Here is a 576,716-nt window from a genome sequence, read left to right as displayed (position 1 = left end):
TTCTATGCAGCAATGGGGCCCTCAAGTAGCTGGGCACGGTCTGATCTTGTTCCTTTCACCCCCAGCAAGTGAAGAACTGCTTGGCAATCATCGAGACCAGTGGGGAGGGTCTCAGTGTGGAGCTCACCTGTGAACCCCAAAACCCTGCAGAGGTGAGAAAAACTCCTGGGGATCTTGAAGAAGGAGGGGAGGGGCAGAGGGGCAGAGGGTTCAGGAACCAGAACTTCAGGCTGGGAGGTTTCAGAAAAAGGGGTAAGGGCTGGAGGGCTGGACTGTCACTTGCTGAACAGGCCTCTTGGGTGGTTTTACACCCTTCCCAGCCCTGAGAAACTGACGAGAACCTGACAACAGTGACCCAGAAAAGATGACTCCTAGCTGTGCCACTGCTCTACTTAGTGACTGGAGCAAGCCACTTCACAGCCCTGAACCTTAGTCTCCACAGCGCAGGGGGTTCCCGTCCTTAGCTACACTTTGGAATCACCTGGGAAGAATTAGTAAACTATTGAGCCAGGGCCCGCACCCCACAGAGTCTGGTTTAATTGGTCTGGAGTAGGAACAGGATTGAGAACTCCGGGGCTGGAAGCTGCAGATGGCTTTCTATGAATTAAGTGCCCAGTGGATTGTACTCTCAGCAGGTAGAGCTGTGACTTGCAGAAGATGTTGAGAGAGAGCCAGAGCCAGGAGGCCTGGGAAGGTCTTATTAAAAAAAAAAAACAAAAACAGACCTTCTGTTGGCCCAGGAGAGGAGCCATGCCCGAAGCCAAGCCTTCAGACATGGATTGGGCTGGACAGTGGGTTAGAGAGGGATGCTGGTTTGGAGTAAGCTTCTTGGATGAGGTGGACACTTGAGACTATGTTGGCATCTCCTGCCTGGAGGGGAGATGAGAGAGTGGAGGGGGTTAGAAGCTGGCGAAATGGACATGAAAAGAGAGAGTGGAGGGAGAGAGCAGACTGCCTCATTAGGGGAGGAGTAATTGGGAGTGTGAAGCAAGGTGTATATGGGTTTTTGTGTGAGAGACTGACTTGATTTGTACACTTTCGCTTAAAGCACAATAAAAATTATTTAAAAAAAAAAAAGTTGCTATTGAGTTGAATTGACTCCTGGTGGCCCCAAGTGTGTCCGAGTAGGACTGGGCCCCATAGTTTTTCAATAGCTGGTTTTTTGGAAGTAGATCACCAGGATTTCTTTCGAAGCACCTCTGGGTGGACTGGAAGTTCTAAACTTTAGGTTAGCAGCTGAACCTGTTAACCGTTTATACCACCCAGGGACTCCAGCGAAGATTCGTAAGGAAGGTGAAACTTGAGCTGGATGTGAAGCACATATGGGTACAGAGTTGCAGCTTTGCCACTGAGGGTTCTTGAGGTAGAGGAAAGAATGTTGAGGGTAGGACAGGGGTCTTGTGGGAAGGGGGTGCTTGAGAATTCCCAAACCCTGACAGTCCCTACCTCAAACCCCAGGGAAAGAGAGAGACATTCCCATGGGCTTTCAAAGCTGGAAGTCACCTTACAGGTTCTCTACAAAACACAGCCTGGACACACACACACACATATGCATGTATGCATACATGCACACACTCTCACATGCAATCACACATGGGCACATTCACATGCACATGCATGCATGTGCACACATACCCCACTTTTACAGCGGAGGAGATGTGATCTGACAGTTACCCAGTGTCTCAGTTATCTAGTACTGCTATAACAGAAATACCATAGATGAATGGCTTTAACAAAGAGAAACTTATTTCCTCACAGTAGAATAGGCTAAAAGTCCAAATTTAGGGTGTCAGCTCCAGGGGAAGGCTTTCTCTGTTGGCTCTGGGGGACAATGGTCAATGTCATCAATCTTTCTCTGAACTAGGAGCTTCTCCATAGAAGAACCCTGAGTCCAAAGGACGCACTCTGCTCCCCGCGCTGCTTTCTTGGTGGTATGAGGTCCCCCCATCTCTCTGCTTGCTTCTGTCTTTTATATCCCAAAAGAAACCAACTCAAGACACAATCCAATCCCATAGATTGAGTCTTGCCTCATCAACACAACTGCCGCCCATCCCCCCTCATTAACATCATAGCCACAGGATTTACAACACAAAGGAAAATCACATCAGATGACAAAATGGTGGATAGATACACAGTACCGGGAATCACGGCCCAGCCAAATTGATACACACAATTCAATCCATGATACCCAGTAAACTATTGTTTTAGGACAGGGGTTCTCAAAGTGTGGACCCCATAGGCCAATAGCATCAGTACTTCCTGGGAACTTGTTAGAAATGGAAATTCTCAGGCCCCACCCAGACCTACTGAATCAGAAACTCTGGGGGTGGGGGGCCCAGGAATCTGTGTTTTAATGATCCCTGCAGGTGATTTTGATGCAACATGAAGTCTAACAATAGAATCATGGATTATTAGAGCTGGCAGAGAAACCAGCTTGGAGAAGAAACCAAAGCTCAGAGAGGTTGAGTGATATGAGCAGTGTCACACAGCAATACAAACACAGGGCTAGGACAATTGGGGACCTCTCCCCACTGCCAGTTCCCTCTCGCCCCTCCACACTTGTCCCTTCCAAGTATGGATACTTGAGGACCATCCTACCCTCCTAGCCTGCAGACCCTACCCTGGCTCATGCCAACCTTCTCTACTAATCTCTCCCCACTCTTGCCCAGCTGGTGAGAGCTCACAGAGGCCTAAGAAAATTCCTCCAGAAGATGAAGAAGATGATTGGACAGCTGGTTCCAAAGAGGGGACACTGAATGCAGTGGTCCACGAGATTCTGAGATGGCTGAGTGCCTGGTATCACCTCTACTGACCACCCTCTTGCTGTACCCCATCTTGGTTCCTTCCTGAGCCTCCACTGTCGACTGCTGTGGCTCAGCCCAATAAAATCTCAGCTCAGAACCTAGTCGATGTCCTCCTTGCCCTCACCCTTTCCTGTAGCAGAACCCACAGAGGAGTCCAGGACTGGGGTGGTACCTCTCCCTGCATTCAGCCTCCACCCCAGACCAGTCTTTCCAACCTCCCCCTAAGTCTCAGACCCCCACCCTTCATCCATCCTCCTTGTCACTGCCAGGATAGGACACTGAGGGCCAGTCCCTATCACACAGGTCATGGATGGACCTGGAACTAAAACTTCACACAGTTGGCTACACAGATATGGTGCAGGTGATGGGTCAGCTGTGGTGGTAATACCACTCTAGTTCAGGTGTGACCAGTGCTGCCTCTTGGCTCACTAGAAGTCGTAGGGAAGGGCAGCAGGAGCTACAGCATCAGGGGAGCAGTGTGGGAGAAGGACAGACCTGAGATGGTGGGAGCACCAGGGCCAAGAGACAGCCTGGGCAAAGGCGTGGTGGCCAGTAGGGGCTGTTGAGGAGACAGGAGGGCTGAGAGGAGGGGTGATGCTGAAAGCAGTGATAGAGGGGAGAGGACAACGGTCTCCAAGAGACTTGATGGAGACCCAGACCGGGAAACTGGGGGCTTGTTCTGAGCCTGTCAAGTGTGAGCAGAGCATGGGGAAGTATGTGGGTCAGGAGGTTGCAAAGGCTGTGGCTCCCAAATCTAGAAGGAACCTAGGACAGAACGAAGCCCAGCTCAGACAGTACCTAGCACAAGGGGCACCAAGGACACTCCAAGAAAAAAAAACTGGGCACAAAATTGCCCAGAGCCAATAACCAAATTTCTAAACGACCCATCCACACAATTGGCCAAGTTTCCTGGTTTGCCCAGACGTGTATCATGTAACTGTGTGGCTTGCCGGAAGGAGTGGAGTCTCAGCTCCTGAGAGTGTTGGAAGAACCAGGTTCCAGGGACCCCAAACTCCCCTCCCCCAGGTGTCTCGGTCTCCTCCTCTCTGTCCCCCTCAGTCTTCTTCTTTCAGATCCCCGTTTCAGGTTTGATCCAGGTGATGTCTCATGTCTGCTCAAATTGTTTATGTTGTTGTTCTTGTTGTTATTGTGTGCCATCAAGCGGATTTCAACTCATAGCAACCCTGGATGACAGAGGGGAACTGCCCAGTAGGGTTTCCTAGGCTGAAACCTTCACAGGAGCAGATCACCTGGTTGTTTCTACTGCAAAGCAGCTGGTGGGTTCAAACAGAGTGCTTAACTACTGTGCCACCAGGCCTCCTTCAAATTGCTTATAAAAACAATAAAAGCGGACCTGCTTAAACTGCCCCTTCAAAATGTTTAAACCATCCCATATCATGTGAATTGCTGTAAATTCTATAAAACGCTCTAAGGTAGTTTTTTGGTTAATTGGTATATTTGCTGGATTCTTTCAATTGGTTATTCTGAAAAATTGTGTAGCGTTCTTAAAATACTGAAATGGAGGCACAATAGATAATGACTCAACAATGTTTAAGAGAAATTAAATAAACTAAAATTTGTATTTACATAAAGAACGAAATTTTCTGTTGTACTGCTAAGAAGTTTATGTTCGTTCTTGACATTAAAAAGACAAATTTGTAAGAAGAATATATTCCCCAAACACAGCATTCAACCTCTTTAATATACCTAAGAAATGTCGCTAACAAAAATGTATGTATAAGAAGAATGTATTAGGAATAAATTACCATGAAATTTTGGTAATTTCAGTAAATTGAGATATGGCATCCTAAGCTAGCAGACTGCTCCTGCCAAGGAACAGGGTTCAGGCAGGTCACTGGGATCTCCCTGCTCCCGGGAATTTTTTCTGGTCCTTAGGATCTCACCTTTTTCTCTGGATGGCACCCTTCTCCCCAGGATCTCTCTCAGCAATCTGCAATCTTTCTCTGTGCTCCCTGAGACATCTCTTTGTTCCCCAGGCTCTCAGCTGTAACCTCAAATCCTCAAATGCAGGACTATGACCATGTCCCTGGACATGTCCCCAAGCTGTGCCCCAGGCATCGTTCAGCATGTAGCCCCATTTGCGGGTGTTGTTGTGTGCCGTCAAGTTGGGTTTCCTAGGCTATAATCTTTACAGAAGCAGATTGCCGAGTCTTTTCCCCCTAGGTGCTGGGTGGGTTAGCAGCTGAGCATTTAACCGTTGCCCTACCAGGACTCTCCCATTTGCAGCTACAACCAAACCCCTTGCCATTGACTCAATTCTGACTCATAGTGACCCTATATCGACCCTATAGGACAGAGTAGAACTGCCCTATAGACTTTCCAAAGAGCATCTGGTGGGTTGAAACCGCTGACCTTTTGGTTAGCAGATGTAGCTCTTAACCACTACACCACCAGGGTTTCCCATTTGCAGCTAGCTACTAGATAATCTGAATAGCAGGCCATGGAGACTCCCAGGCCACTCCTTGATCCTTGTATGGTTAATCTTCTGTGTCTTCTAGCTGTGGCAGCATATGTGGAAATGCAGGCTGTCACCAAGTTAAAAAGTCCAGGTTCTCAGCTGGCTCACCGGCAACTGGAGCAGAATTTGGGGAGAGGCTCTTGAGCATTCTGTGGTAGTCTCTTCTAATCATCTCACCAAAGTGTCTTGTGAAATGATCAAAGACAGCAAACAGAGGGGGAAGTTTTAAACAATAATCTGCAAGTCAAGACTGAGGGAGAAGTAGTTTTTATTATACACATATAATTTTATCTTTTTCCTAATATGAGCTGCTAACAGTAACATGTGACTAAATTTCCAACTGAAATTGACACCAGAAAGCCAATTAAGCAAACTTTTGAGGTGATGTTGAGAACCAATTAGATCATTAACGTTAAAACTGGCTCATGTCACTGATACATGTTGCTGTTAGGTGCCGCTGAGTTGATTCCAACTCATAGTGACCCCAGAGTAGAACTGCCCCATAGGGTTTCCTAGGCTGTAATCTCTACTTGAAGAACACGGCAGCAGAATTGGAGGAATACTCATTAACAACCTGTGATATGCAGATGACACAACCTTGCTTGCTGAAAGCTAAGAGGACTTGAAGCACTTACTGATGAAGATCAAAGACTACAGCCTTCAGTATGGATTACGCCTCTACATAAAGAAAACAAAAATCCTCGCAACTGGACCAATAAGCAATATCATGATAAATGGAGAAAAGATTGAAGTTGTCAAGGATTTCATTTTGCTTGGATCCGCAATCAACACCCATGGAAGCAGCAGCCAAGAAATAAATGACACATTGCACTGGGCAAATTAGCTGCAAAAGACCTCTTCAAAATGTTAAAAAATTAAGATGTCACTTCGAGGACTAAGGTGCGCCTGACCCAAGCCATGATATTTTCAATCGCCTTATATACATTCGAAAGTTGGACAACGAAAAGGAGGAATGAAGAAGAATTGATGCATTTGAATTGTGGTACTAGCGAAGAATATTGACTATACTATGGAATTCCAGAAGAACGAACAAATCTGTCTCAGAAGAAGTACAACCAGAATGCTCCTTAGAGATAAGGATAGCGAGACTATATCTCACATACTTCGGATATGTTATCAGGAGGGAACAGTCCCTGGAGAAGGACATCATGTTCAGTGAAGTAGGTCAGTGAAAAAGAGGAAGACCCTCAACAAGATGGATTGACACAGTGGTTGCAGCAATGGACTCAAATATAGCAATGATTGTGAGGATGGCGCACGACCAGGCAGTGCTTCTTTCTGTTATGCATAGGGTCACTATGAGTCAGAACTGACTCGACAGCACCTAACAACAACAACAACAATCCGTACTTGGGCAGATTGCCTGGTCTTTCTCCCGAGGATCCCCTAGATGGGTTTGAACCACCAACCTTTTCATTAGCAGCCGAGCACTTAAGCTTTGTGTCACCAGGGCTCCTTCAGAGATGCATAAAATTACCAAATTTGAAGACAGAGTGAGAGAAATTACTGCTGTTTTAGGGCCAGACAGTACTTAGGAAAAATATTTGATTTTCAAATGTGTTTTGCTAACCTCACTCCTGGTCACCAAGTCTGTGCCACGTGCTCCCTAATTTTCATGGATGATTTTGACTCAAGAGATTTTGGTCTCAGGTGGACCAACTCAGGGCAAACTCCTCAAAGAAGGTGAGTCCACTGGTCCCCTGAACACCACAACTGACTACGGCAGGGTCCTCAGTTTGTGCCCTGGACGTCATTTTGGGAAATCACAGGGGCCGGTGGCTTCTCTGGTGGCCAAACCTGAAGTCTGATGGAAGCATGTAGGTATGCTTTGAGCCCCAGGGCAGCATCTGATATATTACTACCCAGGTTTCCCACTCTGTCCCACTCCTGTGACAATTTACCAGAGAGATATAGACAAAATGAACCTCTAAAACAGTGCAAAGTATAATCAACTGTGAAGTTTTCTAAGTTTTATGTATACTTTTTCCTGATTGTAAAAGCAATGCATCCTTAGCATAGAAACTCTAGTTACCATGAGATATAATAACAACAAAAAAAAAAAGGAATGTTTTCTCCATAAGATCAGTGTTCCGAGGACTCACAAATTTGAGGATGTCTTCTTTCTCTGGGCAGGATGGAACTTGATCCTGGTGAAATTCCAGAACACTGAGGGACAACTGACCTGACCAGTGGTCTTACTAGTAACTTTAATTAGTTTCTCTAACTAGCTTATCTCTGACTAGCTGTTCTGAGGAGCTGTTCAGCTTCTGAGGGCCTGAGGTATCCCAGGCCCTGTCCTCACCCCTCCCACCACGCTCCACGCAGCTTGCCCTACTCCAAAGGGCAATCAGCTGTCCCTGTCGATGAAACGAGGAATGGGAAGGAAAGCCCAAGGCCATGCATTGGACCATGACAGCTCCTTATGCATATCTGGAGCTCCATTAAAGGCCCAGCTCTGGGCAGTCCTCAGGATGCAGGTCTAGAGATATGGCATCTGCTAGGGCTGCCTAGGATGCTAGGGCTTGGACGGGAAGCCTTGGAGCCTGTCCCCAGCCCAGGGATGAGCTACAACAAAACCCTTGTCCTCATCTTCATCGGCCTCAACGAGGGGTCCTCTAGGAAGAACTTCTTCCAGCTCCCCTCAGTGGAGTCTGGGGTAGAGGGGTGAGCTGAGCTGGACAGGGATGGAGGCTGGGTTGGAGGATGCCCAAGATTTCTAGGGGAGCAGAACTCAGGGCCAGCCTCTGATGTGGGGCAAACTGGTAGGCATGGATACCAGTTTCTGCGGTTAGGTCTTTGCTCTGAACATGGGCATAAAGAGGGCAACTGGAAATCAGAAGGCCAGGCCTGCCCCAGGGGAGCCAGAGAGGGTCCCACTGTCCTATCCCCAGAGGAGACTCTGAACTGACGCAGGAAGTGTCTCAATTAGTGCATTCTCACCCATTTCTCTGCCGTGACAAAGACTTGTGGCCCATTTCACCCACCCAAGACCTCAGGGTCAGCTTCCAAGAGACCATGTGCTCCAAGCAGGAGATAGGCGGAACACATCTGGAGTGCAGCTTCCAGGAAGATGGGTAAATTAAGGCACTCTGTATTAGGTACCACACTCCTATGCCTTTCCCAAGGGCTGTTGTAGGCCCTCCCTGTAGCCTGGCTTGTTCTTAGTGGAGGTCAACCCATCGGCTCATGATGCCCTTAGAAGGTGAAACCACCCCATCCAAAGACCCCACCCCAGGTTCCTGCTTTTGAAAAGAGAAGGGAGAAGGAACCAACTCCCTAGAGGGAGAGGAGACTGAAGATCAGAGTACAAGTTCCACTGACTCCATTCCACCCTCCCCACCCCTCCCATGGATCCCAGTTCAGGACTCAATAGAGCCACCAGTTAAGAACCACTGTGAACCTCTGATCTCCAGCAACAACTTCCCTCCCTAGGAGTCTCTTCCCTTTCTGAAATTCAATTCTTGATTAAACCAGCAGCACAAGGGAAAAGCTCTGAGGGGCTGAGATTGCAGATTAAAGGGGGATGGAGACCAGGAGGGCTGAGAGTTGTGGGGACTGTGTATAAGGTAGAGCTGGGGCTGGTAGGACCCATGCTGTGTCAGTGTGAGACCCCAGCTGTGAATAGGAGACAAGCTGGCCTCCCTGCTGTCCCTGCAGTTAGTGAAGGACTATTTGGCAATTCTCTCCATTGGACAGGGTCACCTGTGTGTCCAAGGGCAACCCTATTGAGGTGAATTTTCTTCCAAGGAACTTGTCCATTGCAACAGCACTGGGTGGGTCCTCTGGGGTCTCTGGGGCCCATCCTGTCACCAAGACAGCAACCCAAAACCAATCCTTGAGATTGCTATGGTAACGACACCATTAGGGGAACGTGGAGCTCCTTGTGTCCTGCATTCCCTCACAGCCTCACTAAGGCCATGTTGCCTATGGTCTGGCCACCTAAGTCCAACGACGTGACTTGTGTGTGTTGTCCTTTAAGGTACGAGGGTTCTTACGCCATCTGCCTCCTCTGAGCTCAGGGCACTCCTGTGAGGAGTGCAGGGCAGGGGTCATCACCAGTCCCATTTGGTGGGGAGGAAACAGGCCCAGGGCAGGATGGGGGGTTGCCTAGGGAAGGAGGTCTTGGCCGAGCCCCAGCTGGAGGCAGGACCCAGAGCTCTGGCTCCAGTTCAGGGTTTCCATTGATCCTATCTGAGGCCACCTATCTCCCTCCGATGAGCTCCTTTTCCCACTCTGCTCTGATCCCACCAAACACCACCCTGACCAGCCCTGCATCTCCCCTGCAGCCAATCAGGTCAAGAGCCACTGGGCATTGAAGGGTTGAACTGGGGCCCCCTTTTGCCCTGCACTTCCTCCCACTCCTTTTCTTCCCTTCCCAGACTCTCTCTCTACTCTTCTGGCTGCTCAGGGTGGGTAGCAAAGACTCCAACAACATTTTGGCAAGTCTGGAAGGAAATAAGTTGCCCTCTGAATGGCCTCGAGGGTCTCCTTCATGCATTGTTGGAAGTATGGAACCACCACTAGCCAAGACCAGTTATGTAATTGGTGGGGCCTGGTGAAAAATGAAAATGTGGGCCCCTTGTTCAAAAATCACTAAGAATTTTAAGACCTCAGCAACAGAGCATTGAACCCAGCACAGGGCCCTAAGCATGGGGGTCCTGTGTGACTGACTGCACAGATCACATGCCCATGAAGCTGGCCCTGCCACTGACCCTAGAAACACAATCATAGAATGAAGGGCTTCAAAGAGTTGCTTCAGGGACTCTTCAGATAGTGGAGATTGAAATTGCCTGGGGAATACAGCATGCACTCTGACTCTTGTTTATTAGTTCAGTAAAGTTTTGTTTAAGAAATAACGAGCTCTAAAAGGACACACGCACAAATACGTAACAATATTCGCTGTTACAACTCCTCACTGTTTAGAAGAGCTAACTGAGGCCCCCAGAGAGCAAGGGAGAAAGGGGGCTTAGCAAAGGCCCACGTGTGATGGTGGCAGTGCTGGGACAGACCCTGGGCTCGGACTCCCAGTTCAGTGCTCTTTTCATCACCCCACAACTACTTGCTGCAGAACTTTGAGCATCCCCACCAGTTATCTGACCCTAGCAGACAATTTTGGAATTTTGTGATCTAGTCTTTGTCCTCTTCACAGTCACAGACTCTTTCCTTCCTTGGTGCTCCACAGACAACGAGCTGCTTTCATTGGCTGGAACACTCTCTGTCATGGATTGAATTATGTCCCCCCAAAAATGTGTGTATCAACTTGGTTAGGCCATGATTCCAGTATTCTCTGGCTGTCCTCCATTTCGCGATTGTAGTTTTATGTTAAAAAGGATTAGGGTGGGATTGTAACACCACCCTTACCCAGGTCACATCCCTGATCCTGATGTAAAGGGAGTTTCCCTGGGGCGTGGCCTGTACCACCTTTTATCTCTCAAGAGTTAAAAAGGAAAGAGAAGCAAGCAGAGAGTTGGGGATCTCATACCACCAAGAAAACAGCACCGGGAGCAGAGCGTGTCCCTTGGACACGGGGTCCCTGCACCCGAGAAACTCCTCAACCAGGGGAAGACTGAGGACAAGGACCTTCCTCCAGAACTGACAGAGAGAGAAAGCCTTCCCCTGGAGCCGATGCCCTGAGTTTGGACTTGGAACCTACTAGGCTGTGAGAAAATAAATTTCTCTTTGTCAAAACCATCCACTTGTGGTATTTCTGTTATGGAAGCACTAGATAACTAAGACACCCTTCTCCTACTGTCTCCCCTTACCCTTCTTGACCTGCCAAAGTCCTCTCTGTCCTTCAGGACATGGCTCACCTCCTCAGGAAAGCCCACCATGGCTGTCTTAAAGCTTGGTTCCCCTCCCCCAAGTCCCTGGGGGCTCCCTGCACCTAGTTCTAGTCCTGTGGTTGGCACACAGGAGAATATCTGTGGAAGTCATGAGGGATGTGAAAATGTTGTGATCTCAACAGCAAGTCCAGAATTCCTCTTAGGGAATCCTTGAAAACACTTGGTAAGTTGACACTGAAGATGTTAGTAGGAGCAGAGGGAATGAGAGGAATTTTCGAAAAGACTGTTTTGTTCCTGAGAGGGGCAGCAGAGAAGATATGAGGGAAGATCAGTGGGAAGATTTGAAGTAGGCAAAGGGGGTTTGAGATTGGGGCTAGGAGACCCCAACTGACATGAAGGGCATGTCTATTTGCTTGTTTGTCTTCCCTCAGACTGTGGGCTCTCTGAGGGCTGAGGCTTGTTCATCTATGGCCCAGTAGGCCCTGGACCACAGGGGGAACCAGAGCAAGGAAGGACATGAGAATGACATGAGCATCCCAGGCTCCAAAAGTGCCCTTCTCAGCTTTCCCACGAGCAAGACCAGTACTAGGCAATGGCCCCTTGAGGAGAAACTAGGAAAACTCAAGGAGGTGGGTCTTTTGCTCCCCCATTTGGGAGCAGTGTCAGGAGACAGATGGGAAAGGCTCTGGGAAAGTTGTTTCCAATAAAGGCCAACCTACAAAGCAGTTAAGGGCATGGACATTGGAGCCAGGGTGCCCGACTGGGTTCTGGTCCCAACTCTTCTACTTAGTTGCTGTGTAAATTTGGGCAAATTACTCAGCCTCTCTGTGCCTTTGTTTCTATTTCCTCTTTTGGAAAATTGGCCTTCAAAAGGACGGACCTCAGATGGTCTGTGGTCAATGCAGTTAAGGCAATTCGGACATGCCTGGCCCAAAATGAAAGCTCCATAAACAGCAGCTGTTGTTATTACCCACAGAGTGGGAAGCTGCCCCCAGGGCTAATTAAGACCTTGACTCTGGAGTTAGGCAGACATTGATTTGAATCATTGGTTTGCTTCTCACTAGCTGTGACTTAAGGAGCCCTGGTGGCACAATGGTTAAGTGTTTGGCTGCTAACCCAAAGGTAGGCAGTTTTAATCCACCCAGTGGCTCCTCGGAAAAAAAGACCTGGTGATCTGCTCCCATAAACATTACAGCCTAGGAAACCCTATGGGGCAGTTCTACTCTGTCATATAGTGTTGCTATGAGTCGGAATCGACTCGACAACAACAGCCGTGACTTCCTTGTCTACCTTCTCCACGGATCTGAAAGATAAAGAGAAAAATTCTGCACTGGTGAGTGTAAATCCAACTCATATTGCCTCAAACGTAACTGAGAAGCCCAGTGGGAGAGCAGGTTGCAGAACTGCTTCCCTCAGGACTCTAGTTCCATTTTCCTGCAATTCCCTTGGCCGGATTCTCCTATAGCCATAACCCTGAGACATTCAAGCTAGACCCTAGGGACTGCTCCCACGCCTACCCTCAACCCAGCAAAGAGGACAGATCACCCCAAGAGAGGGGAGCAGGTAGTTCTGCTAAGGCTGAAGCAAGTCCCTGTGTTGTCACTACCCTGTCCCCAGTATTGGAACCCCACCTTTCCCAATCCCTCCCAGCCTGGTTGAGCCAGATGCGCTTCATCATGCTCTCCACTTAAAACCCCTACAGGCAAAGCACAGCCTTACCTGTGTTTAGACACCTCCATTCCAGCCCAAAGCCCTGAACCCTGCCGAGCAAAGCAAGGAGGGTAAGAGAAAGAACAAGGGTCAGAGCTGAACAGCTGGGTTCTGGTTCTGCCCCCACCCTAACCTGCTAACCACCTGTGTGAGCTCAGACAAGCCTTTCACACACTGTGCCTCCTTCTCCTTGTCTATAAAATGGAGGATATTTTTGCACCTACATGGAAGGCCCTTCTGTCCTCCCTGGGTGGGGGTTCTTCCCTTCTGAACTTCAAGGTGAGAGGCCAGAGTCCCAGCCTCCTGAGAGCCTTCTCTGACTCCTTGGGGTGGGAAAGGGGGACAGCAGCCATCTACCCCCCACCTAACTCCACGGTATGTTCACTCAGGGAGCCCCGGACACAGCACAGGTCACTTTCAGTGAGCCCCAGAAGTTGCTCTTGTCAAGGTCCTCCCTCAAGATTGCTCACACATGTACACAAGGAGGCATGAACTAGGATGCTCCTTGAGGCTTTGTTGGGCCTGGTAGGAAACTAGAAACCACCCAGATATTTGTCAGTGGAGAATGGCTAAATAAACCAAATGGTTAAATAAACCAAAAGGTGGGCAGTTTGAATCCACCAGGCGCTCCTTGGAAACCCTATGGGGCAGATCTACTCTGTCCTATAGGGTTGCCGTGAATCGGAATCAACTCGACAACGAGTTTGGTTTGGTTTGGTTTCTTGATGCCTGTTCTATGGTCTGCAGTACAGCCATTTAAAAAGAATGTGCTGCCCCCTGAAAATATTACCCGGAGGAATAGCATAGGATGGATAGATGGGCCCCTGGCCCTGTGAGCTCTCCCATTGGGCCGCTCAGTTATGCCTGAGGCCACTAATTCAAGTATCCGAATTCACCAATTCAGGGTCCGAACTCACCGCTGAGAATGCTCCGCCAACGCGGGATTTTTCTCTCTGTCTTTCAGATGGAGAAGGTCCCCTTTAGGTCTTGAACCAAAACTCTCCCCTGAAGTCGTCTTTGAACCAAATATGTAAGAGTTTAGCCTAATTGTAAAAGAACTTTTGCATTAAGCATTAGACTCTTTTAAAGAATTATCTATATGTTATCAAATCGACAACAACTCAAAAGATAGATGAGAAGCTTAAGGAGGCAGTGAGTTTGTGTTAATAACGGGGAAATTGTTTGGAAAAGATTGTCAAGAAAGGTGGCACAACTAAAAAAAATGTAACCAATGTCGCTAAATTGTACATGTAGAAATCGCTGAAGTGGTGCATGTTTATTGTATATATTTTCACAAAAATAAATAAATAAGTTTTACAAAAAAGAATAAATATAAATAATGTGCTGGGAACTACCCCAATACCCATCAATAGTAAAAATAATAATAATAATAATTAATTTTAAAAATATATATACATATATAGTGGTATATTCATATAATGGAATAAAAACCACTGCTGATGAGTTGATTCTGACTCATAGCGACCCTATAGGACAGAGTAGGGTTTCCAAGGAGCGCCTGGGGGATTCGAACTGCCAACCTTTTGGTTAGCAGCCATAGCTCTTAACCACTACGCCACCAGGGTTTCCATAATAGAATACGACTCATAAAACTACTCAATAAAATACTACTTGTTAAAAAAATGAAAAACTATAATTCTATACAACAACATTAATGATTCTCACAAACAGGTTGCACAAAAGAATTTGTACTATATGATTCCATTTTCTATAAATTTCAAAATCTGGCAACACTAATCTATGGTGTTCCAATTGAGGGGTAGTGACTAGAAGGGACCACAAGGCGGCTTCCTGGCACTGATGACACAAATGTGTCACTTTGCAAAAACTCATCAAGCTATTTATTTATAATGGGTGTATTTTTCACATATATTTGCATATATACTATACTTCAGTAAAAATCTTTTTAAAAGTAGGAAAAAGTTCTTTCCCTGGGTGTTTCTCTGGAAAGATGCCAAATACGTCATTAAGGGGAAAAGAAAAATTGCAGAATAATACGTACAGAATGATTCCATTTACGTAATGCATCAATCGCCTAAGGCAAGATGCCATATTTCTTTATGTTTGTAAATGTATATAAATGCCCAGAAAAAGATTGGGACAGACACTCACCCGGTTGGTGAATGGAGGTTATATCTAATGTGGAGATTAGGGTGAGGCAGAAGAGGATGCAGTTTGTCAAAACGACATTAGTTGTATCTGTATTGTTTGAATTTTTATTTATGAGAATCTCTTCTTTAACAATGCTTGTAATTTTAAAAAAACTCAAGTTCACAGTGAGGAAGGGCAGAAAGCGCCTGTGGGGAGAAGGCAGGACAGCTTAGAGAGACATGATAATTCCTAAAAGGGCCAGGTGCCCTGTGTATGGAAGAGCAACGGGGCAGACACAAGGGGAGGACCCAGTCAACACAGCTGCGGTCAGAATTTGAAACAAGGAAGTAGAATGTTGTGGTCCACAGACATCGGTGACAGTCCCATCCCACTTACTAGGAGGTTCTTTCTCCCTTTCTCATTAGGAATACTCAAGAATCGCAGTGAAAAATCCAAACAATAAGAAAGCGCATGCAAAGAAAAGAGAATCTAGGCTCAGACCCTCAGGCCTATTCCCCAGAGACAGCCATGATCAAATTTCCTGTGTGCTTCCAAAATGTCTCCATGCCTTTTGACACTAGGCGCTGTGCCGTGTGTACTGGGAGGGGCACAGAGGCCATTCTGAGATGGTTTCCACCCCAGGGAGCTCACTGTCCAGCAGGGGAGATGGACAAAGACACAAGGTCTGTATTAGTCAGGGAGGGCCGCCCACAAAGCTGTGGGAGATGAGAGAATGCAGCTGCCTGGGAATGGGGGAGGGAACATACGAGCTGCTTTGTTATTTTGTGGGTAAAAACGCAACAGGTGGGGGAACAGGGTGAGCCAGGGAGTGACCAGGAGGATGGTCACAGTTCCAAGAGAAGCAAATTAATTCAATGTAAGGAGTACAGCATTTGTGTAGGCCAGAAACAACCTTGCCAACTTGGGGGCCTTGAGGCCACATGAAGACCGTAGGGGTATCGGGCGCCCTTTAGGCCTGCCTCAGTGCACAATACTGGCAGAGACGCTGCAACTCTCTGCCTGCTTCTGTGGGCAGGGCTTCTACCCCCAAAAAGGCCCCACCTCTCAATACTGCACCCACTCTTCTAAGCACACCTGCTTCCCTCCTCCCACTTCAACTAGACAGAGGCCAACTCATTAGCTCTATCTCCTAATTTTATTTATTTTCTTTTAAGTCTCTTTTATCGATTCTGACTCATAGCCACTCTATAGCACAGAATAGAACTGCCCCATAGGATTTCCACACCTGTATTTTTTTTTTTTTTAATCTTTATGGAAACAGACTGCCACATCCTTTTCCTGTGTCTTTTATGTCATAAAATTGGGTATATATAACAAAAAGCTCCCTTCCCGGTCCCCCATCTCCTTGTCCCCCATACTAGAGGCCTCATGTTCCCTTCCAAAGATAGTTTATGCTTTCACAGACATGTACACATTTTTCTTTCTTTCTTTTTTTTTCATCCACAGAAATGATGAAATAACGCATATACACCGTACTGCACCTAACTTGGGTATGTATGTCCTTGATGTATATCCTCAAGATACGTAATCACATAATGACTTTAAAAGGTTCCTCATTCTCTTTTATGATTACTATGGTATGTACTATGCAGTATTCTATTGCATAGACATGACATATTTTATTAACTGTTGTTGGTGGTGGGTGCCGTCTTGTCGAACACCACCTGGTCCTGCACCATCCTCACAATAGCTGTTATGCTTGAGCCCATTGCTGCAGCCACTGTGTCACTCTGTCTCATTGAGGATCTTCCTCTTTTTCGCTCCTTTACCAAGCATGATGTCCTTCTCTAGGGACTGTTCCCTCCTTATAACATGTCCAAAGTATGTGAGACGAAATTTCACCATCCTTTTGTGTCTAAGGAGCATTCTGTTTGTACTTCTTCCAAGACAGGTTTGTTGGTTCTTTTGGCAGTTCGTGGTATATTCAATATCCTTCGCCATTAACTAAAACCAAACCCATTGACATCAAGCTGATTCCGATTCATAGCAACCCTATAGAACAAAGTAAAACTGCCCCATAGGGTTTCCAAGGAGCAGCTGGTGGATTCAAACTGTCATCCTTTTGTTTAGCAACTGAACACCTAACCACAGCGCCACCAGGGATCCCTCACCATTAACTAGAGCCCTGTATTTTTCTACCCTCATTGTAATTTTGTTTCAGGAGCCAATTTGCCTATCTCAACCACAGGGCCTTGGCTAGGACTGCCTTAGGCTGCTTGCTCTAACAGGTTTCCATAACTTTAAAAGTTGAAAAAAAGCAGTTGGTGTGTCCGTCACCTATTCCCCAGAAGGACCCTTATGCCATTTTGATCACATATCAGTAATTGGCAGGGAGAAGATGTAAACTTCCACCTCACCCCCCAGTTATGGGAAAGTACTTGGATTCTGCTCCATAGACAATGGGAAACGACCCAAAGTCACTTTAATAGGGCACCAATAATCAGTGATGTCGGAAGAACCTCATCCCTGTGTGTAGAGGATGGATCAGTGATGTCGGAAGAACCTCATCCCTGTGTGTAGAGGATGGATTAGAGAGGGATGTCAAGGTGGAAGCAGGTGGGGGGATGCTGGGAGGTTCCAGTGGAAACCTGGAGATTTGTGAGATTATGGTCCAGGGCACTGGCTACAGGGTGGGACAGAGGAAATGGAGGAAGACATCCGTGATGAATGCTTGGTACACTGAGTCTGTCTCCAAGAACGTAGATCCTTAAGGAAATAACAGAAAATAAAAGGAGATGGGGTGATTACTATTTCAACCCCATGGCAATATGTGAATGAGGCCTCTCTCATAGCATGGTCAGGACCTCGGGTCCTGCTGCCCAGCCCTCCAGAGCTCCCTCACTGGCAATCTTCCAAGCCTGGCCCTGTAACTTCCTTCCTGTCTGTTCTTGTAAGCACCCTAGAATCTCCCAATAAAGTGTCCTTTTGCTTAAGATAGCACATGGGTCAGTCCTTTGCAACCAACAACCTGACTGATACAGAATTTGAAACAAGGAAGTAGAATGTTGTGGTCCACAGACTTTCAAGAAAATGTGAAGAATGTTCTGCTGTGTATATTCTCAACAATAACAAAAAGAAAAGAATTTGGGACTAATCACAGCAGAAAGCAAATCCCTTTAGCTTTCTGGGATGGCTGTCTGGAAATCCTATTAGATTACCACGTGGGTCACCTGGAATAAGAGACTTCTCATGGGCAAGGCTTATGGGCTCCAGACTGTCCCAGGAGGGATCACTCCTGACACCACTAGACAAGAGTAAAGCAAGAGGGATCTTCTAGATTCCAGGCACAAAGTGAAACACAAGGAGAAGTCCTGGCTGTTCAGATACATGAGCTGATACACATCCTTTTTTAGTTCAAGCCAGTTTGCACTTAATTTCTATCACTGGTTTCCTGCAAGAACCTTGACTAAAGCAAGCACGCACAAATATTTTACTTCAAACCAGAGTCCCTGCCTTTAGGCTGGAATAGCCATCTTGCAGTAATTCATCAAAACGATGAACACACAGGGAAAAAAGAGAGGCATCTATTTCTCTAGGCCTTTTAGAAAACATGGAGTTGTTCCTTTGGCCACATACATGTGAGTCTACAAGAAAGGTGATATTGTAGACATCAAGGGAATGGGCACTGTTCAAAAAGGAATGTCCCACAAGTGTTACCATGGCAAAAATGGAAGCATCTACAGTGTTACCCAGCATGCTGTTGGCATTGTTGAGGACAGACAAGTTAATGGCAAGATTCCCCCAAGAGAATTAATGTGCACGTTGAGCATATTCAGCAGTCTAAGAGCCAAGATAGCTGCCTGAAACACGTGATCAGAAATAAAAAAGTAGGAAGCCAAAGAGAAAGGTAGCTGGCTGGGTTCAACTGAAGCGCCAGCCTGCTCCACCCAGAGCAGCACACTTTGTGGGAACCAATGGAAAGGAGCCTGAGCTGGAACCTACTCCCTGTGAATTCATGGCACGAAAGGTGTAAAATAAAGATGCCTGGAATGCGAAAATGTTAGGTCTTTGATTTTAATTGTGTGGAAGTATTGTGTCCTCTCCCCTAAAGATGGAGTAAGTAGGCCCCATCCCACTTATTATTTAAAGCAAACTGTTTCCTAACTCACTGGGTAAGAAGTGTCTTTACTATTAAAATTTAGTGCTTTTCTTGCTGGGAGGGAAAAAAAAAAAAACAGAGTCCCCAAAAGTAGGAAGAGAAAGGGACACAGAGAAGTCTTGGTCGCATCATCTAACGCCGGAGGTAAACCATCCTCGCCTTTGTGGCAACCAGGTTGGTGCGCTGTTCAGTTCTCCTGTCAGGAGGGAACCTCCAAGGAGGAGTGCAGTTAGCTGCAGCACCCTCAGAATCCCCTGCACCCTGAACACCGTTGTTCATTTCAGTAATATTCACAACAGCCAGAAGGTAGAAACAACCCAAGTGTCCATCAACAGACAAGTGGAGACACCAAATGTGGCCTATACGTAAGATGGAATGTTACTCAGCCATAAAAAGAAATGAAGTTGTGAGGCATTATGCTGAGTGAAATAAGTGAGACACAAAAGAACAAATATTGCATGATTCTACTTATATGAAATATCTGGAATAGGTAAATTCATAGAGACAAAAATAGGTTGAGGGGGAGGAAGGAATGGGAAGTTACTGTTTCATGGATACAGAGTTTCTGTCTGGGGTGATGAAAAAGTTTTGGAAGCAGCTAGTGGTGAGTAATATTGTGAATGTAATTAATGCCACTGAAGAGCACAATTAAAGATAGTTACAATGGCAAGTTTTATGTTCTATCTATTCTACCGCAATAAAATTAGAAAAGAAAGATCCACTGCAGCGTGTGAGCCAAAGCCATGCTCTCCCAGGGAGCTCCCAGCCAATGACTAAGCATGGTGGGGTACTAGGGCCCAATCCAAGTTCCTCTAACAGGCTCTCTCTGGGACATACCGTCACCACGTGAGTGAAGTTCACGGTCTGGGATGAACTCAGTTCCCTGCCATGGCAGAAGAGTCAGGAGAAAGGATATTGCTCAAAGTTTGCTCCTGGCCTCCCCACCAGCCTCTGAGAGCAGAAGCGTACCTATGGATCCATGTGCCAGCCTGGGTCTCCTGAGCAAGGCCACATCCACAACCCACAAGGGACTGGGCAGTGAGGGCCATCTCCAGGAAGCCCTTCAGCTTTCTCAGGACTCAGAGGTGCTGGGGCTTCCCTGGCATTTCAGCCAGACTCCTGCCTGGTGTCCCTCACACCCGCTCTCAGGACCTGGCAGGAGAGACACTCCAGCACACCCACCCCTCACAGCTGCCCCCTTACCAACCAGCTCTATTCTCTTGACCTTTCCCCTTCCCCTAATGTACATAACCTCTCTGGCTCTGTTTTACCACTACCCCCCAGCCCAGCCCAACTCATCCACCCAGCCGAAGACTCCACTGAGAGGAGCTCCACTGAGAAGCTTCTCAGAGGACCCTTCATTGAGGCTGGTGATGGCCAAGGCAAGGGCTTCGTCATAGCTCAGGCCTGAGGTGGCCACCATTTCTCTAGGCCTGCATCCTGAGGACGGCCCATGGCAGGACCTTTAACAGAACTCCCAACATGTATAAGTAACCACCGTGGTCCAATCCACAGGCCTGGGCCTCCGTTCCCTTTCCTCGTTTCATCAACAGGAACTGTTCATTGCCCTTCGGAGGTTGGCAAGCTATGTGGAGTGTGGTGGGAGGGGAGGGGGTAGGCCCCGGGGAGCCTCAGGCCCCCAAAAGCAGAGCAACTCTGCAGAATAGCTGGTCAGAGTAAAGGGGGTAAACCTTCTGTACAGCTGTCTACCCTCTGGGACAGTGCAGGTCAAGAAAGCACTTGCACCGTTCATGGCTCATAGTGTCCAGGTTAGGCCCAGTCACCATTATTTAGCCCCACACCCAGTAAGACCTGACAGAGCCTGGCCAAGGCTCCTCTGTGCTCAGAGCAACCACTCAGAGTCATAAATAAGAACTGTCCTTCTGACCCCAGCCCTGGTAACCTAGCCAGGAAGAGCTCTGGTATAATCAGAAGAGCTTATCAAAATTGTTCATCAGAATAACTACAAGGGCAACCAGTCAGATGAACTCACTGGAGCATAACAAAACTGACCCACACTGGGCCTCTGCCCAGACTGACCCCTTAGAGCATCTGCTGAGAACACCAGTGAGAGGGAAGTTGGGAGAACCGCCTTCCTGGAGCTTGCTGGGCATGGGGCTAGAGGTTAGCCTTGGTCAAGAAGGTGCTCTTACCAGCCCCAGCTCAGTTCTAGGCCCAATCCAGTTCTCCTCACATCTCTGACACTCCCCAGGCCCTCTTGGCCTCAACAGAAGGCCCACTTTCAAATAGAGCTCCCATATATTCCCAGTAGCAAACCTGCCACTTCTAACACCTGCACCACCCAGCCTCTATCTTTTCCACCTATAAAAATGGCAGCATGGCAGCCTCTGGTCTCCTCTAACTTCATGATGGGGAGAGAGAATCACCATCAACAGACCAAGGGAGATTCCTATTAGGTGGAGGTCAAACGTATCTCCACCCTTCAACCTTTTTCCCAATTCTGACACCAGCCATCCCTCCCACAGCACTCTCTACTTCTCTACTAGGTTCGATAATTCATTGCAATGGCCACACAGAACTCACAAACCATACTTACAGTTATGGGGTTCATTAGGAAAATAACAGATTACAACTCAGCATCAGGATCAGGAAGCATGTAGGCAAAGTCTCCCTTCTTGAGTGCAGGACAGCCCTCTCAGGAGCTCTCAACCGTGCAGGCCTCTTAACCCCCTAAGGACAGGCTCCTCTCAGCCCCCTCAGAACAGGCCTTCTCTCTCAGGCCTCGGCCCTTGTACCCACTCAGGTAAGTATTACAAAGCTCTTTTAGCTCTGCCAATAAGTGCCAGAGGCACCCCACTCTGCCAGGAAAACTTCTGCCCAAAGGCACTCAGCTCCCTTGCTCGTGGATTAGCACACCCACTGTAGCCTCCTTGCTCTGTGAGCTGGGAAGCCCACTATGCCGTCTCTTGACAGTCTCCTGGTTTTGCTGCCGTCACTTCTCTGCCACTGCTTCTTGCCCTTCTGCACCATCTCTGTGTTATAGCTGTCTCTCTCTCTCTGTCTTCCGGGTCTAGGAGGTTCTCAGTGCAGGGATCCCAGGTCCAAAGGATGCGCTCCACTCTCAACTCTTCTTTCTTGATGGTAGTGAGGTCTTCCCTCTGCTCTGGAATTGGCCTAGCAGGATGACAAAACTGACCAATCCCCTCATTAGAGTTCCATACACCTATTTGCACGGTCCCACCCCCACAGGGGTTCCATGCACCTTATTTGCATTCTTAGCAGGCTGTCCAATCCCCTTGGTGGGGCACAAATACCTTATTTGCATAGTCCCACCCAATTGTTTTGTGGGAGCCACAAGACCATGCATGCCTAGAAGGGCCATATTAAGTAATTCACTGCTCTGCACACCCTATTTCCATCCACAGCCCCCCTGAGAGCTAGGGTTGGACCCCACCATTCTACCTTTTCAGGGCCTTCACCACTTCCCATTGTCCATTTCAAGGGCCATCCCCCCAACCAATGACACAGTCCCTGTCCAGCTGTGTCTGTCACGATAAGCTCTGTCCACAGGAGCCACTGGGGTCCTTTCTGTAAGACAATTGACCTCTGTAGGGCTCGCCTCTGTCTACCAAAGGTATTCCAACAATACTGACACTTCCAAAGGAAGGATTTGGGGTCTAGGTCAGGCTGTCCACTAGAGCTTCCTGCAATGATGGAAATGTTTATATCTGTGTTGTCCAACAGGGTAGTCGTTAGCACACATGGCTAATGAGTGCTTAAAATGTGGCTAGTGTAACCAAGGAACTAATTTTTTTAATTTAATTTAAATTAATTAAAATAGCCACATGTGTATTGGACAGGGCTGGAGATATGGTCTTCCTTGCAATTTTTTTTCCTCCTTTGTATTCCAAGGTGTTTATGGAGAATGGGTGTCCTTTGACAATGAAAAACACTGACCCTTGCACCCTCGCTTAGAGCCAAAGGAACCATGATTGTTGTCATGTCCACAGCTCAACTTGAGAGGCACTAGAGCTTTCAAAGGGACACTTTTCCCTCAGGACCATGTTCTGTCTTACAAGTACAACGAGGCCTCCATTCCACCCCTCACGAGCACAGGACCCTCACAATTTCCAGAGATGGCTCTTTCCCATCTTGTTTCATTCATAGAACATAGTACTATAGTACTATTTCCGTTTCACAAGTGAGTAAACGGAGGCCAGCACTTTTATATGGCCTTTCTCACCATGGTCTTGTAGCTTCCACCCAAGTGATTGAGTGAGACCACGCAAGTGAGGTAATTGTGACCTGCCAGAGGACTGGTCAGCTTTGCCATTCTGCTAGGCTTAAAATGAGCCATCCAAAGGCAGAAAGAGAGGATCTCATCACCATCAAGGTAGAAGAGCCAGGAGTAGAGTGTGTCCTTTGAAGCCAGGATCCCTGCACTGAGAAGCTCCTGGAGCCAGGATATAGAGAGAGAGAGAGAGAGAGAAAGAAAGAGAGAGAGCTGTAACACTAAAGATAGCGAGAAGTGGTAGCAGAGAAACAGAGGCAGGAGAGACTGGCAGGAAACGGTGCAATGGGCTTCCTGGCCCATGGAGCAAGAAAGCTGAATGTCTTCAGGCAGCAGGCTTACTGGTAGAGTGGGGTGCCCCTGGGCACCTATCAGCAGAGCTAAAAGAGTTTTGTAACAGTTGCCAGGCAGGGCAGAGGCCGAGGGGCCAGAGAGAGGCCTGCCTGCGGGAACAGCCGAGAAGAGGCTGTCCTGATAGGCGAACTGTATCCTGAGTGTTCCTGAACCTGAATTTTAACCTGTTACTTCCCTAATAGACCCCATAATCGTGAATATTGTCTGTGAGTTCCGCGTGGCCATTACAATGAACTACTGAACTCAGCAGAAAAGTAGAGAGTGATTGGGAGGGACGGTGGGTATGAGAATTGGTACAAAGGTTGGAAGGTGGAGGCATGTCTAACCCACCCTCATAGAAATCAGTCTTGGGCTGTTCTTGATTCTCCTTCACCTTCATGGAGTTAAAGGAGATCAGATGCCTCCACCACAATTTTTACACCAGGCCAGAGCAAAGCAACTTGTCCAAGTCACCAAGCTACTTGAAAATAGAAGTAATTTGGGGCTCAGGTCACCTCTCATAGCCTCTCTCGGCCTCAGCTCACCCCGTCACCTGAACCCTACAGACTATGTGAGAAGGGCAGCCAGGAACCATTTTGTATGGATTACCATACAACCCAGAAATTCGATTCCTAGGTGTTAACCTCGAAGAGTGAAAAGCAAAATGTCCATCAACAGGTGCAAGGATAAACAAACTGTGGTACATCCATACTATGGAATGCTATCAACCAATAAAAAGGATGGATGAACCTCATAAACATTATGCTAACTGAAAGAAGCCAGATGCCAAATAGATCACATATGGTATGATTCTATGTGTATAAAACGTCCAGAAAAGGCAAAACCATAGTGATAGAAAGTAGATCAGTGGTTGCCAGGGGCCAGGGTTAGGGGGAGGATATTACTGCAAAGGAGCATGGGAGACTGCTTTGAGGTGGTGAAAATGTTCTATATCTTGATTGTTGTGGTGGTTATATGACTGTATACATTTGTCAAAACTCATAGAATTACACTTAAGATTGTAAATTTTATGGTAGGTAATTTAAACCTCAATTTTAAAAAATTTGGGAAGGGGGAGGTAAGCCCTGGCAATGTGTGGGAACATATTTCCAGGAAAAAGCTATGTTCGTTCTACCTGACTGTCCTGGGCAAGCAGAGCCCAAGCTGACGTGAGTTGGGCCTGAAGATGAAAGTTGTGAAGGTGAGGGAGAGGGCTGGCCCTGCAGTATCCCACCTTGTCCACTAGGAGGCTCTGAGTCTCCACAGGGAAGCAGGGCAGGCTTTGCTCAGGAGACTACCAACCCGATCTCGGGCTGGGTGCAAGACTCCTTCCCTCTCTGCCTGTTTCCTCATCTGTGAAATAAACGTTGGGGCTGCACTGGATGAAGTGGGTATGTCTCAGAATGCGTCCCATGGAGCAGTGGCCATGCAAGATTCTCTATCAAAACAGTTCTTCATTCAAGTAAGTATACAAACCCCCCCTTGCTGTTTTTTTGGAGACTCACAATACACATTAGCTTATTTTCCTGCAGAAAAGGAAACTATTTCTCAAATGTGTCCCTTTTCTCACAGAACACACACAAACTTCCCAGAGGCCTGGGGCATGCTTTGGAGTCTGGATCTCAAGTTCAGAGGATTGGAATTCCTCCAGCCAGCCTCATCTCTCCCTCGGGGTGCATGCTCAGGGCTGGAAGGGGGAAGGTCCTGAAAACCAAGGCTGCCTCCCTCTGCCTCCCCGCTCTGCACCTTGCCTAATGCAGGCCTTTGTCAACCAACTAGCAGCAGGATGGTGCAAGAGGCTCTAACTCAATCGGCACTGGCACCAGAGGGAGCCCTAGGAGCGATTTCATCTCACAGAGAGGCCCAGGAATTGAGAAAGGCTGGACAGAGCAAGGACACCAAAGGTTCAGCTTGCTGGTGTCCAGCCCCACTCAGCCCCCCAGCAGTGTTTCCTCCCCGCTGAGTACATTCGTGGGGCACAGTACCCAGGTCCAAGCTGTAGGTAGATGCTACCCATGACCTCTGGCTTCCAGAGGAAGGACCCCGGGGAAGAGGAGACTCAGCCCTTTGGAATGAAGTCCTCACCCTGCTCCAGAGCCCACCGTGGCTCCCTGTTGCCCCAGTGGCCTCCATTCTGTGCCCACCGCCTCTGGCCTAACTCAGGCCTCATCACCTCTACCTGCCAGGAAATTGCCCTCCAGAATGTCCAGTGCTGGGCACTCACTCACAGTGGTGTACGTGAGTGTAGTGTTGCACCCTCTGTAGTGTTCCATTAGCATGCGGACAGGGTAAGAGACAGGCAGGGTCAGCAATCCCTTATGTTTCTCCAGTCCACTTGATTTCAAACTTCTGAAAGGTGTTTACACGATTTACTTTGTTCACTCTTGCTAATGCCTCTGTGTGGTCCACTGGCCAGAGGCCACTGCTCCCATTTTCTAGAGGAATGAAACGGAGACCAAGAATGGCCAAGAGGCTGCCACATAAGAGAAAGGAGCAGCTGAGACTAGTAACACAGGCGTGGGGCTCCTGGCCCTGAGCACGTCCCTCCCTGCAAAAGGCTCTGGCAGTAGATCCCCACAGTTAGGGTGCGTTCAGTTTCTCACTTATGTGCACTGTTCCAGGCTAAAAAAACAAGGGCTTGCCTCTCCCATCCTTGGCAACTGATTCCAAGTCTTTTTCAAAAAAGATTCTTTTGGGAAAAGAGTGCCCTCTGGTGGCCGTCCGGTGCTACACCAAAAACTCAACAACCCACTGCCAATACCCTCCAAAAACGTGATCCTGTAGAACAGAGCAGAACTGCCCCAGAGGGTTTCCAAGGCTGTATGTAATCTTTACAGAAGCAGACTGCCACATCTTTCTTCCGCCGAGCGGCTGGTCGGTTTGAACCACCAACTTTTTGGTTAGCAGCCAAGCGCTTAATCACTGCGCCACCAGGGTTCTTTTTCAATGCCCTCCAGGGTAGAAAAAAACAAAAAACAAACCTGTTGCCGTTGATTCCGACTCCTAGTACCACATATGTCAATCTTCACAGAATGGCCCCAGTCTTTACAGAAGGGGATCGTTAGGTCTTTCTCCCGCAGCACCACTGGGTGGATTTGAACTGCCAATGTTTATTTTAACAGCCAAGCACATATCACTTGCACTACCCAGGGACCTAGCCAGGGGAAGAGTGGGAGAAAAAGTTCTCAAACTTCTCCAAAGAGAAAGGGGACTTTACAGACCAGCCTCATTGCCTCAAGCTTGAGTCCAGTCCATTTCCACTGGGGGGTGGGCAGGGTTGGATTCTCAGAGGCCCTTTCTAAATCTGCTGCCTTCAGGATAACATCCAAATTCCGTCCACAAACATTTGTTCTCATAGACTATGAACCAAGCTCTATGCTGATGCTAGAAACCAGATGCTGCAATGCCCAGGTAGAGTCCCCGGCTTATCCAGGAGGCCTGAGGCTATTCCCTCCCTTAATGCCTGATTTCCGCCCTCTAGGGGCTCCTCCATTTTGAGATAAGAAGAAAATCTGGAGAGTGTTGTCCTGAAAGCCAAGCATGCAAATACAGTTTTCAGCTGTATCCCCTGCTACTAATGGGCTGCTGCTGCCGGAGTAAGATGAGGACTGGGAGTTGGTCAGTGGGAGTTGATCACTGGATTCAGCAAAATGAAAGTCCCTGGAGAATTGAAGGAGCCCTGGTGGTGCAGTGGTTAAGAACTCGGCTGTTAGCCAAAGGTGAGCAGTTCAAACCCACCAGCCGCTCCTTGGAAACTATGGAACAGTTTTTCTCTGTCCTATAGGGTCACTAGGAGTCAGATTTGACTCAAAGGCCACGGGTTTAGTTTTTTTGGTTTTCAGCAAAATTTTGCTATTAATGATAATAATTTCAATAATTTCTGCGTTCTGTTGGATCACCTTTCTTTGGAATGCTCATAAATATGGATCTCTTCCAGTCAGTTGGCCAGGCAGCTGTCTTCCAAATTTCTTGACATAGAAGAGTGAGCACTCCCAGCGTTGTATCCATTTGTTGAAACATCTCATTTGGTATTCCATCAATTCTTGGAGCTTTATTTTTCACCAATGCCTTCAGCGCAGCTTGGATTTCTTCTTTTAGTACCATCAATTCTTAATCATATGTTACCTCCTGAAATGGTTGACCGTTGACCAATTTTTTTTTGGTACAGTGATTCTGTGTATTCCTTCCATCTTCTTTTGATGCTTCCTGCATTGTTCAATTTTTTTGCCCACAGAATCCTTCAATATTGCAACTTGAGGCTTGAGTTTTTTCTTCAATTCTTTCAGCTTGAGAAATGCCAAGAGCGTTCTTCCCTTTTGGTTTCCTAACGCCGTTCTTTGCACATTTCACTATAATACTTTGTCTCCTCAAGGCGCCCTTTGAAATCTTCTGCTCAGGTCATTTACTTCATCATTTCTTCATGCTAATGAATTCCAAATCTCTATCCCGAGTGCTAACCCCCCCCAAAAAAAATTTTTTTTGTGGGGGGGAGCCCACAAATACAAAACTAAGTTCATTAAACTCCTCTAAGAACTGTGCCGCCTGTTGAAATAACATCAGCATCCACCCAGGTGCTTGAGTCCTTACCTGGGAATCATTCTAGATTCCCCCCTGTCTTCCGCCCAACTCAACAACTAGTTTTCAAAATCCAGTAAGATCTACCTCCTTTATGGCTCCCAAGATCACCCTCTTCCTCTTGTCTCTGAGACCACCAGACTTGGGCTTGATCCAGGATCTCATCATTTCTCACCAGGACTGCTGAGACAGCCCCCTCCTTGTTCCTTAGGCCTCCTAACTCTCCCCCATGGATCCATCCTGCAGCAAATCTGATCTTCTGGTCCCACCCTCCACACCCTCCACTATCCACAGGTTGAGACCAAATTCTTCAGCAAACTTTAAAGCCTTCAACAATGGTCCCCTTCTTCCCACTTGGGTCCCTCATGTATGTCCTAGAACCTACCAGAGCAGCTCAGGAGTAGTTCCCAAAAAGTGCCACGTCTCTTCTCACCTCCCAGCTTCTGAAGGCTCTTTCCTCTCCTTAGAAAGCACCCCACCTCACCCCAAGTCCCCCTTTTCCAGGTACCCATAGCTTCAAGCTTCAGCAGTTTTAATTTCTTTTGGGAAGTCCCCCTCTCCCTCCCTCCAGCCTTCTCCATCTCCTTTCCTCCTCTAGGTCACCATTGGCGTCTACTATCACAGAGATAAGAGTCCTGAGTGGCACAAATGGTTAGCGCACTAGACTACTAGCTGAAAAGTTGGCGGTTGGAACCCACCCAAAGGGGCCTGGGAAGACAGGCCTGGTTTCTGAAAGGTCACAACCTTAAAAACCCTATAGAGCAGTTCTATTCTGCACACATGAGGTCGCCGTGAGTTGGAATCTACTCAAAGGCAGCTAACTACAATAACGACAATCGTGGTGATGTTTCCGTTATTACAAGAATCATTCTGCAAGATTGCATTTTACATGTAGCAGATGGGCACTCCTTGAAGCATTTTTATTTCTAGCACTGAATTAGTCCCAGTAAAAAATAGATAAACATTTATTGGATGAGTGAACGAATGCTCTTACAGGGATGTTGAATCAAATATTAAGCTACACAAAACAGGAAGGAGGGAAAGAAGCTTTCAGAGATATGACGGGGGAAATATTTGAAACAGTGGACTGGGGCTGGGGGATGGGGTCACATTTCAGACCCCAGGGATTGTGACAGAGGAGAGGTCTAAATAGCCTGAAGCTTCTGGAGGGAGCAGTGTGAGCACAGGAGAAAGGAGACAAAGCCAGAGAGGCGCATCTCTGCGAAGGATCTGGTGTTCTGGACCAAAGGGTTCAGGCTTCGGCCTGTCAGCAGCGCTGCTCAAACTAGAGGTGTGTCATGACTTTAATTTTAGTGGCTTATAACCAGCTTTTTTTTTTTTTTTTTTACGTGAACTAGCATAAAATAGAAAACAGTGTATTGCGTGTAGTGTGAGTAAATGATGCATTGAGAAACTTGGTGCATGTGTGTTCTAGGTTGCGGGTCCAAATGTGTGGAAGCGCCTTCTTTATGCAATGGAAGGTCCTTGAGAAACTTTAAGCAGAGGGAAGGGAGAGGAAATCAGGTATGCATTTACAAAGGTCACCTGGGTGTCAGTGCTAGTGGAAGGCTTGGTGGGGAGAGAGAGGGGGTCATATGGGGGTGCCATTTCCTATCAAGAGGACTAGGGAGGGTAACAGGTTTGTAAGAAGAAAAAGTGAAGTCGATTTGGGGCACGTAGAATTTGAGTTGCCAGTGGGCCTTTCTAGGTGGATTCAGATAAAGGGTTGAAGTTCCGGAAGGAGATTCCAGTGGGAGATAGGGACTTGGGAGTACTACGGGATAAGGCAGGAGGGTAGGGCAGGGCTGGGGGTGGGTGAGATGGCTCAGGAAGCACCTGTGAAGGAATGATGGGGGCTTCTGCTGGAAAAGTTCACATCTCGGAGCAAAACATTTAGCTATAGGCAGCAATTAGCCTGTGCTCAGAATGCAATTCTAAAAGCTCAGTACCCAGCACAACCCAGGATAAACACAAATTCTGTATTAGAGCTGTGTAATCTCTGGGTGTCAGGGAGTTCAGTGGTTTCCAAACCTGGCTATGTTTCAGAATGATCCAGAGAGCTTTCTGAATATACAGATTCCAGGAGCGCACACCAAGACTACGAAATCAAAATATCCAAGGGAGAGAGAGGCCAGGGGTTCAATATTTTCCAAAAAGCTCTCCCAAGTGGTAACCATAATAATAAAAAAAAAAAGTCTGCTGATACGGAACCATGTCCAAGATATTTGAAGTGGAAAACAAAGCAAGGTTCAGGACTGTGTTCATATGTTATTGCGTGTGTGAAAATTTTTTTAAAAGTGTGCTTGAGAGAATATGTATTGGTTTTGTTAGCATATAACACAAACTCTTCCAAGGAGACACAAAAAATTGGCCTCAGTGGTGACCTCTGAAGAGGAATACAGGGTAGCTTGGGACAAGTGTGGCAGAGAGAATTTTTTACCCTAGGCCTTTTTAGTATCATTTAAATTCCTACCAAATGAATGGATTACCTACTCATTAAATAGCTAAATGAAAGTTAAAGCTCCCCAGAGGATTCGGATGGAGACTCAGAACCTGGAAAGCCCCAGTTCCAGGTGCTCCTCCTTGTCTCTACAATATCAAGGACAATGGTTGTCAGCCTCCTGCACCGCTCATTCCATCTTAGAAAGCCTAGTTCTGACCTTCCTTCTCAGTGCTCAGCTGAAGCCCTGTAGCCTCCAGGGAGGCCCAGGCTGTCTCCACAGCAGACAGATTGAGAGAGACATACCATTTGCCCTTGAGTCAACTCCACCTCATGGCGATCCCATCTGTGTCAAGGTAGAACTGTACTCCGTAGGGTTTTCAATGGGTGATTTTTTTGGAAGTAGACTACCAGGCCTTTCTTCAGAGGCACCTCTGGGTGGAACTGAACCGCCAACTTTTCTGTTAGCAGCCAAGCAAGTTAACTGTTTGCACCACCCGGGGACTCTGAGAGGAGAATGGGCCTGTGTAAAACATTGTACTGGAAAGGAATGTTTCCATTTCTATAGAAAATAAATCTTATAGATTGATTGGGAAAAAAGTCTAAAAAATTTCCAAACCACACATGTAATGTTTTGGGGTGTTTCTTTTTTTTTTTTTTGGTTTTGTTTTTAGCAATAGAAACTCCTTCAAACAAAATATACAAGGTACAGCAATATATAATGTAGATTTAAAAGCCAAGCTACTGTGGTAGCAGCTTGGCAACAGGAGGAGCCTAGACCCCCAATGGGGCCCTTCACTGCCTGAAAGACACAATTGTGGGCCATCACCCTCACTGTCCACAGGGAGAATCTGAGGCCTACTTTCCCCTCCACATCATCCCTGTCCAGTTCAAGCCACGACCATCTCATACTAGGCCTGTTGTTATTCCCTCCAAACTGGCCTCCCCAGCTGTACCCTAGCCCCTCTCTAATCTATCCTCTACAATGTAGCCAGGGCTATCTTTTTAAAATGTATGTGTAAGCCCTTCAGTCACTTCCCCTTACTTTTGGGATGAAGTCCAAATTCCAGAATGTGGCTCACAAACCCTGGTAAAGCCTGGTCGCTGCCCACCTCCCCAATCTCCTCTCTCTTCTTGGATCCTTCCAGCCTTAGGGTCTTTGCACAGGACTTGTTCCTCTGATCAGAACACTCTTCCTCCACCAAATAAGGACTTATCCTTCTGGTCACTTCCTCAGGAATTCCTTGATCTACAAGGCCAGATTAGATTCCCTTAAATGCTCTCAGAGCACTCATACTTTTTCTTTGTAACATGTATTCATTAACTCAACGTGTTCTGGGAGGTTCTCTTTAACTTGAGTTTGTAGAAGCAAATGTAAACATATGATAAGTGCTCTTCAGGGGTGGATGATATCCAGGGTGGGTATCAGTCAGAGTCCAAGGCTAGAACTTCCCTGGCAAGGGAAAGAAGGGTGGGTGTTAGCTAGGTGAAGGGGGAATGGGGGTAGAGATGGCACTCCTGGCAACCTCCAAGGAAACAATGACTTGTCTATTCGGGCCTAGAAAGTTGGTAGGCCCTCAGTAGAAGTCAAATGAATAACAATTGACTTGCCCCAAAGCAGAATCAGTCCTCCAGATTGACAGTGCAGAGCTCTTTCCTTCTAACACCACCCTGCGGGACTTCAGAAAGCATGCCTAAATTAATGGGGCAAAGGGGCAGTTCAATTACGCTTTTCCTTTCATAAATGAAGATAGCCCCCAAACATCATACAAATCACACTCAACTTTAGTCAACCTTTAAAAAGGAAAAAGATGGTGGCTTTGTGACATTACTGAATCCAAGCTTTTATTCCAATACTTGGACTTTCTGGGATAAATCCTTTGGAATGTTATCCCACTTGTGCCAGTCCCATTCAGGAAATGTCTGCCCAGTCAAGAAGGACCTTTCATTCCTCGATTTGATCTTGAAAAAATAGTGAACACACACAAAAAAGTTCAAAGTGTTGACAGTTGTTCCTTTAAAAGTGGTAGGAATACGGGTTTTTTTTTTCTAATTTTGTAATTATGTTGCATTGTTTGCCTAATACAAACATTTGAAAGCAGTTTTTTAAAGAACCATTTTCATACAGTGGTAGGCCCTGAGCAGGGAAGTGGTCATAATGTCCACCACGCAGTTAAAGTTGCCTGAAACAAACATGCATTCTAATAAGTAGAGTATGTTTACTCTAAAAATGCTGTTGAAAGACAAGTCCTCTTAAAGCCTGGTGGTTGTATCTATGCCCGTCTTATGAAACCATTCTAGGAGCCACCAGTGGTTGCAAGGGTTTAAAAAGAAATACAGTCACCTATTCAATTAGGATAATAATTCCCATCTCATAGAGCTGTTGAAAGGATTAAATGGATGCAGGTAAAGCAAACGGAACAGTGGCTGGCACATAATAAGCACTGTTTACGTGTTAGCTATTATTATTTTTACTACCGTTGCTATCCAGCAGCTCCCAATGGAGTAAGAAAGGGTGAAAAGGAAATATTCTAAGACAGTATATATGAAAAAAAAAAAAAGATTCCTACTCATAATGATTCTATAGTACAGAACAGAACTGCACCATAGGGTTTCCAAGGCTGTAAATCTTTACAGAAGCAGACTGCCACATCTTTCCCCACGCAGAGCCCTGACCAACTGCACCACTAGTGTTCCTAGACAGTATATAAACCCATTGCCATCAAATGGATTCAGATTTACAGCAGAATATCCCGTAGTCCTTAAGTTGATTCTGACTCACAGAGACCCTGTAGGACAGAGTAGCAGAACTGCCCCATAGGGTTTCCAAGGAGCGCCTGGTGGATTTGAACTACCATCCTTTCTGGTTAGCAGCCATAGCACTTATCCACTATGCCACCAGGGTTCCCTTCAGTATATAAAATAGTAAGGTCTAAAATGGAAGTGGAACCCTGGTGGCACAGCGCTTAACCATTAAGGCTGCTAACCAAAAGGTCAGCAGTTTGAATCCACCAGCTGCTTCTCGGAAAGCCTATGGGGCAGTTTTACTCTGTCCTATAGAGTCGCTGTGAGCCGGAATCAACAGCAATGGGTTTGGGTTTTTAAAATGCAGTTGAGCACAAAACTCTGAGGCCACATCCTAGAGTGACTGGTAACCTTCCAGATGGAGTTAATGCCTGCACCATCTTGGCAGTAAAGAGAGTTCCTAGTACCGGAGAGAGAGAATGTGGCCTGCTCTGAAGTCCCTCTATTAACTATAGTTCAGGAAGATTAGAGTGTATGCATGGTACGGGAAAGATAAGGAGCAGCAGGAATGGCAGAGGGGAGCCCCCGAGAAGGACTGAGTGCTCAGAATAGGCTGAAGAGAATCCCAAGAAGATGTCCTGGGAGAGGGAAAGGATGAGATCGATGCAGTAGAAAACATGGCTTGGAAGAGGGAGCGACTCTGGCAGCTGAGAGACCAGCTAAAAGGCTGCTGCAGTCGTACAGTAGGAAGATGATGAGGCCTACACCCGGGCAAGGGCAGCAGGCACAGGGAGAGGTAGGGGCCAGAATCTACAGGAGCACTGTGTGTGTAATAGAAATATACCTGCGAACCGCATAGATTTTAAATGTTCAAATAGCCACAGTGAAGAGAGGTGGAAGTAATTGTAACGCTGTGCTTTTAGCCCAACAAAAATGTTATCATTTCTCCCTGTGATCAATATTTTAAATTTATTGAACTATTTTACATTTTATTTTTCGTACTACGCCTCGGAATCCGAGGTGGATTTTTACACCGAAGGTGCATCTCGATTCGCGCATGAGGCATTGAGGAACTCAAGCCCCCTTTGGCCAGCGGCTGGTGGGCAGGGCAGCCCGCGGTGTCCGTGACGGGCCGCTGGCCGGGCTGGTTAGAGCTCCCTTGGGGTCAGGAGCCGGGGAGGATGCGGGCGGGCCCGCAGGCTGGCTGGGCGTCCTTCAACTTCTGTAACTTCGTCTGGGGCCGAACAGAAGAGCAGCCCATAGTGCTGCACGGCTAGAGAAAAGGCTGGGCCCTGCTGACTCGGACGAGTCCTCTCATCTCCACATTCTCTCACGCTGTGGGGCGCGGGACACGCGGGCGTGGCTCAACGCGGGTAGGAGGTCCCCCGAAGTACACGCGGAGTGGGAACTACGCTTCCCAGCATACAACGGGTCAAGAGGGGTCCTTTGGTCTCTGCCGGGCCTCGCAGGGCCTGCTGGGAGTTTTCATTGACCTCTGAGTCCCTCTCGTTTCCACCCGCCCCCGTCACCTCTGGGCCCCGCCCCCTCAAGAGCTGGTGACCTCGCAGAGTCCCGCGAGCGGCTCCCTTCTTCTCCTCTCATTGGTCCAGCCTGGCTGCCATTCGGGGGCGGGGAGGTAGCTTACGGATTGGCGGATTCCATTTGGCGCCAACTAGGAAAAGGGGGCGGGGCACCGGCGGCCCTTTAGTGAGCCACGAAAGGCCATCTCAGCCCCAACAGCCCGGGAGGGAGGTGTGGGTTTGCTTAGTGTTCTGCGTCCCCGGATTGGGCAAGGGTGAGAGAAGAACGAAGAGTGTGTGAGCCCGGGCCGTTGCCTCGCGGCCCTCTCCCGCCCTCCTTTTCTGATCCTCAGTGTTTGGATTTAATCTTCAGGTTGCCGGCTCCCGCCCGCCCGCCGGCCTCGCGGGGGGCGGGTCGGGCCCCCGTGCGTGTGGCTGGCGCCTGCCCGGCCCAGACACCCGCCCGTCCGCGCCGCTTGCCCGCGGCGGCCGCGTCCCTAAACCGCGGGGTCGTGTTTGTGTTTGACCCGCTGACACCGGCAGCTGGGCGCGCGGCCGAGGCCGGTGTCGGCGCGGCGGGGCGCGGCGGGGCGCGGCGGGGCGGGGCGGGGCGGGCGCGGCGGAGGCGGAGAAAGAAGGAGCGGGAGCCCTGGGGAGGCCGGGTGCCGCCATGGAACTGGGCCCGGAGCCCCCGCACCGCCGGCGCCTGCTCTTCGCCTGCAGCCCCCCTCCCGCGCCACCGGCCGTCGTAAAGGCGCTGTTCGGCGCGCCAGCCGCCGGGGGGCTGTCGCCTGTCACCAACCTGACGGTCACCATGGACCAGCTGCAGGGACTGGGCAGGTGAGGAGGAGGTCAGCGGTGGGGCTCCAGGCTGTCGGTCCTGGCGGTCCCCGGGGAGACTGGGCCGGGAAACCGGCTCGGGGAGAGGCGGACCTGCCCGCCTGGGTCTGCCGCTCGGGGGCGGCAGCGCCGGCCCCAGGGCCCGCCATGTGCACCCTTTTCTCGTGAGGAATGTTGGGCGGGAGAGGCCATTCGGACCCTCCAGGGCCGGACCCGGTGTGGGGTGGGGATGGCCCCTGCTCCCCACCTTCACCACCCCTTTGGGGTTACCCTGTACCCTCCTTCTGCCTCTTCCCTATCCCAGGGAGCCCTCTGGAACCTGTCCCCACGGGGAGAAAGCAGGGCCTCCTTAGCCCTTAGCTGAACCTCACAGGATCTTAATTTCCTGTGAGCTTTGTTCCTACCCAACAAAGGGACGTGGCATTTTCTTTCCTGGTGTTTGTACAAAATTATCGCAATCTCTCCTGGCCTCGTGCGCATTCCTGTTGCCCACTCGGTTCCTTTCCCAAAGCCAGGCTTTTTTACCCAACTTTCCATACCGGAAAGCTCCGGGACTTTTTCTTAGAGTAAAAAATGCATCGTACAGTGTTTCTAATGAGGCAGCTTTTCTCCCAGCCTTGGGCATCCCTTTTTCTAACTAAGCAAATGTCTTCTTCCTTTCTAAACCTCTGAAAGGCAGAAACACTGCCCTGGTCATCTTTAATCGTCTCTTCTAGCCCAGTGCCTAGAACACATGTTCCCATTTCAGGAAATATTTCAATACTGGTCATAATCATACCCTACAATGTGGCCCAGGAGTGTGCCCACTTTCTCTTTTCTCCTCTGCTTTTATCCTCAAGTGCAAACTGGGTGTTCAGGGTGGGAAAGTGGAGCCTGGTGTGGCCTAGAAGTAATGATGGTTCATGGCAGCCCAGCCCGGCCACTTGTTAAGCTTGTGGCCTGTCTCCTGCATGTAACCTTTTAATTGAGTCCTGGAAATTTCTCTTGGTTGTAGTGAGTATGAGCAGGCACTGGAGGTGAAGAACAGCAGTCTGCAGAGGATGGGCTCCTCCGAGTCAACTGATTCAGGTATTTTCTGTCTTCAGTTACGCATTGTGTGTCTGCTGTGTAGGGGACAACACTGGGAATTTACTGAAATATTCCTCTTCACTTGGGGACTTATTGGTGAGTGGTTGAGACAGGATATGGAGAATGCAAGGCATCGGGTGACAAACACCCTTAGGAACAGCAGGAAGAAACCCCTTGTAGCAGTTTATGGAGAGACAAAACAAGTTCAAGTGTCTGCAAGGAAGTGGTGTGTGCTGGGCCTTGAAGGATGAGTAACCCACTGCCCACTGCCGTCAAGTCGATTCCGACTCATAGCGACCCTGCAGGACAGAGTAGAACTGCCCCATGGAGTTTCCAAGGAGCACCTGGTGGATTTGAACTGCCAACCTCTTGGTTAGCAGCTATAGCGCTTAACCACTACACCACCAGGGTTTCCGAAGGATGAGTAGTAAAGTAAAATTCACCATACCGTTATAAGTGTAATTCAGGACGTCATCGGTTAAAATTTGGGGTCAAGTTATTGGAAGTATAATGAAAGTATTTGAGTAAGCTTGTGGAGGAAAACCGCCACTGTATTATTCTAAATCATAAATTTATGTTACTACAGGGTTTATCTTTGCACAGATAAGAGCATTTGGGCACAGATACATTAGGTGAAAGAACTGCAAGAACAAAAGTCTTAAAATACAGGCAGCTTCTTGAGAGCTAGATATAGGATTTTTATTTGTGGCAGTGTGGGAGGCCTTTCATGAGATGGGTACCTTACTTTGGTGCCATTTTGTTGAAGGCAGCAAATATTGGCCTTACATGTCACACGACTAGTAATTGAATTTTCAAAATCCCAAATTTTCCCACGTGATTTGCCAAGATAAAATATTTGAAATTGAAACTATCCCAGAAAACCCTGATACCTGTTCTTTCTGTGGTTGGAACTGACAGTTGGAAAGTTACCTGAGTTACCTCTGAACAACCAGGCAATCATGCCGTGAATCAGTTTAACCTTTTCCTCAAAATCTGTTTCAACTGATGGTAATTGGGATTCCTAGGTAATGCAAACGGCTAATGCACTAACCGAGAGGTTGGAAGTTAGAGTCTAGTGAGAGGCACCTTGGAAGAAAGGCCTGGTGACCTACTTCCAAAAAATCAGCCATTGAAAACCCTATGGAGCATAGTTCTACTTTGACGTACATGGGATCTCCATAGTTTGGGTTTTTTTGTTTTGTTTTGTTTTGGTAGTATTTGCAAGTAGGAGAGGGAATTGATAGATTATACTACAAAAATATTCAGACTTGCGCAAATAAGATGTTTTTGACAATCAGCAAACCACAGAAATCAAGTAGAGGTTTGACTTCAGTTCTGGCAAAGGTCTAAGCTATGAGTCTTTATTGGCTGACTTATACGTAAAGTTCTAATTTTATTTATTTTTAATGACAAAATGTATTTTGTTTATGATTTTCTGAGAGATTTTTAGACACTTGCAAAGCACAAAGAACTGAAAATATTTTAAATGAAAATCGACAGGCAAATGGAAATTCTGGTTGAAGGAATGAAGGCTGCTTTATAGACCAGCTGAACTACAGTGATTAATGGCGGCTAGAAACACTTTTTTTTTTTTTTTTTTCAATTTCCCACAGGCTTCTGTCTGGATTCTCCTGGGCCCTTGGACAGTAAAGAAAAGTATGTATTCACTGCTTTTAAATGTTTGTGCTTAGAAAAAGGTTTTGTTAATTCTATAATGACATTTTTCACACTCTGGCCTAGACCCCTGGCTTTAGCTGTCCCTAGTCAACAACAATCAAACTCTGACACACATGGGGTCACCATAAGTCAGAATCAACTGGATGACTGATGGTAGTCAGACTCCTTAATCCTGCCAACATTCTTGCTATCTTTTGAGAATGAGTGGTTTACATCAGCAGTTTTCAGAACCTCTCCTCCTTTATTTTAGCTATAATTTTGATGTTCTATTCAGAGCACTCAAACCCCTACTCCACCCTATAACATCATGGCCTTAAGAAAACCTGTGCTTTCAGTCATTGTGAAGGTTCTCAGGGCAAAACAGTCACTCCCTTGAGGACTCTGAGCATTAGGTGGGACCGGTGGGGAGAGTGGGGCACAGGAGCAACTGAACTTAGTTCAGCTGTGCTTCTGTGGTGTGAGTAAGCAGTCCTTGCAAGAGGCCACTGTCACTGAAGATTAGGGATGAGGGAAAACAGACTACAGCAAAAAGCATTTCTGATCACCTCCAATGTATAATAATTCAGGGTTTTTGTTTTGTTTTGCTTCATGATTTTTGCAATTTTCTCGGGGAAGGGGGGAACCTGTGCGTTTTAAGGGAAGACCTTAGTTTGTTTTTTTCACCTAGAAACTCAATATTGGGTTTGCTTCTTTGGGAGGCTGGTCTGTGTAACTGTCCCCAGACTACAGGCTAGACACTGTTCGTCTGCTAATATGAATAAATCCTTGCTTTATTCTCATTATTTACCTTCTGGTCTAATTGCAGCCTTGAAAATCCCATGAGGAGAATAAATTCCCTACCTGTAAGTTAGTGTCCTTGTTTATTCTGAGCTAATACCTTTTCTCTGCCCCCTCCCCTCCCGCTTAGCTACCAATGTAACCTTGATATGAGATCTTAAAGGGTGAAGACTGCTTATCTATAAGCACAAGACTATGGAAAAGCACTCAAGACCCTCTACATATTCATCTCTACCAGACTTTTATCAAACCTGCCAGGGTTCTTTTTACACCAGTGATATTATTTTGGAGATGATTTGGCCTTTGCTGAGAGGAATGTAGACCTTGTCAGGTTAGGTGTAAAGCCATGTAATGAGGACCTCCAACCTGTGTTCTGGCAATATGGCGCCTTGGCCACACTTATTGGATACCTACTACTATAGTGTAAGAAGAGCTAGCCCTCCCCTCTTTTTTTTCTTTCCCTTTCTTTTGAGAACTGAATTCTCATTTATGTACCCTAATTTCCTCTTTTCATTTTGATAGCAGAAGCTCCTGGGGTGTAGCCCAGCTCTGAAGAGGAGCCATTCTGATTCTCTTGACCATGATGTCTTTCACATGATTGACCAGGATGAGAACAAGGAAAATGTGAGTATGGCATCGCTATACTAACGACTAACCCCGGGCAGAAGTAAAATCAATGACTGGCTGCTTTCTGGGAGCTGAAACCTTTGCCAAAATCAAGCATGGTCTTTGGGGTCAGAGAATCCGAGGTTTGAATCCTCCTTCTTACTCGTTGTGTGACCTTGAGCAAGTTACTTCTGTTTTTAGTTTTCACTTTCCTCATTTGTAAAATAGATGTGTTTTTTTATGACCATTGCTGGAAATAAGTGAGATAATGTATATAAAACACTTAAAATGGTACCTGCCATGTAGGAGTTACTCAGATGGCAGCTCTTAGGAATATTTATGTCCATAAATAGTCAGTCTGGGAGGGTCAGCCCAGGCTTTCCTTTTCTCTTTGCTCTAACCCTGAGAGCTCAGGAAAAGGCTTCTTGGCAGCATTTGGAAGAATTGGGTCAATAGGTTCCAGGGAATCTCAGGGTAATGGAAATGGTGGCTTAGAGGAGGAATTTCTATGATCGTCCATCTAAAAAAAAGTCTCAACACTGTGGCCTGGCCTTCTCTCTTGCATCTGGCAGGGTGCCTTGCATAGGGCAGGCATCCAAACTCACTGAATGAATTAGCCCAGGCCCTCTTTCTCACTATTTCTACATCTGTTTGTTTCCCCCCTTTTTCCATTCCCTGCTGAAATACCACAATTTATAATCCTTAAAATCTTCCACACTTACTGCAAAACCTGCTGCTTCCAAGAACTCTCCTGATGGTTCATTTGGCAACTTGAGAGATGTTTTGAGGGAGGATACAGAAATGAGTTTTTGTGGGAACACCCTGCTCTCCCTGTGTTGAGCACTTGGGCACTGCTCCAGCCTCTGTGTAGTGCTTTCTGCCACACAGGCCAAGCTGTACTGATGCCTGGCCCTACCCAGGGCTTGGCTTCTCCCAGGGTTGCCTGCCTGGACCCTTGTTCTAGAGGGGAAACTGGGTAGGTGATGGTAAAAGCGTGCCCTCTCTGGTGTCATACTTCCTAGCTTTGTGACCTTGGCCACATCATGTGGCCTATAAGGCCTAGTTTCCTCATCTGTAAAATGGGGGCATCCAGGTGGTATTTGAGGGTTAGATGAATTAATGCACAGAAAGTGCTTGGGTACTGTGGTGGCACATCAACATTATGTGATACTAGTTGTTATTGCACTGAGCCCTTAATGACAAGTTCTTAAGTGGGTATTTCAGGTAGGGCAGTGTGGTTTTTCAAATTTCTCTATAATTATACTTGTTTTCTAAACTTTGTATTGAAATCTAACATAAAATAAAATATACAGATCTCAAGTATACAGCCTGATAAATTTCTACAAGTGAGCATACCTATATAAGTACCACCCAGATCAAGATGACATGACCAAACCCCAGAGGCTCCCTTTTGCTGCCTCTCTGTCAGTAACCATCTCCCACAAAAGTAACCATTAGTCTCCGTTTTGTCACCCTACATTAGTTCTGCCTGTTTTTTAACTTTTTTTTTACACGGTATATATTCTGCCACATCTGGCTCCTTTAACTCAACATTGTATTTGTGAGACTTAGCCACAAACTGGCAAGCCAGTAGTTTTTGTTTTTGTTGCTTTTAGTATGTGATAGTTATTTGAAGCGGGAAAGGCATTTTCTTATGTGTATGAAGAGGTGAAAAATAGAAGGCCCTTAAGCATATAGTATTTATCCCAGTGTAGTGGTTTTTCTGAGATTTTTTGTTTTGTAGAGTTGGCAGATATTTGTATGTTAGGAAATAAAGTATTTGTGGTGGAGGGGGAATGCTGCTTTAGAAGTTGGTCATTGAACAGGTTACACATATCCAGTGTTAGAAGTTAGATCAGAAACAGCTCCACCCTTCATTCGGAGGCTGTTGTAAAGGTGGTGACTAGTGCCCACTCCTCTTGCCTGTCTCACCCAAGCTACAGCTGAGGCCCTAGAGCTGGTTTTCATGGACAGTAGAAGATGTCTCCGCTATACTGTCTTGCAGGAAGCCTTTGAGTTTAAGAAGCCAATCAGACCTGCATCTCGTGGCTGCCTGCACTCTCATGGACTTGAGGAGAGTAAAGATCTCTTCACGCAGAGGCAGAACTCTGCCCCAGCTCGGATGGTACGTGCCCTGACTTCCGCAGGGGAGCTGCTGAGGGGAAGCAAGAGTTAAAGCACCCTCTTTAACCTGGAACTGAAGACACTGCAGTAGTTCTTACTGTCTTTATCTTGACTTTGTCCTTTGAAACTAGGCTGTGAAACATTCTCGCTGTTTGAGACAGGCAGAAGCAGAGTGAGAGCTGTTGTGTTTGAAACATTGTACTTGAGTGGGGAAAATAATCTGCAGGCATCCTGGGTCATTCTAAGTGTGTGTATGATGGGGTTATATCTTTTACTTAAAACTTGCGCTTTTACTATGCATCCTGAGTGCTAGAGGCACTCCCCAGAGAGGGGTTTTATTTGGAGACAGCACTTGGCTTCTTCAAAGGTGGCTTATTAACAACAATGGTGAATTCCAGTGAACCACTGCCTACAGGCTGCTTGGCAGCATTTAGGGTCACTTGTCCCTGGGCTATTTATTTGTTAGTCAGAAACTGTCATTACTTCTAAAGTTTCCTACTGTTAGCCTGAACTGGATCAATAAACAGCCCTATAGACTAGAGAGAGCCAACTTGAGCTGATCATAGTTGGTTTCTGAGTTTTCCTGGGAATTTGGGTCTGAAAATACAGCTTTCCAATCTGGCATGTGGTTTGAGATTCAGGTTCGGCTGATATTACTGTTCTGTCTACCACTGCACAAACCACTTTGACAACATGTTCTTATATTGAGTCATCATGATTTTGTGAAGTAGCTGGAGTTACCCCATTTTACAGATAAGGAAAGTACAGTCACAGGAGTTGAGAGATTTGCCAAAGGTCGCAGATAATAGAACACCAGGATTTAACAGAATCTCCAGAAGCCTGAGTACACGGTAACCCTTTGGGAGTTGGGTATGAAGAACTAAATATCTTTAGCGTATGCTTGGAGAGCAGAGCACCAGGGTTTCCTGTGATCACTTGGCCATCCCTAATTGTAGGTGCTGGGCATGCAAACTGAAAGGTCAATGCCAATCCCACTGGTTTGGCTAGCAGACGTGTCAGAGGATATTTCTTTGGTATTGTTTTTAGTCTCTAAGCCACAATCTGTTTCCTCATAATAGCTTCTTGGTGTAGGAACCTGGGGAAAGAATTAGTCCTATCTAGAAACAGATCTAGACTTGTCTGGCGTTTTCTATACCACATTTGTACTTGGGGATCCCAGAACCTATCTCACAAAAACCAGTTTATAACCTGGAGTGCTATCCACAATAACGTTACTCCCTCTGGGCTCCAGTGGCACAGAAACTGCCAGTTTGTCCAGGATGTATTCAGGTGTACTTGTGGAGAGTCAAAGATGTCCGGAACTTGTTTCATATCAGGGAAGCATAGCTAGCATGAGAACCGGAGTAGGCCAGCTGCAAAGGGGATTCCTAGGTGAGCGATCCACTCACTGAGCCAGAGGGCCACTTGAGGACAATTGCCCAAAGGGATTTGGGTGTTCTTAAGGATTATTTATAGGTCTTATTTTAGAGCTGCCTTGTTACTGTTAAAAAGTGTATCTCTAAACTTTTTTCCTAGCTTTAAAAGCTCCTAAAAGAGACATAATTCAGTGTTAGCAGTGTTTATCCCTAGATATCGGATTTGTGAATGATTTTCTGAATTTTTTATATTAAATCAGTGTTAGTTATACAGTGGAGGTTCCTCCCCTAAAAAAACAACACAAGATTGCCTAATGAAATACTCCTATTTTTACTCCAGGAGTGGTTCCATCTCCTCGGGAGGTAGTGGAGTACGGAGAAAACCTCGGGCTTTGGAATCAGCCAGCCTAGTTTTGTGATCTTAGTAAACTCTCTTAAGCATAAGTGTCCCGATTTGTTAAAAAGAAAAGGATTAACTACCCCTTAGTGTGTGTTGTAGGAGCTCTGGTGGCACAATGGTTAAGAGATCAACCGCTAACCAAAAGGTCTGCAGCTGGAATTCACCAGCTGCTCCTTGTAAACTTGATGGGCAGTTCTACCCTGAACTATAGGGTTGCTATGAGTCTGAATAGACTCAACGGCAATGGGTTTGGTTTTGGTTTAGTGTGTTTTAGGCTAATATGGGATTGTACATATAAAGATTATATATCATAGTGCCTTGCACATAGTAATTGATTTAAAAATTGAGCGGCTATCATTTAAATCCCGAGTGTAAAGAACTAGGATATACTTTCTAGAACCAGGCCACCCTTTATTTCCCTCTGTCAGAACTTGTTACATAGATATTCTCTAGGCTGTTGTCTGGTCTCCATAGAGACTTGCATCTTTTCATCCTTCTTTATTTCAGCAGGTTATCATAGTATCACAACTCTCATGTTGATCACCATTCACCAGTTGTGACCTGATAAAACAAACCTTGTTCTTCACAAGAGCCCATCCCCAGATCCCTCATAAAGTGATTGCTTCTGGGAAGAGTCTTTTGTAAAGACTTCTTACTTCTTAACCTGACTCTGTGAGTGTCACATCATTTATAATCTCAGGGTACATTTTTCTTTGTTTACTAGCTGCTAAAATTTTACTTCTTATAACAAATACAGTATCTTTTCCTCATGAAAGCTCATGACCTAACCAAGGAAATAAAAACTGATCAGAGCTGTCATTTGTTAACAAGTAGTGAATTGTGTCTTCTAGCTTTCCTCGAATGAAAGAGAGAGCAGCGAGCCAGGGAATTTCCTTCCTCTTTTTCTGCCCCAGTCACCTGTGACAGTGACTCTGTCTGATGAGGATGATGGCTTCGTGGACATTCTCGATGGAGAGAGTCTTAAGGTACTGTGTGTGTGTGTGGCTGATACTTTTCTTCAGTTGGTGAGAATTTATTGAGACTCTGATTCTAACCTGAATCACTCCTATGGGAGGTTCAAAAGATGACATTAATATGGTCCTTCTTACCCTGAAGGAGCTGACAATCTATTTTGTGCAAGAGACGTGAAATAAAAACAGCGTAACGGTGTAGGACTAGCTGCCACATGGTGTAAAGTTGAATTGGCTGAGGATGCCTCCTCATGTACCTTCAAGGGAGAAGAAGCTTATAGCCATGTTCAGATATCAGAACTATTAAGTGTGATTCTCTTCTGACCTTAAGGGCTGGGGGAGTGGTGGTGAGGGAGGAGGGGACATTACATGCCTTCTATCCAAACTAATGTTAGTTTCTATTGGATGTTTTTAAACCAGTTTTCCTTTTTCTTTAGAATGATGAGGAGACCTCATCATGCATGGCAAGCCTCTGGACAGCTCCCCTTGTCATGAAAAGAACTACAAACCTTGTGAGTTATTCCCACGTGTCTGGAGGAAGCCTTGAGTAACTGGGCTCTGGGACAGTATGGACCCATATTATCCTCTAAACAGAAAGCTAGTCTTTCTGCTCACACCGCCATAGGAATCAGAACTTGTTCCATTTGAGATTCTTTGGATCCATGGGCCTTGCTATTTGACTGGTCTCTAGTGTTCTCTGATGTAACTTTTTTTTTCCCCCCTCATTGATGTGTGAGGGCACCTTGGTAATTTATATGCGTGCAGTTCTTGTTTTTATAATTTCATTTCAATCACGATTAGTCAGCTAATGTCCTTTCTGGATGACCTACAACTCTGGTCTCTCTGAACTTACTAGTGTAAGCACAGCTTTGGGTGACTTCACTTCCAGCTGGCAGCATCCTAAATGTTGTCTAAGTGACCATCAAAACTCTGCCTTGTACCTTCGCAAAGCAGATTCCCACCCTGGACCTCATGGCTTCCTCTTGCTCTGATTTTGAGAAGGGGCAGGCAGTTGCTGTGGCCACCAACATTTGCTTCAGCCAGGATTTGGTGGGGCCAGTGGGTGAACTCCTGTGCTTCCATGTTGAAACTTCCCTTTTAGTCAATGTCCTTAATTAGCCATTTTTGTACCTGTGTGTCTTCTTGCCCTAAATAGGGTTTGGTGATGCAGTGATTAAGAGATCAGCTGCTAATAAAAGATTGGCAGTTTGAATCCACCAGCCACTCCCTGGAAACCCTATAGGGCAGTTCTACTCTGTCCTATATGGCCACTGTGAGTTGGAATCAACTCAGTGGCAATGGGTTTGGGGTTTTTTTTGTTTTGTTTTGGTACCTGTGTGTCTTCGTGCCCTAAATAGGGTTTGTCTCTGCTGTCATCCTCTGTAGCACCTTGGTTTAACTCAGCCCCAATATTAAAACTTCACACTTCTGGAAGTAAGACAGTAGGAAGTGAGTTGTTTTTCCCTGTCGCAATCAGGCGATAGCAGTGGAGAGAGAGCACCTGATGGTAAAGTGGACAATAGCTTATTCTGGAATGTGGCCTAGTTAAACTCATGCATACATTCGTTACTCTGCCCCACAAACTTACACTCTTAACTCCATTTTAACAACCTTTATGGCCATGTTTTATTGTATAACCTAGCTGTCTTATACCTTTTCTGGATTTAGGTGGGGTATTTAAACCCAACAAACTGTCCAAGCAGGGTACAAGTAATAAAATGGATGGGATGAGGCAAGTCAAAAACGTGTTCCTGATTGGAAGGTCACAGTTACGTCTCTTCACTCTGTGTAGACAATAAGCTTTTTAAGAGCAAGGATTGTCTTACTCAAAATTGATTTGTCTTTTTTTTTCCTAAGGGCAATCGATGCAAGCTGTTTGACTCCTCTTCCATGTGTAGCTCTACCCGGTCAGTGTTGAAGAGACCAGAACGATCTCAAGAGGAATCTCTGTTTGGGAATACAAAGCGGAGGAAAAGCATGACTGGGGCCAGTGTGGAAGAGGCAGCCACTCCAGGGAAGCCCCAGGAGGTTAGTTTTGTGGGTTCCTTTTTGTCTGAAGGGAGTGATTTTTCACTGGTTTCAAAAGTGTCCATAATTGCCTATTAAAGCATTTTTATGATGGCTGCTTCAAAATCCTCGTCAGATAATCCCAATATCTGTGTCTTTTCAATGCTGGTGTCTGTTGTCTTCCTGTTCAAATTCCCATTCAAAATTCCTAGTCAGATTTTCCTGGTTATTGGTATGAATGAATGACTTTTCTATTGTTCCTGTATATTTTGAGACTCTGGATCTATGTAAATCTGTTTTACCAGGCCTTGTTTGATACTGTGGGGAGGGGTAGGGTGCCACTTCTTTACTGCCATGTGGAGATGGAAACCCAAGTTCTCCGACACAGGTTCCATGGACACCTGGAGTGGTGGGAAGCCTCACTGCTGAGTCAGTGACGGGGAGTTCAGGCTCCTCGAGTGGCCTCCGCTGACACCACAGGGCAGGGGATCCCCATTACCACTGGGCAGAAAGGAAAGTCTCAGTTCGTTACTCAGCCTTCTCTGACACCATCCCAGTGGAGCAGGGGTTAGGACACTTCATTACAGCTGAGCAAGACTGGAAGTCTCCTCACTCAGCCCTTGCTGACAGCGGTAGCAGCCATTTCCCCTGGTGTTTGGTTGGAGTAGGGCCATTATTGCCTAAAGGTTCTCTGTCTTCCTAGGCTGACCTTTTCCTAGTCTGTTAGAGAGAGCAGGCTTTTTTGTTGGAGCTTGTGTGTGTGTGTTGGAAATAACAAAACATGCCCTGAACAATTTCTGCTTGTACAATTCAGTAGCATTGACTACAGTCTTCAAGTTGTACAGCCATTCTCACTCTTCTTTTCCAAATTATCCCACCACCATTAACATAAACTCATTGGCCCCTAAGCAAAAACTTCCTCTTCCCTGTCCCTCCCACCCCTGGTAATCACTAGTAATTTTTGGTTTCTGTATAGTTGCTTATTTCATACAAGTGAGATCAAACAGTATTTGTCCTTTTGCAATTGACAGGTTTTGCTCAGTAAAATGTTTTCAAGGTTCATCCGTGTTATGGCATGTATCAGGATTTCATTTCTTTTTATAGCTGAGTAATGTTCCGTTGTATGAATCTACCACATTTTGTTTATCCATTCATCTGTTAATGAATATTTCAGCTGTTTGTACCTTTTGGCTGTTGTGAACATTCGTGTATGTGTGTGTCTGTTTTGGTTTCAGATCTCTTGGGTATACACCTAAGAGTAGAATAACTGGGTCACGTGGTAGTTCCATGTTCAACGTTTTGAGGAACCACCAAATTGTTTTCCCACGGTGACTACTATTTTACATTCCCATCAACGATAGATGAGAGTTTCTGTTTCTCCACAACCTCACCAACACTTACTGTTTTACACTTTTTTTTTTTTATTGTCATTCTCATGGGGGAGCAATGATTTTGATTTGCATCTCCCTAAGGAAACTCTGGTGGTGTAGTGGTTAAGTGCTACGGCTGCTAACCAAAAGGTCAGCAGTTTGAATCCACCAGGCGCTCCTTGGAAGTTCTGCTTGGGGGGCAGTTCTGCTCTGTCCCATAGGGTCACTGTGAGTCGGAATCCACTTGATGACAACAAGTTTGGTTTTGGAGTGACTAATGATGTTGAGCATCTTTTCATGTGCTTGCTGGCCATTTAAATATCCTCTTTGGTGAAAGGTCCCTTCAAGGCCTTTGCCCATTTTTTGATTGGATTGTTTGTCTTTTTGTTAAGTTGTAGAAGTATTGTATATATTTTGAATAGTAGAAACTTGTCACATATGGGCTTCCCCAAAATTTTCTCGCGATCTGTAGGTTGTCTTCACTTCTTTGGTAAAATCCTTTGATGAACAAAAGTATTTCATTTTTATAAGGTCTCATTTATCTATTTTGTCTTTTGCTTTTGTTGTCATATCTGATAGCCCATTGACAAAAGCTAGGTCCCACACCTTCCCCCTATATTTTCTTCTAAGAATTTTATGGTTTTAGCATTCACATAGGTACTTGGTCCATTTTGAATTGGCTTTTGTGTATGGTGTGAGAAATGGATCCTGATTAATTCTTCTGCATATGGAAATCCAGTTTTCCCAGCACCGCTTATTGAAGAGACTGTTCCTTCCCCATTGGATGGATTTAGTACTGTTCTTGAAAATCAGTTGATCATAGATGTATGGATTTGTATGTGGACTCTCAGTTCTGTTCCATTGGTCTATATGTTCCATATGTCTATATGTCTACCAAACCCAGAACCCAGTGCTGTCAATTCGTTTCCGACTCACAGTCCAGGCTGTTTTAATTACTGTGGCTTTATAGTATGTTTTAAAATCGGGAAGTGTGAGTCCTACTTTATTCTTCAATATCGCCTTAGCTATTTGGGATCCCCTGCCCTCCCATATAAATTTGGGGATTGTATTGAATTTATAGATTGCTTTGGGTAGTATTGACATCTTAACTAAATTAAGCCTTCCAATCCATGAAAAGTAATGTCCTTCCATTTATTTAGGTCTTCTTTAAATTCTTTTAGTAATGTTTTGTAATTTTCTATGTACAAGTCTTTTACCTTCCTGATTAAATTTATTCTTAGGTACTTTATTGTTTTAGATGCTATTGTAAATGGTAGTTTCTTTAATTTTCTTTTCTCCTTGCTCACTGCTTGTATTTAAAAACTTGACTCATTTTTGTATTGACCTTGTACCCTGCCACCATGCTAAACTTACTTACAGTATTTCTTCTAATAGCTTTCTTATAGATTCTTTGGGATTTTCACATATAGCATCATGTTTTCTACAAAAACTTCCTCCTTCCCAATTTGGATACCTTTTTTCTTTTGTAGCCTAATTGTTCTGGCTAGGACTTCCAGAACAATGTTGAATAGTAGTGGTGAGAGTGGGCATCCCTGTTTTATTCCTGATCTTACTGGGAAAGCTCTCGGTATTTCTCCGTCGAGTACGGTGTTAGCTGTAGGTTTTTCATAAATGCCTTTATAAAAAAAGGCATTTTGAAGAATTTCTCTCTATTCCTGCTGAGTGTTTTTATTGTGAAAGGGTGTTGGATTTTGTCAAATATCTTTTCTGCATCTATTGAGAATCATAGTTCTTTTCCTTTGTTCTGTTAATGTGGTGTATTACGTTGATGGATTTTCTAATGTTGAACCACCCTTATATTCCTGGGATAAATCCCACTTGGTCATGGTATATAAACCTTTTGATATATTTTTGTATTCAGTTTGCTGGTATTTTGTTGAGTTTTTTTTTTTTATTATTTTTTTTTATTGTGCTTTAAGTGAAAGTTTACCCAAAAAGCCAGTTGCTCATATAAAAATTTATATACACCTTGCTATATACTCCTAGTTGCTTTCCCCCTAATGAGACAGCACACTCCTCTCCACCCTGCATTTCCATGTCCATTCAGCCAACTTCTGTCCCCCTCCGCCTTCTCATCCAAACAGGATCTGCCCACATAGTCTCATGTGTCTACTTGATCCAAGAAGCTCACTCCTTACCAGTATTATTTTCTATCCCATAGTCCAGTCCAATCCCTGTCTGAAGAGTTGGCTTTGGGAATGGTTCCAGTCTTGGGCTAACAGAAGGTCTGGGGACCATGACCTCTGGGGTCTTTCTAGTCTCAGACCATTAAGTCTAGACTTTTTATGAGAATTTGAGGTCTGTATCCCACTGCTGTCCTGCACCTTCAGGGATTCTCTGTTGTGTTCCCTGTCAAGGCAGTCATTGGTTGTAGCTGGGCATCAACTAGTTCTTCTGGTTGCAGGCTGATGTAGCTTTGTTGAGTACTTTTGCATCTATATTCATTAGGAATATTGATCCATAGTTTTCTTCTTTTGTGGTGTCTTTGTCTGGCTTTGGTATCAGGGTAATGCTCACCTCATAGAATGAGCTAGGAAGTGTTTCCTCCTCTTCTATTTTTTGGAAAAGTTTAAGTAGGATTGGAGTCACTTTTTCTATAAATGTTTGGTAGAATTCTCAGTGAAACCATTTTCTGCAGGACTTTTCTTTGTGGGAGGCTTTTTTTTTAATTGTGCTTTAAGTGAAAGTTTACAAATCAAGTCAGTTTCTCATACAAAAAACTTACACCTTGCTATGTACTGTTAGGTACTCTCCCCCTAATAAGACAGCACACTCCTCCTCTCCACCCTGTATTCCCCATGTCCATTCAACTAGCTCCTATCTCCCTCTGCCTTTTGATTACTGATCCAGTCTCTTCACTTGTTATGGGTCTGATGATCGACTATTTCTTCTTGAATCAGTGTAGGAAGTTTATGTTTCAAGGAATTTTTCCATTTCCTCTAAGTTATATACTGAATTCTCTTGCTCAACTTTTTGTGTGTGTGTGTGAGAATCATCCAGATTGTTGCTTACATCCCTAGTTTTTTTGTGTGGTGTTTTTGTTTGTTTTGAAATGCTGTGTACTGTTCATTGTGTGATTATGCATTCTACTGTTAATTGACATTTGGGTAGCGGTTCACAAGTTGTGGCTTCTATGAATAAAGCTACTGTAAATATTCTTGTGCAATTCTTTTTTTCTAGACATACTTTTTATTTCTTGTAGATAAATACTTAGGAGTGGAATTACTGGGTCAGAGGCTAGGTATATATTTAGTCTTAGTAGATATTGCCAAATAGTTTTCCAAAGTATTTGTACTCCCTACAATGTATAAGAGTTCCATTTGTTCCACACTCTTACCCAGTATTTGATAATGTTCATTGCTTTAATTTTAACCATTCTGATGGGCGTGTGGTATGTATGGTTTTAATTTGTATTTCCCTAGTGGTCATTTTTGTTGGTCATAGATTATCCTCACTATTGCTCATTCAAGTCTTTTGCCCATTTTTCTGTTGGGTTGTCTCTTATTTATTTGTGGAAGTACTTTATATATTCAGCTATGACTCTTTCACTGGATGGATGTATATTTTTCCCCCACTCTGGCTTGCCTTTTGATATTGTTCTTTTGATAAATAGAAGTTCTTGATTTTTAAATGTATCTCAATTTGTCAATCTTTCTATTTATGTGTAGTGCTTTATGTGTCACATTTGAGAAATCCTTACCTCTCTGTGATCAGTCCTCTTGACATGACCTTATAAGTCTGATCACTTCCTTGCTTCTATGACAAGGCGTTCCAGGTTCATCTCGTACATTTCTTGTCCCACGCCTGAAGTCAATCACGTCTTCAAAAAGCCCTGGTTTCTTTTAGTGGAAAATAGTATTTAGAGACCACATTATGTCCTGTACACTAGGGGTGCTCATTCACCCCTAGAGCTTTGCAGTGGATAGAGCTGAGAAACGGTTGTTTTTTGTTTTGTTTTGTTTTGTTTTTTAACATAGCCGTAATGTTAACCCCCCTCTTTAAAAAAAAAGAAAGGAAAATTTAGTTTCAGAGCAATTCTGTTAGAGACTAAAATAATAGTGGACCTAGTCCATAGCCCATGTTCATTTATTTACTCCAGATTGAATCAAATAAGAAAAATGCCTTCTTTGCTAAATATAGAAGTTAACATTCCATTCTCTTCCATGTGATATGTTCCAGATGAATGTTTTTGAGAAACCTGTTCAGAACTCCACCTTTGATTTGTTGCAGATTCTACATCAGTCTTTATCCTTGGCATCTTCCCCAAAAGGGACCATTGAGAACATTTTGGACAGTGACCCAAGGGACCTTATAGGAGACTTCTCTAAGGTAATTGCAAACAGATGCAAGCAGAGCTGTTCTGACTGAGTGGTGCACGGAGTGGGGATACCTAGAACCCCACTCAGCCTTTCTCCCTCCCTGAGGTGGCCCCTGAGGTGCCTCCAGAGGGACGCAGTTTGGAAATTTTAAAGGTAGAGAAACTTGGTGGGTTCTCATAGTCATTTTTGTGTTGGACTTTGAGATTATAGACTTTGCTGACCCAGTTTTTTTCTGCTTTGAATTTCTTGTTGATACCATTGTTTTCATCAGTGAAAGCATGCTGAATCATTGAGTATGTCTGAATTTTTGGTAGTTAGTATGGATTTTTTTTTCTTGCCCCGCCCCGCCCCTGCAAGCCTATCCTGTGTCTATTGGTACATATGTGTAACAAATAAAAATTTTCAAAATGTCTATTTTTCCTACCAACAATTCAGACATCTCATACAATACTCTGTAAAAACAGTAATTTGCAGCACATGCCTGTTTCTTTAGTTTCAAACAGCCATTAAGACCCCTGCCTTGTGGCAGCATACTCTGTCAGTGGTACAGCAGCTTCCCAATAAACCCCAGGGGCTGAAAAAGTTCATGGTCACTGTATATACTACCCATTACAAAAGGGTTAAGGTAGGAAGCTGCTGAGCTTGGCTCCAATGCAAAGATCAGGTACTCTGAGAAGTATGTTTTTGATTATAAAAAACAGTATTGCATAAAAGTATAAGGAAGCAGAAATAAACTTCCAGTATCACTAAAGTCTATATGTCAAAAGATTATCGTAGAATGCCCAGGGTTGAAGCTGAATTTCTCCACTCTCCAGAGAAGTTCAGAGAAAGATCAGCTGATGGCCTGAAGTGCTGTGAGGAAGGTTGGCTGCATTTGAGCCATGGTGAAATACCAGGGTGGGACAGGGAATGTGTCGGCAGCAGCTTGTTTGCCACATTTGACTTGCTTAATCTTTTCTTTATTAATTTAGCTAACATTTATTGAAGCACTTATTATGTATTAGGCACTGTGGGGGATTCCCAAGTAAGACCCAATTCCTTTCCTTAAAGAACTTGGTGTAGTAGGAGAGGTGAGCCGTGTTATATACCACATGTAAACGAGCCACATTCACCACACGGCAAATTGAAATAAACGTCACTGAGATGTAAGCAACAGGCTAAGAGAAACAAGGGGAGGTTTGTCTTAGCTAGAGGATTGGGGAAGGTGTGGGCCTGGGCCATTGGTATTTCAGCTGGGTGGGATTTGAAGGAACAGGAAGAGTTAAGAGGTTGAAAATGGGAGATAGTTCCAGCCTGAAGGGATGAGTAACCAAAGACCTGGGTGTGCTTTGGAGGTGTTCCTGCTTGTGAAACCTTCAGCTTGAATTGAGGCTGTTGATTATGTTTGTCACAATGGCCACTGCATGGCCACAGGGGTGGGTGCACTCTTGATCAACCAGTTACCTTAATGAGTAATTGCTGATGTGCCTGTCTTCTGCCTAACTAAGCCTGGACCAGGTCTCATTTTTTCCAACCCCAGAGCCTAGCACCGTAGCAGCTGCTCAGTAGATGAGTGAAGTGCCTTCCCTTACTGTATTTTTAAGTGCCGTTTGTAGTCTGAGATGAGAAATCCTGACAAAAGCAAGTGAAAAAAGAAACTACCAGGATGTTTCTGAATTCAGGCTGGCTTCCTAGCCGGCTAACCTTGGATAAGGTGCTTAATTTGTCTGAGTTTTTCCATCTGAAAATGAGGATGATATTCCTTGTAGGTGTGTGTGAAAATTAAACGTCAGGGTGTTAATGAAGTGCCTACGAGAGTAATTAATTAGCACATACTATCTGATTAATGTTTGCTTTTTTAAAACTGCTTACCAGGCGACCAGTATAAGTGTTGCATTTATAGGCTTTCAGATTTGCTAAGTATCTTTTTTTTTCTCTATTTTATTTTAGGGATATCTCTTTCATACAGTTGCTGGGAAGCATCAGGATTTAAAATACATCTCTCCAGAAATTGTAAGTCACCTCTTTGGAACCCATAGGGTATTTGAATCTAGTGTTCCTAGACCCAGGGTTAATTCTCCTTGGCTTTCTCTCTGCAGATGGCATCTGTTTTGAATGGCAAGTTTGCCAACCTTATTAAAGAGTTTGTTATCATTGACTGCCGATACCCATATGAATATGAGGGAGGCCACATAAAGGTATGAATTCCTGAGGGTTACTGTCGAGCCCTACTGTCTTGTCTCGGGGAGGGACCCTTAGACGGGATCTATGATTTTAAAAAAGGAGGGACAGTGGCACCTGCCCAACTTAACCTCACATGTTATTTGTGAGAATAAAAAGAGACAGAGGATGTAAAGGCATTTGACTCTTGGTGCACCAATTGAATATTCCCTGGTCTACACTGCCCTCTACCACTTTGTACAGCAGATGCTCCCTGTTCTAGCCTTCTTGTCATCACCTTCATGGGCATCTCTAGGTCATACCTGCTGATTTCTAAGCCGAGGGAGGGCAGAAGGTCTCCACAGTATTTGTTGTTCAGGTACAAATATTTGAACACCCCAGGGTTCCTGCCTGAAGAAAGCCAGTCGCTGGCAGTGGTCTCTGGCACGTTTAGCGGTCCCTCTTAGTTTGTAGTTCAGTCAAGCTGCTTAAATTAATGGGGAAGAGGCATTATTAGGACACACTTTCCCAGGAAGAAAGGAACTGTTGGTGCTATTTTAACCTTTTACCAAATGAAGTAGTGTTGAAGAAGTGCTTTACATACAGTGTTTGCTTATGGCTTTTGAAAGTCCCCAAATTCACAGATACCACTCATAACATTACCATAGCTGTGTAATGGAATTTCAGTCCCATTTCCAGTCCCCGTGTGTGTTCCTGCATAGTTAGTGTATAGAGAGCTACGAAGCTCCGTTGAGATACAGGTGCCAGGTGGTCTACTGGGCTATTGAGCCTGGAGACCAGTTCCCGTGTGCCTGTAAAACTGGTCTCGTAGACTTAAAGGTTACTGTCGCGGAGTCAGTACTGCAGGTGTGGGACACACAGATACCAAGAGTCTCTGGTACCTTCAGGGTGCGGTGAACTTGCACATGGAAGAAGAGGTTGAAGACTTCCTACTCAAGAAGCCCATTGTACCTACTGATGGCAAGCGTGTCATCGTGGTCTTCCACTGTGAATTTTCTTCTGAGCGAGGCCCCCGCATGTGAGTGCTGCACAGAACTGGGCTCTGTGGGGCATGGGCACCACTGCTTTTACGGGATGTGGTTGTGCATGGCTCACACTTGGAGCATACGTTAGCATAGCAACCATCCTAATTCACATCCCTGATCATCTCCAGGCCCTGACTTTCACACATGACATATACATACATGGTTTGTAAAAGCATGGAACAGATGTTTTCCCACATTCTTGTCCATTTAGCAGTTACTTAGTTTCATGAGTGGCCCCTTTTCAGTGTGGTTTATAGGCTTGACCTAACAGTTTCAGGAGGAAGGATTTTCAGGTTCCTCCAGTCCAGCCCTGTCTAGGATGCTAGCGTTGACTGCAGCATCCCCTGTGGATCTCTGCTTTATCACCCCCATTCCTGCGTCAGTCCTCGCCATTGTTGGATGTGGCTCGCTGTTAGTCCTAAGTTCCTCCAGATGAAAATAAGGTGGAAGCTACCGGACAGAGTGGAGGAGCAGCAGGGAGGCTGGAGTGGAGTGAAAGGGAGAGCAGCCTGGGGTGAGAGAGTGATAAGAAGTCAGGTTTTGTGGGCCATGTTAAGACTTTGATTTTTACACCAGCATGTGAGGTGGGTTCAGCTGGAAAGATCTGAGTGAGGGAGACAGTAGTCAAAGAGGGAGGAGGCTGGGGAGTATGGCTGGGTTGGGAATTCAGGGAGAAGCCAATACCATATGTGAGGCACGGGGTGGTGACAGGACGATGGTCAGGGGTCAGGTGCTGAGACTGGTTAACTTGGAGGAAGTGAAGTTAGAGAAGAAGCCATCTACCTTTAAATACAAGGCCGTGGCACTGGCCATGACACTGGTCCTAAGGCTCTCCTGTGGTCAGGAACTGTTGGTGTCCAAGAATGAATGTTGAGTTGGGGAGATGTGTGTGAGGACTGCTTAAACCCACAACCACTGCTTTTACTGTATTCTTTCCTTTTTTCTGTATCAGAAGGGCTAACCTGCCTTTGGCCTTCGTTTCCCTTTACTAGGTGCCGGTACGTGAGAGAGAGGGATCGGTTAGGTAATGAGTACCCCAAACTCCACTACCCTGAGCTGTATGTCCTAAAAGGCGGATACAAGGAGTTCTTCCTGAAGTGCCAGGTGAGGCGGGTCTCTGGAGAGCATGCCCTACCCCTCACTCACGTTGGATAAGGGGCCCTTTTGTTGCCAGGAGCCTGGGGTGTCTGCCCTGCAGAGAGCAGGCCCCTATAGAACCTGCTGTCCAGGTCTGCATTGCTGCTCCCAGCTTTGCACCCCTGGGAGGGGAGGGAGAGAACCAGATTGTAACTGTGAGGCAGGTGTGCCCTAACTCACCTCTCTTGTCTCTCAGTCTCACTGTGAACCCCCCAGCTACCGGCCCATGCACCACGAGGACTTTAAAGAAGACCTGAAGAAGTTCCGCACCAAGAGCCGGACCTGGGCAGGGGAAAAGAGCAAAAGGGAGATGTACAGCCGTCTGAAGAAGCTCTGAGGGTGGCAGCGCTGGACTGCAGCAGCCTGAGCCTCCTTGCATCCCTCCCCTTTTCCCTTCCCCTCTTTGCTGCACAGAAACTTGAGGAAAGGGGCCAGCTGTGTGGCATATGAAGAGAAGGCCTGCGGCTTTCACGCCTTAAACCTACCTCCCAGAATCCCAGGGTTGGAGCCCAGAGTATCCTGTTGGCAACACCTCTTCTGTCCCTCATAAGATGGCTTCCTTCTACATCAGGACTATCTGCCAAGACTGTCAGATGCCACAGCACAGTTCCGAGCCACTGTGTCAAGACATCCGAACTCCTCATCCCGCACAGTTGGACCAACAACCTGGTGCCTTGCTGGGCGCTGGCTTTCTGGCATGAAGTACAGGGCTTTCAAGAGGAGGGAGAAGTGGAAGCAGAAGTAACACGAAGAGAAATGCTGCTGGCCAGATACCAAAGGCAGCCTGGGAAGGAAGGGTCTTTGTGGGATAACCCGTATCGTTAATTTATTCAACTTTATCAATCACTTTATTTTATTTTTAACTCCTGGAGACTTGTACTTAACTCCTTTGTTAGGTCAAAATACTGCCATTCTAGGTAGGGTTTTATTATCCCAGGGACTACCTCTGCTTTTAATTAGAAAAAAAAAGAGGGAAGAAAAGTCAAACCTGTTGTGAGTTGTGGGACAGAGAACTAGGAGCTCTGTCACCCCCAGGAGGCACTGCAGTACTGGGGCTGCTGCTATTTAAAGCCAAGAACTGAGATACTTTGGGAGTGGGCACTGGACTCGGGCTTGACTGCAGGACATAAGCTAAACCTCCCAGACCTACCTCAAAGGCTTTTGAGATCTATTTGTGGGGGGCAGGGGAGTTCCCTGTGATACTGGCTAAACTAGGAGCCACAATCAGGAAAGCACTTCAGCCAGCTTCCACCGGGCCACCCCCAGGTCAGTGTTGGAACGTGGTAGTATAGGTATCCCAGGATAGGGGTGGGAATGGGTGGGCTCCAGAGGATGAGGGTAGGAAGTATATACTGAGTGTCTTCCTTCTATTACTCTGACACTCTTTAATAGCTTTTACATTATTATTTTTTTTAATGGTCGTTTTATGAGTTGAGAAATACCAAGTCAGTGTCAAATGGGCCACCCAAGGGAAGGGAGGGGCTGGAAGCCCTGGGCATGCAGAGAAGCTAATGGGTGCTGACAGATGACTATAGAATATTTTTCTCAGGGGGAGTCTGGTGGATTTTGAAGGTAAAACTTTCTGGATTTATCATGTTTTAATTTGAGGAATGGGGAGTGATGGTTCATCATCAGTTGCCTACTCATCTAACCCCGTGGAACTGGGGTCTCAAAGGAACACCTCCCATCAATGGAGCTGGGGCTGACTTGATTCTAGGCAGGCCTACGTGGGGCCTGCTCATCTCTACCCTCAGGCCCAGCCACTCCACTATCTCTGCACCATTGGGGTGTAGCCAAGCTTTTCTTATACACAAGAGTCAATCTCACCTCTTGCCTCGGCATTCTGTTCTGGGGATGGGGAGGGAACCAGTGACACTGGAGATGACTGGTTACTGAGTTACGGGTTGAGTTGCATTTATCTATAAAACAATCTTGTTGAAAAAAAGAATGCGGGGAGTATGGGAGAGAAGAGCTAGAAGACATCTTCCCACACACAATTGAGATATCACAGTTTGGTCCCTGATCTTGGTTGTAGGGATTCTGTTGGTTGGATGCTTGAAGAGGGAGGTGGGATGACCTTCATATTGTACCAGCTCAGCCAGCATTGCTAACCACCTGTTGCAGGCTCTGAAAATAAAAACAATCTTGGACCCATGCTCTCTGCCTGATTCTTGATGAATTTAAAGGGAATTGCTTTTCTCTTTAGGATCTTGGGAACCCACCTGACTAAAACCAGTGTCTGGGACAGCCACATTTCCTCAAGAGGCCAAAGGGCTTTTGCATACCCTGGCTTCAGGGATTCCTGGAAGGAGCCCAAAGACTCAAATGTGTGGTTCAGATTGAGTCACAAGATGAAAAGCCACAGGTTGAAGGAGGGACCACAAGTTTCAACTGTTGTGAAGAAGCCAGAGAGGATACTACAGGATGAAATAGGACAAATGTGGGTAAATCATAGCCCCTCAGGCACAACGAGGGAGACTTGGAAGTGTGATGCTGGGGAGCTGCTGGCTAACTTGTCTAACAACTGGAGCACCTGCAAAATAGAGTGGGGCTTGGGATAGAAAACAACTGTTCCTTCCAATATATATAAATGTAAAAAAGATAGTCGTTCAAGCATATATACCACTATTTATAGATTATTTTTAAGTCTTCCATAATCACATAAATATTTCATCCATGATCCCACCTCAAGTCAAGCTTCATTTAATCGTGCTCTTACTGATGGCATTTATAGGAGGCATTATTTCAACATTTTTAAAAAACGTAAAACTGGAGAAGTTCATGGTAATACTAATCTCCGGTATCACATATAAACATCACTGTTTATATATTATGTAGACTTTTGGAAGCAATAATACAACCATCTGGTACAAAATGCCAAAGACTTTACATTGAACACTAGCTCTCTGTTATCTCCTAGCACCCCATTTCCAGATTTTTTTTTTTTTAACTCTTCCAAAGAGACACTGCAGGTACGAACATTGTCCACACTCTCCTCCCCACTGTGTTTTATCCCGCTGTGTAATTTCAGGAAAGTACACGAAAACATGGTATGTATATTGAGATTACTTTCAACTGCATTAATATCTGTACATATTTAAAAGTATATATAAAGTGTTAATTTAGAAATGAGGTCATGTTATTCAACCCTTCAGCATTTATACTTCTGAAACGTACTAGTTTCCTTGAGCCTAGCTTTATTTTAATCAAATTTTTTGAGGTGGCAGCACTATTTTAGTTCATGTGTGGAAAAACTATCCCAAACCCAAGTATCCATTCTTATAATTAGGATTTTGTTTTTCATTTGTCCAGTAAATGTATGCTTATGAATTCTGCAAGCTAATTACTTTGTCTTTTTTTGTCATGGAGAACATCAAACATATAAAAGTAGAAAAATGAGCTCCTTTTGTACCCATTACACAGCTTCAACAATTATCTGCTAATAGCCAATCTTGTTTCTCCTTCTCACCTCAACTCGACTTACTTTGCTTTTTAAATTTATTTTGAGCAGGTAATACTTCCCTGGGTTATTGCAAAAGGCAGCCGATCTCCTATCCGATTCATATTTGCCACAATCAACTTGCTACAGTGGCTAATTTGGTCAACCCATTCTTGAGAATTTAATGGTTCCTTGTTGCCTATAAAATGAAACCTGAACAATTTAGCCCATCTGCTAAGATGTAACCCCAGCCTTACCTATGTTCATTTTATGCTCCAGTAACAGGGCAGAATTCTCAGTCTCGAGAATATACCTTGCCTTCTCAACCTTGCTTGCCACAGCTGGAAGCCTGCTATGCAGAAAGTTTGCATTTACTATAGAAAAACTATTATGGAGGCCCACAAGGTAGAGGGCTGGTTAACTCTGGGAACCTTCGTTGTTGTTAGGTGCCAACTCATAATGATCCTATGTACAAAAGAATGAAACACTGCCTGGTCCTGTGCCATCCTCACAATCTGTTACGCTTGAGCCCACTGTTGCAGCCACTGCGTCAATCCATCTCTTTGAGGGTCCTCCTCTCTCTCCATGACCCTCTACCAAGCATGACATTCTTCTCCAGGGACTGATCGCTCCTGATAACGTGTCCAAAGTATGTGAGACGTAGTTTCACCATCCTTGCTTCTAAGAAATTTTTTCTCCGTTTATCATGCTGTTGCTTATTGGTCCAGTTGTGAGGATTTTTGTTTTATGTTGAGGTGTAGTCCATACTCAAGGCTGTATAGTCTTTGTTCTTTAGCATTAAGTGCTTCAAGTCCTCTTCTCTTTCAGCAAGCAAGGTTGTGTCATATGCATAATGCAGGTTGTTAATAAGTCTTCCTCCAGTCTTGATGCCGTGTTCTTCATATGGTCCAGCTTCTCGGATACAGATAGTATAAGGATGGTGAAAGTATACAACTCTGAATCATACCTTTCCTGACTTTAAACCACACAGTATCCCCTTATTCTGGCCAAACGACTGCCTCTTGATCTAGGTACAGGTCTACTCTCCTGGGAATGACAACTTGAAGAGGAATGACATTGCATTCATCATCAAGAGAACATTTCAGGATCTATTCTGAAGTACAATGCTGTCAGTGATAGGATGATATCCATACGCCTCCAAGGAGGACTGGTTAACACAATTATTATTATTCAAATTTGCACCCCATCCACTAAGGCTAAAGATGAAGAAACTGAAGATTTTTACCAATTTCTGCAGTCCAAAATTGATCAAACATGCAATCAGGATGCACTGATAATTACTGGTGGCTGGAATATGGAAGTTGGAAACAAAAAAGGATTGGTAGTTGGAAAATAATGGCCTTAGTAATAGAAACAATGCTGGACATTGGGTGATAGAATTTTGCAAGACTGGGAACCTTAGGCAGGACTTAACTCATTTAAAATTTTTCAGAGAACAATGTGCAAGGCACAATGCACTCGTTCAGAAGAAAATCTTTAAAGTATGCTAAGAAAGACATATAAAAAAGAATTCAGCATGCATTCCACACAGCAGCTTAAGAACAAACAGCATAACTGAACCCCTACTTGATCATAAACTCTCTAGCTGCCCCACTTCAAAGTAATCATCTTTCACTAGCATGTTTCCTAAGCAAAAAGATATAGAATTATTTTTCATGTTCTAAAATTTTACATAAGTATTTCCATTTTGGGTGCATTCATCTGCCACTCGCTTTGATTTTTACTTCTCACCGGCTCCAGGAATGGCAAAGCAGGAATCAGGCAAGGAGGCCTGTGGCTGGAGGCACCGGGGAGGGGGGACGAGGGGTGGAGATTACTCTGATGATCCTAAGACTTCCTTCATTCACGCCATTCTGACTTCTGAGTCATGACGCTCAGGAGTCGTGCAAAACCCAGTACAGAACCTCTGCTTGCCCAGTCACAGGACAGGAAGCTCACTCTTTCCAGGAGGCAGCCCCTTCCAGTGATGGACAGAGCTGAGCAGCAATTCAGCAAAGTGGAAACAGCCTGCCTGGCACCTCCAGCCGCAGGCCTCCTTTGCCTTCTCATTTCTCCCAGCTGTCATGGGAGTGTCACCGCTGGGCATGCTGCCATGGCCGCTGTGTTCCACCAGATGGCGATGGTGCCCCAACTTAGCCTTCCCTCGCACCTCTGGCTCCCTCGCTCCTCTTCCCCAGCCCCAGCAAGTGGGAGGAGCTGCGGGTTCGGCAGGAAGCCCTCGCCCCCTCCCCCTCCTGGGTTTCCAGCCCCACAATGCTTCTATTCAAAATCCGCCCAAGAATCCACATCAACCTATTCATTAGGATTATTACTGGGGTTATGTCCAGAGGGAGGAATGATTGGGTTAAGGAAAATGGCTCCGATGTCTTTCTTTTAAGACATTTTTAAGTAGTGTTATTATACTTGATTGTGATACAGGATTTTTCAAATACAAACAAAAAAATTGACTTTCTTTGGGAACCGCAGGCCAGTTCTATCAGGGAACGGCCAGAAATTCAGGCTGGATTCAGAAGAAAACGTGGAACCAGGGATATCATTGCTGGTGTCAGATGGATCCGGGCTGAAAGCAGAGAATACCAGAAAGATGTTGACCTGCATTTTATTGACTATGCAAAGATGTTCAACTGTGTGGATCATAAAAAATTATGGGTAACATTGCAAAGAATGGGAATTCCAGAACACTTAATTGTGCTCATAAGGAACCTGTACAGAGATCAAAAGGCAGTCGTTCAAACAGAACAAGGAGATACTGCGTGGTTTGAAGTCAGGAAAACCGTGCGTCAGGATTGTGTCCTTTCACCATACCTATTCAATCTGTATGCTGAGAAAATAATCCGAGAAACTGGACTATGTGAAGAAGAAAGGGCATCAGGATTGGAGGAAGACTCATTAACAACCTGCGTTATGCAGATGACACAACCTTGCTTGCTGAAGGTGAAAAGGACTCGAAGCACTTACTGATGAAGATCAAAGACCATAGCCTTCAGTATGGATTACAACTCAACATAAAAAGAACAAAAATCCTCACAACTGGACCAATAACTAAAAAATAAATAAATAAATAACCAACATCATGATAAATGAAGAAAAGATTGAAGTTGTTAAGGACTTCATTTTGCTTGAATCCACAATCAACACCCATGGAAGCTGCAGTCAAGAGATCAAAAGACACATTGCACTGGGCAAATCTGATGCAAAAGATCTCTTTAAAGTGTTAAAAAGCAAAGCTGTCACTTTAAGGATTAAGGTGCGCCTGACCCAAGCCATGGTGTTTTTTTAATTGCCTCCTATGCATGTGAAAACTGGGCAATGAATATGGAAGACCGAAGAAGAATTGATGCCTTTTAATTATGGTGTTGGCAAAGAATATTGAATATACCATGGACTGCCAGAAGAATGAACAAATCCATCTTGGAAGAAGTACAACCAGAATGCTCCTTAGAAGCAAGGACGGTGAGACTTTCTATCATATATTTTGGATACGTTATCAGGAGGGACCATTCTCTGGAGAAGGACATTATGCTTGGTAGAAGGTCAGAGAAAAGAAGACCCTCAAGGAGATGGATTGACACAGTGGCTGCAACAATGGGCTCAAGCATACAGACCGTGAGATGGTGCAGGATCAGTGTTTCATTCTGTTTTATGTAGGGTCGTTATGAGTCGGAACCAACCTGACTGCACCTAACAACAACATATCTATCTACTACCTAAATTTTTTTTTAAGACTCTTGCCATTTCATCCAGCAATTTCACTTCTAGGAATTTATCTTATATAAGTACTTGCACAGGATATATGTACAAGAATGTTCACTGTAGCATTGCTTGTAATTATTTTTACAGGACATACATGAACATGTATAGATAAAGAGACAGAAAAAAATTTTGTATAAATGGAACTTGCACTTTCACTTAAGCAAACATCTGGGAAGTCTTACCCTGTGCCGTTTCACAGTTTTACCTCATCCTTTGTAGTAGCACAGGCCATGGTATGTATGAACCATCATTAATGTTCCCTACAGATAGGCATTGTTTAAGGGAATTTTTTAAAAATCAAGGTACCTGATAAGGTCTGAAATGGCTGGCTTAAGGTTTGGGTACAATTCCTTGGTTGCTAGTTCTGTTTTCACCCTAACAACGGCCATCTTCCATTCTGTTTCTGAGAAAGGAATGTTCGGTAATGATGACAAAACTACCCTGTGATTCCCCCCTTTCACCCACCCTGCCCCCATCACATACCCTTTTAATTACCACAGTGTAACCAGTCTAAGAAAGGACTTACTCCTATAAATCAAGACTTTTTGGCTAAAGGCTTAATAATCCTTTGCACCAGTCCTTGCAACACTACAGTTTTCCCTGTTAAGAAACCCAATAATCAGGGCTGGAGATTTGTACAAGACTTATGTGCTATTAATCATATCAAAATTCCCTGTAGTTCTTAACCCTTACCTTCTCCTCTCTTATGTTCCCCTTGAAGTGACTCACATTACAGTAGTCAATCTTTGCAGTCTTTTTTTTTTTAGCATTCCAGTCCATGTGGACAGTCAATATTTGTTTGCCTTCACTTGGGGAGACCAACAATTTACCTGGATTGCCATGCCTCAAGTTTTCACTGAGTTCCCCAACTATTTTTCTCAAAATTTACATGATGATTTACAGAGTTTACCGTTCACTCAGGGGTCTACATTATTACAATATGTGGATGATTTACTGATCTGTTCTAACATTTAGGTGTGTCTTACTGATAGTATCCTGCTGTTATGACATTTAGCCAGAGGAGATCATAAAGCCTCTAGAGAAAAATTGCAGTTAGGCCAACCACTTATTAAATACTTGAGGCGTATTATTTCAGCAGAAGGGGTCACTATAAACCCCAAAAGAAAAGCCATTTTAGCTTATCCTGTCCCTACTACTAAGAAACAGTTGAAAGGATTTTTAGGACTTTGTAGCTATTGCAAAACTTGGGTACTATGTTAGTTATCTAGTGCTGCTATAACAAATGCCACAGTGGATGACTTTAACAAACAGATTTATTCTCTCACAGTCTAAGAGGCTAGAAGTTCAAATTCAGGATGCCAACTCCAGGGGAAGGCTTTCTCTCAGTCTGTTCTGGGGGAGGGTCCTTGTTGTTAATCTTCCTCTGGTCTTGGAGCTTCTCAGTGCAGGAACCCTGGGTCTAAAGGATACTTTCTGCTCCTGGCTCTTCCTTCTTGGTGGTATGAGGTCCCTCTCCTCGCTGCTCCATTCTCTCTTTTATATCTCAAAACAGATTGACTCATTGTACACCTTAATCCTGTAGATCGAGTCTTGCCTTATTATCATAACTGCCTGTAATCCTACCTCATTAACATCATAGAGGTTAGGGTATACAACACATAGGATAATCACATCACATCACAAAATGGTGGACAACTGCACAATACTGAGAATCATGGCCTAGCCAATTTGAGGGGTACAAAATTCAATCCATAACAGATACATAATTTTTCCTTGCTGGCTCAACTTCTTTACCATTATCTAAAGCGTTCAGAGCCTGACCCCTTCTAGCTCTCCAAAGATGCCCAAAAGGCCATCATTCAATTAAAAGTAGCATTAATTAAGACTTCTGCTCTGGGGTTTCCTAATTATAATTTAGACTTTTCTCTTGCTGTCCACAAGATTTCTGGGAATGCTGTAGGAGTCCTCACTCAAAAACACGGAGGACAACAGAGATCCATTGGTTATTATAGCATCCAGACAGACCCCATCACAGGGGGCTACCCCCTTGCCTTAGAGCAGTCACTGCAACTGCTAGACTAGTGGAGACCACAACAGATATCGTCTTAGGAAATTTTCTTAATATTTATGTCCCTCACGTGATGTGAGCCATTTTAAATTCAACATTTAATCAACACCTGTCAGCCAACAGGTTGACTTCGTATGAAGTTCTCCTTTTGGCCACTTCCAATATTCAGTTACATAATATAACCTGTCTGAATCCAGCTACATTTACCTAATAATGATGACCATCCGTCTCATGATTGCTTAAATCTTATCAAACAGCTTTTGTCTCCTAGACCAGATTTATAAGACACCCCATTATCGTATCCTGATTTAGTTCTGTTTGTTGATGGGTCACATTTAAAGCCTGGACCTACCAGCTCTCATTAGCAGGGAGGATATACCATGGCTACCTCAACCAAGGTCCTCAAAAGTGGCACGCTTCCTGAAGTTACTTCAGCTCAGTAAGCTGAAATAATTGTACTCATGAAGGCTTGCAAACTGGCTTCTAGACAGTCAGTAATTATTTTCACAGACTTCAGGTATACTTTTGGAGCATGTAATGGAAACAAAGGGGGTTCTTAACTTCTTCTGGAACCCAAACTCCTCTTAGAAGCCTTTTTGCTCCCCTCCGAGATTGCTGTAATTAAAATCCAAGCCCATCAACTCAAAGGGGTTCCATGAACAGAGGAAGTTAAAGGAAATGACTCAGCTGATAGAGCAGCTGAACAAGCCACTTCCTTCCCAATCACCTTTTTAAAGATGCTGCCTTTGGTCTGACCATGATGATTCCACTTGCGATCATGATGGAAAGGAGAGAATAGATAATAATAATAGAACAGTTAGGGTGCATGTAAATACGGCACCTGTAAAATGTTTCCCACAAAAATTTGACCCAAAAGAAATATCAGAATCACTTTTTAAACATCAGGCCAGCTGTCATCAGGATATCAACCACTGGATTGTGAATCAGGCCTAAATAAAAAACACATTTTGCCAGAATGTTTACATGTTCCTATAGTTCAAAATTACTAGTATGATAATATAGGAATAATGACAGATGAACTAATCAGGGCTTTAGAAGCCCGTTAGTGGGGAGATTTTTCTGTTGCTGTAGACCATGTTTTTTCTTATAGTTTTAAAGATCATAATCTTCCTTGTTTTAATCCTGTTAATGCTCCTAACAAGCTTTTAACAATTGTGTATGGTCTCTCACATTGGGGCACTGTTTTAGATGATGAACAGCCTTTTAACATGCTTATAGAGAGTTCCTCTAGGCCTAGAGGAATTGCCTTAAAGGATTTACTTGAACATCAAAAATCAACCCCACATGATGAGATCGAGAAATGGGAAAAACATGGTTGCTCCCAATGCCCCATCTCTGGGATATGGATGGGACCCAGTGGGAACTTTGTTCTCCCGAAATCCCTACAAGCCCCTGTACTGGAGACATTGCACATGAATACCCATTTGAGATGAGATAGTTTGATAGATATTTTAAAGAAATACTGGTGGGGATATTTTTATAAAGCTGCTGAGCAAATGGCTTCCCAATGTTCAATTTGCTGTCAATTTAATTCAGGTAAACCTTATAAAGCTCCACGTGGGAGATTTCCCCTGCCATCGGGACCAATGTTTGAATGGCAGATTGTTTTATCCAACTTCCCCCCTCGAGTGGTCACAAGTTTGTATTTGTAATGATTTGTAGATTTTCTCCCTGGGTAGAAGCTTTCCCCAGTCAGTTGAGCTACTCTAACATTTGTGCGCTAAGAAACTTCTTGAGAACATTATCTCCACTTGGAGAGCCCCAAGGGTCCTTTGTAGTGGCCAAGGCACTCCTTTTACTGGGCAAATAACTAAGGAAATATGTAAAATCTTCCCCGTTTTTCAAAGACTCCATTGTTCTTATCAACTTCAATCCTCTGGTCTAGCTGGAAGAACTAATGGTATGATAAAAGCTCAACTAGCCAAACTTTCCAAATCTAATTGCCTTAGACTAAGGAGCTGCTTCTAGTCCTTTTAAATTTAAAAACTACTCCATTTGGCCCTTACAAGTTGACTCCTCATGAAATTATCACCGTACAGCCAATGGCCTTCCCCTTTTGGGCAAAAACCCCTGATTGAAATCTAGTTCAATCTGATTTGTTTCGCTACTGTAAACCTTTGATCCAATATTCTAAAGAATACACAAATCAAAGAAGTTTTTGATAATCAGAAGCAAGAAATATCTAAATTACCTAATGTTCAACCTGGAGATTATGTTTACTGGAAAAAACATCAGTTAAAAGATTCTTTTGAACCTTGATAAAAAGGACTTTATTTGATCCTTCTCACTAATCTTTGTGCCATTAAATTACAGGGCATTAAGGCTTGGATTCATTTATCTCTTCTGAAGAAAGCCCTGACCCCCAAATGGACTGTTAAGCCTCAAGAAGAATTGAAATTAAAATTCAAACGTCACCAAGAAGAGAAACAGATGACAGCTGGGTAGACGGCTTTCCCGAGATCTCCAAACCTAGTCTGAAACTGCCTATGCAGCCTGCAGTAAAAGTTGGACTGTTTGCCTTTTTCTTTTTTGTATCTTAGTATTGTTAGGTGTTATGCATGATTGAGGAATTATATTCTGGTAATTTTAGTGATTATATAATGCCAATTGTTACCTTTGAAATAAGTTGTTTAAATGAGGGCTTTAACTCTTTTTTAGTTTTTCTTAGACACCAGGATCATAAATTTATTTGGGGGTATTTTGATGGTTTTAATGATCTAATTCATCTGTCATGCCACCTTCTGATCATTATGGTCATTTTCACTTAGTTTGAATTTAATTTATAACTTGGTACTACTTTTGAAATAACTTTTTGTTTTATAAACTCAAACTTTTAGGATTGAAAAAATTTAGCTGTAGAAGTACTAGGAGTTTTTTTTCCGGTTACCCTAATCCTTTTATTGTCATTGGAGTCCAACTAGGGGGTATTACTCCTTGTTTTAATATTTTGTCCTTCCTTGAAAACCCAGGCCTCTTTTTATAAACACCACTTTTACAGAATAGTTATTCTCATGACCTGTCTGGGATTGGAATGCTTATTAGCTCTTTTGTTTTAAATTCTAATTGCATTTTTATAATTGTTACCATCATTTATATTCTATTAGCCCCTTGCTATTAGTGCCAGTCACAGATTAATTTAGTGATATGTATGAATATGAAGTAACGCTGTATGTTTTTATCATTAGCATTCTAATTATATTTGTCCTTTATTTGTTAGTAGACTTTTTGTCCTCATTTATGCCTTTCATTGCTGAAATTTATTTTGCGTTAGTATTTGTATACTAGTAGCACTTGTTTATTTCTTTTGGGCTGTGTTTCTCCACTATGAAGCCCTTCTTAATCTTTCTACCCAACCTGCTGCTCATCACAGCTTCCATTAATTCTTGGTATGAGAATGCCTTTGTTAAGCTCATGCAGCCAGCTGCATGGTCCACAAATCTGTCTGAATGCTGGATCTGTCATCCTTTACCTAAAACTATACATGAGAACTCAGATTCATTAGCTATTCCAATACTGAATTATAGCTTTGTTCCCCCTGCTACCATCATTTTTAACATCACCTCTCAGCGAGCCATATGTGTGAGAATGTGGCGTCCACCTGAGATACCAACTCAACCTAAGGTCCTGTGTTTCAATCTGACTCAGATTAGATTTAAAGAGTGTTCCAAAAATACTCTGGACCTCCCCTTCAGATTATGAAAACAAGCCCTTAATTTCATATAATGCCCTTCCCAGATATTGGAATGTGGCTTTTTCAGGAAATTTAACAGCATGTCTACAAGAAAAAAAAAAAAAGTGTCCAAATTTGGAAGTGGCTATTTAAGGTTAAGACAACTGTCTATTTGCAACAGCAACTTGACAGAGAATTGGCTTGAACAGATGAATCAAACCACCCCTCTGCCAGGTAAAGATGCCAGGACTGGCATAATATGTGCCCTATATGGATATGTATTTTTATGTGGAGGATCAAGATACCCCACTTTTGCCAATTCAAATCCAAATAATGAGTCCTATACCTCGGCTTTATCTTGTTTGGATGGTTGGAATATGACAGACCAATGTATCTTAGGCCATATGGAGATCCCTTTAGACATACATTCTTACAATGGGAGTTTACGTTGGACTGACCACCCGAAACTCTTAAAAAGGGGGAGAACCAAATGGTCAAGAGATGAACAAAGGGTAGATGGAGGAAACCCCTTAAAGGAGTTCCCCGGTTTAGGTTGTAATTTTTTGAGGATATTCTTCCCTTGGTATGGAGTAGGAGATCTAGAACACACCATCCGTAACATCGCCAAAATCATGGAATAGCAGATGATGTTGCCAATGCTATGACTGCTCAAAAAAAGTGGTTTTAGATCATTGAATTGTCCTTGATTTTCTGATAGCTCAGCAAGGAGGGCTGTGCTATAGCTAACACCTCTTGGTGTCCCTGGATTAACACCACACGAGAGGTAGAACAAGTTATTAAACTAATTCACCAGAAGGCTTCTTGGCTCCATATACCTCTACCCTCAGGCTCCCCTTTTCTAGGTATTTTCAGCTGGTTACCCTCAGGCACTGGATCATGGATTAAGTCTATACAGTCAACCAGATCAATAATACTCGTTGCCATTGTAATAATTGTAGGGACTATTAAATGTTTTATGAAATTTTGACAAATGCTGTTACCCAAAAGACTCATTCAACGCCTATGAGAAGAATAACATACATTGACAGTACTGTTATTCAGAAGGACTCGAGCCCACTCCTTGAGTAAGCCATCAGCTATCAGGTTATTCCTCTAATGTGGCCTGCCCTGCTCTAATCCTCAAATAGTAAAACCACAGAAGCAAGAGGCTAAAGCTATAGCACAGTGAAGATGTCAAATAGTGCCCAGCTACCTTTTCACAATATTCCACTACTATTTATAGCTGCTAGTCATAGTTTGGAGCCCTGGTGGTGCAGTGGTTAAGAACTTGCCTGCTAACCAAAACACTGGCAGTTTGAATCCCCCAGCCGCTCCTTGGAAACACTATGGGGCAGTGTGTTATAGGGTCAATGAGTTGGAAATGACTCAACGGCAACAGGGTTTTTTGTTTTGGTTTATTCAGTTTGGTCTCCTTTTTCTTTTTATTGTGCTTTAAATGAAGGTTTACAGAGCAAATTAGTTTCTCGTTGAACAATTAATACACATATTGTTTTGTGACATTGGTTACCAACCCCATGGTGTATCAACACTCTCCCCTTTTTGACCTTGGGTTCCCCATTGCCAGCTTTCCTGTCCCCTCCTGCCTTCTAGCCCTTACCCCTGGGTTGGTGTGCCCATTTAGTCTCACTTTGTGTTATGGAACTGGCTAATCTTTGGCTGAAAGGCGAACCTCAGGACTGACTTCAGTACTGAGTTAAAAGGGTGTCTGGGGGCCACACTCTCGGGGTTTCTCCAGTCTCTGTCAGACCAGTAAGTCTAGTCTTTTTTTGTGAGTTAGAATTTGGCTCTACATTTTTCTCCAGCTCCATCCAGGACCCTCTATTGTGATCCCTATCAGAGCAGTCAGTGGTGGTAGCCAGGTGCCATCTAGTTGTGCTGCACTCAGTCTGGTGAAGGCTGTGGTAGTTGTGGCCCATTAGTCCTTTGGACTAATCTTTCCCTTGTGTCTTTGGTTTTCTTCATTCTCCCTTGCTTCAGATGGGGTGGGACCAGTGGAGTATCTTAGATGGCTGCTCAAAAGCTTTTAAGACCCCAGCCATACTCACCAAAGTAGAATGTAAAGCATTTTCTTTATAAACTATGTTATGCCAATTGAACTAGATGTCCCCTGAGACCATGGTCCCCAGCCCTCAGCCCAGTAATTTGTTCCCTCAGGGTGATCTCCTTTCTCTTGAATCCACAGTCAACACCCTTGAAACAGCAATCAAGAAATCAAACCACGTATTGCATTTGGACAAACCTGCTGCCAAAGACCTTTTAGAAATGTTAAAAAGTAAGGATGTCATTTGAGGACTAAGGTACACTTGACCTAGACCCTGATATTTTAAACTGCCTTATAGGCGTGTGACAGTTGGACAATGAAAAGGGAAGACCGAAGAATAATTGATGCCTTTGTGTTGGGGTATCGGCATAGAATATTGAATGTGTGGTGGACTGCCAAAAGAATGAACAAATGTGTCTTGAAAGAAATACAGTCAGAATGTTCCTTAGGAGAGAGTATAGCACAGCACCAGGCTGAAGTTTGTTCTGCTGTATGTGGAGTCACTAAGGTCAGAACCGACTTGATGGTACCTAACGATAATAACAACATTTTCACATGTGTAGCATCTGAGGCCTTAAAGACTTATTAAATAATCAGTCATCCAGAATAAACATATGCTCAAAGTCCATGCAGAAGAAAGCCTTCTTTCAGAATAGTAGTGAGCTGATCAAAGAATTTCTCTCTAAATTCTTGATCAAAAGGAGGAAATGTGTAAGGGAATTTTTAAAATTGAGGTGTGTAATAAGATCTGAAATGGCTGGTTTGAGGTTTGGGTGTAATTCCTTGGTTGCTAGTTCCATTTTCACCCTGACAACAGCCATCTTTTGTGCTGTTTCTAAAAGAGAAATGTTCAATACTGATGACAAAACTACCCTGCGACCCCATGCTGTCACATACCCTTGTAATTATTACACTGCAACCAATCTAAGAAAGACATGTATATCCTTTTAAGCGAATTGCCTTATGAGCTTCTATTATAGAAAGTCCTACTTTATGAGTTCCTGCACAGGAAGTTCTGCCTTATAAGTTCCCACCACAGTAGGTCCTGTCTTACAATGATCTACTACCAATCAAGAATGTCTTTTGATGATCCAAGTTTGTAAATACCAATCAAGCAATGATTTTCAAGTTCTTTGTCCCTCCTTGTATAAAACATCACTGCTGAGTCACTATATTGGATTACTGGGTTCCACCGCATGGAATTCAGTCTATTTCCAGCTCAAGCTGTCTCTTTATTAAAACAAATCTCTCAATTTTATTTTAATCAGAGTAGGGGTGATTACTCTTAGATCTAGATTGTTTCCTGGTTTTTATTTTTAGCATTTACAGACAACACTTCAGTGAACATTCTTGCACATATGTCCAAGTGATATCCTAAAAGTGAAACTGCCAGATCAAAAGGCCTTTAACAGTTTAATACCTGTAGTCAAACTCCCCTTCAGCAAGAAAGCGTCAATATATGCATCCACCCACAGTGCGTTAAAAAAAAAAAAAAAAATTAAAGGCCCACCTAATTTCCAAGCTGCTTTCATCCTTCTCCTTAGGTGGACTAATTTGCACAAAAATGGACTATTTGCCATTTTCCGAACACCACGACCATCTAGCATTTATACAAAGTGCCCCACAGAATGTTTCTTTTAAAAAAAGAATTCTTGGGTCAAATATGTTTGAGAAACCCAGAGTTAAACAATTTTCACTTGGTTTCTTTATTTGCAGGGCTTCTCAGAGCATCTGACCTGCCAGTGTGCATCATGAATTCCAGGAGAGGATACAGCATTTTTCAAACCTATTTGCCCACGGAGCTTCTTTTTCAGGGGCCATCTCATGGGACTTGGTTCCCAAGGACTGATTTTGGGGATGCTGGTTTCTTTCCTATGTGGGCATTCTCACTTGATTCTCACAGGATGGAATTTACCCCCATTTTATGTATGAGGCAGTCCCTGAGCCATGCAAACAGTTAATGTGCTCAGCTGCTAACTGAAAGGTTGGAGGTTGAAGTTTACCCAGAGGCTCCTTGGAAGAAAGGCCTGGTGATCTACTTCTGAAAAAAAATTGGCCACTGAAAACCCTATGGGCCACAATTCTACTCTGACATACATGGGTTGCCATGAGTCGAAATCTACTGCACGGCAACTGGCATAGTGGTGGTTAGGGATGACAGCATCCAAACTCATCGAGGCAGGTGAGCAGCTACCATTTTCTCAGCTAACAGCAGAGACGGAACGGATGTTCGAGCTTCAGATTCCAAATCCAAGACTCTTTCCTGACTTTCTCATCCCACTTTCATATCATCTTCATAACAAGCATACTGTTCAGCCTGCCTCATGTAGTGTAGGCTGACGGGTGGAAAGTTGGAAGGGTGTGTTTTAGGGAGCCGTGGGTGGCGAGTTTTGGAATTAGGGACTAGAATAAAGCTCTGTGTAGGACTTGCCAGGCTTCAGCCAGTAACTCCTGCTGCCACATAAAGAGGAAAATGAGGGACCGGCCTCCAAAGCCCTCTCACCTCTGCCCGTGGCCCACCCACCTCACTGTCAAGCCCAGTATCTGGCTATAGGAAGATGGATGGCACAGGGAGGCTGGATGGTAGGTGCAGTTTCAGGAACATCAGGGTTGAGAAAGCGCCCTGGGGTCTGAGTCCCTGACTGTGCAGGAGGCAGGGAGGGGAGAGATACACTCAATTGGGGCTGGAAGAGAGAAATCCCCTGGTGCCTGACCCACCATCTTCTTTCTGCAGGACCCCTAGCCCACCCATCCAAGGAGCACAGCGTCCCCTGAATGGGTAGGAGATTATTTCCAGGGTCCTTAATAGCATTCTTTACCTATTTTTTCTTCTTTTTCTATTAAAAAGCATTTTCACATAGGACATTCCCTTCCTCCAGCACAAAGCATCATAGGACTGTGGCAAGAGCAGAGGCCTGGCGTCACTGTGGACTCACCAAGGACTGGGAGAGGCCATCTCTCTCAGGCCTTCAGTTTCAGATCTTGGGCTTCAACTTCTAGGGCTCAGAGCTGTCTCTGAATGCATCCAACATTGCTGAATTCCTAGGAGACTTAATTCTATAATTTATGGCATGAAGCCCTGCTTTTCCTCTCTTGCCCTCCCCTTTCCTGGGCTTGCAATGGATCCTGAGGGGAGAGGTTGGGGCCACTTAACCTAAGTTTTGAAGAACGGGACAAATTGTCCTTGCACATGAGCAGAGGACACATCCGGGCTACTCATGTTTCCCGGACCCCCTGTCTCCCTGGATCCAGATGGACATGCACAGACATTTGCTCCCCTGAGCCCCAGTTCTAAATGAGTTAATGCCGTGATTCAGCTGCAGTCCAGCCTCAGCAATTCTGAGCTTGGGAGACACCCTGTCTGTCCTTCACCCTTGCCTCACACCTTTCCTACACCTTGAGGATGAGGGCAGGGAGGCTGGTAGAAGCCAGGGCTCCTCCTCTTCATGGCATGTGCTGGCACCTAAATAGCTGGGTGTGCAGATGGAAGAATGACGTGCCTTGGCAGCTGCCGAGCTACCTGGCTGGGGAATGTAACCAGGTGGGGCTGAAACAGGCTGCGGTGACAGTCTGGGAGCTATAAGGCCTGCCCAAGCATCCCGCTGGCTCAGGAGGGCCAGGTAGGCTGATAAGTGTGGGCTGACCCATCATGAACCGCTCAGGCCCAAAGTATACCTACTGAGCACCTTGTGGACACAGTATTTGGTGAATGATTGAGTGGATGAGGAAATGGATGGATGAGCCAAAGGAAACCCTCTGGAAACCTCAGATTTATTATCTGCAAAGTGCAGATAATAGCAGGGTAGTTTGAGAATAAAATGACTCGATACATATAAGGTACTTAGAACAGTTCCGGTAAATACTCAAAAACTCCAGGTATTATTTATTATTATGGGACCGGCACATGGGGTAGGGTAGGTTCAATGTCTGGTTCATTTCTTATCCTCCACATAACTATAAAAACAATAGAAAAAATCAAGATAGCAACAAAAGTCATCTCACACCATATCCTCACAAAATCCTGTGAAGTAAAAAGAAGTAGATAGCATTATTGAGCCCATTTGTAAGTGCATAAACAACTGTGGAGGGACTGTGACTCACAGACAACCACCTGAGGCTGAGACATAGAAAGGAGAGACATGGAGTGACTGCCCAGCAGAGGATCCAGCCCAGGCAAACCCGGTTCCTCCCTTGGGCTTTCCTCCCTCCACCCTCTTCTGCCGCCCCCACCTGATCAGAGAAGCCTGCTGAGGCAGGTGTGAGAATCCGCATTTCACAGATGAGAAAACAAGGGAACGAGAGGTTAGAGGCAGAGGCTGGAGCTGACGTTCTTTCCTCTGAGTGTCATCCCCAGGTGGCCCCACCAGACCCTGTCCTCACTCCTGAGTCCACCTCCCACTCCCCCCTCCACTTCTCCCACCCTCCCTAGTTCCAGTCGACTAGGCCTCTCTTCCTCCAGGAAGCCACCCGACTTGGCAGTGCTCTGAGGAGGACTCTTGCCCTGAGCATCACCATGGAAGTGGACAGAGCCCCTTCCTTTTCTGCATGCCCTTGGTGAGCCAGAGACAGACCAGGAGAAACTCTCTGGAGTTGTCGGCCAAAGCCAAGAAACAGCCGAAAGAACTAGTTACAGAAAACTCCATCCAACAGCTATTTACTGAGCATCTACCAGCATGAGGGCCCTACTTCTGAAGAGCCTCAGTCTAGGGGGACTCAGGCAGATTCCTTAACAGGAGGTTTTTATAAGATGTTGGTTTTTGTGACCTTCGTTGGTGCTGTGATGGCCCAGGGAGGGGACCCAGGTTTCAAATCTTAAGACGAGAAGAGAAAACTCTTTAATAAATCCCCACTTGATTCTTTCTGTGTAAGGGCATCCTTGCCCTCAAGGAGCTGGTTTTGCTGTGCCCAGGTCCCTTTCTTCCGACTCTCTGCTCACTTGGTGCTGTTGTTTTTGGGTGCTGGTCAGTAGATCCTGACTCACAGTAACCCAGTAGGACAGAGTAGAACTGCCCCATAGGGTTTCCTAGGCTGAAATCTTTATAGGAGCAGATCGCCAGGTCTTTTCTCCTGTGGAGCGGCTAGAGGGTTGTTCAACCACCAATCTTATGGTTATCAGCTGAGTGGTTAAGCATTGAGCCACCAGGGCTCCTTCACTTGGGGCTAGTCGTAAAGAAAGAACCCAGTTCTGCCTCCCCATCTGTAAAATACACACATTGTGTGATGCAGAGAAAATGTTTGTAAAGCCAGGGGCACAAAGTCACCACTCCATACACAGCTTTATTTCCCAGTGCAAATGCTAATTTCCCTTTCAAAGGCAGAACTTCTCAAACCCCCCAGCAGTTCATTTTCTTCCGAAGGTCACAGGTTCCTTTTCGCCCTGCTGACCTTTCCTGCCTCGCTTCCTGCCTGCAGCCTTTTTCATCCTCCAGGTCTGGCCAAGCATTTCATTTTTCTCAACAGTTTGTCTATACACAGCTCTGTGCCCCTGAACTGAGAAACGGCTTTCCCTCCTCTTCTTTGCATGGTCATCTCCTACCAAGGCTTTCACCGGTTCAGTCTTCCTCCTCCAAAGCTGTCTCAGACTCCCAGGAGCATTCATCACCCCCTTCCTCTGCTTGTCCTATGATTATCTTATGGTTTATATTACTGGTCATTTCTCTTACTTTTTTCGTGTACTTAGCTCTCTCTATTCTCAATAGCATTTGTCTTAGAGAAACTGAGATTGGCATAGGGGCGTGCACTTTCTAGGGTATCAGAGTGTAAGGAATGGGATTACCTCTCTGCCGGAACCCCAGCTTGGCTGGGCCCTGTCTGTTGGAATGCTCAACAGCTGGCTGCATGACTCCTCCCAAAGCTGGTACTCAGGCAGGAGCCACATCCTGCCCCTGATTATGCAGGCTCCCACCATGCCCGGGTATGGCCAGACCTCATTGTGTCCTGAAATTGCACCTGGGCAGGGCCAGGCCAGGAGGTTGTGTGTCTCCATGCCTGTGGAAGGCAAGGCTATCTGGTCAGGGTTAGCCAAAGACCTCCTTAACCAGGAAGCCATCTGGACACCTTTGCCCGTCAGAAGTCTTGGATCCTGGCTCTGAGCTCCTGCAAAGATGTTGAGCCTCCAACGGAAGGATTCCTTCCTCCTGCCCTCAGTTAGGGATAAATGTGTGTGAGTCTTCTCACCCACATTCAGACCAGTACACAGCTTTTCTGGCGTGCTCTTTGGCCTCACTATGCTGGGCACTCCCCGACTTAGAGTCCCACTTGCCCTAGGTAGAAACCAGACCTTCTATTTCCCAGTCTCTTTGCAGCTGGGGAACTGCTTGTGACTTGGGCCCTACTCCATCATTGGCATAGGAACCTAGCTGGATATAGGCACTGTCCACGTGCCGCATCTTGTTCTGGGTAGGCTCCCAGAATACAAAGATGAATCAGAACTGTCCCAGTCTCCAGGATCCCATGAGGCAAGGAGGCAGCCGTGAAGACATGTGACTCTCATACTGCACTGAGAAAAAGGCTACAGTGAGGGGAGGTGCCCAGTGTTCTGGGAGCATCAGTTGTGGTGACTGGCAGGGCAGAGCCCCGTCTTACTCATTTATTAATTATCCCACCCTTTTCTAGCAATGAAGTGTCCTATAAAGTGAACTGGATTTAATGTCAGAAGACCTGAGTTTGAATCCCGGTCTTTTTAATTGGCACCTTGAGTGAATTACTCATCACCTTGTGGTGCCTCTGTTTTCTTATCCCTGACTTGAAGGATGTGCAGAGGTAAAACAAGGCAATGCATATAAAAGAGCTTCGGAAATATAATAATCTTTTTTTCTGGTACATTTCATAGATTCTGGCATACAGTTGGAACTTGGAAAGTTTCTGTTGAATGAATGAATAAACGAATGAACAAACCAATGGATGAAAAAATGGATAGTAGGCACTCAGGAAACACTTTATTAAATATGAAACATGAACGAGAACACCATCACTTTCGGCATGCTTACCATTAGCTAATGAGCTAACAGCTTCACACACATTGTCTCATTTATGTTTCACAGTAACTTTATGAGATTAATGTTCCTGTTTTATAGATGAGGAAACCAAAGCCCAGAGATGTTAAATAATTTGCCCAAGGTCACACAGCTAGTAAGTGGCAGGGCTGGGATTCACAATCCAGGCCTTTGTTCTTGTCTGTTTGCTCTAATCTTTTCCATACTATATGCATAGGCTTTTCCCAACAACTTTGGCCTAAGTCAACGAACCTCTCATTACTACATGAAAAACACAACTTTAATCCATTGCTTTGATGAGCCTCTTTAACTCCGAGCATGGGACCGCTGTTTGACTTGGCAAATCTGGGGAGCAAGTCAGGAGTGGCTGTTCCTGAGAGGCTGTTTCCCTGAAAGGGTCCTTGTTGTCACCCTCACTTGTGCCAAGAGTGCGGTGTTTCCCATTCTCTGAATCCGTCTACTCTGAGCAGCCTATGCAGCACCAGGCCACCAAGTGCTTATACAGCAAGTATACACCAGCAATCTCTTCCCCTTAGCTCAGCTGACCAAGGAGGCAGGCAGGATGGAAAACATGACCCCCAGTCATAGATAAAGAGCCTGAGATCAATGCTGCTGCATGTCAGCACAGACACCCAAATGCACATCCGTGGACTGTCAGGCCAGAGCCTCCTCTGCTAAAGGAGTGGCTTAAGATTTGAGCCCAGAAGCTGCCTGGACATGGGAGAAGCTTTCTGGAGCTGAAGAAAGGAATTGGACTCTGGTTTGGTGCAAAAGGTCTTGGATAGCAAGCCTTTGCTTAATCGGATTTCTTTGGTGTCCTCACGGGAGACAGTGTTTGTATACAGGATGCTGCTTTGGTGGCCCTGTCCTGTGGCAGGTGGAAAGGCTCAGAAGTGGATCAGGAAAAATACTTTCCCGTATAACAGGAAGGAGCTACCTGAGATATTGGGACAGGTCTGGGTGTTTTAGACATCAAGTCTGCCAAATCAGGGGAGCTGAACAGCAGCAAAGAATCAGAGGACTTGGTGGCAGAAGGCCAGTGTTTGGGTCCTGAGCTTGCTTTTGACCAACTATGCACATACTTGCTTTGGATCAAACAGTGCCTCCTCCATGGGGACATCCCAGGCCTAGTGATGCTCAGGGATGAGAAGCCCCAGGATTTTCAAGAGATCTGGGTCAATCCTGTTTTCCTTCTCTTTCCTGCTGGCTGCTCTGAGAAGTTTAATTTAACTAAAAGACAAAATCCTTTAATCACCAGCTCTAAATCAAGGCATGAGAGTCGGGTGGTTGAGGTGGTGGGGGATGACAAGCGGATGAGGTGAGGCAGGGCCCCGGGGATGGACCTGGGTTTGATCTCAACTGGCTAGCTCCCCACCCTCCTGCTATTAAGCCCTTTGGAATTGATCTCTTATCTCATCTCTAACAGCATTGGCCACAGACGCCTGGGAGAGTGGAGAGGGTTCAAACTGCCAGCCCTTCGGTTAGCAGCTGCTCGAACACTTAACTGCTGCACCACCAGGCTTCCTTAATGGAATACTACTCGGCAGTAAAAAGGAATGAACAACCATACATGCTATGACATGGAGGAACTTCAAAACCATATACTGAGTGAAAAGAAGCCAGATACAAAATATCACATATTGTATAATTCCATGTATACGAAATTTATAGAAAAGGCAAAACTGTAGGGACAGAAAGTGCATCAGTGGTTGCTTGGAGCGCCGAGTAGGCACTGAGAATGACTGCAAACAGGCCCAAGGGAACTTTTTAGGGCGATGGAATATTCTAAAACTGGCTTGTGGTAATGGTTTCACAACTCTGTAAATGTAATAAAGCTCATCAAACTACAATTAAAATGGGTGAATTTGGTGAGAAAAATGTGAAGCAGGACCTCAAATTCCTAAAAAACAAAACAAAGCAAAAACCAGATCTGCTGAACTGGTTGAGATTGGAGGACTCCCAGAGGCTATTGCCCTGAGATACCCTTCAAACCTTGAACCCAAACTAACTGTTGAGGTTACCTTATGGCTGGATAACAGATTGGCTCACAAAATAATGAGTGTCACTCAGTATTGTGCTCCTTTAAAAAATCACCTGTGTGAGACCAAACTGTCAACAATTACTTTCAAACAAAGGTGAGAATGTAAGGGAGCAGGAAAACAAGATTAATGGAAACAGAACAATTGGAACGGAAATAATGAGAACGTTCACACATTGTGAAGAACGTTACCAATGTCACTGAACAATCTGTGTAGAAATTGTTGAATGGGAGCCCAAACAGCTATGTAAACCTTTATCAAAAACACAATATTATTTTTAAAAAAAAGTGTGAATTTTATGCTGTTAAAATACTTGAAGCCCTTCACATTTGACAAGTCTGCCCTGGAGCTCACTGTGTGCCAGGACTGGGAGAAGAGGGCACATGGGGCAACCCTTCCACCTCCTCCACACAAAGGCAGTGAGGGCTGTGCGTACTTAGTCTAGCATAGTGTTCTTGAGTGGTGCCCCCTGGGAGCTGGTTTGAAATGCCAATCTCAGGACCTCCCTCAGACCTGCTGAACTGGACACTCTGATGATGGGGCCCAGCAATCTGTGCTCTAACAACCATCTAGGGGATTCTGAGGTGTGCTCAAGCCTGAGAAACATGGTCTGATGGAAGGCTGAGGGGAGAGTGGGGAGATCATTTATGTTAAGCACCTGATGATCACTGAGACACACATATATATCATCCTTACAGAAATCCTGGGATATTGATATTATTGGCCCCATTTTATAGATGAGAAAACTAAGGTTCAGAGAGACTGAGAGACTTGCCAGTTAATCAGAGGAACATCTGGGATCAAGCCCCCAACTTTTTGACTCGAAGTACAATCTATCTACCACACCACAGGGCCTTGTGAATGTAAGCAACATCCACAGTGCCTGGAAGCCCAGGGAAGGGCCAGAAGGATTACATTAAATGTAGCCCTAAGGTTCTATCTTGGAACAAAATGTGGGCATAAAGAAATAAACAATAAGAACAGAGCTCAACTTGGTCCAGTATTTTCTTCAAGGCTGAGGCAGCAGCTCTTGTTTAAGGTTATATTGTTTACTCCCAAGGGATGAGGGGGTGGGGAAACTCAGAGCTAGCTGCTTGGACAGAAGCCCAGGAGGGCTCAGCTCACTTCCTTGAGAGCCTGGAATGCAAAGGGTTGGGGGGGGGGGCGGGCGCGGGCCAGAGAAGCAGAACCCAGGGAGCTTGAGGGCTGCTGGGGACCCAGGAGGGCAGGTCTGTGGTTTCTAGATACACAGATGATGTAATGTCTGCTTGGCCTGCAGACACCACTCCTGCTCAGAGCAGCCCTTCCAGGCAGTGTAGCCATAGGACCTGCCCTGGCTTTGGCCTGCTACTCAGGGACTAGGCTTAGTCCTGGAGCTGCTCAGGAAACTGAGGCCACCAGCTGGGGCCTCCCCACTAAAACTCAGGACTTCCAGGAGCTTGGCTAAATGTTGAGCCTGTGGCCAGCGCATGTGAGGTCACTTCCTTTGATCAGTCAACACTGGTTGCTGCTGTCCATTCACCTTGGCCTGCTTTCCTCCCACTATTAATGACTGTCAAACTTCTGATCAAACACAAAAGCCCTTCTAGCCCAGCTGTTCAAATGGAAAATCCAATGTAGAAAGGGATAAGGGCTTACCCTAGTTAAGGGCAGGGCTGTTACCAAAATCTGGAACTTCTGGCCATGGCGCCATTTAATAATAATAATCCCTATCATTCATGTAGAGTTACATCACTTACAAAGTGCTTCCATGTGTTATTTCTCGTGACCCCACAGTAACCCTGAGAATGAGAGTTTCTGACGGCTTTGTTTATAGATGAGCAACTTGGGTTTTACAGAGTTTAACTGACTTGTTCAAGATCACCCACTAGTAAGTGACAAAGCCAGAGCACATGCCCAGCTGGTCTGGTTCCAAATTCTTGCTCAGTGCTTCATCTCTGGTGGTATGAGCAGCATCCACGTGTTGGGTGCCCAGGGAGAGCCAGAGGACTCACATGAAGCACAGGCCCCTTAGGTCCAATCCTGCAAGAAAGTGTAAGTATTTCTCTTGCCCAGTGGTTGAACAGGGTCCTCCCAATGACTTTCCAGCCTAGCTTGCGCAGGTGAGTCCCCAGCTTGAACAAATGACCTGGGCAGGAGCTGCTTCTGATCGCTGAGGACAGGATTCTCTGTGACTTGCCACCCAGGTACTTAGGCAGCCCAGAAACAGCTTTCTGCCACCTTCCCATTGCATACTTTTCTAACATTCTTTCCTGGATTTTGCACATTGTGAAAAAAAAAAAAAGTTAAACAAGTTACCACTGAGTCAATTCTGACTCATGGAGACCCCATGTTTTTAGATAGAACTGTGCTCCATAGGGTTTTCATGGCTGTGATCTTCCGGAAGTTTTTTCTTCCAAGGTGCCTCTGGGTAGATTTAAGCCTCTAGCCGAGCACTTAACCATTTGTGCCAACCAGGGACTTTGCACATTGTAGATGACAAAAATCCACAATCTATGAAACATGGTCAAGGTTGTGCATAAAGCGTTAACATTTTTATAAAAAAACGTTGAGAGCTTAATGCTTGAATCCAGACTCTATCGTCCAGAAACTTCAGAAAGGTAAGTTTTTACTTAATCAGGTAAATTTGGCAAGTAAAATGATAATAATGCTGATACTTGATTCCACTTATCAAGAACATGCTGGGTCCTTGTTACCTTTCATACATTATCCAAGACCTCACAGCTCATAAGTGAAGAAGCCAGGACTGGAACCCAGGTACGAGGTGACTCTGGAACACATAACATCATGCTTCTCTCCCATGATTTTAAGGAAAGATGCTGAACACCCCAGTGGGTCTTGTGTCTGGGACAGGCAGGTACGCGGTCCAGTTGCTACATGGTGTCTTGTGGGATCTCAGCCAAGTTCTCTGGGGGCAGGGACTTCTACACATAAACCAGTTAAACATGCTTTTGGGCAGTGTTTTTCTCACCTGAGTACCACAGAAAGCCAAAGCCAGGCTGCCATGCCCCTTTCTGCAGAATGGGTCTTAGACATGAGTGCCAATTGCCTGAGATTCTCCACTGACATCAGTGCTGATCTCTGGCTGGGTTCTGGGGTGATGTGTGCTAGGAGAGTGCCTGCTGTTGGCTGTCACTCAGCTGGCTTGGGCAGGGAGGGGAGTGGCCCCCCTTGATGCAGGAGTCAAGTATATGCTCCTATCTATGGCCTTGGATTCCTCTCACCTCCGAGTTTATCTCATCTGACCCACCCATCCCTTGTAATGGGTTTCCCAGGCCAAGAAAGAGGTATTGACCAAAGGCTGTATCTCTTTTCTGTCTAGAGAACACACTGTCCACTCTGTCCTTCTACCCAAGGGAGAGATTGAGTCAAGGCCTCTTATGGATTGAATTGTATCCTCCAAAAAGATACATTAAAGTCCTAACCCTTATCCTTGTGAATATGACTCTGTTTGGAAACAGGAGTAGGATGGGTCCTAATTCTACATGACTACCCATAGTGTCCTTATAAGAGAGAAGAAGATACACAGAGACAGGGAGACAGAGGAAGAATGCCATGTGATGCTGCATCTGTAAGCCAAGAAATGCCTGGAGCTACCAGAAGTTAGGAGGGAGGCATGCAACAGTCTCTCTCTCAGAGCCCTCAGAAGGAATCAACACAGTGAATCTCCTAGCCTTCAGAACTATGAGATAATACATTTCTGTTCTTGAAAGCCACCCACTTTGTGGTACTTAGTTACAGCAGACAAAAGCCACAGTCAAAACTATACAGAAGATTCAAGTTGGATGGGCCCTTCTACTAGAGATAGGGGACTGGGGCACTGAGGTAAGAAAAGGGATTCAGAATGCCAATGTTGAAGCATCAAAAAATAGCTCAAGTTATGCTCAAGGATGGGCAGAAAACATTAACATTTTTATCAAAAAGTGTTGACTAATCTTTCTCCTATTTCTTTGGTTTTCTCCCTTGCTCCAGATGGGGTGGGACCAGTGGAGTATCTTAGATGGCCACTCAAAAGCTTTTAAGACCCCAGAAGCTACTCATCAAAGTAGGATGTAGAACATTTTCTTTATAAGGGATGTCATGCCAACTGAGCTGGATGTCCCCTGAGAGCATGGCCCTCAGCCCTCAGCCTCAGGGAGTTTGGATGGGTCTATGAAGCTCCCATGACCTTGCCTTGGTCAAATTAAATTGTGCTGACTTCCCCAGAATTGTGTACTGTCTTACGCTCCACCAAAGTTACCATTCGTCGATTGTCTAGTGTTTTTCCCTCCCCGCTCTGCCCCTCCCTAGTAACAATCAAAGATTGTTTCTTTCTGTGTGTAAACCTTTTCATGAGTTTTTATAATAGTGGTCTCATACAGTATTTGTCCTTTTGTGATTGACTTAATACACTCAGCATAATGCCCCCCAGTTGTCTTCCATGTTGTGAGATGTTTCACAGATTCATCATTGCTCTTTATTGTTGCATAGTATTTCGTTTATCCATTCATTTGTTGATGGGCAGTTAGATTGTTCCTATCTTTTTGCTACTGTGAATAATGGTGAAATGAACATGGGTGTGCATATGTCTATTTGTCTGATGGTTCTTACCCCAGCCTCCATCAGACTGAGTCCAGCACAACTGGAGAGCGCCTGGCTACCACCACTGACTGCTCTGACAAGGATCTCAAACAGGGTCCTGGACAGAGCTGGAGAAAAATGTAGAACAAAATTCCAACTCACAAAAAAAGCCAGGCTTACCGGTCTGACAGAGACTGGAGAAACCCCAAAAGTATGGCTCCTGGACCATTTTAACTCAGTATTGAAGTCACTCCTGAGGTTCGCCTTATATCCATAGAATAGACAGGCTCATAAAACAAAACGAGACTAAATGGGCACACCAGCTCAGGGGCATGGATGAGAAGGCAGGAGGGGACAGGAAAACTGGTAACAGGGAACCCAAGGTCAAAAGGGAGAGAGAGTTGACATGTCATGGGGTTGGCGACCAATATCACAAAACAATACGTGCATTAATTGTTTAATGAGAAAATAATTTGCTCTGAAAGCCATCTGAAGAACAACAAAAAAAGAAAACAAAGTGTTGAGAGAGTAATGCTTAAATTCAGACTCTATCACAGTGAAACCTCAGGAAGGTAAACTGTTACTTAATCAGGTGAGTTTGGCAACTAAAATGCTGCTCTTGTTTGAAATCCTAGCCATTATTGAAACTTAACACTAAAACAGAATGAAGTCTCTTGTTCATGTGCTTTGATGAACTAATTTAGAGTGTGTATTGTGAGTCTCTCCAGGTTACAAGTGATTTAATTGTTTTGTTTAAGGAAAAATACACACAATAAAATGCAATATGTATCCAGCTCAGTTAATTTTACCTACATATTATATACACATTTACCCACTACCCAGACCAAGAAATAGAACTTTTTCAGCACCCCAGAAAGATCCCTTATGCTCTTCCACCAAGTCAATACCCATTACCAGAGGTAATCACTCTAAGTATTACTGAAGGCACCTTGAGAGAAAAGCCTGCGATGTACTTCTAAAAATCAGCTCTCGGGAGCATAGTTCTACTCTGACACATGTGGGGTTGCCATGAGTTAGAGTCAGCTTAATGGCAATTTTTTTTTTTTAATCATCATAGATTAGTTCTGCCTGTCTTTTGTTTTTTTTAATTGTCCTTTAATAGTTTAGAAATCAAGTCAGTCTCTAATACAAAAACTTATACACACCTTGCTATGTACTCCTAGCTGCTCTCCCCCGATGAGACAGCACGTTCCTCTCCACCTTGTATTCCCCATGTCCGTTCATCCAGCTGCTGTCCCCCTCTGCCTTCTCATCTCGCCTCCAGACAGGAGTTGCCCACATAGTCTCATGTGTGTACTTGAGCCAAGAAGCTTACTCCTCACCAGCATCACTTTCTTTCTTATCATCCAGTCCAATCCCTGTCTGAAGAGTTGGCTTCGGGAATGGTTCCAGTCTTGGACTAACAGAAGGTCTGTGGAACATGACCTTCAGGGTTCCTCTAGTCTCAGTCAGACCATTAAGTCTGGACTTTTTATGAGAATTAGGTCTGCACCCCACTGTTCTCCTGCTCCATCAGGGATTCTCTGTTGTGTTCCCTGTTAGGGTAGTCATTGGTAGTAGCCAGGCACCATCCAGTTCTCTTGGACTCAAGCTGATGTAGTCACCGGCTTATGTGGCCCTTTCTGTCTCTTGGAGTCATCTTTACCTTATGTTTTTGGTGTTCTTCACTCTCCTTTTCTGCCGTTTTTGAATGCTTTATGAATGAAATCATTTATTACATTTATGAGCTCTTACATGTTCAGCTTCTTTCATTCAACATATTTTGAGATTTATTACATGTACCCATAATATGTTCTTTTTTATTGCTGTGTAGTGTTCTATTGTGTGGATAAACTACAGATTGTTTATCCATTCCTTTATTTGTGGATTTTTAGGCTGATTTTAGTTTTTGTCTGTTATGAATAAAGATGCTCTGAACACTCTTGTACGAGTCTTTTTGTGGACATATGCACCTATTTCTCTTGGGTATATACCCAGGAGAAGAAGTGTAGGGTCATAGAGATGTTGTGTTGTTAACAGTATTAGAATCTAAAGGAGTTTAGTTCATATATCTTGCCTGCTCTTTCTCCCACGGAAATGCACTCTCCTTCCTCCCTCCAGCCTCCTTAACATTAAATTTGTTTTTCTCTTTTGGTGTTTAGTTTCTCTCTGTTATGTTATGATCAAATCATCCATATGTTTGTGTGCTTAATTAGCACTTATTTATTTATTTCACTGCTCCTCAGATGCTTTATTGCTGGGACCAAATTGGGGTCATATTTGAGAGAAAGAATAGATCCTGGGCCTGAAGAGGGTAGCACTGAGGAAAATGGTCATTCTGGGAACTGTCCCAGGATCCAACTAGAGAAATAGGGTCAGTGTGTGGTCAGAGAAGGGGGCTTCTGACTCCAGGAAGGGAGGATTGGAGAGAGTAACATCCCCAAGAAGGAATGGGGGTCCGGAGGGAGTGTTGGGGTCCCTGGGGGAAAGGGGACTTGCAGTGGTGGAGACCAAACCAAAAAAAAACCCATTGCCGTTGACTCAATTCCTACTCCTAACGATCCTATAGGATAGAGTAGAACAGCTCCATAGGGTTTCTAAGGCTGTAAATCTTCACGGAAGCAGACTGTCACATCTTTCTCCAGCTGAGCAGCTGGTGGGTTTGAACTCCTGAACTTTCGGTTACCAGCCGAGCGCTTAACCACTGTCACCAGGGCTCCTTTGGTGGTGGGATGACTCATGAATTGAACTGGTGGTGTCGTGGATCACGTGGTGAACTGGTAGAGGTTGGTGTAGATGCTGGGTTTGTTGGGCTAGTCACAGAGGAATCTCTCCAGGATGCAAGGCCCTGTACAGAGCCACTGCAGACCACGGGACCCCAGGAGTTGCTCTGGCAGGAGCCTCGCTCCACCTTGTGTCTGGCACAGAACATGGTAAGATCTCCCTGGTCTGGGTAGGCCTTCCTGCACCTGTTGTCGCTTAGCATAGTGATGTTCAAGCACTGGAAGGCCTTGTGAAAGTTAACCTGGGGGCTGCTTGTAGTCCCCCAGCCAGATACCAAGCAGGTGGTCCCAGCAGATGGACAATGAGAGGAGATGTTGACGGGCTTGACATTCTGAGTCTCATGAGTTATTTTGTTCATCTTGATAAACATGAGGTTTTGGAGTGGCCAGGGTGGGAGAAGTCAGGTTGGAGAATGTATTTGACCCCTTGGAGCTTCTGCTGCCCAGATTCACAGGTGGGTGAAAGGAAATGGTAAAGCAGAAGGACACTGAAAACAGGCTTCCTGCAACGTGCAGCCATGAGCAGCCACTTCAGAGCCACCAGCACTACCCAGCGGTAGAGTTGGTTGAGTCTCATCTCATTTCTTAATTGCTGCTTCCATGGGCATTGATTGTGGATCCAAGTAAAATGTAATCCTTGACATCTTCAATATTTTCTCCATTTATCATGATGTTGCTTATTGGCCCAGTTGTGAGGATTTTTGTTTTGTTTTACAGAAGCTACTCAGTAAAAATGTGCTGCTTTCAACAGTGATTTTGTCACTTTGGCTGGAGTGTAGGGTGCTTGGAGACAGGCAGTTAATGTCTCAGTTACCTGTTGCTGCACAACAACTTACCTCAGAACTTAGTGGCTTAAAAACAACAATAAACATGTATTACCTCTTGTAGTTTCTGTGAATCAGGAATTCAGGAATGGCTTGGTTGGGTGGTTCTGGCTTGGAGTCTCAAGAATTGAGACTGACATGTTGGCTGGGGCTGCCGTCATCTGAAGGCTTGACTAAGGCTGGGGGATCCCCTTCTAAGGTGACTCACTCATACGGTTGGCAAGTTGGTTCTGACTTTGGCGGGAGACCGCACTTCCTTCCCATTGAGCTCCTCCACGGAGCTGGTTAAATGTGCTTATGACATGGTGATTTTCTCCTGTGTAGGCAACCTGAGAGAAAGAGAGTCAGGAGGAAGCTACAACCTTTTGATGGCCTACCCTCGGAAGTCATATAGTTTCACTTCTGTCACATTCAATGGACTAGAAACAAGTCACCAAATTGGGCCCACATAAGGAGAGTTAGGCTCCACCTTTGAAAGAGAGAAGTGTCAAAAAATTTGCAGACATATTTCAAATCACCACAGATAAAGAAGGTGGGAAGATTTGTGTGCTCAGAACTCAAGGACTCTCAGGGCTGAGTGGGACTCCGAGGGATGAAGCCTTCTGTGGAGACCCACTTGTCTGTCCTGGTGTTTTCTATCCAGGCAATCATGAACCCCAGGCAGTAGGTAAGGTAATAAATGAACAGCGGATCAAAGCTGTGAAGAAATCAGAAATGGCTCAGACTAGGACAAAAGTGCTAAACACCTGGCAAGCACATAAGCATGAGGCCATGAACCCCTTGCCCCCAGGAGAATCAGGGAGTGGCATCTGAGCTGTATTCTTGTGAAGTCTTTAGTAAGTCCCTGAGTGTGGCACTGGGTGTATATAGAGAAGGTTGAATGTGCACAGTCTGGCTTGCTCAGCCAGCACTGGGAGCCATTCATGGAAGCTGAGACCTGGAGGGAATCCCACCGCCATAGCAGCAGATACTACCCACCACACATCTGCAGAGATCTTTTGAAGCCACACAGTGTTTGCATACAGCTTTTCAAGGTGTGATTTTCCCACAAGAAGACTATGAATTCATCAGGGTGGATTTTAAGCGCCCTAGCAGTTGCGTCCTTAAACTTCTTTTGCCCACCTAACCCCTATCAAAGGCCCTTCACCATTGTTGGATCTTCTCTCCCTCTTTGCTCCTACTTCCCTGAATGTGCTTGCCCTGCTTGTGGCTCGCCATGTCTCAGCTTCTTGACTCTATGTCTTTGAGAGACCCTCCTCTGCCCACCGTCTTCAGGCCTCCTTCCCTGCTCAAAATCCCTCCACCCCTTGAAGTTTCAAGATTTTCCCAGTGAATGAATGAGTCTGAGGAGTCCTTTAGTTCCCTCGGGAAGCAGCTAATGCCACTTTTGAGCCCTTTCCTCCTGCTGTCCCAGGCTAATGAAGGTAAGGAAAAATACAAATTGAAAGTAAGAGAGGTTTTAAATCTCCCTGTTGAAAGTAAGGGAAGACATTTCCCTTCTCCCTCATTCTTTCAGAATTCACTTCAGGTAACTCGTAACAAAAATCTTTGTCTTTCTGAAAAGTTTGTAAGTCAAGGATGTTTCCTCAAAGACCTGGGACCCATCTCTTTTGGATTATAAATTATCAAGGAAGATCACATACCTATCTCCAGTTTCCTGGAAGGAGATTAGCATAACTTGAGGTATTCTGCCATAAAGATACTGGAAAATTAGCAATTTTATCTTAAAGATGAATGTAATATAATGAGTTGTATCCACCTTAGCTATGTAAAGGATAAAATTTCTTTCTGTCTTTGTAATCTCTCTAGCAGATTCCCTGTTGTGCGTCACATTCTGGTTTAACGCTTATTCAGTAATGTCTTAGGCTGGGTTCTTTAGAAGTGCAAAACTAGGGAAGCATACATAAATAATTATATAGAGAGATTTATCTCAAGGAAATGGCTCATGCAGTTGTGGAGTCTGGCAAGTCCCAAATCTGTGGGTCAGGCTTCAAGGTGGAGGCTTTTCCTTATTCACGCAGTTGCAGGGCTGATGAACCCAAAACTGGCAGGTCAGGGGAGAAGGCTGCTAGTTCATGGGGTCGCAGGAACTGGTGAACCCCAAGATCTGCAGGTCAAGTCACAGGCTGCTGGCTCACATCCCATGAACCAGAGGTCAGAGGCTGACAAGTCAGATACAGGATCCAGAGAGAGCTTTGCCAGAAAGTATGTATTGTATGCAGGCCACACCCCCAAGGAAACTTACTGGCTTTCAACTGATTGGCTGTTCACATCAGATCACAGCATGGAGGATGCTTACATAATATCTGCCAAGCCACTGAGAATCATGGTCTAGCTAAGTTGACACATAGCCTTAAGCATCACAGATAATAAGACTTTCCTTTCTCTAATTATTTTTAGAGAGGTTTTCTGGGTCGAGAGTAGATTTTGTTTTTAGTAACTTTTCCCCAGTATGAACAAGACCTTCTCCCCCCTCCCTCCACCCCGCTGTCATCTTCCTATGTGTATGCTAGGACCCCTGGACAGGCTGTCGCAGGGCAGGAGTGTGTTGTACTCAGTTCTATCAGCTCCTCAGGGCCTGCATGCAAGGTCTAACTGTTGTGATTACAGTTTGTGTTTTTAAAAGTCGATGCTGAGTGTATAGAACCCCAAATAAATGTTCCTTTTGATAGCTTGGTTCAGAATTTCTTGGATCTGGCTGTGTGACCTTGCACAAGATGTACAGTCTCTCAGAGTCTTCAATTCCATATCAGCAAATGGGGAACAAATACCAACCTCATTGTGAGAATTAAAGGACATAAAGTTTGCGAAACTTTGAGCTCTTCCTAGAAAGGTTTCAGAAAATGGGACCTTTGTGTCCTGTCCTCTTTGCAGGGCTACTGTGGGGATTGGAAAGGTGTTGTGGAGGCTGGACAAAAGGGGGCCGTGACTGTTCTGGAATCCTTTTCAGGTGATTACAGTCAACTCTGAACTTTGACTGTTGTTCTTGTAGGGTGCCATTTTTCCCCTTTCTCTCTTCCTCTGCCTTTAGAATCTTATCTTTCAGGACCAGTTCCTACATTCCACCTCTATGAGACTCACTTTGACCCCCTCCCACCTCTCATCCCCACAGAAATAATTACTTTCTCTTCTGTGCTCACATTGTAAGCTGATTGTTTCTTCACTATAACATTTCCTGAAGTCTGACTTGAACTACACAACATTTTGTATAAATATCTTTTCCCCTCAAGATTTTATTATGAGGCATTTCAAGACTACCGTGAAGTTGAATTTTAGTTAGCATTCTTATCTCCAGTACCTAGTTTCTCCCATTAACATTTTGTCATACTTGTTTTATCACATATCTATCCACTTTTCATGCCTCTATCCATCCATAAATCAGTCTAAGTTTTTATACATTTCTAAATAAATTATAGGCTCAGTGCACTTCTCCCAAAATACTTCTGGGTGTACAGGGTATCATTAATCGGAGCTCAATATTTGTTTAGCTTTTTTCTACTTAGATGTGAAATTTACATACAATGAAATAGACAGATCTTAAGTGCACGTTTGCTGAATTTTGACAAGAGTATACGCCAGTGTAATGCAACCCCTATGAACATAAAGAACAATATCATCACCCAGAAAGTTCCTTCCTGCCACTCCCCAGCCAAACTTCTCCCCTGTTCCCATCCCTAGCAGCCACTCTCTTGATTTTTCTTCCTCTTTTGCCTATTCTAGAACTTCTTATAAATGGTATCATACAGTATGTAGCCTTCTGTAAGAATTCTTTTACTCGGCATTTTTGTTGTTGCTGTTAATCAACCCACTATTTTTTTTAAATAATTTTTATTGTGCTTTAGGTGAAAGTTTACAATCAAGTTAGTCTCTCACACAAAAACCCATATACACCTTGCTACAAACTCCCAATTACTCTCCCCCTAATGAGACAGCCCGCTCTCTTCCTCCTCTCTTTCTTTTCATGTCCATTTCACCAGCGTCTAACCTCCTCCACCCTCTCATCCCCCCTCCACGCAGGAGATACCAACATAGTCTCAAGTGTCCACCTGACCCAAGAAGCTCACTCCTCACCAGCATCCCTTTCCAACCCATTGTCCAGTCCAATCCATGTCTGAAGAGTTGGCTTCATCAACCCACTATTTTTAATATCATAGAAACGGTTAACATTTTTTGGTCTTTCACATCTAAAAAAATGCACTTAATTTGTTAGAGCAGTTTGAAGTTTACAGAGAAATATCACAGAAAGTGCAGAGAGTTCCCAAATGCCACCTCTCCCCCTTGTAATAGCTTGCATTAGTATGGTGCATTTGCTACCATCAATGAACCAATACTGATACATTATTATTAACTAAAGCCCATAGTTTACATTAAGGTTCACTCTTTGTGTTATACTAAAACTGAAGTCTCTGCCAAGGATTCCCCCCACCCTAGCTTGCAGCCGGCCAAGCTGAAGTTTCTAACTGTGGTTTGGCCCTGACCATGCTTTGATCTTGGCGCATGCACAGGACCTGAAAAGCTGTGTCCTCAACCTGACCCTGGACCTGAGCATCCTGGGAAAGGAAGATATTTTCCAGCACACCATGGTCCCTGAGCCCATTTGCAAAGCAAAAGGTCCCTTCCTTTGCAGCATGACTCAGTACCCGGATCTCCTAATCGGGCTTGGGAGGGCTCAGAGGTTTGGATTTTGGTTGCCAATCCCTGCCCCCTGGAGACTTGAGGAGATAAAAGCTCCCAGCTCCCCTGGGGTGGGGAGCTCCTGGTCTTTTGGCCATGAGGCCCCACATTGCTCCTTGTTTAGGCAGATAATAAATCCCCACTTTCTGTTTCCCTTGGAACTGGTGGTGTGGCATCTGTCTTATTTTTACTGGCTGATAGGACAGGACAAGAACCCACACTCAGTTACAAATTCTGGTGAATCTGCCGGGACCCATGGACTCCAAAACCTGGGTGGTGAGTATCCAGACCCCCGCAATCCCTTAGGGTATGCCCCAACCCTGTTTGGTCAGTAAGGTGTTTCAAGGGGCCACCATGATCCCTGCCCCAGGACAAAGTCCAGTGGATCCCCACTGCAGCTCGGAAACAGAAACTGGATAGGGAATGGGTCTGAGCCCCTCCCCTAAATTAAGGTAAATTGGTTAGGCTTGTGGGACCAGGTTGTTCCTGATCTGTTTCCAGTTTAGGGCTGTTAAGAATGAAGTTGCTATGAACATTCTTGAACACATCTTCAGCATACCCCATGTGTGTCAGAGTAGAACTGTGCTCCACAGGGTTTTCAATGGCTGTTTTGGGAAGTAGATCACTAGGCCTTTCTTCTGAGGTGCATCTGAGTGGACTCAAACGTTCAACCTTTCAGTTATCACCTGGCTGCCTTAGCCGTTTGCAACACCCAGGGGCTCCAGGATGTTCTTCTATGCAGCTTCGCTTCTTTGAAGGTCTCAGCTTTTTTAGCTGGAACTCTTGGAGTTACTGTTTAGTTCACCCTTTGTCTGCTCTCGAAGACTATGGAAGACAGGTTATCTCCTTTTAGCCTTCCATTGTCATTAGATGGTGAATGGCTGTTTTCTAATGGACCCCAGATCTCACCTAACTTGATATAGGTCAAAGCTGTACCCCTTGAGAAGGAAGGGATAATGCTGAGTGTCAACAGGTAAATGGAGGGAGAGTTAGAATGGAAAATAAGCACCATGTAACCGTCATAGTAAAGATTGATTTAGACAAGAATCATCCACGAATGCTAAATCTAGGGAAGTATTTTGATGAGGAGCAGGACATAAGCACACCTTAAAGTGTCTCTCTACAGATTGCTTATCAGTTGCAATAGAAAAAATAGGAGCTATACAGAGGAGAAACCAGAAAACATCATGACGTGATGAGTATAACTAACAATAGCAATGAGGGGCAGATAGATACCATGTGCCTCCTGACATGTTGGAACACCATGACTTGTACAGTATTCTGGACTGGAATGCATAACCTGAATCTCACCATGAGAAAGCATTAGAAATCCCAAATTAGGACTATTCTAATGCAAGAAGGTGGGGGGGGGGGGGGGACTGTATGTTTCAAAAACATCAGTGTCTTAAAAGACCAAAAAAAAAAAAAAAAAAGCCATAAAAATGTTCCACATTAAAGGAAACTAAAGAGACATGACAACTGAATGCAATCTTTGATCCGAGACTGGATCCTGAATCTTGTTCTGAAGGGTCAAAAAAAAAAAAAAAAAAAAAGCTATATGGAACATTACTGGGTGAATTGACAAAACTGGAACAGAGTGAAAGATTAGCTAGAACCCTTGCATCGGTGTAAATTCCCTGAGGTTGGTATCTGTACTGTGATATAAAAAAAATTCTCATTATTAGAAATACACATTTAGTATTTAGGGGTATTTAGGGAGTATAAGGAGCCCTGGTGGCACAACAGTTAAGGCTTGGCTGCTAACCAAAAGGTTGGTTGTTCAAACGCCTGGCAATCTGCTTCTGTAAGGATTACAGCCAAGAAAACCTTATGGGCCTCGGGGGGCATCTAGGTCAAACAACATAACATTGTTCATAAACATAGACATTTTATATCCTAGTTTGGTGAGTAGCATCTGGAGTGCTAAAAGCTTGTGAGCAGCCATCTAAGATACAACTATTGGTCTCTTCCTATCTGGAGCAAAGCAGAGTGAAGGAAACCAAAGATTCAATGAAGCAAGCAGTCTGTAGGACTAACAGCTCACATGAACCACAGCCTCCTCTAGCTGGACACCAGAAGAAGTAGACGGTGCCCAGCTACCACTACTGATCACTAGGACCAGGGACACAGCAGGTTAGAATGGGAGAAAAATGTAGAACAAAACTCAAATTCATAAAAAAGACCAGGCTTACTGGACTGATAAGACACTGGAGGAACCCCTGAGATTATTGCCTTGAGACACCCTTTTTAACCTAGAACTGAAGCCACTCCTGGAGGTCACCTTTCAGCCAAAGAATAGATTAGCCTATACAATAAACAATAACACCTGTGAGGAATGTGCTCCTTAGAACAATCAACTGTATGAGACCAAACAGGCAACATTTGCCCAAAAGCAAAGATGAGAAGGCAAGGAGGGGCAGGGAAACTGAAGGAATGAAAACAGGGAGGCAGGGTAGAAATGGGGAGAGTGCTGACACATTGTAGTGATAGCAACCAATATCAAGGAACAATTTGTATATGAATTGTTGAATTGGAAACTAATTTGCTGGGTAAACTTTCACCTAAAACACAATAAGATGTTCAAGACAAAACCCTATGAGACAGTTCTGTCACGTAGGGTCACTATGAGTTGGAATCAACTTGACAGTACCTAACGACAACAAAGAGCTATATGTGCTCTACACTCAAATGGCTCCAAAAATATGTGTGGCGTGTGCATGCAAATATAACAAATCAAATGGAAAAAATGTTAAAAATAGGTGAATCTTGGTGTCTTAGTTATCTAGTACTGCTGTAACACAAATACCATAAATGGGTGGCTTTAACAAACTGAAATTTATTTTCTCACAGTTTAGGAGGCTAGAAGTTCGAATTCAGGGTACTGGCTCTAGGGGAAGCATTTTTCTCTCTGTTGGCTCTGGAGGAATGTCATTATCTCTTCTGGGAGATCTTCATGTGGCTTGACATCTCTCTACCCCCCATCTCTGCTCCTTTTACTTGCTTCTTTAATCTCTTTTATATCTCATAAGAGATTGATTTAAGAGATACCCCTACACTAATCCTATCCTATTAACACAACAAAGACAACTCATTTCCATATGGGATTATACCCACAAGTATGATGTTGTTGTTACCTGCCATCCCGTTGGTTCCAACTCACAGGGACCCTACGTACAACAGATTGAAACCCTGCTTGGACCTGTGCCATCCTTAAAATCGTTACTATGTTTGAGCCCATCTTTGCTTCTTGCAAGACAGGTTTGTTCATTCTTCCGTTCAGGTATAGAGGTTAGAATTTACAACACATATTTTTGGGGACACAGTTCAATCCATAACACTTGGTTAAGGGTATATGAGGGCTCTATGTGTTGCATTTTTACGAAAATAACACCAGCCTTCTATGTTTGTTTGCTAACTACTCCCTCTCCCCCCGAGGTATTTTTGTAAGTGCTACTATGCCAATTTTTTTTTTGCATATCCCTTTAATGTTGCTTTACATGTTGGAAAACAAATGTAGAAGGCATGTGTTATTTTCATAAAAATATGGCACTATTCTTATTCTTGCAACTTTTCAGTAAGTTTGAAATTCTTTATTACCTAGTGCTGCCATAATAGAAATACCACAAACAGGTGGCTTTAAAGAACAGAAATTTATTTTCTCACATTTATGGAGATGAAAACCCCAAATCAGGGTCTTGGCCCTGTCAATTCCTTCCCTGTCTATAGCCCTGGGGATTCCTTTTCTTGTAGATAATCCTCCCATGGCATCTGTCTTCCCTCTGTGTGTCTGTGTCAATTTTGCTTTCTTTATAACTCAGAAGTGATTAGGTCTAAGATCTACACTACTCTGGTATGACTTTATGAACATAACAAAATAAAACCCCTATTTCCAAACTGGGTCACATTTGCAGATATAGGGGCTAGGGTTTCAACACACGTTTTTGGGAGACAGACTTAAATCCATAACAATTTCTAAATAAAATGTTTTAAGATGCTCCTCTGTAAAGTCCCTGAATCCTAATTCAGCCAGGATGGACTGTGCCCACAGAACATCTATGAATACATGCAGCTTTTTCCTAAAAATAAGTTAATTTGTTCCAACTTGCCAAATGTTTGATTCCAAGCTAAGCAAAGAAGTGCCAAGGTACTAAGGCAGGCATCATTTTTTTTTTTTTAAATAATATTTTATGTGTTTTCAGTGAAGGTTTGTTTACACAGCGGTTTAGGCTTCCGCTCAACAATTTCTACACAAGTTGTTCAGTGACGTTGGTTATATTCTTCACAATGCATGGACAGGACATTCTCATTATTTTCGTTTTGGTTGTTAGGCAAGCATCTGTTGAAAGAATCCCTTCAAGTGGGGTGCAGAACTCAAATTCTAGTAAAAAGATCAGACTTAATGGTCTGGCTGAGACTTGAGGAGCCCCAGAAGACATGGCCTCTGGGTTCTCTGTTAACCCAGAACTAATACCATTCCCGAAACTAACACTTCAGACAAAGAATAGACTGGACTATAAGACATAAAATGATACTTGTGAAGGGTGTGCTTCTTAGTTCAAATAGATACATGAGCCTAAATGGGCGGCTCCTGTACGGAGGTGAGATGAGAAGGCAGAAAGGGATAGAAGCTGGCTGAATGGACATGGGAAATCCAGGGTGGAAAGGAGGAATGTGCAGTCACATTATAAGGATAGCAACTAGGGTCATATAACAATGTGTGGATAAATTTTTGTATGAGAAACTAACTTGAGCTATAAACTTTCACCTAAACACAATTCAAAAAAAAAAAAAGTCTCTTCATCTTCATCTCCTCTCAGAAAACCTTTCCTAGAACAGGCTCTGGAGTCCCTGGGTGGTGCAGATGGTTAAGCACAGGACTACTAAGCAAAAAACTGGTAGTTTAAACCCACCTAGAGGCATCTTGGAAATAAGGCCTGGTGATCTGCTTCTGAAATGTCATAGCCTTGAAAACCCTATGAAGTGCAGTTCTACTCTGCACACACATGGGGTCGCCAGGAGTCAGAATCGACTTGATGGCAGCTAACAGCAACAACACAGCAGGCTCTCACCAGAGGTTGAATTGGTCAGAGTTGGTTTTTGGCTTCTGAGTGACCTCTAAACAGAGGGTCTGAGGTTTGGGTCCTTGTTGATCTGCTGTGCAACTCTGGTCTCCTTATCTGTGGGATAAGGTTGCTGGACCAGAGCAAAGGTTGTAAATTGGCAACTCAAGGGTCTCTTATCCACTTTGGCCCACACAGCGTTCAAAAAAAAATGTTTAATTAGTTGCCAACAATCAACAATCAGGATATTTCACACAAAAATTTGGCTCAGTGTTCTCTGACCACATCAGGCCCACATTTCCAGCAACTGGCAGTAATTGGCTGGAGATGGGGCATGTGTCTTTCTGCTCTCTACAGTGCCCACCTTGCTCTTTTGATTATGCCTGATGAGCTATCTCATTTACAATTCCTGCTTGGCCTCTGGGTCTCAGACGCTGAATAAGAGGTTGGAGAGAGTACAGAGTGAGGTGAAGAAGCAATAACCAAACCCAAAAAACAAAACCCACTGCCATCGAGTCAATTCCGACTCATAGCAACCCTACAGGACAGAGTAGAACTGTCTGATAGAGTTTCCAAGGAGCACCTGGCAGATTCGAACTGTCAACCCTTGGGTTAGCAGCCGTAGCACTTAACCACTACACTACCAGGGTTTGCGAAGAAGCAATAGCAGAACCAAATTGAGAGCTGTCTCAAGCACTGTGGCCTAGGCAGGGCCAGTTCTGTTTCAAGGTGCTGATGTGCCTAGTGGAGATGAGCTATTGCCATTTGGATGGGGTGCGATGCTTAGAGTCAGAGTTGGGAATGGAGGTTCAAAACGGAAGAACTGGGGGAAAGCCAGGTGTCTGCTGGGCATGCCAACTGGAACTGAGGCCACGGTGAGCAGTCTTGGGGTCATGGCTGACAGCAGTTTTCACTTGTAGCCAGGAAGTGGATCCTAGAAAGAAAACGGAAAGAGGAAATAAATAAATAAAGCAAGCAAGGTGTGGTGGAATGAGTACTAGGCAAGGAATCCAAGAATATAGTCTCTAGTTCCAGATCTACCACTTCTAGTTGTGTGATTTGGGGCACATCATTCCACAGCCCTAAATCTATTTCCTCAACTTCAAAACAGGGACAATAACATCCACCCTACCTATCTCACAGTTATAGGAAGCATAACCCGTGATACCAGAGAGCAAATACTGATTAACTGGTGAAGCACTATGACAATGAGATGAAATTCAGAAGGTGTAATTTAGCCTTACAGATCCTTGAGTGGCACAAATGGCTAAGCGCTCAACTACTAGCTGAAAGGTTGGTGGTTCGAATCCACCCAGAGATGCCTTGAAAGACAGGCCCGGTGATCTGCTCCTGGAAGGTCACAGCCTGGACAACTCTATGGAGCACAGTTCTACTCTGACACACTGCGGTCGCCATGAGTTGAAATGAGCAACAAACAATAATAACAATTTAGTCTTAGAATGTCATGGGTGGAAGGGTCTTTTGAGTGTCTGCAATCCTCAAATGATGGATCTGAGGTCCCAAGAAGAGAGGAGAAATCATACAACAAGTTTAGGGGCAGAAGTGGATACAGTACTCTGTTACCTTGAACCCTCTCCTTGTGTTTCCTCAAATGACAGGTAAATAAAATTAACCAAAGGAAGAGGGAACAAAGACTCAGCTGGGTGGTGTTTCGGGAATGCCCCAAAGGTATGTGTTTAACCAATCCACTTAAAGGGGACAGGCCCTTGTAATTATTGAGGACACTGGAACAAGGGAATATTTAGAGAACCTCAAAAAAAGTAATTTTGTCTCAAGGGAAAGGAGTCTCGTATTACACATTACACAGCTTGAATAATAAGTGAGACCACAGAAAGCGAGAGTTGGAAGAAACCATCTTGTTCCACTTCTCCTGATAAAGAGGAGGAGCCTGAGTGTCAGAGAGGGGAAATGGCTTGCTCAAGGCTCACAATTGGTTCTTGGCAGAGCTGGAACTATAACGGAGTTTCTTGACTTGTAGTCCAGGGTTTTTACTTCATGTATCAATTGGGATTGCATTTAGCTGCAAATAACAGAGACTAACCAATGGTGGCTTATACCAATAGGGGTTATTGACTCATGATGGCTTTGAAGTATAGGGGTTTACTTTTCTCATTGCTATGTAATGAATTACTTAATATGGCCCTTCTACCCATGGTCTTTGTGACTCACACACAAAGATTGAGTGGAACTATTCACATAGTTATATGGAACCTGTGATAGTTGGGGTTATGTGTCAATTTGGCTAGGATGTGATTTCCAATATTGTATGGTTGTCCTCCATTTTATGTGTTGTGGAACCTGACATCTACATGCTGATGAGACAGAATTGGTGTAGGGTATGTCTTGGGGAGCAGCCTTACCTGGGGTGTGGCCTGCATCTAGGGTATGAGTGTAGATGACTTGGTGGGACTCTCTCTGCATCTGGATCCCACATCCCGTTAGTCATCAATTGACCTTGGGTTCTTGGTACTTGTGCCACAGGCTTGCTGTCTGACCTGCTGATTCTGGGATGCGGTGGGCCAGTGGCCCATCATCTGACCTGATTTGCCATCTCTTGCTGCCTTGTGAGCCAGCAGCCTGTGGTCTGAACTGCCAGTTTGGCTTATTCAGGCCCTGCAGCCACATGGGTCGGGGAGAAACTTACACCTGACCCACGGATTTGAGACTTGCTAGCCTCCACAACCATGTAAGCCATTTCCTTGATATAGTTCATGAGTTCTGTGAAACGTTGTGGCGAATTATGGAATCCAAAGACAGAAGGGGGAGTACTGAGGGGAGAGGGAGTAGTTGATGTTAGAGATGATGAAGTGGGACAGCAGTTTGGAGAAGTTGGACATTTGGGACATCTTTAACTTCTGCCTCATAGGAACCAGCTTTGTACTGATCCTTACAACAGAAATTATTTGTTTACTCACTTTATAGAAAATCCAGAGATGGGCAGGCAAAGATCAGTGTAGCTGCTGAAGAATGGTAGCGATGCAGCTTCTCCTGTTTTTCTGCTCCTCACTTTCGGCCCTACACTTTTGTCCTTATTATCTTAAGATGGCTGCCTCACCTCTAGACATTGTGTCCACATTCCAGTCAGGTAGAGGAAATGCCAGGTGGGTCTGTCTTTTTGTAAAAGGTTACCTGAAAGCTCCATTTGGGGAGGCATATGACCACACCAGCTGCAAAGGAGTCTGGGCAGGTGAGTGTTTTGGGTGTCCAGTTTCTACAGCAGAAGGCACCAAGGGGGCTTTTCAGCAGTAAGTTCATAATGTCTGCTGCAACACTATGCTACACCATTTTAAAGATGAACAAAGGGTGAGTGCAATGAGCACTTGCCTGAGTCAAAAGGTGGACTGCAGTCTGGACTCTACCACTTTCTGTGTGTCCTCAACATGCCTCAATTACCTCACCTATAAAATGAAAGGTTTGGACTAAATGATCTCAAAAGACCCTCTGGCTCTTAAATTCTATGACTATTCTATTCAAATTTCAATCCAGGTAATTATATCTCTCTCCCCACGGAATTCTAACATAAACGTTGTAATTTAAGACAAAAATTGTTGCGTAAAAGTTGTATACTTATCTGACAAGAGTTGGGACCAAGAAATTTCAGCCCGAGATTCCCACCTTAAAAGTATCCCCCTATATATTTTCTTTTAAAGTTGTAAAATTAATTTTTTCCATAGGAGTCTTACAGCCTTGTTGTTAGGTTTATCCTTAGGTTATTGTCACTGCGTGTCACGGAACTGATTCTGACTCATAGTGACCCTATATTACAGAGTAGAACTGCCCCATATGGTTTCCTAGGCCAGAATCTTCACTGGAGCAAGTCTTTTTTCCCACATAGAGGCTGGTGGATTTGAATGGTCAACCTTTCTGTTAGCAGTTGAGCACTTAACCATTGTGCCATTCCAAAGCAAATCAAAACCACAGCCGTCGAGTCAATCCTACCTCACAGAATTGACTCTGTATGATAAAGAAGTGTCCCAAAGGGCTTCCAAGGCTGTCAATCTTTATGGAAATAGATTGCCACATCTTTCTCCCATGGAGCAGCTGGTGGGTTTGAACCACCTACCTTTTGGTTAGCAGCCAAGTGCTTAACCACTGTGCCACCAGGGCTTTTATCCTTATGTACCATATTGATTTTGTTTCTTGTTTCACTGTGGTGAAAGAGATACATATTTTTTCCTATCACATTTTCTGATCCATGATTATTGGTACATAGGAATACCATTAATTTTGCATATTACCTTTGTATCCAGCAACGTTATTAGTTCTAATATTTTGTAGCTCTTCCCAACATTTCTAGGTAGAAAATCGTTGTTGTTACTTGTTAGGTGTTGTTGAGTTGGTTCCAACTCATAGCGACCCTATGGACAACAGAATGAAACACTATTCAGTCCTGTGCCATCCTCACAATTGTTGCCATGATAGAGCCCACTGTTGCAGCCACTGTGTCAATTCATCTCTTTGAGGGTCTTCCTCTTTTTCGCTGACCCTCTACTTTACCAAGTATGCTGTCCTTCTCCAGGGACTGATCCCTCCTGATAACATGCCCAAAGTATGTGAGATGCAGTCTCGCCATCCTTGCTTCTAAGGAGCATTCTGGTTGTACTACTTCCAAGACATATTTATTTGTTCATTTGGCAGTCCATGGTATATTCAACATTCTTCACCAACACCACAATTCAAAGGCATCAATTCTTCGTTTTTCCTTATTCATTGTCCAGTTTTCGCAAGCATATGAGGCAACAGAAAACACCACGGCTTGGGTCAGGCGCACCTTAGTTCTCAAGACGACATCTTTTCTTTTCAATACTTTAAATCATATTACCCACAAATTAAGATAGGTAAAGGAAACTGTATGAGGAGGGCCCTGAGGGGGTAAAGTTCAAGAAAAAAAAAAGGCAGGGCATGCTAGGCAGAGGGAAAAATAGAGGCAAGATGATAAGGCGAGAGTGTGGCAGCATCATTATGCAAGGGCTAAGAGGCCATGCTCAGGATTTTGGTGCAATGAGAAGCCACTGAAGAGGTTTAGGTTAAAATTGGAGGAAAGTCTTTATTGGTAAGTCACTGAACTCTGCTCATGTTTGTGGCCTGGCCAATATTTTGATCAAAATTTGGATGAATAAATATAAAGCATGCTTTTCATGGATAACAAATATATTGGGTAACCCTAAAATGTTTTATTGTGAACTTCTAGAGCCTCAAAAGTACATCTTTAGACATGGGACTGCATGATTGCTAAGATCCCTTCCAACTCAGAGATGCTGGGTTTCTACATTTTCCACCCCAGCCACCCTGGCACTGGAGGGAATGTTCTTCTCCACTGTACCTCAAGATACAGTCTATTAGGGGAGGTTCACATTTACACAAATAATTACCACATGCCTGGTGAGTGCTATAATGTTGTTCTGTTGCTAGGTGTCATCAAGTCGATTCTGATTCATAGTGACCCTATGTACAACAGAAGGAAACATTGCCTGGTCCTGTGCTGTCCTTACAATCTTTGCTATGTTTGAGCCTACTGTTGTATTGTAGCCACTGTGTCAATTCATCTCATTGAGGATCTTTCTCTCTTTCACTGACTCTACTTTATCAAACATGATATCCTTCTCCCGGGACTAGTCCCTCCTGATAATGTGTCCAAAGTATGCAGACAAAGCCTTACCATCCTTGCTTCTAAGGACCATTCTGGCTGTACTTCCTCCGAGATAAACTTGTTTGTTCTTCTGGCAGTCCACGGTATATTCAATATTCTTTGCTAACACCATAATTCAAAGGCATCAATTCTTCTTTGATCTTTCTTATTCATTGTCCAGCTTTTGCATGCATATGAGGCAACTGAAAATACCATGGTAATAGAATGCTGTAATAAAGAGACAAAAGAGGCACAGGAGGGTGTGCATAAATTGGGGGTGTGTGCAGGTTGTAAGGAGCCCTAGTGGTGCAGCGATTAAAGTACTCAGCTACTAACCAAAAGGTCGGTGGTTTGAACCTACCAGCCACTCTGCAGGAGAATGATTTGACAGTCTGCTTCCATAAAGATTACAGCCTTGGAAACCCTACAGGGACAGTTCTACTCTGTCCTTTAGGGTTCTATGAGTTGGAATCCACTTGACAGCAGTGGGTTTGGTTTTTGGTGGGTGCAGGCTGTAAAACTTGAACTGAAGTGGGGAGGCTTGGGAATAGCTTTGGCAGTATATGGGAAAGAGAAAAAGGTCTGAACCCAGACAACATTAGTGATAATGAAAACAATTCCGAGAAGATGCAGAAGGAGCCTCTGGTGGGCCTGAGAAAGAGGGAAGGAAGCAATTGATAATGACTCCTGGGTCTCTAGCTTGGGATATACATAACACAGTGAATCCAATAACTTAAAGAACGAGTGTAGGATTCCAGTGCTTTTGAGTTTTCCAAGCCATGTATGTCTTTTAAGGAGCCCTAAGCCAATTCCAGAAACGCTGGTGGTGTAGTGGTTAAGAGTTCGGCTGCTAACAGAAATGTTGGTAGTTTGAATCACCAGGTGCTCCTTGGAAACCCTGTGGGGCAGTTTTACTCTGTCCTACAGGGTCGCTATGAATTAGAATCAACTCAACAGCAACGGGTTTGGTTTTTGTTTTTGAAAACCAATTCTATCTATGAAGACTAGGACAGGTCTCAGGGTTGGCTACTCCAGGCAGCAGGAAGAAAGCTCAAGGTAACTTTTTTTTAGCTCCTGCCTCTGTGTTCTCCCACAACAGTAAATTCTTGCTTAGACAAAATCTATGGACTTTGGTGTGGAGTAATGATAATTTACCAGGACAGGAAACCATTCTGATTCATTTTTGTGCAAATGCCCCTCACTACCTGACCCTTTGCAGGTGCTCAATCAGTGTCTGTTGGATGAATGAATTCAGGCTTGCAATGGTAGTGCTCTTATTTTGGAGCTTGGGTAAATATGAGAGATGGAGAAAGCTCTGGGTTAGGATCCAAGACACCTGGCTCACTAAATGACAGTGCATGATCTAGAGCAGTCACTTAAGTTCTTTAGGATTGTTGTAAAATTCATGGCTCAATACCTTTTCCACTTATCCTTTTACCCATAATCTCTTCGTATTTGCAAAGGTTCTTAACACTTCTTTATAGTGGTTAATAGTAAGCTCTCTAAGCGCTTGTTAAGTGCTAGGTACTGGTCTAAATGCTTTATATATGTTAACACATTTGATCCACATAACAACCCTAGTGAGGCAGGTACCATTATTATCACCATTTTACAGTTGAGGAAACTGAGGTACAGAGAGATTAAATATCTTTCACAAGCTCACTTAATGTTTAAGTAGCAGAGCCCAGATTTGCACTCAGGGAGTCTAGACCCAAAGTTTAACTACCTGCTATATTACCATTGACATCGAGTCGATTCTGACTCATAGCGACCCTATAGGACAGAGTAGAACTGCCCCATAGAGTTTCCAAGGAGCGCCTGGTGGATCTGAACTGCCAACCTTTAGGGTAGCAGCTGTAGCACTTAACCACTACACCACCAGTGTTTCCATATATTACCTCTATGTCATCCTAACAGTGACTCCATGAGAGGTTGGTGACTGTATTCTTTCATTTTTATAACTAACGCAACTTAACTTCGCCAAGTTACACTGCTAGAAAGTAGCAGAGCTGGGGTTCAAACCCAGGGCTTTCATCAAATCCCAGTGTTCTTTCTGCTAACCAGCATACTATAGAGATTAAGTGTGTGGCCCCAACGCTTGGCTTGGGCACATGAGGTGAATTACTCAGGTTTTATTTCCTCATCTGTAAAAGGAATGAAGACATTAGTACCAATCTTAGAGGACTGATGTGATGATTAAATGTGCTGTCACATACTTAAAAGTGTATAAACAATAGGAGTTAACTGTTTCTGTTCGTTCTGGACCAGCGCTAACCAAGAAATTTAATATGAACCACATACATAATTTTAAGTTTTCTAGTAGCCACACTTCAAATATGCCCAACATACTATCATTTCAATATTTAATCAATATAAAAATTACGAATATTTTATATATACATATTTTCACTAAGTCTTGGAAATCCAGGGTGTATTCTACACCTAAAGCACGTCTCAACTTGCATCAGCCACAGGTGCCCCGTGGCTGTGCAGCCCTGGAGAAGCTCCCTCGTCGTGTCCTCTCGTCCCCCTGCCGAGTTCCTCCCGGCGACCAGCTGGCTCGCGCCCCCGGCCCCGCCCCGGTTACGTCACAGTCCGCAGGCCCCAGTCCGCCAAGGAGACCCGGCCTGGGCCGCACGGGCCCCGACCCTGCCCGCTCCAGACAGCCAAGTTCTAAAAGGAAGCGACAACCATCACATAATCGCGGATGAGGCAGGTCTGTCCGCTGCCTGCCTTCGCATTTGCTTGCCGGAGTCCGCAGCCCCCATGCGCACCTCACCCTCAACGGCCCGTCGCTCGCGCGGCTTCTATGGCGAGGTCGTGGCGGCGGGGCCGGCGCCCATTGGTCGGCCCGGTCTTCTGCCCGCCCCCTCGCTGCGCTTACTGGCCAGAGCGGCAGCGCCCTCTGGGTAGGCGGAGGCGGCGCCCCTCCCTCGCGCCGGCCCTCAAGAGGGCGACGAGGAAGCGGCCACCTCCCTGCGCCCCGCCCCTCGGGCTCGCTCGCTGGCTCCGGGCTCTTTCCGACTGCTCCTAGCTCTTCACCATTCCTCCCGGCCCATTCCCGGCTCCCTCCGGCTCCGGCTTGGCGGCGGCGGGTGAGTGCAGCCGCAGGCGGGGCCTTATGAGAGCGGCGACCTCCCCTCTGTCGGGGGGCTGCCCGAGCCTTGCCCCACTGCCGCCCGGGACCCCACAGGGCCCACCCGAGGCGGGGAAGGGCGGTGGCCGTCGGCCTGCAGGGTGCGGGGGCGGTCGGGTCGGGGGCCTGCGGACGTGACCTTTGGAGTCCTCAGGGCGCGAACTGGGGAGGCCACGGGGCAAGGCGTGTGGAGAGGTCGGGCTTCGCGGGCTTGGGGTGGGGGGGCTGAGCGGCGTGCCTTGAGCTCCGGATGGGGCTGAGCCGGGGTGGCGGGGCAGGAGTCGGGTGCGTCGGGGATTCTGAGGGCCTGGGTGGGGCTCAGTGATGTAGAGGAGCTCCGAAGACGTTTGTTAGGCTTTAGGTGGGCCAGTTCGGAAGGGGCTACGACAAGCCTTAGAGATTGTCCAGTCAGGGCTTATGGGTGGGGCCGAGGGGTGGTCTGGGAACCGACCGGAGCCTGGGCTCTCCTCGCGTGCTTCGTTGGGCCCTGGCGCTGTTCGGGGATTAAGTGTGTGTTTGGCTGCGGGGGTGAGATGGGTTCGCTTTGAGGGTGGGGCTGGGGCACAGGGACTAGGAGGGGCAGTTGGAAACGTTATCTAGAGCGGAGTTTGCTGCCCAGAACAGAGATTGCGGTTTAGCACATGGGGCAGGTTCTTCGCTGGTGTGTTGCCTGAGCTCCATCTTAGTGGAGGGAGGGAGTCACAGTTTTGTTCCTTGGAGGAGTGTTTTGGGGCTTTGCTTCTATCCAGAAACGTCAGTAAATGCATTTGCTGTTCTGGGGCGGAGGCAGTGATTACCCTCAGGTTTGGTTTTAGAACTCAAGACTGGGTGTGAGACGCGTGCTCCTCCGGAAGGTTAGTGTTACCCAGCTTTCTCCTGGAAACCCCCTTTTCTCCTTTGCTTCCCCTGGTTCGGTGGCCGTATTACTCCCCAGTGCGTCTCGATTCTCTCTGGCTGCGGGGCCTTCCCGTGCTTCTTGCTGTGTGTGTGCCTGTCTCCCGCCCATTTCCCTGCTGCTGTGCTTTTGGCAACTGCCTCTGCTCTTTCCCAGGGATGGTTGTGGCATTGCATCAGGGGATTTTTGTGCTTGTAATTTGCTCACTCAGCCCAGGAAGAGGGAGAATAATATGCTGCAGAGATGGGAGGGGGGTGCCGTCAGCTTGGCTGGGCAGACAGCAAAATGGGTGTGGTGAGGGAATACAGCTGCTCTAGGCCTATAGGGTAACACTGCCCAGTCATCAGCTCAAAGAGATTCAAAGAGCAGCAGCAGCAGCAGCTATTTTTATAAATGAGTCCTGAATCCAAGCTGAGCGCATGGATTTAGAGTGAACAGTTGTCATGCTCTAACTATTATAGGCTGGGTGTTTGGTAGACAACACTAGAGTTGCTAAGCAAGAGACTCTTCTGCACTGTGCAGAGAGTACCTTACTTCCAACTTTTTAACTTTGCTTTTCTCAACACTCAGGAGCCCTGGTTGTGTAGTGGTTAAGGACTCAGCTGCTAACCAGTAGGTCGGCAGTTTGAATCCATCAGCCGCTCCTTGGAAACCCTATGGGGCAGTTTTCTCTGTCCTGTACGGTCACTATGAGTCCAAATTGACTCAGTGGCAATGGGTTTGATTTTGTTCGGTTTCTCAGCTCTCTAGAATGGGACATCTCCCTTTGGGGATATCTTTTAAATTCATGTGGCTTGATGGTTCATACTACTTCTTTTCCCATCAAATGTTTTTACCTCAATTATAACTCTTTCGGATTTAGTTTAAAAATAATAAGGCTATCACTTTTTGAGCAGATGAGGAAACTGAGAGGAAGAAGAGGGCATACAGATAGTTAAATGGCAAGATTTACATTCAAAGGTCTCTCTAATCCCAATACAATAGTTCAAAAACTTGAAATTTTTAGTTCATAGAAGGATGATTCATGCTCTTGAGAATTTATTCATGCAAATTATATTCACCAAAGACTGATAAACCAGATACCAGTTTATTTACGTCGAAAGTATTAAGTGCCACGGACAGGATTGAGTTTAATTATCCACTGTCCAAGACACCCCCGTTGTTTCTGGACAGCCTGATCAGTAATAAGAAGGCAGTTGATCATAGAATTGAAGTTCTGGGTGTTCTTAAGGTATGTTTTCAACAAGTTAAGGGAGCCTGCTGAGTTGCCCTTCTTTCTTTGTAGGAATACACATACTAATGTTGGACAGTGTTGGGGAATGTTTTAATATATTTTTCCACTCTCACTTGGTTTTTAAAGTCATCTATTTTTTATTAATTTGTCATTTCAGCATATTTTGCCAGTTAGTATTCCCAAATTTATAAATAAGTTTACATTGCGTATTAAGAAGTCATTTTCCATTGCTTCCTGACAGTGAGGAAACCCACTGCCATCAAGCAGATTCCGACTCATAGCGACCCTATAGGACAGGGTAGAGCTGCCCCATAGAGTTTCCAAGGAGTGCGTGGTGGATTCAAACTGCCAACCTTCTGGTTAGCAGCCATCGCACTTAACCACTACGCAACCAGAGTTTCGACAGTGAGGAAGGCACCTGAATTTTCTTGTGTCTAAGCTGTGATTGATGACAACTAACAACAACAAAGGAGATTGAGTGGTGTGGTGGCTTAGCTCTGACCTGCTAACTGAAAGGCTGGCTGCTAACTGAATGGTTAGAGGTTCAAACTCATCAGCTGCTCTGCGGGGGAAGAGATGTGATAATCTACTCCTGGGAAGATTACAGCACTGGAAACCCTATGGGCAGTTCTGCTGTGTCCTCTGGGGTTGCTATGAGTAGGAATGGACCAGGTGGCAATTAGTTGGGTTAGCAACAATAAGGTGGCTTATCTTTAGTGAGAGAGTTGGTTCTTCCTGATCTCAGTGTCTCGTTCTTATTCCTGATCTTGTTTCTGAATTTGGTGATCCATCCTTTGGCTCTGTATTCTTTTGCTGTTGACACGTCAAATTTTTGTCATGGCTTCTTTTTCTTAAACATTAAGCAGGAGTAGTTGGTGTATAGGTTTTATTTTTCTTTGAAAAACAAGAAATTGTGAGAGAAACATTTTGAGCCAGTGGAAGCCATCTTGGTGGTTCATTTGATTTGGTCAATTTGAAAAGGAACCCAAGTAAATATTACTGATTCACTTTGTCCTTCTGTGATGGATTGAATTGTGTCTCCCAAAAATATGTTTTGGAAATCCTAACCCCTCTATCTGTGGATATAATCCAATTTGGAAATAGGGTTTTATTTGTTATGTTAATGAGACTTTATCAGTGCAGGGTATGTCTTAAATCAATCACTTTTTTTCTTTCTGTTGCAAATACACACAACAGAACATACACCCATTCAAGAATTTTTACAGTGATTGACATACTTCATATTCATGTCACCATTCTATCTCTGCCCATATTGTTTTACCACAGTTAACATAGACTTTTTGCCCCTTAAAGTTATCATCTGTGTTTTAGAGTTACTGTTGTCCATTTAATCTTGTAGATAATCCTTTAAAAAAGCACAGTGCTCAAGGCGAGCATTCTTTACTAAGTGAGCTAAATTGTTGTTTAGTTTAAAGATGACTTCATGGGATAGTTTTTGTTCAAAGCTTAAATGTTGCTTCCAGGCAGTAGATTAGGAGGTCCCTCCAGTTTCAATGTTTTCAGTAAATCTGGTTTCCAGTAAGAATTGAAGTTCTGTTCCAGATTTTTCCCTCATTTTGATCAAGGTCCAACTATTGGGTTCTTGATCAAAATGTTCAGTAAAGGTAGACGGTTACCATCCATTTCTTCTGGTCTGATTAAGCCTATCGCTTTTGAGAAAAAAAAAAAAAGAAAAACTTATTGCCCTCGAGTCGGTAGCGACCCTGTAGGACAGAGAATTGCCCCATAGTTTCCAAGGAGCACTGGTAGATTTGAACTGCTCACCTTTGAATTAGCAGCTGTAGCACTTAACCATTATGCCACCAGGGTTTCCAGCTTTTGGGATATAAAAGGAGCATATTAGGCACAGAAGCAAGGAAACAGTTGGGGAAAGATAGATGCCATGCCACATGAAGATCTCCAGGGAACTGAGGAATAGAAGGTGAAAAGAGACAAGGACCCTCCCCTAAAGCTGATGGAAAGGCTTCCCCTAGAGCTGGTGCCCTGAATTTGGACTTCTGACCTCCCAAACTGTGAGGAAGTAAGTTTTCGTTCCTTAAAGCCATCCACTTGTGGTATTTCTGTTATAGCCATACTAGATAATTGAGACACCTTCTAAATGGCACTTTAAAAACCGGGTTACTATGGACTTATTGCTGGGGGTTGAGAACAGGGTCAAGAACAGGGGATAAAGCAAACTCATAGATGTGAGGGGTCATACTTGTCTACCTTCTTAGCTCTCTAGGCTGATCTCTCAACACAGACATTATGGTGAACTGTTTTTGAACATCATTAAAATTTTTGAAGCTTGAAAGTCAGCCGAGTTTACTTTTGTGATTCTTTATAGTTAAATTAATCTGCTCACCATAAAAATCAATCTTATTTGTATGTATTTTGGTTTTTTAAAAAATTTATTACACTTCTTCACTCACTTGCTAATTTTTTTTTAAAGAAAAATGCAGTTGCAATAAAACCTTTAATTTTAAAATAATTTTAAATCTACATAAGGGTTATAAAGGTAGAGCAGAGTTTCTGTGGACCCTTCTTCCATCTTCCCTTAATGTTAACATTATATAACCATGATACAGTTATCAAAATTAAGACATCAACATTAGGACAGTGCTGTTAACTAAATTATAGACTTTCTCCTGATTTCCCCGGTTGTTCCACTGGTGTCCTTTTTTTCTATTCCAGGATCCAATCCAGGACACACCACATTGCATTTAGATGTCATGTCTCCTTAGTTTCCTTCAGTCTGTAACAGTTTCTCAGTTTCTCCTTGCCCTTCTCTCCTTAACATTTTTGAAGAGTAATGGACAGGTGTTTGTAGTAATGTCCCTCAATTTGGGTTTGTCAGACCTTTTCTCATGATTAGCCTGAGGTTATGGATTTTGGGGAAGAGTACCATAGAGATGGTATGCCCTTCTTTCTGGTCATGTATTAGAGTACCTGATAACAACATGACTCATTACCAATATTAACTTTGATTAATTTGATCAAGGTGGTGTCTGCCTGTTTTCTCCACTGTAAAGTGATTATTTTTCCTTTTCCTTACTATGTTAGCTGTTAGAAAACCAGTCAGCAAGACAAGCCTACACACAAGGGCAAGGGAATTAAGCTCTACCTACTGGAGGGAAGAGTATCAAAGAATTCGTGGACATTTTTTAAGACCACCACAGTAATTAATGAATATTTTGGGGGAGATACTTTGAGGCTGTGCAAATATCCAGTTTCTCCTTAAAGCTTCATCTAATTTTAGCATTTATCAACGCATTTTGCCCTCAGGACTTATTATTCCTTCTACTTTTATAATTTAGAATTCTTCCGTAAGGAAGATTTGTTACCCCGCCTTCCCATTTATTTTTTTAATAATTTATTTATATCACTACGGACTCAGATTTTTTTTTCCTTTGCATTACAGTCCAATGCTATATTTCTTAAATTGTTTCAGCTTTAGCCATTGGGCGTTCTTTTAGGTTGGCTCTTATATCCTTTTGACATGGCTCCCACCCCCCCACCCCTTTTTTTTGAGGCCTTTCTTACTCCAGGGCATTATAAGATGGTTCAGTCTCTGTCTTCCCTGTCCGAACCCTAGAAATAGCCATCTCTTCAAGGAGCACTGGTTCCTTTTATTGGAGAAAATAATTTAGTAACCAAGACTAGGTTTCTAAATGAGCTGGGACCGAAACCCGTTGCTGTCAATTCGACTCTAACTCATAGGACCCTATAGGACAGAGTAGAACTGCCCCACAGGGTTTCCAAGGAGCAGCTGGTAGATTCAAACTGCTGACCTTGTGGTTAGCAGCTTAGCTCTTAACCACTGCACCACCAGGGCTCCTCTCAGGGGACAGAGCTGGGAAACATATGTATGTATACTGACCCATGTATATGGACATACCTGTTTATTTCTGTATCTGTCTATAAATATAAATATGAGTTCATAGTGCTATTTCTGACTTTAATCCAGCACCAAAGGTTCCATTCTAGCATTCCCTTCCTTGATTATTTGTAATATCTTTCTGACAGTGACAGACTTGGCTCTTATTATAGATTTACTTATTTGTTCAACGCTAATATATGTATAAAGTAGGAAAAGGTAATTTTAATTGTTACATCGAGCAAACTTCCAAAGCATTTTGCAGTTGTTAATTAATTTAAATTGTACTCCTCTAAGATTGGCATTTTAAATGACTATTTTTCAGCCCAAGTGGAAAGGTGAAATCATTTGCTACTGGTCAAACAGGAAGTGAGTGACTGTAGCTGGAATTGATGACCTGTTCTTACTCTCAGTGCTGTGCTCCATCTCTAGGATAGTTCTCTTTTCATTATCAGGTATCTTGACCTACAAGTTAGCCTTCTTCCCTTCTTGGTGGGATTGCTTTTTTTTTTTTAAATTGAAATGTTCCCAGTTTTTAGCTGTTTTTTACCTTCAGCAGTATTGAGAACAAGAAAAATTCCTTTTCTGGTTTCTTCCTACTTGTAGAAGCATACAGTTGGAAGAGATGTTAAACGTAATCTAGTTGAGTTTTTCAAAGATAATCTAGTCCAGTTTTTCGCAGGATACAAGTGATTCCTCCAACCCTGCTCAAGTATTCCCCAAGATAGGGATTTCACAGCTGGGCAGCTACCCATTCCGGGTTTGCAAATTTGTCCCTTTAGAAACACTTCCTTGACAGTGATCTCAGAGCTGCCTTCCTGCAGCTTCTATTAGTTGTTCTAGTTTTGTTATCTGTGGTTATCCCCTGTAGCTCCAGTCTCCACTTTATAGCTGTTCAATGACAGTTATTATGTCCCATTTAAGTCTTTTCTTTCCTAGACTAAACAGTTTCTTTCTTTGCCACCCCCCCATGAAATATGCTTTCGAAACCTTTTCCTAGCTTGGACATCGTCCCGTGGATGTGATACAGTTGGTCAGTTGGGCATCTCAAATTGAATAAACATTTCAAGATACAGTCTGATCCAGAGCCTGTATTAAAAAAAACAAACCCATTGCCGTCGAGTCAATTCTGACTCATAGTGACCCTATAGAACAGAGTAGAGCTGCCCCATAGGGTTTCCAAGGAGCGCCTGCTGGATTTGAACCGCTGACCTTTTGGTTAGCAGCTATAGCTCTTAACCACTACACCACCAGGGTTCTCTACACTGTATTATGCTCTGGAAATGAAGTGATTAAGGAATTCAACATGATCCCTGCCCTTGGCAAGCTTACTGTTTAGTTTCTATTGGTGCTGCTTTAGAATAAGGTTGTGTTTTTTTTTTTCCCTTTTAATATCCACTTCTCAATGTTAGTTTATAGTTGTAGTGAAGTCATCTCGGTCTTTTTCTCCAAAATTGCTAGTAAACCAGGTCTTCATCCTCGGTTGATTAGTTTTCTGAACCTAGCCCCTATTTTCTTTGCTAATTTCTGTTCATTGTTCCAAAGTAGACATTTGAATCCTGATTCCATTACCCTATTGTGCCTTTGTTATCCTTCCTACTTCTGTAACTTTGATGCTTGTTATGAATCTAATTGTGTCCCCCCAAAGAATAATGCATTCTAAATCCTAATCACTATGCCTGTGGTTATAATCCCATTTGGGAATGGGTTGTCTCTGAGGCAGGATTAGTGTAGTGTAGGGTGTGCTTTGAGTCAATCTCTTACAAGATATAAAAAGAGCAGATTAGGACAAGCAAGCAGAGAGGGGAAGAGAGATGCCAAGTCACATGAAGATGCCCAGGAGCAGCAAAGCTCAAAGAGACAAGGACCTTCTTCCAGGGCCAACAGAGAGAGAAAGCCTTCCCCTAGACCGAGCACCCTGAATTGGGACCTCTAGCGTCCTAAACTGTGAGAAAATAAATTTTTGTTTGCTAAGCCACCCACTTGTGGTGTTTCTCCTATAGTAACACTAGATAACTAAGATATATTCTTTCTATATTTTTTACTTCAGTGGTTTAATACTCAGGTAGGGAGTTCCAAGATTAGATCCTAGTAATATATACTTAGAGACAAAACTCCATGCTTTGGGTTTTTTGTAAATATTTTCTCCTTACTTCTGAATTGTTGTTACTTTAGGAGGTATTTCCCAAAGAGATCTTGGTTCTGATTTTCTGCTATAGTTTGAGTACAAAATTGTGATGAAAATATTTTACATCTTAAAATACTGAAGCATGAGGCATAGTTAGATTTTTTTTTTTTAATGGTTGGTTAAAGTTAGATTATATAATTTTTTTTTTTAATGATAAAGTACAGGTAGTTTCTGACTTATGAGTGGTCATTATAGTGGCTACTTTATTTATTTATAAAATGAAATCCTTGACAACTTCAGTATTTTCTCTGTTTATTATGATGTTGCTTATTGGTCCAGTTGTGAGGATTTTTGTTTTCTTTATGTTGAGGTGTAGTCCACACTGAAGGGTGTAGCCTTTGATCTTCATCACTAAGTGCTTCAAGTCCGCTTAGCTTTTAGCAAGCAAGGTTGTGTCATCTGTATACTGCAGGTTAATGAATCTTCCTCCAATCCTAATGCCGTATTCTTCATATAGTCCAGTTTCTTGGTTTATTCGCTCAGCATACATATTGAATAAGTATGGTGAAAGGATAAAACCATTACGCACACCTTTCCTGATTTTAAACTACACAGTATCCCCTTGTTCTGTTCAAATGGCTGCCTTTGGGTCTATGTACAGGTTCTGCTGAGCACAATTAAGTGTTTTGGAATTCCAGTTCTCTGCAACATTATCCATAATTTATTGTGATCCACACAGTTAAATGTCTTTGCATAGTCGATAAAACACAGGTAAACATCTTTCTGGTATCCTCTGCTTTTAGCCAAGATCCCTCTGACATCAGCAGTGGTATCCCTCGTTCCACATCCTTTTCTGAATCCGGCTTGAATTTCTGGCAGTTCTCTGTTGATGTACTGCTGCAACTGTTTTGAATTATCTTCGGCACAGTTTTACTTGTGTGTGGTATTGATATTGTTCGATAATTTCCAGGGAAAAGAATGCAGTTGCTGGGTCATATGGTAACTCTGCGTTTAACTTTTTTGAGGAACTGCCATACGGTTTTTCAAAGTGGCTGCATCATTTTATGTTCCCTTGAAGCAGTATATACCTGTTGCTGTTGAGTCGATTCAGACTCATAGCGACCTTACAGGATGGAGTAGAACCGTCCCAGAGGGTTTCCAAGGAGCATCTGTTGGATTCAAACTGCCAGCCTTTTGGTTAGCATCTGAATGCTTAACCACTGTGCCACCAGGGCTCCATAGGCAGTATATGAGGGTTCCAATTTCAGTTCTAGTCAACACTTGCTATTATCTGTCTTTTTGATTAAAATCATCCTAGTGGGTATGATGGAGTCGTGGTTGCGCAGTGGTTAAGAGCTTGGCTGCTAACCAAAAGGTCAGCAGTTTGAATCCACCAGCCGCTCCTTGGAAACCCTCCTTATGGGGCCGTTGTACTCTGTCCTCTAGGGTTACCCTGAGTCAGAATCAACTTGGCGGCAACAGGTTTTTTTTTTTAAGTTGGTATGAAGTGGTATTTTATTGTGGTTTTGATTTGCATTTCCCTGATGACTAATGTGCTTCTTGGCCATTTGTATGTATCTTCTTTGGAGAAATACCTATTCAGATCCTTTGCCCATTTTAAAATTAGGTCGTTTGTCTTTTTATTATTGAGTTGTAAGAGTATTTTATATATTATAGATACAAGTTTCTTATCCTATATGTGACTTGCAGATATTTTCTCCCATCTGTAGCTTATCTTTTCACTTTCTTGATAGTGTCCTTTGAAACAAGTCTTTACTTTTGATGACGTCCAATTTATCTACTTTTTCCTTGGTTGCTTGTGCATTAGCTGTCATTTCTAAGAAGCCATTGTCTAATCCAGTATTACGAAGATTTATGCCCAAGTTTTTTCCTAAGAGTTTTATAGTTTTAGCTGTTACATTTAGGTCCTTGATCCTTTTTGAGTTAAGTTTTGTATATGGTGTGAAGTAGGAGTCCACATTAATTTTTTTTTGCATGTGGGTATCCAGTTGTCCCAGCACCATTTATCGAAGACACTATTTTTCTCTTGACTCGTCTTGGCACCCGTGTTGGAAATCCGTTGTCTTAATTAGCTAGTGCTGCTGTAAAACAAATACCACAAATGGGTGGCTTTAAAGAAGGTAAATTTATTTTTTCACAATTCTGGGGGCTAAAAGTCCAAATCAGAGTCTTGGCTGTGTTGATTCCTTCTTTGTTGGTAACCCTGGCATTCCCTGGTTCTTGGTGATCCTCACATGGCATCTGTGTTCCCATTGTGTACCTGCCTCTATGTCTAATCTGCCTGTTTTCTAATTCAGAAGTGATTAGGTTTAGGACACATTCTACTTGGTTATGGCCTCATCAACATAGCAAATAACCTGATTCCCAAACAGGATTACATCCACAGTAATAGGGGGTTAGGATTCCAATACATATTTTGGGGGGGACACAATTCAGTCTATAACATCAGTTGACCATAGATGTATGGGTTTGTTTCTGGGCTTTCTATTCCACTGATCTACATGTCTGTCCTCATGCCAGCACCACACTGTTTTGATTACTGTAGCTCTATAGTGAGTTTTGAAATGGGAAATTGTGAGTTCTTCAACTTCATTCTTTTTAATTGTTTTGACTATCTAGGTCCTATATGTCCATATGAATTTTTTGGATGAGATTGTCAATTTTTGCAGAAAAAGTAGTTGGAATTTTGGTAGGAATTGCATTGAATCTGTAGATCAATTTGAGGAATATTGGCATCTTAACAATACTGTCTCCCAATCCAAGCATTACAACGATTGTGAGGATGGCACAGGACTGGGTGGTGTTTCATTCTGTCGTACATAGGGTCACTATGAGTCGGAACTGACTTGATGGCACCTAACAACAACCACAAATCCGTGAAGATGGGATGTAGGTCTTTAATATTTTCCAACAGTGTTTTGTAGTTTTTAGTGTACAAGTCATACACTTCTTTGGTTAAATTTATTTCCAAGCATTTTATTCTTTCTGCTACTATTGTAGATGAAATTGTTTTCTTAATTTTCATGTTTTGATTGCTAGTGTATAGAAATACAACTGCTTTTTATATATTGATCTGGTACCCTACAACCTTTTAAACACTTGCTTATTAGCTGTAATAATTTTTTTGTGAATTTCATAGGATTTTCACTTTTTTTTTAATTACTGATTTATACATGTTTTTCCACTGTATTGAGGCCCTGTTGAAGTGAGGACTGAATTTTGTAGTTCGTTTTTCTTTCCTTACTGCCAAATAAACGTACGCTCAATTAATACTGGGTTAAAGGTGCCATTGTAGTGGAGTTTAGTGTAGCATAATGCCACTAATGTCTTGGAAAATGGCACAGAAGGGAAATGCAGAAGTATTTTAAGTATAAAATGTTTACTGGATCCAGGAAAGGCAATTATTCTCACTCCTGTCCCTGCCTCTCTGTATCCCTTACCCCTAATAATCCTATGTATCTGCAACTCAGAATACTAATCATAAAACGTCTGTGTGTTAGAACAGGAACCTTAAGCTGATTTTGTATTTTATTTTTCTAAGGAAATGTGTTCTGTTTATGTTCACAAAATAGTTCTTTCATGAACCTAGGAGTACTTGTGGTATTGTGATTGGCTAATTTTGTTAATTCTGTACTCAAATTTTTTCTTGGGTAGATTGCAAGCTGCGCTCATTTTCTTTTTCCTCTTAGCTACTAAATCATGGAGAGGTGAGAGTAACATTTGCTTTCGAAGGGCAGGATCTGACCTGTTCTTTTGTCATTTTCTGCCTGCCTGTAATTACCATATATGAAAAATACTTTTTGAAAGCATCCAGTTCTTTAAAGAGGAGAAGACGAGAGAAGTCACAGTTTCCTTTTAATCAGGGATTTGAAATGATTTCATAACATCCAGTTCTTTAAAGAGGAGAAGACTAGAGAATTCACAGTTTCCTTTTAATCAGGGATTTGAAATGATTTCATAAAGAATAGATTCTCTGTAATAGTTTGGCCATTCTAAAGGAGGTGGTGAATAATACAGGTAAAGTGTGAGAATCTCTGAAAAATGCTACGTATTTTTTTCCTACCTCCCCATGGTACTGTGTGTACATCTTGTTCATTCCAACTGCTGCGCAGTGTCCTGGGGGTGCCGCCACCCCATTTTACTTAGCTTCACACTGATAGTGGACACCTAGATGAGGCAACAATTTTGTAACTCTGTTAACTATTTTTTTCTGGCATTTAGTTCCATATTCCTAAACAATATGTTTATTCTGCTGCTGTTTCTTATTTTCTTCAATTGTAGATATTATCTGTTGGCTTCCAACAATGGAAGTAAGGATTTAGCTTTTTAAATTTTTTTATTGTGCTTCAAGCAAAAGTTTCCAGTTCAAGTTAGCTTCTCATACAAAAACTTACACACACATTATTATGTGACCCTAGTTGCTCTCCCTATAATGGGACAGCAAACTCCTCCTTTCTATCCTGTATTTCCCGTGTCCATTCAACCAGCTCCCGTCCCCTTGTGCCTTCTCATTTTACCTCTGGACAGGAGCTGCCCATGAAAAATACTACGTATTATAAAGAATTCAGTTCCATCAGCAGTCCAGGCAACTATGGTGGCTAGGTCAAAGTAGAAACTTCTGGAAGTAGCTACAGGCTGCATGGCTATGTGGTTGAGCAAATCAAAGATAATTGAGTCTTCTCTAATCCATTTCTCAGCACCAGTAGATAAATATAAGGTATGAGATAGACCTGTATTATTCAGTCTATCCTATTTAATTAAACCGAAAGATATAATCAGGTAGTTCCCATACCTAACTTTGCCTGCTCATAGGGAAACACCGCAGGTCATTATTTGAAGTCCAAATTTCTCAAACTTCTGTAGTTGCGTTGGCCTATCATTGTGAATTTGATTTCATAGTATTAATTCTTATGTCCCTTGTTCTTCTGTTTTAGAAAATTTGAAATGCATTACAGAAGTTGAGAGATTAATATTAAGCAGTGCCTTCCCAAGTTCCCAACACTTCTCTTCAATCATTATTAATCCATGGCCAATTTTCATTCATCTGTGTTTCTACCTACTTCCTTACCTACCTTTCTTGACTTTATTATTTTGAAACAAATCCAAGATACCAGTTCATTGGTTAATATTTCAGGATGTATCACTGAAAGATAGGATTTATCTTTTAAATATAATCACAGTACTAGTGAAGAACCTCAAAATTTGACAAATTCTCTGTTAATGTTCAAATTTTCCTCATCTCATAAACGTTTTTTACAACTGGTCCATAAAGGGGATCCTAACAAGGTCTTCATTTGGTTGATATGTTTCTTAAGTCTCTTTTAACAGAATCTCCTGCTCTCTTTTTTTCCTTGCAATTCACGTATTGAAAAAACTGGGTCATTTGTCCTGTAAAGCTTTTCATATGCTGGATTTTGCTGCTTGCCTCTCAGTGATGGTATGTAACATGTTTCTTGCTCCCCATATATTTTTTGTAAACCGGTAGAGCTAGAAATTTAATTTTTTTTTTTTTTTGCAGGATGTCTCCCTGGTGGCGCAGTGGTTAAGAGCTCAACTGCTAACCAAAAAGTTGGCAGTTCGAATCCACCAGCTGCTCCTTGGAAACCCCGTGGGGCAGTTCTGCTCTATCCTATAGGGCTGCTAGTTCCTTGGAAGCCCGATGGGGCAGTTTTCTTTACAGGGTCGCTATGAGTTGGAATTGACTCGACAGCAACGGGTTTAATGGCTAATGTGGAGCCCTGGTGGCACAGTGGTTCGGAGTTTGGTTGGCAACCAAAGGGTGACAGTTCGAATCCTTCAGCCGCTCCTTGGAAACTCTATGGGGCAGTTTTACTCTGTCCTGTAGAGTTGCTATGAGTTGGAATCGACTTGATGGCGTTGGCTTTGGTTTGGTTTTCTTCCTAATTATTACTTTCCATTCTTAGGAAATCATTAAATGTCCTGGAGTTCATAAGAGAATGTTCATTTAAGCATGTGAATAATGAGATAGGCAGCTCTTTTACAGTATTAATATCAATCTGTTACAGCATTTTGGGTCTGATGAAGACTGATTTCTACCAATTTCAGACTTTTTGGCAACGTAGACTTGAAGAACGTTGCTGTGCTCTCTTATGTTTCAGTTGTGATACCCAGACTGAGGGAAGAAAAAAACAAAACAGATGAAGCAGTCCAGCTTCATCTGGAATCCTTTCAGACAGAGGGTGCTGATCTGTACAGTAGCAATCTCCAGACGTACTAACAGGTTGGTGTTGAATCGATGCCGACTCATGGCAATCCCATGTGTGTTAGAGTACAACTGTGCTCCCTAAGATTTTCTTTCAGTGGCTGATTTTTTGGAAGTAGATCGCCAGGCCTTTCTTTTGAGCTGCCACTGGGTGGACTCAAACTGTCAACCTTTTTCTTAGAAGCCGAGTGCATTAACCATTTATACCCAGGGACTGTAAAAAGTGATAGCGAACGTGAGATTAGAAATGCTACATGTGTTTTCCTTAAAGATCACATGTGCGTCTTTTCTAAATTATCTTTTATTGTAAAAGAAATACTTGTCTATTGAAGAAAATGGAAAATGTAGGAAAGTATCAAGACAAAAATACTTGAGAACTTACATCCAAGAGATAACCATGTTCATAATTTGGCATTATTTCCTTTTAGTCTTTTTCGTCTGTTCTGTTTGTGTACATTTTTACTTAGATGTTCATGCTAATAATTTTCTGTATTGCTTTTTAAAAATTTAAGACAGCATAATTTCACATGTTGTTGAAAGCTATTTGTAAAGATAATCTTTAATGGCTCCATAACATTGCATTAAATAGGTTTTGATTTACTTAGTCTTTCCCTGTTTTATGAAAAAGGTTGTTTTTCATTTTTGGCTATTTATACGTTAGACTTTATATTTCAGATTTTCATTATGATAGATTCTTTTTTTGAATAATAGGTTTATTGAGATATAATTTACATACCATAAAATTCACTCCTTTTTAGCATTTTCACAAAATTGTGCAACCATCACCACTATCTAATTTTTGAACATTTTCATTACTCCAAAAGACACTCTGTATCCATTAATAGTCATTCCTGTCCCCCTGGACCCTGGCAACCGCTAAATCTCTTTCTCTATGAATTTGCCTATTCTGGACATTTTGTATAAATAGAATTATATAATATTTGGCTTTTTGTGTCTCATTTCTTTCACTTAGCATAATGTTTTCAAGGGTCGTCCATGTCGTACCATTTATCAATACTGCATTTGTTTTTATGGCTGAATATAATCTAGTATATGGATAGATCACATTGTGTTTGTATATTCATCAGTTGATGGGCATTTTGGTTGTTACTACTTTCTATTATGAATAATGCTGCTGTAAACATTCATGTACAAGTTTTTATGTGGTTATAAGTTGTCATTTCCCTTGGGTATATATACTTAGGAGTGGAATTATTGGGCCCTTGTGGTAACTCTCAAGTCCCTAGATGGCTTAAATGGTTTGCGTTTGACTGCTAACCTAAAGGTTGGCAGTTTGAACCCACCCAGTGGTACTGTGAAAGATAGTCTTGTTGATCTGCTTCCGTTAACACTGTAGCTAAGAAAACCCTACACAACAGTTCTGCTCTGTAACATATGAGCTCCCCACGAGATGGTATATACTTAACGGACACAACAGTAGCAACATGGTCGCTCTCCTTTTGAGGAAATGCCAGACTATTTTCCAAAGTGACTGCACCATGTGTGATGGTACCAGTTTCTCCACATTATGATGTTGCTGTTGTTAGTTGCAGTTGGGTTGGTTCTGACTTACTATGATAAAAGAAAAAGATTTAAAAAAATATAATTACTGGATGAGAAGATGTATAAATTTAAGGTTTTTGATACGTTTTTTTAAAAAAAAAGTTGCTTTCTGGAAGGTTGTATATTCCCACCAGAGCCCAGCTCAACACACCCTTGTTAGCAGTGAGAATTATTTAAAAAAAAAAAAAAATTGATAATTTAATAGGTGAAATTGGAATAATCTCACTGTTTTAATCACATTTGATTTTCTTAAATAGTGACTTCAGTATTGCATAGTCACATACCTAATAAAAAGTAGGACTGAATCAAGAATGAAGTTCTCTGATGATAGCCGGTTGCCTGGTACTGAGCCAGTATTCATTGTAGCGTGGTTCTCTTGGGGTGGGTATATGTTGAGAGTGAATGTCAACAGGCTACCCAGGCAGTTGTTCTTTAGCAAGCTGAAATGGGTTAACGTTAATAATAGGGGCAAAGAAATGTTTGAAGGATAGTCTGAACAACTTTATTTGCTCAGTGTAGCTGAGACTTGTTGAGACACCTTAGAGGCAAACCAGCTGGCTTAGCTCAGCAGTCAGGGGCAGGGATGCTTTTCAGCAATGAAGTTGGTCTGAGAGTCTGAGATAGATGTGCCCAAATTAACAGACTTTGCAATTAGCGGTGGTAGACAAGTACAGTATGGCAGTAATAGCACTAGACTGGTGTCAGAAGACCAGTGTACAGGTCCCAGTTCTACCACAAAATAGCTGTGAAATCTGAAGCAAATCTGAATCTGTTTCCTTATTTATAAAATGAGAGTGCTGGTAATGCCTACTTTACCGGGTTGTTGTGAAAGTTAAGAGATACGAAACTGGGATAAAAAAAACCGAAACCAAACCTGATGCTGTCAAGTCGACTCTGACTCATAGTGACCCTATAGGACAAAGTAGAACTGCCTCATAGAGTTTCCAAGGAGCACCTGGTGGATTCAAACTGCCGACCTTTTGGTTAGCAGCCGTAGCGCTTAGCCACTATACCACCAGGGTTTCCGAAATTGGGATAGGTACCCTTTAAAATGTAATAAGATATTGCCTATTGATCCAAATCGAAGAATAATTTTTGTGTATATGGAATTGGTGGTGTATTAGTGTTTTCAAAGGAAATTGCATTCCCTGTTTCATTAGAATACATACACACTTTCCCCTTTTTTTCCCCTAAATTTATTTTGCTATTCTTGAGAATATATACAGCGAAACATACACCAATTCAATATTTCCTACATGTGCACTGATTACATTCTTCAAGTTGTGCAACCATTCTCACCTTTTCTAAGTTTTTCCTCCTTTATTAATATAAATTCACTTCCCCCTAAGGTTCCTATCCTGTCTTTCAAGTTGCTGTTGTCAGTTTGACCCCATATAGATCTTAAAAGAGCATAATGCTCAGGGCAAACATTTTTTACTCGTTAAGCTCAACTGTTTGATTTTAAAATGACTTCATGGGATATTTTTGGTTTAAGGTTTAAAGATTATCTCAGGGCAATACTTTCAGGGGTTCATCTACCTTCCATGGCTCCAGAAAATCTGGAATCTATGAGAACTCGAAATTCTGTCCTGTGTATTCCATCTTTTGATCAGAATTCGTCTATGAAATCTTTGCTCAAAATGTTCAGTAGTGGTAGCCAGGCACATCCACTTCTTCTGGTCTCATGGCAAAGGAGGCAGTTGCTCATGGAGGCAATTAGCCACACATTCCGTATCCTTCTCGTATTCCTGACTCTTCTTTTTCCTCTGTTGCTCCAGATGAATAGAGACCAATTGTTGTTAGTTTGTTCTTGAAGATTAGATTTTTTAGAGGTCAGGTTTATTTTACTAACAGATGATTGAGTGAATCGGATCCTGGTACATTGGTTATGAAACAAATTCATGGACTCAGGGAACCATTTTGAGGGCTAGAATAATTCTGTCTTCTCTGAGATCACATCCCAAGTTTATACCTGAGTCAGGGTTTGAACTTTAATCTCTAGCATTCTTTTCTACTATGTTCAATTTAATACAGGTAGTGGCACAAGTGGTTAAGCGCTTGGCTACTAGCTGAAAGGTTGGCAGTTCGAACTCACCCAGAGGTACCTCCAGAGACAGGCCTGGCAGTCTGCTTCCTAAAGTTCCCAGCCTTGAAATCTCTATAGAGCAGTTTTACTCTGCATACCTGGGGTCAACATGAGTTAGAATCGACTCGATAGCAACTAACAACAACAGGTTTTATATCTTCAAGGTGCATTGTAGTGTATAAGTGCTGCAGGTGATTTTTCAGAAGTAAGTTGTAATACTGAAGAAATGACACAGATTCTTTTAATAAGTGTCATGATACAGACTATATAAATGCTATACAAATTGTGCAGAGATCTGAAGGACTCAGTGGGTTTAAATGAATGCCTTAAGAAGCTTAGGGTGCTTTGTTGAATTGACTCACAAGAACCAAGGATTCAGTTCTTTTTAATTGATTTTTAATTAGTATAAAACCAAACCAAACCCATTGCCGTCGAGTCAGTTCCAACTCATAGTAACCCTGTATATTTATCATTTAAATATTCTTTTTACATAATACTTCCAAATGCTTCTCTGTTAATCTTGAGACAGTAATGAGGAGATGGCATTTTTCAGACAGTCTGAAGCCTAAAAATTATAAATTCTTAGGATTAAAAATACAAGGGCCCTGAGACGGGAGCATAATACACCATACTTTGTTAAGTATTATGTTCATTTCTAGGAGCCACGTTTTTAGAGACATGGATAATCTAAAGCCTATCCAGAAGAAAACAGCCTGGCTGGTAATGGGAATGGAAATCAAATGATTTGAGGCGTGATTTAAAGAATTACAGATCTTTCGTATGGAGAAGAAATAGTGGAGGACAACCTTTTCAGATATATCAAAGTCTGGCAAGTGGAAGAGAAATTAGACAGTTTTTTGTTGGTTGGTAGAACAAGAACCATCAAGCAGAAGCTAAAGAAAAAATGGATGAAACCTCCTTATAAGATAGCGACTTTCTTGTGACTGCTCATGCTGAAGCAGAGCCTGCCTGGTGTTCTAGAGAAACTGAGGTTGGTAGAGTGAATGACTTTCAAGATCTTTGTAAATAAGTGGTTTCTGAACTTTATTTGGTTACAAATCTCTTTGAGAATCTAACCAACAGCAAAGACCTTGTCCCCAGCAAAAGCTTATATGTGAGCATATGTATATTTTGCTCTCATTCTTAAAAGAAATTTTTTTATGTAAAGAGCTTCATATCTGCTTTTATTTTCTTTCAGCATATTGAATTTATTGTTCCATTGTTTTCTGGCTCACATTGTTGCTATTGAGAAGTCAGCCTTGGTGTTTGTTTTTGCCAATTATTCTAGGGCACCTCAAACCAAGTTCACCACTTGGGGGTCCATGGCTGATTCAGGTTATGAGAACTTAGGGTGCCAGCCTACACACGGGTTATTCTGCGGCCGTAATTTCTCAGGAACTGTTTGTTCTTTTGGTTTGCTCTACACCAAGGCAGACTTCTTCATTAGTCCCCGGGGGTTGTGAGAAAGTTGGGGCATGGGTTACTGGTACACTTTGAGAGGTATGGTAGGGTGTCTCCTTACGAGACTTAACGTTGGGAGTGTGCTTGACCTTGATTTCTGTTGGGCTTTCCCTGTGTGACTCTTGACTCTCTTCCAGCTTTAGTGTTACATATAAAACATGAAATCTTTTTTCCCCCCAAAACATGGGCTATTGCTGTGATGCAGATTCTGATTCAGAAGATTTAGGGTGGGGCTCAAGATTTGCATTTCTGAGAAACTGCAACAGGATTCCAGTCTTGCTGGTCTATAGGCCATACTTTAAGTAGCAAGGAATTAGACTGCATTGTATGTTTGAGGTGTTAATGATATTAGTAGGAACCCTGGTGGCGCAGTGGTTAAGCGCTATGGCTGCTAACCAAAAGGTTGGCAGCTCAAATCCACCAGGCACTCCTTGGAAACTCTATGGGGCAGTTCTACTCTGTCCCATAGGGTCGCTATGAGTCGGAATCAACTCGATGGCAGAGGGTATGGTATAGTATGGTAGTGGTAGTAGTGAGATGATATGGTAGTGTATAAAGAATGAAGATTGTTCCAGTGTGTAGAGTTTCTTTTATTCTTCCATAATTTCGATGGGTTCTCTAGGACTTTATCCTGTAGCAGTTCTGTATCATTCACGGGCATAAATGATAAAACTTTTTAGTAGGCTAGAAAAGTTAACATAATGAGCTGCCTTGAGTTATATCATAGTCCAGAAGAAATTGATGAGTAACGACTGAGTGACTGAGTTTGTACTAGTTGAGATCTGAACCAGGTATTTTTTTGATAATTTCATTGTTTTGTTGCAGAGTTCTGCTGCAGATTGACAATTGCTGAACCTCATGTATATTAAAAGCCATATGATTGAGATTATAAAGGCCAGAAGTTTAAGGGGGAGATGTTAAAGAGTAGTTGCATTCTGAAATAAGACTTCATGTATCCAGATTAGACCATAAAGGATCAAAGTAAGCATGGCTTGTCATTTTTCTACTGTTGATATCCTGAGGTTGGTTTTATCATTGTCAACTTGGTTCGTGTAGTTTTGACTGTTAACTCAGTACTTTTAATTGCATTATTTAATCATGAAGGCTGTTTAAGGTAATACTGTACCTAGATTTTCAGATCAGGTATCCATGCAGGGAAACTTGAGTCAGAAGAGACAGTTAAGTTTTATTGGTTTTAAATAAAGTGACAACCGAAGTCCCTATATACAATTTTTTCTTTAATGAATCCCTTGGGTCTTTTTGGTAAATTGAGAGACTGCCTTGTTATTGAAGTAATGACACTTTTGTCAAATAAAAGGGACTGTGTTCCTAGATGGTAGATATGGTCACCGATTGTAGCAGTTAACCTTAAAGACATCCTGTTTAAGACTTAACACCATTCAGCCAGAATTAGTTAAAATCAGACATACTGATGAAATGAACCAGTAGAAAAAGATCGTTGATACAAAAAGAAGTGGAAGTGGATGGGTATACATAGTATTTGTGTGTGCTTCCTCGTTTCTAAAGAATCTCTGCTGTATGCTAATTTTCGAATTACATACACAGTGCTTTTAAGCCCTGCAGACTTTTATTCTTTCTCTTTTTTAACAAGCCAGCACTAAATCAGCTAAAGTGAACTTTGCAGTACATTATAGTCTAGCAGTGAGTTACTGTTCTCTTTGTGGAAAAAAAAAAAAAATCCAGGATACTTAATTTTCTTGAAGAGAACTTTTTTGCCGTTGAATTTTTGTGTTATTTTGTTTAAAGCCAATAAAACTAAACTGTTAGATTTGTAAGCATCTTACTTTTAAAGTACTGATTATATAATTTAATAAATATTGTCTAATATGTTCTAGGTTTTTACCTAGGTGCTAAGGATATGTAACTCATCGTACTGCCTTAATGGTGTTGTGATTAGAGAAGATGCTTTGTGTTATCTCAGTGTTTTGGATTTTGTTGAGGGTTGCTCTGTGGCCTAAGACGTGGTCTCTTCTGGAGAACATTCCATGTGTGTTGGAAAAGAATGTGTACTTTGCTGCTGTTCCTCCCATATACTTTAAATCATTTCTAGATTACTTATAATACCTACTATAATGTAAATACTGTATAAATAGTTGTTTCATCAAACTGAAGACTTGGTCTTCTCTGAGTTCTTTGAGTTCTTCTGGGAATGCTGATGCTGCTTTGGCTTCATGCAGTGCTGATGTGCCCGTGATCTTGAAGTTCCTGAGGCTGTAGCCCTTTACATAGCTAGCCAGCCGTCCCTTAATAGCCTTAGATTCTTTCCTCTCACTCTCCTCAACCCCCTCACACTTAGCCTTTGAGGGATTGCTTTGACCACTTCATGGCTTTTTAGGAGCCATTTTTCCCAGAAACAGGGCGCATTCAACACAAGTAGTGAAGGAACAAGTTGTGGGTTGAGCAATGCTCAAACAGCGAGTGCTGAGGAGAGACTGAGGATCTGTGAGATGGTGGGAGGCTACGGCAGGGTATGCCTATACACCGCGTCATTTGCATGGATTCAGCGTAGTGCCCAGTGTGCGGCAAGTTCAGGTTTTGCTTTTTGAAACTACCCCCCCCCAATATTTTCATACCACAGTTGGTTGAATTTGTGGATATGGAACCTGCAGATGTGGAGGGCCGACTGCTAAAACAAGAACTCTATATACTTTTCACTTAATATATTGTAAGCATTGTTCATTGTCAGTAAATACGTATGTATAACCCTATTTTTTTGTGGTGTCAATTAAATTATAATGTGAAAGTTCAGGAGGTCCATCAATATGTATTAAGTACCTGGAAGAGAGTTCATATACAGTATAAAAGAATGCTATTTCACATGAATTTCAGAGTTTAGACATTGCAGTTTTACTGAAGGGAGTTAAAATGAACCAGATTTAGCCACTAATTTCAGAAACACTGAGCTGGGTGTTTAGGTAGTGTCTTAGGCTGGGTTCTCTGGAGAAGCAAAACCAGTGAAGTGTGTGTGTATATATATGTATCAAGAGTGAGAGAAAGAAAGAGAGAGATTTATCTCAAGGAAATGGCTCATGTGGTTGTAGAGGCTGGCAAGTCCCAAGTCCATGGGTCAGGTGTAAGGCTGGAGGCTTCTCCTGACTATGTAGCTGCAGGGCTGACCCAGATCAGCAGATTGGATGGCAGAGTGCTGGCTCATGGGCTACAGAGGCTGATGAATCCAAGAATGGCAGGTAAGATGGCAGGCTGCTGGCTCCAAGGCAGTGGAGGCTGACGAATCCCAAGATTGGCAGGTAATATGGCAGGCTGCTGGCTCAAGTCCTGAAAACCAAAGATCAGATGATGACAAGCTAGATGCAGGATCCAGAGTAAGCAAGCAAGCTTTGCCAGAATGTGTGTGTGTATAATATATGATACAGGGCACTCCCCCAACCCCCCTTGAAAACTCCCTTTACAACTGATTGGCTGATCACATCAGATCACATCATGGAGGATGACTACATCATCATGTAACTGCCAAACTACATCATTTCGTAACTGGCAAACCTCTGAGAATCATGGCCCAGCCAGGTCGACACACAACCTTAACCATCACGGTTAGTTTTTTAGATTTTAAAGTTAAAAAGTAAGTGTCCATGTAGCTTTACAAAATGCTATTTTGATTAAAATTCTTGTTCATATTTTCCATAATATTGGAATAAAAAAATTGTAATAGGGGTTATTGTACTTCTCAGAAGAAAATTTCAGATAGTAATGGCTTTCTTATACGCTCTTTGAGGAAATAAGAGATGTGTGTAGTGTTTGTTTCAGTGAACCCTAGCATTAGTTTTCTGCTGCAATTTGTAAAACATAAGCCAGAATGACTTAAAATCTTTTCCATAGTACAATTTTTTCTACTTACTGTGCAGTGTATTTCCAGATATTCAAATTTAGAGGGAAATTGAGATGTCATAGCTTGGGATTTTTACTATTAGCTGTCCAGATTCATGTAGCCAACCTAATGAAAATTTTTACTCAATATCATTTTTTGCCACTTTGCATAATACATTTTTTTTTAAGTATAATGTGGATAGCTGCAGTATAACTCAAATAAAAGTCAGTTATAATAAAATCAGATTTTACAAATGAGTGTAGATGTGTTGTTGTCGTTGTTAGGTGCCATTGAGTTGGTTCCAACTCACAGTGACCCTGTATAATATCAAAGTTGTTTTAGGTTCTATTTCTTGAAAGATGAAGGTACATATGTCATAATTTGTTTAAGAAGCTATTCTTTCAGCTTAACATCAAGTCATTAATTAGACATGAAATTGAGATGTGTTACTGATCCTATTTTAAAAACTTAATTACACTTTTTTGCCTTTTCCTTTGTAAAAGTCTTAAGTAATAGTATAAAAAAATTTTTTTAATCCGGAACAAGGAAAAGGTTATTAATTTGTTAATTTTCATATTCTTTTACAAGAAGTTACCATTGAGAAATTCTTAGCAAGCTCTGTCTCCCCTTGATCAGTTTGTGCAGCATGTGGTGTGTATCTCATCTGGCAGTGAACCCTTAAATGTCCCAGATCAGCTTCATTGGAATTACCTAAAGGGTTGTTTAAAAATAGTTTTGACCTTCTGCCTTAGGTTTCGATTCATTAGATCTGGGGTAGGGGTCCAGAATCTGAATTTTTCTTTTAACTTTATTGAGATATAATTCACATACCATACAGTTCACCTAATTAATGCGTACAACTCAATGGGTTTTGGTATAGAGAATTGTGCATCCATCACCACACCAATTTTTACCAACCATCAGTTGCCCTCAAATCGATTCCGACTCATGGCGACCCCATGTGTGTTAGAGTAGAACTGATAGGGTTTTCAGTGGCAGATTTTTCAGAAGTATATTGCCAAGCCTTTCTTTTGAGGCACTCTAGGTGGAAGCCTCCAACCTTTTGGTTAATAGCTGAGCGCATTACTGTTTACACTGCCCAGTCAATTTTAGAACATTTCAGTTACCCCCAGAAGAAACCCTGCTCCCCTTAGCTGTAACCCCATAATCCCTTCGTGCCTTCCTAGTCCTAGACAGCCATTAATCTACTTTCTGTCTCTATGGATTTACCTGTTATGAACATTTCATATAAATGGAATCTTAAAATATGTGGTTTTTTGTTACTGGCTTCTTTGAGTCAGGATAATGTTTTCAGGGTTCATGCATGTTATAGTATGTATCAGTACTTCATTTCTTTTTATGATCACATACTGTTTTATTGTATGCATATACAATATTGTATGGATATACCAAATGCTGATGGACATTTGCATTGTTTCTACTTTTTGGCTATTACGAATAATGCTACCGTTAACACTTTTATGTGAAAGTATGTTTTCAGTTCTCTGAAATATGTACTCAGGAGGAGAATTGCTGGGTAATATGATGTGATTTTGATGTTCTCCAGTAGTGGTTTTCATTGGGGGTGAGAGTATAGTGTGATTTTGCCCCTCAAGGGACATTTGACAGTGTCTGGAGACATTTTTGGTTGTTAAAACTGGAACGGTATTGACATTGAGTGGGTGGAGGCCAAGAATGCTGCTGCCTTGCAATGCACTGGACAGCCCTGCAAAACAAAGAATTATCTGGTCTAAGATGTCGGTAGTATGGAGGTTGAGTAACCATGGTCTGGAGGAGAATTAGAATAAATAATTACAGGATCACATTTTTAGCTCTTAGGTTGGCAGATGGATATTACATTAACCTTACGTGCTAGATTTATAATTTATATCAAATCATTGACTATATTAGGGATGCAGAGATGAACAGAACAAGAAACCTTAGAGACCTAAAGGACTCCATCTAGTCCAGTGCAATATATGTAATATGATGTGCAGTCCCTGAGAGCAGTGAACCCCAGCCCAGAGCCTGATTTGGTACATTGTTTGTTGAATGGACAAGATATGTTGTGGTATATTGAACTAAAATGCTTCTTGGTGATTTCATAATTGATAATTATCTGACGTGGTAGACTCCATACAGCTGTATTGACTGTGTTCCCTCTCCTCATCCCTCTACCCTGCCCAAATCAAAGGTCACATCAAAGAACGTGCCTAGGAGTTTAATTTTATAGTTTATTTTAAAGTAAGTATTTTAATAGAAATTATTTTTAAAAGTCTCAGTAGCGCTGTAAAGAAATTGAAGTTTGGCTGGGAGTGTGTGTCTCACTTGCAGAGAATGTGTGTGTGGGTTTCAAAGTGGGGTGCTTTTCAGAGTTGAAAAATGAGGTTCCAAGATCTGTTTATCTTCTCCCTCTCATGCTTCCATTCTTCTGTCTGTCAGTTTTTATACTGTATTATGTTTGGAGATATATGAGGGATTAAAGAAAGATGAAAGTCTTTTAAATTTATAATATTATTGAGAAAATGAGACATGTCATACGTGGATACTGTAACAACTTTTTGCTTGTGGGAAAATATAGTGATTTATTGAAGTGAATTTTCCAGTTAAACCCACTTTTAAAAAACCTTCACCAATGTTGATAGGCAGTTTCTAAACACATGCTTTAGTGTTTTTTTTTTTTTTTTAAGTTTATGATAGCATAAGGCAACTTTAAGAAACATATAAGAGTATTAAATGAAAACTGAATCTTTTTACCTAAGTAAAAGCTAGTATTTCATTGTTTAATTTGTATTTCTTTTAAAACAAGAAATGCTAACTACCTTATATCTTTATTAGTTATTTGAATTTCTGTGAAGAGTTTGTGTCCTGGACTCATTTTTACTATTGACTTCGTTGATATTTTTCTTGTTTGTGAGAGCTCTGAGTATGTTAAAAATTAGCCCTTTGTGTATCATATGTAATGCAAATATTTTCCCCTAGCTTGTTTTGTGTTTTGGCTTATGATATTTTCTTTTGAATATGTAAGATTTTCATTTTTACACAGTCAAATTTATCTATCTTTTACTTTGACTTCTGGTCCTTTTAACTTTTGTGAAGTATTTCTACTAACACAAGGGTAATATGTTCCAGAGATCCTCTTTGATAGGAGAGTTTGCAATTGAGGAGCTTAGTAAGACTTTCATAATTATCCCCTTTTTACAGATGAGGACACTGAGGTACAGAGGGATCACCAAACAGTAAGTGGTAGGCAACCCATGCTTAACCACTGTATTGTAATGCTTCTCAGTGGAACCTAAATGTGAATTCTGAAAAAAGTGAATCCATAAAAGCCTTTAGTTTATTTTTTAACTATTTTGAAATAATTATGGACTCATTAGAAGTTGAAAATTGTATGTATAAAGAATCCTGTATACTCTTCACGCAGCTTACCCCTATGATGACATCTTACATAAACTGTAGTATAATATCAAATCCAGGAAATTGACATTGATATATTACTGTTAACTAGTAGTTAACTGTAGTCTTACAGACCTTATTCAGTTTTTACCATGTTTTTAATGTTGCATTCATATTGTGTGTATGTTGTTGTTGTGTGCCATCGAGTCCATTTTGACTCATAGTGACCCTGTAGGACAGGATAGAATTACCCAGGCAGAAATCTACGAGAACAGATTGCCAGGTCTTTTCCCCCATGGAGCTGCTGGTGGTGGGTTCAAACCACCGGCCTTTCTGTTAGTGCCACCAGAGCTGCTTAGTGTGTGTATAGTTCTGGGCAGTTTTATCCCAAGTATAGATTTCTGTAACCACCATCACCACAGCAAGATACAGAACTATTCTGTTACCTCTTTGTATTCACACCTTTCCTGCACCTAACTGTCCCTGTCCCCTGGCAGCCACTAATCTGTTCTCCATCTTTATAGTTCTGTCATTCTGAGAATGTCATATAAAGGGAACCATACAGTATGTGACCTATTTTTTTTTTTTTTGGGTGGTAAATACATATGCAACAAATTCTTCATGTGTAAAATTCACTGGCATTAGTTATGCTTATCGTGTTGTTCAACCATTACCATCCTCCATTTCCAAATTTTCCCATCGCCCTTAACAGAAACTCAGTGTCCCCTAAGCAGTGAGTACCCTTTTCTCCTCCCTCCTATCTGCCCTGATAACCACTAATAAACTTTGGAGTACAGGCAATCCCTGGGTTATGAACGTCCAACTTGATATACAACCTGTAGTTAACGAACCAACCACTGTACAGCCTATTATATTAAAAATGTGAGGTATATACAGTGGTTCATAACAACAGATGGACACTACTTTGTGACACCGAAACATTATTATTACTGTATTAAAAATGTTTTAGTGTATCTGGGAATATTTTTTTTAAATGATTTTTATGCACAGAAAGGTACAGTATATACAGTATACTAAGACAGACATTTGACTAACTGACGTTGGATATTAACCGGAGTTTTGTGCCACACTTTTGGCTGCTCTGAGGCAGTCTTGTACTGGGTTTTTATACATTGTTTCATTCAATGCGCATAATAATCTCTCTATGTAGGTATTTTCCTTATCTATAAAATTGGAGATGATGAGGCTCAGAGAAGATAAGGGCTCAAGGTTGCACAAAATCTAGATCTGTCTGACAGTAAAGTGTGTGTTTTTTTCATGGTGCCACGCAAACTTGCCTGGTAGTTCCTTTCCGGCTTTTACTAGGTTCTTAAATTCTAGATGTTGGCAATTATGTGATGTTACTTGAATTAGGTGTGGTTAGAAGGCAGAACATCAAAGCAAGTACAGGAGATTGTAATACAAGCAAGGTGATGGCTTGGTCCATTATCTCTGACTTTCTTGTGCTGGTGTGATGGGAGACTATCAGTGAGCATCATGATTGGATTACAGCTTCAAGAGCAGCTATACAACCTATCTTAGTTTCAGAGCTGATATTGTCTGCCTTTTCTTTGTCCTCTTTCCTTTTCTTTTTTCTTTTCTACTTTGCGTTCTCTCTCTTTTTGTTTATAAGAGCCAGAGAAACTGGGAATGCATTATTGAAGAACTGGTGTTTTTTCAAATACCTAAAATTTTTGTAGCTGATGATTAAGCTTCACCAAGAATTTCTTTTTTGTCAGCAAGTTCAAGAGAGACCACCATTACAATTTTTGAAAGTGAATGTGGTGAAAATCAGCACTAAGAAAGTAACAATATGAATAAATATCAAAACACTGACCTTTTTCTAAGGAATTAGGGTTACTCATCAAATAAAAATCTGTGTGTTGTATGCTATTGCATTTACTTACTTTAAGCTCAGTTCCTTTTTTAAAGTTAAGCCTGATTTTCCACTCTTAGACTATTATTTATATTTCCTCAGTTTGTCAAATTCATCAGATCTTTTAAATGATAGCTGCCCTTAGACTCCTTTATACTGGGTGAATGCCCTCCTCACCTTGCTCAGGCTCTAACACTTGCTCTCATTGCCCCCCCCCCAACTCTGTCTGGCCTTTGACACCGTACTCTGGGCCATCAGGACTCACTCCGTGCCCCAAAATGAGAACTCTGACTTTGCTCTGTCCCACCTAGTACTTCAGGCTGAATTGTTTTGGAGGGGAAAACAAAACAGAAAAACGAAACCATTGCTGTTGAATAGGTTCTGACTCATAACAACCCTATAGGACAGAGTAGAACTGCCCCATAGAGCTTCCAGGGAGCAGCTGGTGGGTTCGAACTGCTGACCTTTTGGTTAGGAGCTGAGCTCTTAACTGCTGGCCACCAGGGCTCCTTGGAAGGGAAAGGGATTTTTAGGGAGATAATTCTGGTAGATAGCTCATATGGAAAATCGAATAAAAGACTGTGTCAGAGAACTCAGTTCAGAGTCTGATAAGGGAGAAGGCTTGAACCAAAGCACATGGAGATAAAGAAGGCCAAGCACTGTACAGATGATGCTTAATTATTACAAGTTATTTACTGAACACCTGTTACGTGCTAGAAGGTATATTAAGTACTCTGCATGGGTTGTCTGATTTAACTCTCATAACTTCATGATTGTAGATCTTATTTTTATTTTACAGATGAGTAAACTGAATCATGGAGAGGTTACATAAATTGCCCAGCTTTACCCAGCTCTTCAGAGGAAGAGCCAGGATTGGAAGTCAGGAAATCTGATTGTAGAACTTACACTCTTGACCATTATGCCAGTTTGGGGGCTTATTTTTCTAACCATCAGGGCTATTGTGAATAATGAGCACTAGTTGAAGTAAGTCAGACAGGCAGTAGATTATCGCCAATTATCTATCTCAAGGATCCATAGAAAGGATTTTCCTACAATCTCTGGTTAGATTAGATGACCTTGAAGGACCCTTCTAAATGCCAAGATTCTGTGATTTGCTATACAGGGAGTCCTTGCTTTGTACAGTTGATTTGCATGAATTTCAGTTACCATGGTTTAGGTAAATAACACCAATCCTCCAGGCTCCCAGCAACAAATTTCACACAACATATTAACTATGAATAATTGCACAAAGTACAAACTTCACTGCTGGCACTTCAGTCTACAAACCACTATGTAAATAACAGATGTGAGTTGTGTTAAGTGACCAATCACGTCACTTCTTTCAAACTATGTCAGTTACTGATCATTGTTTATACACAGACAGCAAAACATGTAGTTGTGTTTCTTCCTTGCCTCCCAATAATAAACCCATCTGGCCTTTTTTTTTTTTTTTTTTACCAAAATGGATAATTGAGAGGAAATTGGCCAAAAAAGATAAAAGTGTAGCAAAGAACCAAAAATTAATAACACAGAAAGTGAGTTTCAAATTCAATGTAAAGGGAATTATAGAAGAAATAGCTGAGTGTTCAAGACTTCAGATACATAGCCAGAGGAACATGGTGAAAGTGAGCTTATTGATGTAGATGAGGAAAGTGGTTGTGGCAAAAAAGATGAAGATGTCCCAGTAGAAGTGAAGCCAGCAAGAAAGTACACATTAAAGGAACTCTCAGATATTTCATGATATTGAAAGTGCAAAGGATAAAATGTTGATCCTAACTTAGAAGTATGACAGCTTGCCAAGGCATAGAACAGATGCCCACTCCGTATTGTAAGTTATAAAATGAGAAGGCGGCAAGTTCCATTCAAACTACTCTTAAAAAGTTTTTTACAAAGGAATAATAGACACTATAATTCTCAGTGTTTCTGTTTTCAATAATAAACCCACTAAATAAATATAGTTTTACTCTTTTTCAAAATTTCTCTTTACATATGTAACTGACAGTAAGAGAGTTTTTAATGTTTTGATAAACATTTTTATAGGTCACAGAATAATCTTATTTTTCTCACTGATGGCTTTTGCCTGGTTTCAGCTTGCACCATCATTTTTATGGTCTCATACTATTCTGCAAAACAAGGACTGCCTGTACTTAACTGTTCACTTATTTTTTTCTCCTGAGTTGCTAGTTAAAAAACCAAAACCAAACCCGTTGCCAACAGTGTATGAGGTTTCCAGTTTCTCCACATTCTCACCAACACTTTATTAGATGACGTTTTTATTCTGGCCATCCTAATGAGTATGAAGTAGTATCTCTGTGATTTTGATTTGATTTGAATGATTGTCAGGCATCTTTTTATGTGTGTATTGGCCATTTGTACATCTTTATGTTCTTTTTTTATATAATTTTTATTGTGCTTTAAGTGAAAGTTTACAAATCAAGTCAGTCTCTCACACAAAAACCCACATACACTTTGCTACACACTCCCAATTATCTTCCCCCTAAAGAGACAGCCCGCTCTCTCCCTCCGCTCTCTCTTTTCGTGTCCATTTCGCCAGCTTGTAACTCCCTCCACCCTCTCACCTCCCCTCCAGGCAGGAGATGCCAACACAGTCTCAAGTGTCTACCTGATCCAAGAACCTCACTCCTCACCAGCATCCCTCTCCAACCCATTGCCCAGTCCAATCCATGTCTGAAGAGTTGTCTTCGGGAATGGTTCCTGTCCTGGGCTAACAGAAGGTCTGGGGTCCATGACCACCAGGGTCCTTCCAGTCTCAGACCATTAAGTCTGGTCTTATGAGAATTTGGGGTCTGCATCCCACCCACCACTGTCCTGCTCCCCCAGGGGCTCTCTGCCATGTTCCTCGTCAGGGCAGTCATCGGTTGTAGCTGGGCACCATCTAGTTCTTCTGGTCTCAGGATGATGTAGTCTCTGGTTCATGTGGCCCTTTCTGTCTCTTGGGCTTGTAATCGCCTTGTGTCCTTGGTGTTCTTCATTCTCCTTTGCTCCAGGTGGGTGGAGACCAATTGATGCATCTTAGATGGCTGCTTGCTAGCGTTTAAGACTCCAGACGCCACTCTTCAAAGTGGGTTGCAGAATGTTTTCTTAATAGATTTTATTATGCCAATTGACTTAGATGTCCCCTGAAACCATAGTCCCCAAACCCCTGCCCGTGCTACATTGGCCTTTGAAGCAGTTTATTCAGGAAACTTCTTTGCTTTTGGTTTAGTCCAATTGTGCTGACCTCCCCTGTATTGTGTGCTGTCTTTCCCTTCACCCAAAGTAGTTCTTATCTACTATCTAATTAGTGAATGCCCCTCTCCCACCCTCCCTCCCTGCCCCCTCTCGTAACCACAAAAGAATGTTTTCTTCTCGGTTTAAACTATTTCTCGAGTTCTTCTAGTAGTGGTCTTATACAGTATTTGTCCTTTTGCAACTGACTAATTTCACTCAGCATAATGCCTTCCAGGTTCCTCCATGTTATGAAATGTTTCACAGATTCCTCACTGTTCTTTATCGATGCGTAGTATTCCACTGTGTGAATATACCATAATTTATTTATCCATTCATCCATTGATGGGCACCTTGGTTGCTTCCATGTTTTTGCTATTGTAAACAGTGCTGGAGTAAACATGGGTGTGCATATGTTTGTTTGTGTAAAGGCTCTTATTTCCCTAGGATATATTCCAAGGAGTGGGATTGCTGGATCGTATGGTAGTTGTATTTCTATTTCTAGCTTTTTAAGGAAGCGCCAAATATTTGTCTATTTTTTAATTGGGTTGTTTGTCTCATTATTATTGAGCTGTAAGATTTTTCATATATTCTAGCTTCAAATCCCTTATCAGATATACGATTTACAAATACTTCCATCTGTGGGTTGTCTTTTCATTTTCTTCATGGTGTCCTTTGGAGCGCAAAAGTCTTTCCTTTTGAAGTCCAGTTTATTTTTTCTTTCCTTGCTTGTGCTTTTGGTGCCATATTTAAGAAACCATTGCCAAACATTACCTCTATGTTTTCTTCCAAGAGTTTTATATTTTTAGCTGTTACATTTATTTAATTTATTTTTGGGTCACAAATACCTTTTTTTTTTTATTATTGTACTTTAGATGGAGATTTACGGAACAACTATCTTCTCATTAAACAATTAGTACACATAGTTTTGTGACATTGGTCACCAACACCATGACTTGTCAACACTCTCTCTCCCCTTCTCAGTCTTGGGTTCTCTGTTACCAGCTTTCCTGTCCCCTCCTGCCTTCTTGTCCTTGCCTCTGGGCTGGTGTGCCCCTTTAGTCTCATTTTGTTTTATGGGCCTGTCTAATTTTTGGCTGAAGGGTGAACCTCAGGAGTGACTTCAGTACTGAGTTGAAAGGGTGTCTGGGGGCCATACTCTCGAGAGTTTCTCCAGTCTGGTAGGTCAGTAGATCTGGTCTTCTTCTGTGAGTTACAGTTTTGTTCTACGTTTTTCTCCGGCGTTGCCCAGGACCCTCTGTTGTGGTCCCTGTCAGAGCAGTCAGTGATGGTAGCTGGGCACCATCTAGTTGTGCTGGACTCAGTCTGGTGGAGGCTGTGGTAGTTTTAGTCCATTAGTCCTTTGGACTGATATTTCCCTTGTGTCTTTGATGTCTTTCATCCTCCCTTTCTCCAGGTGGGGTGAGACCAGTGGAGTATTAGATGCCACTCACAATTAGCTGTTGCATTTAGACCTTTGATCCCTTTTGAGTTAATTTTTGTATATGGTATGAGTAGAGTCCAACTTCATTCTTTTGGATATGGATATCAAATTATGCCAGCATCATTTGTTGAAAAGACTGTTCTTTCCCTGTTAATCATATTGGCTCCTTTATTGAAAATCAATTAGCTGTAAATGTGAAGAGTTTGGACTTAAGGTTCTCTTCCATTGATCTGTAGATGTCTTTCATTTTACCGGTACCACATTGTCTTGATTGCTGTAGCTTTGTGGTATGTTTTTTTTTATCTTCTTTTTTTAATAATTTTTATTGAGCTTTAAATGAACGTTTACAAATCAAGTCAGTCTGTCACATATAAGCTTATATACACCTTACTCATACTCCCACTTAATCTCCCCCTAATGAGTCAGCCCTTCCAGTCTCTCCTTTCGTGACAATTTTGCCAGTTTCTAACCCTCTCTACCCTCCTATCTCCCCTCCAGACAGGAGATGCCAACACAGTCTCAAGTGTCCACCTGATACAAGTAGGTCACTCTTCATCAGCATCTCTCTCCAACCCATTGTCCAGTCCCTTCCATGTCTGATGAGTTGTCTTCGGGAATGGTTCCTGTCCTGGGCCAACAGAAGGTTTGGGGACCTTGACTGCCAAGATTCCTCTAGTCTCAGTCAGATCATTAAGTCTGGTCTTTTTATGAGAATTTGGGGTCTGCATCCCACTGATCTCCTGCTCCCTCAGGGGTTCTCTGTTGTGCTCCCTGTCAGGGCAGTCATCGGTTATGTCCGGGCACCATCTAGTTCTTCTGGTCTCAGGATGATGTAAGTCTCTGGTTCATGTGGCCCTTTCTGTCTCTTGGGCTCATAGTTATCGTGTGACCTTGGTGTTCTTCATTCTCCTTTGATCCAGGTGGGTTGAGACCAATTGATGCATCTTAGATGGCCGTTTATTAGCATTTAAGACCCCAGATGCCTCATTTCAAAGTGGGATGCAGAATGTTTTCATAATAGAATTATTTTGCCAATTGGATTTGTGGTATGTTTTGAATTTGGGAAATGTGAGTCCTCCAACTTTTTTCTTCTTTTCAGGATTGTTTTGGCTATTTTGGGTTTCTTGAATTTCCATATTAATTTTAGAATTAGCTCGTCAATTTTTGCAGAGAAGCTAGCTGGGATTTTGATAGGGATTGCATTGAGTCTGTAGACCTATTTGGGAGAGGTTGCCATCTTAACAATATTAAGTCTTCTGATCCATGAACTTGTGAATCTTTCCATTTATCTAGGTCTTCTTTAATTTTGTTCAAAAATGTTTTATAGTTTCAGAGTATACATTTTGTGCTTCTGTTAAATTTATTCCTAAATATCTGTTAAATTTATTCCTAAATATTTTATTGGTTTGATGCTATTGCAAATGGAATTGTTTCCTTGATTTCATTTTTGAATTGTTCATTGTGTGTGTCTGGTGTTCTTTTAATAATGACTTTGAGTTTGAATCTTAAGGAAGCAAAAGTTTTATTACTGGTTCATAAGAAGAAATAGAGGCTTGTGTTGTTGGGTGCTCTTGTGAGAACTTTATTTCTGTGATGGCTTCTAAGGAATTTAAGGTCCGACTTTGAGCTGTTAGAAATAACTTTTGAGCTATTGTCCACTTGTTCTTAGGAGTTCCAAAATGATGATTACATATGCCAGTTGTATGGTCTTTGTGACTGGTTTCAAAAGCCCTTTCAGTTATGAAGAAAATGACATAGTGACAAAAATGGTTTTCTTTCATATCGTTCTCCTGCTGTGTTCGTGCTAAGGGCTGAAGTTAATAGGAACAGTTTAGATTGTACTAGTTTACCCAGTTGCATTAGAGGAAGCCTACAAAGGGATTGTTTAGCCATACAGCTTTCAGATTAAAAGCAAATTTATTAGGAAGGCTGAATACTTACAGATAATTATATTAGCCTTTAGCTTATTGTGGAAACCCTGGTGGCATAGTGGTTAAGAGCTACAGCTGCTAACCAAAAGGTTGGCAGTTTGAATCTATGAGGTGCTCCTTGGAAACGAATATGGGACAGTTCTACTCTGTCCTGTAGGGTTGCTATCACTTGGAACTGCTTGACAGCAGTGGGGGTTTTTCTGGTTAGCTTAGTGTGAGAAGAGTTAAAGCTATGATTTTTGAGATTAAATCTTAAATTATTTAGGCATGTTTCTGGTAAGTATAGTTCTGTCATGTACATCAGAACCATTTCATATACTTTGAAATGCAGGCTCCTGGGCTCCTACCCGTACAGACTAAATCAGACCTTGGACTCTGGAATCTATTTTAAACCACCTTCCCAAGTAATGTCTGCATTAAAGTTTGAAAACTACTTTTAATTATGTATTCCTTCTCTTAAGAGATTGTTTTTACCAGAACTGACATTTTCAAATAGTAGGCCATAGCCAGCTCTTAAAAAAGCAAACAAAACAAACAGAAGAGAATGGAACAGGAGATATCAGTGCATTTTGCATCGATTAGTATTGATTCACAAAATTTCCGTTTTACTTACGTGTGTGTATATAAGTGTGTATGTATGTGTCATGATGGTAAATGTATTTTTTTTGCTATGGGTTGTGATCAAAACAAAAAAAAGATTTCAGGATTAGAAAAATTTGCGACATATTTTTCTTTCCTTCATCTGTTCATAGATTTTGTCGCATCTGCCGTGCTCCTGGAAGTGGGGTGGGTACTGGTGAGCATCCAAAGATCACAATGAGCTCTTGAGCTCACAGTTTATAGAGAGGGTAACAGGCACATAAATAATAAAGTGTGGTCAGTGGTATACTAGAAGCACGTATCATACAGAGTGCTCTGGAAGTCGTTGTGGGAGCTTTCACAGAGGCACAGGCAGTTGAGGCAGACCTTGAAAATGTGGAGAAGAAAGAAGACTAGCATTTTAGATATTAAGTATGAGAGGATTATTTTAGAATTGAGGAGGGAGAATTGATATAAATTATTTCTGATTTAGTATGTTATTGTTGCTGTTCATTGCCACCATTCGGCTCCACTCATGGTAACCTTATGTGTAACAGAACAAACAACAATGTCCAGTCCTGCACCATCCTTACAGTCCTTTGTATATTTGAGCCCTTTGTTGTAGCCACCATGTCAACCCATTTCATGAAGGTTTTCCTTCATTTTCACCGACTCTCCACTTTTCCAAACGTGATGTCCTTTTTTAGCGATTGGTCTTTCCTGATGACGTGTCCAAAGTAAGCAAGACAGGTCTCGCCAACTTAGGTTCTAAGGAGCATTTTGGCTGTACTTCCTCCAGGACTGATTTGTTTGTTCTTCTGGCAGTCCACAGGGTATTCAGTATTCATCACCAACACCAGAATTCAAATTTGTTAATTCTCCTCCCGATCTTGCTTTTTTCATTGCCTAGCTTTCTCATAACATATGGGGCGATTGAAAACACCATGGCTTGGTTCAGGTGTACCTCAGTCATCAAAGTGACATCTTAGCTTTTTAGCACTTTAAAGAGGCCTTTTGCAGATTTTCCCAATACAGTATGGCATTTGATTTCTTGACTGCTGTTCCCGTGGGCAATGATTGTTGATCCAGGTAGAATGAAATCCTTGACAACTTCGGTTTCTTCACCATTTATCATGATGATGTTTATTGGTCCAGTTGTGAGGACTTTGGGTTTTTTTATGTTCAGGTATAATCCATATTGAAGTCTGTAGTCTTTGACCTTCATCAGTAAGTGCCTCAAATCATCTTCATTTTCGTCAAGCAGGGTTGTGTCATCTGCATATCACAGGTTGTTAATGAGTCTTCCTCCAATTCTGATGATTCATTGTTCTTCATATAGTCCAGCTTCTCACATTATTTGTTCAGCATACAGATTGAGTAAATAAAGTGAAAGGATACAGCCCTGTGGCATAACTTTTCTGATTTTCAACCCTGCAGTATCCTAGTGTTCTTGTCCATTGTCATTCATATGCTACCTGCACCTGATGGGTCACTTAGCTCCTGAGTGCCTATGGATCACTGTGGTGTGTGAGGAGGTAAAGGGAACTTCTGCAGCTCTTGTAACAGTTTTTTCTATTGTTCTGTGCCACCTTTCCTTTCCTCAGGATTTTGTTTATTAGAATTACTTGCCCCTCCCCTCCTCCCTCAGGTTTTATTTCTTGTTGGTACCAGTATTACTGTTCATATTGAATATGTTCGGACCCACTAAGAGCCCTAGACAGAGTAGGAGGTCTGGTTGAGTCTGAGGAAAGCCTTAGGCATTTCAGAGGGCAAACTTTATACCTGCTTCTGTCTTCAGAATACTTTCAGCCTCTAGGCCAGTAATCTGATTTTAGTCATTGTATCTCAGTAGACTTTATAAGCACCTTTTTATTTTATCTTACTGTAGGCTAACATTCGCCTTTAGAATGTCAGGCAGTTGGACTGTGCACCCAAAGAGATTATATTAGTTTTTGTTGCTTATTGCAGCCTGCTACAAATGGCTCCTTTCTTTACATTAGCCACCTTCAGTCATTCTCTTCTCACATGCATGCTGATACATACAAACTTAGGAATATGTGCTGTAAACAGTGCCCTCGATCTATTTTGTGTTGAGTGTTTTGGAGCAGAGACGGTACTGTGACTACACAGACAGAGGAAAAAAGCCTGGGCAAGGGTCTGGAGAGGCACACCCTATGTCACAGCATCTGGCCATAGCTCCATATGTGACAGTACCAAGGAGGTGCCCCATTGGAGCCAAGAAGAGAGAAGACATATCCGTAGGTACTCAGAAATAGGGTAAATGATGAATAATAACTTTTTTTTTTTTTTAAGAATTAAAAAAAAAGGAGGAATAAAATTCATAGGAGATGAACCTTAACGCACGACAGTCTCACTTTTCCACTAGATTTTGAGAGAGGTTAAATTTGAGGGTCAGGTCAGTGGTTGTGTTGGTGGGGGAAGCTAGTTGATTAGCAGCCTTTAGGATCTAGATTACAGCCCTTCACCCTAGATACTGAATGTTCACATGAGACTGATTTTCAGGTGATCAGAGTGCCACTTTTTCCACTCAGTTTCATAAACCACCTCCCCTCTTGGATTATTCTGAATAGGAAGGATACTGTGTGAGCATGGATTCAGAACAAGGGAATGTAGTTTGGGGCTCACTCCCCTGGCAGAGAACAGTTTTTGAATGACCAGATTGCTTATGCTCACCAGATGCTTGGAAAATAATGCAGCAATAGTAAGATTTTGCTTTTCCAAACATCCCCTACATCATTTTTGTTACCCATTCTCCATCTGGAACATCTAATGTCGTAGGGCAAGACAAGTCCTTATATTTGCTTTGTCTACCTAGCCTGCCCATTTCCCATTCACACCACCTCAACCCATAGATGATGGAGGCGTCTTTTTGTTCTTTACCTGCGGAGGGGGGAGGTGTTGTTTATATAGCCTCTGACCCTTCAGTATATTTAGTGATCTTTTAGCTCTGCTTAGAGCCTGCTGTAAAAATTACTGTGAGAGACAATATTTGGTAGTAATTAAGAGTCAGGGTCCACCACTTTACTAGCTAAATAACCTCAGGTAAGGTATTTAGCCTCTAAGTGCCTTGATGTCCTTATTTAAAATAGGCATAGTAGTATCTCCCAGAGTAGTTTAGTTTATTAAATGAATTAATACATGTAAAGTGATAAAAATGTCTGGAAGATAAACACTCAATAAATGTTGTTCTTATTTTCATATGGGCCTGAGTTTATTCATTGAGGTGATGCTGGAGAGGAATCCTTATTTTTTCATACTGTTTTAAAAAGAGCAAACCATTCTTAAGATAGGTTCAATATTTGAACTAGAACATAAAGTTTGCTTTTTATTTGTCGCAATAATGATTTTTTTCTAGCATTAGATAATTCTGAAAGTTTTTTGTTTGGTTCACCTGTAGCTAGATACCAAAGAAAGGGGAAAAACTGTAGAATAAGTGATTTTAAAAAATGGTCAGTGTGTGAGCTGTTTTTTCCGATGACTTTTTCTTTTCCCTGCCAGAATAGTAAAAATAGATCTGGTTTCCTGGGTTATCACGGCTTGTAACAAAAAGCTTTTTGATAAAGTTGGCTGTTGGATCAGTGGGATGAGATCATTCTTTTCTAAGCAGTGTGCAATGGCCAAAGCATTTGTTGAAACAAAAGCGTGCTGGATAGGCTAACCACACAATAAACCTGATTTTGTGATCATGTTCAGGGCAGGCGTATGGGTTTTCTGAGTGATAGAATGCTACTGATATGTAGAAGAAGGTAAAAGGTACTTGGCACAATACCTAGGCATTCTGGTTGGCCACGTGTAGAAAGAGATTGGAATGATAAAGGGGCTTAGGAGACTTTTTTTTTTTTTTTAATATTTTATTGTGTTTTAGATGAAAGTTTACATAGCAAATTAGGTTCCCATGTAACAATTTTTATACAGTGTGTTCTATCACATTGGTTACATTTTTTACAATGTAGCAACATTCTCATTATTTCCATGCTTTTTGTTCAGGATACAGTTGGAATTTGGGCTTAAGCCATACTTGAGATGTGATGAATTAATTGAAAATTGAGTAGCCCTTCTACATTTTGATAGTGCAGCTCAAATTAAAAATTATTAAGGACTTGTGGGAGGAAAACTAATGTACTCACTTTTCTTTTTGTACCAAATTAATTTGTATACTTAGGAGCTTTATCCCTAGGCTTCAACTTTCATATCATGTATATTGACTATAGCCATACAATGTGAGAGCTGATAGTAAAATAGGAGACAAAAATCTATATGAGGTGGGCATGCTAGCTGAAAAAGGGTAGCTGTTTGGTGCTGTGGAAACCCTGGTGGCGTAGTGGTTAAGTGCTACAGCTGCTAACCAAAGGGTTGGCAGTTTGAATCCTCCAGGCAGTCCTTGGACACTCTATGGGGCAGTTCTATTCTGTCCTATAGGGTTGCTATGAGTCGGAATCAACTTAACGGCACTGGGTTTTTTTCGGGTATTTGGTGCTATTGCCAATAGGTAGATATAGCTGGGCTTGTCTCGTTGACCCCTGAGAAAACCAAAGCATTATCAGTATAGGAGTTGATGGTAGAATTATAATACCTTCTTTTTTCCAACCTCCTGCTCTGAAATATAAGACAGGGAATTTTCTAGTACAGGCTCAAGTATGACCTTGAACAGGTATCTTTGTTAATCACTCTGGCCCTTTCCTCATTTACAGAATAAGGTTGGATTCAAATGTCCTTTCTAAAGTTTTGTGATCTGGTTGGAAATATTAGACACAAATTGCTAAATTGTTTTGTTTCTGTGAATGTGAATAAGCACCTAATAGAGTTTGGTCACTGTTGTCTGTCTGTGAATCAACAAAGTTAAGTTGGCTTCTGAGAGTGCCAGTGACGGAACTTCGGAGCTGAAGCTTCAAACAGAAAACCAGCGAGTTTGCAGTGATTAAGGGCCTGGAAGTTATTGGTAAACAGACTTTTCTCAGTACTTCTTAAGTCTCTCCAGAGGAATTGTAGCTAGTGTGAGAGTGTAGTTTTAGGTCATGGATGAGATTTAAGTTGGAAGCAAATACTGGTTGTTATTAGAATGTTAAAGGGAGATAACATAAACTCGAGATAACAAACTTTTCTCTAGACCTTTCTGAATATCTGTCCTGGGTGGTTTTGTTTTGTTTGTAGTAATTTCTAATTCTCTGACATTACAAGATACTCCAGACTCATCTTTGATATATCCTGCCCCAGTCCTAGAATCAGCCATTTTTCCAAGGAACCCTTGTTCTTTTTGTCAGAGAGCTGTTAGAACTCAAGATCTGGGTGCTAGGTATGCTCATTGCTTACTGGGATTTCCCCTAAAGACTTTAATTCAACTTTATGTTTGAAAGGAATGGCAATGCCTTGTTTAAGGGAAAAATGTTTAGACTTATTACTGATTTAACCTTCTCCCCTTTTTTTTTGCCCATCTCGTTTTTACTGTAGTTTTAATTTAGTGCTAGATCTTAAAATAGCTTGTAAAATCTTTGCCTATAAAAAAAAAATTTTTTTTTTTTTTTTTAATTACAGCAGTGGTCTGTGCTATGACATACAGGACTTCAGACCATTCAGAATACTACCTTAGGAAATGTGATTGTGCTTTCTTGTGTTTCCCTTAAAGCAGAGGTGTCAGGATAGAGCTTTTCATGTCATTGACTAAAACTCCAAAAGAGAAGTTAGTGGCTACCGTCTCCTAGGGAAGTAAGGCCTTTTGAGTGTGTGAATCGAATTCTGACTGTGCTCTAAAAGAATAACTTACTTGTTTTAGAATATACATTTTTTTTTCCTTTTCTCTCCCTCTCCCATCTTTTTTGACTAGTGAATTTGTGATTTAGCTAAACCAAGCCACAAAAACACAGCTAAGATTCTACTATTACTAGGAAACATTTAGAGTTCCTGATGATTTAAGTAGTCCTAGCGCAGGGGTCTTTTACTTAAACTCCTGCAGCATCCTGGCAGGTAAAGTGGGTAAGTGAAGCTGGCCAGGAACAAGAGAACGTGCTGCATACGTTGTGCGAGTGGGTATTTACAGGAGGTTGGCACTTTTCAGCTCCTGTACATTATCGCTGGGTAGTAATGTGTGCTTGTTGTTTGATCTTTTAGTTTTTTAAAACAAGCTGTAAATCTGTATTTCCATGCAAAAATCCCTGACTTTGGAAATGGTGGCACAATTTTTCAAAATACTCTGCAGGCCACTGCACCGAGAACCCTTTCTTGTAGATTCAGCGAGGACGCGCCCTGAGGAATGAACATTGGGCTAGGTGGGAGTTGGGAGACCTTGGTTCTGACTGTAGCTTTGCCGCTACTCAGCTGAATGCCTTTGGGCAAGGGGAAAACTTTCCTGAGTTTAAAATATGAGAGAAACTAGATAATTTGTTTCTCCTTACTCTTTTTTACGTAATATTTTATAGTGTTTTTGGTGAAAATTTATATAGCAGGTTAGATTTCCCCATTGTATTTTTTATACATGTGTTTCATTTGAGCTATGAAACAAAGACCGTTTATGACCCGAGGACATAAGGAAAGTATTGGTTCTCTTATGTCTAAGTGATTTAGCAACAGAGGAGACCGTTAAGTTTTCCCCAGATGTAGCTTCTAGGCTGTGGAAAATTCTCCCTTGCTTTCCTGAACTCTTGGGATACTTGCCGTCTCCAGTTGGTATGTGGTAAATGTGCAGATATTAATGGGTGATACCTTTTTATTTATTTTTACGTTTCTGTTTCTTCAAGTAAATGATGAATTGATTTTAACGTGATGAAAGCTGTGGTTGTATCGATAAGTGGCTTTTTCTTTCAGAGTAGTGGCGGTGATAGGGTAAACGGTAAACTTGACAGTGGACAGTTTTTCTTAGCTAGGAAGAACATGTTCTTTACAGTTTGATTGGTTTCATTGTTCTTAACTTGAGCTAATCAGTTGGTGGCAGTTTATGGGAGTAATGGTGCTTTGGTTTTTGTTGCTTAAAATGATTGTTGCCAACTGCATCAAATCACAGGGTGACTTATGCTAATTAACAATAAAACTGAAATTTGAAAAACTATGTTTTGGAATTCAGCCTACTTTTTATCAAGAAGGTGGTTTTACAGAAAGACTAAGATTCTTCTAAAAAAAAATCTCAAAGACAAGGGAGATATAATTTTCATATACATTAAGAATATAAGTTAGCGATTCATTTGACATACTCAGATCAGCTGTAGAACTTTTATAAAAATATATTCATTTGGTTCTTGACATTGTCTTTGGAATAAAATGTCTTGATTTAAGGTGATTTGGTAAGAAGCATATACGTATCCTTAGGGATAGGAATAAATTCCTGTTTTGTATAGATCGCCAAAGTTTTTAGAGAAACTATTATATTTGATTGGGTTTTTGAAAACTGTTGTATTTGATTAGGATGTAATATGAGCATTCACAATGTAACCTCTCATGAGAATGTCTATTTACAAGTAATTTAAGCCTCTCTGAGCTTGACAAGGCAAACGTAATCCTAAATCTTTAATTAAGTGGAAATCTAAACTTGATGGAATAACAGACAAGCAGGATTTATGTTTACATAGTGACTGCAGCAATTTTGGCTAAAATATTTGACCAAGTGGTCACTAGTTCTTACCCCAAATTTTCATTAACTGAAATTGTGTAGTTTGTTTGTATATAACATATAGCTGTAAATACTCGAGAGTATGTGAAAGGTTTCTCTCTTCAGATGTATAAACTTTGTGCTTCTTAGCTTTAATAAACAACAGCTCAGAAGCATACTGTTTTTTCTTCTAAGAAAGTGTGTGTGTGTGTAATCTGTTGCTGTGGAGTTGATTCCAATTCATAGTGACCCTATAGGACAGAGTAGAACTGCCCCATAGGATTTTCAAGGAGTGGCTGGTGGATTTGAATTGCTGACCTTTTGGTTAGCAGCCAGATGCTTAACCACTGCGCTACCATGGCTCTTGTGTGTGTGCGTGTGCGCATGTGCGCACACCTAAAAATGTTAGTAGTTTTTTGAGCTTAATGCTTGGCATGTGGTAGTAGGTAAACCATATGAAATTGTAGTTTTTGTGGGTCAAAAATGGTCAAATATCAACAATTTCATATGGTTTCAAAAAACCAAATCCACTGCTGTCAAGGCGATTCCGATTCATAATGACCCTATAGGACAGAGGAGTACTGCTCCATAGGGTTTCCAAGGATGTAATCTCTGCAGAAACAGACTGCTACGTCTTTGTTCTGCAGAGCAGCTGGTGGGCTCGAACCACTGACCTTTTGGTTAGCAGCCAAGCACTTAGCCATGGCACCACCAGGGCTCCTCATATGGTTATAAATACTCAATAAATTTTGTTAACTTAAATGGAGTTAAATCATAGAATGATAGACTGAAAAAGGACTTTGAAGATAATTCTTCTCTTTTTACAAACACTTGCCCAAGGTCTTATGGTAGAGCTAGAAAGAGAACCCAGATGATCTGCCAACAGTAGAGGATTTTAAATCTGACTGACTTCAGTTATTGTTAAAAACTTTTTTTTTTTCCTTCTCCTGTAGAAATAAAGGTATAATCAGAAACTATGTATTTGACCACAGGCCTAATGGCCATAGTGTTCTTTATAGAGATCATCACAAGCCCTGTCTTCATGTAATGCACTTGCATAGTATGCTTTTAAAATGCTCTGTAGAAAGGGAGGGTAATAGAGTAATGAATTACGTAAAGTCTGTAATTAGTCTGTCATAGTTTACGGAGTTTTTTTTTTTAAACGATTCCAGCTGTATTTTACTGATGGAGATCAGAATGTGAAAGCCAGTATCACGCTATTTGGGATAGATGCCTCAGAGATTTTCATAAGCATCTTTGGAGAAATTTAAGGTCCCTTGTGTTTATGTGAGAAACTGATCTAGCATCATCTATCCTGTTGTCTTTTTGTGGTCTTGTAACAAATGTCTGGATGGTAACTTTTACTTCTAAATATAGCATGGAAATCTTCTTTGTGTAAAAGTCCCTGAATAGTAAAGTGGGAGACCAGGTTCTCCCACCAACTAGTTGTATGAGTTTTGGAAAATCTGTTCATCAGCCTCTTTATTTGTAAAATAAGCATGTTAGATGATGATTGAGGAAATCGATTGGATGGCAGTGGTTGGTTTTGGTATATGGTATCTCAGTCTGGATCGTTTGTATTTCGTTGGTTGAGAGCAAAGAGTGTCAGCAAGGAGGATCGCATAAAATGTTTTGAGATGAAGCATATCACTGCAGCTCACTTTCCACTGACTAGAAGCCAGACACATGGTCTCAACATCTAACTGCAGGCAAGGCAGGAAATGTTGTCTTTCTGAGCGCTTCGGAAGAGGAAACAATATTGGTGAGCATCAAGCCTGTCTCAGCTATAGTCCTTTTTAGTTCATATATTCTTTGATTCTGTATTTACCAACAAAATCTTTCTCCTATTGAATGTTGCTTTTTGTATCCTTGATTACTTAGAATTTACGTCTTAGTTTCTTGGAAGAATTGTAGTTTGTAAATTATGGCAGTACTTTGGTGCTTGCTGTATATGTAGGAGTATCTCTCCCCTAGATGACTATCATGTTATTTTCATTTGTGGTTTAAACTTCTCTTTTATCTCATTTTGCCTTATTTATTTTTGAATGATTAAAAATGTATCTGTTGTAGAAATCTCCCAGTGGTTGTACAAGAAAAACAGTAGAATATTGAAAACACCCAACATCAGGGCCACAAAGTGATTATCCGCCCATGTTCAGCCTATCAGCCCACTAGCAGAAGGGAGAACAGACAAACCGTGTACTGTCCTTTAAAGGTCAGCACTTGTAGACTTTCAGACCAGTAGAGACGCACATTCCAGTGAGGAGGCAGTGTTCTTTTTGCTGCATACCCACTTAAGATTAAACTTGGAGAGTCAGCAAAAGCCTTTCATTTGATTTCAGCTGCTGTCTGAGAGCCATCTCTATCCTCCTTACTCTCTCCTCCTCCCCTCTTTTTTCTTTTCCTGTGATACATTTTGTAGACTCTTTTGAATGTAAGCAGAAGAACATCCTACTAATGTGGGTCCATCCAGTGTCAGGACATCTAATGCAAATGTTCTAAACGTCAGGAGTAAATGTATTCTTTTCTTAAAATGTGTAATTAGCTCAAAATGATGCCAAAGGTCATTTTGCGTATTACTAGGATCAAGACTTTCTTGTGTAATTCTCCCTCCGGTACCCACCCCTCCTCCATTTTTAATTGCCTTTTTGTTGTTGTTGGTAGGAAAAACATGCCAGCTTTTTAATTATACTATTTGTTGAAAGATTAGTTTTTTAAAATATAATTTTATTGTGCTTTGGGTGAAAGTTTACAGCAAGTTAGTTTCTCTTTCAAAAACTTATCCACTAATTGTTTTGTGTCATTGGTTGCAATCCCTGCAATTTGACAACACTCTCCCCCTTTCTACCCCAGTTTCCTGTGTCCAGTTGTCCAGTTGTCCTGTCCCTTCCTAACTTCTTGTCTTGCTTTTGAGCAGGTGTTGCCAATTTGGTCTTGTATATTTAATTGAACTAAGAAGCACATTCCTCATGTGTGTTATTGTTTTGTAAACCTGTCTAATCTTTGTCTGAAAATGGGCTTAGGGAGTGGCTTCAGTTTTGAGTTAGCAGGGTGTTGGTGGCCATAGTTTTGGGGGTTCCTCCAGTCTCTGTCAGGCCAGTAAGTTTGGTCTTTTTTTGTGAATTTGAATTTTTTTCTACATTTTTCTCGCGCTCTGTCCGAGACTGTTGTGATCCCTGTCAGAGTGGTGGCTGTTGTAGCCACACACCATCCAGTTCTACTAGGTTCAGACTGGTGGAGGCTGTGATTCATGTGGTCCTTTAGAGTAATACTTTCCTTATGTCTTTGATTTTCTTTATTCTCCTTTGCTTCAGATGGAATGGGACCAACAGGTGTATCTTAGATGGCTGCTTGCAAGCCTTTAAGACTCTGGATGCTACTCACCAAAATAGGATGTAGAACTTTATTTATGAACTTTGTTATGCCAGTGGACGTAGATGTCCCCTGAGACTATGGACAAGCCAGCTCTCGGCTCCAGGGACTCAGTCCCTCAGGGTGTTTGGATGTGTCTAGGAAGCTTCTTTGCCTTTGTCAAGTTGTGCGGACTTTCCCTATATTGTGTGTTGTCTTTCCCTTCACCAAAGTTGACACTTGTCTGTTATTGAGTTAGTGATTTTGCCTCCCTATCCCTCCCCTCTCTCATAATCATCAAAGATTGTTTTTTCTGTGTGTAAATCTTGAGTTTTTATAATAGCGGTCTCATACTATATTTGTCCTTTTGTGATTGACTTATTTCACTCAGCATAATGTCCTCCAGATTCATCCATGTTTCAGATGTTTTGCAGAGTCATCATTGTTCTTTATCTTTACATAGTATCCCATTGTGTGTATGTACCATAATTTATCCATTCATCTGTTGATGGGCACTTAGGTTGTTTCTGTCTTTTTGCAGTTGTGCATAGTGCTGCAGTGAATATGAGTGTGCATATATCTGTTCATGTGATGACTCTTATTTCTCTAGGATATATTCCTAGGAGTGGGATCGCTGGATCGTATGGTATTTCTAACTTCATAAGGAGGCATCATATTGTTTTCCATAGTGGTTGTACCATTTTACGTTCCCACCAGCAGTACATAAGAGTTCCAGTCTCCCTGCAACCTCTCAAACATTTGTTATTTTCTGTTTTTTTTTTTTTTTAAATATGTGCCAGTATTGTTGGAGTGCGATGGTATCTTTTTGTAGTTTTCATTTGCATTTCTCTATGCCTAATGGGGAAACCCTGGTGGCATAGTGCTTAAGTGCTATAGCTGCTAACCAAGAGGTCGGCAATTCAAATCCGCCAGGCACTCCTTGGAAACTCTACGGGGCAGTTCTACTCTGCCTTATAGGGTCGCTATGAGTCGGAATTGACTTGATGGCAGTGGGTTTGGTTTTTTGGATGCCTAATGGTTGTGGGCATTTCTTCATGTGTCTGCTAGCTGCCTGAATGTTTCCTTTGCTGAAGTGTCTGTTCATACCCTGTGCCTGTTGTTTAATTGAATTATTTGTCTTTTTGTTGTTGAGGTGTCTTAAGTATTTTGCACATTTAAGAGATAAGACCCTTGTCAGATATGTCCTAGTCAAAAATTTTTTCCCAGTCTGTAGGTTTTCTTTTTACTCTGTTGGTGAGGTCTTTTGATGCGCATAAGTGTTTAATTTTTAGAAGCTCCCAGTTACCAAATTTATTTTCTGGTTTTGTGTATCATTAGTTATGGTTTGTAGTATATTTATACCATATATTAGGGCCTGTAGCATTGTCCCTATTTTTTCATCCATGATCTTTATTGTTTTAGGTTTTATATTTAGGTCTTTGACCCATTTTGAGTTAGTTTTTGTGTATGGTGTGAGGTATAGAACCTGTTTCATGGACATCCAGTTATACCAGCGCCATTTGTTAAAGAGACTGTCTTTTCCCCAGTTAACGGATTTTGGCTCTTTGTCAAATGCCAGCTGCCCATAGATGGATGGATTTATGTCTGGGTTCTCAATTCTGTTCCATTAGTCTATATTTCTGTTGTTCTATCAGTACCAGGCTGTTTTGACTGCTGTGGTTGTGTAGTATGTTCTAAGATCATGTAATGTGAGACCTCTCTTTGTTCTTCAGTAATGCTTTACTTATCTGAGTCCTCTTCCCTTTTCCATATAAAGTTAGTGATTAGTTTCGCCATCTTATAAAGAATGCTGTTGGAATTTGGATTGAGATTCCATTGTTTCTGTAGTTTGCTTTGGGTAGTATTGACAGTTTCACAATGTTGAGTCTTCCTGTCCGTGAGCATGGTACGTTTTTCCTTTTATGTAAGTCTCTCTTAGTTTCTTGCATTAGTGTTTTGTAGTTTTCTTTGTACAGGTCTTTTACATCCCTTGTTAGATTTATTCCTACATATTTTGTCTTTTGGGGGACTATAGTAAATGGTATTGGTTTCCTGATTTCCTTTTTGAAGTTACCTCTGTTGTTGTAGAGGCATTCCACTGATTCTTGTATGTTAATCTTGTACCCTGATACTTTGCTGAAACCTTCTATTAGTTCCAGTATCTTTCTTGTGGATTCTTTGAGATTTTCTATGTATAGCATCATGTCATTGTGAATAGGGATAGTTTTACCTCTTCCTTACCAATTTGGATGCCCTTTATTTCTTTTTCTTGCCTTATTGTTCTTGCTAGGACTTCCAGCATGATGTTGAATAAGAGAGGTGATAATGGGCATCCTTGCCTTGTTCCCATTCTTAAGGGGAATGTTTTCAGCCTCTCTCCATTGAGAATGATGTTGGCTGTTGGTTTTGTATAAATGCCCTTTATTATGTCAAGGAATTTCCCTTCTATTCCTCTTTTGCTGAGAATTTTTATCAGGAATGGGTGTTGGACTTCTTCAGATGCCGTTTCTGTGTTGATCAAGTTGATCATGTGATTCTTTTGTTTTATTTACGTGGTGGGTTATGTTGATTCATTTTCTAGTGTTGAACCATCTTTGCATACCTGGTATGAATGCTGCTTGGTCATGGTGTAAAATTTTTTTGGTATGCTTTTGAATTCTGTTGGCTAGAATTTTGCTGAGAATTTTTGCATCTATATTCATGATGGATATTGGTCTGTAGTGTTCTTTTTTTTTTGTGGTGTCTTTGCCTGGCTTTGGTATCAGGGTTATGCTGACTTAATAGAAGGAAAACCGAAAAATCCAAACCCAGTGCCGTCGAGCTGATTCCGATTCATAGCGACCCTACAGGACAGAGTAGAACTGCCCCATAGAGTTTCCAAGGAGCACCTGGTGGATTCAAACTGCCCACCCTTTGGTTAGCAGCTATATCACTTAACCACTATGCCACCAGGATTTCTCAAACGTATTCCTTCCTTTTCTATGCTCTGAAATAATTTGAGTGAAAGGTTAATTTTGCACAGAGAAATTTCTAAATCTAAACCCAAAAAAACCAAACCCATTGCTGTCGAGTTGATTGTGACTCATAGTGGCCCTAAATCTAGTACACAGTTATCCTGGAATTTGTTTTCATTTCCCTTGTAGGTTAATTGCACTATTTCATGATAAAAAAAAAAAAAAAGATACTGTGGCTTTTATAGGATGTTGTTCATTTGTCATTTTCCTAGAGTCCATATTGAAATTCATTTTCAATAAGAGTGCCCAGAAAATAAACTTTTGGATTTATTTTTTGTTTGAATTCCTCACTTCAGTTCCTCACTTGGTAAATGGGTTGGGTATGAAAATCTAGGTTCAAAACATCTCTCGGTTTGAGAGGCATTGCTTCATTGTTTTCTAGCAGCCCAGTGTTGCTATTGAGAAGTCAGAAGCCAATCTTTTTCTCATAACTTGGTAGGTACTGCTTGGGGGAATTTTCTTTTTGTTTTTCTCTTCATTGCTTCTATTCCTGTCTTCCTCCTCTCCTACCCTCTCCCTCCATCCCTGTTTCCTCTCTCCCTATTTTTTTTCTCCCCTTTTGGGCTGTACTACATTATATATGCTCCTTTTTGTATGTAAAATATATGTGCAAAATTTAAAGAATAACAAGAAGTTAAATACAAGTCTACTACCCAGCTTATAAAGTTGGACCTTCCTAAGCCCCTTATTTGTCCCTTCTCCATTTCCTTTCTTCCCCCAGAGGTTATCACTGTCCTGAATTTCATGCCTTTCTTTGTGTTTATTTTAATAGTTTGGTAACCTTTAACACTATGGGTCTTTGTTTCTTAGTGCCACTGTAATAGAAATATCATAAGTGGATGGCTTCAAGAGCAAAAATTTATTTTCTCATAGTTTAGAATATTAGAAGTCTGAATGCAGGGTGCCAGCTCTTAGAGGAAGGCTCTCTGCCTGCTCTGGAGGAAAATTCTTGTCTCTTTCAACGTTTCTTCCTTAGTGATCTCCACATGGCATCAGTCATTCCTTATTTGTGCTTTCTTGTTTCTGTGCCTAATCTGCTCCTTTTATATCTCAAAAGTAATTGATTTAGGACACACCCTGCTTTGATGTGGCCTCATTAACCTAACGAAGAAATCCTATTTCCAAATGGGATTACATCTGTAGGTATATATAAAAACCCAAACCCATTGTTCTTGATGATTCCAGCTCATAGTGACCCTATAGGATAGAGTAGAACTGCCCTATAGGGTTTCCAAGGAGTGGCTGGTGGATTTGAACTGCTCATCTTTTGGTTGGCAGCCAAGCTCTTAGGCACTGCATCACCAGCGGTCTGTCTATCGGTATTGGGGTTAGGATTTACATCACATGTTTTGGGGGGGTCACAAGTTGGTCCTTAACCCTCTGTTACTGAAGTTAATCCTTTTTGGTGTGTATAAAATCCAAAACTAAACCCTTTGCTGTTGAGTTGATTCTGACTCAAGGTGGTGCCAGTATATTACAGAGTGGAACTTCAGTGGGTTTTCTTGGTGGTAATCTTTATGGAAGCAGATTGCCAGGCCTTCCTTCTGCAGTGCCACCGGGTGGGTTTGAATCACCAACCTTTTGGTTAGCAGTTGCGTGCAAACTATTTGTGCCACCGGGGATTTAACCTATTCCCTATTTATTTCTTTGTGTTTTATTTATGTTCACGATTTTACTTCTTTCCTTTGATTTTTCTTCTATTTTTTTCTCTTAAGATAGATGCCAGCACATTACTTTTCATTCTTTTCTAACATAAGCATTTAAGGCTGGAGACATTCCTCTGAGTTCCCTCTTTAGCTGTATCCCACAAGCTTTGGTATATAGTATTTTTGTTATTATTTAATTCTAAGTGTTTTTACATTTCCATTATGATTTTAACTCATGGGTTATTTGTAGTGTGTTTTTTAAATGTTCTTTCAGGTTTGTTTTTGTTGTGGAAATTTATTTGTTAATCATATGGAGCAATTGGCAGGTTGAGTCTGCTCTGGTTGGAGGCAAGTTGATAATTAATTGTACTGTACAAATACTTCACTGTAAAAAGTAGATGATGCCTTAGATAAAGACATTGACCTGGATACAGGACTAAATGTTTACACCTTTTCCTATTCTTTTAAAATTTATTTTACTTTTTGTTGTTGAGAATATATACAGCAGAACATACACTAATTCAGTGATTTCTACATGTACAGTTCAGTGACATTGATTACATTCTTTGAATTGTGCAACCATTCTCATTCTTTTCCGAATTCTTCCTCCCCCATTAACATAAACTCACTGTCCCCTAACCTTTCTATATAACCTTTTGAGTTACTTTTGTCAAATAGTTAGTTATTAAAAGAGCACAGTGCTCAAGGTGGACATTCCTTACTAGTTAAGCTGAATTATTGTCTGGTTTTAAGAAGATTTAAGGGAATTTTTTTGGGTTAAGGTTTTAGGTTTAAAGATTATCTCAGGGCAGTAGTTTCAGGGGTTCATCCAACCATCGTGGCTCCAGGAAGTCTGGTTTCCATGAAAATTTGAAATTTTGGTTTGTATTTCCCTCCTTTTGATCTGAATTCTTCTGTAGAATCTTTGATTAAAATGTTCAGTGATGGTAGGTAGCAGGTTCTTCTGGTCTCCTGGTAAAGGAGGCAGTTGTTCATGGAGGCAGTTAGCCACACATTCCATTTCCTCCTCCTATTCCTGACTCTCCTTCTTTCTCTGTTGCTCCAGGCAAATAGAGAACCAATTGTACTTTGGATGGCTGCTTGTAAGCTTTTAAGACCCCAGGTACTATGCTACAAACTGGGAGGAAGAAGAGAAGCCTAAATATGGTATTAGGTCAATTAACTGGGATGTCCCATGAAACCATGACCCTAAACCTCCAAACCAAGGAACCAAATCCCATGAGGTGTTTGGTTGTACATATGCAGCCCCAGCAGCTGCTCTTTTGTTGTTGTTGTAAATATATCTATCATGAAGAGAACAATTCCATTTACAATAGCATCTAAGAGAATAAAATATCTAGGAATAAATTTAAACAGTGATGTGAAGGGCTTCAGTACAATGGAAATAATAAAACCCTGCTGAAAGAGATTAAAGAAGACTTACATGGAAAAATGGTCTGTATTCATGAATTAGAAGACTAAATATTGTTTTAAGATGTCATTACTACCCAAAGTGATTTATTGATAAAATGCAGTCGCAGTCAGACTGCTAACAGCCTTCTTTATAGAAATGGAAAATCCTTTTAAACGTAATGGCAAGAGGACCTGAATAGCTAAAGCAATGTTGAAGGAGAAGAACAAAGTAGGAGGACTCACACTTCCTGACTTTAAAACATATTATAGCGCTGTGGTAATTAAAACAGCCTGATACTGGTATAATAGACACATAGACCAGTGGAATAGAATTGAGAGAGTCTAGGAATAAACCCACACATCTGTGGTCAGTTGATTTTTGACCAGGGTGCTAAGTCCATTTGATGGGGGAACTAAGAGTCTCTTCAATAAAAGGTGTTGGGAAAATTTGATTTTTACATGCAGAAAAATGTAACAGGATTCATGCCTCACATGATATACAAAAACAAATGCAAAATGGATTAAGGACATAAATATGAAAACTAAAACAACTGAAATTCTTTCAGGCTTTTATTTTTTACTTATGATGGCTCAAGAATGTGGATTGTATAATATTTTTTTTTGAAACTTGCTTTATAACCTAGTATAAATTCACTTTTAAAATAAACATTCTGTGTGTCTTCTCCAATATATTAGGTAGTCCATTAGCTGAAGCTTAATCCCCAGGTGGTACAACTGGTTAGTGAGCTTGGCTGCTAACTGAAAGGTTGGTGGTTCAAGTTCACCTAGAGATGCCTTGGAAGATAGACCTAACAGTTTACTTCCGAAAAATCAGCCATTGAAAACCCTGTGGAGCCATTGAAACCCCTGTACAGTTCTACTTTGACACATGTGGGTTCATCATGAGTCAGATTTGACTCGAAGGCAACTGGTTTAGCTGAAAATTGTATATTGAGTTGTTCAAACCTTGAATATTCTCACTGTTTTTTGCCTGCTTGATTTTTTTTTTCGATGTTTCAGTTATTGAGGTATATTATATCTCCCTATGGTGGTGGACTCACATATTTTTTTTTTTTTATGGTGGTGGACTCACATATTTCACTCAGTTTTATGTATTTTTAAATAGCTATGTTGTTAGGTATGTATACATTTGAATATTTAATATTGATAAATCTTGGCGAAATGAACTTACTTTATTTCTGTGAGTTTTGTGTGTGTGTGTCCTTGCTGGTACAAAGGGTTAACACACTTGGCTGCTAACCAAAAGGTTGGAGGTTCTTGTCTACCTAGAGTCACCTCGGTAGAAAGGCAAGACACTCTACTTCCAAAAAATCAGCTGTTGAAAACCCTGTGGAGCATAGTTCTACTCTGACACACCTGGGTCTCCATGAGTTGGAATTGACTTGACAACAGCTGGCTTTTGTTTAATGGTGTTTTGCATAGAGTCATTTTGTTTGATACTTATATACCTACACCAGTCTAATATGGCTATTACATAGTTTAACTTCCTGTAGTAGATGATGCTGGTGCCCTGTCTAGATCCCCTTTACCAGCCATTGCACCCACCCCCAACTGCTGTTCCAAGGTCTGCAGCATATAGGAACTGCTTACCCCAGAGAGGCCTAAGAGGTGATATCCCTCTGTCTCACATAGCCCTCAGCCAATGACTTCCTGATAAAAGTACAACACCTAATGCTCTCGATCATTAGCCATTAGAGAAATGCAAATTAAAACTACGATGAGATTCCATCTCACACCAGCAAGGCTGGCATTAATCCAAAAAACACAAAATAATAAATGTTGGAGAGGCTGCGGAGAGATTGGAACTCTCATACACTGCTGGTGGGAATGTAAAATGGTACAACCACTTTGGAAATCTATCTGGCGTTATCTTAAACAGTTAGAAATAGAACTACCATACAACCCAGAAATCCCACTCCTCGGAATACACCCTAGAGAAACAAGAGCCTTCACACAAACAGATATATGCACACCCATGTTTATTGCAGCTCTGTTTACAATAGCAAAAAGTTGGAAGCAACCAAGGTGTCCATCAACGGATGAATGGGTAAATAAATTGTGGTATATTCACACAATGGAATACTACGCATCGATAAAGAACAGTGACGAATCTCTGAAACATTTCATAACATGGAGGAACCTGGAAGGCATTATGCTGAGCGAAATGAGTCAGAGGCAAAAGGACAAATATTGTATAAGACCACTATTATAAGATCTTGAGAAATAGTAAACCTGAGAAGAACACATACTTTTGTGGTTACGAGGGGGGGAGGGAGGGAGGGTGGGAGAGGGTTTTTTTATTGATTAATCAGTAGATAAGAACTGCTTTAGGTGAAGGGAAAGACAACACCCAATACATGGAAGGTCAGCTCAATTGGACTGGACCAAAAGCAAAGAAGTTTCCGGGATAAAATGAATGCTTCAAAGCTCAGCGGAGCAAGCGCGGGGGTCTGGGGAACATGGTTTGCGGGGACTTCTAAGTCAATTGGCAAAATAATTCTATTATGAAATCATTCTGCATCCCACTTTGAAATGTGGCGTCTGGGGTCTTAAATGCTAACAAGCAGCCATCTAAGATGCAGCAATTGGTCTCAACCCACCTGGAGCAAAGGAAAATGAAGAACACCAAGCCCACATGACAACTAAGAGCCCAAGAGACAGAAAGGGCCACATGAACCAGAGACCTACATCATCCTGAGACCAGAAGAACTAGTTGGTGCCCGGCCACAATCGATGACTGCCCTGACAGGGAGCTCAGCAGAGGACCCCTGAGGGAGCAGGAGAGCAGTGGGATGCAGACCCCAAATTCTCATAAGAAGACCAAACTTAATGGTCTGACTGAGACTGGAGGAATCCCGGCGGTCATGCTCTCCAGACCTTCTGTTGACACAGGACAGGAACCATCCCTGAAGACAACTCATCAGACATGAAAGGGACTGGTCAGCGGGTGGGAGAGAGACGCTGATGAAGAGTGAGCTAATTATATCAGGTGTACACTTGAGATTGTGTTGGCAACTCTTGTCTGGAGGGGGGATGGGAGGATAGAGAGAGAGGGAAGCCGGCAAAATTGTCAAGAAAGGAGAGACTGAAAGGGCTGACTCAAGACGGGGAGAGTAAGTGGGAGTAGGGAGTGAGATGTATGTAAACTTATATGTGACAGACTGATTGGATTTGTAAATGTTCACTTGAAGCTTAATAAAAGTTATTATAAAAAAAAAAAAAAAAAAAAAGTACAACACCTGCCCCTATTACTTCATGGTGGGACTGACTTTGTGGTGCAGTGGTGCTTCAGAGTTTACCGTGGAATCTGATGAAGAGGTTTTACTTAAGTAAAATAGTTCTCAGAAGCTAAAAGCAAATCTATATCAGGTGAATATTCTTCCCTTCTTTGACCCACCACAGCACTAAGATATCTTCAGGTTACATAACCCCACTGCCGTCAAGTCGATTCCAACTCATAGCGACCCCATAGGACAGAGTAGAACTGCCCCATAGAGTTTCCAAGGAGCACCTGGCAGACTTGAACTGCTGACTGTTTGGTTAGCAGCCGTAGCACTTAACTACTACACTACCAGTGTTTCCCAGGTTACATAATACATTTGTTATTCCTTGTCAGTGTCAGTGACAAGTGAGCTCATACTATAAAGATTTAACACTTGTAATAATTTAAAAACTTTTAATATTTATATGAGGTGATTAACATGGTAATAGTAGGTGATCTCTTGAACTAATAATAATAACTATTTGTTTTCGTCATGTTACATCATGTTGATGTGCTTTTCTAAAAGCAGAGAGTTATTTTTATTGCCCTGACTAATAATGATAAAATGACCAGCATGGAGAACTGCTCTGTATAGTTACTCCCTGTTAGCTTTCTTTTCATAATAACAGGCAACAAGCTATATTTGGAAATTAGAAGAAATGAGGTGAATATTTTTAATTAGTGATGACCCTTCAACCTTGAATCTGTTTAATATCTAGATAGGTGTATAGATAGACAGACAGATAGACTGGCAAGTCCAAAATCCATAGGTCAGGAGACAGGCTGGAAATTCTGGCAGTCTTGTGTCCCAAAATTGCTAGGTCAGGCGGTGGCGGGGAGGAATTCTTGTAGGATGTCTTTTTATAGTTTTGAGGCAAAATTCCCTTAGGGAAACCTCAGTTTTTTTCTTTTAAGGCTTTTAGCCTTTTGGATGTGGCCCACCCACATAATGGAGAATAATCTGCTTTACCCAAGGTCAACTGATTTAAATGCAACCCCCCCCCAAAAAAAAAAAAAACAACAGTTGTCATTGAGTCTGACTCATGGTGACCCCATGTGTGTTAGAATAGAATTGTGCTCTACAGGGCTTTCTTTCTTTTCTTTTTTTTTTTTTAAACTATGGGGTTTTCAATGGCTGATTTTTCAGAAGTAGATTGCCAGGCCTTTCTTCCAAGGTGTCTCTGGGTGGAGTCATGTGCCATACCCCTTGCATCACCCAGGGATTCATGATTTAAATACTAATTACATGCAAATATCTTCATAACAACATCTAGACTGGTGTTTGACCAAATGGGCACCATAGCTTAGGCAAATAGACACATAAAATTAACCATCACAGGGTGTAAGCAAACTCTGAATATTTTCTTGTCCTAATTAGGGGGAGAAAGGATAAATAGGATGAATAGTAAGTTTAAAAAAAAATACTTTGTCTTCAAAATTTTTTAGGGTGGTCGGTATTGTTTAGAATCTTCTGTAGATTCACTTTTAAAAATGTATATTGAGATATAATTCAAGATTCACTCCTAAGAATGGTTATATCAGAAGTTTAAATGCTCTGTCATTGTCATCTCTTTTTTTTGGCCCACATAAGGAGTTCTGTTAGGACCAGACATCGTGCTGTCCGTATCACATGGCTAACAGTGGGAGGTTTCTAGTATAGTTTTTTCTTCCTGTAGAAATAGATTTAAATTCATCTGGGCAGGCAGGCAGGCAGGCAGGCAGGCAGGTGCCTGTCTACAGATCCAAGATGCATTCAGTCAGGACTGAACACAGGCTGCCTGGGTAGTTCCTGTAGGTAAGCTAGGCTTTCAGCCTTGTTTGGCAGGTTTTATGTATGTAAATATTAGTGTGCACATGTGTCTGCAGTGTTTTTGTGTTTGGAGCACAGTGCTCATTAAAATAGCAGTGGGAAAAGGAACCCATTGTTTTGGGGACTATTCAGAAGTAAAATGTAACTTTTAACTTTTATCAGTGTGCTCTTTCATGTAAGAATGTAGCTAGGTGACTATGTCAGCTAGTCTAGTAATCAAAGGCTCTCTCCTGTGCTAGTCCTGTGATGAACAGGAAGAATGGTGGTTATGAACAGAATCCTGCCAGCCCGGAAATTCCATCGGTTCGTAATAGTACAGCTGTTGTCCTTGAAGTCTGTAGGGAGGCACCTGGGGGTGGAACGTTAATACATTACAGAGGTACAGAGTTTATTGCTCAGGGTAGTCAAGATCTTGCTGAGTTGTTGTTGCCATTTGACAGTCTGGTTCTAGGGAGGATCAGAGAAAATTCAGATTTGCCTCTAGAATCATATGAGCCTGTGAACTGTATAAGATGTTAGCTGATTTCCCCAGAGGTCCTTAATAAAGATTTGGTTTTATTTTCAGATGAAATATCATTTTGATTGAAAGCATAAATCAAGGTTTCCTGGGTCACTATGAGTCAGAATCAACTCAAAGGCAACGGGTTCAGTTTTGGTTTTGGTTAAATAAATTAAAAAAAGAACACTGCCACCAGACAGATAAGGTTAACTTGACTCTACTAGGCCTCTGATTCATTAAAAACAAATCTGAAGAATTAAGTCACCACTTAGTAACCAAAAGCTTGCTAGGCAAACTCTAAAAATCTGACGTTGAATATGAAATCTTTGTGATGCAGGCTACACTTCCAACCATGTCAGATTATAAATGGCCTCTCAGACTGGCTAGGGCACTGGGTTTCTTCAAGCCTGAGGAATAAGCATTGCATTTTGGCCACAGCACTCTCACTAATATCCCAGGATTGCAGCTTAGTGTTGGCTTCAGAGTTCTGTGTAATTAAAATCAGCCATGCACAAAAAAATGAGCACAGAAGAAAATATCAGCCCAGATATCTTTACAGTTCTGTGTCTTGCCTTTAACTAACCCTCCCTCCCCCAAAAAAAAAAACACATACACACACACACACAAGGACAGAATACCAATCATAGAGAAAATTTAAATAAGCATTATAAGCAATGTCCTACCTTAAGAATTATTGTTAAAAGTTTATTTATTAAATATGTTGTTTGACGCTTCGAATGCATTTCCTTCAGAAAAACAAGGTTATAATTTATTTTGTTTCAAGACTAGTCCAGGCCACTGGGCAGGCAACTTTTTTTTTTTTTTTTTTTAATTGTGCTTTAGGTGAAATTTTACAGCTCAAGTTTCTCGTACAAAAATTTATACACGCATTGTTATGTGACCTTAGCTGCTATCCCTATAATGTGACAGCACACTCCGTCTTTCCACTTCAGATTTCCTGTTTCCATTCATCCAGCTCCTGTCCCTTTCTGCCTTCTCATCTCACCTCCTGACAGGAGTTACCCATTTATTCCTGTGTATCTACTTGAATTAAGAAGCACACACTTTAAAAAAAAAAAAAAAAAGAAGCACACTCTTCACAAGTATCATTTTGTGACTTATAGTCCAGTCCAATCTTTGTCTGAACAGTTGGCTTCAGGAATGGTTTTAGTTCTGGGTTAACAGAGTCCGGGAGCCATGTCGTCTAGGGTTCTGAGCAGGCAGCATTTTGAAAGGTGTCAAGTTTGTCTTTGCCTTGTATTACCTTCCTTTTCTCTATCTCCTGTCTACTTTGTTCTCTGAAATGTCGCATGTTGCAAAATTACTTTTCTCCCTTCTTATGCCAAAACCAAAAACTCAAACACTTTTAATGAAACCTATCTCTGGGATTAAGGGGAAAGCTGTTGATAAGAACTAAATTCACAGTAAGCATTCCCTGGGTGGTGCAGATGGTTACCACTTGGCTACTAGCTAAAAGGTTGGCGTTTCAAATCCATTCAGAGGTGTCTTGGAAACCTGGTGATCTACTTCCATAAAATCACAGCCGTTGAAAACCCTCTGGAGCTCACTTTACTCTGACACACATGAGGTTGCCATGAGTCAGAATCCTCTTGATGGCAACTAGTTTGGTTTTGGGTAAATTCACACTAAGATGTGAATGATGGTCCTTCCAGGAATTTATGCCCCCTTCCCCCCTTTTTGAACTGTAAGATAGAATTCTATACATTTTAAAAGAGAATGCTTATTACCACAAATGAATCTTGGTAGAAGTTTGGATAATGTGATGGAGTGAAATGAAAGTATTACAGCAGTTAGGAAAGGTGAATATGGTGATTAGAGTAAGGCTCTGTGCTTGCTTTTCATGAGTTTTCTTCTGCTACTTTAGCTCCAAAGCAGCGCCTTTCAGGTGGTAGATTGGGGAGGGCAGAGGTGGCAGCAGGCTGTTTGTGAACTAGATCTCCAGTTCCTTAGTGAGCACAGACCCCAGGTGAGTGGCTATTGATAAGACTGACCTAAAATTTCAGAGGGACTCCCTGCAGCTTAAAACATTGCCACAGACTTCTGTGTATTTAAATTAGATGTAAACACTATTTAATCTATAAATCCATTGCCATCATGTTGATTCTGACTCGTAGTGACCCTTTAGGACAGAGTAGTACTGCCCCATAGGGCTTCCAAGGACCGGCTCATGAATTTGAACTGGCTGATGAATTTGAACTGTCGACCTTTTGGTTAACAGCTGTTCTTAACTACTGTGTCACCAGGTTCCACTTAATCTGTATAGACCTGGAAAATATTTTTTAGTTCAGTAATTATTTCCAGAGTTTACAAATTATCTAAAGTAAACCACACAACACGAGGTGCTATGACCTCATCATGTATTTTTACTTACTATTTATGAACACAAAGCTATTAATACTAAGAGGGTAACCAGGAGACCAAGATTCTGTTCTGTATCATCATCATGTCATTTCCTCTTGCCTTAATTTACCTATTTTCAAAACCCTCTCACTGGATAGTTCCACTTTAGGCATGTGGTCAGAATGAGAGATCATGTGTCCAAAGTGCTGTACTTAAACTGTGTGTTCTCCTGGTGCCTGCTTAGATAATATGGGGCTTATTTTCTGGCCGAGTGGTGTCAAATCTCCTTTGATGTTAGCCACCGGAACAGGATGGAGTTTCTTACGCTCCAGTCAGATTTGCTCAAGCAGGGTAGTATGCACTGGTGAGTTTGTTTTCAGTCTCTCCCTTTGCCAAAAAGATTTGCCTTTTATTCAGCCTCAATCCAGTTATAATTGAGAGCTCTTGATATATAACAATCATACATATTCACATTGATTGCCTGTATAAAGTTTATTTGTTGATAACTGAAGTGATGAAACGGAATTATAAATAGCTTATAGGGTAATCAATCTGAGGAATCATTAAACATACACAACTCTTGTTTTATAGATTAGGAAACTCATCTATGGGAGGTGACTCACTCAAGGGCACAGTGACAATCAGATCAAACCAGTGCTTCAGTGACACATGGAAACTTATGTACCCAGCTGTTTTCTCTTGTCTCCAATACCTCCTAGGAAGGAATATACTTAAAGTTGATTTTCTTTATTGCCTGTATAGATAGAAGAGGAACAATGTAAGCAGTCAATGAGAGACAATTAAAAAAAAAAGTAGATAGTTCTCACTCACAAGGATACTTTTTCTGATCTTTCGGAATGTCCATTTTTGAGAATACCACTGTAATATATCCTTTTGTCTATAAAATACATAAACATTTTAAGGAATAGTTGAATGTTAAATGATCTTAAATGATTCTGTAAGCATGGGATGAAATTCACATGTGAATTTGTTAAAACCAATTCTGGAACACTTGCAGAACCAGTTTAACAAATTATTCTGAGGAACACTTAGGGAGTTTATTATACTTGTACGTGTTTTAGAATAGAATAACTGTAAAATTGGATAACCCTTATTTTATTGAAAATTGGGGCTTTCTGGCGTTCACTTCCAACACAATAGTAACATTTCCTTGATAGGGTGATTTTCCACAAGTGGAGTTTGTGAGAGAGAGAGAGACAGTGTGTGTGTGTGTGTTTTAATCATACTTCTGTTTATGTGTGGTAACAAATAAAGAATCGCCAAACTGTGTTGAGATGCAGATGCTGGGTGTTGGCTAGAGGTACCCGTAGCCAAGTGACTTCCCACTTTCCAGCATGGTAACGTTTGCAAACTATCTGTGCCTCTTCAAAATGTTCACAGTACATAATGTAATTTGTTCTTTGGAATCACTAGTTATGGTCAAAACTGTGAATTCTAAATCTGTGAGTAATGTTTTGGTTTACATCTTGTACAATTTTCTGTATGTTTTATCTCTTAGGTTGAAGTATACAGTCTATTCATGAACAGTAATACCATTCATATTCATGAACTACATGTAAGCCTAGGAAATGGTTTATGAGAGTGTGGGTGCAGGGGAAAGACTGTAATGGATAAAAAGCTATCCTTTGAGAATCTGCACTCAGATAAATGAGGCTTGAAATGTTTTGTTGGTTTTGTCTCCATTTTTCTTAAATTAGGAAGAAGTTTGAGTAGAATTGTATTAAATAAATGTCATAATAGCATATTTCTGGGAGAAAGTAAACCTACCCACCCACTGCCCTCAAGTCAATTCTGACTTGTAGCAACCCTATAGGACAGAGTAGAACTGCCCGATAGAGTTTCCAAGGAACGCCTGGCAGATTCGAACTGCCGACCTCTTGGTTAGCAGCTGTAGCACTTAACCACTATGCCACCAGGGTTTCTGAAGTAAACCTACTGAGGCCTTATTGTATGTTGTTAAGAAGAGCACAGATGTCCTTTCGATCATGAAACTGTTTAATTAGAGACATACTTTATTGTTATTGGAGCCCTGGTGGCGCACTGGTTAAGAGCTCGGCTGCTAACCAGCAGGTCAGCAGTTCGAATCCACGAGCCACTCCTTGGAAACCCTATGGGGCTGTTTTACATGTGAGTCAGAATCGACTGAGTGGCAATGGGTTTTGTTTTTTGTTCATAACTTCTCTCAAAGGCTATCTGGTAATAATAGTTATCACAGAGAAGGTGGGAAAAGGGCAAATGCTTTTCACGGTACCCTTGATATTAGAATTTGTCAGGCTTAAAAAAAAAGTTCTTTAATGAGTTGTGTTTTGAGAATTTTCCTTGGTGAGGTTTGTAGTGACAGTAATACTTTAAACGAAAAGGCAGAGCATAGAACAGGGCTTCCCATCCACATTCATGTATTGTGAATGGGTTACAGGTGTGTCGTTAAGTACTAATGGTTTATATAGGAATTGATTTAAAACCACTTTTTAAGAACTGTTTAAATATTTATAACAGTTGTAACCTAGCACTTGGATTTGTCTAACTTCAAGAGGAAGGATGAGAATCAAGATCAGCATAAAGCTGTCCAGTTTTTTCACCATTTCTGATACCAGCTGTCCTCCCTACAGCACTCTCTACTTCTCTGCTGGGTTCAATAATTTATTGCAGTGGCCACACAGGACTCATGGACCATCTTACGGTTATGGGGTTTATCAGGGAAGTAACAGGCTACAACTTCTGATCAGGATCAACTTGGAAGTAACAGGATACAGCTCAGGATACAGGATACAGTTTAGCAGGACATCAGCCAACCAAGACAGCTTTCAGCTTCTTCTAGGCTGTGCCTGCAGGCAGGCCTTTCTCTTGGCCATGCCAGCCGGACCCCTCTTGACTTCTGCCCTGTTCGGGCAAGCGTTACAGACCTTTAGCTCTGCCAGCAAGTGTGGAGGCACCTCGCTCTGCTGGCAAGCCTCCTGCCTGAAGGCGCTCAGTTCTCTTCTGCTCCATGGGCTAGCAAGTCCACCACAGCTGTCTGCCAGTCCCATAGTTCTTGCTACTTTTCTTTGCCGCTTTGCTGTGGTACCTACTGTTTCTTGCCATCTCATGCTCTCTCCAGTGTTAGGACTCACTCTCCTGTGTTCCCAGCACAGTGACCCTGGGCCCAAAGGACACACTCTACTTCAAGCTCTTCTTGATGGTAGTGATATCCTGTCAACCTCTGTGGGATTGGCCCTTAAATTCAATTTCAAGGCTTGGCCCTCCCAGCCAGACCATGAACTGACCGATCCCCTCAATAGACCACAGTCACTTAATTTGCATAGCAATCCCACCAATTCCCACAAGGTCACCTAATCCTATTGGATGGTTTTACATACCCTATTTGCATAGTAGACTAACCAATACCTTGCAAGATTGTGGTCCAGCCAATCAATTTTTGCAGAATTATAAACTCAAGGCCAGAAAGAGAAACCCATTGCACTGCACAGTTAAAATTACATTGGCAGTGATATTTAGCTCCTCTTTTTTTTTTACTCCTTTAGGAGTCAAATTTTATTAAAATTAGTAGTGCAGCATCTGTACTTGAAGCAAAAACTTCATTATATTTAAGTACCCACTATTAAAAAGTTTGATAGGATTTAGGAACCCATCAGCATCATCGCAGGAAATTTAAACTCATATTTGTTTTAAGAAAAGGAATGAGAGGAAGAGCTCTTTCTGCCACCCTTTTTTATTATGCACATGATTTCTTGTCAGTGGAGATCATCTAGAATTTGAAAAGATTAATATTAAAAAGTCTTGTTTAGGAATTATGGTAGCCATTTCAAATAGGAAAACTGATGTAAAAAAATGTTAGGCTCATGGAAGCAGGCTCAAGTTTATCATTAAAATTTTTTAAAAAAGATTTTATTTGGAAATCATAAAAATTCAGTACTTAATATCTTTCCAAATCTTGGTGTTTTATTTTTTTCCTGCAATAATATAGTATAAAGAATATGCAAACTTTTTCACCAAGCCTCATATAGATACTGAAAACCCCCTACAGTAGTCCATGTACCAGACAAATATTTTTTTCTTACTAGGCACTTGGAAGAAGTAGGACTTGCTCTTGAGCTTAGTTTTCCACTCTGGACTTTGTCTTATATAAACTGAGTTTACAGTCTATGCTAGCCTGGTTTATTATCTTAACTCTTATGCCCTGTACTACCATTCTCATATTTTTTTACAACACTGGAAAAACCTTTTAGGTGTTGTATTTGGAATTGGCGGTGGGATAATTTCTGATTTTTCAGTGTCACCTGTAGCTTTGCCTGTAATAGATGTATTTGTTAACTTCAGATTATGTTAAAAATTAAGAGCCTGGTGTTCTGTAAAGATGATGAAGCATGTGACCACAGAGAGAGACCATTTCCCTTAGCTGATTGGGGGAACATGTCTGTATTTTTTTTTCACGCCTGTAGGACTAGGTGTTGTTCGCAGGGCTATACAGAAGTGATTCATGAAGAAGCAGTGCTTACCCCAACAAGAAAAGGCCCATACTGACAGTCTTTGGTCAAAGAAAAGTGACATCATTTGCCTGATAGTAATGCAGCTTTGTTAATGGCAATATAATCTGATCTGACCTCTTTTTCTATATTCTGGGATATGATTTGGAAAGGAATATATGTGGAATAATTGAAAGAGTATAGGAATTGACATCAAAAGACCTAATTTGACCCTCACTGGCTGTAATCTTGGATAAGTGGATTATTTCTTTTTATACTTCATTTTTCTTATTAATGAAAAGTACAAAATGACACTCGCTCTGCCTGATTCCCAGAGATGTTGTGTCCTTTCTGGGCCTTAATTTTCTAATTTGTAAAAGAAGAGAACCTCTTCTAGGTTTAAAATTTTAGATTTCAATTCTTCTTTTGTTTAAAACAGCCAACGAGAGTTTCTAGGAATGTTTTTCTTTTTGCAGTGCTCATCATGAGATGTTTTTTCCTCTTTAAACAGGCAATTACAGCAGTGCAGAATGGCTGACCTCAGTCTTGCAGATGCATTAACTGAACCATCTCCAGAAATTGAGGAAGAGATAAAGCGAGACTTTATTGCCACGTTGGAGGCAGAGGCCTTTGAGGATGTTGTGGGAGAAACTGTTGGAAAAACAGATTATATTCCTCTCCTGGATGTTGATGAAAAAACTGGGAACTCAGAGTCAAAGAAGAAACCATGCTCAGATGCTAGCCAGGTTGAAGGTAAGTATTTTAAGCCACACTGCCAGCCCTCGGGTTACGAATGTCTGACTTACGTACAATGCATAGTTATGAACTAACCGCTGTAAAGCCTACTATATTAAAAATTCAAGGTACATGCAATAGTTCGTAATAACAAAAGGTGCTACTTCGTAACATGCATCAAAACATTATCATTACTGTATTATTATATTAAAGATGTTTCGGTGTATCTGGAAGTGTTTCTTTAATGTTTTTTATGCATAGAAAGATACACTATATGCTGTATATTAAGTCAGACATTTGACTAACTGACATTAGGTATGAACCGTACCTAATTGTTCAGGTTTACATACAAATTAGATTTAAAGATAGATTTCAGAACAGAACTCGATCGTAACCCAGGGACTGCCTGTATATGGTACTAGCCTTGCTCTGTTCAGAGAGTAGAATAGGGATTGTGCTTTGAGTTGTAGTCTTACAACCCTTGAGGAAACTGGGCTGAGTTTTTTAATATGTCAACATTCACTAAATTTCTTTGTTAGAGACCAAGTAGGCTCATCACCCTTTAGTTAAGTATGTGATTGTGAAGCTGTATAACCCTAAAGTTTTCTATCGCCCTAAAATTTCTCCTGTAATGTTTCAACTACACTGTAATCTGCTTCTTAACTCCTTAATTTAGCTGTCTGCTATGCCTCTTCTTTGAAAGTAACTTTGTAAAGTTAGACATATAAAAATCTGTGCTTACATCCGGACTTAGTTTAGACTGGAATCAGGTGCCACTTATTGTCCTTGGGGTAATCTCAGTCGTGATTAAAACATGGATTAACCCCTTTAAAAGAGGTTTGCTATTTTTACATATTGTGGGATCAGATTTACTAATATCTAGTTGAGAATTTTTGCATCTGTGTTCATAAGGGATATATATAGATTTTTTTTCCTTGTAATGTCTTTGGTTTTAGAATTGAGGTCATGTTGACCTCATAAAATGAGTTAGAAGGTGTTCCTTTTATTTTCTAGAACAATTTGCATAGAATTGATATTATTTCTTCCTTAAACGTTTGATAGAATTTGTCAGTGAAGCCATCTACCTAGTGCCTAGTGCCGTCGAGTCGATTCCGACTCATAGTGACTGTATAGGACAGAGTAGAACTGCCCCATACAGTTTCCGAGGAGCGCCTGGCGGATTCGAACTGCCGACCCTTTAGGCCTGGAATTTTTCTGTGATAGTAATTCAGTTTAACAGCTGATAGTACAATTCAGGTTATCTGTTTCTTCTCACGTGAGCTCTGGTAGTTTGGGTTTTTAGAGGAATTGGTCTGTGTTTCTAAATTGTTGAACTAATTGTGATAAGATTGTAATATTACTTTCTTATCTTTTTAACATATATAGGATCTGTAGTCATGTTTGTTCTTTCTCTCCTTGTTTTGGTAATTTATGTGCCCCCCCCATCAGTTTGAATAGAGATTTATCAGTTGTATTGATCTTTTTAAAGATCCAGCTTTTGGTTTCATTTTTTTTTCTGTTTCCGATTTTGTTTGTATTTTTATTATTTCCTTCTACTTATTTTGAGTTCGTTTGCTCTTCTTCTAGTTTCTTAAAGATGGCATTTTAGATCATTGATTTGAGACCTTTCTTATTTTCTAACATAAGCATTTAATGCTATTAAAAAAAAAAAAAAGCCCAAACCTGTTGCCATTGAGCAGATTCTGACTCATAGCGACCCAATAGGACAGAGTAGAACTGCCCCATAGAATTTCCAAGGCTATAATCTTATAGAAGGAAATTGCCATATCTCTCTTTGAAGGAGCCAGGTGATGGGTTCAAACCACTGATCTTTCAGTGAGCAGCTGAGTGCTAACCATGGTGCCACCAGAGTTCCTTGATGCTGTAAATTTCCCCCAATAATTGCTTCTTTAGCAGTATTCCATAAATTTTTTTTACTGTAATTTTTTACCTTTTTATTAGCAAAAATTCATAAACCCCACCCTCTTCCGCATCTCTGAATTATTTTGAAGTAAACCCAAGACATCATATTATTTCATCCATTCAATGCATATCTTTAAAAAAGACTTTTTCCTAAAAAACATAACACAGTACCATTATAATAATATATTTCAAGCAGAAATCCAACTTTTAAATTTAGACTGTGTATTTTAATTGCCAGGGCCTTCCTGGTGTAGGGTTAAGAGCATGGCTGCTAACCAAAAGTTTGGCAGTTCAAATCCAGCAGCTGCTCCTTGGAAACCCTATGGGACAGTTATACTCTGTCCTGTAGGGTCGCTATGAGTGGAAATAGACTTGATAGCAGCGGGTTTTGTTTTTTGGCATTTTAGTTGCCATCCAGTTTTTACTATAGACGAGGAGGTATATATACTCAAGTAGAATTCAGAATAGCCCAGCGCTTATGAACAAAGTAACTATACTTGCACCCTAAGCATTGCTGTTGTCAAAGAGGGCAGAACAATCGAAGTCTTATCTGCAGGGCTGACATTCTCAACATCATTCCCTTCAATACTCCAGCTGGTTCCAACTGGCCAACTCTGGATGTCAGTTACATCCTCAGCATTGCCCTCTGCATTCGGAGTCTTCCCTGCTTAATTATCTCTTGCTGATGGAAGGAGACTGATTTTAACTTTTGCCAGGAGCACGTCACCCCTGGCAAGCTGATCTGAGTTCTGAGCTCTCACAAAGAGTTTAGAGTTCTAAGATCTCATAAAACGTTAGAGCGGGAAGAAACTTCATAGTTCAGCCACCTAATACTAGATGTGACCACTTAGGGGCAGAGGCAGAAGTGTTAGGTGGTTGGTCCTTCCTCATGTTTACTTAAAAATCTCTCAAAATAAAGTCAAGCCATTACGTTCTATGGTGATAAAATTTCATCTCTTATTTTACAACATTTGTTCATTCTAACTTTTTTTTTTAATTGTGTTTTAGGTGAAAGTTTACAGAGCAAATTAGTTTCTCATTCAACAGATTATACACAGTGTTTCATGACATTGGCTGCAATCCCCACACAGTCCCTTTGCACCCTGGGTTCCCTGTTTCCTTTCGTCTGGTTTTCCTACCCCTTACTGCCTTCTCATCGTTATTTTTGGGCAAATGTTTTCCTTTTGGTTTTGTTTAATTGTTTGTTCTACAAAGCACATTCTTTTTGGGTGCTATTGTTTATTTTATAGGCCTGTCTGTTACTTGGCTAAGAGGTGGTTTCCGAGAATGGCTGCAGTTCCAAGTCAAAGGGGTGTCTTACGGACATAGTCTTTCGGGGTTCCTCTAGTCTGTATCAGACCAGTAAGTTTGGTCTTTTTTTATGAATTTGATTTTGCTACATTTTTCTACTGCTCAGTCCGGGACCCTCTATTGGGTAGTGGTAGCTGGGCACCATCTAGTTCTTCTGGTCTTGAGGTCATGTAGGCTGTGGTGCATGTGGTCCGTTAGTTGTTTGGACTATTGCTCCCTTGTGCCTGTTTTTTTCACTCTCCTTTACTCTGGCCAGAAAGAGACCACTAGCTGTATCTTAGACGGCCTCTCGCAAGCTTTTAAGATCTGAGATGCTACTCGCCAACCATAGATTTGTATATGTTATTTTTTTATATGCATTTAATTAAAATATTTTAAAATTCTGTGACTTTCTCTTTGACCAGATGGGTTGTTTAGAAGCATGTTATTTAATTTTCCAGCATTTGGAAATTTTCCCAATGTCTTTCTGCAGTTGATTTTTAGTTTTAATTCCATTGTGGTCAGAAGACACCCTTTGAAATTTCAGTTCATTTGAATTTGTTGAGGTTTGTTTTATGGACTGAAATATGGTTCTTCTTGGTGAATGTTCCGTGAACACTTGAAGTAATATGTATTACGCTGTTACGGGGTGAAGTGTTCTATAAATGTCAGTTAGGTGTGACTGGTTGTTAATGTTGTTCAGCTTTTCCGTATCCTTACTGATTTTTATATCTACTTGCTCTAATTTTTGAGAGAGGAGTGTTGGAATTTCCATGTGTATTTGTGAGTTTCCTTTTCTCTCTGTTTAGTTCTATCAGTTTTTGTTTCATGTGTTGTGAAGCTCTGTTGTTAGGTTCATATATATTTAGGAGTGTTATATCTTTTTAATCAATTGACCCTTTGATATTATGTAATATCCCTCTTTATCCTTAGTAATATTTCTTATCCTGAAGTCTAATTTGTATGATATAAATATATCCACCCCAGCTTCCTTTTGATTAGTGTTTGCATGGTGTGTATTTTTCCATTCTTTTACTTTTAACCTATTTCTTTCTATTTAAAGTGGGTTTCTTATAGCAAGCGTATAGATGGGTCTTGTTTTTTTTATCCAATCTGAAGATCTGTCTTTTAATTGGCATGTTTAGCCTATTTATATTTAATGCAATTATTGATATGGTTGGATTTAAATCTGTCATATCGCTAGCTGCTTTCTTGCTAGTTGCTGCATCTCTTTATTATGTTTTTCTTTTCCTGCTTATTTTTTATGATTCCATTTTATCTCCAATACTGTCTTACTATGTATATTCTTTCTTAAAGGTGTTTTATAGTTAACCTAGGGTTTACAGTGTACATCTTTAATTTTGCCTTCCAATAACATTGCACCACTTCATGTATAGTGTAAAATCGGTGCAAAATAGTAAACTTCCAATTCTTCTTTCATCTTTTGTGCTATAGTTGTTATACACTTAATTTTACATATATTATTAACTGACAATACATTATTAATGTTTTTGTTTTAGTCAATTATGTTTGTGATGAAAAATAAGAAAAAATTCTTTTATATTTACTCTAATTTTTACCGTTTCCAGTATTCTTCATTAGTTTGTGTAGATCCCTATTTCTGTCTAGTACCACTTTCCTTCTGCCTGAAGAACTTCCTTTAACATTTCTTATAGCACAGATCTGCTGGCAGTGCATTATCTCAGATTATGTTTGTTTGAAAAAATCTTTACTTTGCCTTCAGTTTTGAAAGATATTTTCTCTAGGTAAAGTATTCTGGGTTGACGCTTTTTTCTTTTGGTTCTTTAAAACTGTCACTCCATTTACGTCTTACTAGAATAGTTTCTGAAAAGAAGTCTGTTGTGATTTTTGTCTTTGTTCCTTATTTTTCCCTATGGTCTCCTTCAAGATTTTATCTTAAACTGAATTTTTTTTTTTTTTTTTTTTTTTTGTATTTATCTTGTTTGGAGTTCTTTGAGTTTCTTGATCTATGCTTTGATGTGATTAAGTTCGGAAAATTTTTGGCTGTTGTCTTTACAAATATTTCTTCTGCCCCATTCTTTCTGTCTTCTTCTGAGATTCCAGTTACATTTTTGTTAGATTGTTGGATATTGCCTCAGAACTCGTGGATACCCCTTGGTCCCCCCTCATCTTTTTTTCTTTGTTTCATTTTGGGTAGTTTTTATGGACTATGATTTTTTTTTATCTTCAAGTACCCTGATTCTTTTCTTGGGTGTGTTGAGTCTATTATGAGCCCTCAATGACGTTCTTTATTCTTTTTTTTTTAATATATAGCATTTTTATTTAACTTTTACAATTTCTGTTTTTCTGATGAGAGATGATACCACCTTTTCCACTATAGGATTTAAGATATTAATAATAGTTTGGGACATCTGGGTCATCTCTCAGTCTGATTACTTTGTCTCTTGACCTTTTTTTTCCCTTGATTTTTTTTTGTGTGTGTGTGTGTCTTAATTTTTTTATTGAAAGAGACTGAGGTAAAAAGTATTTATGCCTGGAAATGGACATATGTCTTTGGTTAGTCAGTTAGAATGGGGGTGGGGGTGAGTCAGCTTAGGAAGTGTTAATCTGGGTTTGAGTTTTGTTGTTACTGTGGTTATCTTGGAGTCCTGATGGCACAGTGGCTAAGAACTTGGCTGCTAATCAAAAGGTTAGCAGTTCAGATCCACCACCTGCTCCTTGGAAACCTTATGGGGCAGTTCTACTCTGTCCTATAGGGTTGCTATGAGCTGGAATCAATTCGATGGCAGTGGGTTTGGGTTTGGGATGGTTACCTTTAGTGCTTCAAACTTCTCAATCTTTTTTTTGTGTTTAGAGCAGTGACTGAACTGGTAGAATATTTTTCTCAATGTTCCACCCTCAGCTTTTTCCTTCCCTGTGCACCTGTACCTCAAAAGGGTCTTTTTACATGCTCTTGCCACCTTTCTCCCAAACCTTATCAGAGGACTGTTGTTGCTGGATACTTGGGGGACTTGCTAGCTTGGTGGTAGGCAGGGGATTATTTTTTTCTGGGATTAGGCTCAGCTTTGTGTGCTTGTGTCTCATGGTTAGGTCTTTTTTAGTGATCTTGTCACTTCCACAGTGTTAGGGGACTTCTAATGGTATTGGTGTAGGCTTTCTGGGTCTAGGAATTTTTTCTGTTTCTCTCCCAGGAGTAGAGGGTTTTTTCTCTGTTATTCTTTCCCCAGCTGCATTGGGTCTTCACCAGTGCCCTGGGACTGAGTTTGGTGCCCTTCCCTCAGTGGCTTAAGGCTTTTGTTTTTCCATGGTGTAGGGGTAGGGCTTTGTGCCTTTTCTAAGGTCCTTCTCCAGATCTGTATCATGAGGTCTGCACCATTGAGTGACACCCTCTTTGGTCTCCCTCCCACCCTCTAGCCTTTCTTATGAGCATCTGGTGGACATCCATGAGGACAAACCTACAACTGGGTGTGAACTCTCTTTGTATCTGTGGATTCCAAAGGTCCTATACTCTGGTTTATTGGTAAACCAGTTGCAGTCGAGTCAGTTTCAACTCATAGTGACCCCCATGTGTGTCACAGCAGAACTGTGCTCCATAGGGGCTTCAGTGGCTGACTTTTGAGAACTAGCTCTCTAGGCCTTTCTTTTGAGGCACTTCTGGGTAGATTTGAACTGCCATCCTTTTAGTTAGCAGCCAAGTGTGTTAACTGTTTGCATCACCCAGGGACTCGAGCCTTTAACAAATCATTAAAATCTCTAGTTGCATTCTTCTTACCTGCTTGTATAGTACCTAGCATCTCTTCTTCCCATATTCAGACAGAGCGAATGCTCACCTCTTGTATCTCCTTGAAGGGCTTGTCGTTCTTTGGATTTCGTACTACTTCATGGCCTTAATACCTCAGCTCTCTTTTGAGTTTAAGAACGGTTATGATTTTGTTGTTGATCTGGCCTTTTCTCGTTTTTAGGTTAGCTTCTGGCTTTTTGCAACTTAAGTGTGCCTTTTTTTTGGAGAGGGGTGTGCAAATTATCAGCAAAAGTACTACAAGTTAAAGTCAAATTATATCCATGTAAATATTTACTCCAAGAAAAAATTAGATTCCTTAATGGATAATGTCTATTTTTTTTTTTAACCCACAGTGATCAGTGGAGTTATTTGTCCTTTGATTAACCTAAAAATAAGGGAACTTAGTAGGAAGAAAGACAATAGTAAGGAGTAAATATTATTATACCTTTAGGCATGGCGAAGATCCTCTTCTTACCATCCCTCACCAGTTATAGGTGGAAGAAGCTTGCTTGTTTTCATTTTCTATTTTTCTTTAGCTGCGTATTGCTTCTACTACATGGGACCGAGCCTAGTTTGGTGAAGACAATCAGGTGGTAGCCATAGACCTCCTTGTGTGTCATCTCGGATGACTTGATCCATGTACCATTAACTTGTCCTGAGAGGAGAAATTTTTTAAAGAAATTATTTTCCTTATAAAAAGTTATTAAATCCCCCTGCTAATATTTTCAATGTGTAAGTAACCTATAGTTAAAAGTTCAATAACTCAGGAATGCTACTTCAGAAATTGGTAATAGGGTTACACTAGGAAGGGGAACTGGCCGACTGGGTATAAGGATTTGAGAGAGACTTATTTTTACTGTATATCTTTTTAAAGCAATTGAAATTTTGTATATTTGCACTTATTATCCTATTCCACATGAACAATATGAAGTTTATGATCACATTAAATCTAAATTGTGAGTTGCTAATTACTTTCCATATCAGCTTCCTAAAGGTTATTTTTAGAAGGCTTGGCTGAGGATAAAGGGAGAAGGAGAGCTGGCTGTTCAGAGACATGGAAGGTATACGGAAGGGAACGTCTCATTTGATCTTGTAGAAAACTGGTACAATAAAGTTGAGTTCTCTCTGAATGGGGATGTCTCTGCCATGGGTCTGATATAGATGATCAGACTGATGGTTTTTGGTAAAATGACGAGTTTCATATTTGTGTGATGGAAAGTCCTTAGACTCCATTCTTTTTATGTTTTATGATATATCCAGCTCTAAATTTAATTTTGTTCTCGCATGAGATTCAGTAAGCTATCGTTGGTGCTATTTATGTAATTTTATTACAAGTTCCCTTAGGCCCCCCAGTGGGTGTTTACCACTTTCCTGCATCTGTACATAAAAGCATGAGTGGATTGTACATAATAGAGCTATTTGGCCAGTGGGGTTTTTATTTCTTTTAATTCTTCTATGCGCAGCCTCATCGCCTTCAATTTAAAAATGAGGGGCAACATAGCAGGGCTGCCTTTATGGTACTTTCTACAAAGTAGAAAAGGGTGCTTTTTCCTCCAGATGAAGTAAGCCCCATGCCAGGGTCTACAGCTTGGCAAGTGGAGTGTGGACTGGATTTTAGATCCCACTTACTCCCTTGGTTGGGTGCTCTTGTGCAAGACACAGGTACATAGAAATATGCAGTGGCCCTGCAAAGAAAGAATTCCTATGAAGATGACCGTGCAGAAACTCATCAAATGAAAACAGAAGGGTATAAAATACCATTCTTTGTTCAAATCTAAGGCGGGTTGTAAGAGCTGAAAAATGTGCTGTGTAACAGTGGTTTGCACACTCTGTTTTACAGAGCCTTAGGGATCCATAGAGGTATATTGGGGTGATGAAAAGTAGTAGAAGGATTGGCAGGGTTGAGAGACCGTGCCTATGGCAGCTCTTAGCCTTTCTTATACTCCTTAATCTACAACCTGGAGTGTCTTTTATATATTCTTATTATTGGCTTCTGGGTAAGATGTCATTTGACGAAAAGATTCCATTCCTTTAAAAAAAAAAAAAAAAGAAAGGAAGGAGGGAGGGAAGTGGGGAAGTGAGTTTGAAAACATCTGCAGACCTATTCATGTTGCAGATGCCTTTCAGGATTAAGAAGGCCTGTACATGACAGCTTGTCACTGAGGTTGACTACCTGCTTACCAAATGTCTCTAGAGAAGCAAAACTAGTGAAGTGCATATATGTGTGCGTGCGTCTGTGTGTGTATAGATATATACATATATGTGTATATGTACACATATATACACACACAAACACTTATAAATTTATCTCAAGGAAATGGTTCACGCCGTTGTGGAGGTTGGCAAGTCCCAAAGTCCGTGGGTCAGGCGTCTATTGGAAGCTTCTCTTGACTCATGTGGTTGCAGGGGCTGATGAACCCCGAAACTGCAGGTCAGACGGTAGGCTGGTGGCTCACAGGGCTGCGGAAGCCAGCAAATCCCAAAGTCAGCAGATCAGATTACAGGCTGCTGGCTCAGAGTGCTGTGGAGCTAGCAAATCCCAAATTCTGTCATCAAAGCCTATTTGTTGTTGCAGATCTAGAGGGCTGCAAAGTTGAGCACCATGGCTAATCCTGCTTGGGCTCACAGCTGCCTGCTAGATTCTGGGAAAATGGCCTTGTAAAATAGAGTAGGAATGCTTTGTTCATTTCAGTTTTATTCTAAATCCTGAAAAGTTATTCTAATAAAGAGAATAAAATAATACAAAAATCACATAGGAATATGTCTCATTACGTATTGACTGTTCACAGGTTGATAAAGGTCTATTTATCTTTCTAGACCTTTTATTTACAACCATGTGCAAATTGCAACTTTCTTTAAATGATGCAATTCTGTACATATTGTGCCATTTATTCTTTTCAGTTAATAATGTGTCTCGGAGAGCTAAGTAAACACAGCAGCATCATTCTCCTGAACTGCTTTGTACTATTGCATAGTATGGATGCTGTAAAAAAAAAAAAAAAAAAAAAAAAAAAAAAAATTTTTTTTTCTTTTTTTATAACATGGTGGTTAAGAGTAACTTTACTTTCTTTTAAGTGACCAGTCTTTTAATTTGCATTTCTCTACTAAGGTTGAACTTCTTTTCATATTTTATTGGCCCATTGCTTTTCTTCTATGAATTGTTCCCTTTTGTTCTTTGTCCGTTTTTCTGTTGGCTTGTCTGTCCCTTCTTATTAATGTTTATTATAGATTTATGTTGTTTTTTTTTTTTTTGGTCTGTACTTTCTTATTAATGTTTATTATAGATTTATGTTGTTTTTGTTGGTAGGTGCCTTCAAGTCAGTTCAGACTTATAGAGACCCTATGTACAATGGAACAAAACACTGCCTGGTCTTGTACCGTCCTCATAATCCTTGCTATGCTTGAGCTCATCATTGCAGCCACTGTCAGTCCATCTTGTTGAAGATCTTCCTTTCTTTTGCTGACCCTCTGCTTTGTTGTTGTTGTTGTTAGGAGCTGTTGAGTCGATTCCAACACATAATGACCATGTGTACAACGGAATGAAATACTGCATGGTTCTGTGCCATCCCGTGCTAAGCATGATGTCCTTCGCCATGGACTGGTCTCTCCTAATAACATGTCCAAAGTACATGAGATGAAGTCTCGGATCCTCACTTCTAAGGAGCATTCTGGCTGTATTTCTTTCAAGACAGATTTGTTCATTCTTCTGCCAGTCCATGGTATATTCAATAGTCTTCACCATCATTATACTTCAAAGGCATTGATTCTTCTTCTGTCTTCCTTATTCATTGTCCAACTTTTGCATGCATATGAGGCGATTGAAAATACCATGGCTTGGGTCAGGCATACCTTGGTCCTCCAAAGTGATTGACATCTTTGCTTTTCTACAGTTTAAAGAGGTCTTTTACAGCAGTTGCCCAGTGCAGTATGTTGTTTGATTTCTTGACTGCTGCTTCCATGGGTGTTGATTGTAAATCCAAGTAAGACGAAATCCTTGACAACTTCAATCTTTTCTCCATTTATCATGATGTTGCTTATTAGTCCAGTTGTGAAGACTTGTTTTCCTTATGTTGAGATGTAATCTGTACTGAAGGCTATGGTCTTTGATCTTCATCAGTAAGCGCTTCGAGTCCTCTTCACTTGAAGCAAGCACGGTTGTATTATCTGCATAATGTAGGTTGTTAATGAGTCTTCCTCCAATCCTAATTCTTCTTCATATAGCCCAGCTTCTTGGATTATTTGCTCAGCACACAGATTAAGTATGGTGAAAGAATACAGTCTTGACACACGCCTTTCTTGACTTCAAACCATGCAGTATCCCCCTTATTCTCTTCAAACAACTGCCTCTTGGTCTGTGTGCAAGTTCCTCATGAGCACAATTGAGTGTGCATTTTTTGCAATGTTATCCATAAGTTGTTATGAACCACATAGTTGAATGCCTTTGCATAGTCAGTAAAACATCAGTAAACATACTTCTGGTATTCTTTGCTTTCAGCCAAGATGCTTCTGACATCAGCAATGATATCCCTGGTTCCACGTCCTCTTCTGAATCTGGCTTGAATTTCTGGCAGTTCCCTGTTGATGTACTGCTGCAACTGCTTTTGAATAATCCTCAGCAAAATTTTACTTGTGTGTGATATTAATTATATTGTTGGAAATTTTCCACAGTCTCTTGGATCACCTTTCTTTGGAATGGTCAGAAATATAAATCTCTTCCAGTCGGTTGACCAGGTAGCTATCTTCCATATTTCTTGGCATAGATGAGTGAGCACTTCCAGTGCTGCTTCCATTTGTTGAAATATCTCAGTTGGTGTTCTGTCAGTTCCTGGAGCCTTGTTTTCACCAATGCCTTCAGTACAGCTTGGACTTCTTCCTTAAGTACCATCAGCTCTTGATCATATGCTACCTCCTGTAATGGTTGAATGCTGACCAATTCCTTTCGGTACAGTGATTTAGTATATTCCTTCCATCTTCTTTTGATGCATCCAGCATTTTTCAATATTTTCCCCGTAGAATCCTTCAGTATTGCAACTCAAAGCTTGAATTTTTTTATTCAATTCTTTCAGCTTGAGAAATGCCAAGCGTGTTCTTCCATTTTGTTTTTCTAACTCCAGGTCTTTGCACATGTCATTTAATACTTTACTTTGTCTTTTTGAGCCGCCCTTTGAAATCTGTTCAGCTTTTACGTCATCATTTCTCCCGTTGGCTGTAGCATCTCTACGTTTAAAAGCAAATTTTAGAGTTTCTTTGGACATTCATTTTGGTCTTTTCTTTCTTTTTAATGACCTTTTGTGTGTGACATCCTTGATATCATCCCACAACTTGTCTGGTCTTGGGTCATTAATGTTGAATGTGTTTAATCCATTCTTGAGATGGTTTCTAAATTCAGGTGGGATATACTCAAGGTTGTATTTTGGATCTTGTGGACATGTTTTAATTTTCTTCAGCTTTAACTTGAACTTGTCCATGAGCAATTGACGATTTGTTCTGCAGTCAGCCCCTGATCTTGTTCTTAATGATGATATTGAGCTTCTCCATCGTCTCTCTACAGATGCAGTTGATTTGATTCCTATGTCTTCCATCTGTTGAGTCCACATGTATAGCCACTGTTTATGTTGTTGAAAAAAGATATTTGCAGTGAAGAGGTTGTTAGTCTTGCAAAATTCTATCATGTGGTCTCCGTCATTTCTGTCACCAGAGCCATGTTCTCCAACTTTAGATTCTTCTCTGTTTCCAACTTTTTCATTTCAATCACCAGTAATTATTAATGCATCTTGATTGGATGTTTGATCAGCTTCAGACTGCAAAAGCTGGTAAAAATCTTTAACTTCTTCATCTTTGGCATTAGTGGTTGGTGCATAAATTTGAATAATAGTTGTATTAACTGGTCTTCCTTGTTGGCTTATGGATATTATCCTATCACTGACAGTGTTGTACTTCGGGATAGATCTTGAAATGTTCTTTTTGACCATGAATGCAATGCCATTCCTCTTCAATTTTTCATTCCTGTTAGAGTAGATTATATGATTGTCCAATTGAAAATGAGCAATACCGGTCCATTTCAGCTCACTAATTCCTAGGATGCGGATCATTATGTGTTCTATTTCATATTTGATGACTTCTAATTTTCCTGAATTCATACTTTGTACATTCCATGTTCTGATTATTAATGGATGTTTGCAGCTGTTTCTTCTGATTTTAAGTCGTGTCACATCAGCAGAGGAAAGTCCCGAAAGATTTACTCCATCCACATCATGAAGGTTGACTACTTTGAGGAGGCAGCGCTTCCCCAGTTTTGTTTTGAGTGCCTTCCAACCTGAGAGGCATATCTTCTGGCACTATTAGACAGTGTTCTGCTGACACTCATAAGGTTTTCACTGGCTAATTCTTTTCAGAAGTAGACCTCCAGGTCCTTCTTCCTAGTCTGTCTTAGTCTGAAAGTTTTGCTGAAACCTGTCAACTGTGGGTGACCCTGCTGGTGGCATAGCTTTCGCCATCGTAGCAACAGTCAAGCCACCACAGTATAACATACTGAAAGACAAGTTGTGGATAGATTTATAGGAGTTATTATATTCTGAATATTAATTTTTGTTTTTTTTTTCAATACAGGGTGCAGATATTTTCTCCTAGTCTGTCACTTTCCTTTTTTATGATGTATTTTGTGATGTCTTTTGTTACACTGAAGCTTTTTACTCTTCTTTAGTTCTGGAGCATCTAAGTGATGTACCCAGATGCTCTAAGCCATTGTGGCAAACTCAGACAGGTACTGGGGAATATTTTACATTTTCTCTAGAAATACCGAACATCTGTAGGACACTGTGTGAACCGTTAGCTTTGTATTCACAGTTTTTAACATTAGATCATGCAGCATTCCTTTAGATGACTTCGTGTCTTTGGAAAGCTGAGTTTTGCACAGATGCTTTAATACAAAGCAAGTGCCACATGAAAGTCAAGATGGAGCAGGACCTCTAAACTGATTCCAAGGTTTGAGAGGTGCATTGCTCACCAGGTGCACAGAGCCTGTTAGTAAGCACTTGCAGTTATTTAAGAAAGAAATAAAAACATTTTTTTCAAACTAGTACAGAAAGGTTTTTACGTAAATACTTAATGGACTCAACTATTTAATAAATGGAGTTGTTTGATTTTTTTTTTTTTTTTGTTCTGGGGTTGCCATGTAAAATTCAGGGAGACACTAAAGGCATTATGAACTGAGAAAGTTTAGTCAAATCTGTTGATTTTATTCTTTATGGCTACTGAGTTTTAGTCTTGCTTAAGAAAGCCTTTTCTACCCTGAAGATGATCATTGTTGTTGTTGTTAGGTGCCGTCGAGTCAGTTCCGACTCATAGCAACCCTGTGCACAACAGAACGAAACACTGCCCAGTCCTGTGCCATCCTTACAGTCATTGTTACGCTTGAGCTCATTGTTGCAGCCACTGTGTCAACCCACCTTGTTGAGGGTCTTCCTCTTTTCCGCTGACCCAGTACTCTGCCAAACATGATGTCCTTCTCCAGGGACTGATCCCTCCTGACAGCATGTCCAAAGTATGAAAGACGCAGTTTCACCGTCCTTGCCTGTAAGGAGCATTCTGGCCACACTTCTTCCAAGACAGGTTTGTTCGTTCTTTTGGCAGTCCGTGGTATATTCAGTATTCTTTGCCAGCACCACAATTCAAAAGCGTCAACTCTTCTTTGGTCTTCCTTATTCATTGTCCAGCTTTCACATGCATATGATGTGATTGAAAATACCATGGCTTGGGTCAGGCGCACCTTAGTCTTCAGGGTGACATCTTTGCTCTTCAACACTTTGAGGAGGTCCTTTGCAGCAGATTTGCCCAATGCAATGCGTCTTTTGATTTCTTGACTGCTGCTTCCATGGCCGTTGATTGTGGATCCAAGTAAAATGAAATCCTTGACAACTTCAGTCTTTTCTCCGTTTATCATGATGTTGCTCATTGGTCCAGGTTCTTTATGTTGAGGTGTAATCCATACTGAAGGCTGTGGTCTTTGATCTTCATTAGTAAGTGCTTCAGGTCCTCTTCACTTTCAGCAAGCGAGGTTGTGTCATCTGCATAATGCAGGTTGTTAATGAGTCTTCCTCCAATCCTGATGCCCCATTCTTCTTCATATAGTCCAGCTTCTCGTATTATTTGTTCAGCATACAGATTAAATAGGCATGGTGAAAGAATACAACCCTGACCCACACCTTTCCTGACTTTAAACCAATCAGTATCCCCTTGTTCTGTCCACACAGCTGCCTCTTGATCTATGTAAAGGTTCCTCATGAGCACAATTAAGTGTTCTGGAATTCCCATTCTTCTCAGTGTTATCCATAGTTTGTTATGACCCACACAGTTGAATGCCTTTGATAGTCAATAAAACACAGGTAAACATCCTTCTGGCATTCTCTGCTTTCAGCCAGTATCCATCTGACATCAGCAATGATATCCCCGGTTCCACGTCCTTTTCTGAAACCAGCCTGAATTTCTGGCAGTTCCCTGTCGATATACTGCTGCAGCCGCTTTTGAATAATCTTCAGCAAAATTTTGCTTGCGTGTGATGTTAATGATACTGTTCTATAATTTCCACATTCGGTTGGATCACCTTTCTTGGGAATAGGCATAAATATGGATCTCTTCCAGTCAGTTGGCCAGGAAGCTGTCTTCCATATTTCTTGGCATAGGTGAGTGAGCACCTCAAGCGCTGCATCCATTTGTTGAAACATCTCAATTGATATTCCATCAATTCCTGGAGCCTTGTTTTTCGCCAATGCCTTCAGAGCAGCTTGGGCTTCTACCTTCAGTACCATCGGTTCCTGATCATATGCCACCTCTTGAAATGGTTGAACATCGACTAATTCTTTTTGGTATAATGACTCTGTGTATTCTTTCCATCTTCTTTAGATGCTTTTTGTGTCGTTTAATATTTTCCCCATGGAATCCTTCACTATTGCAACTCGAGGCTTGAATTTTTTCTTCAGTTCTTTCAGCTTGAGAAACGCTGAGCATGTTCTTCCCTTTTGGTTTTCTATCTCCAGCTCTTTGCACATGTCATTGTAATACTTTGTCTTCTTGAGAGGCCCTTTGAAATCGTCTGTTCAGTTCTTTTACTTCATCAATTCTTCCTTTTGCTTTAGCTGCTTGATGCTCAAGAGCAAGTTTCAGAGTCTCCTCTGACATCCATCTTGGTCTTTTCTTTCTTTCCTATCTTTTCAGTGACCTTTTGCTTTCTTCATGGATGATGTCCTTGATGTCATTCCACAGCTCGTCTGGTCTTTGGTCAGTAGCGTTCAATGCATCAAATCTGTTCTTCAGATGGTGTCTAAATTCAGGTGGGATATACTCAAGGTCATATTTTGGCTCTCGTGGACTTGCTCTGATTTTCTTCAGTTTCAGCTTGAACGTGCATATGAGCAATTGATGGTCGGTTCCACAGTCGGCCCCTGGCCTTGTTCTGACTGATGATATTGAGCTTTTCCATCACCTCTTTCCAGAGATGTAGTCAATTTGATTTCTGTGTGTTCCATCTGGCGAGGTCCATGTGTATAGTCGCCGTTTATGTTGGTGAAAGAAGGTATTTGCAATGAAGAAGTCGTTGGTCTTGCAGAATTCTATCATTCGATCTCTGGCATTATTTGTATCACCAAGGCCATATTTTCCAACTACTGATCCTTCTTTGTTTCCAACGTTCGCATTCCAATTGCCAGTAATTATCAATGCATCTTGATTGCATGTTCAATCAATTTCAGACTGTAGCAGCTGATAAAAATCTTCTATTTATCTTTGGCCCTAGTGGTTGATGTATAAATTTGAATAATAGTCATATTAACTGGTCTTCCTTGTAGGCGTATGGATATTATCCTGTCACTGACAGCGTTGTATTTCAGGATAGATCTTGAAACGTTCTTTTTGACGATGAATGCAACACCATTCCTCTTTGTGTTGTCATTCCCAGCATAGTATACTGTATGATTGTCCGATTCATAGTGGCCAATACCAGTCCATTTCAGCTCACTAATGCCTAGGATATCGAGGTTTATGTGTTCCATTTCATTTCTGACGATTTCCAATTTTCCTAGATTCATACCTCATACATCCAGGTTCCGATTATTAATGGATTTTTGCAGCTGTTTTTTCTGATTTTGAGTCGTGCCACATCAGCAAATGAAGGTTCTGAAAGTTTTACTACATCCATGTCATTAGCTCCACTTTGAGGGGGCAGCTCTTCCCCAGTCATCTTTTGAGTGCCTTCCAACCTGGGGGGCTCATCTTCCAGCACTATATCAGACAATGTTCCGCTGCTATTCATAAGGTTTTCACTGGCTAATGCTTTTCAGAAGTAGACTGCCGGATCCTTCTTCCTAGTCTGTCTTAGTCTGGAAGCTCAGCTGTAACCTGTCCTCCGTGGGTGACCCTGCTGGTATCTGAATACCGGTGGCATAGCTTACAGCTTCACAGCAACACACAAGCCCCCACAGTATGACAAACTGACATACTTGGGGGCTGAAGATGATAAATATCTCTAATTTTCTATTCGTTTTTCTTTTTTTAACTTACGGGGTTTATTGTTCCAGGAGGTATATAGGAAAGCTAACATTTTTTTCTCAAATGTATAGCAGATCACCCCACGTGACTTGTTGAGTGGCCTGTCCTTTTGCTACTGATGTGAAATACCACTTTTATTGTAAATTAACTTCTGGAGGTAGATTTTAAACACATGGTTGTTTCATGTTTTGCCTGTGCATATCTGATGCTGTCATTGAGTAGTTCCATAAAGCTTGTTTGAAATGCAGTTCTCAGGCCCACCGGAGACTTATAGAATCATTAACTCTGGGGGTGGAGCCCAGAAATCTGTGTTTTAACAAGCCCTCCCAGATGACTCAGATTTATGTCAAAGATTGAGTACCACTGACCCAGGACAAAGGGAGATTAGATACTGCAGATTTGGGCCCTTCTGTCGCAGAGCATCGCGACTAACCTAATTGGCCACCAGAGGGCGATGTTGGCACAGGTCTGACTTAGATGTGCCAAGGGCGCCCTTGCTGAGATGGTGCTGAATCCTCCTGGCTTTTCCCAAAGCAGGCTCACTATGGCTGTCTCTTCCCTCAGCACACATGCCCACTCAGCTTCTTGCCCCATCCCTTTTCTGCCAAGTTGATTTGCCAGCTGTGGGGCTGTACAGTGTTCTGAAGGGCTTGGAGAGGAAGAAGGGTGGCTTCTATTTTCTGAAATGTAGGTCTTCTGGGGAACTCAATCAGTGAGAGAAGGCAGTATAACAGCTTTTGAATTAGAGCTTATCCAGTAATAGCCAGCATTCCGATGATCAGGGTTCAACAAGTCTTATCGTATGCAAACTTTTTTTCTACTCTAATATGTAATTGTTTTTAAATTGTAATTTTTTATTCCTCTCTCCTGGGCTTCGATTTTTAGATTGATAGGTGTTATGTGCATGGTAGAATCTCAGCCTCTCTTTTATTCCCTTCTTTCTTTTCTTGCTTTTGTTTTATTCTGAAAAGTTGTTTACTTCTGTCTGAGCTCTCGCAGGTATGCCTGGAGTAACAGGTATGATAATATCATTAAGCATGTTTATAAAAGACAAAAGTAAACTAATTTCATTGTTCCCTTAAGGTTATTTTGCAGTTTGTTCTTTGTCAATCTACAGTCAATAACAATAAGAATAATAACGGTTGTTAGCATTTATTTTTCACTGCACAGTTGACAAAGTACTGCCACCTTTATTATTGCATTTAGTTCTCATGATAGCTCTGGGTGGTAGATGTTATCCCATCTTTCAGGTGAGGCTTAGAAAGCAGGAGGGATTTGTAGACGGGACCATACTTTGAATCTAGATCTTCTGACTGTAAACCCTGTGTTCTTTCTGTGAAACTGTACCATCTTTATGAACTCATACTTCCTGTTTGATTTAATATCCATAGATACTGTTTTTAATTAATTAAATTACTTATTTAATTAAAACGGCAGAATTATTAGACGTATTTGTTGTGTTCAGGAAATGTTAACGAGAATCTTCTTTCATTTGGGTAAGGAGTATGAACTTGAAAGACATTGCTACTAATTCATGTGAGTTTGTAAGCTTCATTTTCCTATACAAGTATTTCATACCTTTTTCTGTTTCTTCAAATCTCCAGCACTTGCTCTCTTGTTCATATTCTCAGCTGATAACCTTTACCAAAGAGAATTAATAGACTCAGGCAGAAGCTTCTGCGTAGTCCCACCACATGTCTGTTCCTAACCTACCTTCATCTGTGCCCTTATTCAAGGGCAGCTGTAGCAGCTGTCTCTTCTTTCTCCTGTATCATCAGTTCTTCTCTTTCTATTGCATCATTCTTCAGCATCATTTTTTCCATTATTAAAAAAAAAAAACCTGTCTCAATGCCACTTACATCTCATCTGCTTCTTACTCTGCTCTCCCTTTGAAATAGATGTGTGTAGTAGCTGTTTCCAATTCCTTTCCTCCTATTCTCTCTTGAACCCACCCCCATTAGACTTTAACCCATGTCATGCCACCAAAACTGCTGTTATCAAGGTATAAGACCTTTATATTGCTAAATGCAATTAGTGCTCAATTGTCATCTTACTCTGTTAGCAAAATTTAACATAGCTGATTAGTCCTCCTTGAAACACTCACTTCATTTGGTTTCCAATTCTGCTGGCTCTTACCTCTTTGGCTCCTTTTCAGTTTTCTGGAGGTCTGGAGTTCAATGCTTGGAGCTCTTCTGTATGGATACTCACTCCCTTGGGTTTTACATGCATTAGATAAGCCAAATCAGTGTTTGAAGAGATGAAACCAGCCCTTCCTGGCATTAAACTACTCATGGTAGTCTTCTCCTTGTTGTTCCTTCAGGTTTTCAGAAAGGCTGCATGTTTTCATTTGAACTGTCAGTAAACTCATAGGAATCATCTTCTGAATTTGGTCTTCTATCCAGATCATGAACATGTCCATCTCATGGTTTGGCCCTTGCCTCTTTGTTAAAATTGTCAGTTTTACGCCAGTCGATCCTTTAACTGCCTCCAAAATATTATTCTTATCCTTAATGATCATCGAAATGGTCAAATGAGAGTCCTTCCTCACGTGCTATTTTGTCAGCTTTCTTTCCAGTATCATAGGCCTTAATTATATCCATATCTAGAGGTTTCTTCACCTTCTTTTTTGGGTTAGAACTTTCAGTGGTATAATTTCTTTTGCTAGACGTATTGTCGGAGGTATATGGATTGCAGGAGTTACAGTTGGAGAAACTTAAACAACTCGCCTTCAAATTAATAGCTGATGCAGGCCTGGTCTGCAGTGAAACCAGTGTCAGTGTTGTAACAATCAAGGTGGAATCCGCGTGGCTGTCAGGCAAGTGTGTAATTTGGTTTTCATATGTCATTAGAGTTGAACATTGCCCAATTTTGTATCTCTTACTATGACTGACACTGACTTCATTGCATACTAGGCTATAGCCTGCAATCTACAGTGTTTTAAAGCAGTAAATCATAAAATTGAATATCTGTGAGTAAACATCTGAGAATGGTAACATCAGCAAACTATGTGTGCTGCAACATTGTATGTAGTACATATTACTAACAATGAGATGTAAAGAAAACAAAACAAAAAAAAACCAATCAGATCGTCTGAAGTATGGTTCATTGTAACTCTAATGTGTCATAATTTGGGGACTACCTGTGTGCGGGGCAAGAGCATTCTAGGCAGATGGAGCAGCCAGTGCAAAAAGGTCCAAGGGTGGGGAGGATGCCTGGGGTATTTGGGAAATAAAACTAGGTCAGTGAGGTTAGAGGGCTTAATCAAGGGGGGAAAATAGTAGGAAAGGAAGTTGGAGAGGTAATGGAGGCCAAGTCATTTTGGGCCTTAAAGGCCGTTGCAGTAATCCACATGAGACACCAGGGTGGTGGCAGTGGAAATGGGATGTGGTCAGATTCCGGACGTATTTTGAAAGTAGAGCCAGCAGGATTTGCTAATGATTGGATATAGAGTGAGAGGAATCTAGGGTAACTTGAAGGGTTTGGGCCTGATTTACAGAAAGGAAGGAATTGCTATCATCTGTTGGAGAAGGCTGTGTAGGAGGAGCAGGTTCCAGGGAGAAAGTAAGAATGTCAGCTTGGGATATGTTGAGTGTGAATCAACTATTAGTCATCTAAGTGGAGATGAGTCAGTAGCTAGATGAGTTCAGAGGAGAGTTCTGGGCTTCAGATACAAACTTAGAAGTCGATGGCATATAGCCTGTATAACCCATTGTTGTCGATTCTGACTCAATATCGACCCTATAGGACGGAGTCGAACTGCCTCATAGGGTTTCCAAGGAGTGTCTGATGGAGTCCAACTGCCAACCTTTTGGTTAGCAACCAAACTCTTAACCACTACGCCACTGGGATGTACAAGCTTTAGCTAAAGGTGGTGTTCTGTGCTGTCTTTTTCACAAATGATGTGTCCACATAAATAATGTAGCCACACATAAAGCACGGCATACCTGCCTACAAAAATAGTGAGGGGGCCTGCAGGTTCGGCAAAAACATGTAACATGCACGTTATTTCTATGACAATATGGTAATCCTTTAAGATTAGGTTTAGATGTAACCTTAGCAGAACATTTCCTGACTTCTGTCCTCCTTCTTTCCTGCACTGCCCCCTCCCCCTAGCCCTTATTTTTTCATCCTCCCCTTAGTAAGTTCCTTTTTTCCCTGAGTCCTCTGACTTCACAAGGGGGAAGGAGAACCAAGATCAGCAGCCCAAGGCTGATTCTTATGAGGTGGAGGTCAGACAGGCCTCCTCTCTCCACCATTTCTACTAATTCTGACACCAACTATCTCTCCTACAGCCCTCTCTACTGGGTTCAGGCTCAAGAACACTCAGGGTACAGTTCTTCCATCAGGATAGCCTCTTCCCAGCTGTGCTTGCAGGCACTCCTCTCCCTGGCCCTCAGTCTCTGCCCAAAGGCACTCAGCTTTTTCTCTCCGTGGGCCGGGAAGCCCACTGTGCAGCCTCCTGCTACCAGGTCTCTCCTTCCTTGGTGGTGGTGGTCTCCTCCTCTCTGCTCTGGAATTGGTTCTTTTAAGGCAAAACTGACCAAACCACTTGGTAGCCCACAGTTACCCTATCACACAGTCACCTTGGTGGGAGTTACAAGACCATGGCTAGAAAGACCACACACAAAAATAATTAATGGCACCGCATCCCTGAACCTTTCTTTCTCACGGCACTTGTAAGGTAAAGGTATTTGGTTGCCTCTCACACTTAAGCTGCTCTGTTGTAGGTATAATATTTTGTTTATTTTTATATCCCATGCAGAACAATACCTTTAGCAAAAATAGAGGGCCAAGGATAGCCTAAAGTGTACCAGCAACCTCAAGTTTCTCACTGTTAAGAAACCAAAGGTTAAAATGACAAGTGAGAGAAGTGATAGGAGAGAGCTATGGAGAAGCAGACAGAGTGAGCACGTGCATTCTCACAGTGTATGCGAAACTCTTTTAAGGAGGCCTGGAAACATGGTTACATCTGACTAATAGAGAGATCACTGCACTTGCCATGTTGTAGATGTGCAATCATTGCTTGTTAAGCTGAACCAAAATAATTTTGTGCAGGCTTGGGACGTGTTAATATGCAGACTAACAAGCAATTACTGTATTTTTACGCAAATAGTAAATAATGTGTACCTTCTGCAGTTGTTTGCCTGCCTGCCAAGCCCTCCCCCCCAGAGGCACCGTCACAGCCCCACCACGCCAATCCTCTTCCACTTGTTGCTGTAAAAAAAATTAGCATGCTTATGAAAATACCTCATGGGGGAGGATGTGGTGGGCAAACAATCGTAGGTGTGTGGTATTTGCATAAAAGTGCAGTATATATACAAACCAAAGTGGTAGGCGCATAAAAAAAAGGCATAAATATTTAATCCTAGATTTTCTTAATAATCTGATCATATTTGAGGAAGTTATCATGTGTGTGCATAAAAATTTGTGTGACATTGCAAAAATAGTTGTTTTCTTACTTTGATTTAAAAATACATCTTACCACTTTTGGGCCCTAGTGATACAGTGGTTAAGAGCTATGGCTGCTAACCAAAAGGTCGGCAGTTCAAATCCACCAGCCATTCCATGGAAACCCCACGGGGCAGTTCTACTCTGTCCCGTAGGGGAATACGCTGGATGGCAATGAGTTTAACGCTTTAATAGTTTCTTTTTGGGAAAGAAATAAAAAGTAGAGCTAATGATTGTAGTTCATAGTAATTGTTGTTGCATGTTGCTGTCCAGTCGGCCCGGAGCCGTGGTGGCCCCGTGCACAATGACAGGAAGCTCTGTCCTGCACCCCACCATGATTATTACAGACCAGACCATCGTGATCCACAGAGTTTTCATTGACTGACCTTTGGAAGTAGATCACCAGGCCTTTCTTCTTAGTCTGTCTCTGTCTTGAAAGCTCTGCTAAAACCTGTTCAGTATCATAGCAACACACAGTCTACCTCTCAAAAACTGGTGGTGGCCCAGAATGGAACTCAGGGCTCCTGCATGGAAGGCAAGAACTCTGCCATGGGACCACCACTGCCCGCATGTGCCAAGCTCGTTCTCCAGCAATCAGGCAGCTGCCCATTAAGCATTCTTACCTGACACTGGGTCCTGCTGTTGGTGATCTCTGCTCCCAGTAAGAGCCTGTATTAGTCTGTCTCTCCAGCGATTTGCTTTCTGATCTCAATTCTCTGAAGAATCTAAGAAGAGTGGTTGATTTTCAGGTTTTTTCATGGAGGACGAGAGGGATGACTTCTAAGCTCTTTAAGCATGCCAGACCAGAAACTGGAAGTTTTGGTGGTGGTAACTTGGATCATTAGGTTAGGTTAGTGTCTGCTAGGTTTGTTGGCTGTAAAATAACGGTTTTTCTCTTTAATGAATAAGTAAGTTTGGAGGAGATGCTTTGAGACTGTGAGTATATCCTGTCCTTAATCCAGCTTTCACCCACTAGTTTTAGCATCCAAGCAAATGACTTTTTAATAATCTTTTGGTTCCCTAGCCAGATGGACTGTATTCTCCTGCGTCTTAGGTAATTGAAAGTCACATTTTATGAACCCAAATAGGATCGTTCCATTGTATCACCTGAGACTAAATTCCCTTCTGAACAGTTTATATCACAAATGACAGGGAAAGAACAGGCAGGTATCTGCAGATTAGACTTAAAAATAAAACAAAAAGAACTTCAGCTGCACAAATTATTAATTAATAAATACTGCTAAAAAACAAACTTAAGCTCAGAAAAATCCAGACACAGAAGTCAACTGAACAAGCTCCCAGTGGCCGAAACTGGAACAATTAGAACAAGGTAAATGAGGTAGTATTGGACTATAAACCGAGGTACAAAATCAGTTACCCACTGCCATCAGGTTGATTCTGACTGAGTGACCCTACAGAACAGAGTAGAACTGCCCCATAGGATTTCCAAGGCTGAAAATCTTCACGCAAACAGACTGCTGCATCTTTCGCCTGCAAAACCGCCAACCTTTTTTTTTTTTTTGGTTAGCAGCTGAACGCTTTAACCACTGTGCCACAAGGGCTCCTGTAAAATGAATGGCCATACAGTTGTAAGTGACTAAATTAATAAATAAATGGGGTAAATAGACAAATCTCCCATGCAGAAAAGTCCAAATACTTTATGTAGTTACTTTGTCCTCTTCAACGAGATGGTATATAACTCTCAACTCCTTAAGTGTGGGCTGTGCATAGTCACTTCCAAAGAAATTATTATGAAAAGCATGAAAAAAGAATAACTTTTTACAGTGGAGAAAACTGCGTCAGCCAGGTGGTCAGGGTTAACATTGACAGTTGTAAGTCGTGTTAAGAGTATACACCCTTGATATAATGTGATGAGAATTGCATTTCCCCTCTAAAATCTTCCTCCCCAAAACCCATAATTCCAGGTCTAATCATGAGAAAGACGTGAGACCAGTCCTAGTTGAGAGGTATTCTATAAAATACCAAGTATTCATCAAAACGGTCAAGGCATAAAAAACAAAGGCTGAGAAACTATTACAGCCAGAAGAGCCTAAAAAGATATGACAGCTACCTGTATAGTATCCTTGATGAGGTTCTGGAACAGAAAAAGGGCATTAGGAAAAAGGAAAAAACTAAAGAAATCTTAGTGAAGCATGGATTTTGGTTAATAAAAATTTACCAATATTGATTCGTTAACTGTGACAAATATACTATATTAATGTAAGATGTTTAATGATCAAGGAACTGGGTGTGGGGTATATGGGAACTCTCTTAACTGTCTTCACAATTTTTCTATCCATCCAAAGTTGTTCCAAAGTAAAAATTTTCTTTAATAAAAAAAATTAAAATTCAAATAAGTGAAAATTTCCCTTGACTTCCACTTAATTTATTTCTCCAGAGGAGTAGATCCTTGAAGGCTATGTTCTATTTGCTTACAAACATATACAATCAGAAATTTAGTGCTTTGTGTGGTGGCTTTAGTTGTACATATATGGGATCAAACCATATGCACTGGTCTTTATAACTTCTTTTTGTTTTTACCTCTTGGAAACTTTTCTGTCGTTGCATATGAACCATTCCTTACAATTGCTGCACTGGTCTAAAGCAGCTATCTTGAACATTTTGCTCATATGCCCATATGAGAACTCTAAAATATTTTGTACTCTTCTCACATTTTTAAGTTGACATGTAGCAAAAGTTTTAAGTATTTGCAAAGCATGTAATTTTCAGAATATTTTACTTTTGATGCATAAAAATAAGTTCCATTACTCTTTTAAATGTATCTAAATGTTTCTAAATACGTAGCATTGATACTCATAATCATCTTCCTTAAAAATACATAAACAAGTTGTTCTTTGTCATTGGAAATTTTAAGTCCTTTTTGATTCCTTGTTCCGTGCAATTCCATGTCTCATGCTATACGACCAGACAGTGTTATCATTCTGTTATATGTAAGGTTGCCATGAGTCAGAGCCTACTTGATGGCAACTAAGAACAACAACAATAATATATTTTTATGCTTGAATTTTTTTTTCTTGATTAGGTTATCATGTTTCTACAACTGAAAATGTGCGTAAACTGAATTTTTATTTAAAAAGTTCCTGTGACAGTAAGGCTCTTGGTATTAACTTGGTCCAGAAGAAGTTTATCATCACAGTGACCAAATGATCATCACAATTCTGATTGATCAAGACACTGTAAATGCATTATAATTTTTGATAAGTAATTATAAACATAAAACTCGAATTTGATTGGAAATGTTTTTCTTAATGAGATGATGTGGTCTATTATTTTTTTTTTTAGATCATGAATATGAAGAAACATTATTTCTTGCTAGAATGAGACAGGATTTAGCGATTTTATTCCTATTGTCTTTGTAGACATGCAGCCAAGAAGACTTTTTTACGTAGCGCAGTATGTGTGAATGGGAGTTTATTATGGCAATGTCCAGTGTCCTCAGTTCTTTGAGTTGTATGCTAAGAATACTGTAATGCAATATTATCAGAAATTATTAATGACCTATCAGATAACAACTCCATTATGACCTCTTTCAATTTTGATAAAAGCAAAGCATTGGAAACCATCTAACAAAAGGATTTGTTACTCAGTCGTTAAGTAATTCACTTTGTTTAATGCTTGCTTTTGTTTCGTGGATTGATAATATTTTCTCCTATCCTTCTGAAGGGAACAATGTATTTAAAAAAAACCTTCAGTTTGCTCTATCAGCATTGTTTCCCTGGGTGATATTCTCTTTGAATGTGATAACCTTTCTTTTGTGGTAGCAGTTTTCTTCAAATATTTGTCAATACTGTCTATTTGAGATTCCCAGTGATGCATGACTTTTCTACTGCCTGCCAAGTAGTATATACCAGTAGCTAACCCTGTGCTTTTGAGGGTTCTCCACTCTTCCAGGTATCACCTGTCCCCTGGGGAGTTTGCTCCTCTTACGCCAAAGCATCCAGTCTCTCACTGTTCCCATTTAGGGGCTGGCACAAGGCTGAAGGTTGTGGGGGTGGGAGGAAGGAGGGAGGTAGGACCCACTTGGCAGCTTCTGGTAGAGTCCCGATCACCCCTGCTACCACAAAGACTGGAGCACCCTGGAGTTCTGCGTTCCCGTGCCAGCTTTGGCCTATGGTTTCTCCTTCAGTGTAATCTCATTTGCTGTCATTTTCCTGGTTATTTCTTGTAATTTCTGGTCCCCTGGAGGTTACCCTTCTTGATTTCTGGGGTTTGTGTGTGTGTATGTGTGTTTTAGGTGAAAGTTTACAGCACAAATTTAATTTCTCATTCAAAAATTTATGCACAACTTGTTTTGTGACATTGGCTGCAGTCCTTGCGATGTGTCAGCACTCTCCCCTTTCCCTTTCCACCCTGGATTCTCTGTGTCCACTTGTCCAGTTTCCCTGTCCTTTCCTGCCTTCTCATCTCTGCTTTTGGGTAAGTGTTGCTCATTTGGTCTCATATACTTGATTGAACTAAGAAGCACCTTCCTCACATGTGTTAGTGTTTGTTTTAAAGGCTTGCCTAATCTTTGGCTGAAAGATGGACTTTGGAAGTGGCTTCAGTTCTGAGTTAGCAGGGTGTCCAGGGACCATAGTCTAGGGGGTTCCTCCAGCCTCTGTCAGACCGGTAAGTCTGGTCCTTTTGTGTGTGTGTGAATTTAGTTCTACATTTTTCTCCCGCTCTGTCTGGGATCCTCTATTGTGATCTTCATCAGAGTGGTTGGTGTCTAGGTATGTTTTTACTCCATTCTTTTGGAGCAAAATCTTTTTTGCTGTTTTTAAGGACTTATATAGGATGTTGAGGCTGACAGGTGTGCCTCAGTTTGCTCTCTTTATCCATGCTTCCTTTATCTAATGTACACGGTTGAAACACAAATTTGTGTTTGTGTGGAAGTCTTCATTTTCATTGCCATCTCCAGCCCCCCAAATTCCATTCCTTAGCAGTTACCAGTGAAGTTTGGTGTATATTCTTTCATATTTTTTTCTGTATATTTATGTGTGTATTGCTTTTTCCATAAATGCTATTAGTGTACTGTGTTAGCTTTTATTTATCTTTTTCTTAGTATGTCCTGAGATCTTCTTGCATTTGTATATGAAGAGCTACTTTATTCTTTTTTGGCTGCATACTGTTTCACAGTATAGTGAATTTATTGGTAGATATTATTTTTAGACACTGCCATAATAAACATCTTGTTTACATTCAGTTTTTATACTTTTACATCTTTTTGTGAACTAAATACCTAAAAGTGCATTCCGTGGGATTTAAAAAATTGTCTTATTAAAAGGTTGCTCCAATTGAGAGTCCCTCTAAAAGCATATGAAATTACTTATTTTCTTTCACCCTTACCAACCCTGGCTCTGTTCAGATTTTAAGAAGATTTTATCAATCTCATGGCCAAAAAATGGTTTCGTTTTTATGATTTTCATTTTCATGTAATCTGTATTTTTACGTGAGGCAGATTTTCTTTAAAAATATGCATTCTTTCTTGAGCTAAGAGGAACAGATCTTAAATTTCATTGTGTGAGGGTGAAAGGGAATTTTTTAAATTTATGTGATGGAACATATTTGGCATCGGTGGATAAGTATAACATGGTATGTGAGACCTAGCGTGATGCCTTGTACGTAAACCAGAAAAACCCCACTGCCATCGAGTCTGTTCCGACTCAAGAGCACCCCTATAGGACAGAGTAGAACTGCCCCATAGAGTTTCCAAGGAGGGCCTGGCGGATTTGAACTGCTGACCTCTTGGTTAGCAGCTTTAGCACTTAACCGTAGTGGTTACACCACCAGGGTTTCAGTGCATAGTGTGTATTTAATAAAAGTCTTTTATCTTTCATTCCTTTATTTCTCTCTCCTTCTTCCAGTTAATTGGTTCTGTTTTTGAACGGCCTTGTTTCTTTTAGGTTGTTCCCTTAGGTTGTTCCTCTGAGATAACAGAATGAATGATCTATTTCAATGAGAAGCTTATGGGAAAGATTTCTTCCTTGAATTTGTGGGGACCAGAAAGTTGAACAGCATAGTTTGTTGTGATTCAAAGTAAAATGCTTAAAAAAAAAAGCCAACAAAGTAAAATCTTAAATTTTATATTTTAGTAACATGTTGTAGATTTTCACTTTTTGTCTTATGAAAAATGTCTCTGTGAGGTTCTTGAGAGCAATTCATAGAAAACTCTTGGGTTGGCAGGCTGACTGCAGTTGCTAAAATGTTGGATATATATAGTCAGAGACTTTCAGAAATGGTTGTACATTCTCAAATTGAGCTATGTATCCAATGCAGTCACAATTAAGCTTTCATCAGGATTTTTTGTATAATTCCACAACTGATGCTAAAATTTGTATGGAAATGTAAAGGTACTAGAATAGCCAAAACAGTTTTGAAAAAGACCCGAGTTAGAGAATTCACATTACCACCTGACTTCAAGACTTACTATACAAATGCAGTAAGCAAGACAGTGTAGTATTGGTGAAAGGGATAGACTTATAGATCAGTGGAACAGAATAAAGAGTCCAGAAATATATGGTCAATTGATTTTCGACAAAGGTGCGAAAACAATTTAATGGAATGTGAACAGTTTTTTCCACAAATGGTGCTGAAACAACTAGATGTTTCAGCAAAATATGAACCTAGACTCATACCGTATATAAGATTTAACTCCAAATGTGTCATAGACCTCAGTATGAAAACTATGAAACTAGTGGAAACATAGGAGAATATCCTGTGACTTCAGGTTAGGGAAAAATTTCTTAGCTACCGAACCAAAAGTGTAATCTGTGGTGGAAAAAGTAATAAATTAGACTTCATCAAAATTTAAAACTTCTGCTCTTGAAAGGGCTCAGTTAAGAAAATGAAAAGATAAGTAACAGCCTGGGAGAAAATATTTACAAAATTCATCGGATAAAGGGCTGGTATGCAAACTATGCAAAATATGTAAAGAGCTCTCAAAACTCAAGAAAACAAACAACCCAATTAAAAAACAGTAAAAAAAAATTTTTTTTTTTACCATTAAGTTCACCAGAGAAGATACAGGGATGGCAAAGAAGCACATGAAAAGATGCTCAACATCTTTAGTCGTTACGGAATGAGACATGACTGTACCCTGTTGGAATGGCTGAAATTAAACAGCCCCCCGAAAAAAACCCAAACCCATTGCCGTCGAGTCAATTCCAACTCATAGCGACCCTATAGGACAGAACAGAACTGCCCCATAAGGTTTCCAAGGAGTGCCTGGTGGATTTGAAATGCCAACCTTTTGGTTAGCAGTCGAACTCTTAACCACTGTGCCACCAGGTGTTCCTAAAATTAAAAAGAAGAAGAAAAAGAAGTAGCCCTCTGCTTCCAGAGGCGCTGCTGCTGACCCCTGTGTAATCAATCCTCTGTCCAGGAGCAGTGTTGGTGCCCTGGACTTCCTGTGTGAGAGTTGTTCTAAAAGGCCCTGTGTCTTTGGGTCATTTGATTTGAATCATAGATCCTAAACCTCAGGTGTTTCATGGTGGTTTTATTGAATTTAATGGTGATATTTAACAATGTACAGAACAGAAAAGACAGATTGGTTTATTAGGAAGGACTTTGCTTATAGGGGTAGTACTTGACAAAGCTTGGGCTCTGTGGGACTTACTGTCTCAGTTCTGTGCTTCCAGATTTTAAATTTTGGACAATTTTTTATCTGTTCTAAGTAAATGCTATGACGAGTGACAAAAATTCCACTAGTTAGATGGTAGTTGGATCTGTTTTTCATTTTTCTATCGGCCACAAATGGTAATTATTCTCCATGGTTGTTGCAGGGACTTCATCTTCTAAATCAGCAGTGCTAGCCAATGGCGATCATGAAGTAGAAGGGAATGACACTACAGGTAAGTCCAAGATTCACAAGTGTGTGGGTGAAACGGTCTCAGTAGGCTCCTTTGAAGATGATTCCTAGTGGAAGCATATGAATTATTTGAGGGTTTTGTTCTTTTTTTTCCTTGTTGGATGCGTTTAAACCAAGGGCTTTTTCCACATAAAATCTCTAACTAAAGAAGGAGAATAATGAGTTTTCTTTGGTATTGCTTGAATAATTTTTGCATTTATGCCATTCAACAGCTAGGGCAATTTTCAGTGCTCTTACAGATGCAGAATAATCATCACTGAGATACGTTATATTGGAGGCCTTTGCCCACTAGAACTTTTTAGACAGTCTTCCCTGAGTGAACACTGTCCTTAGTTTGCTTTATTGGGCTCAGGGGTAGGAAACCTGTGAGTTACAAATTATAAGTTCTTTCCTTTCTCTTTTGCCCAGTGTCAGATCTTCCTTTATCTTTCCCATATCTGTTGCTTTTGAAATTTGTCTCTAACTTTAATTCCTAGCTCATTACTTAAAAAAAGTTTGTTGCCATAGAGTCAACTCTGACTCATGGCCACCCCATGAAGTGTCAGAGGACAACTATGCTCCATAGGGTTTTCAGTGGCTGATTTTTCTAAAGTAGATCACCAGGCCTTTCTTCCAAGGCTCTTCTGGTTAGACTCGAACCTCCAGCCTTTCAGTGAACAGCTGAAGGTGCACCACCCAGGGTGCTGAGGTTCCTGTGTGTTCCTATCTCATAACAAACACCACCGCCTCGCCCCAGCATCCTTTTAGTAAGCACATGTCTTGAAGCAATAGCAAGAATCCTACTGCATGTACTGTGGAAATTTTTTCCTAGGTAGCTGATATGAGTCATTTGCTGTCAACATCAGTGTGATGTTATATTTTTATAAATAACTGCACTTAATTTGCAGTTGTGATCAGGCTGACACTGTTGACTCAAATGAGTTGTCTTCTAATGCTCAACCATATCGTTCTCTGCGGAGTGTGGTCTTAACTGGAATGTAACATTTGATTCACATTACAGCAGTGCAAGCATGAGACACGTCCTGTTTCTGTGGTTCTCTTCTTGTACACGTATCCTAGCCTTAAGCCACCACAGGATTTCTCAGTTTGTAAGGCTTCCACAAAGCTTTCTGTTAGCAGTAGCAGTTATTCCAGGATTTATTCTTTATTTTGTGACCTTAGGAAATGCTGTATCTCTTTATACCTCAGATTTATTGACCATGGGTCCTGTTTGTTGTGAATGTTAGTTTTACCCAGTGACATGAACATCCTGATTAGCAGCTCGTGAATTAAGAACTCTTTACTTTAAAAGCTAAAAGCTGCAAGATGTGTCACCTTCTCTTCCAATTTCGTGAACTGAAATTTTGGTATTTCTTTGATAATAGTATTCTTATGTAATATTCTCTGTTTCCGTGCCTGCTTTGAAAGTAATTGTCTATGTAGTTTTGTTTTAAGAAAACATTTTTACAAATATCCCCCTCATTAAAGGAAAAGAAACTTGAAAGTTAACTTTATTTTAATGAGTAGTTTAAGCTTTCTTTAACCAAGAGCCAGTGCCAGGAGAAGGAAAGGCTGGAGGGGATTGATTTGATTAAGCAGTTGTAAAAGTGGATGCCATTTTTATCCAGGAAGGAAAGAGCTATCAAAGCTAGAGTAGGTTTTCCTTCTCTAGCAGGGTATCAAGTCTGATCAGAAGAGTGATGAGACTCAAACTCTACGCAGCAGTTACTCCCCACTACCAAATCTTTATAGTGCAGGAAACAAACAAACAACACAACAACAACAAAACCAGGAAAAACATGCAGCCGGGCCCTTACTGTTTCAAAACTTTAGTTCCCTAGAGACTAGAAAGAACCCAGGTGTTTATGAACTGCCAAGTGACGTTTTGAGAGCAGGTCTTCCTGCTTGTGGACACCTCTCTACCCTTGGGTAGCATATGGCTTACACAACTGGGTGGTATTTGAGTTCTGAATTTGACCTCCTAACTATATTGCTTTACTGAAAATATGCATGTTTCTTTGCGGGGAGGAGGGAGCAGGGAGTGAAGGGTGCATGTTCTTGGAGCATATTGTGACCTTATTCTAATTTGGCCATTACTAACAAGCAACCAGCTCAATGCTGTTTTGGAAATTCGCTTTTCTGTTTCCTTCAGAACTTTATCTGTAGTCCTAAGAGCAGGCCAGTTCCACTGGTGGCATATAAAGGGTTTTTGAGCACCTTGCTATGTTGAACTTGCTGTTTACTAATGATCTGTGCTTTTCCGCCCTTTCCTTCCCCTCCCTACTTCTTCCTCCCTTTCTATTTTTCTCCTCCTAGAAGCCTAGCGTGTCTCTCAACACTGGGGCTGCTGCAACACCAGACCAGTGATCTTTCCTAAGCATCGTTATCCTTCTAAAACCTTCAGCATTTTGCAAAGCTTTGCTTTTCCTTCCTGGACACGATTTAGAAGAAGCTGAGGGTAGTTCTCCGGGGCCTATTTCTCCTGATGCCTGAGCAAACCACCTGCTTCCTTTTGTGCTGTGCAGGGCTTGTTGGAACCTCCTTTTCCCTTTGTGAGCACAAAGTGCAAGATGAATTCTTTTTAATTTTAGTATTTTTATATAAAATCATCTAATATCTGTTATTTCTTGTTCTTTTTTAAAAAACTCATTTTATGATTTAATTCAACCTTGCATTTTTGTTTCTTTAAACATTTTTAGTTGGCCTTTTTCTTTGGTTTTCACATCCTCGCTGTTCATCAGGATCCGTAACACCGATGCTTTCATAAAGGGGTTGAGCCCGCCAAAACTGCAGTGAATCTCCCTTTTCCTCTCCCTCCCCTTTCCTTCTGTGAGCTTGCTTTCAGGGGTGATTCATCTTTCAAGTTAAAGCATTCTGCTACTGACCAGAAAGGTTGGTGGTTTGAGTCCACCAGCCGCTCCATGGGAGAAAGATGCGGCAGTCTGCTTCCATAAAGATTTATAGCCTTGGAAACCGCATGGGACAGTTCTACTCTGTCCTGTGGGGTCAGTATGAGTCATAATTGACTCCACAGCAATGGGTTTGGTTTTTTTTTTTGAAATCTTCACTCTACCAAAATTTCTCCCCACCTTACTAAAATCTGAATAACAATAGCTATTTTAATTTAAAGCTTTCTAATTTAGGGTGGCTCTGATTAAACTTTAAAAAATATTTCCCCAAATTTTAAATCATCTCTTGTCATTTGCAGTTCAGCCAAAATTGTTTTTATTATGAAATTATCATCTATTTATCTAGGCTTATTTAACAGCCTTATTCTCGTGTATGAGATTTTATAACCAAAGTTACTTTTTAACATGATAATGGACTATCAAAATAAGAATTGAGAAGTTAAATAAAATGGAACTGAGTTATAATATGCTTGAATCCTGTATTAGAATTGTGAGATGTTGATACAGATAGAAAATAACTTTTTCTTAACAACACCAGAATGAAGCCAAGTTGTAACACATTTAAGAACCACAACCAATTTGTCAGGTTTCTAATGAAATGATTACGTGATTGGATACAAACTATGTGTAGGATTAGTATCTCTTTGAACTCTGGAGGTGTCTTTACACAGCATGCAGGTAGGATTCATGGATCACACATGAACATGTGTTTAAAATCCTTAACTGTGAACATTAGCATTTACATTCACACATTCTGATATTCCCCACGCTCTAAGTATTGTTGCAATGAGACTTTATTTTTGTTCCTCATTTTTCCAAGCCGATAGCTAAAAAATCTAGAACCATTTGGGTAAGTACTGTGGAACTTTTACAATAAAAAGCTTTGATCAGAGTTTTGGACATAGCATATGAAACATGAACCATGTTATGAAATCCTAGAAGAATTTTGGTTTAGGATCTGGAATGTGAAATACTCATTTTAATTTTCTGTCATCTTACTGATTATGCAGGTTTTTATAACCCCCAAGCTATAGATTATTTCAGATTAAAAGAAATACAGTGGCACCATCTTCTGAGGAAGATTTGTACGTTGTTTTAGACCCTTTGATGCAAAAGCACTTCTGGATAGTAGAATCAGAATACCATGAAAGTTTTAACTGAGTCTCTGAAGTGGCTTCTGGAATTTGGAAAGCAATTCCCTCTTATATAAGAATCTTAGGGGATGGTTTCTCTGCCAAGAATTCCTATTTTGATTTCTGGATGGGGGACACAGTTGATAAAACTATGAAAAGTCTTACAGTAGGAGAGCACACCTTAAAATAAAACACAACTCTTTCCCTTTGGTGTGCAGTTGTTTAACAAGTTGTTGTTGTTTTTTGTCCGGGGAACTTTACAAAACTAGTAGCGCTGGCTTCTTAAAATCATGTTTGAAACAATTCTCTCAATTCTGACCAGTCTCTGTAGCTGGTCTAAATGACAGGCGGGTGGAGGAACCCGAGTACAGCTCTCCTGATGCAGTGGTCAGAGGGACACAATCACACTTCATCACTGCCATTGATTTATTCCACTTTTATTACCTTTCCATTGTTTATTTTTGTTTGAAATTTGTTTTTTTTTCCAAATAAGTTTTCTGTTTGAATTTATGGAATTGTTCAAATTTGCTGCAGCCAACTGAAATTTGGTGTATTTTGTTAGCTCCATTTATTGTACTTGACTGTTTTATTTTGAAAGAAATGAATTCAATGTTTCACATACGGTTTCATATGAGGTTGCGAGTCCCGTAATGTAATGCAGTACTGCCATGATGGCCACACTGGAGTGGCCCAGTCTCTCACTGGTGAGGCAGCCAGACCGGTCAATGTTGCTCTGTTGAAATGTGATGTTTCTCACAGACACTCTCTTTTTTTTTCTTTTTTGGCCCAGTGTTGAAGATGTAGAACTTTGTTTTTCAGTAATGTTTTTATAGCTTTGTTCATATAGCTAAGTTTGTATTCTTTGTGACTTTAGATTCCAATGGTTTGTATATTGGGACATTTTAATGTGATCATTGTGCTAAATAAATTGCACTAATAAACATCTTACATTAACACCTCACAGACTGGATTTGGTTGGGGTCTTAATTATTGAAATATAATGTGACTATGACATGAGTTTGGTAAATAAAGACTCTTGAGGCATGAGTTCTCAGTCTAACAAAGCTTCTAATCCCATCCGTAATAATTCCATAAATGTCAGGACTTTTGACTTTTTCTAAGCACTTTCACTTATGTTATTGTTTTTGACTCTGAGAGTAAACTCTCTTTCATCTAGAATATAAGAGTCAAGAAACTCAAATGACTATTTGATATTTAATAGCGTCTGGTGAGAAAGACCGTTGGTAGAGTGGCAGTAAGAAGTTATCTCATAGCATGTCAATTACTGTTAGATCACTTCTCCTATTTCATGTATGTGTAGTGCAGTCCAGTTAAAATTCGTGTTCCTCGCCTTCCTAAAGTGCCTTCTGAATCATCAAATAAGACTTGTTATATCTAATAACATTTTAATTTTGTAATTTTATTATTCGATAATCCAGGGTACTGTATCTGGGAAGAATTTAACAGAATGCCTGATTCCCTAGCCATTCTGGGTGTTTCTTTACAGTAGATAGGTTTGCAAATAAGTTGTGTTGACTGAGTTAAGATTTTGAGATGATTCTATGCCTAAAGTAATTTACATGGCATAAAGAGCCTTTTCAGTTTGGTAGACATTTCTTTTTATGAAGAAAGCTCAATTTAATGTCCTTATGTTTCCTTTCATTAAGAGAGCTTAATAATTTATTCTTAGTTTGAAACACAGAATTTAAATACTACAAAGAATAATTCACAATCTTTACTACATTTCTAATACCTATTGCCATGGAGTCGATTCCAACTCATACTGACCCTATAGGACAGAGTAGAGCTGCCCGCATAGGGTTTCCAAGGTTGTAAATCTTTACGGAAGCGAACTGCCACATCTTTCTCCCGCAGAGCTGCAGGTGGGTTTGAACCGCTGACCTTTCTTTTAGCAACCGAGCGTTTAACCACTGCTGCACCAGGGCTTCTGCCTTTCTCATAGATGTTTAGAATTGAAGTTTTCGGTGATTGAGGCAATTCCGGGATTTTATTAGCATTTCATTCTTGATAAGAGACCTGAAACCTGACTGACGACATTTAGGTCCTTCCTCCTTGTTGACCTGAGAATATCGTGGGCCTGGGAGGCTAGATAGTGTTCTGGGCAAAGACATAGGACTGGTGGGGCAGGCACAGCGTATTGGTTTCATTCTTAAGTCAGACGTAAAACTGGATTATCCTCAATTTTTTTTATTTGTGCTGTTTCCATTAGAGTGAAGGCTTAACAAGACTTTACCACAAATTATTTGTGGAATAAACCTCTGTGGAGGTAAATTGCTGTTATTTACAGCCTCTGGGGCTAGATGCAACGTAGTATGTGCTCTACAAACGGCCCTGTTACTGGCTGTTTTCACTGTTATCGGAGTAGGTAGATGGTTTATTGGTAGATGTGATAACTGCTTTGAATGTGATAATATGATGTCAGTCCAATCCATCAGGTCATACCGGCACTGAAAGAGTACAACTACTTTGTTAGAAGGCCATGACACAGAAAGTATCCTAGCCTCACCATTGTCTCTTGTATCATCAGATAGGATGCGAAGGATTTAGCATTAGAAAAATTCTAGAACACCAAAAATGTGAAGTCTTAACAAAAAAATAAATCAGTTGTAGGTACGAGGTTCCGAACAGCTATTTCAGCCTGTCAATAAATGGGTATTATAAATGAAATCTGAACAAAGCTACACATTGTGTTCTTAGATTTAGACATGGTGAAATGTCCTTTATTTTTCCCCCTCCCCAAACAAACCCTGGAAACAAAGCTTTAGTTCTGTTCTTTCATTTTGCAGATAAAACTTGCATATTGGAGACCCATCAGTAAAATACCAACACCTAATGGTTCTTAAAGCTTTCTTGGTTCATGAATTTCTGATAAAAATATAGAACCTCTTCCCAGAAAAATCTATATATACCCATTAATACAATATATTACACTTTCTCTAGGCTGTATAGGACTCCCTTGAAACCAGCTCATGGACTGAGGTTAAGAACCCTTCATCTAAGTAAAGCCATTTGATTTCAATTTCTATTGTGATTTTGTACTGAGTAAATAGCTTCTTCCTGTGCTTTGAGTGAGTCCATAATTCTGATATATTTTTTAGCCATAACTTTGTTTGTATGATTTGCTTCTCATTGTGGAATGAGCCAAAAGTCATGTATAGATATAGAATTTTTTCTTTAATTTATTTGTAATTCTGTAAGTAATAAATCATACATTCTCCTTATGAAAAACTAAAGCATTCTAGATAGAACCACACTGTATCAGAGACCAGAAGATTTTTATTCACAGAACGGCTAAACATTTACAGATACTGTAAATTGATCTTGTGTTTTTAGTGATTCTAGACTTGAACTGATTTTTCTATCTGATATAGCTCATTAATGATAAGGATAACTGTAATTTATGTAACACATTAGAGTGTGTAAAGCTCTTTTGTATATATAACACTGTGTCCATTTTGCCTTTGAATAGGTCGAGGTCAGATTAATGATAGATCTGGAAATTGAACCTAGTCTGGGGAGAAGCCCCATGCTCTTTTTTGCCACAATACATCATATTGCAGTAGATCTTAAGTGATAACCAGACATCAGAAAGGCAGTTGGAAGAAATGGACCCTTAAAGGTCTGTTTTAAGGTCGGTTGTAGGCTCTACATTTTAGAGGAAAATCCAAGCTGAAGGCAAGAGCTTTGCATGTAGATGGTTTTTGAGAAGTGATCCCAGGGAATAGGAGACTGGGAAAAGTGAAACTGGAAAGAGAAAATGCTGATACAATGAAGTATTATTAACCTTGTTACTGCTGTGGGTAACAGGGGCTTAATCCTGTTGGGACCTTTTGAGGAACCGTGTCTCAGAATTACCCACCTGTGTTACAGAATTGTTTTTGTTAGTTCCCATCACATCGATTATGTTGGCCAATTGGGTAGCATGAATTCACCATTTGCCATCTCTCATTGGTTAACTCTTGTACTTCCTAGTTTGCATTGCAGTGCCAGGCTGCTGGCAGATATCTTACCTCTGACATCAGAGAAGATACGGGGCAGAAAACTCTGGTTTAGCAGACTTGTTGTTGTGTGCCATCAAGTTGATTCTGACTCATAGCTACCCTACAGGGCAAAGTAGAACTGCTCCATAGGGTTTCCTAGGCTATAATCGTTACAGGAGCAAATTGCCAGGTCTTTTCTCTCATGGAGCTGCTGGTGGGTTCAAACCACCAACCTTTCTGGTTAGCGGCTGAATGCTTTAGCCATTGTGCCACCAGGGCTCCTTTTAGCAAAATTTAAAAAATTAAAAAAAATTTTTTTTTTTTTTTTTTTTACTGTTAAATCACGCCTGCCTGCAGCTGGATACTGCAGTCATAAAAAAAAAAAAAAAAAATTTTTTTTTTTTTTTTTAAGTAAAAGATGAACTAAAGGGATGTGAGGTGGAGGCACAAGAGGTATCCAGTATGAAGTTAATTCAGACTGAGATCTGTTAACTTAGATTTATCTGCATTATGCCTTACCAGAGAGGATGAGATACATAGACTTTATAAAGGGAAATTTGAAGAAACTCCATCTATCATGGAACTAATTCCTAAGTCTAATTGCTAGAAACTGTAGAACTAGCCACAGGAATTTGTTTTGGAATTTCCTATCCTAATGTTTTCTTCTTGAGTCAGTTTTGTTTGTTTCTATCTTTCTAGGAACTTGTACATTTTATCTAGATGGTGTAATTTGTAGGCATACAATTGTTCATAGTATTCCCTTGTAGTCCTTTTTATTTTTGTAAGGTTGGTAGTAATGGTCACCTCTTTCACTCCTGATTTTATTAATTTGAGTCTTCTGTCCCTTTTTCTTGATCAGTCTAGCTAAAGATTTGCCTATTTTGTTGATCTTTTCAAAGAACTTTTTCTTTCATTGAGTTTTCTCTTCCCTGTTTTATTTATTTTCACTCTTAATCTTTATTATTTTTTTGTTCTGCTTGCTTTGGGTTGTGTTCATTTTTGTTTTTGTTTTTGTTCTTTTTCTAGTTTCTGCAGGCAGAAGGTTATATTATACCATTATAAATTTGCTTCTAAGCATTGCTTTAGCTTTATCACAGTTCTGGTATGTCGTATTTTCATTTACCTCAGAGTATTTTCTGATTTCCTTATGATTTCTGCTTCTACCCATTGGTTATTTAGGAATGAGTTTCCTGAATTTCCTTCTGTTATTGATTTCTAATTTCATTCCATTATGGTTGGAGAACATGGTTTGTACAATTTTAATCCTTTTAAATTTGCTGAGATTTGTTTTGTAGTGTAACATATGGTCTGTCCTGGAGAATGTTTCATGTGTACTTGAGAAAAATGTGTATTCTGTTGTTGGTTGGAATATTCTATTGACGTCTGTTAGGTCTCAATGGTGTTGTTCAGGTCTTCTGTTTCCTTATTGGTATTCTGTTCATTATTGAAAGTGGGGATATTGAAGTCTCTAACTGTTATTGTTGAATTGTCTATTTCTCCCTTTGTCTCTGTTAGTTTTTGCTTTGTGTATTTTGGGGCTTACATCTTGCTGCTTTAAAGGGGAATCTGAATAATGTAATTTTTACATGCCTTTTACATTGTTCAAGGATTACCATAATTCCGTGTGAAAACCTGGGGTGTGAATGAGAAGGATGCATACAAATGATTACTATAACTATGAACTTTCAGAAGCTTCTAAAACAGCAATGAAATGTTAGTCACTAACCATTGTGTACACTACATTGTGTACACTACAGACCTCTTCAGAATTAAAGTAATGCTTTATGTGTTAGCTGCCTTTTGGGTTTGTCATAGTTTGTCCAGATGCAGAGAAAAATGCACAGATACGTGAACACTGTAATATAAGGCTTGATTATTTAAATGCTAAGCAGTGTTACAAAGAACATTTTGTAAGAACAAATGTAATATTGGTTAAATTCCATGCGGAGGTGGGATGAGAACTAAGGAAATTTGAAATTGTAATAATTGAATGCCAAATGATGCCTTTTAAATAGTAAGAGAACGCTAAATTTCTAGATTGGAGAGATTCGTGTGGGTCTTACGGTTTTCAGTGTATTAAGTGAAGGGGAGTGGTGGACTAGATTAGTGTTTATTTGTTGAGAAATTTAGTGGTAAATTAAGAGCTACCTGGGCACCTTATTTAGAAATATATATTCTGGGACTTTACCTTAGTCCTACAGAAACAATTTCTGGGGCCCAGGAGTTTATATATTTTTTAAAGCTCCCCAAGTGATTTTGATCATGAGCCGGATTTGGGAACTTTTTGGACTAGGTGGTCAAGCTCTTTTCATGCATTCAAATGTTTACTGAGCCCCTGCCCCTTTTACAGGTGCTGGAGATACATCAGTGAACCAGATAGGCAGGAATAAATCAATAGGGTATCTTTATCTAACTCTGTTACCCAAGGTTATAACAAGTTAACTCTTATGGTCCTGAGCTACTTGATATCTTTGGGTTCACCTAAACTCAGATGGAGATTATCCACAAAGGTTAATGAATTTGGGGTGTACAGAAAAGAAGTGACCCTGGAAACTTGTACTACTGTACCTTCATTTGTTCAGGAAAGATTTATTGGACAACTGCCTTGTGCTGTGTGACCACACAGACAGACATATTATTATTCTAAAGGAGCTTTTCTCCTACCTTTTAGGCCTCTCCTGGTTTCTTTGGCTGCCTCCTTTTTCTTTTCTTGACCTCTACTCATTGGAGGCCCAAGGCAAAGCCTTGCCCTCCTTTTCTTATCTACATTCTCCCCCTTAGTGATCTCATCCAGCCTTATGGCTTTAGATATATTCATATTAATATGCTAATTGCCCAAACTGATATTTCTAGTTTAGACCTGCCTCCCAAACTCCATCTGACTACTGGAAATCCCCATTTGGATGTAGGGTTGACATCTCAAATTTGAGATGTCCTAAACAGAACTCCTAAGGGTCCCTGATGGTGCAGTGGTTAAGTACTTGGCTGCTAACTGAAAAGCTGGCGTTTTGAACCCACCCAGCGACTGGTCAGTAAAGATTACAGCCAAGAAAACCCTATGGGGCAATTCTACACTTGTCACAAGGGGTCAAAATTGACTTAATGGCTCCCGGCAACAAACCCAACTCTGATCGCTCCAGCTGCAAACATTCCAAACAAACAAACAGAAAGAAGAAAAGAACTCTTTGTTTCTCCATTTTATTAAATGGAAACTCTGTCCTAGTTGCTTAGGGTAAAATACTTGGCTTCCCCTTTATTCCTCTCTTTCTCTCAGACCTCACATCTAATTTTTCAGAAAAATAGATCTAGAACCCAATCACTTCTTATCACTTTCATTGTTCTCTCCCTTATTGGTGACCCTACTCCAAATTAGTCTGCCTGCGTCCACTTGTGTTGCTCTCTGTAGTGTATACGCAACAGCATCCAGAGAGATCTTGTACATAGATCATATTCTTTTGCTCAAAACCCTCCACTGGCTTTCCACGTCAAAATAAAAGCCAAAGTCCTTTGACCAAAGACCACAGGACCTTTGATACCCCTGTGGCCTCTCTGACCATATATCCTCCTAGTTCTCCCCTTTGCTTGCTTTGCTTCACTGGCCTCCTTGCTGCTATACCTCAGACAACCAGGTGGGCCCCTGCCTTGGGCTGTGAGCAGGAGCTGCTTTCTCTGCCTGGAATGCTCTTTCCTCAGGTATGCATGTGGTCTGCTCTCCACCTTCTCAGTGAGTCCTCTGACCATCTTACTAAAACTGTACCCCTTTGTTTTCGTATCCCACTTCTCTGCTTTAATTTCCTCCATGGCATTGTCACTTTCTAGTAATTTGTACAGTTTAATTATTTATCTTGTTTGTTGTTCGATTTTCCCCATTAGAAGATAAATATCATGAGAGACAGAGATTTTGTTTTAGTATCTGCTGTGGCCCAGCACCTGAAATAGTGCTGGGCATATTGTAGGTTCTCGGTAGCTATCTATTGAAATGAACAACTTTGTTAAATGTCTAATGAAAAACTGAGTTAAATGTTTTGAAGGAAGGAGATGTGGTTCTAAGAAAGGAGTCTGTCCTAGATTGGCAGTGATATTTCTGCTAAGATGGAAAGGGTGGAAGGAAGTATGTGAAGGGGGGCAGAGGAGGATGCACTCATTGAGGCACTGATAGAAGCAGAGAGAACAGCTCTGTTAGTGGAGGGGGATTTCTGCCATCACATATTGCCTGTTCCTTTCTAAAACGTATCAGGACTTTTGCCCATAGAACCCTTGCTATGTTTCTGTAGCATGTAAGAGACATGATAGGGAATCTTTTAATTTATCCATGGTACAGACATTCCTCTCCTCTCTTCCTTGGATAAGACAGAGGCAAAGCCTGAGTATGTGCCTTTTAGCTCGTTTGCACATAGCCCTGACAGTTCTCTTTACTTTTAAGTTTACGATGACTTTTTATTTCCTGCTTTACCTAACACGTTTTCATGGCTAAAGCATTACCACTGTGGTGTTTTGTTTTATTACTATTATTTTTTAATTTAAACCTTGTTCTATGATCTTTTTATGCTACTGAAAAAAACTATTAAACTTTCATTTAGACCAAATGACTGTTATATTTAGTGTTGAAAAGAGCAAGAGGACACCATGCTATTTTGCTTGCACACAGAAAGAAATTTTTATATATTAAGAGGTTGCATAAGCAGCTTGATTACGCTGCTTTCCTTTCTCCTCACCAGTATTTTTCTCTGAGTAGATGGGCCTTCTGGTTTGCTTCAGTCCTCATAGGGGAAAAGAAAGTTAAGAGCTAGACCAGCTGTATTTGCAGTAATTTTTGCCGGCTTATTGCTAGACATCTCTGGGAATAATTCCTTGAGTGATTTGTTTCAATTTGAGAAAGCTGAGGAAAGAACAGGCCTAGCTCTACAACCTGTTTATTAGCTTTGGTCTCTTAGGCAAGTTATTTGCCATTTTTGAGCCCGAGGTTCCTCTATAAAAGGAGAACTAGTAAGAAAATAATTGCTTAGATTGAGGGACCGAAGATATTTTCACTGCTCTGTGACCTAGTTGAAGGGTTTAACAAATGTAGGATGATATTAGGATGATGATTAATGTCCGCAAAGAAAGTCCTTACAGGTTCAGCTGAATATATGCGTCTGCCCATAAATCATCCACTGTTTGGCTGTCAGCTCCTTTTCCTACTTAAATGGTTGTATAACAGCATTTTAACTGGGTGTAACTTGAGCATGTCTTGTCCATTGTGTCTTTGGAGATGCTCTATTTCTAGAGAACGAAACTGAAGGTGAACTTCAAGGGTGAACTGCCAGGCCTACTGGAAGAAGAGCCTTTGTTTTGTTGTGTGAAAATTAACTTTGGGTTTTGTCACTGCTGGCAAGTCCGGTCCTTCAATGGATTTTCAGCAACTTAAAATGAGATGAGAAAACACAAAGCTGTGTAAATTGTCGATTTAACTATTGATGTTAGACTCTTCACAGGCCCTCTTCAAAGGCTTCTGCTTTCTGGTTAATGAAAGTTAATATTTCTGGTCTTCAGTATTTATGTGTAAAATAAAGATGTATCCTGCTGCTGCTACTGTTGTTATTGTTGCTGAGCAACAAAGATCCAGTATTTTCTCTCTTACATGTGGTAGCTTTTTGAATTAGAGATTAAAATGTGCCTTTTGATTTATTTTCTTTGGGCTAAACAGCTCTGGTTTCCCTATTTTTTTTCCTGCTGTGTGGCTTTAAGCTATCTCATTGTTTTGAATGTCCTCTCAGTTAGGTTTTTAATTTGTCTGTATCTATATTAGTCAGAGTCTAGTCAGGAGACAGAAATCACACAGTAATTTGAACAAAAAAAGCATGACATAAAGAGCTATTAACTTGTAAGAGGAAGCTAACTACTGAGGGGTAAATGGAAAATCTAGAGAATACAGGAATGACAGATATAGGGAGAAGTCACCACCCCTAGGGCTGAGGCAGGGTATACAAGCAAAGAACAAATTTGGGAGAGCACCCTCCTCCCCTAAAGCTGGTTTTATATTTTAAAGGAAGTCTTTACTAGATGGTGAAGAAGTTTGCTGAGGTCCTACAGGCCAAGGTTGGCAAATGGGAAACTGTCCATGAGAGTGCTGCTGAATCACTGGGAAGTCCGATTGGTTGGGGCACTTGTGGAACTTGCCTGGGAAGATGCCCACGGGAGTACTCACAAAACACATTGTGAGCACCATTGGGTATCCTGCACACCAGCAGAGTACCATAAGAATTGTTCTGTGCTGTCCAGTTGGTTCAGACTCATAGTGACCCTATAGGACAGAGTAGAAACTGCCCCATAGGGTTTCCCAGGAGGGGCTGGTAGATTTGGTTAGCTGGCTTAGCTCTTAACCACTTTGCCACCAGGGCTCCACCGTAAGAGTTAGAAGATAGAAAACCACATGAACCAGGAAGAGAAGCTCCTTCCTCCAGTGACTTCTACTAATCTTAACATTTTGCCAGCTGGCAAAGGAGAAATGTTTACAGGGTCCAGCTCCATTATCACCAGCAGGGCACCGAAGGGTAGATTTGGAGCTGAGAGGCAATACATTGATAACTGGCACAGTCTGTAGCTGCTTAACTTCCATATGGACTTTTCTACACACACTTGAACTCCTATATACTAACAAAACAACTTTTATGTTTTCATTTAACAAGCTACAGCTATCTTTCATATGAATGAGATTCTCACTCTTTCTCCAAAACGAGGAGACACTTAATCCCTATGGCCATTGTATCCGTCGCGAGCTACATTAATCACATCTCAAATCCAGTCCCACTGAAGATTCTGCTACCAAAAGGCTTAATTGTAAAGTTAACCTCCAACAACTTATAATAATGGGAAAAAGAAAAGAAAATAGTTAGCATATACAAATAACACACAAACCATTACAAAGAGAAAATATGCAAAGCTATCATAGTTCTCATTTCTGTAGTTGGTCACAAGGACATAGTTGGTATTTATAGCTTCTTTGTTCAACCGCCTATTCCATATTTCCCTTGCCTTCAGCCAGAATCTCAAGATGGTTGAGGCTCTTTACCTGGTGGAATGACCCAAATTTTCAAACGTTTATTTCTTCTGTAGTCTCGCCCTTTTTTTGGTCGCTGTAGTTTTCAGTTAACCTTTATTATTAGACATGGAAGTATTAACAGGTGTTTCAGCAAATCTCCTGGGTTCTAGTCATAATCCTCCCTGTTCTCATTGTGTAACAGCAACCTAATATCCCCTTTATAATCTGGCCCACTCATTCTAGCAAGTAGAGTAACCTCCTTTTCTGCTTGTTGGTTCAGTGGCATTAACCCCCCCCTCCAAATAAAAACCCAGTGCCGTCGAGCCGATTTCGGCTCATAGCGACCCTATGGGACAGAGTAGAACTATCAGTGGCATTTGGTGTCCCAAATGACCAGGTGGAAGCTTAATAAAGACGCGGAAGATCTAAATGCCACAGTCAACCGACTTGACCTCATAGACGTATACAGAACACTTCACCCAACAGCAGCCAAGTATACTTTCTTTTCTAGTGCACATGGAACATTCTCTAGAATAGACCACATATTTGGTCATAAAGCAAGCCTTACCAGAATCCAAAACATTGAAATATTACAAAGCATCTTCGCAGACCATAAGGCCATAAAAGTGGAAATCAATAACAGAAAAAGCAGGGAAAAGAAATCAAACACTTGGAAACTGAACAATACTCTGCCTAAAAGGGACTGGGTGGTGGGCGGAGCCACGATGGCGTAATAGACAAGACGCTTCCGAGCCCTCTTTACAACAAAGACCCGATAAAACAAGTGAAAGGAGTATATTTGTGACAAGCTGGGAGCCCTGAGCATCAAAGGCAAGCTTAGACAACGAACTGAGGGGCAGGGGAAGGAAGAGGCCGTTCAGAAGCGGAGAGGAGTTACCAGACCTGAATCGCGGGGAGCCCTCAGGCACCATTCCCAGAGTGCCTGCAGTGGCGGCGGGCTGGTCCTAGCGTTTGGCCACAGTTTCCTCAGGGAGAAGCAGTCAGCCACACAGCCCACTCACACCTCTGGAACCTGAGGAGAACGGCCCGCTCTCGGCAAAAGCTAAGTGCTTGCGTGTATTTTACCACGCGCCCCTGCCCCCAAGCCGGCTTCAGCGGCTGAATCCCTGGGCCTGAGATAGACCCTGGTGAGCGCCTAGAGCCATCCTCCTGTCCTTGGGGAAGGAAAAAATTTGCAACTGGGGGGAAAGATAATTTGCTAGCTCCATTAACTGGGGGCGCTCAGGACAGAAGCAGCTCCTGTCCAGGCAAAAACTGCCCATTGACCTTGAGCACCTTTCCCTTCTACATGGACCTGTGTGGGCCTATTTTGGGAGAATAGGCCCTTGTTGGCAAACTCCAGCCATTTCAGCGGTGTGGTGGAGAGGTGGGTGTTTGACGTTTGACATTGCTTTGCCTATTAAACAAGGTCCTCACCTACCCACAACAGGGACCTAAGGACTGGTGGCTCCATTTGGGTCACTCAGCCACCTGCGACAGGGGTCCAGGGATAACTGGTAACTCCCAGTCCTTACACCAAAAACTTTGGGTGCCCATGGTCCCTCTGCAGAGCCCACCCACCGGAATGCTGTAGGGAACAGAGATGCGTTTTCCTCAGAGACACTTGGGGGTTGGTTCTCAGCCCCCTGTCTTGTTCAGAGTGTGACCCCTTCTGCAATCAGATGCGGGTATATACACCAACCACCCCTGCCCCTCTAAGACTGTAGGACAGAGCCTGTACCACACACTTTATCAGCTACCTGGAAACCTGAGCTGAATTCATATGAGAAAACTGAATGGACTTCTAGACTGATATACCTGATAACAGCTCTAGCCAGCTGGGGACAGGACACCAGAGCTCCAAAGGTGAAAATAATCACGCTGGCTCATTCAAGCAACCCATAGGGGGGGTATACCAAAACAAAACAAAGCAAGCAGCTATGAGACGGTAAGCAAGCATAAACTAATACAATAACTTATAGATGACTCGGAGACAACAGTCCGTATCAAGTCACATAAAGAAACAGGCCATAATCACCTCAACAGGCTCTCAAAACAAAGAATCCAGGGACCTTTTAGATGAAAGTGCATTCCTGGAATTACCAGATGCAGAATACAAAAGTTTAATATGCAGAACCCTTCAAGACATCAGGAAGGAAATGAGGCAACATGCAGAACAAGCCAAGGAACACACAGATAAAGCAACTGAAGAAATCAGAAAGATTGTTCAGGAACATAATGAAAAGTTTAATAAGCTGGAAAAATCCATAGACAGACAGCAATCAGAAATTCGGAAGATTAACAATAAAATTACAGAATTAGATAACTCAATAGAAAGTCAGAGGAGCAGAATTGAGCGAGTAGAAGCTAGAATTTCTGAACTCGAAATCACTTGGCACTAATATATTTGAGGAAAAATCAGATAAAAGAATTAAAAAAAATGAAGAAACCTTAAGAATCATGTGGGACTGTAACAAGAGAAATATCCTACGAGTGATTGGTGTACCAGAACAGGGAGGGATAACAGAAAATACGGAGAAAGTTGTTCAGGATTTTTTGGCAGAAAACCCCTGATATTGGGAAAGATGAGAAGATGTCTATCCAAGATGCTCATCGAACAGCACATAAGGCAGATCTTAAAAGAAAGTTACCAAGACATATTATAATCAAGCTTGCCAAAACCAAAGATAAAGAGACAATTATAAGAGCAGCGAGGGATAAAAGAAAAGTCACCTACAAGGGAGAGCCAATAAGAAGAATAAGCTCGGACTACTCAGCAGAAACCATGCAGGCAAGAAAGCAATGGGATGACATATTTAAAAAATTGAAGGGAAAAAATTGCCTGCCAAGAATCATATATCCATCAAAACTGTCTTTTAAGTAAGTCTCTTAAATATGAAGTTGAAATTAAGACATTTCCAGATAAACACAAGTTGAGGGAATTCATAAAAACCAAACCAAAACTACAAGAAATACTAAAGGAAGTTCTTTGGTTAGAAAATCAATAATATCAGGTATTTACCCAAGACTAGAACACTGGGCAGGGCAAACAGAAGTGAACCCAGACAGGGAAATCAAAAAAAAAAAAAAAAAAAAAGCCCAACACAGGATAACAGCGATGTCATTATATAAAAGAAGACAACATTAAAATAATAAAGAGAGACTAAGAAATGTAATCAAACACCTTCCATATGGACAGGAAGATACAGCGATACAAAGAAATAAAAGTTAGTTATAAATTTAGAAAAATAGGGGTAAATAACAAGGTAAACACAAAGGAGACAAACTATCCTACTCATCAAAATAAAATACAAGGGAAAAATACAGACTCAGCAGAAACAAAATCAAAAACAAATATGAGGAAAGGACAATATATAAAGAAAATCTACTCAGCACATAAAATCAAGTGGGAAAAAGAAGTTGTCAACACACAAAAAAAGACATCCAAATGATAGCACTAAATTCATACCTATCCGTAATTACCCGGAATGTACATGGACTAAGTGCACCAATAAAGAGACAGAGAGTAGCGGAATGGGTTAAAAAACAAGATCCGTCTATATGCTGCCTACAAGAGACACACCTTAGACTTAGAGACACAAACAAACTAAAACTCAAAGGATGGAAAAAAATATATCAAGCAAACAATCAAAAAAGAGCAGGAGTGGCAATATGATTTTCTGACAAAACGGACTTTAAACTTAAATCCGTCAGAAAGGATAAGGAAGGACACTATATAATTAAAGGGACAGTACACCAAGAAGATATAACCATATGAAATATTTATGCACCCAGTGACAGGGCTACAAGATACATAAAACAAACTATCAGCATTGAAAAGTGAGATAGACAGCTTCACAATAATAGTAGGAGACTTCAGCACACCACTTTTGGTGAAGGACGGGACATCCAGAAAGAAACTCAATAAAGAAACAAGATCTAAATGCCACAATCAACCAACTTGACCTCGTAGACATATACAGAACACTTCACCCAACAGCAACCAACTATGCTTTCTTTTCTAGTGCACATGGAACATTCTCTAGAATAGACCACATATTAGGTCATAAAGCAAGCCTTAGCAGAATCCAAAACATTGAAATATTACAAAACATCTTCTCTGACCATAATGCCATAAAAGTGGAAATCAATAACGGGAAAAGAAATCAAACACTTGGAAACTGAACAATACCCTGCTCAAAAACACTGGGTTATAGAAGACATTAAGGATGGAATAAAGAAATTCATAGAATCCAAAGAGAATGAAAACACTTACTATCAGAGCCTTTGGGACAAAGCAAAAGCGGTGCTCAGAAGTCAGTTTATATCAATAAATGCACACATCCAAAAAAAAGAAAGGGCCCAAATCAAAGAACTATCCCTACAACTTGAACAAATAGAGAGCAACAAAAACCCACAGGCACCAGAAGAAAACAAATAATAAAAATTAGAGCTGAACTGAATGAAACAGAAAACAGAAAAACAATTGAAAGAATTAACAAGACCCAAAACCGGTTTTTTTGAAAAAACTCAACAAAATTGATAAACCATTGGCCAAACTGACAAAAGAAAAACAGGAGAGGAAGCAAATAACCCAAATAAGAAATGAGATGGGCGATATTACAACAGACCCAACTGAAGTTAAAAGAATCATATCAGATTACTATGAAAAACTGTACTGAAACAAATTTGCAAACCTAGAAGAAATGGATGAATTCCTAGAAACATACTACCTACCTAAACTAACACAAACAGAGGTAGAACAACTAAATAGACCCATAACAAAAGAAGAGATTGAGAAGATAATCAAAAAACTCCCAACAAAAAAAAGCCCTGGTCCAGACGGCTTCACTGCAGAGTTCTACCAAACTTTCAGAGAAGAGTTAACACCACTACTACTAAAGGTATTTCAGAGCATAGAAAAGGACGGAATACTACCAAACTCATTCTATGAAGCCATCATATCCCTGATACCAAAACCAGGTAAAGACACCGCAAGAAAAGAAAATTATAGACCTGTATCCCTCATGAATGTAGATGCAAAAATCCTCAACAAAATTCTAGCCAATAGAATTCAACAACATATCAAAAATATAATTCACCATGACCAAGTGGGATTCATACCAGATATGCAGGGATGGTTCACCATTAGAAAAACAAGGTAATACACCATATAAATAAAACAAAAGACAAGAATCACATGATTTTATCAATTGATGCCGAAAACGCATTTGACAAAGTTCGACACTCATTCATGATAAAAACTCTCAGCAAAATAGGAATAGAAGGAAAATTTCTCAACATAATAAAGGGCATTTATCAAAGCCAACAGCCAGAATCACCCTAAATGGACAGAGCCTGAAAACATTCCCACTGAGTTCGGGAACCAGGCAAGGATGCCCTTTATCACCACTCTTATTCAACATTGTGCTGGAAGTCCTAGCCAGAGCAATTAGGCTAGATAAAGAAATAAAGGGCATCCAGATTGGCAAGGAAGAAGTCAAAGTATCTCTATTTGCAGATGACATGATCTTATACACAGAAAACCCTAAGGAATCCTCCAGAAAACTACTGAAACAAATAGAAGAGTTCAGCAGAGTATCGGGATACAAAAATCAGTTGGATTCCTCTACACCAACAAAAAGAACATCGAAGAGGAAATCACCAAATCAATGCCATTTACAGTAGCCCCTAAGAAGATAAAATACTTAAGAATAAATCTTACCAGAGATGTGAAAGACTTATGCAAAGAAAACTACAGTACACTTCTGCAAGAAACCAAAAGAGACTTACATAAGTGAAAGAACATACCTTGCTCATGGATGAGAAAAATTAACATTATAAAAATGCCTATTCTACCAAAAGGGATCTATACATTTAAGGCAATTCCGATCCAAATCCCAACGACATTCTTTAATGAAATGGAGGAGCAAATCACCAATTTCATATGGGAGGGAAAGAGGCCACGGATAAATAAGGCATTACTAAAAAAGAACAAAGTGGGAGGCCTTAGTTTACCTGACTTTAGAACCTACCACAGTAGTCATAACAGCCTGGTACTGGTACAACAACAGAAACATGGACCAGTGGAACAGAATTGAGAATCCAGACATAAATCCATCCACATATGAGCAGTTGATATTTGCAAAGGCCTCAAAACAGTTAAATGGGGAAAAGACAGTCTTTTTAACAAATGGTGCTGGCATAACTGGATATCATTCTGCAAAAAAAGAAATGAAACAAGACCCATACCTCACTCCATGCACAAAAACTAACTCAAAATGGATCAAAGATCTAAATATAAAATCTAAAACAATAAAGATCATGGAAGAAAAAATAGGTACAATGTTAGGAGCCGTAATACATGGCATAAACAATATACAAAACAGTATAAAGAATGTAGAAGAAAAACTAGGTAACTGGGAGTTCCTAAAAATCAAACTCCTGTGCTCATCCAAAGACTTCACCAAAAGAGTACAAAGACTGCTTATAGACTGGGAAAAAGTTTTTAGCTATGAAATTTCACATCAGTGGCTGATCTCTAAAATCTACTTGATACTGCAAAAACTCAACTGCAAAAAGACAACCCAATTAAAAAATGGGCTAAGGATATGAATAGACACTTCACAAAAGACATTCAGGTAGCTAACAGATATGTGAGGAATGTTCATGAGCATTAGCCATTAGAGAAATGCCGATCAAAACTACAAAGAGATTTCATCTCACTCCAACAAGGCTGGCATTAATCCAAAAAACACAAAATAATAAATGTTGGAGAGGCTGTGGAGAGATTGGAACAGTTATACACTGCTGGCAGGAACGTCAAATGGTACAGTCACTTTGGAAATCGATTTGGCGCTTCCTTAAAAAGTTAGAAATAGAACTACCATATGATCCAGGAATCCTACTCCTTGGAATATATCCTAGAGAAATAAGAGCCTTTACATGAACAGATATGTGCACACCCATGTTTATTGCAGCCCTGTTAACAGTAGCAAAAACATGGAAGCAACCAAGGTGCCCATCAACAGATGAATGGATAAATAAATTCTGGTATATTCTCACAATGGAATAGTACGCATCGATAAAGAACAGCGGGGAACCTGTGAAACATTTCATAACATGGAGGAACCTGGAAGGCATTATGCTGAGTAAAATTAGTCAGTTGCAAAAGGACAAATATTGTATAAGACCACTACTATAAGAACTCGAGAAATAGTTTAAACTGAGAAGAAAACATTCTTTTGTGGTTACGAGAGGGGGGAGGGAAGAAGGGTGGGAGAGGGGTACTTACTAATTAGATCTCAGATAAGAACTACTTTGGGTGAAGGGAAGGACAGCACACAATACGGGGAGGACAGCACAATTGGACTAAACCAAAAGCAAAGAAGTTTCCTGAATAAACTGAATGCTCTGAAGGCCAGCGTAGCAGGGGCAGAGGTCTGGGGACCATGGTTTCAGGGGACATCTAAGTCAATTGTCATAATAAAATCTATTAAGAAAACATTCTGCATCCCACTTTGAAGAGTGGCGTCTGGGGTCTTAAACGCTAGCAAGCAGCTATCTAAGGTACATCAATTGGTCTCCACCCACCTGGATCAAAGGAGAATGAAGAACACCAAAGATACAAGGTGATTACGAGCCCAAGAGACAGAAAGGGCCACATGAACCAGCGACTACATCATCCTGAGACCAGAAGAACTAGATGGTGCCCAGCTACAACTGATGACTGCCCTGATGGAACACAACAGAGAACCCTTGAGGGAGCAGGAGAGCAGTGGGATGCAGACCCCAAATTCTCATAAAAAGACCAGACTTAATGGTCTGACTGAGACTGGAAGGACCCCAGTGGTCATGGCCCCCAGACCTTCTGTTGGCCCAGGATAGGAACCATTCCCGAAGCCAACTCTTCTGACATGGATTGGAGAGGGCTGCTGGTAAGGAGTGAGCTCCTTGGATCAGGTGGACACTTGAGACTATGTTGGCATCTCCTGCCTGGAGAGAAGGTGAGAGGGTGGAGGGGGTTAGAAGCTGGTGAAAAGGACATGAAAAGAGAGTGGAGGGAGAGAGCAGGCTGTCTCATCAGGGGGAGAGTAATTGGGAGTGTGTAGCAAGGTGTATATGGGTTTTTGTGTGAGAGACTGACTTGATTTGTAAACTTTCACTTAAAGCACAATAAAAATTACTTACAGAAAAAAGCAACTGGGTTATAGAAGACATTAAGGATGAAATGAAGAAATTCATTGAATCAAATGAGAATGAAAACACTTTCTATCAGAACCTTTGGGACACAGCTAAAGCAGTGCTCAGAAGTTAATTTATATCAATAAATGCACACATGCAAAAAGAAGAAAGGGCCAAAATCAAAGAATTACCCCATACGACTTGAACAAATAGAAAGAGAGCATCAAAAGAAATCCTCAGGCACCAGAAGAAAGCAAATAATAAAAATTAGAGCACATTTAAATGAGATAGAGAACAGAAAAACAATTGAAGAATTAACAAGACCACATGCTGGTTCTTTGAAAAAATTAAGTGCTAAATCATTGGCCAAACTGACGAAAAACAGGAGTGGAAGCAAATAACCCAAATAAGAAATGAGATGGGTGATATTACAACAGACCCAACTGAAGTTAAAAGAATCACATTACTACGAAAAATTGTACTATAACAAATATGAAAGCCTAGGAGAAATGGATGAATTTCTAGAAACATACTACTTACCTGAACTAACAGAAACAGAGGTAAACAAACAGAAGTAGAACAACTAAATAAAACCCATAACAAAAGAAGAGATTGAAAAGGTAATCAAAAAACTCCCAATAAAAAAATGCCCTTGTCCGGACGGCTTCACTGCAGAGTTCTTCCAAACTTTCAGAGAAGAGTTAACACCACTACTGCTAAAGGTTTTTCAGAGCATAGAAAAGGACAGCATACTCGTAGACTCATTCTGTGAAGTCACCATATCGCTGATACCAAAACCAGGTAAAGAAACCAGAAAAAAAGAAAATTACAAACCTATATCCCTCATGAACTTAGATGCAAAAATTCTCAGCATAATTCTAGCCAGTAGAATTCAACAACATATCAAAAAAAATAATTCACCATGGCAAAGTGGGATTCATGCCAGGTATGCAGGGATGGCTCAACATTAGAAAAACAATGTAATCCATCATATAAATAAAACAAAAGACAAGAACCACATGATCTTATCGATTTTTTCAGAAAAGGCATTTGACAGAGTTCCACACCCATTCATGATAAAAACTCTCAGCAAAATAGGAATGGAAGGAAAATTCCTCAGTATAACAGTAAGGGCCATTTATACAAAGCCAACAGCCAACATCATCCTAAATGGAGAGAGTCTGAAAGCATCCCCCTTGAGATCGGGAACCAGACAAGGATGCCCTTTATCACCACTCTTATTCAGCATTGTGCTGGAGGTCCTAGCCAGAGCAGTTAGGCTAGATAAAGAAATAAAGGGCAACCAGATTGGTAAGGAAGCAGTAAACGTACCTCTGTTTGCAGATGACATGATCTTATACACAGAAAAGTAATGGGAAAATATGGCCTTGGTGATAGAAATAATGCCTGAGATCAATTATAGAATTTTGCAAGACCAGTAACTTCTTCATTGCAAATACCTTCTTTCACCAACATAAACGGCAGCTATACACATGGACCTCTCCAGATGGTACACACAGAAATCAAATTGACTACGTCTGTGGAAAGAGACAATGGAAAAGCTGAATATCATCAAGGCCAGGGGCCGACTGTGGAACCGACCATCAATTGCTCATATGCACGTTCAAGCTGAAACTGAAGAAAATCAGAGCAAGTCCTCGAGAGCCAAAATATGACCTTAGTATATCCCACCTGAATTTAAAGACCATCTGAAGAACAGATTTGACACATTGAACACTAATGACCGAAGAGAAGAGTTGTAGAATGACATCAAGGACATCATCCATGAAGAAAGCAAGAGGTCATTTGAAAAGACAGGAAAGAAAGAAAAGACCAAGATGCATGTCAGAGGAGACTCTGAAAATTGCTTTCGAATGGCGAGCAGCTAAAGCAAAAGGAGGAATTGATGAAGTGAAAGAACTGAACAGAAGATTTCAAAGGGCGGCTTGAGAAGAGAAAGTAAAGCATTATAATTATATGTGTAAAGAGCTGGAGATGGAAAACCAAAAGGGAAGAACACGCTCGGCGTTTTTCAAGCTGAAAGAACGGAAGAAAAAATTCAAGCCTCGAGTTGCAATAGTGAAGGATTCTATGGGGGAAGATATTAAACGACACAGGAAGATTCGAAAGAAGATGGAAGGAATACACAGCCATTATATCAAAAAGAATTAGTAGATGTTCAACCATTTCAAGAGGTGGCATATGATCAGGAACCGATGGTACTGAAGGTAGAAGCCCAAGCTGCTCTGAAGGCATTGGCGAAAAACAAGGCTCCAGGAATTGATGGAATATCAATTGAGGTGTTTCAACAAATGGATGCAGCGCTGTAGGTGCTCACTCGTCTATGCCAAGAAATACGGAAGACAGCTTCCTGGCCAGCTGACTGTAAGAGATCCATATTTATGCCTATTCCCAAGAAAGGTCATGCAACCGGAAGTGGAAATTACAGAGCAATATCATTAACATCACACACAAGCAAAATTTTGCTGAGGATCATTGAAAAACGGCTGCAGCAGTACATCGACAGGGAACTGCCAGAAATTCAGGCCAGTTTCAGAAGAGGACGTGGAACCAGGGATATCATTCCTGATGTCAGATGGATCCTGGCTGAAAGCAGAGAATACCAGAAGGATGTTTACCTGTGTTTTATTGACTATGCAAAGGCACTGGACTATGTGGACCATAACAAATTATGGATAACATTGCTAAGAACGGGAATTCCAGAACACTTCATTGTGCTCATGAGGAACCTTTACATAGACCAAGAGGCAGTTGTTTGGACAGAACAAGGGGATACTGATTTGATTTAAATTCAGGAGAGGTGTGTGTCAGGGTTGTATTATTTTGCCATACCTGTTCAATCTCTATGCTGAGCAAATGATCCGAGAAGCTGGACTATATGAAGAAGAATGGGGCATCAGGATTTGGAGGAAGACCCATTAACAACCCGTGTTATGCAGAGGACACTACCTTGCTTGCTGAAAGTGGAGAGGACTTGAAGCACTTACTAATGAAGATCAAAGACCACAGCTTTCAGTATGGATTGGACCTCAACATAAAGAAAACAAAAATCCTCATTACTGGAGCAGTGAGTAACATCGTGATAAACGGACAAAAGATTGAAGTTGTCAAGGATTTCATTTTACTTGGATCCATAATCAACAGCCACAGAAGCATCAGTCAAGAAATCAAAAGATGCATTGCATTGGATAAATGTGCTGCAAAGAACCTCTTTAAAGTGTTGAAGAGCAAAGGTGTCACCTTGAAGACTAAGGTGAGCCTGACCCAAGCCATGGTATTTTCAATCGCATTATATGCACGTGAAAGCTGGACAATGAATAAGGAAGACCGGAGAAGAATTGACGCCTTTTAATTGTGGTATTGGCGAAGAATGTTGAATATACCATGGACTGCCAAAAGAACGAACAAATCTGTCTTAGAAGAAGTACAACTAAGATGCTTCTTAGAAGCAAGGATGAGGACACTGCATCTTACATAATTTGAACATGTTGTCAGGAGGAATCAGTTCCTGGAGAAGGACATCATGCTTGGCAAAGTACAGGGTCGGCAGAAAAGAGGAAGACCCTCAACGAGGTGAATTGACACAGTGGTGGCAACAGTAAGTTCAAGCATAACAATTATTGTAAGGATGACACAGGACCGGGCAATGTTTCGTTCTGTTGTGCATAGGGTCGCTATGGGTTGCAACCGACTCGACAGCACCCAGCAACAACAGTAGGTGAACCCATATAAATAAATTAGGTCCACATAAAGAAACAAAAAAACTAAACCCTTAGCTGTTCAGTCAATTCCAACTCATAGTGACCCTACAGGACAGGGTAGAACTGGCCCGTAGGGTTTCCAAGGCTGTGATCTTTACAGTTGCAGACTGCCACATCGTTCTCCTGTGGAGTGCTGGTGCATTTGAACCACCAACCTTTCAGTTAGCAGCTGAGTGCTTAACCATTGTGCCACCAGGACTCCTTAAATTAGGCCCAGTGTAGTAGTATTACAGTATTTTACCTCCTTGGTCTAACATCCTTAGAATCCACACCCACACAGGTTCCCTAGGTTTTTGCCAATGTGTTATTACCAGAGTTTTGCACTTTTTTTTTTTTTTTTTTTAACTGTGCAAGCTATTTCCTTCTGGGTCATAGTGTGTACCTGTCCCCCTAGACCTGGTTTGGCAGACTTTATCTGGAAAGGGCTAGCTAGTAATTATTTTTGGCCTGTAGAGCTTGTGGTCTGTTTTAGTTTCTTAGTGCTGCTGTAACAGAAATAGCACAAGTGGGTGGCCTTATAGAACTGAATGTTATTTTCTCACAGTTTAGAAAGCTAAAAGCTTGAATTCAGGACACTGGCTCTAGGGACACGCTCTATCAGCTTGGGGGACTGTCTTTGTCTCTTTTTACCTTTTGTTCCTCGGTTCCTTGGCAATCTTTATGTGGGGTGGCATCTGTATTCCCCCCCATCTGTGCTTTTACTTCTCTGTGCCTAATCTGCTCTTTTATATCACAAAAGTGATTGGTTTAAGACACACTCTGCACTGATATGGACTCATTAATTTAACAAGGAAAATGGAATTACATCCGCAAGTATGGTTTGGGGGACTCAATTCAATCCATAATAGCATCTGCCACAGGTGAGCTTCCCACAGGGTTTTTAGTCAGAGGAAACCTAGTAGCCTCAGGCACAAAGGGAAAACTTCTACTATTAAGGCTTGGTGCTTCAAGAATGTCGGCTTCATCTGGGTCTCACCAAATGTTCCCATTCCAAGTTTCATGAGCCCATTCTTTCCCGGTCAGTGTTCTAACTTCACCTTAGAAACTTGGCGAGACTGTGAGTTCAACAGATTCTGTAATGAAATTTTTTGTTTGATTTCTAGCAATATTGGCCCTGTGGCTATAGGAAATAAGAGACTTTTTTAGGGCTGTCATGTAAGCTTTCTGGTTCTCAGCTGTAGCTCTCAGAGTTTGAGAGTTATAGACCTCGGTTTGTCTTTTCTTTTTTTCTGTAAGCACTCCGGTACATTCAGTAGAATCTATTCACACTACAGTCCTTGTAGTCATCCTTTTGCCATAGTGTTCAAGCACAGCAGCTACTCGAACTTCTAAGGCACTTACTTTAGTCTGCACTTCAACACAGTGACGGATGACAGCCTGATTAATTGTGTTGTCTCCACATGCCGTTTCCCAGCGGCAAGTCTCCTAGCACTGTACTTAAATCCAATGGCATGACCAAACCCAAGGGCAGTCTCCAAATCTCAGGTTTGCAGGTCTGTCCTCTGGGATCACTCCACTTCTGGTAACAGTTCTGTATCAGTCAGGGTCCAGTCAGGAAACAGAAACAGAGAAATTTGAACAGGGAAATTAGTATAAAGAATTGTTAACTAGTAATACTAAGGGGTAAAGAGAACTCTAAAAGAATATAGGAATAGCAGATGTAGGGAGCAGCTACTATCTCTATGGTTGAGGCAGAGTATGCAAGGAAGGGACAAACTTGGAAGAGAGCCCACCCAAGGTTGAGATTTAGACCTTGAAGAAGGTAAAACTGTACCGGTAGTCCCTGGCTTATTTATGACCAGATTCTGCTCCGACAACTCCGTCGCCTGTCAGTTCTGACATAAGTCCAATACCTCATTATTAGTATTATTATTTAGTTTTCATTATTATTGCCTTTTATTATCAGTGTCTTTATAAATCATAACATTGAACATCTGTCAGTAAACATCTGAGAATGATAACAGCAAATTACCTGCTGCAACACTGTATGTAGTATATATTACCAACAACAAGATGTACACACAAAAAAAGAACAGATGGTCTTAAGTGTGGTTCATTGTAACTTGAATGTGTCATAAGTCAGAGACTACCTGTAGTCTACAGGAGTATGGAGAAGTTTGCTAAAATGCCACAGATGAGACTGGCAAGCAGGAGTACCACTTGCTGAGGTACCAATGAAACTCACCAGGAAGTCCTTCAGAGTCATGCTGAGAAAACTCACTGGGAAGCTGATGACAGCTGAACTCTCCTGAAGCCGCCTGTGGGAGTGCCACTAAAGCTTGTTGGGGACAAGCTCCACTGAGTGTCCTGCATAGCAGCAAAACGCTGCAGGATTGAGAAGAAAACACAGTGGAACTGGGAAGAAATTCTTTCCCTACTATAGTGTCCTTCCGTGGCTCTATGCTGACATTGCTTACTATTGTGCCAACTTGCAAAAGAAAAATACTTACAGGGTGCACTACAATTACCACAAACAGGGCAGTGAAGGGTAGATTTGGAACTGAAATTGGTAACTGATACAGTGTCCCTCTTAAATTGTCTAAAGTGGAAAACAACCTCCAGCTTGTAGTTTAACCCAAGTAAGTAGAGTGGGCTACCTTCTTTCTCATTCCTCATGCTCTGTTGTCAATGTTGCTTGCTTTTTTTCTTTTTTTAAATAACATTTTATTGTGTTTAACTTGAAAGTTTACACAGCAAATTAGGTTAGAGAGTAAACTCTTTGAGGGTGAGGATTTTTGTCCATTGTCTTCACTGCTTTAACCCTAGAGCACAATGGAATCTGTTACAAAGTATAGGTACTCAAATGGTTGTTGAGTGAATGAGTACAGCTCAAGGTAGCATTATGTTACTGGTAACTTTGTTATGTTTGATTAAAGAATCCTGCATTTTGAAGTGGTTAGCCAGCTGAAATGGATAAATGTAAAATTTTGAATGGCTGAGTTAAAACATCCCTTACTTCATTTAGTTTAAACCTGCTAGGGGCTTAAACTCATAGCAACCTATAGGTTCACTATGAGTCGGTATCGACTCAACGGCAATGGTTTGGTTTTGGTTTAGGGGCTTAAAAAGGGCACTGATTGACCCTTCTTCTGAAGACTTGGTGCTTACATGCACCATTAACACACCTCTCTAAAGATTGAGTCATGGTTATGACCATGGGGTGCAAATGATAAAATGATACAGTACATGTTTTTGTTTTTAAATAATATGATACTCTTTAGAGCAGTTTTGGGTTTAAAAAGAAAAATTTGTATATGAACTGCAGAGAGCTCCCATGTACTCTCTTTCCCCCTGCACATTTTCTTGTATCTTGCATTAAAACCAAAATCAAACCTATTGCTGTCGAGTTGATTCTAACTCATAGCGACCCTATAGGACAGAGTAGAACTGCCGCAAAGTGTTTCCAAGGAGCACCTGGTAGATTCGAACTGCTGACCTTTTTGGTTAGCAGCCATAGCACTTAACCACTAGGCCACCAGGGCTCTGTCTTGCATTAGTGTGGTGCCTTTGTTATAATTGATGAAGCAGTATTGATACACTGTTATTATTAGGGTTCACTCGTTACATTGTATAGCTCTGTGTCAAGTAGCCACCATTACAGTATCATGCAGAATAGTTTAACTGTCCTAAATATTTTGGGCTTGACCTATTTATTCCTCCACCTCCCCCTACAACCACTGTACTTACGGTTTTATTGCATTTTTTCCCCACAGAACAGAGTAAACTGCTACATCAATTGCTTCCAGTGATAACTTTATTAGGGGTTAGTAATGCAAAGTAGCAGAGGTTGTCAGATCTCAGGGGATTGTTGTAGATTGTTTGGTCTTGCCTCACTTGTTGGACAGTAGCAGGATGTGAGGCGTGAGGCACAGGGTAGGAAAGAAATGTGCCTCAGATTGTGCGTTGAGTGAGATTTAGATCAGGGATTGAAACCTAAACCCTCACCTGACTGCATGCCTGTCTGTGGTGAAGGGTCGCACATCGTGTCCGGCCGTATGCCAGGAGGAAGAAGGGGTACAAAAGGAGTGGAAAACCAAACCCCTCGCCCTGCTGACACATTTGTTATCCGAATGTGAAGAAATCTTTCCGAATCTGAAGGAGCCATAAACAGGAAGATAAACTGTTTGGATATTAATTTCCTTCTTGATTCTTACGTGTTTGTGTTCCAATAATAATCTATAATGAGAACATTAAATATCCGTGAATAATTTGCCCTGCTTGGGAAGAATGGTTTTTCTTCTTCAGTTTGAAATGTCCCATAGTTGTCTAGAATAAATTGACACAATGAATAGAAACCACTGAAATGTGGGCTGTGTACATGAAGCAGTTTAATGTGAACATGTGATTTCTACCATAGTTGAATTTCGACTAAGGCTACTTACAATATTTCTGCTTTAAATAAAAAATCTGTTAACTTAGGCCATAATTTAAACATTTCATATATACAACTTGTTTAACAGAAAGTGAAAATACAAATTGGGTTTATTATGAGCTATTGACATTTAAAAAATATTGTATTTAAGTGGAAGTGTACAGCCCAAAACAGGTTCCCATTCAACAATTTCTAAATATTTTGTTCAGAGACATTGGTTACATTCTTCACGTTGTATCAACATGCTCATTATTTCTGTTCTAGTTATTCCATACTCATTAACCTAGTCTCACTGGCCCCCAGCCTTCTCATCTATGCTTTAGAGTATTTGTTGACCAGTTGATCTCATGGTTTTTTAAAAGCGTGCAGTATTCAAGGGCGATAATCATTGCTTTATGGGCTAACCTGCTGTTTAGCTAAAAGGTGACTTGAGGGAATAGATTTCGGTTCAAGGTTTAAAGAACATCTCAGGACAATAGTCTCAGGGATTCCTCCTGTCTCAGTGGGTTCAGTAAGATACCATATTCTAGTCTGAGGGTAGAGGAGGCTGTGGTTGGCATAGACAGCTAGTCCTGTAGACTAGTTCCTTCTCTGAGTCTCAGGTTTCCTTCTTTTTCTTTTGCTCCGGATGAGTAGAGACCAATAGTTGTATCTTAGACATTATTCACCAGACTAGGATGTAGAACATAAACTTTATTAACTGTATTATGCCAGTTGACCACAGGACCATGACCTTAAGTCTTCAAACCAAAGAAAACTAATCCTGTGAGGTAATTGGTTATGTCTAAGAAGTATCATAAGGTATACCTGACCCAAGCCATGATATGCATGCGAAAGCTGGACAATGTATAAGAAAGACCGAAGAAGTATTGATGCCTTGAATTATGGTGTTAACGAAGAATATTGAATACACCATGGACTTCCAGAAGAATGAACAGATAGATCTGTCTTGGAAGAAGTGCAGCCAGAATGCTCCTTAGAAGGGAGGATGGCGAGACTTTGTCTTACCTACTTTGGACATGTTATTAGGAGGGACTAGTCTCTGGAAAAGGGCACCATGCCTGGTAAAGTACAGGGTCAGCGAAAAACAGGAAGATCATCAACAAGATGGATTGACACAGTGTTGCAACAGTGGGCTCCAACATAGCAGTGATTGTGAGTGTCTTAGTCATCTAGTGTTGCTTTAACAGAAATACCACAAGTGGATGGCTTTAACAAAGAGAGGTTTATTTTATCTTGGTCTAGTAGGTTACAAGTCCAAATTCAGGGTGCCGACTCCAGGGGATGGCTTTCTCTCTATGTTGGCTCTGGAGGAAGATTCCTTTTCATCAGTCTTCCCTTGTTCTGGGAGTGTCTCAGCACAGGAACCTCAGGTCCAAAGGACAGACCGACGGGCTTTGTCCCCAATGCTGCTTCCTTGGTGATATGAAGTTCCCTTCCCAACTCTCTGCTTGCTTCCCTTCCCTTCCCTTTTTATCTCTGGAGAGATAAAAGGTGGTGTAGGCCACACCCCAGGGAAACTGCCTTTACATTGGATCAGGGATATGACCTGGTAAGGGTGTTATATCCCACCCTAATCCTTTTTAACCATAGGCAGATACTATGATTTATAACCCATAGGGAAATCACAAAATGGAGGACAACCACACATGGCCTAACCAAGTTGACACATTTTTGGGGGACACAGATTATAGTGAGGATGGTACAGGACTGGGCACTGTTTCGTTCTCCTGCACGTAGGGTCACTATGAGTCAGAACTGACTTGATGGCACCTAAAAACAACAACAAGAAATACCAGTTTCTGTGAGCCTTATTTGTTATATATAGGTAGTCGCTGGGGTTATGAACGTCTAACTTATGTACAACTTACAGTTATGAACCAAGCCCCATAAAGCCTATTATATTAAAAATTTGAGGTACATACAGTGGTTTGTAATAACAAATGGGAGCTACTTTGCGATGCACATGAAGACATTACTGTTATTATGTTAAGATGTTTTAGTGTATCTGGAAGTGTTTCTTTAATGTTTTTTAATGCATAGAATGGGGCGCTATATGCTAAGACAAACATTTGACTAACTGACGTTAGATATGAACCATACCTAACTGTTCTGACGTATAGACTTAAAGACAGACTTAGGAACTGAACTTGTTTGTAATCCAGGGACTCCTGAATGTATGTATGTGTGAGTGTGTGTATATAATACACACATGCATAAGTACATACGTATTTTGGTTGTTGTAGTAAAATTATATATAACATAGTATTTATAGCTGTGTGTGTACAATCTAGGGACATCAGTTACCTTCGTTAAGGCTATGCACACCTCTCCCACATTCACTGCTACCTTTCCCATTACTATAAATAAATAGTGACTACTAAATGAATCCTCTTTTCCCCTCCTCCCCATCCCTGGTAACCACCAATGAACATTGGTCTCTGTATATATAGCTGTTCTTGTCATTTTATGAAAGTGAGATCATATAATATTTGTCCTTTTATGGTTGACGTATTTTGCTCAGCATAATGTCCTCTGGGTTCATCCATGTTCCAAGATGTTTCAGAAACTTTTCTTTCTTTATGAGTGCATAGTATTCCTTTGTATGTATATACCACATTTTGTTTATCCAGTCATCCGTTGATGGGCACTTAGGTTGTTTCCATCTTTTGGTTATTGTGAATAGTGCTGCAGTGAAAATAGGTGTGCATATGTCTATTCGTGTCACTTTTATTAGATGTCTAGGGTATATACCAAGGATCGGGATTGCTGAATCTCTAATTTTTGAGAAATCACCATACTGTTTTCCAGAGCAGTTGCATCATTTTACGTTTTGAGCTATTGACATTTTAAGGGGATATTTTAATTCTCATTTTGTCTGAAGAAAGAGCCTAGTTTATATATCACCACAATTAGGGTACCTATATATCATATCATAGGTATATGACAATCCTAATTTTTAATAGTCTCTCCTTTTACTCTTGGCATGCTGTGACCAAGACAAATTCAAATCTTTAAATGGGCTGATTTAGTTTAATGCAAGTGTATATTGTTTAAATTTAGAAAAAGTAAATGACACGCTGATTGAATTTTTAAAATACTCAGCAAAAAATATGTGGATAAAATTCAGTAGAACAAAGCTGTTATAAAAAGTAGAATCTTTTTTTATTCGCAGTAGAATTTCAACACTTCCATTTTTTTGTACTTTAGATGAAGGTTTGCAGAGCAAATTAGTTTCACATTAAACAATTAATAATGCACATATTGTTTTGTGAAATTGGTTGCCAACAAAAAGTAGACTCTGCATTCGTAGATTGTATCTTCAAGAAAAGCCCACCTGAGCACCACATACTCTAGGTGAATTTTTTTTCCCCTCCAAATTATCACCATTTGTTTATTCAACAACCATTTATTGGTTACCAGCTAGGTGTCAGACACTGTTTGCAGTGCTGGTAATACTGAACAGAAAGGCACAGTCCTTGTTCTCAAGTAGATGAGCCAAATCTTTTCCATGTTTATGTGTAGGCACAGGTTACCATGAGTACACTGAGGGAAGAGTTCCTGCATTTGAGAGGGGCGGTACATGCAAATATTTCCTAGAGGAGTTGACCTTGAAATTCAAACCTAGTCTTAAAGGATGAGTAAGCCTTAGGCAGACAAATAGTGTGGGAGGAGGTTCGTTATTTTAGGCAAAGAGAGCAGCCTATATAAAATAATAATACAGTGTAAGGAATGGTTTGGTTAGCTGAATAGTGGGGTAGAGATGGACTGCTGAACAATGATGTTGAAATATTATTTGAAACTAGTTTGCAAAGGACCTTGTGAGATTTAAATTTGCCCTGTGATCTATAGGTTATAAGGAAATGTTGAAGAGTTTTAAGTGGGAGAATAATATGAACATGTTTTATGTTTAGAGACAGAGACTCTAGTAGATTGCTTGACTACTGTCTGGATAATCTTACTTTACCCCACCTGGGTGTTTTTTTTGAAGCAAACTCCAGACATCATATTTTATCTTTATTTCAGTGTATATCTCTAAAAAATTATTTCTAAACACATAATTACAAAACTGTTATGCACACACAGAAAAAGCAATTCCTCAGTATCAAATATTCAGTAGTATTTAATTCTCAATATTTTCCCCAGTTAGCTCTTTAAAAAAAAAAAAAAAAACTGTCTAAATTTGAATTTAAGTTTTTTTTTTTTTTTAACCCATAGATTCTTCTATAGGGGATTTTTTTTTTCTTTAATATGATTTGGATTTTGTTTATGTTTTAAAGGCGCTAGAGATTTAATTGTGCTTTTAATTAGAGGGCGAGAAGTCAGGAGAGAAGGAATAAAAAGCAAGTCCAGAATGTGGGAGGACTGGGTGGCAAAGGAGGCAGTTGAGGGCGTAGTTGTGGAAGTGCTGTCCTTGGGAAGGAGAATAATGTGTATTTCACATATTATCTCTAATTTTCCCTAGTTTAGCAGTTTTTTCCCAAATTAAAAAATAATAAAGGGAGCAGATTATACCTCCCTCATAAATAGGAAGGAAAGAAGTAATGATGGGTTCAGATGTAGTTAAGTTTGGAGCAGAGACAAGGATAGCCAAAGGATATTTCTTCTGTAAAGTAAGAGATTATGCATTGAGATGAAGGGAGGACAGGAGGGGAGAGTGAGTATAGGTAATAGCTTGTGTGGAGAATGAAGAAGGAAGCTGTGTGGAGAGAGACGCGTGTTTTTATAGGAACCATGTACAGTCAGTATGATAATGAATCGAGTATGGCAGGAGGTAAAAGGGACTACTAAAAATCATGTAGTGTTTACTTCACAGCTAAACCACTGTCAGTTGAACCTGTATTATAGCTTCAAGGTCGTGTCCTTCACCTATTACCACTCTGGGAAGCATCCTGCAAAGTTTCTGGTTGGAGCAAAACAACCAGACTGTGGTCTTTTAGAACATTTCAGAGATGAACATGCTGGTTTGTTTTACTATGAACCAAAAAGAAACCGACATTAACCTAAAGTCATTATCTTTTTGTCTGCTGGAGACCTCCTTCAATGCTTTAGTTAATTTCAAGTCAGGAAAGTTTGGTGACTTTTTTGCCTGTTTAGTACTGTGAGAAGGACAACATAATGTTAGTTGGATCTGAACACTTTAATCTGTTTTATTATAAAATTAGAGTTGGCTGAAAATTTGAGAAAGTAGTTAGGTTTCTCCTGTCACTTTTTAACTTTTTATTTTGAAATAATTTCATCTTTAAAGAAAAGGTGCAAGAATAGAATCAAGAACTTCTATATATTCTTCCAGATTCACTAATGAATAACATTTTGTCATACTTATTTTGTCATTCTGTGCGTGTACAAATATACATGTTACTTCCCTCGTCACTTGTTTTATCTTTGTGATAATCTAAGACATTCTCACATGTATTATTTACAGTGCCAACAGTAATCGAAAATACCATGTTCAGATATTTTCACCTACTTTTTTCTTAATTGAAGAAGCCCCCTTCTTAACATTTTCTTATTTCCGTATCCTTTAAACATTTGTGTGATACAGTTTAGTCCTTAGTGAAATATAAAATATGTATTTCCTCATTTCTCATATGGCTGAATTTCTATCAAAAAACAAAACATAGTGAAGCTTGAACATTGTCTTGGACTTCTTGACTCTCTGTGGGAACCTAAAAGAGTGATAGTTACATGGTAAGTCTGTAGTATAGTACATAGGCATGTGTGTAAATTAATACATACCTTTGGAGCTAGATGAGAGTTTAGAGACCAGATACTAGTATAACCCTTTCATTGTACAGATGAAAATATTAAGGTCTAAAGAGATTAAATGAGTTAAACCAGGACTCTCCATAGATATTGGACTAGAACCTGAGTCTTCTGCCTCCATCTGTGTTTCTTTTTCATCTTTTTACTTGACTCTCCAGATAAATCACAGTACGCTCTAGAGAGAGGGAGCCCTGGTGCTGCAGTAGTTCAGAGCTCAGCTGCCAGTTAGAAGGTCAGCGGTTGGATCTGCCAGCTGCTCCTTGGCAACCCTGTGGGCAGCTCTGCTGTGTCCTGTAGGGTCGCTGTGAGTCAGAGTCAACTCAACAGCAGCTGATTTGGTTTTGGTTTTCTAGAGGGAGAAATGTTTCTAAATACTCTGAAGTCAGCAGTTCTCAGCTTTTTGGCGTTGGAATAACTTTGCATGCTTAAAAACTGGGAAACGTTTGAGGGTAATGAGTATGTTTACTGTCTTCTGGTGATGTTATACAAATGTCAAAATTTGTCAAATTGTACAGCTTTAAATCTGTGTAGTTTATTGTATGTCAATTGCACTTCAATAAAGCTGTTTAAAAAATTATCGAGGACCTCAGAGAACTTTTGTTTATATAGGTTATATCTATCAATATTATTAAATTAGAAATTAAAACTGAGAAACTTAAAATTATGTATTGTAAAAGTAATAATAATAAACCTGTTATACATTAACATAAATACCCTTTTTAATGAGAAATGTATTTTCAAAAACAGAATTTAGTAAGAAAGGTAGTATCATTTTATATTTTTGTAAATCTCTTTAATGTCTTGTTTAATAGAAGACGCTGAATTTTCATATCTGCCTCTGCATTCAATCTCTCACATGTTGTTTGGGTTGAAATATATAAAGAAAATTAGTTTTCAGATATAGATATGGTTTAAAAAGGAAAGAGGAGTAGAAAAGGAAAGCATTTTGATAGGTTTTTTTCCAGATAACTGGATATTCTTCTTTGATATGACATCAAAACTTGACAGGAGGTAGTTTCTTAAAGGTTTCTTTAATGTAGAAATCTAAAACCATATCAATAAGCTTTTTGTAGTGTGTTATAATAAAATCCATGAATCTTTCTTGAACTTGGGATGGATCTTATCAGATAGAATTAGCCTGGCTTTAATCTATAGATATACTACTTGATTAACTGGTACTTTTAATATTTAGCAGCTTCCCTTTTCTGTTAAATACCTTCAATGTCACAGGAGTAGAAACTGGCCTTTGTCTTTTCCCATCCACTGTTTTAGAAGAAACAACATACCTAGGAATGACTGATGGTAGGGTAAGGGTTGTTTCTATCTCATTATGTAAATTGCTTCTTGTTTTGAAGTATGTTTTTCATTGTTTTACTGAAATGGACTGTCTGAGTAGATTATAATTATGTAGAAAACATTTATTCTGAAGGCTCTTGTTCCTGCAAGGGAGTTTGCCCGCTTTTGCTGTGGAGTTTTAAGAGCTACGAAATCTAGGTCATTGAATGAATATGTGGGAGTGAGCATCTGTCAAGCAGGTTCATTAATAACACTGATGCCTGTTGCTGGCTGTGCTGAATGTTACTCTTGAGAGAAACTGCTGTAGGCTGGGCTGCAGAACCAGTATGCAAATAGATAACCACTACCTTCTGCACCCTAAAACTAGAGTTGCATGTTCCTTCTCCAACTGTGCCACTTCACTGATTAAATATTGTAGTGCTGAATAATAAGAAACAAACAATGCAATTAAAAAATGAGAAAGGGACTTGAATAGACATTTCTCCAAAGAAGATACACATAGCCAATAAACACATGAAAATGTGCTCAACATCAGTAGTCATTAGGGAAATGGGAATTAAAACCACCAGATACCACTTACCAACCACTAGGATGGCTATTGTCAGAAAAACAGAAACTAACAAGTGTTGGCAGAGATGTGGAAAAACTGAAACCCTGGTCCGTTGCTGGTGGGAATGTAAAATAGTTGTAGCCATTGTGAAAAACTGTTTGGCGATTCCTCAAAAATTTGAACATAGAATTACCTTGTGACCTAACAGTTCCACTTCTAGGTATAGACCCAAAAGAACTCAAAGCAGGGACTCAGACAAATATTTGTACACCAGTGTTCACAGCAGTATTATTCACTTATGAAAGGTAGAAACAACCCAAGTGTCCATCAATATATAAATGGATAAATATAATGGGATACATACATACAAAGGAATATTATTCAGCTATAAAGAGAAATGAAGTTCTAATAATGTTACAACGTAGATAAACCTTGAAAACATTATGCTACGTGAAATATTGCATGATCCCACTTACGTGAAATATCTAGGATAGGCAAATGCATAGAAACCAGGGTTTATTAGTGGTTACCAGGGGCTGGGGAGGGATAGGAATGAGGGAGTTAGTGTTTAATGGGTACTGAGTTTCTGTTTGGGGTGATGAAAAAGTTATGGAAAGATGAAAGGGCTGTCTCAAGTTTACACGGTTAGCCTGTGGCAGAGCAGGGTCAAAAACTCAAATATCTCTTCTGGTGCCCAGTCCCATGCCTTACTGGATCTATCTTTCCATCTTTCTGTCCCTTCTTTCTTCCCTCCTTCCCTCCCTTCTGCCTTCTTTCCTGTTGTTATTTAAACTTTATTATGATTATATTAGTTGTTTAATAATAATAGTAAAAGGGAAATAAAAGAAAAACTATTTCTGAAGGTAGCTGAAGTCCAAATTTTGGGACCGTTGCCTGCAGTACTGTTGTTCCATTTACAGATTGATTCCTACTTTCAACCTCAGAGCAGCAGGAAAATCTGTTTTCTTCTATCAGTTTTGATTAATTCCTCTTCAAGAATCCAGAATGGGAGTGGGTTATTATATTTGTGTTTTTATGATTCAAGTTCTGAGACAAATCAATTAATCCTATAAAAAATCTTACTGGATTTGTATTTTTATTTATTTAAAAAAGTGTTTATCCAAGTTTTTACTACCTTTTCTTCTCTCCTGTTCTACCTGCCACTTGTGAACCTTCCCAAGGACACGGTGGTTTGTTCTTTGATTAGTTGTTATTTTTATAGCTTAAGCCAGTGACCAAGTACTTCCATTTATCCATAACTCTTGAGTACCTATGTGTAAGTGTGACCCTAATACCTCGCAACATGTTTTCTCCTTTTTAAAATGAGTGATTGAGAGCTTGATATAACTAATGCCATAATGATGCTCTGAGTAACCTGTAAGTGTTTTTTTTATTGCACCAGCTGCACTGGTCTTTTTCCAAAAGGATGTGGGGCCTTCTTGACTCTTGCAGCCTTGGCCTCCTTCGTCTTCTTTGTTCTGTTGGGAGATGGCTTTCAGCCTGCAAAATGGCAGCTAGGAAGGCTGCTTCACACTTCAGGTCTGCAACTTTCTTTCTTGCTCCTTATCTCAGTCAGAGTGGACTTGGCAGGCTAGTTCCACTAACCAAGAGATTTTTATGCAAGTTTTTTTTTTTTTTTTTTTTTGCCTGTTACAAACATACAGAGTCCACATGTCCAGCATGCATGTCTTTAGTTTAATTGTTTCTTGTAGTTGTTTTGTGATGTATACAACCATCTGTGGGCTACATGCTTAAAAACATTAGGTAATCCTGGCTAAAATGATGTGTGAGCTCTGATGTAAAAATTGCTGTTCGGGACTCCATAAAGACAGCCTGCATTGCTGCCAGACCCCTCGTTGGTGTCACCTCCTAATAAACTTTCTCTTTCTGACTTGGAGTATGTTTCATTGGCTCAGCTGCTCCAGGGCATGGACCCTAAGCAGGTAAAACATAAGGTATATTTGACCAAGTTTTTGAGGGATATAAAGATGAATGGATAAACCAAAGCTCTCACTTAATTTTAGTAATAAAATGGATTTTAAAATTAAGTAACACAACCCTTCATTCTTTCCTGTGTGGCTCTAAAAGTCTCCAGGTCACACCCAAAATTAAGTGACAGGCCTGGGGTTAGAACCTAGATGTCTCGATTTGTAGCCCAGTTTTCTTTCTTTGACATGTTATTTCTTTCTGGTTTCAGACAGCTCTAGGCAAAATGTCTATTTCTTTGTGTTTAGAGACGTCCCCAATTTGCCAACCATTATAAAGATGAGGCACTGTACATTTATGTATTTTGTTGACTGTCTACAGCTAGATATCTTTCAACATGTAAAGCTTTTAGAATAATGCCTAGCACATAAGTCTCTCCTCTCTTGCCCTCTCTCCTCCCCCTTTTCTCTTCCTTCCTCTCTTCACTGTCTTTTCTCTTCCTTTTTCCTCTTTGCTTCTTTTTCTGTCAGCTTTTCTCCCTTTCTCCTACTCTTCCTTTTCTCTGTTTACACCCACCACCACTCTCCTCCCCTGGACATGGGCTTCATTCTCAAGCAGACTCTCTCAAGGTGGGAAAGGTAGCCACTGGCACCCTCAGTTTATATCCTTATGGTTCAAGATCCAAAACATCTATATATCAAATTTCTCCAAAGGGATTTTGGGCCTGCATGGGTCATAGTGTACTCCTTTGGTCAGGAAACCAAAATGCCATGATCAACAGGACCACTTGGAGGGGTATGGGGTAGCTCCCCTTTAGAAGAAATGCAGGCACACAGATCTTGGAGTCCACTCTATTTGGCCTTTGACCCTCTAGCTTCTCTGTAATTGCCATCTATGAAGAACTACTGTCCTCCATAAGTGTGTTCCAGCCAAGTTGCTGTGCTCCTTATTTTCCCATTCTTGCTATGGCCTTAATTCTTATTTTGCTTTGTTGAAAGCCCTCCCCACTTGTCTCTTAGTCTCCCAGCTCCTCTTAATTATGCCCTTCTATCTTTCAAGACCTAATTTAATTTTAATCTGCTACAAGAAGTATTCCTAGATCATCCCACATCTGTGTTATCTGACCTTTAACTCCTATAGCAGCACTTAGTACTTGTGTTGATGTAGACATTTATCCTACATAATCCATAGTAGTAGTTGTAGGATAAGCAGTAATTTGGTATGCTTCTCATAGTTTTCTAAACACTTTCACATATCCTCTATCAACCTTATGAAGTAGGTAAGGCAGTTATTAGATATGTAAAAATGAGGCTTTCAGAAATTTGCATCATTGGGCATGTCTTAAAAACCTTTAACTAAACTGACCCGTTGTTTTCTTAGTGCCCAAGCACAATGTAACGGTGATGTTGGTGATGATGTAAGTGCTTTGAGCCCAGGGCCTTTTACCATTTTATTTGCTGTTGTGTCACTGATTCCTGGGAGAGGGACGGGCTCATTAGTGGGGGCTTAAATATAAAAATGAATCATCTGGAATAATATGGTATGGTTTAAACTTTAGAAGTTTGAACTAACTTTCTAAGGTTTCCATAGGTGAGGTGGGGAAGAGGGGGAGAGCCAAGGGTATGAAGTAGAAGGGGTTGCTGGTTTTTTGTTTTTGGGTTTTTTTTTTTTTTTTTTTTTTAGTAATGTGCAAATTACAAACAGCACTAATATTGCTTATAAGAAAGCAGCCTGTCAATTAATAATTTATAATAATATAAAGTAACTCCTCTTGATGTTTTTCTATCCCTATTCTTGGACTCCCTGTGAATAACCCAAATCTTGTATACCAGCAGTATATAGCAGATACGAAAAACATTGAAAAGGTGGAGGTTTGGCTGGGCAAAACTGGAATGAAGAACCCCAACCCCATTTTTATTATTTTATAGTTCATGGCACTTAATTCAGAGCTGCCTAACCACCAGTGGGTTATTTCTTGCTATCTTTCTTGTCTCTCTCCTGAGAATCTACCCAGTACCTGTCTATGTTATTTCAGTTAGCCTTGAGATTTTTTTGTCCAGCACTGTGCCTACAAACAAGTATGCAACCCATATAAAATTAGCTCTGCATGTCTGCTGAAACACTGATAAATATATCTAAGGTTTTTACAGAAAATTAAACCCCCGAACCCAGTTCAGCCACAGTCAGCTCTGAGGAACTTTAGAGTAAGCCATTCAAAGTTGGTTGGCAGGGCCAAAAAGAGAGAGAGGAAAAAAAAAAAAAGGAGAGAAAAGAAAAGGAGCAGGGGATACTTTGAGGGGATGCAGGTGATGTGTTTAAACCTCTGGAGGTCCTTAGGTATCAGTTTACGTGAACAAATTGTAGGATGTTTAAGTCCCTTCTGCACCATCAGGTGATGAACTTCATATCTGAACTGTATTGCTTGTTTCTCTTCTCTGGCTCCAAGTTGTGCCATAACAGAAGGCTTCTTTGCTATTGTACTTTTGTCATGTATTGAGAGTTGACAGAGGTGCTAGCCATATGTAGAGCATCTCTATATCCATCGTTAGACTAGTGTTGATGAAAGACAATTACAGTGATCAGTTTCCATCATAGAAAAGACTCTTGTGACAAATACTGGAAAAAAATTTATCTCTTCTGAAGAGGAGAGATATGCTTCCTTTTTTAACAACTTAAAACAGAAGAAGCAAAAGAAAAAAAAAAACCCACACATACACACAACCAGAAGAAGCCTCTCAGTTATATAGTTGTATGCAAGACAGTGCCTATGACCCCAGGAGGAAACTCTTTTTGCTAAAGGCTCTGGTTGACAACAGGACTTGAGAGGCTTTGTTGGTTACAGTGTTAACTCTCCTTCAGCAAGTGGGTTTCTTAGAGAGCAGGTGTTTCACTTATGTAAGAGCAGTTTTGGTTATAAAACGATAATTCAAATGTCAAATACATTTCCCCCCTTCCATTCTTGCAGGCATGGACAGTAACTTTAAAATCCACAGATTTATTACGCTTAGGTAAAAACATTTCTAGAAAAAAAAAAAAAATCCTCAGACCTATTCTAAGATCATCTCAGTTGATTGTTCCAGAAGCAGCATTCCAGGGAATGCAAAATCTAGGATAAATTATTTTGTTTCACTCCTCTTCTTTCCTCTGTCCCTAAACTACTTCATGTAGGTGAAGTCAGATTTAAATGATTCTATGAAACATGAGCGTAGAAGGCAACCTTGAAGGGGAAAATTTGCACCTAGAGGCAGCCTGATGAGTTAGCTAGTAATAAGGAGGGACAGTCCTACAACTTACCTTTGCAATTTGCCTTGAGATTACTGGTAGTTGCATTAGCTGTGTATTTATTTATTTTAAATAAGTACCCAGCAACTGAACCTTCTTCCAGGCATGTCTTCTTACATCCTAGGCTGTTTCTCCAGCAGCAAGGCAAAAGGGAATTTCAGACTTCAGTACTGTGGCTATTCAGCCTTTCAAAACTTTTCTTTAGAACTTCTTTCCTACCTCACTTCTACATTCTTCTCATCCTCCCTTCTTGCCAAAAGTTCATAGTCCTAATAAGGAAGTATCTGAAAGCAGCTTTGGGGTCCTAGACATTTTTTTAAAACAACTTTATTTAAGTGTTATTTAGATACCATCAAATTCACCCATTCTAAGTATACAAGTCAATGATTTTTAGTAAATTTGTAGAGCTGTGCCAACCATCTCCATCATTCAGTTTTAGAACATTTTTATCACTCTGAAAGTTCCTTGTACATTTACAGCCAGTCCCCATTCCCACCCATAATCTTAGTCAACCACTGATCTGCTTCCTGCCCCTATTATACTTTTGTCTTTTCTAGAAATTTCATATAAACAGAATTATATACTATATAGTTTTTTTCTGTCTTCTTTCTTTCACTTAGCATAATGCTTTTGAGATTCATCCCGGTTGTAGCATGTGTCAGTAATTCATTCCCATTTACCACTGAATAATATTCCACTGTATGTATGTATATACCACATTTTGTCTATCTGTTCTCTGGTTGATATACATTGGGTTGTTTCCAGTTTTTAGCTATTATGAATAATGAATAATACATCCATGAACATTCATGTATTAAATCTTTGGACATGTGTTTTCATTTCTCTTGGGTAGATAGCCGATAGTGAAATTGTTGGGCCATATGGTAAATCAATGTTTAACACTCTAAAAAAAAAAAAAAAAAAGATTTTTTTTTTTTTAAACACTCTAAGAAACTGTCAAAATTCAGAAATAAATCTTTATATTATGGTGAACTGATTTTTGACAAGGATGCCAAGGCTATTCAATGGAAAGAGAATAGTCTTCTCAACAGTTGGTGCTGGGATGCCCGGGTATCTGTATGTAGAAGAATAACATTGGACCTCCACCTAACATCGTATAAAAAAAAATGGATCATACACCTATACATGAGAGCTAAAACTATAAAATTCTTTGAAGAAAACATAGACGTAAATCTTTGTGACCTTGGATTAGGGAATGATGGTTTCTTAGATATGATACCAAAAGTAGATAAATTGGATTTCATCAAGATTTAAAACTTTTATGCTCCAGAGGTATCATCAAGATTGTGAATCTTAAAATTCAACAGTAAAAAGACAAATGACTCAGTTAAAAACTGGGTGAAGAATTTGAATAGACATTTCTCCAAAGAAGACCTACAAATGACCAATAAGCACATGAAAAGATGCTCAACATCATAAACCGTTAAGGGAAATGCTAGTCAAAACCACCATGAGATACCACTTCATGCCCACATCTAGGATGGTTAAAATAAAGCAAGACAGTTATTAATAGGTGTTGGTGAAGATGTGGACAAATTGGAACCCTCATACATTACTGGTGGGAATATAAAAAGTGCAGCCACTTTCAGAAACAATTTGGCAGTTCCTCAAGATGTTAAACATAGTTACCATATGACCCAGCAGTTTCATTCCTATACATAATACCTGAGACAATGAAAACATACGACCACACTAAACCCTGTATAAGAATATTCATAGTAGCATTATTCATAATAGCCAAAAAGCGGGAACAACCCAAATGTCCATCAACTGTCCGTTGGTCTATATGTCTATCCTTATACTGGTACAACTCTGTTTGGAATACTGTACCTTTATAGTATGTTTTACAGTTGGGAAGTGTGAGTCCGCCTACTTTGTACTTTTTCAAGATTGTTTTGACTATTCAGAGTCCCTTGCAGTTCATATGAGTTTGAAGATTTAAATAGATGTTTTAAACCCTAATAACAACCTTATGCTTTGATATTTCCTTCTATCTTAAACAAAAAAAAGTTTGTTTCAAAGGCACTAGCTAGATATGATTATGTTATATTGTACTAGCTGTAATACTCTGTACAGACTCAACTGTAATGAGGAAAAAACAGTGAGTGGTACCTTGTAATTTTTGTTTCATATTTCCATTTTAAGGGTCCCCTACTGAATTCCTTGAAGAGAAAATGGCCTACCAGGACTATATGAACAGTCAAAACTGGCCAGAAGATGTAAACTTTTGCTACCAACCAGAACAAGTGGTAAATCCTATCCAGACTGGTAAGTGCAGTCGTGCCTGTGACTCCTGAATTTGAATATGACTTAAGCATGAAAAAGTCCCAACAGCAACTCAGATAAAACTTTTTAACCTAAATACAGCTCGTAAAGCACAACCAAGTATAATTATTTCTCCTGAACATTTAGATGACCCTTTCTTTTTTCCATTTATCCCTTCATCTCAGGTGATTAATGCCCTCTACTTCTTTCTCCTTCAAAAGTTGTTTTGAATAAATTATCTGAAATTCATATGCATTGAGGATTAAGTGATTAATAGTACCTTAGAATCTTAATTCTTCCAGAAGGAATAGTTATAGGAATAATAACACCATGGGCTGAGTGTCTGTTTTGTGCCAGGTACAGTGTTAGAGCCTTTATAGATATGTTATCTGTGTTTCTTTCCTATTTCTACCAAATATGTACTGTTACCCTCATTGGATGGAAAAGAAAACCAAGACTCATATCCAAGGCTATTTAGAGTTTATATATACCAGAACAAGAGTTTGGATTTAGGTATTATCATGGATTGAATTATGTCCCCCCCAAAATGTGTGTATCAATTTGGCTGGGCCATGATTCCTGTTATTCTGTGATTTTCCTGTAAGTTGTAAATCCTACCTCTATGCTGTTGATGAGGGAGGATGAGCAGCAGTTGTGTTAGTAAGACAGGACTCAATCTACAAGATTGGATTGTCTTGAGGCAATTTCTTGGTATAAAAGAAAGAAGCAAGCAGAGAGATAGGGGGACCTCATATCACCTAGAAAGCAGTCCCAGGAGTAGAGCATGTCCTTTGGACCAGGGTCCCTGCATGGAGAAGCTCCTAGGCAGGGGAAAGATTGGTGAGAAGGCCGATAGAGAAAGCCTTCCTCTGGAGCTGACACCCTGAATTTGGACTTCTAGCTTACTTTACTGTGAAGAAATAAATTTCTCTTTGTTAAAGCCATCCACTTGTGTTATTTCTGTTATAGCAGCACTAGATAGCTAAGACAAGTATTTTTTAATTCCAAATCCTGTTTTTTTTCCTGCTACCTATCAAGGAATGAAATATACTGGAATTTTCAGCAATTGATAACCAAGTAGAGATCCTGGTAGGCATATAAGGAGCAGGAAGACTCAAGTACATCGTCATAAGAAAGAGGCAAAGTTCCTTATGAAACATAACCCTACCATATGACCCAGCTATTCCACTCCTAGGTATTTCCTAAGAGAAATATAAACATATATCTACACAAAGATTTGTTCTTGAGTGGAATAACAAAAAACTGGAACAAAACAAATGTTCATCAACTGGTGACTGGATAAGGGAAGAGTGGTATAACCCTACAGTGGAATACTATTAAGTAAAAAACAGGAGTGAACTACTGATAAATGCAACGATATGGATAAATCTCAAAATCATGTTGAGTGAAAGCAGCCAGACACAAAAAAGTACATACTCTTAGGTTTCCATTACTATAAAATCCAAACTATGCAATATGTAGAGACAAAAAGAATATACTTGTAGTTGCCTGGGGCTGGAGGCAGTAGGAGGAATGAATTGAATGAGTGACTTGTTAGAGATGATGGAAATTTTCTGTATTCTTGCTTGTGGTTTCATGTATGTATGCAACTGTCAGAATTCATCAAATGGTACGCTTAAAATAGATGCAGTTTATTGCATGTTAATTAATGCTACTGTAAGTTGATAAGGGGGAAAAAGAGCCAAGGTGCGCTTCACTTGTAGCCAGCTCTTTGTAGGGTGTAGTTTTTTGTGGAAGGGGTCTGAGAAATGCCTCAAAGCAGTAGCATCACTACGTCCATGTCAGAGTTAGCCAGGTTGAGAGCAGAAGTTGTTTCCACTTACACAGTCACATGTTGCTCAACATTTACTATATGCTCTTTAAAACAGGACGTTATGTGATTTGGATGTTGCTCGAATTCCATATTGTATACAGTCCCTGGATTGCATACTTCTGACTAAAGTATAACCCATAGTTACCAACCAACCCCCATAAAGCTTTTTATATTAAAACCTTATGGGATGCTGCTTGTGGTTGACTTCATCGCCACTGGGCGTCCTTGGTTTAATTGATTTACACCTGATCACTCCAGGAAGGATTTAAGAGGGAGTGGGGCTCTAGCATCTTCCACCTCCCGGATGCCAAGAGCTCTGGAGCGTACATGTTAAGGCACAGCCCGTTGTCTCCTGGGGAGGGATTTGGCAGGTGTGGACTATAGGATATGACCTCCAAGGCCTGGTTTGGGGCTGGTTGGAGGCTATGGAGCAACAGCTGCCTTCCCAAGCCAGGTGAGGCAACTGTGTCCGCACAGACTGAGCTGGGGCTCAGGGATTTGCCTCTCATAGACAGAGGTTAGGGGCTGTGCCATTAGTGTGCTCCCCCAGGAGGTCACGAACCCCTGCCAGTGTCCTGGTGGGCCTAGAAGGGATTGACCAGAGCTAATCATGCAGTGACTGGGACTGGAGCAGCAGCCGTCCTCCACTTGCACTGTCTGCTTGCTCAGCTTGGGGGTTGGGCCAGAGCAGAGCCCCTCTGGGAATTGGGGCCCAAGGGGGTAAGTCCAGACAGGTAGGGAGGGTGGCCAGGCTGAGGAGAGAAGCTGGGGGTGTAATGTCATTCAAGACTGCTAAGCCCAGAGTCCTGGCCCGGAGATTCTAAGGCTCAGTTGAGCCACCCGCTTGGCCCCTCTGGGCCCCATCCTGGTGCAGAGGGGTGTGGGCCATCAGAAAACACCTGCTTATGTCCCTGCTGTTCCAGCCTCTGCCCTGCCCTATTCTACCCTCCCTGTCTGAATGTCAGTGGGCTCCACTTCCAAAGAGTGGTGGCCAGAGCCAGGCCTCTGTGAGTCGCCACTGGGGGGAGTGAGCGGCCAGCTTACTTCCCCTGGGAGGCAGAATCTTCTTTGCCTTTAGGGATGAACTTCAGCCAGCTGCTAAATATTCAGAAGTGGGATTGCCCTGGCTTGAGGAAGCAGAGCTAGAGGAAGCAAGAAGGAGGGAGCAGAGCTGCCCAGCCCTGCCCAGTCTGCAGCCCCCTGCTGCCCACCTGCCTGTATCCCACCCATAGTCCAGTGCTGCAGTAGTCTGGGTTTGGAGTCTTTAAAACCATTAGGGGGAAATAATAAACAAAAGGAGAGCTGCTTTTCCTTTAAAAAAAAAAAAACCTTATGGGACCAGGGAAGTATACCTGGTCCCACATTGCCCCAGTGGGAGTTATGCAGCACATGACTATATATGACTTTTTTTTTTATTGCTGTCTGAATTTATGAAATGCTTATATAGTTGGTTCTGCATGACCTAGCATATGATGCTATATACCATTTTCCAGTTATTGCCTTTTCTAGATATATTGGAAACCCTGGTGGTTTAGTGGTTAGGAGCTACGGCCGCTAACCAAAAAGGTCAGCAGTTTGAATCCACCAGGCACTCCTTGGAAATTCTCTGGGGCAGTTCTACTCTGTCCTGTAGGGGCGCTGTGAGTCAGAATCAACTCAACGGCAACAGGTTTTTTGATTAGATATATGGTAATTGATTAAAAAACAGCTTTATCGACATAGAACTCACATATCCATTACCAAACCAAATGTGAGATTGAGTCGATTCCAACTCAAAGCAATGCTATGGGACAGAGTAGAACTGTCCCATAGGGTTTCCAGGGAGCAGCTGGTGGATTCAGACTGCTGACCTTTTGGTCAGAAGCCATAGCTCTTAACCACGGAGCCACCTGGGCTCCATAATTCACATACCATACATAATTCATCTATTTTAACTGTAGAATTCAGTGGGTGTTTAGTATATTCACAGAATTGTCCAGTCATCACCATGGTCAATTTTAGAACATTTTTATCTCCTCAAAAAGAAACCTGTACCCATTAGTTATCACTCCCCCATTTCCCCCAGCCTTAAACAACCACCAATCTACCTTATATCTCTATAGTGCTCCTAGTCTGAGCATTTCATATAAATGGAACTTGTGGTCTTTCTTGACTGGCTTTTTTCATTTAGTGCAGTATTTTTCAAAGTTCATCAAGTTGTGGGATGTGTTAGTACTTCATTCATTTTTATAGGTGAATAATAGCCCATTGTACAGATACACCACATTTTGCTTACCCGTTTGTCGGTTGATGGACATTTGGTTATTTTCATTTTTGTCTGTTGTGAGTAATGCTACTCTAAACATTTGTGTACAGGTTTTTGAGTGGACACAGGTTTTCATTTCTCTTGGGTATATATATCTTGGAGTGGAATTGCTGGGTCATATGCTAAGTCTATGTTTAATCATTTGAAGAACTGCAAAATTGTTTTCCAGAGTGGATGCACCATTCTGCATTCCCACCAGCAGTGTATATAAGGGTTTCAGTGTCTCCACATCCTTCCTAACACTTGTTAGCATATGACTGACTCTTTGATTCTAGCCTTCCTAGTGGGTGCGAATTAGTATCTCTGTGCTTTTGATCTAGCTGATGCCTAATGATGGTAAGCATCTTTTCATGTGCATATGGGGCATTTGTATATTATCTTGGAAAAAAAATCTATTCAGATTTTTTGCCAATTTTTAATTGTGTTATTCGTTTTATTATTAAGTTGTAGAAGTTCTTTATATATTCTAGATATTATCAGATACGTGATTTGCAAATATTATCTCCCATTCTGTGCATCATCTTTTCCTTTTCTCGATAGTGTCCTTTGAAGCACCAAAAGTTTTTAATTTTTATGAGGTCCAGTTTATGTGTTTTTTCTTTTGTTGCTTGTGCTTTTGGTGTCATATCTAACAATCCATTAACAAATCTGAGTTCATGAGGATTTATCTCTGTTTTCTTCTAAAAGCTTTATGGTTTTAGCTCTCACATTTAGGTCTTTGATCCATTTTGAGTTGATTTTTTTATATGGTGTGAGGCATAGGGGTCCACATTCATTCTTTTGCATGTGGGTATCTAGTTGTCCCAGCCCCATTTATTGAAAGACTATTCTTTCTCCATTGAATGGTCTTGGCACCCTTATTGGAAACTGATTGACCTTAGACACATGGTTTTATTTCTTGACTTTAATTTCTGTTCCCTTGATCTAAATATTTATCCTTATACCATATCACACTGTCTTGATTACTATTGCTTTGTGGTAAGTTTTGAAATTGAGAAATGTGAATTCTACTTTGTTTTTCTTTTTCAAGATATTTTGGCTATTCTGATTCCCTTGAATTTCAATATGGATTTTAGAATCAGTTTCTCAGTTTCAACAAAGAAGTCAGCTGGGATTGCGTAGGGATTGCATTGAACTTGTAGAAGAATTTGGGGAGTATTGTCACCTTGACAATATTAAGTCTACTGATCCATGAACATGAGATGTTTTTGCATTTATCTAGATTTCTTTCAACAACGTTTTTTATATTTCAAGGTGTATTTTACCCTTATTTAAATTTATTCCTTAAACATTTGGTTTTTTATGCTATTGTAAATGCAGTTTTTTTAATTTTATTTTTTGATTATTCCTTGCAAGTGTAAAATAGAATTGATGTTTGTATATCAATCTTATATCCTGCGATCTTGTTGAACTTGTTTATTAGTTCTAATAGTTTTCTAGTGGATTCTTCACATTTTCTATAAGGTCATGTCATCTGATAGTAGAGATAGTTTTATTTTTTCCTTCCTAATTTGAATGCCTTTTATTCCTTTTCTTGCCTATTTATCCTGGCTAAAACCTCCAGAACAATGTTGAATAAAAGATGCAGAATCGGGCATCCTTGTTTTCTTCCTGACCTTAGGGGGAAAGCATCCAGTCTTACACCATTAAGTATGATGTTAGCTGTGTGTTTTTTGTAGATGCCCATTATCAGGTTGAGGACGTTCCCTTCTGTTCCCAACTTGTTGAATGTCTTTATCATGAAAGACTATATGAGGAGTAGGTTTGAGAAACATGTTACACTTGGGTTTTTTTTTTTTTTTAATACGTTAAGATTTGGCAATTTGATAGAAATCAGGGGATCGATCTAGAGGGCTAGAGATATAAAGTTGGGTTTTACCAACCCATAGATGAAATTTTAAGCTGTGAGATTGAATGGGATCACCAAGGGAGGGAATCTAGCTAGAGAAGAGGTTTGCCCCCTTACCCCTAACCACCCAGTTCTTCAGTTCTCAGCTTAAGTATTTGTAAAGGAATGATCTTCCTTAACGTGGACTAAGATACACCCTTCTGTTAGATGTTCCCGAACTTGACCTTGGACATCTGAGTTTTTAGAGCTCACGCGATGAGCCACATGGTAGGCACCCAGTAAAAAAATCAATGAATAAATGACAAGGCTTTGTAGAAATCACGCAGTTTTAAATGTGACTTAGTTAGCAGTCTCACATCCTGGCGTGCAAACCATACAGCACTTATTCTTTTGGATACTTTAAGTATCCTGTTTTCCTCCAGGAGAAGTATAAGAGACAGAGCAAGCAACCAGCTATCCCAAACCATGTAGAACTAGGGAGAATTAACGTTTATATTCTCTCGTATATTCCAGCTCCCCGATGTTCTGAAGAAGAGTTATTTGAGCCTCCTCCATCCCCAACAGTTTCCCAGTTTTGCCTTCTGCTTATTTATACTCCTCAATGTGGCAGCCTCCCCTAACCCTGAAAACTCTTAATACTCAAAAGAGGGTGGTATAGCTTTCTTGGAGCTTTTGTGACTCAGTGGTTAAGAGCTCGGCTGCTAACCAAAAGGTCAGCCGTTCGAATCTACCAGCCGCTCCTTGGAAACTCTCTGGAGCAGTTCTACTCTGTCCTATAGGTTCACTATAAGTCAGTAACGGCTCCGCAACAACAGGTTTGGTTTTAGTTTCCTCAGTGCCACAGGAATGAATTTTCTCTCAAGGCCTGGGTTTTTTTTTAATACACCCACGCCTGACAGTTGAAGTACCTTAAGGAAGTGGGTCTTAAACCAGCAGCATAGCATCACTGAGGAACTAGTTAGAAATGTAGATTCTCAGGGCCCAGCAATCTGGATTTTAACAAACTTTGAGGGTAATTCAAAATATGCTAAATTTTGAGAATGCCTCTTTAGAGAATTCTCCCTTGGCTTGAGGAGCCTAGCTTTTTTTCGTGTAAAACAGACAGCACAGAGGGTTTATCTGATGTTTTGAATGCATTTACTCCTTCCAGCTCCCCGAGTTTAGAGTTTGTTCCTCCATTTAGGGTGCCAACTGTTCGCCTTGTCTCAGTCAGGGAGCTTTTAAAAGGCAGTTTTCTTCATGATGCCCACATGAGGTGAAAAATTCCTTTTTTTTTTCCCTCTTCTGACTCTAGCTGTTACTTTTTTTTTTTTAATTAAATAACCATAACGAATGCCTACTATGTAAATATATATTGAAAGTTTAGTTATAGCTGTTCATTCACCTCTTAGTATGTCATAGAGTTGAATACTAGTTGTCCTTTTAGGTTTATGTGTTTGCTGGCTGTCTGATTTAAATAACCAAATATTAGTGAACAAAGGACTATATATTATTAACTCATAACAAATGAATTAGTGAATATTTATTGATTCCCTGCCACGTGCACTCACATATTATCGATATTCATCATGGAATAATAAGAAATGTTAATCTTCTTAGTCGTATTTACTGATAATGAGTTTTGGATTATTTCTTTATTCCAGATTCCTTTAAGATGCACCAAGATGATGACCAGGCAGATTTTCTCTTTATCCCCAGTGGGACAACCAATGCCTCAACAGTTACAGGGCAAAGTGATCCTTTGAATGACATTTATGGTATGGTTTCTCCAACTGAATTTATTCCTTAACTCCAGATGATCAATATGGCCCCTCACCTACCGTCTTTGAAGTTAACCACTTAGGCAAAATCATGTGCAGGGGTTCTGGCTGTGACAGACTTTCTCTAGTCAAAGAAGAGAATTTACAGTTGGGCAGCTCAGGGGTTACTCACTTCTTCCTCAAAGGACTTCTTTTTGTTCCTACTTATAGCAACCCTATGTACCACAGAACAAAACACTGCTCCATTCTATGCTATCCTCACAGTCATTGCTATGTTTGAGCCCATTGTAGCAGCCACTATATCAATCTATCTTGTTGAGGGTCTTCTTCTTTTTCACTGGCCCTACACTTTACCAAACATGATGTCCTTCTCTTGATAACATGTCGAAACTATATGAGATGAAGTCTCGCCATCCTCACTTCTAAAGAACGTTCTGGCTGTACTTCTTCTAAGACAGATTTGTTTGTTCTTCTGGCAGTCTGTGATATATTCAATATTCTTTGCCAATACCGTAATTCAAAGGCATCAATTCTTCTTCAGTCCTCCTTATTCATTCTAAGTCAAGAGTCCTATAATCTAGGGCCATATTGTATCTTCACATTTTACTATCTCATGGCCTTGGACAAAGTATTAACTTCCCAAAACTTTGGTTTCTTTATCTATAAAGTGAGGCCAGCACTAGTTTCTACCTGAAAGATTGTGGCAATGATTAAATAAAATTATGCAAAAGCACTTAGCGTAGTGTCTAACACAGTGTATACATTAAACAGATCTTAGTTATCAATACTAGTTTCCTCACTCCAGGCTTTATGTTAACTTTTATCATTGAAAGTGGTCAGGGTATCCATCATCAAGTCCCACGTCAAACATGTTTATAATTTATATTATCTAATTTATATAATTAATTATAATATAATTATTAGATCCTGACTAATGATGTTGCTTTTATGCTTTTCTTTGGACTGAAGATCTCTTGGGAAAGGATGTTAAATAGGTGGACTATTGCTGTCCGCCTGGTCTCCTGATATGTGGTTTTAGCTTGACTCCTTTCAGCTCACTAAGAAGAATCTTGTGCTTTTAAATCCCCTATTCCCCCTGGCCTAGGACATCATAAAGATAATACCTTTATACTTGTCAAGTTCTTAATAATATATGAAGGATTTTCATAAAATTGTCTTCTAATGTTGAAAAGGTAAGTATTAATGTCATTTTACAGAAGAAGAAATTAAGGCCCACAGTTTCTTGCTATACAGTATATTATGTAGGTTGTGATATTGGAGCTAGAGGTCAATCTTTGGTATTTTAAATCTTTGTAATGCACTATAGGAAAAAAAAAAATTTTTTTCCCCCTAGGCAGCCATTAAATGTTGCCGATAAATGTTGATTAATGGCGCTACAGGGTTATAGCGATATTATATTTCCCCATAACAATTAGCCAAAACCTGAAGAATTTCAGCAGTTTTATTTTTTAAAACTTTCTTGGATTGTTTTTCCTTGGTTCTTAAGCCTGTGTTTTCGTGGATTTATATACTGATTCTTAGTATCACGTGCCCTTTTTCCTCAGTGTTGACCAGGTTTCAAAAATGTCTTTGTTTATGTTTCAATATTAGGCATGCCTCACTATGATGCATTTGCTTCAGCAACTGGTGATGTACATCAGGGGTGGTCTGTGGAAGCCCCCAACTCTCCACACTCGGCATCTCTCGTTTCCCCAGAGTCTATTAAACAACCTCTGCAGCCCACGGAAGGTAAATGGTTAGAATCCTCCTTTATCTTTTAACGATTGCAATATCAATGATCTGTGTAAATCACCAGACGTATTGTCTTTAGCTTAGCAGCTTACACCACATAAAGATAAAAATTTTAGAATCATCACAAATATTTTTAAGGTTATGACTGATACCAGGTCCCTAGATGGCGCAAACAGTTTGCGCTCTACTGTGAACCTAAAGGGTGGCAGTTGGAACACACCCAGTGGTGCTGCAGAAAAAGGCCTGGTGAACTGCTTTTATTAAGAGTACAGCCAAGAAACCCCTATGGAGAAGTTCTACTCTGTAACACATGGGGTAGCCATGAGTTGGAATTGACTCAACAGCAACTAACAACAACCTTACTGATATCATAGCTGGAAAAATTATAGTTAAATTAACACCACTTGGGGTCAGTGGGCAAAATAAATCCCTTCTTAATTCAATGCAGAGTTAAAACTTTGTGTTATTTATTTATTTTTTTAATAAGGATTACTGACCAGCTGCCTCACAAGGTTCCCGTTCTAATACTAATCATGTACTTATTTTTTTTTTTAAACCCATATTTTCCTTCTCCTTTGCTTTTCTTCCCTGCAGTATCCTATTTTTCTGAGTATTGGGATATCAAACAGTTGGCAGAAATTCATTAATTGGACAGCTTCTTAGTTATGTTTAGGGTGTTATGGTTACAAAAGCAAGATACTCCTGTGCTTAAGAAAGTAAGCTTTGAATGCAGAGTTTGCAGTAGATAATCATGGGTCCTAAATTCTAACTTATTTTCCTTAGAGCCAGCCAAGGAGGTAGAAATGGCATCAGCAAGAGAGAGGATACCCACAGAAGTACTGGAAATACTGCCATCTAGAGAAACAGAGATGGCATTCACTGAAGACATGGAACCATCCACCAGATCAGATGTGGCACTGGCCAAGGACACAGAACCTTTCATTGAATCAGATTTGGCTCTAGTCAAGGACATGGTACTACCCAAAGAAACAGAGGTGGTCCTAGCCAAGGATGTTGTGTTGCTCACAGAAGCAAATGCATCTTTGGACAAGGACACTGTACTATCCACAGAAACAGAGGTAACCCTGGGCAAGGATTTGACACTGTTAAAAGAAACAGAGGTGGCACCACCTATTAAAATGGATTTGGCCTCAGCTGAGGGAATGGTATCACTCTCAGAAATAGAGGTGTCAGTGGCTAAGGACAATGTAACATCCACAGAAATATCCCTGGCCAAGGAGTTGTCCCTGTCTCCAGGGACAGAGGTGGCTCTTGCCAGGGATGTGGCACTGCCCCCAGAAACCAAGGTAGTCCTAACCAAGGATGAGACTTCACCCGCAGAAGCAGAGGTGACCTTGGTCAAGGATATGGCTCTGCCGCCAAAAGCAGAGGAGGCCCCAGTCAAGGTTGTGACTCCATCCCCAGAAACAGAGGTAGCTCTCGACAAAGGTGTGGCTGTATTCCCAGAAACAGAGATGACCTTGGCCAAGGGTATGGCTCTGCCTCCAGAAACAGAGGTGGCCCTAGTCAAGGATGTGGCCCCATCCCCAGAAACAGAGGTGAAGTCAGTCAAGGATGTGGCTCCATCCTCAGAAACAGAGGTGGCTCCAGTCAAGGATGTGGCTCCATCCTCAGAAACAGAGGTGGCCCCAGTCAAGGATGTTGCTCTGCTCCTAGAAGAGGAAGCTGTGGTCAAGGATGTGCCTCTGCCTCCAAAAACAGAGGTAGCCCTGCCTACGGATGTGGCTCTGCCCTCTGGAACAGATGTGACCCAGGCCAGCAACTTGACTCCAACCAAGGATGTTGCACCACCCTCAAAAGCAGAGGTGACACCAGCTCCAGTTCAGGACATGGAAATTGCATGGACACAGGAAGGAATAAGTGAGGATTCCCAGTTAGAATCTCTCCAGAATGAGGGGCAGTCAGTTGCACCTGCTTCCAGGATTTCACCAGGTAAGGGTTTATGCTTGCTCTCCATGTTTCTATCTACAGGTAGTCTCCAAAAGAATAATGGATAGTCATCGTTCCAGGTAAATAAAGGCAGTCACGCACTGTACCTTGAAAGTCTATTCACATTCCCATTCTCTTAGACAACTTTTTCTCACCTTTGTCTCCAGCCTCTAAAACTTTGTCCATCTTTTTCTCTGCTGATCTTATTTCTCTTACAGATAATTGAAGCAATAGAAGAAAACATCCACAAACTCTCACTACCTCATCTACCCAATTACTTGTATCTGTACCCACAAACTCTGCCTTCTCTTGTGTTACTATAAGTGAATTGTCCCTGCTCCTAATTAAGGGCGTTTTATACACGTGCCCATCTCCTCTTGCCTACTCAAATATATTGCCTTAACTGTTCCCTTTCTGGCCTCTTACCAGTTTTTCCTTGTCATTGAATCATTCCCACCAACATATAAGCATCTGTTGTTTTTCCCATCTTTAAAGCAAAGCAAAAAGCACTCCCTAGTCTGCTTCCCAGCTACCACCCCATTTCTCTGCTGCCTATTACAGCAGAATTCTTCAAACACTATTACTGTCTCCAGTTTCTGGCAGGCAGCGAAGTAGTTTCAGAAATAGTTTGTTTCTGAAACTTGTGTGGTTTTTTACTGTTACTTTTAGAACCTGTCACACCCTTGGGCCAAAAGTACCGTGTGCCAACAGATGAGGATTCTGCGTTAGAGAAACTAGAGCAAAAGAAACAAATCAATAGTCAGCCTAATGAACTTTCTTCAGAGACCTCAGGTAAGTTAGGAAAACAAAATGGACTTAAAAACAACTTAAACTGGGAGCAGTGGGTGGTGGCAGTAGACATTGTCTCTGATTATGTGGTGGTAATCGGCAGTATTGTTATGAAGTCCCTTAGATAAGTCCACTTATTGCATATTTAAAAATTACCACTAGATCAACTTAGGACACCTATATTTTTATCCAGCTTAGCTGTTTTCTATTCTGTCCTGTGTGGTATTGGTTCACTCACTTATAAGATGAATTAATTGGTCAAAATGTTCTCTGAATTCTTGCTAGTTATAGTGTATTCCATGGCCCGACAACACCTGCATATTCCTGGGAACTTGTTAGAAATGCCTCAGACTTTCTGAATCGTAAACTGCATCTTAACAAGATCCCCAGATAATTCTTACATATATTAAAGCTTGAGAAGCATTGTGCTAAGGTACTTTCTGACCTAAAGTTCTGTTATTCTATGAACTTTAAGATTACATTTTTTTAATGGTAAGCCAGAAGCATGTGCATATGATTGTCAACATTATGATTCTTTATTTACTTTTCTGTGTCTGATTAGAATGTCAACTCCTTGAGGGCAGGGGCCATGACTTACTTCACTTAGAATTCCTAGTGCATCACACATTATCTACCATCTAATAAAAAAAAAAAAAAGGAGCTAAATAAACGTTTTGTTTTGTTTTTAGTGTTGTTTTAACCAAATAGTGACCCTCAATATATTAATATAAATTTATTGAGTGTTTATTGTGTGCACAATGCACCACACTAAGGCACATAGATATTTAAGCCCTGGTCCTTGCCCTTGGGTTGTTATAGTCTGTGTGAAAAGAGAAGCATGAAGCATGAACTCTGAAATCAAAGATTTCCATAATAGTTGAATAAAATAGTATAGGAGATGGCACCAGGTTGCTGCTGATTGATGGCCAAATAACTGTTATAAATGCAGTGGGTTGCTGTGGCCTAGCAGGTGTTTGAGAGAAACAATGATTGACCTGAGATAGAGGCAAGAACTTTGGAGGGGTAAGGACGACAACAAAAGGTACTATTTAAATATTTTAAGGTTCTTTGAAATCAGTTCCCTGGGTCAGAGTTGACAGGAACTGTCATAGGGTTGCACTTAGTGAGATACTTTCTGGGATCTTGGATCCACACTGCATGGACTTGCCTGGCGGGAGGAGGTGGGACCAGGTGGCTTCCTAAAATCTTTTCCAGGGGAGTTCATCCTAACTGTTGTAATTCGTTAGCTAGCCTGTGTGACCTTAAGTATATTTCTTTTTCTTTTTTGGAACGTGCATCTAGGCTAGGAACAGAACTTGAAATGTAAAGCATTTGTCTTTCAAAGTAGGATGCTCTGGATCTGGGATGATGAGAATTTTTTATTGGCCAGAATACTAATTCAGAGTGTGTGTGTGTGTCTGTCTGTCTGTCTGTGTCTGTGTGTGTTTTGTGTGTGTGCGTAGTAGAATAAGTCTGGTCTTCTGGTCTGCTTCCCAGAATTGATCTTGTTAGTTGACAAGTATCTAAAATAATGTTGGTGACAGACTCTCAGAATTGTAAATCCTGTCCAAAATCATGTATATTTTATTCAGTCAGTTAATAAATGTCATCAAAAAGAGACAAGGCATGTTGCTTTATTTTAAACGCTGAGGTCTACTGGAATATAAAGACTTGGAAGATAGCCTCTAGAGGCTTACCATGTTGTTACAGAATTGAGACTATGTACCTATTAAAAATGATGACAAATATAAAAGTTGAGTTTTTAGGCAGTAAGTACTTACATATACAGATGAGAAGACGTCAGTTTGAATTTCGTTCCTTAAGTTGTAAACATATTTGAGAAAAAGCTTTATCTGAGGTGACGATCTATATTATTTAGTAATCCCAGTTAAGTGTGAGAAATGTTTAGTTGAGGGAGGGAAACTTTTTTTAAACAAATTAGTATGTGGAGTGGTAAAAATGGGCTATTTAAATGAGTCACTAAATTTGATTTTTTTTTTTTTTAAAGCAACAATAACGAGGAGTTTTTTGTTTGGAATTTTAGCCAACTTCATGTATTGCAGGTACCCCTACCACACAAGCCAAACAAGTTTGCAGAACCAGTGACCGCAAGTCAGTCCGGCCCAAGCCTGCCAGGGTCCCTCCTGAGCTGCTGGGAGGCCGTCCTCCACAGAAGACTCTTGATCCCAGGCTGGGCCCCTGCTCTTTGTCTGAGTTGGGTTGGGTCTCTGGTTCGTCTCCCTGTGGCGAGCCTGGGAACCAGAGAAAAACTATTCATGTTGACTTCTTTGAACCACAGAGGGACGTTGGCAGGGAGACCTGGAATGTAGAAAGCACACCAATGATGATGAAGAAAAAAAAGAAGAAACCAAAGCAAAAGAGATATTCTCAACCTCGGGCAGGGGGTCTTTGGGATGAGGACAATGCAGATGAGCCTAAAAGACATTCTTTTGCAACTGTCCCACAAAAATCAGGTGTTCTTCCCAGCCAGTCTGCTACCGTAGGCACAGAATATGGACCTGTATCCAGAGAAAATTTGGAAAAGGAATGTGTAGTTGACTCCAGAGCAGCCAAGCTGGTAGCTGAGAACTTTGTCTCAGAGAGTCTCCAAGTTCCTTTGTATTCTTCAGAAGAACCCTTGAAAACTGAAGTAAATTCTCAGCCCAGGCTGAGAGCGGAATCAGAAGTCAAAGGTAACAAGTCAGTACCACTGAGCCAAGACAAGAAATCGCTGCAGCAAAGTGAATACAGACTACAGCCTATACCCCAGCTGAAGATTCCTGTACCTAAAAGCCAGGAAATAGACTCTCTCAATCTGAAAGGACCCCTTTCAGAAATTTCTGCACACCATGTAGAAGATCCTTTGGAGATCAGACCCAAAGAGGGTTGCTTTCCTGTTTTGAACCAAGAGGTTAAGGGTAGTGTTTCAAGACCCACTACAGCAAAAGACCTGCCTAATTTAATACCTACTTTAACAGCAAGTAATCCATTAGGAAGTATTCTCAAAGAAGGGGATGATGAAAGTAAAGTGCCTGAACTGCAGAATATCACACAGAAAGAGTTTTCTGAGGGAGCTGACGAGGTTAAAGAACGAAAAAAGGAGGCTTTTTCCAAGCAAAAGCAAGAGATCAGTGTCTTTGTTTCTGAGCAGCTGCAGGGCAAGGTCTTAGGTCAGGTCCCTGAGCTGGGGAGTGAACCATTTAAGGGAATGGTAGGTGATGGCAAGAACAGAAAGGGAAGGGGAAGTTCTGGGAAGATGAGAGCAAATTCTGGGAAAGTGAGAGCAAGACCTGAACTGTCAGTTCCTCTAGACAGCCAGAAGGACAGCATGGCTGATCTTGTGCTAAGTGAGCCAGCCCTAAAAGCAGAAAGAATGACTACTGCGGCTAAGAATGAGGAGCTAGGGCTAGATTCTTCAGAGCAACCAGGGACCATGACTGATCTCACTGAGGCAGTGGTGATGGGAGAGCCTAAGGAGAATATTAACCCTATGGTGTCATTGATTCCTTTGGGAAATCAGTCAGGCGTGACTCAAATTTCTGGTTATAGCACAGAAAGAGGAGCCGTAGCCATAGATAAGAGTGTCAGTAACCAGAGCAAGGAAGGAAAGTGTCCTTGGATGGATTCTGAGGCAGCTCCCTGGATTTCTGAAAAGCCTAAAAAGAGAGGCAATGACGGCAAAAACAAAAAGTTTAAAAATAGTTATTCCACACAGCCTGCTAGAATGGAGAACAAGGCAGAAATCTTCAGTCCACCTTTTGTAGGTAGTTATGAGGCTGCTGGTAGCAGTCCCCGTAAAAATGAGGAGTTAGGACTTGGTTTCCCCAAAATACATGATCCTTTGTTCTCAGATATATCCAGTACACCCACAGTGGAATTAGTTGACAGAAAGGGTAGAAATGCTGAGGGTAGTTCTTTTGAGCTTGGGGCTTTGTCAGAGAACAAAACAAGCACAGTCAAGGATTGTGCTGTTACTCAGCCAGCAGCCACAGTGACAGATGTGGGCTGCCAAGACCAAATCCAGGGGGTAGAATTTGTTCCTTTAGTACTGCCTGAGGAGAGTAAGACAGATGCAGCTCCGGGACACACTGCAGTGGCTGACAAACCAAATAAAAAGAGTGATGATGGAAAAAGTCAAAAGGTTAAAAACAATTTCCCCAAGAAGCACATTCTGGAGAATAAGATAGATGTAACAAAAATACATGTTCCCATGGAAACCACAGGGGACCACAGAATTGAAGGACTAGGCTATGTGGATGAAAATAGAAATATTACATTTACCTGCCCCAGAACACCACCAGAGTTGATGAGTAAGTCAGCCCCTCTGGAGGCTATGGAATCAGCAACCTGTGAAAAACTGCCCATTTCTCCTCCTCAAGTAGTAAAAGAAGGTGATTCCTTTCCAGATACTTTGGCAGAAAGTGAGCAAGCAGCAGCCTCAGCCCAGATTTCCAAATTATTAGTAGTAGACAACTGCAGCAAAGATGGAGTCTCAGGTCAAGAAGGACCCAAGGCTCCCACTGCTGTTATGCCTTGTACAAACACAGGAGTTGCTCTGATTTTCCCAGCAGCCATAGAAACAGTTGACAGCCATGGAGATAACTATTGTAAGAGTAAAGGTGAGCTTGCTCATCCTATGAAAAATGAAGAAGAAATAAATGGAGGGCATGTAGTAGGAAAACCTGAGTCAGTGCACAGTGATGCATCTGAGGATTTAACAGAGAAAACCACAGTGCCAGCAAAAGGGCACTTCCTTCCTAGAGCACCAGAAGACCACAGCCTACCAGGAGAAGTCAGAGTCCTAGAAGCATATGCAGATAGGGGTAATTTTCCAGCATACCCAGTGAAAAAAGAAAAAGAGACCGAGGAAGGGTCTGTTCCAGCTCAGATTCCTGATTTACTGGGAGACAAAACACAAAAGCCCAGTTTCTGTGAGGACCAAAATGCTGAATGTAGAGATTCCAGGGACTCAGATAGTTTGAATAAGGGGGTGGATATAACTCTTCTGCCTGCAAAAAGTAAAAAGGATAAATTGAAAGAAATGAGTCTGGCTTGTGATATCACAGAGTTGGAATATGCTTCCTCGGCAACACCAGACCTCCAGTCAGATTTCTTACATGGCAAAGTTGAAGATACTCCTTCTGGAATGGTAGATGAGTTGGTAGTGACTGCTCCCAAGGGTCTTGAACTTCCAAAACCCAAAGATAAGATCTTGGAGGCACCTCTGAAAAGAGCAGAAATATCTGAACCTGTGGCATTGGGAGAAGGGAAGAAGGAAAATAAAAGCAGGATGACAGAACCAATGAAAGGCTACATGAGACCTACAAAGTCCCGGGGACTTACTCCACTTCTTCCGAAGTCTACAATCCAGGAACGTGAGCGATCCAAGCAACAGAAGTCCATTGGTACGAACCAGCCATTGCTGGGGAAATGCGTGTGCTTGTGGCTTTTGAGTCAGCATCAAAAAGGCTGAAAGCTTGTGCCTTGGTTCCATTCATACTCTAATCATCCTTGTTAATCATTGGTTTGTTGGCATGGAAATCTGTAACTACTAATTATGTGTTCTCCGTAACCAAGGCATGCCTCGTGTCCAGCTTGAGGAGGCTGGTGACTTGGTTGCATGCCTTTATTACCCAGCACTGAACCTTGAGTTTCGAGAGAAGTTAAATTTCCAACAATAAATTGTTTAGCAGAAGACCTGTCACAGTCCAACTATTCTTTATTTAAAAAATTTTTTGTGCCTCCTAGGTGCAAAGTTTACAGTCAGATTTTGATCATTTGGGTATAAGGATTCACAAGAGGAAAGAAAACATTTCACATCCAGCCATGTTCATGGGATTTTTTTGGGGGGGGGTCAGTGTATATGTAGACTGTGCTGGTGGGAATAAATGACCAAATTGCTTTTGGAGTAAATGAAAATGGTCTGCCCCCTTATGAGGAAATGGTAACCTCAGATCAGCATTGGTAGGCACAGACTTTGTGTTTCTCTCAGTGGTGAAGCCGCATCCTTTGACTAAAAACCAAACCCAGTGCCGTCGAGTCGATTCTGACTCATAGCAACCCTATAGGACAAAGTAGAACGGCCCCATAGAGTTTCCAAGGAGCACCTGGCGGATTCAAACTGCCGACCCTTGGGTTAGCAGCCGTAGCACTTAACCACTACGCCACCAGGGTTTCCATCCTTTGACCAGTGGGTTGCTTATAGCCATTGGCCCACAGTTGCTTGTGGGTTAGAGCTTCGGGTATAGCCTGTTGTCCATGAAACATAGTAAAACTTGCCAGTATCAGAGTTGTCATAATTTTACCCTTTTTGGCTCTAAGCAATCAAGTAATTGGGATGAGATTAAGAAGATTGCTTTAAGATTTTGAAACGTTAGCCTTTTTTCCCCCTGAAAAGCATACATTTAATCAGGGCTTCCCTGAGTCTAGCCTTCAAAGAATCTGCTTCCTGGCCTTTGAGGTTTTTCACAGCCTACAAACGATGCTGTTTCTTAATCACTGTTTCCCAGCTTGCATGATGCAGCTACTAACTCTAGAAATAATAAAAACACCACTTGGTAGCCAGTCAGGATTTTGGTGAGAGTTCATCTTGGGATTGTCCTGCATGGTGTGGACTTGTTCCTTTTGGGTAAAGCTTGCACTGCGCATGAACTTGTATCCAGTAACGAATACTTGCAGTGTGAGTGGAGAATACTAAAAGTTGTTATTTGCAGAAGACATTCTCATCTTTTCTGTTTTCACCTTCTATTAGCTACGCTACCAAGGCAAAAAATGAAGTAGTATGTAAAGGACTTTCCAACATCTGTTAAAAATCTCTATCCAGTTGTTCAGTTTTAGTTTCTAGACCAGTTGTTTAGTTTCATCTGTGATTCAAAGGCAATGTGTAAATTTTGTGAAAACCTAGCCATCTTTTTTTGATCAGTATTTCTGAAGAAATACATAAAGAAGATGTGTTCTTACTCATGAGGAAGCAAGGCAGGTGCTGAAGAGCTTTTGGGGGCCTTTCTTGGCCAGGCTCGGAGACTACATTTTAGGAGTGACCCTGCAAAGTAGCTGAGGGGAGGGTGATAGATTTTGAAGAAAATTGATTGCTTCTTCTCTACATTCTACCATAGCACCTTTTTTCTAAGGACAGTCTATACCTTTTTTTTTAATAGTTAATTTTTTTTTACGTTTATTTTTAAATAGGTAATACACATACATGGGACAAAGGGGTATACAGTAAAATGTAAGTCATTCTCCCTCCATTAACCCCCTCCGAGTTTCTCTGTCCAGGAGCAACTAATGCAACTGGTATTTTATATATCTTCTAGGCAGTTTATGCATAAACAAGCAATGACATGTATTTCCTGATTTTTTTTTTTTTTTTTAAACAAAACAGATATGTGTACTGCTCTGTGCCTTGCTTTTTAAACTCAACCATATACCTTAGAGATCTTTCCAAATCAATACAAAGGGCCTCCTTCTCAGGTAACAGCTATATAGTATTTCATTGTGTGGATATACCCTAATGTATTTTACCACTTCTTTATTGATGAACATTTAGGTGTTTTCCAGTTCTTTTCTTTTACAAACAAGGTGCATTGGCTGTTCTTGTATGTACAGAATATCATACTTGTGTAATAAAAAAGTGCCCTGGGGTGGAATCTCTAGTTGAAGAATATATACATTTGTAATTTTAATAGGTGTTGCCAAATTGCTCCCCGTAGAGCTACAAAACTGTACCAAATTTACACTCCCACTAACTACATAGATGGATATTTTCCTGTGTTTTCTCCACTAGTGTGATCTCTTTTTTTTGTCATTATTATATGTGTTCATCTAATAGGTGAGAAATTCTCAGCATAGATTTTTGTTTTATTTCTTTAATGACTTCTTTGTGTATTATCAAGTTTATGAAAGCCACCCCACTGAGTTTATTGAAATTTTTAATTTTTCACATTTTAAATCTTTGATCAGTCTAGAAGTTGCTGTCTTGTATGTTTTGTTTATAAGATGTGAGGTAAGGTTACTTGGTCATCCCACTATCATTTTTTGAATCATCCATCTTCCACTGAAGTCCTTTTCATAGAAAAAAAATCCTATTTGTATTTGGCATGTTTGTGAACTTTCTTTTCTGATCTAGTGGTCTTTCCATTCAGGCTTCAGTAACACAATGTGGCGTAATAATACATTTTAATATCTAATCCCCCCTGAAAAAACAAACCCATTGTTGTCGAGTCAATTCCAACTCATAGCAACCCTATAGGACAGAGTAAAATTGTCTCATGGGGTTTCCAAGGAGTGGCTGGTGGATTTGAACTGCTGACCTTTTGGTTAGTAGCAGAATGCTTAATCACTGCGCCATCAGGGCTCCTTAGTATCTAATAGGGCTAATGGTAATATTTGATAATATATTTTAATATCTAGTAACCCCATTGCTTTTCCTTTTTAGAGTTTTTCTGGCTACTCTTGCTTGTTTGTTGTCACCTGTAAACTTGAGATTGGCTTATATAGTTAAAAAAGAAAAATCCAGTCAATGTTTTTCTTGTGATCACATTAAATTTATAGATTATCCTAGGAAGAATTAATGGCCTGTATGTTGAATTTTTCTATCCAACAACATAATATGTCCTAGTTCCTCACTGATATGTTGATTTTTTTTTTATATCAACTTTATAAATTTATGATACAGGTTATTCAGAGGTATCTAGGAGGCAGGTGGGTGCAAATGCAGAGCAAATCTTCAAGCAAGCATGGGGCTCAGAAGCAGGAGACTGGGAGCAATGAGTAGTATGAGGATTTTGTGACAGGGAACTAGGCAGGGTGGACCCTTACGCTCATTCGCTGTTGGTTCATGTGCAGTCTGATGGTCATGCATGACTGTTGTGAGACCTGTCCTTACTAAATTCTATCTTTGTTTCTCACTTTGACTCATTCATGTTACTGCCATGTGCCCAGATTGCCACTGATTCTCACATATCTTGGCCTCATTTGTCCTGTGGTTAGATGATGTTATCCATGCTTTCAATATTTGGGCAGTAAAGATATTATTAGTGGTGTTGATAAAAAATAGTAGCAATACCATCTGTGGCACAAATATTCTGTACCGAATTATCTATCAGTTGATTCATAGATACAGACTGTATCTCGATATAACCTATATACTAGCTGTTTTCATTATCTAGTGCCACTATAAAAGAAATACCACAAGTGAATGGCTTTAACAAACAGAAATTTATTCTCTCATAGTTTAAGTTTAGGAGGCTAGAAGTCCGAGTTCAGCGCTCCAGCTCCAGGGGAAGGCTATCTCTCTCTGTTGGCCCTGGCGGAAGGTCCTTGTCATCAATCTTCCCCTTGTCTAGGAACTTTTCAGTGCAGGGATCCCAGGACCAAAGGACACGCTCTGCTCCCGGCTCTTCTTTCTTGGTGATATGAGGTCCCCATCTCTCTGCTTGCTTCTCTCCTTTCACCTGTTGTTAAATAAAAGGTGATGCAGGCCACACCCCAGGGATCAGGGCTGTGACCTGAGTAAGGGTGTTGTATCCTGCCCTAATCCTCTTTAACATAACCTAATCTTGCCTCATTAACCACAGGCAGAGATTAGAATATACAACACGCAGGAAAATTACATCTGATCACAAAATGGAAGACAACCACATAATACTGGGAATCACAGCCTAGCCAAGTTGACACATATTTTTGGGGGACACTATTCAGTCACACAGTGGCTAAAACAATGGGCTTAAGCATAACAATGATTGCGAGGATGGCGCAGTACCGGGCAGTGTTTCCTTCTGTTGTCTACAGGGCACTATGAGTTGGAACTGACTCAGCAGCACCTAACAACAAGAACAACAACAACAATTCAGTCTATGACACTAGCCCGCCTACAGTATTATGAAAGATTCTCTCCATTTCACAGGTGAGAAAATAGAGACTCTCAAGGTTAAGGTCATGCAGATAGTGACGTGGTAGAGCTAGGAAAGGAACCCAGATCTTTCTGTCCGTAAGGCCCATGTCTTTTTCATTTTTGCCACAGAAGAACCTTCCAGAAATCTTAGATTCTTAAAAAGATGGTGCTTGACAAATAGTAATTTTATATATATATATATATTTTTTTTTAATTTTCGTATTTAAGCACTACCAAGGAGCACTGGTGGTTCAGACGGTTAAGTGCTTGGCAACTAACCAAAAGGTTGGCGGTTGGAACCGACTCAGTGGCTGTATGAGAGAAAGACCTGGTGATCTGCTTCAGTAAAGATTACAGCAGAGAAAACCCTATGGGGAAGTGCTGCTCTGTCACATGGGGTTGCTATAAATTGGAATTGATTCGAAGGCACCAAACAACAACATAATCTAGAAATCAGATTAGTACAAAGTATAAATAAAATGTAAATCATGACAATAATAAGTATCTAAGCACTATTTAAACACTTTCTAAAGGAGAAATGGAGACACATCCTGAGGATGTGAATTGTGGGTCAGAGATTAAATTAGGACTAGAATTCTCCAGCCAGAGGCTGGGGTTGGTTTATTCATGTTTTTTCCCCAATACTCAGCATAGTGCTTTATATTTATATGGTGCCTAATGACACTTTTTAAATTATAAATTACATTTTGCTGGTCTTATCCTATTTTGAAATAGAGAAAGAGACTATATTGCTAAAGTCTCTTACAACTTAATGTTTCCTCTCCTGTTATTTTTTCATGCCATTTTCAAGTTTAATGAAACTTTAGCAGAAGATTTCTTCACATATTATGCTTGTTGTTCTAGCAGGGAGGATTAGTGAGATACTTCAGGAAGGCTGAGCTTAACTTATCAGAAAAGATTGTTATGCCAGTAGCAGTTCTTGTGGAACTGCATGTTATGTGAAGGGAAGAGCAAGTCTGAAATGGTGATCTGTGTTGTACATAGTTTCTGCTATTGCTGCACATTTGTGTGCTCCCCTGAAAGCCAAAAGGAAGTATGGCAACTAGAACTGTGAGTGACAGTGAACTTGAGATGTCATTACTGTGAGCGGGACAGCAGTCTTGCTGTTGTGTGCCATCAGGTCAGTTCCAACTCATAGCAGCCCTCTGTGACGGAGGAGAACTGCCCCACAGGATTTTCTTGGCTGTAATCTTTACAGGAACAGATCACCAGGTCTTTTCTCCCTCGTAACGGCTGGTGGGTTCTAACCACCGACCTTTTGGTTAGCAGCCAAGTGCTTAACCATTGTGTCACCAGGGCTCCTTACAGTTATCTTGGATCCCTGTTAATAAGCCCTTTCTTTGCTGTGGTAAGAGCCTGATCTCCTTTTTATCTGGCTTCATTTCTTTTCTTCAGTTTGCTTGGGCCCATCAACTGTCTTCAGTTTATGGGGGAAGTTTGGGTGTGAAACTTGAAGTAGTTTATAAACTCAAAATTCTAACAGTTTCAAGGCCCTTGTACATAAATAAAATATGTTCAGCAGAGGAAAAAAAACACTTGTAATTTTAAAACTTGCTACTATTTTACAACTGGAGAGAGGTAGGCATTTGGTAGTGTCTTTTCCTAACTGTAATGCCATTTGTGAAGTTCCTTTCCTCCTTGCTTTCTCCCCACTCACCCACCCATTATTTTCCTGGCTGCTTTTCTTCCTATCAGCTATATATTGATGAAATTTTTGGGAACGTTTTATATGTCACAGGGCTAAAAATATCTACCATTTATTGAAACTTCAACACTGCCTTAAACTCTTGCGTTTCTCACAGGATCCTGTGCAGTCACTGCTACTGTTCACCGCCTTTGAGCCTGAACGTCTAAATATTCTTTGAATGAGTCAAACAATATGGTTACCCTGCTTTAAAAGGAGGTTCACGTGTCCTCAGCCTCCACTTTTCCCCTCTAGATGACAGTGGCATTGGGCATTCAGAAAACAACCAGTGAAATACCTTTCACTCTTAGCTTTTGATTTTCGGTGTTGAATATATATTTACTTCTTTAAAATATCAAAGGGACAGCAAAGTGGACTTCAGTCTTTTTACCTGTGACGCCTCCATTAAAGCGGGCCATACCAGCTGTGATCAGATTGAAATTGTTTATCTTTAAACTGTTTAACAGTGGTAGCAATTTGTGTAAATTCAGATAAAGATCTAATTGTCATATAAACATTGCCTAGTTTGGTGCTCTGCATAGTGGATACTCAGCAACATGATTTGGGTGTTTTAGTGTTTACGTCATTCATTCATTCAGCAGACACCAAGTGATATTACTCCTGTATTCTAGGAGTAGATTAATAAGACACACTCTCGACTCCTCAAGGATTCCAAAGTGGAGTGATAAACATGTAAACAAAATTTTGCTCTAGTGAGAGAAGTTCTGTAATAGAAGTGTGAGCTATGTGCTATGGGAATACAAAGCAAAAAGTGACCGCGTTCTCTTAGAGCGTGAACAGGCTTCATGCATTAGGTAGCATTTGAGTGGGTAATGAAGTACATATGGCGAGGAGTTTGCTGAACACGGTACCTTTCCAGGGGGTAGCCTGTGTACAGGCACAGTGAAGTGCAGGTGCATGAAGCATTTGAAGACCAGCCAGCATTTCGCTGTGGCTGGCATACACAGCCAGTTTCGGAAGCAGGGAGGTCTGCGAAATATTTTGAGGTGGAATTGGGGAAAAGGGCAAACTGTCAAAAGGTCCTGCAGGTCCTCCATGCCTCCATAAGCAGAGGGTCTTAGGCATTATATTGGAGACAATGGGGGGAGGAGGTTGTGTTTTTACCTAATGTAGTGGATAATTCTCTTTCTTTTATGGGAGGGTGAATTCTGTGCTTGAAAAAACAAAGGCCTAGAATTTCCACGTTGCTCTTCCTGAGGGATTTTTCATCCATAAGCATTTGAAGCTTTAGAGTCACATAAATCAGATTACATGTTTCAATTTTTTATTCTGTTTGCTTCCCAACTTTGAATGTTAATCGGGGAGAATCATGGTTTTCTTGAGTTAAATATAGACTAAGAACTGTTTCTAAAATTTAGTAGATATGGTTTTGAAATATTTTTGTATCTATGTATGTATGTATAAAAGGAGTCCTGGCGGTGCAGTGGTTATGCACTTGGCTGCTAACTGAAAGGTTGGCAGTTCAAACCCACCCAGCTGGCCCAAGGGAGAAAGACCTGGCCATCTGCTCCTGTAAAGATTGCAACCTAGAAAACCCTATGGAACAGTTCTACTCTGTCACATGGTGTTGCTGTGAGTTGAAATTGACTCAACGGCACAGAACAACAATAACAATATGTATATATAAACACATGCATCATTTACTTCCAGGAAAGAAAACAGTAACTTCACAACTTTCAGCTTTTATTAGTAAAGACTGTCATTAATCATTATAGTCAATAGAGTTACTGATTTTTATTGATTGTTAATTTTGTTAGAAATTATTTCCTGGAGACAGTAACAGGGACTAGTTGGTCAATCTGGAAAGTAGCATTACCTTGGTAATTCGTAGGAAAGAATACAGAGAACCAGTTGTCGTGCATACCAAAACCAATGCCCTGAGCAGGCACAAGGCAAAAACAGAAACATCTGCTGAGACCAGAGACCTGCGATCTGTGCCAAAGCCCACAGAGGCTTGACATGTAGTTAAACGGTCTGATAAAGAGCCTTAGAAATCACCTTCTGATCAGACTCAAAGGAATCCATGCACTTCCCTCAGACTCTGACAGAATGGAACCTAGAAATCTTTAGCCAAAGGACATTCCAAAAAAATGTCACTTCTCTAGATGAATTGAAGAGAGCTTTAATGATAGGAAGGACCTGGTCAGATGATATAGAGACAGTGTACAAGGTCTCCCACTGAACAGACCTTTTTTGAGAACTTGCTTACTGTGTGTTAAGCACTGGGCTGGGTACTGACATGGTAGAGATAGATCACTTTCCTGTCCTCTAGAAGCTCCCAGCACAGGTCACTTTCCTACCCTCTAGAAGCTAAAGGCAAATAAATAAAAGATGGCAGTGTAGCTTCCCGATCCTAAGAAGTATATAATGTTGTGAAAACATGGAGGAGCCTGCTTGGGGTGGGGTTCTGGGTAACTTCACAGAGGTGACATTTAAGTGAGTCCTGAATGAGAAGGAGTGGAGCCTAGTAGCAGCTGAGTCTAGAATTTAAGTCTTCTCATTCTTAAGTACATGTCTTTTTACCTGGCCAGGTTCAGCTTTTTAAGACTTTGTGTAAGTTCCTCAGCCACCAACTTGGTATAATATCACAGTGGCTGGGGAAGCTTGTGCTTCTGGCAGCAGCTGTCTTCTGTGAGAGAATGTGTGTTCCTGAGTGAGATTGTGTCTGTAACTCTGAGGTGGACTAGAGCACTCAATGACAGGGCCATTCGAGGACTTTAGTAGTTATTCCGAACTGGTTCCCCCCCCCCCATTGCATCCAGTTATCATTCACCTCATTTGGACAGGAACAAACCCATTAATTCTTGTTCCATGGGATCTCTTACTTGGTATATGTTGCAGAAACAATAGTGTAATTAAACCACGAGCCACACTGTCCTCTCCCCTGTGTAAAAGCCTCAGAATCTTTCCTTTTTCTTAGTGATGCGTGACCTGCCTCTTGGCCTGCCTGCTGACAAGCAGCACGAAGGGAAGCCCGTGCAGGACTATAGAAAGACATTAAAATTAGCCTTAGTTCTCTTGAGAATGGAAAATAGTAACAAGATTGCTAAAGGATAAGTCATTTATACTTAACTCATTCTTTGCATACTGAAACAAGACCATGCACTGAAAAATACATTGCTTTTTTTTTTTTTAGATTTCCTTTTGCCCCCCAAACACGCATACTGTGTATTAATTTGGGAGTTTTGAATTGATCACAAAAAGATAAATTACATTTGCACATTAAACCTTGAAGTACTCTTCTCTGCTGAGCAAAAAAGAAACCTTAAAAAAGGAGAGGCATCCAGTGACTAAGATGAATTCTTGCCCAGTGGTGTGGGAACGCTGGCAGTTGGAGACCAGGAATCTTGTATCTGGTTTTTCCATTAACTCACCATTTAATCTTGGGCAAACCACTTCACTTTTTTTCCTCAGGACCCTATTTTGTTCCTCTGTAAAATGAGGAGATTGGGTTAGAGGAGCTTCAGCCTTCTCTCTTCACATAACACATACTTAGAGGTCCTTGAATTACCTACCGTTTCTATGGAATGACCCTTGTCCTAAAAGGGATTTGGGGAAAGGGATATTATTCTCTTTAGGCAGTTCCTCAGATTATTAGAGGTAGCTTTACTTTTTCTCTTGTCTGTTAATTAGCAATCGTTGTAGGTGGTGGTGGTTTCTTTTTGTTGTCTACCTTCTTTATCAGAACGTTCCCATCCAGTAGTTCTCCAGTCCAGGAACTTCTGCCTTATTATTTCACATTAAATCCCTAATTAGGAATGATAAAATCTACTTCACGGGTAATACATTTTCTTAGTTTTCTCCCCGCCCCCTTAAAAAGCTAACATCAGTAGGTACATTCTGTGTGTTACCTTGCTAAATGCTCTTTATATCTATTTCCTCCATTGTCACACCTACACAAGAGGTGGATTCTGTGCTCAGCCCCGTAATTCCTTAGGTTCTCCTGTTGTGTTCCTACCCCTGGGTGAGTATTAAGCTTGTCTTTATACCTGAACATCTGGCTAACATGGGATGGTGGGCACTCACCTCTAGTCTAGGTTTCCTGTCTAGGGTTATTCTTCTTGGCCACTAACCCCCCCAGATTGGCTCCCGTAACTCTGACTCTGGAATCTTGTAACTGGGAGTTCTCTCCCTGGCCTAGTAGTTGGGGGTGGTGACCTCATCATTATCTTCCCTCATGTTGACCACATTTCTGATCTGTAGTTTAAACTGTGATCTAGAATACAGGCTCCATTGTGACTAGCTTGCTTCATTCTCCTGGTCTTTTGGCTGACTTACCTTTTGTAGTCTGCTGCTTATGGATAAAGGAACCCTGGTGGTGCAATGGTTAAGCGCTTAGCTGCTAACCAAAAGGTTGGTGATTCAAACCCACCACTGCTTTGCAGGACAAAGTTGAGGCAGTCTGCTCATGTAAAGATTACAGCCTTGGAAACCATGTGGTGGGGCAGTTTTACTCTGTTCCATAGCGTCGCTATGAGTTGGAATCAACTCTATGGCAGTGGGGTTTTTTTTTTTAGTTTTTTGGACTTACGGCAGGATACGTGGGGCTTAGAGATAGCAGGAGTTTATACTTCTAGTTATTGCCTTAAGCTTTTTTGGAGGAGGCGGTAATGATAGAGATAGTGTGGATTGGCTAATTAGAATTAAAAATCATTTGACTTTGAGGAGCAAGTCTCCGTATTTACTCTTTGCTTAGGATCGTTCATGTCCCTTCAGAATATGAGAGCCAACTCAAACTGCCAGTTTCTTCAGACTTGCTACATCCCCAGTCATGCCTTTGCCAGTAGGTACCACTGTCTGGTGAGGCAGGAGGGGTTACTGAGCATACTGGTCACTGAAGCCCCAAGTTAAAACCACATTGCGAGTTGGACATTGCAGCAGGCCCGCGATTCCTTGCATACATGTTTCAACCTCTTTTTGAGATGTAAGAGTGTTAAAACTTTAAAACTGAGAGGTACCTTAGAAATTCTCCTGATTTTATGCTTGAAGACACTGAAGCTAGGAGCAGTTAAATGAATTGCTCAAAATTGCAACTATTAATTAATTAATAATTATTAGAGAGATCTTAAAATCTGGTTTTCTGACTCTGAGTCAAATTTTATTTTCCCCCCACAGACCAAAGATAGAAAAGGTATCAGTAAATTGAGAGGGGTGTGTGTGTGATTAGGGGATGTGGCTAGTTTTTTAGTGGATGGCTTTGCTGAGGTTTACCTGATTCCTAAAGTATTTTCCAAAATTTTGCTCTAACATGGTTGAACTGCATTTCAACAATGCCCCCTTCCCCCAACTTCCATAACTTCTGTCACATATTGTAATACTGAATTATCTTATTTGGTTAAAATACATGTATAAAAAAGTAAGAAAGCCAAAATTGGACTGTATTTCAAGACTCTCCTCAATCTTATTATTTCCAAGGAGCACCTGGAGAATTTGAACTGCCAACCCTTTGGTTAGCAGCTGTCGCACTTAACCACTGCGCCACCAGGGTTTCCTGGCATAACACAGTTCATGAAAAATATGTTCTGTATCCTACCTTGGTGACTGGCATCTGGGGTCTTAAAAACCTGTGAGCAGTCGTCTAAGATGCATCTATTGGTCCTGTCCCATCCGTAGCAAAGGAGAATGAAGAAAATCAGACACAAGGAAAATATTAGTCCAAAGGACTAAGGGACCACATGAGCCACAACCTCCACCTGCCTGAGCCCAAAAGAACAGGATGGTGCTTGGCTACCACTACCAACGGCTCTAACAGGGATCACAGTAGAGGGTCCCAGACAAAGGAGGAAAAAATGTAGAACAAAATTCAGATTCTCACACACACAAAAACAATTACCGGTATGATGGAGACTGAAGGAACCCCAGAGACTATGGCCCCCGTACACCCTAACTCAGAACTGAAGCTACTCTGACGTTTACCTTTCAGCCAAAGATTAAACAGCCTATAAAACAAACAGTAACACACATAAGGAATGTACTTCTTAGTTCATTCAAGTATATGAGACCAAATGCACAATACCTGCCCAAAAGCAAAAACCAGAAGGCAGGAAGGAACAGGAAAACTGAACGAGTAGACATGGGAGATCTGGTGTGTAAAGGGAAAGGGGGAGAATGCTGACACATTGTAGGGATTGCAACCAACGTCACAAAACAGTTTATGTATAAGTTTTTGAATGAGAAACTAATTTGTGCTATCAACTTTCTCCTAAAGCACAATAAAATTTAAAAAGTAGAAGAAACTGCAGCCAGATAGTTGCACTTGTTTTTCCCCAAGATTTTTTTTTTTTTTTTTTTTATGGGTCCCTGAGCCCTGAATGTAGTTTGTAAGATCAAAGCCCAGAGCAGCTAAGGACCATGCTGAGTTAAATGGGGCATTGGGCTCTGGTGGGTGGGTAAAACCCCAAGCCACCCATTGCCAGAGCTCATAAGTTCTAGAGGAGAGAGGAAGATGACCTGCTCCTGGTGGTATTTATGTGGCAACTAAGAGATCAGTAATCTGGAGAGAGCAGGGCTGGTGGAGGAGGGAGTGACCTGGATTTGCCCAAAGAACCTAGGGGGAGCAAGTACAGGAGTAAAAGTGGGAGGGATGTGTTGTCAAACAAGTGTCTTGTCACTGAAATACGTGGCCCCAGAGCCCCCATCACCAGAGTCTTTAAATAAACCCTTTATTAAACCTTTCCACAGTGCAGAGTTTAATAAATATAGATGGAGCTCTCAGTGGGCTTTTGGGGCCCCACCCAAGTCACTTTTCCAGTGAATTTGATAAGTTGCTGTGACAGCAAACCCACGCTTCCTCTGAGAAAGGAGTGCCTCCAATTTTGACATTATATTGAGGTAGTTTTTTCCTTACGTGAAATTTGAGCAATTTTCTGGAATCATTATTCTTTAGGGGTTATAGCTGGGTGTTGGCAAATGAGTCCTGTTATTTTTAAAACAGTTTCTGAGTGGGTGAGTATGGAACAGTGGGCATAGTATCAAATAAGTGAATGTGTGGGTATACATGTATCAGTGAAAGCCAGAGTAATTACTATTCTCAGTGCATGAATTGGCACCGTACCGTGCCCTAAATTGCAGATCTAAGCAGAGTGCTAGTTAACAGGAAATTACATTTTCACTTTAACAGTGGCATTTCGTTGTGCAGAAAGGAGTAGGTTCCTTCCTTTCTCTTGCATTCTGCATCTCTTTCACACTTATAAATACATTTAGCGCTCAACTGCCTGAGGAGAGAGCTCTTGGGGAAAGATGAGTGTTGTCATCAATACTGGGGACTTGGTGTGATGTCACCGCGAGCTCCGTGTGAGCTCCGTGTGATCGTAGGTGGTGTTGGCGCTGCAGAAGTGAGGGGGGGAGCGCAGCTAAAGAGATGATGTCGCTCCCAGACAAGCAGCCAGCCTCTCTCACTGCTGCTTACAGCCAGCTGTATAAGGACAAGCCTGCCGAGTGCCGAATGGACTCCCCAAAAGAATTCAGTCAATCTGGATTTGAGTGGCAGAGGACAGAGGGCAAACTGAATGAGATCGGGCTAAATGTGAGCATGGACAGGCAGCTGAAAGATGGGATTGTAAAAAATGCCAGCTTCCTGGAGCAGAATAAGCGGTGCTTCTTTGAGGGGAAGCTAAACAAAGAGCTCAGCATTGAAGTGCGGGACAAGGAGTATCAAACAACCTCAGGTCACCTTGAGAGCAGGTATGTGATTTCAGATACCTGCCCTCCCTCAGGGGGGAATACGGCACACCAGAAGACAGCTGAGTTCCATCTGGGACCCACAGAGGGGTCAGACACAAACAAAGCCACAGTTCAGGGGAAGGTGACAGGGAAGAATGGGTTAGAAACCAAGAGCCAGCCAAACCTGGATTTCTCTGGGGCTTCCGACATCCACATCTGGTATGTTAAAGAGCAGGAAACCAGTGTTTGGAACCCCAACTTTCATTCAGTCCCTCAATGGGAAGCAGCTCCAGGAAAGAAGGAGGACGGCATTACCCTTGGCTGCCCGGTGACTGGAGTCATGAATGAGAACTTTGGGCAACTGGAATGTGAGTCCCCACTATCGGTGGCTGCAGCCCACCCAGCCCCCACTATCGAGCATTCACCTACTGCCGTTCCACCAATCACTATGGTGGAGTTTGCCCAGGAATGTTTGAATGCAAGCTCTCACATCAGAGACTATGATAAGGAATTGAATACATTGAGTTCTACTGAGGAGGGGGCTTGGACTGACCAAGCCCCCCAGCAGAAAAAGTCAATGCGCAGGGCCCTGTCTGAATGTTCTCACCTCTCAGTTCCCCCAGCTGTCAACCTTGCAGATAAGTACCCTGAGCTCCCTGCCAGAGAAGAGCTTTCTTCTGGCCTGCTGCCTCCTACCAGTAGCGCAAAACCTAATCCTATGCCCAGGAAATTGGGGGTTCCTGCCATGAGGCGCTCCATGACGGTGGCTGAGGAACAGGCACCCAACTACAGATTGGACCCTGGGGAGCTGCCCATGCCGTCTATTAAAGAGATACCCCCTTTCATCTGTGAGGAACCAGTGGCCAAGAAGAGAGAAGAGTTGACCTACTTCAGCAACAGCAGCTCTGGGAAGAAGGAACTGGGCACTGCTGGCTTATATGTCCATAGTAAGCTGGAACAGATTCCTGAAGTAAGCAGCACGGAAAAAGCAGAAGAAGATATTAGTGCAGCGAAAACTGATTTGTGCTCACAGGCCTGCCAGGGGGATGAGAAGCAGCCAGGACGAACAGCTCCAGCAAGGAAGAAAGAAATTGAGGTCAGTGCAACCCAGAGCACTCCATCGTTCCTGTGTGAAGAGGCCCCACGTGATGGTATGTTTCTAAATTTTGCCTCCATGGGGAACAAGCACACAGCAAGGAAGGAACCAAAGTGACAGATTACAGGCAGAAGCTCTCGGCAGCTTGTTACTGCTGGGGTCTGTCAGCGCCTGGGGAAAGCTTAATTTCCTCGCATTGGAAGGTTGCTGGGAGTGAGGCGTGAACAAGAACAATGTGAGCCTAGCTAGGTCAGACTGAATGTCTGGCAGTATAGACTGAGGATGTGTGCTGATTGGGTTGAGGGTGGGATGGGGTCATAGGGTGATGGGCATAAAAAATGGTGCTGCCCTGCCTCACCCATCCCCATCGTTCCACCCATCAGCTCCCTGTTGATTTGAACCAAATGATTCCTGAGCTCTAAATCATCCAATCACAACTGGTTGATTTCCTTGCTGGAAAATCTGTCACTTTGTATAGAGTCACAATGGGTTTATCAGCACTCACCTCTTCTCACTAAATAGCAGTCTGGGTGTAAGCTCTGTTTTCCGTTTTGCTTTTGAGAACATTTTGTTTTTGTTTGAGCTGAAAGAGAGCCTTTTGGAGCTGGGCTGTTTAATATTCTTTTCCTGTTCTTCATGTTTGACCCAATCTTGATTCCAGTTTTCTTTTTATGTGTGCTTGCTTGTTGGGAGGATTTGTGTGGAGAAGGGAAAGAGGAGAGAGGAGGGGAGACGGGCAACTGAATAACAGCTAAATGCTATGGTTTTTGTGGCTGCCTTCTGTTCTTTCTTCCTGGCCCTTTCTTCTTTCCCCATCCCCCATATCCCAGATCTTATTGTTGGTGGTCGAAAAAAGCTTGTTTTTCTTTGAGTCCAATTTGAGCACAAATGGCCGTGATTCACAAGCTTGTTAACTGGGATTTAAAAATGTGTGTTCTGCTTGTAAAAAAAAAAAAAATTAGCACCTTCTCCTGGGACCTGTTTCCTCTTTTATTTATCTTAGTACATTTTCATGAATTTTTAAAAATTCTTTTCCCTTAAGATATGAAATTGTATTTTCTAGAAGTGGGGTAAGTGAAACGGGTGATGAAAGACTCTTGAAGACTGACTTTTTTTAATGACAGAAAAGCTTCGTGGTTACTCTGTGATTATGAGTCGGAATTGACTCAGTGGCAATGGGTTTGCATTTAGTTTATGCTGTTGCTTACTTTTAGCTGTGGTAGAACTGTAAACTCGTGGACAGGATTGCATCACTTTTTGTTGATCACCAGATGCCTAGCTCAGGCCACATACTTGCTAGGTGGTAATGAGTGAATGTTTTTGTTGGTTTATTTCAGGACAAGATTCTGTTTTCATGCTAATTGGAAAAACTTTCAAATGATTCTGATTAACCCACTGATCCATTCACCACATAAAAGTTTCAGTGCAGACTCTGCTAAATGCTATGTAGATAGAAAGATATAAAGAGTCATTCATTCAGTGTGTCATTTTTAAGTACATATGATAATAAGCCAGTCACTTGTCTTAGCACTGGAAATTGTCTTTGTTCTGAAGCAGGTTATGATCTAGTTGGGGTGATTTGTAAGTACGTATAAGATCGTTATAGAGACCTGAGAGAGTTAGATAAATAGTTATGGTGCTTTGGGAATAAGGATTGTCAATCATGGAAATTTTTTTGAGGAGGTGGCGTTTGATCTGGGCCTTGGAAACCCAGGACACCTAACAATGAGTTGGGTTTCTCAGAGGGGAAGCCTTTCAGCAAAGGGACTCATGTAAGCAAAGGTATGAAGCCTAGATAGCTCATGTTACATAAAAAAAAACAATAACTGGTGTTTATGGGGTACTCTCTTAAGAATCAATTAATTGCAGAGGAAAAAAACACATGCAGAAGAACTCAAATTCATGAAAACGTATTTATTGACGGGAGATAGAAGAATCTAAGGGAATTTAATTGCAGTAAGGGTAGCCAGGCTGCAGCGATTGTGTATGTCTCTCTTGGACCCACTGCTTCTCCTTGCACATGTGGTCTATTCTCTTTGTCTTCTGGAAACTGTTTTCCTCTGCCATCCCTTACTTTTTGCTTCCTTTGTGACTGGCCTGCACAGATTGTTGGGTTGCCATTGTTTGGGCTCTGTGCCCAGATTTATGCTACCTTAGATCTCAGGGATCCAAGGTTGCTTGACTGCAGTTTCCCTGTATTAGTTCAAATTAGAGAGAGAGCAAGTAAATAGATCTTATTGGCTCAGCTTGGTTGTCTTGGTCCAGACAACCTTGTACGAGGTACCACAGCCTTCTTAACCACTCTTAGCAGCTTAGACCTGCCCCCTTCATTCATCTGGAGATGCCTATAGGGCAGAGCATAGGAGTTGAGCGAATGTGCCAAAGGCACCCATATATATATGTGGCAAGAAATAATGGAAGGAAAGCCTAGAAAGTTGTTTAGAACCAAATTTTGCTGAACTTCAAATGACTCACTAAGAATTTTAAACTTTACTCCCATGTTCAAAAAATTGTGCTGACTACCTATGACAAAAAAAAAAAAAAAATGACAAGCCTACCAAATAAAGTGGCCTGAGATCTGTTTTGGGAAGACTCACCTGCTTTTACTAGTAAGATGAACTAGAAAAGACAGACTCTGATTGAAGTCATAAAATCCTTTTATGACAGTTTGATTCAGGTGGTGGCAGAGGAATCAAGGGCATGATAGGGGAAATATGACAGAGGTGAAATCAGTTGGACTTGAAAACTGATTGGATGTGGAAGGTGTGAGACACAGAAAGAGAGGGTTTTAGAATATGATGCTGTGATTTTGGGCCTGGTTTTCCCAGCTGGTGGTAGTACAAATAATGGAAAGATCCAACAGAAAAGAAGAATTTTGCAGAGGAGTTAGAGTTCTGTTTCAGACATTCTTTTGTAAAACTGTGGGAACATTTATGGAGCCCTGGTGGCCCAGTGGTTAAGAGCATGACTGTTAACCAAAAGGTCAGCAGTTCGAACCCACTAGCCGCTCCTTGGAAACTTTATGGAGCGGCTCTACTCTGTCCTGTAGGGGTGGTTTTATTTCTCCATTGCCTGGTATATACTCCTGAGTCAAAGAGGGAGGGTCATGATGAGAGGTACCATCTGGAAGGAAGTAACAATTTGTGTTTATGGGTAAGTGAGGTGTGTTTCATTGGGTGACATTTATTTCTACAGATTGGGATATCACAGGCAATGAGACTTTAAAGCATTCATATTGTTCACTGAGAAATCCTGTGCCTATAGAAAAATATTCATTGTGGTTTGAGGCCATTGGCTCCAAATCACACTTAATAAGATCTTCTTTCAGCTTGCTGTATAACAAAGGCATTACCAACTTTCATGGATTGAATTGTGTCCCCCAAAAATATATGTCAATTTGGCTAGGCCATGAGTCCCAGTGTTGTGTGATTGTCCACCATTTTGTCATCTGATGTGATTTTCCTGTGTATTATAAATCCTATCTCTGTGATATTAATGAAGTGGGATTAGTGGCAGTTATGTTAATGAGGCAGGACTCAAGTATAAGATTAGGTTGTGTCTTAAGCCAATCTCTTTTGAGATATAAAAGAGAGAAGTGAGCAGAGAGATATCGGGACCTCATACTACCACGAAAGCAGTGCTGGGAGCAGAGCACGTCCTTTGGATCCAGGGTTCTTCTGCGGAGAAGCTCCTAGACCAAGGGAAGATTGATGACAAGGACCTTCCTCCAGAGCCAACAGACAGAGAAAGCCTTTTCTTGGAACTGCTGCCCTGAATTCAGACCTTTAGCCTACTAGACTGTGAGAGAATAAACTCTCTGTGTTAAAGCCATCTACTTGTGATATTTCTGTTATAGCAGCACAAGATAACTAAGGCACCAACTGCATGTGTTTTTACCACATCTTTAACACCAAAAATTTAATTCAATTTTTTACTAAAAATACATATGATGTAAACATCAAAAAGTACAAAAAGCCATACAATAGAAAGCCTCCTACAAAATAAGATGACATTCACTAGTTTTTCCCTGTTCCTCTCTTCTAAATGTAACTAAATTCTCTGGAAATAATTCAACAGACAATCATAAAAGGACTCTAAAAGGTGGCTAGGGACCTCAGGACTTAAGGAACAACAGTGTGGTGAATTTCCTGGGTTTTCTTTTTTATCTCCCATGTATGCCAGACGGGGCACTAGGGAGTTTGCAATTCAGAATTGCCAACAAGCATAGACAAAAGTAAAAGAATGAAATAAAAGCCTGCTCTCTGACCAAAGGACCAGGAAAGGGGAAGCTCAGTACAGACCTAGTGGGGAACCCTGTTCTCCAACCCATACGCAGCAGCAGTGGTGGGTCCATCCCATTGTTCACGCCACGCTTGGCAGCAGTAACAGGGACAGTATGCCTACTCTGGCATCAGTCCCAGGGAGACCTATCCCCTGCCCCCTACCAGGCAACAGACAGCAGCAGTTCACACTAAACCCATTGCCATCAAGTCGACTCTGACTCATAGTGACCCTACAGGACAGAGTAGAACTGCCCCATAGGGTTTCTAAGACTGTAAATCTTTATAGAAGTAGACTGCCACATCTGTCACTCATGGAGCAGCTGGTGGGTTCAAACTGCCGACCTTTCAGTTAACAGCTAACCACCTTAACCACTGCACCACCAGGGCTCCTCATTTCACACTAGTGGCTCCTAAAGGCCTGGTGTATCCTGGCCCTCTACTCAAATGGCAGAAGGAGACCCAGACTTGGCATTTCCTGGCACCCCTCATGCCCAGTGGCAGGAGCTTGCCCAGGTATATGCTTGCTTCTTATGGTCACACTAGCAGAAATGGAGCAGTAAGTCCACCAGTACCAGGTAGTCAGAGAACAAGCCAAGAGAAATGCTCTCCATCTCATGTGCCCAGCATTGCTCAGCAACCACCTAACGACCCTGGGTGGCTCAGGGAAGTGCCTTTAGCCCCTGCAGGCAGCACCAGCAAGGATTGGAGCCAGAAGAACACAGAAGACCAGAATTTGATTGCAGGAGCTCTGAAAACTAAGTTATCATTGGAACTACAGCCCCTAAGCCACAACCTACACACTGAAACAGGATGACTACCTACTAAAGTACGAAATTTAAGTAGGATCAGGATTCTCCTAAGATAATATTCAAAATGTATGGAATACAGTCAGAAATCACTTGCCATACCCAAAACCAGGAAAACTACAACTTGAATAAGACAAGACAACTGACGCCAATTTTGAGAGGAATTATATATTGGAATTATGTGACAGGGATTTTTAAAGCAGCCATCATAAAATTGCTTCAACAAGCAATTATGAATTCTTTTGAAACAAATGAAAAAATAGAAAATCTCAGCAAAGAAAAAGCAGTTTATAAAAAAAAAACCAAATGAAAATTACAAATATGAAAAATACAATAATCAAAATAAACTATTGAATGGGCTCAGTAGCAGACAGGAGATGATAGAGGATAGAATGAATCAGTTAACAGAACAGAATGAAAATAAACAAAAACAGAACATCTGACATTTTATCATCGGAATCTCAGAAGAAAAGGAGGTGTGAGGCTGAACAACTATTTGAAGAAATAATGACCAAAAATGTTTCAAATTTGATGAAAGCCATAAACTTACAGATTCAAGAAACGGAGCAAACACCAAATAGAATAAACTCAAAGAAATCCCCACCAAGATACATCATAATTAAATTTCTGGAAATTGAGGACAAAGAGAAAATCTTAAAAACAATCAGAAATGATGCATTGCTTATAAAAAAAATATTTTTTTTTTTTTTTCATAAGGGAACAGCAATTCAATGGTAGTGGGTTTCACATCAGAAACCAGGAAGGGTAAAAGGAAGTGGCACAACATTTTTCAAGTGCTAAAAGAAAAGAACCGTCAACTGCAAATTCTGTATTTGGTGAAACTTATCTTCAGAAATGAAGGGGAAATAAAGACATCCTCAGACAAGGAAAGAGTTTATTGCCAGCAGTTGTGGTAGTGGTTGTTATTAGTTGCTGTTGAGTTGATTCCAACTTATGGCAACCACATGTGCGATGAGTAGGACTGCTCCATGGGATTTTCAAGGTTCTTGTGACCTTTCTTAAGCAGATTGCCAAGACTGTCTTTCCAGACGCCTCTGGGTGGCTTTGAACCACCAGCCTTTTGGCTAGTAATCAAATGCTTCAACATTTGCACTTCAGGTTTCTAGGAGGCCTACCCTTAAAGAATAGCTAAAGGAAGCCCTCCAAATAGATAAGATAGGCTAGAGAAGGGGACTTGAAATTTCAGAAATGAAAGAACAAGAATAAAATGGGTAAAGATAGGGGTGAATATTATAGAGTATCCTTCTCATGAGTGTCTCAAATCATATTTGATGATTGAAGCAAAAGTTATAGCACCACCTGACATGGTGAGCACATGTACGAAGAGGAAATATTGGGGACATTATATTTAAAAAGTGTAGAGGATAAGCAGTCTTAACTGGAAGTTAGGTTTTAGTACTTCACTTGAAGTGATAAAAATGTTGATACCAATAGGCTGTAATAAGTTATGTGTATGTATTTTAATACCTAGAGTAACCACTAAGAAAACTCTACAAATCTGTGTACTCAAAAACAGATTAAAAAATAAAAATGGAATTCTAAAATATGTTCAAGTATAACCCACAGGAAGACAGACACAGAGGAATGAAAAACAGGGAACAAACAAAACAAATAATAAAATGGCAGACTTAGCCCCTAACATGCCAATGATTATTTTCAGTGTAAATGGTCTAAATACTACAATTAAAAGATAGAGATTGGAAGAGTAGATTTAAAAACATTACCGAAGTATATGTTAGCTACAAGAAAGTCATGACAAACATAAGGACATAAGTAAGTTGAAAGTAAAAGGATGAAAAAAGGTGTATATTAACATTAATTAAAAAAAAGCAGGAGTGGGCTGTATTAATATCAGACAAAGTAGTCTGATACCAGAGCAAAGGATAAAGGGTTACTCCACCAAGACTTCTTACTAATCTAAATGTATGCCAAACAGTAGAGCTTCAAAGTACATAAAACAAAAACTGACAGAGCTGAAAGGAAAAATAGACAAATCCGCTATTATAATTGGTGACTTCTACACCCCCCTCTAAACAGGTGATAGAACTACTAGACTGAATATTAGCACTGGGTGGGGATAAGGATTTAACAACACCATCAAGCAAAAGGATCTAATTGACATTTTTAGAATGCTTCACCCAATACCAGCAGAATATATATCAAGTGTACATGGAATATTTACCAAGATGGATCTTGGGCCATAAAACAAACCCCAATAAATTTAAAAGAATTGGGATGATACAGAATATATTTTCTGACCATAATGGAATCAAGTTAGAAACCAATAACAGAAATACTACAGGAAAATCTTCAGACACTTGGAAATTACGCAGTACAGATGTAAATAATCCATATTTGTTTATTTCAGAACAAGATTATCTACCCATTCATCCACTCATGCTGATAGAGGACGTGTACTAGAGTTATGTAAGGTGTCAGCACTTGAGGGAGTCTAGCTGGGGGACACATGGGAGCTCCCTGTAGATTTCCTTGCAGCTTCCTATGACTCTATAATTACTTCAAAATACAAAGTTTTTCTTTTTAAAAAAAGAAAAGCTCCTACCTTCCCCCAGTTTTGTGCCCCACCCCCCCCCCAAAATTTAGGTTACCATTGTTTCATTTCTTCATGATCCCTCCAAACATTTTTTTTAAATGCATGTAAAAGTGTATTTGCAATAGAAATCTATTTTCTTTCCTCCACCTCTTTTTTAATTAAGTGGTTTCATATTATATGTGCTGTTTTGCTCTTACGTTTTCTTTTCACTTCATACTTTGAGATTGTTCCATCATCAGTCATAAAGAATTTCTTCATGCGTTCTTTTCCCACTGAGTCAGAGATTACAGTGATAGATCTGCCATAATGTTTTTAACCAGCATTCTATTACTAGGTTTCTGGATCCCTTCAGTCCTTTGTGTTTAGAAACAATGCTGTGGTGAAAAACCTTGTACATTTGCAATTTTGCAGGTGTGCGAATATACCCCTTTAAGATAAATTTCTAGAACCTGGATTTCTGGATGGAAACTTTATCTACACTTGTCATTTTCTTCATCACCTGACTGCCCTGCATATGGGTGACACCAGTTGACAGACCTACCAGCAGTGTATTCCCCATATTGTCTTGGCAGTTATTTTCAAACTTTAGGACTTTTGGCAATATGTTAGGTTAAAAATGCCATCTCAGTATGGTTTTCATTTTCATTTCTCTTATTATACTCAAGATTGGGGATCTTTTCATATTTTCAAAAGCTATTTGCATTTTTTTTCTGTAAATTGTGCTGATTCTTTTGACCATTTTTCTAGTGCGTTGTTGGCATTTGTATTCATTGTTTTGTAGCATTTATTTATATATTTTAATATGAATTGCTGTAATAAGCTCTTTGTCTTTATATGAGTTTCAAATATTTTTTCGTCATTTGCTCTTTCACTTTTCTTAGTGTTTTTTAGGGGAGTTTTGGTTTTGGGGTTTTGTTTTTGTTTTTTGCTACACTGAACTTTTTTATTTTTCTGTCGTCAAATTTTGTGGCTTCTGGATTTCGTGGCATAGTTAGATCTTTCCCACACCAACGTGGAATTTTAATGCTTTCAGGTGTAGCCCTATTGAAATCTAAAGTACCCTCCCCACAGTGGTGTTGCTAGGCACAGCCTTAGGCAGCAGGCTTTATTTCTGGCCCTGGGTAACTGCTCTGTTACATGGATCTCCTCAGCCTTGTTGGGAATCTGGGTCACTGCTAGAACTTGATCAGATTAGTCTCACATCCTTCATATAATGATGCTTTACAGGGAAAGGAAGTAAAGGTAGGACATTAGATGATCTTCTGGCTCTTAGCCCATCTTTCAGCAACCTTTATTCCAAGGAGTAGACTTTGCTCGAAGAGGTCTTTGTCCCCTGTATGTCCCAGCTAGTGATTGGGTGACAGAACCCCTTTGCTGGTCTCCAGGGAAGGGAAACCAAAGTTTAAGGGCCATCTTCTCCCATTGATCATTTGTGTAAATTCCACTTAGGTTGCTTCTCCACAGGGACAGGCTCTCTGATCTCTGGAATCTAAAACTGTCCTCCTTTACAATGAGGAGTATCTGGGAGTCTTAACCACATTTCAGCAGCAGGAGTCCTGTGGGGTTTTTTTCAGAGTGAAATGCTAGTTAGTGGTGTGTCTCTGCTGTGCTTGCATTTTTGAAACGGGTGCGAAAAGCATTTGCTGAGCATAATTCCTCCCCTTCCACCTCTTTGGAACAGCCAAGCCAGAAGAAGGACGGCCTACTGTGAGTGTGACTGGAAATGACATCACTGCCCCTCCAAATAAGGAGCTCCCACCAAGCCCAGAGAAGAAAACAAAGGTAGGTGCCAGAATGGTAGGGCATTTCTACTGCTGTAATTTTTTAAAACATAGTTTCTTCTGCTATTGCTTGAATCGTGAATGAAATTTCTTTTTTCTGAGCTGTTATGAGTCCTTTCTCAAATTTGGACATGTTTAGAAAATATTTTATACTCCCACTTTACCATAACGTCCTAACAAAAACCTTAAAATCTATGCCTTTGACCCTTTTGTCTTGAAATATCTGTAGAAATGTTCTGTAAAGGTTGTTTTTGCTTCCCTTACTTAACAAGAAGAAGAAAAAGGATGATTGAAGAACTATCCTGAAATAGATTCTAAAATCCACATTTATGAAAAGGAGAGACAGATTTTTAAGATGGAGTCATAGCTTGGGCACTTATTTGTACTTATTGCAAAGTTCAAATGCCCCACTTCAGTGTGGTCCTAAAACAGGATGCAAGTGTTACCCCATTGAAGTGCAGGTAATAATAGCCTAACCATTTGCTGATAAAACCCAGAACCTAACCATTTGCTGATAAAACTATCTGCTGAGAGGTACTATTTTTGGTTTTACATTTATCGCAGCTGCCAAAAGTTTAAACTTTCAAAGTTTAGAATTGTCTAAAGCTGTTATCGAATTGAAATCTTCAGGTTCCAAACTCCATGGACAGTGTTTTTAGCACAATTTCTAAATATCTCATCTCTATCCTGATTTAATTCCACCATTTACTGAACTCAGAAGAAAGAAATGCTAATTTTCAGTTGCACCTGTTCTCATTGCTTATAATTTTACTTTCAATTGTGCAATTTATGCTTTTTTTTTTAATTTGTTTTTATTCTTGTCTGTGTGTTTGATGTTTTGGCCCTTTAAAAATAAAATAAACAACAAAAAAAAACCCAACAAATCAACCTAAAGCCTTTGGCCACCACGCAACCTGCAAAGACTTCAACATCGAAAGCCAAACCACAGTCTGCTTCTAGCCCTAAGCAGCCCGCTCCCACCACCCTTGGTGGGCTGAATAAAAAACCCATGAGCCTTGCTTCAGGCGTAGTACCAGCTACCCCACCCAAACGCCCTGCTGCCGCTACTGCCAGGCCTTCCATCTTACCTTCAAGAGACGGGAAGCCAAAGGTAAGTAATCAGTCATCTAAGTACTGTTTTAGGGAAGTTTTCCCCCTTGAATATCAGATGGACAGGCTCTTGTTGCTGGTGGAATCAGGAAAAGGCAAGGAAAAGATGATTTGAAATTAATGTGGGGGCCCACTGATGCAGCCGTCACATATTCTATCTACCTAAGTTTATCCTCCTTTTTTCCAGCTTTCTTAACTCTTCAACTATTTTTAAGCACGTGTTAACCAGTTTCCCTTACTCCACATACTGCTGAGTTATTCATTTGTGGTATAATTTCCATATCGAATTCAGTTCTTTGTTTTCTTTTCATTCATTCTCCACAAGTGGATTTTGCTCACTGCTTTTGCTGTTCTAGCCTATACTTAGCAGGTTCCAGCATCGCATGATGTGATTTACTTTGTTTTTGTATTAGGCAGCCCCTCACTGGGCTCCTTCTGAAGTTTTCCAGGTCATCTACACTCTTTGTAGCCTGGAAACTGGTCCCTTTTGGAGCAGCATTAGCTTTACAGGATTGTCCCAGGAGGAGAGGGTGGGTGAGGCTGTGGCTGCCTTCCTCAGTGGCTGTCCCAGCCCGATCATCTTGTTTTATTTGAGAAGGGCCTTTAGGTTAGCCTAATGTTGCTCCTTAAATTTATGGTGGGAACTAGTTTCCCATGCTAAATGTCAGTGTTTTAATTTAGTCTTGTACAGAAAACTTATGGAACCTAGGAATTCTAGTCTGGGCTGAAACCCTGGCCAAGAAACAGAGAGATTCTATCATAGAATAGGAATGATACATCTCATAAAGCTTTCTCTGTGATTCTAATTTACCTAGCTTGCTTCTTTTCTTGATCTTTAGAAAACAGTTTATTTGAATAAGAAGGGAAAGGCCAAACACCAGCTTGTGAGGAAGGCAGAAAGGAGGTGGCTGGTGCTCCTCCCTGACTGCTTATTCAGCACCAGGTCCTGGGGGATGTAGGAGGACATGGAAGAGGGGGCATCTAGTGACTGTTTCACTTTGTAATAATAAAAATGAAGTGTACTGTAGTAGTTTCTTTACACACTTTTATTCTGTCTGTCAGCAGCCCATGATGTAGATACTAGCATCCTCATTTCCTAGTTGAGGAAGCTTAAGCTCAGTTAAGTAACCTTCTTAAGGTCCTGTGCTGGTGAATGACAGAGCCAGTATTTGAACCTAAGTTTACTCCAACCCTGATGCTCCAGGCCTTTTTCAGCACTTCTATGATTTTTTGCCATGCAGCATTTAGACAGCATTTTGAGATACAGCTGGCCTAGAGAGGTGTTCTGCCTGATAATTAGCACCATTTGTTTGCCTTTTAGATAAGAAACAGATCGGGACTTTTTAAGAGATTGATAAAAACTAAGGTCTAATCAAATTTATGTCTATTTTTTTTATTGTTATGAAAATTTCTAAAAGTAAACAAAGCAAAAAAAGAACTATTTAAAAGAATAGAGCTGTGATTCTGGCAGAGGGGAAAATACAAGTTGAGGAACAGGCGGGTAACTCTAGTTATACAAGCAGGCTGGTTCTGCAGCTTGCTGAGGCCGCCAGCCTGCCGTCTAAAGCGTGTTACAACCATTATTTCCATCTCAAGTAAATTTTTTCTAACATTTTATCATTATTACTGTTACTAGTGAACTAATAAGACCACAGTAGATTATTCTGAGTCATCGTCAGAGTATTGAAAATTTGAAGGAGTCTCCAGAGAGCACCTGGTTTAGTCCTCAGATTTTAAAGCAGCCCCAGAGAAGTAACCCCTCTGCAGAAAATCCTATGATGTATTCCCAACAGAACTGGGAGCAGAACCAACCACCCCGCCCCAGTTCCAATTTGTGGTTCTTCATATACATACTCAGAGCCTCCATTCACGGCAATAGTCATCATCCTACATTTGCAGAGTTAGACTTTATTTAATTGGAAGCCAGCGCCTCCTTAGCTAATTCTCCATTTAATCCATATGCTGGGTTGTCTCCACCAATCAACTGCCCTTAATGTGGCAGTTCCTCTTGGAGTGAGAAGCTTGATCCCCTGGTCTGTGGTTTGGCTTGCTATTAACTCTCTCGAGTAACATGGTATGTGTGTTTATCAAAGTAGTGTTTTCATCCCCTGATCCCATTGAAACCAGGCTAAGTTTATTCCTTCCCTTCCTCACTCCTGATAACATTCCCTGCTTTCATGGGAGAGGAACTAGCGAGAGCCACATGCCGTTCCTCCAGCCTTAGCTCTCACTTTTCCCCTTTGTTTTCCATTCCTAGCTGTGATAGCAGTGCCCCTGATGCTCACAGTTGGTCAGGCTTGCTCCATCTGCCTGCTGCTTCTCTTTCTCTGTGCTGTCGGAGACTTCACATCCTCTTTTCCCTAACATCGCTCATTGTCAAAGCTGGTCCTCAGAGCTGCTCTGTCTCGACCTCCTTTTTCCACACTAAGGAAATAAAGCTCAGAGAGGCTCACTGATTTGCCCGAGAACACTGTGAGGAGGGGCGGGGCTGGGCCTGGAGCACAGGCTTCGGACTCCAGCCTGTGTCCTCTCCGCCTGCAGAGCCATCCTGTTTAGCAGTTACTGGGGACATGTGGACCCTGAAATCACTGAAATTGACTTAAATTAATTTTTAATTTTTGTTATAGTTTTTGTGCTTATTTATTTAATGTGTCGACTCCATAGCAATGGGTTTGATTTGGCTTTTCTTTTTTGGTATGGGGCGGAGCTTTATTAGATGCAGGCGTCTCTGTCTGGTCAACTATTCAGTACATTAGATTTTATTACATTATATACACTAGTATTTAGTATTATAGATCCTGAGGTTGTGGTATAGTACATCTTTCGGGGCTGTTCATTCTCACTGGTTCAGATACTTTGACTCCCTGTTTCCTGATGCCTGTACAGCAGGTGATATGGCCAGTTTGTCCTTTTGTCTGGAGAACTTTGACCCTAGAGCCTTATATATTTTCCTGTCAGTAACTGCCAAGCCCACAGTACCCCCTATTCTCTATACATGCTTATACAGAAGCATCCCTATGGCATGACTTCCTATGGCATGGCTGACCCAGAGCTCTTACTTCCATTTTTCTGTTACCAGCTTGTTACAGAGGCAAAGATTCCTGAGAAGCGAGCCTCACTTCCCAAGCCATCCTCTGCCCCAGCTGCCAGACCCGGCTCCAAGAGCGCTCAGACTGTTCCGAAAGCCCCACCAGCTGCCACTCCTGCCGCAGCTGTGTCAAGCAGTAGGACCTCCCCCATGGCTCTACCCAAGAGGCCCACTGGTGAGTATTGTCTAACCTTCCCTTCCATGGGAAGTCAAGGGGAGGAACATAGCACTTTGGCTTTGCCCCAGCCATAGCTCCAGCCAGCATCACAGGCAGCTGTGCAGGTCAGCCTGTAAACCAACCCTTAGTGCTGTACACTGAAAAGTGGCAACCCGGTGGGTTTAGTCACTTGACAATCCTGGAGCTCCATGTAAGGTTGACAATTCTGTATGTTCACAATAACCTTGAGTGAAGAAGACTGTCATCAGCTCCCAGGTAGAATTGACCATTCCTTTCTTTCTGAGCCCACAATGTGGCCGTGGGCTTGCATGATGATAAGAAATAGGCAGTTCAGTTCCACAAGCCTGTACTGATAACCTACTTCTAAGGCTGTGTGGAAGGCATTACAAGGACCGTAGAGAAGAGTAGACGCAGTACCTGGGCTTGCATGCTCTATAAGCTCAAGGTCTATACACGACTGTCCAGTTGACGCCTCTATTCCAGAACAGTTCCTTGCTCAAAGGGGGTACTCGGTAGTATTGAATGAATGAATGCTCAGTATTGGATGAGACAGCCAATAGGTCAGTTTGTTAAAAGTGGATATTTGTTTGTGCAGCCATCAAGTCTGAGGGAAAACTTGCAGATGTCAAGAAGGTGGCTGCAAAGTCTGCACCAGGTAATAACCCCATCCTCTGCTTTGTAGAACCCTAACTTGATTTCCCCCCTTTTCTGTGGCTACAAGGTTTCCTTTTGCTCTGATCCCCTGAACTCTTTGCTACCTCTTACTTCTACCTTTACAGCTGACTTGAGTCGCTCAAAGAGCACCTCCACCACTTCTGTGAAGAAAAGCACCACTTCAACTGGGGCAGCCCCCCTGGCAGGAGTGGCTTCCAACCGAGTCAAGCCCACACCCGTGTCTCCTCGGCCCTCTGTGACGCCTTCCAAGGACAAGAAGGCCACGCCAGCCAAGCCCAACTCCTCCACCCTCAGTCTGAGCCGCACGGGAACCAATGCTTCTACCCCTGATTTGAAGAATGTCCGCTCCAAGGTTGGCTCCACAGAAAACATCAAGCATCAGCCTGGAGGAGGCAAGGTAGATCGCAGGATCTTGGGGTCCTTGGCATGCTGGCCCCTGCTTCTTCCTCTGCCACATCCAGCCCTTTCTGCAGGCTTGCCTTGGCTCTCACACCAAAGCAAAGGGCCCACGAAAGAAATGGGGATGTCAGGACATCTGATTCAGAGTCTATTGAATTTCAGCCTGGGCTCCATAGCAGGCTTCGGTTCCCAGCGGCAGGGAAAAGAATGGGCTGAGCTCTGCGTTTTCTCTTCCCATTGCAGTCAGAGGGGCTTATGTTTTAGTTTGGAGGCAAAAAGGTTCTTAATACTTTTCAGAACAATCAGAAGAGGCCTCTGAGACTCAGCAGGGGTGAGGGACACTGGTCGTAAACCCTGGAACCCAGTGTTCACTGTTTTTCCCTGCACTGTGAATGTCAGATAGGCAGAAGGTGGAGGCCTCTGTGCACCACAGTCCTGAGTTGGGCGGCGGAGCCTCTGAAAGAGGACTAGGGCATCCTTTTGTGGCTAGGACGAGTTGCTGCAAGCCTCTGACTTTGCTAAACAAGAGGGCTGTGTAGAGTGTAGTGATGGAGAAAGGTACAACAGGCCACAGTGCCCACTTCAAGGATTTGCTGGTTGCATGCACCCCAGAATTGTTAACTTTTAGCAACCACGGGACTCAGTGTATGAAAAAGGTGGTGGCGAAAGTCCATCTGAGAATGTTCAAGTTCGGAAGCAGTGACCTTCTCATTTCTGACATTCTCTAAAACAAACCACCCCTCTTCTCCACCCCCATGCACACCCAGAGTAAGATACTTAAATTGGCTTAATCCGGAGCTGGTAAAAAATCAAGGAGGGACAGAAATGAGGCAGAACCATGTGACTGTTGGAAAACACTATGGCCAACTGGAATGGGGCTGGAATAAGGGCCTGAGAGTTGCCTTTGTTAAGAGACTGGCTCTGGCATACATAGCCAGGCCCCTGGGACCGTGGTACTGATGAACTGTCTCCCCCTTTCTTTGCCCTTCTTATGCTTTCATGTTGCAAAAGTTACAGGTGGTTTTGGCAGGAAGTTGAATGGCTTGGTTTACCAGCATACCTGAGGGGTGCAACATTTTCCTTTACTAACAAACAGTGGCTCCCTGTGACCATGACAGCATCCTTGGGGCATTTCAGAATGTTTGCATAGGCTGGCAGTGTGATTTGAAAATGATAACTTCCCCCTACACACACCCAGATTAGAATCACTACCTTGGTCATCTCAGCCCTCTCTGTATTTTTTCTCCATAAATGGTATCTTAATCTCTGCCTTACATCTCAGGACTTTGGCCTGTGGCTCCTCTCCCCATGGTCCTTGCTTCGAGGCTCTCTGGCTTGGTCTACCCTGGGAAATGTGCATTCTCCCCAGCAGCAAGGGTTGGCCTACAGCTGCCTGCTGTCCTGACCTGGACTCCTATCTTCCTTTCTTGGCATTTGGGCTCTTATCCTCTTTGTTTGAATTTGCCCCCCTTTATCTCCATCCAGGCCAAAATAGAGAAAAAAACAGAGGCAGCTGCTACAGCTCGAAAGCCTGAACCTAATGCAGTCACTAAAACAGCCGGCCCTATTGCGAGTGCACAGAAACCACCTGCTGGGAAAGTGAGTTGTGTCTAGACTTTTACCTCTTGAAGGTAAAAAATGGTAAAATATTCTTCCAGTCTGAGCCACTTTCCCTTCTCACACTTTGTTCCTATCCTGAACTAGCTTCTTCTTCTCCCCAGTGTTCCCTCCTCTGTGTTTGATGACTCAGCCATCAGAATATATTTTTTATTAACCCTGAAGATTAATAGAGTCAGCCCTTGGGGAATACTTATTCAGCTGGATAAAATGGCTCCAGAAACTTTGTCACTTCCCTCATACTGACTTGCATCTGAAGTCCACCCCTTATACGCACACACGTAGGCACAGAGAGCACCCAGGTTCTTCCTCGGTGACACTGGGCAATGACATTCTTCTGGAACCTGGAGCCCCTGTGCTTCAGCTTGAGCTGGGAAGTTCCTCTCATAATGCCACTGGGTATGGAGATAGCCTCATTTGTCCTGGTTTCCCAAGTTACCTCTTAGGTGAAAGTTAAGACGGTCATGCCTAACGGAGACCCCCTTAGCATAGGGGTCGTGTCATCATAGGTGTCCTAGTGCCAACTTGAAGACGGAGGTAAGCTGGAACTCTAAGCTTCACACCCTGGAGCCAAGGCACCTCCTGCTTGCTGTGGGACACCTTCCTCCCTTAGCTGTAGTACGTGGGTGGGTGGGCCTCTCTGGGGTGGGATGGCATTTGCACAGTTGGGGAGGTGAGGAAGGTTGTCTCGTGTGGCCTCTGGGTGACTGCTAGAGGTACTGTGGGTCTCTGGTTCAGACCAGTGCTCACTGGGAAGTGGTTTGCTAGCCAGTTATTCATCACTGACATTGTAAAGAAGGTAGGAAAGGAGGTGTATGGGCTGGAATTTCTGAGGGTGGGTTTCTCTACTCTGTGGAAAACCTCAGCCTGGAGGCTGCATCATTTGCAAAGGGCCTTCAGTCTGAAGAAAAGGAAGGTGGTAACATTCCTTCTTGAGAAGGCCCAACAAGAATTCTTTGTTGCAGATCCTTACAGCCGTAGCCTTTGTTTTGCTCGATTCCAGAGGGCACCATTGCTCACAGTACAGTGTGACTTTTACCCCTGGATTGTACATCAGAGCAGCCCTGCCTGGAGCTTGCTGCTGTCTTGTGTACATGAAGCTCAGAGGGCATAGGATTTGGACTGGAGAAGTTGTTTTAACCTTAGAATCAGTAAAGAAGTCTAGACCAAAACCTCTGGGCTCCATGTGGCAGTGTGGCAGCTGCCTAGGCTGTAGCTTGTGCTCCAGCTGGTATCCAGGGTTTGATTTGGGCTTGAGATTCTACGTGGAAGGCCCAGTAGCCTCTTTGAGTCATTTTCATTTATATCTGAGTAATGTCCCTTTCTTCCTGTTGGTATCATTTGTGCCTCATTAACCAGCTGCCCAGTGGCTCTCAGAGCACTCTCGTTTCCAAGAGTGGGTGGCCGCAACAGTTTCAGGCCCCGAATGTTAAGCCAGATGCCCTCCTTGGGCAGGGACCTGTCCAAATCAGCAGGGCCCCTGCATAGAGGAACCAGAGGACGCTGTGTCCCCACTTTTGGGGTCCTGCTGCTGTCTGGGCCTTGAGAACGATAGCCCAAGAAATAGTGATGTCATGGTGATCATGTAGCATTTGTGCACCATCTGCCTCTGTCGTCGTGTTGTTTGTTCATGTTTTCACTCCCTTTCTTGCTCCTTCAGATTTCTTCTCCTGTGCTTTTCCACACCTGCTCTGCTGAAGGTGGGGGTGGAGTTTTAACAATACCATTTGTTGGTCATTGTGGTCATGTGTGAAGTCACTGCCTGCCCTGTGTCAGTTCTAACCAGCCCTCCCCCCTTGTGTTGTTTTCTTCTGTTCTCTAACACTCCAGGTCCAGATAGTCTCCAAAAAAATGAACTACAGCCATATTCAGTCCAAGTGTGGTTCCAAGGACAATATTAAGCATGTCCCTGGAGGTGGTAATGTAAGTATGAGCCCTGGACGGCTAGTGTCTGAGGCACAGCCCACTGCAGAGTATGCTGGGGAGAGGGCCACTGCCCATGCAGATGGGACCGTAGAGGCCTGGGCCAGGGCGCACAAAGCAATCTAGGGAATTGAGGGAAGACATTAACACTCAAAAGTGTTTACAGTAGGTGTTTCTGGTGATCCCCTAAACAACAACGACCTGTTGCTGCCCACTTGGTATCTTCTAACCCTGTGGGTGGGAGTCTCTTGGTTCTCTAGCTACATCAGAGACCTGGTCTGAGGGCAGCGGTCAGCAACAGGCCTGTTACTTGTCTTGAGTCCACTCATAGGGATCAAGGTGGGGCTACTGCCAAGGCTACAGCTGCAGAACAGGTGCCTGGAAGGGTTCCTCCAGGCTTCGCAGCTCCTGGCAGGGTACTTACACACTTCCCATGTGGCATCGGTGGTGGTTCCTACTCTGAGACAGAAGTCTAAATTTGTCCAAAGACCACCTTTGAATCCCTGTTACTACAGTATCAGAGAATTAATCAACATTTTCCTCTTCTGCCCTTTCTCTGCTTTTTTTTCTTACTTGCCTTCTCTCTTTTTTTTCCTCTTTCTACTTTCTCCTTTCCTCTTTACCTTGTCCCGTTTTCCATTCTGCTCTTGTTCCCCCCATATTTTCCAGTTTTTTCTCTCTTTTATTTCCTTTTCTCTCTGTCCCCTTCCCTCTTCCATCTAACTGTCCTTCCTTTTATCATGCTGCTATTCTGTGCTGGCCCTAAAATCTGTGTTGAGGACACAGAGATGACTCCAGCTCACAGAGGTTCTGGTCTAGGGAGAGACAGGGCAAAGTGTCATTTTCATTAGAATGTCTTGTGCATTTTCTACTTGCCCCGCCCCTATGACAGTGCTCAGGCAGAGTGGGGCTCTGCAGTGTGGAGCCAGTGTCATCTGTGAAGCTGTCCACTTGAAGCCTCTGCCCTTCCCTGCTTCTCCACATGTGGGTTTCCAACCCCAAGACTGAGAGCTCCATCCTATCTGAGCCACTCAGTTCCTTTTCCTCGCTAAGGAACTAAGTCCGTGCCTTGGTGGCCATGCCAGTCTGCCCAAGACCTATAAACACATTCCCACCCCCAACAGTTATGACCACTCCTTTCTTGCCCCACTCAAATCTCTCTTACTGCACCCCCTCCTAACCACCGTCCTCCTGGTGTGAGCTGACGCTGCTCCCCCTTTGCACTGAGGTACTCCATGAACAGCGGGAGTGTGCTTGGACAGCTTGGTAGTTGGCCAAGCATTAGCCAGCCTGACATAGGATCAGCTGAGGTGGGTGAAGCTTTTAAAAGCAATCAGTGTCTGAGGTGATTCAAGATTCAGCCTAGGAAGGGCCCAGGTAGGCATTGGCCCTAGCTTTTCCTTTCAGGTTTTTGCCCTGGGTGAAAACAAAAGGTGAACAGGAATTCAGAGGCAGTTTGGTGCAGTTGTGTGGGTTTGACATAGGAATGCATTTATCTATGTTGTGTGGTGTACCAAAGAGCTCCAGAAATAGTCATCATTATCAATCACCCACTATGGTCTTTCCATACTGCCTACGCGTGACTTCAGACAAGATTTGTTAGAAGTGGGGGGCTATACTTTTTAAAAAGCATTTTCTATCAGTTCATTAGACACACAACATTAGGAAACCACTTGAGAGCAGTGTTTCCAGGTGGGAAGAGGAGAGTGAACAGTGGCAGCCAGAGGTTAGGCTGAGGTACTTTAGTTCCTTCCATGACCTCCATGAGCCCCGTCATAACACCACGGTAACTAAACATGCAATTTAGGAACAGTGGGCCTGCCGTGCAAACAGAACAGCATTACGCTTCTAAGGCCTATCCTAACCACCCCCCCCCCGCCCCCATACACACATTTACCCCTTGATGACAGGGAGAAGGACATCAGGAGAAGGAAGAGAGTGACGCATTGATCAGGTCAGTGTAGTGGCTCCTTCAATGGCTGGGCCCAGTTTAAACTTTTGTGGCAGTTTTGGTTCCATTTCACCTTGTGAGGAGAATATGTATGCATAGTGGGTTCAGGACCCTTCTGCAGTGTCATTTCAACAAGCATATATTGATATATCTGCAGTAAGCCTGAAGGTCATCACAGGTCAGTGGGGATACTTGGATAAACCTAAGGCTAGAACAAGATGACATCAAGGACATCATACATGAAGAAAGCAAAAAGTCATTAAAAGAAAAGACAAAGTAGATGTCAGAAGAGACTCCGAAACTTGCTCTAGAATGTAGAATGGAAGAAATGACGAAGTAAATGAGCTGAACAGGAAATTTCAAAGGGCGGCTGGAGAAGAGAGTAAGGTATTATAATTAAATATGCAAAGAGCTGGAGTTAGAAAACTAAAAGGGAAGCACATGCTCAGCATTTCTCAAGTGGAAAGAACTGAAGAAAAAATACAAGCCTCGTGTTGCAGTATTGAAGGATTCTATTATATTGAATGGTGCAATAAGCCTCAAAGGAAGGTGGAAGGGATACACAGAGTCACTGTACTAAAAATTGGTTGACATTCAACCACTTCAGGAGGTAGCATATGAGCAGGAACCAATGGTGTTGAAGGAAGAAGTCCAACCTGCTCTAAAGGCGTTGGTGAAAAACAAGGCACCAGGAATTGATGGAATACCGGTTGAGGTATTTTTAACAAACATAAAATACTAGAATCACTCACTCATCTGTGCCAAGAAATTTGGAAGACAGCTGCCTAGCCAGCTAACCGGAAGAGATCCATGTTTGTGCCCGTTCCATAGAAAGGTGATCCAACAGAATGTGGAAATTACTGAACAATATTAGTAATGTCACACTCAAGTAAAATTTTGTGGAAAATCTTTCAAAAACGGTTGCAGCAGTACCTCAACAGGGAACTACCAGAAATTCAAGCCCGATTTGGAAGAAGACGTGGAATGAGGGATATTATTGCTGATGTCAGATGGATCTTAGCTAAAATTAGAGGATGTCAGAAAGATGTTTACCTGTATTTTATTGACTATGCAAAGGCATTTGACTGTGTGGATTATACCAAGCTATGGATAACATTGCGAAGAATGGGAATTCCAGAACTCTTAATTGTGCTCATGTGGAATTTGTGCACAGACCAAGAGGCAGTAGTTCAAACAGGGGGATACTGTGTGTTTTAAAATCAGGAAAGATGTGTATCAGGATTGTATCCTTTTACCATACTTACTAAATCTGTATGCTGAGCAAAGAATCCGAGAAGCTGGACCATATGAAGAAGAGCACAGCATCAGGATTGGTGGAAGACTTGTTAACAACCTGCGGATATACAGATGACACAACCTTGCTTGCTGAAAGTGAAGAGGATTTGAAGCACTTAACTGAAGAAGACCGAAGACTACAGCCCTCAGTATGGATTGCACCTAAACATAAAGAAAACGGAAATTCTCACAACTGGACCAAAAAACAACATCATGATAAACAGAAGATACTGAAGTTGTTTAAAGTGTTGAAAAGCAAAGATACCACTTTGAGGACTAAGGTGCATTTGTCTCATATGCATGTGAAAGCTGAACAATGAATAAGGAAGAAAGACCAAAGAAGAATCGATGCCTTTGAATTATGGTGTTGACGAAGAATATTGAATATGCCATGGACTGCCAGAAAAATGAACAGATCTGTCTTGGAAGCAGTACAGCCAGAATGTTTCTTAGAAGTGAGGATGGCAAGATGTCACCTCATGTACTTTGGACATGTTCCCAGGAGGGACCAGTCCCTGGAGAAGGACATCAGTCATGCTTCTTAAAGTAGAGGGTCAGTGAAAAAGAGAAAAGACCCTCAATGAGATGAATTGACGCAGTGGCTGCAACAGTGGGCTTAAACATAGCAACGATTGTAAGAATGGCACAGGACCAGGTAGTATTTCATTCTGTTGTATATGGGGTCTCTATGAGTCAGAACTGACTCGACAGCACTTAACAACAACAGAGCAGGATACAGTGGGTGCAGTGGTTGGTTGTGTACCAAGAAGAGACTCACGGGGAGAGGGCATTGGCTTCCGCAGGCCATGAGGCCTCACGGGAGGGGACCTTTGTGCTAGTCCTTGAAGGACAAGAGTCGCACATCCTTGGCTAGAGAAGCAGCACGTGACTCCCTGAGGCTGGAGCATAGAGCAGTGGGGAGTAGAGAGAAAGACGCATGGGGAAGATGTTTGCCAGCCACGTACAGAGTCGTCTGCAGGCCAGCCCAAAGAGGTAGAGCTTTATCTTAGAGGCAATGGGCACTGTTAAGCAAATGGGACACAACTAAGCTTTTTTAAACTTTTAGTTACGGAAATTTTCAAACATATGCAAAAGTAGGAAAAATAGTAAAATGAACTTGATATACCATATAAAAAAACCCAGCTTCAATTATTACCTAATGGCCAATATTTTTTTTAATTATATATGCCCACTCTGAGTATTTTAGAGCCAGTCTCACATAAATCGTTTCATCTGCAAATATTTCACCATATAGCTTGAAAAGAGAAAGACTCTTTAAAAAAAAAAAAACTAACATAACCCCACTAACACTTTGCGGACCTTATTTGGACCCTGATTGGAATGAGCAAACAATGGTCTGTAAATTGTGATTGGTTGATTTGTGTCTTAGGTCTCTTTGATTCTTAAATTCCTTTTACTCTATAAGTTCCCTCTCCTTCCCCCGACCCCCAGCAATTTTTTCATGAGTAAACTGGGTGGCTTGTTCTAGAATCTGGATTTTTCTGATTATCCATGGTTTCATTTAACATATTCCTTTGTCCCTCAATTTTCTGTAAGTTGATTCAGGTTTGAGTTTTTTTTTTCCTCCATACTAGCAAGACTTTCATAGAAAAGGTGTTTTTCCGTCAGGAGGCACTTCATGTCTCATTCTTCCGGTTACCTCTTTGTTGGTCACTTCTGTGCGGGCAGCTGTTGTTGCTCAGTACCTAGGTCCATGAGTTCCATAAGAACTTACAGTGGAGAAACTCTCCTTCTGTCACTCGTATGTCTACAGAGTGCAACCTCCCCTCAGCGACTAGGCTTTGAGCCATGACTATGCAAGAGGTAGAGAAGTGGAGACTTGGAGAACATGCTGTCAAGAATATGGGGGGCATTCCCAGGCCTTCTAGGGTGACTTCTGTTAAGGCCTCACACGTGATCCCAGGGCTGCCCTTTCAGTTCAGGGATCGTGCAAGCTGAGCATGTCACTGTTGCTACTAGCACATGGTAGGCAGATTGGCTTGGTTTAAGCAGTTGCTAGATCTTTTGCTGGGAAAAGTACACTTTCTCTCCGCTACCTTTGTGAGGAACAAGAGCAGGGAGATGTGTGGGTGAGGCCATCGTGGCCTCCTCTTCTTAATTTGGCCATTTTTTCCCCTGACGGATAAAACATGATGCCTCATTCTAACCTCAGATACTGTATTTACAGTGGTTTGAACACCAATTCTGTAGCTGGGGTTGCCTGCAATGTGTCATAAACTCCTTCTATTTTAGGGATACCTTTATAAATATCTGAGGAATGAACTATAGATGGAGGAGAAAAAGAAGACATTGATCTTGTATAGGGAAAATTGCACCCTTGTTGGAAAGATGAGACAGAGCGGACACCGCATTGTGACTACTAGCGGAGTATTCAGCATACATTGGGTACCCTGTAAATGATTATTGAACACACGAGGCAATTACTGTACTGTTCTTGATGACGTGAGGAAGAGATGGACTGAAGCTAGAGCCAGGAAAGTCTTTGGAGAAGGTGGCCTTTGAGCTGGGCCTTGAAGGGTGGGAGGAGGACGTAATGGTCTTGCTAGGTAGGGGAACAGCATGAGCAGAAACCTCCAGGCAAGACTGAGAATAACTCAGCAAGCTGACAGTCATGGGTGGATACCCTGTGCCAGACCTTGTGCTAGGGGCAGAAATAAAAAAATACAGTAGACACCACATCTGCCCTCTGGAGACCCTATTTCCTGACACTGGAGAAAGGACAAGGGTCCCTGTTATAGAATAAGTTGTATTCTCAAAAAAAAAAAAAAAAATGTTGAATTCCTGGCCCTTATACCTGTGGATGTGATCCTGTTTGGAAATAGGTTTGTTGTTGTTGTTGTTGTTACATATTAATGAGAGGTCATACCCGTATGGGGTGGGTCTTAAACCTAATCACTTCTGAGGTATAAAAACACCAGAATAGACACTGACACACACAGGGTGAAGAGGAAGACAGAGACAGACAGATGCATCTCCAAGCCCAGGAATGCCAAGAATTACTGGCAGATACTAGAAGCTGAAGTAGACAAAGAAGCATCTCCTGCTATAGCCACACCCTGAATTCAGACTTTTGGCCTCCAGAACTGTGAGAAAATAAATTTCTGTTCTTTAAAGCAACCCACTTGTGGTATTTGTGTTACGGCAGCACTAGATAACTAAGACAGCCCTAGAAGATAACCATTTAACAACATTGTGGTGAAACCCCACTAGAATGGTGTGTGACTGACCCACTGGCAGGACTTTACAGGCCACCACATAACAGGGTTGATTGTGGTGGAAAGCCAGGTTTTTACAGTACCAGGGAGCAGGCAGGCCACTCACAGGAACCCTAGAGTCCCCGTCGTAGGATCCCAGAGGGAACTCACATCTGTGGATGTTGTTTTCCTGATTTAAAGAAGTTCTGTCAGTCCTGGTACAGATATTTTCCAATGCTCCTGTAGGGCACACATTGATGAAAGTCTCTTGGCTGTCTTAAAAGCAGGACCAAGTATAGAGGACCCCCAAAGGGATTTCTGTACCGTCATTCATTTTTAATAATCTTACAAGGCAGTTCGTCCTTTTGATTATTCACCAAACATGGGCAGCATGCCAGCTTAGCGAATAGCCTTGTGAGGGGAGGCCTGTAGGGAGCAGAAGGGCAGGCCATGCAGAGTCTCTGCAGATACAGTGCTGCAGGCTGCTGGGGAGGCCCAGTGAACACATTGACTGTACGCAGCAGAGCTTTTCTACTACCTGGTGGGAGAGTGAGGTGGCCTTTCTTGCAAATGGTTGCTAAACATTTGAAAAAAGTTAAGCTTAGTAATAACCAAAGCTACTAAAACAAACCATATTTCACTGTAAATTAGCAAGGTTTTTTCTTTCTTTAACACGAATATCCAATGCTGGGAGGATATGGTGAGACAAACACATAAGCTCTGCTAGTGGAGGTGTCAGTTGTAGCATTTCTGGAAAGTACCTGGGGAGTAGTTTTCCAGAACCTTAAAACAGTCTAACTCTTTGACTGGGTAGCTGCACTTCCTAGGCATGTCACCTAAGGGAGTCATCAGAGTTGCGAAGACCTATTTCTAAAAATAGTCATTGCTGCCATGTTTATAATAGTGAAAAACTGGAGGTGAACTCAATATTCAAGATTAGAAATAGGGTTAGGTTCATAGAGAATATTAATAGGATAAATTATTATGTGGCTGTTTTCTTTGCAGAAATATCTGGGACAATGCTTACAATGAGGCTTCAGTGGGAATACAAAATCTTACACATACACATGGCTGTACTCAGCCATGAGGGGGAAATGCTTTTAAAATACTGGTAGAAAATATGCCAAAATGTTATTCCAGATTATCTCTGGGCAAGGGGTTTATGGGTAAGTTTTTGAAGTAAAACAAAACCAACATTTTAGGAGAACCTTGAGGTTTGGTCCCAGAAAAGTGGGAGAACTGCCTGTGAAGAGGGTGCACCAGGAGGGTCAAGAAGGAAAGGCCTGTGTGTGTGGGCAACAGATTGGACTGGTCTGGCTGGAGCAGGGGGTCAGAAGCAAAGAGCAGGGCCAGGATGATTCGAGGGCTATTTCAGGCATTTGGGAAGGTGACCCTGACCTTGAGCAGACTGAGACAGGGGTGACAGAGGGAGAAAATAAACTTGAACATGGAGAAGATTATAAAGGTAGCGTAGATTTGGTCTTGACAGTCTCTCTCTCTGAGGTAACGATTTCTTTCGTGTTCTTTTCATCAGGTTCAGATTCAGAACAAGAAAGTGGACATATCTAAAGTCTCCTCCAAATGTGGATCCAAGGCCAACATCAAGCACAAGCCTGGTGAGTGGTGCCTCTCGCCCACCGGAACTCCCAGGGGCGAGTAGGCCTGCCATGGGCCAGTTGGGCAGCCCCGTGACTGGAGAGGGTCTCATTCCTGCATCTTACCATTCCACGAAGATTCAGGGATCTACCTCCCAGCAGGCAGGACACAGTGGTGGAAACACAGCCTGCAGGCCTGTCAAGGAGGGAGGAGCAGAACGCTAAGATCCTAGCTGGAGGAGGACCAGTTTGTAAAGGCCACCCTTTGCATGGGTATTCTCTTGAACACCTGCTGTGTGCATGGTGTGTGGACCTAGACCTAGAAGATCTAGGCTGGGAGCCTGGGTCCACTCCCGCAGGAGCTCTGGAGAGAGTGGTGTTTGGGACTTGCCTGTCAGATTCAGAAGCAAAGGAGGCTCCTAAGTGAAGCATCACCTAGCAGCCCTGGCAGGAGCTAGAGAGCCACAGAGTAATTCTCAGCAAAGAATGTAATCCATTTTAGAACATATTCTATTTAAAGGATCAAAACAATTTGGCCCTTGGCTAACCTTCATTTTTTTCCCTTTCATTTTATTACAAACCAACTGAACTATTGCCATGAGATGTTTGGATGTACCTAAATAATATCAGCAACTTTAGCCTCTTTTTTTCTTAGAGCCAGGAAAGTCTCTTGTAAAATTATATGTAACACAATATTTGCCATTTCACGCTTTATCTGGTATACAACTTAGTGATACCAGCTACCGTTGTCAAGTTGTGCAACCATTACCCTTAATTGAAGCCATTTTTCTTTAATCTGGAAAACCCACTCCTGAGAGGTACCCCTTCCCTAGTGACATTAAGTTCGGCTGAAACTAGAACTCCGGTGTGTTGGACACCTGGAGGCAGGAACTTGGGTGTCGGGGTTTGCCATGTGAACTGAGAAAGGGAATAGAAGGGGAGAGAGAAGGGGTCATAAGGGGAGCCAAGCTGCTGAGCCTCAGAAGGGCTGGGCACCCAGCTGAGGGAATCTGGCCACGAGCTCCCTCTCCCCACTTCGACCTCTGGTCAGTAAGCTCTGAGCCTTCCCTCCCCACCCTGGCTGGCGGGCACTAGGGACCTGTCGGGCTGGGGCTGGGCTGGGCTGGTTCGAGTCTGCCCTTTTTCCAACTCACAGTCCCCAGGCCACTCACCTCTTTCTACCTTTCCTTCTTATCACTGTCGTGGGATTCATTTAACAGGCTCAGACATGCTAGCCACATCCTGCACCTGTCAACCACTAGCTTGGTGACTTTGGGCAAGTGATTTTTTCCAGCCTCAGTTTTAGCAGCTTTAAAACAATGATCACAACCCTGACAGACAGGGCATTCCTGAAAATTGAGGAGGCTGTGTTCAAGAGAGCTACACTGCCTGGTTAGCCTCCCTCCCTCCCTACCTCTCCCCACACGAAGGAGCCATCACACTGCCATGAGGGGATTCTCCCTAGGCTGCCCTCTGCATGCAGTCTGCTGAGCCGGTTAGCAGTTGCACACTGGAGGCTGGGAGGGCTAGGAGGGTGCGGTGCTGGCACGGGGCTTTTCTTTGCTATGGCGGTGTTCCCACTGCTGGACGGAAAGACTGTCTCAGCCTGACTGGGGTCAGAGCAGCCCTGTCTTAATGTCTGTACACACGGAGTGCCTCCTCGTTTTTCCTCAGAAGCACTGGGGAGCAGGTCACATTTCTCCCTTTCTAGATTGGGCGCACAGCTAGCATTCGGCCAAGCTTGAACTCCTGCTCCAGCCTCTTGGCTCTACCTGCGGGGCTATTTCTCTGCCATCCTTAGTGACCAGTTGATTCTTCTCTGGTTCCAGGCGGAGGAGATGTCAAGATTGAAAGTCAGAAGTTGAACTTCAAGGAGAAGGCCCAGGCGAAGGTGGGATCCCTCGATAATGTGGGCCACCTGCCTGCCGGAGGTGCCGTGAAGGTAGCCAGTGGGTCACAAGGGGGATACAGCTGGGCAGGGGTGGGAGTTGTGCAGCGAGGGTCAGGGTCCCAGCAGGTGGGCACCTGTCACCGCCCCACAGTCTCTTCAGGAGTCATGTCTTCACCCACCATTGCTGTGTTCCCATCGTCCATTATCAGTCCTGAGTGACGCAGGAGAGATATGAAGCCCCCACCTACCTACATCTTGTCTGCCCTTGCTCCTGAGCTCAGCATGTGCCCTGAGGAGCCATGGCCTCCCTTACCTATTGAGGCTCTGAGCCCGTCCCAGCCATTCGAAGAGGGACTGTGGGCTGGGTTGTAGACCGCCACAAGGTGGGGTCTGTACCTTACACAGTCTTGCCATCTGCCTCAGGAGAGGAACGTGCATGCTTGCTCCATGGCAGGCTCTGTTCCTGGCCTGGGAGCAGGATGGCACGTTTTGGAATGCCAGGGGGAGCAGGCTTGGCAGCCACCTGGCTCTGGAGGGCCTGCCCATGGCCACCCCAGCTCAGCGCTGGGGGAGAACTGCCCATCCTCAGGACTGGCTGGCCTTATCCTCCGTCGTTTTCATCCCACCCCACTTCCACAGTCCTGTGAGACCCTCTGTGTGCCAAGACATTGTCTGTCTTTTGTTCCGTGGTGTTGTGGGTAGGGAGCCCGTGGGGCAGCACCTGGCGGGCTTCCAAGCATGAGACAGCTTCAGCTGCTGGGGGAAGGGTGAGCAGGGAGCGCTGGGGCAGCTGTTCAGGGCCTCCTTCCCGCATCCAGTTGCCCAACCTCGTGGCCCCCAGCCCATCCTGTCATCCTGTCCTCTGTCAGGGCACCGATCCAAGACCTGCCCAGCTTCGCTGAGCATTTCTGGGGTCCTTGGGTTCTCGGTTCACACCAACACCCCATGAGGATGCTGTTCTTGAGCCTGCTGTGACCTGACTCTTGTCTCAGGAGAGCGTTTACTCGGGTTTAGGCACTTGTCAGTGGCCAGCAGCAAGTGACCGCAGCCCAGGACTCAAGCCTGGGTGTTTCCACCCCCAGATCCACGGCTTTTTTCTTTATTCACATTATCTCCCTTTCCTTATTATTTCTGTAATTATTTTTCCAGTACAGAGGCTTGTTCCTTTCTTGATTCTGATTAAAACCCACTGCAGAGTCCCTGTTGTCTCCTTTTGGGATGAAGGTTGAACCGTAAGGGGTTCAGACATCCTGGGGCCCAGGTCTTCCAGTCCCCAGTAGCCTCCCACCATTATTCCCTCTCTCTGCTTTGCTCACTCTGTGTGTTCACGGTCCCCAAGTGTCCTTGTCCTCCCCTAAAGCCTACAGGCCCCAGACGTCTCCCTGCTCACATCTCCTTGGCACTTCCTTTGCTCATCATATCTTGTCTGCTTCCCCAGGGCCACCTTCTTCCTCTGTCCCCTGTGTCCAGGCCCCAGAACGGTGCCCCACACAGAAGCAGCATCAGATAGATGACCGGGCAGGGCCCAGGTGTTGCTCAGGAAGCACCTGAGAGCACACTGTGTGCAGGAGGTGCTCTGGGCTTCTTCCGGTCAGAGGTGTCAGGCCAAGTCCAGCCCCACAGCCTTGAGATTGTCCTTCAGTTTTTCCTAATATTTGTTGTCAATGCTCCTTTTTTACTTGGTACCAGCCTTGTGCAGAGGCCTAGCACCTCTCACTCAGCACCTTGGGGAGTGTGTCACCGTCAGGGCCGCCCAGCTGGGACCAGAACCGCGCTCACCTCCCAGAGCCCCAGGCTCCTGTTCTGCACGCTGGCTGGTGTCAGGCGGGGCTGCCAGGGCAAGATCCTCCCTCCGATTGGGCCTTAATCCAGGGGCGCAGGGGGCAGGGGTGGGGGCTGTGTGCATCCACTGTCTCTCCATCCCACTCCCCCCCAACTGACCCTGCACTGTCTCCCCCACTGTTTCATTGTAGACTGAGGGCGGTGGCGAGGCCCCTCCGTGTCCGGGCCCCCTTGCTGGGGAGGAGCCTGCCATCCCTGAGGCGGCGCCCGAAGCTGGCACCCCCACTTTGGCCAGTGGCCTCAGTGGCCACACCACCCTGTCAGGGGGTGGTGACCAAAGGGAGGCCCAGGCCTTGGACAGCCAGATCCAGGAGACAAGTAAGTGGCTGGGCTCAGCCTGGGGGCCAGCCAGGGGCCCCGCCACTGGCCGCAAATTGAAACTCCTTTGTTGACTAGAGTGTGGCCTCAATTTTAACGAAGCAACCTTTTATTTTCCAGGCATCTAATGATGACATTCTGGTCTCGTCTTCCGTCCCCTGTGTGCCCCTCTTGTCTCCCTGTTGCCCTTTCCCTTTCCCCCTTCCGTGTCACTGCAGATTGAGACCTACAGGCTGACGTTCCGGGCAAACGCCAGGGCCCGCACCGACCATGGGGCTGACATTGTCTCCCGGCCCCCCCACTTCCCTGGCGGCCCCAACTCGGGTACCCGGGCCCCTGGTTCCTTCTCCCAGGCTGCCCACTAGACATGTGACCACGTGGGCACTGGGCAGCCCACTAGGCCCCTCCCCTTCTGCCTCACTCGCCAGGGCAGCAGCAATCCCACCACCACACCTCCTCCCACTGCCTCCCCTGGGCCTGGCTCCCTGCTTTGCTTCTGTCCCCACCCTGTGCCACTGTGTCCCGGAAGAGGCTGGGGGGCGGTGAGATGGGTGAGGCTAAGTTGGGATCTTGTGGGGTCTAGGAGAGGGGGAACTGGATTCCAACCTTCTCTTTGTTTGGTGTTTTGGACTGAACCCCAGAGAAACTGCCATGCCCTCCCTGTCCCTGCGACCACCTGGAGGAAGAGCAGAGGTGGATCTGGGTGATGGGTGCACTGCCTGCCTCCCCTGGAGCCCACTAAGCCGCTGCCTCTCCCATGCACCCCACAGGGACACCCGTCATGCGGGTGGGGTCAGCCCCCTACTCGCTGTCTTGCCCCAGGTTAGTTAGGGGTCCGTGCTCAACCTGGCCCTGCTGCTTTCTGTACCTGGCCCTGCTGCTGTCAGAATTTTCTTTTATTCATTTATCTTTTATTTTGTTTGTTTCTAATAACCTAAAAACTGGTGGAGTAGTTTTGCAGGTTGAGGCCATGCCTAAATGAAAGTCCTCAGTAGGTGTTGAAGGAAAGAGGGATGGGAGATCTTTATGCCTACACCCAGGAGGATGTCCAGCCTTGGGGGCTGGAGCTGCCCGCCCTGTAGGGCCAGTCCTACTTGGCCAGCCTGGGCCCTGGAGATGGGCGGGCAGGGAAGGGCCCGTGGTGGGGCAGCGGCCCAGTGAACAGGCCGAAGCACTAGGTGCTGGTCAGTGTGGAATGGTGGTTGGCATTGTGTGTGTATGCTGCTTCTCTCTTCTAACCAAGAGGCTGGTTTTGGCATCTCTGTCTCGTTCCCTGCGATCTGGTGGGAGATACAAGCCCAGGGTTGGGGGAACAAGGAAAGGCTAAGGACCTCAAGATCCTCCGGTCTGAACTTATGGGCCTAGGACACTCAGGCCCTCCCTGGGGGAGCTAGAGGTGTCCAGAACTCATGTGGATAGTGCGGAATCAGGTCTGGAAATTTAAAATAAGGGCATGAGACTGAGGCTAGCCTGCAGAAGGGTGTCCCAGCTGGGCCCGGTCTTGGGGGGCTGTAGTGTTGGGAAATCCTGGGAATTGTATTGACATGAAGAGTCTTATTGCACTTGTATTTTTTGTATTAAAGTTTGCATGGTTTCTAATAAAGAATTAAAATGTAACAGTTTGTGGTGAAATGGCCTGGGAGTGCCCCGGGCTTCTCCTGGAAGAGCATTTCCTGCTGTGCAGATTTGCCCCTGAGGAGGCCCTCCTCTCAGCTTCAACCCCTCTGCTCCTGGCGTCCCTCGGAGCTGGAGAAGGCAAGGGTCTTTGCATAGGTTCAGACGTGATCTCTGTGTATAGGGAGAACATCCTTGGGCCTGGCGGTGTCTTCTCATTTCTTAGAATTACCCCTGGGGAGGCCTGACACTGCATCCGCAGCTCCCCAGCACATCACGAGAAGCTGGAGGTGGCGGCATCTTGTGGAAAAGTGCTCTCGGAGCCAGGGAAAGGCTTTCCTCCCCAGAGACTGCAGAGTGCTTCAACTAACTGTGCCAGTGACATGAGGGCACCGGGGCTTTGACAGCAGGAGGAAGCAGTTGAGGGAAGGGGGCAGTCAGGAGACACAACAGGGACAGCAGTGCAGGCCATACAGGTCCTGGGTCTGCAGGGTGATTGGACAGTGGAATCCTCTCACCCAGAGCTAGGGTGGAAGCAGTGACCCGAGGGGAGCGCTCTCTGTGTCTGCTCACAGCGCCGCTTAAACGTCCTATGAGCCAGAGAAACTGAGAAGGCTGTCCTGCCAGGTGAGGGCACCTGTGTGATGTGTGCCATGCTGCAGCCCCTTGGGCGGCTATTTCTGTATTTCCCCATTTGCTTATGGCCATTACCCTCATCAATCTGTGATCCTGTTGTAAACATTTAAAGACTAAATAAAGCCGTGTGATGTCCCACCACCAGGGCCCTGCGCTTCCTTCCTCCATGTCCTAATTGGTCTCTGCTTCCCAGCTAGTCCTCTTGCAGAGGAGCTGGTGCGCTGTCCTGATGACCTCAGCCCCCAGCTGTGAATCCCAGGTGTGACCAGGGGAACATACCAGCTGTACTTGTGGCAAAAGCTGCTGGATAAACCCTTGAAGGCTAAGGTCCAAGAGGCCTTGGTTGTCTGGGGACCTCTCCCCACAATCTGCCTGGGCCTAGGGGGTGACAACCAACGAGAACACACAGAGGACCACTGCACAGGGAGCCATGGGTAGACCCTAGACCCAAGCAGATTTGGAGGACAACCCCAGAGGAGCAGCGATCCCGGAAGATTGGGGTTGGCACAAGAAGTTCCAGTCGGTGATAGGCACTGCTGACACTCTCAGTGGGGTGGCTCCTCAGCCTCTTCTTCCCTGAGACCATGGGCCTTGTCCCCCAGCAGTAAGCATCTGTCCTATCCCTTCTATGCCTGCCTTCTCCCTCAGTTTGGGAAAGGGTGGCCCATAGCCCAGTGTGCTGAGGCCCTGAGAGAGGACCCCAGAGAAAGCAATGCTCACAAGGGATAAATAGAACTTTATTTTAAATAAACATATGCACTCTGTACACAGCCCCAGTGGAAGCGGGGCTCAGTCATCAGCTGCCTTGCGCACGTCAAAGCTGCCACAGGGTCCCCGCAGCAGTTCTGCCAGGAGGGCGAGCAGCTGCCCATGTTCCTGCTGCACGCTGGGTGGCAGTGCAGCCAGCTCGCTGCGTAGGCTCTGCTCCACCATGCGTCCCAGGGCTCGGCGCAGCTCCCTCAGCAGCCGCACGGTGCGCGAGTCGCCCTCCAGCCTCAGCAGGTCATTGTCACTCAGTGAGATGGTGGCCCGGCGCCCATCATCTGGGGGAAGAAGAGATGGGGGATGCCAAAGTGAGGCCAGGCCCGAGACAATGGAGCTGCCTGAGGAGCTGGGGGGAGGGTCTGCAGGTACCCACCACGGATGTGGACATCCCCATCGGTCAGTAGCAGCACAGCTAGTGGGTGCACCTGTGAGGAGTCCCGGACGAAGACACTGCCGTTGGACTTGACGGCCATGAAGTACGTCAGCCACCGGCTCCGTAGCCGCGTGGCCTCCCTAGGGAACACAGGACTGGGTGAGGGCACCATTCTGGCCTTTCCCAGCTACCCTGCCCCGCCCTGCCTGCCCCCCAACCTGTTAATGGTCGACTTGTGCAGCAGAATGTTGCCTGATTTGGTCCTGTATGTGACACTGTTGGGCTTGAACTTCCCCTGCCGGGTCACCTTGCCCTGCCTCACCTGCAGGGATAGAGGGAAAGATGGATGGGGCTGAACTAGGAGGTGGGGGTGGAGGAGGCTAGGGCTGGTCAAGTCCCCTGCAAAGGCCAGCACCTGGATGAGGTTGGGGTAGAGGCCCGCCATCAGCACACCCTTCACCAGCTCCTCCTCCTCACTGTACTCATTGCACTGGGCAGAGGCCAGGGTGCAGTCCGAGGGCTTCCCCACCAGGAAGGCCTCGTAAATGTTCTCAGAGAACTGCTTGATGAGGCCTGGGGAGGCGAAATGCAGGGTAAATCGAGGCCCCCAACATGGGCCAGGTGGGGGAGGGGAGGGGCACACGGGCCCCAGAGACCAGGCGTGGGCCAGCTGACCGTGGATGAAGCGCAGGCTGGGCGCGTACAGCAGGTTCTCCTCCAGGTAGTTCTCCCGGGAGCTGCGGTCCTGCCAGCGCAGCACTTCCTCCCAGCCAGCCACAGCCCGCACAAAGGCCAGATGGTCACTGCCACTGTCATGGCTCAACAGTGCCTTCACCTGGAGGGGCAGAGAGGGGTCAGCGTCACAGGGTCAGGACCACAGCCGGTGGAAGGTAGGGACGGGGAGCCAGAGGGCTCTGGGAAGGGGCTGGGTCTGACCTTGTCCACCTCCGCCCGATTCTGCAGGCTGCTGCTGAAGGGGTCCCGGGTGAGGCAGGAAACAACCACCAGCAGCGGGTGCAGGCAACGGAAGATGGCAGCCAGCACTATGGCCTTGGCCAGCCGGGGGTCAGTGGAGATGTGGGCTAGGCGCTGCCCCAGGGTGGTCAGGTACTCTCGCTGGTCCAGCACCCCTGCAATAGCTCAGCCATCAGCCCCTGCTCCTCAACGGCCACTCCGTTGCCCAGCCTAGCCCCGACTCACCTATCTCCTGTAGCAAGATCACGGCCTCGTCTACTGCCTTGATGTCTGGACTGTCCACAGCCTTGGAGAGGAACTCCACTGCCTACAAGAAGGACAAGCCAGAGCCCACCATGAGCCTGCTCCCACCTGCCGTTCCAAGGCCAGCCTGCACCCAGCCCTGCCCCACGCACTGTCTTCTCTGGCATGTGGATCTTGGCTTGCAGCACCAGGTTCTCAAGGGGTGTGCGCAGGATCTCTGGCACTTGGAAAGGGGCCATTTTCTCCAGCCGGCTGCGTGGGAACAGGTGGTAGGCAAAGCCCGACTGACAACGGCCTGCCCGGCCCCGGCGCTGGATCACGTTGGCTCGGGACACCCACACGGTCTCCAGGCAGGACACCTGGGGAGGGGGACAAGTTAGCAGCGGCACAGTCACAGTGGGCCTTCCCCAGTGCTGCCCCACTCCTGGCCTCCACCTCACTTAACCTCTAGCAGAGGCACTGAGACTGCCAAAAGTGTGGCCTTTTCACACACACAGCAAGTACACCACAGGACTTAGGGCCCACCCCCAGGGCTGGCTGTGCCTGGCTGGGGTCCCAGAGACGGTGCCACCTTGGTCTTCAGGTCGTAGCGCTCCTCCTTGTGGAGACCGCTGTCCACCACGTGCACAATATCATTAATCGTGATGGAGGTCTCAGCAATGTTGGTGGCCAAGACAATCTTGCGCACCCCGAGTGGAGGTTGCTGGAATATGGCCTTCTGGTCCATCATGGGGATGTTGGAGTGCACTGGGGGCAACAAGACACTGAATTACGGTCCCTGCTCCAGCCAAAACCCCCGCCCTGGGAGAAGGGCAGGGCAAGGGTTTTCACCCCATTTTGATGAAACAGGCCCAGAGAGGGACACCCAGTTGAAGGTCACAAAGCCGGCAAATAGACGCAACGTGGGGAGAAACCCCAGTCCCCTGAAATCTCAAATAGATCCTCGGTCCCCAGGGCAGAGGGCAAGACTCCTATCTGGGGTCATGGTCCCCGCCACAGGCTCACCTGGCAGGATGAGGTACTTGCTCTCGTGCACGCCCAGGGCCTCCTGGAGGCGCTGCTGCACTCCTTTGATCTCCTGCCAGCCTGGCAGGAAGCACAGGATCCCACCTGGAAAGGGGCCCTGCAGGCATGAGCCAGGTGCTCCTGGCTGATGGGGCCGGGTGGGTGGAGGGCATGAGGGGAACACACTCACCTGGCTCCCCGTGGGCATCGATGTGCAGCACCAGGTCAGTGACAAGGTCCAAATCGAGGGCGCACTCGTCCTCAGACTGCGGTGGGGGAGAGAGGCCACGGTCACAGCCCCAGGGTGAGGAGGCATGCACGGATGCCACCTCCAACCCTCACAACATCCTTGCCACGTAGGTGTGATTAGTCCCCAGTTTCTATCAAGGAAACTAAAGCTTGGGCAGGGTAGGTAACTTGCTGTAGGCCACCAAGCCACAGGGACAGGGAGGAGGGGAATCCAAAGAGGGAAGGTCAGGAACCTGGGATGAGGCGGGTGGGGGCGTCCCCTCACCTCGTGGTGCCGGTGCCGGTGTGGGTATTGGTGCTTGCCCAGCTTGGCCAGGATGTCCTCCAAGTAGTGCTCCCTGACAGGATACATGAAGCCGGGCACCTTGATGACGGGGCAGCCACCAAAGTAGCGGGAAAAGCGCTCATTATCACCTGTGGCGCTCATGAGCACCAGCCGCAGGGCCGGGTTGAGTCGCTGCAGGCCCTTGAGCAGAATAAGCAGGAAGTCCGTGTTCACGTCTCGCTCGTGCACCTCGTCCACGATGACATGGCTCACGCCCTCCAGGCTGGGGTTGCTCTGCAGCTTCCGCAGCAGGATGCCCACAGTGCAGAAGAGCAAAGCCCCGCCTCGGGCCGGGGGCTTGCTTTCCAAGCGCACCTGGAAGCCCACGTTCCGGCGCAGAGAAGGGCCCAGTTCATGGCCGACCCGCTGTGCCACAGACACAGCTGAGATGCGGCGTGGCTGGGTAATGATCACATTGCAGTGTGCGCCACGGCCCTCAGTCACAAAGCGCTCCAGCAGCAGCTGGGGGATGCGCGTGGTCTTCCCGCAGCCCGTGTCCCCGGAGATGACCACCACCGGGTGCAACTCAATGGCATTGAGGATGGTGTCCCTATGTGGGTCCACAGGTAGCTGAGGGGCCTCTTGCCAGACCGGACCTCGCCGCCGCCACAGCTCAAGCAGGCTCTGGCTCAGACGCACCTCCTCTGCTTCTGACAGGGGCATGTAGGGCTTGCCCGTGATAGGGTCACTCAGGGGCCCTGAGTCCTTGCCCAAGGACAAGATATCATCGCTCTGCAGTTGGGGCTCTGGGGAGATCCATGAACTGTCCGTGGGGTACTGGAGGCAAGGAGGAAAGCAAAGTGTTGAAAGAGAAATCCTTTCTTCCTCGTTCACTCGCAACCAGCACCTCCACAGGATTCACCTGGGTTAGGTATTGTACCCCAACCTACAAGGCAGAGGACTCAGTCCACTAACTGTCCTGGGACCCTGTGGGCAAAGCTGGGCTACTCGGGGCAGGGGCGCTCCAGGCTGCATCCTCAGTGGAGGCCAAGGGATGCCAGGGGGTCAGGGAGCTGTGGGAGGGGCCCTCTTACATGATTCAGGAAGGTCTCAATCTTGCGGAGGACGGGCTCGGGCACCTGGATGGTACATGGCCGGCGCTGGGTCTCACCCAGCTCGCGCAAGGAGGCCAGGTTGTACATAGCGTGGGTAAGCGGCTCGTTGTTCCTGTCCACTAGGCCCAGGCTCTGCAGAGGGGACAGGTACGGCTCAGTCTATGCTCCGGCCTCCCCGAGAGCTGGCCAAGACAGGCTCAGGAGCTCCAAGAAGTTGTGAAGAACCTCATTTCTAAAAGATTTTGATACTCGGCTTATACGACAGAAGAGAGAAAAATTATGAGCCAGGAAAATGTGAATCTCCAAACAAGTGACTTAATTTAAAAAATTAATTTGAGAAAAGCTAGACCTGATGTATCAGACAAAACATCCCTACGCATGTGCAAAGGTGATGCCCTGAGGAAAAACCTCTCCCTAGGCAGCCGAAGCCCCCACAGTAGCCCAATCTCACCTCCACAAATTCCCAACAGGCACCTCTAAGACCCACACTCCTCTGCCCACCCCATTCTTTCAGGTCTACCTGCTACTCTTGGTCCCCAGCACAGCACCGGTCCCATCTGTAACCCTATCGTATACAAATATATACGGGGTTTTCAGCAAATGTCTATTTATGCAACTTGGTAAACTAAGCCAATTGAAGGTAAGCACTGCACCTTATTTCCCTACATGCCCAGAGCCAGCCCACTAGAGAGAAAACAAGGCATTCTGACACCTCATGCAGGTGTGTCATCCTCCCCTGTCTTGTGTTCCCCTACCACTTGTGATGTCAACTCTGCTAACCCTTCAAAGCCCAGATCAAACACGCCTCCTTAGAGAAGTCTCCCCCGACCCCCTCCTAACTACTCTGGGAAGTCCCTTCCTCTGGGCTTCCAGGCAAAGCAGCTGTAGCACCTCAAAGACAGGGTTCTGCTTCCTGGGCCACAGAAGGTGCCAGCACAGGCTCTCTGCTACAAGAGCGCTTCCATCCTGTTCCCAGGTCTGTATGCATTTTACCCTACAGCTCCTGGCCAGCCAGCTTCTTCTAGAACTGCTGCCAACTGCAAGCCTGCTCCTTCCTAACATGAGTCTCTACCATGCTGGGATGCTTCCAATCATCCGTTTGTGTACATCAAGCTAGAATTAAGACTTCCTCCAAGTTCCATCAAGGAGTCCTCCTTCTGCCCTCTTGAGCCATAGATAAGACATTCCCTCTTCTCTCTCCTACTTACCTGTCCCCCTTCCTCTTCTATCCTCCAGGTTCTCCTAACCTCACCATCAGCTGTATCTAAAATGTGGCTTGCAGAGCCGAACACACCACCTCAGGTCTCTGACAATTCAGAGTAAAGCAGGGCCTGCTTCCCCTCTCGTTCTGCAGGCTAAATCTCTACTGATGTGGTCCAGACCACTCGCTTCTCCGGCCCACTACTAACTCACACCACCGTGGCATCAGCTGAAGTCCCGAACTGGAACTGCCAGCTGTTAAGCCACACTGCCTTCACCTTGATCATTCCTTCAATCTTCCTCCCGTTTAAGTATCATATTGCTCGTTTTGGCCACAAAGCCCAGCTTATCAAGATCTTCCTGAACAATCAACACAGGCATTGCTCCTCCCAGCTTCACGGCACTCAGAAAACTGATAGGCCTATCTCCTCCCAGTTTTACCCAGTTTCTGGGATTCTGGGGAAGTCCCAGAAACAGCAACCACACAGCCTGACGTGCAAAGGCTTGGGTGCCCGATAATTCTGTGCCTTGGTCGAAGGACCGGGTGGTGGGTTTCATTTCCTAGAAAAGTGGCCCCATCTACCCAGAGCAGAGAGCAGCTCCAGGACACCTCCATGTGCCACACCAGGAACCCTCCTGGACTCACCTTCAGCTTCTTACAGGCCAAGGCTGCTGCCTTGTTCTCAGCCTCTGCTTTTCGGCGCCCTTTGGCGACAAAGGTCATGGGACATGGCCAGAGCAGAGTAAGGGTGGACAGCTTGGTCTTGGTGCCCACAGTATGGAACTGCATCAGGTTCTACATGGAGACCAAGAGAGACAGGTACAAAAGGCATGGAATGAAAATGGATTTGTGGCACTCCTAAAATGCCACTAACCCAGAAACAATTACCCCCCATCCAGCAGGCACCACTATCAGCCACACGAGATCTGCTGCTGTATACCCAGAAGCCAGGCCCCACAGGGCTTGGGCCCCGGTCCTGGGCGTGCTTCTGCTGTACTGCGATTTCCACGGCAGAAACCAGTGTCTGGGCAATGCCACTCACCACCTGCCCTCCTAGCCCACTGTCCTCAGCACCTGGAGGTGGCAAGTGTGGTGGCGGCTGTGGCTGAAGCTTTCAGCATGAGCTACGATCCAGGCACATCCTGGGGGAGCAGAGGCTCTGCGTACCAACGCCCCTCAGTGTGGCCACAGAGATGGAGCTCACCTCTCAGCAGGACAGCTAATCACGTCCCCGCCCCAGGCCCCACCGCACCACTGAGCAGTGGTCTTCCGTTCCCACAGCCTGAGCCCACCCCAGTGCTCCTGTGCTCTGGCCTCTGTTCTGTCCCTGCTGCATCACCTGCAGGGTCCTGAGCTCCCCAGGCCAGCCATGGAGTGGGCTGGGGAACAGGTACCTCCTACCATGCCTGTCTACGAGGAAAACCAGACCTAACAAGGCCAACCCCCCACTCATATGTACCTCTAGGAGACCCTACTCACCTTAGCAGTGGAGGACGAGGTGGCAATCTGAATCACCTTGGCCAGTAGGTTCTTGGGAAGTGGAAACTGGGTCAGAGCCCTGATGGCACTGTCGTCATCTGTCATCTCAAAGGAGCACCCCCTGGGGGGACCAAAAGCATAGGTGAAAAAGCTCTGCCTCTGCCTGGGGAGATGTCACCGCGGGCTCTGAGGTCCAGGGGACCAGGACACTGCATTGTCGTGGCAGGAAGCCAGGAGGCAGGAAAACGATGGATGCTGGGCACCTCTGCTTTGCCTGTGACCCTCCCACAGCATGTCTAATGCTCTCTGTCCCCCAGATACAGTTGAGCGCAGAGGGAAGGCAAGGTGGTTGCTGGGCCTTGTAGGACCTGAGCATGAGCCGGAAAGAGGGTCCATGTTGCTGTTTTGCAAAAGCCCAGCCACACAGGACAAGGCCGCGGTTTGCTCTCCCCCAAGAGTGGGCACACACCAATGAGTAACAGGACACGCAGGCTGGAAAGCAGGCAGGGCCTCCCATCTCAGAGAAGGCCCCCAGGGAGTACCCCACCCGCACACGGAGGTGCAGCCAGCTTCCCCTACACCCCCACCTTCTTCCGTACCTCGAGTCCCTGAGTGGGGTGTGGGAGTCCTGCTGGGTCATGGACAGGAAGTCAGTAACATCGATGGTCCCCTCTTCTAGCTCCTCTTCCTCATCCTCCTCCTCCTCCCGGCCCAAGGATCGAGAAAGACCCCCAGGCCCCCCAGGCCGGATGCTGTCGGGATTCAGCTGCCGCCAGGAAGTGGGTGGCATGGTGGGCTCTTGGCGCCACCAGCTGTCAGCCGGGGAGCCAAAGCGATCAGCTAGCACACGGTATTTGGCTGCATCAAACAGCTCATTCCGGGGACCCAGTAGACCCCAGCCCTGGGGGAGAGATGGGGCATTGTGAGGGTCCAGCCATCCCACGCTGCAGTCAGCCTGGACCAAGCCCGCTCCACCCCAAGTCCTCATATGGCGGCCATGCTTTTTCGCCTGTCTACCTCCTCAGTCTCTAGTTCAGGACCGTGCAAAGAGAACACTTCAAATGTCTTTAAGAGATGAAAACAACAGGTCAATTTTCAACCTATGAAACACAAAGAACAAAACAAAACAAAAAAAACCTCCCAGGGCTACGGAGAACCAGATACATTCACATAGTGATCAAGGCAATATCAGTGAACAGAGCAAAGAGGAAATGCGTAGCCCCACCAGTAAACAGGCAGACCTTAAACACAAGAAGAAAATGAATTCTACAGAAACAACTCAAAAAAAACTTAAACCATTTACACAAAAACTTATCATAAAAAAGGTGTTTAGCTCCATTTTCTAGAGAAAATGTCCACTGAAACATAGTCTGAGTCTTTAGGTTGTACAAAGCAACATGCTGGCCACCCTGAGCATCCTCAGGGGGCACAAAACCAGGTGACCCTGCCCTTGAGAGGTTCAGAACCTAAGAGGCAGAACAGAAATGCAGACAACCAGGGTCTATGGAACAGAGAAGTAAGTGAGAAACTAGAAGAACAATGAGTCTGAGCAAAGCACAGTTTTAAGAAGTCCTCGACTTTTAGGTGGGGAGGATTTCACTGTGGGAGCAGATGGGAGTGGCAGAGGCAGCCGACAGTCCTGCACTGGACAGCAGGAGCTGGAGCCCAGGAACACCCACCTGACTCAGGACAATGTGAGCGGTGACTACACACACTTTTCTCCCTTAGAACTCTCCCCTCAGGTGTCCAATACAATTAAACGTGATTTAAAGTAATTTTTTAAAAACCCTATTCACAACAATAAAAACCTTAACTCACCTAAGATAAACTTAAAAGTACAAAGACTAGTATTTAAAAATAATTAAAAAAAAAAAACAGGGAGAGACATATGCTCCCAAAAGATAACACTTTCTGTGTGAGGAGACAAAAGCTCCCTAAATTTCCCCATGAATTTAACATTCCAGTCAACACCTGGATGGGCTTTCTGGACACCTGACAAACTGATTTTAAAGTTCACATGGTAGAACAGGTGGCTGCAGACAGAACGGGTGGGGAGGGCAGGGGCACATGGCACAGACATCCCACCACAACTCGGCCCCACCGCACCGGCTCAGCTTCCATGCTTCTGCCTGGCTGCGTCACCTTTTACAAGGACTTACGTGATACAGGAAACAAATCAAAGTATCCCTCCGGCTTGGGTTTCTGCAGCAGGAGAGCACTGTGTTCCTACTCCTTTTACAAGCACTCTTCTGCTTTCCCGCACTGGCCTCACCCCAACTGGCCTACTGTTCTCTCCACAGAACCCACCACCCCAACCCGCTTCTCCTCCAGAGCTGCCCAGGGAGCGTGCGGCTCACATGTCAGCATTAACCCACTCTTCCATCTGGGGACGCCTGCATCCTTCCTTCCCCCTATATCTGACTACTGTCCTGTCAGCCTCTAACACCTTCTGAAGCAGCCCCCATGCCGAGGCCACCTGTGCTCCCTCCTGCCCAGCCTCCCTCTCTGCTCTCACCCATCCCTGCTGTGATGGTTCCTGAAGGCAAACTTGGGCATGCCATTCCATCAGTCACCACCAGGATCAAATCAAAATTCCTACCCACTACTTTTATGGCTTTGGTGCACTGGCTTCTGCCTCCCTGTCCACACCACCACCAGCCACTCAGCACCCACGTCCTCACAGTTCCTCAAACACACCCTGTCCATACCTGTGCCCATGTCGGGGGTCCCTGCTGTCACTGTTCCCTGGCAAACTTCTACTCATTTTCGACAACACGCCTGCCCTATTGAGGCGGCTGAGGTGAAAGTAATTCCCCCGTGGCACCTCCCCACTGGGCCACAGCCTTTGTGTTGCTGTCACTTCACACCAAGCATGAAGGAGAGCACACATGGGAGCTACACGGGTACGGATCCCTAAGCCTCAGTAACTGACTCCTCAAGGGGGCAGGGGGAAGGGAAGAGCTGAAGTACTCTGAGTACAGATATCAAGGCTATGAACACAGATGGGACAGACGTGGGAATAGGAAGGACTGTGATAATGAGTCGTTTCAGACAGACTGAGTTTAACATGTCTTCAAACCTCCAGGTAGGGCAGGGTTTCTGAACCTTGGCACTGTTGGCATGTGGGCAGGGTAATTATTTCATTATAGGCCATTCAGCAGCATCTCTGGCCTCTACCCCCTAGATGCCAGTAGCAATGCCCCCAACTATGGCAACCAAAAAGGACTCCAGTCATTGTCAAATGTTGCTGGCGGAGGGGTGGAGGCAAAATCACCCCAAGTTGAGAACACTGAGGTAGAACTATCCTATAGGATACGGATTTTTGAGTCATAAAGTACAGAGGTAAGGGAGGTAAGATTTCCCCGGGAAGGAGTACAGGAAGCAGAGACGTTATAGAGGAGCAAACAGGAGGAGTCAGAGTCACCCAGAAAGGAGAAGCCCGTGTAATCCAGGGGCTGAGAAGAGATGCCAGCAGTCCCAAAGCCATAGAAGGCTCGACCAGAGTGAGGACTGAGAAAAGGTATTGCAGTAGTCACTGAACAATTACTGGCGAGCGCTGCTATGTGCCAGGAACAATGAGGATGCAAAGGTAACCAGAGACCAGGGAGATGGCAATGTCACTGGAGTGCAGAAAACAAACCACAAGCAGAGAGAGTGTCTGCAGTGGAAGCAGGGCTGAAGGAAGGTTATCAGAACACTGACGTATTTCTGAGGGCCACAGAAAAGAACCAGAAGAGGAAAACTCTGATAATTAAATAAAAGGGAGTGGAAAAGAAACAGAGAAAGAGGGGAGAATAAAAGAGAAGGGTGATGGGTGGCCCAGGACAGGAAGAGGGACCCTTTCTCCTCAGATACAGGAAGGAGGCAGGACCAGTGAAGGCCTAGAGGCCATGAGTGGAGAGCAGCTAAGGGAATACACCTGCCATGGCTTTGTCCTTGTCAGGGCAGAGGTGAAGAACTGACAAAGATTCGAGGCTGGCATAGCCACAAAGGGAGTCCGTTCGGGATAGATAGAAAGGCTAATAAGCAAAGCTGAAAACTCAGCAAATGCTGGATAACCAAAAACGAAAAACTTGAAAGCAACCCAAGTCCATTCACTAGGAAGTGGGAGAAGCGAGTATCACGCTTTCTTTCCAAATGAGAGAGGACTATGGAGCCCTGGTGGCGCAGTGGTTAAGAGCTCGACTGCTAACCAAAAAGTGAGCAGTTCAAATCCACTAGCCGCTCCTTGGCAACCCTATGGGACAGTTCTACTCTGTCCTATAGGGTCACTATGAGTCGGAATCGACTCGACGGCAATGGGTTTGGTTTTTGTTTGTTTTTACGTTGCTACAGGGAAAAACCCACAGAGTGATGGGGAAAGAAACATAGAAACCAAAATGGAATGTGTCTACTGTGCTATACACAGGGAGTGTTTTTTTATAAAGGTTTTCTTCTCTATGGTTTTTGAAACCACAGAAAGTAGATAATTATAGTCGCAAAAAACAAAAAACTTTCCCTCATTGGCTGAACAGCAAGAAAGGACCCACAGGTGGGAAGGGCTCAGGACAGATGAGTAGCTAAAGTGCCTGTCAACTTCCACCAAGATGCACCTGGCACCTGAGAGTCTGTTGGAGCAAAGGGCAGACAGAGTTCCCCAGGAGAAAAGTCTGCATGGCTTCACCAGGGGAGGGTCACCTTGAATAGCTGGCAGGCTGCGGCGGCAGCTTGCCGCTCAGCGTCAATCTTCTTGCTGCCATAGCCTTCCACCTCCACGCTCTTGGGCCACTTTATATGCAGGGTGACTTTCTGGAGAAGAGAAGAGAAGACTCAAGACCTTTGTCTCTCCAGCCTACAACGTTGCTGCAAATCACGTGGAGAAGATGGCAGCAAAGCTGTGGATCTCACAGCAGCCACATGTAGGCTCAGAGCTGAGAGCAAAGGACAGAGCCTCAGCCCCATCACTCACCCCCTGGAAAGCTCTAACTCCCTCACCCTCAATACATTCCTCCCACCTCAAGTTGCTTTGCTTCTTTAAGTGCCATGTTCCAGCCAGAGGGCAAGCTGGCATCCATCTTTTGTCTTTTAAGATCTTCATCAGAATGGTCTGCCTGCATGCTTCTGTGGGTCCCAAGCCCACAAGACGCCAGGAGCAGGAGTTCTCACCGTCAACTCCAGGCCTCTGCAGCCCCCGTTAGTCAGTGGGGAACCAAATCAGCACACAGGCCGGTCTTAGACACAGTGAGAATTCCTTGCCCCTCCTGTCCTGTTTCCCTAAACTAGGTGCATGTACTTTCTGTCTCTTCTTCAAACCTAGCTTTGCTCAGAGATTCTCTGTGGAACTGTTTTCAATTCAGAAGACCCATTCTACTTCCTCCTTGACAAAAAACCTTGTGCGGTGTGGGGCGGCGGGGGGGGGGGGGGGGGGGGGGGCGGGAGAAGCAGCCAGTCTCCTGCCTGGGAGTCAAACTAACGCTCCTCCTGGACACCACTGGAGTTACCTTTTTCTTCGGTCCATTTGTGTGCACGTAGACCAGTTTGTCTTTTGCATGTGAGATGCCGAGGGCTCTTCCTATCACACTGTTGAGAAGGTTTTTGGGCTGTGGGAACTCTTTTAATAGGTCCCTAGAAGCTAGGAAAATAAAAAGAAATGCGTTATAGTTCTTCTTTTAAAAGCTAACTCCACAGGGTCTGTGTCAGGGCAACCCTGGGCTGGATTCTGAGGATGTAGGCTCATGACCCCAGACCGCCCAGAACATCTTGGAAAAGGAAAAGAAATAGCTTCAGGGGCTACAGGGGACAGTGGGGCCTGATCCACTTGCATGACCATCTCCTGAAGAAGGGCCAATAATGACCCACACATAACAGAAAGGAACCAGCCAGCATCTTCTTCCCCACCCAAGGTTCTGATTCAACCCACAACTACAGAAGCCTGGGTGGTCAACAACCCACCTCCTCCCCACCCCTCTCTGGCCCCTAGTCTAATGTCTGAAAGAAGGCACTAAGCAAAAAAGAAAAACGCCACACACACAAACTGGAGGTTAAGGCAATGCAAGGTCCCTCCTAAAGTTAAAGACACACAAAAAAGGAGGATCAGCTCCTTGTAGATCAATGATGAGATCTGGAGTCTGAAAACCAAGCCCTGATTCTTAACTGTACCTCAACACCCTGCAAAAGGCCCCCTAGAACCAGTGTGTGTACAGACATTGATTAGAGACCTCCACAGCTGAGACATGGGTATGAGCGACTCCTCCGCATTCCACGGAGGCTTCTTTCATAAGAGGTACCTCACTTCTTTCATCTGTTCTTTGGATCAATGCCAAAGCACAAATGGGCAACATGTGCACCTGGGGGCAGCTGTGCCACAAATAAGCCTGCTGGGAACAGTTAAGAAGAGGGAAAGGCCAGTCTCCCAAATCACCAGAGTGGATGCTCACTGATACAGAGTCAGGGATGAGAGGAGATGTGAGCCTTTTTCATTTTTACCCACAGTCTCTGGTATTATATTCAACTTTAAATCAACTCCAAAATGTAACTTCGAGGTGTGTGTGCATGCACGTGTGCAAGCACGTATGCACCTACATGCATCAGAATCACCTGAGGAGCTTTTTCACAGCACTGGACACCCTGATCCCCATAGGGCACCTGAGAATGGCAGTGATATTGGGGAAGACTCTGTATTTTGAAAAAGTTCCTCTTGGAATTCTGATGTAACCCTGGCTGCCTGGGTTGGGAATTCCTACATAGAAGGACCAGAGAGGGTGTTAGAGTATCATGAATGACCGACCAGAGAATGTGTTTCACTGGGGCAGACTCCTGTGTCAAATGACCAGGTAAGAAGGTCCTGCCTGGTTCTGCCTCCCTCTAAGTAACCTGTAAAGCAACCAAGAGTCAAGAAGATAAAAAAAATTATCTTAATAGACTCAAGAGGGTTGGATTCTACAAAGGGACCCAACTTTAGCCCACGAGACCCAAAGGTATAACACTTGGCCCCGTGCACTGGGACATGGTCCAGCTATAGAGGACAGGCAGAGGCCGTCTCTCTCCATCCATCCTTGATGACCAGGGATGCCCTCACCAATTTCATTCCCTGCACTATTCAGGAGACACAAAGCTGGGATCCATCAGAGCACCCTGTCTTTACTTTAATTCCTGAAATCCTAGGTGTACTACCGGTTGTTTTCAACATTCATGATACTCTTTACTCTTGGCCACTCATCCTGGCGGGAGTTCGACGTTTACCTGTTTTCCCGCACCCTCGAGGTTGGCACCTCTCACCTATTCCGGCCAGGTGCGGGCGCTCCCATCCCAGGACCTACGAGCTTAGAGGATCCATCTGGGCCTCTATCACAGGGAGCTACAGCAGCAACGCTGCTTCCCACTATCGGGGAAGGGGCCTCGGCCCGCCAGATCCGGCCCCTCACTGCCATTACCGGGCGCCAAGGGCGTCGCGGTCCGCCCGCCCCCGCTACCGCCCTCACCGTTCACCATGCTCCCGTCGCCGGTCCCGGGCCCTTCGGGGGCCGCCTCCGCCTGGGCCTCGGCGGCATCCCCGGTGTGGTCGGGGCGGGCGCAGCCTGATGAGAAGCCGCGCGAGCGTCCCTGTCGCTCGGCGGTGCGGAAGCCGGGCGGCGGCAGGCGCGGAGAGACGCCGGCAACCAGCGCCATGAACCTCCTGGCGACCGCCATCGCGCTCCCGCCGGCCTCAGCGACCCGAGAGCGAGGAGGGCGCGAGCGGAAGGCTGAGCGCGCGCCCCCTGCCGACCCGGCGGACCCGCGGGCGGGCCCCGGCCACCATCGGACAGGAAGGGTGAGACACCCGCCGCCTTGGGCTTGGACCCTGCTGATCACTCTCCCGTTAAATCCAAACTCCCAGATTCGTCATCTGGATCTGTGGCAAGATGAAGGAATGGATTTTTCTGGAAATAGTGCTGAGCCTTAACTCAATGTCCATCCAAGGAAACCAACTTGAGGGCCCTCTCTTGGTCCTGCCCATGGCTTGTAAATACCTCTCGCATGCCTCTGGCAAATGCCGGACTTGGGGACCAAGATAACTGCATTCCGTACCAAGGAGTATAAGATAACTGCTAATCTGGGGCAGTCCACCTCATTTAATGGCTTACCAAGAAAGCCTGGTGAAGAATGGGGAGCTAGGTCAGGGAACGCCTCTTGAACATAAGCAGAGCACATTTAATCCCCACCCGGGGCTGGAGTCAAAGGTGAAAAATGTCCAACCTCCGCAGACCTCAGGAACTTAGCTGGTGAAGCTGTGAGCATCTGAAGCCGCTGTTCTTGATTTGTATGAAAACCAGATGGGATTTCCTTTCCAACTGCCTATGCCTGGATCCTAGCTGGGATCACTCCTCTTAGTGCCTCAGGTGCAGAGCCTGGGGTCAGCTGGAATCAGACTGAATATGTATGTTGGGAGTAGGGACAGTGCAGAGCAAGGGACCTCAAAATCTCAGTTCCTTTGAAGGCGGCCTTGGTCAGAGGTTGGCAGTGCAGCTGGGGTTAAGTTGGAAGAGAGGTGTTTTGTCTTCGTTTGTTCCAATTCTAGATCTGAGTCCAAGGATCCCCTGGAAAGCTTGTTAAAACACTGCTGGGCACCACCCCCAAAGTTTTTTATTCATTAGGTCTGGAGTGGAGGCTGAGAGCCTGCATTCCTGACAAGTTCCCAGGTGATGCTGAGGCTGCTAGTCTGGACGACCACACTCTGAGATCCACTGGCCTATGGAAGGAATACGGGATTTGAATCCTAATACTTGGGCTTAGTCCCAGCTCTACCACTTGCCAGCTGTGAACCTTGAGCAATTTCATTAATTGGGAAAATTAGCACAAACTTGCTTTACCCATTTTGTATGGCTGTAGTTAGGATCAAATAGGAATGTCTGGAAGGCTTTGCAGAGTGCTTTGTGGATGTTGGCTGTTAGAGAAGTCCCAGCCCTAAGGTCTGAAACAGCAGGGGATAGGTCCCTTAGAGAAAAACCCAGAGCAGGGTGGTACGGTCTCAGCTCCAGCTGCCTCCATGCCCTCCTTGGAGGGCTTTTACCAGATAAGGGACAACAGGGAAAGTGACCTTGGCAGAAATTATCCAACGTCATAAAAGAACACCACCATCTACATCAAACACCTCTACCCAGATCTCAATATCAGGATGGCAATACCCTTGGGTCAGAACATGTTTCTCCAAGGGCTTTGTGTTTAGGCAGGTAAGGCATCAGTTTGCCAAATGCCTAGGCAGCTACTCAACTTCAGGAGTTGTTTTCAAGGATTTAGCAGCCCAAATTCCCTTAAAAGAATCCAGAAACTTACTGAGCCTGGTAGTGGCAGCAGGAGCTAAGGCCAAGTTTTGAAAACTGTGGTATCTGAAAACTAAAGGCGCTCAACAGCCTAGACAGAAGGAGCCCACCTGGAAACCAGGACGTGAGCACTTCATGGTGCGCTTTGTGAGGCCCTCAGTGTAGCACTCTGCTCTAACAGCCACTTAGACAGCATCAGGTTAAAATGATATGACTTCTTCGATTTGCTTCCAAAGGGGCCAAAGTAGAGGGGTATATGCAAAACAAGACTGGCTGTGAGTTGTTAATTGTTCAAGCTGAGTGATAGATACATTGTATTATCTTCTCTACTTTTGTAAACAGAAAACGTATTTCAAACATATGTTTGAAATTTTATGTAAAAAAAAGAAAAAAGCATCACGTGATGCCAACCAAATAGTTGGTCCTCGGGGAGCTCTTGGCTCCTCTTCCTATTTCATTTACTTCCTCCCAGCCCTAACAGTTAATGTCACCCTGAGCAAATAGTTTACCTCCACAAACCTCACTGTGTCCTGTAAACTTAGGGCAACTCCTTAGAACAGCTCTGGGAACTCTCTGGCTCTGTGTTCCTCTCCCCATTGGTCTAGACCAGGGGTTGGCAAACTACAGCTTGCAGACCGAATCCAGCCCACCAGCTATTTTTATAAATAAAGTTTTATTGGAACATAGCCATTCTTGTTTGTTTATGTATTATCTATGGTTGCTTTCATGCTACAGTGGCAGAGTTGAATACCTGCAAGAGATCTGGCCCTTTTCAGAAAATTTTGCTGACCCCTGCTCTAGAGGACCCTGAAGAAAACTAGAGGAGCTCAGGCATGCCCCCCTTACCTCAGGACCCTCTGCCAGGCACCCTTCCTTTCCACCAACATTAAGCCTTCTCCACATTCTCTGGGGAGAGAAAGTTGACTCTTTTGCCTGTGAAAAGGAGGGAAGTTCTGAAAAAAAAAAAGGGTTTACTGGCTCAGTGATCTCTCCATCCACTTCCAGATCAGGCATGACATCTAGTACTAGACGTGCTAAACAATCATATTTAGCATCATGGAGTTACGGTGTAAGGGATCTGCTGAATATGAAGGAGGATGTTGCAGGACCCTAAACTGTGGAAGCCCCAGGAAAAGGCAACAGGAGGAAGCCCAAGACAGTTCAGGCTTTGGGGCCAACCAGAGAGCTTCTGGAGGGAAGGCAAGAGGAACCACATACGTCTGAAAAAACCAGAGGTCTCCGTCAATATTATGGCAACTCGCTGAGCCATAGTTATTTTATAGGTGGTCAAATGCCAGGAAATGGTCCACTTCTTTGGCAAAGAGAAGGGTAAAGGGAGCTACAGAGGCTGGAAAGAACACCATGACCACACCACCCCCCCAGGTCACCTGACCTGACAGCTTTCCCTTCCACGTATGTGAAGCCACAAGGTCCCGTGAAGTAAGCCACCGCATTAGGAATGGATACACCTGTATGAGGGAGTGGGCAGGAAAGACCAGTCCTGTGGTCCCCAGGATCCTGCCAGAGGGAGTATTATCCCATGTTTCTTTTTAGTGCTCTATGTCTCAGATCCAGGGGGGTGGGTAAGATTCACAGGGGGCACTTAGAGATGAATTTCTTGATTTATGCACCCTTTACCTTGGAAGGAGGCCTTGGTAATACATTGGCAGTGGAGTAGAAAGGCAGATAAATAGCCTTTTTCCAATTCCAAATCTGATTCTGATGGGCACTGTGACCTACACAAATGGCCACCATTTTCTGTGCACTGTTTTCCTCATTTGAACACCAGACAGACTGTTTCTGCCATACACCTCCTTCTTGAGCGCAGAGGCACCAGTGACGACTCTAGGGAATGAGAAAGCCTGACAGAAGGGCCCAATAGTAACAGGTGGGCTAAGAGGTCTGTTGTTTCTGTGATGAAGAGACGGAGGCAAGAACCCTTTCTAGCTAAGAGAGAGAGAGAAAAAAGGCAAAGGTCCACACACCCATGGATATCTTCTGGAGGCCCAGCCGTGAGGACAATCAGGCTCCGGGGTCTGTGCTGCTCCCAGGAAAAGAGAGCATGACACCTGTTGAGCCGCCCCACCGGGGGCAGATGCTCACCCCAAGTGCCATGGCATTCTCCTCTGCCCATGCTCAAGGAGGCACCGAGAGCCGTGCCACCTAGTGAACTCCAAATGAACATCTTGAAGCTTAGCCAAAGCACACCTGACACTCTCAAAGCCACTCACCTGCCATGTTGGAAATGTTAACGTTCGGCCTTTTCGAGTTACAGGGCATTTTAAGAAAGGAGAAAAAAAAAAGGGCAATCAACTCTTGTTTTGGCCATGCTAGGGGTGGCATTTCTTTAAAACCTAAGTCAAATGGTCAGAGGGGCTGGGAGGACTTATTTCTGTCCTGCTGTCCCCAATTGGGGCCACTGCAGCAGGAGGGCAGCACGTGCGTTAACGCGTGGGAACATGGCAGCAGCGGATGCTGCAGACTGAGGCACTCTGTGCTCCCTGCACCCTTTTGGAGCTCTTTACCTTCAAAGCACTTTACAGACAGAGCCTAAAGTGGACATGTTGTCTCAAGTTGAGGCAAAGACTCTATGACCTAAAACAGTGCTCTTTCCACTGGGCAGCTAGGGGAGGGATGTGAACAGGCAGCCTGTGAGGAAGAGAAGAGTGGCTGTCAGAACAAAGGGAAGGCCACCAGGAGCACTGGTCTTAGCACACCCAGGAAAGAGCTAAGTCTGAGGGAAGAAAGGAGACGTTCACGGGCACAGATGCTTCCCTGGGTCCTATACTGGCCCTTCCCCTGGGTACCAGTGGGACCTGAGGTGAGCTGTCACTTGTCTGAGTGCTCCCCAATCAAAAGGAAAGCCCACTTTGCTAAATGGACTGAGAAACGGATTTTAATGTCAGTAAAGTGCTTTGAGGTGCTGGGGGAAGGCAGGGAAGAGCTATGCTGGACATCCCCAAAGTTTCTAAGATGGAGGGCAGTAGGCCGAGTCAGGGCTTTCTGTTCTAGCCTTGCTACAAGCACCCTGCTCTCTCTGAGCTACCTGAGCCTGGGACAGCCTCGGGGCCAAGAGGGCTCAAGCCCTTTAGCGTCTTCATGCTAGTGCTGAACACCCAGAAGGAGCCTAGGCTCCAGATCACACTAGGAGGCCTGAGGAGACAGTGGGGGCCAAGCCATGTAGCCAAGGATCATGAAATAACCCAGACCTTTCCGAGTGATCTCTCCCTCAGGGCTCCAACAGCTCTGCTAACCCTGCTCCCGCTCACTTTCTGGAGGCCCCAGGGCCCTGGCCCCCAGGTTCCAGTTGCTACCCACACCCCCACAGGTCCTAGACCAAGCTTATGCTGGAGGCAAGGCTCCTCCCTTACCTCGAGAGATGGTCCCTCCGGGGGCAGGGTTGACACACATGGGTGGAAGGCGGGGTGGGGGAAGTTTGCACTGACGCTGCCTGTGCTGGGCCCGATCTGGGGGAAAAAGAGAGGGCATCAGGGCGACATATTCCCACACCTCACAGTTACAGACCCCTTGAGCTGACTCACCCCCAGAGCATCCATGAGGAGCTTTGGGCAAAAGGGTTGCTAGATGGTATTGGGAGCCAATCGCAGCTTCTGAGAAACAGTGCCAAAGACACCACACAGGAAGAAAGCAATTGTCTTTTATAGATGCGATACTTGACAGTTTTGTAGAGGTCCCTACCTAGCTCTCAAAAAAGCCCTTGAACTCTGCCAGTCCCTGTTCCCTTAGTCACCCTCTATGAGCTTAACACCCATTCTGTGTACTCTTCCCAAGTCTTGAATTATGAAGATGAGACAGGACAACAGTTGAAAACTAAAAGCCATGGTACACGTAGGCCCGCGAATCATCTCTCTTCCACCCATTGTAGCTGCCCCTCCATGTGCTATGAGTTCCCCTGCTAGCCACCTCAGCCACCAGATCCCAAATCATTCTTTGCCTCCAAGAACTGAGCAAGAGAGAGACCAACTACTGTGGGGGTCCTTTCCGAAAGCCAAGACCAGGTCCACACTTACCAGCCTTCTCTCTCTTTCTAAAAGTTAATGACTTGCCATTCAAAATATGTCCATTCGTTGGGAGACTAAATGCTGTTTATCAGTGACCTACAAAGTACATTTTTAAGCAATTCTAAAAATCTGACATACTTAAACTAAAATTAAGGCACTCACTGAGTCTTTTCCACGGGAAGGTGGAAATGGATACGTAAAGAAGCCTTAAAGTCTTTTAAACCACTTAAATGGTGAAAGCATCAGAGAATCACTGGTCTGGGGAAAAGGAGCTCTTCATCCTCTTAGCCCAAAAGTTTCTGGGTAATGATTGGGAAAGGAGAGGAGGGGAAGAAACAACACACCACCACACACTTGACAGTCTGTTCTGCAACAGAGAAGCCCTTTTTATCATGAACATTAGCTCATGCAGCTGGTAGATAGGGGAATGAGAGCAGTAAAACATGTAAGAATGTTGGTTGAAGAATTTCAAATTCTCATAGAATCTGGACTTTACAAAGCCATTGAGGCTGGATGAACCCCTGAAACTACTGTCCTGAGATCATCTTTAAACCTTAAACCAAAAATATCCCCTGGAGTCTTCTTAAAACCAAACAACAGTTTAGCTGAACTAGTAAAGAATGTCTGCCTTGAGTACTGTGCTCTTGTAAGATCTATATGGGAACAAAGTGACAACAGCAACTTGAAAATTTAGATACGAAGGTCAGGGGGCAGTGAGCTTATGTTAATGAAGGAGGAACAACTCAGAAAAGGAGGCTGAGAATGGCTGCACAACTCAAAGAATATAATCAGTGTCACTGAATTCTACACATAGAAACTGTTGAATTGGTGTATGTTTATTTAAATTAAAAAAAAAGAACTTTAATTTTGTGATTTTTCTAAGTCAGGGGGAGTAGAATTAAAATCCTCAACACGAAAAAGTTCTTATAGCTGTATTTTTAAAAATTCAAAATTGGGTGTCTATAGCCGATGAATGTAATTGCTATCAATAAGTTGTACACCAGTAAAAACTTGAATTTGGCAAAGGTGATACGCTTACAACAATGAAAAAAAAAAAAAAGATAGCTGCTAAGGCTGCTTATGTACAATCAAACACCTCCTGGGATTCGGTTTCTCGGTTAGGAGGTTTAGACTCACGGTTTCAGAGGACACCCCAGTTAACTGGCCAAAAACATGTTTAGTGCTTCTGTTCTACCTTCTAGTTCCCTGTATAGTACCTGAGGTCTTAAAAGCTTGCAAGTGGCCATCCAAGGCACAACAATTGGTCTTTAATTGCCTGGAGCAACAGAGGAAGGATAGTCTGAATAGGAAGAGAATACAGAATGTGTCCCTAATTGCCTCTATGGACAACTGTCTCCTTTGTCATGAGACCAGAACTCGATGGTGTGTGGCTACCATTTTGATCAGGTTCTACAGAAGAATCCTGATCAAAAGGAGGAAAACTCAGAGCAGAATTTCACATTCTCAGAGAGTCAGATTTTCAGCATCCGTGGAGGCTGGATGAACTCCTGAAACTACTGCCCTGAGATGATTTTTTATAAATTGCTGTTGTTGAGACTAGAACAGCAAAACATATACCAAGTCAACAATTTCTGCATGTACCACTTAGGGACACTGATTACATTCTTCAAGTTGTACAACAATTCTCACTCTCCTTTTCTGAGTTGTTCCTCTGTCATTAACATAAACCAACTGCCCCCTAAGGTTCCTATCTAATCTTTCTAGTTGCTCTTGTCAATTTGATTCCATATAGATAGTTCTTAAAAGAACATAATACTCAAGGCAGACATTTTTTATTAGTAAAGCTAAACAATTGTTTGGTTTTTAAGAAGACTTCAGGGGATGTTTTTGGCTCAAAGTTTAAAGATTATCTCAGGGCAATAGTTTCAGGGGTCCATCCAACCTTCCTAGTCTGGAGTCCATGAGAATTTGAAATTCCATTCTGCTTTTTCCCCATTTTGATCAGGATTCTGCTATAGAATCTTTGATCAAAATGTTCAGTAATGATGGCTGGACACCATCTAGTTCTTCCAGTTTCCCTGAGATAATCTTTAAACCTTAAATGAAAAAATATCCCCTGAAGTCTTCTTAAAACCAAACAACAGTTTAGCTGAACTAGTAAAGAATGTCTGCCTTGAGTACTGTGCTCTTTTAAGATCTATCTATATGGGATCAAATTGACGACAGCAACTCGAAAGATTAGATAGGAGCCTTAGGGGAAGTTTTTGTTTTTTTTTTTAATTGAATTTTAGATGAAGGTTTACAGAACTAGTTTCTCATCAAACAGTACACACATTGTTGTATAACATTGGTTAACAACCCCATGACATGTCAATGCCCTCCCTTTTCAGCCCTGGGTTCCCTATTACCAGCTTTCCTGGTTCCCTCCTACTTTGCAGTCCCCACCCCAGGGCTGGTACACCTCTTTAGTCTTTTGTTCCATGGGCCTGTTCAATCTTTGGCTGAAGGATGAACCTCAAGAGTGGCCTCATTACTGTGCTGAAAGGGTGTCCAGGGGCTATACTCTCAGGGTTTCTCTAGTCTCTGTCAGGCCAGCAAGTCTGGTCTTTCTTTTAGAGTTAGAATTTTGTTTTACATTTCTTTCCAGCTCTGTCCAGGACCCTCTATTGTGATCTCTGTCAGAGCAGTCAGTGGTGGTAGTCGGGCACCATCTCATTGTACTGGACTCAGTCTGGTAGAGGCCGTGGTAGATGTGGTCCAATAGTCCTTTGGACTAATCTTTCCCTTGTGTCTTTAGTTTTCTTCATTATTCCTTGCTCCCAAAGGGGTGACACCAGTGCAATGTCCTAGAAGGCCACTCACACAATTTTAAGATCCCAGATGCTACTCACCAAAGTAGAATGCAGAACACTTTCTTTATAAACTCTGTTATGCCAGTTAAGCCAGATGTTCCCTGAGACCATGGTCCCCACAGCCCTCAGCCCAGCAATTCTGTCCCTCAGGGAGTTTGGGTGTGTCTATGGAAGTACCACGGCCCTGCATTGTACAGGCTGTGCTGGCTTCCTAGGAGGAAGTAAGTTTATGTTAATCGTGGAGGAACAACTCAGAAAAGGAAGGTGAGAATGGTTGAACAACTCGAAGAATGTAATCAATGTCACTGAAGTGCAGATGTAGACGCTGTTGCATTAGTGTATTTTCTGCTGTGTAACTTTTTTTTGAAAAGTTAGCGCCTGTAAAGAATCAAGGTAATATGTATACGGGTTTTCACTATAAAATTTTTTCAACATTTCAGGATTTTTGTAACGGAACGTTGGGCAGCCCCACTGGCTCAGAGCTCTGCTTCCACCTGCACTGCCTCAGCAACTGCCAGCTCTGTTTTCATCAGAATGCCTTCAAATGTGTCTTTTTAGCATCACACTGAGCTGCCTGCCTATGTGCTCCAAAGCATCTTCTCAGGCACCAATTACTGTTTTTTATCATACTCTGGTCAGAAAGTTGCAGTTGCATAGCCCCAACTCCATTTTTCCTATAAGGTCTCATAATATCACAGATATGTGATTTTGCAGAAAACATACACATATAGCGTTTAGCAGGAACGACTGTAAGGTCTCCTAGAAGAAACTGCTTAGGATCAAAGTTTATCTTGGAAGTAAATCCAGGTCTGCCTTGTTGCTAAGGCAGAAAATTACCAACTCAACCTCTCCGTTCCTGTTTGAGGAGGGCACTCATTCCTATTCAGGGATGCCGGACTGAATAAAAAAGAATAAATGATTCGACAATTATTTGTTATCTTATTAAGTGCTTCCAGTAATAGGGGCAGTTCTTACAATCCCACAACATCACCGAACCCCCTCTTCTGACCACGAAGCAGAAGGAAAAATGCACATTCCTCCTACTGACCCACTGTTTTTCAATGTCTACCTCTGAGTGTAAAAGACTGAGCATGCTCATAGTGGTATGATTCAGATGCCCTTACAGCTGAGAAACCAGAAACCTGCAGTAAGATGCTAGGAGGGGCATGTATCTGGCACGTGAGCATTCTAGTCAGGGAGGTGCCAACAGCTCTGTTGAATTGCATAATAGGAAAGATGACAGCCACAAGACCTAGTGGGCCACCATCCACAGCACTGCATGGAATTTCTATAGCCATTACCATCAGAACCATCAAATGGCCCATTCCATTGAAACGGTAAGCTCCTGAGTACCAGGAAGCATCTCTTAAATATAGCTGTCTCCCCTCTAGTACCTTGTACACAATAGGTACTCAATCATCCAGCCTCGCAGCCCACTGCACACTCCTGAAAATAAGGGCTAAGGAAATAGGCCCAGGTAAGTTAACACTGTGTTAGTGTGTTATAAGGGGCCAGATTCAAACCTCGGCCAGTCTGACTCTGGAGCCCCAAGCTTTATACCACATTACACTTCCCCTCAAGATTCATGATACTCTAAAAAAGAAACCAAGCCTGCTGCCATCAAGTCAATTCCAACTCATAATGATCCTACAGGACAGAGTAGAACTGCCCCAGAGTTTCCACGGCTGTTATCTTTACAGGAGCAGACCACCACATCTTTCTCCCACAGAGCAGCTGGTGGTTTCAAACCACCAACCTTCAGGTTAGCAGCCAAGTGCTTAACCACTGCACCACCAAAGCTCCTCCATGACACCCTAGGGAGCTCATAACTCATCATGAGGAAGAAACATGTAAAAAGAGAACTCCATAAGAGACAAAGAACAGTCCTATATAATAATAAAGGTATCACAAGGCCACACAAGACCAGTTGTCAAGGCCATGATGCTAACTACAAGCTCTACTGGCAGTCAGAAGCCAGGAGGGGCATCAGCCTTATAGTCACAGAAATCTGAAAAGGTTTGCCTGAAGGAAAATATTTAAGGTGGTGACCCTTTCTGATTAAGGCTTTTCCCTGACATCTGCAACCATAAAATGGTTGTTAGCAAGGAAAAAATACTTACCTGTGTGGAAAGCATGGCCCAGAATCTGATTCTTATATGTCCTGAAGCTACTTAAGGATGACACAGATTGTGTGTTTACCAGGTATCAGGCCTGCTCTAAGCTCTTTACATGTATTAAGTCATTTGATCCTTGGGACAATCCTACAAGACAGGTACTGCGATTGTGCCCACTTAAATCATGACAGCATGGAGGCAGAGAGAAGCTGTGACCTCTCCAATCTTCCCCAGCCAGTGAGAGGCAGCACTGAGGTGGGAACCTCGTGTCTGGCTCTGGAGCATCTGCTCAGTGAGGCTATGCTGCTCCCACTACACTGAGGGCTCACAATGTCAACCCACAGCCTAAAAGGTAGAATTCACACACAAATGCTGTGAAGGCATATTGCCCTGATACTCTCTCACCTGGACCATTTCCCTATCATACCACAGTGTTAAATAATATAAGAAAAAGGACAATTGCGATTTGATTGAGCTTTCTATCGCTTTACAAAATCAAGACTGTTAATTCAGAAACACCCTGCTCCATGAGAAAACTTCTTGTTCTCCTTTTACAAGTGGGTGGACCACAAAGCCCACTGATTGATTAGCAGGTAAACACAAGGCAATTAAGTGATACTTAATTTTAGCTCAAAATGTGTTGTCCACGTTAATCTCAAGCTCAATTTTCCTTTCTCAGACATAGTTAACCAACAAAACCAGGATATTAATTTTTTTACGTAATTTGAAAACAGATGGGGTGGCTGAAGAAAAACAAAGAGGTGGGAAGAGGCGGCTCTGGTACAGCTGCTATCTACCCTTCTTCTGGCCCCATTCAAGGGGTTACAATGGTACCACTTGGCCAGGGTTTCCCAGGCCTACAGGAATGTAACTTAGAGAGAAGACACAGTGGGAGGATCTCTTTAATCAGCAGTTCCAGAAGGCGTTGTGATGGTTCTCGTTTATTTCTAAAACATGTTTGGCCAGCTTCAGTACAGGCTATAGGACTTTTTCTCTTTATCCATTGAAGGAGAAAAACCATGCTCCTATTTAAGTCATACAAAGTCCTCCGGGATCTGACCCCTGAAGCCCTCACCAGCTACATTTCCTGTAAGCAGCCCTCGAAGAATCCTCCCCTATAGCCCTGCCATGGCTCCACTCTCTACCACCGCCAACGCTAACCCTGCGCTGTCTGCTGGAGAATACTGACTCCAATACTGCAGTGTCACCTTGCCACAGTTTCTACAACCACTAATGTAGCACTCACTCGATCTACTTCCATTGGCGTTTGCTGAGGTTGGCCATGTGCAAACTGCTGTGCCAGGTATGACGGATGACAGAGATGAGCATGATAGCCCCCAGCTGTAGGAGATTTCCAATCCAGTGATGTACTGATTAATTCAAAATAGACTAAGCCCAGGGAAGTACAGATATGGTGTTGTGGAAAGTCAGAGAGACTGCATTTGGTTGACAGAATCAGGGCAGGCTCAGGGAGAAGATGGTGTAAAACAATGGCTTAGAAGAATAGCTAGGCTTTCAATAAGCAGTCAATACACGGAAGAGGTCATTTTGGGGTGGGGAGCAAATGTACGCAAAGGCTTGGGCAAGGGGTGGCACAAGACTATAAACGCCATGAAAGAGGAAGGTTAGGAAAGGACTTTGGAAAGTCACCCAAGAGGCAGTTCACAGTTGCCCATCACAGGGAGGAGGGACGTGAGGTCACAAGCACAGTTATGTTCTTACCTTTTCTGAATGAGTCCAGGCTGAACATTTCTGGCCAGGAGGAAAAGCTGGAATCCTGAGAAGAAGGAGGGCCAGAGGCAATGGTTAATGTATTCCTAGTCCAGGAACACACAGAGAAGACTTCAATAACACAGAGAGCATTGTCTAGAAGACAAGATAAATGAAGCTCTTCACTAAAGAGCACCAACCGCTGTTCCCAGTCTTAAGGATGGGAGGGGCCAGCTCCACTCTAGAGTAATTACTCCATGGCTTTGTTTCTTTCTAATTGAGAGCTTCCTTCTTTTCTCTGTCCTAAAACTCTCTGAACCCTGTTAAATAGAAGGAGGTGCATTTCATCATGAGGGACATATATTTCCACCTCCTCACAATACTTGCCAATTTCCCTGGGACTTCCAGAAAGAAAAGAAATTCTTTATGGATCCCTTCTCTCAGGTGGTATCAGGGAATGGGGTTGATGACTGCCTTATGGACTAACAAGCTTACTGGGCTTTCCCAAAATCTAGTCTAAGTCCTTAGGAATGAATTTGACTGACAGTGTCAAAAAGTAACCGTACAGTGATTCCAAAGAAAAAGCTTTCAGAGCGGAGTCTTTGAGAAATGACAACAACAAATTCAAGGTCAACTGTTGGCCAAAAGTTTTGGTGCATTTGCTCACTAATATTTCCAACTGAGAGTATAAATAAATAAATAAATAACATCTCTGTATACAATTTTGTTTCAAAAAATATTCAGACTTACAGCTGTTTTAAATAAGGTAATACTCCTGGGTTAGGTGCAATAATCTTATGTGCTTTAGTCTGAAAATACGTATACAATGTTTTAGCAAATTAGGATAATGTCCAACATTACTAGGAGTCTACTGGGGCCTATAATCCTGCTCCTGACTGCTGTTTCCTCTTATTTTTAAATCTTGGGGAGGTGGGGGTTGGAGGGCTGACCTGGGGCCGAATCTTTCAGGTCCATAGCAGGTCTGCCCTGATGGCCTCCTCTCCCCCAGGGATGCCGGAAATTTCAGCCGATAGGATATGGTAGCTCAGAGAGAAAACTTCAATATAATATCAACAATGATAAATTTTACTTTAGGAAGTTACATGCTATAGCCTCCTTCTATCCAAATTAAGAGAAAAAGGGTATAATCTGAGGTTCTAGTTTAAGAATACTATAAAATCTAAAGCATCTCAAATGGTTATTATCTAACCAATATTTTCTTGCTAAGAAATTGTAAACTAGTTTGCTTGAAAATAGACTCTGGTTTTGCTTTTAAAAGGTCCCTGATGTAGGGATTGGCAAACTTTTTCTACAAAGGTCCAGGTAGTAAATGTTTTAGGCTTTGCAGGCCAGGTGGTCTGCTGTCACAACTACTCAACTCCACTGTTGTAGCATGAAAACAGTCAAAGACAACATATAAATGAATGAGTATGGCCATGCTTCAATAAAACTTTATTTATGGATACTGGAAAAAAAAAAGTTCCTGATCTTCTCTATGCCAACCAAAGCTCAAATACCACTATCTTTTCCTGTACCAGTCTAAAAAAATACAGTATGAGATTCAAGGTAGGATTTTTTGGAGATATTTTACAGAGCTCTAGGACATTTCATAAAGATTCAAAAGAAAGCTATCTTCCTTGTGATGCACTGATAAGTTAAAAAACCATTGTGGTTCAGTGTTTCTTAAATAATTTAGAGGTAAGTAAAATTTTATTATGTCAAGAACTCTTACATAATGAAATACCACTTAATTCCAGGTAGAATCACTATCAGATTATTCCAAGATGGAGAGATTCCACAATGACCAGTTAAAAAGGACAGCTCTCATCCCCCTCCCCCCGGCCAAAAAAAACCAAACCCATTGCCATCCAGTCGATTTCGACTCATAGCGACGTCACAGGACAGAGTAGAACTGTCCCATAGGTTTTCCAAGAAGTGGCTGGTGGATTTGAACTGCCAACCTTTTGGTTAGCAGCTGAGCTCTTAATTACTACGCCAACTCTTCCAAGTCAGTCGTAAATGAACTTAATACATGTCTCTTGCTTTACCAGACTTTGTATGCATGCCTACATCAACTTACCTTACAAGAGCAATGATAGTTTCAGGTTTTGCAGGCTTCTGAACTGGAGCTGAATTCTCTCCTTGCTATTCCTCATCACGAGGTTGAGCCTCCTCCTGGGAAGTACAATGCTGGTCACTAAAATGGGGATCCCCACAGGGAAAGAAAGTTGCTCCGTTCATTGGAATTCATTTATTAACTCTAACAACAAGGACAAATTTCATTAGTGGTATGAAACACACACATCAGCTACATTGGCCTCACTTCAGGACCTCCCATGACCCACTCTAGACCATCAAATTGTGGGCTGTCCTACACCAGCACCTGTAAGATACCAAGAAAGAAATGTCATGATAAAGACAGTCTTATAAGCCTGAAAAGTATTTTCTCCAAACCCAGAGCAAAACCTGCTTCAGTTTTGAGTTCTAATCCCATACACTATAACACAAGCCTATCCAAAAGCAGATAAAGAAACCTGTGAGAGCTGGAACTTGACAGGGCTGCCTTGTTTTCCCGGGTCTCACAAATTTCCCGCCTTTGACAGGGTGCAGTCACCACTTTTCTATTGCTCTCTACTAGTGGAAAATATTTGCTTCCTTCTCTGGCAGGTTTCCGCCTTGCATAGGTTCCAGCTTTCACAGGTTTTACTGTACAATGCTACTCTGGGTTGGGAAAATAACACAGCTAAAAGTTAAATAGCATTATTACAGTTTGAAAAGTACTTCCACAGGCTTCATCTTATTTAATCCATGCTACCATCCAATGAGGTATGAATTATCTTTTCCGGAGAAGGAAACTGAGGCATAGTTTAACACAACTTCCCCAAGATCCCATAGCTGGCACAGGGCAGGAGGGAAACCTGCTTTTAGGTACTCTGACTCCAAAGCTTTCCGGCTCATACTACGCCGTTTTTCTTACTTCCAAGATATCATGCTGTTGCCTGGTTCATTCCTTGAAATAATATTTTATACTGACATCTTCAAAGGGTTGAAAGGGGTGAGAAGAGTCCAACAGCTAATAAAACTTTGGACCACAACCACATAAATTAAAACACTGAGAGTGTAAATAACTTTTGGGGATATAAAGACAACCTACACAGGTAGAAAATGCAGCAAAAGATGTAGTTCCTGCACCTTGAAGAGCTACACAAATAAAGAGCATTATCGTAAATCCCAAATAATATATAAAGCGTCCTCCCTCGGGGAAACGTCAACACACTTAGAGATTTACATGTAAATTATATAAAGAGATGTAGTCAAGAACCAGAATGACAGTGGGGGCATTGTCTTCCAAGGAACTCTAGGGGTAACCAACAGACAATGTCTCATCTCGCTCTGGCCATTGAGCTGCAACCAAAAACAGGGTAAGAGACTGCAACTGGCCATCTGCAGTCCATTTGCTACGGTATATGGCAAGCCCCTGTGGATTAGTGCTGCAATGGGGGACAGACTCTGCCTTGCAAAACCGCAATTAAGGTGACCAATGTTGCTACACGAGAACTAGCTAGACAGCATGCTGATGCCATGCTCCTGGCTTGGTGGTTCTGAGGACCCCTGGGATTCCAGTTCACTACAAACAAAGGACCCAACATGCATTAGGTCTTTCCCTGCGAAATGGGGCCAGTCGCCAATAGCAAACAAAGAACACATCACCCCTTGGCCGCCCCCAGTGACACGATCGGTGCAAAAGAGGGCAACCAGGGAGGCCAGAATGCATCAGGCCTCCTTCTGGACGAAAGGTCCAGGAGGCACGGGGGTGCAGACAAAGGTCCCGGGGCACTCCAGGGGCTTACTCCAGGCCCTGCCTTGGGGAAACGGAGCATCCCCTGAGGCGAGGGCGTCGTTGCGCCAATGAAGAGGCCTCTACCGCGGCCCCCGCGGAGCCCCTGGCTGCTAGGCCCGCCCCAGCGGACCGGTCTGGCCCCCGCCCCCGTCCCGGCTCCATGGCAACGGTAGGCCCAGGCCTGGCTGCCACAGCTCGGCCCGGCCGGCTTCCCGGGCAGGCCTAGGATGCCCGGCCTGCTTCTCGGGCCCGCCCGCTTCTCCGCCCCACTCTCGTCAAGGCCAGCAGTGGGACCCGGGCCCCTGCTCGCGCCGACCACCCCCGGCCGCGGGAGGCTCTTCAAGGGGGCACGAAAGGGGAGAATAAAAAGCCCAATTCACCTGTTGTTACAGATGTGAAACAAGCCTCGGTGCACCGCGCATGAGCCGCGGCCCCCCCCCCCCCACCGCGCCCGGACTACAACTCCCACCAGCGGCGGCGCGGCCCTTCCGGGTCCCGTGGCGGAAGTCCAGCCGGCCGCCCCGGCGTTGCCGGCCCTGCGCCACTGACCCCCCTCCCGTGCCCGGCCCCGCGTCCCAGCGGGTCTCGAGCCGGTCCCCCGCCCCGGCTCGCAGCGGCCGCCCAGGGCTCACGGCGCCGGGCGGCCAACCAGCCGCGAGAGCCCGGCAGCGAGCCCAATGAGAAGCGGCGGCGGCGGGCGGAGGCGGGTCTTCCGGCAGAGGCGCGAAGTGGGCGAGAGCGCGGGCGGCGCTGGGGTCGCCGAGGGAGCGGCTGTGGCGGCTGGGGAGGTGTCACGCCGCCACCCTCTTACAGCCACCTGGCGTCCGACAGGTCGGAGCCTTCGAGTCCTGTGCGCGCCCGCCCCGCGGCTCCCGATGTGAGTGGATAAACAGGCCAGGTCCGGCTCGGGCTCGGATTCCAGCCGCCTTCCCTGCCACCGCTCTTCTCTGCATCTCCCTTTTGATCTTCTGTTTTCTTAGGGAGGTGAGAACTCTTGCCTCACACGGTTGTTGGGAGGGTGAAATCAACATAATGGCGTGTTGTAAAATGTACAACGCTAGAGGAAAGACTAGGTGGCATTTGCTCGTCGCGGGGAGACAGCTGGTTGGAGTGTTGGCCAGTCTGGAGGACACGCCCCCGGCCTCATCCTCTCTTAGGAGTGAGAAAGGGGAAATCCCAGTTAAGTGCTGCAGACCACTAGTTGAGTCTCCTGTATCGGTTCAATGGAATCCAACTTCAAAAGGAAAGAGCTCAGTGGGGTATCTCTGAGGCTGGGTTAGGATTTCAAAGCTAAGAAAACCTAGAATGTACTTTTAAGATGTGTCCTTTCAGCCGAGGGAACTATAAAGAATTAGTGTCATATCGAACCATTTTTGCACCAAAACAAATTCAGCCGTGTTTATTGTTTTCTTTCCCTATGTTGGGCAGAAGGCTGAGGGGTGGGGCATGGAACAGAAAATATCGCTAATTCATTCTCAAGAGGTCCCTGGGTGGCGCAATCCTTTCCCCTGGGCAACTAACCTATAGGTTGGGGTTGGAACCCACCCAGTAGCACCAAAGACTGGTAAAATGAGTGGCAGTGGGGAAGTTATCCTCCAAGTGTAAAAGAATTACGGCTAGGAAAGCCAGGGTGTAGCCTGCAGTGTGAATGGATCGGTTTTATATGGCCTTTCTTGCCATAGTCATGTAATTCCCACCAGATAATTGGGTGGGACTAGGCAGATAAGGTGCTTGTGGCCCACTAAGGGGATTGGACAGCTTGCTAATAATGTAGATAAAGTATGTGGTACCTTTGTGGGAGTGGGACCATGCAAATAAGGTTTATGGAACCCTAACAAGGGGATTGGGCAGTTTTGTCATCCCACTAGGCTTAAAATATGCTATCCCAGAGGCAGAACGGTGGGGGAGGGGGCCTTTCCACCACCAAGAAGAAGAGAGGGAGCAGCACGTGTCCTTCGGACGTGGGATCCCTGTACTGAGAACCTCCTAGATCCAAGAGACAAAGAGAGCTATAACACTGGAGACAGCGCAAAACAGCGAGAAGTGGTGGCAGCAGAACCAGGAGACCAGCACGAGACAGCACAGTGGGCTTCCCAGCCCATGGAGTGAGGTGGCTACAGTGGATGTGCCTGTCCATGGAGCGAGAGAGCCGTGCACCTTCAGACAGGAGGCTTCCTGGCAGATTGGGGTTCCCCTGGGCACTTACTGGCAGAGCTAAAAAGCTTTGCAGAGCAGAGCAGTCCAAGGGACCAAGAGGCTGAGGGCCAGAGGGAGGCCTGCCTGCAGGTATGACTGAGAAGCTGTCCTAACCAAAAGACTGTGTTCTGAGTCGTTTCTGACCCTGAATTGTAACCTGTTACTTCCCTAATAAACCCCCTAACTGTGAGTATGGTCTGTGAGTTTCATGTGGCCATTGCAGTGAATTGTCAAACCAAGCAGAAAAGTAGAGAGTGCTGTGGGAGGGACAGCTGGTGTCAGAATTGGTAAAAAGTGTGGAGAGAGGAGGCATGTCTGACTTGCGCCTCATAGCAATCAGCGTTGGGTTGTCGTTGCTGATGATGATTCCCTTCTCTTGTGAAGTGAGGCGAGAAGGTCTGGGGCTGCTGCCATGCTGGTTTTTACAGTCACCATGATTCAGAATCCACTCTGGGTTTGATTTTTATATATACATGTGTATACATGTGTATGTGTGTGTGTGTATATATGTAAAAAAAACCAAACCCACTGCTGCCAGGTTGATTCTGACTCATAGTGACCCTGTAGGACAGAGTAGAGCTGCCCCATAGGGTTTTCAAGGCTGTAATCTTTACGGAAGTAGAGTGCCACACCTTTCTCCTGAGGAGCAGCTGGTGGGTTCAAAATGCCAACCTTTGGATTAGCAGCCAGTGCTTAACCACTGTACCACCAGGGCTCCTACACATACATACACACACACACACAGGTTGCTCAACTGGCGTAGAGGATACAAAGACCCTGCCCTCAAGGGGCTTAGAGCCTAATAGAGAAAGTGACCTAACTGTATTGTGTGATACAAATAGGAAGCGATAAATGCTGCAGAAGAGGTATAAAGTGCTCCAAGGAATCTGAGAAGGGAGTGGTTACTCCTGGATGGTAACATCAGGGAGAAAGAACCATGTAAGCAAAAATATCCAGGTGGTACAAGGGGCAAGTCTTAATGTACAGTAGTTTCATGTAGCCAGAAAGAAGGATATGTGCGTGGGCTTTAAAAAAGATAAAGCAGAAAAAGTAGAGTTGGGAATGCCACACTAAGGGATTTTGGCTTTATAAGCAATTGTTTTTTGTAAGATATTATTTTTACAATTCCAATAGGAGAATAAAGTAAGTAGGAAGATTGTCCAAGAAGTGTGAAGGTAGAATTGGCTGGGAAAACAAGCTGGGATACTAATTAGATGTAATGATGGACTGAACTACATTCAGCAGTGAGAAAGGCAAGAAAAAACAGATACTTTTTTTTTGTTTAATTTTGGTGAAAATATACACAGCAGAGGAAACCCTAGTGTTGTAGTGGTTCAGAGCTATGGCTGCTAACCAAAAGGTCAGCAGTTCGAATCCACCAGGCACTCCTTGGAAACTCTATGGGGCAGTTCTACTCTGTCCCGTAGGGTCACTATGAGTGGGAATTGACTCAATGGCAGTGGGTTTGGGGTTTTTTTTTTTTTTTTTATCTACCCACTAACATCTACACATTCATCAATTTCTACAGGTACAATTCAATACCATGGGTTCTATTCTTCACGTGTAACCATGCCCTTTACCTCTACGCATACAGTTTCTCCACCGTTGACTTAGATTCACTGCCCCATTAATTTTTCACCTATGCCTTAGAGTTACCGTTGACAGTTTGGTTTTGTACAGGTAATTCTTTAAAAGAGTGTGATTATCTTAGGGAACATTCCTTACTAATTGACCTAAACAGTTGTTCAGTTTAAAGATGGCCTCAGGCAATAGTTTTGGTTCTTGGTTTGAAGATTTTGTCAGCGATAGATTCGGGGGTTCCCCCAGTCTCAATAGATTCAATTAGCCTGGATTCTGTAAGAATTTGTAATTCTGTCCCATATTCTTTTCCCTTTTGATCAGGATTCATCTATTGATTCCTTGATTAAAAGGTTCAGTAATGGTAGCTGGGACCATCCAGTTCTGGTCTCATGGGTAAAGAGGCTAGTAGTTCATGGAGGCAGTTAGACCTGCAGTCCAGAAGAAGGAACAGGTTGAGGGGGTGACTGTGGAGTGGTAGGCTGAGCACTGGCCACAGGTGTGTAGGGAGATGACTTTGAGATCTGTACCAGGGTGACTGGAAGGATTGTCTACGGTGAATTAAGAGACGCAGAAGTTACAGAAAATGATGGATTCAGCTTCGTACAGATTATGTTTAAAATGCTAAGTGATAGAGATGTGATCCCTGCTTTAAAGGAAGTTAAAATCTGGTAGAGAAGATGAGAAAGGCATGCACATCAAGCCATAAATCAACACCTAGAGGAAGTGATGTAGAAGACATGCAAAAAAAAAAAGTAGATAAACCTTTCAGTCACCCTGGTACAGATGTCAAAGTTACCTCCCTATATACCTGTGGCCAGTGGAAGTAGTGTGAAAGACATGCAAATACAACCCTCTAAATACTTTTCCTTGTTGCATATTTTAGGTTTTTAGTTTCTCTCTGAAGACCTTTTCCCTTAAGTCTGAACTATTTGTAATGAATGCTGGTATCTGATGAGGCTGACAAAATGATCTATTGTGTATCAAGACGTCTTGCTTTGCCAGTTAGTGTCTTTCTTTTTCTCCCTCCCTCCCATGTATTTAAGCTCTAGTTTCCTGGTCAGTTCCTTACACTGCCTTATCTTTCTGTGTCCAGTCTCTTTTGCCAACAGTTCTGTATAGAAAGTTCTCCACTTCTTCAGTTTCCTACTCATTGTTCAAGGCCCTACTCTGAGCTCCTATAGCAGTTTATTCTGCCCTGTGTGGTAGCACTTTGCTCTGTCTCCCCCGACTAGAACACGAGCCTCCTGGAGTTACCTTGTGTCCCCAGTGCCATGTGAATACACTGGGCGCTGCTTGGGCAATGGCTTCCCTCCATCAGATTCTTGTCCTGTGGACTCAGGCCACTTAGCTTATTTTTCCTCTGGAATCTTCTAGGGTTGAAATGTGGGTGGAACCAATTTTATTTTACATATTTTAGTAGAACCTATAACCAAGGCTATCAGTCCACAGAAAATAGGGCAGGAAAATATACATTTTGTGTCGTGGGATTTAAAGCCATGAGAATTAGGATCTAGGGCCTCGCCTACACCTCCAGCCTACCCTCTCCAAGGAGGAGATTATGGCTCCCTATTCTTGCTAGCCTTGCTAGCCTAGCCCAGGATATTTCACCACCCTTTCTTGGAGTCTCTTAAACCTGCCCACACTTTCTTTAAATAGCCTCGTTAGTTAACTCTCTTAAATTGCCTTGTTTGAGTGTGCCATTTTTTCTCTTATGTTAATTATCTCAGACAAAGGGAAGTTTGTAGGTATTTCAAAGTTGGTGGAGTTGAAAAATTCCTGTTTCTGCATTCTTGAAATAAAAGTAGACCACTTACAAGAGATAACATAGAGTAAGGGGATTCTTGAATCAGACCAAAGTAGAACTAGATGACTTTAAGGTCATTTCAATTCTGAAATTCCATTAATCCAGACAATTCCATTTGGAGTATTTGTGCTATTTTGTCTCTCTATATAAATGTGGAAATTTCCTTAAACTCTTTGATTTTAATTAAGGTGGGAGGATTAATTTCCTAAATATGTAAAGAGAGTTTACAGATTAATATTTTAAACCCTCAATCCAATAGGAAAATGGATTTGGGCATACAGGCGTCTAGCAGAAAATGCCTTACACATGCCATTAAACTTAAGAAAACATAAAGAAGTTGAACCTTGCTTATTTTTAAAAAGTCAAAACAAGGAGACACTCAAAATTCTTCCACCAGGTATTGGTAAGATTTGTTCTCTCTCTCCATCTGGGCCTCTGCTTGCTGAGATGTTTTCTCAGAGACAGCTTCCTAGACAACCCTATGTATTTATTTGTGTATCCTTATTTATTGCCTACTTCCAGGAGGGAATGGACTCAATCCTTTGTTCAATATTATATCCTAAGCAGGACGTGGCATTGTTCAGAAGTTGGTACTGAATAAATGTCGAACGAGCAAACCCTGTATCACATAGGAGACTGGCTCCAGTTTACAGAAACAGACACTCACAAACTATTATTGGGCTATAATAGGACCTCTAGTGGCACATTGGTTAAGATCTTGACGGCTAACCAAAAGGTCGGTTCAAATCCACCAGCTGCTCCTTGGAAACCCTATGGGGCAGTTCTACTCCGTCCTGTAGGGTTGCTAGGAGCCTAGGAGTCAGAATTGACTTCATGACAATGGTGCTTTTGTTTTTTGTTTTCAAATTAGAGAGTGGTTGTCAGATTTAAAATGTGCATACCTTTGACTCATTTCAGTGCTAGGAATTTAACCATATCAACATATGCATGAGAAAATTCACTGTAGCATCATCTGTAATAGTAAAATTAAACCCTATATATCCCTTAGTACTACTGTACCATACCGTACCATTGCTGACAAGTCAATTCTGATTCACAGTCACCCTATAGGACAGAGTAGAACTGCCCAATAGGGTTTCCAAGGAGTGGCTGGTGGATGCAAACTGCCGACCTTTTGCTTAGCAGCCGAGCTCTTAACCACTGTGCCACCAGGGCTCCATTCCTTCGCAGAGGATTATTGAATGAGATAATTAGTTTGTGGCAGTTGAAAAGAATGAGTTAGCTCTAATGTGCAAGCGCATGGGAAAATGTCCAGGGAATGTTACTAAGCATAAAAAAACAAGTTTTATACCCAATATGTTTATTATCTGAATTCTGCCTTTTTTTTTTTTGCTTACTGTATACCCACTGGAAACGCTGGTGTGCATAGTGGTTAAGTGCTAAGGCTGCTAACCAAAAGGTTGGCAGTTCAAATCCACCTCATGCTGCTTGGAAACTCTATGAGGACTGCTCCACTCTGTCCTATAGGGTTTCTATGAGTCGGAATTGACTCTATGGCAGTGGGTTTGGTTTTATATACCCATTACCTTCAAGTCAATTTCTACTCCTAGTGACCCTATAGCTATATAACATGCAGTAATTTCTTTATTGTTGTTGAAAATATACATAGCATAACATACAACAGTTAAACAATTTCTACATGTACAACTCAGTGACCTTGATTACATTCAACTTGTGTAACCATTCTCACCCTACATTTCTGAATTGTTCCTCCCCCACTAACATAAACTCACTGCCCCCAACCTTCCTGTCTGACCTTTTAAGTTGCTGTTATCAGCTTGAGCTCATATAGATAGTTCTTTAAAAGAGCACTATGCTAAGGCAAACATTTTTTACTAATTAAGCCAACCTATTGTTTGGTTGATGGAGCCCTGGTGGCACAGTACTGCACTGCTAACCAGAAAGGTCAGGGGTTCGAGCGCACCACTGCTGTGTGGGAGAAAGATGTGGCAATCTGCTTCCATAAAGATATACTGCCTTGGAAATCCTATGGGGTCAGTTCTACTCCGTCCTTGTGAGTCAGAATCATCTCAATGGCAATGGCTTTTGTTTGATTTAAAAAAAACTTAAGGGGATATTTTTGGTATAAGGTTTAAAGTTTATTTCAGGCCAACAGTTTCAGGGGTTCATCCAGCCTCAATGGATGGATTCCATGAGAATTGGGAATTCTGTTCCGTGTTTTCCCCCGTTTTTCAATGTAGATTATCGAACACAACAACGAAGCATAAGCAGCAAAAGACAAAATATATAATTGGGACCGTATGTTCTTCAAAAAACTTTATCCAGGGTCTTAAAAGCTTGTGAGTGGCCATCTAAGATACTCCTCTGGTCTCACCCTGTCGAGAGCGAGGGAGAATGAAGAAAACCAAAGACACAAGGGAAAGATTAGTCCCAAGGACTAATGGATTGTAAGTACCCCAGCCTCCACCAAACTGAGTCCAGCACAACTAGATGGTGCCTGGCTACCACCACCGACTGCTTTGACAGGCATTACAATAGAGTCCCAGAGAGAGCTGGAGAAAAATGTAAAACAAAATCCTAACTTAAAAAAAAAAAAAAAAAATAGACCAGACTTATTCGTCTGACAGAGACTGGAGAAACCCCTATAGCTCAGTGCTGAAGTCACTTCTGAGGTTCACCCTTCAGCCAAAGATTAGATGGGCCCATAAAATAAAACAAGACTAAATGGGCGTACCAGCCCAGGAGCAAGGAAGAGAAGGCAGGAGGGGTCAGGAAAGCTGGTAACGGGGAACCCAAGGCCAAGAAGAGGAGACTGTTGACGTGTCGTGGGGTTGGCAACCAATGTCACAAAACAATATGTGCATTAATTTGCTCAGTAAACCTTCATGTAAAGTACAATAAAAATAAAAACTTTATAATAAGAATGAAAACACAACCTATAGACTGGGAAAAAAATCTTTGGGAACAATATATCCAGTAAGGGTCTATCATCTAAAATGTATATAAAACTTTAACAGCTTAACAACAAAAAAACAATCAAAAATGGGCAAAGAACATGAACAGACATTTCACCAAAGAGGATATTCCGATTGCCAACAAACACACAAAAAGATGCTCAAAGTCTTTAGCCATCAGACATGCAAATCAAAACCACAGTGAGATATGATTTCACTCCCACCCCTGCTGGTGCAGTGGTTGGTTAAGAGATAGGGCTGCTGACCAAAAGGTCAGCAGTTCAAAGCCACCAGCTGCTCCTTGGAGACCCTATGGGTCAGTTCTACTCTGTCCTATAGGGTATCTATGAGTCAGAATTGACTCAACAATGGGTTTAGGATGGCTAACGTTAAAAAAAAAAAGGAAAGTAACAAATGTTGGCAAGCATGTAGGGAAATACATTGCTGATGAGAGTGTAAAATGGTGCAGCCGCTGTGGAAAACCGTTTGGTGGTTCCTCAAAGAAATAAAAACAACCACTATATGACCTAGCAATCCCACTGTTAGGAATATACCCAAGGTACTTGGAAGCAGGGACAGGAACAGACATGTACACCAGTGTTCATTGCAGCACTATTCATGATAGCCAAAAGGTGGAAACAACCTAAGTGCCCATCAACAAATGAATGGCTAAACATAAATGTAGTGCATACATACAATGGAATGCTACTTAGCTAGAAAGAGAAATGAATGCTACAACATGCATAGAGCTTAAAGACACTGTGCTAAGTGAGATAAGTCAATCACAAATGGACAAATATTGTATGGCCACTTGTATAAGAAGACAAGGACAGGCAAATGTATAAAGATCAAAGTTTATTAGTGGTTACCAGGGGCAGGAGAGAGGGGGGAAGAGGAAGGTTTTGCTTATGGGACACAGAGTTTCTGTTTATAGTGAGGGAAAATTCTAAGTGATTAAGGGCAATATTGATAAATATAATCGATGTCAGTAAGTTGTACACCTGTAAGAAGTTTAATTGGCAAATGTGGTGTGAAATATATTTTTACCAAAAAAAAAACAGCTGCCGAGTCTGCTTATGTACAACCAAACACCTCATGGGATTTGGTTTCTTGGGTTGTACATTTAGGGTCATGGTTTCATGGGTCATTCCAGGTAATTGGCCTAATACTAATGCTTTTGTTCTACCTCCTGGTTTGTTGAGCAGTGCCTGGGGCCTTAAAGGCTTGCAAGTGACCATCCAAGGTAGAACAATTGGTCTCTTTTTGTCTGGACCAGGAGAGGAAACGGAAGAGTCAGGGATACAAGGAGGAGATGGAATTATGTGTCTAATCACCTCCATGAACAAACGCCTCCTTTGCTATGAGACCATTGGGCTTTTTTAAAAGGCTGTATTTTTATACATGTAAGTACAAATATAGAACATTTCTGGCAGAGCATGTCAGAACTGTTAACTAGACAGCATCTTTTAGATTTCACTTAATACCCTTCTATATTGTTGCTTTTTTTTTTTTTTTTGGCCAAAAGTGTGGTTTTTTAATGTAATAAAAATGAAGCATTTGGAATATATGGGGCTCCTGAGAAAGTCAGAGGTTTAGTTACAATGAGAGCTATTAACACACCTATGCTAACCATGCATACATTTTCAAAGATATTGAACTCAGATGTACATTTATTTTTGAAACTTATTATCTAAAATCTATGAATGCTTTCAAAAATACAGTAAAAAAAAAAAAAAACAGTATATCTTAGGAAAGGCAGTACTCCATGAACCCAATGTTTTAACATTCTCATTAATTTCTTTCTGGATGTTTTGCTTCCAATAATCTGGTTTCCTGGTCCTCTTACCCTTTTATCTTTGGTATACAGTGATGGTTGACCATTTGGTCTCATATAGATTATTTTTTTTTTAAAGTGTGCTGTACTCACTGGTAATATTCTTTATTTTATGAGCTAATCTATTATATAGCCAAAAGGTGCCCTCAGGGATTAGATTCAGTTTAAAGTATATGGAATATCTCAGGGTGATAGTCTCTTGGAGTCCTCTAGTCTCAGCCAGTCTAGTAAGTCTGGACTTTTTAAGAATTTGAGTTCTTTGAGAAATAGTTTAAACAGAGAAGAAAATACTCTTTCATAGTTATGAAAAGGGGGACGGAGGGAGGGTAGGAGAGGGGTATTCACTAATTAGATAGTAGATAAGAACTACTTTAAGTGGCAGGAAAGACACACAATACAGGCGAGGTCAGCACAACTGGACTAAACCAAAAGGAAAGAAGTTTCCTGAATAAACTGAATGCTTCGAAGGCCAGCATAGCAGGGGCGGGGGTTTGAGGACCATGGTTTCAGGGGACATCTAAGTCAATTGGCATAATAAACTCTATTAAGAAAACATTCTGCACCCCACTTTGGAGAGTGGCGTCTGGGGTCTTAAATGCTAGCAAGTGGCCACCTAAGATGCATCAATTGGTCTCAACCCACCTGGATCAAAGGAGAATGAGGAACACCAAGGACACAAGGTAATTACGAGCCCAAGAGACAGAAAGGGCCACATGAACCAGAGACTATATCAGCCCGAGACCAGAGGAGCTAGATGGTGCCAGGCTACAACCAATGAGTGCCCTGACAGGGAACACCACAGAGAACCTCTGAGGAAGCAGGAGAGCAGTGGGATGCAGACCCCAAATTCTCATAAAAAGACCAGAGTGAATGGTGTGACTGAGACTAGAAGGACCCTGGTGTTCATGGCCCCCAGACCTTCTGGTGGCCCAGGACAGGAACCATTCCCAAAGCCAACTCTTCAGACAGGGATTGGACTGGACAATGGGTTGCAGAGGGATGGTGATGAAGAGTGAGGTTCTGGGATCAGGTGGACACTTGAGACTATGTTGGCATCTCCTGCCTGGAGGGGAGATGAGAGGGGAGAGGGGGTTAGAAGCTGGTGAAAGGGACACGAAAAAAGAGTGGAGGGAGGGAGCGGGCCGTCTCATTAGGGGGAGAGCAATTGGGAGTATGCAGCAAGATATATATAAGTTTTTGTATGAGAAACTGACTTGATTTGTAAACTTTTCACTTACAGCACAATAAAAATTCTAAAAAAAAGAATTTGAGTTCTCTTCCATGTTTTTCTCCCCTTTTACCAGGATCCATCTATTGTGACCTGATCAGAATGGTAGTGGTAGCCAGGCATGGTCTAGTTCTTCTAGCCTCAGGGTAGAAGAGGCCAAAGTTAATGTAGACTATTAGTCCTACCCAGATTATTTTTAATCAAGTCCAGGACATCATGCCATGTCATCCGTGAATCTATCAGAATGTGTCTCCATAAGACAGATTCCCTTTTTTCAGCATAACCACAAATCTTATATACCTAAAAACAAAACATGATTCTTAAATATCCTTGTCCTTCATATTGATATTTTAAGTTTGGTACCTATCATTACAACATCAAAATATGAATCTTATCCTTGTCCTTCATATTGATATTTTAAGTTTGGTACCTATCATTACAACATCAAAATATGAATATACTGCATCCTACTTTGGAGACTGGCGTCTGGGGTCTTAAACGCTAGCAAGCGGCTATCTAAGATAGATCGGTTGGTCTCAACCCACCTGGAGCAAAGGAGAAGGAAGAACACCAAAGACACAAGGTAATTATAAGCCCAAGAGACAGAAAGGGCCACATAAACCAGAGACTACATCAGAAGGACTAGATGGTGCCTGGCTATAACAGATGACTGCCCTGACAGGGAACACAACAAAGAACCCCTGAGGGATCAGGAGAGCAATGGGATGCAGGCCCCAAATTCTTGTAAAAAGACCAGACTTAATGGTCTGACTGAGACTAGAAGTACCCCAGAGGTCATGGTCCCCGGACCTTCTGTTAGCCCAAGACAGGAACTACTCCCAAAGCCAACTCTTCAGACAGGAATTGGACTGGACTATGGGATAGAAAATGATACTGGTGAAGAATGAGCATCTTGGATCAAGTAGACACTTGAGACTATGTGGGTGGCTCCTGTCTGGAGAAGAGAGGGCGGAGGGGGCAGAAGTTGGCCAAATGGACAGGAAAATAGATGGTGGAGGGAAATAGTGTGCTGTCTCATTAGGGGGAGAGCAACTAGGAGTATATAGCAAGGTGTGTATAAGTTTTTGTATGAGAGACTGACTTGATTTGTAAACTTTCACTTAAAGCACAATAAAAAAAAGAATATATTTAATTTGCATATGGACTTCTCTTAAAGCCCTAAGTTTATTTTTTTTTACCTTAAATTGCAGAGACACTCTCGATCATTAGCCATTAGAGAAATGCAAATTAAAACCACGATGAGATTCCATCTCACTCCAACAAGGCTGGCATTAATTCAAAAAACACAAAATAATAAACGTTGGAGAGGCTGCGGAGAGATTGGAACACTTCTACACTGCTGGTGGGAATGTAAAATGGTACAACCACTTTGGAAATCTGTCTGGCGTTTTCTTAAAAAGTTAGAAATAGAACTACCATACAACCTAGAAATCCCACTCCTCGGAATATACCCTAGAGAAATAAGAGCCTTTACACGAACAGATGTATGCGCATCCATGTTTATTGCAGCACTGTTTACAATAGCAAAAAGCTGGAAGCAACCAAGGTGTCCGTCAATAGATGAATGGTTAAATAAATTATGGTACATTCACACAATGGAATACTACGCATCGATAAAGAACAGTGACGAATCTGTGAAACATTTCATAACATGGAGGAACCTGGAAGGCATTATGCTGAGTGAAATTAGTCAGATGCAAAAGGACAAATACTGTATAAGACCACTATTATAAGTTCTTGAGAAATAGTATAAACTGAGAAGAACACATTCTTTTGTGGTTATGAGAAGGGGGAGGGAGGGAGGGTGGGAGAGGGTTATTTACTGATTAGATAGTAGATAAGAACTACTTTAGGTGAAGGAAAGGACAATACTCAATACAGGGAAGGGCAGCTCAACTGGACTGGACCAAAAGCAAAGAAGTTTCCGGGATAAACTGAATGCTTCGAAGGTCAGCGGAGCAAGGGTGGGGTTTGGGGACTATGGCTTAAAGGGACGTCTAAGTCAATTGGCATAATAAACTCTATTATGAAAACAAACAAACAAAAAAATTGCAGAGACAGGGTAATCTGGATAATGGAGTATCCCTTTTTGGCTTGCATTAAACATTGTGTTATAAAGTTAATCATTTCTGACAGAAGCTGTAGTTAATGTTATTGGCCAAATTATACAACTCAGTTCTCAATCTTACAAAACTATTCTTTGGTAAACCTGGAAAGAGAATGTAGACATTATAAGCCATCATGTTAACCATGGTTTTGCCAGAGGACAAACATATAGGCTGTTCTGAAAATGTGAATGAAACTGACTTCTGGCCATAGCATTGTATATACTGTGAGGCCACTCCCCTTGTTCTTTGCAGAAGTAATAAGAGATTAAAATTACTATCCATGATCGAAAACAAGATAAACATTTACGTAGACCGGAAACAAAGAGCTATAGTCTGGCTGGGCTATGGTTCCAAAAATAAGAAGAGGCAATCCAGAGTTTGTCACCTAGGAGGTTATGTGATTGGGAGGTGGCGAAAAATGCCTCCTGTAATGTGGATAACTGGGGCCAAGATTGCTGCTTGCAGTTAGGAATTTAGTCTAGTTTGGAGCTCCCTAACAAAGGCTGAAAAAAAAAAAAACCGCATGCCATCCATGCTTGCAGATACAATTTATATAATATTGTATACTTAGGGAGCATGCACAATCTTGTAGTGCAGACTTAGATCCAGCTACCCCTTGTTTGGTGACCGACTCTTCTGTCTCCCAAACTTCATGGTGGGAACAGGCCCTTGAGTCACTAACACTTGTTTCTGGTTGGGGTTTCTGGAGAATTAAGTAGAAAACCCTGTTGTCATCAAGTTGCTTCCAACTCATGGTGACCCTACAAGACAGAGCAGAACTGTGCCATAGGGTTTCCAAGGCTGTTACAGAAACAGACTGCCACATCTTTTTCCTGCAGAGTGGCTGTTGATTTCCAACCTCCAACTTTTTGGTTAGCAACTGAGTGCTTAACTACTGCAGCACTAAGTCTCCTTGAATTGAGTAGATGTTACCAGAAAATCAATAAGAAAGGAGAGATAAGGGTATGGGGGAAAATTCTCACGCCTGAGAAGCTTAAAACTAAGCTTCCAAAACATACAAGGAAATCCAAGAAGGATAATTCATCAAGAGGTGAATTTGCTCCAAATGAAATTAAAATAATGGAGCAACCTGAAAATAACCTTAAAATAAGTATGTTTTAGAATATTCAAAGAAATAAAGACTTAGAAATTATTAAGTAAAAGCAGGCAAAAATAAAATGGTAACAGATAAGTAAATGAAGAACCAATTAGGAAATCTGAAAATTAAAAATACAGTTATTTAATACTCAGTAAATGTCATGAACTCTAAATGGGCCTCAGTGGAAAGAGGTTTAGTGAATTAGAAGGTTATATCGTATTCTAAGTGAATTGCTCATTTACTTGGAAATAAATAAAGGAACAATTAAGAGACGTAGAGAATAGATTGAAGGGCTTCATTGTAAGTACATAATAGAAGTTGCAAAAGAATACAGTAGAGAGACTTGCAGAGACACAACACTGCATTTGACAAGAAAACATTGTCTCACGTAACAGGAAGCCTTCAGGTAGAGCAGACCTCATGATTGATTGATTCAGGGACTCAATAGTGTCATCAAGGATCCAGGTTCTTTTTTTTTTTAATTTATTTACTGTGCTTTAAGTGAAAGTTTACAAATCAAGTCAGTCTCGCATACAAAAAGTTATACACACCTTGCTATGTACTCCTAGCTGCTCTCCTCCTAATGAGACAGTATGTTCCTCCTCTCCACCCTGTATTCTCCGTATCATTCAACCAGCTTCTGTCCCCCTCTTCCTTCCTTCTCATCTTGCCTTCAGACAGGAGTTGCCCACATAGTCTCATGTGTCTACTTGAGCCAAGAGGCTCACTCCTCACCAGTATCATTATCTATCTTATAGTCCAGTCCAATCCCTGTCTGGAGAGTTAGCTTCGGGAATAGTTCAAATCTCAAGCTAACAAAGGGTCTGGGAACCATGACCTCCAGGGTCCTTCTAGTCTCAGTCAGACCATTAAGGTCTGCATCCCACTGTTCTCCTGCTCCATCAGGGATTCTCTGTTGTGTTCCTGTCAGGGCAATGACTGGTGGTAGCCAAGCACCATCTAGTTCTTCTGGTCTCAGGCTGATGTTGTCTCTGGTTTATGTGGCCCTTTCTGTCTCTTGGGCTCATCTTTACCATATGTCTTTGGTGTTCCTGCTCTTTTGCTTCAGGTAGGTTGAGACCAATGGAGGCATCTTAGATGGCCGCTTCCTAGCGTTTAAGACCACAGACGCCTCTCACCAAAGTGGGAAGGATCCAGGTTCTTACCATTTCTCTGCTTTCCATCCTCAGTGTAGACCTGATCCTGAGGTTTATAGCAGGAAGGCTTTAACAGTTCTCATAAAGTCTCAGTAGATTCCTCAGGTTTCAGTGGCTACAGTTAGGCCCCATTTTGTGATTTTATCCCTGGCAATGGGAATGAAATCAACCCTTAGGTAATGAGGCTTGTCTCTGACTCAGGAGGATGATTCAGGCCTTATTCAGGAGGAGGATAAAGACACTAAATAACTTAGGAATTGTTAGATTTTATTAAGAATGAATGAAAGTAAATGGGTAAAATGGCAAATGTTTTGTTATATATAAAAAGGAATGATGGTAACTACTAAAAGGATACAAATATAATTTATAGCTTCTGAGCCAGTCTCATACCAGGAAAAATCTCTGCATTGTCTATGCGGGAAATGTAATTCTTCTAGAAAGCACAAGAGGTCAGCAGCGTTCATAAGTGTATTTCCTTCACCATAGAGCTTTTCGTGCCTCTGTGAGGTCCCTGCCGTTCACACATGCTGTTTCTTCTAGAGCTGACATGATCTTTCATCTAAGGCTCATTCCTAAGTTCTTTTTAGAATTCTATTTTTTGGACCTGCCAAAATTCATTTATTCATTTTATTATTAATAAGCATTTGTACTGTTTCCAGATTTTTGCTATTTCTGACAGTGCTGCTATAAACATTTAAAACCTCTTTATTGTGAAATATGTAATAAAAAATTTAACATTTTAACTATTTTTAAGTGTACAATTGAGTGACATAAATTACACTCACCATGTTGTGCAATCCTCACCAGTATCCATTTCCAAAAGTTTTGCATTGCCCCAAATAGAATTCAGTACCCCTCCAGCAAAACCTCCCCTTCCCCCCTCCTAACCACCAGTAAACTTTTGTCTATTCATTTGCCTATTCTAGATATTTCATAAAAGTGAGAATGTACAGTATTTGTTTGCATCTGACTTATTTCACTCAGCATGATGTTTTCTGGGTTCATTCATGTCATAGTCATTCCAAAATTCTTTTAAAAACAATTTTATAACACTTATAATTTCAGGTGCCCAAAATAGTTGTCAAGGATATATTTAACCGCCAGCTAGAGCTAGGGAGGGGACTTGGAGGCTGGAATCTAGAATGGTTCCTAAGCCTTTCCTTGTCTGTCACACTTGGGCAATTTTTAAAAGCCCAGGCCAGTTACTCTGTACACTGCTGTTCAGTTTGGATTTGTCTAATGTTTCCTTGTTATTAGATTCAAGTCAAGCGTTTTTGGCAGGACCATCACAGAAATGGACTGTGTTCCTCTCAGTGCATCGTGACATGTAGATTTGTCCCTTTTCCTGACATTGTTAATTTTGATCACTCAAGGTAGTGCCTGTCAAGTTTCTTCACTATGAAGTTATTATTTTTCCCTTTGGAATTAGTATCTCATAGGAAGACATTTTTAAACCATGTTGAAGTCTCATTCCTCCACACAATTTCACAAGTTTTAGTATCTATTGATGATTCTTGCTTGAATCAATTGTTAGTATAGTGCTTGCCAAGAGTTGATTTTCTAATTCCATCATTCTTTCTACCTTTAATAAGTTGGCATTCTACTGTATGCAAGCACTTTCTCTTTCCCCACTTATCCATTAACTCATTTATTCGTATCATTATGCACCCATGGGTGTCTATCTCATTCAGTGTGTTATGATTCATTATTATCATTATTTATTCTGATGCTAAGGTTATCCAAAATTTGTCCAGTGGGATGCCCTTCAAGCTGGATTTCTGTCCTTGACACATCCTCATTATTCTCTGAGTATTTTCTTACTCTATGACATAACAAGATGTTCCAGGCTCATCCTGTACTTTTTTCTTGCCCTAGCCCTGGAATTAGGCATTATTCCAAAGAGCTCTCGTTCCTTTTTGTAGAGTATAGTGTTTAGAAACCAAGATCTGGGCACTATGTTCATTTCTAATGAGCTATCACTATATGCTTACATACATGCACACACACACAAAAACTGTATCTATTGAAAACCATGCGTTCACAACACTACCTCCAAATTGCTCTCAAATACAAGGCTCATTCTAGCTTCCTCCTTTTCACATTTGTCACTTCCATCTCCAACAGGAAACCTGGCTATCCTTATCCTCAATATATTTACTTATTTTGTCAATCCCCTTGTAAGTAGCTGTACAATGAATAAGGAAGACTGGAGAAGAATTGATGTCTTTGAATTGCAGTTTTGGAGAAGAATATTCAATATACCATGGACTGCCAGAAGAACTAACAAGTCTGTCTTGGAAGATGTACAGCCAGAATGCTCCTGAAAAGCCAGAATGGTGTGACTTCATCTCATGTACTTTGAACATGTTATCAGGAAGAACCAGTCCCTGGAGAAGAACATCATGCTTGAAAAAGTAGAGGGTCAGTGAAAAAGAGGAAGACTCTCAATGAGATGGATTGACAGAGTGGCTGCAACCAAGGGCTCAAACATAGCAATGATTGTGAGGATGGTGAAGGACCAGGCAGTGTTTCGTTCTGTTGTACACAGAGTCACTATGATTTGTAACCGACCCCACGGCACCTAACAGCAACAACAACCTGTAAGTAAGCAATTTCCCAGGACTTGACTGTGCTGTATACCTCCTCACTTGGCCCTAACCCAGCTGGCTGCCTCCAATAAATATTCTGGAAAGATAAGAGGTCATCTATGGTTTATTGATCTTTTAACAAGGTCAGTAGTTGGTGTGCTATTGAAGACATTTTTGAGTGATTGTATTGTAAAAATGCAGTTAGATTATGGGTAATTACAGATAATTTGGCCCATGAATATAAATAATTTCTTAGCTGTGATTGTTAAGGTTGTGTGTCAACTTGGCTGGGCCATGATTCTCAGTGGTTTGGCAGTTATAATGTAGTTTGGCAGTCATATAATGATGTAATCACCTCCATGATGAGAGCTGATATAATGTGGTCACCTCCGTGATGGGATCTGCTGTGAGTAGCCAATGAGTTTAAAGAGAGTTTCCTTGGGGGTATGACCTACGTCCAATATAGGTGGACTTTCTAGCAAGTCTTACGGGCTTTTGCTCACTCTGGATCCTGTAGCTGGCTCCTGTTCATCTGACCTCCAGTTCTTGGGACTTGAGCTAACAGCTTGGGATTTGTCAGCCTCCGTGATCTGGATCTGGATCTTGGGTTCGAGAACCCCTGCAGCTATGTGAGTTGGGAGAAGCCTCCAGCCTGACTCATGGACTTGGGACTTGCCAGCCTCTACAACCGCATGAACCATTTCATTGATATAAATCTCTTTATATATAGATGCTTTATTGCTTTGTTTCTCTAGAGAACTTAGCCTAAGATATTAGCTTATGGATTTCCAGATAAATATAAAGAAAAAGGAAAAAAAATTAATACAAATGAGGAAAAAGTTGAGTAATAGTAAATATTTACATTTGAATAAAAAATAATACAGCTCACATTTTTAGCTCTTACTATGGGTCTGTCGGAAACCCTAGTGGCATAGTGGTTAAGTGCTACAGCTGCTAACCAAAGGACTGGCAGTTCAAATCCAGCAGGTACTCCTTGGAAACTCTATGAGGCAGTTCTGCTTTGTCCTACAGGGTCACTATGAGTTGGAATCAACTCGACGGCAATGGGTTTGGTTTGGTTTATGGGTCTGCCGGAGCCCTGGTGGCACAGTGATTAACAGTTTGGTTGTAACCAAAAGGTCAGCAGTTGGAATCTAGCAATCGCTCCCTGGAAACCCTATGGGGCATTCTAATCTGTCCTATAGGGTCACTATGAGTTGGAATTGACTCGATAGCAACGGGTTTTTGTTCTTTTTATGGGTCTGTCGACAAGTACTTTACATTTGTCATCTCATTTATCTTCCCAATAGCGGTGGCGTAGTGGTTAAGAGCTATGACTGCTAACCAGGCGCTCCTTGGAAACTCTGTGGGGTAGGTCTACTGTGTGCTATACGGTCACTATGAGTTGAAATCGATTCGACGGCAGCAATGGGTTTGGTTTGGTTTAATAGTGTCTCTCTTTTACGAATGAGGAAATGAGATTCAGACCCTGCAGGGTTAAGTAACTTGCTGAAGGCCATGAGATTTTTAGTGATGGAGCCTTTGACTCCAGTCGATCCATTCTCACAACTTGTACTGTTTGTTAAACAATAGATGACTTACCATTCGAACTGAGTTTTTTTTGGTGTAGGTTTATTTGGAATTAAAAATAGAGTTGACTTAGACCATTTAATGAATCTTAAAATGTTGGCTGAGAAGAATATGTTCCTTCTACTTCCTTTGTAACTCCTTATTTATTTTTTTAATATAGTACTATATACACAGAGTTTAAAATTCTCATGTAAAATGAGAAAGATACTAAAATGAAGAATAAGAGATTATGCATGAGTACAAATGATTTGTTCTTGGATATAGTAATATACTCCAGTTACCTGAAGTTGTACGAATTAGTTCAAGTTCACCAATATATACACCCAAATGGAAAAAAGTACAACAGATACAGTGGAAAAAAATTGGTCCATAAATTGTGTATTTTTGGGTTTCCTATTTTTAAAGTCCTTTTTGCTACTCTTTGTTGAGGCCAGTACTCTTCATAATACAGAGGTACTGTTGGTAGTCTAAGATTTAGCTGGACAATATTAATTAACTTAGCAACTATTTACTACATATCTGTGAAATGCCAAGTACTATGTTATGTTTCAAGGATATAGGATATGTATACTATCCTCAAGGAGTATTCAGTTAGCAGGGAGAGACAGATATACTTGTTCATTCATTCCATCATTCATTAGTTTTTTCATTTATTCAACAGATATTTATTGTGACAAGCAGAATACTAGGTGCTGGAATACAATGGTAAACAAGGCAGAAAAGTCCCTGTCCTCAAGAAATTTGTATTTTAAAGAGAAGGACAGACAAATACAAATAGATATATAAATGAAATAATTTCGAGTTGTGATGTATACCATAAATGAAACAGATTAAGGGGCAGAGAGAATACAGGCTGCAGGGGTATGTGGGGCAGGGGGGACAGGACATGATGTCTTTCAGATTGGGTAGTCAGGGAGAGTGCATTACTAGAAGCTTGGAGCTGGAAGTCACAGAACCCCAACCAAAGATGACGTGAAAAGAAGTTTGGACATAGATGGTACCACGGTTGGATTGTTTAAGCAGCATGAGGAAGTCAGATTCCTGTTGCTTCTCTGAGATTCCCTTAGCTTTCTTATCTGGCTACTGAACTAACAACATACAGAAATAATAATCCCCGGGGCTTTTCCCTGCCACGCTTTTTTTTTATACATAATTTTTATTGTGCTTTAAGTGAAAATTTACAAATCAAGTCAGTCTCTCACACAAAAACCCATATACACCTTGCTACACACTCCCAATTACTCTCCCCCTAATGAGACAGCCCACTCTCTCCCTCCACTCTCTCTTTTTGTGTCCATTTCGCCAGCTTCTAACCCCCTCCACCCTCTCATCTTCCCTCCAGGCAGGAGATGCCAACATAGTCTCAAGTGCCCACCTGATCCAAGAAGCTCACTCCTCACCAGCATCCCTCTCCAACTCATTGTCCAGTCCAATCCATGTCTGAAGAGTTGGCTTCGGGGATGGTTCCTGTCCGGGGCCAACAGGAGGTCTGGGGGCCGTGACCACTGGGGTCCTTCTAGTCTCAGTCAGACCATTAAGTCTGGTCTTATGAGAATTTGGGGTCTGCATCCCACTGCTATCCTGCTTCCTCAGGGGTTCTCTGTTGTGTTCCCTGTTAGGGCAGTCATCAGTTGTAGCCGAGCACCATCTAGTTCCTCCAGTCTCAGAATGATATAGTCTCTGGTTCATGTGGCCCTTTCTGTCTCTTGGGCTCATAATTACCCTGTGTCTTTGGTGTTCTTCATTCTCTTTTGCTCCAGGTGGGTTGAGACCAATTGATGCATCTTAGATGGCTGGTTGCGTTTAAGGCCCTAGACACCACTCTTCAAAGTGGGATGCAGAATGTTTTCTTAATAAATTTTATTATGCCAATTGACTTAGATGTCCCCTGAAACCATGGTCCCCAGACCCCTGCTCCTGCTACGCTAAGCATTCAGTTTATTCAGGAAACTTCTTTGCTTTTGGTTTAGTCCAATTGTGCTGACCTCCCCTGTATTGTGTGCTGTCTTTCCCTTCACCTAAAATAGTTCTTATCTACTATCTGACTAGTGAATGCCCCTCTCCTACCCTCCCTTCCTCCCCCCTCCCGTAACCACAAAAGAATGTTTTCTTCTCAGTTTAAACTATTTCCCAAGTTCTTATAATAGTGGTCTTACACAATATTTGTCCTTTTGCAACTGACTAATTTCACTCAGCATAATGCCTTCCAGGTTCCTCCATGTTATGAAATGTTTCACAGATTCCTCACTGCTCTTTATCTATGCGTAGTATTCCCTTGTGTGGATATACCACAATTTATTTATCCATTCATCCGTTGATGGGCACCTTGGTTGCTTCCATGTTTTTGCTACTGTTAACAGTGCTGCAATAAACATGGGCGTGCACATATCTGTTCGTGTAAAGGCTCTTACTTCTCTAGGATATATTCCAAGGAGTGGGATTACTGGATCGTATGGTAGTTCTATTTCTAGCTTTTTAAGGAAGTGCCAAATCGATTTCCAAAGTGGTTGTACCATTTGACATTCCCACCAGCAGTGTAGAAGTGTTCCAATCTCCCCACAGCCTCTCCAACATTTATTATTTTGTGTTGTTTGGATTAATGCCAGCCTTGTTGGAGTGAGATGAAATCTCATTGTAGTTTTGATCTGCATTTCTCTAATGGCTAATGATCGTGAACATTTCCTCATGTATCTGTTAGCTACCTGAATGTCTTCTTTAGTGAAGTGTCTATTCATATCTTTTGCCCATTTTTTAATTGGGTTATTTGAGTTTTTGCAGTATTATGTAGATTTTAGAGATCAGGCACTGATCAGAAATGTCATAGCTAAAAACTTTTTCCCAGTCTGTAGGTAGTCTTTTTACTCTTTTGGTGAAGTCTTTGGATGAGCATAGGTATTTGATTTTTAGGAGCTCCCAGTTATCTAGTTTTTCTTCTACATTCTTTATAATGTTTTGTATACTGTTTATGCCATGTATTAGGTCGGGGCAGTCCTACTCTGTCCTATAGGGTCGCTATGAGTCAGAATCAACTCAACGGCGCTGGATTTTATTAGGTCTCCTAACGTTGTCCCTAATTTTTCTTCTATGATCTTTATCGTTTTAGATTCCTGCCACAGTTTTTAATCAGGGAGAAATTTTTTTTCCCCAGAAAGCTCAGCACACTTCTCCAACTTCTCAATGACCACACTAGGTGACTTGACCATCCCTTACCAATTCCATGGGATTATCATGACAGTCTTACAATAAAGGTTCATTCCCTGGAGCTGGGGAATAGGGAGCTCTTCCTGAGCTGTGTGCTCAACAAGATTAGGTTTCTGTTAGCTGGCAAGAAGCAAGGAATGACTGTTGGGAGGGTGAACAACAGTGTCTGACCAAGAAGACCTCCCTGAATTGGTGAGACTTGAACTGAGACCTAAAGAGGAAGGAATTAGTATGCAATGCAAAGCTGGAGTGGGGAGATACATTTAAGTCAGAGAGAAAAATAATTTGCAAAGACTCTAAGGCAGCAAAAAGCTTTGCGTATTAGAGGAACTAAAAAGAATATTTAAAAACAACCTCATGGTTAACTATTAAAGGTGTATTGATAGAAGCTTCAATAAAGTTTTGCTTTAATTTATTTATTGAAAAAGTAAGGTATGCAGATCTTTAAAATATTTAGATAGCATAGGATATAAAGTGGAAACGGTTTCTGTCTTGCCCTGATATACCCTACCACTTAGTTTCCTTATTTCCCACTCTACCCCGCCATGCTCAACCTAGAGGCAGTTCATAGTTCCAAGGTTTTTAAAATTAAGATTCATAGATCCTCAGTGGGGCCATGAATTGGCTTCTAGGATCTATGAAACTCCTGTGAAATGGTGAGTACATATACAGGAAGGTGCTCTGGGGGAATTAGTCACATTTTGTTTCTACTATACCACCAGAACTGCCCTTCTCAAGGTCACTGTGATGGTTAATTTTATGTGTCCAGTTGACTAGGCTATGGTGCCCAGTTGTTTGGTCAAACAGTAGTCTAGTTGCTATTGTTGAAGTAGTTACATGTGATTAAGTCAATTGGGCTTAAGTAAAGGAGATTACCCTCTGTCATTGATTGAATTGTGTCCCCCCGAAATATCTGCCAACTTAGGCCATGATTCCCACTATTGTATGATTGTCTACCATTTTGTCATCTGATGTGACTTCCTATGTGTTGTAAATCCTATCTCTATGATGTAATGAAATGGATTAGTGGCAGTTATATTGATGAGATCTACAAGATTAGATAATGTCTTATCTTGAGATATAAAGGAAAGAAGTTAGCAGAGAACCATGGGGACCTTATACCACCAAGAAACCAGTGCCGGGAGCAGAGCGCAGCCTTCGGACCCAGGGTTCCTGTTCGGAGAAGCCCCTAGTCCAGGGGAACATTGTTGACAAGGACTTTCCTCGAGAACCAACCGATAGAGAAAGCCTTCTCCTGGAGCTGATGCCCTGAAATGGACTTCTTAGCCTACTAAACTGTGAGAAAATAAATCTTTGTTAAAGCCATCCACTTGTGATATTTCTGTTATACCAGCACTAGATGACTAAGGTACCCTCCATGATGTGGGTGGGCCTCACCAGTTGAAGGCCTTAAGACGAAAAAAAAAGGAGTTTTTCCTAGAGTATTTTCTAGCTCCAGAATATCAAGAGACATGTTGCCAGAACTCTTCACTCTTCTCGTTGCCTGACGTACAGATTTTGGAACACAAGACTGCAGGAATCTGACCTGCAGATTTTGGACTTGCCAGTTTCCTACAATCCTGTGAGCCAATCCCTTAAAATCAGTCTGACTGCCTATCTATCTATCGATCTATCTATCTTAGGACAGTCACCAGAGACATCCATGTTGTTAAATTCGATGATTACTTCTCAGCCCTCATTTTACTTGTCCATTCATAGTGTGTTATACACATGATAGCATTTTTCCTTCGAACATTTTATCTTCCATCCAGAACATCATATTAATCTGATTTTAATTGTTTCCTGGCCGTTCCTCTTCTGTCCTTTTTTTTTTTTTTTTCAAGCTTCTTCTCATCTTTCTGACCATGAAATATTGTAGACTTAATTTTTTTTCTATCTGCACTCACTCATGTAGTCTCATGGCTTTAAATATCTTGTCAATGATGAGTATTCTTCACTGTATAAATCCCTTCAGTTCCTGATGTGAACAGATCGTAGAGAGTTCAGATAGTAAGGGGTACCACATTATCCAATATCTTTGTGGTTACTGAGTTTTAGAGAATATGTAGGAAGATTGCATGTAGAGATTTAGCTGCACATTTAAGGGAATCTTTATTCAGTTCCTGTGTTTGAGTATCGAGAGCTTGGGGTGAAGAGCTCAGATATATTAGCGAGTCTCTCACCTGTACAACTCTTCAATTCTGGACTTGCCCATCCACCTACTTGACATTTACGCTTGGATGCCTAACAGGCATCTCAAGTTTACATGGCCAAAACTGAGTTCCTGATATTCTCTTCATACCAACAACTCCTCTAATCTTCCCTCTTCCACCTGCTCAGGTCAAAAATTTTGATGTTTATACTTACCTCACCTTTTTCTTAATCTACAGCCAACTTGCCAGAAACTCTATCAACAACATTTTCAAATAGTTTCCTGCATTTGACCATTTCTCAACCAATCTTCCCACCTCATCACTGTCTTGGCCGAATCATCTATCCTAACAGGTGTCCCTGCTGCTGTCCCACCAGAGTGAGTTCTCAGCACAGTAGCCAGGCAGTTCAGCTACTCCAACCCTCTGGTGGAGTGAAAGGCCAAGTCCTTATCATGACTGTCAGTCTTTTATAAACTGAGTCTGTCACCTCTCTATTCTAATCTCCTTCCACGTTTCCCCTCATTATTGCTACTCCAACACATTGGCCTCCTTTCTGTTCCTTGAACATGCCAGATGTGTTCCCCTCTGATTGCCTTTGGACTTGCTTTGCACTCGGTGTGGAGCAGTCTTCCCCCAGAGCACTGTTTTACTTCCCTACTATTATGGATTGAATTGTGTCTCCCCAAAATGTGTGTTATAAATCTTAACCTGTATACCTGTGTTTATAATCCCATTTGGGAATGAGCTTTCTTTGTTATGTTAATGAGACAGTACTAGTGTAGGGTCTATCTTCAGTCAAACTTTATTGAGATATAAAATTAAATAAGCAAGGGAGAAGCAGAGATAGGGGAAGACAGATACCATACCACATGAAGATCACCAAGGAGCCAAGGAATAGAAGCTGAAAAGATAAGGATCTTCCCCTAAAGCTGACTGAGAGAGAAAGCTTCCTCTATAGCTGGTGCCCTGATTTCAGACTTCTAGTGAGTCGGAATTGACTGGATGGCAGTGGTTTTTGGTGGGTAGCCTCCTAAACTGTGAGAAAATTAAATTTCTGTTTGTTAAAGCCACCTACTTGCAGCATATCTGTTATAGCAGCACTGGATAACTAAGACACCTACCTTCTCCAAGATTTTCCTTAAAAGTCTTAGGTAAAATCTACCCCTCCCCCAACAGTTCATATCCCTTTTCCATGCTTTAGAGTCTCCTCCTCAGACTTGTCACTCCCTAACATACTGTGTATGAATTTTACTGATACACATTGGCTTGTTCTATAATGGCAGGGATTTTGATCTGTTTTGTTCACTACTTAATCCCCACCACCTAGAACATTGTCTGGGACATACTAAGCCCTCAATAGATTTTATACTATATTCTTATTATTGTAATTAATTATTATGTGGGAAAATAGTCTATCTTATTGTAGCTAGTCTGTAAAGCAGAGAGATGAAACTATAGTTAAGAGTGATGAGCAGCTTCAACTCAGTGTCTTCAACATTCAGGTAATCAGTGAGAATTTAATTAAATGTATGTTAGAACCTCTCACTCTATCCTTTGTGAATCTTACTGTTTATTCTGTATGTTGTTGCTCTTTTCCATCTTTTTATTTCTCCATGCTTCTTTCTGGATGTTTTTCTGATTTTTCAGTTTATCCAGTCTCTCTTCATCTGTGTCTGCTATTAACACCATCCATCACTTTTAGAAATGGGTAGTGGTGATGTCACACAACATGTGGCATGTAAATAATATCACTGAATTATACACGTAAAAATGGTCGAAATGGCAAATGTTTCATTGTATTTATTTCACTACAATTAAAAAACAAAACAAATCAAAAATCCATTGAGCTCTTAATTTCAGTTACTACATTTTTGTTTTAGAATTTCTATTTGGTTCTTTTCAAATCTGTTATGCTCTGAGGAAAAGGTTTCTAATGCTTTCTTTAAATTTTAAATCTTGCATATTACCTTCGCAAACTAGTTAGATACTTAATTTTAAAGTCTTTGATAATTTCATTATCTAAGCCCCTGTAGGTCTGTTTTAAAATCCCTCTCAGACTCTGACATCCATTCCAGGCTATTCATCTAGAGGCTTTCCTCATCCTGCTCAGGCTCTGATACAATATACCAGGCAGCTCTTTCAGGAGGAAATCCTTCTCATTCCACCTGGACTCTGACACCACATGCCAGGCACATGTCACATCCTCTGCAGGAGAGCCTGCCTCAACATGTTTGGGACCTGACACCTTGTGCTAGGTTGTCCCACACGGATGCCCTCCTAACCATTCTTGGACTTTGACAGGTAACATGGGGCTGCCCCTCCCCCACGACATGGATACTTTTTCCTCCTGCTGAGGCTGTGACATCCACTCTGTATTACCACAGTTCCCCCCCACAATCCCTGTGGATGAATCCCTCACCTAATGACTTTTGGAACAAATTGTTCATAATTGGAAAGGAAGGGAAGAAAAGGAAGAGAGATGTTTAGGTGAAATTTGTAAAAATCCAATCTGAAATCTTTATCTTTTAAGTAAAGCCTTTTGGTTATAATAAATGTAATGCAATTTCTTATACGCTTTGGGTAAAGCTGCTAAAGTGTGGTTTGTGTTTTCTATTTGTTCCTGTAACCCATTTTAATTTTTTTATTGCCTATTTTTTTAAACTCTATCATTCTCTTTTATTTTTAGTTCTACTACTATAAAAAAACCAAACCCGTTGCCGTCAAGTCAATTCCAACTCATAGCGACCCTATAGGACAGAGTAGAAGGACCCCACAGAGTTTCCAAGGAGCGCCTGGTGGATTTGAACTGCTGACCATTTGGTTAGCAGCTATAGCACTTAACCACTACGCCACCAGGGTTTCCTCTACTACTATAGGTTCCTCTACTACTATAGATTATATAAATGTTTCTACTCTTTTGGTGGCTCATTAGAAATTAAATATGTATCATGAATTTATCAAATATTAATAACATTTTTACCTTTCTTCTGTGTAATATTAGGTTCTTAGAACATTAATCTATTTTCCGTCTCATAATTTACATACTATTTTTGTTACATACTTAAATTATATACATATTTAAAACCTCACAAGAAATTTTTCTTACTGTTTTATACAGCTACCGTTAAATTAGAGTTACCCACATATTTAAATTTTCATTTTTTCTACATATTTACCATTTTCTTCGCTCTTCATTCCTTCTTACAAACCAGAATTTTCATGTGGAATCACTTTCCCTCTGTCGGACATACATCTTTCAGAATTCCTGAAGTTTTACTATATTGAGTGTAAATGAGGATTTCTTTTTATTTGCCCTGCTTGGGATTTGTTAATCTTTCTGAATCTGTGAATATGTGTTATCATTTTTTGGTAATTTTCAGTCATTGTTTCTTTAGTTATTGCCTTTCCTCTCTCTCTCTCATCCTCCGGGACTCCAACTGCACGTACACTAGAACTTTTTTTTTTTTTTAAATTTTTATTGTGGTTTAAGTGAAAGTTTTCAAGTCAGACTCTCATACAAAAATTTATAAACACCTTGCTATATACTCCTAATTGCTCTCCGCCTAATGAGGCAGCTCACTCCTTCCCTCCTCTATTTCTTTTCAAGTCCATTCGGCCAGCTTCTGACCCTCTCTACCCTCTCATTTCCCCTTTAGACAGGAGATCCCAACATAGTCTCATGTGTCTACTTGATCCAAGAAGCTCATTCTTCACCAGCATCATTTTCTATCCCATAGTCTAGCCCAATCCCTGTCTGAACAGTTAGCTTTAGGAATGGTTCCTGTCTTGGGCTAAGAGAAGGTCTAGGGACCATGACCTCTGGGGTCATTCTAGTCTCAGACCATTAAGTCTGATCTTTTTACGAGAATTTAGGGTCTGCATCCCACTGCTATCCTGCTCCCTCAGGGGTTTTCTGTTGTGTTCCCTGTCAGGGCAGTCATCGGTTGTAGCCGGGCACCATCTAGTTCCTTCAGTCTCAGGCTGATGTAGTCTCTGGTTCATGTGGCCCTTTCTGTCTCTTGGGCTCATAATTACCCTGTGTCTTTGGTGTTCTTCCTTCTCCTTTGCTCCAGGTGGGTTGAGACCAATTGATGCATCTTAGATGGCTGCCTCCTAGCGTTTAAGACCCCAGATGCCACTGTCCAAAGTGGGATGCAGAACGTTTTCTTAATAGATTTTATTATGCCAATTGACTTAGATGTCCCCTGAAACCATGGTCCCCAAACCCCTGCCCCTGTTATGCTGGCCTTCAAAGTGTTCCAGTTTATTCAGGAAACTTGTTTGCTTTTGGTTTAATCCAGTTTTGCTGACCTCTCCTGTATTGTGTGTTGTCTTTCCCTTCACCTAAAATAGTTCTTATCTATTATATAATTAGTGAAGGCCCCTCTCCCTCCCTCCCTCCCCCCTCTCATAACCAGTAAAGAATATTCTCTTTTCTGTTTAAACTATTTCTCGAGTTTTTATAATAGTGGTCTTATACAATATTTGTCCTTTTGCAGCTGACTAATTCCACTCAGCATAATGCCTTCCAGATTCCCCCATGTTATGAAATGTTTCATGGATTCATCATTGTTCTTTATCAGTGGGTAATATTTCATTGTGTGAATACACCATAATTTATTTCTCCATTCATCTGTTGATGGGCACCTTGGTTGCTCCCAACTTTTTGCTATTGTTAACAGTTCTGCAATGAACATGGGTGTGCCTTTACATCTGTTCGTGCAAAGACTCTTATTTCTCTAGGATATAGTCCAAGGAGTGGGATTGCTGGGTCGTATGGTAGTTCTATTTCTAGTTTTTTAAGGAAGCACCAAATCGACTTCCAAAGTGGTTGTACCATTTTACATTCCCACCAGCACCCACTAGGTTTTTCACTGTATCTTTTTATTTCTCTTGTCTCTATACTTTTGCCTATTCTAGATATTTCATAGAAGTGGGATCATACAATAATCATGTCTTTCACTAAATGAGGGAAACTTTTGACTAAAATTTCTTTACATACTTTTTCTGCCTCATTCTTTCTCTCCTCTCTTTCTAGAAATATAATTACCTAGAAGTTAGGCCATTTGATATTGTTCCATAGGTACATGAGTCTGGTTTTTTTTTTTTCTCAGTTGTTCAGATTGGATAATTTCTATTGATGTATCTTGAAGTTCACTTTCTTCTGCCATCTCTATTCTGCTATTTAGTCCATCCAGTGAATTTTTATATCTTTAAATTTCATACATTTTTCAGTTCTAGATTTACCACTAGGTTTTCTTTTAGTTTCTGTGTGTCTGCTGGTTTTTTCTATTTGTTCATTCATTATGAGCATATTTTTTTTACATCCTTGGGTAAATTATACTACTTGCTTTACATCCTTGTCTGCTAATTCCAACATCTGGATAATCTTAGGATTGGTCTCCACCAATTGTATTTTCTTTTGAATATGGGTCATATTTTTCTATTTCTTTTTATATTTAATATTTTTGGATAATGTCCTGATCCTTGTGAATTATATGTTGTACATACTGTGAATTCTGTTTCTCTGAAGAGTACTGATCTTTTTCTCAGTTAGCCGGTTAGCCTGGCTGAACTCTAATTCCAACCCCTATCTTTTGTGCAATGGACAGGAACTAATCTCTGTTTACTTCTTTTAGCTTAGTTGAGCTGCTTGGAATCTGTTCCATGCATACATATTTCAGAGATTTAGTAGAGTTTATACACAGAATTTAGGGCTCCCCCTTTGTGACTCTCTCCTTCTAGGATTTTTTTTTTTATTGTGGTTGCTCCAAACTCTCTCCTCCAATTCTTCAAGTTAGTAAGAATATGAGTTTACTATCCAGGTTTTAGCCATCTGCTATAGGGTTAATTTCATTTTCTTTGCCAAGGATTAAAATAACAACAAGGTCCCTGTGATAGTTAATGTTATATGTCTATTTGACTAGACTCCAATTCTCAGTGGTTTGGCAGACATTGGACTGATTACTCTTCCACAATGTAACATAATCACTTTCATGATGTGATCAGTCAATGAGTCGAAAGGGGAGTTTCCTTGTGGGTGTGTTCTGGCAAGGCTCACGTGCTCAATCTCTCTCCCTCTGTCAACCCTGCACTCTTCTGGTCGCCTGACGTCTGACTCTTGGGACATAAGCCTGCAGAAGTCTTTAGCCTGGCACTTGACCTGCAGATTTTGGATTCGTGAGTCCCTGCAACCCTGTTAGTCAGCAGAGGCTTCCAGCCTGCTGCCTGACCTGCAGATTTTGGGATCATCAGCCCCTGCAACCATGTGAGCCAGCAGAAGCCTTCAGCCTGCTGCCTGATCCACAAATTTGAGACTTGCCAGTCCCTGCAATTGTGCGAGCCATTTCCTTGAAGTAAATCTTTCTCTATATAATTATGTATGGGTTCACTGGTTTTGCTCCTCTAGAGAACTCAGACTAAGATAGTGTCCAATTGTGGTCAGTGAAACATGAGGAGTCTCCTGAAAACTTATGAGAACTGCTAAAGTTATCTTGTTAGAAACTTCAAAATTGGGCCTACATTGAGAAATGGCTGAGTCCAGGGCTGTGGAGAGTACAAGATGAACCTGGAACATCTCATTATTTCAGAAGGCAAGACAATGCCAAAAGAATAATGCGGTCCTGTAAAAAAGACACAGATGCCAGTTGAGGGGTCTCCCACTGGCTAACTCTGGCACATTTTTAACATAAAAGTCAATAATGAACATGGATGAACATCAAAAACTTATGCTCTGTGAAATCAGTCAATCACAAAAGGACAGATATTGTATGATCTCCCACCCACTGCTGTCAAGTAGGTTCCGACTCATAGCGACCCTACAGGACAGAGTAGAACTGTCCCACATGGTTTCCAAAGCTGTAATCCTATGGGGCAGTTCTACTCTGTCCTATAGGGTTGCTATGAGTTGGAATCGACTTGATGGCAATCAGTTTGGTTTTTAAATCTTTACAGAAGCAAACTGCCACATCTTTGGGTTCAAACTGCCGACTTTTTGGTTAGCAGCTGAGTGCTTTAACCACTGTGCCACCAGGGCTCCTTTGTAAGATCTCATTTAAGTGAAATAACAAGAATAGGCAAATGTGTAGAGACCAAAGTTTATTAGTGGTTACCAAGGGCGAGAAGGACGGGGGGGAAAAGGGGAACCATTGTTTAGGAAGCGAGTGTTTGTTTATGGTGATGGGAAATTTGGCAACAATTATGGGTGATAGTTACATAACATAATCAATGTAATGGATATCATCAAACTGTACACCTGAAAAACACTGAATTGGCAAATGTGTTGCATGTATTTTTATAACAACACAAAATCAGTAATGATAGTAATAGACAATATAACCCATCGAATGAAATAGGAAATCAGGAGTCTATCCTGGTATAGTAGCCCTGGTGGTGCAGTGGTGGAGCAGTTGGCTACTAACCAAAAGATGAGCAGTTCGAATCCACCAGTCTCTCCTTGGAAACCCTATGGGGCAGTTCTAGTCTGTACCATAAGGTTGCTATGAGTTGGAATCAACTTGATGGCAAGTTTTTTTTTTTTTTTAATTTTATCTTGATATAAGTGGAAAATTTGGTGAGGAATGGTTTATATACTTTTGAAACACTTTTCTAGAATCTATGAATTATAAAAGGGAAAAGAACAACTTTACAGTGAAAACTGTTAGATACTCTTTAAATCAAATCACCAAAGTAATGGGAGAAATGAAATCTTGTGCCACCTAATAATATGCAATGAAAAGAACACAGCATTATTCCTGTGACATACCTGCGAAAGATGCACATCTGTCAACAAACCAAGACTAGGCTGTCTAATAACTTATGGTTACAATAAGAAAATAAGTAAAAATAACAGGGTGTATAAGTGCTACCCAGAGTTGAAGATTTTAAGCAGCCCTGGTGGCACAATGGCTTAATTCTTGGTTGCTTAATTCTTGAATCAGCGATTCAAGCCCACCAACCGCTCAGCAAGGGAAAAGACCTAGTGATCTGTTTCCAGAAAGATTACAGCCTAGGAAACCCTATGGGGGCAGTTCTACTCTGTCCTGCAGGGTCACTATGAGTCAGAACCCACTCCACCTAACAACATGTATAAACACGTGTCATTTATTTTCAGGCAAGACAGCAGATTGTAACTTCACAACCTTTAGCTTTTATTAGTATAGTGTCATCAATCGAAGATTGTATGCTTAGGGATCTCTCTGGAACACCTCCAGGTTATAGATTTGGAAAGCTACGTAAGTGAAAATCAGAGAAGGGCAGTGGAGTTCGCAGGAACAGCTAGCTGCCGAAATGAGCTTAGGCAGGAATGTGACAGTGTGGCTGGAGCCACGCAAGGGAGGACAAATCGGCTAAGTGAAGCGGCTCCGGGGCATAAAGGACCCTGACGGACGTTTATAAAGGCAGACTCGGTCGCTTCGTCTAGAGGGTCTGAGGGCAAGCGGGGAGTTGGTGCAATTCCTACCCGCAGGTGGGTCCCTCAGCACTCTATACCGGCTTTCCCTTCGGCATTTCTCACACCGGGCCTTTCCTCTCCGGTGTGGCAGACGATGAGACAAACGCGCCATGCGGTTACGGACCGCATAGCTACCCGACGCCGGAACCAGGGAAAGAGCGAGGCGTGCCGACGCCCAACGGGGGAAGCGGAGAGCGTAAACTGCAGGAAGAGGCGGGCAGAAGCGCTCGTCCGAAGTCGCACGCCGGGTGGTAGTGTTGCGCATGCTTGTGTGCATGGGAGTGCTGCGCATGCGTGTGCGCGTGCTCGCGTCGGTTAGGGCGCCAGCCCGAGATGGGGCGGGGCCGGGCATCCGCGCCGGAAGGGGGTTGGCTGGGCGGGGCTGGGAGGCGGAGGTGGCGGCGTCGCGCGCGCGCGCGGGTGCGAAGGAGAAGCAGCGCGAGGGCCCGGGCAGGCCGGGCGGTGGGGACGACGGACGGCCACGATGGCCGCGGCGGCGGGCGGTGGAGGGCCGGGGGCGGCAGCGGGCAGCGCGGGCGCGGGTGGCACGGCGGCAGCTGCGGGCCTGGCCGTTTATCGGCGGAAGGACGGGGGCCCGGCCAGCAAGTTTTGGGAGAGCCCGGAGACGGTGTCCCAGCTGGACTCGGTGCGGGTCTGGCTGGGCAAGCACTACAAGAAGGTGGGTTCGCGCGCCCGGGGGGCGCCGGGAGGGCACGCGCCGGGGACCGGGAGCGGCTACTGGCCTCGCGGGCCTCGGGCCGCCCCTCCCCCTCCGCGCGCCACGAGGGACAACAAAGGCCGGCGCCGGGGCCGCCACGCCCCCGCTGTCCACTCTCCGCGGCGGCCGGACCTGGGCCCGCCGGGGCCGGCACGCCCTCGCGAGCCCACGCACCCCGGGCGAAAGCTGCGTTCCCTAGTGTGCGGGAGCTGGCTGAGCCCAGGGCACAGAGGGTGTGAGTCTTTCTCTTTTGTTAGTTGCGTTAGATGCGTGAACAACGATCATTAAAAACTCAGCCAGCCTTGTAAACGCAGCTCAAGTTTTGTTTAGAGACTGAGACTCCGAAGTCTAGTGAGGTAACACAGGTTTTACTACCTGTTGTTGATTTGCTTAAAAAAAAAAGGGGGGGGCTATGGAAGGTTTGGTAATCCCGGTGGCGCAGTGGTTAAGAGCTACGGCTGCTAACCAAAAGATCAGCAGTTCGAATCCACCAGGCGCTCTTCGGAAATCTGTGGGGCAGTTCTGCTCTGTCCTATAGAGTCGCTATTAGTCGGAATCGACTCGACGGCAGTGGGTTTGGGCATGGAAGGTTTTACTCGGAAGTTAACAACAGGTCAATAAAATGAAGTATAGTCTTGATGAGAACTAATTTTTAAAAATGATAGTGTTTACTTCGTTGTGCTTTTGGTTCTGAGTACAAAGGTTAATGTTTACTTGCACTCAATGTGTTCTTCAGTGTGGCCTTCTAGAGAACCCCATTTATATTAGATCACTCCACTTCCTATCGTTTTCGTACTAGTGGTTACCACTCTCTGAAATTATTTTTCGTTTACCTGATGGTCGTCTGTTTTTGGAATGTAAGTTCTGCTGAAGAAGTGGTTTTGAAAGTTGCCGCTTAACCCCTTAACAAATGTTTTTAATTCAGGAATGACTCCATTAGAAGGTGTAATGAGGCAAACAGCTAAAAACACTCTCTGTGCCCACGACAAGTTTTTGGAGCTTTCTCTCAGTTCTGTAATTTCCCTCATTGAGGACCATAGCAGGGCGGGGCAGGGACCTTGTCAGGCCTGTTTACCACCGTGTGTTCTGGAAGGCGGTTTGTGTTGGGTGCCTCACCCTTAGTAGTAGTTTAGTAAATATTTGTTGAGTGAATGAACAGATAAACTAGTCCAGGAACCTATTCGTTTGGGGCCTACAGTGCGGTGAAGCCTGCCAGCTTTTGGCAGTTGTTCGGCATGGGCAGGGGTCTTGGGTTCCTTCCCCATCACACTGTGATTCATTCAGAAATGACTTTTTTTTTTTTATCTGAAGTTGTAGGAAGTGAGAGGCAGTTATATCATTTGACTTTTCTAGTATGGGAGTCGTATTTGGGACTGTAGTTTTTCTCATCTACATGTAAGTAGACAGTATTGTACTCATTTGTGTAGTGATAAATTGGTCACTTTTTTTTGATAGGTTACAGAGCTTCTGGAAGTGGCTAAGAGAATTGGGTATATTGTGAAAATATTTCTTTTTATCAGGTTTCCTTCAGCCAATACTTTGGGTCTTAAATTTAGTGTAGCTTTAAAAAAGAAAATACTGAGGAGAATTATCCTTTTGAGTATAAGGAAGAGAATGGAAAAGGGCAAATAAATAGTCACTTCCACCTTTCCAAATTCTCAGTGTGGGTCAGCTTGGACCCAGTTTTAGGAGGGCAGCTTTAGACTTGGATAATCCTTCAGAGATTTGTTTAGGTGGGTGAGAAAATGGCTGAGAGGCTAACTAAAAGGTTCCTTGTGATGTTGAAGCCACTTGACTAAGGTTGGCTCAGTGTCTCTGAGGCCTTAAAGGTAGAGTCAAAGTTAGGCTTGACTTATCTAGGGCCTTGTGAAGCTAGAGCAGATTTCTTGGGCCTGCTCAGATTCGCAGTTGTATTCCGTGTCAGGCCTGGCAGCCAGAATCCTACCAGCCTCTGGGAGTGGTGTTGGAGTGATGGAAATACTAACTAGAAAGCTCTTGGCTTCTTTTCTACACAGTATATTTCTGCTTGGTATGCACATTGATGAGTTTTAACTAAACATTTCTGTTGCTTTCAGTGCTACATTTTCAGAGCAGCTACAACTTAAATATCAGCAGCTGAATGAATTAAGGTGACATGGCTAGTTCCATTTTTATTAATGGTTTTTTCCATGTATTCAGTTACTGAGCATTTACCATATGTCACATATCCAATATTTAAATCCTCACAGCAGTCCTGAAAGGTAAAGATTTTATTTATTTATTTACAAATAATAGAAATGTGAAGCTCTGGATTTAAGTAACTTCTTCAAGATCATGGTTAGGAGTAGCAAATTAGGGATTCAGTGACAGTCCACCTGGCTGCAAAGCCCAGAATCTTTTTGCTGCCTGCAATCTCTCGATTGAAGGAACTCACAATCTGTGGGAAGAGATACACATAGATACCTGCTTGTGAATTAAACCCAGGCAGTTTCAAATTAAGAGAGAGCTTCTTTCTCTTTGTTTTTAAATGCTCTTAGTAGGTGTTCAGTTAGTATTTGTTGAATAAATGAACAGATTAACTAGGCTTAGGAACCTATTCATTTAAGGCTTTATTGATAAATTTGGTCTAGCAACAGAGGGAGGGTGAATACTTTTTGACTGTGGTGAACTTCAAATGGGTGAAAGGAGTTGACAACCTTAGTGAAACACGGGAGGTTCACTGTTTGCCTGAGGTTGCATTTTCAGTCCAGTAGCAGTGCAGAGGCTTGCTCATGCCCTATCTAAGCTGCCTTCCAGGTATTATTGGGTACGTGTCCTTCATCCTAACTGGTAAAGATGAGAGATGTACATCTTTTCATATAAGGTTGACCACATTTTATAGGAAAGGAAATTGTAAGTAGTTTCTGAGGGATTTTCAGACGATGAAGCCTTTGCACTGCTGATCTCAAATGGATTCAATTCCAGTAACTTGGAGGTGTTAAGCTCCAAAGGGAGTGTTTTCCCAAAGTTTGACTTATTTCTGAAATAAGATTTAAGATTTCAGAATGATTTAGATTTAAGGATGATGAATAAAGTTGGACTAGATTGCCTGAGGAAGGCGTTTTGATGTGATTTATACAAATTAACAGTTAATAAGAGTTAAATGCTTTGTTCTTTGTTTGTTTGACAGGACATTTGCTGTAGTAGGATTGCCCAGGGAAAAGTTAAACTTTTGCTACTTCATTAATGCCATACGTAATATAAAACAGACTTATTGATAAAGCCTCCTACACCTGTCTAGCTAACTTGCTTAATCAAAGTACTTTAATGAAGTTAACTTTTTAAAAGTAAAACAATGGTGGTGTTGGACTTTTTTGATCAAAAGATGTGTTTATGACTGAAGGAGTCTATATATAATGCTTATTTTTTTCTTGGTTAAAATTCAGCATTTTGAAAGTTAAGGATTTTTTATGCATTAGGTGATATTTTTGGAAGCAGTTGAAGTCAGCTTTCATATCAGTACGGAATAGTGAAATAAACATTACACTAGGTTGGAAGAGTGAATTCAGTACTTCTTTGTACTACTAACTGGGGCCCTTGAGCAGATCACTTCATTTCTATATGTTTTAATTTTTTCATTTGTAAGTTGGGAGTAAGACTGACTTCCATAGGACTGTTAGAATCAAATGAGATAATCCCTAGAGGTTGGGGTTATATAAATTTGAGGTAATAGTGATATTTGTGCCACATAACTCATGGTCAGTTGGCGTTATTTTTATTGGTTAAATTAGATTTAAATTTCAGTGTTAACTAATTTGAAGTTTTTAAGTTGATTTAAAAACCCCATAGTTATATATTGCCTGCTTTTTGAATGGGTGTGAGGCGTAGCTTACACTGATATATTAATGTCAAATTTTATTTATGAATTAAATATGCCACCTCTTAAGTACATTTTCTAGTTTGGTAATTTTTTTTGGATGATTTGGAAAAAGGTATCTAACCAGAGTGAAATTTTTATAGTTTAAAAACTGGACTTTAACGGGAACTGTTCCCAAAGTCAACTCTTCAGACAGGGATTGGACTGGGCAGTGGGTTGGAGAGGGATGCTGGTGAAGAGTGAGCTTCTTGGGTCAGGTGGACACTTGAGACTATGTTGGTATCTCCTATCTGGAGGGGAAATGAGAGGGCAGAGGGGGTCAGAAGCTGGTGCAATGGACACAAAGAGAGAATGGAGGGAAGGAGTGTGCTGTCTCATTGGGGGAGAGCAATTAGTATATAGCAAGGTGTGTAAAAATTTTTGTATGAGAGACTGACTAGATTTGTAAGCTTTCACTTAAAGCACAATAAAAACAAAACAAAAACAAAAACTGGACTTTAAAATAGCTAAGGTGGCATCTTTGGCTTTCAACCTGGCTGTCTTTCTTTTGAGTGTATAGACTATTTGCATGAAACCTTTCTTATTCTGAATCTCAGAATATATGGAATGAAAACATGTATAATAGCAAAGTTGAGAACTTATGCAAGACCATTTTCCTGCAGTTACCAAAAATTACCTTTTGCCTGAAAGTTTGATTTGGGTTCAGCTGAATAGCCTTCCTCTAGAATGTTGTCTTTTTTGTTTTCAGCATTTGGCATTGTTTAGTTATCTATAATTATCTGAAACTTAAAAAACTGTAGTTATTAATTTTTTGTGTTACATTACCATATGCAAAAAAACTACATTATATTCCCCCTTTGGGAAGCCTGTACTCGTTAAAGATTATGAAGTTATCATGTGGATATGTACAGTTTATTTTGCTAGTCTGTAGAATAAACTTGAGTTTGTTCTTTATTAAAGATTGTTATAATATGTTGAGCATTACTAATTACTTTCTTACTAATTATTACCTATTAAAGATTAAGTATGTTGAGTAAATTGGGGACAAATGATGTTGAAATTTCACTTGAAAGTGTGCAGTCAAAAGAGGAGACTTGCTAGTTTCGATTGGGAATTGGCAATATTTTATAGGAAAGGGAATTGTAAATAGTTGTTAACATTCAAAAAATTGTTCAGTTGGTTTTTAACTTAAATTATCATAGAAAGTTATTCTCTAACTGAGATATATCTAGTAATAATTTGAAATGGATTAAGAAAGAAAAGGCCCAGTGGTTCAGAAACTCTGGGGGTGGGGCCGACAATCAGGTGATGTCATGCATGCTAAAATCTGAGAACCATTGTTTTAGACCGACATAATCGACATCCTATATGCTTAGTTGTGGGAGACTTGCTTCCAGTTTTTGATGTCTGTGTGGCACGTGTGTCATTTTGTGGCCATAGGAGAATGTATTTTTATAGAACATCCTTGAAGTATTATAAAAGAAAAGCTTTTATAAGGATAAAAAGAAGTCATCTAGAGCAAGGGTGAGGAGTTTTTCTCTGAAGGGCCAGATAGCATGTATTTTTAGGCTTTGTAGCTACTCAACTCAGCTGTTGCATGAAAGCAACCATAGATAATACATAAACGAATAAACATGGCTATGCTCCAATAAAACTTTATTTATGGGCAGTGAAATTTGAATATCATAGTTTTTACATGTTACGATATATTATTCATTTAATTTTTTTCAACCCTTTAAAAAATGTGAAAACCATTCTTGGCTTGTGGGCTATATATAAAAAAGGGCAGCAGGTTGGATTTTGCTGACCTGTCATCTTGAAGATTTTGTGTAAAATAAAGCAGTCTTCAAGGAGCCTTGGTGGGACAGTTGTTAAGCAGCTCAGCTGCTAACCGAAAGGTTGGTGGTTTGAACCTACCAGTAGCTCCTTGGGAGAAAAGACCTGGTGATCTGCCCCTGTAAAGATTCTTCTTGTTGTGTGCTGTAGAGTCGATTCCAACTCATAGTGACCCTATGGATTGCAGCCCAGGAAACCCTGTAGGGCAGTTCTGCTCTTTTTTTGTCGGGCCGCTAAGAGTTGAAATCTACTCAAAGACACGCTGAGTCTTCAATGAGATTAGCTGCATGCTGGCTGTTTCATTTACGTTAGAAAACTAATGTACTGGAAAAAATCAAAATTTGGGAGGAGTCTAAGCTTTAAGGATAATTGCTCTTTTAAGCTATTTATTTGGCAGTAGCACAAATTGGAAGCCATTCAGCTTAATGTATACTAATGGAGGACTGTGCAGTTGATGTGATTTTGCTGTATACAAATGACTTAATTATTATAGGAGAAACAGACCAGTTAACCTGGATATGTTGGATGATACTTAGAAGGAGGTTTGCTTCAGGAAGAAAAACTTAGTCGTTCATTGTCTTTTGTGAAGTTGAGATAGTAGAGGTGTTTTTCCTGCTCAAAATTGGAAGTTTTTAAAAAACATGGAATGGATTGGCTTCTTAAGGTAATGAAGATTTAGTACCAAATTAAACTTTACATTTGATTGAGTTTATCATATTCATGCTTTCTCTTCATGTTACCCATTATCTTTCTTTACTGTGAAGCAAGCTTTCTGTCTGTACTGCTGGTTTGGCCTTCTGACATTATCCCCATCATGCTGGATAACTTTTCACATTGTTATTGTAAGCTCCTTTATTGCAGTCCATGTCTCATCTATAAATCTGCCATAGTGCCAGGGCTTAGGTACTGGGAGGTAGGGCAGTTCTTTTCCGCACCTTTGTATCAGTTTTTGAGTCCCTGCCTTTATCTTGCAGTATGTTCACGCTGATGCTCCTACCAATAAAACCCTGGCTGGGCTGGTGGTACAGCTTCTTCAGTTCCAGGAAGACGCCTTTGGGAAGCATGTCACCAATCCGGCCTTCACCAAACTCCCTGTAAGTGTATTTGTATAGCACTGTCATATCTTTGGTCTCTGTACTCTTGACTGCAGCCTACAGGTGTTTCCTTTCTTGTTACTGGCCCATAGAATGGAAAAAAAAACAGAAATCTGAACAGAATTTTAGCTATAGGATATTATATATTGCTTTTTAATTGCAAGAAGTTTCTCTTCCAGGAATCACTCAACATTTGCATTAAGCATATCAACAGTTGTTAGGTAGATTCAGCTGTTAGCATTTTACTATGTCATGGTTCTACTATGTCCTGGTTCCCCATAGTGTACACTGTAGCAATCTTCTCCATGCTTCTGATTTAGATGTTATGACTAGAATACTATTTCTTGAAATTTTTATATATACCCAATTCTCACTATCTTGTTATCTGACATTTTGCATTTAGGACAATGGTAAAAAAAATCTACTGTCTGACCACTGTATGCATTAATGACGTATGTCTGGCATTAACAAATGCCGAGATGCGAGGTGAGAGAAATGTTGGCTGTGATGGTTAAGGTTATATGTTAACTTGGCTGGGACATGATTCTCAGTGGTTTTAGCCATTCCGTAATGATGTAATTTGGCAGTTAAGTCATGAGTAATTTGACGGTTATATAATCACATAGTCATCCTCCATTTTGTGATCTGATGTGGTCATCCTCCATTTTTGCATAATACAGATTTTCATATAACGACCTGATCTTTGGAACCTAACCATGTTGATAAATGAGTGGATGTATTGTAGGTGGAATATCTTCTGAGCTTATTTGAGAATATAATTCTGCTGTCCTTAGAGTTGATATTTTGGCTAGTCATTTGGCTTAGTGTATAAGTGCTGGATTTTGCTTTCTTTCCTTTTGAAATCTGTGGGGTTTTTTTTTTTTTAATGATTTATTGTCCTTTGTTGTTGTTGTTGAGTATATACACAGCAGAACATACACCAGTTCAATAGTTTCCACGTGTACAATTCAGCGGCATTGATTACATTCTTCAAGTTGTGCAACCATTCTCACCCTCCTCTTTTGAGTTGTTCCTCCCCATTAACGTAAACTCACTGTCCCCTGAGGCTCCTATCTTATATTTCAAGTTGCTGTTGTCAGTTTGATTCCATATAGATCTTAAAAGAGCATAATATTCAAGGCAGACATTCTTTACTAGTTAAGTTAAACTATTGTTTGCTTTAAAGAAGACTTCAGGGTACATTTTTAGTTTGAAGTTTAAAGATTATTTCAGGGCAGTGGTTTTGGGGAGATTCATCCAGCCTCCATGGCTCCAGAAAATCTGGATTACTGAGAAATTGGAATTCTGTTCTATATTTTCTCCCTTTTGATCAGGATTCTTCTGTAGAATCTTTGATCAAAATGTTTAATAATGGTAGCTGGGCATGTAGGTTTTATGCCCTCTTTTTTTTTTTTTAGGTTTTTTTCTTAATGTTTCATTTTGGAGAGAGAAAAATTTGATACTCTCTGTTTATTTCTTCCTTTTTTATACTCATCTTTGAAATTCAGAAATATGTCCAGGTGTGATAACTCATGATCTGAAGATTCAGTTATGTTTCTTTAGCTCAGAACTCTGCTATCCTGTACTCATTTATTTATATTTTTGAACTCTGTATAAATATTAGATCTCCAGGAGCTACTTGTCATATTTTTTCTTAAAATTTCCACCTTCCGTTTCACCAACTTAGGTTTGTGAGCTTCTAGTCTGCTGTTCGCTGCCTCTATTGAATCTAATTGATAAACTTTTTAAAATCTCAAATGCTTCTCATTGGGTGTTCTTTTTTCATCACTTTTTTTCCTCTTCTCTCTCTCTCTTTTTTTTTTTTTTAAATAATATTTTACTGTGTTTTTGGTGAATCTTTTCCCCTTAACTCCCCATTTCCCCTTGCCCCTACCTCCCCGGTAACCATTACTCTCCTTTCTGTTTGTGTATTTGCCTATTGTAGGTATTTCATATAAGTGGGATTATAAATATTTGTCTTTTTGTGTCTGACTTATTTCACTTAGCATGATAGTTTCAAGGTTTCTATATGTTGCAGCATGTATCAGAACTTAATTTCTCTTTTTGGCTGAATAATATTTCATTGTATGGATATACCATACTTTGTTTATCTATTTGTTTTTTTAATTGTACTTTTAAATGAAAGTTTACAGAACAAACTAGCTTCTCATTAAACAATTTTTACGCATATTTATATTGGTTACCAGCACCACAATGTTGTCAGCACTCTCCCTTTCTTGACCTTGGGTTTCCTATTACAAGCTTTCCCGTCCCCTCCTTTCTCGTCCTTGCCCCTGGGTTGGTATGCCCATTTTATCTATTCATCTGTTGATGGGCATTCAGGTTCCCATCTTTTTGCTGTTGTGAATAGTCCTGTAATGAATATTGGTGTACAAGTATCTGTTTGAATCCCTGTTTTCAGTTCCTTTGAGTATATACCTATGAATAGAATTGCTGTGTCCTTTGGCAGTTGTATGTTTAGCTCCACACTGCTTTCCACAATGGCTGTACCATTTACATTACCACCAGAAATATACAAGGGTTCCAATTTCTCCACATCCTCACTGGCACTTGTTATTTTCCTTTTTTTTAATTATACCCGTTCTGGTGTGTGTCAGTTGTTACCTCGCTGTGGCTTTGATTTGCATTTCCCTAATGACTTCACGTTGAACGTCTTTACGTGTGTTCCTTGGTAACTTGTGTATTTTCTTTGGAGAAATGTCTATTTGAGTGTTTTGCCCATTTTTTAGTTGCGTTTTTGTTGTTGAGTTGTAGTTCTTTATATGTTACAGATGTTAAATCCTTTTACATAATTTCCAAGTATTTTCTCCCATTTTGAGGCTTGTCTTTTAACTTCCTTGATGTCCTTAATGCACAAAAGCTTTTGATTTTCTTTTAAATAATTTTTATTGTGCTTTAAGTGAAAGTTTACAAATCAAGTCAGTCTTTCACATATAGGCTTAAATACACCTTACTACATGCTCCCATTTACTCTCCCCACAATGAGTCAGCCCGCTCCCTCCTTCCAGTCTCTCCTTTTGTGACCGTTTTGCCAGTTTCTAACCCTCTCTACCCTCCCATCTCCCCTCTAGACAGGAGATGCCAACACAGTCTCAAGTGTCCACCTGATACAAGTAGCTCACTCTTCATCAGCATCTCTCTCCAACCCATTGTCCAGTCTCATCCATGTCTGATGAGTTGTCTTCGGGAATGGTTCCTGTCGTGGGCCAACAGAAGGTTTGGGGACCATGACCGCCGGGATTCCTCTAGTCTCAGTCAGACCATTAAGTCTTCTCTTTTTATGAGAATTTGGGGTCTGTTCTCCTGCTCCCTCAGGGGTTGTCTGTTGTGCTCCCTGTCAGGGCAGTCATTGGTTGTGGCCGGGCACCAACTAGTTCTTCTGGTCTCAGGATGATGTAAGTCTCTAGTTCATGTGGCCCTTTTTATCTCTTGGGCTCATAGTTATCATGTGACCTTGGTGTTCTTCATTCTCCTTTGCTCTAGGTGGGTTGAGACCAATTGATGCATCTTAGATGGCCGCTTGTTACCATTTAAGACCCCAGACGCCACACTTCAAAGTGGGATGCAGAATGTTTTCTTAATAGAATTTATTTTGCCAATTGACTTAGAAGTTCCCTTAAGCCATAGTCCCCAAACCCCTGCCCTTGCTCTGCTGACCTTCGAAGCATTCAGTTTATCCCAGAAACTTCTTTGCTTTTGGTCCAGTCCAGTTGAGCTGCCCTTCCCCTTACTGAGTATTGTCCTTCTCTTCACCTAAAGTGCCTCGTATCTACTGACTAATCAGTAAATAACCCTCTCCCACCTTCCCTCCCTCCCTCCCCCTTCTCATAACCACAAAAGGGTATGTTTTTCTCAGTTTATACTATTTCTCAAGATCTTATAATAGTGGTCTTATACAATATTTGTCTTTTTGCATCTGACTAATTTCATTCAGCATAATGCCTTCCAGGTTCCTTCATGTTATGAAATGTTTCACAGATTCGTCACTGTTCTTTATCGATGCATAGTATTCCATTGTGTGAGTATACCATAATTTATTTAACCATTCATCCGTTGATGGACACCTTGGTTGCTTTCAGCTTTTTGCTGTTGTAAACAGTGCTGCAATAAACATGGATGTGCATATATGTTCGTGTAAGGGCTTTTATTTCTCTAGGGTATATTCCGAGGAGTGGGATTTCTGGGTTGTATGGTAGTTCTATTTCTAACTTTTTAAGAAAACGCCAGATAGATTTCCAAAGTGGTTGTACCATTTTACATTCCCACCAGCAGTGTATAAGAGTTCCAGTCTCTCTGCAGCCTCTCCAACATTTATTCTTTTGTGTTTTTTTGATTAATGCTAGCCTCGTTGGAATGCTAGCCTCGTTGGAATGAGATGGAATCTCATCATAGTTTTAATTTGCATTTCTCTAATGGCTAATGATGGAGAGCATTTTCTCATGTATCTGTTAGCTGCCTGAGTATCTCCTTTAGTGAAGTGTGTGTTCATATCCTTTGCCCACTTTTTGATTGGGTTGTTTGTCTTTTTGTGGTTGAGTTTTAACAGAATCATATAGATTTTAGAGATCAGGCGCTGGTCAGAGATGTCATAGCTGAAAATTCTTTCACAATCTCTAGGTGTTCTTTTACTCTTTTGGTGAAGTCTTCAGATGAGCATAGATGTTTGATTTTTAGGAGCTCCCAGTTATCTTGTTTCTCTTCGTCATTTTTAGTGATGTTTTGTACTCTGTTTATGCCTTGTATTAGGGCTCCTAACATTGTCCCTAGTTTTTCTTCCATGATCTTTATCGTTTTAGTCTTTATGTTTAGGTCTTTGATCCACTTGGAGTTAGTTTTTGTGCATGGTGTGAGGTGTATGGGTCCTGTTTCATTTTTTTGCAAATGGATATCCAGTTATGCCAGCACCATTTATTAAAAAGACTATTTTTCCCCAATTAACTGACTCTCGGCCTTTGTCAAATATCAGCTGCTCATATATGGATGGATTTACATCTGGGTTCTCAATTCTGTTCCATTGGTCTATGTGTCTGTTGTTGTACCAATACCAGGCTGTTTTGACTACTGTGGCTGTATAATATGTTCTAAAATCAGGTAGCGTGAGGCCTCCCACTTTCTTCTTCTTTTTCAGTAATGCTTTACTTATCTGGGGCTTCTTTCCCTTCCATGTGAAGTTGGTGATTTGTTTCTCCATCACATTTCATTGGAATTTGAATCGGAAGTGCATTGTATGTATAGATGGCTTTTGGCAGAATAGACTTTTTTACTATGTTAAGTCTTCTATCCATGAGCAAGGTATGTTTTTCCACTTATGTAGGTCCCTTTTAGTTTCTCACAGTAGTGCTTTGTAGTTTTCTTTGTATAGGTCTTTTACATCTTTGGTAAGATTTATTCCTAAGTATTTTATGTTTTGGGGGGCTACTGTGAATGGTATTGATTTGGTGATTTCCTCTTCGCTGTTCTTTTTGTTGATGTAGGGGAATCCAAGTGATTTTTGTATGTTTATCTTATAACCTGAGACTCTGCCAAACTCTTCTATTAGTTTCAGTAGTTTTCTGGAGGATTCTTTAGGGTTTTCTGTGTATAAGATCATGTCATCTGCAAATAGAGATAATTTTACTTCCTCCTTGCCAATCCGAATGCCCTTTCTTTGTCAAGCCTAATTGCTCTGGCTAGGACCTCTAGCACAGTGTTGAATAAAAGCGGTGATAAAGGGCATCCTTGTCTGGTTCCTGTTCTCAAGGGAAATGCTTTCAGGCTGTCTCCATGTAGAATGATGTTGGCTGTTGGCTTTGTATAGATGCCCTTTATTATGTTGAGGAATTTTCCTTCAATTCCTATTTTGCTGAGAGTTTTTTATCATGAATGGATGTTAGACTTTGTCGAATGCCTTTTCTGCATCAATTGATAAGATCATGTGGTTTTTGTCTTTTGTTTTATTTATATAGTGGATTACATTAATGGTTTTTCTAATGTTAAACCAACCTTGCATACCTGGTATAAATCCCACTTGGTCGTGGTGGATTATTTTTTGGTATGTTGTTGAATTCTATTGGCTAGAATTTTGTTGAGGATTTTTGCATCTATGTTCATGAGGGATATAGGTCTGTAATTTTCTTTTTTTGTGGTGTCTTTATCTGGTTTTGGTATCAGGGATATGGTAGCTTCATAGAAGGAGTTAGGTAGTATTCCATCCTTTTCTATGCTCTGGAATACCTTTAGTTGTAGTAGTGTTAACTCTTCTCTGAAAGTTTGGTGGTAGTCTACAGTGAAGCCGTCCGGGCCAGGGCTTTTTTTTTGTTGGGAGTTTTTTGATTACCTTTTCAGTCTCTTTTTTTGTTGAGGGTCTATTTAGTTGTTCTACTTCTGATTGTGTTAGTTTAGGTAGGTGGTGTTTTTCTAGGAATTCATCCATTTCTTCTAGGTTTGCAAATTTGTTAGAGTAGAATTTTTTGTAATAATCTGATATGATTCTTTTAATTTCAGTTGGGTCTGTTGTGATATGGCCCATCTCGTTTCTTATTCAGGTTATTTGTTTCCTTTCCTGTATTTCTTTATTTAGTCTGGCCAGTGGTTTATCAATTTTGTTAATTTTTTCAAAGAACCAGCTTTTGGCTTTGTTAATTCTTTCAATTGTTTTTCTGTTCTCTAATTCATTTAGTTCAGCTCTAATTTTTATTACTCGTTTTCTTCTGGTGCCTGATGGATTCTTTTGTTGCTTGCTTTCTATTTGTTCAAGTTGTAGGGACAGTTCTCTGATTTTGGCTCTTTCTTCTTTGTGTATGTGTGCATTTATCGATATAAATTGACCTCTGAGCACTGCTTTTGCTGTGTCCCGGAGGTTTCGATAGGAAGTGTTTTCATTCTCGTTGCATTCTATGAATTTCTTTATTCCCTCCTTAATGTCTTCTATAACCTAGTCTTTTTTGAGCAGGGTATAGTTCAGTTTCCAAGTATTTGATTTCTTTTCCCTGATTTTTCTGTTACTGATTTCCACTTTCATGGCCTCGTGGTCTGAGAAGATGCTTTGTGATATCTCGATGTTTTGGATTCTACAAAGGTTTGTTTTATGACCTAATATATGATCTATTCTAGAGAATGTTCCATGTGTACTAGAAAAAAAAAGTATACTTTGCAGCTGTTGGGTGGCATGTTCTGTATAAGCCTTTGAGGACAAGTTGGTTGATTGTAGCAATTAGGTCTTCCGTGTCTCTATTGAGCTTCTTTCTGGAAGTCCTGTCCTTCTCCGAAAGTGGTGTGTTGAAGTCTCCTACTATAATTGTGGAGGAGTCTATCTCACTTTTCAGTTCTGTTAAAGTTTGTTTTATGTATCTTGCAGCCCTGTCATTGGGTGCATAAAAATTTAATATGGTTATATCTTCCTGGTCAATTGTCCCTTTAATCATTATGTAGTGTCCTTCTTTATCCTTTGTGGTGGATTTAACTTTAAAGTCTATTTTGTCAGAAATATAATATTGCTACTCCTGCTCTTTTTTGATTGTTGTTTGCTTGATATATTTTTTCCATCCTTTGAGTTTTAGTTTGTTTGTGTCTCCAAATCTGAGGTGTGTCTCTTGTAGGCAGCATATAGACGGATCATGGTTCTGTATCCAGTCTGAGACTCTCTGTCTCTTTATTGGTGCGTTTAGTCCATTTACATTCAGCGTAATTGTAGATAAGTATGTGTTCAGTGCTGTCATTTTGATGCCTTTTTGTGTGTGTTGTTGACAATTTCATTTTTCCACTTACTTTTTCGTGCCGAGATGTTTTTCTTTGTAATTTGTGTGTTCCTCATTTTCATAGTAGTCGAATTTATGTTTGCTGAGTCGTTATGTTTTTCTTGGTTTTTATTTTGAGTTATGGAATTGTTAGACCTCTTTGTGGTTACCTTAATATGTACCCCTATTTTTCTAAGTAAAAACGTAACTTGTATCATCCTATATTGCCTTGTTTTCCTCTCCATACAGCAGCTCTATGCCTCCTGTATTTAGTCCCTCTTTTTGATTATTGTGATCTTTTACATAATGACTTCAATGATTCCCTGTTTTGAGCATTTTTTCTTTTTAAAATTAATCTTAATTTGTTTTTGTGATTTCCCTATTTGAGTTGATATCAGGATGTTCTGTTCTGTGACCTTGCATTGGTATCTGATATTACTGATTTTCTGACCAAACAATTTCCTGTAGCTTTCGTTTGGTTTTTGCAAATTCTCTAAAAAAGCTTTTAATTTTGATGAAGCCCAGTTTATTTTTTCTTTTGCTGCTTGTGCTTTTTGTGTCATAGCTGAGAATCCATTGTGAAATACAAGTTCCTGAAGATCTACCCCTAAGTTTTGTTCTAAGAGTTTTATGGTGTTAGCTTTTATATTTAAGTCTTTAATGTATTGGGATTTAATTTTTCTACACGTTGTGAGGTAGGAGTCCAACTTCATTCTAATGCATATTGAAATCCAGTTGTCCCAGCACCATTTGCTGAAGAGACTCTTCTTTCCCCATCAAATGAATTTGGCATCCTCAGTGAAAAGCAAGGCACCCTCATGGTACAGTGGTTAAGTACTTGGCTGTTAATTGAAAGGTCAGCTGTTCGAACCCACCAGCTACTCCGAGAGAGAAAGATGTAGTAGTCTGCTCCCATAAAGATTGCATCTTTGGAAACCTTGTTGGGCCGTTCTGCTGTGTCCTGCAGGGTCGCTGTGAGTTGGAATTGGCTTCATGGCAGTGGATTGTTGAAGATCAATTGGTCCTATATGAATTTATTTCTGGACTCTTAATTCTGTTTCATTAGCCTGTATGTCTCTCCTTAAGCCAGCATCACATTATTGTGAATACTGGAGCTTTGTAGTAAGTTTTAAAAGGGGGAAGTATGAGTCCTCCAACTTTACTTACTTATTTTTAAGATTATTTTGGTTATTTGTGGCCCCTTGCAAGTCCGTATGATTTTGACAATTGGCTTTTCCACTTCTGCAAAAAAGATTGTTGAAATTTTGATAGGCTTTGCATTGAATCTGTAGGTTGCCTTGGGTAGTATTGATATTTTAACGATATTGAGTCTTCCAATCTGTTAACATAGGATGCTTTTCATTTGTTTAGGTCTTCTTGAATTTCTTTCAGCAATGTTTCATACTTTCAGTGTACAAGTCTTAAAGGCCTGGTGATCTCCTTCTGAAAAATTAGCCCCTGAAAATGCTATGGAGCAGAGTTCTAGTCTGACACACTTGGGGTTGCCATGAGTCAGAATCAGCTCAATGGCAACTGGTTTTATTTTATTCATTTAGCTTGTATTTCCAGTGGAATTGTTTTCTGAATTTCCTTTTCGGATTGTTCATTGCTGGTATATGGAAACACACTGATTTTTGTACTAAACATTTTGCTTTAACTGATCTCTCAAATATAAATTAAAATAAATATTATTGTTTTACTGGTCTTTGTAAATGTGTTTACTTTGCTTATGTTACTTTTTGCCATCCAGATGTTTATTTTTATTCAGTCAAATATATTGATGGGTTTTTGAATCATAATTAGGAAGCTTTTTGCTATTCTAATGTTATAAAGGAGTTCAGCCACGTTTCCTTTAGTACTTGTGTAGCTGGATGCTGTTGCGTTGATTTTTTTTTTTTTTAATGGGTTTCAGTTTTTACACTTAACTCTCTGATCCATTTAGAATTTATCCTGGTATTAATCGTGGGAAGTGCATTCATTTTTTTCTTTTTTCATGTGGCTATCAGGTTATCGGGGAAACCCTGGTTATGTAGTGGTTAAACGCTACGGCTGCTAACCAAAGGGTCGGCAGTTCAGATCCGCCAGCCTCTCCTTGGAAACTCTACAGGGCAGTTCTACTCTGTCTTTATAGGGTCGCTATGAGTCGGAATCGACTCGATGGTACCGGATTTGGTTTTTTTGGTTTTATCGGGTTATTGCTATGAGTTGGAATCGACTCGACGGCACTGCGTTTGGTTTTTTTTTGGTATCAGGTTATCCCAGCAGCATTTATTAAAAGTGCTTCTTTTCCCCACTGCTTTGAGCTCAGCAAATATTAATCATTTGATTATGTGCCAAGTCCTGAGAATACAAAGAGTTCGTCCTCAGGAGGCTCACACTGTAGCAAGTTTTATGGATAGAGCCTTTGACTTTTCTAATAAGATTTTCCAGGGGAAAGGACTTTTAAACTGAGTCTGGAAAATTGAGTATGAGTTTTTCAGGTGAATGCTGGAGGATGGGATTTTCAGGCATTGGTAACAGCATGTTCAAAAGCATAAGGGGCTGAGAAAATTTGGTACTTTAAGGAAGTTGCAGATAGTTCATTCAACAAGGCCTAAGCTTTGGGTGGGTACAGCATAGTAGACAGAGATGAACTAGAATCACGTCGTGAAGGAACTTGTTTACCGTATTAAAAACAGTGGTTTTATCTTGAACTGTGATGGGGAACCACAGCATGTAGGAAATTAGAAAGTGGCTTTGGTCCATTTTGAGTTTTAGAACAATCCTTCAGAATCATTGTGAAGAATGGATTGGAAGTGGTGGAGATTGGAGACTTTGAAAGCAAGTTCTCCATGAAGAAGCTGCTCTCAGCTGTGATGAAGGCCTGTGGAAGAAGCAGTGGATTCAAAGAGGCCTGAAAGGAATTGCAAGAGTTTTAGGGGGATAGAACTTCGTGATTTTTGGTTGTGGGACTAGAACAAGAAAGAATTGACTACAGTGATTACCTTGAGCAATCAGATACCTTCAGCACTAACGGTTAGTAGCCAAGGGCTTAACTGTTTTTGCTACCCAGGGACTCTCATAGCCATGAGAAATGAGATCTCAAATTTCAAAGAAGAGACTGAACCAGAGGAAAATATTTGGTAGTTATTGCATACTGGTTTACAGTGCAATGAGTTACTTAATATGACCTTTCTAGCCATGTATGGTCTTGTAACTCCCGCAGAATGATTGGGTGGAAACTATGCAAATTATGTGCTTGTAGTCCACCAAGAGGATTCGACAGCTTGCTAATAATGCAAATAAGGTGCGTGGAACCCTAACAAGGGGATTGGTTAGTTTTGCCATGCTGCTAGGCTGGAAGCCAGTCCCAGAAGCAATTTTTGTACTTTACTGACTACCACCAAGAGGAAGAGCTGGGGTGGAGCACATTCTTTGGACCTGGGGTCCCTGCGCCAAGAGCCCCCTAGACCCAGGAGACAGAGAGATCTGTAACATTAGAGATGGCGAGAAGTGAGATGGCAAGAAGCGGCAGCAGAGGAATGGCGGTAGCAGAACTGGGGATAAGCATGAGACGACACAGTGGGTGGCCCACTGAGCAAGTGACTACAGAGCTGAGCGCCTTTGGGCAGGAGGCTTCCTGGTGGAGTGGGGTACTGGGCACTTGGTGGAGCTAAAGGACTTTGTAACAATTGCCCAAGCAGGGCAGGGACCAGGCTGAGGGGCAGAGAGCTGAGGGGCCAAGAGAGAGGCTTGCTTGCAGCCACGGCTGAGCAGCTGTCCTGACTGAAGAACTGTATCTTGAGTCGTTCCTGATGCTGAATTGTAACCTGTTACTTCCCTAATAAACCCCATAACGTGAGTATGGTCTGACAACATAGAAGTAGAGAGTGCTGTGGGAGGGATGGCTAGTGTCAGAGTTGGTAAAAAGGTTGGAGGGTAGAAGTATGTTTGACCTCCGCCTCATAGGTATCAGCCTTGGGCTGTTGGTGCTGATAATGATTCTAGAGGAGGAGGTCTGATGTCACCACGCCATTTTAAAGTATTTGTAATATATGATTTGTACTGTGTATACACACGTGCACGTATGATTTGTATTATATATACACATAAGTGTGGTTAACGCTGTGTATATGATTTATACTATATATATTAGCATTATAGTAAGTACATGCTTATAATTTACAAATAAGTTTTCAGATATTGGAGGTGTATGCTCACAATTTTTTTTATTAACAGGAACCACTGTCTCCGGATCCAAAAAAAACCCAGTGCCCTCGAGTCGATTCCGACTCATAGTGACCTTATAGGACAGAGTAGAACTGCCCCATAGAGTTTCTGAGGAGCGCCTGGTGGGTTCAGACTGCCAACCTTTTGGTTAACAGCTGTGGCTCTTAACCACTGTACCACCAGGGTTTCCCTCTCTTGGATTAAAAAAATCTCAATTAGTCAGAGAGTTTGAAAGATAAAATGTACTGATTATCTCTCTTGGATGATCAGTACATTTTATTTTCTGAACTCTGACTAATTGAGACTTTTTGGTGATTCTTTTGTTAGTGTAAAATTATTTCATATTAAAAATTTACGAGAATAGTACGAAGACCTTCCATTTTGCCTTTACTGAGAGTCCTTAATTGTTAACATCACATTTGCTTTGTTATTGTCTCTTTCTGTATGTGCATATACAGTTGATTCCCATTATTTATGAATTTGCCTACTCATGAAAATTTATTTGTGCCTCTAAAATCAGTACTTATGGCACTTTCACAGTCAGTGGAAGACACGCTCAGAGTGGTGAAAATTTGAGTTGCCCAACAGGAACTGTCCCAGCTGAGGGCAAACGAGGCGGTGCTCTGCCATTCTCCTTGTCTCAGCTTTTAAACAAGTGGCCTTTTCACAGTCTTGTTTTTGTGCTTTTTGTTGGATGTTGTGCTGATTAAAATGACCCCCATAATGCAGTGCCGAAGTGCTCTCTCCTGTGCGTAAGTGCAAGAAGGCTAGATGTGGAGAAAATATGTGTGTTGGGATGAGCTTTACTCAGGCATGAGTTACAGTGCTGTTGGCCTTGAATTCAATGTTAGTGTATCAGTAATATGGTACATCCAGAGAAAGGAAGAGGAAATCTGTCTTCTGCAAGAGTAGCCACTCTGGAATGTATTAAAGTAACATCTACAGTGTGTGATGAAGCTGTGGAAAAGTGACTAAATTTGTGGATTCATGAGATGATGACCTATTGGAAAGAACATAGGGGACAGTATTGTTGTGAGTCAGAAAGCCAAAGAGATTTACAGTCACAGGGAATGTTAAATCTTTCTCAGCTGGTTCTGTCTGGCTTGCACATTTCCAAAGATTATACAGCGTGAAGATGTTAAGCTTGGAGGTGAGGTGGGTTCTGTAGATCAGGAGACTGGTAGAATTTAGAAAATACTTGCTAAGTATTATACAGAAAGTGGATTATATGGGAGAGCAAGTTTTCAGTGTTCCACCAACCTTTTTCTTGGTGTTTATGAGGCGAGCCAGTGTTGCGAGGTTTAACCACACAATGTACTGTCCCATCCCACATCCTGTAGTTTCGTCAAAAGTAAGGTTTTAGTTAATATTTTTGTAAAATTTTAAATGTTTAATCTTTCTTTAATGTTTTTCTTTCAGGACTTCATTTGTAAACAGTCTTGTATAGAAAATATCGTGCCCAAAGACTCTCATGAAACTAGCCCTTTATTTCCCCTAGGAGCAATGATTTAGTATTCATGGTGATTTTATGCAACATGACCACTGTAAATAATGAGAATTGACTGTATATACGTATTTTTTTCTGAATCACTTGAAAGTTCCGTGTTGCTTTACCTCTAAATAACTGATTGTTTATTTCCTATTGTCTTACGTTACAAACCACTAGAACAATCAAATCAGAAACAGATGGAAGGTTTCAGTTGTTTAAAATGCTGTAATACAGTAAAACCTGTGACAGCCAGAATCTGTGTAAGGCAGAAACCTGTCAGAGAAGGACAGCTCAAATATCTTCCACTAAAATGAGCCAATAGAAAAGTGGTAAGACTGCACCCTGTCAGAGGTGGAAAACATGTGAGACCCGGAAAAACAAGGCAGTGCCACCAAGTTCTGGCTCTCGCAGCTTTCACTGTATAATATGTATCGGTTGTACTTTATCAAGTATTGTATGTCATTTAGAATAGAAATTGCATATAGCATTATAGAAAGTGTCTCATATAATGTGATTTCACGTTATTTTGGTATTCCTGATTAGAAACGTATGAGTTCATAAAGTGCCTTCAAAACTGGCATTTACAGGGAGGGGGCTTCACTTGTGGGAAATTTAACTCCTGGGAACTAAGTCATGTGTTTGCTGTAGATTTTAAAGCTTAGGCAAGAATATTTTAGGCGTACGCCTTAATTAAAAATAATTCGTGGCTTAGTGCCAATGGCACCAGATGTACTTCTCAAAATAGTGTTCAGCGTTTTCCCAAACGAAAGGGATTGATGTGTTAATGCTGTAAAGGAAGACTGGATAAGTGAGACAGTTAAAGCAAAGAATGTTTTAATGAATCATGTCAGCTATTTACCTCAAGGGTTTTTTTTCCCTGAATAGATAGTACTAGGTCACTATTTAGGCTGATTCTTTTTTTTTTTTTTTAAAGTGGAACTTTATATATTAACCTCCCAAGTCTTTCTAAATATCAAACACCTGGCTCAACATAGGGTATCGTGGGGCAATGAATTGCTTTAATATGGCCCTTCTAGCCATGGTCTTGTAGCTTCCACAAAATGATTGGGTGGGACTATGCAAATAAGGTGCTTGTGGCCCACCAAGGAGATTGGACAATTTTGCTAATGCAAATAAAGTGCATGGAACCCTTTGTAGGGTATTGGTCAGTTTTGCTATTCTGCTAGACTTAAAAAGAGCCAATCCCAGATGTTGGAGGGGGACCTTGCTACCATCAAGAAGATGATCCAGGAGCAGCACATTTTTTTGGACCCAGAGTCCTTGTGCTGAGAACCTCCTAGACCCAGGAAGCAGACAGAGCTGTGACACTAGAGTGGTGTGAGATGGCAAGTAGTGGTGGCAAGCATGGGAGAGAAACAGTGGCAGAAGAACCAGGAAACTGGTGTGAGATGGTGTAGTGGGCTTCCTGGCCCACAGAGCAAGGTGGCTACCGTGGACTTGCTGATCCACAGAGATAGAGAGCTGAGCACCTTCCAACAGGAGGCTTCCTGGCAGATTGGGGTGCCTCTGGGGACTTAGTGGTGTAGCAAAAGAACTTTGTAACACTTGCCTGAGCAGGATGAGGACCCAGGCTAAAAAGCGAGGTCCCAGACTGAGAATGAGGGCCCGGTGGCAGCAGTTGAGAAGGTGTCCTGATTGATGAACTGAATCCTGTTTCCTGAGTTGTATCCTTTTACTTCCAATTGTTCCTGATCCCTAGTTGTATCCTGTTGCTTCTCTAATAAACCTCATAATTTTGAGTATGGTCTGTTTGAGTTCTGTATGGCCATTACAACAAATTACGGAACCCAGCAGAGATATAGAGAGTGCCTGGGAGGTACGGCTGCTGTCAAAACTGGTGAAAAAGTTGGAGAGAGAGGGGTACAGCTGACCTCCTCCTCCTAGGAATCAGCTTTGGGCCAATGCCGATGTGGATTCTCTCTCCTCAAGTTAGAGGAGGCCTCACGTGCCGTTTCTGCAGGTGTGTTGTATCAAACGAGAACTGAGAAGTTAGAAAATTTGGAAAAACGTAGTATTCCATAAGACTAAAAATATATTGCATAGGCAAATGTAATATGAATTAAAACATAAAAAAAGGTGTTCACCTCCACATTAAGTGCCTGTGCACATACATAACAAACAATTTTAATGGTAAGATAGAGCCAGCTTTGTGTTCTGCCTTTTAAAGGAGATCATAAACGTCCAGGTTTTAAAACAAATCTTTAAGAACTAGAAAACTAGGAGGTCAAGTCAGAGTCCACAATAGCTGAAGATTTTAAATGTGTTCGTGAGATTTCCAAAGTTTTAAATTTGTCATTGCTCTTAAAATATATATATATAACTTGCACCGAGGGGAAAAATGAAGCATTTTGGCTGCCTGACGTATGCGCTACCATCGTATACATTCTGGAATGGACAGACTATCTTTGAGAACGTGGAACTAGAAAGTAGAACATAAAGGTTGTATATATATTGAAAGTCAACCCTTTGAGTTTGTTGAAAGTGGAATACAAACAGCCATTCAGGTGAATTGGTGTGGAAGGTTTACTTTGTACAACAATGATTTAGTTTCTTTAAAACTTCTTATTTTGAAATATACAAAAGAAAATTAGTAAAAATGTTGACTTAAATAATTATGAAGAGAACATCCATTAAACTACAACCCAGATCAGAAATAGAATATTGACAACAATCTAGAAACTCTAAGTATGCGTTCCCCAATCATAAACCCCTTTGTCCCCACAGAAGTACTCTTTTCCTTGAGGTACCATCATGTTTGTATGCACCCCTGAGCAGTATAGTGTAATTTTGTTTATTTTTAAATTTTATAAGAACGGAATCATGGTGTGTATACTTTTGTGTCTTGAGCCGTGGAGGAAGTATTTGCAAACATGAAAAAAACAAATTGAGCCAGAATGAGATAGATAGTCCAGCCATTTAGCCATATATCTGTACATAAAATAGATTATTGTAGGATAAAGAATAAATCTCTGAAAAATCTATTCAGCTAGTCTCTGGCCCTTATAATCCACTTGCAAAGGACAGAGAGCCTATATGATCTAGTGTGATCTGTTGGAGCTCAGTGGGCTGCAGAGTGCAGGCTAATATGTGGAGGCCTGTACGCCAGGAAAAGGGCTTGCTAGGTCAGGTGTTGACCAGGTCTCCAGAAAGCGGTATCACCGAAGTTAATGGCAGGTCTGTGGTCCCGTGCCATACCATGTGGATTTACAAGTAGAAACCTGAGTTTAATGGCATCATATTTCTGATTTATTTTAGTGTTTTTTTTTTTGGTTTTACTTTTTTCTCTCATCTCCTCTTTTTCCATTACTTTTTACCTTCCAACTTTACTGTGGTAGAATTGATGTACAATAAAATGGTCCATATTTAAATTGATACGGTAAATTCAAGGTAATGAATATTTTCATCACGCACGAAAGTTTCCTCATAGGCCTTTGTAATCTCTCTCCTCTCCATCCTTGTTCCGTGGCAGCTGTTGATATTACAGATTCATTTGTAGTTTCAATAAATTTTATATAGATGTTGTTGTTAGTCGCCATTGAGTTGATTCTGACTTATGGCAATCCCATGTGTGTCATAGTAGAACTGTGTTCCATAGGGTCTTCAAGGCTGTGGCCTTTCGAAAGGCCTGTCTTACAAGGCACCTCTGGAAGTTCGAACCACCAGCCTTTCGGCTAGTAGTTAAGTGCATGACTGTGCTACCCAGGGACTCCCTATATAAATCCAATTATACGGTATGTAGGTAGTCCCTGACTTATGGCGTATTTGAGTTATGAATCACACTTAAAACTGTCTTTTTTTGTACATCTTATCATTAGTAATATATACTGCTTGTAGTATTGCACCATGTAACTTGCTGATATTGTTGTTCTCTGATGTTCACTCGCAGGTGTTCAGTGTTACAATTTACTTTTCAAAACATTGCTGTATAACAGTAATGAAAAGTAAAAAAAAAAAAAAAAAGTGCTCAGCTTATGTTAGAACTGACTTACAATTAAGTCGTTGAAACAGAACCCTGTTGAAAATCAGGGACTACCTGTATATTCTTTTTTGTCTGACTTTTTTCACTCAGCATAATGGTTTTGAGATATATCCACATTGTTCCATACGTAGTTTGTTCCTTTGTGTTGCTAATTAGTATTCCATAACTAAACCACATTTTGCTTATGCTTTCACTTGTTGATGGAAATTTGGGTATTTGGGTGTTTTCTAGTTTTGAGTTATTGTAAGCAAAGCTGCTGTCAGTGTTAGTGTGTAAGTCTTCATGTTGACATGTTTTCATTTCTCTTGAGTAAATACCTAGGTGTGAAATTGTGGGATCTTAGGGTAAATAAATGTTTAACCTCTAGAAACTGCCGAACTGTTTCCTGAAGTGATGGTCAGGGCCTTGAACCGGTTTGGTCCAGCTTGACCCCTTGCTGAGAATTTGGTTTTCCACCCCAAATATACTGAATAAGAATTTACAGTTTAACAAGATCCCCAGGTGATTTGTATGTATGGGACCTTGTTAAAATGTAGGTTCTGATTCAGTATATCTGGAGTGAAAAGGCAAATTCTCAGCAGGTGGTCAAACTGGAATGAACCAGTTCAAAACCATTTTACATACACTGCCTGTAGTGTATGAGAGTTCCAGTTTGTTCACATCCTTGTCAGCACTTGATATGGTTTGTGTGTATAATTTTAGTCATTCTGGCGAGTGCATAGTAGAATCTCATTGTGATTTTACTGCATTTTTCTAGTGAATAAGGCTGTTGAGCATTTTTATGTGCTTATTGACAGTACATCTTTTTTTGTGAATTGTCTTTTTTTTTTTTAGTTTCTCATTCAACAGTTTATGCACAAATTGTTTCATGACATTGGTTGAATTCCCCAGTGTGTCAGCACTGTCCCCCTTTCCATCCTGGGTTCTTTGTTTTCATCTGTCAAAAAGCAAAGACGAGAGGGCAGGAAGAGACAGGAAAGCTGAACAAATGGAAAAGTGAATTGTCTTTTAAAGTCATTTTTTGGGAGGAGGTTGAGTGTGGGTCTCCAAGACCACCCTCATGTTTGAAGATTCACTAGGACGTCTCATGGAACTTGGCATATACTTGTACTCTGGGCTAAGATGATAGTAGGGATACACGGCCAAATCATATGGGAAAAAGACACAGGTGGAATCTAGAGGAACCCATGTAAAATCTTATGCTCTCTCCCTCCCGTGAAGGGGTCACACAGAGTACATTATTTTCCCAGCAACAAAAATATGGCAACATTTAATGGGATCTTTCTGCTCGGGGAAGCCTATTAGAGACTCCCTGCCCTATATTTTTATTGAGGACTGGTTATATAAGTACCTCTGCCTAGCATATACCAAAATTCCAGACTCCCAGAAGAAAACCAGGTCGTCTTCATAAATGATATTGTTTGGACAAATATCTAGGCATAGTGAACCACCCGTACCCCTTAACTGTTGATAAGAAACACTTTGAGGGTCAAATTCTAAGACTCCAGCCAAAGGCCAACTTTGCAAAGAGGCTTTACCAAGGATATTAGCCTCAGGCCTGCTGTGTTAATTCTTCCCTGCACAGTAGTTTGTCTCTTTCTTTCTTTTATTCGTAAATACCTATGTAGCAAAACAAGGAGCCCTCATGGTGCGTTGGTTAAGCGCTCGGCTGCTAACCAAAAGAAGGGTTGGTGGTTTGAACCCAGCAACTGCTCCACAGGAGAAAGATGTGACAGTCTGTTTCCATAAAGATTATAGCCTTGGAAATTCTGTGGGGCGCTTCTTCTCTGTCCTGTGGGGTGGCTATGATTTAGAATCGACTTGACGGCAATGGATTTTTGGTAGGTAACATTTGCCGTTCCAGAATTCTTCACTTTTACGATACAGTGACATTGTGTTTTTCATGTTGTGCAACCATCGCCGTTATCATCTCCAGATTTTTCCATCACCCTTAATGGAAGCTCAGTGTCCCCTTTCACGTTCATTTTTTTAAATTCATTTTTTGTTGTTGAGAGTATACACAGCAGAGCATACAATTCAAGGATTTCTGCATGTACAATTCACTGACTTTTTTTATTCTTAAGTTGTACAGCCATTCTCATTCTCCTTTTCCAAATTGTTCCTCCCTCATTAGCATAAACTCACTGCCCCCTAAGCTTCCTATCTAACTTTTTGAGTTGCTGCTGTCAGTTTGATCCCATCTAGATAGTTCTTTACAGTTTGATCCCATCTAGATAGTTCTTTAAAAGAGCATGATGCTCAAGGCAGACATTCTTTACTAATTAAGCTGGTCTATTATTTGATTTATAGGGGATGTTTTTGGTTTAAGGTTTAAAGATTATCTCAGGGCAATAGTTTCAGAGGTTAATCCAGCCTGAATGGCTCCAGAAAGCCTCCACACTTTGAAATTCTCTTGTGCGTTTTCCCCTTTTGATCAGAATTCTTTTATAGAATCTTCGATCAGAATGTTCAGTAATGGTAGTTGGGCACCATCCAGTTCTTCTGGCCTCATGGCAAAGGAGGCAAGTTGCTCTTGGAGGCAGTTAGCCACAGATTCCATATCCACCCCCCGATTCCTGACTCTCCTTCCTCTGTTGCTCTAGGTGAATAGAGACCAATTGTTGTACCTTGGATGGCAGCTTGCAAGCTTTTAAGACCTCAGGCACTACACAAAGGACTAGGAGGTAGAACAGAAGCACTAAAAATTGTATTAGGCCTATTAAATTCGTTTGTCTGCCCCATGAAATCATGACCATAAACCTCTAAACCAAGAAACCGATCCCATGAGGTGTTTGGTTATTTATAAGCAGCCTCAGTAGCGGCTCTTTGTTGTTGTTAATATATTGCACACCATTTGCCAATTAAATTTTTTCAGGTGTATAGCTCATTGACATCACTTACATTAATTGTCTGGGACATCTTTAAGGATGTTTTTCTTGTATTTTATTACTGGAACTAGTGCCCATGACAGGTTCACCAGTCTCCATCTTTCCTTAATTCAGATCTTACCACTGGATAATTGAAGGTGTCAGGTTTCTACTTTTTCATTCTTTTTACCAGTCTCTGTAGTGGCTTATAGAAGTGATTTTTGTGTCTTAAGTATAAACCTGGTAACGATTTAATTTCTCAAGTTTAATATCTATCAAGAAATTGACCTTTCCTTGAATTGTGTATATAATTTTTTTGTTGTTGTTGTTCTGGTCTGCTCAATATGTATGTCTCAGCATGGATCTGGATTTTTAAGTGGTTTCAATACAGTTGAATTGGTGAGAATTTTTATGCAGCACGTACATTGTGGGTCATTCTGCTGAATACTGGTGTTACAGATTTGAGTAAGACACTGTTCCTGTCCTCAAGGTGTTAACAGCCCAGACCAATGTATAAACCAGTCATTTCAGTACTGTGTTGTGAGTGGTGCAGTGTTGATGGGGCTTCACGGAACACTTCTTGTAGCAGAACTTAGTCTCATTCTGGTCTTTGTTAGGTCTCCGCCTAGCACATTATTGTACTTTAAGATGCCAACACTATAAAATTGTAATGCTTGTGCATTTTTAAAGATAAGTAACAAGTTGTCAGTGGATCTGAATTGTACCCAGATACATTTTTTAGGAATACATAATGGAACATTTGGGATGTACTGTGTATAGCGTTGAGCCAAAGTGTGGAGTTAGGCAAAAAAGTAGGAACTCAGAGAACCCATGTATTTAAAAAGTGACAGGTTAACCAGACTGACTTGGAGGGTGTAGATGGCAGTTTGACTTAGAAGATATCCTCTTAGTGATTCTTAATATTTGGTATCGTGCAGTTCTTTTCAATCTATTATTTTGTAATAACAGTTTTCAAAGGAAAAAAAGGATGGTGTGTTTCTGTCACTTTCTTTTGCTTAGTCTATTTGATGCTGAGTTTATATTGCTTTTATTTCTGTAATGTGGAAGTCATTCAGCATTTATTTGAGCTATACTTTTATAATCCTAATCCTTGGAGCCCTGGTGGTGTAGTGGTTAAGAGCTCAAGCTGTTAACCAGAAAGTGGGCAGTTCAGATCCGCCAGCTACTCCTTGGAAACCCTTTGGGGCAGTTCTGTCCTGTCCTGTAGGGTCACCATGAGTCGGAATTGACTTCATGACAGCGGGTTTTTATAACCCTTGGAGTACAAGCTGTTTTTAAAATTATGGGTACAAATTTACATATATAGTAGTTAAGTATGTAACTATACCATGTTTTATCATTAAAGTATTATAACAAAATGCAAGTAGCATTTTTCTGTAACTTAAATGGGGAAAAATGTCTTGGTATACAAATATTTCTTCTTTTACGGGAAAACTGTATTGAAAATTATGTGTGGCTATAATTTTATATGTTTTAAAATCTGCCACTGAAGTTCGTATTATATTACTATTCTGTCCATTAGTGTTTCTTGTTGAAACATTTTGATTTATCTTTTATAAGTGTTGTTTCTCACCAACTGTTTTCTTGAAGAATAATGTTAATAGAATTTAAAAAGAAATTTTTTTTATCCACTTATAGAAAAATGTCTTTATGCCTCATTTGGTTCCACAAAGTATTTAAGGAAGTTACTAAATTAGCAGTTGTTGTATTTTTGAGTTTATAAACTCAGAATTCAGATTTTTTGTCAGTACCTCTGTTTTTCTCATGTGTAACTTCTGTCGTTCTTAGGCAAAATGCTTCATGGATTTCAAAGCTGGAGGCACTTTGTGTCATGTTCTTGGGGCTGCTTACAAGTATAAGAACGAACAGGGATGGTAAGTTTTGTATTTATTTGCAATTTTGATGTGATGTTTAAGTTATTTAATGTTAAGTTCTGTTTCTTTGTATTGTGTTAGAAAACTCTGTAAGCACGTTATGATTTAAGTGCAAAGTAGGTTGTGTTCCATCAGGGGCCCTTGTTTAATTTGCCTGTAGCCAAGAAAAATATCGAACTACTATTGTATTAATTAGGCAAGCCATTTCTCATATATGGTTGTGTATAGATAGCGTGTAGTTGTATTCAGCATTAGATGTATAACTTCGTTTTGTTCTTTAATAACCCTTTCAAAACTCATTTGTTTTCTCCTTTTAAGTTTGTGTTGGTGCTGTGTGTTTTTACTAATGGGAAATGTGTTGATTCAAGGATCAATTCAGAATTTTTGTTACGAGTTACAGATTTTGATAGATATTCCGAGGGACCCCACGTGGCCCAGCAGACCCTTGAGGTAGTAAATATTGGCGATATGAGGCAAGGATAAGACCGTTTTACTTTAGTTTTTTAATTTTATTTTATGAAAAATTTCAAAACGTGAGGTAATACATGAAGACACCTGGCAAAGACTGCACATAAATTTTATTCTAGTCTCCTCCTTCTTAGCCTTTTTCATGAAACTTTTTGAAACATGGTGTACTACATACATTTTGACATTTCTAAAACAGAGGAATATACCAGAAAAAAACAGTGGTTCTGCAAAACTGGGATAATACCTATAGCATACCTCCAGCGAACATGAAAATACACAAGGGGATAAAATTGCATAGGTCAAGCTTTCTGCCCAAGTAAATGAAAACCAAAGGGTTTGTATCTCAGGAAAATTACAATTACAGTGTATTCTTCATTATTGCAAAAGGAGTACTTACAGCTAAGAAGCAAGAACAGCAGTCCGGTGATACTGCAGGACTGCTCACAGTAGAGCGTTCCTGCTGCTACGTGTGGAAGCAACCAGTGGGGCCTGAAAATGAATGTGAGCTAAGAATAACTTACAGGGATTCGTGTCTCTGGAAAATTAGCACTGCAGTTTATTGGAAAGGCAGTACTTACAGTTCAGAGGCAAGAAAAGCAGTCCTGGAACATTGCAGGGCAGCAGCTCAAAGCTGAGCAGGGCCCCTGTAACACCTAGAAGCAATAAATGGCATTAGGGAAAAAATGGCAACTGTGAATGAATGAAAGCTAGGAGTAGCTTATTCTTGTGATAAATATGTTCTTATGAGAATGCAGTAGCCAGGAAATGTACTGAGGAGGCTTATCTCACAAAAAAGGCAAATCAGACAAGAGTTTAGCAAATTCACACATGCAGTATGCGTCACCTAATACAATACCCAATCAACACAATAATGGGGCCGCCACTCCGGTTTCTTCTGTTTCATGCAGTTAAAAAGGCACCAACCTTGAGGCTAATGCACTAAAACCAGGATACCACCTTACCAAAGAACTCCAGGGCCAGAAGAAAGTGGGCACCTGTATATCCTGCAGGTTATGAAAGGGTTTTAAACTCCTTTTGTTAGACTCCTTGAATATTGTTGTTATCGTTAGGTGCCTTCAAGACAATTCTGACTCAGTGACCCCATGTGTCAGAGTTGAACTGCCTCATAGATTTTTCTTGGTGGTAATCTCTACAGAATCTGATCACTGGGCCTTTTCCCTGTGGAGCTGCTGGCGGAATTCGAACTGCCAACCTTCCAGTTAGCAGCCAAGCTCTGAACCGTTTGTGCCACCAGGGCTATGTTTTGTGAGATTGTGATGTATGTTATATACAGGATGTGGGGTTTACAATTAATGTTGTTGTTATTAGTTGCCAGTGTGTTTATTCTGACTCGTGGTGACCCCATGTGCAGAGTAGACCTGTGCTCCATATGGTTTTCAAGGCTGTGACCTTTTGAAAGTGTATCTTCAGGCTGGTCTTCTGAGGCACCTCTGGGTAGGTTTGAACCACCAGTCTTTATGCAAGTAGTCGAGTTTGTGCCACCCAGCTGCCCACAATTAACTTTACCCAAAGATTTTGGTCTTTGTCCTTGGTTTCTGAGAGAATCTCTAAAGCCTTAGACTTCCCCAGTGATTGAAGATTGTTACCCATGACGGCTCCAGATCATACCTATGCTAATGAGTTCAGTCTGGGGTAGGGGCTGGCCATGCCAGAAAGGTCTACCATGTGATGTCAGCCTGACCTCAGGGAAAGGGGAAACTGAAGGTTGAGTTTAACCATTTGGGCAATGGTTAGATCAAATCTGTCTGCTTCATGAGACCTCAGTAAAAGCTCTGGATACTGAACCTCCATGAGCTTCCTTGCTCGTGATAGATATCAGTGTGCGGAGAAGGGTTGTACCTTTGGGACATGGAAGTCCTACGCTGAGAACCTTCTTAGACCTCATCCATTTTTATCCTTTTTGCTATCATGAAACTCTTAGTATAGTGCTTCCTTGAGTTGTGTGAGTCATTCTAGTGAATTATCATACCCGAGGGAATAATGGGAACCCTAAAATTTGTAGCCAGCAGATCAGAAATGAAAGGGACCTGGGGACCCCTGAGCTTACGACTGGCATCCTGAGGGAATACAGGGAACCCCGAAATTTGTTGCCAAGAGGTCGTAAGTAGAGGGTCCCTGGGGAGCCCTGAGCTTACGGCTGGTATCCTGAGGAGGTAGCAGCAAACCACAGATTGTAGCCAGCAGGTCACAAGTGAAATGTTGTGGGGACCTTCAGGCTTATGGTGGTGTCTGAACTCTGGAGCAGACTTCACAATCTGGATACCTGTGCCCTCGAACTTGTGAGATATGACCAGTCTCTGGTGGTTATGGTAAGAGGAGATATGGCATTTGCATTTGGTATCAGAACAGAATTGAACTGATCATTCAGTGGTTTTAAATGTTCTTACCAGCTGGCTTTCAGGGGTCATCTAATCTGCCATCCTCAGGATCAGGATCAGGACATAGATCCTAGAAGTACAGATCCTTGCCCAGGTCAGTGGTGGAGCTAGACTAGAATCCCTGTTGTTCCCACAATTTTGCTTCTCCCCTCACTCTTCCTTTTCTGTTTTCTAGTCCTTTTTCTTCCTTTTCTTTCCTAAACTCGGGGGCTGCCATACCGTTGGGAAATTCAACTGCTGGGACTACTGAGTATTTAATGATGATGGTGCTGAGTTTGAGGGTGGTGAGGGAGCTACCTCACAGGGCCTGGAGTCTATGTACTTGAAGTTGTTTGATGGTTTCAGTTGTGTTGTCTGTTTGCAATTTATACTCTTAGAAAACCAAACCAAACCCATTGCTGTCGAGTCGATTCCAACTCATAGCAACCCTATAGGATTCCCAGGGAGCACCTGGTGGATTCGACCTGCCGACCGTTTGGTTAGCAGCTATAGCTCTCAACCACTATACCACCAGGGTTTCCTTTATACTCTTAGCATCATCTAATGTGGGTATTTTAATTTCAAAGTTAAGCTAACTCGGTACATGATAACTGGGAAATGCAAATATTCAGTTCGGTAATCAGGACAAGTTTATATAGTATACAGTTTATTTATAATAAGTAGATAAATAGATGTAGGCTTTTGTGTGCATGTGCTGGAACTTTTTACATATTGGTGGTGGTGGTAGGTGTCGTCGAGCCGGTTCTGACTCATAGTGGCCCTCTGCACAACAGAACAAAACACTGCCCGGTCCTGCGCCATCCTTATAGTCATTGTTATGCTTGAGCCCATTGTTGCAGCCACTGTGTCAGTCCACCTCATTGAGGGTCTTCCTCTTTTCCACTGACCCTGTACTCTGCCAAGCATGATGTCCTTCTCCAGGGACTGATCCCTCCTGACAACATGTCCAAAGTATGTAAGACACAGCCTCGCCATCCTTGCCTCTGAGGAGCATTCTGGCCGCACTTCTCCCGAGACAGATTTGTTTGGTCTTTTGGCAGTCCATGGTATATTCAATATTCTTTGCCAGCACCACAATTCAGATGCGTCAACTCTTCTTCAGTCTTCCTTATTCATTGTCCAGCTTTCACATGCATATGACGTGATTGAAAATACCATGGCTTGGGTCAGGCGCACCTTAGTCTTCAGGGTGATATCTTTGCTCTTCAACACTTCGAAGAGGCTCTTTGCAGCAGATTTGCCCAATGCAATGCGTCTTTTGATTTCTTGACTGCTGCTTCCATGGCTGTTGATTGTGGATCCAAGTAAAATGAAATCCTTGACAACTTCAGTCTTTTCTCTGTTTGTCATGATGTTGCTCATCGGTCCAGTGGTGAGGATTTTTGTTTTCTTTATGTTGAGGTGTAATCCATACTGAAGGCTGTGGTCTTTGATCTTCATTAGTTAGTGCTTCAAGTCCCCTTCACTTTCTGCAAGCAAGGTTGTGTCATCTGCATAACGCAGGTTGTGAATGAGCCGTCCTCCAACCCTGATGCCCCTTTCTTCTTCATATTGTCCAGCTTCTCATATTATTTGTTTAGCATACAGATTAAATAGGTATGGTGAAAGAATACAACCCTGACGCACACCTTTCCTGACTTTTAATTAGTTAAATGAATATGAGTTTGTTGTTATCAAAGGTAGCTTTTGCTCTTTAGTTCCTTTTCTCGCTCCCACCAGGGTGTTTCCTGACCTAAGACAAACAGCATCCCTGATTTGGAATAACCTGTGGAACCAAACCCATTGCTGTCGAGTCATCTCCAACTCATAGTGACCATACAGCACAGAGTAGAACTGCCCTACAGGATTTCCAAGGCTGTAATCTTTACAGAAGCTGACTGTCACATCTTTCTCCCAAGATCTCTGGTGGGCTGAGTGCTCAACCACTCTGCCATCAGGGCCCCTTTGACTTGTAATAAATCCATTGTCATCAGCTGAATTCCAACTCATAGCAACTGCATATGACAGAGTAGAACACCCCATACGGTTTGCAAGGGCGTACATCTTTATGGAAGCAGAATGCCACATCTTTGTCCTGTGGTGCAGCTGGTGGGTTCGAATTGCCTACCTTTTGGCTAGAAGCTGAGTGCTTAACTACTGTGTCACCAGGGCTCCTTTGACATGGAATAAACCCATTGCTATTGAATTAATTCCGACTCAAAGTGACTCTAGGACAAAGTGGAACTGCCATGTGGTGTTCCCAAGGCTGTAAATCTTTATGGAAGTAGAATGCCACACCTTTCTCCGTTGTAGTGGCTGGTGGGTTCGAACCACAAATCTTTTGGTTAGAAGCTGAGCACTTAACCACTGAGCAACCAGGGCTCCTTTGACTTGAAATACCAAAACCAAACCCGTTGCCGTTGAGTCGATTCTGACTCATAGCAACCTTATAGGACAGAGTAGAACTGCCCCATAGAGTTTCCGAGGAGCGTCTGGTAGACTCAAACCACCCACCTTTTGGTTAGCAGCCGTAGCTCTTAACTGTTACGCCACAAGGGTTTCCTAACTTAGAATCGTAGGGTACAAACTCCCTGATGTTGACTCTGGATTCCCATTTGGAACTCTTTTCTGTGTTTTATTGTTCGGCTTGTATGGCAAGTCCTGACCTGGACTCTTGTGAGTCTCAAAGTAAAATGGTTTTTCCTAGGTCATATATTGGAATTCACTTTGCATCCCCAGTGGCAGCACGGTGAAATAGTAAAAAAAAAAAATTATTTGTTTTGTTGTTGTTGAGAATATACACAGCAAAATACCAATTCAGCAGTTTCTGCATGTACCCATTAGTGACATTGGTTGCATTCTTTGAGCTGTGCAAGCATTCTCACCCTCCTTTTCATAGTTTTTCCTCCTCCATTGACATAAATTTACTGTCCCCGAAGGTTCCTGTCTAATCCTTCAAGTCGCAGTTGTCAGTTTGCTTCCATATAGATAATTCTTAAAGGAGCATATGCTCAAGGCAGGCATTTTTTACTATTTAAGCTAAACTGTTGTTTCGTTCTAAGAAGAATTCAGGGGAAATTTTTGGTTTAAGGTTTAAAGATTATCTCAGGGCAATAGTTTCAGGGGTTCATCCACCCTCCATGGCTCCAGTAAGTCTGGAGTCCATGAGAATTAGAAATTCTCTTCTGCATTTCCCCCCTTTTGATCAGGATTCTTTTGTAGAATCTTTGATAAAAATGTTCAGTAACAGTAGCTTTCCAGTTCTTCTGGTCTCACGGCAAAGAAGGCAGTTGTTCATGGAGGCAGTTAGTTGCACAGTCCACATCATCCTCCAGCTCTTGACTCTCCTTCTTCCTCTGTTGGTCCAGGTGAATGGACACGATCTGTTTTGCCTTGGGAAACCCTGGTGGCCTAGTGGTTAAGTGCTACAGCTGCTCACCAAAGGGTCGGCAGTTCGAATCCGCCAGGCGCTCTTTGGAAACTCTATGGGGCAGTTCTGCTCTGTCCTATAGGGTCGCTATGAGTTGGAATCGACTTGACAGCACGGGGTTTGGTGTTTTTGGTTTTGGTTTTGCCTTGGACGGCAGCTTATAAGCTTTTAAGACCCCAGGCATTACGCATCGAGCTAGAAGGTAGAAAGAGCACTAACAAATTACTAGGCCAGTTAACTGGGATGACCTGTGAAACCATGACCCTAAACCTCAAACCAAAAAAAAACCAAATCCCATGAGGATTTTGGTTTTACATAAGCAGCCTCAGCAACCACCCCTTTTTTTTGTCATTGTTGTAAATATGTCTATCACACAACATATGCTAATTTAACTTTTTACAGGTATAGAACTTATTAACAGCAATTACAGTAGTCAACTGTGCAATCCTACCCTTAATCAATGTGATATTTCCATCACTGTTAACCCACAATGAAATATTTTTATCCGAAAGGATTTAGGTGGTTTAGAAAGATACGTAAGATTTTAAAAAGCTTCTTAGGTTAAAAATGGAATCAAAAAGGAAGTAAAGGATAGGAATAGAGACTTTAAAAGGATACAGGAATAAGAATTTTTCCTTATCTTTTTACTTAGGTTGTACCAGAATTACCCCCTTTCAGATATAATTACACACCCAGGGGCAGTGCTCCCCCTCCCCCATCCCCTGTGACTTACACACTTGTGAGTGGATCACCTGCACTCTTGACAGTGCATATTTTAGTAACTTTCCACCTTATTTCTGATGCACCTTTATAGTAAGAAACCTGAAAACAAGCCACTAGGAACTTCCTTAAGACGGTAATCTAAGCTGAAATAGACTTAATTTATTACTGAGTGGTAGTGCATGTTTAAGGAGAGATGATACCGTTCATTTTTGTTATTTTAATTGTAAGAGTAATTCGTGAATACATACTTTAAGAAAGTTCACAGAACTGCAGCATATGAAGTAAAAGTTATGTCTGTTCTCTTCCCTGCTGTGTGTCCCTTCTGTGTTAGTTAAGCACTGTTAACAGGTATTTATATTCTTCCAAATCTCTTCCTGCACTTTTACGTTTATATGAATTTAATTTTATTATTTTAGGTAAATGGCACCACACTGTATGTGTTCTGTAATGGCTTTTCTTTAGACGTATTGTCAGTATGGCAATCTTTCTCTGTGGATACATCATCATCTTTTTCTTATTTTTAATTGTCTGTTTAGTGTTTAATGCCATAGTGTGCCCTGTTTTATACAAGACCAGGAGTCTGGGGTGGAGGTGTGCATTTTATGTTCACTCTGTGTTCTTTGGAAACCCTGGTGGCATAATGGTTAAGTGCTGTGGCCGCTAACCGAGAGGTCAGCAATTAGAATCCGCCAGGCGCTCCTTGGAAACTCTATGGGGCAGTTCTTCTCTGTCCTGTAGGGTCACTATGAGTTGGAACTGACTCGATGGCAGTGTTTTTTTTAGGTGCATGGTAAGTGTATCTGACAAATTCCTAATGCTGTCCTTGGTGGGTCTGTCAGTTATCTGTTGCTACAATAATTCTGTGGAATAAACAAATATAAAACTTCAGTGGCATGCAACAGTAGACTTTCATTTTTGTTGAGAGTCTGTGGGTCAGCTGGGCAGCTCTGATCTTCGTTGAACTTGGTTAATCTCAACTGGGCTCATTTATGTTCTACTGTTAGCTGGAAGGTCCCCTGGAGGTTGTGTGATCTAGTACAGCTTCAGTAGGGTGACCTGCCTCTGCTTCATGTGGTCTCTCATCCTTGAGCAGGCTGGCCCAGGCTGCATCTTGTGGTGGAGGCAGAGGTGTCTAGACAGAACGGAAGTGTGGAAGACCTAGTCTTGGAACTGGCACATCTTCACTTTTATTGCACTCTCTTGGCCAGAGCAAACCATAAGATCGCCCAAATTTAGATGAGAAGGGACTAGGGGATTGCAGGGCAAAGGAAGAGAGTTATAGAGAAACCATTTAATTGCATTGGTGTACTCAGTCTACCTCACTAGGTTAACGTATGTTTTTGGTTTCAATTAAAAAAAAAAAAAACCATTGCCGATGAGTCAATTCTGACTCATAGCGACCCTATAGGACAGAGTAGAACTGCCCCATAGAGTTTCCAAGGAGTGCCTCGTGGATTCAAACTGCAGACCTTATGGTTAGCAGCCACAGCATTTCACCACTATGCCACCAGGGTTTCCATGGTTTCAATAGCAGTTGCAAATCATCTTCCAACAAAGCTGTACTGTGTTATCATCCCACCAGCAATATATTGTGGGTTCCTTTTTCCCTGTGACTCGCCAACAGTGTATTTGTGTTACCTCACCCTTTGATCTTTATCAATCTATGATAGATTAAAATACATAATTTTAGTTTTAATTTGCATCTGTATTATGGATAGGCTTAAACATCTTTCCATATTATAACAAGCAATTCTTATTTAAATGTTCTTGATAATTTCAAAATAAGTCAGATAAAACCTTTCTACTCAAGATTATGCCATATTTATCTGACTTCTTTATTCCACTACCAATATATTTTAAATACTTCTTTTATGTACATAGCATACTACTGATTCAGGAACATTTTAATCTGTCATGTTATTAAATCATCGCTTGGCAAACCAATTTAGATTTTTATTATAGAAAACAATATACAGAATCATGTGTCACTTAATGTCAAAGTATGTTCTGTGAAATAGGACGTCATGTGAATTGGACATTGTGCAAACACCATAGCATATACAGGCACTCCCTGGATTTTGAACGAGTTCTGTTCTTAAGTCTGTCTTTAAGTTTAATTTGTACATAGGTCAGAGCAGTTAGATATGGTTCATATTTAATGTCAGTCAAATGTTTGTCTTAGTATATAGCATACAGTGTACCTATGTGCGAAAACATTAAACACTTGCAGATACACAAAAACATCTTTAGTATAATAATAATAATGTTTTGATGTGCATTGCAAAGTAGTGCCCATTTTATTTATGAACCATTGTGTGTGCCTCAAAATTTTAATATAATCCACTTATGGGGGTTGGTTTGTAACTACGGGTTGTACGTAAGTCACATGTTCCTAACTCGGGGTCTGCCTGTATGATCTTACGGGACCATGGACGTATATCTGGTTGGACGTTGCTTGAGTGGATGTTATGCAGCACGTGTCTGTGTGTGTGTATGTAAGTAGTGCTATGAACTATTTACTGTCACCCATCTTCAACTTTGTGTAATTTCACCTGTAAACATTTTACTATGTGTTTCTAAAATCAGACTTCTTGAAAAAATCGCATAACCACAGTGGCATTATCACAACTAAGAAAATGAACAGTAATTAGTAATTCCTCAGTATTATCAGATATCCACTTAGTGTTCATACTTTCCTGATGGTCTTGTGAATGATTTTTTTTATCTCGTTTGATCAGTGTCCAAACAAGGTTCACGCATTGTGTTTGGTTGATACGACTCTTGTCTCTTAAAAAATATGTAATTTCCCTTTCCACTCCGTCTTTCCCTTGGAAGTTATTTTTTAAAGAAAATTAGGTTTGTCTTGTAAGAGTTGCCCATGTTCTGGATTTGTGAATGTGTCTCCAGGATATCATTTAACACGGTCTCCTAAATTTGTAGTAAATTGGTGGTTATATCTAGAGGCTTGATATTATTTAGCGCAATGTTTTTAGCAACAATACTTAATAGATGGTGTTGTGTTCCTCTATCCAGAGGCACAGGTGTGATTGTTTTTCTTTGTGATGGGCAGACATTGATGTTCATTGTCTAGAGTCATTATTTCATTATGTTGAATTTGTTATAACTTCACAAAACGGATGTAATTTTGAAAATTGGAATGTAGACATTCTAATGTGTAGATATAGATCCTTAATATTATTGTGATCATTTCTTATTGTTAAAAGAATGATTTTCTGTCATTTCTTCATTAGCTGGAATATTTTTGTATAGAGAATCTTCACTCATTAGTAATTGGTTACCTTGAGGGATATTTAGAAAAGAAGCAAATCTGTTGCCGTTGAGTTGATTTCAACTCATGATGACCACATGTGTATTTACAATAAAAAAAAAAAATTTTTTTTTAAAGGCAGGATAAATTCTTGATTCTTTCTCTTAACAGGTTTCGTTTAACTTGGATCTTCATTTGCAGATAAATCCAGCTGTCTCTGTTTTTATTTGTCTTATGACTGCTTTCAAACTATTTTTTAGTTCTCTAATAAAAATACATTTCTTTGGCCACAGCATCTGAATCATTTACTAAGGAAACAAGTTTCTCTATGAGTAATGAATAAACTCTTGTGTAAGCGATGTACGTCTGTCTGTGGTTCTTATGTTATCAGAAGTCTGTGAAAGAGTAGCCCCTTCTTTATAAAGGGAAAGATACTCCCGTCTCTCCTTGTATTTGTGTCGAGAGAACCAGTGGGAGGCTGTCAGTCGTAATAGGGATGTCTTGTTAGTCGCCGTCTAGTCAATCCTGATTCACAGTGACCACATTTGTGCAGAGTAGAACTGTTCCATAGGGATTTCAAGGCTTTGACCTTTTGGAAGCAAATTGCTAGGCCTGCCTTTCGAGGTGCCTCTGGGTGGGTTTGAACTGTGAACCTTTTGGCTAGTAGTCAAGTGCTTAACTAGTGGCGCCACCCAGGGACTCCTGGATATCCCATTAGTCAGTTGATGATGTGTTGTCCTGCCAGTTAGTGGAAATTGCTTGGAATTTCTAACCTAAGTGTTCCTCTGAAGGGTATAGGGAAAGGGGATACTCAAAAACCCAAAAATAGACACCTGTGCTTATTGCAACATTATTCACAGTAGCTAAAAGGTGGAAACAACCTTTTGTTCATCAATGAATGAATAAACAAAATGTAGTATATATAAAATGGAATATTGTTAAGCTGTAAAGAGGAATGAAGTTCTGATACATCTATACCATGGATAAACCTTGAAAACATGTTGAATGAAATAAGTCAGAAATAAAAGGGCAGATATCATATGATCCCACTGACATGAAATATCTAGAATTGGCAAATGCGTAGTGGTTACTAGGGGTAGGTGGAAGGGGGAAATGTCGAGGTATTGCTTAAATGGTACTTAGTTTCTGGGATGAAAAATTTTAGAAACCGATTATGGTGATGGTTGTACAACATGAGGAATGTAATTCATGTTACTGAATTGTACACAGAAAAATGGTTAAAATGGCAGATGTTATATATATTTAACAACAATAAAATAAACTATAAATTTAAAAAAAAACAACCAAAAATAGAATTTAAGGAAAAGTTCTATGTATAAGGTTAATCAAGACAAGGACACTAGGACAGAGGTTCCACTCATTTGTAAATGACATTTTTTTAAAGTTGTAACTTGTTCCTGTACTAAATTATCTGTTTCTGTGCTTTAGTGGGCACTTTGCTTTCTCTGATTTCTTTCTTTTTCTTTTCTTAGTCGGAGATTAATATTTCCACTCCTCTTTTTTGGTTACTATTTGCATGATACATTTTTTTCCATCCTTTGATTTCCATCTTTTGATTTTTAACCTTAGACACATGTCTGTGTCTAAGGTATGTCTCTTGTAGGCAACATATTGATTGGTCATGTTTTTTAATCCATTCTGTCACTCTCTATCTTGACTGGTGAATTTAGACTGTTTACATTCAGCGTGATTATCAGTAGGTATGAATTTACTGTTGTCATTTTGTTATGCTTTTTGTTGTGGTGTTGACATTTTCTTTGTTTCATTTAATTTCCTGTGTTGAGTTCTTTTTGTTTATGTGCTTTCTTTTCATTTCCTTTGTTGTTGATTTTAAGTTTAGTGAGTAATTTTGGTTTTCTTTATTTTGGTGAGTGGGTTTATTAACTTTATTTGTGGTTACTCTGACATTTACCTTTATCTTCCTAAGTTTAAAACAGTCTGTTATTTCTTGATATCTCCATGACTTCCTCTCCATATGGAAGTTCCACGTCTACACCGTTCCTTCCCCCTTTTTGTTTTGAGGTTGTCGTCACTTATAGATTGAAATCTTTATTTTTTGGTTCTGTAGCTTTATCTTACTTTTCAGATTTCCCTATCTGGGTTGACATCTTGGTGATGCACTCGTATGGCTTACTCTCAGGTTGTTGTCTAATGTCATTGGTTCTCTGTCTGAAGGACTCCCTTTAGTATTTCTTGTAAGGATGGTCTGGTTTTTATAAATTCCCTTAATTTCTGTTTATCTGAGAATGTCCTAATTTCTCCATTGTATTTGAGACACAGTTTTGCTGACATACAATTGATTGACAATTCTTTTTTTCCAAGGTTTTATATATGTCATCCCATTGCCTCCTTGCCTGCATGGTTTCTGCTGAGAGATCAGAACCTGGTCTTATTGGAGTCCCTTTTTAGGTGATATTTCATTTTTCCTGAGCTGATTTCAGAATTCTTTATCTTTGGACTTAGAGAGTTTGATTATGATATATCTTGGTGACTTTCTTTTGGGGTCTATCATGTATAGGGTTTGTTGCACTTCTTGGATGGATCACCCCTTGTTTTTCATGATATTGGGGGAAGTCTTCCATCAGATCTTCAAAAATTCTCTGTGCCTTTTTTTTTTTTTGCTCTCCTCCTATTTTGGGATTCCAATCAGGCATAAATTATTCCTCTTCATAGTGTTCCACATAATTCTTAGGTTTTCTTCATTTTTTTTTTATTCTTTTTCTGATTGTTCCTCAAACAAATTGGTATCAAGGGATTTGTTCTCTATTTTGTGAATTCTTCTCTGTCCTTTGGTTAGGTTATCTGTGATACTTTATTGTGTATCTTCTGAGTTTCTAGTTGCTTGTTTTGTGTTACTTGTAATTGTCTAATTTGTCATCTTATTCTTGTATTGTTTTCCTAAACTCTTCTAGGGTTTTGTCTGTGTTTTCCTTGGTTTTGTCAATGTTTTCTTTGAGAACCCTATATATGAGCCTTTTGAATTCCTTACCAGGTAATTCCATTACTGTCTCTTTCTCAGGAAAGTTTTCTGCCCCTTTATTTTGGTCACTTGTTTCTTTATATGATTTGATATTGTCTCCTGAGGCATTAATGTGTTATTTACTCATGATTTTTGTTTTGTCTTAATATATCAGAGTGAGCGGGTCAGGTGTGCTTCAGTGATCTCTCATCTGGCAGCGTGAGGGCATTCACTATCTGCCTCCAAATGGACAGGTCAGCAGTGAGCAGGGCCAGCCCTTGTCGCTGTTCACTGTGTGTGTGAGATGGCTGAGGGTGTGCTGGGCATGTGCTAGATGGCGGTACGGGAATGCTCACAGTCACTTGCCGGGTGGGTGGGCTATGGGCAGGGAGCAGGGCAGGTGGCTGGGGGGTGCAGAGGTGTTCTTCTCAACAGGAGAGGGGTGGGCAGTTGGCCAGGGGGTACGCAGGTGCTCTCTTCAGCAGCAGAGGGGCGGGTGGGTAGGGGTTGTGCAGGCACTCTTTCCTGGGGAGGAGGGTCAGGAAGGGTGGCTGAGGGCCATGCAGGTGCTCTCTCCAGTGAGGGAGGGGGTGGGCAGATGGCCATCAGGTGTGCATGTGCTCTTTCTGGCAGGGGAGGGGCGAGGTAAGCGGCCAGGGTGGTGGTGAGAGAAAAAAAAGGAGGGGGCTCGTCTATTGCACCATGTTTGCCACCCACCCTACTGATGAGATACTACCACTGGAGGGTCGCTTTGTCTGTGGATCTGGATTTCCTCTCTGCTCTGTGTACACCAGAGCCCTGGTGGCACAGTAGTTAAGAATTTGGCTGTTAACCAAAAGGTCGGCAATTCGAATCTACCAGCCTCTCCTTGGAAAACCCTATGGGGAAGTTCTCCTCTGTCCTGTAGGGTTGCTGTGAGTCAGAATCAACTCATCGGCAACGGGTTTGTTTGTTTTTTTTTTTTTTCCCCTGTGTGCACTGGGATCCCTGAAGCTTTCATCCTCCTTCCTGTACTTTACCTTTTTAGCTCCAGTTCATGTCCTTCTCACCTTGTTTCACTCCGGTATGTCTACGCAGTTTCTCTCTCTCCTATTGGTAGTTCTGTGATGATGTCTTCCTGTGTTTCTCACTGAAGGTCACTGCTGGCTTTTTCTCAAAATGGCCCTGCTGTGCCAGACTGGCTGGCAGGGCACCCTCACTCTGTATCTTTCTCCGTTAACTGTTGTCATTCAGTTTCTTTTTCCATTTGGTATTTGATATAATTCTGTATCCCTTTCTTTTGATCCGCAGAGTTCCAGGGTTGTCATCTGTATCTGTTATACTTTGTTTCTGGGGTCTTTGCTGTAGAGGAACTGCATGGTTCGTCTGACTAGGCTGCCACCTTGAATCAGTCTAGGATTTTCTCCAATTTCTTAATTGCAATTACTTTGGAATCATTTCTAGCACAATAATGAAAAAGTTACAATAACATTAAACCTTAGTCATGATAAATACTAATTTATCCAGTGGTTTGCTTTATAAAGTCATACGTTGTGCTAGCCATTAAGGCTACATCGGAAGATACAGTCTGATCCTTCTCAAGATATCTAATGGAAGTTACAGTCTCAGCAACAAAATGGCTATATTGGGGAGCTGTAATGGCATTGTGTGTAGAATGTATTGCGAACATGAAAGGAGACAGGAATAACTTCACAGAGGAAGTGGAGTGGGTCCGATAATATCCCATTATTATCCTGGAAACGCTCCCCACAGCTCTAACCTTTCTAAACTACGCAGCCTTACCAGGATATCGCCATCCATTCAGTGGGTCTGATATAACGGGATATTATCAGACCCACTGAATGGGTGGCGATATCCTGGTAAGGCTGCGTAGTTTAGAAAGGTTAGAGCTGTGGGGAGCATTTCCAGGATAAAACAGGATGACGTGAATGTTAAGAGCTCATAAGGCTGAATTAAAAATGGAGCAAAAGTAAAGTAGGTGTTGAAGAAAAGTATGGAGAAGGAAGCGTTAGAATGTGTAACGATTTAACCATATCAAAATGACACGAATAGGTCAAAACAACAGCAAAACATTATGTCTAGATAATTGTATAAAGAGGCATTGAGGAAAATTTCAAGTAAAGGTAAGTAGGTGAATTTTATCACATTTAGATCAACGGTAAGTTCAAAGGTCAGTTTTCCCCAGCAATTAGGTAGCAAGACGAGAACACTACAGAATTTGGAGGCTGCCTGAAATCCTGGAGAAGGTTAAGGAAGAATCTTGAGATAAGATGATGATATTAGTTGATGCTGAGTCACTTCCAACGGGCGCAAATGGTTCAGCAGTCAACTACTAGTCAGAAAGTTGTTAGTTCGAGCCCACACAGATGCCTTAGAAGACAGGCCTGGAGATATGCTTCTGAAATGTCATAGCTATAAAAACCCTATGGAGCACAGTTCTACTCTGCATATATGGGGTCACCAAGAGATGAGATAGAAGGGTGGAAAGGAATATAAAATACCAAGGAAGCAGATGATAAAGGGATTAAGGTGGTAGAACTCTGTCAAAAATATCAGCTAGTTGATGGAAGAATCTCAAGAATCATTAAATTTAATGTTACTATTTTAAGTTTTCCAGATTTTAAAAGGGCATTTTCTAAATACTCTAGTCAGCTATTCTTGTGATAATCATCCATAATATTGAATATCTAAAGGCACTATACCCACCATGTCTTAGAGTCACTGGACAGACAGTTCGCAAGAAATACTAGATATTTTGTGTTATCTCCTTAAGGCGTATTTAAGCTCTGTAATGAAGCATTGGTGGCTCAGTGGTAGAATTCTCACTTTCATGCAGAGACCCAGGTTTGATTGCTGGCCAGTGCACCTTACGCACAGCTACCACTCATCTGTCAGTGGAGGCTTGCGTGTTGCTGTCATGCCGAATAGATTTCAGCAGAGCTTCCAGACTAGGAAGAAAGGCCTGGCAATCTAATTCCAAAAATCGGCCAGTGAAAACCTCTGGATCACAACAGTCTGATCTACGACTGATAGTGGGGATAGTGCAAGACTAGGCAGCATTTCATTTCTTTGGGAATAGGGTGGCTATGAATCGAGAACAAACTTGGCATCAGGTGACAACAACAACAAGCTCTTAAAGGCAGGGTATTTATTGCCGATTTTCTCTCCACTTTAGGGTGATGACAATGTTGGACGCTTGGCATTTGTGTATAATGGCTCCATTTTAGGATTTAAGTAGCCAGAACCCAGTTGTGGCCAGACAGCAGGAGATTGCTGAGGAGTAATCATCTTCTGGAACTTTTTTATTTATTTTATTTTTATTGTATTTTAGATGAAGGTTTACAGAACAAACTGACTTCTCATTTAACAGTTAGTACACATATTGTTTTATGACATTGGTTAACAACCCTATGAAGTGTCACCACTTGCCCTTCTCGACCTTGGGTTCCCTATTACCAGCTTTCCTGTCCTCTCCTGCCTTCTAGTCCTTGCGTCTGGGCTGTTCTGTACCTTTAGTCTTGTTTTGTTTTACAGGCCTGTCTAATCTTTGGCTGAAAGGTGAACCTCAGGAGTGACTTTTCATTACTGAGCTAAAAAGGTGCTCTGGGTCCCTACTCTCAGGGTTTCACCAGTCTCTGTCAGGCCAGTAAGTCTGGTCTTTTTTTGTGAGTTAGAATTTTGTTCTACATTTTTTACCAGCTCTGTCTGGGAATCTTCTGGAACTTTTTATTCTAGCTCTGGAAAGACTTGTGAGAGGTGCCAAATTTGATCAACTCTAGAGCTGGTGGTCCTGCTGTTCACTTGGTGGTGTGGCAAGTGTATCCTGTCCTATTTTTTTTTTAATTGTGTTTCAGGTGAAAGTTTACATAGCAAATTAGATTCCCATTCAACAGTTCATACACAGATTGTTCTTTGACACTGGTTACAGTCCCCGCAATGTCTCAGCCCCCTCACAGTTTCTACTCCCTCTGTCTCGTTTCTATCCATCCAGTTTCCCTGCCCCTCCTACCTTTTCATCTTTGTTTTTGGGTAAATGTTGACTGTTTGGTCTCCTATAGTTGATTATTTAAAGGAGCACATTATTATTTACTGTTACTGTTAATTTTATAGGCTGATTGATTGGTTGAAAGATGACCTCCAGGAGTGGCTGAAATTCAGGTTGAAAGGGTATCTTAGGGCGATAGTCTCAAGTGTTCCGCTAGTCTAGCAGTAAGTCTGGTCTTTTTTATGAATCCCTGTTCTGTTTTGCAGTCACACGATTTCTCAAGGTTATTCCTCTTCTCTGTCACATCATTTAAAATGCTCTGTGTGTTTTTATCTTAGATCCTACATTTAAAAACTTTGAGAGCATGGCATACCTTGTTGTTTCCTCCACAGTTCTTGATACCTTGTTTGATATAATACACGGTAGTCACTCAGGCAGTATTTGTAGTTTGCCTTGGTATGTTATGCAGTTCCAAGAAAGGGGTGTAGCCTTCTCTGTAGCCTTTGGCATGCTCCTTGGACTTTCTGTGGAAGAAAGACTTGGACTTGAGTCTGATCTTACTTAAATCATGGACATCGTGGGTGTGTTACGTCTTATTAACTAGTACTCGTGGGCTCGGGGTACCCCCAGCTATCCTAAACTCTCAGATTAATGAATAATCCAACTCTACTCTTGACCGTTAGTACTGCCGGTTAGGAATCTTATTTGAAGAAATGTTGTCTATTTAAATAAATGCGTGTATATTATGATTATGGCAGAATTAAATATCTAGCAGGGTTTTCTTTGTCTGAGAGAGCACTAACTGTTCAGTTTGAGCAAATGACTTTTAAGCATTTATAAGACCCAAAATATCTTTTAGATTTAAGGTATCCAGATGCTTCAGGGAATTGGTATTTCATTCTGCTAGGGTGGATTTCAGTGTTAGCGTTTTTGTGAAGGTGTTGACACTGTGCATTCTTACACCACTGAGGGAATACCCATGTTTGATAGGGTGTTATTTTAATTTCTAAATCATCCGAATTCATTTGCTTTCAGTGGTAAAACCAAGTTGCACTTCTGATTAAGGTGGAATACAAATTAATATTTTCTCTTTTAGGCGGAGATTTGACCTACAGAATCCATCCCGAATGGATCGAAATGTTGAAATGTTTATGAACATTGAAAAAACATTGGTGCAGGTAACTGAGAAAGATAATAAAAAAAATTTTTTTTTTAATTTATTTTCAGTTTTAATATTGATTTTATTGGATTGTCAAAAGATCACAGAAAAATTTCTAAATCTTTTATTATAAGACTTTTGGGATTAGAGCTATAAAGTATAATAATCTTGTTATTTTAAGAATATTGATCTTAAACATCTGATGAAATAATCTATGATATTTTTCTTTATTAATATCACGTGATTCATTATTTTGATCTCATTTAATATTTAATAGTCATTCTACTAGTCATTTGCTTATATAGTCATTTTCTTTGGATTTTTTTCCATGTTGTGCCGTAAATATAGATCTCATTTCTCAAACTAGATTATAACCCGGTGGAGAGTGTACTTAATTTTTTTCACTTGTGTTTCCTAGTATTTTTATTGTTTGGTAATTTTCATTGATCACTGAATTAACCTTACTGAAATGGGCTTGTCCCGTGGACCATTTGCTAGAGAAATAATTGAATGTTTTTTGTTTGTTGATGATTTTTTTTTTTTTTTGGCCATGGTTTGGGGAGTTTATAGACATGTTTTAATCATTGTTATTTGTAAGATTAGAAGTGGGGGAAAATGAGCAGTAATCCAGTCTTTATTTTCTATTAAGTAAAATACATGATGAGTTAAAATGGCTGCTTCTTTTTCCTCCCAAATAAAAGATGGTAGCATAAAAGGTGTAACTAAAGACACCACATTAGACTGCTAAACTGTGAGTTTAGCAAAAATTGGTTAGGAGGATTAATCTGGAAACTTGGAACCTTAATTTTGATGCTGAATTCCTTTAGGTCATGATTCTCAACATTTTATATCCAAATATACCTAACTGCAGAGAAGGGATCTGGGGTGGCGTTATATGGCCTGTTGAACACCTGGGTTTTATCTTGAGATAAGACTTTACATTGCAATCCAAAGTATGACTTCCCATTTTAACAAGTATGACTTTCAGTGTCAACTTGTGCCATTAGGACAATGTATAAATAATGTGACATTATTTTAAAACCAAGACATTTTCAAAGTCTATTCTTTCTTCTTCAGAACAATTGTCTGACCAGACCTAACATCTACCTCATTCCAGACATCGATCCGAAGTTGGCTAACAAATTGAAAGATATCATCAAACGACATCAGGTAATAGCTGCAGTCACTTCAGAAACATTGAGTAGTATTCAGCCTCTTATAAATGTCAACCATAATACCTTCTGATTTCTGTATGTAGCTGCATTAAAAAATTATCTTTTCTATCTTTGGATTTTGCAGTGCCAGGTTTTTTCTTTCCACTTGCCTTCAATTCTTATCTAGATAGAGTAGCGTCATTATCTTAGAGTAACATCATTGGTTTGGAGTTAATGGCCTTTTGAAATGGCATCCTTATAAGAGTTAAGGGGAGGGGAACAAACCAGTTGCCTTCGAGTTGATTCTGACTCATGGCAACCTCATGTGTGTCAGAGTGGAACTGTGCTCCACAGGGTTTTCAGTGGCTGATTTTTCAGAAGTCAGTCACCAGGCCTTTCTTCCAAGGTGCTTCTGGGTGTACTTGAACACCAGCCTTTTGGTTAGCAGCCAAACATGTTAAACCATTTGCACTACCCAGAGACCCCTAGAGTTAAGGAGACCAGTGTACCTGCATCACAGCATTCTGCATCGCGGAGATCACAAAGTCAGATAGAGTGAGGGTTGCTGACACAGTTGCTAGTGGCAGGAAATCAAGTATTACTTTAAGTAAACCTGCCTCTTCCCTCTCCCCAAATATATGTATTATATTTATATATGCAGTTTTTTAAAAAAGAATTACTGAAAAATTTTATCCTCCCCATAAACTTACTTTGCCTTGACATACATATACCAGTGCTGTCTTCTTGACATTTTTACTTCCTTCCTCTGACTGCATTTTTAGGCTGAGACCTTGGCTATCTTTTGAGTGTAGGCAGTAAAACTGGACTTGAACCTTTGACATGGGTAACTTCTGAAACAACATAGTTTGAGCAGCGAAGTTTTAGGAATCCTTAGGAGTGGTTGAGAAGCCTCATAAAATATCTTTATCTTTTCTGCTGCAAAAGAGATGGCCAGTTGAATTATGGTTTGAGCATTTAGTAAAATATCTTGCAAGTTCCTAGAGTGAAGGTTTCTAATACTGTTTACAATTAGAGATTTATACAGTCCTTCTCTCTTCTGTAACATCCCTACCAAAGAGAAAGGTAACAATTGTGCTGTCAAATCAGCCACTCTGAAAGTCCATTATCTCTTTTCAGTAGCATTAGGGCTTTGAAGAAATAACTTAAACTTTTGTTCTCTGTTATACTGTTTGTTGGAATGGCTGTTCAGTGTAGTTCAATTATGTGTGTAACGTTAAGCAGGAATAGAACAAATTAACTTGCTGGTTCTTGCCTTCAAGCTGAAAATACCTTCTCTTCTACAAAATCATACTGGGAACAGTTTATATATACTTCTATAGTTTGTGCTGAATATTTAATTGTCATATTTCTTAAATTTGACTTAGTGATTTTTTTTTTTAGGAATACCCTCCAGAGGGATGTAAGGCTCTGGCTGGTTTCAGTAGAATCTTAGGGAAGATAATAATAATAGTACCATTTTTAAATAGTGACTATCAGGCCTTTGTGCAAAGTGTTTTAAAGAAAATAACTCATTTCAATGGACCATTTACAATGTGTCTGTTCTTGGCTCATGGCATCTACTAAGCTAGTCCTAACAAAATTCCTGTGAAATAGATATTATTGTTACCACTCCATTCCACAGAAGACACTGAAGCACAAAAAAGTTACTTGTCCCTTATCATACAGGTAGTAAATGGCAGAGCTGAGGTTCAAACATAGGTTTGTCTGACTGACACGAGAGACCAACGTTCTAAACACTGTGGTCTTCCAGCTGTTGCCGTACACTCAGTGGATGCTGATGTCCCCTTTTCAGCCTTTTCCTGCAGTGATTGAGAATTTCTGCTAATTCATCTTCAAAGGAAAAAGAAAAAAAAAAAAAACGGTTGCCATTGAGTCAATTCCAACTCATAACAACCCTGTATTACAGAGTAGAACTGCCCCATAGGGTTCCAAGGAGTGGTTAGTAGATTTGAAATGCCTGTCTTTTAGTTAGCGGCCAAGCTCTTAACCACTGTGCTACCAGGACCCCAGTTCATCTTTAGACAACTCTATATTTTAAATTTTAGAATTTTCCCCTGGTAGAAAATAGTATTATTATATTTCTCTGGTTGTAACAGTTAGTAAATACTCATTGTCAAAGATCAATTCCGAAAATGCATTAATCACCTATGCTCATCCAAAGACTTCACCAAAAGAGTAAAAAGTCTACCTATAGACTGGGAAAAAGCTTTTAGCTGTGACATTTCTGATCAGTGCCTGATCTCTAAAATCTATATGATACTGCAAAAAGACAAATAACGTGGTTAAAAAATGGGCAAAAGATATGAATAGACACTTCACTAAAGAAGACATTCAGGTAGCTAACAGATACATGAGGAAATGTTCATGATCATTAGCCATTAGAGAAATGCCAATCAAAACTACAATGAGATTTCATCTCACTCCAACAAGGCTGGCATTAATCCAAACAACACAAAATAATAAATGTTGGAGAGGCTGTGGAGAGATTGGAACACTTCTACACTGCTGGTGGGAATGTCAAATGGTACAACCATTTTGGAAATGGATTTGGCACTTCCTTAAAAAGCTAGAAATAGAACTACCATACGATCCAGCAATCCCACTCCTTGGAATATATCCTAGAGAAATAAGAGACTTTACACGAGCAGATATATGCACACCTGTGTGCATTGCAGCACTGTTTACAATAGCAAAAAGATGGAAGCAACCAAGGTGCCCATCAATGGATAAATTATGGTATATTCACACAATGGAATACTACCCATAGATAAAGAACAGGGAGGAATCCGTGAGGAGCAGCCATCTAAGATGCATCAGTTGGTCTCAATGCACCTGGATTAAAGGAGGATGAAGAACACCAAGGATACAAGGCGATTAGGAGCCCAAGATGCAGAAAGGGCCACGTGAACCAGAGGCTACATCATCCTGAGACCATAAGAACTAGATGGTGCCCGGCTATAACCGATGACTGCCCTGACAGGGAACACAACAGAGAACCCCTGAGGGAGCAGGAGAGCAGTGGGATGCAGACCCGAAATTATCATAAGACCAGACTTAATGGTCTGACTGAGACTGGAAGGACCCTGGTGGTCATGGCCCCCAGACCTTCTGTTGGCCCAGGACAGGAACCATTCCCAAAGCCAACTCTTCAGACATGGATTGGACTGGACAATGAGTTGGAGAGGGATGCTGGTGAGGAGTGAGCTTCTTGGATCAGGTGGACACTTGAGACTACGTTGGTATCTCCTGCGTAGAGGGGAGATGAGAGGGTGAAGGGGGTTACAAGCTGGTGAAAAGGACACGAAAAGAGAGAGTGGAGGGAGAGAGCAGGCTGTCTCATTAGGGGGAGAGTAATTGGGAGCGTGTAGCAAGGTGTATGTGGGTTTTTGTGTGAGAGACTGACTTGATTTGTAAACTTTTACTTAAAGCACAATAAAAATTATATTAAAGGAAAAAAATTTGGAGGTAGCATTATAGGTGAAATCTTCACTGTCAAATTGGTTTTTTATATGATTTCAATGGACAATAAATCTGTTCTGCATTCTCGCCTTTAAAAAAAAAAGAAAGAAAAGAAAATGCATTAAGGTACTACTTAAACCTGGTTTTAAGACTTTTCACCATTCTTACGTTCTCCAGAATAAGCACCTTTTGTTTTAAAGTCGTGTTCTAGACTGTATGCACTAATCTAGCTGTGGCATAACTAGAACTTGACTTTAGCTTTTATGTCATGCACTATTCATGCACCATTTACTTAACCCTTTCATGAACCAGTTTTCTGCTTTGAATTTTTTTGTTGATGCCCTGTGTTGTCATTAATGGAAGGATGCTGAATCATTCAGTGTGTTTGAATTTTTGGTAGGTGGTATGGATTTTTTTTTTTCTTTTCAATTTTTTATTCTACTTTAGATGAAGGTTTACAGAGCAGACTGATTTCTCATCAAACAATTACTACACATTTTGTTTTGTGACGTTGGTTGCGAACCCTAGGATAAGTCAACACTCTCCCCTTCTCAACCTCGGGTTCCTCAATACCAGCTTTCCTGTCCCCTCCTGCCTTCTCATCCTTACTCCTGGGCTGGTGTGCCCATTTAGTCTCGTTTTGTTTTACGGGCCTGTCTAATCTTTGGCTGAAGAGTGAACCTCAGGAATGACTTCATTACTAAGCTATAAGGGTGTCTAGGGCCATACTCTTGGGGTTTTTCTAGACTCTTGTCAGATCGGAAAGTCTGATCTGTTTTTTTATGAGTTAGAATATTGTTCTACATTTTTCTCCAGCTCTGTGCGTGACCCTCTATTGTGATCCCTGTCCGAGTAGTCGGTGATGGTAGCTGGGCACCGTCCTGTTGTGCTGGACTTAGTCTGGTGAAGGCTGTGGTAGTTGTAGTTCACTAGTCCTTTGGACTAGTCTTTCCCTTGTGTCTTTGGTTTTCTTCATTCTCCCTTGCCCCAGACGTGGTTAGACCAGTGAAGTATCTTAGATGGTGGGCGGCTCATGAGCTTTTAAGACCCCAGACACTACTCGCCAAAGTAGAATGTGGAACATTTTCTTTATCAGTTATGTTATGCCAGTTGAGCTAGATATTCCATGACACCATGGTCCTCACAGCCCTCAGCCCAGTAATTTGGTCCCTAAGGGAGTTTGGATGTGTCTATGGAGCTTCCATGACCTTGTCTTGGGTAAGTTTGCTGGCTTCCCCAGTATTGTGTGCTGTCTTACCCTTCCTAAAAGTTACTGCTTATCTATTGTCTATTTAGTGTTCTTCCATCCCTACCACTCCCCTCCCTCGTAACCATCAAAGATTGTTTTTTTTTTTTTTTTTTTAATTAACCTTTTCATGAGTTTTTATAGTAGTGGTCTCATACAATATTTGTCCTTTTGTGATTGACTAATTTCATTCAGCATGATGCCCTCCAGATTCATTTATCTCGTCAGATGCTTTGCAGATTCATCATTGTTCTTTATCGTTGCGTTGTATTCCATTGTATGTATGTACCATAGATTGTTTATCCATTCGTCTTAGTATGGATTTTTTTTTCTTGCCTCCTCCTACAAGCCTACCCTAGGTATTTAGTGGTACATATGTAAAAAAAAAAAGTATCATTAATTATACCCCAGTGTCCCTACCAAGGTCTGCTGGTACATATGTGTAACAGAAACTTTCAAAATGTCTATTTTTCCTCCCCAAAATTCAGACACCTCATACAGTACTCTGTAAAAACAGTTATTTGTGGCAGATACCTGTTCCTATAGTTTCAGTCATAAAAGTCCCTTCCTCATGGTGGCACACACTGTATGTGGTACAACAACAACAACAAAAAAACAGCCTCCCAATAAATCTTCAATAACAGAAAAAGTACTTGAGGTACCCATGAGCACGAAAGGGTTCAAACAACAGCAGCATACGTACATGCTGTAATTGAGTCAAAAGCCAATCCTGTGTGTATGTAACCCAAGCTTAGGGCTCGAGGCCATAGACCTGCGATGTTCACTTTAAATGATAATTTGTAACGACTTTGGAGTTACTTTTAGAATTGTTGTTGTTGTTAGTTGCTGTTGATTTGATTCCAACTCATGGTGCCCTCATGTTTTGTTAGAGTAGAACTCCGTTCCGTAGGTTTTTCTAGGATGTGACCTTTCAGAATCAGATCGCCTTGCCTGTCTTCTGAGGTGTCTCCGGGTGGGTTGGAACCACCAGCATCTCACCAGTAGTCGGGTGTTTAACTGTTCATGCCACCCAGGGAAAAAATCCTTCTCCTTTAAGTATACAGTTTGGTGGTTATAAACACTTCTCACTTATCAGGTATCCTTATTTGACATTTACGACAGCAGTAAAAAAATCTAGTATTCAGCTATTTTGTGCATTAATAGCATACGTCTGGCAGTAATGAATGCTGAGGTGTGAGGTGAGAAAAACGCTGTGATGGTTAAGGTTATTTGTCAGCTTGGCTGGACCATGATTCTTGGTGGTTTCGCAGTTATGTAATGATGCAATTTGGCAGTTATGTAATAATGTAACCATTGTCCATTTTTATGATCTGATGTGACCATCCTCCATTTTCACGTAACGCTAATTTTCACATAATTACTTCGTCTTTGGAACCTAACCATGTTGATAAGTGAGGAGTGGGTGTACAGCTATGTAACCATCACTGTGAACAAGATATAGAACATTTCTGTAACCCTTAAAGTCCCTCACGGAGCCCGGGTGGCACAGTCGTTAAGTGCTTGGATGCTAATGGAAAAATTGGCCGTTCAAACCCACCAGCTGCTCTGTGGGAGAAAAAATCTGGCAATCTGCTCCGGTAAAGATTTTAGCCTAGGAAACTCTAGAGGGCATTTCTACTCCATCCTGTAGGGTCACTGTGAGTGGAAATCTATTTGATGGCTTGCAACAACAATAACAAAATTCCCTCATACCCCTTTGCAATCAGTTCCCACCCTCAATCTCTAGCTTTTGGCAACCCTTTATCTGCCTTCTGTCACTGGGTCATCTGCAGGGCTCTCACTGTAGACCTCTGCATAGTCCACTTCCTGTATCCTGGTCACTCCTGCCTACCAATCAGGCCTCATCCTGCATGTCCCCCACTGGAATTAGAGATATCCACGTTACTGATAGGAATATCTAGAAAAAGAGATACATAGAGAATTGGCTAAGAGTTTTTGTATAATTTTTCTGTACAGTAATATAAACTGTGTCTGTTGGCAGTTTATTTGTCTTGTTGTTTATCACTATTTACCCTTTCCTTGGCTAAAAATAATAAAATACTATAATCCTAATATTCTTATAGTAAGTATTATAAGTGAAACAATGCTTTTAATGGAATTTTTATCTGACATCTCATAGTTAATAATTACCATGTGCTTTATTTTTACATTTCTTATTCATTTCCTTTCCAGGGAACGTATACTGAAGAGAAGTCAAAAGCTTCCCACCACATATATCCATATCCTTCCTCACAAGAGGATGGTAAGTTAGTGTTTTGGTTGTGAACTGATCACCTCATCCTCCTTTGGATTTTAAGTTCTGTCAGAAGAGTTTTAAACAGTAAAACCAGCTTACTTAAAAAGAGAGCTTCAAGTATTACTACATACATTTAATTCTGCAGATTATTTATGTTTACATTTTTCTGTTATTTTCTTTAATGAAGGATTATGCCATTTTGCTGAATTGGGCTAAGAATTTTATTATTTAGTACCTAATTTTATTGAATAGATAAATTTGTTGGGTGAAGTTTACTAAATTTATGTGTTGTCATATCAGACAAATTAAAGACAATTTATTGAAAGATTAATTTTGTGCCATCCAGCTTCCTGTTAGACTTTTGTTTCTTTGTTGGTAATTGTTATCCATTCGTTCAGTCTAGTCACGCCTTATGTATCAACCTCGCTGAATGATAGCTGTGGCTCTTGTTTTCTGAAAATTGCAATGTCAGAGACATTGCAAGATAGAAAGACATCTTGGGGAAAATCGACTTCCTGGTTGTTTAAGTAGGAGTGCACAGCTGGACATTGCTTTGGTGAATTTACAATGGTTCACATTCTGGTCTTCAGCTCTGCAGATCCTAGAAGTTGATTTTTGTCAGCGGCCAGAGTTCATGAGACCTGTGGGTACTGATCCTTGCTAACCATTCCTTCTTTCGAAGCATTGAGCTTCAAAATTAAATATGAATTAATTTAAAGTGAGAAATAGAACTTCAGCAGGGATGCAACAATCAAGTCTACCGGCGGGCATAACATACCCATGTAGGACATCTATGTAAGAAGCCAAGTTATGTCAGATTTGAATGGCTGTAATTACTCCATACTGAGTATGTTTTTCTGACCAGTGAAGTTATGTTAGAAGTTAATAACAAAAAATGACCAATCTTTATATGCTGAAAAATTAAGAAAAAGACATTACTAAATAATCCATGGGTCAAAAAAATAATAAAAAGGAAATGGAAAATCTTTGGAACTGAGTAAGAATGAAAGTACAACAACATTAAATTTTGTAGACTGCAGTTGAAGTTATGCCTAAGGAAATTTACTTCTTTAAATACAGATATTAAGGAGAAGAAAGTCTGGAAATTGGTGATCCAGACACCTTTCTCAAGGAGTTGAAGAAATAACGCAAATTCAACCTAAAGAAATAAAGAAATAAATAATAAATACAAGAGCAAAAATTAATGAAATAGAAAATACACAATACCAAGGTGCTTAGCCATGTCAGAAATTATTCTTAGAAAAAACTAATACTTTCTGAAAATGAGTGAGAACAAAAAAAGGAATAAATAATAAATGTCAAGAACGAAAGGGGTGTATTACTATAGATCCTGCACACATGAAATAGAAATCCCACATAGTTGTGTACCTACTGAAGAAATTGAATCTATGTTTTAAAAACTATCCTCAAAATAAAATTCAAGTCACAGGTGACTTTGCTGATGAAATCTGTCACACATTTCAATGAAGAATTAACCAGCTTGTCTTTAATTATGTCAGAAATCAGAGAAAGAATGAAAAGATCCCAACTTGTTTTTAAGTTGTATCTTTAATACCAATACCTAAAAATGACATCATGAGGAAGGAAAATTGCAGAAAATTGCTTTTGTATTGCACATGAACAGAAATGCAGAAATTATAAACAAAATATTCTCAAAACCAATCTAGTAATACATAAGAAGGATTGTTTATCACAACCAAGACGAATTTATTCCAGGATTGCAAAGTTATTTCAGGACATAAAAAATTGATCTGTAGAAGTCAGTATGTTTACAGAATAAAAGAGAAAAATCATGTGATCAACTCGGTAAATATAGGGAAATTTGATAGATACAGTATCTGCTCATTATTACAAATAAATAGATGGTAAGTGTGGAAAAGAGAAGGAGCTTTAGGGTATCTTTAAAAAAAAAAAATCAATCCCTACAGGAAACATCATACTTAATAGTAAAATGTTGAAAGCTTTTCCTTTGAGATCAGGAATCTCTGTGATCTTATCACTATATGTGTTTAATATTCTAGTGCAGTAATGGAAAAGAGGAATAAAATGCATAAACATTGAAACAGGAAGAAATGTTGTCCTAATTTGCAAACATGAGTGGTTACATAGAATACTCAAAAAGAATTTGCAGAACAAAACTATTAAAAGTGAATTTAACAAGGTTTTTAGGTGTAAGGTCAGTATAAAATGATGTATTTCTGTTTAGTAACAGCAAATAGAAAATGGAATTGAACGGATAGCATTTGCAGAAGGACCTGTCGATCTGTTTCTAAAAAAATTGGCCAGTGAAAACCTTATGAAGAGCAGCAAAACATTTTCTGATATAATGCAGGAAAATGAGCCTCTCAGGTTGGAAGGCAGTCCAAATGCAGCTGGGGAAGAGCTGCCTCATCAAAGTAGAGTAGATTTTAATGACATGGATGGAGCTAAGCTTTCGAGATCTTCATTTGCTGATGTAGCACAACTCAAAATGAGAAGGAACAGCTGCAAACATCCATTAATCAGAATGTGGAATGTATAAAATATGAAATCGTCAGAAATGAAATGGAACGCATAAATATCGATATCCTAGGCATTGGTGAGCTGAAACGGACTGGTACTGGCCATTTTGAATCGGACAATCATGTGGTCTGCTACGCCAGGAATGACAAATTGAAGAGGAGCAGTGTCAAATTCGTCCAAAAGAACATTTCAGGATCTGTTCTGAAGTACAACAGTGTCAGTGATGGGATAATATCCATATGCCTATAATTTATTCAGGAAACCCTGGTGGCATAGTGGTTAAAAGCTACAGCTGTGAACCGCAAGGTCAGCAGTTCAAATCCACCAGGAGCTCCTTGGAAACCCTATGGGGCGGCAGTTCTGCTCTGTCACGTAGGGTTGCTATGAGTCAGAAGCGACTCGATGGCAACGGGTTTGGTTTTTTTTTGTTTTATAGTTTATTGAATCTGTATGCTAAGCAAATAATCTGAGACTCTGGACTGTATGAAGAACAGCGCACTGGGATTGGAGGATTGAAGGAAGACTCATTAACCACCTGCGTTCTGCAGATGGCACAACCTTGCTTGCTGAAAGTGAGGCACTTACTGATGAAGATCAAAGACCACAGCCTTCGGTATGGATTACATTTCAACATAAAGCAAAAATCCTCACAACTGGACCAATAAGCAACATCATGATAAATGGAGAAGAGATTGAAGTTGTCAAGGATTTCATTTTACTTGGATCTACGGTCACCACCAATGGAATCAGCAGTCAAGAAGTCAGACAGTGCTTTGCATGCATTGGGTAAATCTGCTGTAAAAGACCTCCTCAAATTGTTAAAAAGCTAAGATGTCGCTTTAGGGACTACAGTGCACCTGACCCAAGCCATGGTATTTTCAGTTGCCTGAAAATATGCATGTGAAAGCTGCACATTGAATCAAGAAGTCAGAAGAAGAATCGATGCCTTTGAATTATGGTGTTGGTGAAGAATGTCGAATTTACCATGGACTGACATAAGAATACACAAATCTGCGTTGGAAGAAGTACCGCTAGAATGCTCCTTGGAAGCAAGGATTCTTATGTACTTTGTTCATGTCATGAGGAGGGACCATGCTTGTTAAAGCAGAGGGTCAGCAAAAAAGAGGAAGACCCTCAGTGAGATGCACTGACAAACAGTGGCTGCAGCAATGGGCTCAAACATAGCACCAGCTGTGAGGATGGCACAGGACTGGGCCGTGTTTTGTTCTGCTCTATGTAGAATCGTTATGAGTCGGAACTGACTTGATGGCACCTAACAACAAGAGTGATTCTAATGAAAGATGTACATAAATTTTAATAAAGAACTGTCTTATGTTATTGATAGAAATTAAAGAACACCTAAGGGATATAACATTCTTATGGAATTAAAAGTCAATATTTTAATGAAATCTTCCCAAATTGATCAGTATATTCAATGCATGGATGTGTGTGTGTGTATAATTTGACAGTTGATTCTAATATATAGTTGGAAATGCATAGCGCCAAGAATAGCCAGTTCACATTTAAGATATGTAGGTGAGAACACTTGCTTTATTGAATATCAAGAACTATTATAAAACTACATTAATTAAAATAGTGTGATATTGGCAGAGGATTAATGGAACAGAATAGAGAGGCCAGAAACAGATCTGCTCACATACAGATGCTTAATTTACAATGTAAGTGGTGGGGAAGGAAGACTGTTTTTAGTAAAATGTTATTGGGTCAGTTGGAGAATAAAATTTGATCTCTTACAAGTTTAAAATGTCTAGGTCATAAGTTAACCGTATACTTAAACATTTTGAGTTACTGCTAGACTGTTTCGCAAAGTGGCTACAACCATTTTACATTCTTACTAACAGTGTATGAGGTTCTAGTTTGTCTACTTCCTTATCAACACTTGATTTTTTTTTTTAATAAAATTTTATTAGGTTTTTGGTGAAAGTTTACATAGTAAGTTAGGTTTCCATGTGACAATTTTCACACATGTTGTTCAGTGACAGTTCCTTTTTAATAGCATGTGAACATTCTCTTTTATTGTGTTCTAGTTGTTCCATTTCCATTGGTCTAGTTTCCCTGCCCCCTTGTCATCTTTGCTTTAGAGTAATTGCTGGCCTTTTAGTCTCATACCAGACCAAAAAAACCAAACCCACTGCCGTCGAGTCAATTCCGACTCATAGCGACCCTATAGGACAGAGTAGAACTGCTGCATAGAGTTTCCAAGGAGCGCCTGGTGGATTCGAACTGCCAACCTTTTGGTTAGCAGCCACAGCACTTAGTCACTACGCCACCAGGGTTTCCTAGTTTCATACAGATAGTTTTTTTCAGTAGAGCACCATTCTTATGGGAAGTATCCTTTATTTTGTATGCCACTCTGCTCTGTCCCTAGAAGGTGATCCTGTGGTATTTTTTTTGTTGATTTGCTGTCCTTTTGATTATATCCATCCTAGTGGGTGTCAAGTGATATCCTAGTGGTTTTAGTTTGCATTTTTCTAATTGGTGCTGATGTCTAGCATCTTTTCATGTGCTTATTGATCAGTTTATCTTTTTTAGAGAAATGTCTGCTTAGATCTTTTTGCCCATATTCTAGTTGGGTTATGTCTTATTAAGTTGTAAGAGTTCTTTATATGTTCTGGATACTGGTTCCTTATTAGAGATATGATTTATAAATATTTTTTCCAGTTTCATGGATTGTCTTTTCACTGTCTTGATAGTTTTTTGAAGCAGACAAGTTTTTACTTTGAGAGTATCCTGGGTAGTGGATTTAAGAGATCATTGCCTAGTACAAGGAAGGCCATGAAGATTATGTCTAGGTTTTCTTCTAACAGTTTTATAGTTTTAGTGCTTACATTTGGATCTTTTCATCCTCAATTTTGATAGCTGGAAATTTGATTTTATTTGTAATGGTTATAATTTTAACTCTATGATTGTTCTGTAAAGTGTGAAACCTCACCCTGCCTCTATAATTGAGTGTTTCCTCAACCCTTATCCTGTTGTGTAATAGCAGCTGGTTTCCACTAGATGGAAGTGGCGTATAGTTGAGTATGTTAGAATACTAATTTTCTTGTTGGCTATCTCTTGTTTCTCCAGTATGGAGAACTTTTAGAATTCTGGACTTTTTCAAAGAACTACCTTTTGCGTATGATTAGAACTGTAATTGTTACATCTAGTAGCTACTTGGTGATTCCTTCCTTATTCTTGCTAATTTTGCTATTCTCATTTGTGTAATATAGCTTCGTTTACTACATACTGATGCTTGCTTGGTATTGGTATCAGTAGTCAAAGTAAGGAGATAGCATGTAAATTCAATTTTTAATATGTTTAACAAAAAACTATTTTTTATATGAGACGTGGTTCTACACGTTACAGAATTTACATTAGAGGAAATGGCTATCAGGCAAATGTCGACTCTCTACAAAGCCCTGAGCTAGACCCCTTACACGTACACATTTTGGTTAAGTGTGCAGGTGATGGCAATACTAACTACAGTACATTAAAGGCCATGCTATATATAATACCCTTGAAAATTTAACATGCCTTTGATGAAGATTTAATATTTAAAGTAATGGGCCTTACAGTATTAGTAAGATTTGTGAGTATGGCATGTGTGTTAGTTTCCTAAGGATCCTATAACAAAATACCACAAAGTGAGTGGCTTATAACAACAGGAATTTATTATCTCGTTGTTGAGAAGGCTAGTTTTCTGAATTCAGGGTGTTGGCAGGGCCATTTTCTCTCCAAAGGCTCTAAGTTAAGATTCTTTCTTGACCCTTCTGACTTCTGGCAGCCCAGGCATTTCTTGGCATTCCTTGGCATCCCTAGGCTTACCCATTAATTTTCCTGTGGCCATCTTCCCCATCTGTCTCTGTGTCTCTTCTCTTTTATAGGGACACCACTCCGATGGAATTAGTACCCATCCTACTCTAGTTGGAGCCCTGGTGGTACGGTGGTTAAGAGCGCGACTGCTAACTAAAAGGCTGGCAGTTCGAATCTACCAGTTGCCCCTTGAAAACTGCAGAGGACAGTTCTGCTGTATCCTATACGATCGCTAAACCAAAAACCTGTTGTCGTCAAGTTGATTCCAACTCGTATCCACTCTATAGGACAGCAGAACTGGCCCATAGGGTTTCTGAGGAACAGCTGGTGGGCCCTAACTGCAGACCTTTTGGTTAGCAGCCAAGCTCTTAACCACTGTGCCACCAGGGCCCTTTAGGGTCGCTATGAGTTAGAGTTGACTTAATGGAAACAGGGCCTACTCTAGTTTAACCTCATGTTAACTTAAATGATAATGTCTTCAAATACCCTATTTCCAAACAAGGTCACCTTCACAGGTACCAGGGGTTAAAGACTTCAACATATCTTTTTAGGAGGCACACTTCGGTTCATAACAGTCAGCCCTTAAAAAAAGCCCTTAGGACCCCCAAAATTCAGGTCCTCTCAGCATCTCAAAAATCTTAACCCATTCCAACATCAGTTCTGTTATAGGTCCAAAATCTCATCTCCTACATCGTGTAAATTAGGTATGGTTGTGTTCCCGTCTTGGTCAAAATTCCTCTCCATCTGTAGACCTGTGAAACCTAGAATAGAACTTACCTGCTTGTACAATATAATGGTGGAACAGGCATATTATGGAAACCCCTATTCCAAAAGAGAGAAATTTGAGGCACCAAAATGGCCATGGGTCCCAAGCAAGTCTGAAATCCAGCAGGGCAGATTTTTAGATTTCAGAGTTTGAGAATCCTCCCTAACTGGATAGTTTGTCCTTTGTGTCCACTGAGGTGGCACCCCCCACCCCCTGGAGGAAATAGGCTCTCCCCCTATAACCTCTGGACCTCTGCCCTCTGGATCTGTGGTGGCAGCAGAGTTCCACCAGTCTCCATACCAACTGCAGGGTCACCCTCCCTTTTCTTGAAGGATAACAGATGTTGTGCCTGCCTTCTTTAGTTAGCATAATACTTTCAGAGTTCATCGCTATGAGTCAGAACCAACTCAGTGACAATAGCAGCACTCAGTGCCAGAATCTCTATATCAAAGTTAACTGTGGTTAGGATGGATATTCTTTTTTTCTTTCCCCCCTTAAAGCTATTCAGTCTTTGAAGATAGATTCAGTAAAGAGCTAAGATACTGGAAAGGTTGGTTTTACAGAGTGGGTTCTGAGATGCCCACTGGCCCCTTCTCATATTTTCCTCAGCCGCATCAGGATATCAGATTAAGGAATGGATCTGAGGCTTTCACTTTTACCTTCTTTCAAGATTGTAAGGGGAGAAGTAGGGTGCTTTAAAAAGAGCACTGGCAGGTGGACTTCATGGCTTTAGTCTGTGAAGCTGGGGCTGTTTCATGTTGAAACTGGCACTGAAAAGTCTATGAGCTGATTTTCCTTAGTTTTGGTATTTTGTCGTTTCATGGATTTCAAGGAGCCTACTTCAGAACTTCCCTGTTACTGATAGGACCACATTTTCTAATCTGAATTAAGACTAGCAAAGAAAAAAACCCATGATAATTAGTGCCGAAATGTGGAGTTAATTCATCTTATTAGTTAAAGTCAATAAGAATCGTTTGATCATGTAATTTGAAATCTGAAAGAAAAATAACTATAGCATGTAATCACATTGTTTACATTCATGTTGGGAGGATTAAATTAATAAGTATGAGGCAATTAAAGAGTAATAAAAATAGTGTTATTGGTGTAAAAGCCTTGATGTAGTGCTATAAAGTGCTGTAGAATACCAGAGAAAATGAACCTGGAGGAAGCAGAGTAGCCAGTTAAGCTTCATCAAGGAGATGAGGTATGACTTACATCTCGAAAGATGTATAAATTGTGAAGCCTACGTGGGAAATGAGGCAGTAAAGAATATAGTGATTGTGGTAAAAGAGAGAACAAAGCAGACAGACAGGTGAGCGGGAGAGGAGCATTTTGACTATAGTGGGCAGTTGGTTTTGCCACAGCGATGGATCATAGGTCTGGAATCTAGAAAGCAGTACACAGGCTGAGAAATTTCCCCCGAATATGATAGGTAGTGCTCAATTACCTATCCAATTTCCTGCCAATTGGTGAACTGAAAAGTTTGTCTGAAGTAAAAATTAAAGCTGTATAATAGTTTACTATTCATTTATTTGTCAATTCAACTAAAGTGTTTTTGTTTTTCCCTTTCAGAAGAGTGGTTGAGACCGGTGATGAGAAAAGATAAGCAGGTGCTAGTACACTGGGGCTTTTATCCAGACAGGTAATGTTGATGTGTTTTGAGATCTGGTACAAGTATTTTTGTCAAAGAAAACTAAAATTATTTTATATATATAATTTCATTTTATGAGTAGTGACAACTTTGTTGATTTGTGTGATATCAGTCATTTTCATATTTTATTGATTATTTCATTGACTGTTTTCTTATTTTAATTATGGAATTCAGTGACATCACATGGCTTTATTTATCTAATAAACTTGTATCTTGGCTACATTTCCCAAAGGATTCCTTTAATATGGAAGTAGTCTGATAATTTAGATTTGTTTCCTTCAAGAAGTTGAAAAACAAAATTTTTTTCTGTAGTGTTAAGACTGGTTGGTTTTATTTGTTTTTAACCCTTAATTATCTGTTAGTTGTAGTCATGCTAGACTGTTCAGAGTGAAACAATTTATGTCTAAAATGAATTTTTTCTTCTTGGCAGAAATTTGTTTCTGTAGTACTATTGCTGGTTTTATATATCATAACTCATAATGTGTTTTAGTGTCTAAAATATGAATAAGGAATATTATAAATAAGAGCTAGATGTTAGTGAGAATGGTGGTCCTTACTGAGTTAATATTATGCCTGCATAGGGTATGAGGAATAGGACAGGCCTTCCACGTTTCATGTTCCCAAATTTATACTAGGGTTCCTTTGCTGTTCATTTCACTGTTGTCAAATGGAGATTCTCTTCATTGTGAGCTTTTCAGATCAGCCCAGTCTTCTTTCACCTCCATCCCCATTCACTTCTCGCCTTCCCATATTATTGGAAGCAAATCCCAAGGATATCATTTCAGTCATAAATATTTTAGCATGTATTTCTAAAAGATAAGTTTTCTTAAAGAAAAAAAAGTAACCATAACATCATTGTAAAACTTAAAATCAATAGTTTCTCGGTATCGAATACTTAGTTGTTCAAATTTCCAGTTGTCATATAAATGATACATTTTATTAACTGATTTTTATTTGAAGTAGAATTCGTTGATAGAGTTCTTAAGTACTTTTTAATTTATAGGTCCTCTATCTCTTTCCCCTCTGTTGCAATTTATTATTTAAGAAACCAGACTGCTTGTCCCGTAGAGTTTAGTAGAGTTTTGGATTTTTGTTTCTTTGTTTGCATCACTGTGGTGTATTTTAACAGGTTTTGCTGTAATTTTTGTTCGTTTGTAATGGTAGTCGGCTTTAGAGATTGATCAGATTCCAGTTCGGTTTTGGAGAGTGATAAGACTGTCGCATAGGTGTGTGTTCTTCCATCAAGAGATACATAATGTCTCCACATTATTTTTCAGTTAATCTATTAGAGTAGCTTTGTTTTTCTTGTAAATGTATTTTTAAAAGAAGGAAATACAAGTTCAGATAATGTTGAAAGTGTAAGAGCGTATGCCCAGTCTTTATGCAGATTAATTAGACCCAAATTAAGTCAGCTTGGTAAACAACCTCTTCTGAACTATAACTGACAACTTTAAATGAACTAACCGTTTTTTAAAAGGAGCAGTTGAGTAAATCCTTTGCATAAAACTTCCTAGTAACAAAGCTTTAAGGCATTAAACAAACTGTTCCATATTATAGGAACTACTACAGGAAAGCACTTTGCCCCTCGAAACACTTTAGATGGAAACTCAATGACGAGACCTCCATAAATATAAGATTGATATAATTTTATATCAGACACTCTAGCCTGTATGCTAACCTTCTACTTAGTTATGCTGGCTCAGGTCTTGACTTCTTAAGAGGCCTTGTTAGTTCAGTTTCTTCATTAACTATGGCCTTTGCCCTGTACTACATATGTTACATTTTCTAATTGAGCCTTTCAACAAAAACGAATATAAGGTTATCACTTTTTTCCTCTTCACCACTGTAATCTTTATTTGGTATACGTAATTAATTGGTAAAGAAATTTTTTTCTCCCAGCTCACGTTTAAGTGTTCTAGAAAATTCGATGTGATGTAACATGATGTTATACGCTATTGATTCTGACACATAGCGACCCTATAGGACAAAGTAGAACCCCCTCATAGGGTTTCCTGGGCTGTAATCTTCACAGAAGCAGATTGCCAGGTCTTTTCTCCTGTGGAGCTGCTTGAGATTTGCTTCCAATAAAACTTTTACCAGTGTGTTAGTAATAGATGTGTAGAGCTGTGCTGGTTGGAAATGCTTTTGAGCTGACTTCTGAGTAGTGGCTAATAAGAAGCCAATGCTTATTACCATATTCTTGTTTCATTTAGATGTCACTTGGTTTTATAATAGCTTATCAGCCAGTATAGTGGCATTAACAGAATTTTTATTTGGTAGATAATTTTATGTTTATTGCACAATTGCAGAGGGAGTAGGGGGAGTGATTTAGTTTTATATCAATGAACTGAACTTCACTGAGACGACCTTTGAGCACAGAGATGTGAAGAAGTGAAGGAGTGAGCCATATGGGTATTTGGGGAATGGGGGCACTCCAGGCAGAAGGGAGCAGCATGTGCAAAGGAAATGAGGCAGCAGCTGCCTTGCATCTTGGAAGAATGCCACTAAAGCCCAAGCGTCTGGAGTAACATGAGTGAAGACAGCACAGTAGGAGATGGGGTCAGAGCTACAGGCATAGGATCCGATCTAGAGGCCTTGGCAAGCCACTGTAATGATTTTGACTTTCACTCTGACTTAGGTGGGGGCCTTTGGGGGGTTTTGAGCAGAGGAGTGATGTGGTCTGACTTCATTTTCTAAAGGGTCAGCCTGGGTGATTTGTGAAAATTAACTCTAGAGGCCAAAAGCAAAAGCAGGGGAACCAGTAAGCAGAATCAAGGAGGTGAGAAATAGATCCTGGACATATTTGAAGGTAGAGCTGGTAGAATCTGCTGATGGTTTGGCTATAGGATGGAATTAAAAGTCAAGTCAAGGGCGGAGCCAAGATGGCGGACTAGGCAGACGCTACCTCGGATCCCTCTTACAACAAAGACTCGGAAAAACAAGTGAATCGATCACATACATGACAATCTACGAACCTTGAACAACAAACACAGATTTAGAGATGGAGAACGAACTAATACGGGGAAGCAGCGATTGTTTCCAGAGCCTGGAGCCAGCGTACCAGTCAGGTACGGCACAAGCACAGAGAGCTGCTCCACCCCCCTGAACTAACCCCGGGAGGGGGACCAGCCGGTTCCACGGGCGGCGTGGGATGCAGCTGGTAGGAGAAGTCCCTGGGAGGCAGTGACTGGTCTTGGAGCAGAAAGAGCAGCGTCCGAGCCAGGGAACCGTCCTGCAGGGATTTGGACTGGACCCAGGCGGCTTCATTAACATCCGAATAGCCTGAGCCAGAGGAAGAACTCTGATAGGGACCTGACTGCGTTTTTTTTTAGCGGATTTCCTGGAAAAACTAGTTTCCCAGTGATGGCGCGGAGACAACAATCCATATCAAACCACTTAAAGAAGCAGACCATGACAGCTTCTCCAACCCCCCAAACAAAAGAATCAAAATCTTCCCCAAATGAAGATACAATCTTGGACTTATCAGATACAGAATATAAAAAACTAATTTACAGAATGCTTAATGATATCACAAATGAAATTAGGATAACTGCAGAAAAAGCCAAGGAACACACTGATAAAACTGTTGAAGAACTCAAAAAGATTATTCAAGAACATACTGGAAAAATTAATAAGTTGCAAGAATCCATAGAGAGACAACATGTAGAAATCCAAAAGATTAACAATAAAATAACAGAATTAGACAACGCACTAGGAAGTCAGAGGAGCAGACTCGAGCAATTAGAATGCAGACTGGGACATCTGGACGACCAGGGAATCAACACCAACATAGCTGAAAAAAAATCAGATAAAAGAATTAAAAAAAATGAAGAAACCCTAAGAATTATGTGGGACTCTATCAAGAAGGATAACCTGCGGGTGATTGGAGTCCCAGAACAGGGAGGGGGGACAGAAAACACAGAGAAAATAGTTGAAGAACTCCTGACACAAAACTTCCCTGACATCATGAAAGACGAAAGGATAGCTATCCAAGATGCTCATCGAACCCCATTTAAGATTGATCCAAAAAGAAAAACACCAAGACATATTATCATCAAACTCACCAAAACCAAAGATAAACAGAAAATTTTAAAAGCAGCCAGGGAGAAAAGAAAGGTTTCCTTCAAGGGAGAATCAATAAGAATAAGTTCAGACTACTCAGCAGAAACCATGCAGGCAAGAAGGGAATGGGACGATATATACAGAACACTGAAGGAGAAAAACTGCCAGCCAAGGATCATATATCCAGCAAAACTCTCTCTGAAATACGAAGGCGAAATTAAGATATTTACAGACAAACACAAGTTTAGAGAATTTGCAAAAACCAAACCAAAGCTACAAGAAATACTAAAGGATATTGTTTGGTCAGAGAACCAATAATATCAGATATCAGCACAACACAAGGTCACAAAACAGAACATCCTGATATCAACTCAAATAGGGAAATCACAAAAACAAACAAATTAAGATTAATTAAAAAAAATAAATAAATACACATAACAGGGAATCATGGAAGTCAATAGGTAAAAGATCACAATAATCAAAAGGAGGGACTAAATACAGGAGGCATTGAACTGCCATATGGAGAGTGATACAAGGCGATATAGAAGGATACAAGTTAGGTTTTTACTTAGAAAAATAGGGGTAAATAATAAGGTAACCACAAAAAGGTATAACAACTCTATAACTCAAGATAAAAACCAAGAAAAACGTAACAACTGAACTAACATAAAGTCAAGCACTATGAAAATGAGGATCTCACAATTTACTAAGAAAAACGCCTCAGCACAAAAAAGTATGTGGAAAAATGAAATTGTCAACAACACACATAAAAAGGCATCAAAATGACAGCACTAAAAACTTATTTATCTATAATTACCCTGAATGTAAATGGACTAAATGCACCAATAAAGAGACAGAGAGTCACAGACTGGATAAAGAAACACTATCCGTCTATATGCTGCCTACAAGAGACACACCTTAGACTTAGAGACACAAACAAACTAAAACTCAAAGGATGGAAAAAAGTATATCAAGCAAACAATAAGCAAAAAAGAAGAGGAGTAGCAATATTAATTTCTGACAAAATAGACTTTAGACTTAAATCCACCACAAAGGATAAAGAAGGACACTATATAATGATAAAAGGGACAATTGATCAGGAAGACATAACCATATTAAATATTTATGCACCCAATGACAGGGCTGCAAGATACATAAATCAAATTTTAACAGAACTGAAAAGCGAGATAGATACCTCCACAATTATAGTAGGAGACTTTAACACACCACTTTCGGAGAAGGACAGGACATCCAGTAAGAAGCTCAACAGAGACACGGAAGATCTAATTACAACAATCAACCAACTTGACCTCATCGACTTATACAGAACTCTCCACCCAACTGCTGCAAAATATACTTTTTTTTCTAGCGCACATGGAACATTCTCTAGAATAGACCACATATTAGGTCATAAAACAAACCTTTGCAGAGTCCAAAACATCGAAATATTACAAAGCATCTTCTCAGACCACAAGGCAATAAAACTAGAGATCAATAACAGAAAAACTAGGGAAAAGAAATCAAATACTTGGAAACTGAACAATACCCTCCTGAAAAAAGACTGGGTTATAGAAGACATCAAGGAGGGAATAAGGAAATTCTTAGAAAGCAACGAGAATGAAAATGCTTCCTATCAAAACCTCTGGGACACAGCAAAAGCAGTGCTCAGAGGCCAATTTATATCAATAAATGCACACATACAAAAAGAAGAAAGAGCCAAAATCAGAGAACTGTCCCTACAACTTGAACAAATAGAAAGTGAGCAACAAAAGAATCCATCAGGCACCAGAAGAAAACGAGTAATAAAAATTAGAGCTGAACTAAATGAATTAGAGAACAGAAAAACCATTGAAAGAATTAACAAAACCAAAAGCTGGTTCTTTGAAAAAATTAACAAAATTGATAAACCATTGGCTAGACTGACTAAAGAAATACAGGAAAGGAAACAAATAACCCGAATAAGAAATGAGAAGGACCACATCACAACAGAACCAAATGAAATTAAAAGAATCATTTCAGATTATTATGAAAAATTGTACTCTAACAAATTTGAAAACCTAGAAGAAATGGATGAATTCCTGGAAAAACACTACCTACCTAAACTAACACATTCAGAAGTAGAAGAACTAAATAGACCCATAACAAAAAAAGAGATTGAAACGGTAATCAAAAAACTCCCAACAAAAAAAAGCCCTGGCCTGGACGGCTTCACTGCAGAATTCTACCAAACTTTCAGAGAAGAGTTAACACCACTACTACTAAAGGTATTCCAAAGCATAGAAAATGACGGAATACTACCCAACTCATTCTATGATGCCACCATCTCCCTGATACCAAAACCAGGTAAAGACATTACAAAAAAAGAAAATTATAGACCTATATCCCTCATGAACATTGATGCAAAAATCCTCAACAAAATTCTAGCCAATAGAATCCAACAACACATCAAAAAAATAATTCACCCTGATCAAGTGGGATTTATACCAGGTATGCAAGGCTGGTTTAATATCAGAAAAACCATTAATGTAATCCATCACATAAATAAAACAAAAGACAAAAACCACATGATCTTATCAATTGATGCAGAAAAGGCATTTGACAAAGTCCAACACCCATTCATGATAAAAACTCTTACCAAAATAGGAATTGAAGATAAATTCCTCAACATAATAAAGGGCATCTATGCAAAGCCAACAGCCAATATCACTCTAAATGGAGAGAACCTGAAAGCATTTCCCTTGAGAACGGGAACCAGACAAGGATGCCCTTTATCACCGCTCTTATTCCTTATTCAACATCGTGCTAGAAGTCCTAGCCAGGGCAGTTAGGCTAGACAAAGAAATAAAAGGTATCCGGATTGGCAAGGAAGAAGTAAAGTTATCACTATTTGCAGATGACATGATTATATACACAGAAAACCCTAAGGAATCCTCCAGAAAACTACTGAAACTAATAGAAGAGTTTGGCAGAGTCTCAGGTTATAAAATAAACATACAAAAATCACTTGGATTCCTCTACATGAACAAAAAGAACACCGAAGAGGAAATCACCAAATCAATACCATTCACAGTAGCCCCCAAGAAGATAAGATACTTAGGAATAAATCTTACCAAGGATGTAAAAGACCTATACAAAGAAAACTACAAAGCTCTACTACAAGCAATTCAAAAGGACATACTTAAGTGGAAAAACATACCCTGCTCATGGATAGGAAGACTTAACATAGTAAAAATGTCTATTCTACCAAAAGCCATCTATACATTTAACGCACTTCCGATGCAAATTCCAATGTCATATTTTAAGGGGATAGAGAAACAAATCACCAATTTCATATGGAAGGGAAAGAATCCCCGGATAAGCAAAGCACTACTGAAAAAGAAGAAGAAAGTGGGAGGCCTCACCTTACCTGACTTCAGAACCTGCTATACAGCCACAGTAGTCAAAACAGCCTGGTATTGGTACAACAACAGACACATAGACCAATGGAACAGAATTGAGAACCCAGACATAGATCCATCCACGTATGAGCAGCTGATATTTGACAAAGGACCAGTGTCAATTAACTGGGGAAAAGATAGCCTTTTTAACAAATGGTGCTGGCATAACTGGATATCCATTTGCAAAAAAATGAAACAGGACCCACACCTCACACCATGCACAAAAACTAACTCCAAGTGGATCAAAGACCTAAACATAAAGACTAAAACGATAAAGATCATGGAAGAAAAAATTGGGACAACCCTAGGAGCCCTAATACAAGGTATAAACAGAATACAAAACATTACCAAAAATGATGAAGAGAAACTTGATAACTGGGAGCTCCTAAAAATCAAACACCTATGCTCATCTAAAGGCTTCTCCAAAAGAGTAAAAAGACCACCTACAGACTGGGAAAGAATTTTCAGCTATGACATCTCCGACCAGCGCCTGATCTCTAAAATCTACATGATTCTCTCAAAACTCAACCACAAAAAGACAAACAACCCAATCAAGAAGTGGGCAAAGGATATGAACACACATTTCACTAAAGAAGATATTCAGGCAGCCAACAGATACATGAGAAAATGCTCTCGATCATTAGCCATTAGAGAAATGCAAATTAAAACTACGATGAGATTCCATCTCACACCAGCAAGGCTGGCATTAATCCAAAAAACACAAAATAATAAATGTTGGAGAGGCTGTGGAGAGATTGGAACTCTCATACACTGCTGGTGGGAATGTAAAATGGTACAACCACTTTGGAAATCCATCTGGCGTTATCTTAAACAGTTAGAAATAGAACTACCATACAACCCAGAAATCCCACTCCTAGGAATATACCCTAGAGATACAAGAGCCTTCATACAAACAGATATATGCACACCCATGTTTATTGCAGCTCTGTTTACAATAGCAAAAAGTTGGAAGCAACCAAGGTGTCCATCTACGGATGAATGGGTAAATAAATTGTGGTATATTCACACAATGGAATACTACGCATCGATAAAGAACAGTGACGAATCTCTGAAACATTTCATAACATGGAGGAACCTGGAAGGCATTATGCTGAGCGAAATGAGTCAGAGGCAAAAGGACAAATATTGTATAAGACCACTATTATAAGATCGTGAGAAATAGTAAACCTGAGAAGAACACATACTTTTGTGGTTACGAGGAGGGGAGGGAGGGAGGGTGGGAGAGGGTTTTTTATTGATTAATCAGTAGATAAGAACTGCTTTAGGTGAAGGGAAAGACAACACTCAATACATGGAAGGTCAGCTCAATTGGACTGGACCAAAAGCAAAGAAGTTTCCGGGATAAAATGAATGCTTCAAAGGCCAGGGGAGCAAGTGCGGGGGTCTGGGGAACATGGTTTGCGGGGACTTCTAAGTCAATTGGCAAAATAATTCTATTATGAAATCATTCTGCATCCCACTTTGAAATGTGGCGTCTGGGGTCTTAAATGCTAACAAGCGGCCATCTAAGATGCAGCAATTGGTCTCAACCCACCTGGAGCAAAGGAAAAGGAAGAACACCAAGACCACACGACAACTAAGAGCCCAAGAGACAGAAAGGGCCACATGAACCAGAGACCTACATCATCCTGAGACCAGAAGAACTAGTTGGTGCCCGGCCACAATCGATGACTGCCCTGACAGGGAGCACAGCAGAGGACCCCTGAGGGAGCAGGAGATCAGTGGGATACAGACCCCAAATTCTCATAAAAAGACCAAACTTAATGGTCTGACTGAGACTGGAGGAATCCCGGCGGCCATGCTCCCCAGACCTTCAGTTGACACAGGACAGGAACCATTCCCGAAGACAACTCATCAGACGTGAAAGGGACTGGTCAGCGGGTGGGAGAGAGACGCTGATGAAGAGTGAGCCAATTATATCAGGTGGACACTTGAGATTGTGTTGGCAACTCTTGTCTGGAGGGGGGATGGGAGGATAGAGAGAGAGGGAAGCCGGCAAAATTGTCAAGAAAGGAGAGACTGAAAGGGCTGACTCAAGAGGGGGAGAGCAAGTGGGAGTAGGGAGTGAGATGTATGTAAACTTATATGTGACAGACTGATTGGATTTGTAAACGTTCACTTGAAGCTTAATAAAAGTTATTAAAAAAAAAAAAAAAAGTCAAGTATGTCTCCAGTTTTGACCTGAGGAACTGGAATGATGGAGTTGGCATTGAGTGAAATGGGGGTGATTGACTAGAGCATACTGATGAGGGGCAAGGTGGCATTACATGTTGGTTTTTAAATGTCTTTGGTTTCACAGGCTTATTAGACATACAAGAAGGGGGATGTGGAATTGGCCTCTGGATTCATGAGTCCAAAATTCAGAGAAGAGGGCAGATAGAAGTTGTCAGTATATAAGTGAAGACATAGGACTGAATGAGATTACCAAAAGAATGAGTAGATAAGAAGGGGGATCATCAAAAAACTGAGCTCTCGGGCCCTCCCGTGTTGAAGCAGTTTGGAGAAGAGGAGAAACTGGCGATGGAGGCTGAGGAAAGACTAGAAGGAACACCAGGTGTGATAGTCCCAGTGGGGGAAGTGCTTCAAGGAGAGAGTGGTCAACTGTTTAAAATTCTGTGTGTAGATTAAATGAGGTTTGAACTTTGGGTTTAGCATTGTGAAGGGTACGGATGACCTACAGAAGCTTTTTCTTAGCAGAGTGATAGAGACGAAAGTGTCTGATAACTTGCCCAGGTCCTAATAGTATTTCTAAAGTGTATCTTTAATATTTGATAAAAGCCTTTTCATGAATGAACTTGGGTTCTAATTTGTTTTTCCTTTTTTCATTTCCTTTATAGCTATGATACTTGGGTCCACAGCAGCGATGTTGATGCTGAAATAGAAGATCCACCGATTCCAGAAAAACCTTGGAAGGTGAATCGTCCTTTTCTAAAAAAAAAACTTTATCCTGATAAAACTCAGTAACTCTTGTTCGCAACAGTATTTTAAGGAATTACAGAATGATGGCTTCTGTTTCTTATCATCCATTTGAGAGATACTCACAAGCATGAAGACATCATTATCTAGGTCTGAAGTGAAATGTCTCCAGTGATATTTGAGGGGACTCCAAAGCCAAGTCGTATTGTGGTGTGAGATAGTTGAGAGAAGAGTGTGAAGTGAGGAATGGAGTTGAACATAATTGATAGTGTCATGAAGGGAAATAAATTTTAAAGTTGTAAGAAAAATACAAAGTACTACTTTTATACCCCAAATTTGGAGACATTTTAAAAAATGTCTGAAAAGTTTCCCAAATTCTTAATATTTCATTCATGAAATTCATTCTTGAAACAATATTATTATCTACTTAACTATAACGCCCATATTCCAATTCCACCAGTTATCTCAGTAATATCCTTTATAGTAAGTATTCCCCTGATCCAGCCTAGTATCGTGTGTACCATTTAGTTGTCAGGTTTCTTTAGTCTGAAACAGTTCTTCAGCCTTTCTTTATCTTCTGTGACACTGGCATTTTTAGGCCAGTTTTTTAGAATTTCTCCAAATTTGGGTTTGTGTGAAAATTTGAACTGGACATCTTTTTCTGTATTTTAAAAAACAACATACGTATTTTGCTGTGAAAAATACACCATTTAATTTTTAAAATTAAATTGTGAATATTAGTGATCTTTATAAAATACATGGTAATAAAGGATTACAGTAAAGCAAACACAGTGGAGAGTTCCCACCACTGTCTCAGTGAAAAAGAAATTAGCATTCACTTTGAGGCAATTGTGTTTATCCTTTGCCGTGCCCTCTCAGAGGTAAACCTTATCCTAAATGTTCTGCTCATCTTTTTCTCCGTGAAATTTTACTGCATGTGTGTGTGTACCTGCACAGATACTTTTCAGTTTTATCATCAGTAGGAACACACTGTATTTTTTTGTGACTTGCAGTTTTTTTCTACATTATATTCCTGAGATTTCATCCATATTATAGGGCGTAGTAGTATAAATAATCTTCTATGTAAATATACCACAGCATATCCATTGTAATGTTGATGGGCGTGTGGTCATTTCCACTTCAGGGTATTGTAAACAATGCTGCTGTGAACTTTCTTGAACATACCTCTTATTTTACATGCTCATAGACAATGCAAACATTCACCTTTCTAAACAATGCCGTGTTTTCAAAATTGATTGTTAAAATTCATTTTGCCAGCAGTACACACGTTTTCTGGTTGCTCCTCATCTTTTCCAATGCTTGCAATTTCTTGACTTTGTAGTACTTGCCTACGTCTAGTGGGTGTAAAGTGGCATCTCCCTGTGGTTTTAATTTGTATTTCTCTTATTACTAAGTAGCTGTACAATCTTTTCACGAATTCTTTGACCTTTGGTATTTTCTCTTCTGTGAAGTGCCTATTCTCATCTTGTGCTCATTTTTCCATTGCATTGTCTTTTATTGGTAGGAGTTCTTTATATATTCTGCGTATTAATCTGTTGCCAGTTATATGTACTAAAAATTCATTTTCCTAGTTTGTAGCTTGTCTTTTTGTTTTCTAATCCTGAGGTCATCAGGATAATCTCCTACACCACCTATTTTTAGTTTTATAGTATAGATTTTTAATTTTTAAATATTGTATGATGTAGGAGATTTAATTTTCTTCCTCCATGTGGTGGTAGAGCAACTAATTGTCCTTTGAAGGAGGAAAAATACTGAAACTGAGCTTCTTTCCTCACTGCTAGTCTGTCACAAGTAAATTTTCTATATGTGTAGTAATTTGTTTCTGGACTCTATTATGTGTTTCTTTTTCCATTTTTGTTGTTGAGAATATATACAGCAAAACATATACCAATTCGACAGTTTCTACATGTACCGTTTAGTGACATTGATTATTTTCTTCAAGTTGTGCAGCCATTCTCACCCTCCTTTTCTGAGTTGCTCCTCCCTCATTAACATAAACTTGCTGCCACCTAAGGTTCCTGTCTAATCTTTCGCGTTGCTGTTGTCAATTTGATCCCATATAGTTCTGTTTTTGACATGTAGATAGCTCAATTTTGGCATATAGTATTCTTCCATACTGTATATGCATATGTATGTACACACATATGTACATAATACATATAGTACGTTGATAGCACAATTTTTGACATATAGTGTACTCCTCAGTAAATGTTGAGTAGACACACGAGAATGGATAACATTGTGTTAACTGCATATTGGCCTAGTATTGTGTATTATTGTTTTATTGGTATTAATATTGAATGTATTCTTTATATTTGTTTACTGACTGCATTTACTCTTTAGTAAAATTCCTTCATAAGCTTTGCTCCGTGTCGTTTAATAGTTACATGATTGACTGTGGAACCAAGACTGCCTTGTTTAAATCTTAGACCCACCGTTTTCTAGCTGAGTAACTCACCACATTTCTTTGATTCTAACGTATATTTTTTCAGATTTTAATATATCTGAAATCAAGTTTTGTTTATAGCTGAGTTGCATCTTACAGTTAAGGTTGGCAACTTTGTTTTTGTGTTAGTGCTACATAAAATAATGATGTATATTCATTGATCTGATTTCTTAGATTTATGGTAAGTGCTGTATGGAGCTGATAGTAATACATTTCTAACATGATAGTTGAATGTTAAATGAGTTAAGGCAGGAAATAGGCTGACATATCCTCAGTATTAAATAGATGTTAGCTGCATTATCATTGTTATTGTCATTCTCGTTAATTGAATGACTATTGGGTCTTCATTATTTTGTTACTAATATAAGGGAGCTTTTAAAGTAAATGTAACTTCCTTTGTTGGAAGTATTCTTCAGTCTCTTTTTTTGTCCTGTTCGTTTTAAATATACTTAGATATATAAAAGTATTTTTTTCCTATTATTTCAAGGTGTATGAAGTTGCCTCATTTTTTAGATGTATTAAATGTTCAGTTCCATTGTTTCTAGTTATTCTACAATTTGATATTTAAAAAAAAAAACATTATTTACTGTGAATTCCGAAGCTGTATTTAGTTTAAAAGCTCTTGTAGAGTCTGATTTCTTGGCATGGTATTCTCGTTCCTGAGGTGTATCTTCCTATGCAGTAGGTACTTCCTTACTCTCTCTGCGCATAAAAAACAGGGAATAAAAATTAGGAATGGTTAAGTTGCCACTAACATATCATCACTGGTCTTAATGTTTTTAATCTGTTTTTTTGCAGTTGAAGCTTTGAAAATCATAAACCAGCTTCTTCCCTTTGTAATACTTTGGCGTATTAAAACCCCGAATGACTATTATTTATGTTTACGTTCCTGCTTTGATGTGTTCTTAGGTTCATGCGAAATGGATTCTGGACACTGATGTTTTCAATGAATGGATGAATGAAGAGGATTATGAGGTGGATGAGAACAGGAAGCCCGTGAGTTTTCGGCAGCGAATTTCAACAAAGAATGAAGAGGTATTTGCTTTGGCATCGTTTTTCTCCACTAGTTCTTATTTTGTCTTGGCTTAAATGTTACTGAATCTTCATTGATAAATTCCAAATTGCATTGGCCATTGCGTATATGTAAAGGTTACTAAATGGTTGTAACCAGTCCCAAAAACGGGCATAAAAATCTCACAGGATCATTAAGATTTAAAATCGCCCAAGTAGTATGGCAGTGGTACAGCTGACTTTATTCTCTATATCTGAGTTTTAGTTTTGTATACTAAATATCATCACAGCCTAATTTTATTTAGCTGTTGGTTTGTTTTAATGTTTTTTAATAACTTTGTTAACGTACTGACAGGAGTTAGTACAAAGTACAGGGCTTAAAGATCTCAGTTACAGTTCAGTCTTTTTTTGATCCTTAGTGTTCTGTAATCCTTTAAGAAGTCACACTACTTAGATATTTATCCATAATTCCTTATAACCTGTGACTTGTGAGGTAGGTGTGTCACTGGGGAAGGACCTGAGTCTGAAGAGAGAGCTTAGACGTGTTAGTGTTGAGTTTGTGGCAGCTTTAGAAAGAGATCGATGATTTTAAAGTCCTATTTATTGGGAACACTTAAAATTTTTGTCAGTTGTTTTTTGTTTTAGTTTTTTGACACGTCTTTGAGACAGAGTTTTTTTTCTAACCCTTACCTTAGAGAATATAGTTCTTTCGTACCTATTTTCAGCCCTGTTACTCTGCTACTAAAACTTCTTTGTGACTGTATGAATGTTCTTCATTTTGTTTTGGAGTTTGACTCTTCAAACATTTTTGTTTTAACCTTCCCTGGCAGATATGCATATACATTTAATTTCCTTTCATGCATTTCAAAGCAAGCCTTTTATGTCATTAGGAATATTCTTATTTTCATATCACATTGTTAAAATGGCTATTCATATTTATCCCTATCCAGACTTAGATGATTTGTTTATTTATTTATTTACTAATTTATTTTTAGGAGTGCTATGTCAAAATTGATTTGATACTCCCTTTTAAAATTTAACTTCAAACTTACTATGCTACTCATAGGAGCATGTGGCTTAGATTTTTTTGAGCTGTACTTACAGACTTGCATGATGCCTCAGTTTTCCAATTTGTTACCACAGTTACTGAAAACAAACAGATAATTATAAGAGATAGTGAGGGTACCAGAGGCACTTAATGTTTGTTTGGTGTTCTAATCTCTGGGTTTTTTGGGGGGAGGCACCTCATAATGCTTTTAAGGTATTTTTTTTCTTCGTTATGGTTGGTTTGTTAAATTGGTAGTTGTTATGTACGTGGTAAGTTTTTTGTATTGATATTGTATCCTGCATCTTTTTAAAAGTTTTTAAAAGGTCAAATTGTTCTTTTTGTATGTGGGTTCTTCGAGTTTTTTTTTTTTTTTTTAATGTAAGCATGTACATTTACAGGTAGAAATAGTTGTCTTTTATATCTTTTGTGTCTCATTACCGCTTCTATTCTTATTGATGAGTTAGGAGTAGTTTCTATAGCAGTACATTTTTATAAGATCATTCAGCCCATCTTTGTATTTCATCTCTTTAATGGAATGTTTCCCATTTTTCCAGTAGTTACTGAAAATGCTTTTCCTATCCTGGAAAGACAGAATGTATATGGGGTTTTTGTTGTGCAGGTTTTCACATGTCTGTGTTAAGGCATGGGTTGAATACCTGTGGATCAGTGCTGGTATTTCCACTGGGCATGCATCACCTTCAATGTCAGTGTCATGATTGTGGTCTACACTGCTGCCTTTCATTTGCTCTGAGCTAGTGGATATGGTGCCCTTTATTTGTGGAAACTCACGATTGGACAAGGTTTGTAGAAACTGAGGAGTGGGCAAAGCTGGTTGATATTTATTTCCGTTTACTTTCTCCTAGCCAGTCCGAAGTCCAGAGAGAAGAGATAGAAAAGCGGCGGCTAATGCTCGAAAAAGGAAACATTCACCTTCCCCACCCCCTCCCACACCTGCAGAATCGAGGAAGAAGAGTGGGAAAAAAGGGTAAGAACTGTAACGTGATTCAAAAGGCAGAAAACAAATTCCAAAGACTTTCCAGATTTTTACACTTACACTGGAAGTTTTACTTAATGTAAGTGAACTTCTTTGGCTCACATTGAGAAACCTTTTGCTTTGATAGCTTACCTTGTAATAGGTTGTTGTGCTTGTCAGGCATCTTATGTTGTGTTTTTAATTAAAAAAAATACAATCACTCTGAATTCAGTATTTTTTCTGTCTCTAAATGTATATCCAGAAGCGTGGCTGGTAAGAGACCTAGAAACTGTATCCACCATAGTTAGTGTCTGTCTCTCTAATTTTACCCCTGTCCTTGTTTGTGATCAAAAGGACACGTGGAACAGGTGAACCTACTAGTTGATGTTCTACAAAGTGCAGAAGGGTAATACTGTGTTGTATTTAGCAAACGGTGGAGAGTATGGCTTCTGTCAAATAATGAGACTTTAAAGCCCTTGTAAAGTGCCTAGCTTGAAGTAGATGTTTATAAATGGTACCTACTTAATAATTTATTATTCTGTGGTTAGTAGATGCATAATAATTTCAGAGTTACCTAACTCAGTCTTTTTTTTAAGAAGTACAAAACTATTTATAATAGTTTAATGTTTAATTTTTACTTATCACGGAAAAATGCTCCCTGAGAAACATTGGAAAATAAGAGTGTATTATCATTAGTTGATTCCAACTCATGACAACCTCACGTGTGCAGAGTAGAATTGCTCCGTAGGGTTTTCAAGACTGTGACCTTTCAGAAGCAGATGGCCAGGCCTGTCTCCCGAGGCTTCTTTGGGTGGGTTTGAAGGCCAGTGTTTCAGGTAGTCGTCAAGGACTTAACTGTTTGTGCTACCTAAGGAGTTCTAAAAGAGTATTTGTTGTTGTTGTTGAGTGCCTTTGAGTCAGTGTCAACTCACAGAGACCTTACCTGACAGAGCAGAATTCTGTTACAGGGTGTTCATGGCTGTAATCCTTTTTTAATATTTTCCTGTGCTTCAGGAGAAATTTTACATAGCAAATCTGGCTCCCGTTTAACAATTTTAATACAGATTGTTCCGTGACATTGGTTACAGTTTTCACCATGTATCAACATTCTCATTATTTCCATTGTTTGTTTTGTTTCCATTTATCTAGTGTCCCCTCCCCTCCTTCCCTTCCAGTCTTTGCTTCTGGGTTAATGCTGAATATTTGGTCTCATACAGTTGATTATTTAATTTAAGGCAACACATTACTTATAGGTGATATTGCTTATTTCATAAACCAATCAATTATTTAGGTGACCTCCAGAAATAGCTTCAGTTCTGAGTTCAGAAAGTACCATTGGGCAATAATCTCAGGGGTTCCTCTAGTCTCTATCGGTCCAGTGGGTCTAGCCTTGTTTTAGGAATTTGAATTTTGTTCTACATCTTTCTCCCATTCTACCTGGGACCTTCTATTGTGTCCCTGGTCAGAACAGTTGATAGTAGAAGCCAACGGATGTATCTTTTTTTTTTTTTTAACTTTTATTGTGCTTTAAGTGAAAGTTTACAAATCAAGTCAGTCTCTCATACAAAAATTTATGTACTCCTAGTTGCTCTCCTTCTAGTGAGACAGCACACTCCTTCTCTCCACTCTGTTTTCGTGTCCATTGAGGCAGCTTCGGACCCCCTCTGCCCTCTCATCTCCCCTCCAGACAGGAGCTGCCCACATAGTCTAATGTGTCTGCTTGATGCAAGAAGTTCACTCCTCCCAAGAATATGCCTCAAATCATGTTATTCTCTGAAGCGTATAGTTATCAGAAGCGTTCTAGTCGTGCGGGAAGCCTTTAGAAAAGTTTCAGAACCTCTTGTCTTACAGATAGTATTACTGAGCCAGTTGTAGTCATTGAAAACATTGTGTTTTGTGGAGCCAGATGCATTATGACATAAATATAAAAATTAAGGAGCAAAAATGGATTTTTCTTTACATATTATGGAGGGTAACATTATTCCTTGAATTTCTGATAGTGAATCTTGCTATCGCTGTTAAGAGATTTCAGAACTAGCAGAGATCCTTGTGAGGGAAAGCCATAACAACTTTTCCTGGGCTTGAAATAAGATTTGCTGCTGTTCCATTTGGGAGCTGAGATGGGGCGCCAGGGCCCTGGCGTCAGCTGAACCGGTGTGTGGTACCCGGGAGGCCCACAGTGGTGTAAAACTCACTGACGTGCGCGTGCGCTGTAACGGGACGCTTCTGCTTTGTGATGACGAGAGCAAAGCTCGTTTTAACTTTCCTCTTAGAATCCCGTATTTAACCAAATCATGCTGAAATCTGTTTTCCTTAAGTTTGTTTTATTTATCTTCCCTGCATCTTATCTTTTCTTTTTGAAAGTATTTATCTCTCCTCCCCCTTTAGCTTTATAGGCTTTTAAAAATCATCATGTAGTTTTTATTTTAAATAAATATTTTACTCTATTTACCTCATCTTAATCTTACCAATACGTCATCTCTGTTTTAGAAAAAAACATTGAGCATTCTCTGCAGTGTGAGGGCTTAGGATGGTCCCAGCACTCAGATTGGGTCAGCTCTCTCCGTGCCCACCCTTACCTGTAAATGCACTATAGATTTTTACCCATTCCTTCCCAAAACAAGTTTGTTTTTTTTTTTTTTTTGACTTATGCCTCTATGCTTTTACTTTTCCTCCTGAAATACTACCTACCGTATTTTTATGCAAATAATGCGTGCCTTCTATGTTTGTCAACTGTGCCCTCTCCCCACTAGGTGTTTTTGTAAGCGCTGCTATGCCAATTTATTTTTGTAGGTTGCTGTAAAAAAATTAGCCTCGTGCACTTATGAAAATAAGCTCGCTGGGGGGAGGGTGTGATTGGGAAACAGATGTAGAAGGCAGGTGTAATTTGCATCAAAATACGTTATTCCTTAGCGAATCGTTTCTCAGCTTTCAAGATGAGTTCAAAATTTACCTTCAGATTTGACTCTTACTCCAAAACAGAGTTTATTATTCTCGGAGCTGTATTTTATTGGTACTTTTATTCATTTCTCAGTGTTGGTATTCATTATGTGAGGTATTTGATGCTTTCTGTTTTTATATCTCTTGTAATTCCTCAAGGTGAGGAACTGTTCTCATTCTCCTTTGAAGCCTAGTATGCTTTGTGGTGTGTAATAGTTTCAAAAGTTACTATCTGTTCAGTTGAATTTTTAGTGAAAGAGTAATGGTAGTTTTTACAAAAAGGAAGAGTACCGTACTAATTGATACTATATACACTTGCAGTTCTCGATATTTGGATGATACAGAGAGCTGGGAAAATATGGTTCCTGCATATCTTTGAGGAAATTTCTTATGTGATGATTTTTTTTTGATCTTGGTTTCAGAGTTGAGAGAAAAGCGAATATGCCATCTTTCCTTAGCATGGTTATAACACTAATTTATTAGTGTAATTACACTAATTTAAGCCACCTTTAGGATACAGTCTCCAGTTCCAATAGTTGGATTTCTGTGTCCATTTCTTATGTCCAATATCTTTTATTTTTCTTTTTGACTTGTTAGATATAATTTGGAGAGTGTGTCACATTTGTTTTATTTCTGTTTATCTTTTAAAATGATTACGAATATAGAGTTCTTACAATAATGAAGGAATAGCTTTAGAAATTGTTTGCCGAAAGTAGCTGTCATTTAGCCAACCCATTGCAGTTGAGTAGACTCAGACTCATGGTGACTCCCTGTGTTACAGAACATAGAACAGCTCCATAGGGTTTTCTTGACTGTAATCTGTATGGAAGCAGTTTTGTAGTACTGCTGTGTGGGCTTGAACCTCTAACCTTTAGATTAGAAGCCAATCACAGTCTGCTGTGCCACCCAGGGACTGGAATAGGCAGCTATATGGAGACCAAAGTTTATCAGTGGTTACTGGGAGTGGGGGTGTGTGTAGGTCATCGCTTAGGAAGCATTCAGTTCATGGTGCTGGAAAATTGCAAGAGATACTGGTCATGGTTACACAATACGGTTAATGTAATTGATGTCACTAAATTATACAAGTGAAAAACATTAAATTGGCACTTGTGTTATATATATTTTTACAACAGTAAGAAAGGAGGGGGTTTGCTCTAATCAGTCTTGTTTATATTTTATATGTCTTATATGTTTTAGCCAAGCCAGTCTTTATGGGAAGCGCAGAAGTCAGAAAGAGGAAGAAGAGCAAGAAGATCTTACCAAGGACATGGAAGACCCAACACCTGTACCCAACATAGAGGAGGTGGTACTTCCCAAAAATGGTTTGTATTCTCCCACGTACGCATGTCTTATGTTGTTAGACATGATTTCATCATTCTCAGCAATGCCATGGGATGGTTCAGTTTTATGTTCTGGGCCCACTATTCTCAGCTTTCAAATATGACTAGATCTCTGCCTTTTAAGGCTGACTTTTAAAAAATTCCCCATTCCCAGTCTTTTGATGCACTGTGTTATTTGTTTATTGAGAAAACTCAGTGTGACCAAAAAGTTTGCTAAATTTTTTGTTTTTTAAATCCCAGCAAAATCAATATACTTGCGATAAAGGAGAATATGTATCTGTGTACAATTCTACCTATTAAACCTCTGTCATTGCTTTATGTGAATGTAAATTTGAAGACCTCTAGTAATGAATTTTGTAGGTTAAGTGTGATAAACCTAAATGATTGGTGATGAAACTTCTGGAGTAACTTCTATTCATGGTAGTGAAGCTCAAAAAAAAAAAACCCAGTGAAGCCCAAAATATACTTTATATATTCATAAAATTCTTTGGTTCTTAAATGTTTCTGCCCTCAGTGAGCCAGTGATTAAATTTTTAAAAATAAGCTCTAACATACTTTAACGGGAAAAGGAATATAACAAGCATCTCGTTCATCCTCTCTCCCCTGTTTTGGAGTAACTCAGACATAAGAGACTGCCTGTATCACATGGTAAACTCCACTGCTCATACCAGTCATCCGTCGTTACGATGCAAAATGTCGCTTTTGAAACCTGTAGTCTACTGTTCTACCCCCTAGTTGGGTGAGTAGAGCCAGGGGTCTTAGTAGCTTGTGAGCTGCCATCCAGTATAAAGCAGTTGGTCTCTATTCACCTGAAGCAGCAGAGGAAGAAGAGCCAGGGATCAGAGAAGGAATTGGATTGCAGGTCTAGCTGCCTACACGAACTGGTGCCCGACTACCGTTACTGAATGTTTTGATCAAGGACTCAATAGATGAACTCTGATCAAAAAGGGGGGAAAAAAAAAGGTGGAATAGAATTACAAATTCTTAGGGAATTAAGACTCACTGGACCCATTGAGACTTGTGGAACTCCTGACCCTTTTGCTTGAGAAAATATTTAAACCTTGAACTGAAGTCGTCTTTAAACGAGACAAGAGCTTAGCTAAATTAGTAAAAAATGTTCACCTTTAGCATTGTGCTCCTTTAATGAATGATTTATGAGATCAGATTGACAGCAGTAACTCTAAAGCATAGATGAGAAGTTTAGGAGATAGTAAAGCTAAGTTTAGGAGATAGTAAAGCTAAGAAATGGTGTGGGTAGAGATAGTGCAAATGGTGACACAAGGTGAAGAATGTAACCAGTGTCACTGAAATATGTGTGTAGACACTGTTGAATGGATCTATGTCCTTCTGTACATATTTTCACCAAAAATTAAAAAAAAAAAAAAAAAAAAACTGTGGCGTAGAAACTAAGTCAGAGTTTCTAATAGTTTTTTTTAAGTCTATTAGAATAAATTATAGGAGAAATTAGAACTTCATCTGGTGAAGTTGGAATTACAGTTTTTTCAAAACATAGTCTAAGATTTAGATTACTGTGTAGACTAAGCATATAGCTAAAATCCATATGGAATTTTAAAGGTCCCTGCATAGCCAAAACAATATTAAAACTGAAAAGGTTGGAGGATTCATACTTGCCAGTTTTAAAACTTAACCACACAGCCACAGTAATCAGAACAGTGTTGTACTGCCATAAGGATAGATATATATATACCAATGGAATATAGAGAGTTCAGAAATAAACTCTTCTTTAGATACTTGATTTTTAACAAAGGTACCAAGTCCATTTGTTGAGGAAAGAACAGTCTCTTCAACAAATGGTACTGAGAAATCTGGATGTCCACTTACAAAACAAAGAAGTTGGACCCTTAACCTTACACCATACACAAAAATTAAAGTGTATCAAAGACCCAAATCTAAGAGCTAAAATAAGACCTCGTAGAAGAAAACATAGAGGAAAGCTTTATAACTTTCATTGTGGTAATGAATTCTTAGATATGACACCAAAAGCCTATAGAAGAGTTTTTCTGTGCCTTATACACAGGCCTGGGATAACTGGGCATTGAGAATACACACATACACACACACAAGTGTAATTGCAAAATTAGACAAAGGTATGCATAGGTGAAAAAACTTAGACACACACACTGAATTTTGCTAGATACAGCAATATAGCTCTCCAAAATTACTACATCTGTTTACACCTCTGTACCTTATTTCTCCACATCCCCCTTAGCACTTGGTATTATTCCTATTAAAATGAGAGTACCTAGATTTACATTAAAAAAAAATAAAAGGAAATTAAGCCTTTTTTTCCATTTTCCCCATTCTTTGATTTACTAGTTCTTATTCTTTGCCTATTTGTCTATCATGTGTGTAGTTTTTTTACTTTTTCTGGTTTATTTGTAAGATTTTATTAATCTCATTTTAATTTTAGATATTACAGATGTTTTCTCACAGCCTGTGTTTTGCCTGCTTGAGTAGCAATCTGTAATTTCTCAGTGGTGGTTCGGTGGTAAAATTGTTTCCTTCCACGTGGGGAGACCTGGGTTCAAGTTTTGGCCGGCACACCTCAGCGCTGCCACCATCCATCTGCCAGGGGAGGCCTGCGTGTTGCTGTGATGCTGAACAGATTTCAGCAGAGCTTCCAGATGAAGACTGTGGAAAGATGTCTGGTGATCTACTTCCGAAAAAGCAGCCAGCAAAAACCCTGTGGATCACAACGATCTGATCCCATTGTGCGTGGGGTTGCCATGAGTTGGGGGCCAACTCTATAGCAACTAACAATGATGACTTTTCTTTTTTTGTTTAATTCTGCTTCATTAACATCATAGAGGCAGAATTTACAACACGTAGGAAAATCACATCAGATGGCAAAATGGTGGACAGTTACAAAATATTGGGAATCATGGCCTAGCCAAGTTGACACATATTTTTGGTGGACACAATCCAATCCATGATAGTGTTTAACCAGTATTTAGTCATTAGCATCTGGTCTCATTATTGCTGCAAAGAGGGATCATTAGCTATTATTAAATAAATAAACCCCTGCTTCTGCCTATCCTGGAATATGTTACAGGGAGTTGTCCATGTAAAAATGATGGTGATTACGAATCAACAGCTCAAATTTGGGGATTTATTCTGGTTTTTTTTTAAATTGTGCTTTAGATGAAGGTTTAGAGAGCAAACTAGTTTCTCATTAAACAGGTAATACAGATACTGTTTTGTGACCTTGATTGCCACCCCCACAACCTGTCAGCACTCTCCCTTTCTCAGCCTTTGGTTCCCCATTACCAGCTTTACTGTCTCCCCCTGCCCTCTTGTCTTTGCCCCTGGGCTGCTGTGCCCATTTAGTCTTGTTTTGTCTTATGGGCCTGTCTAATCTTTGGCTGAAGGTGAACCTCAGGAGTGACTTCATTACTGAGCTACAGGGGTATCTGGGGGTCATACTCTGAGGATTTCTCCAGTCTACATATTTCTTTGTCTGGCACCCTCTGTGTGATCCCTGTCAGTGCAGCCGGTGGTGGTAGCCAGGCGCCATGTCTGGTGGAGACTGTACTACTTGTGGTTCATTAGTCCTTTGAACTAATCTTTTCTTTGTGTCTTTGGTTTTCCTCTCTCAACAATAACAGTTTTGATACAATAAAATTTATCATTTTTCCTCTACTGTTTGTGCCCTTGATCTTGTACAGTGTCATAGATACTCAAATTTTTCTCTATTAACTTTATCCTTATACCTGGATCTTTTATTCCATTTAGCTTTTGTTTCTTTATATGTTGTAAAGTACCAGTTTGATTTCATATTTCTCCATATAAATTTTAAAATCAGTTTAACAAATTACAGAAACTGTCTCGCTGGGATTTGATCAAGATTGCACTGAATTCATAGATTAATTTTTGGGGTAACTGCATCCTTATTAAGTTTTCCCTTCATAAACACCATATTTTTCTACATAATTAGCTGTTTGGTATTTTTGGTTATATTGGTGCTTAGAGAAATTTATAGATGCCTAGAGAAACTTACGCCTAGATAAATTGTTTGTTATTTTTAAGTTATAATTCACACTGACCCAGAGAGGATGTTACCATTTTATATGCTCACCAGTGTAGTATGAGAGCCCCCAGTTGCTCCATATTCTTTCCAAAATTTCATACTGTCAGTCTCTTTAATTTTGACCATTTTAGTGAGCATGAGTGAAAACCTTTGTTTGGTTATAATTTGTATTCTCTTAATGATTAAACACATTTTTCATGTGCTTATTGGCTATTCATATGTCTATTGTGAAATGTATGTTGCATTCTTTTGCTTGTTTTTTTTTTTTTTTTTTAAGTTAGGAAGTCTTACATAATTAGGAGCATTTTGTGAGGTATACATATTGTTGTGAATATTTTCTTCCAGTCCAGGTATTGCCCTTTCATTTTCTTAACACATTCCATTTTGGGGGTGGAAATTCTTAATTTTGATTAAATGCAATCATCAGTCTTTTATCATTAGTGATTCTTGTGTCCTATCAAATTTTTGCCTAAACTAGGTTTGTAAAGATGTTCTTCTGTTTTCTTCTAGAAGGTTTATGCATTTGCTTTCCGTTCCCACTTGAATTTTTTTTAGTGTGTTTTTAGATGCAGGGATGCAAGTTTGTTTATTTTGTTCACATTAATATTTAGTTTTTTTGCATACCATTTCCTGAAAAGATTTTATACTCCATCTAATTATCTTGACGGCTTTGCTTAAAATCATTGTGTGGGTCTATTTCTAGGCTCTTTTCTGTTTTACTGGTCTTTGTATATCCTTGTGACAATACTACAGTGCTTTGATTACTGTATAGCTTTTTTAGTGAGTACGGAGTTGGAATCGACTCGACGGCAATGGGGTTCAGGTTATTATTGAAATTAAGTAGTGAAAGTCCTCCCACTTTGTTCAAGATTACTTTTGCTCATCTAAGTCCTTAGCCTGTTGATATAAATTTAGAACCAGATTTTCTTTCCACAAAAAAGCATACTGCAATTTTTATTGGAATAGTGTTTCTAAATATGAATTTGAGGGACGAATTGACTTCCTGTTTTGAAAAATTAATTTATTTTTTATTGTACATTAGATGAAAGTTTAAGAGCAAGCTAGTTTCTCATTAAACAATACACATACTGTTTTGTGACATTGGTTGCCAACCCCAAGACATATCAACACTCCCCCCTTCTTGACCTTAGGTTCCCTGTTACCAACTTCCCTTTATCCTCCTGCCTTTTTGTCCTTGCCCCTGGGCTGGTGTGCCCATTTAGTCTCATTTTCTGGGCCTGCCTGATCTTTGGCTGAAGGGTGAACCTCAGGAGTGAACAGCTGCCTTTTTGTTGACATCTTACATTGGACAGGACTTCCCATTTCTGTGTTCAGTTGCAATTTAGATAGCAGGTATCCTTGGTGAAAAGTTTCTCTACTGTACATTTAATTAAAGTTTTTTCATCGAGAATGTTAATATTTCGTAGATAGTCTTTATTGAGTTAAGGTAGCTTTATCCATACTTAGGGTGTTTTGTTTGCATCAAATTGCAGATAAGGCGTTATTATTTATTAAATGCTTTTATTGCATCTGAAATTTTTTCATTTTTCTCTTTAAATCATAAATTTGGTCATTAACATTAGTAGGCATTATATTCTTTTTGATATGCTCTAAGTATTAATAAGTTAATATTTTATTTAGCAACCTTAAATCTATATTCATAAGTGAATTTGCCATTTAACTCCTTTTTGTACGCTACTTGTCAGGTTTTGCTATCCAAGGAATACCGGCCTAATAAATGTAATGGGTGTGTTTCCTTTATTTTCTCTTAAAGAATTGTCTAATACGGGAATGTTTTGTTCCTACAATAAAGTCTGAATAAAACAGTCTGCTTCTTGAATGAGGAAATACGGTGCCAGTAGTTTTGAAAAATTGAATTAGAATGAGTGAATTTTTGATAAATATGAACACTTGTTCCAAGGAGATAGAAAATCTGAATCTATATGTGTGTGTGTATATACATAAATTTATAAAACTAGTATTTATGACTTCCATGAATATATATATGAAGTCTAGAGCAAACAAAAAGATGGAAATTTTCCAATTTCATGTTGAGGTTACTGTTACCCTGATACCAAAGCCATTATACAATAAAAGTGTGCTTTACCTATAGAAGAACTACAGATTTTACCAAACTAAATTTATTGTGTGATGAATAAAGGCATCATAACTTTAACAAACTTAAAGATAGTTCAGCTTCAGGAAATCCATTTACGTGGTTGTTAAATAATTGATTAATACCAAAATAATTTAAGGTCCTGTCAGTTGATTCCAGTAATTATTTTTCAAAAACATATAATATTGATTTCTAATAAACAAGAATAAAAGAAACCTTTCTTAACGTTGAAAAGGACAGAATCCTAGATTGTGAAAACAGTGAAGTAAGCAAGAAGACAAGAATTTCTACATTTGGCACAATTGTGAAATTTTTTCTATTTTATATCCTCTCATACTTACTAGAATTATTCTAGAAATGCATTATGATGTGAAATTGAAATCAGGTAGAAATACTTAGTAGTAAGAATAAAAAATGTAACTCTTTACAGACCATGTCATTGTGCCCCATAGAAAATATGAAAACCTTAAAAAAATCTATGGCCATCACTTAAGTCAATGAGGAAATATAATGGGAAATAAGTCAGATTCATAGTGGGGGGTAAAACCATAAAATTCTTTGCAGTGCATTAGGAAGTGTAATGACAAAGAATAATATAAAATATTCTGAGTAACAAAAAAGAAACCTAAATAAATTCTTCAAGAATGACAAAACAGTATTAAAGAGTGTCAGTACTTGCTGAGTAAGTCAGTATAATTTAATTAAATATTCTAATAGAATTACTGAAATTTGACAAGCATGCGTTTTAAGTTGATATGGAAGATAAAATTCATAAAAATAATCAAAATTTTTTTTAAAGAATGATCTATTGTGGTAGTGCTAATAAGTAGTTCTAGTAAGTACATAAATTGTGAAATTATAATAAAAATATTATAGTTTTGGCACAATAATGACTGAGTCAATAATGGAATAGAAAAACCAGTTCAAAAGTAGACCCGTGATGCTCGCTTTCGCAGCACATATATTAAAATATGATACAGAGAAGATGAGCAAGAATGACACACAAATTCCTGAAGTATTCCACATTTTTTGTACATGTAGAAATGGTTGAATTGGTTATGTTTTGCTGTGTGTATTCTCAATAACGATAACAACAAAAAAAAATTAACCCATGTTTATTTATGAATTTTTTTAAAGGTGAATTTCACATTGCATATTAGTGGGGAAGGATTGAACTGCTCCATAAATACTTCTGGTACAATTTAGCTCTGTCTATCAAATATAAGAATTTTAAACTTCAGGTGGATTAAAGTGCTAAATATAAAAAACAAAACCATAAAGGTAAACTTTCGAGTATTACCACACTTTAAAGAAATGTTAGGCTGGGAGAAAATTTTTGCCAACACAGGATTAGAATCCTGTATATGTATAAAAAAATTATTAAACCCCATAGACTACAGGGCAGAGTGTTATGTATTGGCAGTTCATTGAATGTACAGAGCCTATAAATGTGAAAAGATGCTAAGCCTCACTTAACCCAGGAGGTGGAAATTATTAAAATACTGTTTTCATCCATCAGATTTTCAAAACTTACAAAATCAGTACTCTCAATTTCTATTATTGGAAACGTAAATTGATGAAGCTGCTTAACATAGTTGGGCTGTATCTATTAAATATCAAAATGTAGATATTCAGTAGCAACTTTAATTTTCAGAATGCATCTTAAAAAAAGTTACAAGTCTGCACAAAGATGAATGTAAAAGAATATTGATGACAAAATAGTGAAAAGTTGAAAATCAACTTAATTTTCCATCAAAATAGGACTAGTTAACTTATGGTCCCTGTGGACCTCTTATAAATGAAAGGAGTTGTAATATAACTAAAAGTCCTTAGATGGAAAGATCACAGAAGCACATGGTTACATGAGAAAAGAGTAAGCACAGCACGGGTAACATGAGGTTTTAAAACCCTCAGTTTATGTTTTGAAGTCTAAGTAGATACATGAAGGGTAATGGTTCTCCTTTAGTTTTTATATTTGAATTAATGACACAGAAATGGAATGTATAAACTATTAAAAAAATGCTTTTGGGAAGAGGTTAAGAAATTCTCACATTTTGCTCTGAGTATTTCTATGTTTTTTTAATGAGCTATGTATTGCTGCTTGTGTAATACATTACAAAACGTTAGCTGTCAATTGCTGATGTTTTGAAACAGCTTGTGGTTTTTGTGTGAAGGTGGATAGTGAATGACCGGAGTTGCAATGAGATGAGTGTGTTTTTTAATTGTGTCCCTTGATTCTTTGTTTTTTTTTCCTTCTAGTAAACCCAAAGAAAGATAGTGAAAATACACCTGTGAAAGGAGGAACTGTTGCAGACCTAGGTAAAAACAAAAATATCTGTATATCGTTCTGTGTTGTTTTCCCTCTCAACTGTTCCAACCTCCTTGATATTTCTTTCTATACTCAGAAATACTGCTTTTAGTTGCTGTGGTATTTAGAACAGAATTCTGATGACATAAAAACCTGAGCAGATTTCAAAGGGCAGTTCGAGAAGACAAAGTAAGGTATTATAATGAAATGTGCAAAGGTGGAAAACCAAAAGGGAAGAATGGGCTTGGCATTTCTTAAGCTGATAGAACTGAAAAACAAAACTCAAGCCTGGAGTTGCAATAGTGAAGGATTCTATGGGCAAAATGTGGAATGATTCAGGCAGTATCAAATGAAGATAGAAGGAATACACAGTCACTGTACCAAAAAGAATTGGTCAAACTTCAGCCGTTTTAGGAAGTAGCATATGATCAAGAAACAATGGCACTGAAGGAAGAAGTCCTAGTGGCACCGAAGGCATTGGTGAAAAACAAGGCTCCAGGAATTGACCGAATACCAACTGTTGAGATGTTTCAAGAAACAGATGCATTGCGGGAAGTACTGGCACATCTACACCATGAAATTTGGCAGCTGACTGAAAGAGAGCCATATATGTGCCCCTTCCAAAGGTGATCTGACAGAATACAGAAATTATTGAACATTATCGTTAATACCACACAGAAGTAAAATTTTGCTTGAAATAATTAAAAAACCTTTTGGAGCAATACATCGACGGGGAACTGCCAGAAATTCAAGTCAGATTCCGAAGAGGACCTGGAACAAGGGATATCATTCGTGATGTTACATATCTTGGCTGAAAGCAGAGAATACCAGAAAAATGTTTACCTGTATTTTATTCACTGTGCAGAAGTTTACATGCAAAAAGAAACAATTTTTGATGGTTACAAGGGAGGGGAGGGGTGAGAATGGAAAAACGAGGATGTGCTCTTAGAAGCAGATTACCACATATTTCTCCAGAGTGGCTGGTGGATTCAAACCGCCGAGCTTTTGGTTAGCAGCCGAACGCTTAGCCGTTGTGCCACCAGGGATCCTTAAGTTTACTCAAGCAAGGTATAATTCTTGGGTGAACCTAGGAAAGTACAAAAAGGAATATAGTCACTCATTCCAGTTAAGAAAAGTGAATTCGTTTTAAACATCTTTGTTCCTGAGAGTTACAGATAGGGCAATAATCTGGGTTACTTTTTTCCGGTTGTCAAAATCAAAGACAACCTGGTGTCTTCAGAATTCACCAAATTCTTTACTTCTGAGAGTTTTAGACCTGGAGGAGATTTTCATGATCTCCTTATACAGAAAATAAGACCTTGCTTTCTCTATCTCCTATTTAAGTGAGTTCTTTATTTTTAATAAATCGCAGTGATTCTTTATGGCAGGTATGAGTGGGTGTTTGGGAGAGTTTTTCTACCTCAATTCACTAAAACTACGTATTGTACTCGTTTGCCTTATGACCTGTCATCGAACGTCTATTTTTTTTTTATCATGTCCAAGGTAGAAGCAGAAAATTGTCTTGTTGACACTCAGTTCATATAAAAGGGGTATAAGTGCTACTAAAGTTAATGGAAGAGGTGCTTCTAAAACATTATTTTTGTCTGTTTTTTAACCTTATTAATTGAATATAGATCTCGAGTAGCTTAACAATTTATATTAATAAATTTATGTTGTCTAATCTAGCTGGTAGTTAGCCACTGAATCAAAGGCTAAGAAAGCAAAAGCTAGGTAACAATTTGTTAAAGAGAACGGCCATTTCTACTTTTTAGTGTGTATGTATCTTGAAAAGGAATTGATTTGTAACATTAAGGGAGTGGGCAATTGTTCTTTTAAAAGTGAGGTAATCATTTTAGAGTATGTTCATAGTAGACTTTATCAAAGTATGTTCATAGTAGACTTTATCAAAGGAGTCAAATTGAAGTCGAGTTTAGGAAAGGATATGGGTCCAAAAAATTTGTAGTGCTGGTTATGTATTTCCCTTTTTGTTTGTTAATAGCTTGAAGTCCAAATCAGGGATTTTCTAGCTAAAGATGTTACTAGATCACAGCTGGAAATTTAGGGTCTGTGGAATTTGATTGAAACCATTGCCCTGGCCTTTCATCCTGGGACCAACAGCCATCCAAAGTGTCATTTAGGAATCTGACTTTTTGTATTAACTATAACCTGAACTGCTGCAAAAGACCTCTTAAGAGTGTTGAAAAGCAAAGATATCACCTTGAAGACTAAGGTGTGCCTGATCCAAGCCACGGTGTTTTCACTCGCCTCCTATGCGTGTGAAAGCTGTACGATGAATAAGGAAGACCAGAGAAGAATTGACGCCTTTGGATTGTGGTGTTGGAGAAGAATATCGAATATACCACAGACTGCCAAATGAACGAACAAATCTCTCTTGGGAGAAGTACAGCCGGAATGCTCCTTGGAAGCAAGGACGGCGAGACTACATCTCATGTACTTTGGACATATCATCAGGCAGGATCAGTCCCTGGAGAAGGACATCATGCTTGGTAAAGTAAAAAAAAAAAGAGGAAGACCCTTAATGTGATGAATTGACACAGTGGCTGCAACAATGGGCTTAAGCTTAACAGCGATTGTGGGGATGGTGCAGGATAAGGCAGTGTTTCGTTCTGTTTATACACAGGGTCTCTATGAGTTGGAACCAACTTGATGGCATTTAGCAACAATAACCTGAACCAACACAAGGCAACAATGATCCCTCAATGGGGAATTGTTGTTCTCAGAGTTGTTGTTTTAACTCTTCCGTATTTTGCCCTATCTGCCATGTAGCTAAATCTGCCTATTTTTCTTTCCTTCATCCTTGAGATCTTTGAAAGGTCAAGATCCAGGGGCTGGCTGGAGGATGAGAACATGTTCTGAGTATTACCATTTAGGGATCAGTAAAAAGGATATATACCAAGATTGGCTCAGGGACAAAAGTCTGTCAATTTAATTGTATATTCTAGCCAGAGAGACATGATTAAGTTGTACTATGACCATCCAGTGGTAGGCGGTTACCTTATGGCTTACCAGGATGGAAACAACAAGTTTGTTTTTGGCAACCTTACCTGGGTTTCCTCCTGTTAGTTATTTTCTAGGAAAAAATAGTCCCTGTGCAGAACTGTATGACTTGTGTTCATAGTTAGTGCTAAGCTTTACCAAACCCTGACTCCCCTATTCTTGTTAGCAGGTATTTGTCTTTAACTTAAAAAGCAATCATCTGCGTTGCTCAAGTACCTGCCACGCATCAGTCTACATGTGTTCGCTCTCCACCATTAAAACGTTCCTGTTACTACTTTTTTTTTTTTTTTTTTTATTACTGATGAGGAAACAGATCTCGAGAGGTTCTATAACGTTTCCAAGCATACAGGTGTTACGTGACAGAGCCCTGATTCAGATCTAGGTCTAATTTCAGCACCCATGTGCTGTATGGTTGCAGTTTGCTGTTGTGGTGCGCTCATTTCTCTCTGCCTTAAAAAAAAAAAAAAAATTTTTTTTTTTTTTTTTTTTTTATGCGTGCTCACTGTTCTTTGAAGATGCCAAGCCCATCTGCACCTGTGGGCTTCCCCCTTTCCTTGCAATGCTTGCCTCATCTTTCTCATCTCTCAAGTTTTATCTTAACTGTTACATTTTCAGAGAGACTTCCTGGTCACTTGCTCTTTAGAGGCCACTCACCCAGTCCCCCTTTAATGTATTACTTTGTTTCCATTCTCTGTACAGCATTTTTCAAGATCTGGTGTCTTTTTATCCATTCATTTTCTGTTCTGTCCTTGTGCCACTTGTAATGGGGATGTAAACTCCCTAAGGGCAGGGACAATTTCCTGTTCATTGTAGTCTTAGCACCTGGAAAGTGGCTAGCGCATAGTAGGCACTTGGTGAAATTTAGTTGACTAATTGAATGCTAGTCCTTTACTGCCTGTTAAAATACGACTCATCTTTTTATATCCTCTGAAGTAGAGGCTGGCGTTCCTTTTCTGTAAAGGGTCAGCTAGGAAATATTTTAGGCTCTGTGGGCCGTTTGGTCTCTGTCGTAACTTACCAGCTTTGTGTTACAGCACAAAAGTAGCCATAGGCAACATGTAGACAAACATGGCTTTATTCTAGTAAAACATTACTTGTATTTTAATTTGAATTTCACTTAATCTACACATGTCATGAAATATTCTTATTTTAAGGTTGCTTTTAGCCGCTTAAAAGTTGTAAAAGCCATTCTTAGCTTGAGGGTGCATCGGAGGTCCCCAGACATCCCCAGGTTTGGAGATTCTCTGGAAGGACTCACAGGTCTCTGTATACAGTTGTACTCACACTAATGTTTATTACAGTTACTTAGTAAGGATACACAGCCAGATCATAGGAGAAAAAGACATAGGCAGAGTCGGGGGCAATCCATATGCTGTTTTCCTTACGTTCCCTCCCTCCTTCACTGTTCCTCCAGCAAGGAAAATGTGGCAACATGTATGAGGTGTTTCTCCCCATGGACTCCCATTACAGACTCTGTGCCTAAGGTTTTCACTGGAAGCACCCTCTGCTTAGCACGTACCAAAATTCCAGACTCCCAGGAGGAAAGCAGGTGTTCGTGATAAGTCACATTGTTTGCACAACAGTCTAGGGTCAGTGAACCATTCTTAGTTAACTGTTGATAGGTCCGCTCTGAGACTCAAATTCCCAGGTGCCAGCCAAGGGCCAGTCTTAGAAGAATGTCTTACCAAGAATAATCTCGAGCCTATTTTATTAATTTTCTGCACAGTTGTTTTTTATACATTTTGGATACAAGTTCTTCACCATATATATGTTGCAGATGTTTTCTCCTAGTTTCTGGCTTGCCTTTTTGTTTTCTTAACAGCGTTTCTCCAAGAGCAAAAGTTGTTAATCTTGATGAAGTTCAGTTTGTTGATTTTCTGTACTTTGTGCTTTTTGTGTACTAAGAAACCTTGTGTTTCAAGGTCATAGGTTTTCTACCCTCTTTTCTTCTAGAAGTTTTATAGATGTCGGTTTTTTATATTTTGAGTTAATTTTTATGTATAGTAAGGGTTGAAGTCTCAGGCCTGCTTGGTTAACTCCTTTCTGCACAGCAAAAACAGGCAGTAAATTTCTGACCCCTGGTCTAACCCACTTATTTATTGCTTTTTCAATAGCAGGTTTTCAGAAATATGTTTTGAATCAGTGACTTCCCCGCGTTGAGCTTCATAGTGCTGTTGTTTTGCAAGGCTAGCTTTTAGGTCTGGGAGACCCCCATCCTCAGAAGGCATTAACACTTTTACCAGGTTATTGCTTCTTTCTTTACTCTTCACTCACTCCTGTGGGGATCCAAAATGTCATTGCTTTGTTTGACCAAACCTCAGGAGGCAAGAGTCCTAATCAAGTCTCATACCTCTTGTTAAGTAAGATCATGACTAAGATATTAGCCTAAGCAGTAATTAATTTGTGTTTTTTAGTAATTAATTAAATTCCCTGTTGTTGGAAATTTCTAATTATCTGTGCTTTGCCTTTCTACTCACCTTGGTGTTTCTGTGTAAAATTCTAACTTACTGAATTATTAGGGTGATTTTGCTTTAATCTGTCTCATTTTTTTTCCTTTGTCTTAGAATTTCTAGGTCATCCAAACAACATTTAATAAACCTTGCGTTTTATCATTGCAGATGAACAAGATGAAGAAACAGTCACGACAGGAGGAAAGGTAACAATTTAGCTAGGTCTGGTGCAGCAGTCACACTACGTGTCCTATATTTTAGGTAGTGGCAACACTGAATCAGAAGTGTCCTTAGACATCTTCTGTTTTGAGGCCCCTATTTTTTAATTTCCTTTTTAACACTCCCCCACAATAGTTGTCCTCCTTGGCTCACCAAATTTTATCATGAGGACATCCTCCATCTTCTGGGTAGTGTCCATCATATGCCATTATTTCTGGCTTCATTTCTCCCTTAACTGCAAATTAGTAATCAGAACTGACCATGGTGGTCCAGGTGTGTGCCATCAGTGCACGAGAGCTGGCACCCAGCCTTGCCTCAATGTTCCCACCCCCGTTTGTATTGTACAGCCTTAAATGACAACCCATGTCACTTTCACATTGTACTTTTCCCCTCTCTTGAGTCTTACAGTCAACCACTTCCTGTTTCACAGCTCTGCTGTAGAGACCCCAGTAATTATGCTGTTGGCACGTGTTGGATTTAAGGCAGGATTTTACTTCTATTTTTAATAAATGTCCCATTTTATCTTTCAGGCTGTCGTTTTTGATAGTTTCTAAGTATAATTAATCCCTAATGTTCTCTTAAAATAACTTCCTTATTTGGTGAGAATGGTCAGTTTTTTTTCCCCATTGAGTTAAAGATATGCTCTAAATTGACATTTTTCATTGTTTTTTTATGCATTAAAGAAATGAGTATGTTTATGATAGGATTTCCAACAAAAATATTTCAGTGAACCCTCAGATGTATAGGTCTTAACTGAATTGTTCTTATGATTTTCTTTCTTTAAAAGTCATGCTTCTTCAGTCAAAGAGTTCTTTATAGACGTGACAGAACATTACATTTGTAAAATGACATCACCATTAGAGTAAATAGTATTGCATGGTAGTAAGAGTCCAAAATAAAAAGTCAATAGAATTTACATCTAAGATTTTTTTACACCAAGGGCATGAGGAGTTTTGAAGCTATGAACAAGTCTGTTATATAATTTAACTTCAAGGGGTTGGAAGTATTTGACTGTACACCCTGTCCCACAGTGCCATTTTTCTGGTTGTTTCCACATTGTGATAACTAAAACTTAAACTGTTGGCCTTCCGTAATTGCAATGCTTGACAAATAAAGGAAATCTTCCATCCTCATTGAATTTGTGGAAACACCATACCTTAGAAATGCATTGACAAAACCAAATAAAAAAATGCATTAACCTTGAACATAGTTTGTGGTAGCTTCTCTGATTTGGGAAATAAAATTTGTTACTTTTGTTAGCAGTATTACCACATTTGTTTCAACATCATTTTAGTAACAAGCAGAGGTGCTTGGTGCCTTCATCCTTAAAATATTATTCATTGATCTTAAGGAAAGGAAACCACTGTCTTAAGTTTCTAAGCAGAAGAACTATATCCGTACCTCAGATAACAGCAGAGGAAATTGAGTTCGAATTAAGTGAAAGGTAAAAATTAAACTATGGAACAGTTATAATCAATGATATAATATTTGCTTGATTTCTTAATAGATAAGAATTTCATAAGATTAAAAACACTACAGATTAAACATTGCTAGATGTAATTGCACAGAACTGAAAAACAACTGAATGTTAATAAACTTATTTCCTATAATCTGTTCTTGATAAAAATATGTAACCTAAAGTTAATTACGAAGTATTAATCAGATAAATAGGTTATTGGATATTCTAGAAGACAGCTGGTCTAAATTCTTCAAAAATTATAATGTCATAAAATACCTCCCTCCCAAAAGAAGGCAAGGATTAAAGGAAACTGAAGAGACAGGTATAGCATATGCAATGTGGAATCGTTGATCAGGTTCTGGATTGGGGAGAAAAATCTGTAAAGGACATTTCTGGGACACTTGGGATGCATTCGCAAAACCTCCAGAAATCAGATAAATGTCAGAGCTGTTATGTATCTCTCTGTGGTTCTCTTTCTCTGAACTTTGGCTTCTTTTCTGTAGGAAGATGAAGATCCTAGCAAAGGTGATCAGAGTCGGTCAGTTGACCCTGGTGAAGATAATGTAACAGAACAGACCAATCACATTATTATTCCCAGCTATGCATCATGGTTTGATTATAACTGGTGAGTAGCCCATTCCATTCTGTGAACATAGTACTTAGGAGTAGAAAAACTTTCCTTGATAGCACGTTCTGTCTTTCTGCTCAAGTCTCTACGTCAGTAATCACTGAAAAAGAAGGGTGATGCTGAGTGATTTTTGTCTTTGGATGTGTTTTTCAAAACAATCTAGGGTCGGAAGCTAGATCGTGTAGTAACTTAGGGTTATAAAATTATATATGCTTGAATCTAACTCATTTTATATCTATTACAATTCAGACAGAGTACTTCAGTATTTAATAGTTAATAAAAATTGATGTTCATTATATGATTTTAAAACATTAAAGAAATATACATAGAAAAAATAGATCATACAACTCATAAATAGCCACATTTTTATAGAAAACGTTTTAGCGTTAGGACGCATTTCAGATTTAAAGTGTGGTGTGGTGAGAGAGTTCAGGGAAACATCTCCTCAATGTCCTCCCTCTGCTGTAGAGCAACCCTTTGGCACCTGTCGAGCACGGTTGTGAATAGTGGAGTCCTAGGTATCTTATTTATCAGTTCCTTGTGAGGGCTGTCCCATTTGGCTGATTTTTTGCTTGTTTTTGACTTTTAAATGTATATACCAGAACTTACCCCTCCAAGTAAATGTTAGCTTCTCTAAAGTAATTTTATTGAAGGTTTGTGTACTTATTCCAGTGACATGGCCATTACTTAAAATTTGGGGGTTCTTTCTTGGATCTTTGCCACCTTTCAATGATTATGCATTATCATCCTTTAAGGATAGATAGATTTTAAAAAATGGATTTAGAATAAAATATATTCTAAAAATAAAATACATATTGTATAATGTACTGTATGTACATATATCTTAATGATTAATAACATTTTACAAAATTACCGTTGTTTTTTCCTAAATGTTTAAAATTAGCAATATAATCTTAGTAAAAGCAGTAGATCACTTAAAAAATTTTTCACTACAAAGTATCTAGGGGCTGGCTAAAGGCACGTTGATATTAAGAGCCTGGGAAACTGATTATGGTAAATTCTGTTGTCTTTTGGCTGGTTATTCGTTATTTCATCAGTTTGTTTTGCCATGCCGTCCTACTTTGATTTTTGTCAGCAGAGTTACAAAGAGCTCTTCATATCCTGTGGCTCCTCATGTAGTCATGAGTAATGACAAGAAAGTAATAAAGTTCTGTTATGGGAATAGGTAACCTATGATAACTACTGGGGATGAGGAAGGGAAGGCTCAGGTCCTTTAACTTCATTATATGCTGTTAATACATAGTAATTTGTGCAAGGCAGTTTTGATAAGCAGTGTTCAGTTTTTTGATTTATCAGTTTTACTTTGAAAATTAAAGAAGCTCAGTTCAAATCTTAAGATACGCTTTTTCACGAAGACTGCCGATCCTCTTTTTCTGTCAGTATTCACGTGATTGAACGGCGTGCTCTTCCTGAGTTTTTCAATGGAAAAAACAAATCCAAGACTCCAGAAATGTGAGTGAACTATAAAGATGTAAATTGTAAAACCGTTAACAAACTTTAGTGAGACCAGTGTTTAGAAAAATTGTGTGCGTGTGGTGGGGGCTCTGAAAGTGCACTTCTGACTAAACTGTTACTGGCTCTTGGAAATTTGCAAGTATCTTATTACATTCAGAACAGTGTTCACATCTCAACTGCACAGCCTTCCTTGCTTCAAAGGAAATTCTATTTTCTTCTTCCTAAATCTTGAACTGCATGCATATTAGCTATTGTAATTAAAATTGAATTCAGTAACAGGTATACACTAAAATGAGTTCAGGTTTCCTCTAAGTCCTTCCAACTTTCGTGTGTATATGTGTTATGGATTATATATATTTATGTATAAAAATCTAGGAGAAAATGGAGCCTTTATCTTCCTGGTTAATGACTAGATATGATGATATGGCTGCATATCAATTGATCTTAACTGTAGAATGCATTGCACTGGAAATGGAAAAACATTTATTCGGAAGGATAAAGTTTGCTAGGAATTATTTTTGCCAAGTCTCCTCTCTCTGGTGTCCCTGTTAGTATACACTTCGAGAAACCATTGCCCCTAAAATGAATCCACATCTATCATACTATAAAGACTCTTCCAAAAATTATCATCATGGTATTAATCTGTTGTCTTTTATAGACCTGTGACTGCACAAATAGATGTCTCTTGTTTAAACTGTTAGGCAAGGACTAACTTCTGTAATTGTCCACAAAAAACGCGTAGTGTAAAACAGGTCATTGAGTAATAAATATTTTCTGGTGGTAGTTTGTCCGTGGTAGTTTGAGATTCTAAGTTTAAATGTCAATGATAAATCCAGCCTTCCCATGACAAAGCTGTAATGAGTCATTTAAAACTGGAATCAAAGATACGGCATGAGAAGCCATGATATTTTTTCTACCTGTTCAGGCGCTGATGTGTTCTTCTAGCCTATTTGCCTGTTGGAAACATTTGGAAATACTTACAGTTATATCACAGTCTTCTGTTTAAAAGCACAACATAGCATTTTAGGCAATTTTACTTCGTAAACGTGCCTTTCTGTCGTCTTTGTTTATGTACTGGTACTTACACGTGGGCCTTTTTGAGCAATGTACTTTTCCTACTCTAATGGAGCTGATCATAACCTGCCAAATTTATATTTCACTCGTGTGCCATGAACTGTTCCTAGGTTTCAACAGTCATAACATTCTTAAGTATTTTGTGGCAGAAATGCTTGGGTACCTTGTGGAATCTGCTGTAACTCAGTCTCACATTTGATCTCCTTTTTTATGTGTTCTTGTTTTATGGATGAGTTCACCCTTATGGGTTCTACTTGTTGCCCACCTGGAAACCTCTTGAAAAAGCTGCCAGCCAGAAGGTGCACAGCTGTTGTTAGAACCAAATGCATGTGTGGCTCTAGGAAGAATATAGAAATGAGATGGAGCAGAGGTTGAGAGTATGGATTCTAGAGCTGCCTGTGATCCCTGGCAAAAACTTTAACCACTCTGCTTCAGCTTCCTTATGTGTAAATGGAATGATAATGTACCCTACCTTACGGGGCAATTTGTGAGGATTAAATGAACAGCTTCATGGAAAGTGCTTAGAAGAGTGCCTGGCACACAATAAATGTTAGATATGTGATAGTTAGGGAGACAACCTAAGTAACCATGTGTTAGTTGCAAATTCTGCAAGCAACTAAGGTTTTCCCTTTTGTCCTCCGTGATAAGGTTTTTTGGTTATGTTACTTCACATTAAACTTCATCAGATTATGCTTATATTATTTGTTGTTGTGAAACAAGTAAACAGGTTTTTGGGGGAAGGGCGGGGGAGGAACATATTTAGTTTTTTACCCTGAGTTTCACTCATGATTATAAAAACTCAGTATCACTGTTGTTTGTTGGACTGTTGTCTTAATTTTTTGTTGTATTTGATCTTGAAGAATCTGAAGATATTTGACTCTATGAGTTACTGTTCATGAGAGGATGTTCCATCCACTCTATGAATTCCGCCATTGCTTTTTAGATACCTGGCATATCGGAATTTTATGATTGATACCTATCGCCTGAATCCCCAAGAGTATTTAACCAGCACTGCTTGTCGGAGGAACTTGACCGGAGACGTATGTGCTGTGATGAGGTAAAGGGCCCCTCTTTTCTCAGACATTTCACTGAGGTGATGACTGATGCAGTGCCATCTAATGTTTGGTTTATTCATCAAGAAAGCATCCACTTTAATCAAACACCTAAACCTTATGTCTTTCTTTAGGGGTTGAATATTTTGAATCCCTTGGCACTTTCTCCTCTCTTTCAGATCTTTCTATTTACATATTTTATCATATAGTCCCATTATAAAATGACCAAGGATAAATGGTGGGCTGAAATGGGGTAGATGAGCTCTCTTGCCCTCGATGCGTCTAAAGAAAAAAAACAAAATGTGGATCTCCTTCTGTAAATGTGGTTTATTTGTTAGTTCTTTCATCATGGATGTAAATGAGCTTTTGTTCTTTGATTTCTGTGATTGAAACTATTGGGCTTCATTATTGGGTTTTGAGGTGCTGTATCGGGAACATTACTTTCAGTTTGTAGAATATGCCCCTCATACAGTAAACGAAAATCGTCAGGTACTTTGTGGTAGTTCACTGCCTACAGGAAATATATTTAGCTTTGTCTTTGGTTTTTGCTTTTTATTGTAACGTGGTGATTGTGGAGGACGTTGGATAATTCTGTAGGTTTTAACTTCCAGAACTTTATTCCTTAGGGTTCATGCCTTTTTAGAGCAGTGGGGGCTCGTTAATTACCAAGTGGACCCTGAAAGTCGACCCATGGCAATGGGACCTCCTCCTACTCCTCATTTCAATGTATTAGCTGATACGCCCTCTGGGCTTGTGCCGCTTCACCTTCGATCACCTCAGGTAAATTATTGCTTCATTTCTTCAGGTCTGGATGGTAACAGACAGCCATTTATAGCACTCCTCCTCAGGAATAATTACAATTGTAATGCAGTAGACAGGGCTGTTTCTTTGCTGATTCTTTTATTTTTCTCATCTACAGTAAATGTTTGCATCCGTAAGAATATTTACTGGTTAAAGTAATAGCCTCCTCCTACCCAAGATTCTGTGCCTTAGCGTATCAAATTGTAAATTTGCTGTCATACTTGTACCCCCCTTTACCTTTCTGTCATGACAAGACATTAATTGCAAGCAGATTCCACAAAAACATTCACGTGTACTTCTTCCCATCAGTTTATGTCTTAGAAGTGGAAATAAACAATTTTTGTAACTTAGTCTGATCTTTGGAAAGAGGACGTCTATATGTACATTCTTGAAAAGACTGTTATATCAGACAGGAGATGTATAACGTTAAATTAGAATGATAAGTCAAACCTAAGGTATAAATTGCTCTCATTGAGGAATAGAAGATTATGTTAAAGAAAATTTGTTGTCTGTCTCCTCTGTGACTTAGTGAGGCACCAAGAATGTTTCTCACGTGTTGAATTTTTATTAGAAGTGTGGCATGGAGGTGTATTTATTTTTTGTCTAAAAGCAGGAGAGGTTTAAGCGTCTGTATTAAATAATTTTTTTTAACTTCTATCCTCGTGATTTGGTGGAGATTAATACAGCCATTTATCATTTACCTGACTCATAGGTCCCTGCTGCTCAGCAGATGTTAAATTTTCCTGAAAAGAACAAGGAAAAACCAATTGATTTGCAGAACTTTGGGCTTCGTACTGACATTTACTCTAAGAAAACCTTAGCAAAGGTAAGGATTCTTCTTTAGCCCCAGATGGACTAAATTGAGCAAGTTACTCTTTGTCCCTATTCTTTTTAGTAAACATCAATTTCCGTAAGAAATATAATTTATTTTATATAGTGCAAGGGAAAGAACTTCCTTCTCAATTCTGATGGCATTTTATAAAATAAAAATCACTCATCTTACCTTTTTTCTACAGTCCAGTTAGCAGCTAGATACTTTAAAAAAATAACTGATTAACATTAGAGGAAAAGGTGGAGAATTTCAACAGGGAATTAATTGGAATGTTTAAAAGAATCAAATATTCTAGAACTGAAAAATATATCTGAAATTAAGTCATTGGGTGGTCATAACAGCAGACTGAACACAGGAGAAGACAGGATCTGTGAACTCAAAGAAAGATTAGTAGATACATTAAAACTGAAGCACCAAGAGAAAAATTATAGGCAAGGGAGGAGACAAAGAGAAGAAAGTATAAGAGACACATAAAAACCAAAAAACCAAACTGGTTGCTGTCGAGTCGATTCCAACTCATAGTGACCCTATAGGACAGAGTAGAACTGCCCCACAGGGTGTCTAGCGAGTGTCAAGAAGCAGCTGGTGGATTCAAACTGTGGACCTTGTGGTTAGCAGCTGAGCTCTTAACCACTGCGTCACCAGGGCTCCAAGAGACAAATGAGATACATTCAAAAAAATTAATATTTATAATTAGAGTCCCATATAAAGAGAAGGAATGGATCAGAAACGATATTTAAAGATCAAAAAGCTGAAAATTTTCCAAAACTAGTAAAAAGATATCAACTCACAAAATAAGAGGCTGAACAGATCCAAATTTAGACACAGAGAAAACCACACCTAGGCACATTATGCTTAACCTGCTAAAAGCAGCCAAAAGAGAGTGGATGAGTCAGTGGGGGAGGGAGGATATATTAAATAGAAAAGAACAATAGTAAAACTGATGGCTGACTTTTCAACAGAAATGACAGAAGCCAGAGGACAATGTAATAACATCTTTGTGCTGAAAGAAAAACTGTCAACACTAGAATTCTATATCCCATGGAAATACCTTTCAAAACAAAGTACAGTAAAGGTGTACCTTCTGATTAAAAAAAAAAAAATACCTTTTAAACAAAAGGCGAGAGAACTTATCACTAGCATATACTGTAAGAAAACTAAAGAACGAAGAGAACTTGTTCTAGATGGGAGCACATGTGTATGAGTAGTAAGCAAGAGGACAGGAAAGGGTAAATATTTGGTTAAATACAAAGTAATGTCGACTGAACAAAAATAATCACCTGGGGGTTTAACTTGTAGACCCCATGCATCTGTCAGTTTATTGTACTGTGGTGGATTGTTGTTTTGATGCTGGAAGCTATGCCTCAGCTCTCTCAAATACCAGCAGGGTCACCCATGGGTGGACAGGTTTCAGTGAAGCTTCCAGACTAAGACAGACAAGGAAGAAGGAACTAGCAGTCTACTTCTGAAAAAACTGACCAGTGACAGCCTTTTGAATAGCTGCGGAACATTGTCTGGTATACTGCTAGAAGATGAGCCCATCCAGTTGGAAGACACTCAAAATACAAAAAAGCAAAGATGTCACCTTGAAGACTGAGGTGCGCCTGACCCAAATCATGGTATTTTCAGTTACCTCGTACGCATGTGAAAGCTGGACAATGAATAAGAAAGACGGAATAAGAATTGATGCCTTTGAATTATGGTGTTGGCGAAGAATATTGAAAATACAAGGGACTGCCAAAAGAACAAACAGATCTGTCTTGGAAGAAGTATAACCAGAATGCTCCTTAGAAGCAGGGATGTTGAGACGACATCTAACATACTTTGGACATGTTATTAGGAGGGACTAGTCCCTGGAGAAGGACATTATGCTCGGTAAGGTACAGGATCAGTGATAAAGGGGAAGACACTTGACGAGATGGATTGACACAGTGGCTGCAACAATGGGCTCAAGCATAGCAACGATTGTGAGAATGATGTGGGAGTGGGCAGTGTTTCATTCTGTTGTACAGAGAATCGCTGTGAGTCAGAACTGACTTGACAGCACCTAACGATGGCGACGGCTATTATAAGTAATCTAGAGATGATTTAAAGTATACAGGAGGATGTACATAGGTTATATAAAAATATTACACCATCTTATATAAGGGACTTGAGCATCCATGGATTTTGGTATCTGCAGGGTATCCTGGAACCAATCCCCTGAGGATACCGAGGGACAACTGTATATTCGGAATTAATAGCATCTACAGCTAAAGAGTAACATCAAGCATACTACACATCGAGCCCTCTGTAAATCTCTGAATGGAACAAGATCTGTAAATCAAGAAGTACAGATCAGTTGATAATTGTAATTTTAACACAGTGCAAACTTGGTTTTACTGTCACACTCCTGTGTTTGCATGAACTGTGAGCTATACAAGACACACGCAGAAAGTTATTTGGAGTGAAAATCACTTGCGTCCCTAGACGAGATGTGGACTCTAATGGTAAGATACAACAAAATCCAGACCAACCGCCCTCCATTCAGTTCCAACTCGTAATGACTCCACGTGTGTCAGGGTAGAAACTCTGCTCCAAAGGGTTTTCAGTGGCTGATTATTTGGAAGTAGAGCACCAGGCCTTTCTTTGACATCACCTCTGGGTAGACTCTAACAACCAGCCTTTCAGTTAGCAGTCAAGCACTTAAGCATTTGTGCCACCCAGGGACATCCGAGGTGTGGGGATTGTTTTCATCAAGAAATGTTAAAAAATGACACAATATGAACTTGTTGCAATTGGAAACAAGAACCCATCAGAGTACTTTATTTATTTAAATTGTGTTTTAGGTGAAAGTTTAAAGTGCAAATTTGTTTTCATTCAAAAATTTTATATACATACTGTTTTGTGACATTAGTGGCAGTGCCCACAATGTGTCAGTATGCTCCCCCTTTCCATTTCCACCTTGGGTTTGCAGTGTCCATTCATCCAGTTTTCATGCTTTCCTGCCTTCTCATCTTTGTTTTTGGGGAGGTGTTGCCCATCAGAGTACTTTATTTTATTTTTTAATTTTTATTGTGCTTTAAGTGAAAGATTACAAATCAAGTCAGTCTCTCACACAAAAGCTTATGTACATCTTGCTACGTAACTCCCAATTGCTCTCCCCCAATGAGATGCTCCCTCCCCCCACTCTCTTCTTTTCGTGTCCATTTCACCAGCTTCTAACTCCCTCTACCTTCTCATCTCCCCTCCAGACAGGAGATGCCAACATAGTCTGAAGTGTCCACCTGATCCAAGAAACTCACTCCTCACGAGCATCCCTCTCCATCCCATTGTCCAGTCCAATCCCTCTCTGAAGAGTTGGCTTTGGGATTGGTTCCTATTCTGGCCCAACAGAAGGTCTGGGGGCCATGACCACCGGGATCCTTCTAGTCCCATTAAGTTTGGTCTTTTACAAGAATTTGGGGTCTGCATCCCACTGCTTTCTTGCTCCCTCAGGGGTTCTCTGTTGTGTTCCCTTCATCAGAGTACTTTCAGTGTAGTATATTTTGTTCTTGAATCTTGGAAAAAGCTTTCCTCTTAAGTTACAAAAAAATGTAATTATGTTTGTAATATTACAGCGAACTCATGGTAAACATTTGAATGCTGTGCCTTTTTGGCTTATAAAAGATGTTATCTAATAAGATACTGGAAGGAATATATTCAAATAGTTCATGAGTCTTTGATCTTTATAATAAAGCAGTCTTTCTCTTGGAAGTTTAAGCTCCTTAAATATTTCATTTCTGTTACTCAGGGACTTTCTGGTTTTCATAAAATGGTCTGCTGAGCTTAGAAAAGAATCTGGTTGAGCCTTTTCTTCAGCCTCTTAAAGCTTAGTAAATAATTTCTGTTTTTGTGTCTTTAGAGTAAAGGTGCTAGTGCTGGAAGAGAATGGACTGAACAGGAAACCCTTCTGCTCCTGGAGGTGAGTAGATTAATGGTGGTGCCCTTTTATCCACATTTGACATTTGAATTTTTGAAATACCTATGGAATTTACCCTGAAAGTTCTTGATTTTTTGGAGCTGTTTGTTTTTAAGTATTACACGAGAGAGGACACACTCTCAGAAGAGATCAAGCCTGAATATGTTCTTTTTTGGCCTAGGTCTGTTTGTCGTTTTTGTTTGTTTGTTTAATCTGTTGCCAACATTTAAAACAAGTATTGGAGCTTTGAAATAGAAGTCTAGATTTGTACTTCTCACCAAAATTTGAAAAAGCTGGCAGTTCTGGGCCTTCATTGCTATGTAGCAATAAGTTGGTGGCCCTAAATATCAGATCCCCCACATGTCTGTCAGTTTGTTGTACTGTGGGGTCTTGTGTGTTGCCGTGATGCTGGAAGCTATGCCACCAGTATTCAGATACCATCAGGGCCACCCATGGAGGACAGGTTTCAGCTGAGCTTCTAGACTAAGACTGACTAGGAAGGAGGACCCGGCTGTCTACTTCTGAAAAGCATTAGCCAGTGAAAACCTTACGAATAGCAGTGGAACATTGTCTGATGTAGTGCTGGAAGATGAGCCCCCCAGGTTGGAAGACACTTAAAAGATGACAGGGGAAGAGCTGCCTCCTCAAAGTAGAGTCGACCTTAATGACATGGGTGCAGTCAAGCTTTCAGGACCTTCATTCACTGATGTAGCACTACTCAAAATGAGAAGAAACAGCTACGAACATCAATTAATAATCGGAACCTGGAATGTACGAAGTATGAATCTAGGAAAATTGGAAAACATCAGAAATGAAATGGAACGTATAAACATCGATATGCTAGGCGTTAGTGAGCTGAAATGGACTGGTATTGGCCATTTTGAAATGGACAGTCATATAGTCTACTATGCTGGGAATGACAGCTTGAAGAGGAATGGTGTTGCATTCATTGTCAAAAAGAACATTTCAAGATCTATCCTGAAGTATAGTGCTGTCAGTGATAGGATAATATCCATATGCCTACAAGGAAGACCAGTTAATACAACTATTATTCACATTTATACACCAGCCACTAAGGCCAAAGATGAAGAAATAGAAGATTTTTATCAGCTGCTGCAGTCTGAAATTGATCGAACATGCAGTCAAGATGCATTGATAATTACTGGTGACTGGAACGCGAAAGTTGGAAACAAAGAAGGATCCGTAGTTGGAAAATACGGCCTTGGTGATAGAAACAATGCTGGAGATCGAATGATAGAATTTTGCAAGACCAGCAACTTCTTCATTGCAAATACCTTCTTTCACCAACATAAATGGCAGCTATACACATGGACCTGGCCGGATGGAACACAGAGGAATCAAATTGACTACATCTGCGGAAAGAGACAATGGAAAAACTTGATTATCATCAGTCAGAATAAGGCCAGGGGCTGACTGTGGAACAGACCATCAATTGCTCATATGCAAGTTCAAGCTGAAACTGAAGAATATCAGAGCAAGCCCATGAGAGCCAAAATATGACCTTGAGTATATCCCACCTGAATTTAGAGACCGTCTGAAGAATAGATTTGATGCGTTGAACACTAGTGATCGAAGACCAGATGAGTTGTAGAATGACATCAAGGACATCATCCATGAAGAAAGCAAGAGGTCATTGAAAAGACAGGAAGGAAAGAAAAGACCAAGATGGATGTCAGAGGAGACTCTGAAACTTGCTTATGAATGTCGAACAGCTAAATCAAAAGGAAAAAATGATGAAGTAGAAGAATTGAACAGAAGATTTCAAATGGCGACTTGGGAAGTAAAGTATTATAATGACATGTGCAAAGAGCTGGAGATAGAAAACCAAAAGGGATTAACATGCTCGGCATTTCTCAAGCCGAAAGAACGGAAGAAAAAATTGAAGCCTCGAGTTGCAATAGTGGAGGATTCTATGGGGAAAATATTAAACAATGCAGGAAGCATCGAAAGAAGATGGAAGGAATACACAGAGTCATTATACCAAAAAGAATTAGTAGATGTTCAACGATTTCAAGAGGTGGCATATGATCAGGAACCGATGGTACTGAAGGAAGAAGTCCAAGCTGCATTGAAGGCATTGGTGAGAAACAAGGCTCCAGGAATTGACAGAATATCAATTGAGATGTTTCAACAAACGGATGCAGCACTGGAGGTGCTCACTCATCTATGCCAAGGAATATGGAAGACAGCTTCCTGGCCAACTGGCTGGAAGAGATCCATATTTATGCCAATTCCCAAGAAAGGTGATCCAACCAAATGTGGAAATGATCTAACAATAACATTAACATCACAGGCAAGCAAAATTTTGCTGAAGATCATTCAAAGGCAGCTGTAGCAGTATATTGACAGGGAACTGCCAGAAATTCAGGCTGGATTCAGAAGAGAACGTGGAACCAGGGATATCATTGCTGATGTGAGATGGATTCTGGCTGAAAGCACAGAATACCAGAAGGATGTTTACCTGTGTTTTATTGACTATGCAAAGGCATTCGAGTGTGTGGATCATAACAAATATGGATAACATTGCGAAGAACGGGAATTCCAGAACACTTAATTGTGCTCATGAGGACCCTATACGCAGATCAAGAGGCAGTTGTTCGGACAGTACGGGGGTTACTGATTGGTTTAAAGTCAGGAAAGGTGTGCGTCAGGGTTGTATCCTTTCACCGTAACTATTCAACCTGTATGCTGAGGAAATAATCGGAGAAGCTGGACTATACGAAGAAGAACAGGGTGTCAGGATTGGAGGAAGACTTATTAACAACCTGTGCTATGCAGATAAAACCTTGCTTGCTGAAAGTGAAAAGGACTTGAAGCACTTACTAATGAAGATCAAAGACCACAGCATTCAGTATGGATTGCACCTCAACATAAAACAAAAAAACCTCACAGCTGGACCAGTGAGCAACATCATGATAAACGGAAAAAAAGATTGAAGTTGTCAAAGATTTCATTTTACTTGGATCCACAATCAACAGCCGTGGAGGCAGCAGTCAAGAAATCAAACAACGGATTGCATTGGGTAAATCTGCTGCAAAGGACCTCTTTAAAGTGTTGAAAAGCAAAGATGTCACCTTGAAGACTAAGGTGCGCCTGACCCAAGCCATGGTATTTTCAGTCGCATCATATGCATGTGAAAACTGGACAATGAATAAGGAAGACCGAAAAAGAATTGACGCCTTTGAATTGTGGTGTTGGTGAAGAATATACCATGGATTGCCAAAAGAACGAACAAATCTGTCTTAGAGGAAGTACAACCGGAATGCTCCTTAGAAGCAAGGATGGCAAGACTGTGTCTTCCATACTTTGGACATGTTGTCAGGAGGGATCAGTCCTTGGAGAAGAACACCATGCTTGGCAAAGTACAGGGTCAGTGGAAAAGAGGGAGACCATCAACGAGGTGGATTGACAAAGTGGCTGCAACAATGAGCTCAAGCATTAACAACGATTGTAAGGATGGCGCAGGACCGGGCAGTGATTAGTTCTGTTGTGCACAGTGTCGCTATTAGTGGAAGCCGACTTGACAGCACCTAACAACAACAACAAATATCAGGCTTCCCCTTGAAGTAGGGCATGTCTTCAGATTTCAGCTCTTCTTCATTTATCAGCCTTCATTCATTTTAGTGCTTATACAAATTTGAGTGTACAACCTCCGTGTTACCTAACGGGAGTTCCGTGAAGTAGCTGATGATACTTGCCATTGAAAACATTTTGTTTATGGAAGGTGAAGACTGGTAAACCAATGATGATGTCTAACATCTCAGTCTACTTACCGAATGCCTATTTCGGTTTCCTCATGTCTTTGGATATTCTTGTAAATACTTAACACCACTAGACCATGGCAATTATTTCTACTCTAAAGGATAGGTAATGGAAAATATTGAATTCTATATTATCAGTCATTTCTGTAGAAGGAGCATTTGTCTTTCTACTGGAAAAATAGAAGGCTTCATGATACTACTTAGTGTTTCTGGATGGAATGTGCTTGTGGGGGCAGAATTAAGACCAAAGGAGGAAATTAATTGTTCTGTTTGTTAGGAATGCTTCTGCCTAGCAGTGGATTAAACCGAAAAGGCATTTGTTTTTTATTTACTAAAAGTCTTAAGATTGGCTGTTCCAGGGCTCTTCCCACTGCTTATGTCATCAGCTCCCTAGCTTTTCTGTTGTTTTTTCACCTTCCTTAGCTATCCATGTCTTACCTCTTTGTTTGTTCCCATCTAGACACAGAATAGCTGATTAGCTCAAGGCTTCACATCCCCATTCAAGACAGGAAGAAAGCTGGAAAAGGCGGCTCTGGGGAGGTTTCTTTGCTGGCTTCCTCCTGAAAGGAGGAGCTTTCACAGAAGTCCCTCAGCAGTTTTCCCCTTATTTCTTATTGATCATATTCGGTCTCCTGAGCACCTATTACTGCATGTGATGCTGGGAACACATAAATGTGGCTTTCTAGCTTCACTGGTGGAGGTACCCAGGAATAAGGAGGTGCTGATTGCTGTTGGTTGACTTACTGACAGCGTGTGCATCATTGATAGACATATTTTACCTTCTTAGAAAGGAATAACTGTTTTGATTCTTAAAACTGTAACGGTAGAGCAGTGTTTTCATGGAGGAAGAGAGCTTCCTTGCACTAGAGTATTCCAGCTCATCTAAACCCATATATCATGTATAAGATACACAGTTCAGAAATCAAGCATCAAATAAGTGTTTAGGCTCAGTCCACAGTTCTCAAGACTTTTTATTTTTAAATATCAGTACCCATTAATTTACTTGAAAATTATCTTCAGAGCCTCAAAGAGTTTTTGTTTATATAGATTTGTAAATTTTTTTTAGTACTAGGACAAGCTTTCCTGGCACATATGTTTTCTGGAATCCCAATTTCTGCATAAAAACTCAAGTTTTATAATTGACGACATACTGTCAGTTTTCCTTAAAGTGACAAGCTCACTTTTGTTCTCTTTCGAGACTGGTTTTACACAGTGAGCAGATACTGTTTGTAGCCATTCTTTCTAGTAAAATGGTTTTCCATAAAAACAAGTGGGTGATGGAGCTTGAAGCTCAATATAGCACAAGTGCTTTTCCTTGAAGACAGCTGCCATGCTTTGATATTTAGCAGCAGTCTGTGTGTGTACTCCCATTTCATAACACATAACATTAAAAAGACATACTTCATTTTTTTTAGAGTTAATAACGTTAATTTTTACTGCTTCATTAAGGAGATATTCTATGTGAAATTAGCTTTTTTTTTTTTTAATTCTGTGGTGGTCAAGAATACAGTGACGACTAGGACAGTTTGGTGCCACTGCCTTGATTTGTGCTGAGGTGCCAGTAGTTTACCTGCCGTTGTTTTTGCACCCTTAATGCAAATGTCAACGTAATGAAAAAGGCAATAATGTCTTAATATTATTATGAAAATAGTTCTGACCTTGCAGTCCCCCTGAAAGGATCTTGTGCCGTCAGACCACACTTGGAGGTACACTGGGCCAGGTAATGTGTCAGATTTCTGTGTTGCTGAGACTTGGTTTCTTAAATTCCAGCAATTGTGGTTCCTTAAGAATTTTCAAGTAGTGCATTCACTATTTCATTTTCTTTTTTATATCCTTCTTACGCTTTTCATTGTTCTCTTTGTGCTCCTCTCACTGTCTTGTGTTCAGAATTTTTAAAATTCTCTTCTTTTGGATGTTTACTACTATTTTAATTTATTCCCATCTATCCATTCTGTGTCAGTGGTATGCAGAGAGCTTCTTTTCTGAGCTGCCTTCCCCTCCCCTCCCCCGTACTGTTTTGTCTAGTCAAATCCGACATGAACGTTAATTAAAAAGAATTGTGCGCTCAGTACTTCTTGGGGAATATAGCATGCTTTCCTGTTCCTGTTTTGGACTCTTTGGCCTCTGGGGAGGAATTTAGTTGTGCAGCACCAGCTGGGATAGCAGCCTCATTATCAGTGCTGTTTCTTGCTGCACATCGATACTCAAAAGCTTTTTCCTCTTTTACATTTAAGATTAAATCCATTACTGTCAAGTCGATTCTGACTCATAGCAACCCTATAGGACAGAGTAGAACTGCCGCACAGGGTTTCCAAGGAGCAGCTGGTAAATTCGAACTGCTAACCTTTTGGTTGGCAGCCGAGCTCTTAACCACTGTGCCACCAGGGCCCCACATTTAAAATTAGTGGGTAGTAGTAAATATGGGTAAGTATAGAGTGAGGTAAGAATGACTTGAGCTGCTGTTTACTCTGAACACATCTAAGAAAACCACAATATCCTTTAACAGTAGTGTACTTTTTTCCCCTGCAGGTGGAACCTGTGCAGTGGTTGATTTTGTCTTTTAAATTATGCAGTTGAATCAACAGGTGTTGTCTACACTTACACAAAGAAATAAAAGGCTTCTCAACATCAGTGTTTACCACTAACGTCTTCTATTTATGTAGTTATTTAGTGGTAATTAATAGCTTAAGAACGTGAAGTCAGATGAAAAATTTTAAGTGGATTTATTACTGAAAACAAACTAAATTTCCCCCTAACAAACTGCTGGATCTGGTAGATTCATTCGTTTTTATTGTTTCCAGAAAAGCATCATAGCATTTTATTAGACAAATACATTACATAGGCCATACACCAAATATTTTTCATTTTTCGTGAGATCACTCACTTTTAGTAAGCTAGAAGGATTCAGCCAAACCACAATTCTTGGGTGGGATGTGCAGGTTAGTATCTGTGGTCTCGAAAGAAGACAGAGCCCCTGTAATGTTTGGCCTTTCTTCCATAAGATAACGATGAACAATGAAATAGTTGCAGGCAGGTAAATGGTATTTTTTGTGAAACATATTTCCCTCTGTCAGTAAGGGGTGGGGTGAATGTGAGGATAGAGACAATTCTGAGAATCCAGGTAAGCAGTGATTAATACCTGGACCTGGGTTGTGGAAGGAAGAACAAAGGTGTTTTGTAGCATTATAGAACATCTGCTAACAGCTCTTCTCTGTCACCCCTCCTTTCTGGCCAGTCTTTCACTATGTTCTGTTTTGAAAACTCCAGTCCACTCCTCTTATATAATGTTACCATTACAGAAGACTTGGACAAAGGCTGCCAGGCTCAGACCTTTGTTTTTCCTCAGTTGTGCTTTTCTGGATGCTGACTTGCTTAGGTTTTACGTCTCAAAGGGTTCCCCAGATCCGGCTTTATTCTGGAAAAAGCTCCTTGAACGTTGTTATTTCCCTGGCTGAAGAAATGTGAATAAAGGAAAAACAAAGTTAAGTATATTGGAAGAGATTGTGACAGCGCATGCCAGGGAAATCTCTGCCCATAGGCGGGAATTTAGGACAGCCCCAGTAGAACTCCTCTAGGCCACTGAGAGTTCTTTGACTATCCAGAGAAAACCCATAAGTAGCCTCAGTTTTCAAGGGGTTTAATGAGTACAAGCATTAGCCAGCTCGGATTTTGAGGAGGCGACCACTTCTATGAGAATGAAATCCTGGAGCAGCAGTTGGAGCCCTGGATTAAGAATTCAGTGGGCCATATAAGCTCAGAGAACTTTTGCCAAACCAAGCTCATCTCATAGCATGAATCAGCCAGTCAGCCTCTGGAGCAGGATTTTTTACCTGCAACATTATCAGCATTTGGGCTGGATTGTTTTTTGTTGTGGGTGGCTTTTAGTGTGTTGTAGGGTATTTAATTAACATCATCCATGGCCCCTACTGTGGATGCCGGTAGCATGTGCCCAGTTGTGTCAACTAGAAATGTCTCCAGATGTTCCTGAGGAGGCAGGATTGCCCGTGGTGCAGAATTACTAGCCTAGAGAGAACTTGGGAGAGTAGCAACTTCAGTCAGCCATCAGACAGAGTCTTCTTACCCAGTTAATTCCTTGACTTGCTTAGTAGCACGCATTTCTGGTATTCTTCCCACCCTCTTACCCTTCTCCCCCTTGGAGACACCTTTTACTGTCTTCTTCGGAGTGTTTTAGGATTTTCACTGAAAAATTATAAATTTTAAAACTAGAAATTTATATACTTGTAAATTTTAGAGTCAGTTTAGCAATTTATTCAAAAGTCAGCTTAGATTTTTACTGGGATTTCATTGAAACGGTAGTTCAGTTTAGAGAGAATTGACACCTAAATAATGAGACGTTTAATGTGTGAACACAGAATATCTGTTCATTTCATTAGGTCTTTAGTTTCTTTCACCAGTGTATTTTGTTTTTTTCCTAGTGTATTGATCTTACACATTCTTTGTTAGATTTGTTCCTCAGTATTTCATTTTTAATGCTATTGTAAATGACAACTCTTTTTTCAATTTAAAATTGCTCACTGCTAGTTTTTTTTTTCTTTTTTTTAGTAGGTACAGAGATAAAGCTAAGTTTTTTATTGCCTTCGCTTCTTGGACCTTTCTAAACTTTTTTAGTTTAGTACCGTTTCTGGTATATTCTTCAGGATTTTCTGTATAAACAATCATGTCTGTGTAAATAAAAGACAGTCTTAATTCTTTCCACTATGGTTACCTTTTACTTTTTTTTTTTGCCTGATTGAGAACTTAGTATAAGGAAAGCCATCAAACCTGTCTCTTTTCTGGTATGCAGTATAACCCTTAGTATTGGAGCCTTTGTGGCATACTGTTAAGCACTTGGCTGCTAACCGAAAGATTGGCAGTTTGAACCCACCACCTGCTCTGTAGGAGAAAGATGTGGCCGTCTGCTCCTGCAAAGATTTCCAGCCTTGGAAACCATTAGGGTAGTTCTCCTCTGTCCAGTAGGGTCACTATGAGTCAGAATCGACTCGATGACAACAGTGGTTTTTTTGTTTTGTTTTGTTTTAAAAGAAAGTAAAGCTGTCTAAAGAACAGTCACAGGCTTCTGATCTCTTTGCATATTATTTCATTGTTACCTGACATTAAAGCTCCTGTTTTTCCCATTTTAGGCCCTGGAGATGTACAAGGATGACTGGAACAAGGTGTCAGAACATGTTGGAAGTCGTACTCAAGATGAATGCATCCTCCACTTTCTGAGGCTTCCCATTGAGGACCCGTACCTTGAGAACTCAGATGCTTCCCTTGGGCCTCTGGCCTACCAGCCTGTCCCCTTCAGTCAGTCAGGAAACCCAGTCATGAGCACTGTTGCTTTCTTGGCATCTGTGGTGGACCCACGTGTGGCATCTGCTGCAGCAAAAGCAGCTTTGGGTATGGACTTGGCTGTGCCATCTCTCCAGCAGCAAAGCTCTTCAGATGGTGGTCTTACACTACATCATATTAAAATTATCTCAAATTTAGATGTTATCAGCTGTTACATTTACTTTTATTATACAATTTACAAAAGTTTCAGAAATTACCCTGTAAAGGTACCATGTACTGTATGAAAGTATTTTAACATTTTAAAGTAAAGCACTTAAATTGTAGTTAAATAATTAAGAGCATTCATTAAGAATTGGAGACACAAAGGAGAGCTTTTCATGTTTTTTTTAATTTTTATTGTGCTTTAAGTGAAAGTTTACAAATCAAGTTTTGGACTCTCATACAGAAATTTATAAGCACCTTGCTATATGCTCCTAATTGCTCTCCCCCTAATGGGACAGCACACCCCTTCCCTCCTCTATTTCTTTTCGAGTCCATTTGGTCAGCTTCTGACCCTCTCTACCGTTTCATTTCCCCTTCAGACAGGAGATGCCAAAATAGTCTCATGTACCTACTCGATCCAAGAAGCCCGTTCTTCACCAGTATCATTGTCTATGCCATGGTGTATTTTTGTGATTAACATTTAATTTAATTTTTTTTTTTTTAGTAATGGGAATCGTTTAATCTTGAGTTGTATTAATTATAACTAGAATGTTCTCACATTATAGAACTTTTTCTTAACTTTAGGGTTGTTTAATCCTTGCATTTTTCTTGTTTATCACTCTAGCCAGCAGATAGCTAGACAAAATTTGGCAGCGGTTTTGATTGTTACTTACAGAAATTTGGAGATCTTTGTAATTTGTAGAACAAGCTACTGTGACATGTAGGGTAGAACCTAGAGTCATAGAATTTCATTACTTATATATGATTATCTCATTTGGCCCTCTCACTTTGCTGGTATAGGGACCAAGTCCCAGAGGTCACTACGCCCAAAATGTTAATGTTGTTTCAGATTTCCTAGTGGTCTTACATTGCAGCAGATGTTTGTGCAATATCCGGTCACTATTCCCTCTTTAGAGAGCCCTGGTGGCTCAGTGGTTAAAGCAGTTAGTGCAAACGGATAGGTCAGCAGTTCAGACCTGCCAGCCACCCCATGGGAGAATGATGTGGCAGTCTGCTTCCATAAAGATTTACAGCCTTGGGCCCTGTGGGGTACTTCTACTCTGTCCTGTAGAGTGGCTGTGCGTCAGGATTGACTCAATGACAGTGGGTTTCGGTTTTGATTACCTCTTTTTTTTTTCCACAGAGGAGTTTTCTCGGGTTCGGGAGGAGGTACCATTGGAATTGGTTGAAGCTCACGTCAAAAAAGTGCAAGACGCAGCACGAGCCTCTGGGAAAGTAGATCCCACCTATGGTCTGGAGAGCAGCTGCATTGCAGGCACAGGGCCTGATGAGCCAGAGAAGCTTGGTAAGTCCGTCCTGCAACCGTAATTGTTCAAAGGACAGGGTTAATAGATGTTGGTATTTTCCTATTGGCTTACTAAAATAATTGGGTTTGCTTGCATTTAAGACTACAAGCAAAAAAGAGTACAGTGATCAGTATAAACCTGTCTTTGAACATTAGTGTTTGATTTTTTTTTTAGTATTCTGTTCCTTCTTACCTCTCCCTAAGTAGCTAGAACTAAAAAAATTGTCTCATAACTGTTTTAATAGTGTCATAGTGGTAAAGTGTATGATGGTTATTTTTAGCTGTTGGTTTTGAATATGTAAAAATAAGAATACTAAGCGGACTTTTGTAGTTATTTTAGTTTATATTTTGCTGAGTAGGCTTAAGTGCATTGTTGTTTCTGTTTTTTGGTTCTTTTTTTACTTTAACTTAATGAGGAACCGCCAAATTATTTCCCATAGCGGCTGCACTGATTTACGTTGCTGCTAGTAATACATGTTGGTTAACTGTTGTTATTTTTCCTTTTTTTAAATTATAGTCATCCTAGTAGGTGTGAAATATTATCTCATTGTTGTTCTGATATGTGTTACCCTAATGACTGATGATGTTGAGCATCTTCTCGTGTACTTGTTGGCTCATTTTATATCTTTAGAAAAATGTCTATTCATGTCGTCTGCCCATATTTTAAGTGTTCTATTTCTCTATGTTTTGTATTTTTATTTCAACATCGATGTGGTAAAGGTGGCTTTGTAGGAACATAAAGCCCTAGGTTGTTACAGTTCTTCCTTCAGATTCTATTCATATCTTGTAAATAACTTCACTCTTGTCTTTAAAGCCTGGGACCCTGAAACACCATGTGTGAGAACACCGTAGGCCAGCGAAGCTGAGAAACAGCATCAGACTGATGTCATGTGGAGTGGGAACTTGGCCACTGTTGGGTTCGAAGGGCTCTTTGAGAGCAATTTCAAGGGGCACTGAAATATAGACTCAAACTTTAGAGCAGCTCATAGTTGGATATTTAACCCCTGAGGATTTGTTATTACTGGCATGGATTTAGGTGACTTGCCTAATGACTCAAGTTTATTAGATGGCAGGATGTGTATTTTTAGGAAGAAATTGTCTTCCATTATATGGTGAAACCTGTGAGAGCCAGAACTTGACGGAACTGCCTTGTTTTTCTAGGTCTTGCCAGTTTTCTACTTTTGACAGAGTGCAGTCTTAACTCTTTTCAGTCACTTGTTTTAGTGAGAAATATTTGCTTTTTCCTTCTCTGACAAGAGTCCACCTTACACAGGTTCCAGCTTTGGCAGCCTTTACTGTATAATACAGTTGTCTGCTTTTGGGAAGACTGTTTTATCAAACCAGGCATTTTGAGTACTTGATATATATCTTTTGCTTTTGTTAATATATGTCTTATAAAACACAGTTCACATCTTCTAATTATTGAGGCTATTTTTTGTGCCTCATACATGGAGAAATAATTCATTGCTGGAGGATTGAAGATACAGAGAAGCATAGTGATTGTTGAAGGGGCACTGTACTTGGGAAGTGCTGTAAGAATTAGCAGAAGGGCACATGTAATTTTTGACTGAGGAATGCCTCACCTAGAAACTAGGATTTGAATTGAACCCTGACGAAGAGGATTAGAGTGTCACTGAGCCAGACAGGTGGAGCAAGTTTTCAATTCTGTAGAACAGTGTGAACAATGGCTCATTGATGGAAATGGGAGGTTGCTTAGAGTGTAGGAAGTAAACAAAGTTGGCTGTGATAAAAGGTTTAAATAGGGTCATGGAAAGAGCAGCCTACAAAGGTAGGTTGGAGCTAGGTTACACAGAGTTTGAGGCAAGGCTTGTGAGCTTGAACTGTGTATTGCCAGCATTAAGGAACATTTGAACTTCAGTTACAGGGAATGACATGACCAAAGTCCCAGAGTGTTGAATGAGTTCCTACGGTATGCCATATTCTCTTCTCTGAGAAGAAAAAGATCAGTTAGAGTAGCAATTCTCAAACTTTTGATCTGGATTCCATTATAGTCTTAAAAATATTGAGAAGCCCAAAATGCTTCTTTGTATGTGAGTTATATCTGTTGATATTTATTACATTAATTAAAACTGAGAAACTTTTAAAACATAAGCATATGTAAGTACACATTCCTTGAGCCATCAGAATGATGACTTCGTCTTGTATAATGTAGCCTCTGGAAATTCTCCACACTTGTGAGAAAATGAGAGTGAAAAGGCAAATAACATCTTAACTTGAAAATCATCTTGACCTTAGGGACTCCCAGGGCTACTCAGTCAACACTTTGAGAATCGCTGAATTAAACAAAGACCATGTCCTTCAAGGATATTCAGTTAATGGAGGGAGATGTTGTTAAAAATAAATAATTGGCATATTCTGTGATAATGTGCTATGAGTAGAGGCACATTCACAGGAAACGCAGCTAGTTGTGTTTGGCTCAATTATGGACACCATCACAAAGGAGGTGGTGACCTTTAAGAATGAAAAAGGAAAAAAGATGGAGGTAGGTCGCATATTCTAGAAAGAGTACCAAGAAGTATGTGGAGGGCAGGTAATGTGGCCAAGTGCAGCTGTAGAAATGTGTGTTGAGCTAATTTTGAGGGACTTTTACCTTGTGGAGCCCTGGTGGTGCACTGGTTAAGAGCTTGGCTGCTAACCAAAAGGTCAGCAGTTCGAATCCACCATCCGCTCTTCGGAAACCCTATGGGGCAATTCTACTCTGTCGTATAAGGTCGTTATGAGTCAGAATCGACTCGACAGCAACTTTTTTTTGCCTTGTAATCATCGAGAAGTCATCAGAGAATAGAAGTAGCATGATTCAGTCTGTTTTAAAAAGTAACTGCTGGCAGTAGACAGGTGAGGTGCAGGAAATGGAGAGTGTTCCCATCAAATAATCATAGTTTTTTTTCAGAGAGCATCATTACTTTTTTTTTTTGTTATATAATAAATATTAGTTACGCTTTTCATTAAAGACAGTTATTTTGCAAGCATTTATTTCTCTCCTCATGCTAACATTCTCAGTTCCTTGAACTCTTTAGGAAATGGTTTCTAGACATCCTGTGAGAAAGGTGTGGTAGGGCTGTAAAGGAATGAGTTCTGGACTGGTGGATGGATGGAAACTCAGCTCTCAGAAAGGTAAAATAGATGCAGGTCTCTCTCAAACTAAAGTGTGCTTTTTGGAATGGGACAAGTGCGGGGGTAGGAGGCCCAGCGCGGATTCCAAAAAATCCTTTCATGTCAAGTTGAATCCAACTCCTAGCAACCCTAGAGGAGAGAGTAGAAGTGCCCCGTACGGTTTCCAAGGCTGTAAGTCTTTACAGAAACAGACTGCCACATCTTTCTTCAGTGGAGCGGCTGATGGGTTTCAATCGCTGGGTGCTTAACCACTGCACCAGAGCAGATTAGGGGTATCAGGATTTGTGGGAGATGGAGCAAGAGCTAGAGCAGGGTCTAAGTGGAATGCGATGGTAGTTTCTTTTTCTGGTGTCTGAAGAAACTCTGATCATGGATGCCAGCTACTTTGCTTCTCATCCTTGCCTGAGGTTCATTCAGAAGTTCAGTTAGGTATATTAGTGCCATATTGCTGCATAATGGATTATGACAGAGTCAGTGACCTCAAACAGGATGTGTTTATTACCTCACAGTTTAGTTAGGTATATTAGTGCCATATCGCTGCATAACGGATTATGACAGAGTTAATGACCTCAAACAGGATGTGTTTAGTACCTCACAGTTTAGCCAGGTATATTAATGCCGTATCGCTGCATAACGGATTATGACAGAGTCAAGGACCTCAAACAGGATGTGTTTATTACCTCACAGTTTAGTTAGGTATATTAGTGCCGTATCGCTGCATAACGGATTATTACAGAGTCAAGGACCTCAAACAGGATGTGTTTATTACCTCACAGTTCAGTCAGGTATATTAGTGCCATATCGCTGCATAACGGATTATTACAGAGTCAATGACCTCAAACAGGATGTGTTTATTACCTCACAGTTTAGTTAGGTATATTAATGCCGTATCGCTGCATAACGGATTATGACAGAGTCAAGGACCTCAAACAGGATGTGTTTATTACCTCACAGTTTAGTTAGGTATATTAGTGCCGTATCGCTGCATAACAGATTATTACAGAGTCAAGGACCTCAAACAGGATGTGTTTATTACCTCACAGTTTAGTTAGGTATATTAGTGCCGTATCGCTGCATAACGGATTATTACAGAGTCAATGACCTCAAACAGGATGTGTTTATTACCTCACAGTTCAGTCAGGTATATTAGTGCCATATCGCTGCATAACAGATTATTACAGAGTCAATGACCTCAAACAGGATGTGTTTATTACCTCACAGTTTAGTTAGGTATATTAGTGCCATATTGCTGCATAACGAATTATTACAGAGTTAATGACCTCAAACAAGATGTGTTTATTACCTCACAGTTCTGAGTCAGAAATTTGTGCACAGCTTAACTGAGTTCTCTGCTTGGTGTCTCTTAGTTAAGCTCTTAGCAGACGTCTCCTTAGAAGTCCGAGTACTGTCTCCAGGTTGTTCCCGTTACGTAGGATCTGCCTTTAATTGCAGCAGCATCATATTAATAGAGATATTTATGTAACTGTTCATGTTGGAATCATAGATAATAAAACAGCTGACATCAAATTTGACCTGCCTTACCATAAAGAAAACGAGTCCGTAGATTTTTTGGAACATGATGCTATGGGTTGTGGGTAGTCATTTCAAAAGGAGATACCTTGGGGAAAAAAAATATCATACTGCTTTTCTCCCACATAGTACTTACTCACTTTAATTAAGCTAACTCAACAAAGTTGGCCTAATGCACATTCAATTCAGAGTAACTTGTGAAGCTTTTTGCTGGAGTCCCTGGGTGGTACAGACAGTTAAGCTCTGAGCTATTGGTGATTTGAACCCATTCGGAAGTGCTGTGGAAGAAAGGCCTGGTGGTTGGCTCCTGAAAGACTGCTACAGCCATGACAGCCCTGTGGGATTCAGTTCTACTCTGAAACACATGGGGTCGCCATGTGTTGGAATTGACTCTAGGAAAACCTTTTCTTTTCCCTCCAATTTTTTTTGAATTTGTGAAACATTTGACTTTTTAACCCCATTGTATGGGGGGTTTTTTGTTTTTGTTTCCTTGTTCAGATCTCTCTATTATATATATTACATGTATATTTTTCTTTTCGTGATTTTTTTTTCTTTTTTGTGCTTTTATAGAGCAAATTAGTTTCCCGTTCAATAGTTTAGACACAAATTGTTCCATGACGTTGGTTGTAATCCCCACAATACGTCAGCATCCTCTTTACCACCCTGAGTTCTCCACTTAAGTTCATCTGATTTTCTTGCCCCTTCCTGCCTTCTCATCTTTGTTTTTGAGCAGATGTTGTCCTTTTGGTCTCATATAGATGATTGTTACAAGGAACACTTTCCTCACGGGTATTATTGTTTCTTTTATAGGCCTGTCTATTATGTGCCTGAAAGGTGATCTCCAGGAGTGGCTTCAGTTAGAAAAGTGTTTAAGGGCCATAGTCTCAGGGGTTCCTCCAGTCTCTCTCAGATCAGTAAATCTGGTCTTTTTTATTAATTTGAATTTTATTCTACTTTTTTTCCCCCCACTCTAGCTGGAACCTTCTATTGTGATCCTGGTCAGAGCAGTGAGTAGTGGTAGCCAGGCACCATCTAGTTCTTTTGGTCTCAGGCTAGTGGATGCTATGGTTCCCACGGTCCATTAGTCCTTTGAACTAATTGTTTCTTTGAATCTTTGGTTTTTTTTCACTCTCCTTGCTTAATGTCCTTGCTTAACTCCTTACTTTATTATGGCCTGGCCCTATGAGTAACACTGCTTTAGAAAATTGAAATTTTGTTCTCAAAGTGGATAGACCAGGTTACATTCCCACCAGCAACAATTGACCTGACGCTTCCTAATGTCAGATTTTGCTGATCTTGTGGTGTAAAATGATGTTTTATTGTGTTCTTTAATTAATAATATATTTCTCTGATATCTAAGTTGAGCATCTTTTCTTACATTTATTAGTCATAAGCAATTCTGTAAAACAACTGTTCTAATTTTCTGCTCACTTTTTTCCTATGAGGTTCATCTTTTTCTCTATAAATTCTGTGTGTTAATCTTTACTAGTTAATGTGCTGCACATGTCTTATGCCATTTTGTTAACCTGTCTCTACTTTGTTTTTGCTGTCTTTAAATGAAAAGACGTCCTCGATTTTAGTAGCATCAAATCTGTCTTTTTTTAAGGTTAGCACTTTTTGTGTCCTCAAGATACTATTCAAGACCATAGGTTCTCAGTAAATATTTGTTTTATTGAACAAGTGTTTGATATATTTTAGCTGTTATGATTGTTAGAGAAGCAATGAATTGAGGATTATTTGTCGTCTTATAATTAAACCGTTTTCAAGTTGCAGAATGTTTTCATCAACAGCAAGATGACCTTAATGGGCTCAGTAACAATTTACCGAGCTGAATTAAAAATGGCATCTCCTCCCTAAAGAATAAGAATAAAATCCATATTCCTCCACAAAAAAAAGATATTATTAAAGTTTGTATCTTTATCTAGAATTGATTTTGATAATCATTGAAATGAATTTGCTTTTCTATATTAATTTTCTAGCCATTCACCTTGCTAAACCCTGTGATTATTTCTAAAAACTTACCTGCAGATTCTTCTATACAGTTTTATTCTCTGCAAATCCTCACTCTTCTTTACCTTCCAGTCCTCTTCCTTTAGTTTCTTTTTTCAATTGACTACACTGACCAGGACCTCCAGGCCAATATGAATCAGAAGTAGCAATACTGGTATCTTTGTCTTACTCTTGATTTTAAAGGGAATACTGTTGACATCTCTCCATGAAGAATGTCATTTGCTATAGATTATTGTTAACAATCTTTCCGGGGCTCAGAAATTTTCCATGCAGCCTTTGTTTTCCAGGAACTTTGATCATGACGGCTTTTGAGCTTAATCAAATACTTCCAGTGTATCTGATGAAATGGATTTGTAGACTTACTGATATTAAATCACTCTTCTGTTACTGTCATGGTATATTATTTTGTCATAGTGTATTACCTTTTTAAAATACTACTGAATTTTTTTTTTTCCCCAGTAATTTTGCTTAGGAGTTTTTCATTTGTGATGATGAGTGGGATTTAGACTAGTGACCTGTAATTTTCCTTATATGTTGTCTTTCCCAATTTGTGAATCTAGGTTTTACTGGCTTCATAGTATGACTTAGTGGTATTTTCTTCTTGAATAGATTTTCTATTCTGATTTTTCAGTTTTACAGGCATGAAGTTCTTCAAAGTACTTTGTTACGTCCTTTTTAGACCTTTGCTTTATCAGTATTTAGGATGTTTCTACCTATTCCTAATACAGTTTGTTTTTTCTCTCTCGATCAGGCATAGTACAGGTTTATCCATTTTATTTGTCATTTCAAAGAACCAACTTTTGGGTATATCAATCTTTATTGTATTTTTGTTTTATATTTGATTTCTTCTCTCATTTTTTTTGTTTTTATGCTTTTTAAAAATGGACATACAGCTAATTAACTTTGAACTATCTTTCTTTTCTAATGTAATAAGTCCTACATTTCCCTCTAAATACTACCTCTACTGTATCCTATAATTAAAGTTCCCATGCACAGAGAATTTTATCTTTCTAGTTTGAATTTCTGACTTCATTACATGGTGGTGAAAGAGCTTGATCTTTAAGGCATTGGTTTTTTTTTGTTGTTGTTTGTTTTTTTGAAATATGTGAAGACTTGTTTTATGATCCAATTTGCAATTAATATATTTTTAAAATTCCATGTGAGCTTGAAATTGATGTATGTATATTCTGTAATTGGTGTGTGTAAAATTCTGTACATGTACATTAGACCATCTTGTTAGTTGTGTTCTTATCTGCTGTATATTTTATTGTTAGGTGAGAGGGATTTGTTGAAATCCCCCTCTATGATAGTAGGTTTTCATTTTCTCCCTGCTGTTCTATCAGTTTTGCTTTATATATTTTGATACTATGTCATTAGAAAAAAAAAAGTTTTTTTTTTTTTTTAATGTCATTAGATTCCTATAATTCCTATTATAGAAATATGGTAACTTTCTGGTGAAATAAACTTTTTTTTTCATTGTGTTGTAACCCTTTATTTCTAACAATGCCCTCTTCTTAATGCCTGTATTGACTAATAAAACCACTTGCTGTTGAGGCAATTCCAACTCTTGGCAGCCCCATATATGTCAGAATAGAACTGTACTCCAAACAGTTTTCAATGGCAGATTTTTCAGAAATAGATTGCCAGGCCTTTCTTCCAAGGAGCCTCTGGGTGGACTCCAACCACAGTTCAAGTTAGCAGCTAACAGTTTAGCGCCCCCAAGGACTCCATGTTGACTTACAGTATTATAGAAAGACCACCCATTCCTTGGTTTCATTTTTGCCTGCCATGTCCTTTTCTGTGCTTCCGTATTTCCCATCTTCCTATCCTTTATCTGGGTCATTTCTTAGATATGTTTTCTCTTCTCCTGGTCTAATCTCCTGTTTAATCTGACTTTCATTTCCAGATATTTCTTTTGATTCTTTGATTATTTTTTTAAGTCTCTCATCACTTTTAATAAATTCTGTTGTTGATTGGTGATCTTTGTGATTCTGTCTGTTATTTATTCACACATTGCATCTGTGGGTATTCTATATTCAGGGTCTAATATTGGCACTTTTTGGTTATAAATCTGTTTATTAATGAATGTTTTTGCTCTTGGTCTTAGTGGCTAATCTTATTGGTGTTTGTTCTTTCTGGGCTTGTTACTTGGAAGCTCTCTTGGCCAAAATTGGAGATTAAAAAAATTATCCTGCCGAGGATTTCCTTCTGCTTCTAGTAGCCAGAGATTGGCACTCACTTGGGGCCACCTTGGCCAACCTTGTGGCTGACACTCTGCAGGCATCCTAGCCTTTCCTAACCTGGATCTAGCTAGTCCACAGCTCAGTTTCCTGATGGTAGGCTCGCACAGGCAGCTATATCTCAGTGACCCTGTCCCTCCAGTTGCCCAATGCTCAGGTCCTGGCCCTGAGTTGGCCACACAGTGTTGCCAGTTCTATACAGTAGGCTTTTGGTAATTTTTGAAAGGTGGTGATCCTTATAGGTGTCTTTACCTCATGTGAGATTCATGATGTCTGAAAATATCATATCCTTTCTAGGTTTTTGTTGTTCTTTAGTGGAAGGGTCTCTTGGAGTTCCTACTGAGCCATAATTCAAAAAGCAAGGTTTGATTCCTTCTACAGAAATTAGAGAAAGGGGGGTTTTACTGTTAATTCAATACTTTGAACATTCTTTGTTTGTTATTCGTAAGTATATCTGTTTAAATATTCTTAGGGTAAATTCTATTACCCAATTATTTATAAGACTATGATATAAAACTTTAAGCTGTAGGATATTTGAACATTTTTGTTTAAATCTGTGACAGATCTTTATTACGTTTGAAATACTTGTTTTTTTTATAAAGTTCTGGAACCAAAAATACTTATCTGGTTATCTTATGTTTTTATTTTAAAAATCTTCATTAACATCCTGCCTGCAGGGTATAGTTAAGACCTCCTTAGTACCACATTCAGGGCATGTCGTTATGCATCCCTTGCCAGCGTTATTCCTCCTTTCTGATTTCTCCCTTCTGTCCTTTCCATTCTAGTGCTGACCTCTAACTTGGATTTATCTTGCACCCTTGTGCCTTTTTGTCTCCTTCGTTGAAATGACTTTCGCTATACATGTACTACCATTGCTCCCCCCAGTACTCACAGCCTTTTGCCTAGAAAACGCTCGTGCAGTCTTCATCACACAAACCTTGCCTTGGCTGACACAGTCTCGCCCTCTGTGCTTCCCCCCATCTCATGTGTGCTCGCAGGTGACTCCGTTGTGCTCTGGTGGATTTGGCAATTTGTGCTTCCACCCAGAATGTGGTGCTTTTGAGGTTCCAGTGAAGATCTTGCTCAACATTGTTTCCCTAGTACCTCACTCAAAATACATACCTGTTCTGTATCTGTTAAATAATAATGAATTGTCTCTTTTTTTGCTTTTTGATTTTTTAAAACTTTTTAGTGTTCTATACAGAAAAGTGAAAATCCTAAGTGTGCAGCTCAGTGCATTTTCACAAATTGAACACCCACATGTAAACAGCCTGCCAGCACCCCAGGAGGCCCCCTTGGGTTCCTTCCTGTCTCTACTCGTCCCTTCCCCAGTTAACCATTGCCTTGATTTCTAACGTCATAGATTACTTGTGCCTGCTTTTAAATTTTAAACTAATAGAATCGTAAAGTATGTGTTGTTTTCTATCTGACTGCTTTTGTCAGCCTTATGGTTGTGAGATTCATCCTTGTTTCTGTGGGTAGTTGTATTTCAGACACTCTCATAGCTGTATAATATATTTTACTATTGTTTTTTCATATTGGATTACTTGTTCTTATTCTTTTACTTGTAGAAGGAGCTGAAGAGGAAAAAGTGGAAACAGACACTGATGGTCAGCAGCCTGAAAAGGTCAAGTCTGTCTATTTGAATTCTCCCACAACAGAAAAGCCACAGAGAGCTTACCTTTCAGAGCGTAACAGCGTGGGTTTTTGTTTTTTTCCCCCACATCTTTCGAGCCCCTTGCAGGGGACTATAAATGGTCCTCCATCAGCCACTTAGACTTTGCTGCTTTGAGGTATAGTTCTCCCAAGGCATAAGTAGGACATTTTATATTTGTTGGTTGGTTGAGAATTTATCCAACCTGAGCCATAGTTGGGAATAGGAATACAAAATGTTATGATTCTTAGGAATACCGAATTGTAAATTTAGACCTGTGACGAAAGAGAATAACACAATAATGAGAGATTTTCTATGACAGTTAACAGTCAGCAGAAAAATATTTAGAAAAGTCTTCATGAGAAGGCAGTGTTTGAACTAGGTTTTAAAGAGCAGGTACAACTATGAAACTTGAAATAGAGGATAGAGAATGAAAGACTCCACTTGGCTGAGGAGGGAGACACTAAAGTCAGTATGTGGAAGGCATCAAAGTCCCCAGTATGTTGTGACCTGATTCCTGTGTCAAAGAGGCTGTAAACTATAAGATGAACTAGGCAGATCCGGACTTGACAGCCTTTCCAGGGTCTGGGTCTTTCCTCGTCCTCCACACTGCCATAGTACATGGTAGCTGTCAGTCACTGTTTCAATAAATATATACAAGCAAGGATTTAAGGCCTCAATTACATGTAGTGTTTTGAAATTGTATAGAGGTAAGGAGAGAGGATGAGAATAATAGTAAAATTCATTACATTTCCTACAAAGTTCCAAGTACTATACCTTGGGCTTTACACACATCATTTCCTCTAATTCCTGAAACAACCTTATCAAGTCAATGATAGTATCTTCCTTTTTGTTTTTGTCCAAGGACACAGATATATAAAAATCAGCAAATGATATCAAATACTGACCTGAGAAATTGAGGTTTTCAGTCCCCAGAGCATGATCATCACTGTTCTGTTGCAGCTCTCCCTAAAAACCATTAGCAAATGACTATTAAATGGTTTGGGCAGCCTTTTAGGGGCCCTGTTGGTGCAGCTGTAAAAGTGCTCAGCTGCTAGCCAGAAGATAAGCAGTTCGAACCTACCACAGGAGAAAGATGTGGCAGTCTGCTGGTATTAAGATCTGAAACCTTGGAAACCCTTTGGGGCAATTCTGTTCTGTCCTGTAGGGTTGCTATGAGTTAGAATTGACTCAACAGCAGTGGGTTTGTTTTTTGGTGGGTCAGCTTTTTATTCCAGCAACATCATCTTGCTTCTTGGTTGATGTCTTGGAATTTAAATGCTTTTGGGCTATTTGAACAGTTATTTATTTGTTAAGTTTATTCATCTGTTTACTTAATAATACCAATTAATTCCCCTGACATTGCTTTGACAATTGTAACTTTGGATTGGTAGTTGGAAAATATAGCCTGGGTGTTAGAAATAATGCTGGAGATCACATGATAGAATTGTCAAGACTAACTACTTCATTGCATATACCTTTTTTCAACAACGTAAATGGCGACTATACATGTGGACCTTGCCTAATGGAATACACAGGGATCAAATTGACTATGTCTGTGGAAAGAGAGAGTGCAGAAGCTCAGTATCGTCAGTTGTCAGAACACAGCCAGGGACCGACTGCAGTACAGATCATCAGTTGCTCATATGCAAGTTCAAGTTGAAGCTGAAGAAAATTAGAACAAGTCCATGAGAGCCAAACTACGACCTTGAGTGTATCCCACCATCTCAGTAATAGACTTGACACATGGAACACTGATGACCAAAGACCAGACGAGTTGTGGGATGACATCAAGGATATCATACATGAAGAAAGCAAAAGATCATTAAAAAGACAAAGAAAGAAAAGACCAAAATGTGTGTCAGAAGAGACCTGAAACTTTCTCTTAAACATGGAGTAGCTAAAGAAATGATGAAATAAAAGACCTGAACAGAATATTTCAAAGGGCAGTTGGAGAAGACAAAGTATTAAAATGAAATGTGAGAATACCTGGAGTTACAAAACCAAAGCAAAGAAAACCCTCAGCATTTCTCAAGCTGAAATAACTGAAGATTTGAGCAGGAGTTGCAATATTGAAGAGTTCTACAGGGAAAACAAGGAAGAGTGCAGAAAGCATGAAAAGAAGATGGGAGGAATATACAGAGTCACTGTGCCAAAAAGAATTGTTCGACATTCAACCATTTCAGGAGGTTGGGTATGATCAAAACCCAATGGTACCGAAGGAAGAAATCCAAGCTGCACTGAAGGCATTGGCAAAAAACAAGGCTCCGTGAATTGACAGAACACCAACTGAGATGTTTCAGCAGATGGATGCAACGCGGGAAGCGGTCACTAATCTATGCCAGGAAATTTGGAAGACAGCTATCCGGCCATCCGACCAGAAGAGATCCATATACATGCCCTTTCTGAAGGTGAGCCAGCGGAATGTGAAAAGTATCGAACGAGATTATTAGTATCACAGGCAAGTAAAATTTTGCTGAAGATAATTAAAAAATCATTGCAGCAATACATTGATAGGGAACTGTCAGAAATTCAAGCTGGATTCAGAAGAGGATGTGGAACAAGGAATATCGCTGATGTCAGATGGATCTTGGCTGAAAGCAGAGAATACCAGAAAGATGTTTACCTGTATTTTGTTGACTATGCAAAGGCATTCGACTGTGTGGATGATAACAAATTACGGATAACTTTTTGAAGGATGGGAATTCCAGAACACTTTATTTATGTGGAACCTGTATATAGACCAAGAGGCATCATTCGAACAGAACAAGGTGATAGTGAGTCATTTGAAATCAGTAAAGGTGTGCGTCAGGGTTGTATCCTCTCACCATACTTATTCAGTCTGTATGCTGAGCAAATAACCTGAGAAGCTGGACTATATGAAGAATGTGGCATCAAGATTGGAGGAAGACTCATTAACAACATGCGATATGATACGCACACAGCCTTGTTTGCTGAAAGCAAAGAGGACTTGAAACACTTAACTGATGAAGATCGAAGACTATAGTAAGGGTTATACCTTAACATAAAGAAAACAAAAATCCTCACAGCTGGGCCAATAAGCAACAACATGATAAACAGAGAAAAGATTGAAGTTGTCAAGGATTTCATTTTACTTGGATCCACAGTCAGCGCCCATGGAAGCAGCAGTCAAGAAACCAGACAACATATTGCACTGGGCAGATCTTCTGCAAAAGACCTCTTTAAACTATTAGAATGTAAAGATGTCATTTTGAGGGCTAAGGTGCAACTGATCTAAGCCATAGTATTTTCAGTTGCCCCATGTGCATGTGAAAGCAGGACAATAAATAAGATTGAAGAAGAATTGATGTCTTTGAATTACGGTGTTGGTGAAGAATACTGAGTACACCATAGACTGCCAGAAGAACAAACAAATGTGTCTTGGAAAATACAGCCAGAATGCTCCCTAGAAACAAGGATGGTAAGACTTTGTCTCATATGCTTTGGACATGTTATCAGGAGGGACCAGCCCCTGGAGAAGGACATCATGCTCGGTGAAGTAGAGGATCAGCGAAAAAGAAGACTCTCAGTGAGATAGATTGACACAGTGGCTACAAACAGTTGGGCTCAAATATAGCAAGGATTGTGAGGATGGTGCAGGATGAGGCAGTGTTTGTTCTGTCATACGCAAGGTCGCTGTGAGTTGGAACCAACTCTATGGCACCTAACGACAGCTTTGTCCTTACAGCAGAAGGTGCAGGGAGCGCAGGGACTGTGTTAATGTGTATTATCTTGTGAGCAGTCAGTGTTGGGATGGTGAAAGATTTTTCTCTGAATTTATTAATTTGTTTTTTTAGCCTTTTTCTCCAAGGCACTTCTGAAGGTAGTCTACTTTTTGCCAAAAATAGTGGCACCTTTATATTAGTCTATGATATTTTTTAGGAATACTGTTTTTTACTCGTTCTCTGTTCTCTACTTTTGTATCCCTTTCAGACAGAAAACAAAGGCGAAAATGAAATGAATGACGGCGATAAAGCACAAGATGGAGAGAATGAAAAAAATAGTGAGAAAGAACAGGATAGTGAACTTAATGATGGTATTAAATCAGGTAATTTGAGGAAGCTGAAATGATTGTCTAAAACTATAAGAGATAGTGGAGAAATACGGGAAATTCAATTGTGTAGAAATGTTTCCTGATTTATTTTGGGTTTGTTTCTTAACAATAAATACACATTTGAGTTTACTTTTGCAGGTAGGTTCCATTGCTAATGCTAGTGACTGGGTTTTCTTCCTCTTCATTTTCAGTAGTATGTGGATGAACACATCATTCACTGTGACCGATGTCGCTACACAGAACTGCTATATTATTTTTAGTGTATGTTCCCGACATGTTGCATTGCACCTTTCTCAGGAGGCTTGCAGATGTACTCTATTCTCAGCTTGTGGTTTCTTCTGGGCCTGAGGGTTTCCCAGAAAATTTCATTGACTGATACACAAACCCGTGGGTCTTACGGTTTCGTTCACCTGAATTTTCTTTTATATGCGAGGAGATTACCCAGAGTTCAGAGAAGGGGAACACAGAGTGTACAATTTAGAAAATCCATCCTAAGCAGAAAAAAAAAAAAAAGCAGAAGCAGATTTAAATGCATGGGGATGGTTCTGAAAAATCTTACTAAAAAAAGGTACCGAGATCTCTTTGTAACATCAGTCCTAGTTCGTCACGTTGTGGAGGTGAAAGATAAGATGGGTCATTGAGACGGAAACAGTGGTAATAAAGGTTTCTGATTTTTTCAGAAGAAAAGGAGGCTGAAGAGAACAAGGAACTCACTGATACATGTAAAGAAAGAGAGAGTGATATTGGGAAGAAGAAAGTAGAACATGAAATTTCTGAAGGAAATGTAGCCACAGCCGCAGCAGCTGCTCTTGCCTCAGCTGCCACCAAAGCCAAGGTTTGCCCCCGACAGCCCTTTTACAGTGCTCTCTTAAGCCATGAATGGCCGTATTGTTTTTAGGTAATTGGGAACATTTGAATAAAGAGCCTTGCGCCCAGTAGGAGTTGACTATTTGCTTAAATGGCAGTTCTAGGTTGCAAAATCAGCAGGCAGGAAGAGGATTGTAGAAATAGTAGATCCTGTTCTAGCAGTTGACCTTCTTCAGTGAGTTCTTTGTGTCATTCAGCCTTGTGAATTTTAGAGAGACTAAAGGAAGATTTAGTCTCTTTAAGGGACTAATTGTCTTTTTGTTTTTAATTTGCATGCAAAGCTTATCTTGGACTATTATTCCAATAATTTCTACCAGATTGAAATATTTATGATTTTTAAGACAAAAATCTGTTGCCTTGTAAAAATACTTCACCCTGCTCTTAGAGACTGAAGGCAGAGAGAGAGAGAGGGAACCTAAAATAGCTCTCTTTCTTCTTGAATTTGCCAGCTTTCTTGTGGGTGGTTTTCTCTATTTATAACATAGTATTGGCTGCACAGCATATTTAAGAAGACAAGATAATGTTATTTTCTCCGCTTTGCGTTATATCAGCCTTTTAAAGCATTTCAAACGTGAATACGTGAACTTTTCAAAAAGCCTTTTCACCCCTTTTCCATCTTACCCTCAGAAGTGGTTTTCTGCCATCGTAGGTCACCACATTTCAAGAAGCAGTGGTTATTAGAACTGTCCTACTCCTTTTGTCTTGAGTTGGTGTCACTAGAACATCTGTTCTTGATCAGCTGATACAGATGCTCTTTTTGTTCTTTAACTCCCCCAGACCATCATCAGCTATGAACTACTTCTCCATGCGTGGCCCAGCGCAAACCACAAGACCACTATTTTTTTTTTAACTTTTATTGAGCTTCAAGTGAACGTTTACAAATCAAGTCAGACTGTCACATATAAGTTTATATACACCTTACTCCATACTCCCACTTGCTCTCCCCCTAATGAGTCAGCCCTTCCAGTCTCTCATTTCGTGACAGTTTTGCCAGCTTCCAACTCTGTCTATCCTCCCATCCCCACTCTAGACAGGAGATGCCAACACAGTCTCAAGAGTCCACCTGATATAATTAGCTCACTCTTCATCAGCATCTCTCTCCTACCCACTGTCCAGTCCCTTTCATGTCTGATGAGTTGTCTTCGGGAATGGTTCCTGTCCTGTGCCAACAGAAGGTTCGGGGACCATGACCGCAGGGATTCCTCTAGTCTCAGTCAGACCATTAAGTCTTGTCTTTTTATGAGAATTTGGGGTCTGCATCCCACTGATCTCCTGCTCCCTCAGAGGTTCTCTGTTGTGCTCCCTGTCAGGGCAGTCATCGATTGTGGCCGGGCACCAACTAGTTCTTCTTGTCTCAGGATGATGTAGGTCTCTGGTTCATGTGGCCCTTTCTATCTCTTGGGCTCATAGTTATCGTGTGACCTTGGTGTTCTTCATTCTCCTTTGCTCCAGGTGGGTTGAGACCAATTGATGCATCTTAGTTAGCCGCTTGTTAGCATTTAAGACCCCAGACGCCTCATTTCAAAGTGGGATGCAGAATGTTTTCATAATAGAATTATTTTGCCAATTGACTTAGAAGTCCCCTTAAACCCTGGTCCCCAAACCCCCGCCATTGCTCCACTGACCTTTGAAGCATTCAGTTTATCCCGGAAACTTCTTTGCTTTTGGTCCAGTCCAGTTGAGCTAACCTTCCATGTATTGAGTATTGTCCTTCCCTTCACCTAAAGCAGTTTTTATCTACTAATAGTAAAAAACCCTCTCCCACTCTCCCTCCCTCCCCCCTTCGTAACCACAAAAGTATGTGTTCTTCTCAGTTTATACTATTTCTCAAGATCTTATAATAGTAAGACCACTATTTTGAGTGTTCACCCATCTGACATAGGTACAGAAGTTGCAGGGGTGAGAGCTAGGGTAGGTGTTTACAGGCCGCCTTGGTAGGATCAGTGCATATAGTAACTCCCAGACAGATAACCCAACTGATTATTATTATTATTACAGTAGCTTGAGATTTTGCATATTCATATGTGCCAGTCTCAAAGATACCAGCTGATCTCTGTAGTTGTTTAGCTCAGTTTCAGGTTTCCTGTCTCCCCTACCAACTCCCACCTCTAGGTATTTCTGAGGTGCTCTTTCGCTGAGGTGTAAGATCTGCTGCAGACGCCAGTTGAACTCTCACTTCTCGTTTGTCTGATCCTTTTGAGCCTCTCTGTCTTCTCTCAGGTTGGATCATTTGGGCATCTCCTAGCGCCTGTGCTACCCAAGTTCTTCCTTCCTTATTCATGCTACCATCAGGGATCTTAGAGACCTTAAGGTTGTCTTAGGCATCTTCTCTCATTTTATAAGTGAGGAGCTAGAGGCCACAAGGTCTTCACTCCTGTGTGCCCTTCCTTAGGGCATTGCACCGCCATCTGCCCTGTCTTCCAGTCTCCACCCTCCAGTCCTCTTCGTCTCTCATTCTTTCATTTTCCGTAGCTGTTCACCTACTAAATCTTCATGGCGCTTTACTTCATCTGCTACTGTCCAGCCTCATTGCTACTCCCTTAGGTCAGCCTCTGTTATATTCTGTCTCTCCATCCCATTCTCTACCCTGCAGCCAAAGTAATCTTTTTTGTTTAATTTTTTTATTGAAGTACAACTTACATTTTAATAAGTGAATGTATAAGCCTATATAGCTCAGTTAATTTTTCAGAAATTGAACTCAGCTATGTAAACAGCACCCACATCAAGAAACAACATATCCAGCTCCCCAGAAACTTCTCGTATTCCCTTCTAGTTGTTGTGCTTTCTCCCAAGGAATAACTAGCTTGTCTCCTAACATCGTGGATTAATTTCTTCTATTTATGACTTCATATACATGGAATCATGCAGTATGAACAGGAATATTTAAAAGTGTAAATATTGTGTCCTTTTCTTTAGTAGCCTCCTTATCTCTCTCAGGTTAAAATTCCAAACTCTTTAATTGGGAATTCAGGATTTTTTTTTTTTTGTGGCAATCAGGACCCTTGTTAGTCCTCCAGTGTCATTTCTCCTGAACTGCTCTTACAGGTCTGCCACACAGAACCTACTCTCTTCTCTACAGCTGGCCTTTTTGGACCACTCCCCTCTCACAGAGCCTCTCACTCTTCCTTCTCAGCATTTCCTGTCTTTATACTGCTGTGCTGTGCTTCATTGTATTTTGGCCGAGAAGTAACTAAAATCATAGACCACCTTGAAAAGTCGCACGAATACTTCATGATATTTTCCCCTGATTCGTGGTTGTTAATATTTGCAACTTTGGGCCCAAAAGTACGCATGGAGTGCACTGCTGGCCACCTTGCTGCAGCAGTTTGACTCCTTCACTGCAGAGAAACTGCTTTTTGGGATCAGTTGACTTACCCCTTAGATACGCCATACAAAGTTTTGAAGAGTGTCCAAACGACGTTTTCTTTCCAGGTCGTTGAATTTTCACTCACTCGTTATCATTTACTCTTATTTCTGATAACTGAGAAGTTATATCTTCATTCCCAAAACACCCACGTTGCCGTCTGATTTCTGAAAGGGATCAGATGCTGGTGCTGTATGACTTGACACACATAAACTATTGAGTGTGACAATAAATGCCACTTTCAGCTAGATGTGATACATTTCACAGCGCACATAATCATTTTTGTGCTACATAGTAATTATGGGGTAAAGAATTCACTTAAATTACTGTAATTAGTATAACTTATCTAGCCCATCCAAGTTCTCTCTTATTATCTTTTTGTTCTTCTGTGTCTATAAGAAGCTTTGTTATTAAGAGTTTTCCTTGATACATTTTAATTGTCACACTCTGATATGGAGTGGTAATTAGAGGTTCTAGATCTAGCTCCTAAACAGATGGGATAGCATGCTTTCTGGCTCCTCTCCATCCCTGCCATTTGAAGAACTCTTCAGAAGCATATCCATTTTTTCGTTGCACCTATTAACAAGGAGTGCTGTCTGGGTACGAGCAGGAGTACCACTGGCTGGGTGCTCTCGATCCCTTCTATCTGGGCATTTAGGTTTAGAGGGAAGGGATGATCCAGAACTATCATTGGAATAAACCAGAAACTAGATGTCTTAGGCTGGATTTCTTACAGAAGCAAAACCAGTAAAGCACAGAAATGTATACATAGAGATTTATATCAAGGAAATGGCTCACACAGTTGTAGAGGCTGGAAGTCCCAAGTCCATGGGTCAGGATTCTCCTGATGCATGTAGCCACAGGGGCTGCCAAACCCACGGTCAGCAGGTCAGAGGCCAGGGCTCTTGTTTCCAGGCTGTGAAGATCAAGGAATCCCAAAGATTAGCAGGGGGGAGGGATAAAAGGAGAAAGGGGATGTCCATCAGGGCCCTGGTTCGGCTTTCCATCTTTGATGGGCTCTCTGAAGGGAGTAGTTTACCATAAGAAGAGATTTTTTTTTTTTTTTTAAGTCGTTTGAAGGGATTTTATTTCTGTAAGTTCCAGAAATTCAGTGACGGTTGTCATTTTAAGTTGAAATAAATATATGGCAGAAACACACAAAGGGAGCTTCTAGGGCACCATTCTTAATTACATAATCCCCACTCTGAATATTACCTTTTTGCATTTTGTTACTGTTTTTTTAAACAAATGTTTACCTAAATAATTTGAATGATTTTGCCCTTAGCATCTGGCTGCTGTGGAAGAGAGAAAGATCAAGTCCCTGGTAGCCCTCCTGGTTGAGACACAAATGAAGAAACTAGAGATCAAACTTAGGCATTTTGAAGAGCTGGAAACGATCATGGACAGAGAGAAGGAGGCTGTAAGTAAGGGAAAGTTCATCGTGGCTTTTTGGCAATAAAACGCTGACTGTCTTTCCTAAGATACACAGTAGTTAAAAATGAGTGGTAGCCTACTCTGTTGGTCTCTTTAGTTCTTTTCTGTCCTTTTTTTTCTGTATTTACTTTGCCCTTTCAAAAAGAGTATCAACTAGTGATGATAAAAAGACTATTCGTTTTCTGAAACTAATTATTTAAACCTCAGCTTCTTATACCTCTTGGGTTTCCACATACATGGTGCATCAAATTCTCCCCTGTATAAAAGTAACACCTAAGACTTATTTCATTGCCTACTTCTTACCAATAAAGTAGAATCCATATGTTGATCTAGTATCTAGTTTGGGGATTTTCTTGATTTTGTTTCTTCTACCATATAAATTCCAGACAGTAGTTGTAAATCTCATCTTGAGCTAGGAGCCTCACTTTGTATGATCGCTCTTAATCCCTCCTCAGGTCCAGTCCTTGGGCTTTCTCACCCTTCCTTTCCCTCTCCTGTATGTTGAAGGGTGAGTGGAACCAGGCTTATCCTGAGCTCCTCGGCAACATTCTCTGGGGCAGAAACTTTTGACATAACAACATAGACCAAACAGGACTGAGGGAGTTAAGAAAAAGGCAAAAGATAAGGCAGTGAGCAGCAAAAAGTAAGAAAAACCTGGAAGTGGGAGAACACTGGGTTATCTCAAGAGAATGTTAGGAGAAATAGGAAAAAAACTCTTTGGGAGTTTTTTTTTTTTTTTAATTAGTTGATTACCAAAGGAACCAGTGACTTCTTAAACAGGGGCTAGGTCTGAGTATTTATTCAGGGATTTTCCCCTCTGATATCATATTTTGAGCTTTTTAATCTGAATAAGAGTTACTGGTTCTTTGCTCTAAATGGTAGATCCTTAATATTAAGTCTTTCCAGAAGAGTGATCATTCTAAGGATCTGTTTGCATTTGTTAAACTGTTACTTAGTGGACAGTCCAGGCAAGCACCCTGATAAATCCCTATGATGAGTTGTCTGGAAACATCACTATAGACCCTTTTCATTTTGTCTCAAGATCAGTTCAGCTGCTTTCACGGGCATTCCAGCCCCATGAGGAGGGAAAGGCTGCTCTGTGCCTCAGTAACCCTCCTACTCACCTTCTACCTACCCTTGCATTCCCTGATGAGGAGTCTTCTCACTCACTGTATCTCTTACGTACTCCACTCCCCATGTTCAGTCGGTGAACTCCTGTCCCTATAGCATCTCTCACCCTGATGGCTCTCCTGCCCCAGGAGCTGCTAGCCACCCCAGTCAAATCTTCATCATCCATAGCTCCAAACCATGTCAGGCCATGTGCAAACTTCCCTCGTGGCATTGTTCTTTTTGCCCGTTGTGCCTCCTGCTTGTCAACCAGGAAGGAAGGCCCCATTTCCCCACTCTGCTTTCAACTTAGCTGGGTGGTTCTGCCTCAAGGTCTTTCATGAGGTTCTCACCTTTTCAAGGGTCCACTGGGGCTAGAAGATCTACTTCCAAGCTCACTCACATGGCTGTTGCCTAGAGGCTTCAGTTCCTTGTCACCTGGGCCTCTCCATAGGATTGCTCATGAAACGGCTGCCTCTGTAGTTAGTGATGTCAAAAGAGCAAGAACATGAGAGAGCACCCCAAGATGGAAGCTCTTGCATTACCTAAACTTGTAAGTCATGTGTCATCACTTCTGCCTTACTCTGTTGATCACACAGACCAACCCCGGTTCAGTGGGAGCAGGGGTAAATTCTAGAAAACAAGATTGTTGGAGCGCAGCTTGGAGGTTGACTGTCACTACAACCAAAGAATCCTTTAAAATGTCATCTGCTCACTTCTTGCACACCTGAGACGTGACACCACCCCAGTGCTAGCATTCTGTCCTTCCCTGTGAGCAGGCAAAGCCATGACTGTTTCCCCACCAATGATTTCCTCACAGGGCTGCATTGAGGATTAAATGAGAGAAAAATAGCATGTGCCCAGCACAGTGCCTAACACATAATGTTTATATACCTCCATATATCTATACCAGTAATGTATTTAAATTCTTAATACCTATAAGCCAATATTTATGAACTATCGTTGGCTTTATGAACATTTATTGTGCTAAAGCACTTTGTATGGGTTTTCTCATTTAATTTCCCAAAAACTGATGAGGGAGCCATAAGCGAGAAAATACTGATTACTTTGCTTCTCCGTGGACAAGAATCTGTCTAGCAGTGATGCCGGATGGTAATGTGCAGACATTCCATTGTTAGCCCTTCTTAAATGAGGTGATTGGAGCTGGGAGCAGGTAAGTTACATACCTCAGATCATGGAGTTCCTAAGTGCCAGAGCCAGGTCTCTCTGTTTATGTAATACTTCATACAGAAATAAGCCATTCTTTATTTCATTTTAACCCAGAAACTTTTAGAGTGTTCTATCACTATCCATCTATTATGAATCAAGAAAGCTGAGACTCTGGGAAGTGAGCAGGTCAGCTAGGACCATAGATAGCCTCCCAACTTGCCGTCTAGCACTCTTCTGCCTACCACACTGCCTCGATTCACTTTAGTGAGCAGTCTTGCTCATCTTTACCCAGTACGCAGTAGCTTTAGAATACATTTTTTGAGTTAAACATTTAGTGTTGCTTATATAGCAGCCTGAAGCCCTGGTGGTGCAGTGGTTAAGAGCTTGGCTGCTAACCAAAAGGTTGACAGTTCGAACGCACCAGCCACTCCATGGAAGAAAGATGTGGCATTCTGCTTCTGTAAAGATCACAGCCTTCTACTCTGCCCTATAGGGTTGCTATGAATTGGACTCAACTCGACATCAATGGGTTTGATTTTGAGTTCGGTATATAGCAGTAGATTTCAGAAATCTTTCCTTAGCTTTTTAGAATTGGATATTAATGTTCTTTTTTTTCTCTAATGACTTAAAACCAGGTGTTTTCTTGAGTCTTATTTAGTAATAAAGAATAAAGACATAACATTTTAAAATCTCTGATTACAGAGTTATGAATTCAGCTTTAATTAAAGTTCATTAGCTATTGTTCCAGCCCTCTCTATTAATTAGAAAGCAATTTAAGGAAGTTGCAGAGTGTGTCAGGGAGTAGGCATGACAAAAAGTATTCACTCCAGTTCAGGTGATGGGTCCATGACTTAGTGGGTCTGCCAGACCTAGCAGCTCTCAGTGCCAGGCAGGAGGGTAGGCTTCAGACATAGACTGTGCTGGGGACTAGAACCAACTGTGGAGAACTGGAGTGCCTGGGCTCCCCTGCTTAAGGCATTTCCATTCAGATATTTTTTTTAACCCTTGAGAAGAGATCTTTGAACTAATTCCGTTTATAGCGCCTGAAGCCTCTGCAGTTCATTTGACTAGGTATAGAAATTGTATACCTTTAGAAAAGAGAGACATTTTAGGAAATTGAAAACTGAGAAACTGGTGCCCTGACCTTAAGGAGGTTACGGGATAGATGACGCATTGACACATGAAGAGAACAAATACTATGAGGTCACTTATAATTTTCAAATATTATAAGGAAGCGACTTTGAAGTTCAGAGGAGGAAGCCATGGTTAGCTGAGATGATCAAAGAAAGCTTCCTGAAGAAGGGGGGATTGATCTGATTTATAAAAGTGGTCCAATTCTAGACAGAGGAAGAGAAACACATGAGAGTTCAGGAGCCTGCAGTCAGTCTCTCTCTGTCTCTCACACACTCGACCTTACCTGCATTCCACCCCTGCCTTCGTCTCCCCATCCGCTGCTCCACAGGTATAAGAAGGAACAGATATATCTCCTTTTTGGGGTTTGCTTTTTCTTAAAAAAATGTCTGGTCACTGACAACAAACACTTAAAGAAGGAAGATGTGATCATTTTCTTCAGTTTTGAGGCGAAGTAGTCATAGTCAGAGGCTCAAGTCTTAGCTGATGTTTCAGTCCTTGGCAGTGTACGTGGATTTCTGTGTCCATCCCCCCGTCTTTCACTCTTTCCCACCCCTCCTCCCTTCTTCGTGCAAATGGAAGTTGGGAGAAAAGCTTCGTGTGAACTTCAGCTGCACTTGCAGCTGTGTCTGCGTTGGGTGTTTTGGTGTAGAAGAGTGCTCTGTTGTGTTCAGGTTCTGCTTAGATACAGCTGCTTTGTCCACACACAGTGTAGCAGTGAAGGGAGAGGAAGGCAGGATTTGAATGCGACAGGGCTGTGGCTTCAGAGCAGGACGAAAGCCTTGTATGAATTGGGTTCCCTACAGCCAGGTTGGAGCCTCGAAAGAAAGTTAACATATTTGGTAACACCCTATTTACACCAGTAATTTACACTGTGCCTTCTAGCTGTTGGGACTATATCCATAGTCCTAGGAAATGGAGAAGGGAGAAAGGAAAACAAGATGTCTGTTGGCCACATAACTTAGGCAGTTTGCAGTGTTTTATTTTTCCATCATAAAAATAATTATATGTGTGATATAAAAAGTTAGGATAATAAAGAAAATAATAAATTCCTAAGTCTTTCCCTCATCAGTTTCATTCCTGAGGATCTCTGTTAATAGTTTGGTGTCTTCCAGAACAGTTCCAAGGTGTATATAAACATGTTTTTTATATAATTGGGACTCTTGTTATACATTGTTACAATTTGCTTTTTTCCACTGCTGAGCGTATTTCAGACAAAACTGTACATCCAAAATAATGCTTCAGTGACTGTCCTTATGTACACACAGACATTTTTCTAGGACAGATTTCCAGAGGTAGAATCACTGCGTCAGTGGTTAAGTGCATTTAAAATTTGTTCAGTACTGCCGTATTCCCCCCAGAAACTCCCAGTTGACATTCTTTCTGACTGCCACAAAAAGTGAATGCCTTCCTTAACTGTATTCAGTAAAAATAAGATGTCCAGAACAAGACAGATACTTTTTTTGCATCATGAGTCCAGGACAGGGCTATAAGCCCTGCACATCTGTCCTGGAACAGAGACTTTCCCTGTCGTAGCAGCTTGCCTTCTGAGTGTCGCTCTCACCTCACAGGACCTGCTCATCCCACATGGGAGCTTCAGGCTTAAAGTGGGCTCTCCTTCAGGTGTGTGTGTGTGTGTGTGTGTTTTTTTAATCATTTATCCTTTGTATTTCTTTTAATTATCTTTTTGAAATTGACAGATGAAGCTCAGGCATAAATAGGACAGTTGAGGTTAGTTCATGCTGTAGACAAGGAAAATTGAGCAACTTTTTCTTCCCAGCTGGTTCTCCCGTTCTCTTAACAATAAATTCTTTTTCTTTCCAAGGTTAATACCTTGATGCAAAGGTCAGCTCCAAAAGAAGGGTTAATTCAGTTTAAAAACAAAACCAATACTAAGCTAGGAAATGTAAAGCCCAAAATTTCCCTTCAGAGACAGAAAATTTCTCTGGTAACAGTTGAGCTTTTCTTTATAAAGAAAATCTTGACCTAAATTTTGTCATTTATTGTATAACTGCAGACGTCAGCCAAGCTGTCCAGACCAGTAGTGGCTCAGCAAGCACATAGGTAGGAGGTCCCTTTTGGCAGCCTCATAGGTCTACTAGCCTCAGCAAATTATCACAAATTCTTAAATTTTCTAAAAGAGTGATTAAACCAAAAAAAAAAAAACATTGCCACTGAGTCGATTCCAATTCAGAGTGACCCTATAGCCAGTAAAACTGCCCCATAGAGTTTCCAAAGCTATTATCTTTATGGAAGCAAACTGCCACATTTTTCTCCCAAGGAGTGGCTGGTGGGTTCGAACCACCAACCTTTCGTTTAGCAGCCTAACGTTTAACCACTACACTACCAGTGCTCCTTAAAAGAATGATTAGAAGGAAGCAAAACTGAGGGCCTGTAATCAGAATCTTTAGATCTCATATTATCAGTCTGCCTCTTAAATATTATCTCACTGGATGATCATCTTGTGGAGCTGGACTTCGAGAGGATTCTCTAGCCATTTATATCTTGCAGTTCCCTTCTCATCAAGGAGAAGCTGACCAGGCCAGGCTTTAACCTCTTCAGATCACCCTCCCTAGAAAATACAGAACCCACACAGGTCTGTTAGGACTATGATAGAACCCTGTCTCACTTCCTCCTGATAACCCTCAGCTTGTCACAAAGCAGTTCATTTCGAAATGTTACCGGAATAATGTTCTTGCCTCTCACTGGTCAAGTATGAACAGGTAAGGCACGCAGAATTTTCCACACGAGCAAAGCTTTATGGCTCACAAGTGGAGACGAAGAGGGCCTAGAGCAACATTTACTCCCGTCTCACAGAACAAAAGATGGGCCTGGGTTTATAAAAGTTCTTGGGCAGGAAGAGATTCATGTTTGTTCATAGACACAGGTGGGGATATGTTAACTATAGTGCGGGTGCAGCAGCTTTCTAAAATGGCTCCTGTCCAAGAGGCCTCTGGGATTTGTAGCCATTGTTATTATGGGGTGTCGCACCTGCACAGTGTCTCTCTCCCCAAGTTCGATTCCCAGCTGCTGCTGCTGCCCCTCACTGCCTCTCATGGAAGGTCACACAGCGGTCAAAGGTGGATGTTCTGCGCGTGTCCCTGTGGTTGATTTTATCCAGCTGCTTCTGTAAGACAACATTAAAGAAGTTTGTGGGGTTTTTTTTTCTGATACTCTCCCCCATTGTTCTGGGGAACCGCTTTGTTTTTGTACCCTGGCCCATTTCTTGTTACTTTGTAGATTTGGGGGCCTTCTGTTCCCTGTTGAAACCCTGGTGGCATAGTGGTTAAGCGCTACAGCTGTTAACCAAGAGGTCAGCCGTTCGAATCCACCAGGCGCTCCTTGGAAACTCTACAGGGCAGTTCTACTCTGTCCTATAGGGTCGCAATGAGTTGGAATCGACTCAACGGCAGTGGGTTTGGTTTTTTTGAGTTCAGTTCCCTGTTTTAGAAAGACCTTCAGTGCTGTACTTTCTCTCTAAGGAGACTTTCTCTGAGTCACCTGACCAACATGTAGGACATAGATTTTAGCATCTAACTCCCCTTTTATCTTCCTCATTACCTACTGGTGCCTTTTCTCTTCATTCTGTCTATGGCCTGCCTTCCCACACTACATTCTTCCATGGAAATTCCCTGGTTGCTACCTTTGATAACAAGTGAGGCTTTTCACTTGATCCCACAGGGACTTCTCCCCAGGCAGCACTCTGCCAAGAGCCTCAATTCCTAGGCTAATTCACATGCATATTCCAACAAGTTCCTGCTAATGTAACCCATTGTTGAATTCCAACTCATAGCCACTCTATAGGGCAGAGTAGAACTGTCCCATAGGATTTCCAAGGCTGTTTTTTTTAATCTTCAGCCACATCTTTTCTTCCATGGAGCGTCAGTCCTCAGTCACTGACCTTTAACTTAGCAGCCAAACACCTAACCGCTGCCCTACCAGGGCTCCTTGCTAATGATACCAAAAGCCAAACCTATTGCCATCAAGTCGGTTCCTCATAGCAACCCTATAAGACCGAGTAGAATTGCCCCATTTGATTTCCAAGGAGCAGCTGGTGGATTCAAACTGCCTACCTTTTGTTTAGCAAGAGAGCTCTTAACCACTGCACCACCAGTGGTCCAGTGAAGTATATAGTATTCATCTACAGAGCTGGCTGCTCCCAAACCTAGAATGTTAAATTTCCCTAAGCTATTAAATGCCTTAGAATTGTGTCGTCCTATATATAATGTGAGCCATATATATAATTAAAAAATTTCTACTAACTACAATTAAAAACATTAAACGAAACAGGTGATATTGTAATGTTTTCTTTAACTCTATATAAAAAATATTTCACATATAAACATTATTTTAAAAACTTGAAGTGTTCTTTTTTTATATGAAGTCTTCAAAATCCAGTGTGTATTTTACACTTATAGCACATCTCATTTCAGACTAGCTGCTGTCCTGGGCAGTGCGGCTCTGGGAAACTCTGGTGACTCAGATCTCAATATGGAACATACACGGGGGGGTGGGGGGGGGGCGGGGGGGCGGAACCCTCCTCAAAACCCAAAGCCAAACCTGTTGCCGTTGAGTTGGTTCCGACTCACAGCGACCCTATAGGACAGAGTAGAACTGCCCCACAGAGTTTCCAAGGACTGCCTGGTAGATTCAAACTACCGACCTTTTGGTTAGCAGCTGTAGCATTTAACCACTACGCCACTAGGGTTTCCTAACCCTCTTTAGGCTCTTTATACTATTTACTTACAGAGATCTGGGTTTTTGTTTTCCTTCAGGTTCAAGTTTTTAATTTTGGCAGCATTTAGGGTGGGCTCCATTCTCAGAAATTGTCAGTTTTTTTCATTGCTGTTAAGTCAATTCCAAACTCAGGGTGACCCCTTGTGTGCGGAGTAGAACTACTCCATAGGGTTTTCAAGGCTGTGACTTTTCAGAAGCAGATCACCAGGCCTGTCTTCCAAGACACCTCTGGGTGGGTCCGAACCACCCACCTTTCGGCTAGTAGTGGAGCACTTAACCATCTGTGCCACCCAGGGGCTCCTGCCACCAGGCATATGGTTTTTAATTTCTTGGCACATATGATAACTCATTTCTCTCTCTTAACTTGAGTCCCAGAAAGATAATCTTTAATATTGAAATGCTTATATTTTTCAAATCAAGATTTATGCACATTTTTATTTCCAAAAAACCAAAACCAGATCCATTGTTGTCGAATCAAATTCCAGCTTGTAGTGACCCTATAGGACAGAGTAGAACTGCCCCATAGGGTTTCCAAAGCTGTAAATCTTTACAGAAATTGTCACAGCTTTCTCCTGTGGAGCAGCTAGTGGGTTTGAACCATTGACCTTTCAGTTAGCAACCAAGCATTTAACCACTGCATCACCAGGGCTCCTGGAAATTTTTATTCAGGCGTCTAAAATGTTCTGTGCACGTGTCGCCCGGTATGACTTTGCATCCTGGAAAGCCGGGATTTACAGTGGCACTGCCAAAGTTCCACACAGAGAAACGTCTGTCTGTGCAGCCAAGGGGCACCAGCGCATCGAGAGGATTTAACTGTGATGTCGTGTTCTGAAAGACACAATAACCAGAAAGTACAGCTTTCTGAAGAGAGGACCTGAGAAGGCTGGGGGCACTTGAAATGCAACGAGAGATGCTCGCTTAGCTTGGGGAAGAGAAGACTAAGGGGATCATGGAAACTATTCTTAAATTTCTGCAGAACTACCAACCAGGGAGGGGATTACATGTGTCCTGAGTGGATCTAGAGGGTAAAAGCCCCACTGAGTAAAGGCTACAAAGACAGGCAGATCTTAGATTCTACACAGAGAAGACCTTGACCGTGATACTTTGTCCAAATGGAAATATGCTACCCAAAAAATAATGCCTCTCTTTTCATGGTAGAGTATCGCAGGAGGCAGGGTGGCCATTTATCCGGGATGGTTCCGAGGGAACCCAGGCATCAGATAGATCCTGTGTATCACCCAATTCTGAGAATCTATCCTAGTGTCACTTTTCTTTTTTGCCCTTTTCGTATAGCTAGAACAACAGAGGCAGCAGTTGCTTACGGAACGCCAGAACTTCCACATGGAACAGCTTAAATACGCAGAATTACGAGCCAGACAGCAAATGGAACAGCAGCAGCATGGGCAAAACCCTCAGCAGGCACACCAGCATTCAGGAGGACCTGGCCTGGCCCCACTTGGAGCAGCAGGGCACCCCGGCATGATGCCTCATCAGCAGCCACCTCCCTACCCTCTGATGCACCACCAGATGCCGCCGCCTCATCCACCCCAGCCAGGTGAGAGGAAGCGTCTGCTTGTGGAGAAGGCTTGTGATTGTCCCTGGGGCACAGAGCATCAGAGGATGTTTTCTGATGGACTGTTCAAAATGTCAGCTTTCATCTAGGAAGTCTGTAGGCAAGTGAGAGCTGGTGTTAGCCATCACCACATAAAGCCTGCTATGTTCTCTTTGCACGTGCCCTTTGCTTGTATCAGTCAGTGTCCAAATGGGCGATATATCCCCCCCCAAAAAACCAAGTCCACTTCTGTCAAGTCAATTCCGACTCAGCTATCCTATAGGAGAGAGTAGAACTGCCCCATAGGGTTTCTAAGAAGTGGCCGACCTTTTGGTTGGCCCTTGAGCTCCTAACCAGTACACCACCAGGGCTCCCAAATATATCCCAGAGTTCCTTAAAATTCATGTTTGTATGCAGCACACTTTATATTAACTTCTTATCGACGTTTTCGAAGACGTAACAGAAAAAACCAAACTCATTGCCATCAGGCCAATTCCGACTCATAGCGACCATACAGGACAGAGGATAACTGCCCCATAGGGTTTCCAAGGAACGCCTGGTGGATTCGAACTGCCAACCTTTTGGTTATACTACAGTGAACCCTCATGACCCAGCTTCAGTAGCCATCACCTTTTAACTTTTCATTATGGAAATCTACAACCATAGACAATAGTAAAGAGAATAGTATGATAATCCCCCGTGTACCTATTGCCCACCTTCAAAATTATTGACGTTTTTGCCAATCTTATTTTATCTGTTACTCCTCACTTTGGGGAAGGGGATAAACTTCAAAATGTTTTCTTAACAGATGCAAATCTTATTCTTTAACAACAGGTTGGCTGCTAACCAAAAGGTCAGCAGTTCGACAACACCAGCTGCTCCTTGGAAACCCTGGGGGGTAGTTCTACCCCGTCCTATAGGGTAGCTAGGAATTGGAGTCAACTTAACGGCAGTGGGTTTATCATTATACCCAACAAAATTAACTATAACTTCTGGTATCAGTTAAATATCTTTGAATGCTTGGTTGGTTTGAGTCAGTATTGAAATGAAATCCACACATTACATTTGTTGATATGTCCCTTAAATCTCTTCTAATGTGTCACAACAGTTCACCATCCTTTTTTTTAAATACTGTTTGTGTGTTGAAGACACTAGAAGCCTCCACACTGGCTGTGCCTGATTGTGTATTCCAGATGGATTATGTCATTCCACATATCTTTCTCTCCAGCTCCCTGCACCCCACTTTCCATAAAATAGAGGATTGCTCTGGATATTTCATCAGGTTCTGGTTAACTTTTGTTGACCAGCATTCTTCTCTGTAATGTCACTTGTCCCTTCTTGTGATACTAAGGTTGCTCATTTGTTCCAGTGTTGTGATGCTGATCTGTCCATTACAGAATTTCCCGTCAGACTTCGCCTGATGATTTTAGCTGCTGTGGGTAATTGTTGCCTGGATAGTTATTTCATTAGGGTTGCAGGATGATGATTTTTTAAATTTATTACCTCTTTCACATTTATTGGCAGTAATTCTTTTATTTAAAAAAAAAAAAAACTTTCCTGCAGTAATCATTTATCCTGAAAATCAGTCCATACAGAAAAGGCTGGATAAGTGCCTGCTTCTTTACCTTTATTTATCTGTTATCTGAAAAATGGTTGTTACCTTCCAGTATCCAAAAGTGATCAATGAGGGTTTTTCCCTTTTTTTTGTTGTTGTTGTAGTGGTTGCGTGTTTTTTATGTTTATGTTAGTGCTGTAAATTTATATGTTTTTGCATATTTGATGTGTTTCAATTTATTATGGACATTTTTGGTGCTCAGCGTGTCCCATCTTTAGCTGATAGGAGTCTCTCAAGTTAGCTCCTGTTCACTACATCTTAACCAGCTTGAAAGTTAAACTTATAATCCTTTCAGACTTCACTACCAACATCATCAACACCTAAAGTATACCTTTAATTCCAACTTGTTGTTACAGTCCTTCTCTTCTTCTAGGGCAGTATATAGAGGTGTGTGCTAACTGCCCAATTATGTTGTTCTTATCCTATAAAATTTTTATGATTTAGTAATCATAACAGTTGGTTAATGTACCGAGTACCTAAGCAAAGTCTAAGCTAGTGCTCCTTGATGTGGAATACAGGTGCTCTGGCCGAAGCACATAAAGCTAAGCTAACTATAAAGAGACCTTTGGGAGCCTGACCTCAGTTGACCTAATTTCCTCAACGGACACATTTTCTATGAAGATCTCCTCATGGAAATAACTGGGCATGTTTGCCTAAGGAAGCCATGATTGAATATAAAACGATAATCTAAAACTTGTATAATCAACATAAATCTTTTATTCACAGCCTAAAACATGTTTTAGGTAATGGTTTTTATTGGCTTTGCCCAAAAACTGGGCTAGGTTGACTTTGATTAGGGCATATTCATTTTCTCACACACACACAACTATAAACTTGTAGTTGTGGGACTTAGTACCGTCATCAGATTTGCCACCTGATCTAAGTGATGTTTTGGATATAGTCTTAGAAATATGCCATGCTCAGGACACAGGACACTTTATTCCTCAGTCCTTTCTATCCAGTTGAAAGGATCTTAAATTCTCTATATGGAGTCTGATTGTCTCCAAAGTTATGCTTTCGAAAGATAGAAATGTTTCACAGGTGCCGATCACAAAGTAATTTCTCAGAAACAGTTATTTTAAGATTCAATTCCTGATGCTATTGGGATATGTTGAAGGAGAAGTTCACTGTGGCTACTTGTGTTTGGTTTGTGATGATGTTAAAGCATAATCATTCAAAGAGAACTTCTGAGGAGCACTAACATCTGTTTAACTTGTTGTAAAAGATGGGCAGAGAGATGCTCTGCCTTCTTCCCAAAGTTACAGGTGTTTGTGTGCCAGACTCTTCACCCACTTTGCTTCATTTACGTCTCATTATCCTTACTTTACAGGTGAAGACCTGATGCAGGGCAAGGCCTCCTAGCCTAGCTGCTTGGTGGAGACACCGAGCTCCATCCGATTGCAAAGTGAGGCTGATGCCACAATGCCAACTCGGACATAGCTGTTTCCTTAGTGAGGCTGTGCCAGTAAACTTAAGTTCATAAAATAGTCTTTAGAAGAGAAATAGGTTATCTGTCTTTTTGGTTTCTCACAGAAATAGGTTTTCCTAAAGTGAATTTGTAAAGGAAAAGATCCAATTGGTGAGAATGTTTTTTTTAATCTGTGACAAGATATTCTCTTTGGTATTTTTTTATTGAAGTATAATAATGTCCATATGAAAAAAACGTACAAATCATAAGCAGTTAGCCTGGTGAATCTTAAGAAAATATACCTGTGTAACCAGCACCCAGGAGCCCCCATCATATCCTTCCTAATTCCCTCCCTCCCCCGGGTGATGACTATCTCCATGTCTAACACTGTAGGCTAGTTGTGACTGGTTTTGAATGTTGTCTACAAGGAATCGGTGATTTTTGTGAGTCTGGCTTCTTTCATTCAACACTGTGTATGGGAGATGCACCCTTACTGTTGTGAGTGGTTAGAGATTGGTTTTTTCTTTGTTGTACAGTGCTCCGTTGTATGGCCCTACCACAGTTTATTAGTCCATACTCTGTGGATGGAAGCTGATTGGTTTTTAGGTTTTAATTATGAAGTGTTAGTACTACCGTGAATATGCATGTGCACGTCTTTTGGTAGACATCTGCTTACATTTCTGTTGAGTGTGCCTCTAGGAGTAGAATTGGATATGTACCTAGGAATGGTCCACAAGACATGTCTATTTTCACGTTAATGGATGCTGCCAAAATTTTTCCAAAATGATCCTGCCAATTTATACTCTCTTTAGCAGTTTGTGAGAGTCCTGGCAGCTGAAGGTAATCATTTCTCATGATTGGCCCTTTTGTGCCGTTGCTTTGAAGTTCAAATATAAAGTTAAATCAACTGTGTTACAGAGTAAAATAAAGAACAATAATGAATTAAATTCACTATTTAACAGTTACCTTAATGTCACTGGTTCAGGAAAAGCTAGTTGTAAAAGGTAAGTCTGGTCTACCATGTTCTAGAGTTCAGGTAAAGGGAATCCTTTAGATGAGAGCAGATGAGGTAGTCTGTAGAGTTTTGGTTGAAGACTGGCTTTAGTCTCTGATTTGCCACAGATCTAAGAGCAGAAGGAGCCCTGGTAGTGCAATGGTTAAGTGCACTGCTGTTAACCGAAAGGTCAGCAGTTTGAACCTGCCAGCCACTCATTTGAGAAAAATGTGGCAGTCCGCTTCTGTAAAGATTATAGCCTTGGAAACCTAATGGGGCAGTTCTGCTCTGTCCTGTAGGGTCACTGTGAGTCTAAATTGACTCAGTGGCAGTAGGTTTTTGGTAAGAGCAGAACTATGAGCAGTGGTCCTTCTAGTTAATGTTTTTTATGTTCACGAAAAATTAATAGGGCATGTATGACGTTTACATTAGAGCTGAGGATAATTATTTGGGTCAGTTGGTTAGCTTTTGGTTTTTGGCTAGAATTTATAGTTTGTGAAGTGGGGAGGGAATCAGCCTCTGAAAGCCAGCAGGGTTGGGGAAGTAGTAGGAAGGGGGTCAGAGTGATTAATTTGTCCAGGTTCTAGCTTCTTAGAATTTATGTAATTGTATATACAAGTGACATGAAATCTTTTCTCAGCATAACTGGCAGCAGTTAGTGGTAGAGCCTATTAACATAGGAGCTTAATGCCTTGAACCCAGTGGGCGGTTTGCCACACAGCAGAGTGGCTCTTCTAAAGTGCCACCTGTATATGTTCCATTTGCTTTGCACCTCTGCCTCTGCAGTCTAGTGTCCCCTCCACCCCTACCACCTTTACTTAATAGAAATGCTTAGAGTTTTTGTGTAGAGAATAGTGTCTGTGAGCATCTCTCTCTCTCCCTCAGCTTGTAGCATTTGGTCCTACTACTAATTCACCCAGGAACTCAAGCTTTTGTTAGGTACCCCACCCCCACCCCCACCCCCCGAAGTGTCCCTAGTTTGTTTGTTCCTACACAACAAAAGGCAAAAGAAGTATCTATAGTAGAACATTTCTGGTTTAATTTGGCAAATGGAAACTGGAGATTGGCCACATTCCTTTTTAGACCACCCTTAGGTTTTGTTGGTCTTTGATAAAATACATGGCACTGCGCTTCATCCCTTTTCATTTAAACTGTGAAAGAGTGCAGTTTCATGAAATGGTTCTTAAATTAAAGCCTTCCTAGTTCTCCCTGTGAGGCTGCCATTCCAGATGGCAGAAGATGAGTAGTCACAGTCACAACAAGTTCTTGAGCACATGTCGTGTGTCAGGCATCATGTCAAGTTCAAGGGCATACTCTTCAGTCCTCCCTCCTTAGAGAAGGGGAAAGGAGGCGAAGTGCCTTCTAGTAATTGAATATTTCAGATGACTGATGCTTACCCGTTAAAATTTCAGCATTTTTGTTTATGTAAATAAATTTTATGGAACATTTTCTAAAATGGATTATATTCTTCCAGTTTTCATAATAGAATACTCCAAACATATTTTAACCCATTCTTCATGGTTCAAGATTATCGTTATGAATCTCACACCAAATTTTCCCTGAAGTGTCCACTTGTTAAAGATTTTATCTATTCTCCCTATTCCCTATTGGATAGTCTCAGTTCCTATGCCTGCTTTGCCTCTAGCGCACCCTACCTTGCCTTCTCATTTGCTAAATCTGATTTAGCGTTGAAAACGATATTACCACATGATGACCTGATGTGGTTTCTTAGACATAAAGCAAGCCTTAGTACTTGGAGTTTTATCAACCCTGGGGTCAAGCTTTTTAATGCACTGCTTCTCCCTCGGTTCCAGTGGGCATCAAGATAAACGGCACCTGGTCACATGAAGGCTGGTGCTAATGCCAATGAACTTGTTAGTATTTTAGGGAGTAAGAAAGCATGTCTAGAGAACAAGGAAGATATGTGCCTTATTGGACTCCCCACTCCTGTTGGGGTAGGTGGTACCTTCTGTTGGGGTAAATGGTATCGCCTTTTTTTTACCTTCCCTTCTTTTAATTATTTTGTTAACACTGGTTTGTTTGGTCCATTTAACCAGGCTTATTTTAAAATGGGAATTTTTCTCATTTCCTTCAGTTACGACAAAGCCATGCCATGGTAACACTGGTGTAGCTCTCACTGTCAGGTTGTTACTAGTTATCAGATTCCTGGTCAGTCCCAGGAAGTTTTCTCATGAGTTTTATATTCTCTTTGACATTTGATACAACCTTTGGAAAACCACTGAGCCTTCGTGTCAAGATTGCCAAGTTGATAGCAGTGCTTCTCATTATCCATTGGCTATATGAGGAGGGTCTGGCTCATTAGCTTATAAAGCCCTTGACTAATGGCTCAGACATTTTTTAATTGGCTCATTGTAATTGCAAATGATTTGAATTAGCATATGGTAATAACTTGCTTTAATCTTAGGAGTTACATTTCTCAACTCTTCAGGATTATTAACTGCTGTACTAACCCATTCATTGGTCTGTGAAGGGGACAGATAGAGGATTGTTCTCAAGCAACCCTCTCTTGCTAAAACTGGCACAGCCTGGTTTGTGGGGATGGCCGCACATGGAGTGTAACCTCAGCCTCTGCTGGTCTTAGAATGGATCAGAAGAGGCTCAGGACTCAGGACCACAGAGCTACCACTGCCTCTAGTATTTCACCAACAAACTGGGCTAAGTAGGTTTTATCGGCTCAGCAGAAACCTAATTATCATTTTCTTCTGAGGAAATATTCTAAGGCTCTGGCTCTTAGCATCTATAAACACTGAGCACCTGCTCTGTTCTGGATTCTGTGCCAATGCCAAGGATGCAAAGCCAAGTAAGAACATGACCTGTTCCCTCAAAGATCTCCCAGGAGAATGTGGAGACAACATCCAACTTATGGTACCATAAACATAAGGTTGGCACAGATGCTACAGGGGAATAGAGACAAAAGTGCATTCACAGGTATCGAGGCTCAGGAGGAGATGATGGGTCCCTCAGGAGGAAGAACAGGGCATATAAAATGGAAAGCCAGATTATTCTCCAAATATTTCTTCGGCACCTACTATATGCCAGGCGTTGCAGTTGACACTGGGCAAGGCTAAAGAGATCGGCTCTGCCCTCAAGGAGCTTGTAGTCTGGCATGAAAACTGATAGAATACAGTTACTATTACATAGGAAAAAAGATACCTGGGGAGGGCATCAGGAAGGTTTCATATTAGCTAAGACTTGAGAGTGAGTAAGAATTTGCCAAGTAGTTAAGTAAATAATATGTTGATGTTGTTCCACGCTGTCTCGTTACATATATCGCATTATTTATTTTTTTATTGTAATTTAGATGATGGTTTACAGAACAAACTAGTTTCTCATTAAACAGTTAGTGCACATATTGTTTTATGAGATTGGTTAACAACTCCATGACATGTCATCATTGCCCCTTCTTGGCCTTGGGTTCCCTATTACCAGCTTTCCTGTTCCCTCTTGGCTTCTATTCGTTGTCCCTGGGCTGGTGTGCCCCTTTCATCTCGTTTTGTTTTTTGGGCCTGTCCAGTCTTTGGCTGAAGGGTGAACATCAGAAGTGGCTTCATTACTGAGCTGAAAGGCTGTCCAGGGGCTGTATTCTCAGGGTTTCTCCAGTCTTTGTCAGGCCAGCACGTCTGGCCTTTCTTTTTGTTTTACATTTTTTTCCAGCTCTGTCTAAGACCCTCTGTTGTGATCCCTGTCAGAGCAGTCAGTGGTGGTAACTGGGCATCATCTAGTTGTACTGGACTCAGCCTGGTGGAGGCCGTGGTAGATGTGGTTCTCTTTCCCTTATGTCTTTAGTTTTCTTCATTATTCCTCTCTCCCGAAGGGGTGAGACCAGTGTAGTATCCTAGATTGCAGCTCACAGGCTTTTAAGATCCCAAACATTACTCACCAAAGTAGAATGTAGAACATTTTCTTTATAAACTATATTATGCCAACTGAGCTAGACGTTTCCTGAGGCCGTGGTCCTCACAACCCTCAGCCCAGCAGTTCGGTCCCTCGGATTTTAGATGTGTCTGTGGAGCTTCCATGACCTTGCCTTGTACAAGTTGTGCTGGCTTCCCCAGTACTGTGCACTGTCTTACTCTTCACCAAATTCACTGCTTATCTATTGTCTATTAAGTGTTTTTCCAGCCATACCCCTCCCCTCCCTCATTACCATCCAAGGTTGCTTCTTTTCTTGTGTAAACCTTTTCATGAGTTCTTATAGTAACTGTCTCATACAATATTTGTCCTTTTGTGATTGACTTATTTCACTCATCATAATGTCCTCCAGATTCATCCGTGTTATGAGATGCTTCACAGATTCTTGTTCTTTATCATTGCATGATACTCCATTGTGTGTATACATCATAGTTTATCCATTCATCTGTTGACAGGCATCTAGGTTGCTGATATCTTTTTGCTGTTGTGAACAGTGCTGCAGTGAACATGGGTGTGCGTATGTCTATTCATGTGCCAACTCTATTCTCTAGGATATATTCCTGGGAGTGGGATTGCTGGATCATATGGTATTTCTATTTCTAGCTTTCTAAGGAAGCAACATATTGTTTTCCAAAATGGTTATATCATTTTACATTCCCACTAGCAGTGCATAAGAGTTCCGATCTCCCTGCAGCCTCTCCAACGTTTATTTCCTATTCTTTTGATTCTATCACCTCGTTTTTAATCTTCACAAAAACTTTCTGAAGTAGGTAGGCCCTGTTATTCCCATTTTACAGATGACGAACCTGTGGTACAGAATGATTAGTAACTTGCCCCACGTGACACAGTAGTGGCAGACCTAGGATGTCTACCCAGATGGTTTGGCCTGTGAGTCTCTGAAGTGAAGGAAGTGTGCTGTAGGCAGAGAAAAGCTTGTGGACAGGCACTGCGTGCTTCGGGAACCACTAAAGCAGGAAAAAACATTGCCGTTGAATCGATTCCGACTCATAGTGACTCTATAGGATAGAGTAGAACTGTTCCATAGGGCTTCCAAGGCTGTACATCTTTACCGAAGGAGACTGCCGTGCCTTTCTCCTGCGGAGCACCTGGTGGATTCAAATTGCCGCCCTTTCTGTTAACACTGTGCCATCAGGGCTCCTCTTGGGGAACCACTAGCCATTTATTCCTTCTGGAGCATGCTGTATAGGCAGGACAAGGCCGAAGCTGAGAGGAGAAGGTGGGGGGGCGGTCCTAGGGCCAAGTCATGTAAGATCCGTGTACATCTTATAAACACGTTGGATTTTTAACTTTCTGATGATGAGCTGTGGACGGATTATTAACCAAGGATATATGATCATACCTGTTAGAAGGTTCATTCTTGCTGCATTGGTGCAAGCACTGAAGATTGAGAGCAGAGGGAGAAGACTGAGGGCAGCGATAAGATGACTGCAGTAGCCTAGGGAGAGAGAGACCTGAGGGGCCGCGCTGAGGCCGTAAATCTGGGATGGGTTCTTTTGTGTCTGGCCCCACCCCCACCCCACCCCCCACATTCTAGGGGAGCTTGGGCTGCATTAGAGAGTGATGCTGGGCAATAATTCAGGGGGCAGTGAGGTTTAGGAGCAACAGGGTTAGAAACCTCAGTCAGCAAGCCACCCAATTGTAAAGAAGGTGGTCAAGAGGATAGTTTGGGCACAAGCACAAGGTTGTGTCAGGAATACCCTGGAGTATAGATGGGACCTGAAGCTCTGCGAGCGCCAAGAGTGGGGAGTGTAACTTCTCCATGAGGTTCAGAATTGGAATTTTAAAGGAGTTGTTGGAAGGAGCCTTGGTTTCATACATGAGTAACTTTAGGCCCCAGAAGGCCAGAGAACTTGCCCAGGGTCACATAGCTGGCAAGGGCACATCTTGACCTAGAACCCAGGTCTCCAGCCACTGCACAAGGTGTTCCTCCACCATACACTGGGCCACAGTATGCGTGACAGCACAGGGTGGCCTGGGTGGTAACTGTTGCTTCCTGAGGTAACTTACTCAAGCAGAGGGGAGAGCTTCTCATTGCTAGGGGTCTCTGTTAAGGCCTTGGCACATGTCTAAAGCAAGATTACCTAACAGTGAGTTAAGTTAAAAGGAAATGACAGCCATCTAGTATGTAAGTGCGTAGTGTAAGCTCCGGGCCTTCTTAGTAAATGAGGTACTGTTGTGTACTTCTGCCTCATGAATCTAGAGCGAGCTCTGCTGGGTTGGGGAGGGGGGCGTTGCATGTGTCTGTGTTTGTGAAAAGCAGAGGGAAAAGGAAATACTGGTTTAAATGTCATCATGCTTTCCTCACTGTTGACAGTATAAGAATTTTTGCAGGTGCCCAGGAGATCAAAATAGGAATTGGTCTGATTTGAGAAATCAGACGTGGTAGAGATGACATTCTAGTGATAAAACTAGAACAGTTTGCCTTGGTCGGTGAAATATTGGGTCTTCGAGGGTATTTCAACCAAGACTTCGGGCACTCAACTTAAGCCCCCCGGTTACACCCACGTACACAACCCTACCTGTGGGAAATAGTACTCAGGAAAGGGTTACAACCAGTGTCGTTTCCCAACCCACCCTCTGGTCTCACAGCCCCATGCTGAAAAGGGAGAAGGATTAGCCCGTCGAATCAGCCAACTTTTTATTATCTGCAGTGCTTTGGCCCTGCTTGCATCGTGTCATGACAAGGCTGCCATGCCACTTTCCAGAGTACCAGGTTACTCTTACAAAGAGAGCAGTGAGGGCCTAGTTCTCAACAAAGAACGTCTGTCACAGGAGCCTCCAGGAAGCTGCTGTGGGGAAGGAGCAGTCTCTGAGGAGTCCAGGCTTCCCCTCACGTGGCCCTGATTGTATTGCTTCCGTTCTTCTGGGGATTCAGCCAGAGGATGTGCTGTGGACAGTTAGAAACAGACTGATGAAATGTGCCCAGGATTGGAATTTCAGAGATTCCCTTTCCTAGATCCATTTTCTTTTCCCATCTGCCTCTCCCATCCCAGGATTGTTTTTAGGCAGGACAGGCATAATGCTTTAGTAAAAGATCTAAAAAACTTGAGAGAGTGTGAGGGATTTTTCCACTAGGCTAAACCTAATTTTAGCAACCCTTTCCATTTTTCCAGCTTCAGATGCCTGCTGTTAAAAAAAAAAAAAAAAAAACAGCTTGTATGTAGGTCAGACTCCCACCATTTTATGCTTTGATACTGCTGTTTTGAAGCCGTCTTGCTCTCGCCCTCTCTCTCTTACCTTCCTCCTCTCCCTCTCTACCAGGGAAAGAAATAACCTGAGTATTTGTCTTGTTCTTTGGTGCTTTTGTTTTTAATGGAAACACAGTCAACACACACACCCTTCATTTTACTTGACAAGGCTTGCTCCTATATATTTTAGGCTTGTGTGGGACAGACTTCTTGATCAGCAGGAAGAATTGGTGGGAATGCTCTCAGACATTGTCACCCATTTAAAAGTGGTGAGGCCTATCTATCAGACACCAAAAGAACCACAACGATGTTTAGATTTCAAAAGGCCAGGGCTTGCTTTATAAAAAGTTGATTGTGTCCTCTCCCTAGTCCTCTTCAGCTCTACCCCATTTTAAATTTGATCCTTAGAAATCACCTTTTCCGATGGGAGTGATATTCATTGAAGAATGTTGGTGTAGAGGAAGAGAATGGGTCTCAGGGTCAGACAGACCTGGGTTTGAATCCCAGCTCAGTCTCTTGCTCCTTGTGACCTGAGGTTTAATTTCCTAGTCTCGAAACTGAGACCTTACAATCTCACATCTTCCTAACAACCTGGTAGTTCGGTGAGATAACTTTTCATGTTGCCTGGCAAAATGGCAGGCCCTAAGTCAACAGAATTCCTGTCTCATTTCATGTGTATTCTCTGAAACCACGACTGCCCTAGGTATGCCAGTGCAGTGAGTCGGGTATTGGGTAACAGGTTACCTCTGGACAGTACAGAAGCGCCACTCACTCTTGGACAGCCCCGTTGCTTTCCTGAGATGTGTTTGTCTGTGAAGAAGTAGATGATTTCTCCTCTGGTCCTTCTTTTTTTTGCTGCCACTTCTCTCAAGGAACCATTGTCTTTTCATACCCTGAACACTCATACTCTAGTGGCTTTATGGTCCTGTTTGTGACTGGGGGAATAGAGGAACTTGGTTTTTTCAGAGGACTTCAGAATCTATAATAAGAGAAAGGAAAGGTTTTTCCCAGCTACTGGGCTTATAGCCTTGACAAACCCTGGGCTGTCCTCTCTCAGCGTGTTGCCATAAAGATGTAGGGAAATAGGTAAATAGGCCACTGCCACTGAGCAGGTAGCTTTGGAGGTAACACTGCCCGCCTGACAGCAAGAGTCCCATGGGCTCATCCCAGTGCATGATGGTCAGCTGTCACCTCATGGGTCTATGTTGATCTGTCCTGGTGCTCTTTGCCAGATTGTTTCTGGAATGTCTCGTTTCTCTGCTGAAACGTACATTCTCAGCTGGTTAGAATTGTTTCTCTTCAGAGCTAGGAGTGGAGTGAATAGTCATTAGTTTGGTGGGAGCAAGGTTTCATCACTTAGTCTCAAGCCTCACCTGGAAAAGGGCTGGACTTCTCTCCAGACCAGACGTTGATACGAAGGGGTGTACAGTGGTTAAAGGCATCATCTTTGAAACGGGAATACCTAGGTCAGTTTTGGATTTACATGCTTTTTGACCTTGGCTGAGTTACTCAATCTTTGTGTACTTCCCTTTCCTCCTCATAGATAACAACAGTGCCTGATTCATAGTGTTGTTATGGGGATTGAATGCCTTAACCATTTGTAAAACTTTTAAGTGTCTAGAATATAGTAGGTATGTATCAATTTCCTGAGGGTGCCATAACAAATTACCCCAAACTTGGAGCTTAAAACAACAGGAATTTATTCTCTTACAATTTTGGAGGCCAGGGAGTCTGATATCCCTCTCAGGGCTCTAGGGAAGGATCTGTTCCTTGCTTCTTCCAGGTCCTGCTGGTGGCTGGTGGTATTCCTTGGCTTGTGGCCACATCTCTTTTTGTTTCATCTTCACATTACTGTCTCCTTTCTGTGACTTCTCCTTCTGTCCCTTAGAAGGACACTTGTTGTCGGATTTAGGACTCACCCATGTAGTCCAGGATCATCTTCTCAGCTCAAGAGCCCTAACTTAATTATACCTACAAAGACTCTCTTGTCAAATATGGCCATGTTCACAGGCTCCAGGGATTAGGACTTAGACTACCTCTCCTTTTGGGGACCACTGTTTAGTCTACTACGAGGTGCTAAAATTAGTAATTGTTAAAAAAATTAATATTTCAGGATGCAGAGTAGTCTCGCAGCTAATATAATGAAAAAAAATGGGACCTGGAATAGAAGAGTGTGCCTAAGTTTTCATCATGCTGACTGTTATATTAAGTCCTTTCACATGAACTGTTCCATTTGAGCACAGAGTGGTGTTGTGGAAAGAGAACTAGATTTATAGTCAGAAGGCTTGGTATAATTTCTGGTTCCCCTTACTAACTGTACGACCATAAAGTAGTCTCTTAGCTTTTCTGAGCTTCTGTTTACTCTCTATAAAATGAGAATATTTGCTTTGCCTCTTACAGGGGTATTAGAAGAGCCAGCAGCATAATATATGTGAAGCGCCTTGTAACTTGTAAAGAACTGTAACAAATAAACGGTTCCCCTGATCCACACAGAGCCCTGTGTAAAGGCGGGCAGATATTTAGCTTCACTCTATTGTTAAGAAGCAGGCTCAGGGCATCTTAAATGACTTTCCGAGAACATTCATCTAGATCGAGGTGAAGCGAAGTGAGATTGCTGCTGCTTGGTTTCCAGACTGATTCATCTGTACTTTGCCCCTTAGGGATATACCAAGTAGCAGCAGACTGGGATCGCCACTGGGTCCACTGATCACCCAGAGGCTTGGCAACCCAGGCGCTGATTGAGATACCAGGATGTAATACCCTCTTCTCACACCTGTGAAAATGAGAAATTATTGGGACTGAACAGTCGTGTGTTAACATCACCTGTGCATTTGATCAGCTACTGGTGTGCTGTTTCTTATTGCTTTCGCCCTTTCCCAGTCCTGGTCCTGGCCTGTTTACTTCATCCGTCTTTGTAAAGGCATGCTTTACTTCTCCATTATTGAGTTTTCTAGAGAGACCGACCTGCAGAGGACTGGCAAAATGTTCTTACTTGCTCAAGGCCTCTGTCCAGGTTAAAATCGGTGGAGGCAGCCTGTAGTTACTGGTAGGCCTGGGCTGCATTACCGGTTCTAGCACATGGCCTTTATGACGATGAGTCCCTTAGTAGTGTTCTTTGGTCTCCAGATTAGAGTTCATTAGGGCTAGGCTTAAAAGGAACGCTCCTCCCTCGAACAACACAAAAATCTCCTGTCACAGCTCCTGGAATACCATTAGAGAACCATTGGTAGAGACTTAGAGAGAAACACTGTCTTGTTTTTAGTAATAGCCTAGCAGGTGATCTAGAGGTAGGAAGGGAGTGACAAAGGGGCCCTCCAAAAGGGAGCTGGGGGAGTACCTCTTAAAAAACCAGGATGCCTCCGAGACAGTTTGGCAGAGGAATGGCCCTCGTTTTTAGAATAGTAAGCCTCTTTGTGTGCCCCGGCCCTCTTACGTTTGAAACGTTGAGAGCTCTGTCCTCCCTTCACCCCGCCTCTCAGTGCTTTCATTACAATGGCAGCCAGTTCTGCATCTCCTGTTGCTGAAGCAAAAGTAGTCCTCCCCTCTTCTTCACTTCACCTCTGCTCTTCACCTCACAGTCCCAGTCAGGTACCGAGCCTGAATGCTTTCTCTGTCTCAGCGTCTCAATGCTGTCCTCAGTTTCCCAGCTCCTGCTGGGTCTCCTCATCCTCCTCACTGCTTGTCTGCAGAAGCTCTTTTTCTCTGCTCTAGGCTCTGACTTCTCTGCATCCCTTCCTAGAGCTTTCCATCATTCAACAAATAAGGTCCAAGCTCCTCTTTTTCTCCAGAGCATTTCACCAAGTCCCCCGTAGCCTTACCACCGTACCTGTACCACCATCACCATCTCGCCAAGCTAATTCGGCCCTCTTTACCAGTTACCTTTGAGTTGTTGATTCCGACTCATGGCAGCCCCACGTGTGCATCACCACCCTTTCAGTTAATAGTCAGATGCTTCCATTTGCACCACCCAGAGACTACAGTCCAGCCTCCTTTGCTTTGAGTTATATCAGACAGACCCAGCATGGACTCACTGGCTCTGTAACTTGGGCCCTTTTGTTTGTTTGCTTGCTTGTTTATCTTTTTGTTTTTTGTTTTAACTTTAAGCCCTTTGTTCTGCAGTGAAATACAGATGGTAATTACTTTATGTAGGTACCTCAGAGAGGTAGTGCAAGTATGAAGATGGTACTTACAAAGCACCTGGCCAGTAAGTGCTCAGTAAGTGGTAATTCTCAGGAATAACAAGCATGACATCCACACAATTTTCTGATTGTTTAACTCAGGCTAGGCCTGTGCTTAGAATAGTCTGCTGTTGTCCTATCCCTAATTCCCCTCCTTTCACTTTATTTAGACATCATCCAAAATCCCAAATCGTTCACAAGGTTTTTCTTGATTGACTAGACGGTAGCAGTTTCTTCAGCTTGCTTCTTCCATGGTTTTCCCTGCCATCCCTTTATATGTACGCATCCTTTGTGTGACTTGGAGTGTACTTAGTGTCCATTTTGTTTTTGTGTCAGCTCTACACTGGTACTCTTCAGCACTGTCTGTATCTGTCCTAGCAGCATGGCACAGGCAAGCAACAGCTTTTACTAATGGTGGCCAGTTGGTCCAAGAGTGGTGGTAGTGTCTACCCAGGAGTGGGTCTAGCACCTGCTCTTGTTTTCTCTGAAGTGATTTGACCAAGCTGTTCTCTAGGAGGTGGGCCTCTGGGGCCCTTCTGCTGGGCACTTGCATGGTTACACTATAGAGTATGGAAAAGTGGGCCAGTGGGCTCCAGACTTGCTCCCCTGTTAATTCTGGTGCATATGTTGACATAGTATGTTTTCTAAAATAGTTCCCTAAAGACAGTGGACCACCAGCTGTGCGCTACCCTCGACTCTTGTTCCTAAGTGAGTTCTTTACATTGACACCCCTACAGCTCAGGGCTCCTCTGAGTCCTGTGTCCAACAGCAGACATTGGAGATAAATGGTTTGAGGTTTGAAGCTTTGTGTGTCTTTCTTAAGATAGGCCTTTTTCTAAACAGCGACAGGAAGAAGTCTTTAGTTATCTTCAATACTGTTCTACGTATTTTAATTGCCAGTTAGCTCTCAGGTGATCTCGTCTCCCAAATTCTCCAGGATTGGACTTCAAGCACTCTTAATTCCAGCTGTCTTGGGACTGAGTCTAGAAACATGTCTTCAGTGTCATACAGTTGACCTTACTTAAGTCCCTAGATTAAAAAAGAAACCACATAGATTCTCTCTCTTTATTCTGTAGAGTATATAATTGCCCTTTTATGAAAGAGCTTCTTCTTTGCTTTGTACCCTTTAAACTATTCTTAGTTTAGAACCAAGCCCAGCAGCCAAACCACTAGGTTTAAGACCTAATTAAATATCCACCATCATATCTAAAGCTGTAGTCTGGCAAACTCCAGTCCACAGGCCAAATGATGTGGCCTCCGGCCCCCAAGCTAAGAATGTTCTCTACATATTTAAATGGTTGGGGGGGGGGTGTCAAAAGAATTATTTTTTATGTTATGTGAAAATTTTGTGAAATTCACATTTCCGTATCTATAAATAAAGATTTATTGGAACACAGCCATGCCCATTTGTTGTTTTGTCTCTGACTGCTTTCATGCTACAGCAGCAAAGTTGAATAGTTGCAATAGAGACCACATGACCCACAGAGTCTAAAATATTTACTCTCTGGCTCTTTGCAGAAAAGATTTAGTGAACCCTGCTCTAAAGGCTCAGTATGAAACTGAATACAGAAGAAGGTATCTTCCTGTTCTTTTCCCTAGGGTCTCCTATCATTAATATCAAATGATGGGAGGAGACGACCGAGTTGTCTGTCTTCTTTTTCTACTCTTACCTTCTTCCATCCTGTGGTTCCCTGGGGCCAGCGCTTCACGGTGGGGTTAGATGAATGAGATTTTTTTGTGAACACGTCTTGGGGATTCATATTAGAATCCCTTTTTAAGGGTGATTTCACAGTCTTGATCGATACCCTTCAAGACAAAGCCAGTGTGTGAAGCTCAGCTCTTGACCAGGGGAGTTGTAGTCCTTGTACTGTGGACCAACTTGCTGTTAAAGTCCTCCTTCCGTCCCCTCTGGCCTGGGTCTGCATTTCCTGTCCCCAAGAGGACATGTACCATCCACTGCTCACCCAGAGGAACCAGAGTAAATGCTTCCTGTTGGAGAGGCTTTCTCTGTAATTGCTTCTTAACAGCTACCTGTTTATGCCAGGGTTTACGGTAGTCAGTCATTCCACAGGCCTGTCCCCATTCACTCCCTCAAAAGAGGTTGGACATACAGTTTACTACAGATTATTGTTCTATTGACATTTCAGATCCTTTGTAGGCTTAGGCATGTTGGTTTGTATTTAGCCGTCTTGGGCATTCAGTTAATCCCTTTCCTAGTATGCTTGTCATAGTACTTTAAATCTTTCTCCACAGGTCAGATACCAGGTTCCATGATGCCTGGGCAGCCCATGTCAGGCCGCATGATTTCCACCATTGCAGCCAACATCCACCCCTCTGGAAGTGGCCCTACACCTCCTGGTATGCCTCCAATGCCAGGAAGCATCTTAGGACCACGGGTGCCCCTCACAGCACCTAATGGCATGTGTAAGTAGCACAGTAGGGCAACATATTACCTCAGATCCATCAGGGAAGGGCTTTAGACAAGGGAAGAAGTCTTTTTTTTCTCTACCTGACTTTGCATCTAACCCAGCCTGCTAACTTTCCGTGGTTTGGGAGATCTGTGGACAGTGCAGCCAATGACAGTGGGTTTCCGAAGACTGGTTTTTGGTCAGTGCTCTTTAGCATTCCTGATGAGCAGGTACACAGGTGGAGAAGGCTCAGTACTTCAGTCAGGCTTGTGTACCACAGCCTTCATAGCATGCACTCTCCTGAGCACCCGAGGTATGTGGAGAAGTCAAAAAGACATTTCTCCCTCGTTGCTCTGTAGCCTGTCCAGTTTCAATCTTGGTAGACATACTGGTTATTTTCCCTACAGGAGCCTTTTGTGGATACAGAGTTCAAAAGTAGTGAACGTAAAGACAAGAATAGGAAGTGGTTAAGGGCTGGGATAACAAATAAGTTTCGTATAGCCATGGCTCTCCAGTAGTAGGCAAGCCGCCATGGGTGAGTTGTGCTCTCTTTTCAGGCCTCAGTTTCCTCCACTGTAAGGTGACATATGAGAGAGATGAGATCAGTGGACTGCGAAATGCTTCGAAGAGCCTTAGCAGTTTGGTAGAAACCTCCTGGGTATGGGGTTGGGTGGATTGACCAGTGAGCAAGGCCACACTTAAATTATTTGTTTCATATGCTTTCATTTCTGGCAAAAGAGACATTTTAAAAACTCTGCCTTAAATAATCTCTGGGGTTCCTTTGTATGCTAAAGCAGCTAAAGTTGAAATAGTAAAGAGCCCAAGACACTCAGACTAATTGTTCCCTTCAGGACCTGACCTAGTTTTGGCCAGAAATCCAAGGACTACAGTTTAGGAGTCCTGGGGCCTTCTAGAATGTTCAACTTGTCGGCAGCTGCCTCAGGTGAAGCTCTCTGGCCCTGGTGGAAACAGTCAGCAAGAAGTTATTGATAATCTGTTTTGTGGTCAGCTAGACTAGGCACTGTGGGAGAAAGAAAAATAAGAAGACATGAAACTTGCCTAGGCAGGACCTCTTATTTAACTGAAGAGATAAAATTAACAGAACTGTTAAAATACAATAAAATCCAATAAGTTCTGAAAAAGTGTGGCGTGATTCCTGGAAGGGGTGGGTCTTGAAGGTGGTGAGACAGACTCAGACACCTCCTACTCCCGCAACCACTAGGGCTAGGTCACGTACCATGAGCAGTGGCCCGGAGATTTGGACCTGCCCCACATAGACCACAGCAGCAAGATGCCTCGCAGAGTACCTGCCACAAAGGAAATCATCTCCTCTGTCAGCTGTCTCAGAATGGGCTCTTTCCTTAGCCCCCTTTATTTCCAGCAATGACCAGTTCGTCTTGAATATGTTTGCAGATCCTCCACCACAGCAGCCGCCGCTGCCACCACCCACAGATGGGGTTCCTCCACCTCCTGCTCCCGGCCCACCAGCCTCAGCTGCTCCCTAGCCTGGAAGATGAAGGGAATGTCCATGCCCAGCGCCACCAGCTGGAGTGGGGATGACAAGACTTGTGCTCCTCAGCTCCCACGGGTTTCTTCAGGATTTTTCTTCTCGCAGCCCCAAGCACGTGTCCCGTGTCTCCTCATCCCTTCTCCCTGAGCCCCTTCTGTGCCCCGACACCTCTTGTATCAGGCCGTCAGCCAGCTCTCAAGGAGAAGCCTGTGGTGACAGTGTGCCCTAGTCATCCTAAAAGTAACCGGTGTCTCCTCTGTCCTGGTGTGGGGGGTAGGTTGCCAGTTTTATCTATAGGTCCTGTCAACATTAGTACGCTATATCTATGATTTTTGCTCTTCTGCAGTTTTTTCCTTTGTCTTTTGCTTCTGTTGATAATGCTTTTTATAATCATTATCTTTTTTTTTTTTTTTTTCCTGTTACTATTTTAAAAGAGAGCATTCTAAGTTAATAGGAACCAAAAAAATGGTGATGGGCAGGGGATAGCCACAGAGGACAAATTTTAAGGCATTATAAGTGACCTTATTTTTGCTTATCTGAGCTAAGAACGGTGCTGATGGTGAAGTCTCCTGCACCAAAATTATAAGAGATGGGGAAGAGGGACCCCACTGATTCTATTCCCTGGTGAGGATCTCCACCCTGCTGGCAGAACATATTACTTTAACAAGTAAGTGGCGGGGGAGAGCACAAAACGTTAGAAAAAACCCACTCTTTCCCCAGGCCTGCTGGGTCTGGTTTTCTATGCAGATGATTTGTCAGGCTGGGAATGGGTCTTTTTTCTGAGGGCAGTGTGAATTTTGAGGGTTGGAGCTTGGGGAAAGGTACGCCTTAGTCCCTTAGCCTTGCTATGAAAGGTTTAGGGGTCTGGGTCAAATGGATACCCAGTGAATCTAGCCTGTTATTCACTGCTTGGTATGCATTCTGTTTTCTCCCTCTTTTAAAAAAAAAAAGTAGATAGTGCTAACCATTTTAGCTTATGGAACTTGGTTAGGATAGGATGGCTGGGGGTGCAAGTCCCCAAACTACCTCTTGCAGTAGCCAGGGTGAGTGAAGCGGTACTTTAGGTTTGGAATGGGATTGGAGAAGTGGGGCAGGACCAACGGCCTCTCATAACTTGTCCTTTCCCTTACTGAGCTCTCACATTCCATCTATCAGAGGGTTGTCAGGGAGATGCTGGGGGAACCAAGGAGCTCACCTGGCAGTCAGAGCATCATGCTTGGAGATTTGGGGCGCTCAGGCTGGGAAGGAATGCCATTCCAGAGGAAGAGCCGCAAACTGCCTTAAATTGAGCCCATTTCTAGCCCTGTCGCTGAGTGACTTGAGAGTTCTTGGTATTCTCCTCTCGTCCGTCCTTCTTCTCTCCTCCTCTTCTCCCATGGGTGGGGAAAGGGTGTTTTTGGTAGAGCTGGGTTTCCAAAGCACCTGGCATATTCACTTCACATCTCAAGTGGCGATTTCATTATTTAGAATGCAATATGGAATATCTTTTGGATAACTTTTTCTATATATTCTATAAAGCTTTACATGTAAGAGGGTGTAGGGAGGTGTTTCTAAAACACCTTAGAACTTTTTTCCTTAATATCAGAAAGCAAAAAAAAAAAAGCAAAACCACAATTGAGATTTGCCTTTCAAACCCTCAGGTGTTACCTCTAACCAGGTAGTCCTGGTCACCATCAGAGTACTGGAACCGAGGAGACCTTGTTCCTTTTATGTGTTTGTTCTGGACTCTTGGAGTGGACATGAGCTGGTTCCTACTGGAGTTTAGTTCCAATACATTTGCCTCCAGAGAGACCCCAGTGCCTTTTGAGAATGGCCAGGGGTTTCCCTACTTCCTGCCAGTCTTGCCCAAAGGAAACTCATTCCAAATACTTACCTTTTCCCCTGGGGTCCTAGAAGGAAAATGGAATTCTGGTTCATAGTGTGGTCCCTTGTAACCTCAGGTTTTAATGTGATCATTTCAAATTTAAAAGATCCAGGTGGAAATATTTTTACATGTTGGTAATCTACAGAATATCTGAATTCTTAACACTGTTATGTTTTGGTATAAGTGGTGACTTTTTTTTTTTTTTCCCATGTCTATGATCTAGTTTCATTCCTAAAATAGAGCCACCCAATTTTGTGAGGAGGGGGGAATTACATGTGGTTTTTGTACGAATGTGTGTTCCCAGTGTGTTGTTATTTTAGAAGAATGAGGTGAAAGGATTTTGGGACATGAAAGAAATGGATCAAGAAGGCTGATCTCCTTTTTCAGTGAATAAATGGAACACCATTTCTGAATTCTGTTCCCATTCTCTGCATTCATATACCAGTTTCTTCATGTGTCCTACGAAGAACCTACATATTCAGCCCCACCTGGGTTTGGTCATCAGTTAAAATTTACTGACCCAGGACTTCCTTTGTGATGCTTAAGGAAAATAGGGTTGGGAATGTGCCTTACCCACTGTTTGTTTCTGTGGGCATCGTGAAGAAGGATGAGTGGAAGTCTTTCAGGAAGGGTGGGTAATATTCCTGTTCCTCCAAGGGAGGAATAGGTTCACTTGGTAAGCTGGAGAATGCTTGTCAGGATTCATTGTAGACAGCCCAAGTTGGAGGACAGAAGATCCCATAAACCATGACATATTCCAGAGAGAGTGCTTGAGCAGCTACCAGTGTAAACCCTGTGCAGGAAACAGAAGCCATTGCCATCAAGATGCTTGTGAACCCAGTGAGGCAAAAGAAGCTGTTCTAGTATCTGTAGTGAGATAAAATGCCCACCCAGCTCCTCACAGAAGTGTTCCAGGTTGAGCTTTGCCTTCTGACCTGTTGCAGCTCCTTCCTTCCTGTAGTAAAGCGAGCTAGAGCTAGCTGGTCTCACAGGATTCATCTCCTTTTCTAAAGGTGAGGAGGAGGGTTAATCCTTGATGGAAGCTAAGTAAAGGCTGGTTGATAAATTTGAGTGAGAAATTATTTTTTGAGGTTCCCAGGTTCTTCCTGTTGGGTAATTCCACCATATGGGATTAAGAACAGTAGTTTTCAAACTTCAGTATGGACCAGGATCACTGCAGGCTTGTTAACAAACGAGCTCCTGGGCTCTACCCTCATAGCTTCTGATTCAGAATAGGTCTGGAGTGAGTAATGAGAATTTGCCTTTGAAGCAAGTTCCCAGGGGATACTGATCCCTACCATTTGAGAAGTACAGACTGAGAAAGTTATTTGGTAAGCAGTCTTAGTGCAAGATCTCTGCAGCGCCTTGTAACTCATTCTTTGAGACCATTTGTTCAATAAGCATTTGAGGGCTTGCTGTGTGCCAGGCATTGAACCTTGCATACAGTGAAGTCATCTTTCTGAATAAGGTAAGCAGGGTCCCTAGGGCACTTACATTCTAGTGGGGTGGAGGGTGGGGTCTAGACCATGGATAGTTAATAAATATTTTAGATAGTGTTAAGGATTGTTAAAAACAATGTAATCAAGAGTTTTCTGGGGACAACTTTGAGGGGGGATAAGGTGTATAGTCTGAATCGGATGGTCTTCTGTGATATCTGTCCTGTTGGGTATGATAACTAGAGGGTTTTCCAGGAAAACTTCCATCCGAATAACCCAGAATATCTTCTGGACACAATATGCTTGAGAGGTTGTCTTTCTGAAAACCTCTCTGCCTGTGACTGATCGTTTTAAAGCCCCTGCTTTATAATTTGGAAGAACATAGCCCTTTTTAGCTGCTTGTGTCAAAAGGGGACTTCCTCTTGGCAACAGTGTAAAAGCACCTTAATTCTCTGTTAATGGATTATTCCCCATTTAAGGAAGTCGTCTTTCAGAATGGGATGGAAAGGTGTATCACTGAAGGAAATGCTGCCCTCCTTCAATCCCAATACCTTAGAGGAATTCCTACTCACAGCGACACTATAGGACAGAGTAGAACTGCCCCATAGGGCTTCCTAGGCTGTAATCCTGGCTGGTGGGTTTGAACCACGCCAGCCTTTCAGTTAGCAGCCAACCATTTAAACACTGCACGACCAGGGCTCCTTGTACCTTTGAGGCTAGCCCTGAGTATTGAATCTCCTTGCAATCACCTTGTGCTGCAGCTTGTTTTCAGGCATATCACCAGTGCCTACCACCTTTGCTTCTGAACTCTTTGGTGACAGAGCTGAGACAACAGTGCCATACACAAAGGGTGACTATAGGAAGAGATGAAAGTTCCATAAATTTCAACCTATACAGAGGTTTCAAAACAAACTATAGCTAGTTCCCTCTAGGTCCCCCAGCCCTGTCCCAAGAGAGGAGAGTGAAGTTTGGTGCCTCTCTGCTCTTGCCTTGCAGAACTGAAACCATCTTTATTCCCCACTGCTCCAGAGACCTTTCCAGGCCCTTCCAACCCCATGCTGAGAGCTACTAGATGACTGATTTTAGTAGTGACCTCACCCTTCAGGGGAGACCCTGCCACCCACCCTTAGGATACAGCTTTTGCATGCCTTAGCAAAACAGCCATGCCTTAATATAGTATGGTGACCATCACCTTCGGACTACTGAGAAAAGAAAATGTCTCCTGGTGCTCTGTGACAAATCACCATCTAAGGGCTTATGAGGGTCCAGGAAGGGACTAGGAAGGAGCAGTCTCTTGCACAGTATTACCCCTTTGTATAGGCTGATTTCTGTGCCCGGTTTAACCCTGACAGTGATGGGTCCCCCATGACTGACTGAATGCCTGTGGCATTCCTTGCTCTGGTAAGCTTATTCTGCTGTCTCTTCCTTTGAAGGATGTTAGCTACAGGGTCCCCGAGAAGCATTTAGAGAGGCCACCTGCTGAGGCAAATCTCTTCTGCAGACAAGCCTAGCTGCTACAAATCTTGGGTTGTCTGATGCTATGTGGCTTCCTCCCAACTGACTTGGCCTTGGGGTAATGACATTCCAGAGGCCTTTCCAATCTGGTGGCACACTCAAACTGCCTGGACAAGATGACCACCTCTAGATTATGATGTCCTTTGCTGAGCTGACAGTACTTGCTCAATTGAGAATCCAGAGTCCCAGAAACAAGGAGGTGGTGGTCAGCACAGAGAACTCAAGCCCCTGACTTATGGCCCTTTCCTCCTTCCTGGGAATGGTCCAAGGAGATTCATTCCCTGCAGCCCAGAACCATGCATCTCTGCCAGCACCCTGGCAGGACAGAGGCCATGCTAGCTGTCCCTTTCCGACTCTTGCTCCTGAGTCTATACCCATCTCCAGTATTTCCTATTAAGGAGATCGCAGCATTAATTTAAACGTCTGGGTGAGCATTGAAGCATGTGGAGGAGGTAGTGGCGTAGTGGTTAAAGCAGGCTGCTAACCAAAAGCTTTGCAGTTTGAATCCACCAGATACTCCTTGGAAACCCTATGGGGCAGTTTTACTCTGTCTTGTTGGGTTGCTATGAGTCGGAATAGAGTCAACAGCAGCGGGTTTGGTTTTTGGAGGAAGTAGGGCTTCCATTCTGCCAAGTGGGGCCTTAGGTCTGCATCCTGATTCCCTTTCTGAGTTTCAAAAGCAGGAATAAAAAGCCTCTGCATTAAAATGAAAGAATTTGGAATCGGGATCTTAGTTCCAAGTACTGGCCTTAACACTTCACTAGCATGATCTTGGACAAAGTTGTTAATTCTCTTAGTATCACTTTGCAGATGTTTAAAACGGGACCAATAAGACTCAATAGTATAGTTGTGAAGAGTAAGGCAAATTAGAGTATTAGGAAAACTGAAAACTCATTAAAGTGTTAGTAGTTAATACTGAGGAATTCTGAGAACTTAAAGCTGGGAGCTGTGTTGCTTCCTGTCCAGACCACACTGCACCCAGCCATGGCAATTGGAGCAGCTCCGCCCTGGACAGCTGCCCCTTGGTGAAGCCAGGGGCTTTACATGTGCGGGGAGGCAGGCAGTAGCCATAGAAATGGGCCTTGTGCCTGCCTTGGCCCTGGAGGCAGGTGGCCAAACTCAGTAGGGACCTCAGAGGCATGCAGGAGCCACTGCCTCACAAAAAGCAGCTCTGATGCCCAAACACATGAGACTTGAATGTGGAGACATGGGTGTAAGCTCTAGATAGAAGTCAGGTTCCTTTTTTTTTTTCACTCTCCAATTCATACATCTTAATCGCTTCAGCCCACCCCAGTCCCTGTACCTAGGAAGAAAAAAAAAAAAAATTATATGCATTTGACACAGTGGTTACCAAGCACTTCCACAAATACTGTGAAACGCAGGTTACTGACTCTCCCAAGGTCACTCGGCTAGATCAGATGCTCAATCCTACATGACGCGTACCTGCCTAAATGCACTCCCATCTGTCTTGTGGAGGTGTCACCCCCAGGTGTGCTGTGCTCAGTTCCAAAGCTGCTGATAAGATCTGCAGGAAGGATCAGAATAGAACTGAGTGGAAACAGTTGATTTAAAATCCCAAATTGAAGTGGTAACAGAATTTGTCTCCATGAAAGGGAAGAAGGTGGTGGAGGAACAGACATTGAGGGAGAAGACATTTCACATTTTCTTCATTTTGTACCATATGCTTGTTTTCCTTAACTCAAAAATCGAATTTAAAGAATATATTTAACACTATTTGAGTAATATGTTGAAGAGAAAATGCGAAATAAGTTTAAATGGAGTAGGGAGAATTTTAACAAAGAGGTGGGAGAAGGCCCCCATCCAGATTGCTCTTGTGAAAGAGGTTGGAGTGGTTGTCATGCGCTAAACATAAAGGGATCCATCACTGAGGCACCTTCCCAAACGTGCCTCAGGAAGGGGAAAAGGAGGGAGACATGTCCACCAAGACCCTCTGACAACCACCACCCAAAAATCAGGGAGACACTGAGAAGCAGAGGGACATAAACTTGTACATACAGGCAAAAAAAAAAGTGACAAGCTACGGAGAAGGGAAGCAGGTGGAGACAAAGGGGTGTCTTGGGTGCCTCTGTGGCCAACAGGTGAGTGCAGAGCCCTGAGTAACCCTCCGCTCAGAGGAGGTTGTGTTTCGATCCCCAAAGGCTGTATGGACCCATGGAAAAGTCTCAGGACGTCAACTCCGTTTGTAAAAGGCTCCAGACCCACGGTTCTGGGGTCAGGTGGGGGCTGTTCATTTATAAGGTTTGTACCTTCCTGAGCCTCTGGTGCTATGCACTTAAGTGCCTTGCAGTGGGGAATTATTGCAGACAGGCCAGGAGGTCAGGGCATAAGCAGCTAACCACCTGGGGCAGGCTGAGAAGGCTTCCTTCATAGAGGGGAAGGTGATATGATAAGAATTGAGCTTTCCTAGCCATAAGGAGGCGTTTGCTAGAAAGACCAGGATGGGAGGCAAAGCCCGGCAAAGAAAATAGGCTCAGCAGTTCAAGTGAAAGAAACAGGCTGTCAACCATAACAATCCCTCCGGGGACATGTACGAAAGATCAGAAGGTAAGAGCTCCCATCTTGGTCACCAAAACGGTCCCCTGGGGCAGAAACAGGCAGCGTCTCTCAAATACTAGAGTTGCAGAATCTCTGCGGGCTGTGAAGCCAAAGGTCATTATTTGGGTAGTACATCACGGAGCCTCCAAAAGGTGAAAGGGGGACTGAGATCCTCCTCAGCCTGTCCTGGGCTTCCTCCATTTATAAGGGTTCCCAGCCAAGAGTTCTACTCCGGCGGGTCGGTTTTGGGGATAAGCAGGTGACAAGGCCGTGGCTCTGCCTCCCCACATAAGTAAGGCTTTGGAAGTAGTCCTGGGTCGCCCTGTGAGCGGTGGACAGGGCCGCACAAACCACGATAACGTTTGACTGGTGCCTGCATGTCCCTGGGCTGCGAACTAGAACACCTAGGTCTACCCGAGAACTTGTGCTTTGGTGGCCCAGAACACCTGCGAGGCAATAGCGGAGTCACAGTATTTACAGCCTTGGAAATCCTGTGGGGCCGTTCCTCTCTCCTATAGGGTCGCTCTGAGTCGGAATCGGCTCGACAGCAGTTGGTTTTGGTTTGGATTCCATGGAAGGCAAGAAGAGAGGGAGGGACGAGAGTTAAAGGCTGCTCCCCAGGCTGCACCGAGGAGGCGAGATCGGGGGCGGGACAGTTGCAGCCCCGGAGAGGGTCTTGCCCCCGTCCCCGAGCGGGTCAGGCTCTGCGCGGACTGGGCTAGTGGTTTGGGCTGCACACGGATTACGTCTGATCGGATTAGAGCCTAGGCCGTCAGCTTCGCCCGCTCCCCTGACGCTGCCAGGGCCCGCCCCACCTCGATCTGGCGACCTCCCCAAGCACCTTCCAAGTCCCGAACGCGAGGCAGGCGCTGCGCCGGGAGTGAACGCAGAGATCCGAAAGGCACCGTGCGCCCCGGGTCCCGCTCGTTTCTACAGCGCGGCTCAGGCTCCCACCCCTCTCGCGGCCTTGCCAGCCCTGCCGAGTCTGCGGGTGTCTGGCTCCGCTGCGTCCCCGCCTCCGGCCTCGCCGCATGGCGGGTGGGTTCCTCCCGAGGGGGAGGGTCCGTGCAGCCCCTGCACGGAGAGGGCGGCACCGCGCCCCGCCCCGCCCCGCCCCGCAGGCCCCCAGCCGGTGCACCTGTGGGCTACCGCCACGCGCGGCGCTGTGCGCCTGCCCCTGCGCAACTCTAAGGCCGTTTGTCTCCGTGTCCCGGTCAGGGGGTCTGTCTGTCCTCCTGGCGGGCGGACTGAGCGGGTCCCGCGTCAGCGCTACGTGCGGCGGGGCGGGCGCGGCGGGCGGGGCGGGAGGCGGAGAGGCGCGGCGCGCGCTGCCCATCGCGGGCTGAAGCGGCCGCAGCACGGGGCGGGAGGCGCGGCGGCCGGGCGAGCCGAGGGCGCAGCCAGCCGGGCGGACCGCGGATAGCGGTCGGGGCGCCGCGCCATGGGCCGAGCCGGGGCCGCCGGGGGCGGGGGCCCGGGCCGGGGGCCGCCGCCGCTGCTGCTGTTTCTGGGAGCCACGCTGGTTTTCGCCGCCGGGGCCGCGCCAGGTGGGTACCGACCGGGACCTGGGCGGCACTCGCGCCCCACCTCCGGGCGGGGGTCTGGCTGCCCTCGGGTACCGGCGGAGTCCGCGAGCTGTGGTAAGGGGGCGGGGCAGCGCCTGGGCCGCGGCCAGGGCGGGGGATGGGGCGCGCCAGAAGGTGGGGGGCGTGCGGGGCGCGGGGGCGGTGCCGGCCGCGGGGTTGCGGACCGCGGTGCGGGATGGGGGCGGGGCCTGGAGATGGGGCGGGGCCTGAGTGCAACTTCGGGGCGGGGCCTGGAGGTGGGGGCGGGCTATGGGGGGAGTAAGACTGCAAGACGGGACTCGAGCTGGAGGCCGCCCTGGCCTGGCCTTTTAGACTGCAGGTGGAGTGGGGAGCCTGAGCGGGGAAATGTTGGATCGGGTGTACCGTGTTCCCAGGGCTGAGAGGCCAGACCCAGGGACTGAGCTTAAAGGTGGGGGCGTGGCCTTGGGATACCTGGTGGCGGCTGCCGCGCTTGTCCCTGGTCTGGGAGGGCGAGCCGCGGTGGGGCGGAGCCCAAGAGCCGTTGCGCGCGCGGCGCCACCCTGACTCCCCGCTCCTCGCCCTCCCGCCCACAGCTCGCGAGGCGGGCAGCGCGGTCGAGGCCGAGGGACCGGTGAAGAGCGTCTTGGCATGGGAGCCGCGCGCCAACGATACGCGGGACGGGGCCGCCCCGTCAGGGACTGGGGAAGACGAGACCGCGTGGACGGCACCAGCCGACGAGCAGGCCGCGGCTGGCCCCCGGGTCGGCCCAGAAGAGGCGCTGGAGGCTTCGGCCGCGGTGACGGGCGCCTCCTGGCTGGAGACTGACAGCCCTGGCCTGGGCGCGGTGACCACCGAGGTGGGCAGTGGCGACGCCCAGGCCCTCCCAGCCACACTCCCTGCTCCCGATGAGGCCCTCGGGCAGTCGTCAGTACCCCCTGCCACCCCCGAGGCTATCAGACCACCCTCCTCCACCCCTGGCAACAAGCCGAGCCCAGGCCCTGAACTCCCCAAGGAGAGCTCCCTAGAGATTTGGCTGAACTTGGGAGGCAGCACACCTGGCCCTCATGGGCTAGAACCCACATACCCTTTTCAGGGCACGCTGGAGCCCCAGCCAGCCTCAGATATAATTGACATCGACTACTTCGAAGGACTGGACGGGGAGGGCCGTGGTGCCGACCTGGGAAGCTTCCCAGGCTCACTAGGAACTTCGGAGCACCACCCCGATACTGACACCGGCGGAGAGACACCTTCATGGAGCCTGCTTGACTTATACGATGACTTTACCCCCTTTGATGAATCTGATTTCTACCCTACCACCTCATTCTATGACGACTTAGATGAAGAGGAGGAAGAAGAGGAGGATGATAAGGATGCAGTGGGAGGTGGAGACCTGGAAGATGAAAATGACCCTCTAATGCCCACCAAGAAGCCTGGCCGGGGGCCAGGGGCAGGCCAGCCCACTAGTCGGTGGCATGCTGTCCCCCCACAACATACTCTGGGGATAGTCCCTGGCAGCAGCATTGCCCTCAGGCCCCGCCCAGGAGAGCCAGTCAGGGGCCTGGCCCCAGGCGAGAATGGCACTGAGTGTCGCAGTGGTTTTGTGCGACATAATGGCTCCTGCCGGTCGGTATGCGACCTCTTCCCCAGTTACTGTCACAACGGCGGCCAGTGCTACCTAGTGGAGAACATAGGGGCCTTCTGCAGGTAAGGGTGTGGCAGACAGGTGTCCAGGGGCTTCTAAAAGAGCACCTGAAGAGTGTGTGTAAGGCAGACCCAGCTACGAGGGAGATGACAGGCACACCTTCTAAAAGGTTATACATTCACAGGATTCCCAGATCAAGAAACGTTCACTGGGATATTTTCTACAGAATTACTTGTTAAAATGTATTTCTTGGAATTTCGTCACTAGGAGAGTTTCCTTAGAAATAAGAGTTTCTATTTTCTTTAGGTGTTGTGTCCTTTACCAAAGCGCTAAACTGTAAAGGCAAAATAAAAGGACTTCTTTAAGGGTTTTGGAAAGAGGCCTTTGCAGGGTTAGGGAATTTTTGATGGAGAATTTAGTTCTGGCTGTACTAGCAAAAAGAGGCGAGGCCCATGAACCTATTCTGTAGGAAAGGTTGCTGCTGAATGCTCCAAGTCATGTGTATGGCAGGAGGGCCTAGTCTGCCTGAGTGGGGTGTGTGGGGAGTAGACATGTAAACTCAGAAGACCCTGTCACTGAGAGCAGACCCAGAAGAACAGCCACTCAAATTGGTAAAATTTAGCGGAGAGTCTTTGCTGGTTTCTTAACTTTGGGTGGCTTTTTCATTCTACCTTAATGTTTGTCTTCCTTGGGATACCCAACCCTTAATGTTTTTAAAGATCCAGAGAGCTTGGTATGCCTGAGAACTTTGTCTGCAGCTGCCATCCCATGCCTCCTGAGGTAATTCCCCATTCACCTTCATTCTTGGGAACTGCCCTCACAGCGAGGTATTTAACGTGCTGGAGAGCTGGCTGACTTATTCTAGAAGAATCACAAGTCAGAGGTGATGTGAATGGTTCCCTTGTCTCTCTGTCTTGTACTGGCCATAGGAGTGAAGTGGAACCCTCACACTCCTTTGGGTCTTGTTTCCTCAGGCCCTAGGAGGAGCACTCCTCTTACATGAGTCTCTCTCTTTTGTGTCATTTCCGATATTTTTTTCAGAGTCTAAGTTGGAGGTATATCAGGAATTCACATTCTTTAGGTCTTGATGTTCCAATAAGAGAATAACACATAAAAGCAATGAATGTTGAACCTTTGGCATAGAAGCTGGAGTTCCTGTTCTTTTTATAAAATTTCTTTTTGTTCTTTGTTTTTTTTAATAAATGGTCATGACATTAGGGTCACTGATACAGGAAGTGACCACACAGTTCTGGTTGGAATCATCCAGCCATTGCCAAGAAGAGGGAATGTGATCAAGAAATTATGGCAACAAGAACCTTGCCAATTGGTTAAGGGCTAACAGAAATATGGGGAAACCCCGGGATTCTGCTCTGCAGACTCCAGCTTGGGGTGCTATAGTGATAATTTCAGCCTGGAAGCTGTGGAATCTCTGCCAAATCATCATCTTTAATCCTGTTGGAGGCCTGGAGTTTTCTCCTTCAAAGTGAGCTGCCCATGAGAGGATGAGATTTGAGCCCTTGGTGCCTCTGGGGTTCCCAGAGTCTCCTGGAGCTTTCAGGGGGTTCCCAAGTGGAAGAGGAAGGTTGTCCTCCTCACTAAACTGCATGGCTTTGCTAATAAGTCCACCAGTGTGTCACTCCCTCAGAAGGGCTTCTCAAGTCCACTTCAGCCGCCCTTGCTCGGCTTCCACCCCAGGGTCACACACGGGCCTTCCTGCAGAGATCCCTGGCTGTGTACTCAGCTGTGGCTAGAGAACTGAAGTCCACTTCAGCCACCCTTGCTCGGCTTCCACCCCAGGGTCACACGGGCCTTCCTGCAGAGATCCCTGGCTGTGTACTCTCAGCTGTGGCTAGAGAACTGTTTTGCATTCCACTCACAGGGGACTGCTGAACCTTTAGTCGCAGACTGCAGCCTGCCTTTGTCTCTGTCACCCTGACCCACTGCAGGAAAACGATCAGAGCTATTGCGGAACTTCTCTAGAACAGTGAGTTAGAGGGCCCCTCTTAGAGGGAGATGCGTTCCCTGGCATCTTCAAACAGGCTCCCTGTGACTGAAGGGGTTCATTTGGAAAAGAAAGGGGAATTCCTTATTAACCAAGTTTCCCTACCCAATTCTGGATGTAGAATAGCCAATCTTCCAAGCATATTTTCCCCATTTCTGGACCCCTTTCTCTTGTCTGTCATCCACCCTGAGGTTCCTGTCCTTCCTCCTTTGCCTGCCTCTGTATCCTTCCACATCTTTCCTCTTTGAAGCAGCCTGGTTGCCATGGAAACAGCAATGTCATTGGAAGAGTTGGAGCCTGGGAATGTCCCCAAGGGCAGGAGAAAGTCACTCAACAAAAGGACTAAAACCCACCCAGAGGGGTGATTCTCACTCTGCTTGCATGACCATTCTCATGGTAATTGCATAAAGAGTTTTAGGGGCTGTACATGGGGCTGCAGAGGTAAGAGGAGAATATACATCCATCTTTGTGTTTGTCCTTGTCTGCCACTTCCTTATTTTTCAGTGTCTGGCTAGCCACGTGAGCTAGATGGGACTGCAAAGCAACAGATCGGTTTTCATGTGCAGAGCAGGTCCTAGCATTTTGTAGCCATAGCTCCTATTCATCTTGTTTTTCATCTGTCTTTTGCCCAGAGCCCAGGGCAGGGAGGGGCCTGAGAGAATCCTGGGATTGTCCTCATTGAGACTCTGAGGCGGAAGGCCAGCATTCCCTTCCCTCTTCGGTTACTTAAGGGCCATGTAACTTTGGTTGCCTCATTTATATCGTGTACCTCTGAGTTGCTGGTCCACTTCATAGGTGGGTTGTAAAGATGGGGTGAGAATATCAATTAGAAGGGCTGTACAGATATGGAGCATTCCAGTCCCTCTAGATTGTCATAGGAACAGGCTATTGAGATGATTATTGGGGTCAGGGGCCAGATCCTGGCTGTGGCTGCTGGCTCCATCGCCTCAGGCTCCCCCTGTCCCTGCTGCAGATGCAACACGCAGGACTACATCTGGCACAAGGGGATGCGCTGTGAGTCCATCATCACCGACTTCCAGGTGATGTGTGTGGCCGTCGGCTCCGCTGCCCTTGTGCTGCTCCTGCTTTTCATGATGACGGTGTTCTTTGCCAAGAAGCTCTATCTGCTCAAGACGGAGAATACCAAGCTGCGTAGGACCAAGTAAGTCTGTCACCAGCCTCACGTGATGGGAGGCACCCTGACCCCACTGTGCCCCTCCATCTGATCCAGGGATGTTATCATAAGGGTCTCTGGCACCAGCAGCCCACCAACAGTCCGAACACCGTCACCACAGCCCTTCCCCACATGGGAAGGAGGGTGCTTAAAGAAAAGACAGCCAGCATATAGCAACTTTCACCTATATTTCCCAAGTAAGATACTGTACTCAACTTTCCCTGCCACCACCACCCCATGCCTGCACAGGCTTCCCTGGTTTTAGACTAGGCCAGTATAAGGATTCCGCTCACAGTCCGTGTGAAGAAACTCCATCTTCCTCAAATCTGCTGTCACCTCAATACCAGCTCCTTCTCAATGAATGCTAAAGAGAAAAGGTTTCACACCACAATGCATGGCTTTTTAAAAGCTTGCAAACCCCTGATGCAAACAGAAGTGCAAGAAACTTAAGGAAATTTTCTACCTCTCCTGAGTAAAATTTGGTGGAGGTGTTAGAGTTAACCCTCTGCAGTATGGATTTTAAGGGCTCAGTTCAGCTTTTCCCTTAGTATAGCAGTGACTGTTGGGTGTATGTGAGCAGCACCATGTGTTTACTCTTTACCTCCATGCCTTGAATACTTGAACCTGCTCTCATATATAGGAGAGAATCACTCCTGATGTTAAGGAAAATAACCCTTCTGAAATGTCACAGTAGTCACAAGTGGAGGAGGTTGGAGCTCAGCCTCCTTGGGCCCAAGAGACACTTTATGCAGAATAGCCCTCACCTCCCTTCAAAGCTGTTGGTCCCATTCATCTCCTTCCTGTGACCTGAAACTCCTTTCAGAGAAAGACTGAAGGACTTTCCCTGAGTCCTGGGAAGAGGACAAAATGCCATCTGTTGCTCCTTTGCTGGGTAGAAGCATGCAGTGTGCAGATACCAGCAGCTTTCTGCAGCCTCTCAGCTAACTGTAGTGGGGCTATAAGGGCCCCTCCATTGTACCTGTGCATTGAGGCAGGGCTGTATCTGTGCATGTGATCACTCTGAAGAGATACAAGCCGGGACCCTATACCAAGAGTAGCTGGGTGAGCAGGGATGTTTGGAGAGGAGGGGGATGGGACCACCTAAATCAGGGCAGCTGCTGATGAGGATGGAGGAGAGAAAGGAGCAGGTGCTAGGGCAGTGGAGAAACAAGACCCGTGGCCAGAGCTATGTCCTCATTCTAGGCCTTTCTCCTCTAGCCAGCTATGAGTTTTGCGCAGAGCATGGCTCCTGCGCCCCTTCAGCTCAGATGTCATCTCCCCTATTTCTCTCTGAATACTTTATTTCTTTCCCAAGCCTAGCTACTGCTCTGATAGTGCTGCGGGTGTCCAGTGCACTACAGATACTGCTGGAATTTACTGATTGCAAGATAAACATTTTCTTCACATATTAACATCTCTGAAATTGGATTGTGTCTTTTGCTGGCACCTTATAATCACTGTTGGCCAGATGGCAGTCATGATGTAGTTGTCATTACCTGGCATGCAGGAGCATGGTCATAGCTGTCCACATTATTGTCAGTTCTTTATCTAAAGTCTAAATTAGCTGCCTCAAGTATAAAATGAAAAATTCTAGGTGCTAAGAAAGTATTGAATCATTTAAATGGTGAAAGTTTTTTTCCTAATGGTACATCTTATTATGATCCATGGCATTTGATGAAATACGGTATTTGACCCATGAAGCTGAGGCATTACTACTATTGTTAAATTTTGCTATGATTGTTTCACTTATATTTTCCTTTCTTCTGTCCTAATCAGCAAATTCCGGACCCCATCTGAGCTCCACAACGATAACTTCTCCCTCTCCACCATTGCTGAGGGCTCTCACCCAAATGTAAGGAAACTTTGCGACACTCCCCGTACCTCCTCCCCCCATGCCCGTGCCTTGGCTCACTATGATAACACTATCTGTCAGGTAACTTGTCTTCTTCACATCTCTCCTTAATGCATGCTTCAGCTCTCTTCTCTCATGTCTTTGGTCTGTTTCAGAGTGTATAGCCTCATGGGAACTCTGGAGATCAGCTTAGAGCAATGGGCTGGGGCATTGAAGGTGGAAGTAGAGGCTTGATGATATATCACTTCCTTGGCAAGAAGAGTTATATGTAGTAGAAAAGGTTTTTTTCTAGGATGACTTAATTTTCAGCTTCATGAAGGCCTCAGAAATCTGATTATTGTGTTTCTCCTTTTCATATCAAGGAGAAAGGGCTCTGCTTTTATTGCTGGGGAATTTCCCAATGGTCAGTGAAGCAAATGGTAGTTGCTGCCTGGGATGGGTGGAATAGGACCTCTGGTTCTTGACTCTATTTGTGGACCCTAAGAACAGTCAGGCTTATACACAACTGGATAGGGCCAGAGGTGAGCACAGAACACTGGTGGAACCATAGAACATAAGTCTAGGATAAAAGTCAAATTCTGTTGTTAGGATGATGGGCTCAGAAATACCAGCTGAGACCCAATAAATGGCCCGTAGACCCCAATAGCCACCACCTGTCTGTCAGTTTGTCATGCTGTGGTGACTTGCATGTTGCTATGATGCTGGAAGCTGTGCCACCAGTATTTCAGGCACTAGCAGGGTCATCCATGGGGGACAGGTTTCAGCAGAGCTTCCAGACTAAAGCAGACTAGGAAGAAAGCCCTAGCAATCGACTTCTGAAAATTAGCCAATGAAAACCCTATGGATCACAACATAATTTTGTTCAGCATAGTGCTGGAAGATGACCTGCCAGGTTGGAAGGCGCTACACAATGGCTGCAACAATGGCCTCAGACATGCCAGCAACCATGAAGTTGGCGCATGTCTGGGCAGCATTTCCTTATGTTGTATGTGGGGCTACCATGAGTCACAGCTGACTTGACAGCAACGAACAACAATAACAGCAGACCCCAATAGACCACTTTTGGTCTAGTGTGTTACCTGAAATAGACTGGCCAGTAAAATACTGGGCAACATCAGAGAGAATTTTGAAAACAAGACAGAAACCATCCCAGCCCCAGATCATGTCACGTCAAAATCCAAGAATCCTGCACATAATTTATAGCCCATGCCTCAAGATAAATGCATTATTACACAGATTAGGAAGCTAAACTGAGATTCTTCACACTGCAACAATGGAATTTAGGAGAAAATTTTGAGGAAGTTCTTTGAAATAATAGAGTATCAAAACTCATAGGAGCCTTAACGGTCTACAGCAGTGCTGTCCAGTGGAATGTTTGGTGAGATAGAAACGTTCTATATCTGCGCCTTCCACCACAGCATCCACTAGCTACATGTGACTGTTGCGCTTTTAAAACATGGCTAGCACTGCAGCACTGGGCAGCACATATCTCCACCACTGTCTTCGTTTTATGGATGGGGAAACTGTGGCTCCAGAAGGAGGAAAAGAGAAAAATAATAAGTATGACCTTTTTTACCACATCGTAGAAAAGGAAAACTTCGCCTGGTGGGGGTGAAATAAAGAAGACCTATTTAAGTATGAAATAAAAGAGGTAAATTTAGGATAATTAAAGTCGATATAAAGAGTAGAAAAGGAACAGATATTATTTCAGCTGGTGTGTCCCAAGATATGAATAAACTAAAGATGACTATAATAACCAAGGAAACAAAATGTCTTACAAACTTTAAGATTGATAACCACAGTCAACTCACAAGGACATAAGCACCTTCAGGACAGGTCAGCGTCTTGCTCATCTTGGTATACACTACATCCCTACCTTACCCAGCCCCTTGCAGTAATTAATATGCACTCAGTCAGCATTTACTGAACATTAGTGAATGATGGTCTACCACAAAGTATCTTGTTTCCACCATCTGGTCTGCCATTTTGTACTTGAGAGGTAGCTGGTTTGACCGGTATGGCAGTTCCTATAGTCAGGGTATTCGTTGTCGATTGTTAATTCCTCCTACCACTCCAGCCTGACAGAGCTCAAGGGCCCTTAGGAAAGTTTCTGACCCATGCATTTCTGGTCCAGCATCCCTACCACAGGTACAGATACCTTTTCCCTTTATAAAGAGGGAGGGGGAAGAAGTAGCTCTTCTTGGAGGGCGTGACTGCGTGAGCTAATACAAAGATTTCTTATCCTCCTCAGTTGACCCAGCTCTGTGGAAAGCAAGGCATTTGTATGTGAAAGCTACCACTCACCTGACATCAGAATACAACAAGTCTTAAAAATGGAGTGGAGCGGGGTCGTCAGTCGTGGTGGACTCTACCTTGAGGAGGGACTGTGGGAGGAAGGGGGCAGCAGGCTGTGGTGGTTTCCTCTGCCTCTGGGATCTCACGGGTCATTCTCAGCTGGCATCCTTCATTCAGGCTGTGCCCCAGGGGATAGGCTCTGCTCTCTGCCAAGGCACTGGGAGGTGGGCAAGTGACTGTCCCTCAGGGAGGGTACCGGTGATTTTCACCTTCACCTCCAATTCTTTCCACCTAGTCTGAAGGTCAAACTTAGTCAAGATCTTGTGAACGCTGACAGTTAAGATGATTGCCACTTTGATGTGAAGTTCATTGCTTCAACCACCACATTGATTGCTTACAAGTGGTGTTAGCAGCAGAGTGAAAGTGAGAAAGCCTCTGGGGTGAGCAGAGAAGTGCAACTAAGGGCATCAGTGTCAGGCCTGCTGGTTTGGTCTCTCCCTGTCCCTCTCCCTTTCCTCCTTAGATTTACTTGCTTGGTATTGGTGTTTCCCAAAATTTTAGAGAGTTGTATTTATCTTAATGGAGGAGTTATTTCTTTTATAGAAGGCAGGTTGATTGGGTCATTTTCCTGCCCAGTTCCAATCATCTCTACAAGCCACACTCTGAAAAGATTTCAAACAAAAAAATCTGCTGCTTTGGGTCTGTGGTGGGGTGGGTCAGTTGCTGGTGTCCCTGTTGGTGGCACTTCCCTTCCTTCTTCTCTGCTGTTCAGTGCTTCTGGTGCTGCCCGCTCCTCCGGCCCTCCCGAACAGTTGTGAGGCACTGGAGCCAGTGGGCCATTGTCTGAATCTGTGTGTGAGTGAGTCTCTTGTGTAGCTGACCAGCCAACCTCAAAAGGGAACACTAGAGAAAAGGGAAAGGTTTGCGACTCCTCAGCCACAGCTGTGGAGGTTTGTAAGCTTTCCAGGAGGAATGCTGAGCGTGTGGGAAGCTGGATACTTTCCAGGTGCACCGCATGAGTGAAGTCACCTGAAACCCACAGGCAGCCTGCCCAAACACCGAGAGCTGCCCTGTAGGTCCTCAAAGCTGTGCAATTGAGGGAATGTTGTAGATATAACTTGGGTCCTCCTAAAATTTGACAGACCTTCCGGGACATTTCAGTTTGTTACTAGGATTTCTCCATGGCATCCCTTAGTGCTTTGTTTTTTACAATTCACATCTTTCCAACTTTCCAGGCTGTCTCTTTTTCCTGTGACTGATAAAGCATTAACTGCCCACCTCTCTGATAGAGGTTTGTGTCTGGACAAGGACGGGTCTAGGCCTGAACCCACATTACCCCTGGGCTGAAGGGTGCTCATATGGCTGGGGTAGAATGCCAGGGCAGAGGGCACAGTAGTTCCCAGGTCTTATGCCAGATGGCAGTCCAGCTCTCCCATGATGAGGGACTTCTGCCAAAGCAAAGGCAGATGGGGCTTTCTGTCATGGGATTCAGCAACCGTAGGCTTAACAGGATCAAGTTCTTGCAGAGACGCTTAGGTTAGCAGTTCTGTTTGTTGGAGGTACTTAGTTTGTCTAATAGGATTGTTGGATATCTGTGCTCCTTACTTTTAGACTATGTTCCTCCCACCCCTTGGCCCAGAAGCAGTTTTCTCATCTGTCCAAATCTCGTGAGCCCTCAAGGGGCCGGGTTTAAGGGGCCCCTACCTTCATGGCATCACAGCTTTGATGCCCAGGCCTATGAGTGACTAAATCCACTTCTTTTCACATTATGAGACTGTTCTTGTGCTAAGTATACCCAAAGAGGAGAGCCAAGTATAGGTGCTGATACCTTGTTCCAAGTTTTGCTATGATTCAAAGTCCATCCTACCCAGGATTTTAATGGCCCAACTCTCAAGCCTCCATGCCCATCGTCTTCCCCCAAAACAATACAGAAGTACAGGAAATAAAAAGTGCAGTTCTACCACACCCACTTCCCTCCCCATAAAATATGTACGTAATTGTGTACACATACATCTGTATATCATTATATTTCATAAACATAATAGGCTCTTACTATATATATGGTCCACTTCTTACTTTTTTATGCTTATGTCATGGAGATCTTTCCATCTCAGCAGTGTAGATTTATGTTACTAAAAAGTTTTTTCTGACTCTCTCCAAGAAGTGATTGAAAATACCAAGTGCCTGTGGGTGCCTTGCGTGTCTGCCTTGCATGCAGTCTGCCTCAGTGCTGTATGAAGTTCATTTCCTCTGGTTTTTGCCTCACTGTCTGTAAATCATGTCTGAAATCTTTGAAACTCACTATTAAATAACTCTGCTCAAGCTGGTTCTCTGGAAAAGTGCTAACTGACCCTGGGAGTAATGAGCAGGTGACAGTGATTGCTGTATGTACAGTACTTTTGAGCTCCCTTAGTGCACTGTAAGGAGCCCTGGTGGCACAGTGGTTAACTGTTCGGCTGCTAACCAAAAGTTTGGCAGTTCGAACCCACCAGCCGCTCTGTGGGAGAAAGATGTGGCAGTCTGCTTCCATAAAGATTACAGCCTTAGAAACCCTATGGGATGGTTCTACTCTGTCCTATAGAGTCACTATGATTTGGAATCAACTCGGCAGCAGTGGGTTTGGTTTTGGGTTAGTGCACTATCATACAAGCATCGTGGAAAAGCCTGGAGTCATTCCCTACTTTGTTTCCAACCAATCACTACCCTAATCTAGTGCTCCTATGGGTCAAACTCAGTAGCAGGCAGCATGGACAAGAGCTCACTAGAGTTTTATGGAGAATGCTCTAGTCCTTGGTAGTGAGTTGATTTGTAGAAGTGGTTAAAGCAAGAAGTCTTAGCTTGCTGGCCAGATAAGGAAACATTCTCTCTTCTTGCCACCCATGAATCGGCCTGAAGAGTTCCACAACATCTTTGATTAGCAGAGTTGTGAGCATTTACAATAGCTATTTGGGGCACCAAAGAAAGAACTTAGACACATTGACTCTCCACGGTTCTAATCCCCTCAAGTAAGCCCTAGGAAAAGAGTAGTGGGAAGGCAGGAGTTGCCATAAAAGTTCTTTGAATGCCCAGAATGTGACCTCGGAGGACAGTGTGCCATGAGGGTTTCCTGAAAACCCTTAACAAGCAAATTCAGTTCAGGTTCAGGAGCTTGCATAGGGCTGAAGGCAGCATGACATGGATTGGTGAGAGGGCATGGGCACGCTGAAGAACCAGCAGCATGGGTGCCACTTGATGGAGAATATGGCAGGCCATTGAGGCAGCAGGACTTATTCGGACATGGCACTTGGGTTGAGGAAACACCTTTTTAGGTATCATTTTTTTAGTAGGTAAAGGCCTAACAGTAAAAGGCCCACACATCTTTGGTTTCTAGTCAGAAAATGTATATTTGCTGTGGGGGGAGGAGCCCTGGCTTTGCCAGGAGCAGCCCCGCACCTGACCATAGCTCTGTGAGTCCACCAGTATATTCACCAGTGTTTCCTGTCCAAGACCTGCCTGGGAGAGCAGAACACAACATACTGGAGAGCCAGAGGAAGGAGGGGCTAGGCAGGTCCTCCAGAGTTTATCAACATGCAAGACTTTATGGGGCCTCAGAAGCCCTGGTGGTGCAATGGTTAAGCACTCAGCTGCTAACCAAAAGGTTAGAACCCACCTGTGGCTCCTAGGGAGAAAAGACCTAGTGATCTGCTCCTGCAAAGATTACAGCCTGGGAAGCCCTATGGGCAGTTTTACTCTGTCCTATGGGGTCGCTGTGAGTCCGAATTGACTCAGTGGCACACAACAACAAGGCCCCTCTAAAGGAACGGTAGTAAAAGGGACTATTTCTCCCCCATCTCTGTCCAAGAGAAAACCCTGGACTGGCCCAAATTAAAAGTATTGCAATCCAGTTACTTGGCAAACTTTCATTTATTCTGGCCATTGCTTTTAAGGGTGAATTTCCTAAAAAGTAGCTGCTAATCGGTTATTTTTGTTCATTCAAGTCTTAAAACTTTCTTCCTTTTTTCAGTGATGCTTCTTTCAGCCAGGTAGAAGTTTTGTCGATTGCTGTAATCATTGTCTCTTTCCCTCTACTCCCACCCCCACCCCACAAATTTTTTTCTCTTCCAGGATGATACAAGTGCACCCCACAAAATCCAGGAAGTTCTCAAGTCTTGCCTGAAAGAGGAGGAGTCCTTTAACATCCAGAACTCCACGTCGCCCAAACTTGAGAGTAACAAAGGTGACCAGGCGGACTTGGACGTGAACTGTCTGCAGAATAACTTAACCTGAAGCAGAGCAAGAAGAAAGGAGACGGGGGCGGGGGGAAATGTTGCCTCCTCTTGTACAGAGTCTATTTCTTGTAACCATTTGTTAAGCCCTTTTCTTTTTCTGATCTCATGGCATGCTTTGATGTATTTTGTACAGGAGGGAAAAAAAAGCAAAGAATCTGAATGGAATTGCATCCGTTGGACTGTTCTGTCTGTGCCGTCTGTACAGTGCTTCTGCTGCTGTGATTTCTAAACCTGTGCTGTTACTCAACTGACTTTTTTTTGTACTTTGACCCACCTTTTTTTGAGATACCAGTAAAAAACAAAGTTCTTGAAATAAAACTTTTTAAAAAGTTATCCATTTTCCTAATGTCATTATGTCCACTCCCTCCCCATTCTTGTCACTTTGAGTTGAGTTCTTGCCTTCATTGAAGATGTATGTTTATTTAAATATGTTTGGAATTCCAGAAATGGTTTATATCACCAACTCTTAAGAGCGCTCTTTTATTCTTTCATAAATATTCAACACCTACTCTGAGCCAGGCACTATGCTAAATCCCGAGAATAATAAATGAATAAGATAGATCTTAACCTCAAGAAGTTAACTGTCTACTTGAGAAACAGACTTATAAACAAGTATAATATAGCAAGTAAATATTAGAGGGAGAGCACTCCGAAAGTTAGGAAGGTAGTGCGACATGCATGACTAGAGACTGAGAGGGAGAGGTCCTAGGTGGATAAGGCTGTAAAGGACGAGCAGATTGTGAAGAGCCTTGAATGCCAGTTAAGGACAGGGTCGGGTTTATTTTCTAAAAAGTTATCTCTGGAGATAGTAGTGAAAGCAGATTTGAAGATGGGGATTGCAGCAATCCAGGGAAATAATATAACCTTTTTTTTTGTTGCCGTCAGGTCGATTTCGAATCATAGTGACTCTATAGGACAGAGTAGAACTGCCACATAGGGTTTCCAAGGCTGTAATCTTTATGGTACACCTACAGGAAATTACCAGAAATTGAAGCTGGATTCAGAAGAGGATGTGGAATGAAGGATATCATTGCTGATGTCAGATGGATCTTGGCTGAAAACAGAACACCAGAAAGATGTTTGCCTGTGTTTTTTTGACTATGCAAAGGCGTTCACCTGTGGATCATAACAAATTACAGATGACCTTGTGAAGAACAGGGGTTCCAGAACACTTAATTGTGCTCACGTGGCATCTGTACATAGACCAAGAGGCAGTCATTAGAACAGAACAAGGGAATACTGGCACGGTTTAAAAATCAAGAAAAGTGTGCGTCAGGATTGCACCCTTTCACCATACATATTCAATCTATATGCTGAGCAAATAGTCCAAGAAGCTGGACTATATGAAGAAGAATGTGGCATCAGGACTGGTGGAAGACTCATTAACAACCTGCATTATGCAGATAAACAGAACCCTGCTTGCTGAAAGTGAAGAGGACTTGAAGCACTGATGAAGATCGAAGACTATAGAAGGATCGTGCTTGATAAAGTAGAGGGTCAGGGAAAAAGAGGAAGATCCTCACCTTGGATTGACACAGTGGCTGTAACAATGGGCTCAACATAACAATGATTGTGAGGATGGTGGATGGCGCAGGACGGGGCAGTGTTTCATTCTATTGTGTCGTTATGAGCTGGAACCACCTAACAACAACAATAATCCTTATGGGATCACTGGGTCTTTACTTCTGAAGAGCTGCTGGTGGGTTCGAACCGCCAACTTTTTGGTGAGCATTTTAACCATTGCATCACCAAGGTTCCTCATTTTCAGGTATAGGTTATATGAATCAGATTTGTGGCTGTTTTCTAAATTTCAAAATATTTCACATACTTCCCAAGAAAAATCTTTGTACAATAAATAATAAAAGTCAAGGTTTGGGATTTGCAGAATTTGGGTTTTTAGTTGTTTTCTTAGCACAATTAAAAACAAAAGAGGCTATAAATTCCAGAACCTGATATATGTAGAACATGTCCTTGCCCTAAGCTATTTAAATCAGATTTGTTATAGATTTATCCCATTTATGAGGTCAGATTCCTCAGATATTATGGAACAAGTTTTTTTAAGTTTAATAGGGATGGATTAAAAGAATTAACAATTTAAATAGCCAGATTTACTATTTGGAATGGAGGGCATTTTCTAGAATTTGCCTGTGATCCATCTGTGATAATTCTAATAACTGGAATCCCTATAAGCATGTTTCTTTTGCCTGATTTCTGTTGGTTCCTCGATTTGTCTCATGTGCCTCATTATTTTTTATTTTATGCTGGACATTGTTTTAAAAATATTAATAGAAATAATTTGAGGCCTAGGATGATTGCTTTCTCTAGAGAGGTTTTTTTTCTCCCCGCCCCCACCCCCCTCACCCCCACTTAGGCACCTGGGGGCACTATAATTCCAGTGTCACCTTAATCCAGGTTTAAGACTGGAGATTTTCTGGGCAAAATTAAGCAAGGCTGCAGACTATGCAAGGGCCCGTTCACTTCTGGTTCACGCTTCCTCCAGGGCACAGTTCTCTGGGGTCACAGC

The 576,716-nt window shown here is 41.7% G+C and overlaps 5 protein-coding genes, 1 long non-coding RNA gene and 3 pseudogenes across 16 annotated transcripts; 7 read left to right on the top strand and 2 right to left on the bottom strand.

Moving 5' to 3' along the window:
- Positions 1-18,903, top strand: part of LOC126063630 (60S ribosomal protein L21-like) — a 19,841-nt pseudogene extending 938 nt beyond the window's left edge.
- A 16,607-nt stretch (positions 18,904-35,510) lies between these two features.
- Positions 35,511-59,158, top strand: CDC25A (cell division cycle 25A). Of its 4 annotated transcripts, none has more exons than XM_049863070.1 (15): positions 35,511-35,734; positions 36,729-36,802; positions 38,416-38,458; positions 39,285-39,321; positions 39,782-39,880; positions 41,868-41,987; positions 44,614-44,748; positions 45,171-45,245; positions 46,591-46,761; positions 52,362-52,460; positions 54,380-54,442; positions 54,529-54,627; positions 55,498-55,628; positions 56,628-56,739; positions 56,969-59,158. In XM_049863070.1, exons 1-15 carry the CDS (start codon positions 35,565-35,567, stop codon positions 57,107-57,109), a joined length of 1,569 nt encoding a protein of 522 aa, XP_049719027.1. In that variant the 5' UTR covers positions 35,511-35,564; the 3' UTR covers positions 57,110-59,158. The 4 variants fall into 4 exon arrangements, with proteins under 4 accessions (XP_049719027.1, XP_049719026.1, XP_049719030.1 ...); XM_049863069.1 differs by having other exon boundaries at positions 39,779-39,880; XM_049863073.1 differs by lacking the exon at positions 41,868-41,987.
- A 28,968-nt stretch (positions 59,159-88,126) lies between these two features.
- On the bottom strand, positions 88,127-88,721 carry LOC126063629 (kallikrein-5-like; annotated as a pseudogene).
- An 18,617-nt stretch (positions 88,722-107,338) lies between these two features.
- MAP4 (microtubule associated protein 4) lies at positions 107,339-316,374 on the top strand. The gene is given in 22 exon segments (XM_049863132.1): positions 107,339-107,447; positions 173,250-173,491; positions 204,224-204,292; positions 250,677-250,799; positions 258,428-258,541; positions 260,156-260,293; positions 261,080-262,249; positions 262,916-263,038; positions 265,080-265,096; positions 265,098-268,440; positions 274,344-274,370; positions 292,724-292,857; positions 293,752-293,967; positions 297,046-297,229; positions 297,828-297,887; positions 298,012-298,304; positions 299,792-299,905; positions 301,754-301,846; positions 309,843-309,924; positions 311,733-311,845; positions 313,768-313,954; positions 314,075-316,374. Coding segments are annotated over 21 exon segments (6,831 nt in total). The 5' UTR covers positions 107,339-107,447; positions 173,250-173,268; the 3' UTR covers positions 314,083-316,374.
- Positions 316,375-316,927: 553 nt separating this feature from the next.
- Positions 316,928-348,091, bottom strand: DHX30 (DExH-box helicase 30). Of its 7 annotated transcripts, none has more exons than XM_049863128.1 (24): positions 348,033-348,091; positions 345,892-346,008; positions 344,762-344,868; positions 343,824-343,878; positions 336,524-336,619; positions 335,384-335,412; positions 329,355-329,485; positions 328,552-328,662; positions 324,474-324,775; positions 323,875-323,995; positions 323,041-323,190; positions 321,174-321,326; positions 320,080-320,916; positions 319,756-319,831; positions 319,566-319,670; positions 319,132-319,307; positions 318,713-318,919; positions 318,543-318,624; positions 318,279-318,472; positions 318,018-318,177; positions 317,758-317,915; positions 317,561-317,664; positions 317,343-317,482; positions 316,928-317,247 (listed from the first exon to the last, which is right to left on the bottom strand). In XM_049863128.1, exons 3-24 carry the CDS (start codon positions 344,784-344,786, stop codon positions 316,994-316,996), a joined length of 3,666 nt encoding a protein of 1,221 aa, XP_049719085.1. In that variant the 5' UTR covers positions 344,787-344,868; positions 345,892-346,008; positions 348,033-348,091; the 3' UTR covers positions 316,928-316,993. The 7 variants fall into 7 exon arrangements, with proteins under 7 accessions (XP_049719085.1, XP_049719083.1, XP_049719084.1 ...); XM_049863126.1 differs by having other exon boundaries at positions 345,892-345,986; positions 348,033-348,090; XM_049863127.1 differs by lacking the exon at positions 348,033-348,091 and adding an exon at positions 346,115-346,979.
- Positions 348,092-348,155: 64 nt separating this feature from the next.
- LOC126063903 (uncharacterized) lies at positions 348,156-349,886 on the top strand. The gene is made up of 2 exons (XR_007514416.1): positions 348,156-348,636; positions 349,504-349,886. It is a non-coding gene; the product is annotated as an uncharacterized LOC126063903 (long non-coding RNA).
- A 32,183-nt stretch (positions 349,887-382,069) lies between these two features.
- Positions 382,070-554,318, top strand: SMARCC1 (SWI/SNF related, matrix associated, actin dependent regulator of chromatin subfamily c member 1). 2 transcript variants are annotated; one of them, XM_049863561.1, is made up of 28 exons: positions 382,070-382,279; positions 388,964-389,083; positions 411,194-411,279; positions 429,608-429,689; positions 430,748-430,840; positions 437,744-437,813; positions 446,485-446,554; positions 456,921-456,996; positions 460,376-460,501; positions 462,389-462,510; positions 466,636-466,760; positions 475,202-475,261; positions 480,887-480,924; positions 482,900-483,021; positions 484,426-484,497; positions 486,518-486,631; positions 487,253-487,406; positions 488,140-488,253; positions 492,143-492,202; positions 501,123-501,381; positions 502,619-502,780; positions 513,267-513,322; positions 517,304-517,418; positions 518,108-518,259; positions 522,941-523,075; positions 532,528-532,789; positions 550,377-550,547; positions 551,945-554,318. In XM_049863561.1, the coding sequence occupies exons 1-28, from the start codon at positions 382,085-382,087 to the stop codon at positions 552,034-552,036; spliced, it is 3,303 nt and encodes a 1,100-aa protein (XP_049719518.1). In that variant the 5' UTR covers positions 382,070-382,084; the 3' UTR covers positions 552,037-554,318. The 2 variants fall into 2 exon arrangements, with proteins under 2 accessions (XP_049719518.1, XP_049719517.1); XM_049863560.1 differs by having other exon boundaries at positions 518,105-518,259.
- On the top strand, positions 473,883-473,972 carry LOC126064460 (uncharacterized; annotated as a pseudogene).
- Positions 554,319-560,853: 6,535 nt separating the features above from the next.
- Positions 560,854-574,487, top strand: CSPG5 (chondroitin sulfate proteoglycan 5). The gene is made up of 5 exons (XM_049862067.1): positions 560,854-560,959; positions 561,553-562,663; positions 565,577-565,765; positions 567,554-567,629; positions 574,029-574,487. The coding sequence occupies exons 1-5, from the start codon at positions 560,854-560,856 to the stop codon at positions 574,188-574,190; spliced, it is 1,644 nt and encodes a 547-aa protein (XP_049718024.1). The 3' UTR covers positions 574,191-574,487.
- The last annotated feature ends 2,229 nt before the right edge of the window (positions 574,488-576,716 follow it).

The sequence above is a fragment of the Elephas maximus genome, chromosome 20 (genome assembly GCF_024166365.1).
Source record: "Elephas maximus indicus isolate mEleMax1 chromosome 20, mEleMax1 primary haplotype, whole genome shotgun sequence".
Classification (NCBI taxonomy): Eukaryota; Metazoa; Chordata; class Mammalia; order Proboscidea; family Elephantidae; genus Elephas; species Elephas maximus.
Note: the sequence above shows the minus strand (reverse complement) of the source record. Positions and strands in the feature narration are given on the sequence as shown.

What these genes read in the sequence shown, in the direction of transcription:
- CSPG5 (XM_049862067.1), top strand. Translation starts at nt 560,854, where the DNA reads ATGGGCCGAGCCGGGGCCGCCGGGGGCGGGGGCCCGGGCCGGGGGCCG. An exon ending in AACATAGGGGCCTTCTGCAG is followed by an intron (nt 562,664 to 565,576) that starts GTAAGGGTGTGG and finishes TCCCTGCTGCAG; the next exon opens with ATGCAACACGCAGGACTACA. An exon ending in CTGAGGGCTCTCACCCAAAT is followed by an intron (nt 567,630 to 574,028) that starts GTAAGGAAACTT and finishes TTTCTCTTCCAG; the next exon opens with GATGATACAAGTGCACCCCA.
- CDC25A (XM_049863069.1), top strand. Translation starts at nt 35,565, where the DNA reads ATGGAACTGGGCCCGGAGCCCCCGCACCGCCGGCGCCTGCTCTTCGCC. An exon ending in CCCTTGGACAGTAAAGAAAA is followed by an intron (nt 38,459 to 39,284) that starts GTATGTATTCAC and finishes GTCTAATTGCAG; the next exon opens with CCTTGAAAATCCCATGAGGA. An exon ending in AATACATCTCTCCAGAAATT is followed by an intron (nt 54,443 to 54,528) that starts GTAAGTCACCTC and finishes TTCTCTCTGCAG; the next exon opens with ATGGCATCTGTTTTGAATGG.
- DHX30 (XM_049863125.1), bottom strand. Translation starts at nt 331,542, where the DNA reads ATGGCGGTCGCCAGGAGGTTCATGGCGCTGGTTGCCGGCGTCTCTCCG. An exon ending in ACCCCACTCAGGGACTCGAG is followed by an intron (nt 323,996 to 324,473) that starts GTACGGAAGAAG and finishes TGGTCCCCCCAG; the next exon opens with GGGGTGCTCCTTTGAGATGA. An exon ending in ACCGGCACCGGCACCACGAG is followed by an intron (nt 319,832 to 320,079) that starts GTGAGGGGACGC and finishes CCCCCACCGCAG; the next exon opens with TCTGAGGACGAGTGCGCCCT.
- SMARCC1 (XM_049863560.1), top strand. Translation starts at nt 382,085, where the DNA reads ATGGCCGCGGCGGCGGGCGGTGGAGGGCCGGGGGCGGCAGCGGGCAGC. An exon ending in GGTGGTACTTCCCAAAAATG is followed by an intron (nt 466,761 to 475,201) that starts GTTTGTATTCTC and finishes TTTTCCTTCTAG; the next exon opens with TAAACCCAAAGAAAGATAGT. An exon ending in AGGAACTGTTGCAGACCTAG is followed by an intron (nt 475,262 to 480,886) that starts GTAAAAACAAAA and finishes TTATCATTGCAG; the next exon opens with ATGAACAAGATGAAGAAACA.